At 39.4% G+C, this 441,862-nt stretch overlaps 26 protein-coding genes and 2 long non-coding RNA genes across 48 annotated transcripts; 15 read left to right on the top strand and 13 right to left on the bottom strand.

Moving 5' to 3' along the window:
• Positions 1-2,427: 2,427 nt before the first annotated feature.
• LOC121893752 (adhesive plaque matrix protein-like) lies at positions 2,428-13,617 on the bottom strand. The gene is made up of 5 exons (XM_042405749.1): positions 13,223-13,617; positions 7,839-8,507; positions 5,885-6,177; positions 4,901-5,028; positions 2,428-2,808 (listed from the first exon to the last, which is right to left on the bottom strand). Exons 1-5 carry the CDS (start codon positions 13,371-13,373, stop codon positions 2,619-2,621), a joined length of 1,431 nt encoding a protein of 476 aa, XP_042261683.1. The 5' UTR covers positions 13,374-13,617; the 3' UTR covers positions 2,428-2,618.
• Positions 13,618-18,394: 4,777 nt separating this feature from the next.
• On the top strand, positions 18,395-23,087 carry LOC121894039 (ADP-ribosylation factor 4-like). The gene is made up of 6 exons (XM_042406345.1): positions 18,395-18,826; positions 20,257-20,337; positions 20,443-20,552; positions 20,632-20,703; positions 20,815-20,937; positions 22,084-23,087. The coding sequence occupies exons 1-6, from the start codon at positions 18,760-18,762 to the stop codon at positions 22,177-22,179; spliced, it is 549 nt and encodes a 182-aa protein (XP_042262279.1). The 5' UTR covers positions 18,395-18,759; the 3' UTR covers positions 22,180-23,087.
• A 984-nt stretch (positions 23,088-24,071) lies between these two features.
• Positions 24,072-41,969, bottom strand: appl1 (adaptor protein, phosphotyrosine interaction, PH domain and leucine zipper containing 1). Of its 2 annotated transcripts, none has more exons than XM_042404110.1 (22): positions 41,223-41,969; positions 38,030-38,128; positions 37,810-37,869; positions 36,697-36,768; positions 36,371-36,458; positions 35,742-35,783; positions 34,316-34,374; positions 33,382-33,528; positions 32,593-32,675; positions 31,798-31,959; positions 31,012-31,200; positions 30,840-30,882; positions 30,701-30,757; positions 29,822-29,913; positions 29,493-29,672; positions 28,682-28,731; positions 28,345-28,519; positions 28,147-28,183; positions 27,901-28,041; positions 27,757-27,807; positions 27,539-27,628; positions 24,072-26,976 (listed from the first exon to the last, which is right to left on the bottom strand). In XM_042404110.1, the coding sequence occupies exons 1-22, from the start codon at positions 41,274-41,276 to the stop codon at positions 26,824-26,826; spliced, it is 2,124 nt and encodes a 707-aa protein (XP_042260044.1). In that variant the 5' UTR covers positions 41,277-41,969; the 3' UTR covers positions 24,072-26,823. The 2 variants fall into 2 exon arrangements, with proteins under 2 accessions (XP_042260044.1, XP_042260043.1); XM_042404109.1 differs by having other exon boundaries at positions 28,682-28,734; positions 41,223-41,968.
• A 1,720-nt stretch (positions 41,970-43,689) lies between these two features.
• Positions 43,690-53,833, bottom strand: LOC121891382 (kelch-like protein 10). Of its 2 annotated transcripts, none has more exons than XM_042404112.1 (5): positions 53,622-53,833; positions 48,513-49,002; positions 47,161-47,775; positions 45,666-45,815; positions 43,690-44,379 (listed from the first exon to the last, which is right to left on the bottom strand). In XM_042404112.1, exons 2-5 carry the CDS (start codon positions 48,927-48,929, stop codon positions 44,023-44,025), a joined length of 1,539 nt encoding a protein of 512 aa, XP_042260046.1. In that variant the 5' UTR covers positions 48,930-49,002; positions 53,622-53,833; the 3' UTR covers positions 43,690-44,022. The 2 variants fall into 2 exon arrangements, with proteins under 2 accessions (XP_042260046.1, XP_042260045.1); XM_042404111.1 differs by lacking the exon at positions 53,622-53,833 and adding an exon at positions 50,486-50,780 and having other exon boundaries at positions 43,691-44,379.
• il17rd (interleukin 17 receptor D) lies at positions 53,185-87,549 on the top strand. Of its 2 annotated transcripts, XM_042404107.1 has the most exons (16): positions 53,185-53,346; positions 68,294-68,348; positions 73,315-73,437; positions 76,897-77,015; positions 78,226-78,346; positions 79,206-79,250; positions 79,966-80,117; positions 80,540-80,605; positions 80,890-80,944; positions 81,619-81,729; positions 82,276-82,460; positions 82,563-82,678; positions 83,566-83,832; positions 84,132-84,665; positions 84,782-85,068; positions 85,268-87,549. In XM_042404107.1, the coding sequence occupies exons 1-16, from the start codon at positions 53,227-53,229 to the stop codon at positions 85,387-85,389; spliced, it is 2,478 nt and encodes an 825-aa protein (XP_042260041.1). In that variant the 5' UTR covers positions 53,185-53,226; the 3' UTR covers positions 85,390-87,549. The 2 variants fall into 2 exon arrangements, with proteins under 2 accessions (XP_042260041.1, XP_042260042.1); XM_042404108.1 differs by lacking the exons at positions 53,185-53,346; positions 68,294-68,348; positions 76,897-77,015 and having other exon boundaries at positions 73,349-73,437.
• Positions 87,550-89,409: 1,860 nt separating this feature from the next.
• On the top strand, positions 89,410-122,577 carry arhgef3 (Rho guanine nucleotide exchange factor (GEF) 3). Of its 2 annotated transcripts, XM_042402402.1 has the most exons (12): positions 89,410-89,673; positions 99,369-99,435; positions 106,606-106,668; positions 116,491-116,598; positions 116,780-117,031; positions 117,343-117,405; positions 117,514-117,610; positions 117,833-117,909; positions 118,060-118,317; positions 118,877-119,047; positions 119,840-120,029; positions 120,625-122,577. In XM_042402402.1, the coding sequence occupies exons 1-12, from the start codon at positions 89,636-89,638 to the stop codon at positions 121,380-121,382; spliced, it is 2,142 nt and encodes a 713-aa protein (XP_042258336.1). In that variant the 5' UTR covers positions 89,410-89,635; the 3' UTR covers positions 121,383-122,577. The 2 variants fall into 2 exon arrangements, with proteins under 2 accessions (XP_042258336.1, XP_042258338.1); XM_042402404.1 differs by lacking the exons at positions 89,410-89,673; positions 99,369-99,435 and adding an exon at positions 100,724-101,575.
• Positions 122,578-127,463: 4,886 nt separating this feature from the next.
• On the top strand, positions 127,464-171,298 carry tasora (transcription activation suppressor a). 2 transcript variants are annotated; one of them, XM_042402385.1, is made up of 28 exons: positions 127,464-127,943; positions 134,854-134,999; positions 135,328-135,420; positions 137,707-137,779; positions 138,002-138,093; positions 138,549-138,680; positions 139,682-139,812; positions 141,503-141,534; positions 141,662-141,767; positions 143,461-143,564; positions 143,744-143,847; positions 144,475-144,547; positions 145,338-145,412; positions 145,724-145,923; positions 146,150-146,440; positions 146,589-146,778; positions 147,831-147,959; positions 148,207-148,361; positions 149,551-149,761; positions 150,474-151,070; positions 152,299-153,767; positions 154,044-154,166; positions 155,350-155,509; positions 155,746-155,854; positions 156,719-156,897; positions 157,022-157,171; positions 158,054-158,825; positions 168,725-171,298. In XM_042402385.1, the coding sequence occupies exons 1-28, from the start codon at positions 127,679-127,681 to the stop codon at positions 169,272-169,274; spliced, it is 6,711 nt and encodes a 2,236-aa protein (XP_042258319.1). In that variant the 5' UTR covers positions 127,464-127,678; the 3' UTR covers positions 169,275-171,298. The 2 variants fall into 2 exon arrangements, with proteins under 2 accessions (XP_042258319.1, XP_042258327.1); XM_042402393.1 differs by lacking the exon at positions 127,464-127,943 and adding an exon at positions 128,002-128,324.
• A 2,119-nt stretch (positions 171,299-173,417) lies between these two features.
• ccdc66 (coiled-coil domain containing 66) lies at positions 173,418-188,410 on the bottom strand. Of its 6 annotated transcripts, none has more exons than XM_042406261.1 (21): positions 188,231-188,410; positions 187,306-187,364; positions 186,736-186,758; positions 185,577-185,831; positions 185,186-185,435; positions 184,874-185,024; positions 184,124-184,218; positions 183,088-183,149; positions 182,316-182,408; positions 181,912-182,046; positions 181,472-181,719; positions 181,106-181,190; positions 180,847-181,005; positions 180,478-180,538; positions 179,561-179,641; positions 179,170-179,440; positions 177,975-178,188; positions 177,711-177,763; positions 176,817-176,983; positions 176,149-176,279; positions 173,418-175,014 (listed from the first exon to the last, which is right to left on the bottom strand). In XM_042406261.1, exons 1-21 carry the CDS (start codon positions 188,239-188,241, stop codon positions 174,913-174,915), a joined length of 2,706 nt encoding a protein of 901 aa, XP_042262195.1. In that variant the 5' UTR covers positions 188,242-188,410; the 3' UTR covers positions 173,418-174,912. The 6 variants fall into 6 exon arrangements, with proteins under 6 accessions (XP_042262195.1, XP_042262196.1, XP_042262198.1 ...); XM_042406262.1 differs by having other exon boundaries at positions 176,149-176,276; XM_042406264.1 differs by having other exon boundaries at positions 179,561-179,638.
• A 2,600-nt stretch (positions 188,411-191,010) lies between these two features.
• On the top strand, positions 191,011-224,055 carry ip6k1 (inositol hexakisphosphate kinase 1). 2 transcript variants are annotated; one of them, XM_042406267.1, is made up of 9 exons: positions 191,011-191,721; positions 211,455-211,702; positions 212,634-212,776; positions 213,335-213,461; positions 217,517-217,757; positions 217,852-218,033; positions 220,160-220,335; positions 220,780-221,013; positions 223,518-224,055. In XM_042406267.1, exons 3-9 carry the CDS (start codon positions 212,660-212,662, stop codon positions 224,028-224,030), a joined length of 1,590 nt encoding a protein of 529 aa, XP_042262201.1. In that variant the 5' UTR covers positions 191,011-191,721; positions 211,455-211,702; positions 212,634-212,659; the 3' UTR covers positions 224,031-224,055. The 2 variants fall into 2 exon arrangements, with proteins under 2 accessions (XP_042262201.1, XP_042262202.1); XM_042406268.1 differs by lacking the exon at positions 191,011-191,721 and adding an exon at positions 191,738-191,930.
• Positions 224,056-231,164: 7,109 nt separating this feature from the next.
• LOC121894265 (dynein axonemal heavy chain 12-like) lies at positions 231,165-242,722 on the bottom strand. 3 transcript variants are annotated; one of them, XM_042406748.1, is made up of 14 exons: positions 242,088-242,722; positions 241,858-241,984; positions 240,870-241,040; positions 240,348-240,400; positions 238,275-238,409; positions 238,004-238,162; positions 237,142-237,387; positions 235,781-235,952; positions 235,272-235,377; positions 234,512-234,691; positions 233,733-233,861; positions 233,430-233,558; positions 232,316-232,469; positions 231,165-232,190 (listed from the first exon to the last, which is right to left on the bottom strand). In XM_042406748.1, exons 3-14 carry the CDS (start codon positions 241,013-241,015, stop codon positions 232,000-232,002), a joined length of 1,800 nt encoding a protein of 599 aa, XP_042262682.1. In that variant the 5' UTR covers positions 241,016-241,040; positions 241,858-241,984; positions 242,088-242,722; the 3' UTR covers positions 231,165-231,999. The 3 variants fall into 3 exon arrangements, with proteins under 3 accessions (XP_042262682.1, XP_042262681.1, XP_042262683.1); XM_042406747.1 differs by having other exon boundaries at positions 241,858-241,972; XM_042406749.1 differs by having other exon boundaries at positions 241,858-241,913.
• Positions 242,723-243,808: 1,086 nt separating this feature from the next.
• On the bottom strand, positions 243,809-247,176 carry rps23 (ribosomal protein S23). Its single transcript, XM_042406580.1, has 4 exons — positions 247,071-247,176; positions 245,550-245,709; positions 244,734-244,854; positions 243,809-243,997 (listed from the first exon to the last, which is right to left on the bottom strand). The coding sequence occupies exons 1-4, from the start codon at positions 247,072-247,074 to the stop codon at positions 243,851-243,853; spliced, it is 432 nt and encodes a 143-aa protein (XP_042262514.1). The 5' UTR covers positions 247,075-247,176; the 3' UTR covers positions 243,809-243,850.
• A 7,942-nt stretch (positions 247,177-255,118) lies between these two features.
• On the top strand, positions 255,119-259,081 carry atp6ap1la (ATPase H+ transporting accessory protein 1 like a). The gene is made up of 5 exons (XM_042407362.1): positions 255,119-255,176; positions 255,864-256,018; positions 256,421-256,471; positions 257,363-257,600; positions 258,143-259,081. The coding sequence occupies exons 1-5, from the start codon at positions 255,141-255,143 to the stop codon at positions 258,395-258,397; spliced, it is 735 nt and encodes a 244-aa protein (XP_042263296.1). The 5' UTR covers positions 255,119-255,140; the 3' UTR covers positions 258,398-259,081.
• Positions 255,910-261,600, bottom strand: LOC121894642. Of its 3 annotated transcripts, none has more exons than XR_006095589.1 (3): positions 261,515-261,600; positions 258,163-258,286; positions 255,910-255,993 (listed from the first exon to the last, which is right to left on the bottom strand). It is a non-coding gene; the product is annotated as an uncharacterized LOC121894642 (long non-coding RNA). The 3 variants fall into 3 exon arrangements; XR_006095588.1 differs by having other exon boundaries at positions 255,915-255,997; XR_006095590.1 differs by lacking the exon at positions 255,910-255,993 and adding an exon at positions 257,537-257,608.
• On the top strand, positions 260,442-265,887 carry pde12 (phosphodiesterase 12). Its single transcript, XM_042407360.1, has 8 exons — positions 260,442-261,937; positions 262,821-263,248; positions 263,499-263,604; positions 263,942-264,086; positions 264,307-264,385; positions 264,491-264,613; positions 264,898-265,103; positions 265,233-265,887. The coding sequence occupies exons 1-8, from the start codon at positions 261,369-261,371 to the stop codon at positions 265,350-265,352; spliced, it is 1,776 nt and encodes a 591-aa protein (XP_042263294.1). The 5' UTR covers positions 260,442-261,368; the 3' UTR covers positions 265,353-265,887.
• Positions 265,888-268,321: 2,434 nt separating this feature from the next.
• Positions 268,322-279,712, top strand: gmppb (GDP-mannose pyrophosphorylase B). Its single transcript, XM_042407165.1, has 10 exons — positions 268,322-268,439; positions 269,473-269,666; positions 269,891-269,971; positions 270,607-270,655; positions 272,422-272,564; positions 273,393-273,551; positions 273,692-273,770; positions 276,222-276,349; positions 276,953-277,135; positions 277,220-279,712. The coding sequence occupies exons 2-10, from the start codon at positions 269,538-269,540 to the stop codon at positions 277,349-277,351; spliced, it is 1,083 nt and encodes a 360-aa protein (XP_042263099.1). The 5' UTR covers positions 268,322-268,439; positions 269,473-269,537; the 3' UTR covers positions 277,352-279,712.
• Positions 279,713-281,264: 1,552 nt separating this feature from the next.
• Positions 281,265-283,411, bottom strand: LOC121894518 (E3 ubiquitin-protein ligase TRIM39-like). The gene has a single exon (XM_042407163.1). The coding sequence runs from the start codon at positions 283,409-283,411 to the stop codon at positions 281,966-281,968; it is 1,446 nt and encodes a 481-aa protein (XP_042263097.1). The 3' UTR covers positions 281,265-281,965.
• Positions 283,412-286,437: 3,026 nt separating this feature from the next.
• Positions 286,438-288,939, bottom strand: LOC121894519 (E3 ubiquitin-protein ligase TRIM39-like). The gene has a single exon (XM_042407164.1). It carries the CDS (start codon positions 288,710-288,712, stop codon positions 287,267-287,269), a length of 1,446 nt encoding a protein of 481 aa, XP_042263098.1. The 5' UTR covers positions 288,713-288,939; the 3' UTR covers positions 286,438-287,266.
• Positions 288,940-292,953: 4,014 nt separating this feature from the next.
• On the bottom strand, positions 292,954-295,367 carry LOC121894417 (E3 ubiquitin-protein ligase TRIM39-like). The gene has a single exon (XM_042406990.1). The coding sequence runs from the start codon at positions 294,922-294,924 to the stop codon at positions 293,479-293,481; it is 1,446 nt and encodes a 481-aa protein (XP_042262924.1). The 5' UTR covers positions 294,925-295,367; the 3' UTR covers positions 292,954-293,478.
• A 213-nt stretch (positions 295,368-295,580) lies between these two features.
• On the bottom strand, positions 295,581-298,069 carry LOC121894387 (nuclear factor 7, ovary-like). The gene has a single exon (XM_042406952.1). The coding sequence runs from the start codon at positions 297,662-297,664 to the stop codon at positions 296,219-296,221; it is 1,446 nt and encodes a 481-aa protein (XP_042262886.1). The 5' UTR covers positions 297,665-298,069; the 3' UTR covers positions 295,581-296,218.
• A 5,373-nt stretch (positions 298,070-303,442) lies between these two features.
• Positions 303,443-321,957, top strand: lmcd1 (LIM and cysteine-rich domains 1). Its single transcript, XM_042407196.1, has 7 exons — positions 303,443-304,186; positions 313,799-313,911; positions 314,441-314,696; positions 317,835-317,984; positions 318,184-318,435; positions 318,963-319,181; positions 320,400-321,957. Exons 1-7 carry the CDS (start codon positions 304,160-304,162, stop codon positions 320,508-320,510), a joined length of 1,128 nt encoding a protein of 375 aa, XP_042263130.1. The 5' UTR covers positions 303,443-304,159; the 3' UTR covers positions 320,511-321,957.
• On the bottom strand, positions 310,663-324,721 carry LOC121894538. Of its 2 annotated transcripts, none has more exons than XR_006095562.1 (3): positions 324,634-324,721; positions 311,278-311,386; positions 310,663-311,162 (listed from the first exon to the last, which is right to left on the bottom strand). It is a non-coding gene; the product is annotated as an uncharacterized LOC121894538 (long non-coding RNA). The 2 variants fall into 2 exon arrangements; XR_006095561.1 differs by lacking the exon at positions 324,634-324,721 and adding an exon at positions 312,716-312,801.
• Positions 324,722-326,837: 2,116 nt separating this feature from the next.
• Positions 326,838-338,298, top strand: LOC121894537 (monoacylglycerol lipase abhd6-A-like). Of its 2 annotated transcripts, none has more exons than XM_042407197.1 (9): positions 326,838-327,006; positions 329,560-329,690; positions 333,153-333,312; positions 334,091-334,204; positions 334,428-334,560; positions 334,755-334,912; positions 335,103-335,157; positions 336,285-336,385; positions 337,605-338,298. In XM_042407197.1, the coding sequence occupies exons 2-9, from the start codon at positions 329,572-329,574 to the stop codon at positions 337,782-337,784; spliced, it is 1,020 nt and encodes a 339-aa protein (XP_042263131.1). In that variant the 5' UTR covers positions 326,838-327,006; positions 329,560-329,571; the 3' UTR covers positions 337,785-338,298. The 2 variants fall into 2 exon arrangements, with proteins under 2 accessions (XP_042263131.1, XP_042263132.1); XM_042407198.1 differs by having other exon boundaries at positions 326,838-327,028.
• Positions 338,299-339,377: 1,079 nt separating this feature from the next.
• rpp14 (ribonuclease P/MRP 14 subunit) lies at positions 339,378-342,705 on the top strand. The gene is made up of 6 exons (XM_042406572.1): positions 339,378-339,468; positions 340,706-340,871; positions 341,059-341,143; positions 342,010-342,086; positions 342,187-342,265; positions 342,614-342,705. Exons 2-6 carry the CDS (start codon positions 340,780-340,782, stop codon positions 342,668-342,670), a joined length of 390 nt encoding a protein of 129 aa, XP_042262506.1. The 5' UTR covers positions 339,378-339,468; positions 340,706-340,779; the 3' UTR covers positions 342,671-342,705.
• On the top strand, positions 342,695-343,523 carry LOC121894165 (hydroxyacyl-thioester dehydratase type 2, mitochondrial-like). The gene has a single exon (XM_042406571.1). The coding sequence runs from the start codon at positions 342,695-342,697 to the stop codon at positions 343,181-343,183; it is 489 nt and encodes a 162-aa protein (XP_042262505.1). The 3' UTR covers positions 343,184-343,523.
• A 1,550-nt stretch (positions 343,524-345,073) lies between these two features.
• pxk (PX domain containing serine/threonine kinase) lies at positions 345,074-373,290 on the top strand. Its single transcript, XM_042405881.1, has 18 exons — positions 345,074-345,430; positions 349,059-349,109; positions 349,259-349,306; positions 351,804-351,990; positions 354,136-354,213; positions 354,883-354,956; positions 355,079-355,153; positions 355,809-355,913; positions 357,562-357,663; positions 357,780-357,941; positions 358,321-358,438; positions 358,549-358,627; positions 359,098-359,146; positions 359,268-359,345; positions 360,606-360,692; positions 361,101-361,164; positions 361,645-361,704; positions 368,813-373,290. Exons 1-18 carry the CDS (start codon positions 345,329-345,331, stop codon positions 369,007-369,009), a joined length of 1,716 nt encoding a protein of 571 aa, XP_042261815.1. The 5' UTR covers positions 345,074-345,328; the 3' UTR covers positions 369,010-373,290.
• A 3,605-nt stretch (positions 373,291-376,895) lies between these two features.
• On the bottom strand, positions 376,896-394,699 carry LOC121894365 (uromodulin-like). Its single transcript, XM_042406910.1, has 14 exons — positions 394,661-394,699; positions 392,443-392,548; positions 391,036-391,270; positions 389,357-389,513; positions 387,528-387,621; positions 387,333-387,395; positions 385,032-385,234; positions 383,930-384,058; positions 382,374-382,561; positions 382,058-382,206; positions 381,072-381,317; positions 380,488-380,650; positions 379,587-379,679; positions 376,896-377,948 (listed from the first exon to the last, which is right to left on the bottom strand). The coding sequence occupies exons 2-13, from the start codon at positions 392,523-392,525 to the stop codon at positions 379,587-379,589; spliced, it is 1,803 nt and encodes a 600-aa protein (XP_042262844.1). The 5' UTR covers positions 392,526-392,548; positions 394,661-394,699; the 3' UTR covers positions 376,896-377,948.
• Positions 394,700-401,116: 6,417 nt separating this feature from the next.
• Positions 401,117-412,508, top strand: pdhb (pyruvate dehydrogenase E1 subunit beta). The gene is made up of 11 exons (XM_042407528.1): positions 401,117-401,224; positions 401,320-401,379; positions 404,599-404,706; positions 405,224-405,286; positions 405,431-405,466; positions 406,209-406,399; positions 406,849-406,943; positions 407,465-407,575; positions 408,843-408,934; positions 409,024-409,165; positions 411,051-412,508. Exons 1-11 carry the CDS (start codon positions 401,186-401,188, stop codon positions 411,194-411,196), a joined length of 1,083 nt encoding a protein of 360 aa, XP_042263462.1. The 5' UTR covers positions 401,117-401,185; the 3' UTR covers positions 411,197-412,508.
• Positions 412,509-413,089: 581 nt separating this feature from the next.
• kctd6a (potassium channel tetramerization domain containing 6a) lies at positions 413,090-440,644 on the top strand. 4 transcript variants are annotated; one of them, XM_042406415.1, is made up of 6 exons: positions 413,090-413,115; positions 431,414-431,522; positions 432,563-432,732; positions 436,458-436,725; positions 438,029-438,187; positions 438,539-440,644. In XM_042406415.1, the coding sequence occupies exons 2-6, from the start codon at positions 431,496-431,498 to the stop codon at positions 438,647-438,649; spliced, it is 735 nt and encodes a 244-aa protein (XP_042262349.1). In that variant the 5' UTR covers positions 413,090-413,115; positions 431,414-431,495; the 3' UTR covers positions 438,650-440,644. The 4 variants fall into 4 exon arrangements, with proteins under 4 accessions (XP_042262349.1, XP_042262350.1, XP_042262347.1 ...); XM_042406416.1 differs by lacking the exon at positions 413,090-413,115 and adding an exon at positions 424,008-424,133 and having other exon boundaries at positions 436,473-436,725; XM_042406413.1 differs by lacking the exon at positions 413,090-413,115 and adding an exon at positions 424,008-424,133.
• The last annotated feature ends 1,218 nt before the right edge of the window (positions 440,645-441,862 follow it).

Below are 441,862 nucleotides of genomic sequence, written 5' to 3'. Positions count from 1 at the left end.
ACTATCTGAGGCACCTGTATGAAGTATTGATCCACCCATAGCTGCACTCTGTTCTGTCAAACTCAAATTAAGATTTATAATCCCATGACGTACAAAAACTACACGAGTCCCAGTCTCTTTAAAAAAAATGAGTAGCATCTATTCAAATGAAAGGAAAGCTCAATGAGATTGTTTCCTTACTTGCAGTCTGCAAACCATAAGTTTGTGTGCATCTAACGCTTTCCAGTGAATTGGACAATATCTTGTTGGTTTATGTGGACACAGGAACAGTCATAAGCTGTGGCTATCTTAAATGTTTAATGCTAATAACACTTTCAAGATATTCTCCTGTCAAAGTCGTAAAATATTTGACCATCATATTGTACCTTAACTGCCTGGGAGGAAAATGATACGATGCTACAAATTCAAAATGTCAATGTAAGCTAATATAAGCACCTAGCCATTATGTTGCGTAGCTTCAGATATTTTGCTCAGTTTACACTGTTTTTGTTTTTGTTTAAGCCATAACCACTACACTAAACCACTCTGTCGGCCTGAAGGACTGTCTTATTAAAAGTATTGATAACAAGCGTCATGACGAAAGTGATGAAATTGTTATCTGTTGGCCGTTTTCACATGAAGGTCTACAGGTTTTTGTAAGCAAATGCAAAGATGTTTATCACAATCTTATGTTGGCTTTATTGTAATTTGAACCTTGTTTGAATTTTTAAAGACATTATTTGTATGTTTTGGGTTTTTTTCTTTTGCTTTATACAGTATTATAATAAAAACATTCACACAGCGGCCATTTTGAAGACTTGGGATGTTTTATCTTGCTAGCACTGTGCTACACAACTCCTGCTAACCAAGATGAAATGTAGCTTGTTCAAGCCACTGTTTATAACTGAAAAACATGTTGCAAACAGTATAAGTTCATATTTTAATATTTTGGCCCGTAAATGTTGCTCTAGCTAACGTTAGCTAGGTTCTCGTACTGTAGTAAAGTAAGCTAGCTAGCTTCCAAGCTAACTAGAGTCAAACTATCATTGGCTGCTAGCAGCTGTTATAGCAGCTTCTTGTGTGTGGAAATTAACAGTTTTGTACACTTTCTGACCAATTTTTCAATAAGGCTGCTGTGAGACCTAAGTTGGAGGGTTTTTTTCATGATTCTGGTGAGGTCACTGTTGATTTATTATTTTTTTTGTCTTCTGCACAAAACAAATAACAGCTGACATAACTTTGACCACAGTGGTTATTATAATGTCATTAAACAGACAGCTTAAATTTTAATGGATTCTCTTGCCTGTTGCTGCTGTGGATGATATTGTGTGATCTGTGATTTATAATCCAAACTAATAGGTTTTAAAAAAAAAACTGCATACAAATTTATAAATTGTATACTTTGGTGAAATGTGTCTGTCTGTGACTATCAAAACCACAACAGCCAGGCGCAGTGACTTCATTAAGTCTTGTTGTTGAGTATTTGGTACTGATATTGTTTACTGATAATATGCTAATCAATGCTATAGCAGGAGAGATAAACAGTTGATGGTCAAGAAATGGTTCCAGCTCATAACTTCCTGAAAACCATGATTTATAATTTTTACATTTCTGTTTGTTTATGGATTAAACAAGATACAGTACTGTTTTTACAACATACCATGGTGAAACATGCTGTATCAATACCGCCAACCATTTCCATTACCATCATTAGCGTTGTTTTCAGAGGACACCATGAACACACAGCAGCTCCTGCCTTCATCGGCAGTTTGATTTTGTTTAGCCACAAGCAGCCTGTAAGAGTCCAGTATAACTGTTATGTTAAATTTCTCTGCCTTTTAAAAATGTTAACAGCCAGCAGGTAACACTTACTACAAAGTTCTCAGAGACGCTGAGCTGCATTTAAAGTGATTGTCAGTCACTGAACAGCCTGCTTTTGTTCACAGTTTAAACTTTTTTTGATGTTACGTCTTATACAGTCAAATAAAGCTGCAACATACAGACTGCTGCTCAGTGAATAAAATCCAAGGTGATCATGCTGTGAAGTAATTTAACTATATTTTAGCACTAATAGAAGGATTCCAGGAAACGTTGTTGATTATCGTGATAATACCGTTTACTGTGATATTTGTAATTGTTTATTAGTGAACTTAGGAGGTGCTGGTAGGTGGTTTTGAACTTTGGACAGACCCAGGCTAGCTGTTTCCCCCTACTTCCAGTCTTTATGCTAAGCTAGGCTAAACAGGTCTTGCATATTTACTGTAGCATATTTCCCAAATTGTTGAACTATTCCTTTAAGGCACAATGGGGTCTGACCTCCCAGTTGCATGTTATATAAAAGTGACAATAAATAACAATATTCTGTCAGCCATCTCTTTATTGCTTTTTTAATAATTACAAAATTAGGAAACAAAGACTTTTAAAAAAAAGTCGTTATAAAGATGTTCGTAAAAATTAAAATATTTTTAATACTGACACTGTTAGGATTGTAAATATAATCACATACATCCATCAAATCGGTAACATTTATAATACATTTATGATTAACTACTGATTGTTGATTAAATCTCAATTAATGCATTTTTGAATATCAATCAGGAAGAAACAGGACACATGCATACATACACATGTATGTATGATTAAAGCCTTTCCTCTTTCCTTCCACTTTTATTGAAAACGTTCCAGGTCTTCCTCTCCGCCTTTGGTTGATGCCCTCTTTTTCTGCTGCTGACCTGTCCTCCCAGCAACTCATAGCTGTCCTCAAATAGCGTTTTTCCACTAACAGTATAGCTGACGTCAGACCAGGTGAGGACAGAGCCTTGGTACGGCCTGAAAACACAAACACATACTTTATATATTGAAATGATGAATTTAAACCAAGTCCAAAAAGTTTGCAATCCTTTTATGATAAAGGATATTTAACTGTAAAATGTCACTTTGGTTTATATTGTCAATTAAGGCATTTTAAGGAATAAGTTAAGGTGTGGTGTGTTTCATGGTTTTTGCACCATGTTAAGGGTTTTTACTCTTTAAAAAAATTTCAATCCATTAATTTATCCATTAATTATCCCTTTAATACCCATTAATGAATACCTTAATTTCATCTTTATTAATGGGTAAATTAATGGAATTTTAAGGTTAAAGAAATGAAAGGATTTTGTTTCATGATGCAACATAAAATATATTTATAAAGGCCTGGGCTGGGTAACAATATTGATACCTTACTTTGTGAAATATAAACTATATGTTTTAACATCATTTGACAAATTCAACAATTCAACTACTCAGGGACTCAATAAAATACAGTCTGATATTGAAGAGGTCTTTAAAAAAGGTCTTTATAATATCAAAAATGCTCCTTTTTGTCTCAGCTGACTGGAGGAGTGTGTTGGTGTCTGTGTTTGATTGACAGCAGCTGCCACTGATGTTACACCATACAGAACAAAGTAAACAAACTGCTGTAGCTATAAGTCATAGATTTGGACAAAGTGACATTTGCAGATATGTTCACATGGTGTTTAATGTGCTGCAACAAGCTAAGGTGCAGGACAAGATGTGTGTTCATGTTTGTTAGTTAGATAAGAAGAAGACTTTAGCAGAAAAGCTAATGTGAGTTGTTGTTCAGAGTCTGTGGCTACTGCGTTGTGTAGCAGGATGCAATCAGGCTCAGTGTGACCGTCTGCTCTGCCTCTGACTGAAGACTTCATTTGAAATAAGGACTCCAGGTACATAAGCAGATGGCAGAACAGTATTTAATTGAAATAATGTAAAATTAGGGGGCACCATCATGAAAAGAAAGAATTTAAAATATAAAGTTCTTTTGGTTTCTGATTTGAGAACACAGGACAAGTGATTTAGAGAGCAGATATGTTGATGTAGTGGACAAAAAAGACTTTAAAATAGGAAGTATCTCCCAGACCCCTCAACTATCCACAGTGATAGTGCAATCTGTTCTTGGTTTGATTTCTCTATGTGAACTTCGGGGTCATTTGAAAGTTGAAAGCTTCAGACTCAGAAATATTTCAGAGATAATCTTAGCTGCATTAGCTAGCTAGCCAAGATTTCGTGACTTCATACAAGAATGAAACGTAACGTAGATGAAATGTTGAGATGAGCTAATGTTTGCTTGTACTGTTACTTCTACAGTTTGTTTCTGAAGACCTGGATACTGTTAGTATGAATTGAAGTAGTGTTAGGTAGGTATACAGTCTCAGGTCTAGTATCTGAGATGAACCTGAAATTTGTAAGTCAAAACCAAATTCTGAGTTTGTCAATGTTTTTTCAGCTGCCATATAAGATAAGAGCCATATAGATAAGACTTTATTGATCCCGAGAGGGAAAATTTGCATGTTACAGCAGTGCAGGAAACAGATAAGAGTATAGAGTATATATAAGAGTAATAAATACAACAAAATAAGAAGTCAAGTAAATGACATTCGGTCTATATACATTATAAACATTACAATACTTAGGCTATATACATGACCTGACTTGTGCATTGTAAAAAAAAAAAGTGCAAACTATGTGCAGAAGTAATAGTTCTGTTCTGGTAGATGTAGCTATAATTATATACGGTATGTATTTATAAAGGTGAAGTAGTGAATACAGAATAAATTAAATATGTAGTAGTGTTACCTTATTTATTTTGTATTCACTACTTCACTTATGTAACTACATATATAACTACATATATAACGTATAATCACCATATTGAAGTGATAGCACCTTTAGATATAATATAAACTTATTATAAGTCCAGTCTTGACTTTGGTTTAAATGTAAACCTCGTTTGACGATTTGTGCAACATAACCAATAACCTCAATTTGAACAGACTTGATCCTTACTGGTGTAACCTGACTATAAAGTTATAAAACAACTGATCTCTCTCACACACACACACACACACACAGAGGGTCATACCTGTAGACACCACGGGTCATGTAGTTGAAGATTTCTTTGTGGCTGAGAGCATAATCCCATATCTGGACATCTGTCACCTGAGCGTCAATACCTGAAAATTCAATCATAGGCTCACCTGACCACACATTCTGAACACACACACACACACACACACCAACATACATGGACACAAAGAGTGAAGAATAAGATATATCAGGCTTTGGATACACACACAATACTTCTAAGTAAATCAGTGCATTGTTGGTTTGGCTCTGCACATGAGATTTGTTGACAATAAGAAAAATATAGAAAGTCAACAGTTATATCTTTTAAAGATGGCTGCTCTATTGAGGGAACATTTAAAGTGAGGAGAACCTTGAAAATGTGATACAAGACAGGAGGAGCAGACAGAGGGACTGATACGTATGGGAGCAGAAATTAGGCTTGAATGCACAGTTCCACAATGATTAATATTTATAAAGCAGAATCTAACAATGTTTTTTACACTGTTTATGCAGATTCAAGAACCAACAAATGCACTGTTTATTAAATTAAACACTCTAAAATTTGGAGATTTAGCAAACTTTAAAATGGTTCAAATCATGTATAGAGTTAAAATTCAATTATTACATGAAAGTACCCAAAAACTGTTTAAAATGAGAGAAAGTCAACATGATTTGAGAGGAATTTACATGTTTAAAAAATACATTGTGAGGACTAATGTAAGAAACATTGTATTTATGAAACTTATGGAACAGCTGAAAATATGTAGCACTCTTAGTAATGTTAAAAAAATGTTTAAAAATCATTTGCTGATCAAATATAAAAATGTATATTCAGAATTTAACACTGGCATTGTTTCCAACTGTGCGATTGAGAAATAGCATTTTTATAGGTTTTTTTTTTCTTCTTTTTTGCAGACTCAAAAAGTTTCATAATCAGGCTGTAGCAACAAAAATGTTAAACAAATTAGATGTGCTTCAGCTTGCACTACTCTTTCCTTACCTGAAAAGGCAGGATCTTCCTGATGCTCATGTTTGAGCCACTAAACACCTGGACCACACTGTTGGTGTCCACAGTGAGGCAGACTCTGGTCCAGATTTCCGGTTCAATGAGTGACTGGAACTTTATGTTGGGTGTGAAGTACCAGTAGTAGTAACTGGAACTGGGCATGTACAGTGAATACGTATCAGAGCCCCTGACTCCCAGAATCATTGGGTTTCTGCTGGCTGGACTCAGTGTGAAGATTCTGCTTGATGTTTCAAAGTCAATGAGATAACGCAGACACACGGACACACCTGCAGGGGTCATGGAGAGTGTTAATAAGTAAGTGTAAGTAAACAAAAAACACATTAACAGCTTTTGGTTGTTGTAGTACATTCATTTAAAAGGGAAGAGCCTAAAACACACAATAGAAATGTGCCTGTGCAGTTATAATCCACCTCAGATGAAGGTTCACATTTTCTTTCACGCTTTAAGTCAGCGTTGACTTTTTTGTGTTGTTGGTTGGGGACAAAACAAGACATTTCAGGACATCATCTTGGGCTCTGGAAAACTGTGATGGACATTTTTTTTTACCATTTTCTGACGTTTTATGGACAAAACAACTAATCGATTAATCAGGAAAATAATTGGCAGATTAATCGATAATGAAAATAATCATTAGTTTGCAGCATTATATTGCATACTGACATTTCCCACACTGTTTACATAAATTATGCCTACAATAAGTTACTGTATATCATCAGTTGGAACAAGTAGTTCCAGTGTAACAACTACACATTGTTCTCAAATTGTAAAAACAAAACCAAAAGAAGCAGGGAAATGAAAATGAGTTGTGGGCTGCATGTTTGTTTCTGAGAGACATGGTCAATATAAATTTAACCCTAATAAGTATCGCCAACGTGAAAGCAGCATCATGTAGATCATCATGTAGGTGCTTGGACTCTGGTTGTCTCCTACGTGTGCATGTGTCTGTATACAGGCTGCTGTCAATAAATGCAATGATAGTATAATAATAATAACAGATGGAAGCTACAAAGGTCCTTCTGTAAAGCCACTATGCTTATAGTGGTAACGGTACATTACATTCAATGTGTTGGTGACAGTAGAGTGTTGTGAAATAACTCTTCATCTATGAAATTATTCCTTGTGTCTTGTTTTTGGCATTTCTCATTTATGTGTATATACTGTTTCTATGGTCTGTAGAACAGAATTAATGGACTTCTCAAAAAAGTGCATTAAAGGACAGGTTCACAATTTTTCAAGTCTGTCTTAAAACAACAGTCAGATGCCCAAATTAACACTGAATAGGTTTTTCTTTTGCTTGCTGTAATCAACTGACCATTAGAAAATCCCTTCATAATGCACTTACAATGTAAGTGATGGGGGACAAAATCCACAGTCCTCCTCCTGTGCAAAAATGTATTTAACATATTAACGTATTTTATCTGAAGCTAATATGAAGCTTCAGTCATCCAAATGAGTCAAATCAAGTAGATGTCTTTCAACGTTACAGTCTCTTTAGTGCCAAAGTTCCTCTTTTTGTTACTATACTTCCACCACAGCTCAACAAAGAAACACTGTCTGAGGAAACAAAAAGAGGGAATTTGATGCTAAAAAGACTGTAAATGTGGCAGATATCCACTTGAAAAGACACACTTGAAAAATTGTGAACCTTTCCTTTAAGTGTTAAATTATGCTTTAACACATACTATAAGTCTTTAATGCAGCTCTTTGACAGAGAAAGTTTCACAAACAAACACAAATGTGCTGGATTCGGTTCTTGTTCTGCTTCTTTCCCTCTCAAGAATCAAATTATTGTATCATCTGATAGCATCACCTCTTAACTTTAAAAATATCAGAGAAATAATGGGAGCAAATCTGTAGATCAAAATAATATTTTGGATTTCAGATGCTGACTCAGTGTTTCTGTTTGGTTGTTAGTGAATATACTCACCAGTAGTGGGAGGCGCCGTGGTGGTCCAGCTAGGGTAGGTGGTGGCGGGGTAGGGATGTGTGGGGTAGGGACGAGTGGTGTAGGGACGTGTGGGGTAGGGACGAGTGGTGTAGGGACGTGTGGGGTAGGGACGTGTGGGGTAGGGACGAGTGGTGTAGGGACGAGTGGTGTAGGGACGTGTGGGGTAGGGACGAGTGGTGTAGGGACGTGTGGGGTAGGGACGTGTGGGATAGTCATGGGTGGGGTAGGGATGAGTAGGGTAGGGGCGAGTGGGGTAATCATGGGTGGGGTAGGGATGAGTGGGGTATTCATGGGTGGGGTGCGGTTCAGTGGGGTAAGGCCAAGTGGGGTAGGGCCAAGTGGGGTAGGGCCAAGTGGGGTAGGGCCAAGTAGGGTAGGGCCAAGTGGGGTCGGGCCAAGTGGGGTAGGGACGGGTGGGGTAGGGCCAAGTGGAGTAGCGTCGGGTGGGGTAGAGACGGGTGGGGTAGCGTCGGGTGGGGTAGCGTCGGGTGAGGTAGCGTCGGGTGGGGTAGCGTCGGGTGGGGTAGGGACGGGTTTGGTAGGTAGGAGTGGGAGCAGTGGAATTAGCGAAATAGGGGGGATAGAAAGATATTCCTCCATAACGTGACAACGTGACCATCTTCCAGTTTAAATTTGATTGAGGGGGAGCTGGAGAAAGAGAAGAAGAAGAGTTACCGCACAAACAAGTTGTCAGCACGATATAAAGTCAATTCTTTCTACTCATGCTTTATATGGCATGTTTTCTGCTTCCATCATGTGTTTCATTGTGTGACTCTCACATTTATACTATACAGTACAGCAGTGGTTCCCAACCTTTTTGGCTTGTGACCTCATAAAATAAAACAAAGTCTACCTGGGATCCCTCATCACACTTTGGATTCTAATGAAAGAGGACTTATTTTCTTTTATTTTAATAACTTTTAGAGGCTTTGGGAGATCAAATACACTAATTCAGAATAAATAAAGCAAAAATTATAGGAAAGCTGTCCTGTCCTGTCATCTTGCGACCCCTTAGATTAATCCAGCGACCCCTTGTGGGCACCCCGACCCCCAGGTTGGGAACCACTACAATACAGTATACTGTGTTAATTAGAGTTGATTGTATTTTATCAATATTAATGGATATGTCTGGTGTTATTCTAGATTTGTTGTTATTGTCAACAAATCCCCTAAAAAGACAAAAAACAACAATCCATTAGTCCATCACTCAATACTCTCTGACTTCCCTGCCCCATCTGTGGCACTCAGCCCCAAGACCACTGGTCCAAACTGAGGATGTACATCTTTCAAGCCACTATAATCAATATTTTTTTACAATAACAATGTGACAGTGTGTAATGTGAGGGGTGCCGCTCGTAGTGATGATCCTACAAAGAATTATCTGCAGCTCCCTTCGGCTTTACGGAGCTTTATAGTGAGTTTCAGCTCATTGTTTAGCTGCAACTTTACTGTTTTGGTTCACTCTCGGTGCTCTCATAGCATCGTTTTCAGCCACAGCAGGCAGCTGTTTTCAGCTCTAAAAACCCACTGTACACTACCTGCTCAGCAATAAGGCAAAAACAGAGCTAAAAAGGAGACAATATTGGACTTACATTCAGCAGAAACAGAAACACGACTCAAAATTAATAATAATGTTGTGTGTTCACACCTTTGTTTTCTGCTGCCCCCAAGTGGCCAAAAAAAAACAGTTAATGCAGGTTTAACAATCCTTTTTAGATTCCTAAAACAGCTGGTCCCTGTAGTTTTTAGGAATTGTTCCTCAAACAGGGTAAAATAATACATTTGTTGGGAACTACTTTCTGCAGCGGATGAGTACTTCCGACAGCAGGACGGTGTGTGTGGGATTGAGTCAAAATAAGTGTGTGTATTCATGGTAGTGAAGCAACATGTCACCCAGTGCAGCAGTGTGGCTTTACAGCAGAAAGGAATAAGATATATCAGACTCCCAGAGAACAAAAGGGACTGAAGCACACCGATTAATTCACAGCCTTTAATTGTTCAACACTACTGTGTCTTAATCACAGTAGTGTTGAAACCTTAATCTGTTTGCACAGTTAAAAGCTGTGAATTAATCACTGTGCTCCAGTGCCTTTTATTCTCAGGAAGTCTGCCGTCCTCGAACTGAGAAGCACGTGATTCAGCTGCATTTTGCTGGAAGATGTGCGGAGAAACCTGTTTCAACAAGAGATATCAGGCTTTGGATACACACACAATGTTTGTTTGTAGAATTAATTCATTGTTGCTCTTGGTCTTTTTGTGGGATTTGTTGACAATAAGAGGATTATAGAATATAACCCGATTTATCCTTTGAGAAGTTTTATCATGAGTTTGAACACAAGTTATCATCATAATTAATTATTAAGTTTTAAAAATATATCCTGAAGTTAATGTCAATAAATCTCACCAAAGTACACTGAATCACTGATAAAGTCAGAGACATATTTCATTACACAGTAAACAAACTTACACAAAATTTACACAATCTTGGTTCCCTGTTTTCAGTGTGTGTGTGTGTGTGTGTGTGGGAGAGAGAGAGGAAATGGGTCTTTGAGATTTGTCGCTAGCTATGTCCCAGTTCCACACTACATGCTAACAGTACGCAGTATTCACTAGCTGTCATTATATAAGAAATCTTTTTGCTCTTACTGAAAAGGCTTCAAACTGTGACTTCAGAATGCTGCCAAACAAACTTCACAAAGTTAAAGCTGAATGGTTTTCCAAATGTTTAGTTTTGTTGTGTGTCAGGTTTTTTTTTTTATTTTTGAGCTGTCTCACCAATATCCACAGTTAGATGTCACTTTGTTGCCGCTGTGAGTAGCTCCTCTGTTTCCTTTATGCTTTGCATTGTTGGACAATAATGTCCATCAACAGTAGAACCTTCAAAAATCAGGCGTTGTTTTGGTCTGAATACTAATTTCACTTTTCCAGGGTGAACAAACTACATATATATTATTTTTAAAACCAGTATTTTTTTGGCATATTGTGCCTTTCTGACAGAGTTCACAGTAGCACCTTTCGACAACAACATGCAACAAAGATCCACAGTTGGACTCAAACTGGGGATGTTGGGGTTCATGGTCAGTGCTTTAAACCCTAGACCACCACGGTGCTCCATAATTCTTAATTATGAAAGGATATGGTTGATGATTTTCCATATTTTTCTTATTGTCAACAAATCTCATGCAGAGCCAAAACAACAAGTACAGGTATTGTGTTTGTATCCAATTTCTGATATATCTTACTCCTCTGTGCCGTAGAGCTCCATTGTTGTACAAAAAACAAAACACATCAATGAGCCACACCGCTGCACTGGGTGACATGTTCCTTCACCACAAAGAGTCTAAAAACAAAGGCTCCAAAGACTAATAACAGCGATTACATTGTACTACATTGTACCGTAGTCTTAGGGGTGAAGGAACATGTCACCCAGTGCAGCAGTGTAGCTCATTGATGTGTTTTTAACAGTTCTTGGACAACAATGGAGCTCTACGGCACAGAGGAATAAGATATATCAGACTTTGGATACACACACAATACTTGTTAGTACATCAGTTCATTGTTGGTTTGGTTCTGCACATGAGATTTGTTGTCAATAAGAAAAATATAGAAAATCACCTGCCATATATCATTGGTCCCATTTTAAGGTGCATCACTTACTTGTTAATTGATTGATTGTATTAAATTACATGTTTTTTTTTATTCAGTGGGTAGTTGGGATCCTGAGCTACACTAATGTGAACATGTGTTAGTTTGTATGTTAGTGTTCCGACTGTTGTGGCATTAAGTCTGTCATATGTTGTCTGTTGTGTTATTTGTCACTGTGCATGCGTGACTAAACCAGTCGTTTCCTCATTGAACTAACAAACTCAAAACCATAAGTTGCTTAGAGTCAGTCTGCAGTCTGTCTGCAAGCGTCAGTCTTACCAAAACCACAGAAGAAACGGAACGAAAACTGAACTTTAGCCCGACTGCACTGACTAATCCTACCTGAACCAGCATTTGTATCCTGTTTTGCTATCATATGTACACACTTGTTATCTACCTGCTGGAGGAATATTTACATATTCTACCGTTGGCTCCTCTGAATAAAAGATTCAAGATTTAGTTTATTTGCATTTTCTTGTGTATTTGCATACACGAAAAAAACCAAATACTGTTCCTTCCAGCCCACAGTAGTGCAACAACAACAGAAAGGGTAAAGATACACTGCATATCTTATTGTATTTATTTATCGGGACAGTGTACAGTTTTTAACACAAATGATGCACTGTACCAGATTTAGATAGTTTTCATCTGTAGTCCCTTACAATTACAACATCTAACAGCACAATAACAAACAATACAAAGCAAAAAACACACACAGGACACACTACACAAAATACAAAGCCACACACAACAGCACATCATGTACACCCACACGTCGACCAGAAATCAACAATGCAAGTATGTCAAACCAAAAGCAAGATCATTTGAGAAGATCATGAGATCAAATCCAGACTCAGTGACCACAGAGCTGAGCGTCCTTCAGCAGATTCTTCAACCTGGTTCTGAATGCACTGATTGAACTGCAGTTCTTCATATCTGGACATTCCTCTGAGTTTTGGCTTTCACAGAAAAAGCTGATGGTCCAAATGCAGTGTGACGAAATGGTATGGTACAATCATGTATAGAAGATATTCTGGAGGATCTAATAAAACTTATTGAGCGAGTGTACACAAAGTCACATAGTGGAGGAGGGGCCAAACCATTTAAAATTTTATAAACTAGGCACAAATTTGAGAATAATCTAAAATTCTCCAGTACTCTACAGTGATGGAAATGCATTGGCTTTTTGTCAAGACTTTTTAGAGTTTGTTTGTATAAGGACTCAAGAGATTTTATGGCTGTTTTCCAGCCTGTCCCCAACATGTGATGCAATAAGACATACAGGAAAAAACTACAGCATGAGGAAATATCTTGGCTGCGTCCAAAGAGAGACAGTTTCTAATATGTCTAAATTTGCTAAATTGTACTTTATGGTTTTAAGTGTTTCAAAACAATTCCCTTTTTTAAAAAATAATGAAAACATATAAACTCCAAGAAAAAATAAAACAAAAAAAGAACGAGCAGTTAGCAGCGCAGTTTGTTAAAGTGCATTAATGTCTCAGTTAGACAGCTCTTACATGTAAATGGAGGAGTTGTATCATCCATTTTGCTGTCCAGAGTCTGCTAAATGGATAAAGTGTATAACCTGCATTTAACCAGCAAGTCAATTGCAATATATAAGAATATCTTAATCTCCCTTAAAAGTATTTATAGTGTGTGTGTGTGTGTGTGTGTGTGTGTGTGTGTGTGTGTGTGTGTGTGTGTGTGTGTGTGTGTACCTGATGTAGTTGGCCATGTTGGTGGTCTTTGAGTAGCAGTCCAAGTTCTTGCAGATATAGTCGTAATTAAACGATCGGTATTAAAAAAAAAACCAAACCCTATGACAACCAATGCGACGGGAACAAAAAGCAGTTTCCCCATCTTCTTCATCCTCGCCGGGCTGATCAGAGTCTCTGCAGTGATGCGTCTGTTTATCCTCCCTATGCAGAGACGATGTGTTTGTCTTTCTCTCGGGTATTTGACCGGGCTGCTCTTCAGCTTGTAAACTCTCGTTTCTGTGTTCTGACGTCAACAGACACTTTAAGTTTCATTTCTGGGCACAGAGACATTCCCGCCACGTCCTTCCCTCTCCTCACTGGTAGGAGAGGGAAGGACATGGCGGACCAAACGCCAAATCACAGTGTTGAACTTGACCATTTATGGTCCGAAGCTGTCTTCAACTTGTTTGATAACAGGATCAAATATATAGTGCACTATTTTGTAATTACATTTTTCGTGTGAACAGAAAAACATGGGAATCCACGTGCTTTTCCAATTTTCGTCTTCAAATCAGCAATTGGAATAGAAATTAAACCTAAAGCAAAAAACGTTTTTATTGTTATATCTATATTACCTTCTCCCTGCTGTATCTCTACTAAAACAAAGTCATTGGCTATGCTTGCGATAGATAGATAGATAGATAGATAGATAGATAGATAGATGAGGGAAGTTTTTGAGTTCATTAAGCACCTGCAGCATCCCGTCCCGGCAGAGACATGTTGCCGGTCGACAAGATCTGTCAGGATTTAACTATAATAAATGTTCTTCCATGTTCTTCTGTGTTACATACACACACACACACAGTCCGGGTTCATACAGCCATAAAGCACTTTATGGCAAGTTACACATGTGCCGAATTTCGCAGCACATCTGGCTTATTCAGAAAATATTTAAAGTGTGTTTTCTGAGGTCTGCAGATTTGCAGTAAAAAGCAAAGTGAATCTTTAAATGACACAGCTTTGGACGGAGGGTACACGAACCATGTATCATAAGTGTCTTTTTTTCGTATATATGAAGGAATTGGGTTTTTTTAATCTTAATCTGGGTTTGATGATGTTTTTTGTACCACTTTCTTAAAAAACTACTCTTTATAAGAGATCTAAAAGCATTAATTAGTGGCTTTGTTAACAGTTTGATAAATCATTTTCGAATGCTTTATAGATCCTTTATAAGCCATTAATAATTACTTTCGGTTGCCAGGTTGTGCAAAATCCTCCTCCAGCATCAATCTTTCTTTGTCTTTTTAGCTCTTTAGTTCACCAGGAAGACGAGATTTTGTGCAGGTGTCACTTTTGGTTGTTTTTTGGGGATCCACATTTACTATGTTTAATTGTTGGGATTGTTCATGATCCATCAGTAAACCAGACAGAGTTTTGAAACAAGAAGCAGTGATCTCTGCTCTGGTGCTCCTGCAACTTTGTGCCATGCAACTGACTTTCTAGACAGCCAGCCAACCATCCTGAACTACGTCACTTTCCCTATGATACGTATTTCAGAAATGTTGACACGATGCGTATTTATGGTGAAACGTAGAGATTCAACGTATCCACGCTTTGCAGAAACGTACTACACCAACATTTTATTCTGGCGGCTGGGCAGGTGTGTATGCAAAAAAGGTGATGTTTATTACCAAAAACACTACTGAAAAAGAGGTTAAAAAACCTGACTGGTTATCATGGTTACCACAGGGGGCGCTAGACTGGTATCAAGCTTTCAAAACATGGACAGTGAGGTAAAAATTTATAACAGCCCGTGTTTTACAGTGTAACTTCCCGTCACTTATGTAATTACTCATAACTTACAGTGTAACTTCCTGTATGAATCCATACATACTGGCTTCTACTGGTACTGATATGTAAATACAGCAGAAGAAAACAAGACAAAAAGGAACAAGAGTAACAATCAGGGGTTAAAACTGTAACTTCCCGACATTTACCATGTAATTTCTCGCAACTTATAGTGTAACTTCCTTGTTTTAATCATTACATGAGGTGCAGTAGAATCAGATGTTTTGGCCCTTTGTTCATTGGCAGTTATGACAATCATTTTTATGCATGTGTGTTTGGCACGTAGTTGTTCACTCTCTGCACTCAGTCTCAAATCACCTGCTTATGTGATATTCTCCTGTTAGTCTGCCTTATGGTAAAGTTTTAACAATCAAATTAATGTTTATTAGCATGCTAATCGCAAGTTAAGCTAATTGCTAATTATTAAATCCAAATAAGGAAGGGAGAACAGTTTAAAGTTTATAATCCAGGCCCTGTTGTTATTATGTACTTATAGAGTAAGAATGGGAGAACAACATTAATGTACAATTTCTCTGTTACTGCTGACAATCAATTTCCTCTGGTCAAACACCCACAAAACCATGAGTGCACCAAATTATACAGAACGTCATTTACTGCAGCACAGTTTTACCCTTCCTAACTCAACAGTTCCCAGTGATTCACTGCTTAGTGCAGGTTATGATGCACACCCGTTGTCACTATCACTGATTAAGCAGATGATCTGCCCTACCGTCACAAAACTACCAAAAAGTGTCACAACAAGACTGAAACCCCTTTAACAAAATATAACATTGTGAAACACACAAATCACCCAAAAGACTCCCGTATCCATTATTTATGTAACATGACTGATAACAACATTGGATTGAAAAGAGTGATTCAACACAAAACCACAAGTAATGTTGGGAAGCAGAGCTTAGCGAAAAGGGAGAGTAGCAACCTTTTCATTTCAGTATTGTATAATCACCACAGACAGTGTTGTAATAATCTACGTGGAAGAAACCAGCTCTGCAGGACTGACAGGAACAAAGAGGACCAGGTGATGTCTCACTCTGGTGTGATTTCCCTGAGCCACAAACACATCACAGGGCAGAAGTCATCACCAAGCTATTGTATAAATACTGTTTAGATCAGCTGAGTCCAGATTATTAAGACTAAAACACAATATAGAATATAAAGCAGAATTAAGCCTTCTCCAAACCACAGTTTAATTCCTTCTGATGCTGAAAGGGTTTTGAAACCTCTTTCAGGTTGAGAAATACATTTTCCAGAAAATATAATTGGACAGTTAACAGAATTAATAAAATAAATAAACTAAAACAACGGATGGCTCCTGCATGTTTATCAAATCATAAACAACTGTCCTCCCAAGAGAAATAAGTCTCTTATGATTTGGTAAACATGCAGGAGCCATCGCATCACTCTTACCACTTCAGGTTTTACTGTGTTAGTGGAGCATATTTCCAAACACATGTTCAGGTCATTAAATTACCACAAGTAGCTGCCATATAGACGAACTTCAACGTCCCTGACAGTCTGGGGCAGTTTTCTGCTTTGCCAGAGATAGAAAGTGATTAAGTGCACTACTTAAAATATTATACTTAACCCCTACATACCATTCTGGCCAAATTTAACCCATTTTTTCCATTGGTGAGCATTAAAGATCCCCTGAACATCATTTTCTTAGCCTGAAATTTTAGTTGATTCTTTTTAAGTGACCCAGAATATACTTTTTTTTTTTTTTTTTAATTTCAAACTTTACAATATGACACCCCCACTTTACTACATGACACCCCACTTTACTACATGACACCCCTTTTTACTACATGACAACCCCACTTTACTACATGACACCCCATTTTACTACATGACACCCCCACTTAACTACATGACACTCTCACTTTACTACATGACACCCCATTTTACTACATGACACCCCCACTTAACTACATGACACCCTCACTTTACTACATGACAACCCCACTTTACTACATGACACCCCATTTTACTACATGACACCCCACTTTACTACATGACACCCTCACTTTACTACATGACACCCCTTTTTACTACATGACACCCCCACTTTACTACATGACACCCCATTTTACTACATGACACCCCACTTTACTACATGACACCCTCACTTTACTACATGACACCCCATTTTACTACATGACACCCCCACTTTACTTCATGACACCCTCACTTTACTGCATGACACCCCCATTTTACTACATGATACCCCCACTTTACTACATGACACCCCATTTTACTACAAGACACCCCCTTTTTACTACATGACACCCTCACTTTACTACATGACACCCCATTTTACTACAAGACACCCCCTTTTTACTACATGACACCCTCACTTTACTACATGACACCCCATTTTACTACAAGACACCCCCTTTTTACTACATGACACCCTCACTTTACTACATGACACCCCTTTTTACTACATGACACCCTCACTTTACTACATGACACATCCTACATGGTTATGGTTAGAATATTAATATAAAATTTAAATTTTTTCAAAGTTTTGTTTTACTTTTATTATAGTATACTATGTAGCACAGTCATAGTAGTATTAGTAAGTAGTATAGTGCATGATGATGCATCGTGTATGTAGTGTAGTAATGTGTACACCGTTGCTTGCCCTTTTTGTCATACACTGAAAACTTTGTACAAATTGATTTTTTAATACTGTATTTAAAGCATCAGTCTGATGTTCTTCTGTATTTTTCTTACTGTCAACAAATACCATGAAAAAAACATGTTTGTCCATCTCTGAATACTTTCTTACTTCCCTACTCTGCCTACTCAATACTAATAAATAATAAAACACAATACTTCCAAATTGGATTCACTCATCGTTGGTTTTGGTGGTTTTTAGGGCTGCAACTAACGATTATTTTCATTATTGATTAATCTGTTGATTATTTTCTTGATTAATTTATTAGTTGTTTGGTCTATAAGATGTCAGAAAATGGTTCGATATCTTCAAATGTCTTGTTTTGTCTACAACCAAAAGATATTCAGTTTACTATCATGGTAGACTAAAGAAACCAGAAAATATTCACATTTGAGACGCTGGAATCAGAGAATTTTTATTTTTTTCTTCTAAAAAAAATGACTCAAACAACAAGTAATTGTTGCAGCTCTAGTGTTTTCACTGAATTTGTTAACAATAAGAAAAATATAAAATATTGGCAACCTTGTCCTTTAATTATCGCCATGTCAATAAAGTAATTTTGAATTTGAAAAAAAGACCCCATAAATGAGCAGGCCTGTGTTGGCGGAAGTAATATTAACGGTGCAATGTAGGAGTTTACGTTTCTCAGGATGGCGACGGAATTATCCGCGAAGACCCGCCCTACTCTACCTCTGATTGGCTCTGACCCTGATACCCTTACCCTAACCCCAAATCTAACCAATCTTATCAACGAAGGCAATGATACTGGCCAATCATAGGCAGAGTAGGGCGGGTCATTCCGTCGCCCTCCTAGGAAAACTTTTTTACGTGAGGTGTCAATGCTGCCTGCTCCTCCGCTGCCACCGTGTACCAAGTTGACAGCAACCGGGATGATGACATGGATAACACACAAACAAACACGCTGCTGCTGCTCTATAAAACCGGAGACACCGACACACACCGACAGAGACACCGAGCTGCTGCCGAGGAGGAGCTTTCTACCTGAGCCATGGGCGTCTTCATCTCACACATCTTCTCCAGATTCACCGCCAAGAAACCTGTCAGGATTTTAATGGGTGAGATTTGATTTCAGCAATAATATTATTAACTCTGAGAATCAATAACTTCACTATGGTGACGTTTATTATTGCTTTAATAGGCTAGTTGTAGTAATTTTAAGTAGTGGAGTACTGTACTAACAGCAGCTTTATAGTTTTAATGTCATTTTTATTCCTTTTTGCCTTTATTTCCTTTTTGTGTGTTTTTTCAAGTAAAAATGTGAAACATTCATTAGTTCCAGCTAAATACTATTATACAATACAATGAAAATCTGACAGTTCAGTAGGAAATATCGCATTTTTTAAAAAATTGATTCGCAATCACTTGTGCTTCCTAAATGGACAGATTGATATCCCTGAAGTTTCACTGACTTGGTGTTAAACTCTGACGATTAAGTGTTCCCTTTATTAGCAGTGTATTTCACTTTTTACGCGACTACACTTTAGTTACTTTAAGATTTAATGTACAAAATATATGATGAGTTTATAAAATAGTTCAAATTAGCTCCAACTACGATGGTAAAGTGCTACTTACACATTAATGCATCAATAACAATAATCCATATATTATATAATATATAGCAGTATAAGCACTGAAGCTGCAAGAGTTACTTATTAGTCAATCAACAGAATATTAATCAGCAATCATTTAGGTAATCAATTAATCGCCCAAGTCCATTTGAAGCAGAAATGCCAAACATATAATGACCTTACCTTCTTAAATGTGAAAATTTGCTGCTTTTCTTTGTCTTATATTGTAGTAATTTAATTCTGTTTTGTTCTGACCGACCAATGTGATGATGTGATGGTCGTTTGTAACACATCAGGCATTTCTGACTGTTTATAGACCAATTGATTAATCGATTAATCAAGAAAATAATGGCCAGATCAAAATTTAAATTTTACCCAGTTTGGGTAAAGCACTAATACAAAACTGGGTTAACTTTAACCAGTAGCTCTTTGTGACCCAGTGTTACAAACACAACAAGCTTCAGCTAAAAACTGCTACAAATTTATTGTTTAACAAGTTATTAATAATCAATAACAAACCATGACATGTAAGTTTAAAAAGTGTAGATTATAACAAGCTTCAGTTTGGGTAAATAACCAAACAGTAAAATGAAAAATAACACTAAAACTGAGTCAAAACAACCGCTTGTCTTGAGTAGCTTTCTGGACGACATTAACCCAGTATTGTGCTGGTGCTACATTGACCCAAACTGGGTAAAAATTTAACCCAAAGACTTTTAGTGTGTAGTTGTAGCTTTAAAAAGCACTTATTTCTTCTGCATAAGTACTTTTACTTTTTATCCTACTAACTCTACTGGTAACACTAGTAACAGCAATAGCAACAGCAGTAATAACAGCAGTAGCTCTACTTGCTAATTGCAGTGCTGTCTTTGTCTCTTTGTGTGTGTGTGTGTGTGTGTGTGTGTGTGTTTCTGCAGTGGGTCTGGACGCAGCGGGTAAAACCACTCTGCTGTACAAACTGAAGCTGGCTGAGGTCGTCACCTCCATCCCAACCATTGGTCAGCCTCCACCTGTTTATACAAATACACGTGATTCAACAAAATATAAAATAAATACAAAATCATGAGATAAACTCATCTATATGTGTGTGTGTGTGTGTGCAGGCTTTAATGTAGAGACACTGGAGTATAAGAACATCAGTTTTACAGTTTGGGATGTTGGTGGTCAGACTGTCATCAGACCCCTGTGGAGACACTACTACATGAACACAGAGGTAATACTACTGCCGTTACTACTATTACATCTGCTGTTATCGCAGGACATTTACAGTAACGTCTGTTTGTCTTCTTCAGGGTCTGATATTTGTTGTCGACAGCAACGACCCTGAGAGGATTAAAGAAGCTGCTGACGAGCTGCAAAGGATGGTAACACTTTTTCTTTAATCATTTAAAGAAACATTACAGTTTATAACAATGTGAGTCTTGTTTCCATAGCAGCACGATGACCACGGTTATATGTGTGTGTGTGTGTTGCAGTTAGGAGAAGACCAACTGAGGGGCGCGGCCTTACTGGTATTTGCTAACAAACAGGATTTACCCAGAGCCATGCCAGTCAGTGACATCACAGAGGCCCTGAGCCTATCAGGAGTCTCACAGCCGGTAGGTAACAAATTAACCTGTAATTAACCTGTAAAATCATCTTACATATACTGAAAGAAAATGTTCATAATATCAAGTTCTCTTCAACTTGTTATTGTCCTGAAGCGTGTTGGTATAACAACTGAAAACACTCCCTCCTTCACTCAGTCACTACTGACTATGTAACAGACTCTCAACTGTGAGCATTAAATTGAGATTCACACTTACTGTAGTGACTAAATCCTAAACTTTAGCCACTACTGGCTGCTAATGGGCTTCATTGTTAAGACATGTACTCAGAAACTATATTCAATCTTTTCCAATTCTTCATATATACTGTGTTTATTTTCTTACCAATGTTTATTTTCTATATTGTTCGTCATTTAAAACAAATACAGCCAAACAATAAATCTGAGCAACACCTGTGATAACCTGGGATGACCTGAAATAACCTGTAGCCAGTCTGGTGGTCAGCCATGCTAGCAGAGCTGTGAGGCTGTACTCAACCAGTTTCTCACCTGTAAATAATGTTCACATCTACAGCAGCTAACAATTATTTTCAGCGATTCATCCGTTGATTATTTTCTCAATTAATCGATTTGTTGTTTGGTCCATAAAATGTCAGAAAATGGTGAAAAATGTCGATCACCGTTTCTTCGAATGTCTTGTTTTGTCCTGACCAGCAGTCCACAATCCAAAGATATTGAGTTTATTATCATAGAAGACTAAAGAAACCAGAAAATATTCACATTTTAGAAGCTGGAATCAGAGAATTTGGACATTATCTGGCAGAGTTTCTATGTTCAATAACACTGAGGAGATACAGAATAGGGAAAAACACACCTGAAACCAGCGGCCCCTACAACTTCACAACTCTTAATGTCACTCAGAAATCATAAAAGTGAACCTCATGGTGGCGCCAGAGGTTCACCAAAGTCAGCAGGATTTTTCTTCTGGGCACCACAAGTGTCTGTAACAAATTTCACAACAATCCATCAAATAATTGAGAAATTTCAGTCTGGACCAAAGCGGTGAACAGACCGTCATTACCATCCATACAGCCGAACTGCTAACGCGGCTAAAAAGGAGAAATCTCCATTAAACAGTGTAGGTTTGTCTGAAACTGCAGCTACGCTCATGACTTTGTATCTCTGTGTGTCTGTGCAGTGGTTTGTCCAGTCGTGCTGCGCTGTGAGCGGCGCGGGTCTGTACGAGGGTCTGGACTGGCTTTCCAACCAGATCCTGGAAAACAGAAGAAGCTGATCTGGAGCTCCGGTCCTCTGCTTTATTTTGGTTTCCTGCTGCGTCTTTAAGCACATCAGGCAGTCTGCTGTGAACTCAGCTGAGCCGGTGTAGAAGAGAAACATCAAGGATCCACATTGTCACAAAGAGATTTTACTGCTGCGTTCACAGCACACGGAAAACACCGTAGATCACAGCTTCCTTCTGGAAAATACAGTTACAGTTTGTGCCACATAAGTGTCATTTTAGAAGAATTTAAAAATAAGTTAAAGGTTTAAGTTCTTTTTATGTACTTGAAATTAACCAGAAATACCTGCAGCAGATGTTTTCAGCTTTCATTACACTACATATGTTGTTTTATTACCTCAAATTGCTGTTACTGGTGAATTCACTGCAGTGTTTTCCTCTTCTGAAATGTCTGAACGTATAAAACATTCCTTCATGTCCTGCTGACTTTATAATTGGCTCTACAAGACAGACATCAATGTGTTTTTATCTGTTTTCATATATATAGATGATAAAACCAGTATGATATAAACAGATTATTGGCCACAGAGTTGATGTCTCTGATATCACCAGAAAGGAAATTAGTTAATCAATGTGAAATCAAGACAAATATCACAATAATTCATTGATCGCAACTGATAAAATGACGCAGCAGCACTGAAGTCAAATGTTTCTTAATTCTAAAATTGGGAACCATGTTTTAGACAACCAGACGGATCATTTTGGAAAATAAATTTAACTGCACTGATTCTCTTTTATCTTTTGACCTGTTTAAGAATTCTTTATTATTTAATTAGTTAATATTCAGTTCATCTGTCAGAAGTGATTTTACTCTTAATTACTTATTTATTAAAAAAACTTATGTTTCTTGTATGACGTCTACAAATTAGGTTTTTTTTTACAATAAAATATCTTTGTAACACAGAAACACAAGATCACAGTTATTTATACTTTCAGACATTTTGTTGCTATGGATAATTAATTGTATTTCTGTGAAATTATGGTTTTGTTTTGTTTTTTAAACATGTACTAGATAAGGCTTTATGAAAATGTAAAATCTATATTTCTAAAATGCTTAATTTTTTTCACATTTATTCTGTAATAAAGTTACAACTGCCAGTTTGTTTTATTTTAATACAGACTACAATTATGTGATTTTGTTTTAAATACTCAAAAAAAAATGTAAAGAGTTTGGTTTGTGTTCTGCTGAAGGAATTTGGACTTAAGCACCAATTCTTAATAATCAGTTCAAAGGAATTACTTTCATTTTATTGATCATATTACAGCAATTTCTGTAAGATTGTGAAGTGACCAAACTAATTAGAGATTTAATTTGATAGTATAGCTAGATGTAGTTAGCTTGAAGTAAGACTTCAGTTGAAATAGCCAAAAGTAATGAATAGATGGTGAAATAGTTGGCTAATATGGTGTGAATAGATACCTAAAGTCATGGCGATTGAACTCTTCTCATGGATAAATTAAGATAGATAGCTAAAAATAACAGATTAACAGTTTAAAGAGTTAGATTAGCTTGAAGTAATCAAACAGTTGAACTAGCTTGTTAAAAGTATTGTATTAATGTGGATTAATAGTGGATGAACTATTGATGGATGAACAGTTGTAATAGCTCAAAGTAATGGGTTAATGGTGATTTAAAGGTTAAATGGTTTAAGCCACAGAGCTGTTACTGGCCAGCTGTTGCTGAACCAGCACACATATTGATGACACTACATCTAAATGTGTCTTATTACTTTTTGGATTATGGTGTTCTAAGTCTTTTTAGCGATTTAAACGACTTTTTTTCCAATTATGTGTTCTAAATTTACATTTGCAAGACGTTTCTGAAAGCTCTCATAACTCATGGAGGTTCGTTTGATCTGACAACACCAGCAGACTGACTCGGACGAGTGGAGTTAGTGCTTTATTTATCACCGAAAAGCCTTTTTTTTTATTATTATTATTATTTATGACACTGGAACATCAATCACTTAAACATATTTACAGTTCAACATTATCAATCCTGTCGTGCTTTTCTGCGTCAGTAAAGTGCAGCTCCATCAACACGAGTCCTTCACCGGGTTACAGCAAGAAAAAACATCCTCCCAAAACAAAACGACAGAAAAATAAAATCATCTTCAGTAATTTCTGATTTAGATACCGAGAAATGCCTTCACCGCGCTGATTCCCCGACAGCCAACTGAAGAGGTTTTGTCTGTTGTTAGGAGGCTTTGACCTCTGATATTTTGTCATCCCTACATTTAAATGTCTAAAATCTTGGAACTGAAGCTTATTCTGTTGTTTTTCTACAGATAATCACTCTGGATAAAGGCAGATTAATGGATAAAAACTGTGAAAAACATAAAAAGGCCCCAAACAATGACCAAGAGATAAATATGTGTAAAAAGAAGAAGAGGAACACTCTGATGTGCTGGCATTTGGCGGAAAATGTGAACAGCTTCCTTTTTTTTTTTTTTATGAAACTTATTATTTAACGGTAAACGTGAGGAGATTGTCAATTTCTGACTTTTCACAACATCAGACCAGCGTTTCAACAAAGCTAAAATGGACAAAGAAATGCAAGCGAAGCATCTTTGGCTTCCTTTTGAGGCCTAAAATCTTCAAACTGTTGGAGCAGAGCTGAGCTGTATGAGATTCTGGTTAATGAGCATTACTTTCATGCAACTATTCGTTTTCTAAGAGGCAGAAGCCAAAGTTGCAGACATCTCATTTTAGAGTAAAAGCCTTCAAAAAAAAAAATTTTTTTTAAAATCACATTTTCACTCCGTCTTGGTCTGCTGCTGTGTTTTCTTTGACCGTCACATTTCTCTGTGGCAGCCATGTTGGCGCTGGTCCTGACAACATGCTAATAACACACTGCGTACAAACGGCATGACGTGATTTAGAACGCAAGATATTTTATGTTTTTCTAGAATTACCTCAACAAATACAGAAATATGGAATAAGAGGAACTGTGAAACGAGTTAATGTTGGCACTGGAGGTCATTGAAGACGTCATTTTACAGTCGGGTTCATGTTCTTGTTAGATTAAAGAGGAGTTGGGGCCAAATTATTTGCACTGTGGCTAAAATAGAGCTGACCTTTGACCCCAGATGAGCAGAATTTGACCCATACTGACCTCCTGAGTTTGCAGTGTTTCATTCATAACTGCCATGATAATAGAAACATCTGGTGCTCGTCAATATTTTTTAAGTTTTCAATACTAGTTTTTGCAGTAATTTCTGCCAAATATCTGTGTTTCTGAGGCATAACGTACTCAGGTAGCGCTGATTTAATGATTTCCTGGTCAATGAGTCAAGAATTCTGGTAAAAACTGGGCTGAATTTAGTGGAAAAGTTATTTTTGCTTGTTGTTTCAACAGCATTTTTATGACTGCATCTCACTGTGAAGCAGTTCATAACTACATGTTGAAATATGGTCACTGAAATGGTTTCTTAACCTTAACCAAGCAGCTTTTGTGCCTAAATTTAACCGTAGAGTTATCAGATCTCATCACAAGGAGCTGATAAATAACATCCTGCTGCTAGTATGAGTCATTTTGGCAACTAAACGTCTGAAAAACTTTATTTTCTCAACCAAATTCGGCCAAATTTTTACCCCAGACAGCTAGACAGTCTTTTGACCTGCAAGTCACCAAATCAATGCTGACTGGATGATGTTTCAGATCTGAATGTGGTTTCTCTTGAGATATTTAAGACTTGCTTGAGTCGGTTAAATCACAACAAACATGATGCTGCTGTTGTGACGTGGCGATGCAAGACTTTTCCACTCATACACTAAAAGTCATGATGTTCACTGTGATGATGATTCAGCTGGTTGATTTTAAACCAATGACTGGTGAGGAGAAAGGAAAGAAAAAAAAAAATCTGAAATACTGTAAGATGCTTTAAAAATGATCAGCTGATGAACACATCATAACAGGAAGGATTTTAAAATCTCCCTTTCTTCTCTTTTTGTGTTACGACATCATATCTCACACGTTTTAACAACAACACTGATAGAGAAAACAGCTGAGGTGTCATGTTGCCCTTCAAGATCTCGTAGTGGTCAGAGAGAAACCGTCGCCTCCTGCCCTCAAGTGACCTTGAGCATCGGCAGCGGGAGGCGGGGCTTAGTGGCTGACCCTAAATTCTTGGACCAATGAAAGAACATAAGAGAGGGGATGTGACACCGTCTGAATCTGATTTCTGTGTCTTCTTACGTGTCTCCTTCAGATCCTGGTTCATTACTCCTCACATGATGTTTTGCTTTATATCCTCTGTAATTGCTGTTAGCTCTTTTTATAAAATAAAACAAAAAAAAAAAAACTTGCAGGTTAATCTATATTTGCGTCAGTTTCTGGATATAGCCAGTATAAAAAGCAGCGTTTTTACACACAGAGTAAAACACGAGTCCATGACGACACGTTTCCATGCCTACCCTCCTCCTCCTCCTCCTCCTCTTATAGCGAGGCTGCGTTTTGTTTATCCTCCGTTTTTTTTTTTTTTTTAAGAGTCCAGCAGCAGGGGAACACATGTTTTTCAGCTCCAAGCAGCCCGGGTGGGCGGGTGGTGCTTCCCCTCCTCTGATTCCTGAGCTGTTGCTTTAACAGTACCAGCTGGGACTTGCCTGGGTGGGAAAACATGCATCCTCTGCGTGTCGTTAGGCTTCAGACTCGCCCTTCTTCTTCCCTTCCTCCCCAGCATCGCTGTCCTCTGATTGGCTGTTACTGAGCACTAGGAACTGTCCGTCAGAGGCTGGAGGGTTAGCAGGACGACTCGAGGCGGCGATCAAACGGCTCTGCTCCTCTAGATCCTGCGAGTCAAAACGAGGAAAAATAGAAAACTGAAATTAAATATCAAAGCTCTGACAAAAAGAAACAAATTATGTTAAATGTGTCCCTGTAGGTTTTTATGTATTCTTTATTAATTTATTTGATTTATGGCACAACAGAAAATTAATAATGAATTTTGTAATCAATTAATAGTTTTGTTTATCAATATTTGCTTGTTTCGGCCTCTTTAAGGGGAGGTTTTGATTGTTGTTCAGACACAATGAGCAATTTTAAAGACATGATTGTGATTGTTTTTAATTTCTTACAGTTGAAATAACGAATCAGATGAATTATAAAATTATAGATTATTTACTAATTTGTTGCAGCCTTAAATGTGACATCAGGACACATCAAGAAATGCAGGTTGAGGATGATGCATCATCTGCAAAACCTGCATCAAAAACAGGCCCTAAATCTGTTTTATGTGACTAAAACAGACTGAATCAGGGGTTAAAAGGTCACCTAATGTATCTGTTAGTTAAGTAAACAACTATGTTTAAGTGTGTGTAAAGTGTGGGGTTAGGATTAAAGGTTAAAGGTCACCTTCTCTATCTGTTTCTGCTTGCTGAGTTCCTCCTGCTGTTTCTCTTTGGCCTTGTCCTGCTCCTTCCTCTTCTCCACTGCTTTACGGTCCTACACGACAAAAACGACAATAAGTCAACAAAAATAATTAACCTCAACAACATCATCACAAAAATGCGAGGGAGTTAGCATTAGCATTAGCTCCAGCATTACAGTAAGAAGCTTCAGATCAGTCTCACCATCTCAGAGTGGAAGGCTATCTGCTTGGCTAGTCCGATACTGTCACAGATCTGAAACACGTGAAGAAGATGGACGAGTTAGATGGATAAAAGATAAAACAGAGGAGTAGACAGCTAGACAAATAGATGAGCAGACAAGACAACCTTCTCTCCATCGTTGTTGGACTCGAAGATGTAGCAGACGGCTCGGCTGTCGGACCGCCCGCTCACCGAGTGCAGAACAAAACCAAACAGCCTCTTGTTGTCCTGATGGGACGAGCACTGAACCACGCTGGAGAGAGGAAACTACAGCAGGAGAGAGATGAAAGAGATGATTGGAGCATAAACGATCAGATCAGAAACCTTTATGAGACTTAAACCATTTAACCAGAGAGACAGAGGTCGTCCTACCCTGAGTCGAGTGACTTGTGTCTGAGGATCAATGAGCCTGAAAACAAAAAGCAAATCATTAGTATCAACAGACAAAATATGCTGCCAAAATGATCAAGATCCTCACAAAGATAGACATACACACACACACACACACACACACACACACACACACACACACACACACACACACACACACACACACATAATGGTTCGTACTTGAGGCAGTCGCAGGTGACCAGCAGGTGAGACTCCGTCATCCTGAAGATGTTGTGGATGGCTCTGGCTGCCAGGATCTGCCTCATGGTCTCAGAGATGACGTCCGCTGACTCGGTAGTCCTGACCTCCATGGAGCCCAGGAAGCGAACGATGAAGAGCTGGTGGAGGATCGAGTCTGGACAGCGGACACAGAAAAAGTATTTGTCAAAGTATGTTTTCAAGTGTGGAATTGCTAATGGAGGGAAAACACTGTTTCATGCAAATTGTTATTTTAATAATAATACTGAATAAAGTATTAATAACATGAGGAAAACAAGACGAGACAAACAGACGGTACCTTCGTTGTCTTCTGATGTGCTGTCTCCTGACTCTCCGAATGGATTACTCCTTCTGACACACACACACACACACACACACACACACACACACACACACACACACACACACACACACACACACACACACACACACACACACACACACACACAAAACATCAGTGTTTTTTTTGTTTTAAATACATATATATATAACTTTTGTGTGTGTTGCTGTTTTACATGTAAATGTTCAATTTTGAAAAAGCAAAGTAAAATATTAAAAAACTAAAAACAAACATCGGCTGCTACATTAACTAGACAGGACAGAAGCTTTCTCCTTCACATAAAGACTGAAACTCTCCTGCCCTCAGACTTGCAAAAATTATGGATACTTTGATCGATCAGCTGCCAATATTGATCACAAATAACTTGATTGGTCTGTGTCAGCAGCTTTCATCAGGGCTACATGTTTGATAAGAAAATAGTTCTTATGAAAAGTGTCTCCAGTAGAGTTACAAGGACATGGTTTCTGGAGAGAAATGTTGCTGTTGTTTAAGTTTTAAATGTATATTTTTATATATAAATAGTAAATGTAAAATGTAAAGATTTTGAGCACCAAATCTCAGAGACCAATATCTCAAAACCTCAGCATATAAAACATAAAACATCTCCACAGATACCACTAAGGGCAAAAAAAAGAAAATTTATAATTTGAGTGAACTGACCCTTTAATATTTTGAAAACTCTGAGACTAAGAGCAGAAATAGAACTATGATGGCTTAACTGGGATTGCACCAGAGCTCAACACACACACACACACACACACACACGTACCTGCCGGACTGTGCTGCCGTCTTGTTCTGTCCTGAGTTCTCCTCGCTGACGGGGGAGATTATGTCAAACTGGATGGGTGTATCCGGGGCAACCAGCGCATCCAATGAGAGCACGGAAAGGGCAGGCGACGGCTCGGAGCCCACAGAGCTTATACTGCTCGCTCGGCCCGCACGCCCCTTACTGGAATAGAGAGAGAGAGGGACAGATATGTATGATCTTACTGATGGAGGTCTGACTCAACTGATAGATTATGAGGTTGTCAATGACTCCTTCCAGCTGTGTAGTCATGTTAGCCAGATACACACACACACATACACACACAGTCCTACCTGCTGGGTCTCATGCTCTCGTGTCTCTGTTGGAAGGACGGCGATGGCGTCACAGCTTCGATAGCTGATTGGTTCACTCTGGCTGCCAGCTCCTGCCAATAGGAAGACAGCGCTATCAGCATCAACCAATTGGTGTCAATATGTCGATTATTGTCCAAAACCAAAGGCATTAATCTGCTGCTAATGTTGCATGTTGTTCCCTGTCTCTTTCTCTCTCTGCTCATTTCCTGTCAGCTCTACTGTCAACACTCTAATAAAAGGCAAAAAATGTCCAAAAATATGTTAAAAAAAAGCTGCTATCCATTTTATGTTTCCTAGCAACAAAGACATTGTGTCTTGTAATTTCCTGTCTATGATGGAAGTGGGAATGTAAACTCATTTTGTAAATTGACATCATGTTTGTGACAAACCTTGCACCTGAATTTAAGCAAATATTTGACCAGATTTACAAGTTATTTTGTAAATGTATTTAGGACGGCCATAGCTGAAAGAAAACGAGAGACTCTCTTCCATGACAGTTATACACACATTAACCACTGTTAGCGGTCCTAGCAGCGCTAATTAGATCAGTTCTCCTGCACAGTGTCAGGATCAGCTAGTCATGTTGTTGTAGTTAATAGTTTTGGTGGCTAATGGTAGTGGTGGATGTGGTAGTGCCAGGTCATGTGACCTCCTCATAAATGTGGCGGTGAGTGTTTTCTCTGACTGGAGGCAACAGTCATCAACGGGTACAACACCAAGCAGGATCACTGGACAAATCAGAGGTGCGGATGGTGATTCAGAGGTCTCGAACGAGGCTAGACTACACCTAAAAATAGCTGCCAAAAATTCCCACTATGACTTATGGAATTAATTTAATGAGAAAGGTGAGACACAGACCTCTGCGTTCTCACTCAGGTAGATCCTCTTGGAGATGTTGTTGATGGTGGAGATCCACTGGTGGAGGAAGAAGCAGAGAGACGCGGTGAGGCAACAACAGAACAGGTAACATGACAAACAAAAAAAAAAAACATCTTACCTCCTCGCAGTCCTTCCTGCTCTCTGCCTGTAGCGTCACAACTCTGACAGAACACAAAATGAGAAAACAGGACTGAGTTCAATCTCCAAACTCAAATGAGTTTTAGAAGCAGAGTTGATACTCTACTATAAATCACCAGCATTTGAAAATAGTTATAGTTTTCCCCTCTCACTTCTTGCCGTCGAAGGAAGTGACCTGGAAGCAGAAGCGGCGGTCGTCACTGTCCACCGCCATGACGGAGGAGTTGTCAAGGTCTGTGACCAGCCCACCCGCCACCTCGCCCCGGCCCTGCTGCATCAGGTTGCCTCCCTGAGTGAAGAAGTACTGACGTTCCCAGGATGACGACACCAGGCCCGTCTTACTGAGAGACAGACAGACAGACATAAGAACAGCTTAAAGTCTTGAAAAATGACATAAAACTTACTAAGACACAGCTGGTAGAGCTGCACAGTGTGGAGGAAACACTCATACTAAATAAAAGGGGATTATTTACAGTATTACAGTTTTGTCCATCGTTTCTATCAGTAATAACACTGCATTCACCAAGTTAATTGCTGAGATCTGGGAACACTTTGATATCACTAAGGAGTCTGACGAGTGAAGACACACGAACAATCAAACAATCAGACAAGTACAATGTTATTATTACTAATAGAAATGATGCACAAAACTACAAAATACAATCCCAACTGTAATAAATTGGATTTATCCTCTAAAGCCCCTACATGTTGTATCTTTGGCACCCCCCAGTGGTAAAAAGACATTATGACAGATGATAGTTGTAGTAGTAGTAATAGTAGTAGTAGTAATAGTAGTAGTAGAAAAACAAAACTTATGACATCAGAATCATTTCAGTGGTGGTATGATTACATAACAATTCTACACAAAGGCGCTTTATTGTGAACATTAAATAAAAGTCTTAAATGTGTGTGTGTGTGTGTGTGTGTGTGTGTCTTACTTGCGAATGTGCAGGTAGCCCTGCTTCCTGGTCAGGTTGCGGCAGACAGGTGAGTGGGCGGGGTCAGGGTCACATGGTGCATACAGCGGGTCACATGACATCTCCATCTGCTGGATGGTCTGCTGCATCTGCCCGACCTCCTCCTCCATTTCCCGACGCACACTGTACACACACACACACACACACACACACACACACACACACAAGTTCAGTCTCTTCATGCTTCCATTTCCGATTTCTTCAAAACTACAAAATCTTTACTTTAAGTGGGTTTATAAGTTTTATAAACTGACTTAAAGTACATAAAAACATGAGACCTTGAGTCTACTGTCGGTAATGTAACCTCAGACATTTTAAGACTTTTCAAGGAATTGCAGACACCCTGAGCAGATACATTCATGCTCCAGAACCTCTGAGCGGCAGGCAGGTGCTTCATCATCTGAGGTGTGAACTCTTCCTCTTTCAGTTGCAAATTTAACTTGAGGGAAACGTCTTCTTCTCTATCACATGTTTAAGTGCAGCAGCTTGAAGGAAATACACCCATCTGATCTTCCATCAGTGCTCAGGGAAATTTTTGTCAATGTGAGGTTAAGTTGTTCATCACTGCTAGTAGCTTTATTTTACAATTACTTACAAGGATTTCTTCTTGATTCATTTTCATATCACATAAATTTATCATCAAATCTTTCTTTGGCTCCTGGAGGTTCCACAGCGCACCACCACCAAACCTCATTAACTTTGCTGAAATTTCTGAGTAAAAATGATTAACATGCGTGAGTGTGTGCAGGTTCTTACTTCTGGACGCTGGTTCCTATGGTTCCCAGGAAGTCCTCCCACTGCTGGGTGAGATTTTCTGATCCCAGCTTAAAAAAACTGATCTGCATAAAACACACAGATAAAGAACATCGGCAGGTTTGTGTCTGTTACTTTCTCAACTCTAAACCAGAAAAACTCAGATTCAAAAGGTTTCAATCTGACGTTCACTGCCTGCTTCACAATTCTGTCTGTTAAAATTTTAAAGACTTTACAGGTGGATTTTACTAGTCGCGGTTAGTGCTACTCAGCTGTGAAAATGTTTTATTTTGTCTTCTGTGGCTCTGAGGGAGCTTTAAAAAAAAATTACCCCTGATGATGTCATAGTGATGTCATCAGGGTTGTCTTGACTTGATTTTGGAGACAACAGATTCTGCAAAGAAATCCTGTGATTTAAACAGGAGGTTTAATTTACTGTCACATTTGTAAATCGTCAAATTTGAGAAGCTGGAACCAGAGCATGATTGGCTTTAGATTCCTCCATTATCAAAATAGTTTGTGGATTGATGTTCTTTTGTCCGACTAATCAATTAATCGACTAATTGTAGCAGCTCTATAAAAATTATAACATTTATATCATTATATTAAAAATGAAGGGGGCTCAAAGGCAACTGTATAAAGGTGCGTTTGAGACCTCATGATTTAGGTCATTAGGCCGGTCTGTTGGGTTTTGAAGGTCGTATGGTCTGACTGAAATTCCTCTAGTGTGCAGGATGTGTGTGTGTGTGTGTGTGTGTGTGTGTGTGTGTGTGTGTGTGTGTGTGTGTGTACCTGGGCCTGCATGTAGCCCAGCAGCGGCTCCAGCAGAGCAGTCTTCTTCTTGTACTGTAGTGTGTTCAGTGAGCAGAAGTAGTGCATCATGGTCTGGTGCTGTTTCTTGCGGGAGGTGTAGACGTCCTCCACCGCCTCCGCCCGCATCTGCAACACACCAGAGTTTACTGGTATTTCAGTAAGTATCACAATAACTACTGACATATATCAAGTTTTTATATGTTGGTACATAGCTACTGCTGAATATTTTCTAAATCAAGCCATTAGGGAAATGATTTCCTTCCTGACAAGCAGCTGTTGGTTTTAGGTTATTTCTGCACATAAAAAAAAGATTTGAAACTAGCTGCAGATAGAGTGCAGAGATTTGAAAATAGTCCCAAATCGCAGCTGCATTAACGCCCAACAATCAGCTGACCGATGGTTCACACTGTTATGGATAATCTCCAGTATCTCCAGTGAGTTTTAACCCTCTGCAAGTTCAACACTGGATGATAAGATGTTATTTTAAAGGGTCCATATTTTCCAAACAATTTCAAAGGAAGTTTGCTGGGAAGAACACTGTAATTATAGAAAAGATGGCAGCCATGTTCAATTGGTACAATCAACTAATTAATTCCAATTAATTGTTTGTACCCTTTTACAGGTCAGCTGCAGATGCAAAAAGTAAAAAACGTCAACAGGCAAGCATACAATTCAACATATATGGAGAATACATTTTCTAATAATTAAATGTAATTCCTCTAGAAATCAACAACTGCTTCTAAACTCAACACACTAACTAAACTAAACTGTCTCAGAGCTCTTTATCTTCCCTGTAATTAGTATCAAGGACATAATTTAGAAATTATAGTCCTGTAAAATAAAACATTTCCTAGAACTTTATTATAAAATTAGTACTGAATTATGAAGTACTGAATTATGCGTTTCTGGTCACCTTGTCGTTGTCCCTCTTCTTGGACAGGCGGCTGTATCTGTTAATGGCCGTGTCATGATCTGCAGGCAGAAACAGCCAAACAGGAAGGCAACAATTTTTGGTAATGTTACATAATAACACAGGAAAAGATAGAAAAATAAAGCAGTAATTTAAAAGATAAAAAACGAAATACCAGTAACCAAGAAAAACAAGGTGAAAATGGACTTTAAGAGTAACTAAATATCATCATGAGTCTTTTGGGAGAAAAGTGATTTCCTCTAAATGTGCCAACAATCTGGAGCCAAACCGACATGCAGAGAGATCTGCACATCTCGTTCTTTTAGACGAACTGTTACTTAACTTTGTGTTGCTGCAACTCAACTGTGACAGAGTCTGTGTTAGAGATAGTGACTATACAGCAAATCCACTTCTCATCTTCACTCAGATCAGGACAGATGTCGTCCACAAACACTGAATAAACTCACTGCTGCTGCCTCTGAGATTAAAACTCCACTGAAACGTTTCGGTCGACGGTCTCAAAACATCAGAAACACATCCTGTGTGTTTGCATATTTGCATAATTACGTATAAACATTATTAGGTGCAATTTTAATAATCCATTAATTGTTTTAAGCAAATTATGAACATAAATTATAACTTTTATAGGTCCAAACCACTTCCCATGTGAGGATTTGAAGATTTGTTGTTTTATTGGACTGAAACTGACTAACCCTATGCCCCGCCCCTTTCACCTTTATGCTCCAATCACAGCTGAGAAAGAACGACAACTTTCCTATAGCTGTACAAACCTCAACAGATGAGCAAGATATTGAAGTTGGGCTGCAACAAGCAATTATTCTAATTATTGATTAATGTGCTGATTAATTGATTACTCGTTTGCAATCCAAAATGTCTTCTTTCGTCCTGACCAACAGTCCACAACATGTCTCACATGGCACGAATTTTGGACTATTGCCTAATCTGATACAGTCACTATCCCAAAGGACTAAATTGTTTAGTCTGAAAAAAATTGCATCAACTGCCCTGAAAATCCTCATTAGACATTAAGACAAGATGCTACTTTGTTTAAATATCTCGTTTTACTTTAAATGACTCCTGACGCCTGAGCTGCAAAGAGACATTAGATGGATGTTATTTGAATATGTGCACTGAAGCCTCAAGTCCTGTTGTGAGATTCATACATTTACTTCTGATACCTGAGATGGACGGAAGACAATCATTGTACTAAAAACGTAACTCTACCCAGCAGTTGAGAAGCAATATTAACATAGCGAGGTAGTTAAGGACAGTTGGGACTAAAGAGCGGCCAACTGGAAGATGACTCCTTGTGTCTCTGGACTCTTGTTGTTATTTGTCCTTTGATAAAAATAATAAATACATTGATACTGAAAATGAATTGCAGCGCTGAGTAGCAGTGTTTACTTACCATCACTGGCTATTTGGAAGACTTCCTTCAGAGTGAGGATCTCTGCAGAGAGACAGAGACAAAAATCATTTTGTTGTCTCTGTTTATGTGGACACCCTTGTCCACATAGTTTTGTATACTTTTCGTCTGGAACTTAGAGGACTTCGTTTGGGCCTCTTCCGAAGAGAAAACTTATTGCTATGGTAAACAATAATATTTCAGACAATACATGCAGTGTGCTTTGAGCTTTGTCGTAACAAAGGAATGCTGTGTGGAGCTTGAGTGTGACCCAAGTCTTATCGCCTAACATCAGTGTTGGACTTCACTAATGCTCTTGTGGCTGAATGGGATCAAATCCCTGCAGGTTCCAAAACCTGGTTAAAGTCTTCCCAGAGGAGTCGAGGCTGTTACAGCAGCAGATTAATGCCGGTGGTTTTCGAATGACATCTTCAAATATCACATATGGCTGTAACATTCAGGTGTCCACATACTTTTAGCAATGTAATGTGATTAGACAACATCAAGTGTTTGTCAGTGTGGCAGGGTTGTATTAGTAGTGTCCTGCATGTGTGTGTGTGTGTGTGTATGTGTGTGTGTGTGTGTGTGTGTGTGTGTGTGTGTGTGTGTGTGTGTGTGTGTGTGTTTCCTACCCTTCAGGTCTCTCTCTTTAAACTGAGTGATAGGAAACATCATGGCATCTGCAAGCTGGGTGGACAAGACAGCATGACAGGAACTCAACTAGAAAGAAGCCAAAGAGAGAGATTAAAAAATATGGCGTGTAAGTTAAGGAATATACAAACTGTCAATCAGCTGAATGACCTCAGTTTGGCCACAGAAGAAGAACAGTGTTTCTAAATCTCCTTCTCACAGATATAAATAGTAAATCGCTCATGCTGTCATATCATGTCAGGTAAAACCTGCCTGTGTACAGAGGGATCAAACAAACCTGCTGTGGCGTATTTGTATTCTGACTCACCTCGTCAATGACCTTAGCAAACTGCTGTAGGGTGGAGCTCATCACCTCATCATCGCCCCCTAGAGGAAAACGCTGCAGACAACAACAACAACAACAGCAAAATTGATTCCTGGGAGAAAGATATGTCGCTGCCACAGCAAATAAGCGTGTTACACACCGTATAAAAGTTTGTGAATTCCTGGCAGTTTTCAAGATACTTTGTCAGAGAGAAAAGTGTTGACATAAGGTTGTTTCGAGAGGAAAGGTCACCATAATGATTACAAAGCTGTAAACATATCTTTTTTTGGATCAAAGTGTCGGCCGACTATGCACGTGTGTGTATACGTGGCTGTGTATGTATATGTATATATGTGTGTAGATTTAGTTTATTTAAGAGATGGATCCTCCTCTTGTTGTTTCTTATTTTTATTTATTTATTCTCTAAAGTGTGTGTTTTGTGTCTGATTGGAATATATGTACCACTTTTGTTTATATGTGTTCTTTAAAAGAAAACCTAATAAAAAGCAAATAACAACAAAAAAGAAGTGCGGGCCAAAATTCCAATCTTTGCTAAATCTTAAAATGTAACAGTGTGACACATAACCAGAGGCGTAGACCTGTATGGAGTAATAAGGCTGACAGCTGGTGTGATAAAGATGGTAGCTAGTGATAAAAGGCAAGTGTTATAATGTTGTGGCTTATGTTGCAAGGCTGTGGTTACTGAAGAGTTGGTCAATAATACTCAGATACAGGATTTTACTACTCTAGAAAGTTATTATGGCAGCAACTATTTTATCTTTTGGATCAGCGATTGCGAGGTAAATGGTAGAAACGCTCTGTTCATGTTGCAAATGAATCCACCAGGAATGTGTGCCTGCATATATGTGATTGGGCATTTTTTCATGAATGGATTTATCTCGGTCTGAATGCCGCCTAAGGCTAAAGGCTACCATAATAAAGCTGTGTCATCAGTGTGTCATAAGGCTGATGGACAGAGTTAAAGGGTTGCAGCCCATGTTATAAAGGTTGTGGTTAATGTTAAATGGCCAGTGGGTAGTATGATAAAAGTAATGTCAAGCGTTATAGTGTTTTGGCTGGTGTCAAAGGGTCGGTGGCTGGTATGAACTGGCCTACCTGTTTGTCGTACTCTTTCAGCAGTCTGGAGGTCAGATGTGTTGCAGCACTAAGCTCATTCTGGAAAAGAAAGCAGCACACGGCAGTGAGCAGCTGGAGACACATTGTTATCCAACCAACATCCACTTCCTAAAGTACTGTATGTTCTGACCATATCTGTTATCCTGTTGGCACTACACCTGTCAATCGTGTGCATGTGTGTGTGTGTTTGTGTGTGTACCTGTGCATCATAAATCCTCTGCATGGCCTGATAGAGCTGTGAACAGTAGTTGGAGATGGCTGCAGTGTCCTCCTCAAACACTCCCAGCAGAGAGCGAGTCTACATAAAAAAAAAGAAAAAAGAATGAAACTGGTAAAAATGCAGTCAGTGTTAATCATTTTAACAATCCATAACACCTCAGCAAGTTAACTGCCAAAATACCAGACTCACATCTATCTATGTAAATCCACATCTGCTTCCTCTCCACACAGTACAGTTCAGTTGTCAAGGTGTGTCTTCACTGCATGCCTTTAGCTCGCCAGCAAGCTGCTCTGTTATTGTCATTCTAAACTCACTAAAACAATACGATTTTGAATTTTTGAGTATATCTGAAGGCCGGTTTAATGTATATGTTTAAAAGTTTATCTGAAGCTAATATGATGCTTCAGCTGTCAAAATGAGTCAAATCAAGTAGATATATTTCTTTCTTTTTATTGTCTTTTTAGTGCCAAAGTTCCTTTTTTTGTTGCTACACTTCAACCGCAGCTCAACGGGGAAACACTGTCTGAGGAAACACAAAGAGGCTATTTAATGCTGTCTAATGTCTGTGGCAGATATCCACTTGATATGACTAACGCAGACTGCTGAAGCCTCATATAAGCTTCAGATAAACTTTTAAATACATTTTTGCACAAAATTGTGACTTTGTGGATTTTGTCCCCCATCACTTACAATGAAAGCACATTTGAAGGGGATCTTTTAATAGCCAGTATGAATAATAATTATTTATTTAGTATAGCACCTTTCACTGAAATAAAATTCACAAAGTGCTTCACAAGAATAAAAGTTTTAAAAAAAAGAGGCATAAAACATACAAACAAAAACACAGGCAACAGGGTACCCCCAAAAGAAACACACAAAAGAACAATCACTAGACATCTTAAGGTGACACAAAGGCCAATTTGAAAAGATGGGCGTTCTGTTGCTTTTTAAAAGCTTCTACAGAGACTGCAGACCGTATGTCTAAAGTAAAAGAGTTCAATGGTATTGGAGCCACTACGTCAAAGGCCTGATCACCTTTTGTTTTCAGTTGAGAGCGATAGACAGCCAGTAGGCCCTGGTCAGAAGACCTAAGTGACAGCTGTGATATGGAGCATTTGTAGAGGGTTCAGAGATGACTTGCTGAGGCAGGTGAAAAGGAAATTACAATAGTCCAGCTGGGATGATATGAAAGCGTGAATAATCATCTCCAGCTCAGGTTGTAATACAACAGACCTGAGTTTATCGATATTTCTAAATTGGAAAAAACATGTACGGGTCAATGATTTAATATGCTGATCAAAATGCATAGCCTGATCAAATAACACACCGAGATTTAGACTGAACAGCTGAGAAAAGGGACCCAATACTCTGAGCAACCTTGGGAGCTATACTGTCAGAAGCTATGATAAAAACCTCCGTCTTGTCTGTATCAAGCTGTAAAAAGTTGTTAGACATCCTGTCCTTTATGGCAGTCAGACAGTGGTGCAACACAGACATTTTGTCATTATCAGGCTTAAAAGAGACATAGAGCAGAATATCGTCAGCTTAACAGTGACAGGATATCTAAATTTGCTAATAACATGATCTAAGGGAAGCATATATATAGCAAATAAAATAGGACCCACAACGGAACCTTGAGAGACACCATAGGAGAGAGCAGCAGTTTCAGATGTGTAAGGACCAAATGACACAGAAAAACTGGAGGAATGATTAAAGCATCTTTCAGTGTTTATATGGCTGTTGTTTTAAGACAGACTTGAACATTTTTTAACCTATCCTTTAATGGCATCACAAAGCTGCCTCACTTTAAATGGGATAGATCACCATGGTAACCTACGCTGCAGGTTCAGTTCAGAGGATAAGATGAAAATGTGTCAACAGCCGGACTACTGACCAATCAGATCGCTGGACAAAGTATTTTCTTCATGCTTCTTTTTAGCAGAGACTAGTCAGATGACTAGTCTGATTGCAGCCACTTTGAACTGCTTTTAAATCACATTCTTGTTGTTTAATTACATTCTATATATACACACACTTCACCTCACTGTAAATCACATTTTGCAGCAATGATAAACTTTCCCTACATGTATCTCAGTTTCATCTTGTGTCAAATGAAATGCTCCACTGGTTCTGATGATGTTGCTTCTACTTTAGAAGTTCACCTCACAGCTGGACAGAGAAGTCAAGAATTAACTGAGCCTGTTGATAACCAGCTTTGATAGCAGTTATACAGGCAGTGCTGGAGGAAGTATTCAGATCCTTTACTTAAGTAAAAGTACCAATACAGCAATGTAAAAATACTCCATTACAAGTAAAAGTCATGTATGAAAAATCCCCTTCTAGTACATAAGTATATCAGCTTGATGTGGTTAAAGTATTGCGGTAAAAGTAGTGGTTTGGTCCCTCTGACTGATATATTATTATATATGACATCATTAGATTATTAATACTGAAGCATCAGTATGTAAGCAGCATGTTATTGTTGTAGCTGCTGGAGGTGGAGCTAGTTTGAACTACTATAGTTAGATAGTTTTACAGTTAGATAGTTTAGTCCTGTGAATTGAAAAATAATTGATTTTTTTTTAACGGATTACTGCTGAAACATCAGTGATTGGGTTGTGTTTCAATGTCAATCCATCTGAAGCAGTGCAGCAGCAGCTTTCTGCACTACGTGACTTTGGCATCTGACAACAACAGAGAGCAGCAGGATGACACTGCTGCCTGATCACTGGAAGGAGGGGAAACAGCCGAGTGGCTAAGGAAGTAGCCAGCCTTGCCAACTATTCATTTAACGGGATCATTTAATGTGCAAACTGACAGTGAATGTTGTGCCTCCCGTTGACATGTTGACTTCGCATCTCCGCCAGCTGATCGGTATAGCCGTCACATTTTCGATGCCGATGCACAGCTGATGTATCCCGTTCAATCAGTCGGTTAACTGGGCCGTTAGCGGTCAGCCTGCTGCTTGAACTCCATCTCCTCTATTTATCGATGAACACTGATCCTACACAGACAGTTAGCCTTGCTGTTTGTTCATTAAAACTGACCCTATAAAGACAGTTAGCCTCGCTGTTTGTCGATGAACACTGATCCTACAAAGGCAGTTAGCCTCCCTGTTCAAGCGGGTAACGTTAGCATGCTAGCTGGAGCTTCCAGGGAAGAGGACCGTTACCTGTGGGCTGTCCTCCAGCGTCTCCTCTATCGGCAGCTTCTCTATCCCGGGCATTGCTGCGGCTGGCGCGGTGGCGATCGGTGCCAATCGACGGAGAAAAACGCTCGGCGACTCTGTGCGACAACTCCCTCTCAAGATTTCCTGGCTACACGGATCCAAAACACCCCAAAACAGATCCTCCCAGCTCCGCAGGTCCCGCCCCCACGTGGATTGTGATTGGATGGAAGAAAGATTCCATTAATTCGATTGGTTGGTTGTTTAAAGGGAAAATGCGCCATTTTGGCTCTGACCAGGATCGCCCTTTTACTGTATCCGTGTACAACTCTGAGCCATAATGGCGGCCGTTTTCCTCAGTTTGTGAGAAACATCGCCTGTATTCATGGTATTTATTGATAAATTTGGGAATGCCATTTGGTTTATAGCCTTTCTACGTTTCTGATAAGCGGGACTACCTGTTAAAGGTATTTTTGTGGAGTGTTTTGTTAGTCTACATCAGAGTGGTAGGCAAACTGCAGTCTGTGGACCAAATCAGGCCCTGCAGAAAAAATACGTAGTCCCCTGATGAAAGTTTTGACTTTCATAGTTTACATCAAGACTTTTACATAATTTTTCACAAATCTACTGAAGATAACAAAATAAACACAAATCTCCTGTAAATCTCAGTTATTATAATATAACCTTGTAACATCTAATCAGTCAAAAGTGATTTTGTTTGGTGCTAATGTTGAGGTTAACGTTTATGTAATAAAGGCTTATAAATGGAACTCAAGCAAAGTATTTTCTTTTTTATATAACTTTGAGCCCATGTTTCTCATGTTCAGAAAATAAAATTAAAAAATCAGCACTGAAATATAGTTGTTTCTGTATGCTTTTTATCAAAGAAAGTGATTACATAGGATGCTTCATGGGTAGCAATTTACAAAAAAAAATGCAAATTTTTCCTTTGCTTGCAAATTTTCCTTATTCCCGCAATCTTACCACAATAAGAGCACATAAAACATTGCAAATTGTATTGCAATTTTGGAGAGAAGCCACTGCAAAATCAAACATTTTTGGCAGCAATAATCACAAAAAAACTGTGAAATCCTGGAGAGACTGTCTAATACTGCCCCCACATGAGAAGAGGCATTAAAACTATGGTTGCACCATGTAATTTGAATGGTGAATGGTGCTGAAATGAACCTGGCAAAAATCAAAGCTTAATGTGTGAATTCCATGTTAGCCTCTGCGACCATAACAGGTTTGTTCCTCACAAACACAAATGTTTGGCAGTCGAACTGAAATGGTCTTACATGTTCAGTATGTTGTACAGATTGTAAAGACCTCTGAGACCTTTAAAAATATATATATTATTCAGAATAATGGTACACAATATACAAGATATTTTTAAAGACCTTTTTTTTTTTTTTTTTTACTTTTTCAACTTTTAACATCCATAAACCCCACGCTCATCTTTCTCCACAAATACATACATACACAAGAATATAATAATAATAATAAATAGTAATGAAATAAAGAATAACATAAATCATTTATATAAACTGCAACTTACAATTATTTTCATTATCAATTAATCTGATAATTATTCTTTGATTAATTACTTCATACAGTCTTTCAGATATCAGATAATATAAAAAACATCCATCGTGATTTACATTAAATAATGTAACTGTAACAAGAAAGTAACATATCAAAGCCTATGTGTGTATATTTTTAAGTGATTGCAGCATCTTTATCTGATGGCATTACGTTTTTGTTTGTAAGCAAAATAGACAATTTTGAAATTATTTGCAGTCTGTGTTTTTCTTTGAGCCCATTTATTCTCTTTAAAGTTACGGCATAGGGTCGTATGTACAATATGAAAATGCTTTTTGGCTCACAGCTCAAAGAACTGTTACCAGTGTGAAAACATGGCAATGTGTATAAACACCCAAAATGTTCAATAAATAATTAATAAATAAGACAATTTAAAATAATAATATGAACAAATAAAGATTAAATATATACCATAATCTTGAAGTTGTGATATTATTCAATATATTTTTAAAACTCAGCTCACTTGTAAATGTCATTTCATCCTGCTTCTTTACACAATAAAAAAGAGCAATTTTTATTTGATTCCAGCAGTTTTTATCTCATGGTGTTTTTCCAAAGTTTCAGTTTAGTGACATTTTGACACTTACATATTTTATTTGCATTAATTAATGTCTTTTTTAACCCTTTATTTAAAACATCATGCACCTCCAAACTGTAGACTGTCCTAAACTGAAAAATCTTGCTAGTTTATTTATTTATTTATTTATTTATTTATTCAGTCAGTGAACTCACAGGTTACAGCAGGACAAGAGACAGCTATAGAGGCAGGGAAAAAAAGGAATAAATGAAAACAAGTACATTACATAAATATAAATGTGAAACATAAAAGAAATTACACTCAGAAACAACATAGTTTATACAAATTACAATACCTTAGACTGTATAAATGAATTGTGCAAATATATCTGTGAATATATAAGTGCAAAAATAATGAATCAAGTAGTGCAACTGAAAAATCCTTCAGGTGGAGCCAGAGAGTCAAATTAATGTAGACACAGGTAACTATGGTCTATGTATACATTATAATAAGTAAAAGTATAAATAAATATACATTAAAACATATATGAAAATATATATTTATGTACATATAAGGGAATAATAGCAGTGCCTCTTCTTTCAAAGGATGAATAAATTTTTTTTATTTTTTATTTCTTTTAAAATGAAGTTAATGGATGGATGACGTGTGTCAGGACTGAGCTGAGGGTCAGATGGATCCACCTGCAGCTTCCTCCACATTGGTGAGCGTCACAGCATCACGAGGGAACAACTTCTCCACCACAGTGTAGAGTCCATGCAGCACACAGCAGCTCAGGCCGCTGCAGGGCATCTCCATGTTGGAGGCACCGTACCACATGCCGGCCTCCTCATCGTAGCGCTCCACAGAAAACATGGCGGTGGAGCCGTCGTGTCCTCCAACCACAAAGAGCTGGTCCTCCACCACCTCAATGCCAAAGTAGCTACGGGGGGTTGACATAGACGGTATGATGTTCCACCTGTTGGTTCGGGGGTCGTAGGCCTCAGCGCTGCACAGATGGGATGCCCCGGTGAAGGTGCCACCAACCTAGGGGAGAACAGAGAAACATGTCCTGGATCTTGAGAACACACTGAGCAAGTGTTGCACCATATTGTCAAAATTGAAGAGTAAGTAAACCCAAGCTAAAACTCTTAAAGAATAACAAGAAAGCAACAGGAAGAATAAGTCTCAGTGTGTATGGAGGCCCACCGGTATCTCTGACATAATTACAGACTATTTTCATTGTTAATTATAAAAAAAACACCAAATAAGTCAGGCTGTGGCTACAAAGATAGTACTTGTTAGTACAATATATTCATTCGGTTTGGTTGTTGTCAGAAGATTTGTGGATTGTAAAATAACCAAGTTCAAATTTATTCACTCTGACATGCGAATGTGTGCTTCTGACCGCTAGTAAACCCCAAAATGATCGAAACACCAATCAAACTTTACAAAGCAAAATTTCTTCACAAAAGAGTCTGCTGGTAGTTTTAGACAGGAGTTGATGACACAAATACTTCTCTCGTATAAACTTTGTTAACTTGTTTTTTTGTTTGCGGCCCAAGTTTGATAACTGGTAGGTGCTCAGGTAGTAATCAGTCAAACTAGCATGCTACTGGTCACACTGGCCACAGTAGCTCACAAAACAGCTCCAAGAGTGATCAAGCCTCCAGCACCACTTGTTACATGTGGACCACTTTCTGGTCTGACAGGGGCTTTATCCTTAAAAAATGTGTTATGCCATTCAATAATAATCATGTTATAATTAATATGTCTCCTGTTTATAATGTTTATAACATTTCTCATGTTGTGGTTGCTTTAATCTGCAGATGAATTAAAGATTTACTTAACAAACTCACATAAGGATATACTTATACACTTAAACACAACAACAAAACAGAAAACACAATATTTTACAAATATGTTTTCTAAAATGTGTTTTGTGAAGTGTTGTTGTGTTTTCTATTTTTGGTGTCTTTTCTAAAATGTTTTTTGGTTTTGTTGTAGTGTTTTGCACCTCAGGGCCACCGTATAAGCAGGTCTAGAATGACAAAGATGTAAGAACCAAGTCACAAGTTTCTCATTATCAAATCGTGACTTATGTTGAATGTTTAAAGAACTACTGGAGAGTTTCTGATAGCCAAAGGACAGTTTATGACATTAATACCTCTTCCTCATTAAAGAAGTGCTTGATTGCACAGTTCATCAATCAGTCTGTCCTTTGACCACTGGCAGACAGACCTCTTTAAATCATCACTGACCGTCCTCCAGTGACATTCCAGTCACCACTAACATGGTTCAACCAAACCTTCATATTAATGCCACACACTTACCGCATAGATGTGGTCTTTGTAGGCCACCACCCCAAGGCCACTTCGGGAGGTTCTCATATGGCTGATCACGGTCCACTGGTTGGTGTCCGGGCTGTAGCATTCAGCCGAAGAGAGGCTGCGACGCCCATTGAAACCCCCGCAAACGTAGATCTACAGACAAGTTTAGGTATATTTAATATAAATTCCACTACAGATGATTTGTAACATACTTGCTTAAAGTCATTAATGTCACAAAAGACTCTGCATTTGCTTTTTAAAATGCAAGTGCTTTGAGTTTTAAAGTACATTTTAAAATCTAAAAAGTAAATGTGTTGGTATTATCATAGGTGAAAAAAAGGTGAAAAAAAGGTTTGTTGTAGTTTTTTTTTTACAGGTTTTAAAATTAAAAAAAGTAATTCAAAGTTGAAAAGGTTTTTAAAGCCACCGTTTGTATAATTTTTATTTTTATTCTGATGACATAAGTTTTTCTTTGAAGAAAAATAATTGCTACCCACATCTTTGAGTTGTTTAAAAATCTAAATAGGTCTGGTGTTGTGCTAATTAATAATTGTTCCACCTGCTAATCAGACTTCTGTAGGCAGTATGCTACCAGGAAACAGAAAAATTCCCATAAAAATGGCAACAAGTGTATATGAGATTGACAGGTTGTTGTAGACTAGACAAATTTCTTTGATTGGAATGACAAACATTAATTTAATTGCTTAATCAAACCTTTAAAAAGTAGTCCACTGATTTAGCAATGCACTATTATAACATTGTCAGATTGATAAGTTTTTTTTTAAAAAAGGGATCGAAATTGATCCACCAATACCAGAGACATCATCAATTTTATTCCACACATTCTTACTCCTTGTTAAAACCTGGCACCTACATCACTCACCATGCAACTTGACTGTTGACAGTTCAGTTTTAGTGTGTTGTGTTAGCAGCAGTTAATGTAGCCTCAAGCCTTTAGCCTCGAGCAGAGATGAGGAGCAAGCTACAGAGGTCAGGTAACCTCACTTCTTTCTGTCTAACTACACAACCCAAGATATTTTTCACTTTTAAGCCCCACCCAACAATGTGCAACTCTCTCTGGAGCCACAAAAGGCTTTATACAACTTTTTTCACATATGCAGTAGTACTCAAGACTTGCAAACAGTCTTTGATGTGTAAAATTGGTGGAGTTTCTCTTTAACCCTAGAGGGGGAAAATCAGAGTATACTAATATAATAAATTTTTATTAGTAACGTATTAGTCGTGTATGCAACCACAGCTTCTGTGTCAAATTGTCGTGGGGACACATACGTCACTCGCTACTGACAGTGGTTTGGGCAAAATGAAACAAAACAACCCACCTCTCCTAAACAGACATTGGCTGACATAAACATATTGTCAGACTAGATAATGAAGTGAAAACAAAATGTCAATTCAGTCTGATTATCGGGCTAGTTTGGTAGTTAAATTGTCAATATCGCCCTCTCAGACATCTCTGCTTCACACCTTGTCATCTCACCTTGCCATTTAGAGTTGTAGCACTGGCCCCACACCTCTTTGTACGCATGGGTGCCACCATAGTCCACTGGTCAATCTCATGCCTGTAGCACTCAACAGTGTTATAGTAAGCTTGTCCATTGAACCCTCCCAAGGCGTAGATGCAGCCATTCAGCACGGCGACACTGACAAAGCAGCGGCAGAAGTTCATGGGTGCCACCTGGTGCCACGTGTGGGTGATGAGGTCAAACCTTTGCACGGTATTCAAGTGGGCTTCACGACTGCAGCCGCCAATTAGGTATATGAAGCCGTTGAGGACAGCAGCACCGTGGTGAGCACGACAAATCTCCTCAGTGCTCAGCTTGCACCAGCGGTCACCCCGGACATCATAGGCCTGGAGGCTGGTCACTGGAATGCTGCCATCTTTACCTCCAGTGGCCAATAAAATAACAGGAGGCAGGCGTGGTCGGGTCAGTGGGGAACTGTAGTCAAGGTTTGAGGGTCCATTTGCCCTAAAATCCATAAATGCCCTCAATGCATTATCGATGATGGGTATACATTCGATGCTGTCCTTTACCAAAGCGTTGTTGATCACACTATTTTGGAGGTAGTCAGTGGTCATAAAGCATAGCCGCACCTGGACAGATATAACAAGACAGCAGCAGCAATCTCATTAGACTTAGAGATGGTGGGTATTTGGAATTACTGTATTTCAATATACCATTTTGAAGACAAGAAAATATGGAGGTTCAGGACTGACAACATTAAAATAAGTAATTTCAATCAAATTAAGACTATAAGAAGTAGTTCAACACTGTCTTTCCGAGAGTGAGATGAGAAGTTTTATCTTGTTTATAAATCAGATATCACAGTTTGAGGTTTCAGGGGAAGTTATAAGCTGGAACTATTTCTTGACAAACAACAGTGTATCCATCTGCCCAGTACTTTTGTGTAGTGTAGTGCTGGTTGCCAGATTCGGTTGGTGAACACAGGTCTTGGTTTTGGTCTCTGTACAGGAACGATGGTACCAAACATGGCAACCGCACTATGATGACAAGACTTCGGGAAGCTTCACAAAGTAAATGCACCCGACTGTTGTTCAACAAGAAATACTTGCAGCACATAACTCACCGTAAAACCAAAGAGTTTTTTATATTTCTGTTTGTGTACAATGAAACTAAAGTTATTTTTTGCACAGCTACAATAGTTTGCTTGTCAGGAAAACATCACAGGTCACTGAAAATGTTCTAAACTACCAATGCTCTCATTTTCCTGATCTTCAGCAGACCTATTGCACTGTTTCTATAAACATTCAACCCAATACATGCTATGTTTAAGCTGACTACTGCTACAGTTCACTTGTTCTTCAGTTACCTTGGGCAGCAGTACAGAGATGTAACCTCGTCTTTGATCAGGCAGGTGGTTAATCCAGCGGAGGATGGCCTCAAACACTGTGTTTTCTCTTCTCACATTGAGACAATCGTTCTTGATGATAGTGGCCAGCTCTTGCACAGAGAGCTCCAGGAGCTCCTGTGAGTCATGAACTATCTCCTGAAAGTGGTCAAGGATATAGAGGAAGACCTTGTGCCTCAGGTCAGGACAATGGTAGAAGTCCACCAGCCTCCATATACCGATGCAATTCTTCAGGCACAGCTGATCCTCCAGGAAGAAGCAACAGGCCTGAACAATCCCCAGGACCAAGAACTGGTCTGCAGCTGCCAGAACCTCCACCACATTGTCCTTTGTCACAGCAACAGAGTGGGTGTATGCGTAACTGATGATGAGGTTCATGATCTCAGGCAACACTCCAGGGATAACGTAGACCTGCCTTTCTGAGGTTGCCCAAGAACCGGTGAAGAGAGTGCTGTGGGATCAGGATTTAGAAGACATCAAGGTTTTGTAACACTGACATAACATCTGGGCTTTTTGGACCGAACAGTCACAGGAAATCTAGGCATGTACTTCATTCATCAACGACTGAATTAGCTTGAATTGATTATTAATGATTTGACACAAGCCAGAATTTTTCAGTTCATCAAAGCTGGTTTAAAATGTACCTGGAGCTGTTGTCATAGCAACAAATCCTTAAACCTAAACCTCTGCAGGTTTTTTCACAGCCAGATCATGACAGAGACCTTTCAAATCCATTAAACCAATAACAAAATGTTAATTATTATAATGATTATACAATTACACATGCTGTAACAGAAGATTTTATTCACACTGAAGCTGAATCCTAATGTTTTTTTTCTGTGGCCACCACATCTGATTGGCAGATTGAAGTGAAATTTGCTGAGACCATTCATCCGTCCAAGAGGATGATAATCTCAATTGATTTTAATGACCTCATGGCCTTTTCTCCAACATCACCGAACTTAACATTGTGAGCCCCTCCACTGGCAAGACTGGTAGGTGAGCAAATATGATAAAGTAACTGCTTTTTTGGAGGGTTTGACATGCATTAGTCAAAAGACAACAGTTACCCATGGCCAGGCTCCCCCAAGGGGTTGCAAATCTAAGGAGTGCCAAGAAAATGATCAGATTAGCAAAAACAAACAAAAAACCCAAACATTTTTGCCACACAAATATCACAAAATACTTCAACACTTTCAGATAATTATTAATTTTTGCTTTTTTCTTGTTAATTATGAGTTACCATACCTCTACATAGCTCTAAATATTCTTTAAATAAATTAGGAGGACAAAAAGCACAGTTTGTTTGATCTGGTCACAACCCATCAGAATATGCAACCAGTGATGAAGGATCACAAGTAGATAATGCTCAAGTGGTGAGAAGCCAAAAACGTTGGAAACTGCTGTTCTAATTCTCATTTGGTGTTTTGATGATGGTGGTGGAGAGCGCTGTTTAACACGTCAGTCCAAAATCTCCCTCAGGTGTTCAGTTGGGTTGAGATCTGGTGACTGTGAAGGCCATAGTATATGATTCACATCATTTTCATACTCATCAAACCATTCAGTGACCCCTCACGCCCTGTGAATTGGGGCATTGTCATCCTGGAAGAGACCACTCCCATCAGGATAAAAATGTCTCATCATAGGATAAAGATGATGACTCAGAACAACTTTGTATTGATTTGCAGTGACCCTTCCCTCTAAGGGGACAAGTGGACCCAAACCATGCCACCAAATGCCCCCCAAAGCATAACAGAGCCACCAGAACCCCTCACTGCAGGGGTCAAGCATTCAGGCAAAATTATGGAGTAAGACTATGTTTTGTTAGTTTTCAGACGCAGTTCATACATGAAGTTCATAGTTTTAAAATTTCTGTATCTGGCTTTATCTGCTTGTTTAACATTAGAGTCTTTATTATCAGATGACCTACTCACCGAAAGTACGTGCTGCAGCTACAGAGAATGACCTTGTGAGCGTTAAATTCAACGTCACCCACTTTGATCACCACATCACACAGTTTGTCCTCCAGCCGCAGTTCATTTAAGACTACAGATGTCATGTGCCTCATCCTTTTTTCCATTTCACTTCTGTGAGAATGTAATGTGACAGAAGCTTCTCCTTGATCACTCATTTTTGATGTGTTTGTCAATATGTTAACAGTCTACTGTGTAGATATGTAGAGACTATTTCAGATGTGTAGTTTTCCAGACTCAGTGCTCTCAGTCTGACCAGAGTCCAGAATGTTTATTATGACATCACAGACTCTGAAACTGATGGAACTGTTACCCAAGTACAAATAATTGTACAAAAATAACAGGTTTTATCTTCTTTTTTGTAACTGAGTACATTTAATCAAGTACTATACAAAAGTACAATTTTAAGGTACTTGTTCTTGTTTTGAGTATTTCCATTTTATGCTACTTTATACTTCCACTCTCGGAAACAAGTTATGAACACAACACATATGTTGCTATGTTTTTGTTTGTGTAAATGTGTCCTGTTATCCTGCACAGAGACATCATCATGCACTGCATGAGAAGAGTTGACAAACTAACTTTTGTTGCTGACTTTTGCCACAAGAGGGTGTGTAGCACTTGGCTTGAGCCCCTGTCAGGATTATACAGTAGGTACTGGTCTAAAACCATTAAAACCAGTTCTAATGCAAACCAGTAAGTGATGTCATACCTTGTTGTACTTGCACAAGTGTCACTTTTTAAACATTATGCTGCTATTACAGCTGTTTTCTGGTACTGCTTTTATTCATTTGTTTTAATTTAACCACATTAGGAGAAGCCATGCAAAATGTCATTGTACATGAGTATAATGACAATAAAGATCATTCTACATTCTTCATTTTCTACATTTGTTACATCTATCTTTATATACAGCCTATATTAAAACACACTGAAGTGTAGTCCTGAGACAAAAGGATACACAGAAATGATTGACAATAATGTTGTTTGTCTGACAATCGCCACAGATACACAATGAATATCTGAAAGAACAATAAATCAAACAAATCCTCACATATTAGAAGCTGGAATGGAGAAAAACAGTTTGTTGCTCTTGTTTGATAAATGACTGAAATGAGGCAGATTATTATTGATTATCAAAAATGTTGTCTGTTGATTTTTTCTTTTGACTACTTGATTAATTGGTTTCAGGACTCTTTGGAAGTATCAACAACAGCCTTGGGCAGGATGATGTGACCTAAAATTTATATCACAATATCAGATTAACTGTTTGTTTGTTTATTTCGATCACAGCAGCTCTTTGTTTTTCAATACACAAGCTCATGTATTTATTTTTCTATGTTGGTTTGCTTCTTTGTCTTGTTTAATTACCAGTTTATGAAGTGAACAACTACTATATTTCACTTGGAAATAAAATGGAGTAGGTTACAAATATAGAGTGGCATTAAAATTGAAATGGGCTGTTCAAGTATCTAAATATTGTACAGTAGTAACCTGAATAAATGTACTTGGGGATTTTTATACTAAAACTTGTGATCCCACTTTGTAAACTCTGTGTTGGGAAGTAACTAAGTACATTTACTAAAGCACTGTACTTAAATGAAACTTTGAGGTACTTGTACTTTTCTTGAGTATTTCGATTTGATGCTACTTAATACTTCCACTCCACTACACTTCAGAGGAAAATATTGTACTTTCTACTTCACTACATTTATTTGACAGCTTTAGTTACTTTTCAGATGAAGATTTAACACAATGGATAATATAACAAGCTTTTACAATACAACACATTGTTAAAGATGAAACCAGTGGTTTCCAATCTTTTTGTCTTTTGACGTCTTACAAAAAGCAGTGTGTTGTCAGGGTCACATTTCAGATGTCTATGAGTTGTTAACAGCTGCACCAAATAGTGATTTTTCCATCTAAACTTCTCACATGGCTTCATTTCAATAAATGTTCAAATGATCCAACATTTCACTAAAAAACAAAGATTTGAGAGAAAGTCCAAAAACTGGAAACACATTTGTGTATCAGAACTTTGTTTTTTCTTCTTTCCTCTCCCATTAGGTAAACGTCTCACATGACCCTCAGATTTACCTGGAGACCTTTTGGAGGGGCCCAACCCCTAGGTTGGGAACCACTGGACTTAACTAGCTAACTGTATATAAAGTAGTTCAAACTAGCTCCACCTCCAGCAGCTATAACAGTAACATGCTGCTTACACACTGATGCTTCAGTATTAATAATCTAATGATGTCATATATAATAATATATCAGTCAGAGGGACGAAACCACTACTTTTACTGCAATACTTTAACTACATCAAGCTGCTACTTATGTACTTTTACTTGTAATAGAGTAGGCTATATTTACATTGCTGTATTGGTACTTTTACCTAACTAAAGGATCCAAATACTTCTTCCACCACTGTCACTGATTTATTAAGTCAAAAAGTTTGAAGCTCTATCTCACAATTTTGACTTATGACTTACTATTCCATACATTTTCATTTTTAAAATAATTTGGGTTTTTTTTTTTACTTTCTCGCGGATATGAGCTTCCATACAGGTCTGAACCCAAAACACACACACACACACACACACACACACACACACACACACACACACACACACACACACACACACACACGCAGGTCTCCTCTCTCTCTCTCTCCCTCAGAGCTGTTCAGACTTGAGGGAGGAATGGCGGCCCCTCGCAGTTTCTTCACCTCTCTCTCCGGTTTATTTCTGATTTTTTATGTTTCTTGTGGATCTACGACTTCAGGCAACAAAAGAGCAAACCAGGAGCGATGCGGTTTCAAGGTAAAAAAGACAAAACTCTACTCTCATCGTGTTATTTTAACGATATTCAGTGAAAGCTGCTGCTGCGTCGTCTCAAGTCTCCCAAAAAAAGTTAACGTTTTCGGTAAACGGTTTCTTTCTGTTTTCTGTCACCTCTGATGTCGATGCACAGTCAGTTTGTCTTACTATGCTAATACATGAAATAAACTTAAGTTTGAAGATGTAATTTTGTTAAAATGATCTTTCGTCTGTGGTGTTTTAAACTCAGGTTGCGTCAGTCACGTTACCTTTCTTACCTGTCTGACTGTCCGCTGAGCTGTTAGCTCCGGTTCGGCCCGTTTCTACGTGAAAACCGAATCCCGGTTCAAAAAGTGACAATTTAAAGATTTACTTCGCTTAATTGCAAATCTGCAAACCTCAGAAAAGATGCATACAATGTTTTCTGAATAAGCCTGGTGTCCTGCTCAATTCGGCACACATGCAAGTTGCCATAAAGGACGACAACCAGTAAAATCTCAACTTGTATAACTGGTTGCCACTATTATCTGTTTCCAAAAACGACGCTGTTAACGGTTAAATTATTGGAAAAAAACAGACGGACTATGGTGAAAGTTTATGGAAAATACGTGAATGGAAATGTGACTCTTAAAGCTCGTGTTTATGGTATTTTTACATCTTGGTATCGATACTTTTACTTAAGTAAAGGATCTGGGTACTTTTTTTTAGAATAAGTACTCGGATCCGTAAAATACTTACATATTACATGTAAAAATCCTGCATTTAAAATCCAACTTAAGTAAAATTATACAAGTATTACCTGCCAAATTTACTTTAAGAACTGAAGTAAGAGTACTAATTTTGCAAGAACTTAAGTTCTTAAAGTAGGTTTTTAAATGCAGGACTTTTACTTGTAATGAAGTATTATTACATTGTGGTATTGATACTTTTACTTAAGTAAAGGATTCGAGTACTTCTTCCAACACTGCTGGTCACAGAATCTGATGGGTCACCAAATACAGTGTAACACCGGCTTCAGAAACATACATTTTGAGATACCAACTTGTTAAAAGTGTAAGAAATTGTAAGACATATATTTAATTGATTCCATGCAATGAAACCAAATGTCCATAAAGTCAGACATTGTCCCGTCTGTGGACAGGTACTGTAGGTGGATCGGTGAGTGTCGTTCTCCGCTTTCAACTAAACTCCTTTAAAGAAAATAGTAATTAGAAGTTTCTTCCCTTTTGTAGCAAGTCTAAATATGTATCTGGTATATAATATATGTATATAATCCACTAAAGAGCACTTAAAAAAAGCTCAACAATCATCCCAATGCCAACAGCCAAGGTGGAGGGCATATTTTTGCAGCCCAAACAAAAGCAGAAAGGTTAAAAGCACAAAGGTTAAAGCAGAAATAATGAAGAAAAAAGCTTCTACTTGGTGCTGAATTACACAATTTGTAGAAGGATAAAACACAAAGCTTCCACTTCTTTCAACTGAGTTATGTGGTTTGGGTGTATTGCAGGTAGTGAAGCTGATTTCCTGCCTTTTGTGTGTTCTGTAAAAAAAAAAAAAAGAAAACATTTGATGTGGAAAACTGGACCCACCGCCTCCACACTGCTGGTCTGCTTTTTCACTTCAACATCAGCTTTGCTTCTGGATCTGAATGAACCACTATTTAGTCTGCACCATCATGGTTCAATGTGGATTTTAGCGTTAAAAAGAAAACTTTTCTGCTGGCAAATGATCTTCAGATACCTCACAGCTTTAGCACGATTACACGTTGTTCTTTACTCTTTTACTCTCGTGCAAACAATCGTTTCCTTCGGAGCTGTTTACATTTTTTTTCCTGAATGATAAAGAACAGTTATTGATCTTTTCTATAGGTTTTCCTGCTGTTTTATGTCAATCACCGTTTCCTGAAGTCCAAGATGCATCCTTAAATGTTTTGTCCCGACCAATTTACTATATTAGATGACTAAAGAAACCAGAAAATACTCACATTTGAGAAGCTGGAACATTTTTTGGGCATTTTTTCTTAAAAAAAGTTACTCAAAACAGTTAATTGATTATTAAAATAGTTGTTGATTAATCTTCTGTCGATCGACTAATCGATTAGTTGACCAGTCGTTGCAGCTCTAGTTCCAAACTCCACTTGTCATTGAGAAAAGTGGAGTTGATGTTGCTGCCAGTAGCTGCTTAGGGTTACAGGTTGCCATAGTAACCATGCCGTACTCCCATAGTTACTATATTAACTAGTTTTTATTAGTTTTCCGTTATGCTCAGGTGAGGTCACCTGTGTGTAAGTGTTCGTAAAAATTAAGCAGTGTGAAAGACGTGTGTGTGTGTGTGTGTGTGTGTGTGTGTGTGTGATGTGTCTGAAAGGTGTGTGAGGTGATCTGTTTTTCATTCTTCTTGTGTGGACAGTAGAACTATCTGATCGTCTGTGTGTGTGTGTGTGTGTGTGTGTGTGCGTGTGCATGCTCTACAGGTTTTAATTTTCCTGTGTTGATAGATGACTCCTACCTGCCTTTGATGCCCCGTATGCGTGTGTGTGTGTGTCTGTGTGTGTGTGTGTGTGTCTGTGTGTGCGTATTATCCTGGTTTCCTCTCTCTGGCTTTGAAGTGTTTTCTACAGGAAGCTTCACACTGTTTACTCTGCTGAAACATTCCTTCCTGCAATACCCCCCCACCCCACCCCGCCGCCACCTCCCCCCAACACACACACACACACACACACACACATACACACACACACACACACACCTCCCCCTCCCTCTCCCTGCTTCCCCTTTTCTTTTCAGAAACGCACACATCAAAGCTGCAGGATGGGGGTGTGAGGACCTGCTATTCTACAGGTGTGAAGTTGACAGAGCTCTGTGTGTGTGTGTGCGCCGCTCTGCTAGTTTAACATGTTGGCATCGTGTTTAAAAAGTGTATTTAGACAGAGATGAATAATTGGTTGATTAATTGATTAGTTTACCCCCCAGAAATTAATCGTCAACTATTTTAAAAGCCAAACACGCTCTAGGATTTCCTGCTTTCATGTGTCTCATTTGCTTAATTGAGAAGATAATTAGTAGATTAATTGAGAATTAAAACAATAATAAGTAGTTGCAGCCCTGATTTAGACATTTTTCAATACTAATGCACGTGTGTCTCTTTCTGCACAACACCAATATTCTACTTTTTCTTTGAGTGCTGTGACTTCTTTCTCTGACACTAAAAAGTTTTTTTTTAACATTTGTAAGAAATTAAACTTTCAGTCTTGTAGATTTCAGTCTCAGTTAAAGGTCGGCTGTGTTCAGACGGGACATTAACGTCGCTCCTCATCCGTTTCAGTGCGTCTGCACAGCGGTGACGCCGTCATCACAAATACTCACCATCATCTGCCAAGAAATTTGAACCCGGCTTCACTTTTGCCAAAAGGCCACAAGCAGCGTCATCCGGACACAGCGTACATGAATTACTGTAACGTGAACGCTGCATTTTTTTTGTTTTTTTTTTATTGTTTCCTGTTGTTTGTTGCTATAGAAGATAAAATAATGTCTAATTTTAAACAGGTTTAAAATCCTTCCTCTGTATTATAAACAGCTGTGCAGTGTTTTGGCGTCTGATAAACCTCAAACTTTTTTTTTTTTTAGATCTGTAACTCAAACCGTCCTTCCTGGATCATATGTCGTTGTTTCACCCATACGTGAAACAACACGGCCGTAAAAACGTATCCCTTTGTGTTTATGAATGCAGGGCTGTTTTTGGTCTTCACATCCCACCACAGTAGGATGAAACTAAGCGTCCTGACTCTTTGTGCCACACATGTTCACATATAAAGATCCTTTTAACAACCCGTTTAAGTGTTTAAACGATCGAATAATCAGGTTTCTGCAGCAGAAATATGTCGGCTGAGAAAGGAAATCGAGTTTCTCTTTACTTGAGGTTTTCAGAAATCAGGTTCCTGCAGAAAGTCAGAAATGATCAGATGATTTAAGTCTCTCACACATCTGCTGAAGTCATCACATCTGTCTCAGCGGAGGAAGGAAATCATTCAGCTTCCTCTTCTCTCTGTCCCGCTCTGGATTCTTCATCCTTCTTTTTCTCTCACCCACTCCCATCATTTAAAAGCAGGTTCCCCCCCCCCCCCCCACCCCTCTCCTCCACCCCTCCACCCCCCTCCTCTGTAACCATGTCATGTATCCCATCATCCTCCAGGGCTTCAGTGTGTTTTTGGCATCAGAGAGCCTCAGAGGGCGTCACGGCTGGGTGGGCGCCCGATGTGAAACACGTGTGTTTTTCTGGTTTTTCTGGCGACTGAATCAGGCAGAAGGTGAAGAATCGATGCTGCAGTTCCACCTCTTACATAAAACATCTCGGGCCGTTTTCACATATGAACTCCGGGCGTATGTACGGACGTCGAACGGGGTCGCCGCCCTTTCGCACACACATGTAGCTACACAACAGGTCCGTGTCAGACTTGTTCTCACTTATTGGAGATACTCTGTTTGGTTTAGGTGAGGCGTGGCGTCTGGATAGAGCGCGCAGGAGACAGGACGTGACGCAAAAAAGTACGCTGCGGTTGCCGTTTTTTTAAGCTTTTCACCAAAAAATAAAACGGCTTTAATTTTACAAGAAATCACAGGAAGACACGTCTGCCAGTAGCGCAAAACAATGCAGCTTATCCGACGTCAGCCGCACGATAGAAACCTCATCGTTCACTGTGAATTCTCCGGTGAATCCACCGCTGTATTCACACATGAGCTCGATCAGACATTACACGGACTTTGCACTATGGAGCTGGCAGGGTAAAGTCCGTTTAATGTGCGCTTCAACCGATTCGGACGTTTGCATTCTGGCGTACGGCTCCTCTGGGTAACGTCCGGAGAGCTTCAGGGTTGCAGTGCATGTGTGTGAAAGTGTGGCTTCAAGGAAATATTTCTTCACTGTGTCATTCTGGGATTTTTAGAGGAGAAATGAGTTACAAATGTGACTTTAGTGCTGTTCTTTCATGAAGTAACGACACAGACATTAAATAAGGTTTTAGGCTCAAAGTCGTTACTGAAACTCGAATGAAAATGTATCAGGAAGAGGAGATCTAGTGGAGTCTTTATGTTTTTGGCCCACATTTGTTGCTTCAAAGAATACTTCACCACACATTTACCTTTTTAAATATAAAAAAAAAACCCCTCTGCAGCTCAGCCAGGTTGGATCCGCTGCAGTCACAACAGATTCATATCACACAGTCTCTCTCTCGTATCCCCACAAGCCTGAAACTTTCTTGATGCGTTCGGGTCCGACTGGGAAATTCTTTTCTCACGTCGTGCACGATGAAGTGGTTTTATTTTGCAGAGAAATGTACTGGTAGCTCATTAAAGTTCTGACTTATTGAATCAGGAAAAAAAACAAAACAAAACTGTGCATAAATCATGAGGGGATCAAAGAGGTGCGATTGGCTCGTTGCTTTGTTGGAGCTCCCATATGTCAGAGTGCATTTGCATAAAGTAGAATCTTTTTTTGAGCCTTTGAGCAGCACCAGCATGTTTTTTTTTTGCCAAATTTAGACTATTGTATTAAAACAAACATCTCGTCTGCTTGTGTGAAGACGACATTTAACATTTGAGAACTTTGGCTTCTTTTGTTCAGTGAGGAAAAAAGAGGTTTTTGTTGAAAACCGTGTTCACTTTTTAAGGTTAAGTCTAGAAAAAAAAAAGTAGAGCTGCAAAGATCACAGGTCACATGACTCCGTTTCCCAGATTAAAGCCTCAACACACTACACATGTACAGTGTTGTTTAGTCCCGGACGTCAGTTTCTGTCCTTTTCAAAGGAAGTCGGGGTTTCCCCCCCCCCCGTCCCTTCTCCGCAACGAGTCTTTTTTTTTAAAGGACAAACCGTCACAGCGGGAGACGAGTAGCTCCTCCTGGGTGAGGAGGAGGAGTTGTGATGAAGAAGAGGGGTGGGGGGTCATTGAGGAGCAGTCATGCAGGATGAGGAAGCTGCAGGTTTTGTTCATGCGGTGGGAAATCTCTGGTTGGCTGCTCCCGGACACACACACACACACACACACACACACACACACACATGCAGACGCACACACTGAGTTTGCATTGTTGCACCTCACTTTTGTTTCCAGCTTTTTCTTTTCTGGTTTCCTCTGGAGTTGCTTTATTTTCCTGTTCAGCAGCAGATCAATAGACCAGTCAAATCAAATAGATCACATCTGGTCACCTGAGACACTAATGAGAGACACAAACAAGACAGGAAACACAACACAACACAGCACTCTTATACTAATATTCATCATCAACAGATTTTTTTACTTCCATTGATGAACAGTAATCAGTGATCACTGATATGAAGGCAGTTGAGGACAGACTGGCAGGTGTTTGATTTAATAGAATATGAAAATATTATTATGTGTGAAAAAAATGTTCTCACCAGATGTTACAGAACAGTTTTATATTATTTCTAACGTTTTATGTAGGTATAGTGAGGTAGTTTACTTCTCTGTTGATTGACTAATCGTTGCAGCTCTATAGTCTAATCGCCAAATATTTTAATAATTGTTTGAATAATTTTTTAAGCAAACATACCAAACATTTGTTGGCTGCAGCTTCTTAAATATCTGCATATGAGGCTTAATGATAAACTTAATATTTTTGGATTTTGGACAGACAAAGCAAGACATTTGAAGATGTCACCATGAGATCTATGAACATTTTTTATCATTTTATAGACAAAACAACTAATCGATTGATCAAGGAAATCATCGTCAGATTAATCGCTAATTAAAATAATAGTTATTTTCAGCCGTGATACATTGAACACTATCACACACTTGTTATGCATTCACATAATGCTCAGAGAGGTCAACTGTGTTTATGGCTGCTTGTCATACAGCACTGTGCAAACGTTTTAGGCACTTGAAGTAATGTCATGCTGACATTTTTAAAGCAACTTTTAGTGCCTAAACGTTTGCACAGTGCTGCATGTTGATGGATCGTTTGATATTGTTATGTAAAGTGAAGGTAACTTTCTCTGATGGTTGTATTCTTACAGGTTTTGCACCCACCTTCCGCTGAAGGAGCATCTTCCAACATTTAAGGATCGTTTTTCTATTTATAGTCATATTCCAGTAAGCTGGAATATCAAATTGTAAATATTTGGTGTAGATACTGGAAATCTCATATCCTGTGTTAGACTGATGTGTTTTCAGGCTCACATGCTGAACAGCTCCTCTCTGTGTCCGCTGTAGATCTAACAGTGTCTGGTTTTTCCATCAGCGTGCACCTCCGATGATTTATAGATCTGCTTGATACATAAGGAGGAAGCCTACCTCTCTACACATTTTCCATCCTCGCTGAAACTCCAAAACAATAAAAAAAACTACCAGTACTCTGAGGTAACTGCGAAGCCGAGCTCGAGCGCCACCACCTGGTGACCTGCCCCGTTTACTCAGTTTGGTCTCAGGCTGGTTGAAGCTCCGTTGTGTGTCTGTGAGCGCTTGTTTTATGCGTCAGCACAGCCCAACACACATACTTATATAACTGAATCTGATCAGCCGAGGATGACGTTTTTAAAAAGATAGTCAGTGTTGACTAGATCTCTTCTGCCCTAACAAGACATAAATGAATTAGAGACCTGATCTAACATAGACCTGAGGATCATTAGACCTGATCCTGAATGTGGTGGACCAGAACAACCCCAAACAGAGACAGAAAACCAACACTGGTTTTCAGACGCGGCAATAAATGTGATTTTTTTTTTTTTTCCTCCTTTGACGATGACGCACCACCTGATCAGAGCTGGTCCAGAGAGTCCAGGAGGATCCACTCGAACATAAGACTTGATACACTAAGACAGCAATACAGTTGGACCCTACCAGACCTGACTCTGACCTGGTCTGGGTTTGGTTTCAGCATCCGAGTGGACCTCTGTTGACCTCAGATGTAGACGTGGTGTTGGATAAGCTAGTTAAACTCCCATGCAGTCACACACGTAGTTAGTCCAGCGCAGTCATTTTCATCCCATGTGGAAGTGTTTGGAGGTGTGTGTGTGTGTGTGTGTGTGTGTGTGTGTGTGTGTGTGTGTGTGTGTGTGTGTGTGTGTGTGTGTGTGTGTGTGTGTGTGTGTGAGACAGGAAGACATTAAGAGGAACAGGGCTGAGTTTTTTAGCCTTGAGGCTGAACAAGACCCTCATCAGCTTCACACAAACACGCACACAGTGTCAGTGTCAGGCTCTTTGTGACTGTTGAACTCAATGTTCTCAAGTCTTTTGAAGAATGAAAATGAGGTTCAGGCTGTTTGCCAATTTTGTTAAGCAACTGACTTTTAGAAAGTGGTTGATCTGCACGTCCTCATGAAACAGAACATGCAGGAGGTTCGGCGACTGACTGTTGTAACTAACAGCTAACGTGCTAACATATTAGTGCAACAAGTGCTTCAAATTAAACAACAAATGCACTCAAGATACAAGCGTTTTCTGATCTGACACCCCTGTCAGCTGTTTTCGGCAGGACGACATCTTTTGTCTCGGCTTTCCAGAACCGTTACAAATCACTGCTGACAAATAAATATGTTTTATGATGTGAGAACACTTTATGGTGAAGGTCTGGTTGGGTTTAGGCACAAAAACTGCTTGGTTAAGTTAGGGAAAAGATGGCTTTTGTCACCATGGTTACAATAATAATCACATGGTTAAGGTAAGGGGACGAAAAAAGTGCTGAGTCATGGTTGTTAATGGGAAACAAACCATTCCTCTCATGTTAAAGAAGGATGGTTTGTTGATATCCATCCACCCAGACCTCCTCCCTACACGCTATATATTAATATCTCTTGATTTTCATCATTATCACAGGTGATAGACGGCTTCTGTCTCTACTAGCGCTAGCCGGTAACAGCAGCCCGCTAAGCGAACAATAAAGGTTTTCTTCAGGAGACATATTTGTACCATGATCTCCTGTCTGAAGACCGATGCTGCATCTCCTTTATGAGCAGACTTTATAAAACTGGATGGAAGTCTGAACATTTGGTGCTGAGCTGATTTTTTTTTTGAACCGCAAGCAGCAAAGACATCTGGGACTCCTGGCCGAGGTTGTTGAAAAAGGTTCTGATACAGAGCAACAGGAAATTAATAGGCAACAATTTTGACAGTCAATTACTCATTTGTCATTTTTTTCTTGCAAAAAATACCAAATATTCTTCGGTGGGTCGCAGCCTCTCGAACGTGACAGTTTGCAGTTTTTCTTTCTACTTTCTTTCTCTCTTCACCAGTGGATCCAGAAAATAATCGTTAGTTGCAGCTCTTCTAAAGTATCTGCAATGATTAGACAATCGACAGAAAATGAATTGGCATCTACTATGATAATTGATTAATTATGAATTAAAGACGAAGATAGTGTTGGTCCGTTGGGTGGACAAAGCAAGACATCTGATGACATTTTTCACTATTTTCTGATGTTCAAACGATCGATCGAGACAATGATCGGGAGATTTATCTAAAACGATCGTCGGTTGCTGCTCTACTTTGTCTGGATAATATACAGTCTGAAATTGGAAACATTATCCAACCAGAACGTTTCTATCAGTTCGTACCGTGTGTGTGCTGATTAAAGGTCAGCTGCGAGCGAGTCTTGTGTTCTCGGTCTCACATCTGGAACTGGTCTGGTCGCCCCAAACAAAACGAAGGAGAGGAGAAGTCTGCTACGTGAACCCTGAAAGCTGTAATTGAAGGAGTTCCTGTTTAATCAGATTTCTCCTTCTCTTCTTTCCTCTTTCTTTCTTTCTTTCCTTCCTTCCTTCCTTCCTTCCCTGCAGGTCTGGTGATTACTTCTACCCCGTCATCCTTCTCTTCTCTCCTTTCCTTCGTTCCTCATATCTTTTCCAGCCTCCCTCTTTCCTTCCCTGCAGCTCTGTGATTAATTGCCGTTGATGTTCATCTAACTGAGCCTGCAATTAGCTGTCTGATTACTACAGGAACTGATTGTGTACGTGTGTGTGTGTGTGTGTGTGTGTGTGTGTGTGTGTGTTTTGGGGGATTCCCAGGGGGAAATTCTGCTCTCTTCAGGGTTTGAACTTTTGTGTTTCCCTGTGTTTATAGATTTGTAGTTCACTTCTGTTCTCAGCACGTAGTCCAACCTCCTAAACGTTGTCTGCTTTTTTTTTTTTTTCATTACTAGCAATTAAAGGATAGGTTCACATTTTTTCAAGTCTGTCTTAAAACAACAGTCAGGAGCCCAAATAAACATTGAAACATGTTTTTTCTTGCTGTAATCATTCCTCCTGTTCATACTGACCATTAGAAGATCTCTTTATAATACAATTACAATGTAAGTGATGGTGGCCAAAAATCCACAGTCCTCCGTCTGTGCAAAAATGTATTTAAAAGCTTCAGTCATCCAAATGAGTCAAATCAAGTAGATATCTTTCAATGTTACAGTCTTTTTAGTGCCAAAGTTCCTCTTTATGTTACTATACTTCAACTGCAGCTCAACAGGGAAACACAAAGAGGGAATTTGATGCTAAAAAAGAGTGTAAATGTGGCAGATATCCACTTGATATGATTAACTCAGACACACTGTGGATTTTGGCCTCCATCACTTACATTAAAAGCACATTTGAAGGATCTTTTAATAGCTGGTATGAACAGGAGGAATGATTACAGCGAGGAAAAACCTCTTTCACTGTTCATACGGGTACCTGACTGTTGTTTAAGACACACTTGAAAAATTGTGAACCTACCCTTTAACTTTTTCCCTTCTTTTCTTTGCAGTTGTTTACTGATGTGAGTCTGTCTGTTCAGGCCTCAAGCGGTGTGAGTGTGTGTGTGGGGGGGGATAATGATTATTACTAGTGAGAAACACCTGGCAACAGGAAGGAAGAAAATTCTCTTTCTCCGTCTGTTTGAAAAATTGTTAGTTATAAAGTAAGTATGATGGTTTGGCTGGTAGTGGTGGGCGGGGTTACCAGTGGCGTGCAAAAAAAAAAAAGGAACCTAAAGTCTGAATTTCTATGTATTATATAAGTCCAGTTGTTTTCACACTGTAGGACCACTATGCTGAAGTTCTGCTGACTCATCAGATTCAGACCTCAGCGTTCAACGTGTCAGTCAGACGTGTTGAAAAGAAGAGTGAATGTAGTCGGTAAAATGAGCAGGGAGTCAGTAAAGATGTTTTATCTGTGTATCAGGAGGTTATGACACATCATGAGAAGGCACACGTGCATCTTTTATCTAATTTAATTCTACATGGACATGACAATCAGGGCTGCAACTAACAACTATTCTCTATATTAGTCTCATAGTTAGTTGTTTGGTATATGAAATACCTGTAAAATGGTGAAAATTGTTGATCACCGTTTCCCAAAGGCCAAGATGACGTCCTCAGATGTTTTTGTCCCGACCAACAGTCCACAACGACAAGATATTCAGTTTACCGTCATAGAAAACTAAAGAAACCAGAAATATTCACATTTAAAGAATCTGGAACCAGAAAATTTGACATTTTACCTTAAAAAAACGACTCAAAACGATTAACGACTAATCAAAATAGTTATTAGTTCCCTGTCAATTGACTAATAAGTTAATCAACTAATTGTTGCATGAATATAATGTAATACGAATGAATATTTTCTTGTTTCTGTTTCTGTCTTTACTGATGAAACTGAATATCTATCTATCATTTTTCATCATTTTCTGACATTTTATAGACTGAACGACTGATCGATCTACAATGAAAATCATAATTATGTGCAGCCTTATAAATAACATCCTTCACATTCAGCCACTCAGTTAATCTCTACCAACATACAAACTGTGTGTTAGTAGGGAAATGTTTCGGGGGGGGGGGGGGGGGGCGGGGGGGGGGGGGGGGGGCAGGGCGGCGGCTCAGTCTCAGTGCAACAAATCCGGAAATCTGCTTTTTTTTCTTTTTTTCTTTTTTTGTTGCTGTCGGTGAGAAAATTCCCTTGATTTTTAATTAGGTCCCTGTTTCATGCTGCCAGCGGGACATCTGTCATGCAGCAGCATGAAAACCTCCAGAAGGTCAAAGGTCAGCAGTGGAGGCAAACAGAAGACAAAATATATAATTAATAAGAACGTGATTAGATGGAACTGTGTGTGTGTGTGTGTGTGTGTGTGTGTGTGTGTGTGTGTGTGTGTGTGTGTGTGTGTGTGTGTGTGTGTGTGTGTGTGTGTGTTTCGAGGACATTTTTGGAAAGTGAAGACATTTTCTCTGCTCTTCACTTCTTCAAAGAGCTGTTTGATGGTTTTAGGGTCCAGGTTCGTGTTTAGTTTAAGGGCAGGGGAATGTATTATGTCAATGAGGGTCTTCACAAGTATATAATTACAAACACGTGTGTATGGATGGGTTGTTGAGGTACAGTGGTTGCTAATAAGCACGCTACACCTTCTATAACACACACACACACATATATATACACACACAGTGGGGTGTCTGTCTGATTAGTTTCAGGTGTGTGTGTGTGCGTGTGTGACCATAGTCTGACACCTCTGTAACAAGCCTGAAGCCGGAGAGCTGCTGTGAGTGTGTGTGTGTGTGTGTGTGTGTGTGTGTGTGTGTGTGTGTGTGTGTGTGTGTGTGTGTGTGTGTGTGTGTGTGTGTGTGTGTCGCACAGCAGGGCAACATGAAAACAAGGTCAAAGCTGTAAAACTGCTCTGCTGAAACAGTCGACAGCTGAAACGTGCCTCATGAGAATCCGTGGCTGCGTTCCAGATCGTGTACTCTTTCTTTTTTACTTTTAGTACGTACTGCAGCTGCCCTCACAAAGTACATATTGTTTTACAAAGTTTGCACACAACTGGGACAAACTACTTCGTCATAAAGCCGCCGTTACACCGGCCTCTGTCATCTGTCCGCTCTCTCTCTCTCTCTCTCTCGGCGGTCGATGTGACGCATCTTCAGCCGCCCAGAGGATTGTGAGTCAGAATAAGCAGAAAAGCATCCTTGTTGTACTGCATTTGACATACTATGAATCATTTTCTGGCATAGTAAAGTAGTACGAGTGTTGGAACGCACCCCATGTTTTTGTGTGGAGACGCAGAGAAAAGGATTCTGGGTAACTGTGTCTCGCAGGGGCTCACACAGGGGAGCTGACGGTCACACCTCAGTTTATCTCAGAGCTCATCATGTGTCACTGGATCTGTCGTCCTTTGTGTCACATAAAGCTGCTGGGTGGTGCTCGGAAGAACATCCAGGAACTGTCAATAGAAACAAAGAAGCAAACAGCTCAAAGTGGTTTTTGGTTAATTTGTTTTTTTTTTAATTTTTGGCTTCAGTCTGTCTCATCGATGTCATCCAGAGCAGAACAACTACACACCAGACTGTCAGTAAATTTGCTGTAAACATTCATGATCTTCACAGAATGAATCCAGATGTTTTTGGTGATGTTCTTCTCAGCTTTTACTCTAGAAATACCAAATCAGATTTTTCAGTAAAATTTCTAGTGGAGCTGCAATGATTAGCTGAAACTATTGATAATCGTATAGATGTTTTTGTCTTTTTTTTTTAAGGAAATATGCAAAACGTTTGCTGGTTGCAGCTTCTCAAATGTGATGGTTTGAAGCTTTTATACGTGCTAGTAAACTGAATATCTTTAGATTTTGGACTGTTGATCGGACAAAACAACTTCTGATGACGTCAACTTCGCCTCTAAGAAATCTGTCAATATTTTCTGATGTTTTATAGACAAGACGATTAATCGAGAAAACAATCGTCAGTTGCAGCCCTGATTTCTAGTACAGACACCGTTCACTACGGAGCCTGGCAGTTTTCATGGGATACAGTTTTATTTGTGCTCACGAATTACTGTCAAGTTACCGTAGCGACAGAAACTGAAGTGTTAGCGACAGGCGAGCAGCTACAAACGCTGACTTCGTTCCTTCATATTAATAATAGTTATGTTCTCATCAGATTCATGACATTTGTCCGTTTGTTGTGAGGCTTCAATCCCAGTCAGCTTTGTTAGCTTAAAGTTAGCTGCACACACACACCTGAACAGGATAATGTAGCTAGCTTCATGTTAAACTAGACTAATGAAGCACTAGCATAGCAACATTTAGCCTACAAACAACCCATAACGTATCATAACATATCGTCTTATATTCAGGCCACTTTAGTCTTTTTGCCTAAACTGATTGGTATAAAAACTTACAAAGAGACAGAAGCAAATATAAAGCTTGCGGGTCACATAGACATGCAAGTAAGTCCATGCAAAAAAAGGACAATTGCAGTGAATAAAATGTTACATAAGTCTGTTTACACCATGTAGATCCCATAAACATATTGTTAAAATATCAACTATCATGTTATTTTCTGTTAATTTGTGCACAGAGACTTATAAAGAAGCCTGAATGTCTGTTTCCCTTCACTTCATTCTTTCAGCCTGACATCTTGTTCATGTTGGGCATGAGACTTATTTTGCATTATCAGCAGTAACTGATGCATCCAGCCGTCACTTCAGGTTGGCACAGAAGATGTGGTAACAGCTGTCAGCAGCAGCAGCTGTCTCAGTATTGATTATCACGATTTAAGAGTTGTTATTTTCTCAGCGTCGACTTACAACATCAGCCTGCAGAGCTGCTTCATACTGGTTGTTGGAAGTCAACAGCTCATCCTCTCTTGTTCCTGTTTTCGTGGCAATTTTTGCTAGTTTTTCTGGCTCTGGCACAAGAAGATGACGTCCCCGCTCTTAATACTGCTTACTTAAGCTGTGATTGGTGTATTACTTTATTATAAATGAGGGAAACAGCCGTCACAGCATGACACCAGATCTGTGGACACTGACCCACTGGCATCTGTAGAAATCCTTATCTCTGAATAAGAACAGCAGCCCACGTATGATTTCATTGATTTATAGTCGCCTGACTAACCTAACAAACAAAAAGCAAGTTTCTAACACAGAATATTAACAGTGTTGTTGTTCTTTTTTAAATATCATGTGGTTATCTCTCTCTCTCAGGTGCAGTCTGGTACAGATGGAGGTCGCAGGTTGGCCGTCACCTTCAGAGCTGACAGTGAGTAATCTGAATTATCACACTGTTTTACCTTGAATGGGTGGTTGTTTTTACGTAATTGTCCGTTACTTTATGCAAGAGAAAAGTGATTGTGATTGAATTCTCTCCAAAACTAAAGTGGAGTGTCTTTAACATTTCCTGTGAATATTTATGTTCATCTGATGGTAAATCCTCCCTAAATGTTAACTTAAAATCAATCGCACAATTTGATCAGAGCCCTAAATCATCTTTTATCTTCCATCATGTTACCCAGCGTGAAAAGCTGCACGTCCCTTCCTCACCCCCCCACCCCCTCCTCCCCCCGCATCTCCACCCACATCATCCCCTTCTTCCTTCTTCCACGTCCTCCTCTTTTGTTCTTTTCTCTGTAAAAGTCAAGTTCCTGAGCCGTGGCCGATCCCTGCCTCCCGCCTTTGTCCGTGACCATGAGCGAGAAGCACTTTCAGATTCCTCTTTTTGTGTGTGTGTGTGTGTGTGTGTGTGAGAGAGAGAGAGTCTGTCTGTTTGCAGTTTGCAGGCATACCTATATTAATCTGCAAGTTAACTATTTTAATTTTCTTCCTGAAAATAAAGAGAAAAAGATAGAAACCATTAAAAGAAACAGTGTAGTAATAATAATAAACAGGTTTACTCATTTTTCAGGAACAAAACCTTCATGGCAAGAAAAGAAAAGAAAATATGTTGAAACCATAAACCTTCCAGGATTCTTCTGCAGCTTCCAAAAAACTGATGTTTGTACATCGTCAATAATGTTGACAGAAAAAGGGAGAAATATCCTGATTCACATCCTGAGATTCTCACCGCTGCCTTTGGACAGAGCCATGCTAGCTGTTTCCCTCTGTTTCCAGTCTTTATGCTAAGCTAAGCTAACAGTCTCCTGGCTGTAGCGTCATATTTAACCGTACAGACATGGGAGTTTTATTGATCCTCATGTTTAACTCATTGCAAGAAACGAATAAGCATATTTCCCAAAATGTCGAACTATTCCTTTAAACACATTGTATCATCATCACTACTCAGTGTTAGCAGACGGTTGTTTAAGAACGCAAGCTAAATTTTTTGGCAGTGGATTTAATTTCTCTGCAGAAGTGATTTCGTTTAATCTGATCTCAATACATATTATGTCACTAGTTGTATGCAGGTCAGAGGTCAGAAGGTCATGAGACTTTGAAACGATGATGCAGCTTCCTCTTAAGAACAGATTAAATGAAAAGTGTCGAAACCCACCAGCAGTTTAATCCAAAGTAAAGCACTGAGATGTTTTAACATGACAATCAGAAGCAGCTCATTGTGTGTGTGTACTGAGGTGTGTGTGTGTGTGTGTGTGTGTGTGTGTGTTGGGGGGGGGGGGTGACACACCTCACTGCTTCCCTTTTCCTCTGAACCTCCAGCTGTTTGAAGGATGAAGTGAAGGGAGGATGGAGGAGAGTCAGATTCTTCTTCTTCTCTCACTGTGTTTGCAGTGATGTCATGGGGAATATAGAGCAGGGTGACCTTTGACCTCTGGTTGGTCAGGAACGGAAGGTGATGAGATCGGCGAAACTTGAAGGATAAGTCTGTTGATGTTCTATATTTTTCTTATCGTCAACAATTCCCATGAAAAGACCAAACGATGACAAGTATCCAAAGCCTGATATATATTTTTCCTCTGTGCCGTAGAGCTCTTTTATTGTGAAAAACTATTAAAAACACATCATTGAACGTACACATACACACAACAAACACACAGTTTCCTCCTGTTTGAGTAACGTTTGATAAAAACCACAACGCCCAGCTTTTTTCTTTCTGAATAAATGAAGCATGTTCCTGGAGTTTACTTATATTCTCAGACCGCTCGGCTCTACTACAGCAGCTGCTATCAGAAATTTAAACCTTTATTAATTTAAGACAGTTAAACATCATTTTCCTTGTGTGCTCAGAAAAAATCTACAGCTCCCATTAAACTTCAAACGTAACTTGGTTTAGTTTGGTTTTTGTTCATATCCATAAAACACTTTCTTCTGAAGTCACTGTTGTTGTTTCTAGTTGTAATGTCTCCTGTATATAGACTTGTACAGCGTTCGCTCCTCTCTGTCCTGTTGTTGTTATAGACATATCTGAACTGTCCACGACGCCTCCATGCTCATGTTCTCTGTTGAGCTGTGACGTTTAGCTGCAGGACTTCCTGGAAACGATGTTTGTTAGAGGCTGCTAAAATCATATATACTGAATAAACAACAATATTAGAGCTTTTTTTTTTTGTTCTGAAAACTCCCGTCATTATCTAAACATATGAATCGAGCCACACAATGACATACTGTTGAGAAAGGATTATCAGTTATTAGCATAGCTACAAATGTCAGTGGGGTTTTTAACGAGGTTTTCCGACTTCTGAAGTTGAATCCAAAACTTCTGGTTTGACTTCGGCTTCTATGGGTTTGCGGCTGCGTGCCACAGACCGGGTAGAGAAATCGGAAAATGTTGAGACTATTGGACACTTGTTGGACTTCTGGTTTTGGTCTTTTCATGATATTTGCTGACAGTAAGAAAAATGTAGAAAAGTTCTGAAATAACCCAAATTCAGTCGTGTGCTCCACTAACAAAGCCAAAAACCACATTTTATAGAAAACATTCAGCAGTTTAAATCGGTTCACTTTCTGATCCGGGGTAGTTTTGGATGAATTTGGTAACCGTGGTAACGTGTTTTGCTCCATCGTCTGTACAAAACCGACAGAGAAAACATGATAACTCAGAAACAAAGTTGAAATAATTAAAACTGATGGTCAGAACGTAAATCTACAGTATCTTTAGTTAGTCATCGTTAGTTAGTAGAGGAGGAGGAGGAGGAGGAAGAGGAGGAGGAGCTCTTTCTCCAAAAACAGTTTTATTATGAGGAAGAAGAACAAGTTGCTGTCTCCTTCATCCTCCTCTCGAGAGCTTTGAAGAAGAGCAGAAGAGAAGAGGAGGAAGAGTGTATGAGAGCTACCAACCTCCATCTCCTCATCTTTGCTTCTTGAATTGGAAGGAGAACAGGAGGAAGAGGAGGAGGAAGGTGAGAACTTAAGATGAAGGTTCTCCTCCTCCTCCTCCTCCTCCAGTCATGAACTTCCTCTTTGGCCCTCTTTCATCCTCCTCTTTCTCCTCTCCTTTGTCTTAAAAAGAAGACAAAGAGGAGGAAGAGGAGTAACAATCTACAGCCTTCCCCTCCTCCTCCTCCTCCTCCTCCTCCTCCTCACATCCTCCGAAGAAGCTTTGTGCTGGAGGAAGAGGAGGTGAAGAAGAGGAAGATGAGCGACCAGCCGTGACCTTTTCCTTAAGCCCTGAACATGACCCCGTCTTTGGGGAGGATGAGGAGGATGAGGAGGTAGGTTGGAAGAGGATCAGTGACTCGTGTCATATCCCGTGCTCTCCTAACCTCCTCTCAGTCATCCTCCATCTCCTCTCCTCTGTCCCATCTTCCTCCTCCTCTTCCTCACCTCAATCCTCTTCGTCAATAGGTGGCTTGCAGGAGGAAAGAGGAGCAGTCAGTCGTGTCTGAGCTCACGCCCCCTTTCCTTTCTACATCCTAAGTCCATCTTTTCTCCTCCGTTCCTTCTCGGTTCATGGCTGGCTGCTCCTCCTCCTCCTCCTCCTCCTCCTCCTCCTCCTCCTCCTCCTCCTCCTCCTCCTCCTCCACCTCCTCCTCTGCTGCCCTTCCATCTTCGTCTTTCATGAGATAAAACAAAAGAAATGTTGGGAAAAATCCTCAACAGGAGAAGTCAGGGTAACACATACATGGTGGTTGAATGATTGAAGGTGTGATTGATCGACAGAAAATGAATCAGCAACTATTTCAATAATCAACTGATCGTTTTAGTCGTCAAATATTTGCTGGTTGCAGCTTTTCAAATTTGAAGGTTTGAAGCTTCTCTATGAGTATAAACTCATTTCTGGCTGTCGATCAGACAAAACAGGACATTTGAATACGTTACTATGGGTTCTAAGAAATTATAACCACTAGTTTCATCATTTTCTGACATTTTATGGACAAAACGATTAATCGATAAAGATACTTGCAGCCTTACTGCTAAAAAAACCTTTCCTATTTTCAATCAGACTGTTCATGTTAGCTGAGCTGTCTGTATGTAAAAAATTGCTGACAGTCAGAAAAATAGAGTAATGGAAGCTTTATCCTTTATGTTTTTATGTCCCCGTTCTTCTACCTGTTGACCTTTTGACTGAAAGACATTCACGAGACTTTTACATGAACCTGAACGTGAAAAACTCTTCAGTTCACTGCTCAAAACGCTTCATCACTGCACCACCGCTGCGACTGAAATTAACCAAAAAATTATATTCAAAATGTAATTCAATTCAACATAAATGTATTCATCCATTTAAGGGCAATTGCAACAGTTCACCCAAATCAACAGATACACACAGTAGATGGAAAAGAAAGAAAAATACTGTTTACAAAGCTAAAACATTCAAAAGCCATAAGCTTAAAACTGTATATGGAATTGGTAATACAGTAAATCTTGTAAAAGATACACATAGTAATGAGGCCATACAAACCTAAAAGCATAAAAAAACAACCTTATGAGGAATTGAGAAGGTGGAAAGAGAGGATCAATGACATATAATCTAATACTAGCTCAGGTAGGATCAATACGCTCATTGATTCCTTCATGATTTAGAGCTTCAGCTTCTTTTTCAATGAAACTCAACTTCTACTGCTCAGTGTCTTGTTGTCTGCGCTGATGATTCAACCAGCGTGTTTCATGTCCGTCACAGACTGACGCTGTCTGATGTAGCTGCTCTGTAGGAGTAGTTGATGAGGTCACCGACTGCACCACGGGGTTGTTGGTAGAACCGGTTTTAAGTTTAATGTAGATATGAGTTAAAATACTGTATGTAATCGCTGTTTAAAGCAGATCAAGTGTGGTTGTATGTGCTGTTGTTTGAATCTCTCTCTCTCTCTCTCTCTCCCATGTCTCTCGCCCTGCAGATTGTTCATTAAACTACCCTTTGGGGAAACATGTGATCCATGAAGTGACCAACATCTCCTTCAGCCATCTGGCCTGTGAGGACCAGGCCGGCGTGGTCGTCCACTGGTCTGCCAGTCCACTGGGTACCTGTCTGTCTGTTTACCTGTCTGTCTGTTTACCTGTCTGTTATTTACAAGATTCTTCAGAGACAGATTTAAAGAGAGAGAGAGAAGGGAAAATGAAGGAGGAGGAACAGGAAAGTAAAAGCTTCAAAGTCCTCAAATCTGTAAGATTACCCAGCTCTGTGTGTGTGTGTGTGTGTGTGTGTGTGTGTGTGTGTGTGTGTGTGTGTGTGTGTGTGTGTGTGTGTGTGTGTGTCCCTTTGATCAGGCCCAGAGAGAGAGAGAGAGAGAGGATCACATCTCACACAACAATACCACGATTTGACCGTGAAGGAATGTGTGTGTGTGTGTGTGTGTGTGTGCGCTCAGTGTAAGGTGAACCTCTCGCTCTCTCTCTCGCTGTGACAATACGGCCTGTTGTTTTCTCACAGAAAGACAGAAATCTTCCAGAAATGTTCCATGTCACAGTCGCACATGACCAGCAGCCAGAATCAATCATCTGAAATAGAGCTGCAGTAGTCGATTAATCGATTAGTCATTTGACAGAAAAGTCGTCGTCAACTATTTTGATAATCGATGAATCATTTTGAGTCATTTTTTTTAAGAAAAAGTGCAAAAATTCTCTGGTTCCAGCTTCTTAAATGTTAATATTTTCTGGTTTCTTTAGTTCTCTGTGATAGTAAACTGATAACTGATAACAAACGAAAGATCGATTAATCGAGACAATTAGCGACAGATTAATCAATACTTTTATAATCGTTAGTTCCAGCCCTAATTTGAAAAAACTCCACCGATCTGTCAAACTTCCTCCTGAAGATCTGCTCATCATCGTCTTCCTGCTGAGAACGTCACAGCTGAAAGTTTTCGAACAAAAGCAGCTGGAAAAGTTTATCTTTTCCAAAGAAGTTTATTTAGCTTCCTGAAATGTTTCCGATGCTCAGCGGACTTACAGAAGATCAAGATGAATCTGTAGATTATCAATACGTATCGATAGTCCAACAGTGAAATCATCACCTTCACTCCTTAACGAGCTGTGAAAATGATGATTTCAGTTTCCTGCCGTGTAACCAAACTTTTGGATCTTCACTAGAATTTAAATTGCATTTCTTTAAGTTTGTACAAAGTTTCTAAAGATACAAGATATAGATATAGATACCAAATCTGTCAAAATAGAAAATGTCAATCAAATGTAGATTTTTTCCATTTTGATTGAATGGTGCAGGTCTTGGGTTTGAATATTTCACTGAGTGGAAACATCATAGAGCTTTAATGTCTGATGTTATATATATATATGATGGTGTGAAATAAGATGATTTTATGAAGCTGAAAACCAGTGAAGTGTAAACAAGAAAAAGGGAAATCTGGATGTTAACGGGTTTAATTCAAGTCCAGTGTGATTGTAGTTTGTTCTCATCTCATCTCACACTTTTCTTATTTTAAGAGATATTTTCAGTTTTTCCATATGAAAATATTCTTTTACTAAAATTTAATATCTTGAAACACTGAATAATTATGTCACATGATGACACGTTTCTGTCAGATAGTAAAAGCTGATTTGCTGATTTGATTTGACAGACTGTAGCAGGTGGACGAATCCTGCTTAGGTTTATTGAGAATTTAGGATATGATCATGTGACCGTCAAAAGTCACGTGATCCTCATCAAACTACATAACCATTTCATGCTGTTTTCAGTATTAATTAGTTATGAGTCGGGATTAGAAATTCATTGCAGACTTCTAAACATGCATCTGAAAGAAGGAGAGACAGATATGTTGTATCTTGACTTCAGTTTGTCGTGCTGATGTAGAGCACAGCAGCACCTGATGTTGGTAATTATGGAGTCACATGACGTGTCGCATGTGTTTTACACTATAGCCATAAAACTATACAGACGTGAACTTGCGCTAAGTGGACGAAAGCTAAATGTGTCGTGCAACTCCCTCAGGAAAGAATAACATGGTGTAGAGTTGGATGCATTGTTTCCAGTCGTGTGTGCAGGATTGAACTGGTTTAAAAAATACCTTTAATTTGAAACATGTAGATACTAGAAATGATACTGAGGTGAAAGGGGGAAAAAAAAAACAACAAACCAGCAGTCACACTGCAGCTGTCGTTAAAATGCAAAAACATCCTCGTCTGTCCTCGACTCTGCAGGAGGGAGAGGGAGAGAGAGAGAGAGAGAGAGAAAGAGAGGGGGAGAGAGAGAGAAAGAGAGAGAGAGAGAGAGGTGTTCAGGAATCTGCCTCAAGACAGAAAAACCTGTTCTACTACAGCTCTCTGTCTCTCTCCCTCTCTCTCTCTCTCTCCACTCCCCACAGAGCTAATAAGAAAAACATGTCCTGTGGATGTAAAGGTCTAATTACAAGACAGACGTGTTTTCAAAGAGCAGAGAGGAGGAGGAGGAGGAGGAGGGGAAGAAACAAGGAGGGGGCAGGTAGAGAAAAGAGGGAACGAGGAGGAGAGGAGGTGTGAAAAGGAAATGAGGGGAGGGAAAGAACAAAAGGAAAGTAGAGGAGGACACGGTAAGACAAAAGGGAGGGAAGGAAGGAATCAAGTAGAGAAGAAGAAATGGGGAAGGGAAAACAATGAAGGAGAAATAAAACAAGGAGTGGAAAGGAGGAGAGGGAATTTGTTGGGGAGAGGAGGGAAGAAAGGAGGAAAAAAGGATGCTAGGATGTGAGGAAAGAAAGAGAGGACAGGTGAAGATGTGAAGAAATGAGGGGAACAGAACAGAAAGAGGAAAAGTAGAAGAGGAAACAATGAAATGAAGAGAGGAAAGTGAACAAGGAGAAGAGGAAAAAGAAAATAAAGAGAGCAGATGAGAGGAACAGAGGAGGAAAAACAAGAAGAGAGTGGGAAAGGAAACAAGGACAGGAGAGGAGGAAAAGAAACTAGAAGAAGAGAGGAAGGGAGGATGGAGAAGAAATGAGGAAAGGATGAAAGGGAAGGAAACAAGGATGGGAGAATGAGGAAGGAAACTAAGAGAAGAAGGGGAGGAAAGAGAACAAAGAGGGGACAGATGAGGAAACGAGAAGGAGTGAAAAGGAAATGAAGGGAGGTAAAGAACGAGGAAAGGAGGAAACAATAAGACAAGAGGAAGGAAGGGAAGGAATCAGGTAGAGAAGAAAGAAGGAAAGAGGAATAAAACGAGAGGAGAGTTAACAATGTGGACAGGAGGAGAGTAGAAGAGGGGGCGAAAGGAAAAAAGGAAAGTGAGGAGGTGAGAGGAGTAGAATGAAAAAACAAGAAGAGAGTAGGAAAGGAAACAAGGACAGGAGGGGAGGAAAAGAAACTAGAAGAAAAGAGGAAGGGAGGACAAGAAAAACAAAGAGAAGAACAGAGGAGGAAAAGTGACGAAGAGAGGAGAAGGAATGGAACAACAACAATGATGAGAGAGGAGGAGGAGGAGAAAAGGAAAGGAAGGTGAGAAGAAGAGAGGGATGGAAGTGGAAGCTGAACTTCCTGTCGTGTCTCCGCAGGGATCGAACACATTAAAGGCTTCAGAGTTTATCTGGAAGACAAGAATCCAGAAGGAAAACAATGTCAACATCTGATCCTCAAAGACCCGCGACAGCTCAACTTCTCCTACAGGAACACGGTACGACCAAAAACAACGACAGAAACCTCACAACTTTACTATTTTGAATATCTTTAAATATCTGTGTCAACATGCAGTTTGTATAGATTTTTTTTAGTGTTTGCTCTTTGCCTTTTGTTATCATATCCTTTGTTTGTGCTAAGTGTTAATTATTATTATATTATAGACTCTTAAGCCCCATTCGGACAGGATTTATTTCTCTAGAGGAGGTGCGGTTATATTAAAATTACCTGCTCTGTAATTTTAATCCAGTCCGCAGTGTGTATGTGAGTTATTTTCACCCCCATCCTCGTATAATAATTACAGCTGAAATGACCTACTGTTTTTTGGCGAACTCACTGGTCCTCCTGTAATTTAAATCCCGTCTAAAGCAACATCCTTTTACTTTAAATTTGGATCTCTGAGTTTTTCCTGCAGGAGGAGCTGCTTGTCTTTCTACTACAGAATTTTTTATTTGCTAATTTTATAGATGGAAACATACTAAAACCAGCAAGAGAAGAGCATAAAAGCTCATCACATGGTCTGTTGTAATGTCAGCTACTGGTATTGTTACTGGTATTAGCCCAACCTATATTTGTTTACATTTTGGCATCATTTAAGTACGCTGAATCAGCTATTATCAGTTCCTGTTTGCAATGAACCTATAGATGTACAGACAACTATCACTAGATTACTTTAATACTGAAGAAAACTTATATTTCTCAGCTTCTGAAGCCTCTTTTTTTCTCTGATTTCTAAGCTGATTCATGGATGTTTAATTATTGTGGACATCAAGGATAATAATGTTCTCGGGGAGTGTAGGTCGAACTGAATGATATCAATATGTGTCATGTCAGTGTGTTAAGATTTTAATGAGTTATGACTTTGAGAAGGACTCAATGATTCACTTCATGCAGCATCTCTGGAGAAGCTTTTGGCTCCGTGTCTTTTACAGACCATGTCCTGTCATTTCCTGATGGTTAAAATACGAGATGAGAGAGTTAAATTTCACAGGAAGCAATATTTCATTCTCCACCTCCTCCTGTAATGTTAATCACATGCGAATGGGGCTTAAAACAGTTTTTCCGTAATTTCCTCTGAATAGTAAACAGACTCATCACTCATCATTTCCTTCCCTGAACTTTAAGTCTGAAGAAGATTTATTAAATCTGTTCACTATTTCACTGCTGTCATCTGACTCTTTGCGTTATTTATCACTTTCCTCACACAGAAGCTAAGCAGTCAGCCGTTCAGCGGTTTGACCTTTGACACGGACTACATGGTTCGTGTTGTTCCTTTCCCAACTCTGATGAACGAGAGCTTCTTCACTCCGTCCTTCCTCAGGACCAACTGTGAGTCCAGTATTCACCGCATCCAAACAGGGTCGTTTAGTTAATTGATTAAACTGATTTATTGAGCGATTAATAGCCTTTTTAAATGTCTCTAACAGACTCCTTCCCGCTCATGTGGCTCGAATGACAGAAGTCGAGGAAAAAAACTGTCAGAGTTTGAAACAAAACTCTTACTCAGACCCAGAACATTTCTGCCACATTATTTTTCCACCCACATGGAACAAACTTCCATCATTTTATGTATTGTATTCTGCTGAGTAAATGAATAAATGAATGCCGAGAGTTGACAGGAAACTTTAAAGAAACACAGCGAAGATGGAATCTGATATTTTGGGTTGCAAAGATGTATTTTTACATTATAAATTATAAAAACTGGTAAAACTGGCACCCTTCATCATCCACAGTGGCTCCTAAAGTGTGGATCGGGACCAGAACAAGGTGTCAGAAGAAGAATCTAAGAGGCCACTAGATGGTCATCAAATAATTCAGCTCCACAATATTATTAGACTTTTATTTAGTCTTTGTTTTACCTCTTCAGGCATTGTATTCAAATGAGACACACATATGACTGTTTTGTATCACAGTGGCCACAAGCTAACAAGGTTGGGAAACACTGGCTCAAAGAAACTCTTTATGTCTTCTAACAAATCCAGAAGACGATGTGGTTTAACAAAGTTTACTTAACTACAAACACATCCCACACCTGTCTCTGTACTCCACACACAGATGATATCCATGTGGGGAAGATGGAAAAGAAGTATGTTGCCCAAAATGTCCCTTAAAATGTATCAAGGCACTGAACCGATGATGAAAACAAACCGTTTAACCATTTCTGTCTTTGTGTGCGTTCATCTTCCAGCCTGTGAAGTCCTCCTGGGTTCAGACAACCTGGTCTGCAAACCATGTAAGTTCCTCACTGTCGTCGTCATAATCAGATCCACATGTAGACGGAGTTACTCCCAGCGGTTTGTTGTCTTTTTCTTAGAGTTGTAAACTATAAACCACATACTAATTTAAGCCTAAATGAGTGGATGCAGTTTCTCTCTGTGGATGGAGCGATTACATCCTGGACAGATCAAATCCAATCAGCACCATGAAGAAGCTTGTTGGTATTCGAGTCATAAAGATGGATATTCTATGTTTCCACATCCACCAGAACAAAAAGGCCCGGTGCAGATGTTTCACATTGAAAGCCTACCAGGGAATGGGAGGAATGATGTTTGACATCTATGTTACATCTGTGAAGGAAGTGTTGAGTTTGACAGTAGCTAAACACAGATCAAAAACACGGAAAATTAGAAGCGATTTGAAATAGTTACTGAAAACATTTGTGTTGAAAGAGCAGCAGAGTGGTGAGTATGACACGATGGGAGTACGGCTGTGGAAATGTACATTATACTGAATTTATCAAGAACACAGATTAACATAGAGGAAGCGTTGAGTTTGAAATAAAGACCTTCTCTCTGCTGTTGAGGTAAAGTTAATAAGAGAACTGAGAATTTATGGTAATTGGTACATTTGTCATCATTTTTATACTACTAATTGTCCAACGGCATCATTAAAGTACGATCAGAAATGCCCCTTTGACTGGAAGTTAAGTTTTCTGTCCATCTTTGCAGTCTGGAAACCGAAGACCCTGAACGTGTCTCAGCTGGGGTCGAACCTCCACGTGGCGTTCGACCAGGCGCCGCCCTCCTTCGGCTTCCACCTGTACTACCTGTACTACAAACTGCGGCAGGAAGGACCGTTCAAACTGCAGCGCTGCAAACCAGTAAGACCATAAATCAGGATTGAGCAACATGTCTAATTACTGTTGCCTTCAGCTCTTCAGTTTTCCGTTGACAGAGGTTTTCATTTTCTGCGGACCAAGCCTTTCAGATCCCAAGACGTCGGCAGAAAGTGTTTCCAAAACGTCCGGCATGCTCAGCTGGTTTAAGCTTGTCCACTAACAGCTTTTTATGATGCTGCATTCAGTGTCTGAAAGTTCTGGTGAACTACTATCAGCTGCTTCATAGTCAAAGCTTTGCAGTGCTCTCCTCAGGATTGTGACTGTCAGCTGTTCTGATATTGCTGCTATTTTCTATAGATTTCTTTATTGAGGAAACTTATTTATTACTACTAATAAAAACACGATCTGTCCTGCAGCCCTGGTTGAGTTTTATGTTGATTGTTTGTATGTTTCACTGTGTGCAGGACGCGAACCAGCTCAGAACTACATGCATCCTCCAGGATGTCACTCCGGGGACCTACACTATAGAGGTACATGAACGCAACACAGGACTGAGCTTCATATACACAATCACAGTTTAATCACCAGACTGAGGATCACAGCACTGGCCAGCTCTCAGCTCTGAACTGGTTAAACTGGATGTTATTGTTTACCTAATAAATGGATTAAAATGGAAAACATTTGAAAGACTTTTAAAGACAAACTTTTTCCAAGTTCAGAATTTATATCTAACTTCTCAGTCAATTAAATTAATATTTTTTCTCTCTTCTGTTCCCTCCCTTTCTTTCATTACTTTTCTTGTTTTCTGTATCAGTTGAGAGACGACAGCAACACTTCCAGGAGGCAGACTCAGTACCACGTCAGCCAGGGTGAGACACTCGTACACACACACACACACACACACACACTCTATAGGAACAGCACAGTAATCTGTATAACTATCGATCTTGTAAACTTCAGCTTCAATTATAAATTTTCCCTGAAAATTTGGTAATTTGTCTCTCAACAAGGTAAAACATAGAACATTTAGAGACTAAGGTACATAAAACCTTAAAAACAGCATACAGGTAAATCCTAAAAGGTAAAAACCACATTTATTACAGTTAGAGGTGGTTATTTTGTCAGCAGAGCTAGAAAAACATGATAAAGAAAGAATCTTTTGAGAGATTTTTTCCACAAAGGTTTTCATTTTCTCATATTTTTCATTAAAATGCTTTAAAATTTCACTCATTAGGTTAAAATGCTGTTTGAAAATTGTAATCTAGATACTTTTGAAGTTGCCATTTCATGCTGGTCAAGTGGTTTACACTCAAGTTTATATGGTATTATACTGGGAGATTAGTAATTTTAAACTGGGGTGTCAGGTTTATCTGTTGGTCCAGATAAACCTCCACAGAGCTGCAGAGTGGGCATCAGGTCTGTCAGTACTAGCTGCCACTTCACATTACAGGAAGTTATTTGATTTAATGTTCATATAACTATAATTCTTTTAATTGTTTTAGTTTTGTTGTCTCATGATGGGTTTGTCTGTTTCGTCTGCCAGTCCACTCCCCCTGGGCGGGGCCTATCCGTGCCATGGCCATCACAGTGCCTCTGGTCGTCATGTCTGCCTTCGCCACTCTCTTCACTGTCATGTGTCGCAAGAAACAGCAAGGTGAGTAGAAACGTGATTTAAAATTCAAAGGTGCTCCGTGTTTCTCTCTTAAGGAAAAAGGATCACTCTGGTGGTTTTGCATGTATTAAGTTTTAGTTCTCTATATATAAATCATCTGCTGTATAGTAAACATCACATCACTGACAATCAATTGTTCAAATCAAATAATTAGTATTTTGATTAATGTCATTCTCTCCAGGCAGCCATTGGTTTCAGGTTTCAGTTCATAATGCAGAGACTTGATGCTACCTTGAATGAGGTCATCATGGTGATCAATTAGTAGCCTTTATTTGTTTGTGCAGTTGCACACAGACACTTTTTTAGCAAGAGACTTTCAAGTATCTCAACAACTTTTTGATGGAATGCTATGAGGTTTCATACAGACATTCAGTGGTTACCAGAGGATGAATCTTAAAGACTAAAATTTAAACTTTTGCACCAATTGATTTCATGACATGTTAGATCTAAATGTAGTGGCCTAATTTCTGTCAGGCCTAAGTTCGGTTTATGGCTAAGATTCTGAACATTCATCTCCTCTCCTGTTAGAAAACATCTACAGCCAGTTGGACGAAGAGAGCAGCGAGTCGTCCAATCACAGTGCAGCGTTGAACACGGAGCGGCCGTGGCCCCGCCCCAAAGTCTTCATCTGTTACTCCAACAGAGACTGTCCCAAACACACCAGCGTCATCCAGAGCTTCGCCTACTTCCTGCAGGACTTCTGCAGCTGTGAGGTGAGAGAGAGTGAAAGATTTTAAAAATAGACCATAAGAATGAGTCATTTAAGCTTTGAAGGTTCGAGTTTGGTTGTCAAACTTCTGTTCACTCCTGTTCAGGTTGTGTTGGACCTGTGGGAACACCTGGAGATGTGCAAAGAGGGTCAGATGTCATGGCTCAGTAGACAGCTGGACGAGGCCAACTTCATCATCACCGTCTGTTCCAAGGGCCTACGGTACTCTTCTACTGTCTTCTACTCCGTTTCTGATGGCATCTACTCAAAGCTACTGTTCAGACCAAACACAGCTGTAGATTAAAACAGTGCAAGGGGCTGCTTGTGCGGGCATGTTGTTTCAGGTACCAGTGAGATGATGAAATATGATTCAAGTCCACTTTGACTAACAGATCCGTGAGTTTGAAGGTTCATCAGATACCAAAACACTGCACAGCAGTTATCACAGTTATCACAGCTGCAATAATTTTATCTTTTATTGCAACAATCACGACGCAAACAGAAATACAGTCTTCCCAGCACAAAGTAACCTACTAGGACTGTTTTAGTTTGAGACGTTGCAATAAAAGTTGAGCCAGGTTTAACTTTTTTGCAGGACAGTCCAGTATTTTTTAAGGAACCTCTGCATTAACACCAAATGAATGTGAGTGCTGCATTTTTTTCACACATGACTAAAGTCTGTCTGAGCACAGAAGTCAGTTACATGTCTTCAGCTGCAGTTCCTCCAGTCACCACTAGATGCTGCAAAAACACTGATTGTACTGTAGTGAAAATCCTCTAAAGGAAAAAAAGCTTTATTTTCCATTAGTGAGGAACTCTATTGTGTGATAGAACTTATAATAAAATATTGAAGCTGCCTCTGCTCCTCTATTGTTCTTTATTCTGTCCTTCAGTATTCACTATTTTTTTAATTTTCCTTCTTTTCCATTCATTATTTCCTTTTTTCCTTATTTCTCTCTTTCTTCTCCCATCTCTCCATCCTTTCTTCATTTTTTCTGTACACATTTCTTTCCTACCTTTCTTCCTTCCTTCCTGCTGTCCCTCCCATCTGTCCTTCATTATTATTATTATTTTATTCTATTCTAACCAGCTCAGTTCTCTTCCTGCAGCTACTTTGTGGAAAAGAAGAGCCGCCGCGGGAAGACGCCAGTCAGTCGCCGCAGTACCAACAGCAACAACAGCAGCAGCAGCAGCTCTCCGACCGGTGGATCGGGCAGTGACCTGTTCATTGTGACCGTGGCCATGATCGCTGAGAAGCTGCGGATGGCGAAGCAGAGCGAGGGGGGCGGGGCTCAGGAGCTGAACCGCTTCATGACGGTTTACTTCGACTATTCCACAGAGAGCGACATCCCCACCATGCTGAGTCTGGCTCCCAGGTAAACAACAACAGCCTGGACAAAATAACTGAAACACCTAAAATAAAAAAAACAGCCCTGATTTGTTTTTATTTAATTATTTATTAGATTTGAGTTTTTCAGTATTATTTGTATTTCATGTTTTTGGAGGAGTTTATAGTTTCAAACTCAAAGTAATTTCTTACCATTTGCAATACAATGCAATGGCCAGAAAGTATGAAATAAATATAATTTATATTATATAATTGAAGTGAAATATATTTAAAGCAGCTCTTAGTTACTGCCTGCTGTCTGATCAATCATTTTTTTCTTGTGTTTAGATTCAAGCTGATGGACCAGCTGCCTCAGCTCTTCAGTCGGCTGCACTCCAGTCAGTCCAGTCTGGTCGACCGCGAGTCGCAGCCTCTCAACGTCTCCCGGAGGAACTACTTCAGGAGTAAGTCTGGACGCTCGCTCTACGTTTCCATCTGCAACATGCACCAGCACATCAGCCAGAACCCTGACTGGTTCGAGAAGCCTCTGGCTCCAGCTCCTGCAGGCGCTTCCTCGGCCTCCTCCTCGTCACCTTCTCCTCCTCTCCCCGCCGTCCTGGCTCAAAACTCTCCTTCAAAGGCCCCCTGCTCCTCCACCTCATCTCAACCCGAGGAGAAGTTTGACTCTGGCTTGGTGCTGAATGAGGTGGTGGTGAAGACGCCGTCGCTGGAGAGTGGGGAGGGAGTGTCGAGGAGGAATGTGCTTCTGCTGGCCCCTGGCTCCAGTCCAAGTCCCAGTCCCAGTCCTGGTCCCAGTCCAGGTCTCTGTCCCAGTCCAGGCCTGCCACACTGCTCTCTGTCCATGTTGGGACACACTTCAAGGTAAAGCAAGTTGTAATACCGCTGCAGTGTTTTTATATTGTGTTACTGCGAGCATTAAAGCAAAATTTCAGTTTTTGTATTTCCTTGGTCAAGTGTTTGCTTTTCTGCTCCCTCAGGTCCACTTCTGGAATATCAGGACTGTTACCTGGAGAATCTTCCTCCTCCTCCTCCTCCTCCTCCTCCTCTGCTCCCTCCATCCTCCAGGACGAGGTGTGCTCCCTACCTGTCCAGACAGAAGAAGGCCGTCCTTCCCCTCCAGAGGTCCCGCCTCCTCGTGATTCGGGCATCTATGATTCGTCTGTCCCCTCCTCAGAGCTTTCCATTCCCCTAATGGAGGGACTGTCACATGACCAGGCTGACTCCTCCTCCCTGGCCGACAGCGAATCATCTTCTTCCGGCCTGGGTAAGACCGGCTGAACATCAACAAATGTTTTATTACTAATATCATTCTATGCTATTATTCCATGTTGTCATGATTTCATTTTAATTTGTTACATCACATTTCACTCCTCAAATTTCCTCATATGACTGTTGAACAACAGCAAAATAAAGGACTTCCTAAATGAAAATGGTTACCTCACACCTGGCTTTGTGTCTTTCAGGTGACGAGGAGCCCCCAGCGGTCGCGTTGCTCCGCTGCAGCGCTGCCACAGTTTGTAAAGCTGAGCTGCACCACCATCATCACCTGGAACACAGCGATGGACTTGAACCTGTAGTATCATAGTAGGGGACGCCTCCAGCCAATCAAAAGAGGACCAGCCCAGTGATGTCATTACAGGGCCAAAGATGTTTTGGTGTTGGACCTGAATCCTGTCTCAGAAGTGTTGTCATCCAATCGTCATGGACACTAAACTGGAATAATTAACAGGCATTGGAGTGGAGACACCTATGGAAATAACTGAGTTGTGAAACACCAGCCCCTGTAACTATGGTAACCACTGGGCTGTAGAACATTTGCCCCTGTGACTATGGTAACCACTGCATTCTAGAACATTGATAACTCTGATAACTACGGTAACCACTGGTTTCTACACTACACACTGGGAATTCTGGTAACCACTGTGTCATTAGTCCCTGGAAATATGGTAACCACTGCATCTAAACACTAATCCCTTGTAACTATGGTAACACTGAGTCATAGAACACTTCTAACTATGGTAACCACTGTGTTGTAGCACTCCATTCCCTGTTAACTATTGTAATCACTGCATTCTAGAACACTAGTTCAGGTAACTATGGTAACCACTGCGTTCTAGAACACTAGTTAAGGTTACTAGGTTAACCACTGTGTTCTAGAACACTAGTTCAGGTAACTATGGTAACCACTGCGTTCTAGAACAGTGGCACTCTGGTCGCCCTGCCTGGAGGATTTTTGGAGGACTGGATCTCCAGATGCTGGCAGAGCGGATCAGTTCAAACCAAAGACTGCTTCAGCACTGCGTCCTGATTGGTTGGAGACCACTTTGCGAGTTGATGTTCGGAACCAAAATGTGATGCTGAAACAAACTCTTCGGGCACTTTTTGATGCAGAAACGCAGGAAGACACAATGCCATGAACATGTTCAGATGTTCCTTGGCACCAACATCCAATGGGATCAAAGCAGCTCCTGGGGTTCTGTTATCCACAAAGATTTTTACCAAAAGCTGCTGAATGTATCATCGCCTTATGGATGTTGACAATATGGCGTCTTTGTATTATTGTCAACATTTAGGACCAAGAGCAAGTAAACACTAAATAGGTAGTGAAAAACCACTTATTCATCAATGGATGCTTCCTTCTAAAGAGTGCCGTTAAAAACCATAATAGAACATTTATCAATATTCATTCATCTTTAATGAGCGCTATGTTTTTCATATCATATTTTTTAAAAGCATTCCTTATTAAGTGTCTTCTAAATGTTTGTTGATGACGACTCATCGTTAAAGCAGCAAGTAACATGATGACCACTCACTAAATCAAAGAATTTTCTAAAACCTGCTAATGTGATATAATATGGTGGAAGAGTTTTGTCAGAATTCATTTGAATTATGTGTTGAATTCAAATTAAATTTTCTCTGCATTTTCATTCACAAAATTCAGAACACACAATTCAAATTAATTTGGCTGGTGGCTGCACTCGTACACCATAATATATTAAACACTGTGGTTACATTGTTAAGCTTGTGGTTATATATTTGTAAAGTACTGAATATTAATGTTACATTTATGGTTATATATTTCTTAATGATTCGTAATGCTTTTCTAACATTGGTGCAGGAAGCAGTGATGATGAGGGCATTTCGAAAGCAGTTCGAAGACACCGCAGTGGAAGCCCGTTCCCGGCAGGACAAGAAACAAATAGAGGAATTGTCAAATATGTCAAATGATGAAATGATCGTATGGAATTGATTTGACTAAGAAATTATGACTCACTATAATTTTGACTGAAAAAGTAAAAAACATATTTATTATCTCATAATTGCAATTTTCATCCTTTTTGTTTTCTTCTTTTGGCGGAAATGGGCTTCCGTACACTTTTTAATTATTGATCCCAAGAACATATTTCATTATATCTGACACATGTAGAAGGACGCTATGGCTGTCAGTTATTGCTGCAGTCGTTTTGTTCTCTCTCTTCTGTGTTTTATCCTCTGACTCTGATATTCGAGCTGCTGCTGAAGGCAGAGCGACGACTTCTGGTTCATCTGCAGTTTAAGAGTTTGTTGGAAGAGAAGATTCAGCATTTCCTACTTGTGAATATTTTAATTTTTTTTTCTGGAAATGTCTGTTTCAATTTTGTATAGTTAGACTGTTATTTTACTTTTTTTTTCTACATCTTATAGAAATGTACTGTTTTATAGTACCTTAATGTAGGAATTAAATAAATCCATCTAATAAAACTTTCCTCTTCTCATCTTTTCATTTAATCTCTAAGAGTTTATGAACCAAATTACTAAAAGAAAAACAAAAACTAACTCATATTTATTCTTTTTACATTTGTAGCAAGTTACAAATCTGCAGAAAAATGAATTTACTGGATTACTACGGATTCATTGAGAAATATTCCAGGCAGTAACTCAGAATTTATATTGCTTTACGACTGGTAATCATCTCGTTTGCTTCAAGCTGACGAACGAGTTTTGGTTTCTTACACTAAAACACACACACACTTCACTGATGGAAAAACCAGCAGACAGCTCTATAGTGTGTGAGCTGTGAAGCGTCAATGGTTGAAACAACAGAAGCCTGTAAAGGACACAGACAGCCGAGCTCGAAGGCACAACATCAGCCGGCCCAGCACCGCCTTCCTTCAGTATAAAAGCACAGGCTCTGTCACTGTCAGGAGTCAGGCCACAACTAATGACTTTTTATTATCGATTAGTCTGTTAATTATCTTTTCGATTGTTTGGTTTGTACGTGCAAACCGTAACACTGATATCATGAAGTGAAAGTTGGGATCGAATTGTCTGCTCAGTCTCATAACCTTCATGATCTTTTTATTTTATCAGATAGTTCCTGATTTAGTGTTTGTGAGTGAGTCTTTGGACATGATTTCACATTTAAGAACTTCTTTTGTTATCAAAAAGTAGCATTTTGGTTATTTATTCCTAAACTCATTAAACTCATAAACTCATTGCATTAGAATTTAAAAAGCCAAAACATATTCAATTAAAAAAAAATCAGTATTTTATATGTGAAACAATCAGTTTATAAAATATGCATTGTTATTCTGTAGATTAGTGAACCAAACAGTATAACTTGTTAAAATTAGTTTTATCTTGACAACATTAAAATGCTGCTTTGTTAGGCTACACAACAGTGAATTAATATTAATTTAAATAACAGTAATATTTATGTGATAAATGTAACACTGTAAACAGGGTTATTTTGAATAATTGCGTTTGGCAGCAACGTTTTGCTGCTAATACTCATGTACTTTTACTTAAAGGATCGGTTTACAGTTTTTCAAGTTTGTCTTAAAACAACAGTCAGGAGCCCAAATGAACGTTGAAACATGTTTTTCTTTCCATAATCATTCCTCCTGTTCATACTGACCATTAGAAGATCCCATCATAATGCACTTACAATGTAAGTGATGGTGGACAAAATCCACAGTCCTCCTTCTGTGCAAAAATGTATTTAAAAGTTTATCTGAAGCTAATATGAAGCTTCAGCGTCCAAATGAGTCAAATCAAGTAGATATCTTTCAATGTTACAGTACTTTTAGTGCCAAAGTCCCTCTTTTTGTTGCTATACTTCCATCGCAACTCAACAGGGATGTAAATGTGGCAGATATCCACTTGATATGACTGACTCAGACAGAAAGCCTCATATAAGCTTCAGATAAACTTTTAAATGCATGTTTGCACAAAATGACTGTGTGGACACACTGTGGATTTTGTCCACCATCACTTTTGAAGAGGATCTTTTAATAGTCAGTATGAACAGGAGGAATGATTACAGAAAACCTCTTTCAGTGTTCATATAGATACCTGACTGTTGTTTTAAGACACACCTGAAAAAATGTGAATTTATCCTTTAAGCAGTATTTGAAGTTTCCACTTTTACTCATGATTGTGTATTATGATGTATAAATACTTTTTTCTTACTATAAAAATATAATATAAAATATCTCAGTACCACAGCCTGATAGGTAAATCTTATTGATTGATTAATTTATTAATTGGTTATAAATAATTAAGTAATATGTGTCTCTTATGTTGAAGGTGTCACCGGAAGAGAGATATCTCGCGCGAGCTTGACGGTTAGATGAGAGCTGGACTTTCAGTTGAATCACAGCGACCCACAGTTTGTTGTTGAGCTCAATATACGGACAAAAGTTTGACCTTGACTTATTTTAGAGGAGGAAAAGTTTGTTTTTACTCGTCTAGAGATCGACAGCAGCCGGAAACAGTTAGTTTGGGTGTTTGTGCTGTAAATCAGTGGATTGTGGATCTGCTTTGGTGTGTTTGGGAGGAGCTGCAGTCCGATGCAGGCAGGTGATGGATGTCAACGCCGGGGTGCAAGGTGAGAGGCTGCACCGTGAACCTGGGAATTATTAGCTTTCTTCAGTGGTTAGGAGAAACAAAATGCAGTTTAAAAAAGAGAAAAAATGGGCGTTTTTCTGTTTTCTGTTTGTGTAAGAGAAGAAGAATGTGAGCAAACAGATAGGGAGGAACTCTTCTGCCTGTCTGTCTGCCTGTCTTTCTCTCTGACTGTCTTTCTCTGTCTGTCTGAGACTGTGACTGTGTGCAGGAGTTTAAATCATCACTGTCAATGATCTGAGGTCGAGAGACCCTGAAACATTCAGTCTACTAGAGAGAGGAGGAGGAGGAGGAGAAGAAGGAGGAGTGGGGAGACAGAGAAAGAAAGAAGAGAGGTTTTATTGCAGCAGTGTGAGTCACAAGTTTGTCCGAGGGTGACTTATACTCTGTAACACACACACACACACACACACACACACACACACACACACACACACACACACACACATACACACACATACACACACACACTCACTCAGACCTCTGTAAACAGTTTGCCATCATGGCAGCCTGGTGTGGAGAGATGTTTATTTGTTGTTTTGCTAAAAGTCTACAGTTGCTGCTGTATCTAGAGGTTGTAGTAATGCTGTTGTAATACAGCAATAATAATAATAATAATAAACCTTATTTATACAGAACGTTTCTTAACAAAGTTACAACATGCTTTACAGACAAAGAAGAAAAAAACAACAGATATGCAACAATAAGTTAATTAATCAATTAGTTACCAACTATTAAATTAATTGCCAACTGTATACAATCAATTAATCAAGTTTAATCAAGTATTTTTAAGGTGAAATTTTCCAAATTCTCTGCATTTCTGATTTCTGCATCTTAAATGTAAATATTTACTGGTTTCTTTAGTCTTCTGTGATAGTAAAGTGAATATCTTTGGGTTGTGGACAAAACAAGACATTTGAAGACGTGGTCTTGGTCTCTGGGAAACAGTGATCGATAATTTTCACAATTTCTGGACCAAACAACTGATCAATTAATCAAGAAAATAAGTTCAATAATAATAAAATAGTTGCAGACTGAAAAGGCACAAACCTGTCCACAGACAAACAGAATATGTGGTTTTGATCATCTCCTGCTTTAAGATAAGCATCTATGTTCTGTTCATTTACTTGCTTTAATCTTTTCTGGAATACTTTCTGCAGGTTTTCTGTCCTTATGTTCTAAAACAAATGAGATCTGCTGCTGTACTGGATCCTAACCTGAGCACCTCGTCATTTGAACAAAAATAAAATTATTTAGTAAACATTTGGTAACTACAACTCCCATGATGCTCTGACAGAGCCTCAGACTCATGAGTTTACACAGGGGTAGGCAATAAGAATAAAATCCTCTAGAGCTGCAATGATTAGTAAATTAATTGATTAGTTGATCAACAGAAAAATTAATCAGCAACTATGTTGACAATCAAATGATCGTTTCAGTCATTTTTCAAGCAAAAAGACAAAATAATCTCTGGTTTCAGCCTCTCAAATGTGAGGATTTCCTTTTTTTGTCTAATGTGACAAATCTTAAGGTTTTAGACTGTTGGTTGAACAAAACAAGCAAACTGAAGACATCGCTGCGGGCTCTGATAACTGTGAACAACATTTTTCCACAAATGGAAAAATTTAAACATTTTATAGACTAAATGATTAATCAAGAAAATAATCAGCAGATGAATCAATGATGAAAATAATCATTAGCTGCAGCCCTAATGTATATGTAATCGTAAAATGCAGTGATAAATATTGTGATCTAGTACATTTTTCATATAATTAATGGATGAACAGTTTATTGATAAAATAAACGTGTAATAATTATATTTTACCAGCAAATTAAATATCAGAAAAAAACAAGGTACATTAATGCAAAACATCACCAAAACCTGATCTGCTTATTGATGTGCAACATTGTCCACAACGACCTAAAACAAAAAGAGATATTAAAGGAATAAATCTCACTATTAACAGTATCATAAAATCTCTGCTGCTGTACAAATTTCATTCTTCTATGGTCATATCGTCCAACAATACAACTGTGAGTCAGTTAAACTGAATCTCACCTTAGATTCTCTGTCCTCACACGTCCAAACGTTGTCCTTCCATTTCCTGCTGCAGGAGGATGCTGTTCACAGCGGTTTACAATAATTGAGGTCTTCCTGCTGCAAGGTCAGTTTAGAAAAACACTACCAGCGACAGAAAGTGAAGAGAAAAGTGGAAAACAGCTGATTAGAGACCAGAATCCCTCAAAGTAATTAATAAAAGATGAAACTACAGAGTGTTAAATGTGCCTTTTATCCATTTTAAAGCTGCATGAATTGATTTTTTGGCCACTAGGGGGCATAAGAACTTCATACTAAGTTGACCCACACGCAGCCTTGACTTATATCACTTTATAAAGTTGTTATAGCTAACATATAAGCAAACAGCTGCTTATTTACACACCCACCAAGTACAAAGCAACATTATAATCCCATTGGAGTCGTGTTTGTGTCTACACGACGAATACAAATCCAATATTCACTCTCCTTTTAGCTCTGGTTTGGTCTCCACCAGCTCCTGAGAAAAGTATCTGGCTCTTTAGCTGCTAGATGTTCCACTTTCTTCACAAATTAGTCTTAACTTTGTCTGTCTGCTTGAATTTAACAGTAAATCTGACATACAACCAAAACTAGGAGCCAAAAGAGGCTAAAAAGCTCAGAGTTATTTGATTTATAGTTAATATAAGAAACATCGATGTGGTGTTTTTACATTAAGATATTCAAGATAAATCTCTAAAGTTTTAATAAGAGCTGAAGCAGTGTGAGTCTTCATGTGAATGCTGCCGTACAGTCGTAATAACAGGCGAGGAGACGCAGCACTGAGGCGACCTGAAGCATTCAGTGTTGATCTTTGGAGGAATGTGGTTCTGCTGCTGTCGGGAGAAAATGACAATGTTGTTCAGGTGATGTTTGTTCTGCTGCTTTGTTCTGTCACTAATCATCACGTTTCTGCCAGCAGTATGCTGCACTGCTGGTTCCAGGAGGCGTGAGTGAGTGTTTGTGTGGTGATTAACAGTTTTGATCAGTTCAAATGTCTGCAGCAGTCCAGAGTCTTAAAATTGTCCTCAACAAGAAACTGAAAACAAAGCTGTTTTCTTTATACAGTATATATAGTATATCTTTTGTGGCTGTTGTTGTTGTTTGTCCTAGAGCCTTTATACTGTTTGAAATGTATACCTTTATTGCTATAAAATGTTACTTAGAGCTGAAGCAACTTCATTCAAAGTGTCCTCGGGGTAGAGCTGCAACAATTAGTTGATTAATCGATTGGCAGAAAATGAATTGTCAACAATTTTGACAATTTATTAATCGTTTTGAGGCATTTTTTAAGAAGAAATGCCAAAATATGAATATTTTCTGGTTTCTTTAGTCCTCTATGATTGTAAACTGAATATCTTTGTGTTGTGGACTGTTGGTCGGGACTAAAAAAGACATTTTGGGAAATGATGATCATTGACAGTGACTGTTTCTGACATATAATCATTAGTTGCAGCCTTACAGTGAACTAATAGACATAAGTACTACATTACCAATCAAACCTAGTAATTATACTACAACTCTGCTTATTAAAATGTGAAAGCAGGTGGAAGTGAAACACAGCTGAATAATTGTTATTGCAACATACTGTTTTTATAGGCAAAGATCTTGTACGGCTGCTCGTGCTTAGATGATATTTAACATTTGAGAACTTCATTATACAAGTTACTATAAATATTTTAAATGTTTTCAGTTTACAGTGATATGACAATGATTTTCGAAAAAGGAAATGTCAAATTAGGAAACAAATGATTTTATAATCTTACGTAAAGTAGCTGTTGAGTAATGAAAATATTTCAAATTGGGTGAACGGGTTCAGTTCTGAGCTGATGTTTGTAAGTCTGACCTGATGTCAGCTTGTCTCTGACAGGCGGAGCAGCGTTTCCTCTGATGTTTCCTGAACCAAGGCCCTGACATCATGTTCAGCTTTTTCCTCAGCAGGAAATAATGTCATCCCACCTGCTGTAAAAATAAGACAGTGTTTATAGAGGAAGAGAATCCTTGTCTCATTCGGCAGTAAATTACAGTTTCTTTTGTTGGTGTTTCATAATAAAATCCCAGAAAGGAGATTCGTCCTCATAATCACATATAATTGAGTTTTAATGCAATAGCTGATCCTAACTGTAGACTCTTGCCTTTTGAAACAGCATTTCGCAAAACAAACTCCACCCAAGATCCACTTACTTACTTGTTCTGGAGCTTTTAATCATATCACACGGTCTTCACTGGCTTTCTCATTTTAATTAGTTTTCTCACTTTAATGGAACTGTCGATGTTTGCACACTTTTAATGATAAGGCTGCTGTTACTGTCACCAAATCCCAACAGAACTTTCAGCCTAATCTAATCTGTCTTTGAAACTGTGTGTTAGTTTTACTAAAGTTTAGGCTCTTCACAGGAGCTTTTTAACTTCTTTCTGAACACCGAATGCATGTTTGAGTCTGACAACTGAATCTTTACTGAGAGAGAGAGAGATTAAAAACAGATGAGGGGTAAAAGATTCAACAAGAGAAAAAGAGAGAGAGAGGCAAGAGCCTGCAGCCAAAGACACCTCTGATCTGTATTATGGATGTGTGTGTGTGTGTGTGTGTGCGTGTGTGTGTGTGTGTGTGTGTGTGTGTGTGTGTGTTGTGGGATGATTTGTGCTATTGGAAAAAGCACTGCAACTCCCTGGAATGAATTAGTCATACACTTAAACACACACATATTTAAACACACACACACACACACACACACAGGGAGGACAGACTACAAAGCTTTGATCAGATAAAAATGCAGAATAAGTTTCTGTTTGGTTTCAGGTTTTTATGCTGATAAAACAGCACTTTGTGATGATAAACCACCACCACAGTGTGTTTTCCATTTTGTTATGTTGTTCCCTCTGTAGTGAACCTTAAATTGTCCTACAATGCAGCTCAAAAAGACCTGAAAAAGACTCCAGAAAAGAGTCCATATTGTTCTTTTCTTTCTTTCAAGGTTCTTTTTATTGATTTTAAAACTTTTACAAAAAGATCACCTCCCATCGCTCCCTCCCATGCTGTCACAGAGTTGGTGTTACTGTCGTCTACATCACGTATCAGTCCGCCATGCAATGCATGCAATGCATGCAATGCATGCAATGCATATACAAATGTCTAGATCCACATCCATCACATGGCACCTGAGTTTTCAAAAATCTTCATTTTCTTGCTTCCACTCTCAGCAAACAGTTCTTCTACAGTATTGCAAATGTTTGTGTACTCTTTATATTTAACTGATGCTAAAGCTAAAGCTCAGCCTAACAAATAAGATGGATAGCAGTGCGAAAGCAGTCAGAAATACTTCACTGAGTTTTTTGAATGGTTACGTATTCTTCTATTGTTAATACAATACAGTCAAAGGTTTTAACACTTAGGTCTTATCTGTGCAGGTACAACCAGTGGCTAATGTTAGCAAACTTTGGGTGTAAACTGACAGTACATTTGACACAGTGCTGATATAAAATACGCGTACATTTTCCTACATGTATGATTCTGTAATGGATATCATTACTTGAGCGGAAAAATGTAGCATGTTGATGGAAGTCTTCCATCAACATATTGACTGTGCCACAAGGGGAATAAACACTCTGGATCACTTCTACACGCCATTCAAAAACAGCTACAGAGCGGAATTGCTACCCGCGTTTGAGAAAAGCGACCATGCGGCCATCTTGCCTAAGTCAAAGTATGTAAACATTGCATGCCCCCAGTGACATGAGAGGTCAGGAAATCAGAGGCCGCCCTACAGTCTGCAGTACATGACGCAGTCTGGAGCCATTCAAGGACACCACGGTCGACATGACCGATGACATCAATGGATTCACTGAGTCTGTGGTGGATTTAATTAGTGGAACAACAGAAGCAACTGTACCCAAAAACTACAGTTAAATCATTCCGCAACCAGAAACCATGGATTACCAGAACCTTCCAGGATGCCATAAACACACACTGCAACCTACAATTTAGGGTTGCAGTGTGGAAACATGGACAATTATAAAGCAGCAGCCTACAGTGTAAGCAGAGCAGTAAAGGAGGCAAAAAGGAAAGAAAGTGGAGAAGAAAGTGGAACTACAATTCCAGGAGGACAATCTCAGGAAGATGTGGCAAGGTCTAAGAACTACGACAGATTTCAAGCCGCCCACCCCCTTTGTCAAGTACTGATGCATATCTAGCAAATGAGCCAAACAACTTTTATACTCGTATTGAGGCCATTGGCAGCCAGCAAGCAAAAACAGCTGAAGAAGAGGTTAATAGATGGGTGGGTGCACCTTTCACACCTATCGCCCTTTCTGAGCATGACGTCAGGAAGGCTTTCAAGCGTGTGAACACCAAGAAAGCATAGCAGTATCAAGCAGTATCAGTGGGCGGGTCCTCGAACTATGTGCTGACGAACTAGTGCCGGTGTTCACAATGATATGCAACCTGTCCCTGGCTCAGTCTGTCATACCCACATGCTCCAAGAGGTCCACCATCACTCCTGTACCCAAGAAATTAAGACCAGCCTGCCTGAATAACTACCGCCCAGTGGCACTCACCTCTGTAGTGATGAAGTGTTTTGAATGGCTGGTCAAGGATTACATCTGTTCCTCACTAACCTGCACACTGCACCCACTACAGTTTGTCTACCGTCCCAACCGATCAATGGAAGACGCCATAGCACACATCCTCCGCACCACCCTATCTCACTTGGACAAGAAAGGGAGCTATGTGAGATTACGCGTCACTGACTACAGTTCAGCGTTTAACACCATAGTTCCCTCCCGCTTCGTCACAAAGCTCAAGGATCTGGGATTAAACACCTCACTGTGCATGTGGATCCTTGACTTCTTGATGGGCAGACCCCAGGTGGTGAGGGTAGGTGGACACACCTCTTCTACCCTCATCCTTAACACCAGAGCACCCCAGGGCTGCGTTTTTAGCCCCCTGCTGTACTCCCTGTACACACACGACTGTAGCCAGTTTCAACTCAACACTATCATCAAGTTTGCTGACGACACAGCTGTGATGGGCCTGATCACAGAAAACAATGAAAAGGCCTACCTGAAGGAAGTAGAGGACCTGACCCGCTGGTGTCAGGACAACAACCTAGCAGGGAAGGAACTATGCCCTCCTTAATATCAACGGGTCTTCAGTCGACAGGGTGGACAACTTCAAGTACCTTGGCATACACATTACTCAGGGCCTGACCTGGGCGCTGCATACTGGCTCAGTGATGAGAAAGGCAAGGCAGAGACTGTTTCACCTTAGACGCATGAGGAAATTCAAATACTGAGGAATATCTACTCCTGCACCATTATGAGCATCCTGACAGGGAACATTACTGCCTGGTACAGAAACAGCACCTAACAGGACCCCAGGGCCCTACAAAGAGTGGTTTGTTTGGCTGAACATACAATAGGCAGTGCTCTACCCTGCGTAAAGGATATTTACACCAGGTGCTGCAAGAATAAGGAGAATTATTAAGGACCCCAACCACCTGGATAACAGCTTTTTCTCCCCGGTACCGGATACACCAGGCCAGCACTGAAAGGCTCTGGAAGAGCTTCTACCCACCCTCAGGCCACTAGGACCCTAAATGAGGTCACTGCCTAAGACTGCCAGACATTATACAGGATCCTGGTTCCCACCAAACCCCCTTGCACCTACGGAGGAAGGGTGGTGCAGTTAAAAATGCATTGATGCTGATGAAACATTATTGCTCATTTTGAAACTCTCCTGGTTGACTTATCACTACAAACAATGAGACCATGAGCTGAAAAAATGACGCTGATTCGCTGATTGAAAAGAAAATAACAGCAGAGATGAAACTGCATCCATAAAACTTCAACATATAAGCAAAGTATGACACCCAGAGACAATTGCTGTAAGAAACACCCAATCAGAGAGCTTCAGATTCTGTTAAGTAACAGATTGATTTTTTGTAGAGGTTGATAGATTTGTACGTTGTGGGGACATTAATCTGATTACACAGTCACGTTGTGTGGACTCACCTCGCTTTCGGGGACAAAAAGCAAGTCCCCATAACATAAATGATTAAATAAATTTAGGATGAAGACTTGGTTTAGGGTAAGGCAAGTAGTGGTTATGGTTAGGGTTAGGGCATTTCTCCAAGGTTTTAATGTAAGTCAGTGTAATGACCTCTGAAGTGATGGAAACACAACTGTGTGCATGTTTCCTTTTTTAGGTAAAGTGTCAGAAGGCAGGAAACAGAAGAGAGCTGCTCTATGTCTCTCTCTCATCTATATCATCTGTTCACTCCTTCCTCGATCTCTCTCTCTCTCTTACAAACACACACACACACACACACACACACACACACACACTCCAGCTGAGGGTGTGTGATGATGTAATGTGTCGGGACTGTTGTTGACCTTTTTGTGTGTGTGTGTCTGTTCAACTTTCTCACAGTTTCCGCTCTGTCCGCTTTGTTTTCTGTCCAAAAGAGCCTCTTAAAATAAAATAAACTTTCAGGATAAATATGTCAAGATTCTCGAGAACTTTTTGTTTATTTTGTGTTTACATGTTCTGACCAACAGAAACCACCAGATGGAGCTCTGCTCAAACCCCAAGCTGAACCACTACCTTCAACATACAAGTGAAAAACTGTGTATAAATCAAATCCTGCCTCTTTCTCAAGGATTTATAGGTTTGGATCTTTTAGGGCTGCAACTAACAATTATTTTAATTATAAATTCATCTGTTTATTGTTTTCTTGATTAATCAGTCAATTGTTTGGTTTATAAAATGTCAGAAAATTGCAAAAAAAAAGCATCACAATGTCCTAAAGCCCAAGGTGATGTCTTCTGTTGGCTTATTTTGTCTGATCAACAGTTTAAAACCCAAAGTCATTCAGTTTACTATCACGAAAAACTGCAAAAATGAACAATTAAGAAGCTACAACTAATGAATTTGGGGAATTTCTACTTTGAAAGAGACTTAAATGATTATTGATTACAAAGATAGTTGCAGAGTAATTTTCAGTTTATTGACTAATCAACTATTTGTTGCAGTTCTAAAAAAATCTAGATCAATTCACAATTAAATGTATTATATATAGCAACCTGCATACATACATAAATACACAGATGCAAACAAATTGAATAAGGATTGAAGTCAATAAGCCTGAAAAAAAATTAAATACATTTTCATCTGATCTCGACACAACAAGGTTCGATTCTAAATAAGATTTCACTGATTATTGATCAGAAGAAAATACATATCAGAAGATCACACGTTAGAAAACATAGAGTAGTATCAGGAGTCTTGTCATCTTTGCTCGTTTCCTGTAAAGCTGTTCAATAACTCGACCAAAAAACAATGTAAAATAACACTAACGTTGCTTGTTTGTTTATAAAGTGTACACTGAGGGGTATTGTTTTGGTTTCTCAGTCTTGCCTTAGTCAAAAGAAATTTATTGTTACTTATTTTAATAGAAATCTCATCAAATGTCTTTGTGTGTGTGTGTGTGTGTTCAGTAAAAGTGAGTGCTCGTCCTTGTACGTCTCAGTTGCTCTGTAGAGTTCAGGAAACGCTGATGAATTAATCTTCGCTTGTCTGTCTTCCTTTCTCTCTGTCCTTCCTTCAGGTGGAAGCTGCAAAAGAAGACTTCCTCCTTCTCTCTTCTCTCCCCTGACGGCTGGTCCTTCAGAGGGGTAAGAACTAATCCTGCACGTTAACTGATCCATATTATTCACTGCATCGTGATAACTGCACACTTATTTAAGAGATGGTGCATGACGTGGTGTCTCCATATCAGCCGATCCTGAGTGAGGAGGAAATGAAAAAGCTCCTTTGATTCTGACTCAGAGTGTATTATGGCTTTAACACCACTTACCAAACAAAAGAAAAGGGGTTTCCAAAGTGATAATAAACAGAGCTTACAAGAAACGTGACATCGCCCTGTGGTTCGGGGGTGGAGTGTCCCAGCATACGTCATAGATTTTTTTGGGGGGTCTAGAGGTCAGAAAAACTGGATTTTCTCTGGAAAGAGGAAAATAACTGTAATGAACACTTAAAAATATGATCAATTGATGAGTGTAATAAAGTGACTATATGTAATTTTTGCCATTTTAAAATTCAAAAAAGTGGATTTAGTGTTAAGTTCCTCTTTAAGTACTTTGAATAAAAGCATTAAATAACAAATGTTGAGCCAGCTTTTTTGCTTGATAACTTCTGCTTTTTTTTTGCTTCAGCAGTTCCAGCACAACAGTCCCATTTAAATCAAAGACGTGGCTCTGTTGTTTCACTCAGTGTTAATGTCCGTCTTAATGAGGATTTAAGTACAACAACTAGTCGATTAAAGTGGGGGAATGACCGTGGTCATGTGTGAAAGAAAACAATGCTGACCGTTGGTAGAAAACAGGATGTGAACGGCGGTCTTTGTTGACCCTTTCCTCCACTCTGACCTCCTTTTTCAGAGGTGTTGGACCATGAACACGTTTCATGTCCAGCTAATACAAATTAGTCTGTTATTAACGTCAATTTTAGGAGACAGGTTTGGAACAGGTGACTACTTCTGCTTTAGGACTGCAACTAATGATAGTTAACAATCAATCTTCTGATTAATCTTTTGATTAATCGTTTGGTATATAAAATTTCAGATAAAAATGAGGCATGCCGTTAATAATTCTCAAAGCCCAAGTTGACGTATTCACATTGTTTGATATTTATTTAGTATAAATATCATCAAAGACAAAGAAAACCAACAAATTATTTGTATTTGAGAAGCTGGAAATGGTGAGTTTTGGCATTTTTGCTTTGAAAGATGAGTTAAATGAGTTGATTTGATTTATCAAGATAGTTGCAGATTCATTTTCTGCCGATCAGCTAATTGATTAATCTAGCTCTACTTGGCTTGATTTCCATTTAAGGTATTTTTTTTAGAATTCTCACTGTGGTTTATATTATTGCCATTATTTTATGGTCGGTTTGAATAAAAACACAAAAACATTAACAAAAAAGCTATGTGAAATCCTGGAATGATGGCCAAAACTACAAAAATAAGTAATAACGGACCTTCCCGTAAGGTTTGGCTACCTGACAAAAATAGTATTCTGTTTAGTCGTCACTTTTCGTAAGACAGGGGCGGATTTTTTTTTTCTGTAGGATTTTTGTAAACCGCAGTTAATAGTCTTCTCCTGTCTACTTCTGGTGTCATAGTGTCTCCTGTAGCTCCTAATTATAGCGGCAGCTTGTTTCCCCCGACGACCGTCACTTCCTGTTTGTCCAATGGGAACTGAGTGGACACACACACACACACATACACACACACACACACACACAATGTGAAGGATTCTTGAGGGTCTGTAGATCCACTCAGAGAGGAGGTGAAGCTGAAGAAGTTTAGATTGTGACTGAGGAGGCGGAGGAGAGCAGGAGAAAAGAAGAAGGTAGAAAACAGGAGGTGAAGAGAAGGAGTGATAAAAGAGGAGAAAAACAAGTTCGGAGTAACGCCGGAGAAACTGAATGAGGAGGTGAAGAGAAGGAGAGCAGAAAAGAAAAGTCGAGTTGAGAAACAACAAGAAAAGGGAAAAAGGGGGAAAAAGCGATGTGACTGTGAAGGAGGTGATTGAAAGGAGGAGAGAGGAATCAAAAAAAGGGAAAGAAAAATTGATTGCAGATGTGAGGAGGAGAAAAGAGAGGACCTCTGATGTGACTTTGGGATAAAAACAAAGTGACCTGGAGGAAGAGGAGCAGCAGATGTGACTGCGGAGAATTAATTAACACTCGAACTGTGTTTGAGGAGCAGATCTGATCCTGATGATGGGCTGCTGTCTGTTTGTTTACTATCGGGTGAGTTTCTGTGAGCGTGTGGTGGAAGAAAGTACACGATGTTTCATGTGTGTCTTAAAACAAGAGTCAAGGGTTTTGGTTGTTGTAATCATTCCTTCTGTTAATACCAGCCATTAAAAAATACCCTCCAAATGTGCTTTTAATATAAGTGATGGGGGACAAAATCCACAGTCCTAGTTTTGTGCATTTAAAAGTTTATTTGAAGCTAATATGAAGCTTCAGCTGCCCAAATTAGTCAAATCAAGATATCTTCCAAAGACTTTGTTGTACAAATTTGAAATTTTGTGTAATTTCTGTACACTGTCTATTCAGTTACACTTAATTACTGTGGATGACTTAACATGGATTTTCCGTATAGATACTGAACACCTTAATGTGCATACCGTATGATGCAGAATGCATTGTTATTATTATGATCCAAATCAGTCTGATGATCATAGACTCCATCTGCATTTCATCTGTCCAGTTAGGTACTCAGGTCAGAGTGTTTAGCACATATACGAGAGTAAATGAGATTATTATCCAACACAATACAAACCACTTCCTGATATTCGCTGTGATTGACACAAGAAACAAAAACCATAAAACTGTAATAAAAGAACCACAGCTAACTTCACACTGTTAGAGGGAGCAGGAATAACTGACCAGTCTGGATAAGTGTCATTAAAACTGCACTGTAGCACCATACCGTTGTTTTACTGTTTTGCTTTAATGCACTTAGTGTCATACTGTTGAATTTTGATGAAGTAATTTTTTTTTGTCTTTAACTATTTGTTCATATATTGTGTATATTAAAATATGCACATATAAACATGTAGTTTTTTTTAACAATGTGTGGAGGGAGGAATGTGTAGCTGAAGGGGTCTGAGCCTCACTGTGATGCTGACACTGATGTGACCACAGGGATAGTAAAAGTTTTTGCAGTATTCCCATAATGCAGATCTTTTTTTCTTTATTTACCAAGAAACACTCCTCCTCTAACTACACTGAATTTTCAGTCTGTGTCCCCTGATGTCAAGTTGTCATGACAAATATAAAAATAAATAATAATATAAACAATATTAAAATTACAGTTTAGAAATAATCAACAATGACATATTCTTTGTGTGTCAGTTGGTTTGAAGTATACCACTGTAGCACATTATAAACTGGAACAATGACTACCTTTCTTGTAGAGGGGCCTTGTGACAAATGGTGCATATTCCTAAATACATTGGTGTTAAACAGGATTACCACAAACAGAGTGATCAATAGTGGCCCAGAGCTTGTTTTTGCTCCAGGACAGGTTTATGCGGCCTTACTGGGACAAGTTCCCCCCAGTGAAAAAATAGATGCATGGTCATTTTGATTATCCACGTTAGCAGCAAGGTTCTACAGTGGGAATAACAGTGTCTGTCTTTCAGTTCATAGCTTTGGTCCAGGCTGAAATATCTCAACAAATGGTATTGGATGGTATTACATGAAATTTTGTACAGACATTCATGTTCCCCAGAGGATTAATCCTATTGCCTTTGGTGATCGTCTGACATTCATGTTCCCCTCAGGATGAATTATAATATGAATTATATTAACTTTTATTATTTACTGTTTTAATAACTAAAAGCGTTTCATCTAGCGCCATCATCAGGTAAAAAAATAGTGCGTCCAATACTTTAGTTTATGACTAAATACCTGCAAAACTAATAACATTCCCTTTAGCTTCAGCTGCACTTTGTGTTTAGTGCTAATTAGCAAATGTTGTGATCATGGTAAACATTACACCTGCTAAACATTAGCATGTTAGCATATTGATGTTAGCATTTAGCTCAAAGCGCCACTGTGTCCACGTGCAGCCTCAAAGAGCTGGTAGTGTCGCAGTAGACTTGTTAACACAGAAATGTTAAGTTATTCCCTGTGATATTTAATTTCCAGCTGATTGATACTGGTGTCAGTAGTTCACAGGTAGCGGTGAATGTTAGAGGAAGGTGACAGACCTTATATGGACGGGAGGACCAGACTCCTCCTCTCTGGTTTCAATAGAGACAGTGAGTTAAAGGTAAAGTCTGCCAGGTTATATAACGTCCGGCCAACAACAAAGTCTGAACACAATACTGAACAAACAGCAGACATCCTGCTATTGTTTCTCTCTGCTACACTGTTCCCAACATCCTCCTCCTCTCCTCTCTTTTCCTCCTCTCCTCCTCCTCTCCTCTCTTGCCTTCCTCCCTTTTCCTCCTCTCCCCTCTTCTCCTCTCCTGCCTTCCTCCCTTTTCCTCCTCTCCCCTCCCCTTCATTTTCCTCCTCTCCTCTCCTGCTCTCCTCTCCTCTTTCCTCCTCCTTCTCTCCTCTCTTTTCCTCCTCCCCTCTGTTCGTCTCTCCTCTCCTCTTTCCTCCTCCTCTCATCTTCTCTCTTTCTCTCCTCTCCTCTTCACTTTCCTCCTCTCCTCTTTCCTCCTCCTCTCAATTCCTCTCTTTTCCTCCTCTATTTTTCTCCTCTCCTCTCCTCTCCTCACCTCTTCTCTCTTCTCCTCCTCCTCTCTCCTCTTTTCACCTTTCACCTCTCATTTCCCCTCCTCCTCTCCTCTCCTCCTCCTCTCTCCTCTCTTCACCTCTCCTCTCCCCTCTTCATCTCCTCTCCTCTCCTCTCTCCCTTCCTCTCCTCTCCCCTCCTCTTCCTCTCCTCTCCTGTCTCCTCTGTGCTCCCCTCCTCCTCTCCTCACCTCTCTTCTCTTCTCTTCCTCCCTCTGTTCTCCTCTCCTCTTCCTCTCCTCTCCTCTCCTCTTCTCTCCTCTTTAACATACAGCTGTTTGTCCTCAGTGACCTGGCTGATCAGATGTTTGTGATTTCTTCCTGTTTTTGTTGTCATGGCAGCGTACAGGAACTGTTTTGCTCATTGTCACACAACTGCACCTGCACAGCTTCCTACCAGATAAATCACGGTTGCCGTAGTTACCACAGAGGTTACCTGGCTTAAACAGAATCAGTGATAAATATATGGCCATTTACTCGTATAGAAATGTCAAAAAAGAAAAGCAACAGATCATCATGATCATGTTGTTCATAGTACTTTGATACTAATGGTAGTATCTGAATGAGAGTAGCATCCCTTTGGAAACAGGAGCAGCACAGATACTCAAGGAAACACTGACATTGACTAAGATCTTCACTCCTGACCTTTTGTACAAGTATTTCTTGGACCATTTGTTCCCAAGCGACAACTACCACAGTCTGAGGCTGAAGCCAGTGGCTGCTAATGGCTCCAACTGACTCCCATTCAAAAAGACTCAACTTCTCTAGAAATGAGATATTATCAGTTCAATCAAAGAGCATTTTTTTCCCTTGTTTTAAGGCCAGAATATAAAATAATGCAGTAATTCACAGGGACCAAAGCAAAGATTAGAGGAAAGTTGAAAAAAAAAACATCAACACAATTTTATGTAGCATCAATATTTTGGTCTACTTTCATGTCTGGTTTATGATCTTGTTAACCCCCAGATTTATCTTGTGACCCTCGTGTTGGCAACCACTGTATATTTACCAAAGTATATTTACTCAAGCTCTTAAAAACAGTTGTCAGGTTCCCGTACTTTACTTATGTAGCCGATTTCTATTTGGTCCATTTGAGTCTTTCTACTTTTACTCCACATTCGTCTAAAGTTAATGGTCAGAACATGAAATAAGATCGTAAACTATCACTGTTGTTGTGCAAAAATCTTCTATCCCCAGTTCCAGAGTCTGGCTGGGGAACTTTGTTGTGTCTCTCCCTCCCTGTTTTCCTGTCATTTCTCTACAGGCTTTTATTTATTTATATATTTTTTGTATGTTTGTTTATGTGCTTTGGACAGAAGCCCTGAGAGGCAAGTGAGGAAAAACAAATTCTGGTGATCCATTTTCTAAGTAGGATCTAACTTGTTTTCTGTCATGTGTTTATGACTTAATAACAAGTGAAAAAAAGGTTTTGCCAGAGTAATCTTTCAAAGTTCCTTAATGTTTTTCCATCTTTGAAACAGGTGGAAAAAAAAGTTTTGCCTCGATCCTTTTTAAAAGTTACTTTTTCTCCACCTGTGAAAACGTGAAAATAAAAAGTTTTGGCAGGTGAAATTTTTTTTTGTCAGGATCATTCATGTTTTCTTCCAGTTTTAATTTCTCCATGCACTCTAAACACAATGAACATATTGTGTGTTAGTAAGTTATGTAACATTACAGTCATGTCTTTCTTTTGTCACTTGGAAGAAAACATGAATGTTTTTAGTCCTATTGAGAACATGGGGTAATGGTGCACTTTAGCCTCTTGTGGCTGGAATGAGAATTACAACAACAAACAATTTCAAAAATTATCCTAACAAAAAAAAATTCACCTGCCAAAACTTTTTTCCCATCTGTTTCAAAGATGGAAAAAAAAATTAAGGAACTAAGAAAGGTTTCCCTGGCAAAACCTTTTTTTTCACCCGATCTTAAGCCATGAACACATAACTTAGAAATTTGGACCACCAGAATTTTTTTTTCCTCACTTGCCTCTCAGGGCTTCTGTATTTTTGTATTTTTATTAGTAGCGCTTTATTTTTTATAGTTGTCCTTTTCTATGTGGATATACAGTACATATTTGTGTAAAATAACAATAAAAATTAAAAAAGATTTCTTCTACTTTCCTTTCTCTTCTCATCCTTCTTTTACCTGGAGTATATTTTATTGCTAATGCTTGTTTAATTACTATTATCTGTATGGCACATTTTGGGCAAAAACTTCCAGCAACGAGTACTGACTATGGTGTAACTGGACGGAAAAGAGCGTTGCAAACTGATCAACCTGGAACCAAAGTAATGAGCTAAAAGCTACATAGAGCTGCAGGTCTGGTGTTAGTGGGTTCATCACTACAACAGATTCGGTTGCATTACATTTGATTCAGTGTGATATTAAAAACATAATTTAGTGGAGCTGTAAAAGGGAGTAACTGGATAAAATTAATATGTTTCCATTAATCAATGCTTCTTAAAATCTAAAACATCTGTTCTCTGTCTAACATAATGTTTGCTGTGTTTTGTGTGTTGCAGAAGAAGAGGAAGCAAGCCAGCAGAGATGCCGACTCCCTCAGTCTCTGCAGTCTGGACATCAACGTAAGTTCAGCTCCTCTAAACTTCTCTGCTGTTGCCCCGTTTAAGTTTACACAGTTTTAGACTCTGCTGTTGTCTCAAGAACTGGTGAAATATCTCTGAAAAGCTTTATTGTACGTAAGAAATGTTACCTTTTACTCGCACAAGTTTAAATACTTCCTGATGCTGTGGTGGCAGTACGTCCTCACCGTTTAATATGACATAAAAATGAAAAAGACTGACTGAAGTGCCGTTCAGGAAGTGATGCTGTCTGTTGTGTTGTCACAGAATTTCATCCAGGAAGTTTTTACATGAAGCTTTAAAGAGTAACTTAACACTAAACCCATGTTTGATTTTTTTAAATTACATATATTGTATGTTTATTAGTTTTATTAAACCATTAATTGATTCTGGTCCTGATGAGGGAGCAAAGAACTTCAGTCCAGTTCTCATGAAATTAAAACTTAACTGTTTGCTTGCAATACTTGAACTTCTTTATCATAAAATTACAATATTATTCTCATAATATTATTACTTTTTTCTAGAAATTACAACTTTACTCTCATAACTCATCTCTGTCATAGAAAATGATTAAATGCAACAGTGCACATGTAGTTAAATGTCTCGTCCTTGAAAATGTTTTTACATCGAATGCACCAAGACTGTCTGTTCCCTCTGAATGTAGGAAAAGTATAAAGTATCTATACTTGAGTAAATGTACTTTTTTTATCTCGAGCTCTGACTGTAGATTATTGTACATTCGGACCCTCGAGGCCCTCGGTCCTCACGTTGTGCCCTTCCTTTTGTATATGTCTGTATTTTTAGACCAGCAACCCGTTCCTTCCCGGGCGTTTCCCCCTCTGCTCAGTCTAACACAGGATGTCCACCCTGTTCACTCCAGTATGACGAATAGACCCAAAAAACTCCATCAGTCTTACTTTCTTACAAACCAGTGCTGGCAGTTAATGAACTGGAATAAATTATATTCTATTGTTTCTCTACTGTTACTCCCTTTACTTCAGTGACTCACACAAAGTGGTATTGTGTTCTTACTGAAACCCCCCGACCCGGAGACTTAAATGGAATCAATCAAGATAAAAGGTCATGATAGTGGTTTATATTTTTTATCAACATATTCTCTTCTGGAGCAACATTGTCTTTGTCTTGACTGGAAATAACTAAAATCAAAGCTTAAGTTTTATTTTATGGGTCTAAAATCTCCTAGCAATGTCAGAAGGTGTTTTCTGTAATGTGGTATAGCACTGCAAGTATTAGTTGTTGAATTGATTAGTCAATCGACAGAATTATAACAGGTTTAAAATTATTGGCAGATTATTTGCTAACGAAAGTAATCATCAGTTGCACCCCTAATGTGGTATTAATTATAGGGGGGAGAGTTTAGTTAGTTGTGTAGAGTTTATAAGAAGTTGTTGATTACTTGAGGAACCTGAGGTACTGCTACATTTAAACCAAAATAAATATTATTTCATTTTTTTAACTTAAAATTTCTCAGAGTTACCGTTCCAATTAATTAATAAAAAGTGTACTAATTGAAAATGAAAATCAAAGTATACAGTCCTTTCTAGAAAGAGAACCTATTAATTTACAGTTACATAATATATCATTTCCTTCCTAGGAAATTAAAGGAAACAGCAACATAAATAAGATAAAGTAATGAATCATTATAAAGAGACTCAATAATAGAACAAACACCTCTAAAGTGTAAAAAATATGAATCAAATGGTTGAAGGAGTCCTGCTGTCATTTAGAGCTGTAACTCTTTTACCGTGGAGGCTTCTGTTTGATGTCAGAGTAATTACAGACGTTTTCACAGGTTAATTATAATCTACTGAGCCCTGCAGGGTCACATGGTAGATTAACAGTTATTGATTTGGTTTAGTAAAAACGGTGCAGGCATTAGTGAGGCAACTGTGAAGGATGAAATATTTATTTGGAAGCAAAGAGCTCATCAATATGCTTTTCTTTTACAACAAGGAAAAGGATTTTAATATTGATGTCTGGCCCTTAGAATATGTTTTCATTGAATAATCACACCCCACTAAATTAAATAATTTATTGATAATAGAATCATAGACTGAAATTGAGCCAGTTAGTGCTGACATTCAAAGCTGTATTATTTGTGTTTGCTTGTGTATTTAGCAGCAATACACAAATACATTATATGTTTTCCATATTTATTTTATTGTCAGTGATTTATTAATCATGCATCCTTACTCTTACACCAACACTGTTTTGCTGTTGCTCCAACCTCCCCTTTACATGGTATTTGGTATTGTTGATTTAACTAAGATTTATGTTCATGTATGTTTATTTTGGGGGATTAACTCTCTCAGCAGAATCGTCATCGCTGCCCGGATTATTTGAGAGTTCCCTCAAACAGCAGAGCCTTTCCCAGCAGAACCAACAGTATAACCATTTACTATGATGAATTAATTTCTTGATAAAAGTGCCTCCGACTGTACGGCCATATAGCCGATGCGTCAGAGTACAGATGAAATGAGACAGGGTCGTCTGAGTCAGAAGAGACAAGTCTGTTCTTGGATTAATAGGCGACTTTTGTTCCTCTCTGGGTGTCCACGACCCCACTGGCCCACTTACAGACAATGGAGCTGAGTCAGAGGGTCCGCTATTGTCAGCTGAACATTAGCTTTGTTTCATGTCATGTCAGAGGTCAACGTTGATGCTCTGACTCTGATACCAGTCACTGCATCCAAAGGAAACAGCTCTAAAAATGACACAATGACCAATGTTGAATGATGTTCAGATGCAGTGTTAACAACAGCTGATCCAGGGTGTGTGTGTGTGTGTGTGTGTCTACTGCAGTACCCAAAATACACTAACATACACACAAAATTTGTTTTTGTCACTTAAGAGACATACCCTCACCTTAGACGTATACTATGCCGAATTTTCTTGAAAAACAATGTATAGACTCATATAAAAGTGTGTGCCAGTGTATTAATCTGCAAAGACTCTGCCCTTTGCCTGGTCGGCCAGAAAACATGATGGAGTGGTTGGACAGCTTTTTAAAGACATGAGAGTGTCATTTAAGGTGTAAAAGTAGCACAACACAAACGCTGTGTTTTCATGTCAGAAACCTTGTATCAATTTAATATCTTTGTTAATGTCTCAAAATATAAAAACTGACATTTAATTTGTTGAGTGGTGTGAAGACATTATTATCAGGCCTCAATAAGGAAGCAAGAACTTTTAAAATGGGCAATTTGTGACTTGATTCTTGATTATGAAGTTGTATTTGTCGGTGACTAGCTATTTATGGTGGCTACAATTTTTTAAAAAAAAGGATATTAAGGAAATTTGTTTCAAGGATGGACTGATCTGCTGACATTATACAGAAAGTGGTGAGAATGTAAATGGTTAATGGTTTCTTCAATTTACTGGCCTGCAGAAGTGACACATAAACTACTTGGAAATTACGCTGCAACAACTCACTTACTTACCATGAAATTCTACTGCACTTGGCAGAAATGGAAGACATTGTGTTTTAATTCGTGGGTTATCACCTTAGAATGAGCCCTTTGTATCTCTAAGGGAGCAGGTCCTCCTCCACAGAGCCTGCTATGTTGCACTGTCATGTTTCTATGGTAGCCCAGAACAGACCAACCAAACACTGTGTCTAGAGAGGGCCTCTTGCATTATTCACAAGTTTTCCGACAAGGGGGGGTACTAGGATAAAAAACTTTTTTGCGATATTTTCAGGAATAAAAACAAGTGGATAGAAACACATGTATTGTCTAACAGATTCATGTCCCCATAACAAGAATAATACAAATGTACACACAAACACACATACAGTAATTGACTTAAACCACTGGAAAACCAGGACAGAGCTTTGGCTGCCTGCAGGCTATATTCTCTCTCTTTCTATCTTTAGTAATTACAGTTCAGATTGACATTGACTGATGTTGGATTGAGCAGTAAAGTCCCAGCACCACCAGTAGCTCCAGTATTAACTCCAGTATAACTCACCTTACATTTTTTTTGAGTTACCAACAGTGTGCATCATGCATGTGTTTTTAACAGTTTTGGTTAACAGTGCAGCACATAGGGGATGGGGTTTGTTGACAGTAAGAAAAATATAGAATATCATATCTTTTAAGTTAAGGCTCAGAATACCTCCTCCATCATTGATGAAAGAAAAACGGGACAGAGAAAGTTAAGAAAAAAATAAGAAAATAAGAAAAAAATAAGATATGACACCTTGTCATTGTAGGCATACAACGAAGTTATGTTTGGTAACTCTCAGAGACCAGCAGCAATAGCAGACAAGATAAAAACAAGATAAGAGGATAAAAACAAGATAATAAAAAGGTATTGCACAACAGGTTAGATAGTTGAAAACAATATAGAGACATGTGAGCATAATAAAGAGCAAATAGAGGGTAGGGGAAAAGGGAGAAAGGGAGAACGAAAGGAAGGAAGGAAGTAAAGTAGTGAGTGGGCGAGTGAGTAAGTGAGTCAGAGAGAGGAAGAGAGAGAGAGAGAGAGAGAGAGAGAGCGAGAGAGCATTAACAAGTTGTGAGTTTTCAGACAAACAGAGTCAGGAGGGGGACGAGTGAACAACCATCACTGAGAGCGAGAAAACTTTAACAGGGATTTAACAGAGAAGAGAGAAGAAAACAGAAAACCAGAATAAGACTTTTTCTGGACCTGTTTATTTGAGCTCTGATGGCACTGGACCCGACCAACAGCACCACGTGTTTTCTGAAATCTCTTTCTAGTCACTGCCGGTACCGAGCCTGAACTGGATCCAGGTGTTTTCAGGACACTATCAGAGACGGATTGTCAGGAAACTTTGCTGTTAACAAGCTTGGTCCGTTTCATCTGACAGGACGCTCTGCTCTACCAGAGCCGGGTTGTCATAAAACTCTGCTGGTACCAAGCTCTTTCTGGAAGATCTTTCAGAACCAGACTTTTGCTAAACTCTATTGGTACCAGTTTTTGACTTTGTTGATACTGATACTACAGTACTAGACAACTCTGGAAGCTTTGCTGGTACGTAACTCTAACTGTACTGAATTCTGTCTGGACTGTCTACTGTTACTAGTATTTCTGAACAGCACTGAGCCCCCTTTTGGACACTTGGTACCACACACCTTACACTTGAACTCTCCACACTTTCTGTAGACACTTCACAGTTTCTCTGGATGCTCTTCTGTGTCCAGACTCTTTCTGGACACTCTACTTGAGTTTAGATCTTTATATCAGACTATTTCCAGACTCTTTACCAGTGCAAACCTCTTGTGGACATTCTGCTGATACCTCACACCTTGTGGATGCTCCACCAGCCCCAAACTCTTTTTGGACTCTCTACCAGTTTTTAAGTATTTCTGCATGCTCTCTTGGTACTGGGAAAGGTCCAGATCCTGAACCGGGCTTTGGGGTGAGCATTATGGTGGTGGGGCAGAGCCCCCTCTGCCTGCTGGTACAGCAGTTTAAGTCTGGATGCTCTGTGGAGTTCAGCAACATGGGGAAGCAGGTGGAGGTAAGATGGAGGAAAGACCCTCTCTGGACCTTAAGTCTGATTAAACGGAATTATTTTAGACTGTGTGTGAAGTTTTAGATAGTGCCTCAGCTCTTCTCAGTAAATGTAAATGTCAATACTCTACAATTCTAATAGTAGTATTAAGTTATACTGTTTACACATCTCACACCATGAGTCCACGCTAAACTTAATCTATTTTTCACTTTCTAATCTGACTTGATCTATTTTTATCTGATCTAAACTAATCTGATCTAGTCTAACATGATCTGATTCAATCTAATCTGATTTAATTGAATCTCTTCTAATCTAAACTAATTGAATCCAGTTGAACTCCAGTCTAATCTTAGCTAATTCAACCTGGTCTGATTTTATCCAATCTTATGTGATTTGATTTTATCTAATCAATTTTAGTCTAGTAATATGATTTTATATGATCTGAATGCAATGAAATGTAATCTGATTTGATAGAATCTAATCCAGCCTACTGTGTGGTAAATACTTTATTTAAACTTTGAAAACATAGCAAGTCTTTCTCTTAATTTCTGTTTTCATTCTGTATCATTTCCGTATCATCCACAATCAGTTTAGGATTATAAGAATATTTAAAAATTCAAGAACATATCAGAAGAGATGTAGTGTGTTGTAGTGTATCTGTGCTATTCAGTGATGTCAATCAATCAATCAATCAATTTTTATTTATATAGCGCCATATCACAACAGAAGTCATCTCAAGGCACTTTTCACATAGAGCAGGTCAAGACCGTACTCTTTAATTTACAGAGACCCAAATGTGTGGTTGTTTTAACTCACATAGTGATATTTTATATGATATTGTGATATTTGGTGCTGTTAAAAGTAAAAAAAAAAAAACAGTTTCTGTTTTATTACCAGTTTGTAAAGTGCTGTGACCTCAGACCCTTTACTTCCTCATGATTGTTTGCTTTGGTGATACACTGTAGAAGTCTCAAGGGTCATTTCCACCCAGATCACATCACCCGTGCTGGCTTTTAGCCATGCAAGCAGTTTTAGTTTATCTACTGTGATGTTCACCTCTGAGATTTCTGCCAACACACCAGTACAGTGGAGGTGAAGGGAATTTAGTCTTTCTCCTGGTTACTCTGGATGACCACTGGAGGATCACCTCACTGTGAACAGTTTTAATTGGAATTATTTTCTACTGAAGAAATTTTCTGTAGTTATGTAAACTGGTTTGTTGAGTCAGTCTTCAGTACAGTGCTGTCAGCAGGAAGTTCTTTTGAATGTTCTTTTTATTTTTTTTATACAGAATATATTCACTTAACTGTTTTGTGACTACAGACCCTGGGTTTGTATCTGCTTAGGGCCTCAAAACAGCCAGTGCTGCATGCTAACACTGCATTTTGTCCCCAGGGTTTGTTTTCTCCAACTTGTACAAAAAACAGTGATACAGTAAACAAGCAAAACATCATGCTTCGACTGTCCTCTCATCTCTGCTCTTCACTCACTCCATCCATCAGTCCTAAACTGTCCTCATCTATTCAGGTGTCTAATGCCTCTTATGTAGCCTGATAGTCCTCTGAATTGATTTGGTGATTCCGATAGGCCTGTTGTGCTTATTGACGGCTGTTTCTCTGGTTGGAAAAACAACGGAGCCAATCAGAGCTTTGTAGGTTAGGAATGGCAGAAAAATGGACAGAAAACTAGGGAAAGAAAAATAGCCATGAAAATGGCAACAAGCATGGATGAGATGGGGGAAGCTGTACAGGTTGTTGTAAGTTGACTTAGACAAATAACAACGCTTAAATAAACATATTTCTTCAATCAACATGCGAAACGTTAAGTTGACTGCTCCTGGCAGCTGATTGGTTGGATTGGTTAAAGCAGAATAACCCCATGAACACCATGTCTGACTGAATAATGAATTATCTGCTTTTCACTACAGGACCTTAATAAAACATAACATAACATGTTGTAATGGGTTCTACTTTTTGTTCCTAAAGCTAAATTCTCAGGTTGCAACTAATTTACATCATTGATTCATCTGCTGATAATTTTCTCAATTAATCACCATCATATTTTCCCCAGAGCTCAAGAGGACAATCATTCATTAAATCATTTGTTTGGCCTGCAGGTTGTTGCAGGAGTTATTCTGGGGCAGCCCTAGCCTTAGCTTTCCTTTTTTTTCGGATTCAAACTCTCAGTCAGTCAGTCTGCAGTAAACCTGCTGTAATTAGATAACCAGTCTATTCTTGACCAACTGTACTGAATTGATTTTTGTCAGATTGAATCAACTGAAGCTCCATCACACACAGAAACCCATTACAACATGTCCAATGGAAACTTCTCAGATGTAAAGTAAATAAACTGATTATTTAACATCCTCGCTTAGCCCCCAAAATCTTTTAAAACAACAGAGATGTCTCCAATAAATACAACAGTATCATCTGCTAAATGAGAGAGAATGTGCTGACTTTAATTACATATATTTTAACTCTCTGTAGAGGCCTCCTTTAGCAACTTAAGAGACTACGAAGTCCCAGCCTTGAAGGGCGGGTTCACAATTTTTCAAGTCTGTCTCAAAGCAACAGTCAAGTGCCAAAATGAACACTGAAACATGTTTTTCTTGACATAATCATTCCTTCTGTTCATAGTGACCATTAGAAGATCCCTTCATAATGCACTTACAATGTAAGTGATGGGGGACAAAATCCACAGTCCTCCTTCTGTGCAAAAATGTACTTAAAAGTTTATCTGAAGCTAATATGAAGCTTCAGCCATCCAAACTAGCAAAATCAAGCAGATATCCATTTGATATGACTAACTCAGACTGCTGAAGCCTCATATAAGCTTCAGATAAACTTTTAAATGCATTTTTGCACAAAATGATGGACACACTGTGGATTTTGGCCCCCATCACTTACATTGAAACTGCATTTGAAGGAGATTTTTTAATAGCCATTATGAACAGGAGGAATGATTACAGAGAGGATAACCTCTTTCAGTGTTCATATGGACACTTGAGTGTTATTTTAAGACTGACTTGAAAATTTGTGAACCTGTCCTTTAATTGTTGGTTTCCTCGTTACTGACAGTAAATGAACGACTCAAATTTTAGGCTTGAACTTGGATCAACAGATGCTCAAGGTGAAAATCTTTCTGTGACTGTGGAGTGATTGAGGGTCTGTCAGAGGTCGATTTATTTTAGGTCAACTGGTTCCTGACTTTGAGTGTTGATGGAAACAGAGTTTGATGGTTCCTGTGCTCCAGTAGGTCAGCTGACTGTGGGCTGCAGGGCAGAGCTGAAGTTACACACACACACAAACACACATATTGATTTATCGTAAGTCTATATCCAGGACAAGCAGCCTGGTGGCATTTTCACACACAGAAACAGACCTTGACAATATGGAAGCCTGATATCTTTGTGTAGGGGAGAGAGTCTGCCAGAGAGGGAAAGACTTTGAGTCACACTATTGTTTAACTTGCAGTATATCAACAAATCAACTTTCCCGCAAATTACTGGAACAGTCTGCACATAAACAGGTACTTGTAAACTGGACAACAGTGTTCAGACTCAGTGGACAAATCCTTGCTGAAAATATTGAGTCATCATAACAGTTTTATCATCTGTTAATGTTGCAACTTCATTGTATAATTAATTTATCAAGCATAACCTCCAAACGTAACTCTGGTATGAGCTTCTTCGATGTGATGATTTGCATCATCATTGGATTGGAATTTTGTACAGACATTCATGGTCACTAGAGGAAGTCTTAATGTCTTAGGTAATAGGTAGTGCCCTGACCTTTCCTCTAGCGCCACCTGCAGGTCAGACTTTTCACTTCTACCAGATAGATTGGCCCAAAGTTTTCTACAGACATTCATGCTTCCCAGTTGATGAATGCTACTGACTTTAGTGATAGTCTCACTGGTCCTCTGCCATGAGGCCGGAATTCAATGATTGTTAGTTGGATTACAGACCTTTAAGCTCCGCCAGTGGCTGCAGGCTGCAGGTTGTGCTGCAAGTGAAGATGAACAAGAAATCAAGTCTCGTCCTGTATTTGAGGAATTTTTGGACTTTTTGGTGACAAGCATTATTGTCTACAAACAATGTCTCTTTTGATATTACCTCTGGAGGGCGCCAAAGCCAGAAATTGTCTTCAATAAATTACCAGAATATACAATAGCAAATTATTATCATATCTGCCTTCTACCTATCATGTTTGCATCATCAGTACTATAGCCTGCAGGTCTGAGTTAAAGTCAGTTTAGCAGTTTTTCGGACGTATTGTGCTTTGTGAAGCCACACATGGATCACAGATGTTTGTTCTCTCCACCAGGAGCCCAGCACCAAACGCAGTAAACCTGTATCCAGGGTGACGTCTCTGGCCAGCCTGCTGCCGCCCGTCAAGACCGCACCGCTGAAGAGGATTGGTCAGACGCTGCAGGTGAGCTGCAGACAACTCCACTTGTATTTTGTATTAAGTTAATGCTGCAGATACTGAAAATAAGACAGTTTGTTGCTGTGACAACTAGCAGTAGAAAAGAAAATATTCTGAAAAAAAAATTGATATTATTTCATTAACAGTTCTGTTTTTTACCTGATTTAACTTTCTCTCTTCTCTGCAGCGCACCATCAGTTTTCGCAACGAGAGTCGGACTGAGAGAGCCGCTCCCCCCCCCCCTTCCTCCTCAACAATGAAGACTCGTGTTATCTCGGCGACAGTCTCCAACCCTTCCTCCTCCATGACGGCAACACGGGTTTCCACAGCAACAGCCCCAGCCGCCAAGCGCCGTGACAGCAAACTTTGGAGCGAGACGTTTGACGTCCGACTGGGAGCAACACAAACTCTGAGCCCAAAAGAGATAAAACGACAAGAGGTGAGACAAGTTTGAGAGTGCCAATGTGAGCCTCAATGCAAGTCCACCAAAATTAAAACACCTCTTCTCCATTATACCATGCCATATTCACCAAACATACAACATTACAACCAACTTCACAAAATACACTTGACAAAAACAATATTTCACCCGAATCCATCAGTGGATCTCTTTTAATATATAAGGCTGTTTTAATGGAAGACTTATTAGCATTTGCTTAGACCACTGTTTCAAATATTCTCTTTTCATTATTTCGGAATCCTTCATAGATTTTGTCCCCAATCTTAAACTCTCTCTCTCTCTCCCTTCAGGCTATATTTGAGTTGGCTCAGGGCGAACAAGACTTGGTGGAGGACCTCAAGCTGGCGAAGAAGGTAAACAAAAATCTTAATTTTTCTCTTAAATTGACTGTTCTTCCACATTTATTCTACAGTACAGGTATTTTTTGAGTCTTCTCATATGTGTGTTTGTGTGTACTGCAGGCCTACCATGACCCAATGCTGAAGCTGTCAATCATGACTGAGCAGGAGCTGAACCAGATCTTTGGTACTCTGGACTCACTGATACCCCTGCATGAAGGTAGGAAGGGAGCATCTGATGGAAAATACTGTGACTCATTGCTGCTGTGACGTCACTGATAGGGGTGCCAGCTGTTGTAGCTCTCTCAGTATCTCTGGATTGGGTTTTAGGTTGGGTTTTGTGTTTTTTAGCCATTGTGTCTTCTTCGATGTTCCCATACTGCTTGAGGTCCTGATCTCTTTAAATTGTTTCATAACTTCATAACTTTCTGTCTCTCCTCAGACCTCCTGAGTCGCCTCCGTGACGCCAGAAAACCTGACGGGTCCACAGAACATGTGGGACACATCCTGACTGACTGGGTGAGTGAGTGTTTTTCTAAACATAATACAACATACTGACTGTATAATTACAGTCTACAGAAATCAGATGTCACTTCTTAATAGGTTATTTAGTCACAAGTTCAGCTATTAAAGACATTTAACCAGGTCTCTGTCTCTATGTCCCTGCAGCTGCCCTGTCTCTCCTCCTACACTCCATACTGCAGTAACCAGGTGAAGGCTAAATCCTTGTTGGACCAGAAGAAGCAGGATCGTCGGGTTCAGGACTTCTTGCAGCGCTGCCTCCAATCGCCCTTTAGCAGGAAGTTGGACTTGTGGAACTTCCTGGACATCCCCCGCAGTCGGCTGGTGAAATACCCACTACTGCTCAGGGAGATCCTGAAGCACACGCCCAATGACCACCCGGATCGGCAGCACCTGGACGAGGCGGTGAGGAAAACCAACATGCTGTACACCTTTCTCCTCCAGATCTAGTTCAACCCACTGCCAGACTGAGTCAGAAGGAAATAAAATGATGTTTATTTCTTAAAACCAATCAGAATTGTCAATCACAGGCCTAAACTGTGATGACATTACCCTGCAAATTAAGAGACAACTATAAAAAGTTCAAAGTAACCCTGAGGACTTGTTAATAACCCTGAAATGTCAGGAATAACCTTGAAAAGTAACAATGAACCAGTCAAATCAGCATTTAAATCGGCAAAAATTCAGAGCAAACTGTCTTCATTTCAACAAAATACCTCTGATCTGCTTGCAGGGGCAAAATAAATCCATGCAAATCTTTTGCATCGTGTTCAGCTTGATATGTGAATTTGTACCGTTGACTGTCTGGAAGTAAAAGTTCGTTTTCTCATAGACAACTGTATGTGACTGACTGTTGGAGCACTTCAAGGCTTGGATGGATATGAAACTCTCCTGGCTGAATCATTATTACAAAAGATGCACAACATTGTTGATTACAGATTGCGTGTGTGTGTCTGCTCCACAGATGTTGATGGTTCAGAGTGTGGTGGCGGACATCAACAGGCGGACGGGGGAGTCTGAGTGTCAGTACTACAAGGATCGTCTGTTGTACACGGAGGACGGAATGAAGGACGGACTCATTGATCGGTCCCGGACCCTCAGCTGTCACGGAGAACTGAAGAACAACAGAGGACTCGTCAGTATATCTTTTATTTCTATTCTCTCTCTCTTCTGTTCTTTCTGTTTAACTCATGTGGTCTATAAAGTTCCTGGATCCAGAGGTGACACATTATTGTTTGGATCCTGTGGATGCTCTGAGAAAAACACAGCTTGTTGTGTTTTGTGTTGATGTTACACAGCTGTGACTGTCAGCTGCTCACTGTCATTTATTAGAAGATTAGAGAAGGTTGTTAAAATCCAAACGTTTCTTTGGCCAAAATGTTCACAGAATCTAATAATTCACAGTCAAATAATTGTCAACAGGTCTGAGTCAAGTCAATGAGTTGCAACTCAAGTATAAAGTAGAGTACAAGTCGCCAACTTAAGACTGAAAATTCTACTGTACTCATATTTTACTGAGTTTATGTGTGAATAAATGAGAAATGCAAAAGAGGAGATAAGATCAAATGAGATGATAAGTTATAAAATACTGTATCACCCTCCCCCTCTCTATTAGCTTTATGTCATGTCTTGACTGTTCTGACACATTATGATGTGATGGTGGATTCTTTAAAGACCCATAAATACAATAAAAATATATATACATAAAATATATGCATAACAATCATTATAAGAATGTGTTTGTAATGTGTGATTGTTTATTTTATCTCATTTAATACTCAAAGTAGTTTTATCATTGCTGTACAAAATATAATTTTTACATTGATTATTTTAAAAAATGTATGATCATAATGGTAACAGCTGAGTGAGGAATCATCAAGTGAAGAAACAATATCAATGTCCACTCTCTGTCTCTGTCTCTCTCCAGAAGCTCCATGTGTTCCTGTTCCAGGATGTCCTGGTCATCACCAGGTCCCTCTCACCAAACGACCAGCCAGTCAGCTACCAGCTCTGCCGCCAGCCAATCCCCATCCGGCAGCTGGACTTGGAGGACCTATCAGACGGAGAGATGAGAGTGGGCGGGTCCATCAGAGGAGCCTTCAGCAACAATGAGCGGAGTCAGTATACTGTTTTGAAATGTTTTAGGTTGTTTAGAAACAGTTTCTCTGTTACATAGTTTGTCAACTAGAGAGTACTGAGTTTATTTTTATTGAAATGTCCCATTCAGTACATATACAGTATATCTTGTTTACAATTCTTCAATTAAATTTCAGGGATTGTTCTCAAAAATGTTTATTTTTTCTGTGTGATTTGGAAAGAAATTATTATCAGCCAATATATTGACTGAAAAATTGGTCTTGGGTTATTGTCTACTAAGATCTCTGTGTTCCCATCTGAGATCTGATATTTTACCAGTTACTTCTTTTCTTTTTCCACATGCTTTTGTATTTGTTTTACCGGAAGATACATGTTTTGTAAAATGTTAGTGTCTTTTAATCCCATGTGAGATGGGCCAGATGTTTGACAAAGAAATAAAAACAAACTAAACTAAACTGTAAACACATTCTGGATGAAAATAAAGCACAGATACAGTTTGACAGAGTTTAACGTCAGAACTTGAGATTAAAAAATACAATTTTAAAACCAGCTGATGCAGATGTCTGACTATAACAGCCACCCATATCTCCTGCTGTCTCTGTCTCCTCCTCACAGCAAAGAACTTCTTTCGGGTTTCATACCGTACTGGAGGTCAGCTGCAGACCCACTGCTTCCAGGCCAGCGACGCCTTCAACAAACAGCAATGGATCAACTGCATCAGACAAGCCAAGGAAGCTGCAGCGCTGACTGGGGATCAGCCGCCACAGACGGGACAGTGTCTGGAGACGGGTCTGGGCGGAGAGATAGGGCCGCTTAGTGAAACGGGTCTGAGTTTGAGCGGAGATTCAGGGATCGAAACTGAAAAAAGTACGTGGGCGGAGATGAAGACAGGGCTTGGTTTTGAAGAAGAGGTAGGTCTGAGCGGAGAAAAAGATGACGATTTGGGTAAAGAGGCGGGGGTGGGTTTGATTCTAGAGACAGTGACTAGTAGGGAGGTGGAGACAGGTGTTGATGATGGGACGGGGCCGGAGTTAGATGGAGAAACAGGGATGAACGGTGATACGAGGCTGGCGATCAGTGAGACAGAGATGGGTGTGGAAATGGAGGCAGGGCAGGATGTCGACGGTGAGACGGGGGCAGACCTGAGGATGAAGATGGATGGAGGAGAGGGAGGAGAAGGAGATGAAGAGACTCTTAGCGGAGGTGCTAATGATGTTCCCGCCTCCCTTCCTTCTTCTGCTTCTCCCTGTCAAAAGGAGGAAGAAGAAGTGATGGAGGAAGAGCGGAGCGGCGCACAGGAGGAAGAAGAGGTCGTCATGGACACCGGCGAGGTTGACTCACTGCAGGGCGAGGAGCTGACCCTCAGATGCTGATGCTGCGACGACACGCTGACGGACTGGCGCTGCAGCCAATCAAACCTCTGATCCCATGATGATGTCACTGAACAGGACAAAGTCAAAGAACGTCAACAGTTAAACAAACTTGTCAAGACTCATTAACTGCTGTATCCTGACCACCGCTAACCATGGCAACCACTTTGTTCCGGATTGCCACGGTAACAGAACGGAACACTGGCCCCACGTGACTGTTGTAACTAAGATAATTGGATACTGTGTTTCAAGATGGTGCCCTATTCATTCCAATGAAAGACTTCCTCTGGCTTTCCTTTTTTTGGGGGCCCATAGAGCAACCTCCTGCCGACTCCGCACACACCAATTTATTTACTTATTTACTGTTTCGGCTCTTCAAGGCTGTAATTTTTAACTGACCTAATTGCCCAAATTGTGATAATACAAAAAAACTGAAGTCAGACTGTGATGCTCCAGAGAGAAAAAGACTGATTGATTTGCAGCCTTTAATAATGCCAATAGGCTTGTTTGTGATGCTCATGTGTATGGGGGAAAAATCTTTTTGGTTCCAGCGGGTGTCACATAACAGCTCCAGCTCCAACTGTGCCACTATGCCAAAAAATGCCTCACAGCCCAACACTGTTCCTGGGGACTTGACCTTTTGTCATGTAACTACAGTATGAGTACCACTGTGGTCTGTGTCAGTAGCACCATGTTACTATGGTAATAACAGTGCACCAGATTAGAGAGTGATAGTTTTTTCTTTGCTTGTTTGATCCCAGTTTACTTCATCCTAACATTAGTTCACATGTATTTTGCACTGGATGAGTCTTTGGACATACTCTGCCGCCAGTAGTCTTGGCCTTTGTACGAGGCTGTCACCTTGTACAAAGGTGTAAAAGTATTTTCACAACTGTTAGGTGATTAGGCTGTTAAAGTTACCCTTTGGAGTCTGTGGCCACTGCTGGCACTAAGAGCAGATTTCATGTTCTGTTCTAGCATGTACACACAATCATACATGTATATGCCTGTTACGTAATACACAATCTTGCTGATGGTTTCAAGCTATTCAGTGAACCATGAAAGGTAGCAATGTGTCAGCAAAAGGCAGGCGGTGGAGGAGAACTGCTAATTAATGTAAACATGCACAGAAATATCACAGGTTTCAAAATATTTTTTAAAATCACCTTTGCAAATGTTTTTAGATGAAGGAAATACATGCAACACATTTATTAAGCCTCAAGAAAATACACAGTGTGTTTTGGTGAGAAAAACTGAATGTAAACATAATTTGTTTGTTTACAAGAAAACTCAGTAGGATACCTTTAAAAAAAACACTGCTCTACCAATCATTTTGAATTGATAAGAGCAGAATACATGCATACTTTATGAACTTCTACTATGTGCTGCGTTAGGATTGTAAAGATTTCAGAAAACCTCTGACATTGTTCTGTCCTGCAGCATTCTCAGGTAATACACATAAAATGTTACGACATGGAGACTGAGTGAACTAATCACAAGACTCAAAATAAGATTCAAGTCAGTGGAAGACAATAAAATAATGTAAATTTAACAGCCACATAATGCTAATGCATTTTACAAATAAAATAGTAACATAAATATGAAGCTGAGCTTTTCAGATGTCAAGTCTTAAAAGGAAATTCAAGCATTTGTCCATTCTGGCTTTTGGTCATGAAAATTTTTAATTACCACTTCTGTTTTGGCAAAAACTAAATCTATCGGAGTAAGGAATGTAAGCTTTCTACATTTTTCTAAAAACAATTAAACTCAACTTACGATAATGTCTTAAAATCAATTGTAACGTTTGAAAAACACTGGAGTAAACAGCTGTGCACTCAGTTCTGATGGAGTAACAGTAGACGAAGTTAGAGAGTAGCTGGTGAAGAAAGTGCAACATTTAGCGGTTTAAGAACCAGATATGTTCCTCAGGAGTTGGCGGAGAAAGAGCCAAAAAGAGAGTGAATATTGGAATTACATTCATCAGGTTGAAGCAAACATTACTCCACCGGGATGACAGTTTTGCTTTGTGTCTGCTGGATGTAGAAGTTTATCAACTTTCTGGTAATACGTCTATAAAGTGGGATGGTGGACGCTGTGTATCTGTCAGTTTGTTTGATGTGTCTCCATCTGGTGGCCAAAAGTTTTTTAAAGTAGATTTTACAATAGTTGTCAGTTATGTGGGAATATTGCTGAGAATAGGTAACTGAAAATGTTGGCAGTGAATGTTTTGCAGACATGTACAATATGAGCATTCTTGAAAGAAAAACTAGCTATCCGCATGGTTTGACTTTTCCCTCAAAACATAATCATGTCGATAGTTCTCGATAGTTCTATATGAACAGAATTCACGGGTGACACAGTTGCCCATACAGTTTAGTGATTTTAGCAAACTCATCCTCCTATAATAGTCTAAATACATTAAAGGACCAGTGTGTAGGATTTAGAGTCTACAGCGGCTACAAAAAACACAAAAAGCCCTCTCTAGAGTGATTTGTCTGTTCTGGGCTACCGTAGAAACTTGGCGGTGCAACATGGCAGACTCTGCAGAAGAAGACCTGCTATGTAAAGAGCTCATTCTAAGGCAACAAAAGCACAATTCTTATTTACAGGTGATTGATTATACACTAATGAAAACATACTTATGAATATTATATTGAATTTCTGCCAATTGATCCTCCTAAATCTTACACACTGGTCCTTTAAATGCATCTTGAGCAGATTTTTAACTTCTGATAATCTTTTCTCACAGATTTGCTATAATATTCTGTAAAACTGAAAACATGCTTGCAGCGGCAGCAGGTGTTACTACAGAGCTGTTGCAAAGTGAAATGTTGTTCAGTGTTTTGTCACAGCAGCCAAAGAAATCCTGAAGGAGGAGTGTATGTACTGTATGTATGTAAATAATGTATATTAAGTCTATCTGTATATGAATGTAGGAATAAAGCCAAGCATGTCAGTTTGTTATATATAACACATGAAATATGACTTAAAATGTCAGGACAATCATGATGATGATGATGATGATGATGATGATTGATTAAGGCTACCACAGTGATAGACAGTAACTACATTTTTAAAAAGTGGGTTATTTGCACATCTCAGAGATGACTTAGGTGAAAATGTCCCAGACAAAATTAGTGCACACTTTTGGTTGCTCTTAATTCTATGCAGTAAAAATAAAGAAGTAATATTGTGGATTGTCACAAGACCAAAGCATCAATAAATTGTTATAAAAGAAATCACTGGATCAATGGTTATTGGTGGTTGCAAAGAAAATGCTATCATTAGATTTCTTGTTAAAATGTCAGCAGGTTTTATTATGACAACATCTTTGTCCAACACTCATGAGAGACAGAACTGAGAGACTGAACGCTAGAAAATAATAAGTCTTTCCAAAAGGTAGTGGATGTTGAACACAGTTTCTTTTCATTGTCGGCAGCTATTAGTTCTTTTATTAATTTTTTTATTGCATTTTAGGGCACACTTCATGTCTGAGCTAAAGGGGGAATTAAAGATACAAGAGCAAGTTCTGTATCAATACTTAATATATGAAAAAAAGATGATAGAGATGCTCCATCACCATAATCGAGAACTGGGAGAAATATGGACTGGATCAATTTATTTCCACCTTTTCCAGTGTTTTTATGCCAAGTTATCTTAGAGCTCAGTTTGAATTCATCAATATGACACATCAAATCCAAAGATGCCTGTAAATTTTAAAAGCATTGATAGTTTATCTTGACTGACACTTTTCATTTTCATTCAGACTTTTTCTTCATTTAGGACTGAGCTAAGATTGAGTATTAAACATGTGTCAAATCTGTGTCACTTGGACACAAGTGCAATCAGATATTACATCCATACAGCCCTTGGACATTAATGTGTACTGTGAAAAAGAGAGGACCCGAGATTTAACCCTGAGGAACTCCTCTGGAGGGCACACCTTCAACCACAACACACTGTTTTACAACTGTTTAAATCTGTTTTACAGGTAATTTCTTGACCAGCCAAAGGTTCTGTAAGAAAGTGTTTTCTATTAGATGCATTAGCAGAAATGGTGAAATACTGAGGTCTGAAACCACATAATCAGGGATTCAAAACACAATGTTTGGTGAGAATCCTTAGCTGTGCTGTATTAAGGTTGTTTTTTTGGTCATATTAACCTGTATCAACCAACCTTGAGCAAAAAATTATTGGTGGGCCCCTATTGTGGCCTCCTTTCTCTTATCAAGTACAGAGAATAGAGAAAACTACACACTGCTGTTTAATTAATAATAACTTAGTGTTGCAAACTACTATAAAAGTTAGCAATTAAATCTTATTATGTGTAACTGAATGACACAGAAGTGAATATGGGGCTTTTGGGGGCCATTAATACAGCTGTAACGGGAGGCACTACGACAGGGTGTACAGTAAGTAGAACGTAACCTACCAGCATTGATGGACCACCAGACGGCTCTATATCACTTATAAACCCGTTAAGTCCTAACTGTTTTGATGTTATATATTAAGAACTTGTGTTTTTTGTTTTGCTGTCTGACTTTACTCATCCTGATAATTACTGTCTGTATAAAAAAGGAATGTAAGCTTAAGGAAGCCTGTTTTTACCAGGAAAAGAAAAAAAAATACTTATAGTAAATCTCAGTTATGAGATAGTAAATCCAAATTGTTACTCTTGGGGTCGAAATGATGAGATTTAAACATCAAAATTATGAGACACTAAGTCAAACTTAACCTACCATGTCATCATTTCGATTTAAAAAGTCATGATTTCTTAACTTAGTATCTCATAATTTCCAGTTAGTAATTAGTATTTAATTACAAAACCTTTTTGTAATTTTGCCATGATATTAGTCATTCCTAAAATTTCATTTATTTTTCTGGAGGAAAATGATATGAACTATTTAAATATTTCCAGCAGATGGCAGTAAAACATCATTTAGTGTAGCCGCTGCTGTTAGAGGTCGTGAAGTTTTGGTGAAGAAGAAGAAGACATTAACAAGCACAACAGCAAGGGACATTAACAAGAAAATGAAACAGTACAAATGAGATACTGTGCAACACAGTCCAGCAGTTACTAGTAGCAGCATTTCCCCATGGATATCTCCACAACACAAAGTAAATCTCCAAATATTAGAAAAGAAGAGATGAGAGGAATAATAACATTGGGTATTTGGTTCAAGAATACTCAAATAATGAACATGTAGGATTTATATGTTCCAGATTTTGTCAAAGGGAATGTTTCAAACATGTTATCAGTATAAACAGCAGAACTGGCAGCAATAATCATCAGTCTTCAGGGGATAGAGATGGTTAAACCAATTAAAGCAGTGATATGTTCAGGTTCTGCTGCTGCAATACAGGATAAAATCAGGAAAAACAGTTCAAGAATATCTGTTAATTGAGGTTTATATGATCTTATTGAATCTGCAGCAACCAGGAATAGGTGTTCATTTCTTCTGGATATAAATGAGGTTGCAGATAAACTTGCAAAAAAATGCATTAAACAAAAATGTTAATAATATTTTATTAATTTGTTTTGGGAGTTCAGAAGCAAAATCACTAATTCATCTTGGAATAATGACATTTTAGCATGAAATCTGGAATAACAACAGTAAGGGTAGAGATTATTACAAAACTGAAAAGTCTGTCAGAGTGAGAAGTAATCGAGGTGAATGGAGGAAAGAAGATCTTATCTTTTCTTGGTTAAGATTAGGACATACAGGACTCAATGCTACTTTATATACCATGACAAAGATAGTGTCAGATAAATGTGAGACTTGTAACTGCCAGGAAACAGTTGAACATGTGCTGATAGGTTGTAGGAAGTTCAGTGTAGAGACAAAGAGACTGAGGGGCAGATATGGGAGGGGAGCATCAGAGGTCTGTTAGAGACAGGGCATAAACAATTACAGGTTCAAATGGCTATATTTAAATATTTAAACGAAGCAGGTTTTATATCCAGACTATAACCGCTTTGTAATTTTTTTTAGTTACTTAGTTTGTTAGTTTTTGTTGTTTAAAGTCATGGTGGGTGTTACACACTGCGATGCAGTAGGTGGCGACATGCACCTTTAATGTTTGATTGTAGTCCACCACGAAAACCAAAGAAGAAGAAGAAACGAAGACGGGCTCAAGACCTTTGCTTTCCAGAAAGCATGGCGCGGCTTGTGCGTTGGTTCGATTACCTGCGCTGCGGGAGACGGAGGTAACAGCGGAGTCAACACGGGGCTGTAGCCGAGAAACTGTGACAGAGCGACGGTTGGAACAGAGGCGTCGGTTCGGTGGAGACTTCGACCATGGACGACAGCCTGACGCGGAGGGACGTAGCTCGCCCGAGGAGGGTGTCTGCTGCCGCGGAGATTGGAGCTAATGTTAGCCTGCAAGATGGCGAGGTGATCCAGGTGCTCCCCGCCAGAGAAACTCACCCTGGTCCGGACAGACCGAGCGCTGCTGGCGGGAGGACGGAGAGGAGGAACTCCGCACAGGCAGCGGTCCACCAGAGACATATGCCGATGGAGCCGCTCAAGTTCCACATACCGAGGAAAACCAAGGAACAGAGAGGTGGGCTGGTCCACATTTCCATTAACTTAACCCAAAATGACCAAAGTCGTATATATTGTGCACCATTAACATTATACATGAATTAATTTGACCGTTTTATTTTACGTCTGAATCGTCACCTTTAAGTTATCAGTCCCTTTAATGTTTGTAACGGAAAGAGTCCTTTATCGGACAGCTAAACATCCGTCATCGGACAAGTCAATTCTTAACCTGTTTTGGTGTATTAGCTTAACTTTAGTGACAGGGCACAGCATAACACATCTTCACCAATGTGTATGTTAACTCTACAGTTATATATATACATTATGATACACTAAATTTAGCTGTACAAGCGGTGTACAAGCAATTAGTTTGTGGGAGCGGCTAACGCACGCCAAACAGGTAAGTTGACGTTACAGGATGTCAACGAGCAGAGTTCGCCGTTTAACGTTAATTAAGTACAGATAAGTTACTACCAGGTGTTTATTTTCACTTTCTAGCTAATTCTAGGGTTGTATGTAAGTGTAAATGTTTTTCTGTATTTGTCTGAAACTTGATTTCAGCATTATGTTGACGTTAGCTAGCGTTCATGCTAACGGAAGGGAACAGCGTTTTGTTTACAGTTTGTGTGTGTGTGTGTGTTTGTGCGCACATGTCCAGTGTTGGTGCCTTTTCTGCCCCTTTTGTTCATTGATTCTGTCAACAAAATGACATTAAGTGCAAATTTCTAAATAAATTCAGAAAATTTTGGTAGTTTTCCCTTTGGCCAAGTGATTTCATAGTAGTTTAGTGTTGGGGTTAAAGGACAGATTCACTATTTTTCAAGTGTGTCATAAAACAACAGTCTGGTGCTCAGATAATCATTGAAAGAGGTTTTTCCTCACTGTAATCATTCCTCCTGTTCACACTGACTAAAAGATCCCCTTCAAATATGCTTTCGATGTAAGTGATGGAGACCAAAATCCAGAGTGTGTCCTCACAGTCATTTTGTGCAAAAATGCATTTAAAAGTTTATCTGAAGCTTATATGAGGCTTCAGCAGTCTGAGTTAGTCATATCAAGTGGATATCTGCCACATTTACAGTCTTTTTAGAACAAAGTTAAGAATAAAGTAAAGGTGTGTGTGTGTGTGATACTCCCCAAAAGTACAGGCACTGTGGGGGCGTGGTTTGCAGGGATGACCATTACTGATTGGTCAGAAACGGATGCCGTGGCTGCTTCAACTTGGGTGCAGGTTCATTCATAAAACAAGGAAGTACTCAAACTCGATTTGGGATGAGGGTAGGACGTTGCTCTTTGTATGATAACGTTACAAGTAAAGTTAAGCTTTGCTGTTGGCTGCCTGACTCATTTTAGAAAATATGAGAGAAAAAGAAAGAGCATGAGTGAGGGACAGTGAGCAGTAGCGAGGACAAATAGTGGAATAAAAATGTTACTTTCTGATTGTTTTTCTTGGTGGTTCCGTTCTAAAGCACAGATACCATCAAACACTCAACAGATAATTTATTATGGAGATGGACGCTCTTAGCTTGTGTTTCATTTCTGCATCTCTCCTTTTCCTTCATTCATTATATGCATCTCATGCAGCAGTAAATACAAAGAACAACAGGACAAATCTGTGTTGTTTTTTTTCCTCATGTGTAAATGCTGTGTTTCAAGCACGGCTGTAATTTTTTAATTCCTCATGGGTCTAATTTGCATGATCTACCTGGTTCCTCAGATGCAATGGAAACGCAAACAGGATGTGCAACAGGGACTTAAAGTTACAAGTTTAGTTCCTGAAATTAGCCCCTCTGGGTCCAAACTACCAGGAACTTTTGGTTGAAACGGGCTGTAACGGTGAATGATAATTACTTGATTTGAATAATTTATTATTAATACTAGCTTCAGATAAACTTCTAAATGCATTTTTGCATTTAGGGAGGACTGTGGATTTTGTCCCCCATCACTTACATTGTAAGTGCATTATGAAGGGATCTTCTAATGATTAGTATGAACAGGAGGAATAATTACAACAAGAAAAACATGTTTCAATGTTCATTTGGGTACCTGATTACTGTTTTAAGACAGTCTTGAAAAATTGTGAACCCTGTCCTTTTAAAGGTTTGAGATTAAGTTTAGCTGTAAATATGTCCCGCTGTTTGGTGACTGAAGGGAGTCTGTTTCCCCGTTGATTTGTGTTTCTCTTTACTTTATCCTGAGCCCAGAAGTTTTCTGCTAAGCTTGACCCCAACCACCTCATCCAAAGGAGACAACTGTACAGAAAAAAAGGCATCTAAAGAGAGAGAGAAAGAGATGAAACAGATTTTGACACATGAGGGACACATCTGGTTAGTCCTGCTCAGACCAGGAAAACAGCTGTAGGATGTAGAGCTGCAACGACTAGTCAATTTATTGATTAGCGCCAATTGTTTTAATAATCAATTAATCATTTTGAGTCATTCTTAAAGAAAAAAACTGGTTCCAACTCCTCACACGCAAATATTTTCTGTTTTTTATGATAGTAAACTGAATATCTTTGAGTTGTGGACTGTTGGTTGGGACTAAAGAAGATTTCACCATTTTTCACCATTTTTTTTTTTTTTTTTTACGTTTAGACCAAATAACAAAATAATCAACAGATTAATTGATAATGAAAATAATCGTTCGTTGCAGCCCTAGTATAATGTCTTCTGTGCCTCTAAAGGAGCTTTGTCACGTTTGAGGATATAATCCTGATGGTGTTGTAGTGATGTCATCAGGATTATCTCTTGGAGATGACAAATTATAAAAGAAACCTTGAGATACAAACTACGGGAGTGGAGCTTGAAATATATGGGTTTCAATCAAGTAGACAGGGTCTAAAGGTCTGGATGTACTCCAAAACGGACCCATACATGCACATGGTTCTTGTTATACATCGAATGTCTGCGTAGACGGACGTGTTAGCATATGTACAGTCAGAAGTATTAAGCTGCAGATGTCTGCGTGGACCGGCCGACGATAAATTTTGCGTCACATAGTTCCTCTGAGATGAGGAAGTATAGACACAGGAAGTATAATTTGAGTTTAATTGAGAGCTGCTATTGAGTTGCATTATTGGAAGAGCATTTTTTTGGAGCTTGCATACTCGGGACTAAAAGTCATCACGTGTCTGCAACGCTTGTTGGAACATCTGTCTCTGTACCATACTAATCACTGGAATACCTCTTCAAAGTTAGGGATGATTCCGAGTTAGGATGAAGAAAGAACAATTTTAGTAAAACTACTAACTTTGTACTAAAGTTTTTTTTCAATGTACAATGTAGTATAACGTCAAGAGGTTGTGGTATGTAGCACAACAAGCTAGTGAAGCCTTGTAAACAGAACTGCATTCCCGCGCATGTGCAGTAGCATTTGCTTTAAGGCCAGTTCAGACAAATTATTCGCAACAAGACTGGATGCAACTTGCAAAAGAGTCTGAGACGTCTGATCGTAAATATTCTATAACTGAGCCGTTCACATCAAAGCAAAACAAAGCACGCAGACACAGATGACTGTTTCCAAGCAATGATGCTTTGGCATACCCCACTACTTCCACGTTCATATATTGTATTAAGTACGGCTGTGAGATATGACCAAAATCAGATATCCCGATATAGGTAATTTTATATCCAGATAACAATACATATCATGGTTTTGAGTCTTATCCCATTTTTGATCACAATCTCAGATATGATGTTGACATGGAACATTGGGAATCCTGGTTACTGATCTCTACGTATACGTGATTCTTACATTATCCATTAGATGTGGAGGAGTGTGACTCCTCCACATCTAACATCTGACTTAGTTACCTCAGATTAGGATGAATTTAATATTTTTATAAAAGTGGAACGAGCTCTTCATATTCGCCCTCCAATTCTGTGCTAGTGGCACATACAAATATTTTATGGGCAGGGATTGATCTTTTGTTTAATTTCTGTCGTGAGAGGAGGTGTTTGCTCAGCGACAGCATCTGTCTCAGGTGTTTGATGCTCCAGTTGAGCCCTCTCCTCCACATGGAGGGAGACAGCTGCTTCAGGTTCTTTATCCTCCTGAGGATTTGGTACATTTGGCACAAAAAAGGGGCTGCACCCAGTCCTGCTAACAACTACTTTGTGGGCTCTGCAGCTGCCCAAACCTTCTGTGTGGATGTTGATGAGGCTCATATGAAAGGTGATGAAAGCTGCATTAAGATAGATGGTATTAGCTCATTATTGCACATTTGTTTCTTATTTCGGATATGTGTAATCCATTAAATAAATGTCTACAAATGTTGAATAGAGTAAATGAGCTCAGGTTGATGTGTTTTATTTGTCAGGAGGCAGTCTGGGGATGAAGGTGGAAGACTGCAGCTTAGAGTGTAGTCAAGTTAATGGCAAAGAGTGTTGTTACCTAAATGTAACATAGTTCCTTGTGAGGTATAGGGGGAAACCAAAAGTATGTGGCTCTTTTGTCGACATATGTGACACACCTTACGTAACTATGGACAGGTGAACATAGGGTTTTAGTATGATCTACGACTCACCAGACTGGAGAATTTAATCTTACTACAAGCTGCTCAAAGATAAGTAGCAAACAAGAAAAAAGTATGTGGAGCATCTTTATCAACCGGATGTCTCAAGACCTGATAACAAGACAAAGAATCAGAGTTAAGAACTCTTCAAAGAGTGCAGGGAAGACTCACCTGCATGATGTTGACACAGATGAGGAGGCTACAACATGGGCGAAATGTTTGAACAATACATCCAAAAACAATCAAGAATCCTAGAACGCTAAACTCAAAGAGATCAACTCGGCCATCCAGACCTTTTCCAAAGATAATTGGTGAAGGACAGGGTCACAAAAACGCATAAGCGCTCTGGAGGATGACTTGGGGAAAGGAAAATGCTGTTGAAAAACTGTTGAAGTATAAGACTGTGAAAATATATAATTAGAAAGACTACACACCCAAAAGTCGCGTCATAACTTTCTGTCTCCACAAGCTACCCAGAGCTGCTGAAGCTAATGTTAATACAATATCTGTATGTTTTGCACCGGGATGTAGTCACAAGCAACGAGTCTTACTCGTTCTTTTGCTTCCCGGCCGATAAAACAACCAGGAGTTGCTGGATAAAACACATCAGGTAAGGTAAGAAGTGCGAGATGAGAGATGTAGTTCACTGAGCGTTTTCATACAAAACAATTTGATTCTTAAACAGTTTTACAACAAACCGACTTTCTCGACTTGCAAAATTATCTTTTTAATTTGACAAACATCATATGTGTAATTCATGGCACAATTCAAACAGGATCCAAAAATTAGTACGAAGCCTCACTATGCTAATTTTAAAAAATCTTTTATTATCAAAATATAATACGTCCATTTTACATACAAGTTTTAACAAAATTACTAAACCATAACCACACAATAATGAAAAGAAGATTATAATGACATATGTACTAAATAAAATCTCCCCAAACAAAACTTATGCTCAAAACAAAACTCAAATAGACCTGCGGCAAAACCCACGTAGGCCAAATAAAAAAACCCACAATAATCAATAACAGTTAAAACAGGATGGAAAAACAACCTCATTATGAACAAAAATCCAAAAAGAAAACCTCTGTGCAAGACATGAGGAAAATCAAAATACAAAAAGAAATAACACCATCACAAAACACAAAATGAATCAAAATATAAAGAACACCAGACATTGAAATACTCTTAGATTATTATTTTCATTCAAAAATGGAAGTATAATTGATTATTGTCCATAGTGCATATGGATTTGTTTATAATCATTGGCTTAAAAAAACCTTCCATGTATCCTCCCACTGCAAAACGCAGGTACGTCCTGTGGCGCGGCAGTATGGGGACGTTGAAGTACACGTCGGTCATATCTATGGATGTCATCCAATCACCTGGCCGGATACATTCTAAAACCTGTCAACATGCGTAATGGTCTCTGAGCGTTGTGGCTTTTCAGGACACGCAGGTCCAGTATCGGTATCATGCCCTGTTCTTTCTTGGGAACCAGAAAATACGGGGAAAAGAAGCGCCACTGACTGGGGGACCATCGACCTCAGAGTTCTGTCTAGCCAGGTGGAGAGAGGGCCGTAGAGCCGAACCCACGCCGGGTGGTAGTCTGTGAGTGGCTAAGGTCAAAAAAAAGACAGGAAAATAGTGGGCCTAGCCTTTTTGGCTGCTAAAAGAATGATTTTGTTAAACTGGAAGATTATATTATGTGTTGTTGTATAATGTGTCAATGTTCCATTCTATACTTATATAAATGTAAATAAAAAGGCATACGTTTACTTTTACGATTACATTTTTGTCTGGTGTAGTTTTTGGTCTGCTGTTTTTCCTGGTTTGGTCCTCCTTATCTCCATTTAAGGGACATCTTAATGCTACAACATACAATTTTAGGTATGGCAATAATATGCTTCCAACTTTGTGTCAGCAGTTTGGGAAAGACCCTTTCCTGTTTAAACATGACAATGCCCCCGTGCACAAAACAAGGTCTATAAAGAAATGGTTTTCTCAGTTTGATGTGGAAGAACTCGACTGACCCCCAACCCTGTTTATCACATCCGTCAGTGGTTGACCTCACTAATGCTCTTGTGTCTGAATGGGAGGAAATCCCTGCAGCCAGCGTCCAAAATCTAGTGCGAAGTCTGAAACCAGAAGAGTGAAGGCTGTTATAGCAGCAGATTTTCAAATCAAATATTAAAGTATGGATGTAATGTTGGGGTTCTTCAATCTTTGTTCAGGTGTCCACATACTCTTGGCCATGTAGTGTATGTGGTAGGCTCTGGAATCAGACTCCCTTGTTAAAGACAGAGGATTATCTTAGTGATCATTGGTGAAAAAGTGATCAATCCCTAGAGTGCAGGGAGCGTAAGCACATGCTGACCTTTGTGTCTATCCTCCTTCGTCTTTTTTTTTTCAGCTCTGTTCCAGTATGTCTCCACTGAGTCAAGGGAGTATGAAGACATGATGACCATCCTGACCTCCAGCTACGTCGACACCAACTCTACCGGCTGCTTCACCTACTGCAAGCCTCGCCTCGTCCACAGTGAGCTGCAGGAGAAAGAGGTGAGAGATGGACGGGTGGAGGGTCATTGCCATTCAAATATGCCATGTTGCTGTAAGTGAAATGCCATCAGGTTTTGAAGCATCACTTGGAGTTGATTTGTTCACCTGTCACCTAAATTTGGCTGCATTTGCACCATGTTTTCACAAGTCAAAAACACCCTGACTACAAGAATATGGAAATTATAGAGTAGTGGTGATGAATAAAATTATGATTATGCAGGAATGAATGTGTTTGGATATGTTGTAATTGTTTACTACGACCAGCCGAGCCTCTTATTTATTTGTGGTTTGATAGATATGTGTGTGTGTTTGTGTGTGTGTGTTTCAGTTTGTAGAGAAGAGGAAGGAGATGAAGGCCGACGGGAGGACTGAAAAGGAGCTGGAGGAGAGCTACTGTTTCCTGCTGTCTGATGGTATTAGGGTGAGAACACTCAGCTATGTCATTAATTGTTGGTGTCCAGATAGATGAAGACAATACTGGCAGCAGCTCTACAGCGGGGGCTGCCCAACGTTTTTACACATCAGATATACTTTTACATTTTTCAACATCATAAGATCTACCAGTCCCAAATCTCAGTCTCTGTCCCAAGAGGGGTTACATGTTGAGTCTCTGCTCTTTATACAGCAGAAACATGTTTCCATTCCAGAGATGGGAGTGATTTCCTTAATGAGATCATTGGCATTGGGAGGAGGATGCTGGTTTCTCATAATCAGGGGTGTAGCAGCTGGTGGAAAGTCTCAGGCAGGCAGATAGGTGGTCATCTGTCATGGCCTTTATGGTTTTCATGTGGGAGAAGGCAGATTCACATAGGTAGATTGATCCAAATTGGGCTGACAGGCGAAAGGCTTCTTATGTTAGGATACTTCTTCTCTGAGAGCAGGTGCCATAATTCACCCTTCATGTCAGTGGATGACCTGGATTTCATCTGAACGTCATTCTGAAGGGTGAGAATTCACTTCTCCGCTGTAGTAGTGTCTAGGAGGAGCTCCCACTTGGGAGGCAATGTTATCCACATCAATATCTGTGCCAAACTGGGAACACATGCATGAGGCAACTGGCTTGAGTGATGCAAAGTCCGTGAAACGTCTTTCAGACTCTGGTGCAATGCTCTGAACTTGTTCAAGGCAACGGGAACTGCATTTTTACCATGACGCTCAAGTTCTGAATGCATGCTTTGAAAGGAGTGCAGGTCCTGGCGCTGCAGCTTGTTTGAAAGTAGCTGTAGTTAAAAAACTGTTCACAGTGCTGAACATGTCAGTTATAGGGCGATAATGACCAAAAATGTTATCACAATAAAAATGTTCTTATCAGTCAATATTGACAATTATCATGATAAATGTCAGATCATTATTTCTTTCCAATTTAAAGGCCCATTTTTGCTCCTGAGTGAAAGTTGAAGAAACTAGGCGGTTAATTGTGGTTTTAACCTCTTCCACTCCCGCCCCCCCTACTATAGACCCATTTTTTTGGGAGGGGACAGGGGATTTTTAGGGGGAGATAGCAGGTCAACAGTATATGCCACATAGAAGTGGTATACATCATCTGAAAGCTGGGAACCTGAAGATTAATTTGAGATGCAGATCAGCACTGTGTGTCAAGCTGTTCTAGTCATAAATCTGTAATAAACATTGTGTTTTGGTTAGGCTGTAGTGGAAAATCGCTTGATCGCTCAATAAACTCACAAAGAGAGCTTTGTCAGGTTATGAAATAATGTCATCAAATAATACAATCAGAAGTATAATGCATCATATTTCTGGAGACAATGATACCACCTAGCTATCTTTTCTTTGTCTGAAAAGTTGGCACTTAGCCAGTCCTTTAAATACTGATGTACAGACTTTGAAAAATCTGTTTATTAACCTTACAGGTCAGCAAACAACCTTCACATAGAAACAAAAGTCAAGAGTTTAACTAACTTAGGAACAGTCTTTCTATACAACCATACATGACAGCACACAAGTATGCACCAAGTAGCATCACAAAATTACATTGCTAGCACATTAAATTAAGAACAAACAACACTATCCTCTAAAGGCTTATCAGATTGACACATAGAAATCTGCATAACGGTTTGTCACCACTGGTTCAGAAAGAAGTACAACAGAATAAACTAAATGTTAAACACTTAACCGTCTCATTTTACACAGCAAAGAACTGAGTTTAGAATAGACACAACACCGAGAGGAACTAACACTAAACTGAATTTCATAATATTATTTGTAACATGTATGATATAAACAAGAAATACATCAGATAACTAATGACCTGCTGTTCAATTTTCTCTCACAAGGCGCCTATTCAAGTTTTGAAAGTTAAGAGTGTATAAGGGCTTAGAACGTTATGATGGAAGAATATGATGGCCGTTCCCATGCTCAGTTATGTCTCAAGTTGTTGTAGCAGTTTTTGGGTTGATACTATTTGTTATACAGATTTGATGCAAAAATTTAACCATTTTTGACCACTCGAGAGTTGATAAAAACGGTCAAAAATCAGGGGGCACAAGCCAGTAAGACAGATTTGCCACAGGTTGTGTGTTGCTCTGTTATCTCTGGACAAAGACAAAGAACTGTCATCTGAACACTGAACATAATGGAATAATTGACACGAATCATATTATCACCTGTGATACGTCATTTAGCCTGATCCTTCATATTTTATTCAATTTGTAAACTATCTAATATGTTTGTGAAACATTTTCTCTTGTAGCTGCCTTTACTCTGTGAGAAAGGGCTGTTTGTGGCTCAGAGCTGGATCACAGTGCTGGGAAACCCCAATAAAGGTAGGACGCTGATACATATAGAAACACCATAACACAACATTCAACACATATCTCCTCCATCTGTTTATTGTTGATTCTAAGATAATTTTTTTAATGCTGAAAGGAGAGGGCACGAAGTGTAATTTCCGTTGGAGACTCTAATCATAGATGTACTATACTGATGTGTGAGTTCACTAAAATCCACCATGTTTGTTGAATGTGTGTGTGTGTGTGTGTCTCTAGGAGTGTATCTATCCAGATACTCAGACCTGCTCCAGGTTAATTCCTTCACTCCAGGAGCCACAGGGGAGATCGTCATCTTCAAAGTGATGAAGGTAAATCAGCTGGGCTGCATAATCATTGTTTGTTTTTATCCTCGTCACCGCTTCTGTCAGCTCACACATGTTACTCAAAATGTTTGATGACTCATTCAGAGACAGGAAACAGGTGATGTCACCATGTCCTGTTGTTAGCTCAGAGGTCATGCTTCACTACTCTGAACTTTGTGGTTGGTGTCATAATGCCGTGCTCGTAGGTGTGTCAGTAGAAGCTTCTGATGGAGGGTAGTCTGTTATTTTATTTACTTATTATTATGTATGTAATAGTAAACAATTTTGGCCACAACTCAGGACTGACTCAGCTGGAACTGCACCTCTGTAGTTTGTCGATATCAGCTGAGTCTTTGTATCAATGAACTAGTTTTAAATCTTCAATTTTGTCATCAGTATATAGTGATTGAAATGGTAATATTCTGCTCTGGTAGTTGAGTTGTGTCTACTTTTGTTTTCAGGGAAAAGTGAAGAGCATCTATGAAAACATGAAGAACCTTATAGATCCAACGCCTCGCTTCGACAGCCACCTCTCCAAGAGCGCCAGCAAGGTCACCTCGCTTACCTCCTACCGCGCCTTCGAGCTCACACAGGTAATAACACACAATATTCACACACACACACAAAAACAGGAAAAGGCTCAGAACAGTTTTACAGAACCTTTTTGTCTCTTTGACAGTGATAAATATTATTGATCAGCATGACTTTTTCTGTTATCGGGTTCTTATCGGGGTCAAGTTGTGTCAGACATATAAACGGCACTCTCGTGTCTTGTCAAACTTAAATCATATTTTAAAGTCTGTCGTGGCAATTTTGCATTTCCACTCTGAGAAAGAGGAACAAGACACAAATCTTTTACAGTATTGTCACACTTAATTAATGCTCAGAGCATGGTACACAGCACAGCAAAGTTAGTTTGTAGTATACACACAGATGAAAAACTGTTCACACCTTTTATACCGAACTCTTCCCGCTTGTCAAGGCTGCTTCTTCCAGTAAACATCCTTCTCTGTTTTGTTGCCATCTGAAGTACTGTGGCAATCTTACCTACCTGCCCTCTGATGCACTATTGTAGCCTTGGCCTTTCTAAGTAGTTAACAGTTAGCAAATTTTCTGCTCACACTCCCAAAGACCAAGATAACTTTGGTCATACATATTCCATGAACCCTTCTGTGACATTGATAGTACTTTATTATGTAATCAGGCTGAAACTCTCTCAGTTAAAGGTTACATAGTAAGATTCAGAATGATCAAACATAGTGGAAATTAAACATGATTACATGTACAATAACTGGATTCAAACGTATGCAATAAAGGTTTTTCAAACTCGATTGTAGTATGTGTAAGTTCCCTCACAAGTCTCAGAGAACAGATATAAATGTGTTTCCATCAGGGAGTCAAGCATATATATTTAGTGTTTAATCAAAAACACACTGACCAGACCATTAATGTCACGACACGCTTATTAGTCGGTTGAGCTTTAAGTGCCCTGTGAAAATTAGAGTTTTATGTTGTTGAAATCTTTTTATAATATAAAGTTGTCCTTCAAAGAAGTAAAACGTGACTTTAAATACTGTTCTGCTGTTTATTTCAGCAATACTTCTACGAGTATTCATTCGATGAACTGCGGCAGCGGCCTCGTCAGGTTTGTCCGTACGCTGTTGTCTCCTTCCAGTTTAAAGGAAAAGACTCTCCACTTCCCAGCAAACCTCTGGTCCCCATCAGGTATGGAGATCTGGAAGGTCTGTGTTATAGCAATGTGCCATCTTGGCTAGCAAAACATAGAACACACTGAATAATTCAGTAAAAAATATCCAGAAACATGTATTTAACACTAAATAGGTCAGTAGAGAGAGCAGTAGACTGACCAGGGAGACGAGGGGGTCATTGAAAAGTTGGCTCAACCAAAGTTCAGTTTGATAAGTCTGGATGAAAGTTAGGATGAAACATTGTGTCTGTGAGCTCCAGACAGCTTCAGAATTCAACTTGAACTTTGCATGTTGTGGTGACAACAGAAACCTGTCATGCAGATCTCAGATAAGATCATAAAGGTCAACTGGTGCTTTCAAGTTTGTTTTTCTATTCAGTCATAAAATGCCAATCGACATGAAAGTCTTTAAGTATAATAACAGTCAATGTATGCTTTAGTCCATTGTTTTCATGTACATCATGCTCTCCAGGCAGCTATTGCTTTCCATTCTCCCCTGGGTCTGAACCTAACTCCACCCACTGCATTATTTTGAAAAATGCTAAAAAGTGGGCAAGGGGCTGAGAGGGGGGAGTGGATGTATGAAGCAGGAGGGCAGGAAGTGCTCAGTGACATTTCCTGCCCAGAGAAATAATAATAATAACTTCAGGAACTAACAGCAGCAATGAGCTGCTGTAGGAAATCTCCCCATCTGTGACTGTCTGCTGTGGAGCAGAGTTGCTGCTCCGACAACGGACAGGTTTAGAAACAGTGGAGCTCAGTTACACCGCGGTATAATGTGTTAAAACAAGGTTTTACCAGCTGATAACTGCAGGACAGACAGTTGGAGAGTTAAAGAACTACAGCACGAAATGCAAAGATGTTTTCTGCTGTTTTTGTGGCTGCCAGCAGCATTTCCTCCCACAGACAGTCACAGATGGAGTAATTTCCTCCAGCAGGTCAGTGCCACTGAAGCTAAAACTGATCAGCATATATTTGAAAATTAGCGTTTGCGGTTTCACAGACTCATACTCCAGGGTGGTGGGTGGGTGAGGGAGGGGGAGGGGGAGGGGTTGGGCGTCAACCTTCTACTATTTATATCAATTTCATAGAACTTCCAAACGGTCGACTCTTCATCAGCATCGGACCCGCCTAATTTTAAATAGCAGCTGACGATTTGAGCCATTTTCAACCAATGTCAATATTCACACCAGCATTGATGTGTTCATCACAGTACAGCCATCTGATTTAGTTTATAGCTCAAAAAACATGTCTAAGTGGGCAGTACCTTTTTAAATAATATACTTTAAATGTAATTTGTATGAAATTCATTTTGTATGTAGAGACCATATGTTTTCTATTGAATTATTTTGTGGGGGATTACGGTGCAGACTTGTGAATATAATTTCCTTTTCCTAAGTGCGTAACCATGCAATAATAATGTAACTGGCCTGGCTGTGCTGTGAAATAAATTGGCTACCATTTAAAGATAAAAAAACAAATATATAACCCAAATTATTATTATTTGTATAGCACCTTTCATACATGAAATGCAGCTTATGGCTTTGCAAAACAGTTTGCTTGACGTTGATGTAATTTACAGGATTTGTTGCAAATGATTCTTCAAATCTAAGTTTCTAAAGCAGGCAGGCACATTAAATACATCCTTGATCTGAGCACTAAATGTCTGAATTGACGTGGTCTTTGTGTGCTGTGTTTGATGGACAGGTTGAACAGTCAATCAGCAGAGCAGAGTAAAGGTGAGCACTGGTCCGTGTTTTCCATTAAGTAACACCAGAACTTCACACTTACAGCTATAGGATATAAAAGGAAGTCCTCTTTTTTTCACACTAATGATTTGCCCCTCTCTGTTGTGTCCTCTTTCAGAGCAAGCTCAGTTCACAGTGTGGACTGGAGATTTGGTAAAAGGTGACCAGGTTCTCTTCCAGATCGCCCTTCGCTCCTTCTCTCCTCCCTTCCTGCCCCACAGACTGTGAGTACTGAACCGACTTCTCTAAGTGTTTGAAGTTTCAGTGCTCTAAAAATGTGCCTGTTTGCTGTGTTTCACCGAGTCAGATAACAGGATCAAACCAAATTCCTGTGTGTTTAGTGCAGAGGTAGGCATGGGGTTTTTTTTTTCACAAGGCACAAAACCAGAAGGGAGGGTGATTGTGTGATTTGTTCCATCACAAGTGGAAAAACACACCTTCAACAACTCAAGCTGTGCCGTATTTAGCTCAGGAAATTCCTACTCAAACTCACCTGTTTTCTCATAACTGTCATGCACTGCTCTTCATCACTGCTTTGTTTCTCTGATGCTTTGTACTCGAGGCTCTTTTTTTTTTCAGCTTGTCTTTGTTGTTTAAACAACTTAGTTGCCTGCTTCAGATTTTAGATATGCACGGAAAAGCTCTGTGTTGGCACCTTTAACAGCAGACTTTATTGGAAAGACCTTTTAAGGCTAAGACAGTATCTTTTCATCCTTTTACAACGCTTCCCACATTACACAGCTTCACATTTCACAGTCCTCTGATGACATGTGTGGTGGAAGTTGACTGAATAAAGGAGACCAACAAAGAGAAATTTGTCTTTGTATATTTATTAAGGTTTTGCGCAAAAGTACCTAAACCTACAAAGTGACAGTCAGCGACCACTGAGGAATCGATGCCAAGTGCATCGTCATCAGAGTTTTTATATGCATAACAACAAAGAGTCAATAGTTACATTCAATGAGGGGAAACACATCAATGATTAAATTAAGGCATTTCCGTAATGAAGGCACACTCTTGTCTCAGATTAACATGAAAGGGTTAAGCTGGGCTATATTTCAACCTTACATCATTAAACACGTAAATGTGGTACACAGATCAGGCATTGTGTTAATAAAGACAGTTTATTTATAGCATCAGGGGTTCAAGCAAAAGGTTCAGCAGAAAAGGAGCCAGTCCTGCTTTCCACCACAGAGACTCACACTTCAATGCAAAAGTTATACACTAGATGATTTTTACTTTTTTCCTCTACAACATGCACCCCATAAACTCCCAAATCAATAGGCTAACTATCAACTGGATGACTTTTAAATGTCTTACAGGTCAACAGAGAGAAAACAGACATCTTGGTTGTGGCTGCTGAAGCTCAGAGTCAGCTGTTCTGTGTATACTTGATCACTCAGTCATTTAAAAACAAGCGAACAAATTAAAATCTTAGGAGTCATTATTAACGGTGATCTGATATTTTAGAATCATAACAGCATCACTGAGGTTGCTTCTCACCATCTAAGAAATATCTCTTAAAGAGGTTTTGCATTATTTTTGAGGGCAACTTTTACACAACCTGGTTCATCAGTCAGCCCTTCATGACGACGGCTTGGTGTACCCTGACACTTGGAACATGGATAGATACGATTGATAGGTTTGATCAACACCAGACCACAAACCTTTAAGATGGAGGTTGCAAAGGTTTGCTGTCAGGAACACCAGAGTTGTTAACACCTCATGACCATAGTTGGGCAACAAAATGTTTGGAAAATGCATCTCTTTGAAATGGTGCATAATTGATGGATAGATGAAGGATGATCTGTAACTGTTAATACAGGAGTCTGTCTGTCTTATGTTGAGTCAAACCAGTGCATCCTCAAATTTGAAAATGATTCACTCTTTGTTTATCTCACCATGTGTCTCCTTCAGACCAGAGAAGTTAGAAATTGGTTGGTTGATGAGGCTCGACAAGGTGACGGAGCTCCTCCCCTCCGACCTGTTCTCCTACAACCTCTACACCAGCAGCCAGGAAGGTGAAGTCAAGTTAACCTTACACACATGAGAGTTGACCAAAAATCCTGTCAGGGATAACTATTAAAGTATGAAATAAGAATATATGTTGTTTGTATTTTCACTGTTGTATTGTTTAAATATTAGTAACATCAATCTAAAAGAGAAATTGTGTCGGATTATGTGTGTTTTGTGTGTGTAGTTGTGAAGAACGGCCATCACTGCAGTCTTCTGGAGGTGATTGACAGAAGTCGGTCAACGACCAGTGTGACAAGACTACTGCAGGAACTGGAGCTCAATAGAGTGGTGGGTTTACTTGAATATTGTAAATGTGTTTATTTTGCTGAGTGAATTCAGTGGCTGCTGATACATCAGAGAACTATCAAGGATTAGCAGGGCCTCATGTACAGTACAGATAAGACATTGAACAACAATGTGATGATTGAAACCAAGGCCTTTATTAATTAATGGCAAAAACAACCAACCCCTTGTTCACTGGTTGAAGGATACGGCTTGTTCTCTGTATTTTTCTTTGTACAAAAACCATTAAAAACACATCAGTGAGCCACACCGTTGCACTGGGTGACACGTTCCTCCACCACAAAGATTACAATCACGTTTGTTTGTTTATAAACGGCCCCAAAGACTAATAACAACAATCACGTTTCCAAAGAGTAGTTCCATGCAAGGCAGACACCGCTGCACATAGGAATGTAGCTCCTTTTACAGAGCTTCGCTAGCTTGTTGTGCTACATATCACAGCCTTTTTTTTTCTTGGAGAATATGCATGTGATTGCTAAAAGGTAATGCGCGCTAAGCTGTAGCAGCAGAAGCATCAGATGGTCGATGAAAGAACAAGAAAGGAAAGAAAGAGAAGACAGAAGGTAAATTTGATAAGAACTGTTGAATGACAGTCGTCTGTTCTCCGTACAGGTTCTGGTGACTCAGCTGACAGAGAGAGGCTTCCTCTTCCTGCTGTCTAGTGTTCAGATGGCAACACCCAACGGTACGACAGGGGACAGATCAGGTGTACTAGTGAATTATCTAGAGGATCTTATTTGATGAGTGTTCTTCTTTTTTATCACCACGTGGGGTGTTAAAAAGACCACTTAAAACAAAAATAGTAAAAGTATTGTTTATTTATATTTTGGGTCAGTACTGTCTTTAAATGAAAAGCTTATATTATGTGGAGTAAATATTACGTTATAACTCCAGGTTGAGGAAGCTGTAGACCGCTGATAGTTGGTACCAGCAGCTTTACAGCTATGATCACTCCAGCCAATCAAAATATCAAATATCCTGGCATGTGGATCATAATCTGACATGACATATTTTGTTTTTTTACCTAGTTTTTTTTTTTTTATCAGATGTGACATTACATAAACAAACATTTAAGTGCAGAGACCAATTTTAGCAGGTTACAAAAAAGCCAATAAATCAGCAGCAACAAAAAGTAGAAGCACTATCAATAATATTTATCTTTAACATCAGGCTGATGGCATGGTGCTTTCTGTCCGTCTTATTTTCTGCAGGTCAGATTGTGGGTTTAAATTAGTTAAACATTAGTATAACTAGAAAACTGTCTTTTTAGCTTCAAACAATGTCACTGATGTGAGAACCAGCAGTTGTCTCTACAAATGTAATATTGTGAGATGTCCATGAAATGACAACAAAGTGTTTTGGACCAAAGTTCATCAAGAGAAATTTGATATTCAGATTTTTAGCTTTAGTGGTAATAGAGTTATGAAGTATCGAAGAGATTACTGCTTCTAAACATGACAATGATGTATTTTCAGAGAGAGGAGAGAACTGGAAGAGGTGTCTTCAGGCCTTGTTTGTCTTCCCAGAAACCAGAGATGTGGCCAACTCCAGTGAGTAACAAAGAGACTGCTGGGTGGGGGATTTATTGATGATTTCCAAGTTATCAGTTATCTAATCTTTTGATGCATGTTGTACAAAACAAACTAATTGGAAAAAAATGAGCTGAGTGGAACTGAAAGTTAGTCCATCACTATGAGTAACATCTTCCCCATTACACATAGTCATTTCATCCACTGTGAGCTTCAATGGAATCAACCGTGGAGACTAAAACAACACAGAAGTACAAACTGAAGCACGGACATGAAAATGATCCCTATAATTTAAATATGGATGTTTGTTATTTTCCTATTTCATCCCGTAGCATCAAGGTGTGCCTCCTCCTCCTCCTATGATGCAACAGAGTCATTGATGTCTGGTGTCACAGTGATGCCGCGTCTGAACCAGTTCATCCCAGCGTTGCATCACGCCTTGGTGAAGGCCCGTGCCAACCCCCCTCCTGAGCTGTCTGCCGGTGTGGAGCGCCAGGCACGGGAGTACCTCATCGGCCAGAGCGATGGCAAGGTACGACCAATGTCTCTTTAAACAATAATCCTCGAATTTTGTATTTTATTTTTTTCCCCATGTGACTGTGTGACGTGATCTTAATGGGATTTTCTGTTGGTGCGATTGTATCTCTATGGGTGGTGCACATTTCTAAGTTTGTGGGGTGACTACTGTTAGCAGTAGGGATGGGTATATAACAGATGCGATGAGTGTGTTTAGTCAGGGCCTTTTGTCTTTTCTCCAGGTTCGACAGTACCCCATGGGCGAGTACGACTCTAAACTGGACGAGGACGGAAAACTGTTTCCTGCTCCCAAACATCACCGGCTGAACATGGACGGCTACCTGCGCTCCTACCTGTACAGCCCCGCCCTCTACCTGCTGTCAGTGGCCCGGGCCAAGCAGATGGTGGAGGCGCACTGTGGCCCCAAGGAGCCACAGGAGGCGAGGGCCAGGAAGAGCTGTGGAGGCCAGAGAGAGATGATGGGGAAGGAAACTATCAGCAACGTCAGAGACAGACAGACCAACAATGAGAAGGTAAAAACTGACATAACAGTCTGGACAAAGACTATTTCTTGACCAATACGGTGTACAGAAGACTGTGTGATACTGTTTGTTTATTTTTGTTATATTGGTCTCATGTCGGGTCCCTAGAGAACTAAAATATTTGTTCTTTGTCGCTCAGATGCAGCAGCTCATAGACCTGGTTTTAACCTGTAAGAGGAATGCAGAGAATGAAGTGAAGAGAGAGGAAGGAAGAGAAGGAGGGCTGAAGGCACCAGGGAGGAAAAGGAAGCTGGAACAGGAGACGGCAGAGAGGGCACTTAAATTCCTGAAGGCGTCGCAGGAACCAAGAGGATGTGACCAGATCCCTGGTGAGATGACAAGAGTCAGCCAACAGCCTGAATGTGGTATAACAAAACTGTGATAGCAAAGACAGAGATAAAATGACATCAAACAAGTTCCCTATGCCAAAATAGCTTCTAATAAAACCACAAACACTGAAAAAGACAATAGTTCTCAGTCAAAATGGGGATTCTATAGTATTTGCACTGAATTGCACTGCAGTCCTTTTCACTGCTAACTCCCTTCCACCGAGGGAGGTTCATGCCGTGTTTTCACTGCATTTTAGAGACACATATATTCAACTGCTTTCCTTTGTTTTGCAAGTCAAGTAGCAAGTGAAGAACTTCTGTTGAGTAATCTCAGGCTACAGAAATGAGCTTTTTGGTTGTAAACTGTACTCTCAGATGTCAGGAACAATCACACCCTACCTTAATCACTCTCTAGTCTCAGTCTCTGTCTTAGATGAATGTATTTATTTAAATCTAATATCAGGAAACAGATCTTCACACTACAGGTGGCGTAAGACTTGTTATAGGACAACAGCCTTTGGAACAAGGTCATAATGAGGGGCGTTCTCGTCTCCTCTCTAAACAACAAATCTTAGTCAAGTCAGTCCAACTAACACATCTCAAGAAACTAAGAAACCCGAAGGTTTTCTCATCATTGCTACCAGACAATCTCTCATGAGTTATACAACAGATGATCTAACAATGACCCAGCAGTTTTACATCTGCATTTCAGTAATTGCCACCACAGATATGCATCTGTAAAATGTCAGATCACACGCATTACAATTTTCTGGCAGATGTAGGAAAGGAGTCTATTTGTGAACATGTGTGACAGCTCAGGATTTGCTTAACTTGAGCAAATGCATCGTTGTCACAATTTGTCTCAGAACAACAAACTCATGTTTTTTTATTTTGTCATCTCTTTTTATTGACTTTGTGTGCATTCACTTTGCCCTCTAAAGTTTGTTTTTTGCTTTACTTTCAGTCTGAATACATCTTAAGAGCTGACGATCTTGCAATCAATGGCCAATGTGTCATTTACTGACATTTGTTTTCTCTGCTTTTTCACCTAGTTGAAGGAGGAGGCCACATCCCCGCCCCTTTTGGCTCTCTTGCGTCTGTGATTGGCTCAGTGGGTTTGAAGGACACTGATCTGCGTGATGGATCTGAGCTTGCTACCACACTTCTCAACTTGCTGACAGGTGACTTAAGACTGTCTGCTAGACCACATTGACAACAGAATAACACATGTGGAGCCTTGAACTGGGCCAATATAGTTGTCTTATATCTTATTTCAGTTCATCATGTGTCAACTCATGTTGCATCAAAACACTAGAAGGACATCATAGGACATCATGAAATCACGGATTGTTAAAGATCTGCTTTCTATCAGAGTTTTCAAAACACAATTAACATCAACATAAAAAATGTTTCTCTACATACTGACAGGCCTCAACCAGGCTGCCAGAGGAACAGCCAATCAGAGCCCTTCTGAGGTGCAAGAGGAAGGCCAGAGGGATTCCTGTCCATTTGATAGGTTGGCCACCAAGCTGGGCCTGCCCACCAACTGTGACATTGACCTGAGGAAGCAGGAGGAGCTGGAGGTAACTGAAGGTTTAAGTACATGTTTGTGTCTGCCAGATAATTTAGCTTTACGGTGTCTTTTCCACAAATTATTGTATAGACGCGTAGTAAGAACACCTGTCTGTGGTTTGGTAGTCACCTTTGTGTCTGTGTCCTTCAGTTTCTCTTGAGCTATAGTTACTTGTACTTTACATACAGCACGGTCACATTATGACAGTGTACAAAAGGAAGCCAGCTAGAACTAAGATGCCGCAGACATGTGCAGTAAAAGGATGATGACACAGTTAAAATTACTTTTTGGTTTGATAGTGTGGCTTTGAAGTGTTAGCACCATCTTTATCTTGTGGAGGATCTTTAACACCCTGTTCCTTCAATGAAACTAGCATCCTTTTCATGACCGCTGTATGTAAATGATGATGTTGATTATGGCTACTTGGCAACAGAAGCAGTTTATGAGACTATAAAGATTTCTAACTCACCCCCTGAAAATGTCTAAATATAGATTCTTTCTTTTAATTTTTACTTTGTTTTTTATTTGATGGGCAACAGTAGAGCGATAAGAGGAAATTAGGTGACAGAGACGATAGCACAGTGCCTAACCAACTCCTGTTTGCAAAGAGGTTTAATTTGATTGACTTTTAGTCCATCTTAATGCAGTGCCTACATACATGCCCGTATGTATGGTGAAAGAGTTATTAGTCACTGTAAGCATCCCTCCTGTCCATACTGGCTGTGAGGTGATACCTTCATAGTGTGACTGTGCACAAAATCCACATTTTAAACATTTTAAAGTTCAGCTGAAGCTAATACGAGGCTTCAGCACTCTGAATTTGTCAAAACTCTCTCAACGTACATGTAGCATATTTAGAATTGTATGGATTGACTCAAGTTAATATTATTACTTTATTTTTTATTCCAGAGGAAGCAAAGGTCCTTATATACATAACTACAGAAAGACATTACATGAAAGGAACTTCTTAAATTATTTGCATTATTTAACTGTAAATATACATTTTGTGTAAATATCCCATCAAATGTAACGTTGAAACAGAGCTGGTAAGTTTGACAAAGTGTGTGGATTTCTGTTGTGTGTGTGTGTGTGTGTGTGTGTGTGTGTGTGTGTGTGTGTGTGTGTGTGTGTGTGTGTGTGTGTGTGTGTGTGTGTGTGTGTGTGTGTGTGTGTGTGTGTGTGTGTGTGTGTGTATCTAGGAGCAGACGGCAGGCAGCGTCAGTAGTTTGGAGGGATTCAGTCCCAGCTCCCACAGCGGGGAGATGAATCACCACGGAGCATCAGGTAGAGGAGGAGGAGGAGGAGGAGTAGGAGGAGGAGGAGGAGGGCTGGGGAGGAGAACAGGAGGATTTGAAGAGGAGGAGGAGCAGCAAGAGTGGGAGATCCCGTGGGTCCTCATCCCCATTACAGGTCTGTCTGCCAGTCTGCCTGCCAAGTCTGGATATACTTCAAAAAATACCATTTATATGAAATACCAAAGTAGAAGTTGTCATTATATTGATATTTATATTATATTTATTTTATTGGATTTTCAAAATCTAAATCAGCATAAAAAAACCATCATCACAGATTCACATAACATATACAACACATATACTTTAAGTCAACTTCAAGCAACACTTGAACACCCATATTAAGTTCTATGCTGGATTCACAGTTTGAAAGATAATGCTGAGTTTAAGTTTAACACAGGTATATTGCATTATTACTCATCCAGAGTTAACACTAAAGAAGAGTTATTGCTTTACTTACCAACAGACTATGGAAGCATAGTTCAGATTTGATTACATAGTAAAATATAAAAGGACTCCAAACTCGTGGAGAGGCATGATAAGGAGCCACAGTGCTTTATAATCAGTATCTTTCTCAGCAAATGTGCATTTTGCACTAAAATCATATCCAGAGTGAGTTAGTGCTCTGCCATCTGTCAGATCAGAATGTAACTGTATGATAAACAATACAGGATTCTCAATCTTTTAACAGTTTAGTGACATTAAGTACATGCATTATTTAGCACACTACTAGTGCCTCACAGTGCTGGATATAAAGGAGCAGATCCTGACCAGACTGCAGATTAGAATGAAAAATGAAGATTGAGTTTAACTCTGATCTCTGTCTGCAGGTCTGTGTTCAGAGAGGTATACCCAGAGAGACAGAAACATCCCCCAGGACCCCCGCTTTCAGCACCTGGCTACAGCAACAGGCACCACCGCAACAACCAAACCCCCCAGGAAGAGCCCCACCCCGTCTCCCGTGCCCAGCCCTCCTCCCTCCCCCTCTCTGTGCCCATCACCCGACCCCAGCCCTCCCCCTTCACCCTCCCAGTGCCCATCCCCAGAGCCCAGCCCTCCCCCGTCCCCATCTCAATGTCCATCCCCAGAGCCCAGCCCTCCCCCCTCTCCCTCCCAGTGCCCGTCTCCACAGCCCAGCCCTCCCTTCTCTCCCTCCCAGTGCCCGTCTCCACAGCCCAGCCCTCCTCTGTCTCCCTCCCAATGCCCATCTCCACAGCCCAGCCCTCCCCCCTCTCCCTCCCAATGCCCATCTCCACAGCCCAGCCCTCACCCTTCTCCTTCCCAGTTCCCCTCAGTTCAGCTCAGCCCTCCCCCCTCCCCCTCCCGGTGCCAGTCCCCGGAGTCTAATGAGCTCAGCACACTTAACAAGGACTACAGTTGTGCTAACGAGGAGCAGTTAGCTCCCACAGCCTCCAGGGAGTTTGCAGGTAACCTCAACCATACTGACTTGTTCTCAGGGTCAAGGTGTTGCTTTTGTTCATGTTTTAGACTGTAACGCCACCCACAGTTTTGACTGTCATTGCCACTAATGTGGTATTTGCTATCTCAGTTTCTAACTCTAAATCTGAAAATTGTTTCCTGTCGCAGTGTATCAAAGCCAGTAGCTGACAGACTAGGAGCTGAAGTTAATGTCAAGTCTGTCAACTTCTATTGGCAAATCTTATGACCACTATCCACTTTATTTGTATTTGTACACACATGGTTTGTTGAAGTGAAGTTCATAGGTTTCAATGTATACTTCAGAGTGTAAAAGTTGTTGTTCCATATTTTCCAAGTCTCTGAACTCTACTGGTGGGATGAACACCGGTGTTTTGATGATGGTGTTATCTTATGTGTCCATCCAAAATCTCTCATAGGTGTTTAGCTGGATTTCAGTCACACCTGGTGACCGAAATCCACTGATGATGATGATGTTAGTTGCTTAAAGAGGAACACTAAATCCACTTTTTAAGATAGTAAATTACACTACAGTTACTTGATTATTGTGGTACCAGTCTGTAGTGCTCTTTTCCCTTTTCCAAAGAAAATCCAGTAATTCTGTTACCAAGACCAAAAAGAAAAGAAACTCTGTCATGTCATCTCTCGCTCCATGCCCCTGAAGTAAAAGTTATGTTCAAGACTGAGAGTTTAGTGTGTTTGGGTTGATTATGCCTGAGTGAAAGAGGGGCTGACGGTGAAGAGGCAGACAGGAAATGAGAGGGGAGAGAAAAGTTGACATATTTGACATCAACCTCAGCTCCAAGTCTGTCAGCTATTGGCTTTGGTAAACATTGACAGGAAATAAACATGATCCCATTTTCAGATTTTGAGTCAGAAACCAAAATAGAAAATACCACATTAGTGGCGGTATGACATTCAACAGAGGCTGCAGTTATGTGGTATATATCTATACATTACGGTTAATACTCCTGTCGTTGACGTCATTGACTTCTTCTTCTTTCTTCTTCTGTTGTCATTAGGCTACTGGTTATTCTTTTAATTCATAACCTGTGTGTATGTATCTCAGTTGGAAGTCCTTTCACTTCACCATATAGGTTTATTATTAAAGTTAGGCTTTGAACAAAATGGTCAGGACTTGTGTTGTTTTACAGTTTCTTTAGTCAATATACTTAACATGTAACGTGTTTCCAGTCTAACAAAGTCTGTCTTGTACAGGAATATCAAAGGACAGAGAAGAGAAACCTCAGGGGAAAGAAAAGATAAATGAAGAACTATCCATTTATACATCCAACCAGCCATCTATCCCTCTTGTTTCAGAAGGGAGGACAAATCACTCACCATCACTCACCGAGCGAGGGGAGGAGGATACACACAGGGAAAAAAGGATGGTGAAGGAGGCACAGGTAGAACTTTTCGGGGAGCGAAAAGAAACACAGCTTGTCGAAAAAGTCTGTAAACGAGGGGAAGATGAGGCCAAAGAGGTTAAGCAAGATGAAGCGGTGGACATGATACACGAGGTAGCTAGTGATAAGGAACAAAAGGGAGAATCAAAGGAACTGGTAGGTGGCTCTTTGTTTTCTCCCTCCATCTCCTCACCTCCTGCTCGTCCTCTCAGAAATATTGACAACATTGTGGACAAACATCTGGGGGACTTCTCCTCTGAGATACAGCTTCTCCTGCAGGAAGAGAGTGTGTACTACAGTTTCCCACAGTCCCCGCACTCCACTTCAAACACAGAGATCACTGCACCTAAGCACACATCCCCAAACACCTCGATATCTCCATTTTCACAGTATGTGTCATTCTACCACCCCTGCCCCCCGGTCCAGGACTATGTGAGCTCACTACAGGACAGCATTAACTCCATGATTACAGAGTTTGATGACAGCTGGCAGAGCCACAAGCCCAACACCAGCCGGACTGAGACCGATGCTGTGTTGGCCAACAAAGTAAGTGCTTTTGTGGCCAGCATCCGAGCAGGTAACGCTAAACCAGGAAGCGATGAAGAGGTTTCTGCTCCCTGTGGTGAACTGACAGCTGCTGGTGTCGGTGCTTCAGTTAGATTAATCCCTGCACTCGAGAGAGGAAGTGAAGTGTGGTGGCCAGATAGACTCAACAAACAGCTTTCTGACGCTACAAACAACAGGAATCCCCCAACTTCTAACGTCACTTTATCTGTTCCTACCTCTGCGTCTAGTTCTAGCCACGAACCTGCAAACACTGCCGTCCTCTACCCTCCCCCTAACAAGTCCCCAAAGTCTCACTGGAAACCACAGCAAAGCCACAACTCTTTAGAGTTCAACAGGACAGTCCCTCATAACGTTAGACAAACACCAGATAACAGCATGACCAGGGTTGTACATTGTACCAGCGGTGTAGAAACTGGAAGTAGCCTTGTAGGTGCAACATGCGAGGTGACTCTACCAGGGTTCTGTGGTGTTTCCAAGTCCTCCGCAGAACCTTCACACCCCTCTGAACGCGTCTCCAGTCCGGCTTCTGGACCCATCCCCAGGCCCGGCACAAGCCCCGCTCCCCCGCCCACAGCCCTCAGCTCCCTGATCAGCCAGCTGCAGCCAGAGGTGTTCAACAGCCTGGAAGAGATCATCAAAGACGTCAAGAGAAACTCGCTACAGTTCTACCTCCACAGCACAGAGCTGGAGGACCGGGTCTATGAAAACGTCAAGGTAACCACATGGGCAATATAGGTCACATTTCATGAATAATTCACTAAAAATAGATGAGCATGTAGATTCCTAAATACATGCAATGTTTTTCACATTTTAGTTTCTACATTTAATCCTTGATCAATGAATGTTTTTGCCAGCACTACATAATTATGTACTTGTATTAACAGATGTGCTGATGAAGTCCAGTTCATCAGCATCGGTCATGCCCTAATTGATGCATAATTGTATTTTTGTGTAGCCTACATACTCTGTGTGTGTACTGTTTTGTTGTAGGAATACCTGCTGAAGCAGGGAAACGTGGAGCAGAGTCCCGTGGCCTTTATGAACCAAGAACACTCTGACAACAGGCTGCTGGTCATCGTTAAGAACAAAGACATAGCTGGACACATACACAAGGTGCCTCTAAATGATCAGTTTAATAACTAATTCTGTTTCTTTCCATCTTGACTGCAAGTGGTGATAAACAAAGTGAATGTGTCTTTTCAGACTTTGTGCAGATCCAGATCTTAGATAAACAAAGTCTCTTTTCATGACTACAATTTATTTGCTCTCTTAGGTCCTCAGGTTGCCAGGTGTTGCCACTCCAGAAACCAACTAATCATTCTGTTTGCTTAATTTGGTTGAATATACTCCAGGAGTGGCGCTGACCCTCTCACAGCAGGGTGGAGACAAGACTCTGTCAGATGTGTATTCTGACTAATTAACCTGAGCCGCTCTGGGACTGGCATAAACCAGTCATATCTGTAAATGTGCTGGGGCCTCTAGGCACTCAGATCAGCTCTGTGTCTGCACCAATAGTGGCAAGGAATTAGAGCAAGTGGTATCATATAGCGTCCCCTAGCGGATAAGAGGCACTAGCCAGAACACACACCTGGCAGTAGTGCTGAAACGATTAGTCAACTATTTTCATAATTGATAATTTGATCGAATTGTTATATTTCAAGCTAAAATGCCAAACATTTCCTAACATCCAGCTTCTCACTTGTGAGGATTTTCTGCTTTTCTTTGTCTTATGTAATAGTAAATTGATCATTTTGGGGTTTAACTGTATAAAAAGCTATTTAAAGATGCCACATTGGACTTTATGATATTGTAGTCGTCAGTCTATTAATTAAAAAGATAATTGTTAGCTTCAGCCCTACCTGTCAGCACTTCATTATCACCTATTCTCAGCTGCCTCATCAGAGAATCCCCTCAGATCAAACATGCTGAAATTTGTAACATGTCTCAGATCCTGTCACTGCAGACGTTTCATTTCTGTATTTTTATTCATTTATATTAACCACAATTAGATATAGACTATTAGTGTCGCTTGTAGACTTTTACTGCTACTGGTAGTCAGGACACTACATGATAGCCAGGCCTACATGTCATATGTTCATATAGATCGTGATCTGTGTGTGAGGAGATGCATCCGCTTTGTGTACTACCACTGGAAAGAATTCACTGAACTATAGTTACCGTCTGACTGACTATTTTTCATGCTGGACAAATGCACTGACTGATGTACTGGATGATATATAACCCAACTGAAAACAGACTAACAATAGGTCGGTTTATGTGTTTATGTGCACATCAGATCCCAGGTCTGATGTCTCTGAAGCGACACCCGTCAGTGGTGTTTGTGGGGATCGATACTCTGGACGACATCAGGAACAACAGTTACAACGAGCTGTTTGTTTCTGGAGGCTGCATCGTCTCAGACGAGTTGCTCCTCAATCCAGACTTCATCACTCATGGTAGGTCAGGGATCAGAATCCAACAGCAGCATCCAGCTAAATTTATTTTAAGGTCATAATGGAACATTTTCTGCAGGAGTCTTCATACATTATTTTCATTGAGACAAAAAAAATTTGGTAATATTTGCATCAGTTTTTTGTAAATCATGAGTCAAATGCATTGCTGGTAGTGAACTTACTTTTTGTATTTATATCAACTGAATTGATGTGTTCATTGATGGGACGTTGTTCTGCAGATCGACTGGCTTCACTGCTGATGTTCCTGGAAAATCACAGTTCTCAAGAGAGTGTTTGGAGGTGGAAAGTTCACTGCAAAACCCACAAGAAATTAAAAGAACAAGCCAGGTACCGATTCTGCGGCTGCACTGTATAATGACAGACATAAGATGAAACTGTGATATGTTTAATGACTAATAACTGAACGGATTTACAACCACGCTGGTGTTTCTACCCTGCTTTATAGAGCATTAAACTTTATAACACTCAGAAACTAAGGCTGGCTACTTGGTTTTCACTCCTGCTGTTCACACATTATTTTCTGAACAAGTTAGACGACTCAGAAGTGCCATCATGTGGCATATTAGTGGTATTGCACTTGTTCTACATGTTTATTAAATTGCCTGTTCACAGGTTTTAAACACACAGGAAATATTTATAAGTCAGTGTTCCAGGGTTTAAATACCTTGTTGATGGAACCCTTAATAATGTCAAAAAATTGATAGAATGTGTTTAACAAAATTGTTTTACTTTTTTTTTTTTTTTACTTCCATATGGGATGATTACTTTGATGCTGAAGAAAATGTCTTAACATGTTTCAGACAAGACCTGAAGTTGTGAGGACATTATTCCTCAATGGACGTTGGGTTAGTTAGTTAATAGTTATGCCTCACACAGACAAAGCTTAAGTTCCTTCAAAACATGGTGAAACACCTCATAACCATCACCTTAACCCTGTATTAATGGACGGTGTGGAGGAAATAACATATGTGTAGGCTCACAGTCCACATGCAACTGGCTGTAGTGGCCACTTTGACAAACCCAGAAGACTTTTTTTTCTCTCCAACTACTTAAAAAGTTAAGAGACTTTGACTTCTAGTCAGCTGTACATTATCCTGTTAGGAGAAGCAGAGATAATCCATACAGTAACATACAAATTACAGGCAGAAAAGTCTTTTAATGTTTGTCTGTGTATTTTCATGTGGTTGCCAGGTTCAGGAGAGATGCAGCCAACCTACTGGACATACTGTCAGTCTATCAGAAGCGGCTGATTGTTGAGTTCCTGCCATATCATCACTGCGATATGATGAACCATCAGTCACCTGACCTGGACTGTCTTATCGAGCTCCAGGCCAGATACACACAGTACCGACACACAATCTTCCTGACTGGTGTGTGTGCAACAGCAGCACAGTGACTCATTGATTACCTGATTAGCTGTTGAGATTTGAAAACTTAATTTACCACCTGAACTGAAGTATTGAAGTCTTGTTTTTGTTTTGTTTTTTTCCTCAGAGCATCATTTTGAGAAGTTCCCTGCCTACTCCAGTAGTGGCATCATCGTGGCCAGTATAGAAGAAATTCTGCACAACTTCACCAAACTGGTCGGTTACCATGACATCAAGGACAAACAACCAATCATAGACAACCTGCTAGCACCCAAAGGTAGTTGTTGCAGGTTGAAATATTTCATTAAGATTAGAAAATATAAAATAAAAAAGAAAATTTGACTTGTATTGCATATTGATGCTTAAACTTTATAAACCTTGACTTTCACAAGACGGTGCATGTTAATGGGATCTGGTAATCAGCAAAGTTCTATATTTAGTAAAGGAAGTGAGTCTTCCTGTAATTTACAAGTTAGAAAAAAGTCATTCAACTGTGATGCAATCTCTATGCATCTGCCACTGGAACCAAAAGGCTGAGTGAGCTGTCAAGTGATTTGACACCACCAGGAGCTGTGTTTCAGAGCAAGAGGAGACACTTTAAAACTTAAACACTTATTTTGAAGCTGGATCAAGTGCGCCTGTTTGCATGAAATCAATGTAGAGGTCCAGGCTAGACGTGAGGTTACGCATGACTACACACGAGACTATAAGCTGCAGCGTGTCATGCAAGCATGATTCAAGTGACATCACTTGAAGCAATTTACCAGATTTCACACAGCTCCCTCTGTAGCCACAAAGGGCTTTATACAGCTTTTTCCACGCATACTGCCCAACACCTGTAAACAGACTTTGATATGGAAAATTGGTGCAGTTTCCCTTTGAGTGGTCATTGTGTACTAAAATGTTCTTTCATGACACTTTATTAAAATCCCTGCCGGTCACTTGATAAGTTCCAAATAAATGTCTTTATATTGAGTAACCTGGGTCACAAATAATTGAAGACCTAAAATCGGGGTCTTTAGTCAAAAAAGTTGGGAAACTTCTTATACTGTCTCTTTGTGTTTTACTAAGTGCTCTCTTCTGTCTTCAGGTCTCATTAGACAGCTGAGTTATGGTGACTGTGTGTTAGGCTCTGAACGCTCTCCATCTATCTTCCCAGAACACATCCACGCCCTCTCCTCAGGTGACCAGGCACAACATCTCCAGCAGCCCGGCTCCGGACACCCACCTCTCCCCCATCTCTCTGACCAGCTAGTCCCAGAAGCCTCCTGTAAGGAGGGAATGCCGCACCATTCAGATACAGACCTTGAAATGCTGCAACTGGCCATCTCGCAGTTGCGGGCTGAACGTCAGGCGCAGCAACAACAGCTGCAGCAGCGGTTAGACGCCCAGGCAGAGTTCAGCATCAACCCCTGCAAAAGCTTCCTTTCCAATCCTCGTCACACAGGTAGTGGTCACATCACCCCTTCTTCAGCTCAGGGAGTTCTTGCTGAGTCAGTCCACCTCACTCCTGGCAGGAAAGCAGTGGCAGCCACTCTGGAGTTAATTCACTCCACCCTGCAGCCGGAGCTGGGGGAGGAGCAGAGGAGGGAGCACAGAGATGGAGCAGAGCCACTTACAGAGAGACAGAGGAGGGGAGCAAGTCCTGGAGGAGAGGCTGGAGATAAGAGAAGTGGTACTCCAGTGAGAGTGGTGGGGCTGTCGGGAGGAAAGCAGGGTCCCATTAATACTGACACATCCAGCTCTATATGTCCATCCACCCCTTCATCCGACCAATACACAACTGCACGACCAAGTGACCAGACAGACTGGACCAATGACGAGAGAGGGAAAGCAGATCAACAAGGGGAACCTGCATTACCCAGAGCAGCTAAACATGGTGCTGTGTCCTCCAGTACCACTTCCTGTCCTGTAGAGAGTGACAGATCAAGGTTAGTAAATTGAATGATTAACAACAAACTTTGATTTCTGCTCTTTATATACGGTTCAGTTGGAGATGCACATATGTGGGTGTGCACCCTAAAATGTCATGAACCTGGCTTACAGTGAACAGCAACAGCTCCAGATAAATGTTAAGCCAACTTTGAGGAACTGAAAAATCTAGACTTGTGTCAAATAATTACTGGGGAAATATCATGCTTTTTGTGATTTTCTGTTTTGTTTTTTTTAATGCTGTTAAGATGTCATAGGTAGATCTCACACTGATATTTCACACTTAAAGACACTCTGCTCCACTTAAGATGTACTAAGCATCTTAACGCTTACTTTCTCTCCATCTGTGTGGACTGCTGACTGGAGGGGAAACAGAAATGTCAAGGATGTCAGCATTGATTTTGACCAATGAAAATAGGGTTAGGTGCACGAAACTTCGCAAAAATAGAGCCAGGGCGGGCAGTTTTTCAAACAAGCGACCGTCTGTCAGCAGCAGCCGGCTAACCTGCCTTCACCAGGCTGACTGACAGCAGAAATGAATTAACCAAAATAGTTTTCATGTTGGCAAATTTGGTTATCAAATTTAGGTGCTTGGTGGCCCGTGGGGCCAGTGCTTAAAAATATTAGCGTCTATCCCTGCCCCATTAGATTACCCCCCCCGGAAAGAGAAAATGTCAGGAAAATCCTTACTCCCCAAACCTCCCCCTATACTGAACCCAGGAGACATTTGGAAACAGGTCTTCCAAAACCTGGGGATAGACATTGCACTATGTACATTCAGCATCCCTCCCCTGACAGGGACCTAAACCCTGTGCTTACACATGGAGAGGACAAAGAACTGAGTGATGAGGAATTGGGCCCCGCTGACCCAGCATCCCAAACACTTGAAAGCAGCAGCAAAAGGAGTGAATTATTTCACAAGCTGAGTCCCACTAGATATTTTCACATCTCCCAAGAAACCCTCTCCCAAATGAGCCTCCACTCCGCCACCCTCGAAAACATCTCAATTACATTAAAAGAAACCGCAAACTGCACCCCACTTGAGCAATACATACTGCCTCCTTTAGTTTAAAAACCAAATATCAACTGGTCCTAAACCAGGTATCCCTACTTCTCCTCCTTGGAACTTGGGGAGGATTTGTAAACTTAACTCAGGTGCAGACACTTGTCAGTCTTGCAGGCCCACGGGAGTTACCAGACGAAATTGGGCCCTCGGCCAACATCTCTGACCATGACCCTATTTGGGTGTGACACATTTGGTCACAGAGTAGATATTAGTACCCAAGCCCACCTGGAGGCAGTGGAAGCTATGAAACACCAAATACCAAGCTGAAATACACCTTTTGGTGCCCATTGGGAAAGATTTCTGAACAATGTTGGCTAAAGAAGCCACAGAAGCAGACCCCCATAAAACCCCTGAACCAACCCCTGGGGAAAGTGGGACTCACCAAACACCACCACCAGTAAAAGTGGGAGACGAAACCCTGATCCCAATAACCCACCCTTTTAAATGTCAGGTCAAAAGGCATTCAGTTGGGACAGACCCCCACAAGAGCCCTGCCCATGGCACCATTTACCTAACTAAATCAGGACAAGCCTGGACCTCAGAGGTACAAGGAATGGAATCAGCACCAGACATAGAACCAGAATGGCCAACATACCCTCCCTTATCAGCAGGGTGTCCTCAACCCCTGACCCACAATTCTCAGCCAGGTTCAACCCAATCTGATCAATAAACCTGCCCTTCATAGCCCGTTACCAATAGCCCATAGTATGCCAGCCCCTGTATCTTTCCGGTTAGCTTTAAGTCAAGACTTTGACCCAGGGCTGCCTAAAATGTCAGAACCTCAAATGATCAAATACTTTAACACTCCGGCCCCACAGTGGTTTTCAGGAGAGACTCTAGAGCAATAGCTCCGGAGGTAGCGGTAGGAATCTCAGAGGATTTACTTAGAGAGCCAGCAACCATCTTCTGGCTGCAAAGCAGTAATAGAAATGTGTGACCTGTTCCCAACCACTCCTGTTGAAGATGCAGAGCAAGAGCTATTGAGCCAACTAATCGAACAGATTCAACATGGTAAAATACTGCTAGCTATGGCCATAACGGAGGTGCAAACCACCATTCACACCAATCGACAGATGGTAGTCTTAGGAAAACTATTTACAGATATCCAAGGGTGAGTAGACTCAGCAACTAAAGTACAGTCCTGTAACCCTAAGCAACTCCTAGAAGAGGCCCGACAATATGGCCTAAAATCTAAAATCATACACACACAAAGACAGCATAGCAACGCACTCAAATGCCAAGAAAAACCAACCTAAACCACCCAACCCCAAGTGGAGGGACCCAGTAGGAGGGGACTGCCTCCATCTCGCACCCAAAATGACCAACGACATTGAAGGCCCCTTTTCCCCACACATGAATCCAGAACATCCCCGAGGGACTTTCCCTTCCGGTCCTTAGCAGCAGCTGAAACAACTCAACCCAGGGGTGCCCCAACAACACTTCGGGGAAATATTCAGGGAAATATGGCCAATAGGTCCAGAAGCAATCAAGACCCTTACTTCCTAGTTCCCAAGAATGAGTACAATTTAATGACCCCTGCACAATGGGATGAGTTAAAGGCAAGACACAAAACATGGAAAACACAAAACCCACGCAACCCAAAAAACAAGGTACTGTGACCTCCTCAAAAACCACCCCCATTGACCCCTGCTGGCTAAATTGGCAGAAAATTCCTGGGAAATTGAAGATGAACTAAGTTGTGAGTAATTTATGGTTTATACAGGAGCTAAAATTAGCGGGTTCCTTGGGGGGTACACCCAGATGCACGTACTGTATCTCACCTTGTACACGGTTACATTGTTCAGTAATTTATGTTACACAACAGTGTTTGCATCGCAATTTGTTTCAAGGATGAAACATGAGAAGCTACTTTTGCTAAAAAAGTAAGTTGGAAAAGAGACTGATGAGCCCTGCTAACGACGTCTCCTTCATAAAAAAGCAGAATACCGAGTTTTAACCGACCAGTCTGATGTGTGTCAAAGTGTGTGTGGTTATTCTATAGCAGCCTGGTGTCATCAGGTGATTTTAATGAAGGTAAACACAGTGAACAGCTGTGCGTAACACCACTGAGCTCTGGCACTGCACTTCTCAGAAGCTGAGACATTTCAGTCCTGCTGCCTTCAGATGCTGCAGGGATTTAATGAACTGAAGGAGAAGCTTCTCAAGCAGTAAAAAGAGCTGTGGACAACAGATACTGTAAGAATCACCCACACTCATTTATAGATCAGTGCCGACTGATTTACTGTCTTTCCTGCTTTAACCACGTTAAATGTTTCCTGTCCTGATTTTGGTTGGAGAGTGTTTAATTGAATTAAATTATTTATATTTTAAAGCCTCTGGAAACGTGGCTTGAAATCATAAAAATGATTATATGATATCAAAGTTGAGTGTCTCATTAAGCATCCACAAAAATCTGAATGAAAATAAACATTCATAACTATTAGAAAACTTAGCTCAAAAACAGCTCATTTGGCTGCTCAAACCATTTCTCAGGACTGTGTGGGCGTGTCCAGATCACGTTTGATTGACAGCTTACTTTAAGCTCAAGTACCACTTTGTTTTCTATTCATTCACTAAAACGTTTTGCTGATATGTAATAAACTACCAAATCTATCAAATGGACCCTACTTGGTTAGAAAGTTTGACTAATCGACCAACTAGCAAAACAGGTTAGACCACCCAAATTTGTGTTTTTATTTAACTATACCTCCTGGAGTATGATGCTAATCGTTTTAGCATTCTCCATTCATCAACATGAAATGGTTAGCATTAGCTTAAACGTTTTGCTATTAACTACCAAATCTATCAAATGGACCCTACTTGGTTGAAAGCTTGAATAATCCACTAACTAACGTACTAGGTTAGACCACCTGAAACTATTTTTTTTTTTAACTACACCTCCTGGAGTATGGCTCTAATCGTTTTAGCATCTTCCTTTCACTTACATGAAACAGTTAGCATTATTCAAAACTTTTGAGCTTATTTTCAATTACCCCAGTGGTCTACTAGTTATCTTGACTAATCAGCTAACTAGCAGACTAGAGTAGACCACACATCTGTTTTTATTGAACTATACCTTCCAGACTACGAAGTTAAGTGTTTTAGCGTCTTTCATTCACGTACATGAAACGGTTAGCATTAGCATTGCTATGCTACACTTTTGAGCTACTTATCCACTCCGTGATGAATACAGATTTGGATGGTGTACCCAAATCTGCTAGTTAGCTTAACACAGTAACTTTCAAACCATGTCAGGCTAATTTGAATTCTCATTCTAGCTAAAAGCAAAGAAAAGTGCAGTGCATTGTTTTCTCATGGGGGAGATGAGAGTAAGTGATGTGAAGTCAGCTTGGCCAGATAGCCACGTCAGTCATCTTTCTCTTAAATATGATTGGGCAGGTATTTATTACGTAATGAATTCCCTAGCTTAGCCCCGCCCAACTGCTACTCAGTAACAAGGGAAGGGAGAAATACTTTCTAAAGAATTACATAGGCTATATCAAAGGCTATGTTCTCATACTTTTAAGGTGTTTACTATATGCACATTAGATCCCAAATTACATAATTAATAGCCAATCATGGATTTACCTTTCCAGGGGCTTTAAGCATTAATCCGTTGTTGCAGCATGTTTGCAGCAAATATGTAGTTTGAAACACAGGCGCCTGATGCTGTATCAGTAGCCTATGTAACGCTCACAAAAACAAAGGGATTTATATGAGAATGACTTGTAACTGCAGTGTTCTACTATAGTCATACGTCTTCTAGCAACAGCTTAAAATTTTGATCTTTGACTGCAAAATTAAGTTATTTAAAAATACAAGGGGGGTTTAAACATAAAGAATAGTGGAGCATTATTGCCAAAATCCAGAGGTCAATGCGCAAAAAGGATAAAGGTCCAAAGCCACACAGGGAGCACCGGCTACCTCGGGACAGGAAATCATGAGGTGGACTCAGTAGCCCAACAAAGGGATTTGTCGTTCTGTGCACTTGAACTCCACCTACCGAAAGACTGGAGTGACCCAGTCACCGGATGAGTTAGAGTCCATCAAGTAGACATTGAACCACTAACTGAAGTACACAAGGCCCTAGGACACCCTGTAGGAAAAAGGGGTAAAATATGGCTTGACAAACAGAAAATAACTGCCACAGATAGAAGAAAGAGTCGGGAAAATCCAACAGAAATGTAAACAATGTACACTAGCTGGGGTATTTAAACAAACCCCTTGCACACCACATCCAATCACATGCACAACATTTCAGTGCCAATGATGTGGCTGGCCCTTTCCCACAAACCCCTTGCGGAAACACATATTTCATTGTCATTACCAACAACGGGTTCGCAGATAAGAGGATTTTTCCCCTCAAACCGCCACAGGTAAATCAATACCAATAAGATAACCAAAATGATTTGTCAATACCCTCAAATGAAATCCCTCAGAATGGATGATGGGACACATTTCAAAAATAAGTGGGTATTGGACTTCCTTGAGAAAGGAGGTTTCCATCCTATTTGGTCCGTACCATACAAACCCGAGACCAATGGGGTAGCAGAGAGAGCGGTAAGGACTACCAAGGAATGGATACTAAAAAATTGCCCTGATGACTGGAACACCCCCTCGGGATTGATTACCATGCAAAGCCAAGTCCAGCTGCACAAACTGGAAGAATCCCACCTGGAGCCACAAACCCCCTGTGTTTCAGACAGGAGATACAGTTTGGGTAGCCCGGACGTACATGGAATCCCAGAAAGATACTGTTTCAAGAAAAACAGAAGGGACCAACACCATAGTTAAGACACATACCAACAATACAGCTGAACATAAAAGGTTTGGATTAGTACACATATCCCAGATCCACTTAAAACCCAGTTAAACGCCAAGGAAAACAGCGAAATGGCCATCCCAGAAGCACTGGATTACAGCATAAAGAAAGACCTTATAGTACTAGCCCAAGGAGTATCAGAGAGTATACTGGGGCACAAGACAGTTATAGAAAGAGAAAAGCTCACATGGAAGAGATATGAGCCAAGAAATGTGTGACAAAAAGATGGCCGTGGTGAGGTGGACCGGGCCAGCCCAGCACAAACCTGCTGAATTACGCCTTGGTGAAAGTCTCCTACCCCTGGTAGACCACGAGGTGGGACCAAGAGTGGGCAACGGAGGGTGCGGCATCCTACTATGCAGATAATGTTAACTCCCGAGAAATGCGCATTGACATAAGACATTGGAATCCCCAGACAGAGACCAAACTCTTCATGTGTGTTTGCATGTACGACAGGTATGCCCTGAGGGCCTATAATTTTCATGCTGAGGAGAATATCTATTCAGGACTACAAATCACCTACAGACCAGGGATTCTGGCCCGGGAACACAGAGTTAAGGAACGGGCCTGGACCTGAACAGTGGGCGAGGCCCCCGATATTGACTTTAGAGCTAGTAACGCCAGCCTTACCAAGGCTCTCAAGGCTCAAAAGGGCCGGCATTATCAGGTAGAGGAAATGCTGCTCTTGCACCCATGCCCTGGTAGGGACCAGTTTTTTCCCCAGAATAAAGAGAAGAACCAGGACATGGCCTGCACCTCCCAAACACTGTTCAAAGCCCTGTTCAATGCTCTAGACCCATCAATGGAAACAGTAGTAGAACCCTGCCTAGCCCCCCGCCTTGAACACCCCCAAGTGGATTGGATGACTGAAGTCTCTAATTAATCTGTATCTCAGAAGTAGCTACCCTATCTTGAGCCGAACAAAGAAATTACAGGATGGTGACATCCTGGAGGATGGTGGCCTGCGGCCCCAAAATGAGGAGCTTGCCGGTATGGTTCAATACATACTGCATTACAATAGCTGCCCCGGTTATTGGGATCTCTAGCATCACCACTACAACAGAGGAGAAAGAGTGGGTTAACCCACACAGACATGGAAAGAAACCTGGAAGAAGGCTGGAACGCCCAGCCCACTGAAACCAGTCCACCCCCAGTGAATTGGTACCACAAACTAGGTCACAGGAATAGGAAACCCATAGGGCCTCTGTCCGCACCAAAGAAACCCGCAGTAAAAATGTGCGGGAAAAAAGTCAGTTGGTTCTATCATCTTTTTTCTAAGGAATAATCTCTGGTTAATTAGAATTTATTTTTGATTTGCGTGCAGGTTCTGGGAAGAGAGGGATGAAGGAAGTAATTCCACAACCTCCAGTCAAAGCAAAAACCAAAAAACGGAAACCCCCAAAGAAAGCCTACAGCTGTTGAATGAAAAAGACAAATCCATAAAAAGCCCCCATGATAATATTCGATCTATGCCCAAAGAAGACACCTTAAAACCCCTTAGAATACAGTTCTATTCATCATGTGGTAAGAAACTTTGTACTCAGGCTCTTAAAAACCCCAACAGATGGGGAGACATTGCCTTTGCACGGGAAGGGAGAATTCCTGTAGATGCTAATGGTGACCCTAAAAGTCCCCTCTGGACCCCGGGAGAAGGGGAATACTCAAGAGTGCTGTGCAACTCTAATGTAGTTAGCTTCCACAGACCACGGCGCCTTTCTCCTAAAGTTACCAGAACCCTCATCCCTGTGACAGTGACCTGCTTCAAACATCATCAAGGACCTTGGTGTATAATTGATGCTGTGGACAGTGTAAACCCCTTCATGACCAGATGCATTGCATACTTCTCCATTCCTTGGCCCAGTCCCCTGGAACCTTATGGACCAAGCGGACCCATGATTCCCCCACTGCCAATGCCATTTATGGACATTGTTCCCCAAGGGTATGGACACCCGCACGGGCCAAGAGAGGGTGATAAGGTCGGCACCCTGCGCTGGATGCCCCATGCTGGGGTGTCCCCCCGCCTCAAACCCCCTGGACCCCCGAGAAGAATGAACTCTAGGCCAGAGCCTTATTAAGGGTCCTGGCTAAATGAACTTTATGCTCTTGGTGATTATGCTCAGGGAAAATACATATCCTTGAACAGGTAACAGCCTGCCTTGTGTATGTGTATCATTTCCATTACTTTCTGGTACTGTCTAGAAAAATGACTCGTGTCCTGATATCACTGACTGTCATAGGGCACAGCAAGAGTTTTCTCTGCTTGGAGGAGGATGCTTTTGCTCAGATAACATTATGCGATATACTGAAACCCTGTATTGGTTTTGGACTTTAAACAGCATTTATATTTTAAAACTCAAATAAAGAGAATATTCTTTTTCACGGTCATTGTATTTCTCTTTTTTGGTGAGTTGCTGCTACAGCCTACTTGGTGTTTTTTTCCCCCATCTCATTTTTCAATGAATACTCCTTGGGTCTAGAAGTACTCCTTCCCTTTGAGGAAACCGTTCACCTACTCCAAAGTACTCCATAGATACATCTCACACTGATATTTCACACTTAAAGACACTCCACAGTGTTCGACATTAACCATGGCCCAATGGCCCACAGCTGCCAAAAGTAATTCTTTAGCCACCAAATATTCTAGGTAGGAGGCCCCCTGTGGCCTCCAAGTTTTATACCGTGAGGCTTCGGCAATGCAACGTTACTGGGAATCCACAAAGGAAGCGAGACGTGAGCAAACGTGCTAAGTTAACCATTCAGTCCACACCAACTCCGACCTGCGTTCAGCCTCTCTGTCCAGAGCGCTGTCTGTCAGCAGGAGATCCTGACCAGCCGGCTAATTTGCCTTCACCAGGCTGACTGACAGCAGGAATTTACTTCACCAAATTAGTTTTCATGTCGGCTCCACAGGAAGAAATCAACAGTGTTTGTATTTATTGATTCACTGATTTTATTTCCCCGCCCACTGTAGTGAATGAATATGCCTGTAGTGAAACAGGCAAGCTCACAGACAGACTGGGAGCCTTGACTGGGAGTTCAAAACACATATACAGCAGGATATTTGTGTGATTTAAACAGTTGTCTGTTTAGATTATGCTTTACGTTCGAGAATATTCTCAACAACAGCTGCCATCTTGCTTGAATACACGGGTAGAGCGGTTGATGGTTAATGTTTATCCTCCGTAAGGGTTTGTAGGCAGACAGAGCAGAAAAAGGTGACGGCTCGCTCCTCCTACTACTGGTGATGTGGCGCTGCATTAGTGTGCTGCATCAGAGAATTCATCATACAAAAGTTACTAAGAAGTAAAATATTATCAGCAGCAGCTCATGTGCATTTATTTATTATTTATTTATTTAACCTTTATTTAACCAGGAGAGTCCCATTGAGATTAAGAATCTCTTTTCCAAGGGAGACCTGGCCAAGACAAGCAGCGGCACAAATAAAAACACATTGTTGCAGAAAATACAAAGGGAGACAAATGTAATAAAGGAAATAAAAATGAGCATAAGGAAACACATTTCAAAAGAGAAATTTCTAGGAATCATTTTGCGTCACCGTGTAAATTAAAAACATTTACATTTTAGGGAATAACTTCTAATTCTTTCATTTTGGATTTAAATGTGTTTGAGATTAATTTGTTGAGTTTCAAGTCGTTTCTGCAACATATTCCATACCAATGGTGCAGAAGATTAAGAGCAAAGTACAGGTCTTGGTTTTTCCCCATCACCCAAATGCCCAGTGGACACGCAACACCTGGAAATCAAATTATACTAGCTCACTTATCCACTTGCGAAGAACAGGGCCTAGATATTCAATGTCAACTTTCACTAGATAAGTTTTTGATAGCCAGTGCTCTCTCACTTGGTACCAAAAAAAGGGGGGTTAATACACAGCTGTATTAGCCACATCGACCGATTTAGTGTTTAATATCAACCCATTTTCTCTCTCATCGCTTTCATGATGTCATGATGATGATGATGCTGAACCTCTTCTTGTTACCTCCCTGTAGAGACACACAGTCGGGCAAGGAACAGCCAATAAGAGGAGAAGGATTGGCACCTGGTTACGGCGTCATGATAGCTTCCAGGAGCGCCCGTGTAACAGGAAATATCACCATGGTAACAGACCAGAAGGACAACCCAAATCCTGCTTATCCCCGACTACAACAGATCCAACAGCCTCAACAACATCTGCAGCAAGTGAACCAACATCAGCAACTAAATGAGCAGATCCGACAGAGTCCGTCACATCCACTACCACCACTTTACGGCCAGCAGTGGTTGGGCGATGGCCTGCTGCACCGACCCCACCTACCTTTCTCCCCCAGCCCCATACCACAGACCCTGACTGCCCTGGGTGGTGCAAGGGGCATCCTGGGGACACCACCTGTCTGGTCAGGGGGCCTGGGCCCGGCGGGTGCTTCCCTGGTTTGGGGATTTCAACGGACTGGAAGGGACTTCAATGGTTCTGGACTACTAGGAGGGTACCACAACCCTGCAGGTCAGAGCAGCAACAGGCACAGAGGGGGGTCAAGAGGAGGAGGCTATAACGGGATGTAGAGACCCAGTTTACCTACATCTGCTGATCAACCCAGGTAACGTGTAGCAGGTTTAAAAGGGAGGAAGGAAACCAAAAACTTCACACCCTGTTAACAGAGTACGCAGTCTCATTCTAGTCATATGAAGAAGTGGAAAGGTGCTAGACTGCATGCAGCTCCCAAGGTTTGTTATTTATGATTACAATGTTGGGGTCATGTCTAGTACTGATCCAGGACCATCCTTGCACATTGGGGTCCTGGATCTCCTCTCCAAATCACCATTGAACCAGGGACACGATATGTGTCTTAACCACTAGGCCAACAGACGCCCTGTTAACGACTTTTAAGTTGTAAAAGAATTGAAGACGGGCAGGTGTAAAGTAACAAAAACACGATTTACTTTGACAGGGAGAGGTGGCCAGAAGCTGTGACAGCAAGACTGCTGAATAAAATGCAAATTTGATCTAAACCGAAGAGTTTGTATTTTCAATATTCTGCCTGTAACTCATTTAACGAACCCCTGAGTGACTGAAATGTCAGTCATCTGACAGACTGTGATATGCAGTATGACAGTCCTGGATCAGGGTCAGATGATGTTCCCATTGAAGCGAAAAAAAACAAATTGATGAGTCGATCAACAGAAAATTAATCGTCAATTATTATGATAACCAATTAATCGTTAAAGTCATTTTTTGTAGCAAAAATGCCAAAAATGTGAAAATTTGCTGCTTTTCTTTGTTGAATGTGATAAACTGTATATTTGTTTTTTGGTTTTAGACTGTTGGTCAAACGAAACAAACAATTTGAAAACCTCTCCTTGAGCTTTAGGAAGTCGTGATGGGCATTTTTCACTATTTTATGACATTCTATGAACCAAACGATTAATCAATTAATCCAAAAAAAGATTAATCTATATTAAAAAATAATCGTTAGTTACAGCCCTAGTTCCCGGCCACATCTTCATCTGACAACCAGAGACAAAAAAAATGACACACTGACACACGCCTGCGTACAATCAGCTGCTGTAGCATTTAGCTGGAATTAACTTCCCCACCAGCAGAAACTTGCTGTTAACTACCTATTGTAACCACTACCTGTTCACCTGTTAAAAAGACATGAAAACACTGAAGGAAAAGGCCGTGTCTCACTTTCGGACATGCGCCATGTTTTCGCAATTACTAAGTTTTATTTAATCTCACTTACAAACTGTACAAATGTACATATTTAATTTCTGAAAATGCTCTCCAGCTCTGCCTCTGTTCTCTCAGAAACATGGTAAGCTAAGGAGCATTCAAGACAAAATAGGAGCTGAACAGGAGGGTGCAGTTCAATAAAAGGGAGCCCACCCCCCCCCCCCCCCCCCCCCCCCCCACCCTCCAGGTCAGGTGACAAGATGGATAATAAATCATCCTACATGACCGTCCTCTAACGTGTTTTCCTCTTAGTCTCTAGTATGACACGTTTTCTCATACTCGTTTTCTCACTGTGCACTGCTCTGAGTAGCAGCATCGGCTAAAATGTTACAAGCTTCTTGTTAATGCCAAATTTTCTTGAATGCACCACCACCATGACTACTTCACGGTCAGACAGATAGTTGTGTTTTTCAGGCACAGGGAGAACTCTTTAACTGTGAATCCTGACAGTTATTCCTGCAACCTGACGAATCTATTTGTTAAAAGGAACCATTGACGGATGTTTTCTACCGCGAGTAAAGTTGGACTGTTTGTTCTCTTTGCATCATGGAAGAGATTGAGATGCACCCAAGTTCTTAAAGTGGAAACAAAGGAAGAACTTAAAAAAAAAACTGTAAAAGGAATAAGACGGACAGACTGCCTTACACGTCTTCCAGTGGACACTCGTTATGTCTTGTAAAAATATTTTTTGTACTGAGAGTTTGGTTTGTTGCCCTGGGAGCTGTTTGTGTTCACATTGCTGTTCTATGTAGGAAGTGACTCTGTAAGAGGTTTTAACTTAATCATTTTTTTTATGTTTTTTTACATCAGAGTTTGTTTTGTTTTTTTTATTAAAACTTGCCTGCGTAAACCAGCTGTCTCCAGAGTTTCTTGAGTTCAGACATGAGCTGCCACCTGATGGTAACGACAAATCACAGCAGCGGTTAAATGTCTGAGTTTTAGGTCTTCAGTGGTCCACTTGGTTCCTGGTAAGTCCTGTAAGTGTATCTTTATTTCATCATTTACTAAATTTACTAAAACATAGTAAATATAGTTTTTATTTTGTTCTGTCTGCACAAGATATTGACAAATTTAATGTCTTGTGCTCACAAGGTAAAAAGACTAGACTCTTTCTTAGGGGACTCTAAAAATAATTTTTAATCAAAATGTACGTGTCAAATCACCTTTCATCATCTTTGCATACAAAGGGATGCCAAGGTTTTGTGGTGCTTGTATGTGTGCATGATCATAAGGCAAAGATACACTCAAAAAAAAAACAGTTTGTAAAAATAAAAAAAAAACACTGTTAAGGTCATAAGGCACAGAAGGCGGGAAAAGCCTGTCAGATGAGATGCGATCAGTCATGGAGATGCAGAGTAACGCTGCACACTTTTCAGACTCTTTCCTCGAAGGCGTTCATGGCTTTGTGCTCTGTTTACTAAAATGACAGATGTAGTTGTGTGAAGAATGAAAGAGAGAGAAGTTCAAACCCCCGTCTACTGTCACTCCTCCACACACCTGGCTAGAGATGCAACAGTTAGTTGACTAATCAGCTGGTTGGTCGAAAGAATTAGTCGACAACTACTGTGATATTTGAGTAATTGTCATTTTTTAAGTTAGAATGCCAGATATTTGATGTTTCAGGTTCTTATATGTGAGAATTTTATTCTTCTCTTGGTCTTATAATTAATTGAATATTTTGTGGTTTTGGATTGTATGTTGGACAAAATAAGTCATTTGAAGACGTTATCTTGTTACCACTGTTGTCTGTAATTTTATAGACCAAACAATTAATCAATTGAAATAACCTAATCAATTATGAAAATAATCATTGGTTGGAGCCTTAAACTTGGCTAATCACTGTGTAAAGTGGGCGTGGTTGTCTGATTATTGATCTCATTTGAAGCATATTGACCTTAAATTTCAGGTCCTGAAGAATCACTTTTTTTTGAAAGAAGTGAAGAAGATTTTCTTTCAACAGCAGCAGCACGACTCAGCTGGAAGACCAGCAGGGGAAAACCGAGGTTAGTCAACATGTTGAAGCACGTAGGGGAATATTGGGTTGAGAGGATGTGAAGTTTATTTACTTTAGCTGAAGGGAAGCAGGCTTTCATTAGAGACGAACCTCTACTGCAAATATCTGTCTAATGTCTGTTGAATTCCTGCCAAATATATCTGATGATTTTTAGAAAAAAAATCCTCCTTTCCTCTGATCTGTTCCAGTTTGTCGTGTTAATCTGTTGCTGCTGTTTGACTTCAACTCAGAAAGAGTTAAACCTGGAAGTGAACACATCTGATCCAGATCATAACTACCAACTTGGTGAGTACAGAGTTTTATTACTGATAGAAACAAAAGACAAAACTACAGAAATAAAAACTGAGTTGTACTTTATATTTGACTTAATGTGATTTTGTTTGGACTTTTACATTTTTCCTTTTTACTATTTGGTGACATTTTTGTGAATGAAACTTGTGCAGCAAAATGCAGGAAGCCTGATGAATAATCTGAGGGTTTATCAATTATTAATATTAGAATGATTGAAACCATCATGACATTAATGCAGCATTAGAGGAGTTACAATAATCACCAGGTTCTGTCGTGTAAATATTGATCACGTCAAGTCATAATTATGACTATTTGGGGTTTTTTTTAGACTTTTAGTTTTGTTTCTATTTCTTTTAAATATTTTTATGATTTCTGTATTTCAATTTGTTGCTTTATGTGAAGCACTTTGTAACATGGGTTTTGAAAAGTGCTCTATAAATAAAGATTATTATATTATTATTATTATTATTACTATATTGACTTGGAGCTAAATAATACAGAAGCAATAACGACACATCAGCAGAAGATGCTCGTTCAGAGTAATTAAACAAATTAAATGGATGTTAAGTTATATTGTCATTACATCATCCCTCATATAACCAACTGTAATCAAACAACCGTCTTATGTTGTCTGAGCCGAACACAAAACAGTGTTTGAGGGATTAAATCCTGAGATTAGAGCCATTGCTTTAATTAAATATATTAATAATCATTCATCCATGTGTTCATAAGAGCTTAAGAATATGGCTTCACCTGTTAATGTTCAAGAGTCAGAGGTATAGCTGTAAGAAAAAAGGGTCTCAATGCACTTAACATTATTTATTACATTTGCAATAAATAAGAATACACAACACAGAAGCACAAACTGAAACATGGAACTCCTCTGCCAGCAGGAAGCCACAGAAACCCCCCCCCCCCCCCAAAAAAAACCCCCATCTAAAATTCTTGATTTAAAGTCAACTGTACCTCTCTGCAGGACAGATTATTTGGAAAGTGCATTAAAAATAGAATAAAAAACACAACCTGCACATGAAAAGTTGCTCACCCTTATAAATTCAGTCAGTGAGCAGCACAAAACGAGTTTTATTATCACATGTTGAGGAGTGAAAACATGAGCGGTCTCTGGAGGAAGCAGTCGTGGTTTCAAGGTGTTGATGTGAGGTAGAACCGATGGAGCAGATAAAAGAAAAGTAACACCGATGACACGGTCGCTTGTAGTGAAATAGTCAAAGTTAAGAGTCAGTCAGCTGCTCATGTTTGGTTGAAATCACATTTCAGTGGTCAATAATCAAAACCAACAATTTAGAGACACGTCTAGATTTTAAAATCCGGCGTAAAGATGTTTAGACTGAAAGCAAATCATATTTTAGTTATAGTTGCTATGGTGATGTCTATACTGTAGCTAATTATCATAATTCATCCTCATTAACTGCAGGCAGGTTATTAACTACAGTACATATAAACTCCAATGTCAGCTGGATGCAGCTGTTGTCATCTGATAAAATCTGCGGCCGATCATCTCCTGTAGAGGATGAGGGGTGAAAAAAAGACAAAAACAGGTCCAATCAAAGTCCGACCACATGAACTTCCTGTTCCTCCGCTGCTTCACAGACGTGACTGTGAACCAGCTGCGTTTTACTAAGTTGTAGCGTTCTTTAAAATCCTTCCCCACGTGACTTCTCAGATGTTTTGGTGTCATGTTTAGCAACAGTCTGATCTACTAACAACACATCAATACATCAGACTGTTTTATGAACCTTTTTATATGCATCTGAACAGTAGTTTGGTTTTCAAATAAAAAGTTTCAGCTTGAGTCTCCAGCAGCCATGATGACACACATCCGAACCCAGTGTTCATAAATGGGTTAAAGTGGGAAAATGTCTTGCTGAGCTGTGATTGGTGTATTGAGGGGAAGATGTGGTAGTTTAGGATCTGTAATGTTGCAGGTTAACAGAGAGATGTAAGTGGTTGCAAACACACACAGATTTTCTTCAGGCAGAATTCAAACATTAGTGAAAAAGTCTCGTTTATCCCGAAGCTGTAACAGTCTGGTTGTTGATATTCAGGTGACGTTCACAGTGGACAGCTTGCGGTGACCTCCTGTGACCCTCAGACACCACACACACGTGGACCAGCCAGGTGCGAAATGTAGTTTCCAGAGGTCACATCTGGTGCGTTGTCGAGGGTGACCGGCGCTGGTTGTCATGGCGCTTCAGTCGAGGGTTCAGATCCGTCTCCAGCTCCCTCTGCTTCTGTAGTAAACCCTGAACACACACAGTGAGGACCCTTATTGAGCGTGTTCACATGCATATTATTGATTAGCTTTTATCGTCTGCGTCTCTGGAGGAGCTCTGTCAAATCTGAGAAAACTGATGATGTCATAGTGATGTCATCAAGGTTATGAATTGGTCTTGGACAAGAGATTTATAACAGAAATCCTGCGTTTAGAAACTGGAGGTGTGGAGTTTTTAAACAGCCAGTCAGGGTTAAATGAAAATAACCCATCCAGTTGCATTATGGGAAATGTAGGATCCAGTGTTTTTGGAGGTCAACTCATATTAGAGCCTCTGCTGCACAGATTTAACCATTGTTTTATTTTATTTTTTTAATCTTACAAGTCTCCAAACTTTATTAAAGAGTGATACTGAATAATAAACTAGTAAACAGTCACAACAGATTCTAGTCCTCTGATGACATGAAGCTACATGCTGCAGGTGAACAAACAGTAGAGCTCCACCAACACATAAGTAATAATATTTATTATTGATACTAGTTTAATTGTCCAGTCAAGTTTCTGTTTCGTTTTTTCAACCATGACATTTGCTGTTTTTTGATTAGTTTATTTCAAAGCTATAAAATGTGTTTTGAAAGAGTAAAGAGATCCTTATTAAAAAAAAATGCTGTTATACCGTTAAAAGATTTAAGGCTACACCTAACAATTATTCTTATTAAATCATCAATCTGATAATTTTTGATTTATTGCATCAATAAAATGTTGGAAAATAATGAAAGTTGCCCCTCACATGTTCTATAGGTGATGTCATCATGTCTAGTTTAGTCTGATCAATGGTCTAAAATCCAAAGATATTTTGTTTACAATGATATAAAACCATGAAAAAAAAACAGCAAATCCACACGCTGAAGAAACTGGAGCCAGAAATGATTCAGTATGTTTGCTTGATGAATGACTAATGCAATTACTTGATTATTAAATTCGTTAACGACTAAATTTGTAGTAGATCAACTAATCATTTCAGCCTTAATGTGTGTTTATTTTTTTCAAAAATCCAGCGCTAGTCAGACTGTACACAGTTTAGGAGATGAACATGGACTGTGTGTGTGTGTGTGTGTGTGTGTGTGTGTGTGTGTGTGTGTGTGTGTGTGTGTGTGTGTGTTACCTGTCGTAGCTGGGCCAGGCCTCTCAGGATCTCCTGCTGTCGGTGTGTGTGTGAGTTACGAAGCAGCTCCGGGTGGAGGAGGGGGTCTCGATGTGATGGAGCAGGAGGAGACGCTGAGCTCTGAGGAGCTTCTGACCAGGAGAAACAAACATTACAAAGTGTTTCACAATAAGACTCAATAACACTATGATGTTTCTCCATAGTGTCATTTTATTATTGGTTCTGACATCTATCACATGACTGAATCCCTCCTCTGTTGCTCTTCCTGTTCCACCTGTTAAAGGGATTTTTTGGGGAAGTTTTTTTTTATCTGAGCAGAGGCTCAAAGGATCGAAGCTCTGTGGCAGATTTGTTATTCTTGGCTACATGAAGATGAGAATAATATGAGAGTGACAAAAGAAAGACTAACAAACACACAAATCTGTGTAACTCAATCTGAATACAGATCTGATAAACAGTTCACACAACCACTTTAAAAGCTTTAAAACATCTGAAATATCTTGGAATTCAGGACTTGTATGACTGTGTGTCCACTTTTTACCCCACGACACTCGTCCATTTCTACAGCTTTTATTTCCAGAAAAAGTGCTCAAATCTTTTACTTGAATAAAAGTAGTTAAAGTATTATTAGCGCAATGAGTGTGTGTGTGTGTGTGTGTGTGTCAGACCTGTGGGGGAGTGAGGAGGAGGTGTGTCTGCAGGCTCCAGCGGGTCCAGGTTGAAGACTTCGTGGGTTCGGACGTAAGGGATGAACTCAAGGGGAGGAGGAGGAGAGGTGGAGGCCTGCTGGCTCTGCACATTGTGTCTGACAGCAGGGACGGGAGGAGAGCGCCCCCTGGAGGACACGACAAAATAAAAACCACTGACAACAACTGCTGGCTGATGAGATGTTTTATTTCCAGGAGTTTTAAGTGCTTGTCTTTCCCAAAGTTTTAAGATTAGATTTATTTTCAGGATGAATCTGTTCTGTCTGACTCTTTTGAATGTGTCAGGTTTATCAGTTATGCCCCATTCAACACTCAAAAGACTGTTGAAGAGTCAGGATGCCTCCATCAAGAGCCGCATTAGAGCCTGACTGAAGCTGATATTGATATCAGAGTAACAATGTTAAATAGGATGTGAGAGAAAAATCAATGTTCAATTTTTGACATAAAAGCAGAATATGTACAAACATTTTTGATTAGAAACCTTTTAAATTATTCTTTTAAAGAGCAAGTCAAACATACTGTCATGTCATGTCATTTCTGTTCCGACTTTTGAAGCTATTTGACTGATAAGCAGACTCATAAGACTGAAATCAAGGAGCAACAACCAATTAATGTGCTGCTACTCTCCATTTCTAAGGGAAATTCAAAAGAAAATAACAATATAACCTTAACAGGCTATGGGGACTTAACTAAGGGAAAAGATGCTTGGAAAGCTCAGGAAATGAACGACTCCTCCAGTGTCAGCATAAGAAAATAATTTCCTAATCAGAGCTGAGTATGTAAATTACAGGATCATCACTAATCAAGTCTGAAAGCTACAGACTCAGGAGAGGAAAAGACAATCTCCTACTTTACCTTTCAATGTACACGGCTGCAGAGACGCTCTGTCCTCTGGAAACACTCTCCACCTGGAACAGTAAATAATTAACATTAACACACATCCAACCACAGCTGGCAGACACAGAAACAGAAAAAATGACTTCATTGTTTGTCAGGAAGTTATTTTGCAGCAAGGACAAGAGCGTTGTTAAAGATTAGATTAAGACGAGAATAATTAAGACAAAAGCAGCTTTTCAGAATTCAGTATGAAAGTGTGAACAAAGTCAGAAAGCCTCCTACCCTCCTGGCGGGGCTGGTTCTGGTCTGTGTGGGGTTGGAGCAGAGACGAGGCTCCTGGTTCGGAGGAGGAGGAGGAGGAGGGTCGGTCCTGGGCAGACGGGTCCTCTCCTGCAGGGCGAGGAGCTCAGCCTGCCTCTTCAGTCGACTCTCCTGTCTGTTCCTCTGCAGAGCAGCAGGGTAACGCTCCGAGGCCGGAACAAAGCGCCGGCTGGGCCTGGAGGAGCAGAGACCAGGGGATCAGACTAAATACTGGTTTCATGGGTCTGGACTGTGAGACTGTGTGGCCTGAGAGGGTTGAATAAGAACTAGATTTGAACACATTTTTGTAAATTATTTTTTTTATTTATGGTTCTCAAAAAAATTGAAGATTTTTTAAAGAAAGGAACAACAGAAATAAATTAATTAACCCTTTAACACCCACCTCATTATTGGTTCTGGTCTGGCTTAATTAAAAGAATTTGACTATTTTTGATCAGTAGAACCTTGAGACATATTTAGATGTTTCAATGATTTATTAAGCTGTTGGACTGTCAGACTGCTTTAAAGGTCAGGAGACGCCATATTTTTAAGGTTAATACATTTTTTAAATATTTTTACTTGTTTTTAGCCAAAATGAAGAAGCTAATGTGTCGATACACATGGTATATTACATGCGCACATAGTTCTAGTTATAAAAATCTTAGGAGGGCACTATGTAAATCTTATAGTAACTGGTACCTGGTGGAGTTTCTGACCTCTAGTAGGAGCAGTTTTTTTGAATGAGCAGGTTCCCTTTTTGTTTGTCTGCTGATCTTTTCAGATTATTCCTCTGATCTACAAGTGGCTGTAATGCACCAACATATGGAGGGAAGAGGAAGCCAGTAAACATGGATGTTAACAATACAGGATTTAAAAAAAACATTTTAAAAAATCTGCTTTGAACATGTTTTTTGTGAGGAAGGAAATGGATTCAACACATTTGTTAGACCTCGTGGATACAGTCAATGTAAACATGAATTTTGTTTAGAAAACTCCACTTCTTTAAATAACTACTTATTTTTTTCTTTTCTTGGCCATATATTGCTCCTCAGGGAAGCCCAGTAGGTGGAGGTAAACTGCCTGCCAACCGCCAATAAACACAGAAGAACCAGACTTGTGTGACTTCTTGTTATTAAGAGACAGTAACTGTTAAACAGGTCTGACGACGTGTCTCTACCTCTGCGTGTTCCACTCAGGCCTCCTCTTCTCTCTCCTGCTTCTGTCTGTCCTGGCAAACGCGTCATATGGGTCTCCTCCTCTTCCTCCTCCTCCTCCTCCTCCTCCTCCTCCTCCTCCCGCTGGCAGACAGATGTTCTCCTTGCCTGTTCTCACAGCTCGGTTCTTGCTGTTTGGAGGAGCAGCAGACAGAGAAGCAGGCGGCTGGTACTGTGCAGAGACTTCAGGAGTCTGAACTCTGTCTGCTCTGTGCAGGAGAGACGGAGCTGCTTCTACACAGAAACAGAAGGACACATATGACATATTTACATTTTTAAAATGTGTTTACATCATGTGCTCCTCATACACTGGTGTTCTCTGTATGGTAGCAGTAGCAGTAATGGTTCAGTTACCTGTCTGTACAGCAGTGTCTTTTAACGGGAAGACTGGACCGCTGACCTTCTCCTCCAAACGCTCACCCTGTCTGGAAGCTTCTGAACACACACAAACACACAGTTAGAGGAGAGATCATATCAATCATCCTGCTAATATTTATGGTGTTTTAAGGTCTTTTACACACCTGTGAAAAGACTAAAGAAAAAGAAAGATTGTTGCCTGTAATGTCACTTTTAGATCATATGGGATGGTTGGTAGAGAAAGACGCCCACGTTAAGGATTTGTGTGTTCACATCATCAAGATGCTTGTATAATAACTCCGTCAGGGTTGGTCATGTGAAGATTAAAGGATATATATTTTTCTAATTGTAAACAAACCTCATGTACAGAGTCAAACCAACAACGAACTGATCTACTAACAAGTAATGTGTGTGTATCCAAAGCCTGATATATCTTATTCCTCTGTGCCACAGACCGCTGTTGTCGTCCAAAAACTATTAAAAACACATCAATGAGCCACACCGCTGTACTGGGTGACATGTTCCTTCAACACAGAGAATTTTGGCTATGGTAGTTGGTTTAGAAACAGCTCCAAAGACTAAAAACAGTGATTATGTTTTAAGTCTCTGGAGAGTAGTTCAGTGGAGGAATGTGGTTCTGTTTACAGAGCTTCACAACCTCTTGACTTTGTACTACATAGTTAATTTCTCAAAGAGCTTCAGTACAAAATGACTGATTTAAATGTAGTTTATCTTTTGAATTGATGCTAAAATCACAGATCTACTATATAAATGTCTTGGGTGACTGGACCTTTTCAGTTGGTCTCAGTCGGTCATTGAACAAATCCAGACAAGCAAACATAACAGAGTTCATTTAAACAGCTGGTAACGTGTGTGAAGGTCACTAAGCCTGCTTTTTTTTGTAGTTCAAATACCTCTGGACTCCTGAGTCTCCTCTTGTTTTCCATCGTCTTGGTCTTTGTCTGGCTCCTCTGCCTGATGACGCACACACACAGAAGTACTGAGTTAAACATTAATACAACTGCAACTACAGCAAAATTCACGCTTTACCTTTATTGGAAAATGGTTTAGAGAAAATATATTCAATGACGGTGTGCAGTGAGGACATTTCCACTATCAGCTCTCCATTAAAGGCAAAAAATGCCCAAAAACATATCTTTAAACAATAAAAAAGATTTACATTAGAGTAAAGGTTGGGGTCGGCGACTCGGAAATGCATAACGTCAATGAGAGTCTTCACATACATAGAAAGACAAACGTGTCTATGTGTGTCATTCACAGACCTTCTGCTTCTCCCTCAGTGTGTCCAGCTCGTATTGTCTCTGCAGCATCTCCCTCTCCAGCTCCACTCTCCTCTCTTCCTCCTCCTCTTCCTCTCTCCTCCTCGCCTCCTCTCGCTCCCTCTGCCGCCGCCGCTCCTCCACCTGGGCCTCGATTGCTCGCTGGAGGAGGAGGAGGAGGAGGAGGAGGAGGGACAGTAAAATATTTAGAAAGCCAACCAATAAAATCTGTGTGGACTACTCGTCTCCCTCCTCTTCTTACCTGCTGCTCCAGCTGTTTGAGCCTCCTCCTCTCTCTCTCCTCTATCTGGATCGGGTCCAGCAGGGCGGTCATGGTCCTCAGGTAGCTGACAAAACAACATTTACTCTTATACGATGCACATATAGACAAGTGACAAGTTAAAGGAATATCCTGAATAAATGAGCGGAAAACAAATACTTCTATACTGGAAAGCTCACTGGATTTGTCATTAATCTGTATGTAGCTAGAAAAGCTATTACACACTTCTGGGTGGACTGAAGAAAGACGAGGCTATTTTTGTGTGTAGCACCTTTCACCAACAACAGAAATTCATGCAGGTTTTTTGTAGACACATGTCCTTTAAATATATCAATCCTCCCCTCCTACCTGGTTCTGGTCGGGTATCCGCTGGTCATGTCCATGCTGGCTCCCCCTACGCTCTCTGCTCCACAGCTGCTTGTGGCGTCCCAGACCAGGGACAGGCTGGAGGATGGGTCCCACTCCCCTCGCTCGGAGCCACCGTGCGGGGCTGGAGGTGGAGGTGGAGCTGATGGAGCCGACGGAGCCGCAGTCTGGACAGGAAGTCTCCTCTGCAGAGAGTCGAAGTGCGCGGCCCAGAGCTCGTGGTCCTCCGTCTGCAGAGACACCGTGAACGGAAAGACCAGATCATCACGTGTCAATATGAACACGGAATACAGTAGAACATCAACATGAATCATGATAAAAGACTGTAGCTGTCTGGTTTCTACTGTGTCTCTACTCTACCTGTCAGGTTTCTACTGTGTCTCTACTCTACCTGTCTGGTTTCTACTGTGTCTCTATTGTACCTGGCTCTGCAGGACTTTCTCTCGTCTCCTGCGTTCAGTCGCCTCGTCTCTCTGTTGGTTCAGCTCCTCCAGCCAGCGTCTCCTCTGCTCCTCTCTCCTCTCCACACTCAGCACCTCCTCCACTGGAGTGACCTCCTTCACACAAACACAACACAGATCAGAGTTTTGGATAAAATTTAAAAAAAAAAACAAATCTTTGTTTTTGTCATATTTTTGTTTTTTGTTGAGACAGTCAGACGTGTTCATTAAACACTTGTGTGACACCTGTGATTCACTTTGACTGAAGCATGAGAGCAAAATTCTCTTATTCCTAAATTCTTTGGATGAAGACCAGGAGGAGGAGGAGGAGGAGGAGGAAAGGCTGCTCAGTCTGACAACAACTTTTATTAACAGGTTAGATTTACCCCGAGTCTGAGACTGGATCTGATGGCAGCAGGCTGCTCTCTGTGGCTCAACGAGCTCCGAACTGATAACACACTTTCTGTGTCCTCCTCAGCCTGAAACAAACACACACACACACACACACACACACACACACACACACACACACACACACACACACACACACACACAAAGATTATGAAATACTTTAGAACAGGGAATAGGTTTCCAAGCTGTGTCAACGTTGGATCCAATCTGATCTCATGTCAGTCTGGTCTTCTCGGGTTGCCAGGGGTTACAGGTTTGATGTTGTACAACATCATGTGTGTCGCTGTTTCGGTTTCCAACCTTTAGTTCAAATGACAACCTGATATTTCACTGAATATATCAGCGACATGTTTTGTTGTTGAATCTCCAGAAACCACATAGAAAGGACTGTCAGTGGTAAAAACAGATTATGACAAAGATAGAAAAGGTTTTTGTTTTAACGTTACTTGTTACATAAATAAACAAATTTGCATACACTGATCAATACTAATCAATTCTAACCAGTTCTCAACCACATTCAGGGGAACGCACCTGCTAAAAATTCTAAAATGTCTTCTTTTTTGTGACATTTTTTGCTAAATTTGGATCAACAGCTCAATGAAAATGACACGATTACCTCTACGCTTCAGTATGAGGAACAGTTTGTTATAAGAGCTGTTCTGTTGTTGTGTGTAAATAAAGCTGCTGTCAGTTAAATGTTCTTGTTCCCACAGTGATTAATAACAAAACATGAAACACATGACATACCTGCAGTCTGCCAGGTGCTGAACACTGCTGCTGCTGCTGCTGTTTCAGTGCCACCTGCTCATCTAACACACACACACACACACACAGATTTCATTTGTCAGAATCGCTTTAATAAACTGCTGCACCCAACAGTTATTTTTTTAGTCTCAATTGTATCTTTTTTGATTAGTTAATTATTTAGGGTATGAATGTCACAAATTATAGCAGTGAGTCCATCTATATCTGGCTGCTCAACCTCCCACACTAGTTCTGACTGACTGGGAATATTTATGTGGGACACATTTAGAACAAGGTTGGAGTTTGAAACGCCTTCATGATCTGTTAAGCATGTTTTGGCGACGGCCTGTCTTGAGATTATTCAAGACAGAAAATTAAAAGCCATTAATCAAATGCAATAGTTTGTAGGCTCTAAACTTTGCTGTATTTAAAGCAAGATCAAATGATTTTTTCTGGCCACTCTGGCATATTATCACCTTGTAAAGTATAAAGCGAACATGTTAGCAAACAGTTGCATATTTTCACATCCAGCAGCTACTAGATGTTCTACTTTCTTCACCAGCTGGTCGCTAACTTTGTCTGTCTGTCATTTGGTGCTGGGCAGGAAGTGTTCAATGGGTTTATCAGAGCTGGTTTGCAGAAAACAAAGAGACTGAATCATAAATGTGCTGTAAAAACAAAACTATGAGTGAAAAGAGCCTAAAAAGCTCCGTAGAGCTGCAGAGTTGGTGAGAACTCTCTGTGGGTTCAGACCTACAGGCGTCACCTTTCACATTACATGTAGGCTTTTTAATTCCTTGTTGATATCAAAAACATGTCTGTCTGCTGTTTGGTGCAGGACGGTGGGCTTATCAGAGCTTGTTTCCTGCTGAAAACACTGAACCAAAACAATAAATGTGCTATAAAACCAAAACTATGCCTGAAATGAGTCTAAAAAGCTCCGAAGAGCAGCAGCGTCAGGGAGACGTCTCTGGGGTTTGTTGCTATAATTAATATGAATATGAATTACTGGAGCATTAAAATGTTTGTGTGTGTTTACTTAGTTCTCTCCTCCACTGAGCCTTCTTGGCGTCCATGGCAGCTCTGCTCTCTGACTGTCGCTCCTCCAGCCAGCTGAACAGACACCCAGACGACCTGAACAACAGTAGTAACAGTCTGCTTTTAACCAACGCTTCTGAAGTACAGAACACAAAAAACTCATTTGCACACTATAGGAGCATAATGGACTAATACTGCTGACATGTCTTAAACAATAGAACCAAATGAGTAAACTGAGCAACTAAATTTCATGTAATTTTAGTTGACTTGAGAGAAAACAAAGCTTATTTTGCTTCCTGTACAATTCCAATAGAGGACAGAGCCAGAGCAGCAGTAGACAGGACATCTACTATATCATGCTGAACAACACTAAACATCTTGTTGTGTTTTATTAATACTGTGAGGAAGTGGAATATAGCTCTGGTCCTATTTTGTCTGTGACCTCTGACCCTTCCTTCTGTTTGACTGTATTAAAGGTCATCTATAGAGAGAAGTTTTACTGTTCATATTAGGGATTTCTGGCACAACGTCACTGCTTCCAAGGTGCATGGAGAGTGGAAAAAAGTCTGAAGAGGTCAAAACACCAACACTCATAAGCCTAAAACACACTGATCTCACAATAAAGTTGTTCTTCAAACTTCAAGTGTGGAGTTTTGACCTTTTCATAAATGTTTTGTTTATCCAGAGGAACTCTGTTTTGTCAGCAGGACAAACATCTTGTGAAAATGCCCGTTGAGGATGAGCTCCTCACCTGTTATCTTTATCCTGTGAGGCTCCAGTTGTATCAGTTACTCCTCCCTTCTTAATTTCTTCCCCTCCTCCTCCTCCTCCATCTTCCTCCTTCATCTCTCCTCCTCCTCTATCATTCGCTGAAGAGCCAGATTTTGAGTCCGTTTCATTTCCTAAGAGAGAAAAAGACATGAAGTTTGGAAAGTCTGGTGTCCGATATGAATGGGCACCTTATCAATATAATTTTGTGGATTTTAGCCACTGTTGTCTGAATTTATAATGTCCAGTAGTTCCCTCTGTGCTGCAGTCTTTTTCAATACTACCTTCCACTCACTCTCAGTACCGTTGGTCCTGTGGTCCTCTGGTGGGTGTTGGCCATTGCTGGAGGTCTGGACGGTGTTGAGGATGTGCTGCAGCTGCTCACTGGTCAGACACACCACATTATCCTTCAGTCCTGTATCCCCAGTGGGCAGCGTGTCCTTTAGTCCCGCCTTTCCACCACCTCGATTCTGAAGCGCTCCTTTTTTCCCATTGGCTCTCCGGGATCCAACGGTGGAGCTCTGTTGGTGTCTGTCTGACTTCACCTTCAGCGCGCACACACACACACACACACACACACACACACACACACACACACACACACACACACACACACACACACAGCAGATGAATGTGCTGTCAAAAGAAGAGTCAAGATTAAAAAACAAAGACCGCATGAGATTTACCTTGGGTTCAGCTTTAGCACCGCCTCCTGCTGTGTGATGCTCTCGTGTTTTGGATGTTGACAGAGTGGTGCTTTTTCCCCCGTCAGCAGTGGTGCTGGAGGTGAAGGAGGATGCTGCTCCTCCTGCCTTGACCCTGCGGTCTCTGTGCCTCCCTGCCTGCTGCTGCCTGGCTGGACGCTCCACCTGCATCTCCTCAACACAGGACGGCTGCCTGGAGCTCAGGATGTTAGCCGCTCTGGGCCTGAAGGACAGCTGCTGTGTATGTTAAATTAAATTATGTCAGACAAAACCATAAGAGGTAACACCCAGATTGTTTGAGTTTTCCTATCAGCATTTTTGCCAATTAGAAACATAAACCTGTGCTGTTTACTACAATCTGTGGACACCACGGTCCACTTACTTTTGGTCTGGTTCTGGGTTTTCCCGATTTGGTTTTGGCCGCTTATTTCCAATGAAGGGAAATCTTAATGCTATAGCATACGATGATATTTTAGACAATAGTGTCCTGGTGTCCAATTACTAATTGAAATGGTTTTCCCAGTTTGGTGTGGAAGAGCTCGACCCCATCCAACACCTTTGGGATGAACTGGAACGCAGACTGTGGGCCAGACCTTATCATCTAACATCAGTGTTGGACCTCACTAATGTTCTTGTGGCTGAATGGGAACAAACCCCTGCAGCCAGGTCCCAACATCTGGTAGAAAGCCTTCCCAGAATAGTGGAGACTGTTACAGCAGTAAATTAATGTCCATGGTTTTCGAAAGATAACTATCATATATAGCATGAATGTTCAGGTGTCCACATACTTTTGGACATATAGTGCATGTCTAGCTCATTGTCACATTGCAACACATTGTGTGTCTGTTCCATTTTAAGCTTCACTGATTTCCTGGAAGCCAGAATTAGTTTCAAAATGTTTCAATAAAAGCAGCTAAGAGACAAAAATATGAAATATATTATTTTAATGTGCACAATTACTGAGCTGTTTCCTAACATTTCTATTGAGACACTAATTTACAGTGAGGAAGTCTGTGAATTTAAGAAATTTAACCGATATGTGGTGGCACAGAACGTTTCTGCAGAGCAGGTCATATATTCCTATTTAGTCTTTAATGTGTAGAAATGCAGAATTGTAATGGCCAGGCTGTAAGATTCTTACCTTTACTGGATTCTTCTCAACACCTGCAGTGGTAGAAAGACATAACAGTGAACAGCCATTAATATTACACCTCCACATGCACACAGTTCATATTCCCTGATATCATTGTTGGAGTGAAATAAAGTGATGCAGAAAACTGGTTTAGTCTCACAACTCAGGTGTAGAAAATCTATAACAAATTATTTACCTGACCTGTGTGGATGTAAGGGTTGTGTGTTATCAAAATGAACTGAAAACTATCAGTAATCAACTAAAAAAATAAAACACAAACTATCCTTGTTAAAGAAAAGCTGTTTAAAATAACAGTATGTGCAATATGTACATGTAATGAGCATGACAATGTTTTTGCAAACATCAAAAATATATAATTTGAAGATTGAGTGTCACTGCATGGAAATTACAAAATACAAAACAGCACACTAATGTCAAAATTTATTATCAAAATTACTAATTGATAATCAACAGTCGTTGAAATATAGTATTTTAATTGACAGGACCTGATGTGAAGAGCAGATAAGTGAGTGAAGTTTCCCTGGACTACTAAAGATATAAAAAGCTGAGGCCTCTCACCATGACTGAGTACAATCAACTTGGGTTTTCCATTTTCAAGTTCAAACAGCAAGCCATCTCTGTTCACAAAGACACAACATATCTGAGTGAAAAACAGATACATGATAACAAAAAAGTAGAAAGCAGACTGAACATGTTATTGTATTCTGTATTGTGTAGTACAAGAACTTTAAATGTCTCTAAATGTCTCCAATTGTCTTATTGTGTTTTATTTTGTTGATGTTTTTCCTGTAAAAATACTTTTTGTGGGACAAAAATGAACTAAACTGAACAGGCTGCTCAGTGGAAAAGTCCAAACATGGGATCAGAATCACAGAAACAGCATCGAGTTAGTACTGGATTTGGTGGTCAGAGGTGGTGGAGGTCTCAATTATCCAAATGCTGATTGCTTGACAATAGAGTTTGTCATGATGACATTGATGCAGAGACACAACAGTACATATTGTATCAAGTTGCCAGGTAATTGCAATACATGGTGTCACAGGTGCAGATGCAGCACAACAAAACTCAAACACTATGTAACCACAGACAATATTAAACAATGTTACAGATTTACATGAACTACTTTGATTTTTCTTTCATGCCTCCCCTGTTTCATATAATTTGGCTCTGGTATGTGAAAATGATGCTTTAATGAAATCAACAGGAACTCTTTTCACGCCTGCAACTCATTAGTGTTTATTTACAACGAAAAGCAAGAATGTGGGCTAAAGGCAACACGTTGTTGTTGTTATTATCTGCACTGTGCGTGTATGGACAGTCATGTTGCGTGTTTTGCGAAAAGCGTTTACTGTTTGTTCACGTAGATAACGCTGTACAATAATGTAAAGTATAATAATCCCCCTGCATCTCACTGCGACACATACCGTCAACGTGTTAGCCTAGCTAGCTAAGCTTATTGTTTATCTGAAAAAAACAGACTCACCCGAGATTCATGCCGACAGAGTGTTTACCGAGACGGCGGCTTGTTTACCGGCAACCTTATAAAAACAGAAACGGACGGTTAATAAATGATTTATAATTGGAGGAAAGCGCTTTTGTCCAGCCCTGGCTGACCGCACTGCCTGGCAGGCTGCAAGGTCCGGTTGTTAAATTGTGTATGTTGGTTGCTGTCAACGACCAAGAACGGCTTCACTGATTGGTTAATTTTTTCTTCGCCGCAAAATGAACAGCCAATCAGACGTATTTATTCGAACGTTTACGTTAGCCGATGATGCATTTAGTGTAACTGGGAATTTATTTAAAAATGGTGAGCCTGGGAACCAAAATATAACGATTACTTGTTACAGCTTAATACTACTGCTACTGACGGTTACTTACTAAACAATCAGCGCTGCTAATATTCTGTAAAAAATGGCCAGCTGCTAAAACCTATGACTTATGACCTAAAAACTATGCATTTGGCATTTTCATGTGGACAAGGTAACGCTCTATGGCGTCTAAGCTTTTCAAAAGGCCATTAAAGGCAACCGTTTGTACGAGAAAATACTATAGATAGACAGTTTATGGAAACAGGGTTGGTGCAACATGGGCACAAGTTTTAAAGATCGATCATTTTGGAAACTGCAAAACAATAGAAATGCACAAATGCTAAATTTGTACTTTCTGTTGCAAAAATGTGTTTACCACTTTTTCCATGTAGCTGTTTCCATCACAGGTATACACAATATAAGTAACATATTTTTATATTTTTATCAGAAGTATTTATCACCCATGCTGTGTTGCTGTGCGTGTGACAATAAAACCTCTTGAATATCTTGAATCTTGAGGTATAATTAAAGGTCCATATTGGGTCAGGAGTGAAAGCACTGAAGAACACACTCTTCCTTAATTTATGGTCACATAAGACAAATAGTTGTTGCCAAGATACAGATGGTGGCCATATCTGTCCATTGGCTCATTTTACCCTGCTCTCCCCTAAAAGTTAGGTGTTGAAAAAGTCAAGACATCAACTGCTATTACTGGAGCGAAAGAATATCCCCACATTCACTGCATGTCAGTTGGTTCTGATTAACTGCAATTAGAGAATTTGCACCAATAAAGTACAATATCAGCTAAAGTGGGTTCAGTGTTAATACTAATTTTGTGATCATGTATTGTAGTGGGAGCCTGTGTCAAATGTAATTTGAAGAGTTTTATTATTTTAGGTTATATTGTGATGATGCATATTACCAATAAAGTTACCTAAATTACTTCAAACTAACACAGATTATGTTTTATTCCTGCACAGAACTCCTGGTTAACTGGATTTAATGGGAACATGGAGGCAACAGAAGATATTTAGGGGATCAGTTGGTGCCCAATAACAGATTCCACTGACAGGTTAATATGGCAGTGAGTAATTGCTATTTACTAACGAACTTATTATTCAAAAAAAAAAAATTATTAATAGTGAGTATCAGGCAGGTTTGTAAGTATGTAATGAATTGTAATAAATGAATACAACCCATAGTTTTAATGTATGCTAACTTGAAATGATGCACTATGCAGCAGTAATGTAACACTGTGTGGAAGGAAGTATTCCATGATAAATACTTTAATTACTTTTACTTTAATTTTACTTATTAATGAAATTAAGGTGTCATTGTCCTCTAACGATTGATTGTCTTGCCTCACTGGTAAGTTGCTTTGAATAAAAGTGTCTGCCAAATGACAAAATGTAAATGTAAATTATATTATACCATATTTATATTTCATTTTATATATATGATATCACAATATTCCATTTGTTATTATATATATCATATATTACTATAATTTTTGTTTATTATATGTTGCTATATAGTATCATGTTGTATGTGTATTTTTATATGACACTGATACAAATATTTTAATATATCTGTATATATATTGTATTTATTATTCATACTTATACCTACTATATGCATACTTGTATTTATATTATGTTTAGTACAAACACTACTGTATATACATTAAAATTTCAGATTATTCAACTAATTATTTTGCACATATATACAGTATTTACACTACAATATTTTCACAATTAATGTATGTTGTCTAAGATATTGTAAGGCAATTAACTATATACATTGTAGCCTAAATAATTTTTTCTTTAATCTGTTTATCACCTCTTTAAATGTTGGACTTTTTCCTTAAATTGAGTTTGGTGTTGGTACTTTATTTGGGCAGTTCTTCCACCTCTGATGTGGATATGAAAATGATATATACGTGCAGTATAATATATTGAATTAAGGATATTGTTCAGAATCAGAATCTGTTTTATTAACCAAGTATACAAAGAATGTGTCTTGGTGTTTGCTCCCACAAACGCAACATAGAAGAATAAAGAATAAAAATAGAACAAAAGTAAGGTAATGATAAATAAAATTTAAAAATTTAAATTTAAATCAAAATTTAAAATCTATTTACAAAATAGAATTATAATAGTTGTTCAATTGGATATAAAACTCAAATGAAATATTAACTGTGCAAAAGAAACAGTGCTCTCCTGTGCTATGGAGAAATAAATTAAGTGATTGAAATATATGAAAGTGACAGGTGCTAAATTAAATAAGATAAGACTTTACTGATACCCTGAGGGGAAATTCAAACGTTACAGCAGTGCAGGAAACAGTCTAGCCAGGCAGGAAACAGATAAGAACTAAGAAGAGTAATAAATAAAACAAAATAAGAAGTTAAGTCATGACATTCAGTCTATATACATTATAAACATTACAACACAGGCTATTTACATGACCTGACTTGTGCAAAACATATGCAGAAGTAGCCAAATGGTTCTAAAATGTGACATGTGCAATAAATAATTAAATTATACAACAGTGGTTGAATGCCATGTACAATGTTAAGCCCAGTTGGATGTAATATATGAAAGTAGTTAGTACAGTGGATTAAAATAGGGATATGAAATGTAAAGTCCAGTTTGATAACAGCTGTTGTACAACAGGACTCAAGTAATATATTTCTGACCTTAACTCTTACCTTCAACTGTCCCTTTCCCTAAATATTACAGGGCTCCACTGATGAGTGTGAGCAACACAATCCCCCAGCGCCAGGGGGAGGAGGAGGAGGAGACAGATGAAGATATCCCCGGTTGAAGGCTGTAGGCTGACGGTTGAAGGCTGAAGGCTGTAGGTTTTAGGCACAGACTGTATATAAATAATAATCTTTATATACAGTTAATGGTTTTAGGTTGTAGATTGAAGGCTGTAGGTGGCGCCAGAGCCTCGCTGTCATGCAAATGAACTGAACTGTAAAAGAAGCCAAACAGGCTGCGTTAGCTTCACTGTAATGACGTTAGCCTTCTGGATGTTGTTTTTCCACCGTTAATGAGTTTGTAGTACCGGGGACTGACATCCATGTACATCTCCGGTCTCTGAAGCACATCCACCGTGACTTCCGCGAAGTCAGTCCAGTGTCCACCCGGTGCTCCTGAAGGTATGTTGTTATTGTGACAGCTCGGTGCCGCTAACCGGAGAGACTGCGTAACGTCAAACCGTGATGTTAGCTGGTTAGCTAGCGTTAGCATGAGAGGCTACTTAAACGGCAGTTGGTGTCGAGCTAACGTCAGTGTTTTCCGCCGGTGTCCCGGGACACAGCAGCAGTTAAAGAAGAGGGAGAGTTTTAAAGAGAGAGGACGTGAAACGGTGTGAAGTATAACTTTCATTCCAAGCTGATTTTAAAATGAGTGTAGCTGACATAGCTAGCTAGCGTGTTGTCAGGCTAAGGTCAAGAAGCTGGCCAGTCTGACAGCTAAAGCTAACTAATATGCTACCCCAGAGTCTATAAACGTGTTGTGTGGCAGCTGGACATTTATTAGCAGCACTGGTTAAGCTTGTGTTCAAGTTAACGTCGGATACAGGGAAGGTATCGTTTGCAAGATTAAGAGGCGAGTCTTTAAAAGTTTCAGTAGCTTGAAGCTAGCTCCGTGTAAATACAATTAAGGTGTTATTGGAGGCGGTTGTCGGCTGGATTCAGACGGACTGCCTTGTTTATTAGTGCGATATACCGGTGCATGACAGGTTAGCACCGGTGAATAGATGGTTATTAGTGCATGACATGTTGACAGAGGAGGTTTGGTTGATTTGACTCGGTTAATGCGTTTAATTAGGTAGCTATAGCTGCATTGGGTGGGATTTTATTTATTTAATTATTTTTTTTAAACAGAAATATACATATAGTAAAGGAACAAACTTATTACATATCAAAATATACATAGGAAAAACGTGTGTGTGTGTGTGGGGGGGGGGGGGGGGGGGGGGGGGGTAAATACAAAAATTAAACATAATACAGGGGGTTCGTGACCATTAAATTGGATCATTAAGCTAAAGAGTAGTGGGATTGCATGAAGACAGAAATACACCAGTAACAGTGTGTTAGTGCTGAAATGAACGATCAGGTAATCCATAGTCATAGCTGTATTGGGTGTGATGATGACCATGCTGCTAGTCGTGTCTACTTCTTGTCACACAGCTGATGCAGGATTGCCTTTATAATGGTATTTTACACATGTTCACAATAGCATTAGTTGCAAATAAGCAGGCTGGCTGTAATGCAGAAGCTGCTGTTATATTTCCATAACTGTAGGTGGGAGCGAGTGGTGGCCGGGGCTGTGATGGTTGGTGCTCTTGCCTCTCTCTATTGAAATGTCAAGTCAAGTCAGTTTTATTTGTATAGCTCAATATCACAAATCAAACATTTGCTGCAGGGTGCTTTACAATCTGTCCAGCAATACAACATCCTCTCTCCTTAGACCATCAATTCGAATAAGGAAAAGCTCCCTAAAATAAAAAAGCTTCAACTCGGAAAAAATGGAAGAAACCTCAGGAAGAACAACAGAGGAGGGATCAGACATGTAATAGATGTGAGTACAGAATAGAACAAGAAATAAAAATGACAGAAATACAGCATGGAAAAACAGGTTGACAAAAGTATTATGGTGCTAAATATCCTGCTGAAAAAAGCCCAGATTCCCTCTGTAATCCACAGCAGTCAGCAGGGTTGAATTGTGATTGATGATGACTGTATAACAGCTGTTTAACAGTGTATAACAGCAATGTCAACATTTGAATGGAGAGAAAGTTACTTCCTCCCTGTCTGTCTGGGTTCTCTCACTGTCAGTGGATGTCAAGAGCATGTCCAGTTTTCCATACTCATAAATTCAAATCGTCACAGTTGCAGAAATACATAAACATGGTTGTAGAAATTAATTTATCAGAATAACTTTTAATTTGGTGATATGTAAATGTTCACGTGATAACATTTGATAAACTGAAAATCACCAATTCTCTGTAGCAAATGTATACTGAATATATTTTAAAATAATTGTGGAGCTTTATTATGCCTTCAGTAGTCCCTGGCAGTAGGCGATGAGGGGAAGTGAGGGGAGGCAGAAGGGGATGTCCCTGTAGCAAATATTTTAACAGTAAGTCTGGTTTAAGGCTTTGGTTTAGTAATGATATACGGTATATGGAACTAATTTTGCAGATCCAGGTTTCTGTGAATGTTGATGGACTAAAACAAGACACAGGTCTGGTTTGAATGTGTCAAATGAGTGTTTAACTTGAGTTCATCATCATTTGTCAAAGTAAACACCTCTGGCCACGTAAACACCTCTGGTGTTTGTGTGTGAAAATGTTGCCAAGCCTAGTTTCTGCTTAATCAAAAACTTGTCCAACAGGCAAGGTGAAGTTTTTTTAGTTTTTTTTTTTAGGGAGTTTTTCCCTTATTCTAATCGAGGGTCTAAGGACAGAGGATGTTTTATTGCTGTACAGATTGTAAAGCCACCTGAAGCAAATTTGTGATATTGGGCTATACAAATAAAAGTTAACTTGACTTGATATGAGACATAAGTTATGTGAATTTAACAGTGTGACACCAGGTGCTTTTTTCTTTACACCATCACACCCACCAGATGTGCATATGCAACACTCTTTTGAAACCTGTGCACATTTAAGTTATGCTGTTCTTGAATATTTACAAAGATTCACTATTACAATTTAATACTGATAAAATGTATTTAAGTGTTTTGGTCACATCTGACTGACACCTGATCAAATTTTATGCAGTCAGTGTTGGTGCTGATACTAACCAGTATATTAGACTGGTGTGAAAACTGTTAGTAGACATTCTAAGGTAAAATTAATTGTCCTTGTATCTCCATTGTAGGGCTTCATCTAATGCTTATTTTCATAATTGATTAATCTGTCAGTTATTTTCTCAATTAATGGATTGATTATTTGATCATAAAATGTCCAAAAACGGTGAAAAATGTTGATCACAGTTTCCCAAAGCCCATAGTGACAGCCTCAACAGTTTTCTTTTGTATTTTGTTTACAATCATAGAAGACTAAATAAACCAGGAAACATTCACATTTGAGAAAATTTGGAATCAGAGAATTTGGCTTTTAATTTTGGCAATTAATTTTCTGTGGATCAACTAATCGTTGCAGCTCTACTCCATTGTTGACTTACCACAACCAGTCCTATCCCTTTATCATTTCAACAAAATGGAAATAATAAAATTTCCTTCACCAAACTCTTCAACTTTTTCTCCTGCACTACTGCTTTGTTTTGAGGAATGTAAACAAACATCAGCTGGTCTTGACGTCTGTTGCTCAAAGATCAGTGTGTTCTGTTGCCAAACTATAAATAAAAAAATGATGTGTGACAACCGTCTGTCGGATCGCTCAAGTATAATTTAGTCTTGAGTCTATAATTTGATAATTTAGCCTTTTCCCGGCAACCAACAAACATCTGGCAAGCTCGTAACATCAAGTACTGCATTCAGTCTGAAACAAGGACACAGGAAAATCCAACATGTGATGTGAATGGGTCAATGCAGACTATTTAACCCTAGAACAGTCCCATGAAGAAGGACTTGTAGGTTAGCTGACTAACTTTGGACTTGATTCTGTCTCTTTGGTCCCACAAATATGGTAGAGCCCACAGGTTTCATTGTAAAGGATTGTAATACAACTAGTGCTTTATGCTGGTTGTAAAACATGGGTCTCACAAATAGTTGCTTGTTACCTGTACAGTGTTTCCCCTTGGATTTTTTTCAGGGGGTGTGGTAGACCCCCACAAAACTACTGTGATGTCACAGGGCAGCATTTTCACATAGTTTTGGACTATTATCATTACAACATTTATTAAAACAACGACACATGTTGTACTTTGTCACCCTGCACTCAGACATTAACAAGTAGAAAAGTGAAACAAATAAGCTCACTGATGAAGTAAGTGCTATGTCCTGTCCTGAAGTTATCCTTGACATTTTTGTAGTGAAAGGATTTGAACAGCGATTTTCTCATCCTCCCATAGTCAGGGTGTAGCCACTAACCAGCCTTAGGGACGAGTATGTTTTTTTTTTTTTTACAGCAAAGTCACTACATAAACTCAATAATATCTCACTGGGAAGAAATCTAAAATGTCGATAAAATGAATAATTTTTCTGACATCAAAATACTGAGTGAAGTTAAAGACTGAAGAACACAGACATCAGTCAGTATCAGTCCTTCCTCTTGTCCTCTGTCCTCCTCCCTCTGCTGCTGATGTGATTCACTGCTGCAGGTACCGCTGGTAAAGGGAGGAGGGGCTGCCGTATAGCGACAGCTTTGGTTTTAGCTTGTTTATTACAATTAGCTGTTAGGCTAACCAGCCTGCTGTGGTTGTCTAAAACATACCTGAAGACTGCGGACAGAGCAGATGAAAATATGGCTTTTCCACATGTTTATGCTTGTTAAACAGGTGGTTTGATAAAATTACGCCTATTGGCTTTTTACTTGTGAAGCTTTTATCGCGCTTGCAGTAACAAGCGTTGTCGTCAACTCGAGTAACATGTTATCTTCACTTCACTTGGTTCACTGTGTCCACCGCTGTCTGTCTCTCCTCTGCTCCGCTCTGTGTGTGTGTGTGTGTTTGTGTGTGTGTTGGAGCTGAGCCCCGCCCTCGGTCAAACACCAACACAGAGAGCAGACGACAGAGAGGTTCGTGTGACCTTAAGTTACACCAAAACGCGGTAGAGACTCTCATTGTAGTCTTGTCTGTTCATTTGGCTAAGTTGCTGTGAAAAACATTGTTGTCATGGACATGCGCAATAAGGCGGTTGTTTGTATTGTGTATTTCTGTACACTGAGTTGAATTGAAACGAGCGCCCATAAATTAGATAATCAACAAACAAACGTAGCCTATTTTGTTTCTTTGAGGAGGGGTGGAGGGGTCCTGTTGGCAGGCTAGGCCACCCCTCCAAGGCAATGGCAGGGGAAATGCTGCTGTAGCAGTAATTAACAAAATTTACTGTTGCATATAAAATGAGGTGAAATTGTTGAATACCATTTCTCAGTGTTGTACTCATATTTCATCAGTGCAGCCCTGAGGAACATGAGGTGACTTGATGAATAGACAATCTTTATAGAAGAAATCAGATGACAGTATCACGTAAATAAAAAGTATTCCCACCGTGCAGGAATGATAGGCAGTAATCAGCCTTTTAATTTAAGAAAGGGAGATTATCTGCATGTTGAAAATTAGCCTCTAATAATTTATTAACACTCATCACTCACACAGACCTTTCTGCAGTATCTCTATATCAGCAGGAGTTATTCTGCTTCTTCAAGTAATACATTTCCTTCCACATCTACTCCTACTGTTTGTAGAGCTGCCCCTAAATAGTCGATGAGAAGAGTCGTAGTCAACCAAGTTTTCATTGGTCGGTTAGTCGCAGGATAAAATAAAGAGTGCAAGGATCATCCCATCACTCAGAATTTCATTCAAAAATGTGCTACTTTATAGTTGCTTCGCCCAACAAAACATTTCAGCCACACGACTTAGCTTAGATTTAGCTTAAATTAACATTTGATCTTTATATTGTATGAATGCTGAACTGAGCAGAGGATGAAGTAGAATCAGAAAACACAAGTGATACTTTACAAGTTAATGTCGTTTTACTGATTAATTAGGAACAAATATTAGCTGTATTTTGAGTAGGGTCTGGTGTTACTGTTTACAAAGGACTGACGGTGAAACAAGTCTGTCTGCGGTACTTTTGATGTCCTGGGCCCTCCGTGTGCTGGAGTACTGGATGCCGTGTCCGCACAAGGAGGAGTAGAACTGGACCAACCAGGTCGAGGAGGAGTTACTGACGGCGGGCTTCAGGCTGCTGCTGCTCAGGTTTATTAGCGAGTCCTCCTCCGTGTACAGCCGGGCTGCGGCGCACACAGATGCGGGTACGAGCCAGAGGATGATTGCTGCTTTGAACCTGAACCGGAGCATCCTGCCTGCCATCCGGAGAGAGACACACCGAGAGCAGGCTGTCAGTGAGCAGGAGAGTTTCTGCTGAAAACAAGCACTGAGATGAGAGCAGCTGCTCACTAACAGCTGGGTGTGTTTACAGCAGAGAGCAGGAGAGAGGACAGACGTCTCACTCTGAAGGAATTTTGTATTTCTCTATAATGTATTGTCTGGCATTGTTTTGATTTTGATCAGACAGAAGATCATGTGAGCCATCTGAGACACATGACAAGCATCCATCATGTAACTTCCTTTAAATGAAAAATAAGGCTTTCTGGAGAATTGCAACCTAAATGTAAAGTTTGCTAATAAGCGAAAAAATGGCACTTATTTGGCTCTGTGATAGTGACAGTAACAACATTTTCATTATCACTCATCTCACCACAAAGTTCATTTAGTAGATGTTCTGGAGCTTTCATTAATATCACATGATCTTCATCAGCAGATATGTTTTGCCCAGTTGTCGTGGAATTGTAGATGTTAAAATTTCTATTTATCGGAGCACTTTCAGGACTTCTCGTACATGTTGGCTGAGAAGTTGAGATCAAAAGTTCATCCTTGAACTTGAAAACAGCAGTTTGACAAAATACGTCTCACCAAAAACTTTTGTACCTCATTGGAAGTCTTGACTGGTATGTCTTGAGTTTTGGTTGCCGTGGCAACCCCATATTCTTACTGGAAATCCACATCAAAAGCGAGACGTGATCGGCGTGTAAGTCACTCATGTCAAACTTCGGCCAAACTGTTCTCACCAGGCTGACATCAGAAATCTACTGAACAAAAATAGCCATCATGTAAGCTCCTGCATGGTTTTTATCTATTGATTCATTGATCTTTTTTTCCCAGCAAGTTCATAGCCACACAGGGAGCCTTGTTCAATCAATATAGATACTGTTTATAAATTGAGATCATATAAATTCAACAGCTGTCTGTCACGCCAAAGGGACAAAAAAAACACTTGAACAATATCCCGGAGTCTCGTAGTCTGTGTGGATTGTTAGTTTTGGCAAAATGGAAGCAGATCTTTTCCATGAGACACGTGTTTGATGGACGTCTAACACGGTTTCTGTATGGACTGGCTGTTAGGTTTGTGGTGAGAAACGAGCCCAGATGGCAGACGTGAGGTCTTGGTGGTAGTTTTGACAGATCTGAACTGTTGTCTCACCCGGACGATTGTTGACAGGACGGATTGTTCTCTGTGTGTGTGTGTGTGTGTGTGTGTGTGTGTCTGTTGCTCAGCAGCTGTTGAACTCTGTCAGGGGACATGGGCAGCAGCTGTGTGTATGTTTTTGTGTTTTTCCCAGTTGTAGTTTGTGATTTTTGAATCTGACATGTGTGTTTGGGGTTTCACTCCCACGGGGCTGAATGATACAGAGAAAGAGAAAGAGAGTTTTTCTTACACTACTTCCTCTATTCTTTAACTGCCTCCTCAGGTCTATCATTGCCTCATACTTTTGTTTAATTGCTTCCTCTTCCTTTTCTTCATTACTTCTTCCTTTACTTCACTACCTCTTTTTTTCCTCTCATTTCATCCTGTCCTCCTCCGCTCAAGATTGTCTTTTCTTCCTTGACTATCTATCCCTCCCGCCTTCTTTCATTACGTCTTACTTTTTCCCTGAGTTACACTTGAACCTGGGTCTCTCTTTTCACACCACTCAGACCTCACAAACTTGTGTTTCTCTGTGTGTTTGTGTTTATCACAGGATAATAGTTAGTGTGTGTGTGTGTGTGTGTGTGTGTGTGTCAGCAGTAGCTACCTCCAGCCCTTATTTAGCATTATTTAGCCTGGTTATGCATGATCCGCTTCACAAATGCAACCACTCAGAGATAACTCACACAAAGCTGCTGAGTGAAGACATCATGATGAGGGTGATGACGATGATGATGATGACAATGATGACGTCTCAGCTGTGTATTGAATTTTGGGATTCATCTAGAACACTGAATTTGTCCAAGTGGAAGCACCAGGCTAGGATTTTAGATTTAGAACAAATACCGCCAAGAAACGGAAGATGAAAATTTCCTCACTTGATTGTTTTCATGTCACTTCTTCATGTAATATACACTTAAGGTCCAATATAACAGGCAGGAAACACCTTTATGTTGCTTATTTTCTTGTCCATCAGTTTCCTCATAGTGCATTTTCTGTGGATCTTATGCTTGTGTTTCCTGATAAGATTCATTCATCCATTTTTTTGCTGCTTACCTGGGTGCAGGTTGCTGTATCAGCAGACTAAACAAAGTATCCCAGACCTTGTTCTCCTCCTCAGCTTTGTCCTCCAGCTCCTCAAGGAGGATCACAAGTTGTTCTCAGGCCAGGAGATTACTTTTATACAGTACTCCAGTGTGTATGTCAGTCCAGCACAGTGTCTGCATTGCTGCTGACACTAGGGCTGTGACAGTATGGATTATTGCTTACCGTGGTGAAAAAGCAATGTATCCCTGCGGTTTGACAGTTTATCGCCAATATAATATAAAATAATGTCTTTTTAATCTGATTTTACAGTCCAAAAATAATTTGAATAGATAAAAAGGTGGAACATTTGACTGCCAGAACCTCCGCTAATGCTGAGCAGTGTGCAGAGATGATCGCTGCTTTCATACACCTGTCTTTGTTAATATAAACACACAGGCCACTGCCTTGGGTCTTACCACACAATAAAGGGATCCTGTCAGACTGGAGAGTGGGTAGACGGCTAGTTGGATAGTGGAGTTGGAGATATTGTCGTACAGCCATGTCTCAGTGAAGATGAGGGCACAGCAGTTTGTCATTTCTCTCTGGGAGGTCAGAAGCAGTCCTAGGTAGTCTATTTTATTGTCAACGGAGCGAACGTTGATGAGGAGGATTGGAGAGCTGGTCGACTGGGGTTAGTCTTTAGCCTAGCTCGGATGCTGGCTCGCTTGCAGTGCTTCCACTTCCTTGGGCACTGCTTTTGGCGTCTCCCTGGGTGGTTGTTCTAGTGGAGTGATGCCGAGGTCTTGCAGCCTCATGCCCAGAGTAAGCTGAGGCAACACTGATTCTCCAACGTATCTCCATCTGGTTGTTTTTGGCATTTAGAAAAAAAAATGCGGTGATGATGGTAATGAGCTCAACCCCAGAATAGGCATCATATGACCTTGATATTGTGGTAATGTGGTTATCGTCACAGCCCTAGCTGTTGCTACATCGATGTGCTTGTCCATTACCGTTACTCATTAACAAGAACCCAAGATACCAGAACTATTTCACTTCGAATCCACATGCAGTAATTAGTTTCTATCAGTAAAGCTCTTACATGACCATGTACACGCTGCAGCTAAATGTGGTTCTTTCCCCTTTTTTGATGGTTTAATCCCGCTAAACTTCACTGAAGAAGAGGGATAAGTACACTCTTGAACTGAAGTGGCTGCCTCCTGGCAGCAAGCACCGAGCGCTCTGATGTAAATTTGGACTAACACAGCTAGTTGTTGTCACACAATGATGTGGGATGAATGATTTACTGGTACAGAGGTGGTTGCATTGACCCCTCTTGAGGCGGAACTAACAAAACAATCCACAAGTGAAAGGAAAGATGAGAAGATTCAGTTTGATAATCAGACTGAACTGCTATATTGTGACATTGTGTTCATGTTAGCTGTTTTCTTTGTTGGCAGGGGCCGTTCTTTTTCTCAAATCAATCTGAGTGATGTATTTGTCCCTTCAATGTCGTTTTCAGTCGACACTGAAGCTGTGTTGACGGTTGATAGAAGGAAATCTGACACTGTAATCAAATAACAAAAACGTCAGTGGTGGCGATGAGTCTACAAACTGGCAAGACTTCAACTATTATTTCATGCAGCTACTGCACAACTTCAACAAGTTCATCACTCTGCTGTAGTGTGGTGCTTCATAACTGTGGTTGTCACTACCTCAAGTTCCCAGTGTGAGGCCTGTGTCGACCTGTGACAGATTATAATCTGGTTGACCTCTGAAAGATTATAATCTGATTACCTCAGATGATTTTCATACAGGTGGAACAGTTGTCTGTTGATTGTAACCACATTTAGTCCACTGTACGCTAAGATAAGATGAGTGAGAGTAGCTGAGAGACATCTTTTGCAACAAAATATGTTAAGATTGATGGAGAAGAGTAGAGCTCAAACAGTTAGCTGATTAAATTGATTTTGCTAATTGATTAATTGATGCACATCAGAATCATCTTTATTTTCCAAGTATGTTTACGCATCCAAGGACTTTGACAATTTAACTCCAGGTGCATAATTAAAAAATTCTAATAACTTTAGTTCCTGAAGTTTTTGTAAGCCTGCAACAACTCTCCTGACAAACCAAAGAGTGATATGCAATTTAAATTGAATCATTAAAACTACTCTACCAGGAGGACGATGTCTCCTAGAAATGATGAATGTGCTGCAAATCCTCAGTAACCCTTAAAATTCAGGCTGCCAAACGACACACATCTACTCTTAGATATTCGTGGAACTCCTTAATTGGCTCTATCTCTGACTTACTGAAGGGCAGGAGGAATCCTACACACACACACACACACACAGACATTGTCAGTCAGTCAGAAATAGCGGCTTAATCAGTCTGTCAGTGTCTTAGAGCTGTAGTGAGCCCACAGCTTTGTCCCACTGATGGCTGATGACGTAAGCTATGCTCCCTCAGATCCTCTAAGCTGATTGGCTGGCTGCTCAGGTCATTCATCACACCTGGCAGGACACAGGCGGCCGATTAGAGGTTGAGTTGTTTGTTTGTTTGTTTAGACCGTGAATTTATCTGTCTACCTCCCACAGATTCAATCACGACCTGGAGATTTACTTGGTTTTTGTTTCTTTCTTCCTGTCTTTCTTTCAGTAAATCAATATGTCACTCTGTAAATCAAGTCAATGGGCCTCATGGAAGAACATTTTTGTATTTTTATCCTAAAATTCTCTGACTTTTCTCTGTGAGGTTTTCTCACACAAGTGTTTCAAGTCGAATTCAGCGTTCTGCTCCGTTTACGGGCGAGTTTCTTTCACAAAAGGCTCCCAAGAGTAAAAACACTGTGCGACTTCACGTAGCAAATTAAGAAGTGACAGTAGGAGACCCGAAACAGTTAGAAAACATGACTCAAGCTAATATGTCATCAGAACAGCTCTGCACTCTGACAGAGATTAAGAAGTTAGATGCTAAAAAACATCTTTCTAAAGCAAAGCGGCACTTAATGGGATGTGACAGTCACAGAGATAGAGAGGGGAGAATATTAAAGTCTACAGGTGATGTTACACCGTCAGCTGTAACACAACATGATACTGGACAGAGATCTGCAGAGAGACACTCAGACGGCTGTCAGGGTGAGAGACATTTCACACTGAAATGTAGAAGTTGCTTCACCAAAATATGCCAATAAAAGTTAAAAAAATCTAAAAAACCTTTCAGTAAACTGGCAGCCATGATGATGATAATATGGTAAACAGAATATAAATTTTGCATTGTTTGTTTTACTTGCATATTAAATTTTTTGTTAATTTCGGTATCCTATTAAACTCAGAATTAATTCAGATCAGGACATTATAATTGTAAGTCAAACAAGTATTTCTCCCCCGTGAAGAAATGCAGATGTGATCTGTTCATGACACATACAACAGGTCTGAACTTGTACATTTTGTTAATACATAAGAGAAAATTATAAGTATGAGAAAACTGATTAACGCCACAAATGTTCTCAAATCACCCGTACGTGCATTTTAAGAATGAATCTGTTCGTAAGAGTGCTTCTTGCATGAGGCCCAAGATTTCTGTCGAGCTTTAATATTCCCTCATGTTTAAAATCCTCTAGTCGTTGACTCAGAACATAAAAAGTGACAAAGAATTGTACGAGCAGAACAGAACAGAAATCAGTTTTAATGCATATAGTCAATCTTTTCAGTATAAATCCTGCAGTGTGAAATTTTTGTAGCAGGGAGCTCATATCTTGAGTCACCTGCATTATTACTCATTTTTGACTGTGCATATTGGTGCCCTGTCTTTTACTGTAGTATATCAATATATATATCAATACTGAGTCACAGTATTTGGTCAAAATATTATATCTATACCGTATGATTCTTTGATATCCCCCAGCCTCAGGAGAAAAGAGAGTGGAAAGAGGGATGAGGTTTTGGGGGGTGAGGGGATCTGTGGAGAGGTATGAAGTAAACAGGAGGAGGAGGATGATGTGTGTATATAGGAGAGAGGAGGGGGGAGGCAAGTCGTCCTTGACTTTGCCCTCCACCAGCCTATTCCCAGCCCTCTGCATCACGCTGCATACAGGTCGCTGCCTGCCGAATCCACACACCTGTTGTCTGTGTGCCAGGAATTCAATAGAGACACATATAGATACACTAACAGAGACAAGACCACCGTACAGAGGCTTTACACCAGCTGTTCACCGAATACCCCAATACCCACCTCTGTCTGACCTGACACTTATAGATCTGAACCAGGGTCAAAGCTGGAGTATCAGTATTTACCAGTGGTGAATCTGAATTTGTTTTATTAGGCAGTTGGTCCTTATGTTAGGGTTGGGTGATATGACAATATATACAGTGAGATGATTCAAATGTGTCAGATTTTGCAGTATTGTTACTGCAGTATGTGTCCCTTTACAGTATTTTGCAGCTGCTTTGGCTCCATTTTTAACAACAGAGTTTCAGTGAGCAGAACTCTTCATGTAAAAAGCCAAACTGACTTGCTAAATTCTTACCTCGAAACACAAAATTCTGCCCTTATATCAAAAGTATAAAATAACAAAATCACAAGTTCAGTCCTTTGAATACAAATAACTCCCATCAGCACAAGTTTCAGTGCTTATTACTTACCTTACAGATCACTGAATCAATGTGACATTACCCAGCTGAGCAGCATTGCAACATAATTCCTAATGACTTCGCTACCACTGGGACTGCATGGCAGCAGTGGAAAGACCAAAAAAGAAACAGAAATTCATTTGTTTTCATCACTATTGTAATGCTGCAGTGTCTCTAACAGAAGTGTAAATGTTGGTTTATTGTTCTGTGTTTTCCAGCATCATAGTATCACTGCAGCTTACTGTATTTTAGGTGAATATATTTACAGGAAATGCAGATATGTAAGGTTTGGCGTCTTGAATAAAAACAAACTTAGTGGTTGACAGAACAGAAAAAGTAAATTGATACTGTGACAGTCACATTCATCATTTTACTTTAGGAATGTAGGATTTACTGTTCTGTAAAGTTAGACTCTAGACTTCATTATCTATATATACAAAAATACAGCATATTTAATAATAATTTTTGTCAGTGTTTTGATGAGGATTAGTTCATGTTTAACAGCATTATTTGTAGGGGTGGGGGAAAAAATCGATTCTAAGATTTATCCCGATGTGGACGATTCTGCATCAGTTCACAAATGTCAAAAATCAATTTTCTAAATGTTAGTTAATAACGTGATGTTGACGGAACAAAAAGCTGAAACTCAGCTGCAAGGGCAGTGCAGCACCTGGACAGTCTACAGCATGCTCACACTAGAGTTCATCTTCACAAAAGGCAGCAGTTGCAAGCATTTTTGATTTAATGAGCAAATAATTACCTTTGCAAGACAAACATGAAGTAGTAGTAAGCTGTCACTCAGTGACTAAGGTTAGCGGAGCGGAGCAGCGAACTCTAGCAGTAACAAACAAGACCGACTGACCAACACGCGCTGCAGCATTAAACAACTTAAACCATCTCTGAGGTGAAGAAAATAACTAAAAAGCTAATGATGCAGCAGAGAGGCTGCTCTCCACTGCTGGAGACACGACGTTAATAACACAGCGGAACACTCTGCCTCCCCCTAAGTTTGTTATCCTCGTACAGGCAGGAGACTGTAAGATGCTTTCAAATTAATTCACTCATTCATTAATGCAGTTAACTTTTTAAAATATAAAATGGCTGCGGACCATTTATCTTATCTGCCAGTTCTGTTTCATATTGTATTTCAGTGGACTAAAGACACCAGTGAATTGTTTAGCGCACAGTATACTGGAGCAAGAGACTGAAAACAGCCCCCCTGTGAGATTCCCAAAGATTTGAGAAGTTCTGAGAGTACTGTGAAATACAGATACATTTATCTGGTGGTGATAAGTTTAATCAGCATTGTGTGAACTTGTTTGGCCAGGGCTTGAATGTTATGGACATTGATTCATTTATATGTAAAAGTTCCGCACTGCAGGTTTAAGTTAGCATTAATTAATAATTTTGGCACATCCTGAATATGTGAATATGCACCACAGACCCCAGTGGATGTGTTCACATCTTGAAATATTGGATTGTCTGTGTGTGTGTGTGTGTTTGTGTTGTTGAGTGCAGTGGGATGTTAGAAGTCATGGTTCATCAAGGTGATTTTTCTGATCCCAGAACAGAACAGATGTGCCCCGATGTTTACTGTTTGCTGCTAACTTTAGAATTCATTGCTCATGGGAAACACTGTTTACTCTGTGTGTGTGTGTGTGTGTGTGTGTGTGTGTGTGTGTGTGTGTGTGTGTGTGTGCGTGTGCGTGTGCGTGTGCGTGCGCTCCCGCCTGCATCTGGGGCTCATGCTTGGTCAAGCTTGGATCATGACTTGAGATCAGACTGTTGGATATTGAATTTCCTGCATGGTTAAATTCGTGCACCGTGCTGTGAGCCGTCGTGACCGGAGCCTGTGATGTGGGCCAAGTGTCAGTGTGTTTTTTGCACAACATGAACTGCACATGAAGATATTTCTTACTTCAATGAATTGTTGGAGGTTTTGAGCTTTTCACTAAGCAGCCTGCAGTTCCTCATTTAACCAACTCGCTTGTAACTGCATCTTTTATTTACTTCTCTCTGTTGCATTGTTTAAAACCCAAACCAAAAAAGCCAAAAAATGTCCACATCAAAAAAAGTGATTGAGGTTCTATTGAATAAATAATATATAGTCATCTGCTAATCTCAGTGACAAATTCACAATAAAAGCCTTCCATTGGTGGACCGGTGCAAAGCTTTTAATGTGAAGCCATTGATGAATAATTGAAATTGAAACTGGACACTGAACGATAGTTTACCTTTTGACACTGTTTATGACCAGCATGTTTATCATGGCAGGGCTTTCCAAGGATGTGAAGTAGCCAGCCAGTAGGGAAAAGTAGCCAGCTAGGGGAGGTCCGGGGGTCTGAGGGTACGCCGGTGGCCTAATGCCACTGCTCCGTCATATATGCACTGATCTTAATCATTGCATATTTTAATGAGTTTACCTATCATGTAGTGAATTATTGTAAAGGAGAATTAGGCTTCTTGTGTGTTTTAGCCCACATACTCTGTAAATAGCTGTTAATATTTAAAACCTCACCTATTCCTGACTGATCAGAACTTTTATAATTAAGAATCATTAGACCTTATTTTTTATTATTTTTTATTTACTTATTGACACCTTTACTGTAAGGTTTATCAAGACATGCCACTGTGAAGGTTCATGTATTGTTTTACTAGAAACATAAATGCACTCAATTTCAATTCAATGAAAATAAACAAGGTTATTTTAAGGGGGAACATGTTTTTAATCCTGTGTCTTATCTAGCCTATGTATTAGTTTTAAATTAAATTATCTAAACCTATGCCAAAAATAACTAAAATAAGAAAACATGTGAATCACTTGACTCAAATCATGTGAATCCACTGAATCAACTCAACTTCTCGTCATCTTCTCTTCAATGTCATCTTCACTGTCATCCTGAGTGTGAGGCTGAGGCATAACCTGCATCTTCCTCATATGAAACAGGTCTGTTACTTTGACAACATTGGCTGTTTTACACGTGTTTGCAATATGTCTTAGAGATGACTGAATAAAGATAATTCATTCATTTTATAAAGCCCATAAACATCTGTGTGGCATATATGGAAAATGCAGCACTTTCACTGGACTTTTTAATACTTCAACTGCAGAATCGTCATCTTGGTGCCACCAGTGTTTTCTGAAGTAGCTCGTCTAATGAGGATGTTTCCTGTCTGTGTAATCAATGCAGCTCATAATGTGTTTTGTCATTAATTATTTTCTAATATTTGTCAAACATTAAAAACGACTCTCCGCTCTCTCGCTCGGCAGGACACGACCTCTCAGCTGAGCACACACACACACACATTTATATAGAGTATGTGGGGACTGATACACACAAGAGAGGCACTTTTCTCTGTCATCATGCTCGCATTGTTTTCAAGCGGAGGCTAGTGGTTGTAAATGTACATGCATAGTGAATCGCAACTTGTTAATTAAAACTATTATATTAGAATCAAAAATTAATATAATAAAGTAGCCGGACTTAAATGAGTAGTCGTCTGTTTGGCTGGCAGCCGGCGCTTATGGAAAGCTTCGTCATGGTGGTTAAAAACAAGGTCTTGTTGTTAAAAACAAGGTCTTGTTTTTTAACCACCATTATAATTTTAGCCACGAATTTAACTTTTGTACTGTAACAAAGCAGTGTGACTCGGCTTTGTGGGGTAATCCATCCCCTTTCTTGTGGACTGTTGACATTCAATTTACAGTATTTGCATGCTGTAATTAACTCTCTACATAGTACTTTTCATTTTCACTGGCCGAGTCCGCCCTTCCCGTCGAATTCAACCACTTATCCGCACACAGGGGATTTACAGGAAATGAAGCATGCACATACTAGATGTGATGTTGAAGACAAAACAAGCAGTCAGCAACGGCTTTTTAACCCTGGTTTACAGGACACTAATTGAATCCATACTCACTTTCAACATCTCATCCTGGTACAACATCCTCACCACCAAACATTAAACTAAACTCTCCCACATAACTAATCAGACCAGCAAAATAATTAGTTCACCCCCAACTCCCCTGTCTGAACTGTACACCCCTCTCACCCCATCACCCCCTCCACCAGTCCCTCCAGTTACTGCCATCGGGTCAACGTTACAAAGTCCCACTGGCCCGGAAGAACATTTACAAAAAAATCTTTTATTCCCTCTGCGATCATCAGCCTGAACAAACTAAAATAGGAACTGTCATGTTTAATATTGTCCTTGTCAGCTGGAGCTTTAACTGTATGTGTTTTGTTGTTGTTTTTTAAATGTGTTTTAAGTGTTTATTGTTTAGCCTTGACAGACAATAAACTTATCTTGTCTTAGAGTGTCATTTCACTGAAAAAGCCGTGTTTTTAAACCTCATCTACTAACTACACTGATAACAAGATTAGTTGCATCAGGGTCTGTCTGATTCATCTCAGCTACAGCTTTGCTGTAATTAATCAGAGCAGCGAGTCGCTATGTCAGAAAGTATGTTTGACATATAGAGACAAACAGCCTAATTGCTCGCAGTCAGACGGGGATGTGTGAGGAAAAAAACTCTCCGCTGCACTATAGGTCAGAAACCTGGCTGAAGTAAGTTTGATGATCACCAGTTGGACACATGTTTTGCCCAGTATATTTGTGTTAAATGTATTTATGTTATATTTGCAGTTTGTTGTCGCGGTCCTTGTGAATCATGTGTATCGGCTGCATTATTAGCTGCGATGTTAGCTGCCAATTAAAGCTTGGCGAGCCAGTCAGTTTAAAGTTCGTATTGACCAGCTGGACTTGCTAACACCAGAACTCTGCATGGTTCAACTATAAGACTTATATAAGACACAATAATTCAACAATAAAGTAAAAAGCCACGTAGGGCGAGTAAATATATATATGTAGCTGCATGTGGAGTCTGTGCTTGGTGTTTCTCCATTATTTTGAGCCTACACTGTGACATCATCGGCGACTGACATGCCTCACTAAATCCTTGATACTGACCATGCCTTCAGAAACAAACACACACACACACACACACACACACACACACACACACACAAGCAGGTTGTGACATCATTAATAGGCCTGCTTCTCACTCCCATTCGTCTTCTTCTTTGTTCCCTTTTTTTTTCATCCTTTCTTCTTCTCTTCTTTCATCCTTTCTTCTCGTCTTCAGGCAGGCGATGAGTCATTGAGGGGCAGCTTTGAGGTGCACGGTAGCTTTGGAGAATTAGGCGGTAGATTTTAGAGGGGGATTTGAGAAAAGGCAACGAGAGGAGGGGAAAAAAAGCATGAAAATATGGCCAAATACACCCATATGTGAACATGTCATTTGAAAACCATGAACGTTAAACTGCTGCTGTAGTAGACTCCACTCTTCTGGGAAGACTTTTCACTAGATTTTGGTAATTTTGGATGTAGATCCCTATGCAGTTAGCCATAACGGCTAGTTTCTGTGTTTACTTCCAGTCTGTTTGAAATGATTAATATAAAAATCATGTTTATTTGGAAAGCAGTTTGCCTTGATATGTTGTTTTGCTCCAGTCCTCATTTTCCCCAAATTTCAACATAACTGACAACATTTGCATGACCCAAAGAGCCACAATGACCATATTTATGGGAAATACATCAGGTTGAAATAAACCAGAATTATCCTTAAGTGGACAAGACCAAACTAGGAAAAACAGCCCCAGACCCCCATGTCCACATCCTTTTTGCCGTATACTGTGGTGTATGTGGTATGAGTCTTACACCACAAAGTGAAATGAATCTATAAAACGACACTAATCCTGGAAGAGTAGCAGGCTTTTAGGAGGTTCATGATGAGTTTACATTATAAAAAAGCCTCTCATGCTGCTTTCACATCAAAACAATATAAAACAAAACAAATTTAAAAAATGGGCACAACATTAAACCAGATCTTCAATAAAATAATGAGAGTGATCATTTGAATAATTCATATCATTGAATGATAGAAACAAGCTCTATTACATTTGTGTGGTGTCTTTAGCTGTTTGATGTGGTAATTGGCGGAAAAATATAACAATATTGTACTCAATTGTTTTTGTCTCCAGTGTCATTGTTTCAAACTCAAATCATTTATAATGTGGTTTTTATTTTAGATGTTACTCAGCAACAGACGGGCTTTGATTCCTTTCTGTTGTTCGTTGTTTTTATCAAAGTGTGAGCCGATGGCTCAACGGGGAATAAATCCTGAATCACAAAACGTCCTCTCAGATAACTGATGATGTTTTGGATTTCAAATCACCCGCAGAGAACTGGGAGTACATCTGGAGGCGCTACATCAAAATTATGACCCATATCTTTAAGACATTTTGTTTGTGTGTTTCAGGAAGTTAAAGGTCATAATTTATGGGCTTTTTTTTATACTAAGAAGGCTCATCGTTTAGAAGTACCTCTCCAAACCAAGAGCTCTTCTTGTTAACCCTCCACATCATTAGAGGCTAACAGTCAAGCAAAAATTGTGCTCAGGGGGACGTTTTTTTTTTTCTGAACCTGGTAGTGCTGCTATCTCGCCCTACTCATTGAGCTGATCGGAGTATAGGAATATGTGTCTGTATTCTCTCTGTGTGTGTGTACTCTGTGTGTGTGTTGGCTGCCGACCAGGTGTGACAGTCTGTTGGAAGCCGTCATGCTGAAACATTTGATGTCAACTGTTTGTGGCGACATGCCCAGAAAACGGTGTGTTATCTTTATAAGGCGAATAGAAACTGCGTAGTTCAGAATCAGTGGATCAGTGGATTAAGAGTGTTGTTAATGGGAATGTTGTTTAGTGCTGAAAGATTAATTTGTCTTCTCAGGCCGTTGTTCCACGCAGGCTATATGTCACTCCCAACAAACTCCACCAGTTTGAGTCCAGCCAATTTTTATTTGTACAGCCCGATATCACAAATCACAAATTCACCTCAGGAGGTTTTTTACAATCTGTGCAGCAGTACAACGTGCTCTATCCTTCGGGGATATTTCTCGACTCCAATAAGGAAAAACTCCCTTAAAAGCACATTTACTTCACTGTAAGAAGCCAAAAAGACTCTTATCAAAGCAGCTTTAACTTAATATTGTTTCATTTCCTCTCTCTACAGGAAGTGGTGACCCTGCCCTACTGACACCCTGCTTCTCCTGCCCTCCCCCGAACTCTGCCCCCCCACCCCCTGTCCTGATTGGGTCTCTGTGCTGCCGGCGGTGGATTGGAGCACTCTGATTGGAGGCTTTGCGAGGTGGTTTTTCGGTCTGGCGCCGCCTCCCCCCGGGGCCGGCGTGCGCTCCCAGCAGCCCGTGGTGCCCTGCGCCCCCCCCTCCCCGTCACCGCACACCAGAGCCCATGCCCCGGGTAAGACCATGACCACCCTGTCATATTAAAGTGGCGTTCCCACAGATCACTAACACCGTCAGCTGAAGGTCACAAGTATTTTTTTGATAAATGGGGGAATTTTCAATGTTCACACCTGTAGTTTGGTTTCGTTTATCTGGTTTCACATCATTTCTTTTGACTGATGAACCAAAGAAAAATATATAATCATTCAGATAAATTCCATTATATCAGGCCATTATAAATGTGACTTTGCCCACATGTTCCTTAGACAAAGTCAAGTCAGTTTTATTTGTACTGCCTAAAGTCACAAATCACACATTTTTCTCAAGTAGCTTTACAATTTTTTAACAAACAATTTTATACCACAATTTCAGAGCACAGATCAGTATTTTTAGATGGCTTTTAATTTAAAACACTAAAAACACTATCGCTTTGTGTACAAAGATTGAGTTGGAAACAACAGAGGACAGTATTAGTGTGCAGAAAGATGTTGCTTACATTGATTTTGTGTGTTCAAAGTTTCAAGTTTGCAAACTACAGAGAACACCTGCAGGTTTTAACCTTAATACTGCTTAATAACTGAAATGTGTATGTGGTACTGAGTGTGAAATGGCTGCTCAGCTTTGTAATCTGGTTTTCTTACTCTTTTAGTTTGTGATTTTAATCATAATTGCTAGTTTTGGCAACATCTGACTGTATTTTTGGGAGGTGATTGTACAAGTGTTTGTGTTTAAGCATCATTTACTGTTTGAAAAGTTTATTTAAAATTGAAATAAAAAGACTTTTGTACTCATATTTCGTTAAGTAAGATATCGAAAAAGTATCATTTTGGTATTAATTGATAGATAAACTTTGCTATCACGAAGGGAAATCGATTCACCGTATCATTCGTTCAGCTCAGGTATCGTATCGGCACTACCTTTTTGTTAAATCCTCCTCTTCTCTGCAGGAGGCGTGGTGCGTCCGCCAGGAGCCATGTGCCTCCCTCACACCAACAACATGGACAGCAAGCTACAGGGGACGGGGCCGGGGGGAGGGGCTTCACTTCGAGCACGAGGAGGAGGCGTTCCACTGGAGCCCTTCATACACCAGGTGGGTACAAATGGTTTCAGAAAAGCTGAAATAAAGGTAGAGCCTCATGCTGATGATATCTCTTGTCACACTTCCACTCAAACAAAACCAAACTTAAGTACATGAGGAGAGCAGCTACGGCTCAGGGGGTGGAATGGGTCGTCCACTAATCAGATAGAGGATGTATACTGTATACAACATCCTCTATCCTTAGACCCTCGATTAGAATAAGGAAGAATTCCCCCAAAAAACCTTTTAACAGGACAAAAAATGGAAAAAATCTCATGAAGAGCAACGGAGGAGGGATCCCTCTTCCAGGATGGACAGACATGCAGTAGATGTGTGTACAGAAAAGACCAATATAGTAAAGTTACAGTATAGAGAACAGTGAGTGTGAAGGGTGAAAGAGGCAAATTGTAAAGTGTTTCGGATAAAAGCAAAGCCATTAATAATTTGCCAAGAAAAGGAAGAGCTCACAGTATCCTGTTTGTGCTACTGTTTCAGTCGACCTTTAGGCTTTTATAACACCTGTTTTTCTCTTAACTGTTTTTGTGTGTGTGTGTGTGTGTGTGTTTTCAGGTGGGGGGTCACACCAGTATGATGCGTTATGATGACCACACGGTGTGTAAGCCTCTAATCAGCAGAGAGCAGCGCTTCTACGAGTCACTTCCTCCGGAGATGAAGGAGTTCACGCCGGAGTATAAAGGTCATTTTCACAACTCTCTGATGGATGCTAGCTGGATTTGTTGGTGAACTTCCTATAACAACCCCTCCCAACCCTTATTGTTTGACGTATGCCCACAGCCCTAATATGAGACGAGCTTAAGGACCCTTTCATCGTACCCCGTCAGTTGATGGGATTGCCTTCATAGAATTGTTTCATAGTATTTCTCTGCAGAGAAAATGGCAGATGTGTTGGATCCATTGCAGCACATGTGACTCTATACAAGTCCTATTGATCCTTAGGCTGCTGTTTTTGGTCAAGTTTGTATCTACTTCTGCTACCACTTGGCGTGGCGGAAGCATCTATGTGTTGTCCATTTTGATCTTACTTGCTTACTTGCTTACTTGCTAACTAGTTTTCATGCACCCTCAATCACATTTGCAGCCAGTGCACCATAATAGGAAGGATAGTGGTTATCGTGGCGACAATTATACAAAATTAACTCGTAGCCGACACTTGTAGCCGCTCTATGTGGTGCACATACATTCTCACAGCGTGCTCTTGTACTGAGTGTTAACAACTGTCTGGTTGCGGCCATTCCTCTGCAGCCACAACACAAGATCACAGATGAGTTTACTTTAGATAAATCCATCTAACCAGATCCACACAGTACTTACACCTATTTACAACACAATACACTATGAAAACAGCTCACGGCCATAACACATAATAACACACCCTGCCTGTCTAAATAATTTATATTATTGACAGAAGATAAAGACCACTTCAAATAGCCGCACACACATTTAAAACTAATGCATTTACAGTACGTTATATTGTTGTTTTTATGTTTTTATCTGATATATCACTCACTGTAGGTTTAGAACTGCTTTCAATAGAAGTGGAGAATCTCATGCACACCATCTTGCTCACTGCTGGATTGAATTGTTTTCACTGAAATGTTGCATTAATAATGAATACACCAGCGCTAAGAGAGACAGTATGTGGGAGTTTTATTCTACCTTTACTGCCCTCAGATGCGCCTGTCACACATTCAGGTACAAAGAGATACGTTTTCAATATTTGACAATATCAGGATTACAGATATTATGATATGATGGCTGATTATGTCTCAGTCTTTTGTTGCTTTCTGGGAGTTCATGTCTCTTTTTAGGGAGGCTGACCTGTTTAAACACTGCTCTAAATAATCTTTACTCTGGTGGGTTTGGTGGCGGATGGAGAGGCTGGCAGACGCCAGAGAAGGAAGTACGGATGTTTAATGGAAGTGAAGTGGTTTAGCTGTTCTGTTCTTCATCACCAGGCGCATAGCTGTAGCTGCGTCTACTTGCTTTTGCTGTAGTAACAGACCCAAACACGTCTCATCTTCTTCTACCTGTATGTGACCTATTTATCATTTTAGCAGATGATATAAGAGAGGAGAGGATGACGAAAGTCGGGGGGGGGCAGGAATGAAGGGAGGTTTGGAGATGAGATGTCATATCAGAAAAAGCACAGGTGTAACTAATTTCATTAATGATGGCTCTGTTCCATTTTAAGCGTGCCAAGTGAGCCAACATACACAACAGCGGGGTCCTGACGCCGAAACACTTAAGATCGAACGCAGTCGTCGTTTTAGTTTCATCTCTCTTTGACGTCAAAATGTCGGCATTGCACGCTGCAGACGTTTTACATCCTGATTCTAATCATGTTTTGGGTATGTTGTCACATAGGAAAACCTCCAAAATAACTCAAAGCAACGTCAGCATGCAGACAATAAATTTTTTGAACATGCTGTTGATGGACACTATTGTCCCACACTGAAATACACAAAGGAAGTAGAGATGCTATTCACAGCTGCAAACATACAGACCTTTTTCACAGCAGATATCTGACTTGTCATAGCAGAAAAATCACAGGTGTAACTAATAACATTAACGATGGATCTGTTGTATTTAGGTGTTTCAGTAAGCCAGCAAGCATGATACCGATACCTGCACAATTAAAAGGAATGCAGCCATGATTCATGTTATTTATTACACCTTTGTTAAAATGTTAAAATTACAAATCCTCAAGAGAAAGCTTTGAAAAGATCTTGGAAAACAAAATATTTAGCATTAAATTCCCTGCACACACACAGAGTGCACTCGTATGGTGTTTTCACTGATTAGACCTGTGTGCTTGATTAGACCTCTTCTAACTGTGTGTGTGTGTGTGTGTGTGTGTGTGTGTGTGTGTGTGTGTGCGCGCGCACACACAGACTGTGATTGATCGACTCTCATTGACCGTCCTGTCAGTTTTGTTGCACCTGTCATGGTGGAAAAACTTAATAGCTTCATAATATAATTCTCGTTCAACATCATGTAATTCCTGCGTCGCTCTGCCTGAGTTCAACCAGAGCAGAACTCTCATTATCCAGAATAAATGAAAACACCTGTGAGGGGTAGCAGAGCCTTTAAATGCTTGGGGGGGGGAAAAAAAAAAAACTATCAACCATGTAACTACTTTCTCTTTGAGAGGTTTAGTCGGCTGTGGTGTCGCACCTCGGCTGACATCTAACACCACACATGTTGTATAATTTCCTGTTCTGTATAACTCAGAAAGGCTACAACATGAAATAAAAAAGATGTCATGAGTTTGATGTAGGATAAAACTATTTAACAAATTTAACAACTAAAATTGTAATACAGACTTTCAAAAACAATATCGCAACATGGTAAACATTATACCTGCTAAACATCAGCATGTTAGCATTGACATTGTTAGCGTGCTGACATTAGCGTTTAGCTCTGTCACAGCCTCATAGAGCTGCTATAAGTAGCTGTAGACTCTTCTCTTTTCTCTTCTTGTCTCAGATGAGTCTTATTTATTAGTTAGAGACATGACTTTTGGATTATTCTTTGCTGTTTCATAGATTTAACAACTAATCAGTGGATGAAGAATAAAAAAATCTTTAAAAACATGCATTTGTTTACATGAAAATGTTGCTGAATGTTACTTAAAACTACATTCAGTGTCTTTAGCACCTGTCACACTGAGCTACTTTAAATGAGACATGATGGAAAGGTTTGTCTGGATGAAGAATTCCCAGTACATTGACCTGCAGTTACTAGTATGCCTGTATTCCCACCAGTCCACCTTGTGTAGTGTTGTGGGTCCCAGTGCCATGACAACGGTGGTCCATAAGGAGTCTATATTTAGTTCTGGATCTCTGCCCACTACCATTGTTCTGCTGATTAAATAACAGCAGACAGACAGAGAGACAGACAGCTGCCCAGGGACGACTTTCTGAGTCTGTTAAGTTTGTTTCCCCCAGAAACCATCTTGATATCATCAGATTAAATTTCCCCTTGTGTTCTGAGTGTGGAAGTGGTGAAAAAGTCCATCTTTCTGTGGACAGAGCGTTCACTCTATACCGTTATATTTGTAATATTTTCAGTTTGGTCAGTTGATTTCCCACCAGTGAGCCAACTGACAGCTAAATTAAATTTGGATAAACATGGAGGATGTTCAGTGTTTCAGTTAGCAGGGATGATGTGCTGTTCTCTGTTTCTAAGGCTAAAAATAACATCTTAATGTTTAAATAAAACATTGTAGGACATTCCTATCTGGTTCATTAATCTATAAACAGTTTCTCAATTGAATTTCCAGAACATTTAGTTTATCTCTAAATACAGATGGATGATAAATGACAGTAAAAGTCATGGTAGTGTTGGTTCCTACACTTTCTGTCTGCCTAAAATACAGGTTTTTCTCCTGTGATGATGATGACGATGAATTGATAAAGAGTCTGCTTGGACAGACCTTAGATTTGTGGCAACACAGTAAGACCCTATAAGACTTGATTAGACTGAACAGGACTTTGTCTTGAACTGAGACCTTTTTTTTAAAATGCAGTTGTTGGTGGTAACTTCTTCCTTTGGTGAGTCACATCGCTGTGACTTTTCTAACCTCTGCTGTTTCTAAGCTTCAGACGGCAAACGTTACATAAGACAAGTATTTTAGAAGATGGATTATATTTCTCTGTCTTGGTATTTTAATAGATACATTATGTCGGATATTTCTAAACATCCTGTCTGTATTTTGCTCCGTCCTGTCAGGTGTGGTGCTGGTGTGTTTCGAAGGCGACTCTGACGGTTACATCAACTTGGTGGCCTACCCTTATGGAGAGAGTAACATGGAGGGAGGGGCTGGAGAGCACGAGGAGCGTGACCCCCCTGAGAGGGAGCAGCCGAGGAGGAAACACTCCCGCCGTAGCCTCCATCGATCCTCCTCCTCCTCTGACCACAAGGAGGAGCGGCCTGACAGGAGGGAGGCGCACGACGCAGACACCTCTGATAAGTAAGATCGTATTAGATCTGCTTCACAAACATAAGATCACCGACAGCAATTTTTTGCAGCATTAATTATCCTCACTGTCTCCTCCTCCCTGCAGTCTTGCAGAGCTGAAGAGTCCCAGACTCGACCCAAAGATCCACTCAGACGTTCCCTTTCAGATGTTGGACTGGAATAGTGGTTTGAGTTCAGAGAAGATCAGCCACAACCCCTGGAGCCTCCGCTGCCACAAACAGCAGCTCAGCCGCATGAGGTCCGAATCAAAGGACCGCAAACTCTTCAGTATCCTTCTCCAGCCAATCACGCCCACCAACACTCAACATTGTTTTTTCATTTGACAAAAAATAACTTCATATAAAGATCTACTCTCTAGCTCTTAAAACACCATCCACTGAGGGAGATGCAGTTTAAAACAAAAGTAATTAAAGGCTTAATGCTAAGATTTTATTCAAGGTCAAGAGTGAATTTTCACCAGTTTTGGCAAATAAATATTTCTGCAAATAAATAATTTAATCAAAGGAATACTAGTAAATTTTATCATCTATAAATAAGTTATTGTGCAAATGCACAATAGAGCTGAAACTTGTGAAAATAGAGACCATGCCTAAACATTAACAATTTCTGAATAACTATGTCTTGTACTCAAAACATAGTAACCACATCCTCTTTTATATAATTAGAGGTTTGAAATAAAATCCAGTTTAAAATCAATTCAAAATGTCGATGACAGAGTACTTATTGTGAACGTCTGCGTTGATGTGTGACAGCAGATGTCTGAGAAAGTGAAATAAACCAGACCTTGTTGTCAAAATGAACTCCTCAAACTGTGAGCTCAAATAACGGTCAGTTAGATATTGAACCTGTGAAATGACGCTCAGGCTCATTTCAAAGCCTATAACTGAGCAGAATGGAAAGCATTTGGGCTGCAGCTGTGAGAAACGGCTGGTAAATAGTGGTGATTAAACTATGTAAATATGTACTGATGCCTGTAAATCTAGTGATGCTGGTTGAAATCATATTAATACCTCCTACAGCTCTGACTAGTGGTTTTAGTCGTCAGAAACCCCCTTTTGTACCAGTACAGTAAGAGGCAGACACTTAAAGAAAATATGAGTGAGACTGTGAGGAGGAGGGCAGGAATGAAGTGGAGTCTGCGGTTATCAGGTCAAAGGTCATATTTTGATCTTCAGCTTCAAAGAGACCAGACTGCAGCTGCCTGGAAAACACAGCTGAGGAAAGTGAAAGCGCAACACACACACACACCATGTCCTCAACAACGTCTGTTTGTCTTCAGTCAAAACAGATTCAACGGGGCTGCTGTCAGCTCATATTTCCATATTACAACAGATACATGATACATTCAGATCATTGAAATGATCAGTATCCAGTGTGCGTCTGTGAGGCTGATAAGATTTTCTTGTTTTGAGCTTTTTAGGAAAGATGTTTTTCAGTGTTTAAACCATGTCTGTGAAAACAAGAACTTAGATTTAATCCTTTAGACACAGTATCAGACAGAAGAAAAAGATGATATTTTTATGTGTGACACAAAGCTCAGTAACACTGTGACAAAGACGCAGAAATAAAATGAAAATATAAAAGTTACAATTTGCAGATAAGTTGCAAATTTGCATCATTGGTTGACAATTCAGAACTAAAGCTAAAGAGGGTCTTAATAGTGAGTGTGTTTGTGTGCTTACCGAGAGAAATTTTAATTAGACATGGACCAGACTTATGGAGAAATATTATTATAACATTGCTGTAGTGTTTAAATCACAGTGATATGTCTCATATTTTTCTATCTGTAATGTCATTTATGACCATACCGTAAATCCCCAAATAGTGGACAATGATTTTATCTACTTTTTATCTGCTACTTCTCTCTGGATTATATTACAGATAGGCCTTTATTTCTAATTGTCACAGTTTTATATTTGACCATAAGTTAGTATTTTGGTAGAAAGCCTCCCTGTTCTCTGATCTGCTCCTGTTTTAATTTACTGTTGATGCAAACTCAACATTTCCTCCATGTTTACCTTTTGTCTTGTTAAATCCAGTATAATTAACATTTCCGGTGCTCTAATTCCATCACTACAACAGAGTCATGATATACTCCACACTCTTATAATACTTCATTGTCAAATTAATTGCAGTCTCTTTTACTTTGTTGTCTTTTGGTCGATGTTAAGCCACCAATGAATGGAATTAGAATCAGTTATTTGACTGTCAGACAAATCAATAAACCTGACCAGTCATCTTTAAAACTGACACAGCTCTCCTGCTGCTTCACAGCGGCTCATTTCAAATAATTAGTTTCCCTTCACCCTTTATAAAGAGAAGACAAATCTGTAGAATAAGTAGAGATCAAAGTCGGTTGGATATTTGCTCCTTAACTGCAGCGTGTCTACCAGAGTTCCTGTTGTTGGAGAACGTGGTTCACCACTTCTCTTACCCCTGCATCCTGGACCTGAAGATGGGCACCAGGCAGCACGGAGACGACGCCTCGGAGGAGAAGGCGGCCAGGCAGATGAAGAAATGTGAACAGAGCACTTCAGCGACGCTGGGAGTCAGAGTGTGTGGCATGCAGGTACAACGACTACTACAGAGTATCAGTCAGTTTCAAAAATGACTGGATTGAGCTTTTCAATCACAGGCTCAAAACAAATGTTCATGTTTTTAGACTGAAATGTAAAACTCCAGACCTCTCAACTGCATCAGTAACCACACCTACCCAAAGGAAATACACATCAGCAAACACAGTAGAAACACACACACACACACACAAACACAGCAATACAACGTCAGTACTGATATTTAGGTTTGAAAAAAGGGGGTAAAAATGATGGATTCTTCTACTATGGTTTGAATGTATTTTGAGAATCTGACTGCATGTATAAATGCAGTTTGATATAATGTGTTACATATTGATCTGACCTTGCATTGAACACAGGAAAAATCTAGTCTTGAATTTGAAGAGTTGGACAGTTTGTGTCTGAGAGATGTTTCAGCCGTTGCTCGTCTGTCTCCGCAGGTGTACCAGCTGAACACCGGTCACTACCTCTGCAGGAACAAGTACTACGGCCGCGGCCTGTCGATCGAGGGTTTTCGCCAGGCCCTCTACCAGTACATGCACAACGGCAAAGGCCTGAGGCGGGACCTCTTTGAGCCAATCCTGAATAAGCTTCGCAGCCTGAAGGCGGTGCTGGAGAGGCAGGCGTCCTATCGCTTCTACTCGTCTTCACTGCTCATCATCTATGAGGGAAAGGTGAGCCAGGAATAAAAACACTTTTGATTTGTTCTGTAATATGCACTGAAGCACAGTAAAAACTGAAATGTTTGGGACGTACTTTTGCATTTTTACTTTATTTGAGTCCTGTCTTATAGAAAGGCCCTGTATTCAAATTTAATCATCTTAGACATTTCAGTTGACAACATGCTTACATAGTGAACATTCTTCCACAATGCAATGAATTTGTATTAATTAAAATTCATTCATTCAAATTATAATCAGACACCTCAACCAACCACACTCTAGTGCAGTAACAAGGGTGTGATCCCTCACTGGCTTCCCACCTACAAACACTTAATATTGTGTTTGTTGAACACATTATCGTTTTCTCACATTTTTTCTCATGGACTTCTCTCAAGTAGAAGTTACATCTTGGCCCTTATTTACATAGTTTTGTTCATCATTTCTATCAGTAATAATAACATCTGACTGGTCAAGAAACACAAGCATTCAGACAATCAGACAGGTTGGAAACAAACCAACAGTTTATGTTTTATGTGGAAGTCAAACTGAAAGTGAGTCCACCTGAAATGTCTTTAAACTGTGTGGATGTTTGTAACAGACTGTCAACTTACAAGAGGATAATATGTCAGTGTTGTGTTTACGGTTTGTTTCTGCTGCCCCTAAGTGGCTAAAAACTGAATTTCTCAGATGTTTAAAAAAAAAAAAAAACTTTCTTGTGCTGTCAGACAGTTTAAAGGGGACATATCATGTACATTTCCAGGTATATATTTATATTCTGGGGCTCTACTGGAATGTCTTTTCATGATTTACAGTTCAAAAAACTCCTTATTTATCTTACACCATGTTTACACGGAAAGCGTAATGTGAGCAGCAGCGAGTGCTCCATCTGTGTGTCTACACTATAAACATTCAGGAACAGTGTTGAGTTTAGGTCACAATGACTACATTTACATGCACACTAATGATCCATTATTATTCCGAATGTGACAGTATTCTGAAGTTGATACAGGTCATGTAAACAGCATATTCTGTATGGATATTCTGAATTAGCCCTTATTTTGAATTTAGCATTTTCCAATTAAGACATGTGGGATATGCTGATATTCAGGTTTTAGGATTATTCTTTGGTCATGTATACATTGCATTCAGAATATGCGTCTCAGTTGGGGTTTTTACCACAGTTTGTGACACGCGGCCTCTTGCCTGTTTACAGACAGCTCTGTGTGTTGTAAACAAACCAACTAGCCAACAGTTTGCAAGCCTGGGATAGAGATGCATGACAGGCTGGTTGTGTAACGCACCCCTGCGCAGGCAAAATGACATATGCTGGAGCAGGAAGGCAGACAGAGGAGAGGAATGAGAGGAGAGTGGAGAGCTGTTCAGGGCGGGATAGAAAAACAGAGCACGCCTTCTCCACGACAGTGACGGAGGGGATTGGTTATTATCCTGACATGCAGCCATGGACTGACGGTGACGACTAGGTTTGATGCACCAAAAACACTCAGCAGTGTAGTAAACATCATGGAACAACCTAGGTACTGGATGTGCCTGTAACCATACATTTATAATATCAGTCATATCAGTATCACTAATAAATATCAGGCAGCAGCTCACTAATTCACCTCACTGGTTTACTTCACTGCCTGCGGAGATCTTGTGATTCCCGTTCCTATTAGAGCAGAGGGAAACCCTGAAAACCCTCTGCATGTAGACGGGAATATTGCTGGAATATTGATTTTCATTAGAAATGTAAACAGCTTAGTAGGAATATTGTCTTTTTCAGAATAAGGGCAAAAAACTGAATATTTTGTGCATGTAAACGTAGTCACTGACTGTAGTTAAGGTCCTAAAACAGAGGAAAATAGACTTGAAGCCTAAAAATACACTTTGTTTTGCAGTCACGCGGGCTGTGTAGACAGCTGTATTGATTAACATGGAAGCAAACTGTTCCATCAGACATGACACAGACGAGACGCTTTCAGTGTAGACATGGTGTTATACTGGCTCTTTACGCAGCTCCTCAGTTCAGCCTCTGTCTGAAACAGGCCGTTTTAGCTCCTGTCTGTTTAAGGCCCCCCTCTTAAAGCCCAGTCTGTTCTGATTGGCCAGTCTCCAGAACCTTCCCCTCAGCTCGGGAGGCTAAATGGAAACTTCTCAAATAGATCCGTACATGTTCGCCCCTGAATATGATCCGAAATATGCGAGTGGACAATGTAAACAGCCCGTGAAACCTTAGCAACAAAGACTACAGAACAGACGGAGTAGAGGTGACGTTGCAAACAGAGAGTTCAGGGCAAGCTAAAGCCCTGGTTCTTGACTTGCAGGGAGCATTTTTACACGTGTTCACCTCAAGTTTTGGATCTTTGACCATGTTTGATTAGACATCCGACATTACAACAGTATGTAAATAACAGAAAATCACAAAAAGCGTGTTATGTCCCCTTTAAAGTGGCCTTTGCTGATGTTTGGTCTTCGTCAGGTCAATACTGATCACTGCTGTGTTTGACGGTCTGTAGGAACCTGAGGGCCCTTCAGTCCTCAGCTCTGGGCAGCACGCATCCTGGCAGAAGACTCCTGCGGCCCCCGCCGAGCCTCGCTGTGGCCCCGGGCCCCACGCACCTCCGTTCCCCGACACTCCCTGTGAAACGGACATGACCCAGAACCCGGGATCACTGCCCTCTCAGGGACCTGGACTGATGGCTCCGCCCACCCCCTCCCCTCATCCTCCCCCACAGGCCCCGCCCACCAAGTCAGACTGCCACTCCTTCCTGCCCCCTCCCCCCTCGCCTCACCCCCATCCAGACTCCTCTGCCCCCTCTCCCATTTTAAACCCCTTCCCGCCTCCTCTGGCCCCGCCGCCCCAGCAGCCCCCCCTGGTGGACGTTCGTATGATCGACTTCGCCCACTCCACCTTTAAGGGTTTCCGTGGCGACACGGCGGTGCACGATGGGCCGGACCGAGGTTACGTGTTCGGACTGGAGAGCCTGGTCCAGATCCTGGAGAGCCTGCGGGATGACAGCCTGCCGTAGCTCTGAACACACACACACACACACACACACACACAAAAACACACACACATAGACACAAAATCACACACACACACACACACACAGCTTGTTGTGAGTCTGTTCAGGTCGTACAGTCAGTGCAGGTTGTGCTGCAGTGCTCTCAATAACGGAGACGCCTCGGCTGTAAATATGGAACAGGGTCCTCCAGAGCGTCACCATGGCAACATGGGCATTCTACAGTCAAGTAGTTACTATAGCAACGGCCAGGAGGTGGGACAGTGGAGCTGCAATGGCTGCAACTTGAAGCTGATAATAGAGAACCTGTCTGTCTGAGGCTCTGCACACACACACACACACACACACACACAAACACACACACACACACACACACACACACAAACACATTGTACTTCTATTCTTGTGAGGACCCTCTTTCACATAATGCATTCCCGAGCCCCCCTATCCTGAACCCTCACCCCAAACTGAACCTAAACCTCATTCTAACCTTTACCATAAAATCAAATCCAACAGACATTTGACGGTTTGTCCAAAAGTGAAGACCAGGTCCTCACTCCTAACGTCTGAAACTCAAATTTGTCCTCACAAAGATAGATGACCTGATTCACGCACACACACACACACACACTCATCCTGGGAACAGTTGTCTCTGGAGCTGTTTGACCGAGTGTCCTCTCTGAACGACCAATCAGCTGAATCCCAGGGACCGCCCACCGAAGTTGGCCGACACTCACGTTAACCCCCTCTCCTCCTCCTCCTCCTCCTCCTCCTCCTCTTCTTCTACACTCCCTGCCACCCCCTCCACCACCACCCCCCTCCTCCCACTTCCCCCCACACTTCCACTCCTCTCTGCTCCTCCTTCTCTACAGAAAACCAAACCTGGACAGGTGAACAGACTCTTTTAGCGTTACCTTGGAAACGCACTCAGAAACACATCCAAGCATCTGTTAAAGCAATAGATGGCGATGACAGACGGCAACTTTTTTTTCTTCAGCAGTGCAGAGGGCAGCGTCGCCCGCAGGGAGATAAAAGTGCAACAGAAACTTGCATCATAGACGTAGGGTTTAAGGAGAGAACATAGATGATTTCTAAACCGCTGTATGTCCGTTTTTGGGGCTTAATTCAAAAAAATGTTAGTAGTTGGTGTCCTGTAAAATCATCCTCTGGGTTATTGTGTAATTTTGGAAGCATAAGTGTCACTTTCCCAAATTGTCTCACGATGAAACGGCTCAAAGGATAAGTCTGGTGATATTATATATTCTTTTTCTCGTCAACAAATCCCACAAAAAGACTAAAACCAAGAATGAACCGATCAACTAACGAGTATCGCGTGCGTAGCTAAAGCCTGATATATCTTGTTCCTCTGTGCCTCAGAGCTCCATTGTTCTCCAAAACTATTAAAAACATATTAGTTAGTCACACCGTTACACTGAGTGACATGTTCCTCAATCACCTTGAACACACACACATGCTGTAGTTTATTTTAACTCAATCCCACACACACACACACACACACACACCGTCCTGCTGCCAGAAATACTCACTAGAGCACCAAATCAAATTAATCCGTAATTATTCACTCAAATTAATCCACCGTTAAAAATAGTCCCCAACAAACACATTCCCTCCTGTTTGAGCAACATTTGCTAAAAACTGCAGCGTCCAGCTGTTTTAGGAAAATACTGAGACTTTATTTTTGCAAATTAAATGATATATTTGAGATTTAAAGTTCTTGTTTTATATATATATATAATTATTTCAGTGGTATTTTACGCCTTTATTTAATAGCCGACAGCAGAGAGGTGACGGGGACACGGCTGGACTCATGTGGGGACGTTCTGGTTCATGATCAGCACTTTAACCCCTAAACTGCCAGTGTGACCCTGAAAGGTCGTTCTTGACCTTGGAAACAGCAACTGACAAAACAATCTGTGTTAGAAAGTCCATTTAGCAGCTGTTCTGGAGCTTTCAATTTTATTTAGCAGATAGAGTTGCTCAGTTGTTGTAAATGTTCAAATTTCAGGTTTTTTGTTTTTTTCTTTTTAAGGACTTCTCGTGTCGGCTAAAAAGATTGAAAGCTCCAGTACAGCTACTAAATGGACCTCGTCATGCAAATGTTTTATCAACAACTGTTTTCAATCGCAAGAATGAACTTTGGGTCTTAATTTTAAATCCAACATGAACGAGAAGTCCTCAAAAATGCTCAAAAAAAATGGAAATAACAGATCACGCGGTACAATCAAAAGCTCCGGAACAGCTACTAAATGGACCTCAAAGATTTACGTCCTAAGGAGGAGAAAAGGGGCTCGAGGCTGAGGACAGAGGAAGACCGTCAGAAAGAACTGAGAGACGCACACATTGTTGGTTTTTGGGCTTTTTTATGGGATTTGTTGACAATAACAATAATATAAAGCTCTTCTTTATGTTGGGGCTGGGTGATATGGTTAAATAACAACATTTACTAAGAAGAATATTTTCTGATATATAGTTTGTATATGTTTTTGTGATTAAAAATCACAATATGGCAAATGTGTGTAAAATCACATAATAATCACATTGATGTGAATGAACTCTTCAAATCAGAAAAAAAACTCATTCTCACAGTTTTTTCTTTAATTATAATTTGCTTGGAATGATTCATTTGAGCAACGTAATTTTATAAAACATGATGTAATTAAATCATCATGATTCCACTGGAAGTTGATAAATACTAATGTTGAATTATCGCCCAGCCCTGCCTCGATTCATCATCCTGTAACTGTCAGCAGAATTGGCCACCGTGTCTCATCTGAAGACGTCCCCCCCCCCCCCCCCCCCCACTGCCCCGCCCCCCTCCATTTGTCTCATCTTGATTGATCAGACGTGTGTAAACAATCACATTGGTCCATTTATGCTTCCTTCAATGAGTTTCCAGAGGCCAGCTGTGACGCAGCAGCGCCCCCTGCTGGTCAGCAACAGGAACTCAACTGCAGGAGCTGGAATAAGAGAGAGCAAATATGAATATTTTATTTTTGGTTTATTGAGGTGATAATTTATTTTTTTATTGTACCTTTACCCATATGTGTGGGTAAATGTTTTGTCTTTTACATGTGTCCCCCCTCAAATGTAAAAAAAAAAAAAGAAAAAAAAGAAGAAGAAATGTAAAGAAATTAACTGCATCAGAGACACAACGTGTGACATGTCAGGAGAATATTAAGCAGTATTATTTCAACTAACTCAAGTCTGTTTTTATTTGCTGCTGACTCAGCTCCAGCCTAACACTCTGATTGGGTATCGACTAACAAACAAAAAAACATCTCATGAAGAAACGGTTACAGCAGCCAAACCCAGACTGACATCAGCTCACTGAGCCCCCAACACTTCTGCCTGCTGAGGAGGTCGTTGCTCCGGTGGGAAGCTCGTCTTCTTAATGTGTGTCTGTTAGGACAGACGTAGACGCCATCGTTAAGTCTTTGGTTTGTTTCACTTCACCTTAAAGGCGTTTGGTAAAGAACTGCATGCACATGAACATCCTCCTGTTTTTCCACCGCAGGGTCAAACATCCTAGTTACTGTCATGACTGAAGCAGCGATGGTCCACGTGTCCTCTCAGATCATGAAATTTATTCATGAATATTAGCTTCAATGATTGATTGGAATTATTTAGCAGCATTTTCTACATCTGACATCATCCTGACTGTTTGTTAGAACAGTGAAAAGTAAGTGAGATTAAATCTTTCCAGAAGCTTTTGGGCTCGTGTTGTAATTGCTGACATGACAAAGACACATCCAGCCCTCCTTCCTGCAGCGGTGAAGGCTCTGCGTCATATGAAGTGGTTTTATAACAGCACTGCCAGTTCACATTCATTCAGTATTGCAGAGTTCAGGTGCCTCTGTGTAGTGTAGAGAAAAAAAAAAAACTGCGGGTCAGTCCATCAGGGTGTAGAAACTCTCAACATAAACTCACTAACGGGCCTTTTTGACCAAACAGTCTCAGGAAATAAGGAGCTCCAGGAACTAAATCGGGACCTTAAAGTCACACTCAAGTTTGTTTTTTTTTTTTTTGTTTTTTGACTTGCTGAGACAACAACTTGGAGTAATTGTGTTATTCTTTGTGAGTTACCGTTGTGAGAGCGTGTGACGTTGAGATTTAAAGATTTTTCTGCTATACTAGGCGTCCTGATTGAAGCATTTAAAGTTTTTTGTTCGTCACACTCGCACTATCTTTTTTGCACAGCTATCCTCATCTCGCTTATTTTTTTATACAAATCAGAAAGTCGGCTACATAAATGTCTTTTAAATGTCAGTAACATTTAAATAGTTATAATATAATTTCCATCCAAGCTGATTCCTAAGACACATACAAGATACAAGTGGCGACTAGAGTTTGTTTTCAGGCTGAATAAAATGACGAAGACGTGGTGCAGCAGTCTGGAGGTCATCAGCTGGTCCTTCCTCAGGAGCTGGGACTTCATGTTTGGCTGCTCAGGTTAAAATGTTACTGAAAAAGTTCCTGAAAACATTTGTGCAATTTAAAAGCACCGTGCTCGTTGTAAATGAGGTGCACTTTTTGAGCGTGTCACGGTGGCCTCGAAACTCCCGACGATGACGCCCTGAACTCATCGACTGTCCAGAATCGACTGTAGAAGACTGTTTCTGCCAGAAAGAGAGAAAAGTAGATGAATGTTGTTCGAGGAACCAGAACTAAAAGTCAAAATTATGAGATATTAAATTGTAATTATGAGATTTATGAAATTGTGACATTTGTGGAACTTGCCAAATCAAAATTGCAACATTAAGTCCATTTTTTTACACAATATCTCATAATTGGGACTAATATTTCGACTTCTTTCTGACGTATTATAATTTATTACTCTAGAAGTCATAATTCAGATACAAAAAGTCCAATTTTTACATAGTATTTCATCTTTTTTTTATTCTTTTGGGCATTTTATGTCTTTTTTTTGTGATTTAAATTTTATTTGACTTTTGATCAAATATTTTAAAGAGAAATTTGACCAAGAAACATAAAAACACATTATAGACTTAGATATAGATGTGTTACTAGCTTCCTAGAGTATGTACTGTGCTTAAACACACAGGTAAGCATAGACTAAATAAAATACCATTTGAGGGTCCAGTTTAAGCATCACAGCTTTGCATTTTATGCCTTTTCTACTAGATGGTCGACACGACAGATGACAGGAAATGAAGGGAGAGAAAGATGTGGAATAACATGCAATAATCGTCTCAAGGTTGCAGTTTGTGCTCAATTTCTTCCCCCACTTGGTCACCACGGCGCCTCGTGTGTCTTTATTTTGACTTAGTATCTCATAATCTTGATCACACCAACATTTTTCATTTTTATGTCTCTTTTTGTGGCAGAAATTGTCTTCTAAACACAGTCTGTGACACTGTAAACATGACTAATAACACACACACATGCAGTTCATGCTAACAGGGTAAGCTTACTGTATATCATTTATGCTGATCACATGCTAACAGCCTGAATGCACATCACCAGCAGTCAGTCACATGCATGCGTGAAAAACAGACACCTCTCCTACACAAAGTTAAATCTTTACAAACTTCAGAGCTGATTTTAAAAAATAAAAAAAACTAAACATCAGCAGCTGGATGAGACCCTGAACGTTACTGTTGTTGTGTAGAAAGATGTAAAAAATATTCATCCTGAATCATTTAATCTTGTATTCAATCTTTAAAGCTGATTTTTCTCTCAGAATCTTCCTGCAGGGGTCAAAATAAACTCTGTGACTTCAGTGTGACTCGACTCATTTCATCAACATTCACAAATAACAGTTTGGTTTTTTTTTGTGGCTGCAGCTTCAGACCTCCAGGAGCAACAAATGCTCTGGTTTATTCTGCATCATTCAGGCCTTCATGATTTGATTAATTGAGAATTTGTTAAGAATTTGCACCACTGAAATACAACATCAGCTATGACACGTCATCCATCTCGTGGTCCTGGTCTTGAGGGAGGAAATTAAGAAATTAAGTTTATATTGAGCTCATTTGTTGTTAAGTTGTGTTTTATCAAATTAAAACACAGAAATCTGAGAGCAAGGCAGCATTAATCCATCATAGAAGCAGTGTAAGTCTGCGACCAACTATTATTTTCATCATTAATAGGTTTGACAACTATTTCTTTAATAATCGATTGATTGTACAGTCAGTCAGAAACTAGTGAAGCCCAAATCAAAATATTCAGATGGCTTGTTTTGTCTGACCAGCACTCGAACACCCAAAGATGTTGAGTTTACTATCATGGAAAACTGGTAAATCTTCACATTTAACAAGCTGGTACCAGTAAATATTTGATATTTTTGCTTTAAAATGACAAATTATATTAGATTCCAGCATCGTTTCTCAAGAATATTACCTGTAAATAAAACATCATGTAAATTTTTTTAACCTGAAAAACATGCAGGAAAATCCTTCTTCTGAACAACCTCCACCAGTCAGACGTTAGCAGCCTGTTTGTTGCCTGACAGGCGAAACCCGGGGCAAAGAAAGACCAAAATCCTCATATTGCTGAGTGCACAGTTAAACTGAAGGCGACCCAGATGATCAACATATTGATCAGCTTCTCTCATCTGGATTTTGGCATCTAAAGGTACCAACTTGTGTTCTATTACATGATCTTAAGCTGGTTTTGATCCACACATCAGACTTCTGTTCCTTCACTAGTGTCTCTAAACTATTTAACACATTCACACTAAACATGGAATCAGATTTGACTCAGTCATTTTGAGCCAAATCAAAGTAAATGAATTGAGAGTAAAAGAGTAAAAAATAATTTTGAACCAAAAAAAGTAAACAACACTGTGCCTCATGTAATTATATTCTCCACTTTCATTTCACTAATTATGGTTAGGAGGTTGGCTGCAATGATGTCCCACAAAATAGTAATTTGTGCCGTCAAATGAATCATTTTTCACATAATTTGTGTCCCTAAATGCTGCTTGTGCTGCCATGCAGGCTGTTAGTTTAGAGGATTAAACTTTTCTACTCATTCAAGCACTGGCTGCTACTTTAATACTAATGTTAAAACCTGTACTTCTACTACTACTACTACTACTACTACTACTACTACTAGTACTACTACTACACACTTCTCAGTAGGGCTTTGTGTTGTGTAAGAATTTTATTCATTCTCTTGTTTATTTTTTACCATATTTCTTGTGCACAAGTGGAAAGATTTGTCCTGATGGTACAATAGAGCAAAATCAGAGATTCATCACAATAAAAAGGAGTCATCCTCTGTGAACAATGAATATCTGAAGCAAAGTTCATAACATACTGTAGTTCAGATATCACATGTTGGAAGCACAAACACATGGACTCACTGACTGTTTGATAATTTGCTGTTTCACACAGTCTTGTCCTGAAGTACTGAAAGTGCTCAGAAATATTTAAAGTTTGACACATGAGAACAGGAAACATGACAACCGGGCAAATATAAGGTGAGTAAAGGGAACATGAGACGAGATTGTTTTGTAAACTGCTGTTTTAAGGTCAAAAATGAAGTGTTGAGATCAATCAATAATTAAAAGTTATAAACTCAAATGAAATGATAAAAGAATATATGAACTTTAAAATTAAAAGTGATGCCGCTCTGGTCTGTAAAGATGTGAATTATGAAAAGATAACAAGCAGAGGAATAAATTATCATTTACAATCTGTGATACACGTTTCTGTTGCCAAAGTTGATAATAAAATAAAGTATAAAAATATATATTTGAAACAAATAAGGGAAGATTATTTGTTGTGGGTGGTTTTACTTTCAGATAATGTTTGACTTTATAATTTTATACAACCAAAGAAAGAAAAGAAAATACAATAAAATAGAAAAACAGGTTTTGTCTTTTACTCTTATATGTGTATGATGTGGGTTAACAAACCAGAAAAGTGACTTATGATTGATTATGTGTTCTTATATAATAATTTCTTTGAATGATCTTGATATTGATTTGTTATCTTGATATTGATAGTCTGCGTGTGTTGCTCTGCAGGCCGTACAGGTCGTGCTCCCGGTACTGGACGTAGTCCTTCAGTCGTCCCGGCAACGGCAGGAAGCTCATGAAGACAGATGATCTGAGACGAAGACGACCGAGACAACGACGGATCCGCAGACGACAGAGATGCTGCAGACAGCGGGCGTTCTCTGAGGAGGAGGAGGAGGAGAAAGAGGAAACATGGAGAGGAAGATTAACTGGCTGTAGCTGTTCCTGTTTCTCATTTGTCTCTTTCTGTCGGTGCAGAAGTTGATAAAAGTGTAATTTCATTCACCTTGCAGCTTGCAGATGTCGGGCCACTGTTGCTGCTCCATCAGAGCCGCCTTCAGCTTGGAGCACAAGGTCACATGATTCACGTAGTCCAACAAGGTGAGAACTATGTGACCTGAGAGGTGCTTCAGCCAGGAGAGGGTGATCACCTCGCAGAACTGCACTGACAGACAGACAGACAGATGTTCAACACACCACATCATTCCTCCCACGTTCTGACATGACTGAATGATTGAAATTATGAATGAAACAGTAAATAATGTTCACAAACATTAAAGGAAGAGAGGAATTAAATTAACTGATGTGCAGCGAGAGGTGATTTCATACAGATTATGGTTTGTTTGCCAATAGAAGTGTAACAGCAGTACAGACAGGAAGTTAAAATTAATGAATGGCATATATTTTATTATTTGTCTGAAATTTTGTACAGACATTCATGGTCTCCAGAGGATAAATCTCAGTTACTGTGGTGACACTCTGACTTCTCATCAGGCGCCACCTGCAGGTCAAAATCTCAACTCTTCCAAAGTTAAAGGTGCAATATGTAAGAATTATAGTTTAGTTTATAACATTCAAAAATTAACTAAAATTATCAATAGAGTGTGAAGAAATAATAAGATAAGATCTTCATTGACTCTCTCTGTTGCTCATAAAGGACTTGGGACAGTTTTGCCGGGAAAATCCCAGATGTGACGTTTATGTGCGCTCCTTAGTGCCTCGCCTCTCTCCCGTCCCTCTACAGTGCCAACAGGGTGCAATATTAGCTAACTTTACTGTTTAAGTTCACTCTCAGTGCTCTCATAGTGCCGTTTTCAGCCACAGAAGGCAGCTAAAGAGCCAGATATTTCCCTCAGGAGTTGGTGGAGACCAAAAACAGAGCTAAAAGAGAGTGAATATTGGACTTACATTCTTTAGGTGGACAGAAACACAACTCCAAATGAATGATAATGTTGCTCCGTAACTGCTGGATGTGGAAATAGGCAGCTGTTTGCTAACGTGATAATATGTTAAAGTTGTGTTTTCAACTTGTTCTGATGCCCCAATGTGGCCAAAAATCACTTTATTCTGCTTTTAGGGTCTAGCTGTTAAACTGGTGTGGATACGGCCCCGTTCGTTACCATGGTGTCTTTGATCACTGTGTTGGTCCATCCCTCGTAGTCTTCGGGAACGTGTGAGCCGTTGCCATAGCGACAGTCAAAGCAGCGCTCCACATCGTAACCATAGTTGCACAGCATCCTGAGAATCACCTAACACACATATGACAGGCGAGATTAAAAACGAGAACAGGTTTCCTCCCAAACAGTGATGACTGTACTTAGTGAAATAATATCAGGTAAAAGTCACTAAAACTGTTGATTCCAGTGACGTCTGTAAATCTGAAGAAATGTTTTTGTGAAGCGATAAAAAGAACAGCAGTTTACCTCGTCTTTGAGGGCGTACTGCAGGGCTGAGGGGAAGTGTGTCGTGTTTATTCTGGAGTAATAGTTGACATTGGCTCCAAACTTCAGCAATAGGTTGATCAAGTCATAATTGCCCAAACGCAGCGCAACCTTAAAGACACAGTCAATGGATCAGAAACAGGGTCTTCTGGAGGTGTTTTTTTTCACACAGGGATCAAGTGGTGGACTGACCAACATCGCCATCTCTGGCGTAACTATTTCTAGACAAAGAACAGTGTAAACATCCACCAGCACTATTACTAACAGTGTGAAGTTTTTGTTTTGGTCTCTGTACAGACATGATGGCACCAACCTGGCAACCTCACTGCACCTGGCCAGTCTTTATGCTAAGCTAGGCTAACCACGTCCTGACTCCAGCTCTGTACTGAACACACGGACATGAGGTTAATATCGATGTGAACATCTCACTCTCAGAATGAAAAATAACTCACTGACACCCAATGTTGAACTATTTCTTTGTGTTTAGGGATAGTTCTTCTTTAAAATCTTTGATATTTGAAGACAGTTCATTTAAAAATACTCTTTTACACCTGTGTATTAAGTATTTCATCAATAAAATCAGATTAACAATAAATTGACTTCTTTGTCACATGAATGGTTTGATATGTCTAGAACTAGTTTCCTTTTCCTTTTTCCTTTAAAGGGACTTTCTCCCTGCTTTAGGACATGATGATGTGTTGATATTGTAACACACACACACACACACACACACACACACACACACACATAAACATGGCTACCTGCAGACATTTAACAGGGTCTTGGTTGGTCATGGCTCCAGCCTCCAGCAGCACTTCGGCTGATGACAGGTCGTTATTGGAAACAGCAAAGAAGAGGGCCGACTTCCTCTCGTCGTCGTAGCTACGGCGAATCCAGGGATGGAGCATGTAGTTGGGGTCATAACCTGCATCCAGCAAGACCTGATGGGAGTCGGGAGAAGGTAGTTGTTGTTAAATTGAGATGTGATCACTAATAAGCCTCAGTACCATTGAAAATGAGGGTTCTCCCTGAGGTTTTAAATAAATTATATTAAATTAAATTAATCTTAATGTGATTAAAATAATAAGATTAAAATACAGAGACGTGTTGTTGAATTTATGTTAAGACGGCATATAGCAGTTACACAGGCTGAAAGTGAACGTATAGCTGCTGCACGCTCCACTGTGGAGGAGTTAGTTAAGACAAGTCAGTTTTATTTATGATATTAAGTCTCAAATCACAAATTTGACATCATATCACACAACAAAAGTCACATATGACATCATCTACAGAAGTAAATACATTGATAAGGAGACAAGATGCATCAGGATCTGATTCATCAGCAGGGACAACTATCGATCATCATTCTGTAGGCCTACAATCAATTAACAGATCAGAGACTCACATCACATCACAACCATGAAAAATAACTGACTTAAAAAGACTTCTTTCAAAATGTTTGCAATCATGGTTGATAACACACACACACACACACACACACACACACACACACACACAGACCTTGATACAGTGAGTGTGTCCTCCTGCAGCAGCAGAGTGTAGAGGACTCATCCCGCTGTCCTTTACTTCTGCCATAGTCGTTACTGGAATCAGCAACTTCAGAGCTCTGAAGAACACAAAAATACACACGTGATGTTTGACATGTTTGTCAACATGTAAAATATTTGCTTAAAAGTAAACAGTTGATAACAGAAGACATAAAATAACTACTGTACATGCATTTACTCAAATACCACACTTAACAGGGAACTCAAGTGGTTCAGTATTGCACTTCCATGAAGTTGGTGGACATGTGAGAGACAGATTTTCTCTGAGATATCCTGACTCTCAGTGTCTAGCATGGCACAAGCTCCAAAAATACTGAATCCTACATTTCCCACAATGCAACTTGCAGCATAACATCTTTAATTAGACCCTCTCTGTCTGGTAAATGCCCACATCTTTCACACCTCACACCTTAAACAAATAATGTTTTTACATTGAAGGAAAGAATCTGATTTAACATTTACTGCAGGTGTCCTCTGTGAGCGACTCGGTGGATCGGCATGTGTCCCGTGAGTTTGGGAACGTCGGCGTCCGCTCCGTATTCCAGCAGCAGACTGATGATAGCTGGATCTCCAGACGCAGACGCCTCGTACAAGATAGACGCCTCATCCTGTGCCTGGGATAGGACATCCGCTCCTGAAGAACACACAACATGTTAACAACACACTCACATCGTCACGGCAACAGAACTTGTCAACCTATCCTTTAATACCTCCCCCTGCTGCTGATGATGATTAAAGGACAGGTTCACAATTTTTCAAATGTGTCTTAAAACAACAGTCAGGTGTCCACATGAACACTGAAAGAGGTTTTCCTCGCTGTAATCATTCCTCCCGTTCATACTGGCTGTTAAAAGATCCCCTTCAAATGTGCTTTCAATGTAAGTGATGGGGGTTAAAATCCACATTTTGTGCAAAAATGCATTTAAAAGTTTATCTGAAGCTTACATGAGACTTCAGCAATCTGAGTTAGTCATAACAAGTGGATATCTGCCACATTTTTAGCATCAAATTCCATTTCTTTGTGTTTCCCTGTTGAGTTGTGGTGGAAGTATAGTAACAAAAAGAGGGACTTTGGCACTAAAAAGACTGTAATGTTGAAAGATATCTACTTGATTTGACTCATTTGGACGCTGAAGCATCATCTAAGCTTCAGATAAACTTTTAAATACATTTTTGCACAGAAGGAGGACTGTGGATTTTGTCCCCCATCACTTACATTGTAAGTGCATTATGAAGGGATCTTCTGATGGATTGATTGATTGAACTTTGACACGCAAAATCACAAGGCTCTCCAACATCCAGCCAGTTTGAGAGACGGAGTTTGATTAATGTTTCTCTTGCTGTTTTTAGAACTGCAGGTGAAATAAAACAACCAGTAGAGAAGAAGGGAACTTGAGGACTGCTGCTGTTTGCCCATTAGCCATGCTAGCTTCCAAAGTTGATATTTATAACCCTGCCAATGTTATGTCCTGTCCCACCTGCTTTTTTCCACACCATATGAGTAAGTTTTGCCAGGTAAAATCCAAATCTTACTCCACCAGGGCTGGAAAAATTACTCCGTATGGTTTTTTGGGTTAAGAAATCCAAAAAAAGAAAATGTATATTCCTATATTACAGTCAATATTCTCCTAAAAAGAATAGAATTTAACATCAATCACAGATATGGCATTGAAGGACAAAGCTTAGTAAAGATGCAAATAGATACTGTCTCTCATAAAGACAAGATCTCTAATAATAAAAATCGGTAAAGACAGTGTTCAAGTAGTAAATTAAGCCCTTAGCAGAAAGTAAAGCCTACTATAGAAACATTCCTCCTCTCTCACCTCTCTTCAGTAGAGTCTCCACCACCTCCAGGTGTCCTGCTTGAGAGGCGAGTGCCAGCGGCGTGAGTCCGTAGTGGCTGCGAGGGTCTGGTTGTGCTCCGGCCTGCAGCAGCATATTCACCATCGGTGCTTTGCCCAGCTGAGCGGCCTCATGGAGGGGGCAGCGGCCGTGGTGACCAAGCTGGTTCACCCTGGAGCCCTGCAGGAGCAGCATCTTCACCAGGTCAGCGCGATCTGAACGGATGGCTACAAAGAGACGGGACAATAGATAATACATTTAGGCATTTTTTTAATCTTTCATATGTCATGGCTGCCAACTATGCCCATGGTCCTGCCCCCAAAGCTGTGATTGGACAGTTGATTATTTTTCATTTTGGCATGGACGATGCATCGCCATCTCCAAAAAGAACAATCTTCCCTGCATCGCCTCATCAAAACTAATGAAAGTGTCGTGACTTACAGAAAAAGGTAATACATGTTATGATGTATATTGTTTTTCATTTTATTTCTTTGTTTGATTTTTTCAGTTTGGCAGTTTAAATCTTCTATATGGAAACATCTGCATCTGCTTTTTAACTACTCAGTAGTTTGATCACCTACAATCCTTTATGTTAGGAATAAGTTATAATGTTCTTTGTGATGTTTATGTTTAGATGACAGTTTCCATAGGTGGGATGCTGTGGGTTAAAATAAAGAAAAAGATAATAATTTGGTTGAGATGATCTGTTCAGAAATGAACTAAAAAGGTTTAAAATAGGCTACAGACCAAACTGTGAAGTAGCAGGAAACAACAGGGAAATCTCTTCTTTAGCTCCAATGACTGAACAGGTTTTTTGAAGGGGAGAAATGTTGGTCAGCCTACCTACAAACAGTGGTGTGTCCTCCTCGTGGTCCTGGATGTCCGGCCGAGCTCCATTTTTAAGGAGGAAGGAGGCGTTTTCTATCAGACCCTGTTCTACAGCCAGGAAGAGAGGAGTCTGACCACGGAGGGTCTGAACCTCCACAGAGCGTGAGCCTGCAGCTGGAGAACAGGATATACTGTTTAATTTATCATTCATCACATGTTTGTTTAATTAATGGTGTTTTATGTTAATGTGAGGCTGGTGCAGAATCAGTTTAAAGCTGATATAAACCTTTGAATGTGAGCTCCAGGATGTTGTAGTTTTTCTGAGCTGCTGCTTCATGGAGAGGAGTCCAACCTCTGCTGTCTGTCTCTAAAAACTTATCTTTCTGTCCAACACATAACTCCTTCAGGAGCTTCTCATTACCTGGTGATTGGATAGACAGACAGTTTAAATCTAACACACATGGCTGTCTCACTCTGTACAGTGATGCTTCCTGCATAGAGCTGACACATCAGCCAAAATCTGAACCCCTAAAAATGTTTTCTGGATCGGACACCTGAAAGAATTAGCAGTCTTCCAAAAGACTAAAGAAATAAGGCTGTTTAAAGAGGAGTTATAAGTTATTAAATTATAACAGTACAGCCACTTTATTATACTATTAATTGATTCAGGTCTCAGTCTTTGCAGCTGCAGTTTTTTGTCTTTTTCCAGAGTTAAAAGTTAAAGATTTGTGATGTTGCCACAAACGTACCCTTCACTCATATCTGTGAAACGCCCCTCTATCAAAAACAGACTCATGGTGGTGTGACGAGTTTGGTGATATAGTTTCCCAAAAGATCAGAACCGAGACTTAATTTAATTTAATTAATATAAACTCAAATAGATATAAATTGATATAAATTAATATAAATATCTAATTATTTAACCCGTTGTGCTGTTATTGTGGCTCCCTCTGCTGCAGTATACTATCAAACAAGACTATTATCATTATTACTATATATTGTTGTATTGTTATAACTATCATTATTATTATTATTATAATTATTAACACTCTCACTTTTTACTTTTCTTCCTCCCCCTCCTCTCTCTCTCACTCTCTCACTCTCCTTTTCTCACTTTCATTCACTCTTCCCTTTTCCCACAATCAATCCATATTGCTTAGTTGCTCTCTACTATCTTTTTCATTGTAATATGATGTTGTCATTGCTGTTGTTTGTCATTATTTTTGTTTGTTTGTTTGTTTGTCTATTTGCTTGATTTGTCTTTTTATTTTTTTATTTTTTCCTTTCCACTATGTCTCGTTAACAGAATCACCAATAAAAAAATGTTTAAAAAAAGAACCAAGACTTAGTTGGCCAATTTATTAGCTACTGTTAGTCCTGCTCCAGTCATTTTCTCGTTTCTTATGTTTTACAAGGAACATAATCTGAAAACTTTTGTTGTGATAATGTGATAATGAAAAATAGGACGTGCAGGAGGGGAATTGTACTTAATAGTTAACAATGACAGCTAAATAAATGTAAGCAAGCAAGTTGGTCTGCTGCTTTGGAAGAGAAAAGTCAAATCTGAGTGTCATTTGCCTTTTGTACTAGAAATTTTGTGATTTTTAATGGTATTAAGGATACAAGTGAGGTGCTGGACAGGAATAACTTGCATCATCTGAAAAGTAGTTTGACAAAGGAACCTTCGAGTTGGCAACATGTTTATTGAGTTGATGGTAGTTCAAGAAGAAAACCTTCAGTATCAGCAAGGGGTTAATTTTGCTTTTTACTGTATTAAAAGATCATCTGGACTGATATGTGACAAACACATGTGGAAGCTGTTGACTGTATTGTGAATATTGATGTGTTGTAAAGGGGCCATAACATGACAAATAAAATGCATATCTTGTTTGGCCTCATTAGCTTGTGTTTGCTAATAATGCATGATGAGTAATTCACCTCTTTTAGAAAATAATGACACCATTCATTAATATGCTCAATTTGTAAAGGACTGCCTGGTGTAGAGGTGTATGTTGCTGTGTTTTTATATCACCACTAGGAGATGCCAAAGTCAGACATTTTCACATGTTGAAAAGTTACACATATATGGGCTTTAGAAATAAACCTACTAATAAAGAATGACAGTAAACTATATATTAAGAGACATCTATGAGCAGTGTAGAGACAATTAAAAGACAATTAAAAAGAAATAAACAGGTAACCATCAAAAACTAAGCAAGAAAACCATTGAGTCATATTAACCACCACCAAAACTCTTCTGAGAGAATCTGAAAATGTAAATAATCAGACATTTTAATAGTAAATCACAACAGAAGCGTTCACCTTGTTACAAATATCATACCCCCCCCCCTCCCCTCACCTTGTCTTATTGCAGTAAAGATGGTGCTGCTGTCTGCAGTGTCTGGCCCTGAGCTGCAAGGAAAGAAGATCGCTGACAATGTTAAAAATATCAAACACTAAATCTAAGAAAACTCTGTGAAACTGAACATTGGAGGTCATCTGAGAGCTCTGCCTGCTGGGAATAATAATGGAGCAAAAGGATAAAGGCAAAACATCCACACTAGACAGTTTTAATTAGTAAAAGAAAAGAACAACTGATTGGAGGTTAAAGGAAAAGTATAAAGCCTTAGATTTCTTTTTACACTCTGTTGTAATTATATCTCTCCTGCAGTTATATTTTTGACTTGTCTGATCATCTTTTTGTCAGTTTCTGGGCCTCATAGATTTGTTCTCTTGTTTCGTTTATACTGAATAAAAAACTAAGAATACTGAAAAATTGCAAATACTTCTAACGATCTAACGAGATCAAATCTGGAGGACAGTGAGACGAACCGAGCAGCTGAAGAAAATGTTTTTTAACTCTGGTGTCTGTTAGACTGACCTCCTGCTGTCTCGTGTTGTGGAGTCTCTGTGGGTTTCCTTCTGTTTGTTGATCTCCAGCAAACTCTGTTCAATCATGTACTGAGTAGCTGCATCGTCTTCATCATCCTCATCCTCCATCCCGAATCCAACTCGCCTGAAATCCATGTCGTCCTCACAAAGGTTCCTGGCTCTGTTAAAAAAAAAAGACATTCATGAAGACATATTTCACTGATGTTTGTGATCAGCAGGTTGGAGGATTCTGCAGTACATCATGTACACTAATGGCCAAAAGTATGTGGACGACTGAAGATTGCAGGACATGTGATTCCAAAACTATGGGAGCTACTCTGCTGCTATAACAGCCTCCACTTCTGGGAAGACTTCCCACCAGATTTTGGAGCCTGGCTGCAGAGATTTGCTCCCCTTCAGCTACAAGAGCATAGTGAGGGTCAGTCAATCTATTCCACATCAAACTGGGAAAATCATTTCTTTATGCATCCATCTTTGTGCACGGGGACATTGTCATGTTGAAAGGAGAGAGGACCTTCCTCAAACTGTTGTCACGAAGTTGTAAATAAAGTGTTGTTTGTCTTTGGAATAGCATCCTGGAAAGTCTCAGCAAAGCCAAATCAATGCATTTAAAATAAAAAACAAAAGTAAAAAATGAAATACTCAACAGAAAAACACAAAGAGCGAATTTTGTACTAAAAAGACATAATTTGACTAATTTGGACTGTTGAAGCCTCAGGTACGCTTTGGATAAACCTTTCAATATATTTTTGCACAAAACAAGGACTTTGAATCAATCATCACTTACATAACTTACTTACTTACTTGCATTAAGAATGGATCTTCTACTGGTCAGTATGAACCGGAGGAAAGATTACAGCAAGCAAAACCTATTTCACTGTTCATTTGGGCTCCTAACTGTTGTTTTAAGACAGACTTGAAAAATTGTAAACAGTAAAAAACAATAAACAGACAGATGAAAACACTTTACTCTTTACCTTTTGGTTGCGTCTTGAGTTGTTTATTTGGTTCCCTCTAATCCACTATGGCGTCCCTGGAGATTTAAAAAGGATCTGTTGTTGTTGAAGTGAAGGAGGTCTCTGACCTGTTTGACTGAAACCAGAGCTGCACATTCACATGGGTTCCATCAGTGAGTGTGTGGCAGTTCCCTGATCGTCCACACTGTCTTTAAAACAGCAGAGACTCCAAATATATACACAAAACTTACCCATAAGATGTAGGTAGATATGCGTCTTAGAAGGGTATCATAAAAGTGTATAAATTCTTCAGGAACAAAAGGCTCAGACGCCCCAGAGCTCCATGATTCAGCTGTTACACTGCAGCGCTCTGGCTGGGAGGACTGGGGATCAGATACCTGTTACTATATTTACCCCCTCCAGCTAAATATATGTAGTTTATTGCTGCAGACAGCTGAGGGACACTGCAGAACGGATAACAGTTAGTATAAAACGTTGATACACCTGCACTCCAGGTTTATTAACCTGTGCATTGTATGTACCAGTTATCACCTTCAGTTTCCTGTTCAGTACACACAGCATCACTGGTCCAGAGACCAACAAGCAGTGATCCTCCTCCTGTGCTGGAATAATCCCACCTGGTCCAGTCCAGGCACAGTTAAAGCACAAGTTCACAATGTTTCATGTTTCTATTAAAACAGCCAGGTGCCCAAATTAACATTGAATTAGGTTTCCTCGTTGTAATCATTCCACCTATTCATACTGCTATGAGAAGATCCCTTCATATCCCTCGTCTTCGAAGTCTTAAAGCCAGAGTCTGACACAACAGGAATAATAAGGCAGCTCCACAAAATTACATGTTAATGCAAAATCTGCCTTAGTTTAACTTAATTTTAATGGTGCAAGTTTTCATTAGAAATTTGCATTTAATCAAATTGAAATGCAATGAACCTCAGACTTTTGGGGTGTTGGGACAGTTGCCCATTTTGTAATTCAAGTTAGGACAAATGAAGGCAGAGGGAGGGAAACTTAGGGAAAGACAGGCTGCAGTCTATTTTATTTCCTCAAAACATTCAGTCAGTTTAATCACTCCAAAATATTGTCATTTAATTATATATTCTTGCATATAAAGCCACCCCATCAGCAGTTCTTGTAGGACACATTTTGACATGTCACAATAGAAAAAGCACAGATGTAAGTAATACAATTAATGATGATTGAATTCCATGGAACATTAGAACCAAGCCATCATTAATGTCATTAGTAACATCTGTACTTCCTACTATCACAAGTCTGTGATAGTGAAAGGGAAAAAGGCCTATTCAGCCCAAGTTTACCTGAACTTTGCATCAAATAGACAACATAAAGTGCATGTTATTTTATTTTCTATGTCAAACTGCTCAGCTGATCAAGGTAAAACAAAATATGGCAGCTGAGGTTCAGGCTGCTTGTGAAAAGTGTCCAATGCACCCTGGAACCACGGCAGCGATATGACAGAACCACTTCACCATCAGGACACGATGTAGCATGTTTTTCATTCTTCCATCTCATGTTTATCTGATGGATCAACTGTGTTTCAGTTTTAAATCATTACAGCTGTTGACATTGATGTAACATCTGCACTTTATACCTTTTGAAGCTTCGGATCTCTTTTCTACAGATGGACAAAAGACCAGAAAGATTTCTGTAGAATCTTGTGCACAAGTTATTAAATAAAAAATACCTTTAAATGTAATTACACTGAGTATTAGTCTCTTGGCTCTGTGAGTACCATGAACCTTTCAGCTGAGGCTTCCAACTAATTCCAATAAGAACTTTGTGCACCAAACATTTTTGCTGACTTTAAGCAATTACAATATGGGAGTGACTGGAACACTTTTCATGCTTTCAAAATCCTACAAGTCCTTCAGGGAAATCTGAACATCTCCTTGTGAGTAACAAAGAATTCAATGAAAACACAAGACAACCAAACTGTAATTGAAAACATGTTTATTTGATTTTCTGCCACAACTGTTTATGACCTAGGTCTCTCCTTCTTGCCTTTGTAGAGAGCCAGCAGGGACACATTGGCCACCTTGACCACCTTGAAACGAACTCCAGGAATGTCACCCACGGCATGACCTTTACGTCCAAATCCTGCCACCAGAACCTCATCGTTCTCCTGCGGGTCCGGCAGCAGAGGAGGGAGAAGAAAAGGAAGAGAGGAAAAGGGTGTCAATACCAAGTGAGAGCAGAGCTAACTAATCTCATGTGACAAATTTCATATTAAAAAAGGACAATATGTGAAAATTGACATTTTAGACAAGGGGCGGGGGGTCTGTAGGAGTGGATGAGATTGTCACTAAGATGAGAATAGCTGGTCCATAAGTGAGCCTGGACACGTTAGGCTAACCCATTCTTGCTAACCCAGGGTCTGGGCTAGCCTAGCCTAAACTGTGCAAACACTGTACTGTTAACAGCTACACTCTCAGCTCTCTCTGCTACACTTGCTACTTACTGCTTTCAAGACTAATACTCGCTATTTTGGCCTGAATTTCAGGTGTTTGGGGTTGTCGCCTTTCCATCTTTTCAAGAGTTACATTAACTACTCTTGTTGGCTTTTTACTTGTGAAGCTTTTATTGCACTTATATTAACATGTGGACATAAATTATTTAAATAAACATTTTGTTTCTTTCAGGAGGGGCAGGGGGTCTCTGGAGGGGCAACACTGAATGTTGATTATAAAACCAGACATCTACACATTCAGACAAGCACTAGTTTCAGTTCTACCCAACTCTGGTTGGCTTTTAGCTTAATTTCTCTGCTGCAGATTCTTTACAGAAACCTGCTCTTTGACTGTTGCACCACTCGTGCTTGACTGTTTTTTCCAAATCATGTGTGCAGCGTTGGCGTTTACCTCGATGAAGTTGAGGCAACCGTCATTGGGGACGAAGGCGGTGATCTTCTTGCCGTTCTTGATGAGCTGAACTCTCACGCATTTCCTGATGGCAGAGTTGGGCTGCTTAGCCTCCACACCACTGTAGAGGGAAAACACGCAACATTCTTTAACAATGGAAACAAGGGGCATCTGTACAAGTTGCATATAGATCTGTTCTGTAAATACCTAACATACTTTAAATTGTATTTTTGGGGCTTTTATTTTAATTGCCTCTGGTTTTTACAGTGTGTGACTCCAGCAGTAGATCAGTTATCAAAAAATAAGAAAATTAAATTAAAAGAATCCCATTTGTGGCCCTGATGACAGCTCTTATGAGATGAACACAACACACTGCTGGAAAGTGCAGAGACTGAAAACATGAAAGTGTAAAAGACTGCAAACACTAAAAGAATCAAAGGATGCAATTTTTCACAGAACCAACATTTCAACAATCACTTCAGAACTTTCCAATTAGTACAATGGAGAGACCAATTAGTTTTTTCCTGCCTGATTTTCAAAAGCAGCACCCCCCTAAAGAAAACCCTCACCAGTGGCCCCCGGGTAAATTAAGTTTGAGACACCCAATGTGAGGATTTGGATAAAGTTAACATGCTTTTAAAATCAACCCACCAAAGGATTTACTTTATCTGAAGAGGCAAAGATCAAAGACCATGAAATGGGGGCAATTTTCAATTCCTAAAAGTGACTGGCTCTCTGCCCCTGTATCAGGAAGTGTTTTGTGATCAGGGGGCCTCTTGGGCATCATATCAGCTTGGCAAGTCAGATGGTACTTACACTTTCTCAAGGACGATGCCCTTGGCGTGTGAGGCTCCTCCGAAGGGGTTGGCCTTCAGGGCTGTGCCCAGATGGGCCTTCTTGTACTGTTTATCGTGCCATTTCTGCTCACGGCGGTGGTTACGGAGCTTCCTGGCTGTACGCAGACCGCGACACTTTCCTAGAAGAAAAAGAGCAACAGGAAATTTAATTGAAGCCAATAGAGGAGTGCCATCTAGTTGTTATTCTGTTCAATGTGAAATTCAAGAAAGCCTTCTTGTTTCATTTCGAAAGATCTGTGTCTGCAAGCTACACAATGCTCCTGCAGAACAGAGATAACTTGTGATAATAATGTGATGATAAACAAAAAATGCAACTTGTTAATATGGCACAAAAAGATTATCTGCCTTTGATGGCAGAAAGATACAATTTACAGCATCCAAACATTGAGACCTAACCTAATACTGGAAGGCTGTAGTTAACACAATAGTTCGAGTATGTCTTCAAACAGTCAGGTGCCAGCGAAAGGTTTTCCTCACTAATCATTCCTCCTGTTCATATTGGTTATTAAAGGATCCCCTGCAAATGTGCTTTTAATGTTAGTTACACCAAGTGAATTATGAAGGGATCTTCTAATGGCAGTATGAGTAGGAGGAATGATTACAACGAGGAAAATCTATTTCAATGTTAATTTGGGCACTTGGCTGTTTTAATAGAAACATGAAGCATTGTGAACTTGTGTTTTAACTGTGCCTGGATCATAATTTAATACACGAAACTGGAACTACAGCAACACAAACGGCATCGGGCTAACATTGCCGGTCATAAATAAACGGGGCTTGTGTCTGTCCCGATTTTCCCACCAATTACAACTAAAACAGAGTGCGAAGCCTTAAAATTAATACTACATGAGGCACAAACTAAAGAACAGAATTAACAAGTGACGGTCTGTGAAAATGTCAAGCTTCGTACTTCAGAGACTAAAATTTTCTTGCCCGTTAAACCGGAGAAATTTACCGCAGAAAACTTCACTATATTGGACAAACATGATTTCCTACACTCACATAAAATGAACTACAGTGCGTTTTTAATCGCAGATATTCCTCAAAAACAGCAGTTTTATATTAACTACACTGACACAACATGATGTAGCTTCGTTACTCAGCGCGAAGCGAACCAGCTTTACTAACAGTCACAATCTAAGCTTTTACGGACACCAGAACTCAATTTACACTTAATGTTATTACATTTGCCGGCTGTTTCATTAAACATTATAATGTGAGCATCAACAAATTAAGCGCAGAAGGACCGTCCGCTATGCTAAGCTAACCGCGCTAACACGCCGAATGAGACGCGTTATGGCCGCTCCACGTTGCGGACAAACAGAGCGGTAAAAACGGCTCCTTTTATCAGTCAATGTAGAGATTTTCCGTCATAAACACATCGAGAACAGTTTATAAGATCTTCATATACAACACTGATGTGAAAAACCCGTTCAGTAAAGAGAATTATCTGGTATTAGGACTGAAGTTTGAGACGAACCCATGATTGCAGCAAAGTCTGGGATGGAAAGGAAGGACCCAGGATGCACCGCGGCAATGTCTAGTCTGAGGACCCCGGACAAGTGATGCTACAGAGAATGCCTGACTGAAATTAACACACATTTAACCATAGACAAAGGACTTTACATACAGACTTTACATACAGTCTGAGCAATCAACACACGACAGAAACTAAAATAATTTCCTACAAAATTAGTATTTATTTCATTCAGAACAAAGATATGGAATAATTTTGTTACTACATAATGATATAAGGTTAATTCTATACACATATGCTCAAAATCTTTTAGCTTTTTAACATTATTAGATTTTTAAAACATAAACGTAATCCATTTAAATTGTTTTACTTTTTTCTTCATTCTATTGTGGCTCTAGGGATGGCAATGTCAAACTTTCAGTTGTTTCACTTTGGTCCAGATTGAAATATCTCATGAATGGATTACCATGAAATTTTGTACATACATTCATGGTGCTCAGATGATGAATCTTAATGACTTTGGTGATCTCCTGACCTTTCATTTAGTGCAATCATCATGTAAAACTGTAATTTGTCCAGTTTATGAGAAAATACTAATGCGAAGCTAATGGAATTCCCATTAAACTCAGATGTATTTTTAATTTTGTGCTAGCATTCTAAATGTTAGCATGCTCACATGCAAAACTATGGTGTATATGGTAAACATTTCCTGCTGGTATCAGTCTGTAAGAACAGCAGAGCCTCTAGCCTGGCTGTAGACTCTAAAATGGTTTTAGAGTCTCTTAGTCTTAGTCTTGTCTCTAGTTTCAAACTCTAATTCTTGTTTCCCCTTGTCATGCAGCACAAAAGAGACACAAATAGATAAGTATACTCACACAACAATAGCAGTAATCAGACCAATATTCCCTCCCTATATTCTCAATTCGACTGCATGGATGAAATTATGAGTATCCATCAAACACACAGCATGCAAGCAAAAAGGGAAACTAAATGAGGGTCCCAACATAATGTCTTGTTATTCTATGCTTGTGCACTGCTGTACTTAATAAAAGGAGATCTGTGTTTTAAAATGATTAAATTAATAAAAACAATTATTAGTGGATTCACTGTGAGAAGCATGAACGAGCGTCTCTCACAATGAGTGTGTTTCCTGGTTCTGATCAGGTTTTTGGACTACTCCAGTTACGTGCTGTGCATGCAAATACCATATCCTGGTTTCAGAAACCTGGATTAGCCCTTATTGTAGTTTTGAGAAAACTAGATATGTTACCTGGAGTACTACAGGATACTGTGGCATGTAAACACCTGATCCAGGTTTCTTGGTAGAAAAATTAGTGGCTGACACAACTGGACGCAGATGATCAGAAACCTGGAAACTGTTAGAATCATGTAATCAGAGAAAGACGTTCAGGTACATCAGCATTACATAGAAACAGGCAGGTTTACTACTGAAGAGAAAAGACTTGACTCAAGACGAAGTCCAGTTTATGTTTTATTGCTCATTATAAGATGATTTAAGGGATACACTATTCAGTAAAATATCCTTTATTTCTGATGATTTTTTCGGATGAGTGATAATAAAAAACTGTTTCAGGAAGAGAACCTTTTGTGTGGCTGATTTTATTTGTAAAGCCTGATGCAGAAGACAAAGTTCTTTGTTTGCAATGTAATGTTTTGTTCTTCATCTTGTTTGTAATTAGAGATATGAATAAACAGGTTCCTCATGTTCCATGCAAACGCCATATTGTCAGAATATGATGACAACCAGGAAAAGACTCAAAACCAGGATACATGTGAGAGAACAGGGAACACTCCTCCTCTTCCTTCATATCATTACATTCCAAGTCAGCGCTGTTGTCAGCAGTGACATTACTCCCTCTGTAGGCTATAGGTGCGAAATATTGAAAGGGTTTTCAGACATCCCAGATTTTCCTCCAGACTTGCTGAAAAACCTTTACATGTCTTACAGTATATGTATATTGTTCAACAATTTTATTATTCTGTACATAATGTACCAAATGCATCTTAAGTGCTTTGCTTTGTCAGTATAATCGCCACCCTTTAATCTACTGAAATTAAATTTATTTTGACTGAGCTGCTCTGAAAATAAGAGAGAGAGAGAGAGAGAGAGAGAGAGAGAGAGAGAGAGAGAGAGAGAACAGCAATGCCTTTCACCAGTGGGCAGGACTCTCTCAACTGTGTCTGTCTGTGTCCTCTCCTGATTGGCTGATTCATCAGTCTGTCAGGGGGGCTTACAGACGGTGGGCTGATTAAAGTAGATTAAGAGAGAGAGAGAGAGAGAGAGAGAGAGAGGACAGGGGGAGAGAGTGTGCTGGCATCACGCTCCGGTCACCACAACGATGGCTTCACTGTGGAAACACTGCTGCATCCTCCTCCTCTCTCTCCTCCTCCTCCTCCTCCATCTGCAGTCGTCTTCCAGCCTCGACCTACAACCGGCTGACAGGTAGGTGAAGGGACTGAGAAACAGTGACACAGATGTAGTTCTACCTTGATGATTGATGTTGTTGTTTTTGACCTCTGCTGACTCTAATCTTTGACAACCAGTTCAAAGATTACTGATGTGTTTTCTGCTGTCGGACCCATCAAGTCATTGTGTTTCTAGTGTGATTGTGTTTCTTTAAAGCTTATTTGGTCATTTGGGGACAGTGGAACAAGCTGAAAACCTCTGACATATTATCATTGTATAAAGGAGTTATAATTAATAATATTTTTTTTACACATTTAACACACTCAGCAGACACAGAGCAACATGATCATCCCGTTGGAGTCTTGATGGTGTTCACCTAATGAATTTAAGTCAAAGACTGAGTCTCCTTTTAGCTCTGGTTTGGTCTCCAGCTGACAATAGCTGGCTCTTTACCTGATAGATGTTCCACTTCTTCACCAGTCTGCTGTTTTCTGCTGGGCAGGTAGTGCACAGTGGGTTTACCAGAGCTTGTTTGTTAAAAACAACTGTCTGCTGCTGGAAACACTGAGAGGGAACCAAATTAGTAAATGTGCCATAAAACCAAAAATAGGAGCTAAAAGTGGCTAAAAAGCTCTTCAGAGCTGCAGAGTTGGTGGGAATTCTTTGTGATCTTGTCACTACCAAAGAGCTAAAACTATACTGAATATAGGACTTCTATATGGACACATATCAGTATCCCAGCATCTCCAGTTATGTCCTCAACTGACGATTCTGCACCTCAGGATTTACGTCCACTGCCAGTAATCAGTGCTGATGCAGGAAGTTGTGTGTCCTTTATGTAGAGACGAGGGAAAATAAGGGTGTGGAGGTTGTGGTGGTGGATGGGTAGGTAGTGCTGCAAAAATTAGTCAATCAAAAAATGAACTAATTCAGTTATTTTGATAATCAAATAATGTTTTTAATTAATTTATAACAAAAAATGGTTTTATCATCTTATATGTGATGACTTAATGCTTTCTTTGTCATACATGATAGCAAACATGATATATTTGGGCTTGAGACAGTTGGTCAAACAAAAAAAGATTTATGAAGATGTCACCCTTGACTCTGAGAAATTATAATGAGTATTGTTTAGCATTATCTGACATTTTATAGACATAACAATAAATCGATGAATAATTGTTAGTTGCAGCCCTACATGTCAGACTTTCATTTAGGAGTTTGCATGCTGTTGCAGACCTGAAGATAACGTTCCCATTTTTATTAACCAATATCACAACCTTTCCCTAACCTTAGTGTTATAGTTACCTGACCCTAAACATGCCTTTATTTGTCATAACCATGATCTTCCCCTCACTTAAACCATACTATAGTTGCCATGTTCCGATGTCATTGAAAGCGAGAATTATAAAAACGTTGGTATTGGATCTAAAAAAAAGCTGTGGTCATGAAATGTCGCTTTGTGTCTGTTGGATGTGATAATAGAAACTGCTTGTAGTTTGTCATTTTTTGCAGTGTGCAGCTGTTGATGTTAGAGGAGGGAGAAGCTGCAAAATCTCTTGGCTGATAGCCACCCCGTCCTTCATGAGTGTGTATGTGTGTGTGTGTGTGTGTGTGTGTGTGTGTGTGTGCGCGCACTCATGTTTTTATGATTGTATAATCAGTGCAATCCCACAATCTACAGTCCTATGCTTTGACCCAATACAGCAGAGGAGCTAAACCTTTGTTTGGGCTTTTGGGAGGACTTGCTCTAATACATTTAGTATGTGGAGAGAAAAAAGTGTTTTATTGTGCATCTATGGAGAGGTTTTCATCCTGAGATGCACTAAGTCCCCAGACAGAGGCGGAGCGTGCACCAGACTCATTTAGATTAGAGTGTTCATGGCCAGACAACTTTGGTTGATTATTTTGCACAGAATCAGGTTACACGCTCCTCCCTAACTGACCAGAGTAGACTGTTTTGATTTATGACAGACAGATTCCTTCGTATCAAATTAAACAACAGTGTGTTATACTTGACATGCCTTAAAGATACTGTATGTAAAAATGTTTTGTTCAGTACTACAGTATGTTTTGTTAAATATATTCCAAAATGTAAATGAGTACATACATTTTGAGCTGTACATGGACGGTTGGCACTGACACACTTTACATCACTTGGATGGTAAACAGAAGTACATATAAAGTATAGTTTGGGCTTTCATGTGAAGCAATATGAAAACACAAATTTACTTTTTCTCCATGAAACCTGCTGGTCTGTCCCTTAAAAAAACTATTTTCTCAATCAGCTTCTTACTATTAGCGGAGGGGTTTTTCATCAACACAAACTTTTCTGCCAATGTTTGTTATGTTTTGGTTATTTCACATGAGAGATTTATGTATTTGTGTTTTTGTCTGGTTTGAAGTTGGTGGACTCAGCTCTAAAAAATATGATGCCATGTACTTCCATGCACCATGATTAGTATTTACCAATTTGACAAAAAACTTTCAACACATGGTCCAACTTCGTTTTTCCAAAGCTTTCAACCACATCTGGTGGTCTTCCTCTGCAGATGGAGTTGCTCAGTTGTCGTGGAGATGGTTTAGTTGTTGACAGGTGGGATAACAGGTGGTAGTATACAGGAGGAGGGGGGGTTGGGCTGTCCGCTGACTCCTGTTGATGACCTTTGTAGCGTTCCCAGCGGATGCTGTGACGGTTTTGGTCGAGTGTTCACAGACGGCAAAATCAAATATGAACCTGGAGATCAAGCATTTAATCCAAATCTGATGACAGTTGTGTGTTTGTTTGTGTATGTTGCCAGGCCACTGTCAATCAAATCTGATCAAACCACATGTTAAACTCTTAATTAATAAGTAGGAATGTTTGCTTCTGTTCTGCTTTAACTTTGATTGAACTCTGAATGAATATTTAAAGTCCAACTGAAATTAAATGACATACATATCTGTACAAATATACATATCTCTGTAAGAAAAATCAGAAACCAAAAGGAAGAAATTTATATTTTAAATTCTTTGATTTCATGATTGTGCCCCCTAGTTTTACATTATTTCAATTAAATACCTTTCCGCCATTCGCTTACGTAGCTTTAGACCTTATTCCGATACACCAAAGCGATAACGTGTCGTTCTGTCATAGGCAGAGCAGACGGTCACACTGAGCCTGATAGCATCCTGCTACACGACACAAGAGTCACAGACTCTGAACAACAACTCACATTAGCTTTTCTGCTAAAGTCTCCTTCTTATCTAACTTACAAATATGAACACACCAATAAAACACCAAAAAACATTTACTAGTGAAAAGTGGTAGTTAGCTGCTCAGCTGCAGCACATTAAACAGCATGTAAAGTTAGATGCTGGTTTGATCGCTGAACTTCTAAAACTTTGTTAGAGACACACTGTCCGCCAGTGACTTGAAGCTGTGCAGTTTGTTTAATTTGTCTCTGTTCATACGGTGTAACATTGATAGCCTGCCACCTAATGTCAATCAAACACAGACACCGACACGCTCCTCCAGCTGAGTGAGACAAAGAGGAGCATTTTAAAGACCTTTTTTCTTCATTCTAATAATACAAAACTATTTTATAAACATGTTGGCATTATTTTTGACTGCAAATAGGGATGATTAATGTTTAATTGTAGAAAAATACTTCTTCAAGGGTTTTAATTACAGACTGTTCTCCAGGTTGTATTGGAGCTCCATCCTTGATGTTGCCTTGCTTGACCTGTTGATCAGAACAGACTCAGGATCCTTTATATAAAACCTGAATGTGCTGCATGTTTTTGTAAAAAGCAATCAGAGCCTGTGTTTGGTGTTAAGCTGATTCTGAACTCTTTGTCCTTTATTTTTCTCCTACAAGAGTCTAATTTCTTTTTTCTATGTAATCTGGGTCAGAGTGGGTCCTCTCAGCACCAGTACATCTCTGTGCCAGACTGATCACTCTGTTACCTTAAAGACTAATCCACAAGGTGAACTGGCTGGGTCACTGGACAACCCAGATGCATTCTGGGTACTCGAAACCTCGCTGGTTCCTCTCTTGGTCATCCTCCTCTATTTTTAACCTTCATCATTTATATTGGTTCAAGTTAATTTAAAATATTGATATCATGTTACATTATATTTTCATCCTTTTCTATTATTTTGTATAATTTCACTGTTATCTAAATTTCTTAGGTCCGACTAAATAAACACTAGTTTAATTTGGCTTTTATGAGACACTATTCAGTTTTATTTAATAAGCATAAGGTAATTTAATGTTGTAAGTGAGATTTTCTGTTTTACTGTTTGTAAAAGTTTAAAAAGAAGATTATTTTTGATTGAATTCTATCTGATCCTAAACATTTCTGGATTTAGCTAGTTAGACTGGCAGAACTTCAAGTGTTGAATCACCTCCATGATAATTAGTTTGTTTGTGTTGTTGTTGTATTGTATTGCATTTTTTTTACCTGAGGTATTTTTAACAACTGAAAAAAATATATGGTGCTCACAAATAAAGACTGAAATAGAAACTAATTGTTGAAAAAAGACAAGAAAAGAAGAACTAATGGAAAAGAAGTAGAAGAAAAACAAATATGTGAAGAAATGACAATATTTCATTTATTTATTGATTGTTTCTGTCACTTCTGTTTACAGTCCTGCTGTCTCTCCAGTTCATGGTAAGTCCCTCTGTCTATCTGTCTATCTGTCACCACTGACATTCTTGACTTGAAAGTCTTTCCATAAACTCCACCAGTGGACTGTATAGGAAGCAAATTATTAACTGGTATCAACTTTGCAGGAACTATTAAAAAAGTGTTTGGTTTAGTTGGACAAATGTTTATTTTTGGCCTTATGATAAAAAGGTTTTGAGAGACTTTTACTAGCCTGTGGGACTTTTAAGTATCTATATAAATATGACTTACTTCATAAAACAAGACAATTCATCTTGTTATTGTCTGTCTCTCCAGATGAAGGGATGGCAGAGAGTGATGGAGGGATGAGGATGGAGGAGAGTTTGGTTCATGCTGACCAACCGTTCAGACGACTGCTGCAGGTAAACTCAGTAGTGGAAAGAATACATCAGTGTACTACTCGGGTAGAAGTTACTTTACTGATATTTTACTTTAAATAAAGAGTGGTGGGAGCAAAAGAAGCAATGCCAACATGTAAAAACACGGCATCACAGAAGTCCTGCATGTGAAATTTCACCTTTGTGATTGTAAACAAAATCTAATAATCTAACATAAAAGAACCAAAAGTGAGGAACAGTTGAGTTTCACTGCTGAGTGAAAACACTGCAGTTTTAGATCAGTTAAAGAAGAAAAAGGGAGGAAAGAAGGATAGTATAAATTAAGTATAAAAGGAAAGAAGCAAAGAGGGATTAAAGGAAGGAATGACATGGTGTGAGAGGGAAAAACCTGTTGCCTCAGAAGTTGTGATGATACATGTGTTTACATTTATATCTAAATAAGCTCAGATATGCAAACAACAGTATCTATAAGTAAGGTATTGGGTGAATCAGTGAGGAGTTTCTCATTAGCAATTTGACAAAAGACTGTCAACACAAGGTGAAATAGTGTTTCATGTGATTAAAAAAAGCTAATTGTGTGCCTGTCTCTTGCCTCCTCTCCAGTCTCCAGATGTATCACGAAGGAAATTACTTCAGATGCCAGGATCTGCAGTTCCCTTTCCTCCCCTCAAGGTGATGTAGTTGCCAGTCGATTAATCAGCTTTAACACAGTAAAGTAAGGTAGCATATTGCTGCAACCAAAACAAAAGGTTTTTTTCTGTGAGAACTTTTCTTGTTAATACAGAGTAGGGCTTGTAATGAGTTGTAGCCCAGCTAAAATGATTGAATTTGACACCAAAATCCACATTTACGCATACAGCAGGCACCCAGAATAATAGGAAATCAACCCACGTTCACATTTCCTAATACATTTTTTCTTGTTTTAATAAGTCAATGTGTCATTTCAATATGTACATACGTAGAAAATCATATGTTTGCCATGGTGGCAGCAATATGCTGCCATAGTAAGTAAATTAGTAAAAGAAAATAAAAAACATCTCTCACATCAAAAATTCATGTGGATCATTTAAACAGTAAATATAAAGGTGTTGGTTAAAGCTCCATGTTTACAATAAATCAAATGACTAAAGAAAAAAGATATAACACTTATAGATATAGATAGAATAGATATACAGCCCAATAACAGGTGTATATCATGTATACCCTTTACTGATGCAAAATGAAGTAAATATAGCATGTACAATGCAATGATTTGTTTAAATTTGTGACTTTGATAAATTTCTATTAGATTCATTTTATTTTTGGGGTCCCAGGTGTTGCCCAGAGGAGAGCCATAACACTAATATCTCCACCCACCAGGTGTTGTCCAATGGGGAGCCGTGCCTCATGTTCCAGGCCAGGAGACTGTATCTCCGCTATGAGAGGCAGAAGCAGCTGGACCTGACGGAGGAAGCCTTCTCTCCTCAGAAACCCGTCGACACCAGCCAGTCTGTCTGCAGCAAGGACAAGGCTACGTATGTACACCTGTGACATAGCTGTCTACCTATCTGTCTGATGTTAACAGACCATTAAAAGCAAACATTAATTATCTAGATTTAACCGTTTATTGATGTTAATAGGAGAAACATTATCAAATCAGTTCAAACAGAGATCTCGGCTACTCAGACAGCTGACCATGCAGCAGGAGGTGTAGGTAGCGAAAAGGCAATTTAATAAAATAAATACTAAATAGTGCAAATCATTGAAATACAGAGTCCAACAGTATAAGATTATAGTCCGATTTAGTTTAATAACTCCAATGAAAGAAAGGCCAAATAAATATGTCTGAGGAAGTTCCTTATGTCAAGTCCAAGAGGTAACGTTGACTATAATAGACCATCTATCTGTCTGTCTGTCTGTCTGTATGTCTTCACCAGGCTGGTCATGAGGTTTGGTGATGTGGAGGATATAAGAGACCTGTTCATCAGGTAAGTCATACCATCTGTCTGCCAATCAATCATGCTCTAATAACTTTATAATGTTAAATGAAGTCAAATGAGTGATCCAATAGTAGTAGTTACATAAAGTAGTTACAAAGCCAGACTGGACTTTTCAATGGAGTGGGAGACATCTTGTTCTTTACAAATGCAAATTATTTGTCAGAGAGGAATATTTTTATATGTTTTAAAATATGTTTGGAGGGAGTCTTTCACATTCACATCAAGACTAAAACTCCAGAGCCATGCAAACACCACCAGGAGGCTGGAAGGCTCACTAGACACCAACAAACACAATGGTTGGATAGATGAAAAATGGAGAGGGGAAAACTTTGCTATTCTTAGATCCTTAGTGGGGCATGAATATTAAGTTTTCAGACTGAAAACAGCCATTAAAACAACACAAGGGGCTGCGTTGGTGGGAGTATGTTGTTTTAGATACAAGTAAGGCAATATAATACGATCCAGGAAGGCCGGTTTGAGTAACAGATCCATGAGTTTGAAGCCTTCTCAGGTGCCAAAAAACAGCACAGTGATTTATACTTTGAGACATGATTTTACAACTCTGGAAACTTATGACAGCTGCAATTATTTTATCTTTTGTCATGGTGATTGCAAGGTAAACAGTAGAAATAGTGTTCATGTTACAAAGTAATCTACCAGGAATGTGCGCTTGTACATATTTAATTGGCCTTCCCAGATGACGTCACGTTGCAGTCCTACACAAGTTTAGCCAGGTTAATCTTTTTTGCTGGACAATAAAACCCAGTGAACAATTTACAACAACACAGAACAGAACAGGACTGCAGGAGATGAACAGAAACAAATTTCTCAATATAGCTTAATAATTTCTTCCTCTCCTCTCGTCCCTTTGGTGTCCAGATTGCAGCTGTCCAACACTTTCTACGAGTCTTCAGGTCAGTGGTGGTTCTCGGTGGACAGCATATCTCTGATCTACAACACCTCTGAGGAAGCTGTGTTCAATGCCAGTGAGGTGTATGCTCCAGCCTCCTCCTCCTACCACTGCCTCCATGTCAGCAGCCTGCAGCGGTATAGCGCCCTGCTGCTGCCGAGCACTGACAACGCCCACCGCTGGACCGTCACCTTCACCGATTTCCAGGTACCTGTCTGTTTACAAACCTCACTCACGGTCTTACTGATATCTAATAGTGGCTCAATAAATTACATCTGGAGAAACTATCATAATCAATATTTAAATGGACTATTCACCCTGAATAGTGACTGTCCAATCATAGCTTAGCAACCGTCACTAGGCATAATAGGCCTGTCAGGTTTTGCCAAGAGTTTGGAGGGTTTTACCATCCTTTCCAAAACCAAAAACAGTAAAAATGTCATGAATGTCTTAAACAGTGCATTTGTCTGCTCTAACATGAACTGCAAACGTTAGCCTGCAAGGCTAATTAGTTTACTACCTACAGAAGTATTTCCAAGGTCAAGAGTTGGAATAAAAAACTTTTGTAATTGAAAAAATATACTTCAGCTTTTAGTTTAAAACTTTAGCTTTTCAGTTTTGTCTTTCAAATTGACAAAACATTTGGCCCCCATGTACCTCCATAAGCTTTGGCCTCACAATAAAATTGAACTTTAAACTGTCATCTTTTATCTTCTTAATTATTTTCTAAATGTTGAACCCCTTCACAGATTCAGGCATTCAACGTCACCTCCGGTAAGTTTTCTCCCGCGAGCGACTGTGCCACCTTCCTGACGCCAGCCATCCTGATGGGCCTCGTCACTTCCCTCATCCTGCTACTGGTCCTGGCCTACGCCCTGCACATGGTCATCCACCTGAAACACATCGAGCATGACAACGAACACAAGGCCGACATCTACTATCCCGAAAACCCTGAACACCCTGAACACTGTGTGGAAAACATCACTGAGAAAAACATTTTGTAGTGTAACCAGGAAGATAATTAGAGACTGTCAACACATACATTTTGTTGAAGAAATTCACTCAAGTCCTTGTTCAAAGCTTGCTGTAGTGGTGGTGGTTTATTAGTATCCCAGAATACAGTGAGCTTAGTGACACAGAGCAGTCTACTGTCTAGGACAGTAGACTGACTCAGAGCAGAGGGACAGTTATACTGTGAGCCGAGGGGGGGGGGTTATCAGACCGTATGCAAATACAGTTGTGATTAAAAATGTAAAGGCACTGTGATCAGATCAAAAGGAATGATGGTAGGAAGCATTCAGAGCTTACAGTGTGTCACAGACGAGATCAAGGGTCAACTTAGCAGGGGGGCAGGAAGGGGCTCCCAGACTTAATAAATTAGGGGGGTAAGGGCATTTTAAGGATCCAAAGGTAAGGGAAAAGGGGGGGACTGCATTCAGGCAGTTGTCAATAATGAAATCAAGGGGCTGAAACAGGAGGGGGTACTGCATTCAGACAGACAGCACTTAACAGCAACAGAATATATCAGATTCTTCATCAACTTCAGAGAGACGCAGATGATTTGACGCTGGTGTGATATATTTTAAGCTCAGGATTTGATTTTTTTAAAAATACATTTCTAGTGCTTTGTAATTTGCCTATTAGTGAGTTTCTCGTGTTTATAAGAAATTTAATAAAACAGACGTTTACAACTCTATAGTTGTATTGTTTAATCTAATTATAGTAGTGTATAATAGTATAATTAATTTATTTTCTTTGTCTGTATGTGTTTCTGTTTCACTGAGTGGAGAACTGGCCTGACTTAGACATAGACATAATGATGACATACATAGACTGGATCACCAACGTGAATTAACACAGCGTCTGATGGCAATGGTAGCTGTTAGCCACTCTTGCTAGAAGGCCGTCCTCTGGCTTCTCTATCCAGCCTGAACTTTGATATACTGTATGCAGTTTTTATTTTATGGGTTAATGGCGGACATATATAAATATCACTCCTGCCAACATTCACTGAAGTGTCCCTGATCCAGGACCAGTTTACTACAACAACAGTGCACTGTGCTCGGCATTCATTTAGGTTAACAAATAGTCACAGACAAAACTAAACCAATATACTTCAGGGATCAGGGTTATTCATTAATTAAGTGTCCATCATGGTCTTATCGAAAAGTTGCTAATTGCATTCATCTGCAGTACGCCACCTTAATGAGCCCATATCTCTCCTCTCTCTCCACTTCTCTGGCGTCTGCCTGCCCTCCTGAAGCTTAGCAAAAAGTCTCCAAAAAGTCCTCCAAATTAAATGACCAAATATGTTGTTTAATCATGTGACTCCAGAACGACACATAGGAGTGTTTTCTAATTTGGTGCCCCTATCGGCAGTAATTGGCAGGAGAACTGTGCTTTCAAAAACCGTTACAAATCACTGTTAAAAAATGACTCTGTTTTATGGTGTGACAACACTATGGTTAAGGTCTGGTTGGTTTAGGGAAAGATCATGGTTTGGTTTAAAATGATCACTTTGTTAAAGTTAGAGAAACTTAGTGTGGATTAAAGTGCCTACTAAATTAGGCGACCTTCGTCGTCATGGCTACAAGAACGTTTTTTTTTAAAAACTTCTCCAACTTGCAGTTGGAAACGGGAAATGAACATTTGTCTCCTGTTGCAAAGTCCACTGTTAGGTTGTATCATTCATCCACCCCTCCTCCTCCAAATGATGAAAAATCTTATACATTATATACGTCATCTGAACTGTGCCACTGCTCCAGGTCATAATTACTACCACTAGATTGCGTCTGTCACTGGAATGTAACTATATGTTGTTTTTGGGCGACTGACATTATGACCTGTTGTATTGTTTTTCTTGGGAGGACAGTCTCCTTGATATATATGACATCATTTAGCATAAGATAGAACACTTTTGGTCTCCACATAAAATCATTGTGTTATATGGAACAGTTTGAGTCCCCATAAAATGAATCATTATGTAATATAGAACACATAAAGTCTCAATAGTAATTAAATATTATATAATACTGAACACTTTGAGTCTCCATAGAATAAATCATGTATTATTGAACACTTTGGGCCTCAACAGAAAGTAATCATTATGTAATATTGAACACTTTGGGTCTCCGTGAAAAGTAATCATCATGCAATATTGAACACTTTGGTTCTCCATAGAATAAATCATGTAATATTGAACACTTTGAGTCACCACTGCATCAACAGCATAATATTGTGCACTTTGGGCTTCCATACAAGTAATCGTTATTTAATATTGAACACTTTGGGTCTCCGTAGAAAGAAATCATTATGTAATATTGAACACTTTGAGTCTCCTAATAGCATCAGTCATTTAATACTAGACACTTTGGGTCTCCATAGAAAGTAATCATTATGTAAAATTGAACACTTTGGGTCTCCATAGCATCAATCATGTAATACCGAACACTTTGAGTCTCCCCATAGAATCAGTCATGTAATACTGAACACTTAATGTCTCCATACATCAATCATGTAATATTGAACACTTTGTGTCTCAGTTACAGTTCAGCCCTGTAATATTAAACGCTTTGGGCCTCCACAGATTCAACCATCCTGTAAATAATAATAGCGACTGATGTAATTTTAATTATGTCCGGCGGGTGGCAGTGAAAAGCGTTCAAGCAGCCATATTTGTGGAAGAAGAAGAGGCTCATACTGACATTAGAGAAGTAATGCCAGCTAGTGCACCAACTTTTGTGGATTTAAAGGGACACACGTTGTTTGTAGCAGCGTTGTTAGTTTCCGAGGCGTGTTGATCAGATAGTTTGGAATCAGACCGCCATTTTTTCTCGCTTTTCTCTTCCGGTTTGCACCTGGTGACATCAGGAAGGAGACTGCTCTCCCTGTCGTTAACGGCCGTTAATGGTTAACTTTACCGGTTGGTTTAGTCTAGTTTAGTACCGTTGTCTTCTTCCTGTCCCCGGGGACTTCATGTTTAACCACCTCTCCGCAGCTCTCGCACTGTTACCCCGCCGCCTGCTCTCTTCCTCACCGAGGACTTTGACCAGCGCCTGCCGCCGACTCGGCAGGATGGAGCTGGCCGTGGTGAGGTGCCTCCCCGGGGAGCCCAAACTCACCATCTCCTTCTGTCTGGACGGCAGTCAGAAGCACATGCTGCGGGACCAGGGCGAGACTCTAGGGAAGGTCTTGGCCCGGATCTCCAACGGCATCATCAAGGGCCAAGGGAAGGCGAAGAAGTCGAAGAAGAACAAGGGGCAGCAGCCAAGTGAAGCCCCGGAGCACACCCTGGTGAAGCTGTACTACGGCGGGGACGAGGTGCCCGACACGGCGCTGAACTCGGAGGCGTGGCAGGACGGAGCCGTGCTGCAGGTCGGGGACGTTAAATACTCGGTGCAGAGGAACGCTCCCACTTTCACCACCGCGGAGCTCCCGGTGTCCCTGCTGGCCGGGTTCCCCGTTTGCCCCAAACTAGAGGTTGAGTTTGGTAACCTCCAAGACTGCGAGTTCACCTGGTACAAAGAAAATGTCCCAAACACAAGGTAATTAAACTGAAGTGGTAGGTGTTATTGAGAGTTTACATGATCCAAAGCTTGTTCAGTGTAGTGATATCCAGCATAACATCCATGCAATAAATCCTCCCTGCTTGAAGTCTTTATGTGCAATGTAGAGAAGTGTTCGTACAGTTTTATGGTTGTTTTGCAGGCTGTAGTGATGGTGTTGTATTGGACTGTTTTACTAAACAGTTTCTCCACCAGAGAGAGTACTGACAAGTTAATGTTTATACAGTAAAATATCTCGCTCAGTCATATTTGGTCACAGTTCTTTCATAACCAAATGTATTTCTTATCAATTCAATTCAGGCTTTGTTGAGGACACATCTCAGGGTTGGTCCATAGCACAATAAAATACAAAAAAGAAAAATAAATAAATTGTTATCAAAAATATTTGTATTCTTTATGTGTTTTTGTAAAAAAAAAAAAAAAGAAAAAAAGAAAAAAGAATACCAGTCCACATATCATTACTGGATTTTTTTCTTTCAAATACAAATATTAGTATTGGCTTCAGAAATCCAGTATTGTTCAGGCTATAATCCAATGTCATGTTTACTTTAAGATAGGTGTCAGTTTGACAAAGAGAAAAATCAAGGTAATATAATAATTGGTTATAGAAAGTGTCCAGAGTGGGAATGTGTAAAGAATATTTATAAACCGGATGGCAAAAAACAAAATTAACTTTCTACAAGTCATCAAAGGATGAAAAATACTCATTTATTGTGGAAATATTTTTAAATTTAGAAAGCAGAACTCTATAACTACCAAGACTACCAAGGTTGTTGTGATCCAGACTGATAAACTGGTTGAACGAAATAAAGTAATCTCATATGTAATGTAATTTTTCTTTTCCTTGTCGTTCTTGTCCTAGTCCTGATGCTGATGGGGCTGCTCCAGGTCAGGCCAGCGATTGGACGGAGGTAGGATCTGAGAGAGTCCACGTCCCCTCCAATCAGGACATCGGCTGCAGGCTCAAACTGCGCTGCACACCCAAAGATGGAACACGCAGCGGCCCGGCCAAGGAGCTGGTCTCTGTGGGAGCCGTGGAGGCCGGACCGGGTGTGTGCACATTCGACAACCGGCACGCGTACACTGTTAGAGAGGCGGAGTGGCCGGCTATGAGGGTGGTGTCGTACAACATACTCGCTGATGTCTACGCCCAGACAGAACTGTCCAAGACGGTACTTTACCCGTACTGCGCCCCCTACGCCCTGCAGCTGGACTACAGACAGAACCTTATCAAGAAGGAGCTGGCGGGATATAACGCTGACATCATCTGTCTGCAGGAGGTCGACAAAGGTAATTCAATTTTAATAACCGATCAACTGTTTAAAGTAATTTATCAAGTAAATATGGCAAACATTCTCAAGTCACAGCCTCTCCAGTGTGACGATTTGCAGCTTTTCTCTGTCTCATATCCTTAAAAACTATTTAGAAGCTCAGGCGGTTCGATCCTTAAGCATAACTGAACTCCAAATAACTCCCGATGTGTATACAAGGATATGTGAGTCTGTTTTCTGACTTTCTTCATGTTCTCTGGACTCTTCAGGAGTGTTCACGGACAGTCTGACTCCAGCGCTCGATGCCTTCGGTCTGGATGGTGTTTTCAGGATCAAAGAGAAGCAGCATGAAGGACTGGCTACTTTCTACCGCAGGTCTGGACCACCAGCTGAATCTGATTAAAATGCCTTCTGTGTTTTTTCATTGTTGTCTGATGCAGCCACAGTTGGGTGTTCTCAGGATTTTATCGGGTCTTCTTTCTTAGAGCAGAATTATGCCACAAAACTAGTTCTACGAGGTGCTTCACCTCTAAAAATAGTCGTTTATGTTACTGTGTCCATGTGGAAGTAGGATAAATAAGTTAGAATGAATGGTTCATTCACAGCCCAAAGCATTTTGTAACTATCTAGTTTTGTTGATATACTATTAAAGTTTTGAAATCCAGGATTAAGTCAGGTAATTTTAATATGACATCATGTTGTCTTTTTTTAGGTCAAAGTTTAAGCTGCTGAGCCGTCATGACATCATGCTGAGTGAGGCGTTGACCTCTGACCCCATCCATTCTGAGCTGCTGGAGAGGCTTTCCACTAACAGCACTCTGAAGGACAAGATACTGCAGAGGTCGACCACCCTGCAGGTACCGCTGTTCACCTGCTGTACACAGGGAGAATAATTTGGACGAGGACTCAGAACTGTCTCATTTGCTATTTTTGACATTTGAGAGATTAAACAGTAAAATAATAGATTAAAGAATAATGAAAATATTGTAAGTTGCAGCCACGGTGTTGAGAATCCTCAGCTTTAGTCGGTTTTTGTTCATCACTCTTGTGACACTTTCCTGTCTCATTTCTCTGCAGGTCACCGTGCTCGAGGACCTGAATAAACCAGACAGAAAGGTGTGTGTGGCCAACACCCACCTGTACTGGCACCCTAAAGGTAGAACAACTCATTCCTCTTGAGTCACATCTATAAGGACAGAGTGAGGATCTGTAACCTTTAATATACGCAAGAACAGACTTAATTAGTTCATTTCCTTTGAAGGGGGGAATGTCCGCTTGTTCCAGATGGGCACCGCCCTGCAGCACCTGAGTCATGTGATCAGTAAGGTCGCACCTGGTGCCCCTCTGGTCTTTTGTGGCGACTTCAACTCCACCCCTAACTCAGGTAACTCCACAGCTACAGGCATGACCACACATGTACCAGTGTCAGCCAATATATTCACTACATCTTTCATTAACTTCAGATGAAGCCCACACTTCTGAAGATTTAATAAACATTTCCTGTTAAAGCTGCACCAGACTTCAGCAGACTTCACCTTTATTCACCTGCAGTGTTGCGTGTTCGGCCACTAGAATCAGTGTTATCTTGATGCCTCTTGTGCGTGGAAGTGGCTCAAACGTTATTCTAGCAGAGTTTGAATTCTGTTTGTTCATCTCTTCTCGTCTCAGGTGTGTTCCAGCTGGTCAGTGAGGCTGCGGTTCCTCAGCAGCATCCAGACTGGAGCAGCTCAGGTCCAGAAGAGTCCTGCAGTATGGAGCTGCTCTCTACTTTCCCCTCACTGCTGAGCGCCTGCAACCAGCCGGCCTACACCAACTATGTGGGAGGATTTCATGGCTGCCTGGACTATATATTCATACAGCCAGAAAACATGCAGGTACTGATACTGCTACTGCTAATACTGATACTCTACTAATACTACAATACTACTACAGCTACTGGGACTATTACTGAAATGATTAAGCAGCTCATCTGGAATCTAACCCGCCTCTGTTTGTGTGTGCAGGTGGAGCAGGTGATTCCTCTTCCCAGCCACCAAGAGGTCACCACATACGAGGCTCTGCCCAGCGTGGCACACCCCTCCGACCACATCGCCCTGGTCTGTGACCTGCGCTGGAACCCCTGACCTCTGACCTCCTCTGAACCACCTGGTCAAACCCGCTGAAGAAATTGCTGCTTCTGCAGATCCAGTCTGACTTTGGATTTATTTATACTTGAATCAAGTCTGAGCATGGAAACGTGTCCCTGCAGGTTCACTAAAGATCACTGAAAAGACAAGATGAACATGGACGAGCAGATAAATCATCTCACACCGGAGAAGTGTCTGAAACTACAATATGACTGAAGTGTTGTGATTAAGTTCATATTGTATCATGTACAGTACAATAATTAATGAATTTTAATCACTGATATTCAGTGTCGGGCTCGTTACTGAAAACAGTAATGAACTGCAAAATACTTATTTTTCTGAATAAGTTTAGTTGGTTGGTTTTCCCTCTCTCTTTAAGGCAAACTCTAATTGGTTTTAATTCCCAATCACATGATTAATAAATCAATTTTAACATTTTAACATAGGTATTTATTATTATGATTTTTGCCCAGCATGTTGTGCAGTGGTCCCTTATTTAAAAAAAATAATAAAGTTTGAGCACTAAATTCCATGCTTGAGTCAGATTATTGGATCATTCTTGTTCACTCTGCTCTTAATTCTGATTCTTCCAACAACATTTAAAGGACGGGTTCACAATTTTTTAAGACTGTCTTAAAACTGAAAGAGGTTTTCCTCGCTGTAATCATTCCTCCTGTTCATACTGGCTATGAAATGATCCCCTTCAAATGTGCTTTCAGGGTAAGTGATGAAGGCCAAAATCCACAGGGTTCACACATATTGAGCAAAAAAATGCATTTAAAAGTTTATCTGAAGCTTATATGAGGCTTCAGCAGTCTGAGTTAGTGATATCAAGTGGATATCTGCCACATTTACAGTCTTTTTAGCATCAAATTCCCTCTTTGTGTTTCCTGTTGAGCTGCAGTGGAAGTATATAGTAATATAAGTATATAGTAACATAAAGAGGGACTTTGGCACTAACATTGAAAGATATCTACTTGATTTGACTCATTTGGATGGCTGAAGCTTCACATTGGCTTCAGATAAACCTTTAAATACATTTTTGCACACAAGGAGGTCTGTGGATTTTATCCTCCATCACTTACATTGTAAGTGCATTATGAAGAGATCCTCTAATGGTTAGTATGAACAGGAGGAATGATTATGGCAAGAAAAACATGTTTGAATGTTCATTTGGGCTCCTGACTATTGTTTTGAGACAGACCTTAAATATTGTGAACCCGTCCTATGAATCACCGAGTGTAATCCTACTTTCTCTCTTTTTTTTTTTTTTTTGGATTTTATGTAAATTTACTGTATGGATGCGGAGGCGGCACCCTCCGTCGCCACGCTGTTTTTCTCTGATTGGTCAGAAGTGGTGAGGAGGTGGGACCAGAGTATTTGGGACATACCATTGTGTCGCATGTTAGGGGTGAAAAGAAAATTTTAAATAAATATTAGGGAATAGGTGTTACAGCTGTGATGCTTTGGTCTGTTTTTCGTCAAGCAAAATAATAAAATATCTCTCACATTCCTTTTTTTATAATTTAACGCTACTTGCGGTTTTCAGTTTAGTCACCGGCTGATTTTAACACCCCCGAGTCAGTAACAGCAGTCAGAGGCACACCGTTAATTTCACGGGATTTAGCGAGGCAGACCGGAAATTGGCTAATTTGGCCTTTAAAATAAATGTATAACCATTTAAATTTGCCTAAGATCAGTGTTTTTCCCTTTGAAAGTCAGTTTCAAGCTAAAAAAGTTAAGTTTGGATATGACATAATTGCTGATAATGGCTGATGTGTACATAGTGGGATTTTTATGTTTTTCCAATCTCTAAATGTTTGTCCCAGACACACTTAACCAATATCAAATAATAAGTGTGGACACAGGCACATTGACCAAGACTTTTTATGTTTCCCCTTGTCTTAAAAGTTGCGCATGAGTACACCACAAAGACTACAACTGACAGCTAGCTGACTGCCAGCATGCTTTTATATTTCACACCTGTGTGAGGAAATAATCAGTCAGGTTTGAATTCCTAAACCAAAAAAACCTTGCGCAAAGATAATCAAAATAAAATAGCAAACAATATTCATGCCACTAAACTAAATGGGGAAAATAACTACCTGTCTAGGCTGAATAGCCTGTCAGAGGAGCCCACAGTTCTGCACACCACAGTCAATGATGACCAAGTGACAGCCAACTAGTCCCATGTGGGCCTCCAAAAGTCCTGGGCAGCTGTGTGAGCAAGGCACAACTTTTGTAATTTAATTTAAATACATGCCAACAAATTCACAGGATACTTAAAAAAAACAACACATACCCAAAATAATAACAATCAGTTGTCCATATGAACAGTGAAAGAGGTTTTCCTTGCTGTAATCATTCCTCCTGTTCATACCGGCTATTAAATGATCCCCTTCAAATGTGCTTTCAGGGTAAGTGATGAAGGCCAAAATCCACAATGTTCACACATTTTGAGCAAAAAATGCATTGAGAAGTTTATCTGAAGCTTATATGAGGTTTCAGCAGTCTGAGTTAGTCATATCAAGAGGATATCTGCCACATTTATAGTCTTTTTAGCATCAAATTCCCTCTTTGTGTTTCCTCGGACAGTGTTTCACTGTTGAGCTGCGGTGGAAGTATAGTAACAAAAAGAGGGACTTTGGCACTATAAAGACTGTAACATTGAAAGATATCTACTTGATTTGATTTGAAGCTTCATTCAGATAAACTTTTGAATACATTTTTACACAGAAGAAGGACTGTAGATTTTACATTGTAAGTGCATCATGAAGGGATCTTCTAATGATCAGTATGAACAGGACGGATGATTCCAGTTTCAATGTTCATTTGGACACCTGACTGTTGTTTTATGACAGACTCGTGAAAATGTAAACCTGCTCTTTAACTGAAAAAGTAAGTCTGGTGGGCTTTTACTGTGAAGCTTTTCACCGGATGTTGTATGTGTCACGTGGCTGACTTGACGCTGCGCGGCTGAACAGGAAACCAAACAAGGAATTCAGATTTGAACGATCTTACGTGTCATTCCCGGAGTTTCAGTGATTCGGAAATCTCCTTAAGTCTGTCGGAGATCAAACCGCTGTGAGTTTTCATCATCTTTATACACTTTTACACAGACTGAAGGCAGGAGAAGGATGCTAACTGGTTAGCAGCCGGTTTATAACGGCCGTAAATTAATCAGAAGCATGTTAGCTGTCTTAGCTAATGTGAGTTAGCTACAGTCACTGTGAGGAGTTGAGGACCTGAGCTCAGGCTGTATCTGTCTCTGGACTCCTCACAGTTCAGACTTATTAAACATGCGACTGTTCAAACACAAACTGTCGCTTTTTATGACTGAGTAGGTTCTGTTTTACTGTGTTGTTAACACGGTTAGCTGCTGGTGTTGTGGCGAGAAATCAGTAATCAGAATAAAACAGTATTTATTCTGTTTCTACCTCTGTGTTTCCTCGGTTTTGTAGTTTTGTTGACACTTAATAGTGACTAACATAAGACAATATGTGTTTATAGACAGACTTCCTTAAAGAGTGAATGAACTCTTGTAATCTGAGGCGATACCATGACTAACAGCCTAAATAAGTGTCATCAGCAGGACACAGTTTCTTCCTCTCATGGGATCCTATTTCTTAAGCATTAAGACTTTTGTATGAATTGTTCAAGGCAGCAACTATCAAGTTACAACTATCATGTCACAATTTCCTAAATGTCATGTTTTATCTGACGCTCCAAAACCTAAAGATATTCAGTTTACACTCCAAGAAAACTAAGAAAGCCAGTAAATGTTAATATTTCAGGAGCTGGAACTAGAGAATTCTGACATTTTTCTTTCTTATAAAATTACTCAAAATGATTAATTGATGATCAAAATGGGTACTGATGAATTTTCTGTCTATAATTGATTAATTGACTTATTGTTGCAGCACTAGAATTGTTAGAACTCGGGTGTTACAAATAATTATTTTGTCTAAAATATAAATAAGCAAATATTTGATGGATCTAGCAGGTCGTTTCACAAAAGCTCAACCTGTTTCATAATTCTCACAGACTCCTTGTTTTCATACTATCATACTAAAAACAAAAGTCACTTGTCACTGTGACTCTCCTCTCTCCTGCTCAGGCTGGTTCTGGTCTCGTTATTGATGAGCTGTGGTCGCCCTGGTAACAGTTGCTAACGACAGAAGCATGAAGGCTTTGATTTTGGTGGGCGGGTACGGGACCCGGCTGCGACCGCTCACCCTGAGCGTCCCGAAACCGCTGGTGGACTTCTGCAACAAACCCATCCTGCTGCACCAGGTGGAGGCGCTGGTCAAGGTACGGAGGAGGTGACCCTCAGTGACCCTGAACACAGCGGCTTTCCTGTCAGTTTCTTGTTCTGAAGCTACCGCCAGGAGTCACACAGTCAGAAGATTTCAAGTCCGACACACAAGGGGCTTTAACTGAACTGTTGTAGTCTCATTTTATGTTTTTGTAACCTTTTCTCTCTCTCTCTCTCTCTCTCTCTGTCTGCGTGTTTGTGTGTGTGTGTGTGTGTGTAGGCCGGTGTGGACCATGTGGTTCTGGCGGTGAGCTACATGTCTGAGCTGCTGGAGAGAGAGATGAGAGTTCAGGAGCAGAGAGTACGTCCAACAAACCACCGCACTGACGCACTATTACAGCTGTGATAAACATCAGCACTCACACAACACATGAATGTTTTAATAGCAGCGGGTCGGTCCAGTGACTTATTAGGGCTTTCCTGAATTACCCACAGTGGTATCAAGTCATGCAGGTAGTTTTAGTCGATTTGACCTTTGCCTCAACCACATTACAGTAGATTCAAAGCAACTAACAGCATGACATAATTCAACATAATTCAACAACTCTTCCCAGTGTGGACAGTCTTCTGCTGCTCCGGTTGTCTGATTGTCAGTCTGTGATCTGCAGCATACTGAACACGTTACAACATTCTCACTATTTTTTTTTCTGACACCAATGATCAATCCATGTTTTTAATAAGTGAAAGAGAACATTAAAGATAGTACACGACTGTAAAACTATCTAATCCCACAGCCTTTTTCTTCTGATTATCAGCAGTCCAGATTGGAAATCATACAAATCTAAACTCTTACAAATACACATTTATAAAAGGGAATCTGGTCAATTTGGCAGTTGAAGTGTTAATAATATTTTAAGCCCAAGTTTTGGAGTATTATTGAAATGATAATTGTGCTGACTCTGCAGTGTCCTGAATGTTTCACTGTTTTCTCCTCAGCTCGGGATTCGTATTTCTCTGTCTCATGAGAAGGAGCCTCTTGGAACTGGTGAGTCTGCACATCTGTTGCCACGATATCACCCAAACATACTCGTCAAGTCAATTTAGCCCAATATCACATATCACAAATTTGACTCAGGGGGCTTTACAGTCTGTATAGCATTCAGCATCCTCTATCCTTAGACCCTGGATTCACATGAGGAAAAACTCCCCTCAAAAACCCTTTTAAAGGGGAAAAAATGGAAGAAAAGATATACACAGGATACAGAATATACTGTTTGACTTATTGCACCTTCAACATTTACTTGTTTTGCACCAAAGATTGTGAAGAATTTTCTCAGTCTTGTCAATATTAAGCTGAACAAACATTGTTTGTAATTATAGAGAGAATTTATGGGACTCTGTCACTTGATGAGAGAGTTCGGTCGTAAAGTACACAAAACAAAGCTTTCTGAAGCACCGAATCAATATGAAGCAATTGTACTGAAAATGGTTCACAGTTTGAAGTGGGTTAAAGCCTCTGAGTGGTGAATGAACAGTGTTACAGACCCAGCAGGCTCAACCAGTCGATCAAGCTCTCCTTGATCGAGTTAAGAGCGCTCTGAAGCTATTACATAGTCAGGGCCGATATCGCTCCAATTCATTCAGCGAAGCCCTCAATCTCATCTGAAAAAACACAGGAATTGACATTTGCCTCCATCTGTTCAGCTACAGTCAACATATCTATCATTGTAGAACGCATCAGCAGCGGGTGCAGCCATCTTGAATTAGGCAAAAGCAGTAGAATCAAGTTCAACCATCAGTCGCAGGTCAGAGTCCGACCCCTGACCTCTGATGGATGACGCTGACACATTTATTTATTTCACTGCAGCCAGTTGCACTATGGATAAATAAAAGTATACATACATAAATAAATAAATAAATAAATAAATAAGATGATAAATGGATGAATAAACGTGTGACTAAATGAATAAATAAATAAGTCAATTAATATACGAATGAATATACAAATGTATAAATATATATATCTATATATCTATATATATCTATATATATATATATATATATATATATATATATATATATATATATATATATATATATATATATATATAAATATATATGAATAAACAGATAAATAATTACACAAATAAACTTAACATTTATATATTTATATATGTCTCATTTAATTTGTGATTTATTTATTTATGGTGACAATTAAACATTTATTATACAATTATGCATTTATTTAAGGATTTATTATGCAATTACATATGTATTAATTTATTTGAGCATTTAATTATATAATTATTTATATATTTATATATTTATTTTCGGCCCTTAAAACCCTCCACAGTATCCAGGCCTTGTTACATCACACTCCCTGATACTGGTGTGATGTAACTCTATTTTGGTGGTCACATGATTTTAGGCGTGGTGAAGTTAGGCATCGAAACATCATGTTGTGATATTTTAGCTTTTAAAAGGCTGATACTGTGTCGAGTAGTCTGCTTCGAACATCCTTACTGTCCACGTACTTTTGGCCATATAGCGTCATTTCTGAACTTGAAATAGTACTTTAACCACTTTAATACTGTGTCTGTGAGTCTGATAGTTTTACTGTGTATTGTGTGATCAAAGGTCTCAAAGCAGCACTGAGATCCATTTGGACCTGGACTGAAAGTTTAATTGATAATATATAAATAATAATAATGAATAATAATCAGAATTTAACCTGTGTGTGTGTGTGTGTGTGTGTGTGTGTGTGTGTGTGTGTGTGTGTGTGTGTGTGTGTGTGTGTGTGTTGGCGTACAGCGGGCCCCCTGGCGTTGGCTCGAGAGCTGCTGAACGTCGACAACGAGCCGTTCTTCGTCCTCAACTCGGACGTCATCTGTGATTTTCCCTTCAAAGATCTGCTGCAGTTCCACCGCAACCACGGCAAGGAGGGAACCATCGTGGTGAGAGAGACGGAGCAGAGCGTTACTGACTGTTTTTCCTTTTGTTCATCATTTAAGACTTTTTAATTAATTCTCTGTCAATCACATTTCATCTCTAAGTGTCATGCTCATGCGTTTCTATACAGAAATTCAAACTGAAATATGAACAGTTCAGACTATGTTCTATTGAATGACTATATCCACATCACATCTAGTGCTAAAAAACTTGACTCTGTAACTTCAAGTAAAGCAAATACAAAACAAACCTCCATATGAATGAACTATAACATAAGAATTCACCTGTGAGAATCACATTTCACACCATTACAGTAAAGATGGTGGAACATCGTAGTGAAATCTAGATTCATCAATCAAAAACTGGTTTTGAACTGAACGGTAACAGTGTTCAACTTTCAGTGAACAAGATACAAGATCACAGTTATGACACTGTGTGGTTAGGGGCTTTAAGTAGCAGAGCGAACATCAGCTGATTAGTGAAATTTAAGGATATGTGATGCTAATCAGTGAGCTAACAGGCACATTAGAACCTAAATGACAAATAAACCTTGTATTTATTCAAGCATTGAATGTGATTTATTTATTCTTAACTGCAGATACAAGAACATAGAAGAAAAACAACAACTATGTTTATTTGACTGTTTTAACACTATTTTAGTGTGTTTGGGATTAACTGATTTTAATCTGTTTATTTTTCATGATGAAAGCTGAATGTGTTTTTAATTGTCTTCTTATAGTCATGATCGTTGTTTAAGCTGCAGTTTTGAAGTAAGACTTGACTATTCAAGGCTGTTACTCACGCCCAGGTGTGTGTTTTGTGTGTGTGTGAAGGTGACGCGGGTGGAGGAGCCCTCTAAGTACGGCGTTGTGGTGTTTGAGACGGAGAGCGGCAGGATCCACCGCTTCGTCGAGAAACCGCAGGTCTTTGTCTCCAACAAGATCAACGCCGGCATGTACATCTTCAATCCCAGCATGCTGAGCAGGATCCAGGTCTGTAACGTACACACACACACACACACATACACACACACACACACACACACACACACACACACACACACACACACACACACACACACGGCACTGTTAGTTTAGCTATAAATCTTTTTAACTTTCTATCTTTTTTGCAGCTGAGACCAACATCCATAGAGAAAGAGATATTTCCTGTCATGGCGGAGGAGGGACATCTGTACGCGATGGAGCTACAGGGTAACTAGAACTACTGCTGCAGCACTACAACACAATACTATACTACACATTTATTATGGCTGCAACTAAAACATGTTTTGTCAATTATTTTTCAGATTAATAGATTAATCATTTATAGAATAATAGTAATAAATCAAATTATTATTATTATAAACAACCTATAATGCAACATTTTATGTAGGAGTCCTTGTTACGACGCTATTCTCTCCATTCAGAAAAAGGATCTGTGATGTTGTGAACCTGTTAATGTTTAGTCATCGAATGTTAGACGACCCCCACTTTTTCAAACGTAATTTCCAGAAAAAAATATCATCTTATATTCGGGCAAATACAATATTTGTTTTGGTTGTTTGTTCAGTCTAAAACCCAGAGATACTCAGTTTTTAGTGTCATGTACGACAAAGAAAAGCAGCAAATCTTCACAGTTAAGAAGCTGGAAGATTTGCATGTTTGGCATCGTTAGATTAATGACTTAATAAAATAGATGAGTTGTTTATTATAGATGTCTTATTTTGTCTAAAATCCAAAAATATTCAGATTACAATCATATAAAACAGAGAAAAGCAGCAAACACCACTGGAAAAATACCAACAGTTGGTATTTTTACTTGATAAACGACTAAAACGATTAATCGATTGAAAATTTTTGACAAATATTTTTCTGTCAATCATTTCAGCACCAATTTTATACACCTGAGAGGTTAATTCTGGTTTATTACAACTTGAGTTTTATTGTAACAACACAGTGACATCACTAAAAAGAAGTTGGACAATTGTGTTTCTTGACCCGTCGCTTCTTTTTATCTATGTCGCCGTGTTCCCAGTGATTTATTTTATTTATCTGAGAGTCACTATGGTAACATGATGATAGAATATATTGTGGGAAGTTGACCCGTGTGCTCGCTCTGGTCTCTTCAGCTCACAGCGCCACCAGACGTAAGTGTTTGGGCTTTTTCTTCACACCTGAACTCATGTAGTTCTGGAGAGGAATCGTTTGTAGAGAAGCACCGATATCAACAAAACACCTGAAACGTGACGTCTGGATCAGAGGATTTATCTGTTTCCAGATACTTTAATTAATCGGTATTTATCCACTAGTCCTCAAGCAAACAGGCTGGATTCTGCTGGATTCAGATAAAGATAATCGGATGAGAATTAACCGGGATCCAGATCAGCTGGGAGATTCTGTGATCGGTGCTTCTCTAGATCCTCATCCCTCTCTGGGAGCAGTTAAACCTCCCTCCCATCCTGTAGTCCAGACCGGCAGAAGCAGAACCAAACACTGGTCTGAGTCACTGACTCTGGTCCAGGTCGTAGTGGCTTTGTTTTCTGCAGAAAACACTGAGCAGCTTATTAAACCTTTGAGAGAATGACAGAGAGTCCTTGTGATTTCCTGCAGAAGATTTACTGAAATGTAAACAAACCGGACAAGTGACGTCTTCTTAGAGAAAGGTTATAAAGGCTAATGAGAAATCACTTAAATCCTTCCTGTTTTCAACACACATATATGTGTAGTAAAAGAAAAATTCAGAATAAACATGTAAACATCTGTACAAATAGAATGTAAAAATAAAATAAAATCAGCACAATTAAGTATGAGAAGTTTAGCTTGTTTCAGCTGAAGCAAAATAGATAAATTTAACAAAAATGTTCTCACTATTATCAACATGTGGAGCTAGAAATGTATTAAATGTGTTGTGCATCATAAGTAAAAAGAGCTAAATCATTTAATTTAAATAGATGAGATGACTCCATTTACTGAAAATTGGTCACAGAATGTTATTTCTTGGTTGTTTATTTATTAATTTTAATTCAGTTTAGGTTGTTTCGTTTCAGGCTTTGGCAGGTTTGTTATTTTTTTAGTTTTGGCTCATTACCTTCAGTTTGTTTGTTTGTTTTTTTTCAACAGAGGACAGTAGAAAGGTGTTAGTGTTTTAAACCAATAAGCTGCCAGGATGCCTCAGTATTTTCAGTTTTTGTTTAACAAAATAATCTATATTTTACCTTTTTATTGTTTCCTACAATTTTCCAAAGAACACTGAGGTTTTAGACGGATTTTCTGTCTTCCAGGCAGCCATTTAATTTCAATTTATTTCAGAGAAAGAGATTGTTATTTGTAATTGCAAGAAAGATGCGCGCAGGAAACAATATAAAGTCCTGCAGGTTGGCAGTAATATGTAAAAATACTGTAGAGTTTGTAGTTAATAGATAAAAAAAATAAAACAGCGGTATGGTCCTTTAAATACAGTGATAACTTGTCAGTCTGTCAGTCAGTGGAAGCAGGTGTTGTGACGTAGAGCTCTCTGCTGATCATGTGACTTCAGTACGTCAGCTGTTGGCAATCACAAGGAAACTCATGGTTTCTTGTCCTTGTTTCCATGGTAACTAACCGCTACCACTGTCTGTATGTCTGTCTGTTTTGTTTTGTTTTGTTTTGTCTGTCTGTCTGCAGGTTTCTGGATGGACATCGGTCAGCCTAAAGACTTCCTGACAGGGATGTGTATGTACCTTCAGTCACTACGGCAACACGCTCCTGAGAGGCTACGCACAGGACCCGGTTTCCTAGGCAACGTTCTGGTGGTGAGTTCAGCTTGTTGCCGCCAATAACACACATCAGATTTTAGTTTCCAACAAAACATAATTTTAAACTTTATACTAAAGATGTTATAACACATTTTAAACGCAAAGACCCGAAGATTGATTTATTGTAAACATAATGGTTATAATGGGAAAGTTTTTTGTCGTTTTTCAAAAAGTTTTTTTATTTCTCTTCATGATTTTACATATTTTATAAAATTATCTAAAATTTCCTCAAAACAAAAAGAGTATAAGCACAATCAATGAAAACATTTAGAACTTAACCTGCTTTTAGTTTATTTTATTTTATGTATTAATTTATTTACTGTTATTTCTTTCCTCTCATTCTTTTTGTCCTTTCTATTCGTCTTTCTCAAGACTTGATTGTAATTTCAGTTTACAATATCTAACTTACACATCTGATCTTTACCGCTTTGTGAAATACAGTAGAAACCATCTCAACCCTTTAAGTTCCACCAGGTTTAAGGTATGAAAAGCTCGAGGTTACAGGTTGTTAAGTTCCTGTAGTGGAAAAAGCAGCTTACGTGTCAAATAAAGAACTGAACTCTATAATAATCTTTAATAATCTTTCTTTTTCCTCTGCAGGACCCGACGGCTCAGATCGGTGAGAACTGCACCATCGGCCCGAATGTGACCATCGGCGCCGGCGTGGTCGTGGAGGACGGGGTGAGGATAAAACGCTGCACGGTGCTGAAGGGAGCGCGGGTTCGGTCACACTCTTGGCTGGAGAGCTGCATCGTGGGCTGGAGCTCCTCCGTCGGCCAGTGGGTGAGTAAAAGACGGTGACACTGACCTTATTGGATGTTTAGATACTTGTTCTGATCGTTTGTCGGGTTAATGTGTGTCGTTCAGGTTCGTATGGAGAATGTGACGGTGTTGGGAGAGGATGTGATCGTGAACGACGAGCTTTATCTGAACGGCGCCAACGTCCTGCCTCACAAATCCATCAACGAGTCGGTCCCGGAGCCACGAATCATCATGTAGCATCGGACGGAGGAGAAAAGCCCAACGCCTTTTTATACGAACTCGACTGAACACCCAAACTGTGCCAGAGAGAGAGAGAGAGGGGGATGAACACATGGGTGGAAGGGAGGAGAGAAAAAGGAACAAAAGACGGCTTTTTTTTTCTTTTTTTCAATTAATTTGGACTCGTTTTTAGCCCTGCTTGGCTGCACCTTCCATGAATCATAAACGATGGGGTAAGACGGCGTTCGCATGTGATAAACAGTCAAAAAACTGACTGCAGCCCGGCCCGTCAGGAAGGTTTATACTAGTTAAAGCTCTGACAGTGCTGGAGGTTAAAGGTTTGAATGTGGCGGAAGTTAAACATGTGTGAACACTGCATTATTAGAGAAAAAGTGGGGGGAGTGGGCTGATATACCTGGGCTGGTTGTCTGTCAGATGGTGCAGGGACTAATATGAGTGTATTTAGGGGAGGTGGGGTTAGAGAGAGATATGAACACTTCTGTTTAGATTCACTATGCATTTACATTTCCTGGACGGCTGCAGAGAATCAGTGAATAGACCCCGAAGGATCAAACCGTATCTACATGTTTCTCTGTTGTAGCAGAAACTAGAATAATGAAATGACACAGATTTCTGAGGTGACATATGCAGTGTTTGATATAGTTAAAGCTGTATTGATTGATTAACATTTGGCAGAGAACAAACTGTAAACACAACATTTGACATTTTATCGCTTTATGAAGATGTTAAGGTGAATATTTTAGCAAAGAGTTGTTTCTCCAGTAGACACAGAGGAACATTATCATCCCAGCTGAGTCATGTTTGTGTCAACCTGATCAATTTTTATACAAAAACTTTGATTAATACAACTTTAATCAGTCATAGAGTATATGTCGATTATGTCTCGATGCCTTTGTAAACTCAACCGCTTTTTCTGTTTTGTTGTCTTTTTATCATGAAAACTATGCGCTTCAATGCCAAACTGGTTACTGGTCTGTTTACAGATTTAACATTTACAGATATTTGAGTTAGATGAATAGACTACATCTGGGATATTCTACTTAAAAATAATATATTGTTTTACCATGTTTTTCTTTTGTTTGAGTGTTTGTTAAAGGGTAACTTAAACACCCTCTGAAGATCTTGTTTTTGCTGGGTGTATTGAGAGTGCAAACAGGTTGGAAATTGAATTTCTTTATCACTAGAGGGGCTACAAATCTTGTCCTGAGGCAGCACTAGAGTTACTGTTGTTACTTAGTTTTTATCTTTCATACGGTGGCTGTTTTAGGACATCTCAGATCTCTTAATGCTGTCAAACTTGACTCAACCTTCATCAGTCTCAGCTGTACATCAGTTAGCTACAGCTAGCATGTTAAAATGCAGCTATTAGATATCAACATGCTACTGTTATAATGTAACGTTTAGCATGTTAGCATGCTAACACACTCAATTTAGCATGTTCCCATCCACTACAGAGACCCAATTTCTGGCAGGGTTACATTTGGCTTCATTGTGCATTTGACTCAACCTCAATTGGTGACTCAAGATGAAGGGTTGAAGCTCATCATTGAAAGCAGATAATAAACGCTTAGCATGTTAGCATGCTTTTAGCATTCATCTCAAGCTGAGACTGTTGGGAATTCACCCTTTACTTTTAGAAGTATCCTGTCATGAACTGACATATGAGAGAAATCTTTGTTCGGCACCTCCAGCGTCTTTATTATTCATCCTCAGGGGACCATGAATGTCTGAACCAAATTTCATGGCAATCCTTCTGAGAGTTGCTAAAATATCTCACTCTTCACCAAAGAGTTGGACCGACAGACTCACTGATAGACCAACGTTGTTGAATTTAACATCAGATGTTTTGAATCATGTGTATTAATTAATATAAGAAGAGTTTGTTTGATACACATTCAAATGGAGATGAATTAGCTCTTGATTTGATTCATTATTGTTGTAAAAATTAATCATTTTAATGTGCAACAGGGATGAAGGAGTCGCTTGATACAGTTAAAAACAAAACAAAACAAAAACCTTTGCTATTGAAGGTTTCTGGAGCTCCTCGCCACAGTCGTCCATGTTTTTGTCAGTTCAGATGTACAGAGGTCAGTAATAATGTGTCTTCTACTTGTGACTTATCATGACTGACCATGAACACATGCAGCAGTTGAAATCAGCCGTCTGTCTGTCCAAATAATCAACAACATTGATCTCTGAACTGAACGCAGTAGCTCCTCATTGTTACGCAGTTAGTGACAAACAGTATTTAGAACACTGAACATACAAAGACTTTGACTGTGTCTGAATGAATGAAGTTAATTCTTGTAATGAAGTCTTTTTTTTTTTAAAGAGAATAATATACTGACTACATCCACAGCTCGTCTCGGCTCATTTTTTTTGGATCCACTCCTCTGATTTTACTCATGAAGATCAGTTTACTAGTCATGGTTATTCTACTCAGCCTGTGAGAACAGCTGTGTAATGTCTAGAGCTGCAACTAACAATTAGTTTCTTGATTAATTGATAAGTTGTTTGAGCCATAAAATGTCTGGAAATGGTGAAAAAATGTTGATCACTGTTTCTCAAAGCCTCAAATATCTAGTTTTATCCTGACCAACAGTCCACAACCCAAAAATATTCACTTTACTATCACAGAGGACTAAAGAAACCAGAAAATAGAAACATTTGAGAAGAATCAACCAATCGTCGCAGCACTAATAGTGTCTTCTTTGGTTCTGGAGATTATAAATATATAATAAAAAGCCTGAATTACAACCTGGAGGTGACAAGTTTGAAAGATTAAAAGAAAAACTTAGCTGGTATATTATTTTTTTCTGCGAGGGCTTCAAGCAGCTGTGGTTGCTAATTATTTTTAGATGAATATAAACATGCAGTATAGGAACCTAAATATGAGCAGCATTATTTACTTTGTGATAACTTGTGATAGATAAAGACGTCAAACAATATTCTCAACGACCACAGCTGCTCTCAACTTTTGTAATTTACTGTGGAAGCATATTAGCAACAAAAATTGAAAACTGGAAATGAGCTTAAGTACAAATAAAGTTTATTTATAATATATAAGTTGATTTAGAATCACAATAAAACATTAATAAAACAACTATGAAACACAATAATGTAAAGTTTACAGTGGATTCAGAAAGTATTCAGACCCTTTGCTGTAGCACTCCTAATTGTGGGCAGTTGCATCCTTTTTGCTTTAATTATCCTTGAGGTGTGTCTACAACTTGATGTGATTCCACCTGTGGATGACTGAATGGATTAGATGTAGTTTAGAAAGGTGCACATCTGTGTGTATAAGGTCCCACAATCCACAATCCATGTCAGGACAAAAAACAAGCCCTGAACCAATGCACAGTAATTTAAGGTAAGTTTATAATTAAGCCTGAATCTAAGTGTCCACTATTTAAAATAAAGTAATGAAAACTCTTACAAACTGACAGTGCAGGATTCAAATCACTGACAAAAAAACCTAAAAATATGAAATGATTTTTTCTTAACTTCTGCTTATTTCATTTTCTCCATTAGTAAATGGTTTATGCATTTCACCCAAAAAGCTACAAAATGGTAATAATAGAGAAAAATGTTATTTTGTACATATATATAAAATCCCTGTTATCATTTACCAGAGTCCCAGATGACATCTTCAAATGTCTTGTTTTGTCAGACCAACTGTCTAAAACCCCAAAATATTCCATTTACAATTATATAAAACAGAAAAGCAGGAAAACCTGGCATTAGAGAAGCTGGAAACACTTTGCTTGTTTGGCATTTTTGCTTTTATGAAGTTAAAGTGACACATTTTATGTATTAATCATTAATTATTATTTAGTATGAAATTAGGACACAGTAAGTTAAAAAAAATATAAATTTAAAAAATAGACAATAGGAGTTATAAAACCTAGGCTTAGAAGATTTGTGTGATGGTACTTTTTTTTTTCAGCAGTAAGGCTCCGAGTGTCCCATTATCATCACAGTTTGTCCCAGAACACTTATATACATCACTCCCTATTCATTCATATACAGACATTTGCTGTGTTGAAAAACTGTGGACATACTGGTAAAAAAAAACCCTTAAATTGGGTAAAACATCCTTTGTATAATTACATATACAGCATCATTATATCAACATTAATCAACATAATCATAGAATTATGAATAAGTAATTTGCCATTTTAAATCACAGTCACAATACAATCATGTATAGATAATTCCATTTCATGGTTAATACCGATTATCATTTTTTTCCCTGAAAATCATTTTGTGTACCCTGAGCATTACAAATCATCTTTTTAAATCAATAACTCACTCTCCTCTTACTGCTTCATCCTTAATAATGTTCCTTTCCTCCTTTGGGCCTTTGACTGTCTTATGGTGATGTCATGCCAGGTATTGGACACATGCAGGTCAGGTAGGCGATGATCAGGTCTGGTTTCCACCTTCCCTCCTCTGTCTTTTTCCAGATTCCTCCAGATTGTGGATCTTTTCTCTCTCTCTGTGCCGAGGCCTCCTGTAGTATTTCTCTGGTTTCTTTGACAACTAAGATGCTAAATGATGTCATTTCTGGGCAGCCTTATTTAACTTGAAAGTATTACATGGTATGCCCATCTAGGACCTGAAGGGACCAGGCCACAAGCTTGTAAATGAAGGGACTGTGAGCTGTTCCATTGTTACAGAGACTGTTACTGGTAATATCTTCAGTGGGAGTTCATTCATGGTGCCGATGTAAGGAAACAGCCTCTCAGTGAAGGTGTGTGTGAAGGTGTGTATGTGTGTGTTAGTATCAGGATCAGAGAATGACAGTTTTCCTCTGTTCCAGTCCAGATGAACTCTGATCCTCTGCAGCTTCTTCTTCACTGAGAGAACTTTATTAGAGAGTGGTGGAGAGATTGCTGTGTATTTTCCATCAAGGAGACTTATTTCCCAGTATCCAGCTGCTATTTGTCCCTTGATTCCAACAGATTCATTTACCACACCCACACCCCAGAATTTATCATGTCTAACCTCAACGTCCCAGCTGTGAGTCCCAGAGTTAAAGCCCTGAGAGCTCAGGACACAGGGGTGATGGTCAAACCTCTCTGGGTTTTCAGGAAGCTTCTGTTTCTCTCCACGTCTCACACTGGTCAGATCTTCAGACAGGATAAGGTTTGGCTGAGCAGTGTTTGGATCCAGAATCACAGGAGTGTAGGAGACCATCTCCTTCATCTTGTTCCAGATGTTGAAGGTCAGGTTGCCCAGGTGTTTGGCCACATCTATCAGAGCTCCTGAGACCAGCTCTGGATCATCCAGCAGGGGGCGCTGCTGGACTCTTTTCACTGCAGCCTTGTAATTCTGCAGGAATGAGACGCCTTCAGCTCTCAGCTCCTCCTCTGTGGCTCTGATTGTGTCTGACAGAGCTGCTATCTCTCTGCTCAGAGCCTTTATCTTCTCCTTCATCATCTGATTCTTCTGCTCCTCTTCCTCCCTCAGAACAGCGATCCTGGCCTCCTCTTCCTCTTGTAGAAACTGGTGAAGCTTCTTAAACTGCTCCTTAATCTGTCTCTCTGTGTCTCTGGCCTGGACCTTAATGTGTTCTGCTGTTTGATCACAGTTTCCTTTAACTTTGTTAAAAAGCTTCAGTTTCTCCTTTAAGATCTTCAGGGATTTCTGGAGCTCCTTTTTGTGATCATGTGCAGCTTCATCGATGGGTTTGAATCTGTGGTTGTTGTGTGTTTTTGAATCTCTGCAGACGAGACACACTGGCTGCTGATGGTCCAGACAGAAGAGTTTGAGTTTCTCAGAGTGCAGACTGCAGAGATCCTCAGACCCTGCTGAAGCTCTCTGATCTCTCTCCAGTAAGAAGGTCTCACACAGGTTCTTTAATGCCAAGTTACGAGGAGGATCAATCAATAAATGTCTTTCCCTACAAACTGGACACTCCTGAGTTTGTTTTCCTCTCCACCAGCTCCTCACACATTCTTTACAGAAGCTGTGGCTGCATGTCAGGACAACTGGATCATTAAAGATGTCCTGACAGATAGGACAGGAGAGATCATTTTCTGATTGAGAAAACATTTTGTCTCTGTGTGACGCAGAAAACACAGCAGACAGGGGAAGTTCCACAGTCTCGAAAGTTCCCTCAAAGTTACTTTCACTTTGAGTCGTAGCTCCTCTAAAACTCTTCTTTATAATGTAGAATCAGCAGAAGGTTGAAGTGGCAGTATTCCAGTAGTCCAGTAATCCCAGTGTTTCCAGTGTTCCCAGTATTCCCTCTTTTATGTGGCCTCTCTCTGTGGAATTCCTGAGTTTGGTCTGGAGGTGAATCTTGAACGCACTGAACAAAAAGGGCAGCGGTGCTATTTAACCAACGTCACATAATGCCAACAGTTTTGGAAAGCAGTATGCACATACTGCACACACCCATCTGATGCATGTGACTACACCTGAGGTGAACGTGCCTTTACATGAGTTTGGTGGCAAACAGTGGCGTCATTGAGGGTAATAGTGAAACTAAGTACTCAGGGCCCAGACATGGAGAGGGCTCTCAGAAAGCCTGGAGTTAAAAGATTGTTTTTATCTGCAATTTTGAAATTTCACATTATTAGCATTGTATTTAAACTATCAAGTGTTGGCTGAATATATAGTTTGACCAACTATTTCTTGTATTTAAAACATTATTAGAGCCTCTGAGGGGCCTAGTGTAGTCTGCTCCTGCAGTAGGGTGGGCAAAAATGGTTCCAAATGGGTCTTCAGACGCTGTAATTGTGCTAATACTGCAGAGACCCAAGGGTGACATTTCTGGCAGGGTTACGGTCGGCTTCAGTGTGCGTTTGACTCAACCTCAATTGGTGACTCAAGATGAAGGGTTGAAGCTCATCATTGAAAGCAGATAATAAACGCTTAGCATGTTAGCATGCTTTTAGCATTCATCTCAAGCTGAGACTGTTGGGAATTTACCCTTTACTTTTAGAAGTATCCTGTCATGAACTGACATATGAGACAAAACTTTGTCCGGCACCTCCAGCGTCTTTATTATTCATCCTCAGGGGACCATGAATGTCTGGACCAAATTTCATGGCAATCCTTCTGAGAGTTGCTAAAATATCTCACTCTTCACCAAAGAGTTGGACCGACAGACTCACTGATAGACCAACGTTGTTGAATTTAACATCAGATGTTTTGAATCATGTGTATTAATTAATATAAGAAGAGTTTGTTTGAGACACATTCAAATGGAGATGAATTAGCTCTTGATTTGATTCATTATTGTTGTAAAAATTAATCATTTTTATGTGCAACAGGGATGAAGGAGTCGCTTGATACAGTCAAAAACAAAACAAAACAAAAACCTTTGCTATTGAAGGTTTCTGGAGCTCCTCGCCACAGTCGTCCATGTTTTTGTCAGTTCAGATGCACAGAGGTCAGTAATAATGTGTCTTCTACATTTGACTTCTCATGACTGACCATGAACACATGCAGCAGTTGAAATCAGCCGTCTGTCTGTCCAGATAATCAACAACATTGATCTCTGAACTGAACGCAGTAGCTCCTCATTGTTACGCAGTTAGTGACAAACAGTATTTAGAACACTGAACATACAAAGACTTTGACTGTGTCTGAATGAATGAAGTTAATTCTTGTAATGAAGTCTTTTTTTTTTAAAGAGAATAATATACTGACCACATCCACAGCTTGTCTCGGCTCTTTTTTTTGGATCCACTCCTCTGATTTTACTCATGAAGATCAGTTTACTAGTCATGGTTATTCTACTCAGCCTGTGAGAACAGCTGTCTAATGTCTAGAGCTGCAACTAACAATTAGTTTCTTGATTAATCGATTAGTTGTTTGAGCCATAAAATGTCTGGAAATGGTGAAAAATGTCGATCACTGTTTCTCAAAGCCTCAAATATCTAGTTTTATCCTGACCAACAGTCCACAACCCAAAAATATTCACTTTACTATCACAGAGGACTAAAGAAACCAGAAAATAGAAACATTTGAGAAGAATCAACCAATCGTCGCAGCACTAATAGTGTCTTCTTTGGTTCTGGAGATTATAAATATATAATAAAAAGCCTGAATTACAACCTGGAGGTGACAAGTTTGAAAGATTAAAAGAAAAACATAGTTGGTATATTATTTTTTTCTGCGAGGGCTTCGAACAGCTGTGGTTGCTAATTATTTTTAGATGAATATAAACATGCAGTATAGGGGCCTAAATATGAGCAGCATTATTTACTTTATGAAAACTTGTGATAGATAAAGACGTCAAACAATATTCTCAACGACCACAGCTGCTCTCAACTTCTGTAATTTACTGTGGAAGCATATTAGCAACAAAAATTGAAAACTGGAAATGAGCTTAAGTACAAATGAAGTTTATTTATAATATATAAGTTGATTTAGAATCACAATAAAAAATTAATAAAACAACTATGAAACACAATAATGTAAAGTTTACAGTGGATTCAGAAAGTATTCAGACCCTTTGCTGTAGCACTCCTAATTGTGGGCAGTTGCATCCTTTTTGCTTTAATTATCCTTGAGGTGTGTCTACAACTTGATCTGATTCCACCTGTGGATAACTGAATTGACTGGATATAGTTTAGAAAGGTGCACATCTGTGTGTATAAGGTCCCACAATCCACAAACCATGTCAGGACAAAATCCAAGCCCTGAACCAATGCACAGTAATTTACAGTAAGTTTATAATTAAACCTGAATCTAAGTGTCCACTATTTAAAATAAAGTAATGAAAACTCTTACAAACTGACAGTGCAGGATTCAAATCACTGACGAAAAATCCTAAAAATATAAAATGATTTTTTCTTAACTTCTGCTTATTTCATTTTCTCCATTAGTAAATGGTTTATGCATTTCACCCAAAAAGCTACAAAATGGTAATAATAGAGAAAAATGTTATTTTGTACATATATATAAAGTCCCTGTTATAATTTACCAGAGTCCAAGGTGACATCTTCAAATGTCTTGTTTTGTCTAAAACCCCAAAATATTCCATTTACAATTATATAAAACAGAGAAAAACAGGAAAACCTGGCATTAGAGAAGCTGGAAACACTTTGCTTGTTTGGCATTTTTGCTTTTATGAAGTTAAAGTGACACATTTTATGTATTAATCATTAATTATTATGTAGTATGAAATTAGGACACAGTAAGTGGAAAAAATAGAAATTTAAAAAATAGACAATAGGAGTTATAAAACCTATGCTTAGAAGATTTGTGTGATGGTACTTTTTTTTTGGCAGCAGTAAGGCTCCGAGTGTCCCATTATCATCACAGTTTGTCCCAGAACACTTATATACATCACTCCCTATTCATTCATATACAGACATTTGCTGTGTTGAAAAACTGTGGACATACTGGTAAAAAAAACCCTCAAATTGGGTAAAACATCCTTTGTATAATTACATATACAGCATCATTATATCAACATTAATCAACATAATCATAGAATTATGAATAAGTAATTTGCCATTTTAAATCACAGTCACAATACAATCATGTATAGATAATTCCATTTCATGGTTAATACCGATTATCATTTTTTTCCCTGAAAATCATTTTGTGTACCCTAAGTATTTCAAATCATCTTTTTAAATCAATAACTCACTCTCCTCTTACTGCTTCATCCTCTATGATGTTCCTTTCCTCCTTTGGGCCTTTGATTGTCTTATGGTGATGTCATGCCAGGTATTGGACACATGCAGGTCAGGTAGGCGATGATCAGGTCTGGTTTCCACCTTCCCTCCTCTGTCTTTTTCCAGATTCCTCCAGATTGTGGATCTTTTCTCTCTCTGTGTGCCGAGGCCTCCTGTAGCATTTCTCTGGTTTCTTTGACAACTAAGATACTAAATGATGTCATTTCTGGGCAGCCTTACTTAACCTGAGAGTATAACATGGTATGCCCATCTAGGACCTGAAGGGACCAGGCCACAAGCCTGTAAATGAAGGGACTGTGTGCTGTTCCATTGTTACAAAGACTGTAACTGGTAATATCTTCAGTGGGAGTTCATTCATGGTGCCGATGTAAGGAAACAGCCTCTCAGTGAAGGTGTGTGTGAAGGTGTGTATGTGTGTGTTAGTATCAGGATCAGAGAATGAGAGTTTTCCTCTGTTCCAGTCCAGATGAACTCTGATCCTCTGCAGCTTCTTCTTCACTGAGAGAACTTTATTAGAGAGTGGTGGAGAGATTGCTGTGTATTTTCCATCAAGGAGACTTATTTCCCAGTATCCAGCTGCTATTTGTCCCTTGATTCCAACAGATTCATTTACCACACCCACACCCCAGAATTTATCATGTCTAACCTCAACGTCCCAGCTGTGAGTCCCAGAGTTAAAGCCCTGAGAGCTCAGGACACAGGGGTGATGGTCAAACCTCTCTGGGTTTTCAGGAAGCTTCTGTTTCTCTCCACGTCTCACACTGGTCAGGTCTTCAGACAGGATAAGGTTTGGCTGAGCAGTGTTTGGATCCAGAATCACAGGAGTGTAGGAGACCATCTCCTTCATCTTGTTCCAGACGTTGAAGGTCAGGTTGCCCAGGTGTTTGGCCACATCTATCAGAGCTCCTGAGACCAGCTCTGAATCATCCAGCAGGGGGCGCTGCTGGACTCTTTTCACTGCAGCCTTGTAGTTCTGCAGGAATGAGACGTCTTCAGCTCTCAGCTCCTCCTCTGTGGCTCTGATTGTGTCTGACAGAGCTGCTATCTCTCTGCTCAGAGCCTTTATCTTCTCCTTCATCATCTGATTCTTCTGCTCCTCTTCCTCCCTCAGAACAGCGATCCTGGCCTCCTCTTCCTCTTGTAGAAACAGGTGAAGCTTCTTAAACTGCTCCTTAATCTGCCTCTCTGTGTCTCTGGCCTGGACCTTAATATGTTCTGCTGTTTCATCACAGTTTCCTTTAACTTTGTTAAAAAGCTTCAGTTTCTCCTTTAAGATCTTCAGGGATTTCTGGAGCTCCTCTTTGTGATCATGTGCAGCTTCATCGATGGGTTTGAATCTGTGGTTGTTGTGTGCTTTTGAATCTCTGCAGACGAGACACACTGGCTGCTGATGGTCCAGACAGAAGAGTTTAAGTTTCTCAGAGTGCAGACTGCAGAGATCCTCAGACCCTGCTGAAGCTCTCTGATCTCTCTCCAGTAAGAAGGTCTCACACAGGTTCTTTAATGCCAAGTTACGAGGAGGATCAATGAATAAATGTCTTTCCCTACAAACTGGACACTCCTGAGTTTGTTTTCCTCTCCACCAGCTCCTCACACATTCTTTACAGAAGCTGTGGCTGCATGTCAGGACAACTGGATCATTAAAGATGTCCTGACAGACAGGACAGGAGAGATCGTTTTCTGATTGAGAAAACATTTTGTCTCTGTGTGACGCAGAAAACACAGCAGACAGGGGAAGTTCCACAGTCTCGAAAGTTCCCTTAAAGTTACTTTCACTTTGAGTCGTAGCTCCTCTAAAACTCTTCTTTATAATGTAGAATCAGCAGAAGGTTGAAGTGGCAGTATTCCAGTAGTCCAGTAATCCCAGTGTTTCCAGTGTTCCCAGTATTCCCTCTTTTATGTGGCCTCTCTCTGTGGAATTCCTGAGTTTGGTCTGGAGGTGGATCTTGAACGCACTGAACAAAAAGGGCAGCGGTGCTATTTAACCAACGTCACATAATGCCAACAGTTTTGGAAAGCAGTATGCACATACTGCACACACCCATCTGATGCACATGACTCCACCTGAGGTGAACGTGCCTTTACATGAGTTTGGTGGCAAACAGTGGCGTCATTGAGGGTAATAGTGAAACTAAGTACTCAGGGCCCAGACATGGAGAGGGCCCTCAGAAAGCCTGGAGTTAAAAGATTGTTTTTATCTACAATTTTGAAATTTCACATTATTAGCATTGTATTTAAACTATCAAGTGTTGGCTGAATAAATAGTTTGACCAACTATTTCTTGTATTTAAAACATTATTAGAGCCTCTGAGGGGCCTAGTGTAGTCTGCTCCTGCAGTAGGGTGGGCAAAAATGGTTCCAAATGGGTCTTCAGACGCTGTAATTGTGCTAATACTAAGGAATTTGGATGAAGTTGATGCTATCATGTCACTTAAATGTCACTTAAAAAATAAAATCAGGCTATCAGAAGAGAAAAGAAAGAAAACAATCAGAGGGAAAGCAGCTGTTGACACGTGGCTTGCAATTATAATAGTTAGCTTCTTGACAAATGAAGAAGCATTTCAGTTTGAGAAACAACCACAGAGAGTGAATCAGTGCTTGTTCATAATCACCATCTTCTCATGTTACTGAGGATGTTAGACAAGCTGAGCTCATAAAGTAGCTACTAAAAGTTATTTTAAGTAGTCATTTGCAGCAGTTCACACTGAAAAGAGATTTGTAACATCAGGTATTACACAATATTATACAATTTTAAGATGTTTGTAATATACAATGATTCTCAGCAACTTTTGAAATATGATCAGTTTACTATAATGTTTTGATCAGTTTTACAATTGTGTTTATAAACATTACTGATCCAAAATAAGGTTTAAAAACTTAGATTAAGTTCATGTTAATATTTAACTTTACTTCTTGTATTAAGATCATTCAGTCAGTTTGAGAGTGATAGCAGGTTGTGATCCTCTGTTTTCAATTCAATACTGGGGCCAATTGTTTGTCTGTATTTGGATTGTGTCTTCAGGTCTCTGAAGTTGTATTCAGTGATGTCTTATTTAGTTGTCTTTGATTATGAAATGCAGTCAGATAGTAAACAATTCTTTGTGGAGAGGCAAGCAGACAACAGACACAGAGGAACATTATCATCACATCCAAGTCATGTTTGTGTCAACCTGATGAATTTTTATACAAAAAAATTGATTAGTGCAACTTTAATCAGTCATAGAGTATATGTCGATTATGTCTCGATGCCTTGGTAAACTCAAGATCTTCTTTCTTTCATCATGAAAACTATGCGCTTCAATACCAAACTGGTTACTGATCTGTAAAAAGTGAACAAAATGTAAAACACTTTTTGTAACAAACTGCAATTCATCAAGAACGTTTACAGTTATTTGAGTTAGATGTTAGACTGCATTGGGGATATTCTACTTAAAAATAATATATTGTTTTACCATGTTTTTCTTTTGTTCTAATGTTTCTTAAAGAGTAAGTTAACACCCTCTGAAAATCCTGTTTTTGCCGGTTGTTTTTGCTGGTCAACATGCCACTGTTATAATGTAACGTTTAGCATGTTAGCATGCTAACACACTAAATCTAGCATGTTCCCATCCACTGCAGAGACCCAAGGGTGACATTTCTGGCAGGGTTACAGTCGGCTTCATTGTGCATTTGACTCAACCTCAATTGGTGACTCAAGATGAAGGGTTGAAGCTCATCATTGAAAGCAGATAATAAAAGCTTAGCATGTTAGCATGCCTTTAGCATTCATCTCAAGCTGAGACTGTTGGGAATTCACCCTTTACTTTTAGAAGTATCCTGTCATGAACTGACATATGAGACAAAACTTTGTTCGGCACCTCCAGCGTCTTTATTATTCATCCTCAGGGGACCATGAATGTCTGAACCAAATTTCATGGCAATCCTTCTGAGAGTTGCTAAAATATCTCAGTCTTCACCAAAGAGTTGGACCAACAGACTCACTGATAGACCAACGTTGTTGAATTTAACATCAGATGTTTTGAATCATGTGTATTGATTAATATAAGAAGAGTTTGTTTGAGACACATATAAATGGAGATGAATTAGCTCTTGATTTGTTTCATTATTGTTGTAAAAATTAATCATTTTAATGTGCAACAGGGATGAAGGAGTCGCTTGATACAGTCAAAAACAAAACAAAACAAAAACCTTTGCTATTGAAGGTTTCTGGAGCTCCTCGCCACAGTCATCCATGTTTTTGTCAGTTCAGATGTACAGAGGTCAGTAATAATGTGTCTTCTACTTGTGACTTATCATGACTGACCATGAACACATGCAGCAGTTGAAATCAGCCGTCTGTCTGTCCAAATAATCAACAACATTGATCTCTGAACTGAACGCAGTAGCTCCTCATTGTTACGCAGTTAGTGACAAACAGTATTTAGAACACTGAACATACAAAGACTTTGACTGTGTCTGAATGAATGAAGTTAATTCTTGTAATGAAGTCTTTTTTTTTAAAGAGAATAATATACTGACTACATCCACAGCTCGTCTCGGCTCATTTTTTTTGGATCCACTCCTCTGATTTTACTCATGAAGATCAGTTTACTAGTCTTGGTTATTCTACTCAGCCTGTGAGAACAGCTGTCTAATGTCTAGAGCTGCAACTAACAATTAGTTTCTTGATTAATTGATTAGTTGTTTGAGCCATAAAATGTCTGGAAATGTTGAAAAATGTCGATCGCTGTTTCTCAAAGCCTCAAATATCTAGTTTTATCCTGACCAACAGTCAACAACCCAAAAATATTCACTTTACTATCACAGAGGACTAAAGAAACCAGAAAATAGAAACATTTGAGAAGCTGGAGTCAGAGAATTTGGAAATGTTCTTCTTAAAAAATGACTCAAGACAATTAATCAATTATCAAAATGGTTTCTGATTAATTTAATAGTTGGCAACTAATTGATTAATCAACCAATTGTTGCAGCTCTAATAGTGTCTTCTTTGGTTCTGGAGATTATAAATATGTAATAAAAAGCCTGAATTACAACCCGGAGGTGACAAGTTTGAAAGATATGAGTGTTTACAATGATTTTTAAAAAACTTAGCTGGTATATTATTTTTTCTGCGAGGGCTTCGAACAGCTGTGGTTGCTAATTATTTTTTAGATGAATATAAACATGCAGTATAGGAACCTAAATATGAGCAGCATTATTTACTTTATGAAAACTTGTGATAGATAAAGATGTCAAACAATATTCTCAACTACCACAGCTGCTCTCAACTTCTGTAATTTATTGTGGAAGCATATTAGCAACAAAAATTGAAAACTGGAAATGAGCTTAAGTACAAATAAAGTTTATTTATAATATATAAGTTGATTTAGAATCACAATAAAACATTAATAAAATAACTATGAAACACAATAATGTAAAGTTTACAGTGGATTCAGAAAGTATTCAGACCCTTTGCTGTAGCACTCCTAATTGTGGGCAGTTGCATCCTTTTTGCTTTAATTATCCTTGAGGTGTGTCTACAACTTGATGTGATTCCACCTGTGGATAACTGAATTGACTGGATATAGTTTAGAAAGGTGCACATCTGTGTGTATAAGGTCCCACAATCCACAATCCATGTCAGGACAAAATCCAAGCCCTGAACCAATGCACAGTAATTTACAGTAAGTTTATAATTAAACCTGAATCTAAGTGTCCACTATTTGAAATAAAGTAATGAAAACTCTTACAAACTGACAGTGCAGGATTCAAATCACTGACAAAAAATCCTAAAAATATGAAATGATTTTTTCTTAACTTCTGCTTATTTCATTTTCTCCATTAGTAAATGGTTTATGCATTTCACCCAAAAAGCTACAAAATGGTAATAATAGAGAAAAATGTTATTTTGTACATATATATAAAATCCCTGTTATAATTTACCAGAGTCCAAGGTGACATCTTCAAATGTCTTGTTTTGTCTAAAACCCCAAAATATTCCATTTACAATTATATAAAACAGATATACATACACTTTGCTTGTTTGCTTGATATGTATCACAGTCACAATACAATCATGTATAGATAATTCCATTTCATGGTTAATACCAATTATCATTTTTTTCCCTGATAATCATTTTGTATACCCTGAGCATTACAAATCATCTTTTTAAATCAATACCTCACTCCTCTTACTGCTTCATCCTCTATGATGTTCCTTTCCTCCTTTGGGCCTTTGACTGTCTTATGGTGATGTCATGCCAGGTATTGGACACATGCAGGTCAGGTAGGCGATGATCAGGTCTGGTTTCCACCTTCTCTCCTCTGTCTTTTTCCAGATTCCTCCAGATTGTGGATCTTTTCTCTCTCTCTGTGCCGAGGCCTCCTGTAGCATTTCTCTGGTTTCTTTGACAACTAAGATGCTAAATGATGGCAGTTCTGAGCAGCCCTATTTAACTTGAAAGTATTACATGGTAAGCCCATCTAGGACCTGAAGGGACCAGGCCACAAGCCTGTAAATGAAGGGACTGTGAGCTGTTCCACTGTTACAGAGACTGTTACTGGTAATATCTTCAGTGGGAGTTCATTCATGGTGCCGATGTAAGGAAACAGCCTCTCAGTGAAGGTGTGTGTGAAGGTGTGTATGTGTGTGTTAGTATCAGGATCAGAGAATGACAGTTTTCCTCTGTTCCAGTCCAGATGAACTCTGATCCTCTGCAGCTTCTGCTTCACTGAGAGAACTTTATCAGAGAGTGGCGGAGAGACTGCTGTGTATTTTCCATTAAGGAGACTTATTTCCCAGTATCCAGCTGCTATTTGTCCCTTGATTCCAACAGATTCATTTACCACACCCACACCCCAGAATTTATCATGTCTAACCTCAACGTCCCAGCTGTGAGTCCCTGAGTTAAAGCCCTCAGAGCCCAGGACACAGGAGTAATTATCAATCCTCTCTGGGTTTTTAGGAAGCTTCTGTTTCTCTCCACGTCTCACACTGGTCAGATCTTCAGACAGGATGAGATTTGGCTGAGCAGTATTTGGATCCAGAATCACAGGAGTGTAGGAGACCATCTCCTTCATCTTGTTCCAGATGTTGAAGGTCAGGTTGCCCAGGTGTTTGGCCACATCTATCAGAGCTCCTGAGACCAGCTCTGGATCATCCAGCAGGGGGCGCTGCTGGACTCTTTCCACTGCAGCCTTGTAGATCTGCAGGAATGAGACGTCTTCAGCTCTCAGCTCCTCCTCTGTGGCTCTGATTATGTCCGAAAGAGCTGCTATCTCTCTGCTCAGACTCTCAATCTTCTCCTTCATCATCTGACTCTTCTGATCCTCTTCCTCACACAGAGCAGCGATCCTGGCCTCCTCTTCCTCTTGTAGAAACTGTCGAAGCCTCTTAAACTGCTCCTTAATCTGTCTCTCTGTGTCTCTGGCCTGGACCTTAATGTGTTCTGCTGTTTCATCACAGTTTCCTTTAACTTTGTTAAAGAGCTTCAGTTTGTCCTTTAAGGGCTTCAGGGATTTCTGGAGCTCCTCTTTGTGATCCTGTGCAGCTTCATCAATGGGTTTGAATCTGTGATTGTTGTGTGTTTTTGAATCTCTGCAGACAACACACACTGGCTGCTGATGGTCCAGACAGAAGAGTTTGAGTTTCTCAGAGTGCAGACTGCAGAGAGCCTCAGACCCTGCTGAAGCTCTCTGATCTCTCTCCAGTAAGAAGGCCTCACACAGGTTCTTTAATGCCAAGTTACGAGGAGGATCAATCAATAAATGTGTTTCCCTACAAACTGGACATTCCTGAGTTTGTTTCTCTCTCCAACAGTTCTGCACACATTCTTTACAGAAGCTGTGGCTGCATGTCAGGACAACTGGATCTGTAAAGACGTCATGACAGATGGGACAGGAGAGATCGTTTTCTGATTGAGAAAACATTTTGTCTCTGTGTGACGCAGAAAACGCAGCAGACAGATTAAGTTCCTCAGTCTCGAAAGTTACCTTAAAGTCATTTTCACTTTGAGTCGTAGCTCCTCTAAAACTTTTCTTTATAATGTGGAATCAGCAGAAGGTTGAAGTGACAGTATTCCAGTAGTCCAGTAATCCCAGTGTTTCCATTGTTCCCAGTATTCCCTCTTTTATGTGGCCTCTCTCTGTGGAATTCCTGAGTTTGGTCTGGAGATGAATCTTGAACGCACTGAACAAAAAGGGCAGCGGTGCTATTTAACCAACGTCACATAATGCCAACAGTTTTGGAAAACAGTACGCACATACTGCACACACCCATCTGATGCACATGACTCCACCTGAGGTGAACATGCCTTTACATGAGTTTGGTGGCAAACAGTGGCGTCATTGAGGGTAATAGTACCCAGGGCCTAGAAATGGTTTTGTACATATATATATAATTGCTGTTATAATTTACCAGAGTCCAAGGTGACATCTTCAAATGTCTTGTTTTGTCTAAAACCCCAAAATATTCCATTTACAATTATATAAAGCAGAGAAAAGCAGGAAAACCTGGCATTAGAGAAGCTGGAAACACTTTGCTTGTTTGGCATTTTTGCTTTTATGAAGTTAAAGTACCAGTGGATTTCTGAAGCCACATTTTATGTACTAATTATTAATTATTATGTAGTATGAAATTAGAACACAGTAAGTGGAAAAAATGAAAATTTAAAAAAATAGACAATAGAAGTCATAAAACTTATGCTTAGAAGATTTACATTTTTTGTACATTTTTTATGGCAGAAGTAAGGCTCCGAGTGTCCCATTATCATCACAGTTTGTCCCAGAACACTTATATACATCACTCCCTATTCATTCATATACAGACATTTGCCGTGTTGACAAGCTGTGGACATACTGGTAAAAAAAACCCTTCAAATTGGGTAAAACATCTTTTGTATAATTACATATACAGCATCATTATATCAACACTAATCAACATAATCATAGAATTATAAATAAGTAATTTAACATTTTCAGTCACAATACAATCATGTATAGATAATTCCATTTCATGGTTAATACCGATTATCATTTTTTTCCCTGAAAATCATTTTGAGTACCCTGAGCATTACAAATCATCTTTTTAAATCAATACCTCACTCTCCTCTTACTGCTTCATCCTTAATAATGTTCCTTTCCTCCTACTAAATGACGGCATATCTGAGCAGCTTTACTTAACCTGAGAGTATTACATGGTATGTAATACACATGGTATGCCCATCTAGGACCTGAAGGGACCAGGCCACAAGCATGTAAATGAAGGGACTGTGTGCTGTTCCATTGTTACAGAGACTGTAACTGGTAATATCTTCAGTGGGAGTTCATTCATGGTGCCGATGTATGGAAACAGCCTCTCAGTGAAGGTGTGTGTGAAGGTGTGTATGTGTGTGTTAGTATCAGGATCAGAGAATGACAGTTTTCCTCTGTTCCAGTCCAGATGAACTCTGATCCTCTGCAGCTTCTTCTCCACTGAGAGAACTTTATTAGAGAGTGGCGGAGAGACTGCTGTGTATTTTCCATTAAGGAGACTTATTTCCCAGTATCCAGCCGGTATTTGTCCCTTGCTTCCAACAGATTCATTTATCACACCCACACCCCAGAATTTATCATGTCTAACCTCAACGTCCCAGCTGTGAGTCCCAGAGTTAAAGCCCTGAGAGCCCAGGACACAGGGGTGATAGTCAAACCTCTCTGGGTTTTCAGGAAGCCTCTGTTTCTCTCCACATCTCACACTGGTCAGATCTTCAGACAGGATGAGTTCTGGGTCGGCGGTGTTTGGATTCAGAATCACAGGACTGTAGGAAACCATCTCCTTCATCTTGTTCCAGATGTTGAAGGTCAGGTTGCCCAGGTGTTCAGCTACATCTATCAGAGCTCCTGAGACCAGCTCTGGATCATCCAGCAGGGGGCGCTGCTGGACTCTTTCCACTGCAACCTTGTAATTCTGCAGTAATGAGACGTCTTCAGCTCTCAGTTCCTCCTCTGTAGCTGTGATTATGTCCGAAAGAGCCGCTATCTCTTTACTCAGAGTCTCAATTTTCTCCTTCATCATCTGACTCTTCTGATCCTCTTCCTCACACAGAGCAGCGATCCTGGCCTCCTCTTCCTCTCGAAGAAACTGTTGAAGCTTCTTAAACTGCTCCTTAATCTGCCTATCTGTGTCTCTGGCCTGGATCTTAATGTGTTCTGCTATTTGATGGCAGTTTCTTTTAACTTTTCTAACGAGCTTCAGTTTCTCTTGTAAGATCTTCAGGGATTTCTGGAGCTCCTCTCTGTGACCCTGTACGGCTTCATTGATGGGTCTGAATCTGTGGTTGCTGTGTGTTTTTGAATCTCTACAGATGAGACACACTGGCTGCTGATGGTCCAGACAGAAGAGTTTGAATTTCTCAGAGTGCAGACTGCAGCGAGTCTCCGGCGCTCCTGAAGCTCTTCGATCCCTCTCCAGTAAGAAGGTCTCACACAAGTTCTTTAATGCCAAATTATGAGGAGGATCAATCAATAAATGTCTCTCCCTACAAACTGGACACTCCAGAGTTTGTTTCTCTCTCCACCAGTTCTGCACACATGCTTTACAGAAGCTGTGGCTGCATGTCAAGACAACTGGATCTGTAAATATGTCCTGACAGATGGGACAGGAGAGATCGTTTTCTGATTGAGAAAACATTTTGTCTCTGTGTGACGCAGAAAACACAGCAGACAGATTAAGTTCCTCTTCTTCGAAAGTCAACGTACGTTAAAGTTACTTTCACTTTCAGTCGTACCTCTAAAATTCTTCTTTATAATGTAGAGTCAGCAGAAGGTTGAAGTGGCAGTATTCCAGTAGTCCAGTAATCCCAGTGTTTCCAGTGTTCCAGTGTGTTTTTGAAGGTAGCCGCGTCAAGCTAACTGATTTATTATTATATGGATGTATTTTATATCTTTATTATACATCCGCGGTCAAGTTGCACAGAGTAGATCGAACTTGGCAAGACGTCAGACACAGAAACAGCAGAGCAGCCGGTAAATTTTCAAAATAAAACACCCTGCGCAGACTCCCGATCGTTTATCAATAATAAACACAATTAAAACATACAAATAAAGAAACCATTTAACTACGTCGCCAACTTAACTTGGTAGAAGCACAAAAATCAAGGAAAATTACCAAATTAACGAAATCTGAGCAAGTTAACAAAATCGGGCAGTTTAGTTGCCCTGCTACTGTAGTAATTACGGTAGCCTGATGGCGCTTTTTCCAGCTTTGACTAGGCTGCCGTAATTATTGTAGTAGCAGTGCAACTGAATTTAAAAGGCGGATTGCTTCCCCGCGGTCAAGACGCTCCGCTTCTGAAACGCTCCCGGTGGGAGAGGACGCCGTGCAGAGGACGGATCCCAGCGGTGAAAACGCTTTATATGAAAGCGTGGTGGCAAACAGTGGGGTCATAGTGAGGGAAATAATGAAACTCAGTACCCAGGCCAGGGCCTGGACATGAGGACGGCCTAGAGTTAAAAGGTTTTCATCTGTAATTTTGAAATTTCACATTATTGGCATTGTATTTAAACTATTAGTGTTGGCTGAATAGTTTGAGCGACTATTTCTTGTATCCAAAACATTATTAAATCATTATTAGATCATTATTATGATCAGTTTACTACAGTGTTTTGATCAGTTTTACATTACTGATCCAAATAAAGCTTTGGCAGTGTCAAAATAAGGTTTAAACAATTAGATTAAGTTCATGTTAATATTTAACTTTACTTCTTGTATTAAGATCATTCAGTCAGTCTGAGAGTGATAGCAGGTTGCAATCCTGTTTTCAATTCAATACTGGGGCTAATTGTCTGTATTTGGGTTGTGCCTTTATGTCTGAAGTTTTATAATATTTCCCTGTTGCAACAAACTGGCCTGTAATTGTTGGAAACTGATTCACTTTAATTCTGCAAACAATAATGATTTCAATGATGTCTTATCTAGTTGTCTTTGATTATGAAATACCGTCAGATCGTAAACATTTATTAGTGGAGAGGTAAGACTTAGATGGCTTTACACATGTCTTCTGCCCAGTGTATGAAGACTATGAATGAAAATAATGTTAAAAAATGTCAAAGTGAAAGCTTCACACAGTAAGTATGTTGAGAAAACACGCTGGCATATGCAGAAATTTCAGATGTGCAGAATTTCTTAAATGTGTTATAAACACTCACTGATCATAAAAACTACTGGAGATGCAATAAATGTCCTTATTCATTCATTTATTTGCTGTCATGTGTTAATGATTTGCTGACACATGAAAATTAAAACATGTTATCAATTTATTGGTAACATATTGTCTATGTGCTAACACGTTAATGTATTGACAACACATGTATTGAATGACGGGACATTAAGTGGAACTCTTGGACTATGGACTATCTACTTCGATAAAGTTGTGTGGTCAGTTATTGATCACCTGATCCTCTTGCACTACTGCTCTCTGTCTATTCTGTATTCCCATATTGTAGAACATCAGCTGAATATATGTATATATCTTTTGCACAATCCATGCGCATGAATGCTGCTACAGTTTTTCAATGCCCCTATACCAGTTCAACCATGCACACTATATTCTTTACATTCTTTATATTCTCTATTCTTTATTTATTTTTAAAAATATTTTTGTAAACATTCATTTTAAATTCTTCTAAAGTTTGAATACCTGTTGCATTTACGTTACCTTTTAAGCAAACCTGGGAAATGCAATTTAATTTCTTCATAGGTAACATTTGAAACTGAAAAGTATAAATGTTACTGTGGTGACAATAAAGGTCCTTGAATCCTCGAATCTGTCTGTGTTTAGCACCTTTCAGCCCTGCCTGGCTCTTTTATGCCCAGTGCCCTGTGTGACTCTGTTTGGCCCTCTGTGGTATACATTCAACCTGAACCACACAATGAAAAGCTGCAGAATGAGAGGAGGAGGAGGAAACTCTGATGTTCTTATTGGTCGGGGACTTTTTCAGGCTTGCAGAGTGCGAGCAGAGAATCTTTCAGGACTAAAAATACATGTTTTCTTCTTCTTATCTTATCTTCTGCTTCCTTCTTTTTCTACATTAGTAATCAGTTTATACATTTCACATCAAAAACTGCATCAATTCTTCTCAGAGTCATAACTCACTTAAACCAGAACAGACATCGAAAAGCCCCTTCATCAAATGTCTTTTTCTTCAGTATCAACAATAATCCAGAAACTGTTGTAGCTACAATGTAAACAAGTAATGCAGCTTTTCATGGTGCAGTTTCTCCAAAATGTAAAGAAATATATATATATTTTAAATGAGCAGTATATGTAGTGAACTGGAAAAGTGACACAGATAAGTACTCAAACAAGTCAGTATGCAAACCAAAAAATACCTGATGTTTGTGTGCATCGTTGATGTTTACTATTGTTGTCCCACAATGAACTGTGCAAAAGCGCCTCAGAGAACAAAAAATGTGTATTGTTTTTTTTGTAAAACATTTTTGTCTAAGTGAAGGTCGATTTCCAAAGTCACATTTTGATTCATAAAGAACAGTATAATAGTACATACTGTATACAATTAGTATGTAGTATGACACTGGGACATAGCAAGTGACTCAACATATATATTGATCCCAGTTGGAAATAAGAAAAAACACAAAAACAAACAGTACAAGTAATAAAAACCTATGCTTAAAAGATTTTTGACAGTATAATCTTTTGAGAGACGTAAGGCTTGAGTGTCCCATTACGGTTGACAACCTGTGGACATAATGGCAAAAAAACAACACATTTACATGTGTAATATCACTGAAATGCTAAATGATGGCATTTCTGAGTAGCCTTACTCAACCTGAAAAGAATAAATGACATGCTTAGCTAAAACCTGTCAAGAATTTGCCACAAGCCTGTAAATGAAGGGACTGTGAGCTGTCCCATTGTTACACAGACTGTAACTGGTAATATCTTCAGTGGGAGTTCATTCATGGTGCAGATGTAAGGAAACAGCCTCTCAGTGAAGGTGTGTGTGAAGGTGTGTATGTGTGTGTTAGTATCAGGATCAGAGAATGACAGTTTTCCTCTGTTCCAGTCCAGATGAACTCTGATCCTCTGCAGCTTCTTCTTCACTGAGAGAACTTTATTAGAGAGTGGCGGAGAGACTGCTGTGTATTTTCCATTAAGGAGATGCACTTCCCAGTATCCAGTTGGTATTTGTCCCTTTTTTTGATCAGATTGCTTTACCACACCCACACCCCAGAATGTATCATGTCTAAACTCAACATCCCAGCTGTGAGTCCCTGAGTTAAAGCCCTGAGAGCTCAGGACACAGGGGTGATAGTTAAACCTCTCTGGGTTTTCAGGAAGCTTCTGTTTCTGTCCATGTCTCACACTGGTCAGATCTTCAGACAGGATGAGTTCTGGATGAGCAGTGTTTGGATCCAGAATCACAGAACTGTAGGAGACCATCTCCTTCATCTTGTTCCAGATGTTGAAGGTCAGGTTGCCCAGGTGTTTGGCCACATCTATCAGAGCTCCTGAGACCAGCTCTGGATCATCCAGCAGGGGGCGCTGCTGGACTCTTTCCACTGCAGCCTTGTAGTTCTGCAGGAATGAGACGTCTTCAGCTCTCAGCTCCTCCTCTGTGGCTCTGATTGTGTCTGACAGAGCTGTTATCTCTCTGCTCAGAGCCTTAATCTTCTCCTTCATCATCTGACTCTTCTGATCCTCTTCCTCTCTCAGAGCTTCATTCATTCAGCTTCATTGATGGGTCTGAATCTGTGGTTGTTGTGTGTTTTTGAATCTCTGCAGACAACACACACTGGCTGCTGATGGTCCAGACGGAAGAGTTTGAGTTTTTCAGAGTGCAGACTGCAGAGAGCCTCAGACCCTGCTGAAGCTCTCTGATCTCTCTCCAGTAAGAAGGTCTCACACAGGTTCCTTAATGCCAAGTTATGAGGAGGATCAATCAAAAAATTTCTTTCCTTACAAACTGGACACTCCTGAGTTTGTTTCTCTCTCCAACAGTTCTTCACACATTCTTTACAGAAGCTGTGGCTGCATGTCAGGACAACTGGATCATTAAAGATGTCATGACAGACAGGACAGGAGAGATCGTTTTCTGATTGAGAAAACATTTTGTCTCTGTGTGAAGCAGAAAACACAGCAGACAGATTAAGTTCCACAGTCTCAAAAGTTCCCTTAATGTTATTTTCACTTTGAGTCGTAGCTCCTCTAAAACTTTTCTTTATAATGTGGAATCAGCAGAAGGTTGAAGTGGCAGTATTCCAGTAGTCCAGTAATCCCAGTGTTTCCATTGTTCCCAGTATTCCCTCTTTTATGTGGCCTCTCTCTGTGGAATTGAGTTTGGTCTGGTGATGAATCTTGAACACACTGGACACACAGTTATGGAACGCATATATTGCACTCAGTTGAACGGGCGTTAAATAAAAGTGTGATGGCAAATAGACGATAAGTCAAGGAGGCCAAAAACATGTGAAATCACATGTTGTTTGCACATTGACAACATGTTGTTGTGCTTTTTAAAAATGTTAGCCCTTTATTATAGCAAAAGAGATGACAGGAAACAAAGGTAGAGAAAGATGCAGCAGGAGATATTGCTGTACGGACTGTAAAACCCCCTGAAGCAAATTTGTGATTTTTAATACTGAAATATACAAATAAAACTGACTTGACTTGACCAACACGTTGTTAATGTCATCTATCTGTTTGGCTTTCTGTCATTCAAATATAAGCGTCTTTTACGTTAATGCTTCTTACAGCTTTATTCAGATTATTAGGAGGCGGATTTATTAAATGGAACTACATTAGCCAAATATATGTATATATCTTTTGCACAATCCATGTTCATGCTACAGTTTTTCAATGCCTCTATACCAGTTCAACCATGCACACTATATTCCTAACATTCTCTATTCTTTATTTATTTTTTAAAATATATTTTAAACCTTCATTTTAAATTCTTCTGAAGTATGAATACCTGTTGCATTTATGCAATCTTTTCATCAAGTCTGGGAAACACAATTTAATTTCTTCATAAGTAGCATTTGAAACTGATAAGTATAAATGTAACTGTGGTGACAATGAAAGTCCTTGAATCTGTCTGTGTTTAGCACCATTCAGCCCTGCCTGCCTCTGTTATGCCCAGGTGCCCTGTGTGACTCTGTTTGGCCCTCTGAGGTCTACATTCTCCCGAACCCCACAATGAAAAGCTGCAGAATGAGAGGAGGAGGAGGAAACTCTGACATTCCTATTGGTCAGGGACTTTTTCAGCTCACTCTGATTGGCTGGCAGAGTGCGAGCAGGGAATCCCTCAAGGCACTCTCTGTCTTTGTCTCAGAGTGAAAACACAAACAGTCCAGTCAGGCCTCACTGCCCCAGCGTGTCCACCAGTCTGCTGAGGACCGGGACTGAAGTAGTCTGATGTGCTGTTCTGCAACAGAGAGTCATCAGCAACAGTACAGCTGCTGTTTGTAAGACTATAAATCTCCCTGATTACTGCCAGTCTGCTGCTGCACGGTCTGCAGCTGTAACATTGCAAGTACCTGTAACGTTTAGCAAAGCAGAGTGAATTCCACAGTACGTCTCCACTCCTCAGCAGTGCCAGACACAGAGACAGAGGTGAATGAGGGAGCTGCTGTTTTGCTGTGAGAAAGTGTTGGGAGATAAATCCCTTCAGCGGCATGTTGGAACAAAATCAGGAGGTGAAGAAACCAGCTCAGTTCATGTTGCAGAGGGTGGAGAAGGAGAGCTGGCAACAGGACGAATCAGGAGGCAAGAGTGGAAAAAAAAAAAAAACTGAAGAGAAAGGAAAAGTCCACAGTTTAAGACGAGAAAGGTGAGTTTTGTTGCTGTTGAGAGTTTATGAAAATCTGAAAAGGGAAAGAAAAAAAAGAAAACTGAGGTTGAAAGTGAAGTGTGGAACCAGGTGGAGAAGAGGAAAAAGACTTTGCAGTGAGAGTGAAGAAGTAAAGAAAAGGGTTGATGTTGCTCAGCAGGAATGAGATGAAAGGCTAGACGGTTAAATTGCAGCGGGCCAGGAGCGACGGTGGGCGGGGAGAGAGGAAGTGTGGTCGACAAGAGAGGAATTTAAAGCCTCATTGTTCTGGAAGAGCAGAGGGAGAGAGAGCTGAGCAGCTGAGGACTCGAACCACCGACAGACGCTGAACAACATGGACGTGAGCTCAGCCATGGAAAAGGTAAGACAGACACGTTTACATCTACACAGCTTAAATCCTTATTTATAGCTACTTCCAGATTAACAACTGAAACGTTGAGGTCAAGGGTCAGAGGGTCACTTAGTCTGAGGTGATGTTGCCTCTAGAGAAACTGTGAGGTAAAGAAACTTTACTGAATTCAGCCCTCAGACACATCTCATATTTCTCTACATTGTTAGCATAGCTGCAGAAAGCTGAGTTGATAATCAGACTTAATCTCTGTTTTGTTTCATTATTCAGTCACGACTGTAGTCATGTTATTTTATTTCAGTTTGAAAGAAAACATTTGACATTTCAGTCCCGTCATTTTGAATTGTCACAGAAGCTGTGGTAGGGTAAATGCTAGGTTGGATCAGCTGGAGGGATGAACTCTCGCAAGTTAAGGTGAAGGTTAAGGTGAAGTTTAGGGTGAAGGTTAAGGTTAGGGTTATGTGCACAATGAAGAAACACAATGCTTAAAATCGTCCCTTCGTCTGATCCAATCTAGCACCAACCCTTTGGTAGCGGTTGCTAGGAGCAGTCAGGTTAACATTTCATGTTGATTTAAGAGTTGTTATTTCTGTAATAACAACCTGCACCTGTATCTGCATCCATCTCATCCACACTTGTTGTCATTTTGTGGCTATTTTTGGATGCGATTGATAGGTAGCCAAGTAGCTAGCTAGTTATGTAGGAAGATGACGTCTCCATATCATGATTTTCTGTTATTTCTGTTATGGAGTCGGATGTGTATGTTAAACTTTTTCAAAGGTTCAAACCTTGAGGTGAGCATATGTACAATACTCCCAGCAAATCAAAAGCCACCTCTTCAACCTGCTCTGAACATAGATTGTTCCCACATGCCCACAAACACATATCTGTTCCATAGCCTTTGCTGATAAAGTTGTTGTAAGGTTGTTGCAGGCTTGAACATGTATGGATGTATTTGAGAAGTTTCCATTTCGAGTGAAAAATGAGAAAAAAAAGTGAAATCCTACTACTATTGTTTGTTGATGTAGCCTCCAGAGCGGCCAGAAGTCTGTCTTGACACAAAGCTTCCAGAAGCTAACCAATCAGAGCAGAGTGGGCTCATCGTGAGGGGCGCCTTAAAGAGACGGGAGCTAAAACGGCCTGTTTCAGACAGAGGCTGAACTAAGGGGCTGCATAAATGGCCAGTATAAGATAAATAAGGATTTTTTTTCAACTGTAAATCATGCAAATATATTCCAGTAGAGCCCCAGTAGATAAATATAGACCTGGAAATGTGCATGATATGCCCCCTTTAATTCTGCCAACTAATCTCTGATTGGTCAGTTGATCCCCCAATCAGAGAAAACTGCTGTCAGTGAACATAACACCAGATCTGTTTGAATCAATGAGAAAATCTGAAATGTGATAAGCAATTCTGAGGTCTGGAAACAGGCAAACTTAAAGTTATAATGCTTAAGATTTTCATATCAAATCTCATTACTATTCAGAGTATTTACATTCTGTAAACTGCCTCTCTGTACGGTAGTTTTCATAGTGGAGTTCACTCAGACGAAACCGGATGATGAGTTCAGTGTCCGATGTTGATATTTTCTGTCTTCTGCAGTCTTTAATAAAACAATGTGCGTGTGGCTCTTGGACTGGTACTGATCAGACTACATTCATAATACTCCTCTTAACCCAAAGAACTCTGTGTGTGTCTTAGCTGCCAAATTAATCTCCATTATGAACAGACAAATAGTTTTTTAAGTTTTTAAGATTCTCTTGATAAATCATAGTGAAGTTATGCAATATAATAATTTGCTTTGTACAAAGACACTCTGCTAAAAGTAATTTACTGCAACAGTTATTGTACCAGCCAAAATGTCAGTTTGAGTGATGGCCTCATGGCAGCTCATGAGGGATTACTTGACTCAAAAAAAAAAAAAAAAAACCTGGACCTGCTACAGACTCTCGCTGCAGAAATTAAATTAACTGACGTGAAGAGTGGAAGCGATTTTATAGACCTTTTCAGGTTTATTTCATTCTGTTACTGTTGATTTCAATTGTTTTTACATGTATGTGCTGCAGTTCAAGATATTTTAAAATCAGTTCGGACAAATCTCTTGGGCTTGTTTACATCTGATCCATTTCAAACAGCTGGAGATTTCTAACTCAGTCATTGAAGGTGATCCGTGAACACGAGGACCTTGTTCCCCCCCGCTGGGTCTGTTCTGGCAGCCGTGTACAGTTTGTCTCTTTCAGATCCCTCCTGTAATTCAGCCTCTGGTTGTTCGTCCAGAGGTCACATCAGTCTGTGGCTGATAACCTGACAGATCAGTGTCACCTGTCGGGGGGGTTTGATCCCGCCGTCCCCTGGAGCTGGAAAAACAGCCATCACCAGGCTGGAAATAACCCCTAACACACAAACGAAATGGGTTTCAGGAGTGAGGGGAGGTATGTCTATAACCAAAATACAAACAAAAAATCTCAGAATAGATAAATTTATACAAAGAAAAAATGCAAAGACAGTTTCCAGAGACATATTAAGATACTCTGCACGATAATTTGTGTCTTTTACCACGTTAAAATCCTTGAAATGACATCTACTCCTTCTCCCTCCATTAAATATTTAAAATCTATGAATATGCAAATATATTTCATTTGAGAAATTGAACTGCTGGACACAAGATGTCTCCTACTTCACTGTAGAGTCTATTCTCAGTGTTTGTGCACTGGACGTTTCAAGTTTCCACATCACAGTTGTGTAACTTGAATATTGAACCTCGATTGGCTTCCAAACTAGTTGAGATGTCACAAATCCTTTTCATAGGCCCGCCCCTGAAAATCTAATTTTCAATGAGCGCAGAGAAACTTTCCACTTTCAGCAGATGAATGTGAAAACAGTCTTCGAGTGCCAAACTCCGCACATACATCATTCTGCACAGTGAAGCCCAAACATCCAACTGTAGCAACAAGAGGAAAAACACATTTTTGAGTTGAAGGAGACTTAATCTTCACCTCTCCCATTTTATCAAACTGTCCTTCTCTTTCTGAATGGTATCTCATTTGTTTATACTTTCTGTAAATGCCAGCTCATCTGTGGCATATTTTCTAATTCTGCAGTAAATGGATAATAACAGGAAATATCTAGGATGCCATGTGACAAAAGTCTGGGCTCAGACCCAAACTCAGGACCTTAAATGCAGCAGGTCGACTCACACTGTGTGACCTCAAGCGTCTTATCTCACACTGTTTCCTACAGTTTCCTCTTCACATAGCAGAGATGTTTAGAATTACTCATCGTGGTTCAGCCTGAGTCTGATCCACCTACAACATACTCGCCTTATCAGACTCCTAAATATAGAGCCGCTACACATTTCCCTCTTTCTGAAAAAATGCATTTCTAGTTTGGCTCATGTTTGGCAAATGTTCTCATTCAGAGCAACATGATACTGTACTGTTCAGTATTTGTGGTTAAGACAACTCAAACAAACCAAGTGAAGGTGGTCAGTGATCACCTGACAGCAGAGGAATTAAACTGAAGAAATGTTTGTACTGAAGCTAAAAAGCTTTAAATCCTTCAATAATGCAGAATCATAGTTACTGTTATTTGCTATAAACTAGAGAGCAAACATGGAGCAGCTGAAAAACAATAGATATCCAGAGTGTTAACAATAATTTAATAAATACAGTATACATAATTATATGGTTAGATACAGTCAAAATAATCCGATAATTTTCAGAATCAGATACACATTGTCAATCACAAGGCAATGGAAATGAGTCATTATACACAAAGAATAAGTATAAAACAAAAATACACACAGAACAGTTAATACAGCTTATAATCATGATATGTTATTTCATGTTATTTCCTGATTGTTTTCATAATAATAAGATAATTCCAGGTCATTTATATTTCAGTCCAGCTGTTTTTTTTTTATTTCAAAATGTCATTTTTCCCAAAGTCTGTTTTGGAAACAGCATTTTTTCCAATTAGCATTCAGAGTCATGTTCCACTTTTTATCACAAAATCTTTGTCGGTCAAGACAAACTGGGCAGAGCCAGTGATGTAAATCACAGCCGGTCACATATCTGACTCTGCCCTGTGTGTCGATGTCATGTTTCTTTTTTTAACTACACATTTTTAACTAACTTCCATACTTGTGTTAGCATTACTCTGTGGGTTTGTCATGTTTAAAGGAACTTCAGATGGCATCCTGGTGGTCTAAGGGTTAAAGTACCGTTCATGAACTGAAACGCCCTTGGTTTGTGTCCATCTGGGGAATGAATAAAATGTCCCAAAAAAATATTTAAAAAAGAAACCGTAGAAACCATTTGTGGTGTGTGTACAAAGAAATGTTATAAAAGTTGGTCAGTTTAAGAATCCAAGACCTGCATCATGTCAGCTGACTCATGATTGGTTGAAGGTTTCTTATTTGGAGGAACTTCTGAGTCACATCTGCTCTGATGTGGCGTTCATGTGGTGTCGGAATAATCAGAAAAATGAGTTCCCCACTGGGAAAATTCACTTGAACGGTCCCTCAAATCGGAACAACAACTCAGAAAGTTGACGAAAATTTTGGTACACGACTTGCTGAATGTTGACGTCATATATGCAGACACAAGGTGGATGAAAGTAAATGTTTGATTGATGGCGAGAAACTTTGTACTAATTCACGTATTTCACATCAATAATTTTGCTCACATGTAACTAGTTATATGGTTTTAGGTTGTAACCGTTAGTTGCTGTCCACGTAGGGTGACCTCGATTAGTTAGAAAACTTATTTATTAGCATAAAGGCTGATAACAAGTCAGGTAAAGCAATATTTTAGTGGTTTTATGGAAAGTACTGGTGTAGCAACAAGTCTGGGACAAAATACAACACATCTTTGTAGCGTCCATATTGTTTCCACATTACAGCTTAAAAGCTCATGAACACACAGAGGTCAGAAGAACGACTTCCCAACTCAGGAAATGTGTTGGACTGTGGCTCACAAGCTCCTCCTATAAGAGTCACAGTGAGTGTAGAGAGCTGACGTCATGACATCACTTCCTGTCCAGCATCTGTTACACTAGCTTCTGTAACTCAATGCAATGTCTTTCATCTTTCTTTCATCTGAAAAAAAGTAAGTGTGTTCTTGGAGTTTACTTTCCATATTCAAGAAAAATCTATACTTACTGAAGCTGGAACCTTTGTGACTTTAACAAACTTACTTTTAATTTTTTAATTGTAATCTCATGCTGCCTATAAACATCTTCAGTCCTCTCTGTTCTGCTGTTATTACAGGCACGTTTGAAATAACTGTGACCCTTGACTCGCCCACGAACACTTCACGTGAAGCCGTGACGTTTAACCCTCAGTGGTCAAAGGCTTATGGGAAAAACAGAAACCTTCAATAAACAATAATATTAGATTTTTTTATTACTGTCTTTATCTAAACCCATGGAATGAACAACACAACATGCTGTTGGGAAAGGCTCTGGATTTTTACATTATTTACGTTACTACAAACGTCAGGGGGGATTTTGATGATGTTTTCATTCTTCTGGAGCAAAACAAGGAAGTTCAGGTTTCACTTCGGCTCTCAATACTCACAAAAACACACTTAGACTGCTGACAATTTGCATTTAGTTTAGCATACAGCCCACTGCCTCCCTCGTCCACAGGAAGAAGAAAATTACGCTAAAATACTAAAATGAGCCAAAGATGTAAAGTTCATCATCAACAGTAGAGTTTTAGTGGAATGTTCCTTTAAATCTGATTTAGGTTTGAACTGCAAAGTGTAACTGGTCCTGATGACTGCTAACTGGTGTCAGCTCAGTAGCATAATAATAAACACACTCTCTGTCGGTCAGCGTATTCCAGAGGGATGTAATGAAGTCTTGTTCTTCTTCAGCTGCCTCTTTTCCAGCAGTCATCGTCGTGACCTTTTCAACACGGGCCGATCAACAATAGTCGCTTCACACACACTCGATGTCTCTCTCTTCACACCTCTGAGTACTCTCATCTGTCCTCGCTCACCGCTAATGACAGCTTGTCTCTCTTTCTCCTGAGGTCACGCTCTTTGAGAATTAAGCCCATTACAAACACGAGGACCATGTGCAACAACTAGGTCTGCAGCTAACGATTATTTTCATTATCGATTAATCTGCCAATTATTTTCTCAATTAATTGATTAATTGATATTTTCTGTACAACAAAAATAGTAAAAAAATGCCCTTTATAATATCTTAGAGACCACAATGACGTCTTCAAATGTTTGTTTTATCTGATCAACAGTCCAAAATCCAAAGATATTACGTTTACTATCATCTATGACACAGAAAAGCTTCATATTCTCACATTAAAGAAGCTGCAACCAGCAAATGTTTGGCATTTCTGCTCAAAAAATTACTAAACCGATTATTCGATTAACAAAATAGTTGCCAATTAATTTTCTCTTGATTGGCAAATCGATTAATTGACTAATCGTTGCAACTTTAGCATCAACGCAACAAGCTGGCATCACTAGCCGAAGTCTCTTTGTGTCTTTATCTGTAACCAAAAAAAAGTGTGGTCCAAAAATGCTACACTGTCAAAAGTCTATGGACAGACCAAAAGTGTTCACATGCTTTTTTGTACTTTTGGTTTTTGCTGGTTTTGGCCGTTTACTTCCAGTGAAGGGGACGTTTTTAATGCTGCAGCAGACAATGTTATTTCCGATAACAATGTGCTTCCAACTCTGTGTCAGTAGTTTTGAGAAGACACATTCCTCATCATAACAATGCCGACGTGTGCAAAACCAGATCCATAAAGAAATGGGTTTCCCAGTTTGGTGTGGAAGAACTTGACTGGCCTGCACAGCGTCCTGACAGCTCAGCCCCATCCAACACCTTTGGGATGAACTGGAACGCCTAATGCGAGCCAAACCTTGTCATCCAGCATCAGTGTTGGACCTCACTGATGCTCTTGTGGCTGAATGGGAGCAAATCCCTGCAGCCAGTTTCCAAAATCTGATGGAGAGCCTGAAACCAGAATAGTGGAGGCTGTTATAGCAGCAGATACACCCCCACCCCTTCTACATATATAGTATATTACGTGTATGAATGTCTCTCTCAGGAGTGATGTGCTTGTTAATACCTGGTGACAGATGGACAGGTGGGCACGTCTGTCAGCGGCTTGTTTTAGCAGAACAGTCGTCGGGTTTCTTGCCAGAGAAAAACAGTCAGTCATCTCTGAGTGTTGTTTCCTGCACACACACACACACACACATAAACACACATTTGAACTTTTTTATTTCATAATGCATACCTCAGCCCCTTACCCTGACCTTAACCATCACAACTAAATGCCTAAAACCAACCCCAAACTGAATAAATGTGCTCATTTTCCAAAAATGTCCTGATTTTAAACATAAATTGGTCCTCAAAAAGATAGCCGTACATTATTATTATTATATTAATAATGTCAAGATTCAAATATTTACACACACAAACACACACAGGCACAAACAAATCACTCTAACAGAGGTCAAAGGTCGACCAGAAACCCACAGAACAATTGAACTTTTACTAGTTTTACAAATTCAAAAAACTTGACAGAGCTTTCAATCACATCTCACAGTCTTCATCAGCGGATGATGAGTGGGTGATATCAGGCAAGTCGTGTATTACGTGATGACAATCGAGCAGAAAGTGTGAGAAGACTGTGAGATGTGGTTGAAAGCTCCAGGAAAAAAGCTATTATTTGTTTTAAGGACTTTTAATAATATTTGTTAAAGTTAAACAACTAACTGATCACAGGCAAAACATTATGGTTACTTAAAAACATTGAAGTATGGAAGACGATTGAAGCCATGTTCTTTTCTTTTTAAACATAATTAAAAAAAAGTAAATAAAAGGAAAGAGGAGGCACAACTACGGCAGGAGGAGAAACAAAAGAAAGGAGCGAATTAGAAAACAGACAAAAGAGCAGAAGAGCTGAAAAAAAAAAGACAGATATTTAGAGCTGAAGCTGAAGAAGGAGGAAATGAAAAAAGACGTGTTGGGACGACAGATAAGACTCTGGAGTGTTTGTCAGTACAGTGATGATGATGTCACTGGGTGGACCCATGAGATCATCCATCCTGCGTATGTATGTGTGTGTGTATGGGGGGGTGGGGGGGTGTTAACTCCCTTTTCTTCCTCCCACACTCACTGAGAAATGTTCAAAACAACAATTCTCATCTAACACCTCCTCACACGCCTTCACCATCATTGTCACTTCAGGCTGCCAGGAAGTTATTTTTTCTTTGCCGTTAACTCGTACGATGTTGTCATTCAAACATCTAATGACTTTGTTTTTCAGAGCAGCACTGTAAGTTTTTTGTTCTCATCAAACTAAGTGCTGTCATGCTTATTCAGTTTAGTTTTGGCTCAGTTCTTTGAGGCTAACTCAAAGTCCACATACTGGAGCTTTTCAACCAAATCACATGATTGAAAGGTTTGGAAAATCAGTCAAACTACTATTTCCAAGGTCAAGAATAAGCTTTCACCCTCACGCACCCTTTGATCCATGTTTTAATCAGGGTTTCACTTACTTCAATGTTTAAATCTTTATTCCATCAGAAAAAGTAGATTATTTCCAGCTCAAACCGGCTCCTCGTCAGCTGCAGATGAATCTCACAGACTCAGCAGGTGTGTGTCACTGAGGTAACGACTGGCTGCTTGAATGCACTTTTGAGGGTTACTCAAGATAATGTCACATAATAAATCACAAACCAACATTTTTATCTTTTGCGTTTTACATAGGAAATCATCAAAAACCAAAAAAAATTCCAATACAATATGACTAAGAAGATAATCCTCTATAAGAAACAGGAATCAAATCTAAAAATAAGGTAAAAGTGAATCTTATAGGATTATTTTAAAGCTGATGCTGAGTAAATCTAATGTTTATGGAAGTCCATTTTGTTTTGTAATGACAAAAATAAAACAATTCATTTATCTTGAAATACTAAGTCAAAGTAAATAAGAAAAAAATGCTATTTCATATCATAATTTTACTTGAACCTGCTGTTATTCTATATTTTTTTGTCTTGTTTTGACTTCCCTACCCTGCACTGTGGCATTCAGCCCGAAGCCCTTTGGTTTCTACTGAAGATATAAATCTTTAAAAACGGATCGTGGATATGTAGATTCAATCTTTTTAAAGGCTCAATAATTTCCTAAAACGGCTGAGCGCTGAAGTTTTGTAGCAATCAATCACTCAAACAGGAGGTAATAGTGCATTTGTTAGGGACTATTTTCAGCGGTGGACTACGATGTGTGTGTTCATGGAAATAAAGGAACATGTGTGTTTTTAATAGTTTTTGGACAACAGTGAGACAGAGGAATAAGATATATCAGGCTTTGGATACACAGATGATACTTGTTAGTTAGACCAATTCAATTATGGTTTTGTATTTTTAACTTCATCATTCATAACTTTTCATCTGTTCTTTTCTCTTGATGGTGAGAAATGGGCAAAAGAAAAGTACTTGTTCTATTTTTTGTCAGGCTGTTGTGACCTCTGACCTTTGATGCAGTAAGAATGTAGGAACCTCACATGATCAGAATCAAACAAATTATTTAAGTGCATCCATCAGCTGTGATTTTGCTGTATTTTGTGTGTCTCCTCTCAGATGACTGTGAAGCAGAGTGCAGGAGGTGCAGGAGGAGGAGGAGGAGGAGGAGGTTCAGCGGTGTGTCTCGTATGTAAAGAGAGCTGCTCTGGATTTCAGCCACATTCTTGGAGGTAAAACACTTCACTGTTTTTTTTTAATTTTCATTATTATTATTTCTCTGTACCTGAAAAATAGAAATGAAAAGAAAGATAATGAAAGGATCCCAGTTTCATCAGTTCATTAAATAACATACATTAAATAAACACCACTTGCATTAATACATAAATAAAACTGATTTAATGGTTCACTTGGTTAACCAGTAAAATTGGTGCTGTACAGTATTAAAACAGAGCCTACGGAAAATACTTCTGGAAGTAGCGGCTTCTCCTACCTCACAACTCCGTACATAGTTGAACCATTTAATTTTAGCATGCTAACTGCTAGCTCGAGCGGTGTGGCGCCACTGTTTCCAGTCATTCATCTTCTACATGACAGTGTAAAATGTGCTAATGTTGTGCAGATAGATAAGGAACTTAACATTTGTTAAATTTGCTTGGTGTGGAGGACACATTCCCTACTGGTGCCACTAAATGTTACCACAGAGCCAAGCTGGTCAAATAACATATCTGTCTTTTGTCTCCCCTTCCATACTTTGACCAGGAAAGCCTGCATGGCGTGTGGCTGCAGCACGGTCGACCACGCTCCCGGGACTGATGTGGAAGACGACCAGCGAATGGGACGCCTGCTCGCAGACTCGCCCTGCTCCCATTTGACAGCGAAGGTTAAAGGAGGTGGCGGCCTTCGCATGTACAAGAGGAACCGTATGATCGTGACCAATCCGGTGGTGTCACGCAAAGATCCGACCTTCAATACCACGACATACGACTGGGCGCCGGCCGGCCTCAACCAGAAACTGGTGAGGATGGGAGTGAAGTACAGGAGGTCGCTGCAGTCTGTTAGTCTGTGTCAGCTTGTAAAGTCAAAACACTGATTCACAAATTAAAACATTTGATTTAGGAATGAAAACAGTCTGTTTAAATGACTATTTTATATTACTTCTGTTCTTCTGCACTTAAACACTGTTAAGTAAAAAAAAACAGTATATGCATCAAATATAATGAATGGAAATATAGATTATGTAGTCAGCAAGATACGTTTTATTCCCCTCCTAAAGGTTTACCACTTGAATTTCTTTATTAGTTAGTTTAGTTTATTTCTTTGGTTTCATTTGATTTCTGCTGCCGTCTCTGCCTGTCGAACAGTCTACTCCGTCTGGTTTCCATTAAAAACAGACTGAAGTCTGTTTCAGGTTTCACAGCCTATAATTATGATGATGACAGTGATTATTGAGCACGGCAGCACAGCAGGGGAATAGCAGGGGGACATTACTGTGGTTTAACTTGTAGAGACAAATCCAGATCCAACACTGACTGTTCTCCAGCTCTATTTCTCTCTCCACACACACACACAGCCATGTTTCCATCACTTCAGAGGACATTACATTGACTTATATTAATTTACTGGAGACTTACCTTAACCCTAACACTCACCCTAACCTTAAACCAAGTTTTGACCTTAATGATTTACGTTATGGGGACTTGCTTTTTGTCCCCACAATGTGACTGTGTAGACAAATGTCCCCACAACGTTAGTAACACAAGTATAAACAGACAGCACACTTTTCAAAATATTTAACATGTGTGTACTTGTATTCTGCTGTGAAATGATGCAAATCTAGAGTCTGTTAGTACAGCTGTAGACTGTTAGTCATTATCTTACTGTGGTGCAGTCATCTGACAAAACACAGGTACGTCACTGACAACACCTGAGTGATCGACTGAAACATAAACTCACAGAAAGTCTGAGTCACAAATTGGCTTCTGAACATTTCTTCTACGTTGAATTATGTCATCCGGTCATGTTAGTGAAAAGTTGACGTCTTAATGTAACGTCTCTGTAATGTGAGATCTGATTTATCTACTTAGAGTGTGTTCAACAAGCTCAGATTTCAGTGGTGGGAAAAACCAGCAAAGTGCCAAAATGAAGAAAAAAAAAAATGTTTTTTTAAAAATTGATCTGCATGTATTATGGACATATAAAGACAAAGGATAGACAGAGACCAATGCAGAGACCTGGAGACGTTATTCAATTATTTTCCGTCTCTCTTTATCTTTTCTCCACTCAGTGTCTAATTTGTCCCAGCAACCATGGAGAATTGAGTGTGATAATTGTTTATAAAAATGTCAAACAGGTTCCAAAAGCCTTGACTCACTCATATCACTAAAACTGAACAGTAATAAATACTTTAGCACTGAGGTTGCTTTTTTAAAACTTGAAAGTTGGAACTGGTGAATATCCAGTCTTTTTATGTACATTTTTGACATTAGATATGAACTTTTATAACTTTTATACATATAATGAGATTCCTCAAATGTAATATCCTCTAATTCTCATCCTGCGTCTCTGAATGATGCATATCCTTATTTACTGACTTTATCTGTACATACAAACACATATTTGTGTCTGTCATTTCTCCTCCAAAACCTGAAGCAAGTGATGAAATACAGCAGTTTTTCTTCTGGTAATGTACTCTACTCTATTCAGGAAATACGGATTCAAAATAAAGATCAGACGGTAAAAAGTATCTGTTCAACTTTGACCATAAATGAGCTGCAAAAATCTGTCGTCTTTAGAGTGTAATTTAACTTCTTAAACTCCCCAAGGATGCCGGCGTCCTTGGCCGACATCACTGTCTTTCAGTGGCTGTAGCAGGCTCAGTTTTAAAGCTACAGTGAAGATTCTTGTATCATATGAAACTAGATAGCGCTCCAAAGTTAGGCTAAATTTTGGTGAGGGATAAACTAGCATGACCATTTCAAAGGGGTCCCTTGACCTCTCACCTAAAGATATCTGGATGAAAATGGGTTCTATGGTTACCCACAAGTCTGCCCTTTACAGACATGCCCACTTTATGCTAATCCCATGCAGTTTTTTGCATGCAGTATAAATGTATTATTTTCGCCTATTCTAAAAATGGTGTATTTGAATATTTCTGCAGACTGGGGTCCCTAAACAGTCTTGAAATTGCATAAATTGGGTCTCAGTGGAAAGCTGAGACTCTTGTTGATTCAATAAGCCCAATTGTATTAATGTATGATGATGTTAGTCTCCACAGTAGCCATTTCATTGTGGTGAGACCATTTTTCGAAACTTGACCTCACTCTATAAAATGACCACAGCCTCATGAAACTTTACAAAAACAAACTAGAGACCTAGAGCATTCAGAATATGTTTGCCTTTCCTAGTTATATTGACAATAAGGGGGTAGTATCAATCCACAAATTGCTGCAACAACTTATGAGACATAATTGAACATGGCGATGGCCATCATACTCTTCCATCATAACCAAAACACAATGTTTATTACAGATTTATGACTAGAAAAAGTTGACATGCAGTGCTGACCATCATCTCAAATTAATCTTTATGTTCAGATGATGTATACCTCTTCTATGTGGAATATACCGTTGACCTGCTATCTCCCCCTAAAGATTCCCTGTCTCCCACTAAAAAAGACAAAAATGGGTCTATGGTAGGAGGGGAGGAGAGTGGAAAACATATAAAACATAAGGGACACACATCAAGATGCAAAGCTTTGTGTTTTTTGATATTCTGAGTCTATTTTTTTTTCTCTGATTGAAGTATAATCACACAGGCAGCTGTTTAAATCACACAATCCTCATTTCTGTCTATATGTTGTGAACTTATTAACTATATTCATAATAATGGATCAAGGCTGTGAGTTTTACTGTAAGCTTCTTGGTTTCAATGAGGGCATATGGAGCTACAGTGGACCTGTGTACTCATTATGGAGCCAAGTGAAAAACTATTTTTCTCCAGTAAATTTCTGATGTTCAACAGTCTGTAATCGCTCCTGCTGACAGGGTGTTTTAGTAGCGCTGAACACCGGACGAGACTGATGTATCTCATCTGGTGTGAATTTGGGGTCACACTGAAACTTACTACAACTAAAATGTCCCCTGATCCCCCTCAGGCCATGCAGTACATGGAGCTCATCCCAGAGAGTCAATGTCCGGTCTCGGGGACAGATGGAGCGTTGGAGCGACGCAGGCAGCTCCTCAGTCAGCTCCCCGCCTACGATCAGGACCCCATGAAGTGCCAGAGTCTGGCCAGTGAGGAGGAGGTACAGTGCTCTGCTCATGATTATCTACAACACAGGCAACATGTTAACATTAGATCCCCATCCAAATCATTAGAGCTCATTAATTATGCACAATTATACTGTTAATTAAGTCCCTAAACTACAGACCTCCATTGTTAATCAAAAAATGTATTCTTGGTACAAGTTGACTCTGATCTCTTACGTCTACGTCCTCTTGCAGATTTCCTCCATGCTGCTGTTTGTGAAGCAGTACAAGCAGGAGGTGCTGGGAGTCGGGGAGGTGGCTTTACCTGGTGAGGACGGAGCTCTGAAGGAAGCAGCCATTCAGAGGACAGCGAAGGAGGCCAAGGACCGCAGCAACAGTGACAAGAAGGACGCTCTGGAGCACCGAGACCACAGCTCAGCCAATAACAACGCTGCCTCCACTGCTGGTTCCACTAATGGAACAAATGACAGCACGAAGACTGAATATGTAAGTAGATAATGCGTCTGATATCTTTGAAGTTTAAATCCTGGTAATCTTGGATGCGGCTTAAAAAAAACCCAACTTTTTCTGCGACAAAGTACCAGACAGATAGTAAACATCAGCTGTCCAGTTATTCTGTAGGCTGCAGACCACAAAAAGACCTTAAACACTTAATGGTGTCAACACTGCCTAATTTACATCCTTAAGTTGGATTTACAACCACCACATTTGGTGCAATATTTCTGTTGAGTCTCCTCTTTTACTCAGAAAAGGTTTTGTGATTCTATCATGTTTGCTTGTATCTGGACCCTCAAGATATAACTCTACTGACCCCAACTAATTCACAAAAATAGTTGTAAATTTCAGTCAAAGTTCAAAGGCCAGAACAGAGTCAAGAGAGGACAAACAATGCCTCACTGTAATGTTTCTGACCCCATTAATTTTCAAACCACGTCTTAGAAGATGTCTTGTTCCAGTAATTTGCTCCATGACCTTCTTTCACTTTCATATTCTGTCATCTCTTTGTCCTCTAGCGATGTACTGGTTGCCACGGTGAGGTTGCCAAGGAGAGTCCAGCTGTTTACACTGAGCGCGCAGGTTACCATAGCGCCCTGTGGCATCCTACCTGCTTCGTATGTTCAGAGTGTGGCCAGGGATTGGTGGACTTGGTCTACTTCTGGTCCAATCAGAGGCTGTTCTGCGGACGACACTACTGTCAGACGGTCTGGCCACGATGCTCAGGCTGTGACGAGGTGAGATGACGTCTCGGTGAACTTAATTTCCTGTTGACTTCCTGTAGACATGTTTAATATGAGTCATGGGGACGGATTGCAAAATTGCTGTGGCCAAGATCCGGCCCACGCCCGACACTTTCGGCATTTCCACCCGGCCCACATACCGCGTGGAATGATGCCACTTAGGCGGTCCCCTGCTGTTTCCCAGATCTGGGCCACAAGCAAGCCGTATGTCAACCAAGAACAAACCAGATAAACCAGAACTGGCCCACATCCAGAATACACATACCTGAGACCACTGCATCTTTACCAAAAAAGGCGCACATTTGATTTGGGATATTTGGGCCATATTTGCTTTTTTACACATTGGCCATTTCAGGCTCAAATCCATTTTGTTTGGGTCAGAAGAAGGTCAGCAGTGCCGCATCATTGCCTGAAGTGGCCCACTTCTGTATGCTATGTGAGTTGTTCTTTCCATGATTATAATGGATGATGCAGAGGCTAATGACCTTAGTCTCTTCTTAGCCTCCACATATTTTGTCGTGCATGACATTGTTTGATTGGTGGATATGTACTGCTTTTAGTCTGCGCATGTTAATTATGTTGTGTATCATGACTTTTGCAAGATGTCATTTTATTCTAATTTTAGGTCGTCTCTTCAATTCTGTCCAGGGACAAGAGATCAAAAATAGCTTCCAGGCTAACTGGCTCATTTACAGTTCTTTTTTCCCCTGTTGATTAATGAGCGTTGTCCCCGTCAAATAAATAAATTAATTAAATAAAAAACATTAAAAATCCATTGCAACATTGTAACAAACAACTTTGAGGGTATTTTCCTGCTTATACTGTACAATTTCTCACAATTACAAGGAAAGACCTCAAAATAAAAAGGTCTTTATCCAAGCACACCTCTTATTATTTTGTCTTATTATTAAGATCATAATCCATAAATATGAGAAACTGAATCATACTTATGATGATGTTTCCAATTTTAGTTTTGTTTTCCATACTGAACAGAATCAGGCTCCTTCTCGGTACCAAGATTCCTTTTCCTAACAGCTTCCTAACAATGTTTCCTAACTCAAACATTGTAATTCCATAATGGTTACTCACAGCATTCGCTGCCTGAGTCCTACAAACATTATCAGTTAAATAACAATATTTATTTTTCATCGTTGATGTTATTAAGTCTTTTCTAACATCCCTCTTGACCTTTGTTCTGTTCTCCCTCCACAGTTGATCTTCTGCCAGTCGTTTCACACAGGAAAAGATGGACGGACATGGCATCATCACCATTACTGCTGCTGGAAATGCGGACAAAACCTGGATACACCCTGTCAGCACTGATGCACATAATATAGTATTAAATACAATATGGCGTTCAGTATTATTACGTTTTAGCCATGCTCCAAAACAAAATTACCAAAATTACATAGCGCTCAGCTATTGAATTTTAGAATTGACTGGTTGGTTCGCATGTAAGCCTTGACAAGAGAAAGAGACGTAATGGATAAATAATAATAAATAAGTAGCTGTAAGTCTTTAAAGTATATGTTTAGTGGACATATTAGTATTTAAAATATGGTATTCTACAAAGAAAAAAATGTCCAGTTGATTTATCAGTGTTTAAAACACTTAAAGACATTTAGCTGACACTGAAGTACTCATAGACTTGTTCAGTTGAGCCTACTGGTGTTTCAAGTACTTGAGGAAATGTTTAGTTGACACATTAGTGTTTAAAGTACTTAAAGAAACATTTGGTGGATTTAGTAGCACTTAAAGTACTGACAGTGACGTGAGCCAGATGTGCTGGTTTCAGCCTGCAGCATTTCAGATACAAACAGCAGCTTTGTACGGAGGACCAAACCTGACATTGTAGGAAACAAATTAGTGCAAAAATAAGATGATCAAATAAAATGAGAAATAGATACATAAATGAAAAAAGAGACAACAATCAAAATACTGAAGGAAAAAAGAGCTAAACATCTATGAGAATGTATTCCTAAAACATCATGTGTAATCTGTGCAGATTTGTGTTTCACTTGTTAACATTTATTTAAGGTAGAAATATCTCATTGGTTGATTTAAACCTCAGAGAACTGGACAGGCTGGAAAAAGTATCTCACAATTAGCAGGCTACTTAACAAAGTGCTCTGCTGGATTTTTATACTATTTTTTTTCTAGATTTTAATCATCTGCCTTTTAATAACCACATTTAAGTTGAGTCGCGTGCTTGTTGTACGAATTGTACAAAGAGAAACTTTTGGTTTTACCAACCATTAATGACTTTTTCTTAATTTTCTTCTCTTTTCATTCATGTACCGACGTGTTATTTCAGTCAAACTGCAGATTTATTTTGCATTTAACCTCTTTCATGATATCTGCTGCTGCTAAATGCTGCATTATGCTCTTATATTTCTGAAAAAGTTTTGTATTTTAACAAAAGATTAAAAAATGTGTGATGTGTCAACCAAACAGAGAGTACTGTGAGGTAAACAAGGTCAAAGTTTATTTTGGCTGCAGAGTATTCTTGCTGAAATATGAAGTCTACACTTCACAGAGGCTAACTAGCTTTACTATGTTTTGTTCCATGGAATAAAAATCCTCATAATTAAACAACAGTAAAGGTCTAAAATTCAACCAGCAAAAAATTATCTATAGTTATGAAACGCTGTAGTAAGAACAACTAGAGGATCTCCAGAACGACCCAAAGGACCATGATATACCAGTTAGGTTTAGGCACAGAAACTACTTGGTTAAGGAAAGATCATGGTTTGGATTAAAATGAAGGTTGATCTCTTGAAACCACATTTCAAGTGAAAGTCTTCATCGTTATGGCAACAGTAAACACCACAACATTACATTAAAAAAATGTCCTGACTCGTGGTTGGAAACAGGAAGCGAACGGTGGTCTCCTGCAGCAAAGTCCACTTTGTGGTCCATTTACTATTTAGCATGGTAATTACTACAGCCGCTAGATGGCATAAACGTAACTATAGGTTGTGAATTTTAGACCCATACTGTCATTTTACAGGCTGAAAAATCCACCAGTACAATCTGCCAGCATAACATTAGCTGATATTTGCACGTGATTTTCATCCTTTAATTACTTTTTTGAATTTATTGCTGCTCAAAATGCGAAGTGTTTAGTAGTAGTTAGCTAGCAATGTTGTTTTTTTTTGATGCAATTAGCTAAAAATGTAGCATATATTCAAAAATACTGTTCAATACAATGTTATCCGGCGCAGGCAGCAAATGACATACAGTAGAATATAGTAATATCAGATTAAATATTAATATTGGTTTAATCTCCCTGCTTCCAATACAATGTAGCTTTAGCTTAATTTAAGCCAAAAACTGTTAGCAGGGGGAAACGGGGCAAATATGAAATAATACACTTCTGAAATGTGTACAGAAGAGATTTTTAATAATCTTTCTATGAGTAGGATGATAAACAAGGATTTCTAAAAATCCGCTCTGTGAAGGCAATTTAAGTTTTCGTTATAATGTGTAGAAATTAAGCAGACCAGAAACTGGCAGGTCGCCATGTTCCGGATATTTTTGAGCAGCTAGCATGATATTGAAACTGCAGTAGCTCATGATTTACATGAATAAGTTTAATGCTGTGTTAACAATTGTCATCATTCACTATTCACTATAAAGAATTCCCAGTTGTTGCTGTTGTATGTAAAAAGTATTGGACACTAATTGTGTAAAATGCAAACGAATTGGTGTTTTGGTAACGATGCTTAATTCTTGTTTTTGTGGGATGAATCAGAAAAACACTAAAAAATGACAAAAATGACTGAATTCCACAGTGAACAGTGAATGACACAGTCAACATTTACTGTTTTATATCAGCAGTAATGGTGTTTTTTATATTGGCCGAGTTGACAGGTTTTAATGTGATGATGTTTTCACCTGCAGGGATTAACAATGATCCCATTTCAGGTTATGGTTGCATGTCATGTTTTGGCATTTATTAAAAAAGTCACAAAGTTTAAAAAGATTTTTCTGCTGATCATGTTTTGACATTTTGTCTGTTGCTTTGAATTAAAGTTCCTTCTGATTGAACAACCTGTTGTCCATCATCTTTTTAAAGAGAGAGAGTTATGACCTTACGGATGGTTGTATTGCTGATGGTTTAAAGGACGGATTCACAGTTTTTCCTCCTGTTTATACTGACCATTAGAAGATTCCTTCATAATGCATTTACAATGTAAGTGATGGGGGACAAAATCCACAGTCCTCCTTCTGTGTAAAAATATATTCAAAGGTTTATCTGAAGCTAATATGAAGCTTCAGCGTCCAAATGAGTCAAATCAAGTAGATATCTTTCAACGTTACAGTTTTTTAGTACCAAAGTCCCTCTTTTTGTTACTATACTTCCACTGCAGCTCAACAGGAAACACAAAGAGGAAATTTGATACTAAAAAGACTGTAAATGTGGCAGATATTCACTTGATATGACTAACTTAGACTGCTGAAGCCTCATATAAGCTTCAGAAAAACTTTTAAATGCATTTTTGCACAGAATGACTGTGAGGACTCACTGTGGATTTTGGCCTCCATCACTTACATTGAAAGCATATTTGAAGGGGATCTTTTAATAGCCGGTATGAACAGGAGGAATGATTACAGCGAGGAAAACCTCTTTCACTGTTATATGGGCATCTTACTGTTGTTTTAAGACAGATTTAGAAAATTGTGAACCTATCCTTTGATCTCTAAATACACCATTTATGTTGAAAGTTCATTACATCATTGACGTTGTGCACCTTGACTTTACAGTGGGGTTTTTTCCAGTGTATCTTGAATAGTGGGAACTGTTCAGCTACCTTTATTTTCAACAGTTGTGCTGCCAACAGTACTTTGTCGTAAATTATGGCATATTTTGCAGTTATTTGATGAAAAATTATGATAAAAGTAATATACTCTTTCTGGCATGCACAACATGAAAGCATGTTTGATTACAAATGTTAGAAACCCTTTTGGTGAATTTTGGATCCTTTATATACCACATATTTAACATTAATAGGCGATATATAACCAATAAATAAATAAATGCATGACATACTATAGAGAACTAACTCTTCATATGAAGCTTAAACATAAACATAGAATCCAGTAAACATAAAAAGAGTACAAAAGAAAATAAGGTAGTTTTAACACAGTTTTAACCATCCCTACTTTTTCATCCAAAGTTCTGATCATTTCAGTTTAAGGGAACTAAATTATCTTTCAACATTTAAGTTAATTGCTGAAAGTAATAAACAGAACAAACTATGATGAGATTCAACTGCATACAACCAAGCTGCATTAAAAAGTTTCACGTATAACACTGGTCAAAGATTAAGTAACAATTTCAGGTTTCAGAAAAAAGAAATCAGATGATCCAGTGTTTGTGTGTGTGTGTGTGTGTGTGTGTGTGTGTGTGTATGTGTGTGAGTGAGTGAGTATGTGCGCTGACCTACTCCCAGCAGGAATGTGAAGTATTCCCGTGGTTTCTCGGCCAACGTTCCTGGGCCGTTGCATCACCCTGCTGACCGTCTGACAGCCGCTTCCTGAACCATGAAAGAAAAACCAGATTAGGATATTTTCAGTCCCAAACGTAGACAAATTTATTTGGTTTGCAGAGTTTTATGGCCTTTAATAGCACAAAGTGAGATCAGGGAGGGTTTATAGAAGATCTGGAAGACTAATTCAGGACTTCCTCTGAGTTTTTACAACAGATTATCCAAGATTATGAGGCCTAATAAAGGCATTGTTAAAACATGGTTTTTGAATGACTACATTTGAAATGATTTCACATTCACAGTCTCATCCTTCATCTGTCCAGTTGATTAAAATAGTCACAGAAATCACGTCCTGATGTTGGCCTTCTGATTACATCTTCACGTCCACAGTGATGGATTAACTTTACTGAATGAAAGAAAGAACTGCAGGTGTTTTCTCTTCTGTGTGGAACTGAATGGGAGTGAATGAGAGATTTTAGCTAAACCGACGTGAAAAGAGTCAGATATTTTTCTTAGGAAAGCAAACCAGAGCTAAAAGACTTTATTTCCTCCGTGACTCCTCAAGAAACTAAATTGACATAATTACACATAGGCAAGAAAAGAAAAACAAAATATTGTTAATGTACAATGACACCTGTTTTACAATAGTTGAACTCAAATACTGGTCAAAAATAAAAAGTAAAGTAACAAAAAAAAAGTAAATAGCTAAACAAGTAAGAAAACTATATGCTCAAAAAGTACTTAAATGTATCCATTATCATTTTAGAAATATATACATTTTATAAGAGTTAACCACAAGATTGGTTTAAGCCCTTGAAAACTATTTCTCTGTGACATTAGGTATTTAAACAGGCAACAATTAAAGTTAAAGTAAAGAAAAAACATCCTTAGTTCAGTCAGACAGCTCACATGGATTAGATTGTTATTTAAATGTAGAATATATACAGCATTGGTGTTTGGCGTCTGACCTTGTTGCTCCCCACAAGGAAACACTGATGTTGGAGGGATGCTGACTGTATGATAAATACAGTATGTTACAGTGAGAGGAGCAGCAGCTCCAGTTGGGCTGCCTGAACTATCTCGCAGCTGTCGCTTCATTTATTATTATTATTATTATTATCTGTTGGTGTGATTTGATCAGATTTGATTGGCCAAACAACTCTCACTGTCCATTTGGAATCCGATAACTCCTGATTGGTGAATGGAAGAGTGTGACATCACGTTTTTCCACCTGAGCCCCGCCCACTTCAAACCAGTGAGAAAAACAAAGTCAAAACAAAGACACAGAAACCTTTCCTGTGTGATAAAACTGCTCTAATTCTACCAGAAAGGATCTTTAACGTTTTCATGTTGTTAGTATCGAACAGTGTTGTTCATCTGTTTGTAATTGAGATTTACAGCTGATGCTACATGAACTGCTGAACATCAGTCACTAACTTTTAACAGCCTGTATGAACAAGAAGAATGATTACAGCCTGTAAAAACAGTTTCAATGTGCACATGAGCATGTAAGTTTTGTTTTAAGTCAGACTTGAAAGTAAAAGTATGTAAGATAAGACTTTATTGATCCACAGAAGGGAATTTGCATGTTGCAGCAGTGCAGGAAAAAATGAAACAGATAAAAACCAGGAGTAATAAATGCAAACAAAATGAGGAGTTAAGTGAATGTAATTCAATCTATGCAAATTATAAATATTACAATACTAAGGCTATATACATGACCTGACTTGTGGATTGTAAAAATAAAAAAGTCACGCAAAATATGTGCAAAAGTAAAGGTTCTGGTAGGTGTAGCTATAGTTATATATGTACATGTTATATATGTGAAGCAGGGAATGCAAAATTTAAATAAAATATACAGTTGTGATATCTACACAGGCCGGCTATATTTCTATGTATTCTGTGTATGTAGTCTGTGTGAAAGAGTCAGTTTGTGTGCAATGGTCGAGTCCAGAGCTCTGGAGGATGAAGGAGTGTGTGTGGTGGGATGGGGATGGTCGTCGGCCTTCACAGCTGTTTCATCCTGTTGTCACAGCTCTTGTTGTACAGTCTGAACCTATCATCCTTCAACACTGTAGACTGTAGATGTGAAGCGGAAGGATACATAATATAGACCTGGGATGGTGGCGCCCTCGTGCGGAGGCACTCCATAGTCGCACACTTACGTTTTTTACTATTTCCCCGACAGTTCCTTGAATGCAGCACATTGTACTTCCCCTTTAAGTGCAGATGAAAGGCTGTTGTGTAATTTGGGGTGAAAGAGGAGGAGGAGGAGCGGACTGAATGGAGGGCAACCGGCATTGACAGATCCAAGAGGACTCAGACAGGTAGGGTTCTTCTCCTGTACAGGTGATTATAAACAGGTTATAGTGAACATTAATTCATGTATCTTTACTGTAGCAGCTGACTGTGATCTTCAGTCAGTGTGTTTATGTAACCAACAGTCTCTGTTATGATCATGTTTGCTGCATAATCCCTACAACATGTTAAAAGGTCTCCTACAATGTTTACCCGGATAGACGCGGCTGAAATTTAATATTCTTATCTGCTGGTTCACAGAGATGCTTCAAACATATGTTCTGCTGGTAGACTTGTCAGTTTAGATGAAAAAATATGTCTCAATTTCGCAAATTTACGGGAAACCAGCAAAGACTCTGTTAAGAAAGGTAGTTCCGTTTTCCGGTTCTTAAACGTGAACTACGTTTTTATACACCTCCAAGATTGCTGCCGAAGACTCTACAGTTTGATTTTGACACCATTAGTTATGTAACTTTATGTAAATTAACCACAATCTTTATTTTTTAAACAACTGCAACTAAAGGTCCACTTACTTTCTGTAACTATCAGTCAGCTCACACGGTCTTCTTCAGTGGTTGTAATTTGCTCAATTGGTTGTGTTAACATGCCAGTTCAGAGGAACCTGCTATAATTTAATCCACATCACTTTTTAGGGCTTCTAATCTGTGTTGGTTTAAAGCATTAAAGTTCACTCTTGAAATAGAAACTTAAATTTTTCCATATTATTGGCTACATGTAGCGTATATAGATATATATGTTCATGTTATCATATTATTGAATGGCACAGACCAGTTTGTATTAAATAGCATACACACAATACATTAAGACTGTATGTTATTGATAACATAAGTGATGTATAGAGCTGCAACGATAAGTGAATTAATTGATTAGTTGCCAACTATTAAATTAATCGATTAATCGTTTGGAGTTATTAAAAAAATAAGTCAAAATTCTCTCATTTCAGCTTCTCAAATGTGAATATTCTGTGGTTTCTTTAGTCTCCTATGATAATAATCTGAATATGTTTGGGTTACTGAGACAAAACAAGACATTTGGAGGTGTCTTTGGGAAACAGTGATCACAATTTTCACAGTTTTCTGATATTGAATTGACCAAACGACAAATCTATTAATCGGAAAAATAAATCGACCGATTAATCGATAATGAAAATAATTGTTAGTTTCAGCCGTAATCATGTAGTAAAATGAAACATAATAGGCTACCAGAATGATTTTTTTTTCCATGAAGTCAGTTTTTTTTCAGATTTTCATGAAGTTAGTTTGCATATTGTGTGTATAAAGCATACCATGATTTTACTAAAACGTTATTTGATCAATTTGTGACGTAATATTTCTAAAAACAGACTACATACTGTGTAAAGCAGACTATTTGTCACTATATGTTAGATATGTACAAACATTATGATGACTATAGCTGAAATCTAGCCTACTCCCAGTGATTTATTGTAACATTTCCATAATGTTGGGGGACAGATTAAAAATATACCCTGACTTTAATTCCCTTTTACTACCTTATTTGGTCAGGCTCCAAAAACACTGAGTCACACATGTCCTATTACAGCTTTTCATGAGACCCTTCCTGCCTGATAAACATCTTTGAAACCACACACCCCTGGTTTGTAACACATGATTTCTGTTAAAACGTTCAATTCTCAAGCACACTGTGAACAATCCTGATGACATCATGAAAATTTGACCTACAAGACATGAAAGGGGAAGTATCATGCACATTTCCAGTATTTATATTCGGGGCTCTACTGGAATATCTTTGCATGATTTACAGTTAAAAACTCCTTATTTATCTTATATTGGCTCTTTATGGCCGTTTTAGCTCCTATCTCTTTAAGGCCCTCCTCCCGAGGAGCCCACTCTGTTCTGATTGGCCAGTTCTTGGAAGCTGCGTAACGGCCAACTTCTCACCGTTCAGGAAGCTACGTCAACAACCCATGAAACAAACTATAGTTGTAGGATTTCACTACTTTTTCTTTTTATTTACTTAAAATGTCAGCTTCTCAAATACATCCGTACATGTTCAAGCCGAATTCTGATGCTTGACTTACGGGGAACATTTCTACATCATTTAGCATAGATATCCAACATCATCACCTGTATAAACAACAAAACAAGTATATAAAAATAACAAAAAGCACAATATGGCCCCTTTAAAATCACTTCTGGAATATATGCTTGGATTTACCTGCTTAGTGCTAAGTGCTAAGCTAGGCTAATCAGCATCACTGTACTGAACACACAGATATAAATTTGTTTTTCATCTTCTCATCTGATGCAGCAAACAAGCAAATTTCCCCAAAACATCTAAGTATATCTTTAATGGCTCATCTTGAACCATGCATGCTAATTCATTAAAACACTGGTTAATGCTCAGAGAAGATCTCAGACTCAGAAATTATAATCACTGACTGTTTTTAGGACGTAATCAGTACTTCACGGCTCTGATGCTAGTAGCTGCAGGGCTGATGGGACACAGAGTCAGCATTCACAATTCACAAACTGAGCTGAGAGCAAATGACGATGTTTGTTTGTGCGGTTTTATTTTTGAAGGAGTGTGCAGCGATGGAGCAGGGTGTGGCTAAACCGATAATGCTGGCAGGAAGTATCCTGGTGGTCCCTGTCCTCGCCTTCATCACCTCCTTCCTGTTCTGGCCTGGAGTGCTTCTTAAAGCCTACAACTGGTAAAAACACAAACACACTCGTACAAAAACATCAGAGTGGTTAGTATTTTGTGTGTCTAGTGTAGCTCAGCGAGACTGCTGGTGGTTTTCAGTCAGGTTGTGTTTATTTTGTCCTTCAAAAGAGTTCATATGAACTGTTATGAAAATGTTCTGACTTTGTAACTTGTAACACACATTGAGGCTTTTCAAAATAACCTCTTTCTACTCATTACTTGTTTCTAAGACCCCCTACTCATGATGAGCAGTTTGAGCTGTGTGAACCTTGATGCGGCACAGTGCAGTGCAGAGGCAGAGTGTAGCGAACATAGATATAGAAACATCTGTGGTAGCGAAGGTTTACGTCATCAACATTAACCAGGTAGCAGGAAATCACCTGTTCGGACTGTCTTCTCGCAGCGGATGAGACAGTCCTGTGGTCTCTCTCAGAAAAGCTTCAGGAAGTGACTGTTTGCTGTTTTTTAGCAGAGACGGGCTGGTTAACCAGACATACATTTGTCAAACCAACCAGTTAGTCCTCATCCTTAAAGTCTTTTCTCTTGTAAAACCGAATAGTACTGTTTCAAAACTCATAAATCTTACTTTTGTGACACTTGTTCAAGTAAGTTTTTGAGTGTGAAGTCGTCTTTTCCTCATTTTATTATGACATGCTGTAATGGGCTTATTGCTGGTCCTTGAGGCCGGAGGATGGAAAACGCCCACTAGTACTTTTAGTACTTGATTTTTCTCTCCAGCAGCCAGCAGGGCAATAATTTGTCGATTTTACACTTGAAAACAAACTTGAACAATCAACACAAAGGTGAGATTTATGCTTTATCAGAAGTGTTTTCTGAATTAGACATTTAGTTACATCTGTGAGGAGGTGCACGTCAGTTATAGTTGACTCTGAAGCTACATCATATCCCTTTAGTGCATAACTATAATGCCAAGATTAACTATCCATCAGTTGTTCACCACTGTCGTGGTTGCAGCAGACTAAGTAAAGTAGCCCAGATGACCACGTCATCCAGGACATTCCCGAGATAAGATGGGAAGCACCAGATGAAGCTAAGTGAGCTGTAAACCATCAGGACAAAAGTCTTTTAAGTGCAATCAACATTTTAAACTAAAAAAACTGAGCCACTAATCATGCTCCACAGTATTTTATGCTATGTTTTAATGTTTTGTACTTTGTTTTAAGTATTTGTATTCTTTACTAGTGTACTGTAGTGTACTTTATACTCATCTCAGTGATTTCACGTTACCACATTTGTTCTAGAGTATATGTTACATGTTCTTATGCTGCTTTTATGTTTTGGTGAGCTAAAGACAATCTTCCACTCTGGTGGGTAATAAAGTTGTATTCTATTCACTCTATTCTAGATATTGTCCCTATAGTGTGAACAGGGTCTGTCTAGTTTCCGGTTTCCACCCAGTTGGACAGTTCTGGGATCTCTGAAACACAGAAAATAAACCTCTCCTCCATCACAGTCAGGTTATGTCATGGACAACGGTCATCTAATTGGTTGCACATAGAAAGGTCACTGACAAACAAGGTCAAAGTTGAAACTGATTGAAGGTCTAAAATCCAAGCAGCACACAACACAACCTGACATAGCACAAGGTTCACTGTCTTCTCTCTCTAGCAAAACAATGGCTCATGTTGGTGCAGAACGACTCTGCTGCTGTTCGTGTGTAGAGAACTTAATCATGATGTTGAAATGCAGAAAAGATAAAATCATTCACCCTGTTACAGCAGAACTAGGCGTCCTCAATCTTTGTGGTCAGCAGCATCCTCACACTTAAAACCATGTTAATACTGCGGTTATTTTACTCAACTTCCTTTGTTGAACAAACAACCATTTGAAAGCCTGTTTGAAAGTAGTTTATGACTCAAAAAATCTGTAAAGGGGCGCCGTAGCTGTAATTATTATAGTGTAAACGCTGGAGTCAGTTCATCTAACTCTCTGGTCCAGAGTAACAAACCTCAACAATTACTGACCAGATTTTCTTTAAAATTACTGAACACATTCTCTCTCTAGAGGATAAACTCTTTAATGTCTTTCCTCTAGCGCCACCTTAAGACAAACCAAAGCTACATTGTCCCCTGTGGGCAGCAGAGTGACAGATGTCCTGCAGAGGTTTTTGGTAATCTGTCTGTAAAGTACAGTAAAGTTGTGTTTCCACAATATATTATATATTTTTTTTAAACATATTTAAAATTTGTATTTAAAATTTGTGACAGAATGCTGTGTCGGGTCTGCTGTGAATTACAGGCTGTTGCTTTGCTGTATTGTTACTTGTCTCAAACATACACTTTTATTGTGAACAAGCAGAAGCAGGAATGTGACCCTCTGGACTTTGGCAGATCACAGTCGCTATTTCACACACTTACACAGACAAACATGACTTCTGAATGGTTTTTGCCCCCAAATAATGGCAATTTTGGTTCGTCAATCCATTTAACACTTGTGTCACACAGCGTCTCAACAACTACTGACTAGATTTTAATGAAATTCAAATGACCCCCTGACCTTTCCTCTAGCTCCACCCTCAGGACAATCTTTTAAGCCACATTTAAAGCCTCATTTATGTAATGTCTTGTAAAAAAAAACAACTAAAGTGTAGAACGTCAAGTGAAGCAGAATTTAACTAAAAGAGAAAGATCTCAGTTATGTTCAGGTGCACTGATTGTTGATTATGTGACATCTGGTAGGGCTGCATGAATAGATAAATCGATACTATGTCTATGTTCAATACTTGACACAAGGGATTAACAAGAGTTACACTTTTGAGGAGGTGCATGCAGCTATGGCTCTATAACCTCTTCAATCTAGCTGTGTACACTTTGGAGTGTGATGAACACTACATCCTCTGGGCTGCTTGCAGGACTTCAGCCATGCAGGGCAATGACCACCAGCAGGTCAAAGTTTTCATTTATTCTGTGAAATATCTCAACATCTACGGGATGAATTGGCACAGAATGTGGTACAAACATTCATGGTTCCCAGAGGATGAAGCCTAATAACTTTGATGATCTCCTGACCTCTAGCGCCACCATGAGGTTGACATTTTTATTGGATGGATTGTCATTAAATTTTGTACACACGTTCATGTCGTCCTCGGGATGAATTGTAATCACCTTTTCAATTCTCTGACTTTTTGTACAGCGCCACCATGAGGTCAAATTTGAATTGTGTCCAATAGTTTTTTTTATGACCAAATACCTGCAATACTAATGACATTCCCATCAGTCTCAGCTGCACTTTTGTGGTTTTGTGCTAATTAGCAAATATTAGCATGATAACACGCTGGTGATGGTGGTAAATATTATCCACTAAACCTCAGTATGTCAGAGCTGCTAGCATGGCTGCAGACTCTTAGTCTCGTTAGAAGTATAATTCTTGAACACATAATGCTATTACAAACAAATTCAGATGAAAAATGCACATAAAACCTCCTTGTGATCCCGCTCTAATCCTCCAGGTACTGGCGTCGCAGGCTGGGGCTGGTGGTCCGCTACTCTCACAGTGGAAATTACCGCTTCTGTTATTCCAGCCGCGGGACACCAGAGGGCGCCACACCATCAATATTGCTTCTTCACGGTTTCTCCGCCACTAAGGACATGTGGCTGCCCGTTGTCAAGGTAACACCCACATATATATACACACACAGGTACAGACCATAGATGTTTAAAGATGGACGACATGACAGTTCCCCAAAAAGTGAAGCAAAAACATCTTGATCGCCCCCTGGTGGCTGGCTGCAGTATAGGTCATAAATCCTCCATGTTGGCAGATTGGACATCAGCTAAACTGAAATATCAAAGTTCACATCAAATACATTTTTCCCAAAGAAGGTTTCTGTCATTTTAGGTCGTTCTTATCACACTGATGTTTGTCCAAGTGCCTGTTTTTCTGATAAGTTTGTTTGTTATTTTGTTGTCCTAAGACTTTTTGGAGGTGTTTTAACAGCACCAACAATTCACATTTTCCAGCTGCTCCTCTATTTCCTTTGTGCATTGCATTGTGGGAGGCAAAGCACATTGAGAAATAACATATTTTATAGTCTTCATACTGTCTGGTTTGAGTTACTTCACTGTCATTTTTTTGTTTTTGTCTTTTCCTTCTTTTAGTGTGTGTGTTTTGTTTTTGCTTTGTTTTATTTCTTCTACACAGATTGGTTTCACTGCTCTGTCTACTCTCTACTGTGTGCTTGAGGGTTTATATGTTCTGCATTTGATTTATTGGGAAAATGAAGCTACTGAAGTTATTTCAGGATTTTGAAAATGCTTCAATAAAAATACATATGTTAAAGAAATGTGAACACGCTATTTGCTCAAAACCTGCTTATCCAGCCAGTCTGGATTGTGGACGTACCTTTCATTTTAATGAGTCTTGTGTCGTGTTTGTTTTGTACTCCAGTACCTCCCCAAGAACCAGCATTTGGTATGTGTGGACATGCCGGGACACGAGGGGACGAGTCGCACCGGCGCCAAGGACTACAGCATTCAGGGTCAGGTCGACCGAATCCACCAGGTCTGTATGAGTGAGTCTAACACACTGAAACACACTACAGATTGAGGGACGACAACGCCTCCATGATTCTTAGACCAGGATCAGATGTCATGATATCAGTGCAGTAATGACCCTGATGGGAAAACTAGCGTGCATGAAATGTTTCGCCAGCTTGAACATTTCTGTTATTGACGTTTCTGATCATGAAATTAAATAACACCTCTCTCTCTGTCTCTCTGTGTAGTTCGTGCAGAGTATCGGTCTGGATAAAAGACCTTTCCACCTGGTTGGGACGTCGATGGGTGGGAACGTTGCGGGTGTTTATGCTGCCTGTTATCCTACTTACCTGTCCAGCGTCACCTTGATGTGTCCGGCAGGTAAAACTCAGCAGACGGTCGCTGCAGCACGTTACAGCGTCAGTGTTTCCCTCCAGGATTCAAACCTGAGATGATTTCATGATGCAGAATAACAGACGCTCCTCTCCTCCTCTCCTCTCCTCCTCTTCCTGCTCCTCTTCCTCCTCCTCTTTCTCCTCCTCCTCCTCCTCTTCCTCGTCCTCTCTGTCCTCCAGGTCTGGTTTACCCCACAGATAGTGAGTTCATCAGTCATCTGAGGGAGTTGGAGAAGAATCCGCAGCTGGAGTCGATTCCTCTGATTCCCTCCACTCATCAGGAAATGGAGAACATGCTCAGACTCTGCTGCTACACCCCCCTCAACCTCCCCCGACAGGTACGAGACTGTCACCTGGTCTACCAACTAGATTAAAACACTTTACCAGCCAGACTAAGACACTTTTAAAGCTTCACACAACTGTGCTCCTCCATAGTGTCATAATATCAGTGCTGCTGCAGCATTTGAGGAATACCCATGAACACGTGTGTGTGTGTGTGTGTGTGTGTTTGTTTGTTTGTTTTGGCAGCTCATGCGTGGTCTCCTTGACAACAGGATGCCCAACAACACTTTCTACAGAGAAGGTCAGTCCATCACTTCAGCTGCTTTTCTCCTCAATAATGTCCTTCTTAATATAATAGATAATAGAGCCAAACTACTGAATGTTACATTATTTTAATTAATAAACTAAATAAATAAATAAACTCTCAGATAGCATGTGGGGACTTTATTTACCTCTCCTGCATAAAATCAAGAGATTCTCCAAGTACATTTTATAATATTTTAGTAAGAAGCCTCTTTTTTCCTGTTCTGTTTTTATTGCAATTATTCAAACTCAACACTTCCTCCATGTTTGTCTGTATTGATAAATTCAGTATGAAGCTGCAGCGATTAGTTAATCTGCCAAACATTACTTGTTTTTAATTGTCAGCTATTTTAATTGTTTGGTGTTAGTAGGACAAAAATAAGATGTTTGAAGATGTGTACTTGGACTCTGTGAAACTGCCATGAGCATTTTCTTTTCACATTTTTTAAACATCTCAAACTAATTACAAAAATCATCAGTAGATTGAACAATAATGAAAGTAATTATTAGTTGCTGCCCTAAATCGGTTTAATGTACATTAATTCATGTCGTATTCATCACTCTGCTGCCTCAGCTTTTCTTTTTAACACTGTTCTCATTCATGAATTAATTTTTCTACTGTGATGTTTTTTTTCAAATGCCGTTAAGCATCTTATGGAAAATAATAATGTTTCTTTTTCCTGGTAGGCTTTTCAATAAAAACTTGTACAAGTGTTGAGTTTCATAGACAGCTATAGAAAACAGCAAAGTAGGAGTGAATGGAATTATATATAATCTTTATTTAACCAGTTAAGAGTTTTATTGAGATTAAAAATCTCTTCCAAGAAAGACCTGGCCAAGAGAGCAGCATAAACATTGTTAAAACAGTAAACACAAACAATACAAACAGACAAATATAACTGTCACACATTACAAACGAATGAACGCAATACAATTAATTATTTAGTAAAAGAAAACTGTGTTTCTTTCATTGTTTAAATAGCAGCTTTTATGTGAAAGTTTACAGTGTTGTTGTTTTAACTTATTTTGCATTTATTTTTTTCTTTGCTTCAATAATTCTTGCATAAGCTTGCAATGTGCTTTATTGTATTGTGTGTGTGTGTGTGTGTGTGTGTGTGTGTTCAGTTTTCATGGAGATCGTCGGGGAGGAGTCTCGTCACTCACTGCAGGAAAAGCTGCATTTGATCACATCACCGCTGCAGGTCATCTGGGGGAAGGAAGACCAGGTAAATGAATCACAGCGATGCAACGACGGCCATTTAACAACTAAATATATGTTGGAGTGAAAAGCTTCCAGCACACAGAATAAATGTTCCGAAAAAAAAAAGAGATTTATTTACTGAGTACATCACATCTTCATCATTCAGTAACACTCAACATACGATCAAGAATGAACATATATAGACTTTATCTGAGCCTCCAGGTGCAGAGGAGCAGGAAGTGTTCAATCCTGCTTTCAGAATGTTATTTAAGTAAAATACATACAACAATGTGACTTTAAAGTATCAGCAGTAACATTACTCATCATGCAGACTGGTACTGGTCAGTGTTATACGATTGTATTATCGTTGATGCATCAACGTGCGAGCAGGACTTTAATTTTAACTATTTTATATATTTTTTTGGTAGTTTGATCTATAACAATGTTGCATATTTTATATATTGATCGTATGTTGTATCTGTAAAATTTTAATCTTAACGGTAACTGTTAACTGTTGCTGTGAAAATCATGTAGATGTAGATTTAAAAAACTGAATATTCACCAATAAATGCTGTTGAGTAGAAGTATGAAGTAGCAGAAAATGTACAACTAACTCAAAATTGTATTTAAGTGCAGCAGAACTTCAACGATTAATTGATTAATCGATTACTTTGACTATTTTGATAATTGATTAATCGTTTAAAGTAATTTTTTTAAAGAAAAAATTCTAAAATTCTCGGCTTCCAGCTTCTTAAATATGAATATTTTCTGGTTTCTTTTGTCTTTTATGACAGTGAACTGAATATTTTTGGGTTGTTGACCGTTGGTCGAGACAAAACAAAGCATTTTTTGGTTGCATCTTGGACTTTGGGAAACATTGATCGACATTTGATCACCATTTTCAGATATTTTGTAGACCATATGACTAATCGATTAATCAAGATAATATTTGATAGATTAATTGATATTGAAAATAATCTTTAGTTGCAGCCTTAAAGTGCAGAACTTGTGTAGATGTACTTCGATACTTTTCATCACTGCCTGTGTCGAACCCTTCTATCAATTCATCAACATGTACAACTATTTACAAACCAGACCTCAGAATTATCAATTACATATCAATCAATATGGTGCGATCAAATTATTCAGTCCTTCCAATCAACATCCTCTGATTATATTGATGTAATAATATAATAAATCAACTCAGTCAGAACCAGCTGCTGACGACGTCTCTGCTCTCTCAGGTTCTGGATGTTTCGGGGGCTTCAGTGCTGCAGACGGCGCTGCCAAACTGCCAGGTGGCCATCTTGGATGAATGCGGTCACTCGGTGGCGTTGGAGCGTCCCAGGAAAGCCGCCAAGCTCATCATGGACTTCCTGTCTGTGCAGGAAGTCAACAGCGAAGTCACTAAGAAACTTTCCTAAAGAGTGATGATGATGTAAATGATGAATGACGACATTGATAGTGATGATGATAAAAGTGATGATGCTCTTTTATAGTTTAATTTAAGAGTTTTCTATGACAGCATGAAAATGCACATGAACGCACTAAAGGATGTCAAATATTCCTGAAGTTTTTACCAGTTTGATTCTTACACAGCACCCTGCAGGAGGCTTTAAATCTCCGTTTTAAATGTTAATGAAAACATTCCTCTGTGGGATTTTGTACATTTCTCCTTCAGAAACCTGTTTTATTGTCATGTCTCATGTAAAGGCAGGTGTCTGCTTGTGTGTTTAGTCCTAAAAAAGCACACATTCAGGTTGAAATTCAGGATGAAGAATGTACTGTAGGTGAATGTGTTGTCTGATTTATGTGTGATCACTCTGTATGTTAGTTTACAAACTAAAAACTAAGTAAACAAATTAGGTGATTCAATCATTTTAGCACTTATGCAAAGAGTGTCTATGGACAACAGAAATAAATCTATTGAAAAATGTATTGATTTGAAAGTTTGCTGTTTTTGTTTTTGCATGTAATACACCAACAGACCGCTGGATGGCGACACATCCTCAGCTAATTGATTAATGTCAAAGATTAGATAATTTTTTCGAGATGTATCACTCCACAGCAGGAAGTGGTCTGTCCTCTCCTGTGTAATTTTCAATAGTTAATGATGATTGACATGAAATCTTTTTGGGTTTAAAGCTCCTTGTTTTCAAATACTGTGATTTTGGTGATGCATCATACAAGACGAGCAAGGAGCTGCCAACTTTGTTAAGTGTAAGCAACATAAATGCACCTTTTGAAACCAGTTAGAAAAAAAATGATGGAAGCCCATTTCAACCAGAATAAGAAAATTGAGGAAAAATCTTACGCATGACTAAAATAAACTATACTGATGTTAAGTCAAAATTTTGAGATAAGTCAAGATTTAGACTTCAGTCTAACTTCTGAGATTCTTAAATTATGAGATAAATTATGAGATAGTGGATCAAAATACTGGAACACAAATCTGATCATTTTGACTTTGCATGAGTATTTTCATTTTACTTCCTAGGTTCCTAAGAGATATAACTTTAAAAATGTTTTACAAAGAAAGCATTGTCAAATGAGTTGCCATGTTATATTTTCGCTTCTGTTTGTTGTTTTTGTGATGTTTTATTATTGCAACTTAGCTGTTGTCATTAATACGCTGAACACATGAGTAGCGTATTCTGATCCATTCCTTAAGTAAAAATACCAATACAGCGATGTAAAAATACTCCATTAAAATCCTGCTTGAAAAAATCCTGGTTAAGTAAAAGTACATATGTATTAGAAGCAAAATGTACTTCAAAGTATTGCAGTAAAAGTAGTAGTTTGGTCCCTCTGACTGATATATTATTATATATGACATCATTAGATTATTGATAATGAAGCATCAGTGTGTAAGCAGCATGTTACTGTTGTAGCTGCTGGAGGTGAAACTAGTTTGAACTACTTTATATACAATTAACTAGTTTAGTCCAGCGTAACTATATTGTGACAGAGTGATTCATCTCACTTTTTTACACCTCTGACAAAACTGACCGTGCGCATGCGCAATTCTCAGGACAGACAGTTTACAGGGACGTTGAGTTGTTCACAGCAGTGTGAACACGCTGTTATCGCCCCACGTTGATGTAGCTGGTGAGTAAAATGCTGGAAATCTTCCTCTTTTGTTGAATATTACAACAATAACAAGCAGCAGTTCATTCATCTGTTAGCTTGTTTAGTTGTCAGAGTGGCAGCGACGAGCTTCAGGTTAGCTAGTTCACTTAGCTACAGTTTGACCTCAGTGTTTGCTAGTTTTAGCTTTATGTTGTAACTTACAAACAGCAGGTCTGAAGTTTCAACCAGCAGACGTTTATTTATATATTTTACCAGCAGATGTTTACATGCGTCGAGTCTGTAAATGAAATGCGTCATAGAGCAGGTTATCAGCTTTAGCCCGGTGGTTGGTCGCCTGTCATGCTAGTTAAGTTTATGATTTATTTGCATGTTAAAACAAGGTTCGACTAAGCCAACAATTTATTTATTTCTCATACAATATATGTTATACCACTGAGACTGAGAATGCAATGTTTATTCTGAAGTCTCACAGAGGTGCTTTTACTGATTTATTATTATATTTATTATTTGTCTATATTGGTCCTGTGACCTTCATATTCCAAAATACTAAGGAGGCATGTTGCAGAAAGTTCCTCAGGAAAATGAAAAGTCCTGCAGGAGTCATGTCAAGATCTCACCGTGAAGCAGTTTGCACCAACAGCTAGTTTGTATTTGTTTAATTTTGCTACTTATGGTATTTTGAATGCTTGTTAAAAGCAGTGTGTGGGATTGAGTCAAAATAAAATACCCTGTATGTGTTCATGGTGATGAAGGAACTTGTCACCCAGTGCAGCAGTGGGGCTCATTGATGTGTTTTTAATAGTTTTTGGACAACAGTGGAGCTCTGTGGCACAGAGGAAGAAGATATAACAGACTTTAACTAATAACACAGACAATACTTGTTAGTTGGATCAATTAATTGTTGGCCAATATATCAGATGATAGAAGCTTATTGCAGATATATCAGTATCTGCATATATGTCGACGAATTAGTAAGCAGAAATTCCAGTACAGTATGTTTACAAGTTGATATATGATAACAATATACAGTAGAAGACAACATGAGTCTGTAATGATCATCACTTTTTCTAATTCTTTTGTCTTGCACAGTTCATGAAGTGTTTGTTGTTCAATGCATGAACCTCATAACAACGGACATTAACGTCATGATCAGCTTATCTAAAACATGTATCACACCCTTCCTGTTGTATGATTATTGATGCCTGTATGTTTTTAAAATCATGTGTAACTGAGCTGATGTCTGTTTTACCTCCAGCGTTTTGTTTGTGACTCTGAAGTCGGCTTCTGCTTGTCATCTGAGCGAGTCTGATTCACTGATGCTTTAATATAATGAAACCCGTCGATCAGAAGGAAGAACCTGCTGTTTACCAACGGGTCGTGTTGAAGAACGCCTCACCGTACAACTACATGAAAGTCTGCCTGTAAGTCACTGTGACGTTTTGTTTTTAATGCTGTATTTACTTGTAAGAAGAAGTTGGTGATGTTTTTTATTGTCTTTAAAAGTTTTCATATTGATATTGTGGTTTTCATGTCCAAATAATTTAATATAAACTTTTAGCTATCCGTAATATCTGAATTACAAGTGTGTGTGTGTTTGTGTGTGTATAGTGTGCTGGAGGATGAATCTACCAGACTGACTGCAGTTGAACTGAAGCAGTTCATCATCACAGGCCTGAAGAGCCTGTATGGAGAGGTGAGATCAATAACGAGGCGGGGGGAGGGGGGGGTCAAGGGTTCGATTCCCACCACAGTGTGATCCGTTCTGACGCTGTGAGGACCGTTGAATTAAACCTCCAGAAAATGTCAAACTAGAGTTAAAATTAACTAATTGATCAACAGAAAAAAAATTGCTGATCTTGTCCGTTTCTTTTAGAGCTGAATTGATAGTTCAATTGACAGAAAATTAATTGGCAACTATTCTGATAATCGATTAATTGAATAATGAGTGAATACATTTTTCAAGCAAAAACACAAGACACTTCCTTGTTCTATTCTGCTTTTCTTTGTCTTATGTGATAGTAACCTGACTAGAGCTGCAACGATTAATCGATTGGTCAATCGACAGAAAATTAATCAGCAACTATTTTGATAATCAATTCATCTTTATAGCCGTTATTGCTAGATATTTGCTGGTTCAGCTTCTGAAATGTGAAGATTTGATGCTTTTCTTTGTCATATATGATAATAAACTGAATGTTTTGGACAGTTGGTCAGACGAAACGAGACGTCTGAGAACATCACCTTTGACTGTGAGAAATTATAACAGGCTTTTTTTTTTTTAACTATTTACTGACATTTTAGAGATAATCTAAAAATGAATAATTGGCAGATTAATCGATAATAAAAATGATGGTTTGTTGCAGCCCTAAACCCGACTTATTTTGGGTTTTGGATTGATTAAAGTTTTGACATCACCTTGGACTTTAGGAAATTTTAATTGTCATTTTTCACTATTTTCTAATGTTTTACAGACAAAACAATTAATTGATTAATCGAAAAACTACTTGAAGCATTGAAGAAATGTTCTTTTTTTCTCATGCCTTTGTTTATGTGCCTCAGGTTGGAGCAGCGTTGCCCTTCGACCTGTTGAAATACAATGAAGACACCTTCACTGCTCTTTTACGCGTTTACAGCAAGTAAGTTTCAGAAAAATGTCTCACTTTTCTGGTTTAAAGGACCAGTCACAGGTAATAAATTGAAATAAACTAGATGTTTAATTTCTGTGTTTGTTTTCAGGGGTTTAGTGAAGCTGTGGAGCTCCCTGACTCTGCTGGGCTCCTACCAGAACCAGGCCTGTGCCTTCAGAGTGCTGCAGGTCAGCAGACTTTACTTCACTTTTGCTCATACAAAGGATTTGTTCTTTAGTGGCAAATACAAGTGAAATTAGTCTAATACACCAATTTTCTTGTATTCATAATTTTCTCTGAGGTACAAATTAAATTTAAAGTTCCAGACCTGTCGTATGACTCGTGTCCAGATAGTCTCCAGTTCTCCACAGAGGAAGAAAACAATAGTTGGAATCATGATGCCTCAGTCTGAATGAATTTGGGATTTAAATATGTTGCAGAAATTAACTAAAATTAAATAAAAATAACTAAGTTCATTCTGATAAAATCATTTCTGTACTGCTCAGGTTGATGTTTTTCTCTGGTGTCGTCCTCAGGTGTCTCCGTTCCTGCTCGCACTGACAGGAGACAGTCGAGAGCTGCAGCTGGACTGAAGAAGGAGCGTCGTCTTCGTCAGGATGAGTTTCATATGGAGTAAAATCTTTAATAAAGCTTGGCTGTGCTCCTCCTCCTTCGCCGCAGCAGCTCCTCTCTGCCGGCTGCTCCACGTCGGCCAGCATGCCTCCCTCACCAAAGCGTTCTCCTCCCGCGACGTGGAGCTGTTCGCCGAGCTGACGGGCGACACCAACCCCCTCCACCTGGACCCGACCTACGCCAGCACCACCTCCTTCGAGACGCCCATCGTCCACGGCGTCCTCATCAACGGCCTGATCTCGGCCGTGCTCGGCACCAAGATGCCCGGCCGCGGCTGCGTCTTCCTCTACCAGGAGATCCGCTTCCCGGCGCCGCTCTACATCGGCGAGGAGGTGCTGGCTGAAGCCGAGGTCCGTAAGATCAAGATGTCGTTCGCCATCATCGCCGTCACGTGCTCAGTCAAGGACAAGGTGGTGATGGAGGGGGAGGTGATGGTGATGATGCCCGAGGAGGAGCAGCAGCAGGGGAAGTGAGGAGGTGAAGATGGCGAAGGTCAGAGGTCAGCACCCTGACAATAGACTGGTCAGATGACGTGAGATCGTGCAGCTTTGCGTCTTGACTTCATTTGTTTGCAACAACTTTTGTACATGATGGAATTTGCTCCGCGTTGACTTCATGCTGTTATATTTGTTGATTATTGATTATGTGCTTGAACTGCAACAACAACTTGTGTTTATTGACAGATAATCTACCAGAGAGACGTGTCAGTCAGTTGATAATTTATAATTTAGCTTGTTTAATGTCTCTGATCTGCTCTTTATTTTGTTTAATGTTTGAAATCTTTTGTGTAGAATAAAAATTCTGAATGATTAACTTCTTTAACAAACAATCTTTTGATTTATAAAATTGATTCACAGTTTGTCACAGTCTAAGTTCAGGAGTGTTTTTCAGTTCACTTCACTGTCAGTGCCTCAAATGTTGTCGTTTTACTTTCGTTTCACTCCACCTCGCTGTGGGATCACTCAGGTTTCTGTTTCACAATCATCAACCAGGATGTCCAAACATGTGCTGAAGAAAGATAAACTGTTGTTTACAAAGAAATAGTTCGAGCACATAACACGTCTCTTATACTACAGAACCTGAGTGAGAGGATGTACGTAGCGTTTCTCTCCAGGACTGAAATACACAAACTATACAGATAACACAGGTTATCTGGAATTTAAACTTAATTAAGTTTTATTTATTTTATGTGTAAGTTTTTCTTTCGTTTTACAGTTGAATCATTTTTATATTAAATTATAGTTATTGAATATTTTAAATTTAGTTTTTGTTTTTGCTCTAGTGTATTATTCAAAGTACATTCTATTTAATCTTTTTATTTTAAATTAGTTTTCTTTTAATTTAGCTTCAAGGTTTGTTCTTGACCTTGAAAACAGCAGTTTGACAAAAAAAAACCCAACACAAAACAAACTCCAATTTAGTTAATTTTTCCAAAGCCAAGGCCATGAGATGAAGGTTGAAAGCTTTTCTTCAAGAGCTTTTATTGTCACACGCACAGCAACACAGCAGATGTATTAAAGCAGCGAAATTTGGCTTATGCAAGTTCAAGTTCCAATTAGAGTATATAATAAAATGAGAGGAAAATAGGAGAGAGATGAATTTAAATATATACAAAATACATTATATATAACAATCAGGGGCCGACGGATACTGCATTTTTGGGGCCGATACTGATATTAGGGAGTAAAGAAATTCCAATGTTGATATATTGGCCGATAATCTTATATATACAGAATATATACATAAACGCACATTTCTTGAAATGATCCCTCAAATGTGGTTATTAAACAAAGCTATGTAATGGAGGCATGATATTTTACAGTCTAACAATAAACTTTATTGTATAAAATGACATCCGTGCACTGAAACAGTAAACTTCACTGGGAATTTAATAATTATAAATTACTATAATAAAAAAACAACAAAAAAACGTATGTATGTGTTAAAATTGAATTACGAAAATGGATCAAATATACATAAAATGCTGTCTATATAACTCTACAATGTATATTTTTTTTAAAAATCAGTGCATATCAGACAACATATACGCTGATACCGATATATCTGTGATAGGCCAATATCGGCTTATAATATCAGCTGTCCGACATATCGGTCGGGCTCTAACAACATATACAAATACACATTATATTGCATGTAGATGAGCAGGTGCGGTATTGCGCACTAGTGATGATAGATAAATAAGTGTATTGCATTGCACATAAGTGGTAAATATAGATGAATTAGAGGATAAATACTGTCTTTTTGTTGTTAAATTTTATTTTACCATGTATATTTTACCCAAATCCTTTACATTCTTCTAATATTGTGAGAAAACGTTGATCATCAGTTTACCCTCCCAACCAGCAGGAGGTGATGACGCACTCTTATGTAACGCGCTAACCTCCAATTATGACGACAAAGCAGCCTGTTGACGTCTGATCGGAGCAGCGTTTCCTGGTTACGGTGAAGCTAAGCTAACAGTCAGTCCGCTTCTCCCGGGCTATTGGTGTACCTCCTCCGCCGCTCAGAGGGGCTCCGCCTCGGTGTCTTTCCCGGCAGGTTTCGCTCCTCGGCAGACGGACGCTCGCATCAGACGCTCACCGTGAATCCTCCCCGGGATGTCCTTCCTGGAGAAGCCGACCCCCGGCAGGCTGCTGCTGGACGACACCGTCCCCCTGACGGCGGTGATCGAAGCCAGCCAGAACCTGCAGTCCCACACGGTGAGTGTTCACCGGAGATGGATGTCAGTTAACCGTTAACGTCATCCGTGAGTTAAACTGTGAAACCGGCGTCTGTGTTTGCCTGCAGGCAGACAGACTCCTGCTGCTGCTGCCGGTGTGTTTAAAATAATAGCAAAAGTATTTTTAAAAGTCTAAGTCGGTTGTTGTATCACCAGTTCCATTATCGGACACGGCTGTAGAAGCTTAATTTTATTTTCTTTCCTATAAGTTGTTACAATAACCACAAACACCATTTGACCATCAAAGTCTGTATAACTATAAAAACATCACTATCATCCCCGAGAGTGTCTTTTTAACGTGATGTAGCGCGTTGGAGTTGCACCGTAACTCCATTATCGGACAGATCGGCAGCTGACCCTGGCTCTGTAACGTTAGTGCTGTCTCTGATTAAGCAATTTCCTGGAAGCTCTTCAACAAACTGCTGATATAAAGGGATTTGTACTGGAGCATTGACACCGACTGACTGAGGGCCCAGCAGCCGAGACTGTACCGTTACGTGTGTAAAAGCCGCGTTGATCCACTGTTGTTATTCCGCGAAGAGCATTATGGCAAATTACATTTAAAAGTTTTGCGTTTTATTGATTTTTTTTGTATGCTGATCAACAAATGCAGCATCTAAAACAAGATGTGGGGTTTATTTTGAAATTATAATGGTTTACTTTAACATTCGGCATACAGCCCTTCACCAAATACCTGTAATAAAATATGTATTTTAAAAAATATTTCCCCCCACTTTTCTGCTTTCTGCTAACAGTGAGATAATTATAAATGTTAAGATTTCATTAAAACACGCTCCGCTTTCTGTATGTTTTCTGTGCCGAATTAAAGGCAGAGTGGATCAATATATGTAAATGTTTTTAAAAGTCTTGTCATGTCCATTCCCAATCCACGGGAACAACAAATAGCCGGATTTTCAACGGAGTTTGGCGCAGCACATCTCCACAGCGTTAAAGTCTGTGGTTATCTTTACTTATTGTGGTAGTATGTGTCCTTTGGACTTATGTGTGCACAGTAAAAAACACGCTTAAACAATGTGACCACATCCTGTTGAAGGACAGCTAAAAGCGACACAGCTGTCGCCTGTCCGATAATGGGCGCATTTCGTTTTTGTTGTTGACAGTCCGGCAGGGATCAGCTGAGCTAGCCTGTTAGCTTAGCATGCTAATCTCAGGCATCCGACCATCGTTGGTGTTGTTGACATTGTAAAACGGACCAATACTGATGGATAGATTTATATGTTTCTATAAACCCATTACATGTCTCTATATTCTTTAGCATTTAATTCTGTTATCCCATTCTGAAAGTAAACAGCTTTCCTTTAATTCAGAACATAATTATTGCAGATTTGCTTGATACTGAATCAGTCAGATGACTTTCCAGAATTTCACAACATGTAAACAGCTCCAGAATAAATGCAACCCTGTGAGGACAGGCCTCCACATACTGTAACTCTGCTTTGACAGGACACAGCTGATGTCTGTTTTTAGCTTCTAGTCAATGACAAGTCATTTCCTTCTAGTGACCAAATAACAAGTCACTTTCAGTAATGATGGAAAGTGGAAAGTCCATTGAGCTCCACGCATGGAAGACACAGGGTGGTATCACTTCTCCATGTGTTCATTGACAATGACATTATTCATTATGTAAACACAAAGCAGTGTTGATACAGATGGTGGGGAAATTATTACGTATATGGAAGTTACAAGCTCTATTACAGAAGCAAAAAAAAACAATCTTATTCAGACTCACACTGACATTTGTATAACAAACTCCAGGACTAGATAATCACCTTGTTCAACAGTTTGTTGTGTGGTTCATTTCATTTTTGTTTAGATGTGGCTATTAAAATAACAAAATAATATATAACAATAATAATATAATAGTTTATTTCATAGGGAGGCAGAGAACCATTTTTTAGTCCTGATTCTGATGCTGATACCTCATAGTACTCCAAGTACCGATGTGATAGCTGTGCTCTCTTTTTCCCAAATTTAAAATTAGAATACGTCACTGTGTCGACCTCATTTGGGTCATTTACATGTTAACTTGAGGCCTGAAATTAGAGTGATCAGTTTGTCATGACTTAATGAACGTAACAGAAACACAACATTGTGATACTGACTAAGCAAACTGTATTTAATGTGGATCGGTAACTTCTGGCTGTTACCGATCTGCTTAATAAGGTCAGCGCTGTTGCCGATACCGATCTGGTATATTGCTACTTCCCTATTATGTAATATGTCAGTTTTTTAATGGCTCCCACAAACATAAGAGCGGCGCAGTTTAAAGGTCACCAGCTTTATATGCTGAGACCAGGTGAGTGGAGGTCTTTAAGAGCTTTACAGTTAAAATGTTGGAAAGATGACAATAGGAAAATGCGTGGGTGGATATCATAGATAAGAGAGAAACGGTTTCGATGACGTGTAATGCACAAACTGCTGTGCTGTAAAAAAAAAAAAAAGCTCAATAGATGTTGCAGTTTTCTACATTCCTTGTTTTAAATCCCTTTTTCTGAAGGACATTGCATTGAGTTACAGAAGCTGATGAAACAGCAGCAAGACAGGAAGTGATGTCAGGACTTTGGCTGTTTATATCTTGAGTTGTGGTTGTTTGTGAAGTTGTTCAGCTCACATGAATGAATGCAGGATTATAACAGAAACCTGAGTTGAATCTATCAGCAGGAATTAGACTGTAAAAGTACTGAGAGGATTAGATTAAAGGAAAATTCCATGTTTACACCTTGGTTCTTGTTTTCTTAATTTTTTCCATCAATCATGCAGAGATGTGTAAACATGGTGACATGGGCTCATTCAAGCTGAACCACTTATTTGGAAATGAAACAGAAAGTGAACACGTACGAAATGTAAAACCTATTGACTAAGGTTCAATGTGACCTTACTTCTGGCGCCACCATCAGGACAAACTTTATTTGATTTTTTGCCCCGGTAGTGGTAAAGATTTAAGAATAGAAGAAGTGTCCGATTTATATTGTTTTACCACATGTTGAACATATCTGTTGTCTTAGTTTATCCTTAACATTGGGAGTGTGACATTACTTGTGATTGTGACTAAATGGGGCTCAGTTTGTTAGTTAAAATAGTAAAGTGTGTTTAAAGACAACAGTGTGGTTTTGAGAATTTGTTTAAAATTGAAATGTCAGGTTTGTTTTGAGAAAATAATATCCAACAATAACAATAAGGTCATGGTTTTGAGCAAAGTCATAATATAATGTGATAAAGTCATAATTTTACGTGAAAAAATGTCACAATGTTATGAGAATAAAGTCAAGCATTTTTAAAAAAGATTCTCCTTCGAGAAAAACAAAGTGTTGGGATTAGATTGGGTTAATTGGACCACATGTCATCACATACAGTCACTACTCTTCCCTTTTCTTCCTTCATAATAAAATTAAAATTACAATTTATTCTCATAATATTACAGCATTTTCTGTATTTATTTTCATAACCTTCCTTGTTTTTGTAAAATTACAACTTCACTTTTGTAGCCCTCTGATTTTATCCCCCTCTCCCTCATTGTTTAAACCATTTATATTTGTCATTATTATACATTAGTTTCATATAAAATGTTCGTTCTCTCTGTCTCTCAGGAGTACATCATCAGAGTCCAGAGGGGTGTGTCTTCAGAGAACAACTGGCAGGTAAATGCACCAACCTCAGGTGTCAGGTCTCTAAGGTCGATCAATCAGTTTGTTTGGGAGAAATATTGACCAATGAAAAGGCCGTGTTAGGGGATTAATTGACCAATCACAGCTTTTTTGTCATTAACTAATGTGTGTGTGTTTTGCAGGTGATTCGGCGTTACAGTGACTTCGACGTTCTCAACAGCAGCCTGATGGTGAGTTTTACATGTTTCAGTCACAACGACTGTTCTGATCGACACCAGCAGTGAATGTTGTATAAACTGTGTTGCGGGATGTTTACAGATGTTTACGGATGTTTACAGACGGACGGCAGAGAAATTAATTATTCTCTGAGAAGCTTCTGTGAACATTTTAAGATGCTTTGCAACTGACATGAATTCAAGCTGCTGTTGAAGGATGAAACAAACAAAAAAAAAAATTCACAGCCTCCTTTCATGCCTTTCAACGTTTGACACACAAAAGAGTGTTTTCTGGTGGCATCAGAGAACACTGTTGCTAGGCGACTTACAAAAACAACCTTGTTCTTTTTTTCCAAAATGAATGTGAATAATTTTGTGTTATCTGGTTTTCAGTCCAATGCTTTATTTTGGAATAATAAGAGTCGATTACTTGGGTGGGGTATTGAAACTAAATGCTTTTTTGGTGCCGACTCAGATGTGTCAGAGCGTCAAGTGTTGAAAACTGTCAAGTACCAGAATCATTTTTAGACTTTATTTTATTTAGACAAAGTTCTTGTACACTTTGTATGTTTAAGAACATTGGTTTCTTTTGTTCACTGAAAATAAACATTTATATTTCTCTAAGTGAGGTTTTCAAAAAAATGTTTCGTCCTGGCACTGAAAATCAGGTATTGTATCGGCACTGGTACCACTCAGCCCTATTCATGACAAAAGAAACAAACATTCATGTGCTATGACATTTTTAAAAAGATCAGCGAAGTCAGAGCGACCATAATACCGGAAACATCGCAATAGTGGGACACTCTGTGCTCTTCTCATGAACGTGGTCGACACGACTCACTTAGAGGCACCATGAAAACTGGTCTGCTTTGAAAATGGTGAGCAGTAAAGTGAATTAAAGTGAACAGCAGCCTGGTACCTTTAAAATATAAGTGTATTATTAAGAAACAAAGTTTTATCATCTTATTTTTATGTCCACATTTACACACACACACACAAACACCGACCACACCGGCTTCGTCTTAGCCAATCTCCTTCCTGTTTGGAAAAGCTCAGTGACAGTTCGTTACTATATGTTCAAGGTTTTGCTGTTGTGTCATCGACCTTTAACTAGATTAAATTTAGCTCATATTGTGAATAATTTTTTAGGTCCATTATCCATATTTTTGCATTGTGAAATATTGTGCTACAATATATAGTAACACCCCTAGTACCACCACAACCAAAATCATATTATAATCAGCTAACGGGGAAAAAATAGCAATGGACATGGAGGCATGGAAAACAAATCACCTTCCCTGAGTATTTTGAAGGTTTATTTATTATTATTATTATTTATTATTTGGAGGCCCATTACCCTCTACAACTTAAAAACTGAAAATAAAAGTGGACCCAAGTAACTTCCTTGTGGAACTCCCAAAGAAATTTTTCTTTTGCTTTCAGAGATGTTTCCATTGAAAAATACTTGCTGACGTCTGCCAGGCAAGAGCTTAACCATAACCTTTAAGCCTGACAATAAGGCTACTGTGCTCAGTGGTATCGAATGCTGCAGTAAAATGTAAGAGCACAGCCCCAACTGTTTTTCTGTCATCCATATTTGTTGGCAATCGATCAGTCATTTGCACTAATTCAGTGCTACTAGAGTGTTCTAGTCTATAAGCATGCTGTGCTTTTGTAAGTAAATAAAATTAAGGATCTTTAGGAGTGTCTTATTTAGAACAGAGTGTATACCAATGGGTCTACAGTTCTTGTATGTAATTCCCGAGTACAAGTTAAACTGCCATTACCACTTAATGATACCAGAGCTGACGTAAAAATAAAGTAGACTAAATGTTGATTGTGAGGTTTCAGGTCTCTGCAGGTTGATTTTCATAGAAATGATCCAGAAATCCAGTGGCTGTCTGGAAGGAAGGAAGTCTATCTAGAAACAGATGAATGACTTTGGAAAGTGATCAGCAGGAATGTGAAGTTTTGCTTCATGCATCGGTATGCAACAGCAAAGAGTCACATGCCGAAAAGGTGGGATTAAAACATCAAAATCATACTCAGCATGTTTGTTTCTGAAATGTGATCCAAATGTGTTACTAGAATCAGTTCTTCCCAGTGACACATGGCGTCACATTGATCTTCAGTAAATCTATAATCAATGGAAATGCATTGTAAGGGACTGAGGCGGATCTGATTACAAGGTGTATGTCAGTTTGTCCTGGTTGTGACTCGTCTTAGTTCACAACATTCCTAGATAACAGGATGTTAGCGTTTTTTCTGCTGAGGTTTCGCCTGCTCATTTCCTGTCCGGGTCTCACACTGACCCCGACCTCCCATGAGCCCCTGATCTTCAGTCAACATGCAGCAGAACTATGGGAAACCTACCAAGAATCTGTCTGTCAAGTGTTTCCAATTGCGCTTCCATCTTTCTTTGTAAATACATTGTTGAAACACACAAAAAAGGACGACAGCAGGTAAAACAAACTGAACATGAAAGTATATGACGAGTTTTCTCTCTGTCCAGGTGTGCGGCATCGGCCTCCCTCTTCCTCCTAAGAAGTTGATCGGAAACATGGACAGGGAGTTCATAGCAGAGAGGCAGAGAGGACTGCAGGCTTATCTGGACTCCATTACCCAGCATCCCATGCTTTGCAGCTCCCTGCATGTCAAGAAGTTCCTCGACCCCAACAACTATTCTGCCAACTACACAGGTTTGTTCCCTGTTTGTCACTGACCGATTACTTTCAGTTTGTCTTATTCAGAGCTGGAAAGCAACATGAAGTACTGTACTCAAGTACAACTATGAGGTACTTTTTATGCTACTGTATACTAATGATATAATAATGATACTCACACACTACATTACAAACAATGTGATCAGTTTATCAAATGTGATGCATTGTTACAGGTTAAAGCACCAGTAGTATTTAAAGGGACCATGTTGGAAATATGTTTTCACTTTAACATATTGTCATTTGGATTCATTGTGTTTTTTAGACCCAAAAGTAAATTAAAGAAGTTTAATATGTGTAATATTTGAAAGTTTCCGACTTTTGTGTACCCCAGCGGTAGTTTCCAAAGAGACACTGTGGCAGAGATGACATTAGGTGGGTTTTTATGCCTCTGCGCCGGCGACTGTCGTGGCCAGAGGCGTTATGTTAATAGGTTTATAGGTTTTTTGGTCCGCCTGTCCCATTCTCATGAGCACGATATTTCAGGAACGTCTTGAGGGAGTTTCTTCAAATTTGGTACAAACATCCACTAAATGATGTACTGATTAGATTTTAGTGGTCGAGGTCAAGGTTTTTGGCCATAACTCAAGAATTCATACGCTAATTATGACAAAATGTCCAATACGATAAAATGTTGACAGTTAATATCGAGAAGGTCAAAGGTCAACTTCACTGTGACATCATAATGTTCTGCAAAAACACTTTTCTGGCCGTTATTCAACGGACCATAACTCAGGAACAGAAGAGAAGATTGTGACCATATTTCACATTTGGTCGGATACTGAATTGTCTAATCTTGGTTCCCACCTTGAAACTGTGGTGATTGTTTAGAGCTTCTGTGCTGCCGGGTTGAAGATGTGTGTGAAGCGTCCACGTTTTAGAATTTTTAGCTTCTTTGCAGCAACATCCATATCTGAAGCATCGTCTACTGTCATAGGTACAACTTCTATCAGAATCAGCTCTGTTGGCCAAACGTGAACATATACAAGGACACTTAATACCTTTTATTAAATTCAGTCAAAGTCTTCATTATAAATATTATATGAGTCTGGACAGACATGGATGTAAACTGCAACTTGACTGGTTGGCGGAGGCGTACAACCGTGAGGGGGTATTTCCAGTTTGACCATGAAAGCTGTTTATTTTTGAATATGTACCATCAAAACATTGCTTTAGTATTATGTTTAAAGATTTTTTTTTAGTCAACAATGAATATTTGTCATAAATCCATAACAGCTATAAAGGAACACAAAGATGTTGCCCATTTTTTTCTTTCTGTCAACTTCAAGGAAAGAAAGATGCCATATAACATAATTAGTATGTTGATATAATGTTTGTTTATGTGCGCGACTTGTGCAGGTTTCGTTGCTGCAGCTCACTCTGGTACCATGGCAACCACAGAAACCACACAAAGACCTAATTTTATTTGTAATGGATATAACCCTGAATTATATGACACCACAGTTAAATTCTGCAGAGCTTCATATTTTATTAAAGTATCACTGCTGACGCGTTTTCAGCTGCCAGCTTTGCTCAGAGCTTGAATAGTGTTTAACAGCAGGTCACTTACAGTATCAAGACAATCGAGGTCTTGCTGTTTCATGCCCGGAGGAAGGCTTGTGGAACAAAACGCTTCAGCAATGATACTTTAATAAAATATGAAGCTCTGCTTTGATTGTGGGCCAACCTTTTCTACTTCTGAACTGATTTGTATTTTTGAGGTTGAGTTTCTCTCCCTGTTATTCACAGTTGGTGCTATTTTTGACTGTGTGACAACATTTACCAGTGAACAAAGATCACTGTGAAAAAAAAGCAGGTCTGGAGCAACATCAGCTCAAAGCCAGATTATCTCAAAGGGGCTAACAAGCAGAGTTTATGATATCAATCTGTTAAGCTTTACACAGTAATCATGTAAAACTGAATATCGTTCCATATTTAAACCTGTGATGGGGGAAGGGCAGATGGTCAACAGTGTCTGGTAAATGGTGGCTTTGCATTAACATGAATGTCCAGTCAACACAGACTGATAGTTTGAAAGCAGTGTTTTCTCTGTCTTTACAAAATGCATTCTTTACTTGGTTTGTAAGTTCATAAAAGTATACTCTCTCTCTCTCTGTCTGTCAGAGATCGCCCTGCAGCAGGTCTCCATGTTCTTCAGGTCGGACCCGAAGTGGGAGGTCCTGGAGCCTCTCAGAGACATGGGTAATAGAGTCTGAATATAATCTGGACTAATGTGAACATGTGAATGCTAACTTTGGCTTTGTTTAATTCATATATTAATTACATGTACAGTACATACTTTACCTTTATATTATGCCAGCATTAGTCTCTTTTTAAACACACAGTTCCCAGTCAGTTCACTCTGTGACTTGAGTAAATCAAAAATACTGAAAGAAACCAAACTGAATACAGGAGAAGAGTCATTTGAATGACTGATGACCGTTACTGTGCCTTTAACTGGGAATGTGTTCATGTGACAGCTGAAACTGAGTATTGACTCAGATTGATTGATTAGATTGCATATAAACACACAGATTGACAACCATTGTCCTGAGTGCTCCATTTAAATCAGGCACGGAAACGATGTGTTGTTGTGAAACCTGCTGCTACTGTTTCCTCCAGCTGTTGACGTCTCTTTATTATCACTGAACCAACAGAATGATCTGATTTGTTTTTTCATTTACTCCCTCAAAAAAAAAGCTTTTTTTCTCTGCTCTGATTTAAACAAATAAAACCTGAAATAACCTGACAGATAAGATAAGAATAACAGTACATTTTAAAATGGGCCTTTAAGGAAAATAATGCAGCATATTTAGATAATGTTCAGTTTTTTATCTGCAGAGTTGAAGTGACATGCTGTTTATTTTTCAGGCTGGAGGATCAGGAAGAGATATTTCTTAATCAAAAACAAAGAGCAGCCCAAAGAGAGGTATCTGCTGAGCTGGGTGAGTACAGTACAGAAAGCAATACATGTGACATTCATTGTTTTTCACTAATGAATACAATTTTCAGTGATCAAATAAAAATCTAAATCACTTCCTGACTCTGTGTGTGTGTTTGTGTGTAGGTGGACCTGGGTCCTGATAAGTTCCTGTCAGACAAAGACCTGCAGTCAGCCATGAAGCTGCTAACCAGCCTCTCTGTACGTACACAACATATAACAGAGTTAAATGGCCAAAACTATGTAGACGGGGGTATCCACATACTTTTGGTGATGCATTACAGACCCCTTTGTTCCAATGAAGGGTAATCTTACTGCAACATAGTGATTTATTTTCGACAACAGTCTAAACTTGTGTGGCAACAGTTTCCTGTTTCAACATCACAATGTTCCTGAGCACAATCTAGACTTGCCCTTTGAGCAATTTAACATGATTTTGTGGAAATTTATTACAGACATGTGGGATAAAAATAAGAGTTCTGCTATTAATAGCCCATAAAAGGATCATCATTAATTGGATTAAGCAACACCCACCAACTCTGGAGCGATGTAGGCAACTGGAACACTGAAGGCTTTATCACCCAACTTTACTGTTGGATCTCACTGATGCTGAGCAAAAATTCCTGCAGCAGCCAAGTTACAAAATCTGGTGGAAAGAGTGAAATCATAAGAGTGACGGCTCTTACAGTAGCAGATTAATTCCCAATTGTACACATACTTTTGGCAGTGTAGTGTGTATAACTATAGTATTGCCAAATAGACTTTTTCTTGTACCTAAATTACAACTTTAAAGGAACAATCCTACATTTTTTCCTTTCATCATCTCACTCCTCCTCCTCTTCTTCCTCCTCTCCAGAGTCCATACCTCTGTCCGTTGGTGTTCTCCAGCACCAGCGAGTCTTCAGCTCTGCTCATCCGGCCGTTCAGTGAGAGAGGCTCTCTGAGAGACCACATCTGTAAGGTACACTGTGTTCATGTGTTCTTCTGTGTGAGAGGAACAGGGAGAAGATGAAGCGCGTTGTCATGCTTGTTGTGCAGTTCAAATAGACAAACAAAGAGGTATTTGTGTGCAAATCCCATCTTATGTTTAGCTCTGTGACAGGACAACAGATTCAATAAAGGAATCTGTTGTTCTGCACTCTATTCGACTGAAGTCCAATACAGTTTTTTGGGAGCTAAAATCCACTGGACGGTACTTTTTTTTCCAGTTCAAACAGACAACAATAGGACATCGTGATCTAATAAAATTGGGGTTTACAGGCTCTTATAAACCCAGATTTATACAAATAAACAGTATACAAATACAGATTTGACAGGAACAGACTCTTAAAATAGCACATTCTCTCTCTTCCCTCAAGTGGTATCTCTCCTTACAGATTTTTTAGAGGGGCATTTTATACCTCTGTTATAGGGACAGTGGGGAGATGACAGGAATTGAAGGGATAGAGTGATGAGGGGGGGGTGACATGCAACAAAAGTCTGCAGCCAGAATCGAACCGCGGACATTGTAGTTATATGGCATGCATCTCAACCAGTATGCTACTGGGGCTGATAGATAGATTTTGGTTTTATTTGTCCAGGTTGAGAGATCTGTCTCTGTCATCGCTGCCTCCACCTCAATACAATTTACAACTGTCTGTAGTCTCATAGCTTTGAGACGTGACATTTTTAAAACTTAACAAGAGGAACATCTCCTTCCAGTAACCCGTGTCCCTGCTACTCTGGATAATCCATAGAACAAACTGGAGAGAGTTTTTAAAGAGACAGTTTCTTCAGTAAAAAGTAGTTTCAATCATAACTGTCTTCAGTGTTGTCTGTGGATTATATCGAGGTAAAGGGGACCGATATCTCAAAACCTGGACAAATACAACTAAAACTATCTGTACAGACAGATACCAAAAGAGGGAAGTGAGAAAATATGTTTTTGCATTTTGGCTAAATCGAGCCTTTAGGCACAAACCAAACTTTTAGCACTGAACTCTGATTTGGAGCTTTTTTTTCTATCATTGTTTCCTTCTGTTGTTTTGTCACATTCAGAACAGCAGAGAAGATGAAACTAACCAACGTCCTTTTAGGTCACAGGAAGCCTTAATTCTTATATATATATACATATGCGTTTTAAATCAGTCATCATGAATACTCAATATGCATAGAAACCTCACTCACAGTCGGATTCATTTTTAATTTTTGCAGAGTCAGTCTAACATTTACACAGTTTATTCATAAATACAGTTTTCACCTCTTTCTGTGTGTTTTGTTGGATACAAAATACACAAATAGAAACTTTTCCTAAACATTTATGATGGACGACAGTTTTGAAGTTTGTGTGTAAACAAAACAGACGACTCATGAGATTGTATTTGTTTTGTAAGACCCAATATTTTTGGATGAACGTACTGGACTTTAGGCTCCTCGCTGAATTAAACAGTTAAAGTCTTTCAGACAAAAACTGGGGCAGCCTGATGTTGCTAACAAAGCAGATTCCAACTGGAATACTCCTCTGCTTTAAAATGACACAACTGAGAGCAAACAAAGCTCAGCTGTTAATCCTCCTCAGGACAGAACCAACAATCTCTCTCTGCCTCTTTCTCTCCTTCATGTTCTCTCAGGTGAAGCCCAGAGAGAGTTACCTGAAGAAGTACTGTAACCCAAAGAAGAGTCAGGGTCTTGAACTGCCGCACATCAAATTGTACGGTCGTCAGATACTGGAGGTATACACACACACACACACACACACACACACACACACACACACACACAGTCACACAACAAAACACACACACACTCAGAGTAGTAGTAAACATGTGTTGTTCGTGTGTGTGTTCAGGGCCTCAAACTCCTCCATGATGGTGGTTTATTTTTCGGTCACCTACACGCATCCAATATCATCGTGGACGACGGCGTGTGTCGACTAATGGATGTGGAGAACGGCATGCTGGGAGTTCCATCAGCGCTGCGACCGGCCTTCACCCAGCTCAGAAAGATCAACGTACGTAAACGCCGACCCGGGTCAGCTCAGCCTGGGTTAGACTGGATGATATGTGGTTGGTTTTTTTGTTAGAAAACCGTGTTTTAAACACATAAAATAATTTCAAAATATCAAAATTACACATAAAAAAGATTCACGAGTATGTTATCTGTGTTACTTATGTTCTTCTTGTATTTTTTTAGATTGAGGAGCAATGAGCGTGTTAATAAAATGATGTCAAAACAGCTGAGAGAGGCTAAAATAACCTCTTAGAGTTTTTTTAATCTTGGATAAATTAGCCCGTGTTGCTTTGAAAGACATCAGAAAAAGTGATCCATAAATATCTAAAACATACTTTGAAGGTTTATGAGATGAATATTGTGTGTGTGTGTGTCTACAGACAACAGAGAGCATCGACGTCTTCTGCTTCGGACACTTACTGTACGAGATGACGTACGGCCGACCACCAGACAGCGTCCCCGTCGATCAATACCCCACTGTCCCCTACACCGCTGTGGGTCCGTATACACACAAACACATTCACACTCTTCATATGTATACATTACTGAAATGTCCAAAAGTGTCCCTATGTGATCTGTTGATTTTTTGTGTGTTTGTGTGTGTTCAGTGTCAGTGCTGCAGTCCATTCTGTCCACAGAGGCCTGTAAGAGCGGGATGCCAACAGTGTCGCAGCTCATTCAGACACCGTGAGTTAATGTTTTAAGTAACAGATACAAGAATGACACTAACATAGAGCAGTGACACAGTGACACATTGTTGTGTGTGTAATACACACTAAGATGTCTAAATCTGAATATGTCTTTTCTCTTCATTGTGTCCTTCCATCCACACTAAAGCTCATATTATACTTTCTAAATTTTGTCCTCAGCCTATGTTGCAATGAACTCTACAGACTGGGACCAGTAGTAATTGATATATTGATAGTGTGTTTAGCACATATAAAATGTTCTGGGTTTCTCTTTAGAACTTAAAGTCAGCGAAAAATGTTAATATCATTTGCATTTGGTGCATGCACCAAAAAAAGACAGTTGCGAGGTTCTTGTATATAAAATTCTCTTTAAAATAAAGCAAGGTCTGGAATTTCAAAAAAGGAAATATGCAGGAACCAGAGCATCATTATTGTCGTTGCTGGTGAGTCACAGTTTATGTTTTGCAGGCTGTTCAGTGACGTTCAGCTACAACACTCAGAAAAACTCCAGATCAAGGTGAGACACTCTGTTTGGTATTACTTCTGACAGTTTGTGCATGCATGCACAGGGTTGTGATAAAAAACAAAAAAACAACAAAGATTAAGAAAAATGACATCATATGTGAATCCCCATCCAGGTTCCCAGCAGGCTAAAGGAGGCGCTGAAGACGGCCAAGGAGAGTCTGGAGAAGAGGCTTCAGGAGGAGCAGAGAGTGGTGGGTCACTAACCTCATTTAACATATTTTACTGTTTTATACCACTGAACAGCTCCACTCGAGGCATTATGGTTCCTTGTTCAAGGGCACATCAACAGTTTTTCCCCAAATCTCTTCATTTAAAATCAGTGACCTTCTAGTTAAAGTGAATATAATAATACTTGCTGCACAGAGGCAGTTTGGCTCTTTTCTTGCTGCAACCACAACAAATCAGTTCTGTCATCATTGTAGAGTCATTTTAAGATGAACTTCCTGTAATGACTCATGGAAACGTCTGACAGCCGTGAAACCTTCTCTCTAAAAATACAAAGACACAAATGCTTGTTTGGCAGGTGTATGAGCCCAACAAGCAATGGTAGTCATTCTATGGTGGCTGCCTCTTAACAGGTGCAGTCAGACCAGATTTCACCAGGTGTGGCAAAAAGCAGGCAGGTCATTTACCTCCGTCTCTGTCATTGCAGCCAAACATCCTTCCTCTTTCACTGCTGCTTCTATTCTGCAAACAAAACTACAAACAAACTGAATAAGTCAGTCTGACTCCCAGGACCCCCAAAATCCCCAGATTAATTGTGTGTATGGTTTTGCAGTAATTGGATTATTTGTTTGGCAATATTCACCACTTAATTACAATATCAGCACATATGGCAATATGGTGCATCTGAAACGAGGTCAGTATCTTGTAGAAAAGCAGATTCCTGCACACTGAAGACATTTATTGAATCAGAGAATGTGTTCTCATATTCTGCTAGAGCTGAAACAACAAGTTGATTAATATATTAGTTGATCTGCAACTATTTTGATAATCGATAGGCTGTTTATGTCATTTTTCAGACAGTTTGAGCTTCTTAAATGGGTGACTTGACTGCTTTTTTTTCTTGGCCTACATTATAGTACCTTCCATATCTCTGGGTTTTGGACTGTTGCTCAGACAAAACAAGATGGGCAGATTAATCGATAATGAAAATAGTTAGTTGCAGGTTAATGTTGATTTCATGTATTAATTCAATAAAGCAGTGTGCTTATATGCTGACTCTTTGGGGTTAAAGCATCATGTTTCTGCTCTTTAGCATTGAGGCTAGCACTTGCAAACACCTGGTTGTTTTTAGATGTAAATCAGCTTGATCAGTCCAAGGTCCACTTTAGGAAGATGCACATGTTACATTGAGATATGTTTTATGAAAATGTTGCATAATACAGCTTTTAAATGTAAAGTCTGCTATTGTACAGAGGATAATGTTGTGTATTAATGTTTGATTGAAGCTCCATCAGCACAGGAGGCTGACCAGAGCTCAGTCTCACCACGGCTCAGAGGAGGAGAAGAAGAGGAGGAAGATTTTGGCGAGGAAGGTAGACAAGCAAGTCTCCCACACACCACAATACAAAGACTGTAACAACAATAACTTCAGCTATAATTAAACAGTACCTCTGTGACTAAGACTCATGGAATGTGCTGTCAGTGTTTTGTCTTTCTTAAAATGACAAGGCACTTAAATTTGATACCCATTTAAACTTCCACAAGAACATGTTTCAGCTGTTTTAGATACTGAAATTAAATGCTTTGTCTTCTTGGGGTTACAGAAAGGTTGTGTGTAGAAAGGGGGGCCAGACTTAAACTCTGCAAGTATATAAGAACTAGCACAGTTTTAGCAGTGTACTAGTTCTTTAGAAAACAAACGAGAGGCAAAATAATGCATGTTTTCTGTGGTGAAGTAACGTTACAGGGATGTCGAAACAATGTCGTGTTTGTCTTTGCAGAAGTCCAGACAGTCTGCTTATGAAAATGAAGAAGATGTCTCTGTTAGAAATAACAATAACTCTGGTAAGTAACTGTTATTGTAAAGTCTTTTGTCCTCACAAAAGAGCGAAAGGTTTTACAATAACCATAAGTGCTACAGCTAAAGCTAATAATTGACTAGTTGGCCTGCTAGGTATTGTTTTGGATAGATAAACAGTTTTTATTGGTGTGTTTGTTTCTTTATTTGGTTAGTTTGCTAGCATGTACAACATAGCAAAACCACTCTAACAAAAACCCTGAGAGGTTAGCTAATTAGTTAGCTAATTAACCAGTGAGGTTGTGTGAAAAAATAGTACTGAAATACTTTCTTGGCAAGTTAGCTAGTTACATATTTAGGTGACCAGTTGAGAACTAGGTACAGTCTTAGTTAGGTAGCTTGTTATTAGTCAGGCGGTTAGCTTCAGAATCAGTTTATTGTTTAGCTTTGAGTTCGATTTTTTTCCCCTCCATCAGGCCAGTTATTGATGATTTATTTTTTGTGTGTGTGTTTTCATCTGTCTTCAGGTTCTGGAGCCAGTTCCCCTCCCACATGCCCCTCCTCCCCCACCCCCCCATCCACCACAGGTATGTCAGTCTTTCTTTTTGTCCGTCTGTCTATATTTTTGTCTGTCTTCCCATTTGTTTGTCTATCTTTTTGTCGTTTTGTCATCCCATCTGTCTGTCTCTGTTTTGGAAAAGTATCGTACAGACAGTGTAGCGCCCCCCCTGTGATGAGGACCTGCCGGGGCTGTGTCGAGTCTCAACACACTGCTGATACCACTACAAGCATCTTTATCATTAATCCTGAATTTCTGCCCTCAATTTTCATCTGAAATCTGCATGTGTGACTATGAAGACATTTGATTTGACTGCTCTGTCTGTCTGTCTGTCTCTCTTCTCTCGTCATATGATAACCTGGTTTTCAGACAGGTATCTGTCTCTGCTTTAGCAGTGTGTCTTATTCACTTTGTGTCTGTCTCTAGCTAGTTGGACACAGGGTCGGACACAGATGTTTTATTTAATATTTTAAAGTACTAGTCTGATGATTTTCTATATTTTTCTTATAGACAGCAAACCAAAACGACCAAAACCGACCATGTTTTAGTTGATCTCTCAATATTTTCTGACTTCTCTTCCTAAGCTCTCAACCATAAGCCCGTTTTTAAACACAGCTGGGATCTGTAGTTTTTAGCAAATGTTACTCAAACAGGAAGACATGGCGCATTTGAATATAGAATATCACCAGACTAATCCTTTTAAGTTTTTATAACATGCTGATATTTATCCAGCATCAGTGTCCTACCCTGATTTTTCTCTCCTCTCGTCTCCTCTCCTTCTCTCTCCTCTCCTACTCTTGACTCCTCTTCTCCTCCTCTTCTCCTCTCCTCTCCTTTCCTCTCCTCTCCTCTCCTCTCCTTTCTTACTCTTGTCTCCTCTTCTCCTCCTCTTCTCCTCCCCTCTCCTCTTGTCTCCTCCCTTCTTCTCTCGTCTCCTCTCGTCTCGTCTCCTCTCCTCTCCTCCTCTCTTCTCCTCCTCCTCTCCTCTCCTCTCCTCTCCTCCTCTCTCCTTTCCCACTCATGTCTCCTCTTCTCCTCCTCTTCTCCTCCCCTCTCCTCTTGTCTCCTCCTTTCTTCTCTTGTCTCCTCTCGTCTTGTCTCCTCTCCTCTCCTCTCCTCTCCTCCTCTTCTCCTCCTCCTCTCCTCTCCTCTCCTCTCCTCTCCTCTCCGTCCTGGTGATACTGTGTAAATGCTGATTGGTTCACTGAATAGATAACCGTCATCTCCCTCTTTCTCTTCTTCCTGTGCTGTCTCCACCATAGAGCATGCTCCATTCTGACCGTGTCGTTGGGTAAAGTAAAGAGATTTATAATGTCGATGATGATGATGATGAAGCTCTCTGGTGGTTTTTAAAGTTGTCGTACACCCTAGCCTCCCGGCAAACTCCTGCTCACAAAGATCTGCCTCTTGCTCATAAACTAAAGGAATGAAAAAAACAGACTTTTTAAAAAAATTTAAATTTAAAGATAGATGCGGCTGAAGCAGGTGCCAATATGGAGCCAGTGCAGAAAGCAGCACAGGTTAAAATGAGAGCTTTCTGTGTACTAATATGCCCGTCCGTCAACTGAAAGCTGAAACCTGGACCAGTTTACAAACCAGGGTTCTTGAGGTGTGTAATTTTTTGATTCGCAGACACAAAAAGGTGTTGAAAGTAACGTATAGTGTAGTGTAAGAAGGTGTTTCTGTCAGTAATATGCGCACAAAACATTCATCACAAAATATGATACTTGAATTGAGATGTTATTGCCCTTCATAACAAAAAGGAGAGTTATTCAGGTACAAACAAACTAATACTGTAAATTCTCAAACATATATCAGTGGTCCGGCTGGTTGCTTGGCCACTGCTCAGAGCAAAGAAATACTAGTCACTTTTAATTGTATTAAAATTAGTTTCTTTAGTATTAAAGAAATACATTAATAACAATTAAATTATTGAACTTTAGAGGTGCTGGTCAGCTGATTTTGTTGGACAGAACCAGGTCTGCTGTTTCCTCCTGTTTCTAGTCTTTGCTCTTAGCTAAACTAACTGACTGCAGCCTTATATTTACTGTACAGACATGATATTGATATCGATCTCCTTATTTAAGTCTCTACCAAGAAGGGGAGTAAGCCTTTCTCCTAAAATGTCAAACGTTTGATTTGAAGGCTGTAAATTAATGAACATGTGTTGGACCTCTCTGTTTGATGTTCTAAGTCTGAGAAGCTTCTGATTCAGCTGGACTCTGTTAATAGACAGTTAATAACTATCAAAATGCTCTGGGAACTCAGTTACATTTAAAGTTAAATTTAAAGACCTACAACGCGACTCCAATAAATCACTCTTTATTTTTTGAAAAAAGTCAATTACAACAAATATTCAATAAATGCAACTTACACAACACAGTTTTTAAACCATCTCTTCAGTCTCTGTTTTTCAGTTCCAATGAGATTTAACACTTTTTTTTTTGTAAATGAACCAAACTCTCTTCAAATTACTCAACATCGGTGGATAGCCCCAGCTGAGTTCTAAATAAATCTGTAATTGACATCAACACATTTCTCCATTAACTAAAACTAATTATCTCTAACAGTGTCTGTTCTTTGAGAACTAATATAATTCACTGAAAAATCTATTTCCTCTTCCAATCATCTGAACCTCATTGTGCCCAATTAAGAAATAATTCCAACATCAACAGCACTGCATCATCTTGAACAAAGCATCTGCAGGATGGTTAGTCACATGAATTTCTTTTTGAAAGTAAGACGACTGAGTGTAGGAATCTGTCAGTGGGAGGAGGTCATGTGACCACATTCTCCTGGCTCTTATTGGCTGATCCTGCTTTAAGAGGCCTGATGAGATCTGAAGTGAAGAAGCTTTTCCTCTTCTTCTTCTTCTTCTTCTTTCTCTGAATCAACGAGTCGCTGTTTGCCTGGAACGAGACGTACGCACATCTTTATAAAAACCTCACAATCTGCAATGATTTCCAAAACTCACAGACGGTCCAACTCCTCCCTGATTCAGACCTGCTGTTCTCATTGGAGATTGTGATCTGTCGGGTCTGTCTGTCTGTCTGTCTGTCTGTCTGTCTGCTTGATCAGTCGGCATGTTTGTCTGTTTGTTTCTGTCTCTGTTTGTTTTGTCTGCTTGTGTATCTGTTTGGGACGGGGTTTCACAGTGAAGAGGTGTCAGGTCTATGAACTTTTTGGGGTTTTTTTTTTTTTTGGTCAACTATTAGCTGTGAAAAGAGAATTTCTCATGAACTCGTAGGTCCCACGTAGCCCCCCCCACCCCCTCCAGCCATATAGGGCTGTTCTACAGTTGACCAAACTCTTCAATAAATTATTTTGAAGGATCTTCATTTGTTTTGTTTAATCTAATATTCAGATCATTCTTTGTCCACAAAGATCTTAGAAGAACCAGCCGAAACCGTTTTGCGCTCCTTTTGGTTTCAACCACAAATTGCATATAATTTACATCACTGTTGGAGATCTGGGTCTATATTTATCAAGCATCTCAGAGTAAAAAATCTGTTTGAACTGGACAGAAATTCTCATTTCATGACCTTTCTTAACCAATGAAATGACTTCTGTCTGTGCTGAGTTCACGAGGTGTCCTAACTGAGGAGACGCCAGGAGATGACGTTGAGGCAGAGATATTCTGTTGGGGGAGAGATGTTCGTTGATCATAATGCCCTTATTTAAAGATACAGTTTCAATAAAAACTGAATAATTTTTGTGACTGACCTAATGTGGGCTGCAAAAAGAGAACATGCACAGACATCCACTGAAACAAAGATCCCTAAAACCTTGCTTTGACAACATGGAAAATGCAGCTTTGAAACCGTAATAATTTGGGTCTGTCACAGCCAATAATTTCAACAGTATGACTTTACTGTGTGGAAGAACAAGCTGCAGTCTTGCACTTGTGAGTTTTTTATTTACTTTATACTTGTTTGACTTGCGCATTTTATGTAACGTAATAGCAGGGATATTATTTGACAGATATGTTCATTGTTATAGTGTATTTCACAAGACTGGGTGATATTTACAGAAATACCAAAGTTTTCCCATCTGTAAGGACACTGATACTGTACGCTAACAAGGCGTTTAGCTGAAATAGGAATTGGACAGTGGAAGAAAAGATTTTGAAGGTTGTGCAACATCATCAGTGTGTCTGAAATATTGCATAATATACACAAGATGTGCCAATGTTACAGACATTGTGAAACAATGAGATAGAGTAGGACTGATAAGGACAGCTGTCACGCAGCTGTTCTTACAGCCTACAGTGTTATGCAAATGGATTACTTGTAAATCAGTTTATTTACTTCAGCATTATAATTTTGCATACGCTATAACCTTGGTAAATAGCTACCTAAAGTATTTGCCAACACACATGAAGACTGTTGTTTAGCCGCATTTTGAAATTCACCACCGTTCAGCACTACAAACCACAAGTGTTAAAAAACTAGAGCACATCATCATACTTTGTGTTTTAGAGTTTTGTACAACAGCAGCATTACTCTCTATCTCACAGGCGTCGCTTCTGCTGAAAGTGTTTGTAGTCCTAGTTTAAAGGTGCACTGTGTAAGATTTTGCCACCTGCATCAAACAAATAGGGGGCATCATATCTTGAGAAAGCCCGTCCCCTTCCCACCAAACGCTCTATTCACTCACAGGGCAGACTGGACGCTACAGTGACTCACTATCGCCCCTGTGGTACAAAGTGGTATTACAAGACAGGGAGGGCAGGGGCTAGCTGGTTAGCAAGCTAACTTCAGTAGATATCTCTGCAGCACAATACATAGACATCTTTGACATAATGTTAAAAGTGATTTCTTCACACTCTGTTGATAATTTTAGTTAATTTTTGAATTTCTTAAACTAAAATTCTGGCCAAATGTTACATAGTGCACCTTTAACTTTCAGCACAATTTCAAGAAGGAATTCTGAGATGCTTTATAAATACAGGAGCAGACCATCAGTCCAACCAGATATTGTGCCAACATGTGATCACAGATGTTTGCATGAATTTCACATTTAATTGTAAAATATGGACACAGCTGGGCCCTCTGACTGTGGATGTGTCTGAGGAGTCATCTGAATATTAAATGAAAAAACACTAAAGGTCACTGTATCTGCTAAATGTAATGAAAGTCAGTTTGTTATACAGCCATCCTGGACATAAACCGTCACCACTGCAGGCATTAGTGGTTCTACAATTGTTAAATGATTCAAATCTAATTTCTTATGTTTTCCTTGTTGGTAATTTTCTAATGTGTTCACCAAAAAACAAGTTATTCCACTAAAAATATCTTCAAACATGTTTATTGATTCCTGCAGTGACGAGTTTGTCCAGGTTTGGTTCCCATCTGTCAGACTGACGGATGTCCTTTCATTACAGTAGCAGATGATTTACTGTGTAGTCGGACCGCGGGTGGAGTCCGTGGACTCCAGTCGCAGTTTTCGGCCTCTGCTTTGCCCACATGTTAGAACTTTCAAACATTTTGCTTCTGTCTTTTATCCCTTTTATTTTATTCAGTTTGGGATGCAAAATGGCACAATTGAAAGAGATGTACCAGGTTTTAGGTTCAATTCACCATCAGTTCACTCTCTAGAATCACTTTTCATCACCAGCAAAAGTACAAATGGACTTTTGTCAGGGAAACGCAGGGTCAGCAGCTCAGATGGTACAGGACAACAGAGCTGTGAGCGAGCATCCAATCAGCGAGCTTCAGATTCTGTTGCTGTGGGGCAGATGGCGAGGGGAAGTTAGAGGTTGATCTTTATCAAACTGGTTGGAACAATTCATGTTTGGAATTTGGATCAGTTTGATCTGAATATTCAAGAACTTCTCCATAGCAACAGCTAATGAGGCTCATGGGTAATGTAGTATTTAGTGCTGTTATACATACTGGGAAACGATTATATCACAACGTGCTCATTTAAATGTTGAGCTACAACAATAAGTCGATCAACAGAAAATTAATTAGCAACTATTTTGACAGTTTAAGTAATTTTTTTAAGCAAAAATACCCCAAATTTGCTGCATTTAGCTTCTCAAATGTGATGATTTAAAGCTTTTCTTTGTTGCACATGATCGTGAACTGAATATCTTTGGGTTTTAGGCTGTTGGTCAGACAAAATAAGACATTTAAAGATGTCACCTTTGACTTTGGGAAATAAGAACTGATGTTTTCACTATTTTCTGACATTTTATAGACAAAGTGATTAATCAATTAATCGAGAAAATAATTGAAAATAATCATTAGTTGCAGCTCAATTTAAATGTGTTTACTTGAGGAAGCACTGGACCTCTTGATTCCATATTTTTAAGTAAGGCTGGTTATTTAACATCAATATTTCTACTGGCCATAATGTGTCTGTTGTACCTGAACTGTCTGTAGTACCTGACCTAAAGTCCCATGTTGGGGTGAATTTGATGGTGGATTGAGTTCAGCCTGGACACTGACCTGCAGGTGCTGGTTTCACAAAGATATATTCTTTCCAGAAACAGCATCCCTGTTACTCTGGAAAATCCACAGGACGCACAGTTAGTGGTTCCATTTTGTAATAAGTCTCCCTTTATAAAGGATTCACAGGTTTTAACTAATGACTTTATTACTAATTCTTTATAGATCAGTTAAAAGCCATTAATAACAACTTTTGGGTCAACAGGTTGAGAGAAAATCCTCCTCCAGAATCACACTTAATTATATTTTCAACTATCTATTTTGATCTTTTTAGCTCTTTAGTTCATCAGGAAGATCCCCCCAGTCAATCATTGGGTATAGCATTATAACAGAGAGCAAGACTGCTGCGCCTCCGTTTTAAATTTACAGCCACAGAGTTGCTGTGATGTGAAGCTCCACAAGTAGTTGAGGATTGTCAGAGTTCACCAAGCTTGAACTCTGCTGCAGACACATTTTCCTGCTTTCTGCAAGTGTTTGAATTAAAGTGAAAGTGGCATTAGAGTGTAATGTGACCAAACATTAACTCTCATCAGACTAGTCTAAGAGTAAAACCTGAGACTAGCATGAATCAGATCAGTCTAACATCTTTGTGCAACCAGCCTCTGAGGAAACTGAATGTTACCGGAAACCGTCGGTGTTGTTCTCTGACACTCCTTTCTTTCATTCTTCTCTCTTTTTAACCAGGAGCCCAAACTGCTCCTCCTCCTCCTCCTCCTCCCCCTCCTACGCTGGACGTCCCCCCTTGTCCTCCTCCTCCTCCTCTGTCCTCCTCTGATGGAGCCGGGGGAGGTCGCACCGCCCTGCTGAGCTCCATCCAGACCTTCAGTAAGGGCAAACTGAAGAAGGCCAAGACTGTCGACCGCAGCAAACCCATCATCTGACCCCGCCCGCCATCGCCACCGAAAACCGTCACTACGACGACATGACCGACCCACCTGCGCTGTGGTCTGGACCGGGTCACGTCGTTGCTCCCTGAGATGTGAAAAAATATCACACACACACACAAAAAAAAAAAAATCAAAGTACCATTTTAGTTTTAAGGCTTTTTCTGTTTTTTTTTTCTGCTTTTAAATTTTAAAATCTGTTGCTGTGTTAAGAGAAAGTAGAGGATCGGCGGGGGAAAACGGCCGCCTCAGTTTGCCCTTTGAAAAACTCTGGACAATCTAAGCCACCTGAAGGTTTGTCTTCTCTGACTGCTTTGTTACTAAGACACAGCAGCCACCAGTCTCCAGATAAAAGATAATAAACTTAAACTGGGTCTGGTGAGCTGTTCTGGTCCAATCGCTGCTTCAGCAGGCAGCCAACTGGCTTTATTTCTGCTCTTCAGGCTTGTAAAAGTGGCGTTTTGAAGGTTTGATATTTTGGAGCCACTGGACGCTTCATTTCGCTGGATGACCAAGTTGAATTTCCTGCATCCAAACCTCTAATGTGGGCGCTCTGACGCTGTCATGGAACAGTTACTGGTCCTGATCCAGATCCCGTAGCAGCAGAATTAATTGCCCCAGTCTCCTTCAGCCTCCCTGTTTGAAATCATCTCTGTGACCCTTGACATGTAGCCTCCAGACTCCACTGGGACTGTTTCACTGCAGGACGTCAGTGACAAAGAAGAACTACAGAAAATCAACAGAGCTGCACTGCAAAAATCTCATAAAGTCATTTCTGTCTGTAAATAAGTCCTGAAAACATGACTTAAATTAGTCCTAAAACAAGTGAAAAAAATCTGCCAGTGCAGTGAATATTTTCATATGTGTGCAGAATATTTTCATAGAAATTAACTTCTCATCTCTAGAAATGAGTGTCTGCCTCTTGAAACAAGAAAAATAAGGGAGGTTGCTGCGTTAGGAGCAAGAAAGTTTAACTTGAACTTAGAAAATACTTGATATATTTTGATTTGCATTGGAAACAAGTTAAAACATTCTTGCAGAACTTGCAGATTTTTTTCAGTTGTTTGAAGTAAATAGGACTCAAATTACAGACAAAAATGACAACTTAATAAGAAGAATGTTTGTTGCAGCGTATCTGTCTGAAACTACACAAACCTTAACCAGTTGAGGTGCGATCACACCTGCTTGTTGGTTTTGCTTGGTGTGAATCGGGGATAGATTAGTTTGACTCATTGCTGCATTTTGTGCAATTAACTCATCAGTTAGAGATTCTGGCAGTGAGAGGAAGTTAGTTAGAACCATGACATGGATCTCTTCCTCTGTGGTGAAAATATAAAGAAATAACTTGAGTTTTATTCAGCTCTGTAAGCATGAGGTGACCTGATTGGTCAATTATAGATTCACTCTGAACAACTTAACGTCAGTTTCAGATCAAAACTGCAAGAGCGAATAGTTTGTGCGAGGTAGAGCGCAAAAATAAAGAGCAGCACATAATCCTACAAAGCAGCTAACTACGATGCTACAAGCTACACTGGGATGTAACGATGTAAACTTTCTAATCTGGTATCCTCGTCCTCTCTGAGTTTCTTTCTGGAATGCTTGAGAGTTTTTACCCGTTAGGATTTGAGAGTAGATTTATATATAACTATGGGAATTCAGAGAAGCACAATGGATCGCCATCATACTATAACTTCCCATCAAATGAGAGATTAGCAAAGATCAGTGATGTGCGCGCCACTATGACTGACGCAGCTGCTCTCTTCATTGGAAATAATAACTCTACGCAATGTCGAACTTGTGTTTTTGATGTGGAAGTCCTGTAAAGGCAGAGATGGTGTTCAGACGTCTGTACTGTCTCAGATCAGAGCAACATGGATCCACAGCAACGAGCCGATCAGCTCTGATTGTATTCTGGGTCTGAAATTAATCCGAAATTAAAGTTTTCTCCACCAGCTACAGTATCAGTAGATAAAATAACATCATCACCTTTGCACCAGAGAAAAAAAACTTAATTATTCTACATTCCTACAAATACTGAAGTACCCGCTCTGCTATTTCTGCATGTTTTAGCTAATTAATTTCAAATCACTTATACTTGACATCATTGCTATTATTTAAATCCATCAGTTCTTAGATAGATTTCTTTCCTTACAGGCAGCCGTTGGATTCGGATCATGACTATCAAAATCGACTTGCAGAAACATTTAGCTGCCTTTTAGTTTTCCGTCTTACTTCATAGTTGTGGTTATTTAAAGTTGCTTGCAGGGACTGTGTTGAAAACGGTCTTTTTTTCTTAACAGCAACTTTTCTTAATGCAAAAAATAACCACCTTCAGATAATAACTTTCATAACATCCATCCATTTGCTGATTTTATGTCATATGGATTTGATTTTCTGATAATAATGAATGCAGCACTTCAGCAGCTGACTCAGTTCTGTGTCCGCTGACTTAAACTTTGACATTTTAAATCCTCAGTCAAGGTCGAGTCAAACATCCTGTTGTCAGTCTCAGCATCACAGCCTTTCTTTCACTGTGTAATTTTACACCGAGATAATACAGGATAATAGCAGGCTTTTATAAAACTATTCTTCTACTTCACCATTTATTCTTCACCATCAAAACCAGATTATTGGATCTAAATGGATCCGCAGGAGGTTTCAAGCGTCTGCAAGTTTATTTTCCTAGAAATTACCTTGGCGGCCTGGAGGGAAGGAAATCTGCAGTAATATTAGTACAAGAAGAAGAAGAGTTCAGTTAACCTTCAACTGACAGCCGTTAAGGGTTAATTTCAGACCCTAATTGTGTTGATTTGCGTCATTTTAAGTGTTTTGCTTCTGTCTTAATTCTGTTGTATTTTGATGTTTGTCATCGTCACAGAGCTGATATTTGTTTATTGTGCCATATGGATCCTTGTGCCTATGGAAACCTGAATGTTTTTTTTTTTTTGTAAAAATATTGTATGTGTCAGAAGCTCTGTCTGATGAGGATGCTAACGCTTTAGCACGCAGGATGTTATCACGGGTGACTGGCAGCAGAGTTTGGGCATGTCCCTGTAATGAGTTGGGCTGAAACTAATGATTAATGTCATTATCTATTAATCTGTTAATTATTTCACAATTAATCAATTAGTTAATGTCAGAAAATAGCAACAAAATGTCCATCACAGTTTCTCAGAGCCCATGGCGGCGTTTTCAGATTACTTGTTTTGTCCAACCAAAACCCAAATATATTTAGTTTACAATGATGTAAAATAGAAAAAGCAGCAAATACTCACATTGGAGAAGCTTGAACCAGAGAGCGTTTAGCATTTTGTGCTTAAAAAGCGACTTTAAACAACTAATTGATTATCAGAATTGTTGCAGATAATTTTTTTGACATTCAACAAATCAATTGTGGTATGACTGAAAAAAACAAGCCTTTAAATTTTAAGTGGCATTAAAGAGTCAGTAGTCGCTAAATTGCACTAGTATCAAAAGATTAGTGAGACAATTTGGGGAATACGCTTATTCACTATATGATAGAAGGTGTCAGCTGGTCACCTCAAGTCACATTTGATTAGTTAAATTTATGTACTCAAGTGCAGGATGAGTTATCAAAAATACTTTCATGCAGGGACATAAGACCTTGAAAAAGCTGTGTCTTTAAGACCTCATTTCTTTGCCTTAAGCCTGCTCACCTGTGATTACCTGACACACCGTGTGCTGAAGCATTAGTCTGCCTGGCAGACAGAGCGGCTGTTGGAGCGGATTTTGTGGTGAATCCTGAGGTCGGGTGAATCCTGCAGCCTGATGACTCTGATCACTACAATCCCAAGTTTCAGCACTCAGAGCGTTTGTTTTAAATGCTTTAAGCTGAAATCATTTGTTTTTGTTATTCAGTGCAATCCAGTTCAATGCAATGGTCTTCATGTCTTGAATGGTCATTAAATTGTATCCGAATGTTTCTCCGCAGCACTTTACCCATGAGGGGTTGAAGACAAGTCCAGAGGCGTGTTTGTGTTTGTGAAAACAAATTTGCAAAATAAATTCAGAGTCGCAGAGACAGTTGGTATGAAAAACCATGATCAGGTCACTCTCAGTTACCACACAGTAGATGCGTCCAATGTTTCCAGATTTTGTCCCAGTGTCATCTTTTAAAATAAAAATTCCTCTTCTACATTTAACGCAGCTGCAAAATGACCCTCATCATCAATATTGAAATAAAAATCTAGCGAGTCTGCTGTGATGAAATAACTGTATCCACCGAGTGAACATTTGATTAAAAATGGTTCAAGAAAACTGAGTGTAAGTAGTGTTTATTTCAAATGCTTGTGTAAAAAACTGTTTAAAACTACTAAAATCAGGGCTGTTTATAAAGCTCTTGTAAATGAACTTAGACGGGGCTGTTCTGAGATGTTGGTTTAGGGTTTTTTTCTGTTTCAAATGCACCTCCTGACATAAATTGGATTATCCAATCAGCTACGCCTGCTTGATGCTCAGGTTGTTGAGATTTTTGGTTTACATGCATCTTTGTAGAACCTTAATTCCAGTTAAGGCCTTTGCATTTACAATATGTTCCTAACACAATGTAGACAGGCTGCAAAGTGAAAGCAGCATGTTAGCAGAGCAGTAGTGGCACTCATCAAGCAGAGACATTTAGGGCTGTAAATAATAATTATTTTCATTATCAATTCATCTGTCAATTATTTATTTTCTCAACTATCCATTAATTGTTCGGTCCATAAGATGTCAAAAATGGTGAAAAATGTGAAAAACTATTTCCCAAAACCCAATGTGACATCTTTAAATGTCTTGTTTTGTCCCAACCAACAGTCCACTCCACAAAGATCTTCAGTTTACTGTCAAAGAGGACTGAAGAAACCCCCAAAAAATCCTTTTCTATTCTAATTATAAAACTTAAACACTCATTAATGTTACTTCTACACTTTTTCATTAACATATTGATAGTATGAGAATCATACCTCCCCCACCACCACAGTTGATCACTGGAAAATAACTAGCTAGGTGTAGCCTAGCTAGATAATTATCCATAAAGTATTCACATTTAGTGATGTATTTACAGTTTTGGGTCCTAAATCGACACAATGGCCCAGAAAAGTCAGAACTGCCTTGTTCTCTTGTACCACCCAAACCAACAATCCTGGACAGCCATTGACAAAGCGGTCGGCGGCAGTGAAATGAAAAGACCAGAGATAAATGATGGGTTTGTACTGCTGTATGTGATCCAGAAATACAAATTATATCCACTGCAGTCTGATGTTGCTTTCCATCCATCACAGTAACAACAGGAACACTTTCTTCCCGAAATTGCGGTCGCTAGCGTTGCAGTCCATCACAGCCTCCATTTCATGGGTGTACTCTGATGCTCCTGGGCGTGTAAAACTGGAGGATCCAACCCCACTGATGTCATCTCGGGCAGAAGCAATCACAAAACTCAAACGAGCCTATGGAACATGGATTGGACCAAAATGTCTAGTTCAGCATTCATTAATTCGTCAAGTTTGTACGTCTTAAAACAACAGAAAATACTGTATTAACACGTCCATTTTGAACATCTTAAGGTGTTTAAAATTGGGTTCTACCACTTCAGTTTCTGAGGGGAAACCCTACATACAATCATTGCTAGAGAGGAAACAATTCCACACTCAACCTACCTTGTATGAATTAAGGTTAAGAAATAATATTGATTTACATCGACATTAATAACATCTGCATCCTCAGAGTCCAACCAGAGTTCAAAATTACCCACACAAATTTATCCACCTCGCACAAATGGACTGTCAAAAATACTAAATCACAGTTGCATACAAGACACGTGATAGGTGCGTAACCCAAACGTACCCACTAGCAAGACCCCACCAAAGGCAGATGTACAGGCCTACAGAGCCCCTACATCAAAAAGTGGTGGGTATGTTGACGTCAACCAATAGCATGGAAGCCTTAATGGTCCAAACGCCTTAAGAATTTCAGAATGGATGTGTTAACAGTATTTCATGTTGTCTTAAGACGTACAAATTTGACGTATTAATGCGGATGTTGAACTAGACGTTTTGGTCCAATCTGCGTTCCATACGAGCCCTTCAGAGCAGCGTGAGAACTGAGTTTTTGACTTGTTGGGCTCATTTTTCAAGGCGTTTACCTCAAGTTTTGCAACTTGACACTTAGAGTCAGGAATAGATGAATCAATGAAAGGACTCACAATCATCATGTTTGTCCCGTTTGCCCTCTTTTCTTTCTTTTTTTTTTCTTTTTTTTCATGCATGGAAATGACAGCATAATAAAAGTGATACAGCAGAACAGCATGTCTTGGTGTCATTAAGGCCACAGTTTGAGTTATTTTTCATGTAAATTCTTAATTCAGCTGAAATTTATAAACAATTAGCATGTTGATGTGTCGTTCAGATTTACTGTTTTCTAGAGACTGGACATAAACCTTCTTATAACACATCTTCTTTTAATGTCTGAGGAGAAATAATTGAACTGAACTGATGTCATGAACTGAACAAACTGACAAAGGCCTCCAGGCTGTCTGTGAAGAATACGGTAGAATTATATATATATAAAAAGGGAAATATAAAATCATGGTAAAACCGGACTATTGTGTGATAACTTAGTTCAGTATAAAGACCGGAAGCAGAAGGAAAGCCTGGCTCTTTCCGAAGTTCAGAAATACACCTACCAACATCTCTAAAGCTCAGTAATTACCATGTTTAATCTTAAAGGATAATTCTGGTGATTTTCTACATTTTTCTTATTGTCAACAAATTTCATATGCAATTAACTCATTCTAATTACAAGTATTGTGTGTGTATCCAAAGCCTGATATATCTTATTCCTCTCAGACATCAGTTGTTGCCCAAAAACTATAAACACATCAGTGAGCCACACTGCTGCACTGGCAGACATTAAACAATAATATGTACACAAAACCACAGTTTGTAGTTTTAGGGGGAGTTATGTGCTGGAACTACTTATTTCTGTTGCTCCCCAAGAAATCCTCCATTTCAGTTTGTGTCAATTTTTTTAAGAGTTATGTTTAAATCCTTTAAACCCTTTTTTCTCTTTTTGTAAGATGTACTATAATTTTGACCTCTCTTCCTGTACTTGAGGGCTAGTACATAAATTTGTCAAATGTGATTCGGGGTAACCTGTGTCATGTAAAACCACACTTACTTATTAATATCTCCCTCATGTTCTTCCTCTTCCTCATTTTACAATGCAAGTGAGGGAAGTGTGGGTGGAGGCCAAAAAGTCAGTGAGGCTAGCTTTTTCCCCCTGCTTCCATTCTTTATGCTAAGCTAAGCTAACCGTATACTGACTCCAGCTCTGTGTTTAAGGGATTAAAGGATATGCATGGCAATTTTCTATATTTCTGTTATTGTCAACATGTGCAGAGCCAAACCAACAATGAACTCATCCTACTTTAAGTATTCTGTATGTAACCAAAGCCTGATATATCTTATTCCTCTGTGCCGTAAACCTTAGTTGTTGTCCAAAAGCTATTAAAAACACATCAGTGAGTCACACCGCTGCACAGGGTGACATGTTCCTCGGCCACAAGGAGTTCAGGCACGCTAGTTCGTTTAGAAATGTCTCCAAAGACTAATAACAACGATCACGTTTTCAGTCTCCAGAGAGTATTTCTGTGTGTGCACTATACTGTACATTATTAATTTCTCATAGAAATTCAGTACAAAGTCAAGAAATTGTGATATGTAGCACAACAAGCTTGTGAAGCTGACCCGGACCCTCTGGAGACTGAAAACGTGATCGCACTTATTAGTCTGTGGAGGCGTTTAGAAACAAACAAACGTGACTGTGGTTTTTGGGGCTAAGGAACATGTCGCCCAGAGCAACAGTGGCTCACTGATGTGTATGAGGACAGAGGAATAAGATATATCAGGCTTTAGATACACATATGATAATTGTAAGCAGATGAATTTATTGTTGGTTTGGCTCTGCTCATTAGTATCCTTTAATGATCAATTTTCTCATCTCACTCTCAGAGAGAAAGCAAATGCTCCCAATTTATCCTAATGTCAAACTATTTCAACTATTCCTAATATGTTTTATATATTTTAGGTTGTTTTTAGGTCGGACTGTAAATATAGTATTTATATGGTAGCATAGTATTTATATCCCTTCACCATGTTAGTATCAGTAGAGTGAAAGTATCAAGTAGTAGAACTAGTCCCTCCAGGAAATCCCAATCTTGTAATTACTGGAATTAATGTAAATTCAACCGTTTATGAGCTTCAAATTTTGTCCAATCTTCAAAATATTTCTGAAAAACTCTAATTAGAAGCCTGTTTGCAGTTTGCAGAGAAGCTACAGTAAACAAAATAATTTTGGGCCACAACAATTATGACAAAACCGTGCAACATCCTGGAGATAGTGTATAAAGGTGCAACACTTCCCTGGTCTGCTGAAAACTGTTCTATCAAGATTTGCATCTTTAAAGAAATATTACTAAAACTCTTTTGTGTTTGGGCTGCATGTTTGGTTTGTATAATGTGTAAATCACTGAGGAGGGCACAGCAACACATTCTGGACACTCAGTCAAAGATTTGCTCAGATATGTTGATGAGAAACTATCCATGCTCTGGTTGTAATGTTCACATTTTATGGATTTGGCTGATCATTAAGGTGGTTTTCGCCTCCCAACTGGATTAAATCAAATAAACCATCTCAGATTAATCATTCTTGGAAACTCAGAACTGAACTGAATCAACCCAGTCGATGCTGGAGGAGGGTCGGCGCTGTCTGGTTGTTACAGTTCTGTGTGCTGAATGGCTTCAGAGCAATCACAACTGAGCTAATCTTTTCAGGAGATGTCGTTTACAAAATTGAAGGGATTCAGGTGTCCAGATTCTTGATCAGCAATCGTTGCAGAGATCTACTGCTTGTTGTCCAGTCCGAGTCACCATGGAGGCAACCTGCAAAGACAACTCTGGAAAGTTATCACAGCAGGAAAACTTCTGTTCCAGATAGTAAGGTAAACAGCAGAGTTGTAAAGGCCCTGATAGACTCTGAAAAGGACATAAACAGAAGACACAGTTCTTTTTATATTACATGGTTTGCCTGCGCAGTTTGCATAACTTGCTCCTTTTTTTTGACATGATCCCTGCCTCTGGGACCAAACTACCAAAACAACATGGAGGAAAGCCTACTCCTTCCTTCATCTGGGCATTCCTGCCTTTATGACCCAACAATAGACGGTTATTGTGGGTCTCATTATTAGTGAAATGGTCAAACAAATATTCATGTGATCATAAGCAGCAAAGCCCTTCAGTAATGATACATGTTGGAGGGAATATGTTGAAAACATAGCATGTTACATTGTAATATCAGTTGTACAAACCATAACTAAACTCTTAATGTGGAAAAAAATTTAATCAGTTTACTTCTGCCTGAACAAACACCAAAACGTCTTGTTTACTGCCTACTTCTGATTTTATTGACAGTCCAGTTTCAACTTAGAGTTTGGAAAAATCCAATGAATCTGTGATCCAGTGGACCAATGGACCAGCGGATTCAACGGCCACAAGCAAGAACTAATCCATTCCTGTCTGTTATTCATCCTCCATTGGAATGAATGTCTTTAGGCCTCCATTAATCCGGCAATGCGTGAAGTTGTGCACACAGCGTAAGGAGTGCCAGTGACTGCTCCAGAAATTAGTCTCTAACCATATCTCTTGGTCTTGTTATCATGTATGCATGTTGTCAAGTAAGGAACGTTGGCCACATTATAACAGGTGATCATGGGGTGAGATGGTAACCACTGTCGCTTTGTTGTCAAACCTTTATCTTGCTTGTACGGACAAATTCAAAGGTCAGTATTCACCACAAATGAATTCTGCATCAACCCAAAATGATTCAAAATTTAATTTGCAACTGCTTATTTCTTAAAACTAGACTTACAGCGAAGACCTACTGGAAGCGGCGTAACACAAAGTTTGCTCCCATTCATTTTCTGTGGGACACAAGTTCCCTTTACAAGGCACTGTGGGATTCCAGGCAACACAAGACTGACCAGCGGCACAAAAAATGTGATTCAGAAATTCAACTGTATGCAAATTCAGCCGGAAGTGATGCAGTGAAACAGACAAAGTGGTTTGGTGGTGGACCAGGAAGCTCCAGGAAGATGTCCGTAGAGGAGAGCATTGTTGCAGTTTTGGGAATTCTCCTGCTATACGACCCTTCCCTTTGAGACTACAGGGACGAAGGCAAATGAAATGATGAAGGAGGACCAGAGCAACAGCAAAGATCTTCTCCTTGTGATCCATAGTGATACAGGGTCAAACACGACTGATTCCAGAAACATATAACCTGTTTTCAATCTGCTAAAACTTAAATATTACCGAAACACACACGCAGTGGCCCTTTATTGTTGTGATTATGCTGTAAATATCTCTGCTTTGCTGTCATCGTCCCATAGTGACGAGTGAGAAGTAATGGGGGTGATATTACAAATTTTTCCGCTTCCAGTGGGTCTTCACCATCAGAGCCGCTGTACCTTCACTGGTGCTTATTAGTCACCTGCAGCCCTGTTCAGCAGCAGAGATTTATCTTACCTAAGTATTCCAGGCCATGATGAGGATGGCTGGTTTTTCATCTGCATATTTATACCTGGTGGATCGGCGTGTCCTTGAAGTCGGGTTGCAGCTCTGAGAGAAGAGAAAAAGAGAAAGAGAAAATTTTAGGGTTCAGACAGTTCACACTTTAGTTCCAATGCTGATCCAGATATTTGAACACAGCTAAAACAGCTGACAGAATATATTGAACTTATGATGTGATGTGGCACACAACAAAGGTCCCCTGGCCAGAATGAAACCATAGAGGTTGCAGTTATGTGATATGCGCCTTAACCATGGAAGATATCAGGGAACTCAATTTTCATGTTTTTAGCCACACAAGTGATGTGGCTGTATGGAATGCAATGTCCCTGTCCACATACACTAGTGTGCTTTTGGTCTGGGTCTGTTTTTTTCTGGTTTGGGCCCCTTAGTTCCAATGAAGGAATATCTTAACCCAACATGACAATGCCCCTGTGAACAAAGTCAGGTGTATAAAGAAATGGTTTTCTCAGTTTGGTGTAAAAAAACTTTACTGGTTTGCACAGAACCATGATCTCAACCCTATCCAACATCTTTAGGATGACCTGGAATGCCAACTGCAAGCCGGGACTTATCACCCAACATCAGTGTTTCAAAATCTGGAGGCTGAGTGGAGGCTGTTATAGCAGCAGATTAATACTGATGGTTTTTGACTCATATTTTTTACCATAATTTATGGCTGCAAAGGTAGATTGTCATTTAGTGTATCATAGGTGGATGACACTGACTGATCATATTGTTGAAAAGCACAGCACCAACCTGATACATCTGAAAAGTGATGTTCTGGTTTAACAGTTGTAGGATGAAGGGAAGCTTGTATTTGTATTTGTGTTTGTGTGACTATTTTTTGGGAACGTACCGGAGCACAGGTGTTGCCTTCTTTGACACACAGGTTCAGCTTGCAGTGCAGGTAGACTTGTCCATTTTGCCCATAGAACTCGAACATGTTAAAGGAGAAGTAACTGGATGTTCCGTCTCCGTTGCGCTCCACTTGCACAGTTTTGTCAGCAGCGTTCGCACAGCTGCTCAGAAACAGGAAAACACACATCACACATGCAGAATGAGTTGGAATTTCTGAAATGTATAAATATCCCAAAGTCTTCTGTGGAAATCCACTATTAATGTCCTATATATTTGCTTTACATGTAGAACTAGAATATAAAACAACTTAAGTTTTGCATGTTGGCACCTCTGACCATTCAGCACTCAGTTGTACTCGGTGTGAGTGATGTTAATGAGCACATAGTGACAACCGAACAATCTGAACAACAGAGTCAAAGGTTTATTCACCCTGAGCCATCTCATCCAGACATTTCTTGCCCACAGAAAGCCTCTTAGCTAACAGCACCAGTGACAATGTAAGATTTTGGGGCTCTTAAATAAAACTGACTACAGAAAACTCAGCGTCCACAGACTGGGTAACAACCTCTTTGTGTCTCTCACCCATCAATGATGAGATCATATCTCAGACTCGCATCGGGTGATGGTTCGCTGGTTGCATAGCAGGATTGCGTCACCAAAGAAATGATTTCACTATCCAGCCCGTCCGTCTCCAGCGCAAACCAGACCTTCTGGTCCAGGTGGAGCTCGGTGTTCGAATCCACAAGCTGTGTACGGCCGGCGTCGGTGTACGCCTTCATGGTCAGAGTGTAATTCCAAACTCCAGATGTAACATACTGGATCACAGTGCTGGACACACACACACACTTACTTCAGTTATCTTATATTCACAAACTACAAAGATCTCTAAACCAACAGAACTACATACACCCTCCTGTCAGAGTGTCACAATACAGTCAGCTACATTTATGTTATTTTTGAAAGTTTAAATATTTACGTTAAATGTCTAAAATATTTTCAGCTGCAAATTAATGATAATTTTAAGTGATTCTTATTTCAACAAACCAAATGGTATTTGGATTTTTTTTGTCGTTTTATCCTATAAAATATGTGTGTAAAATGGATTATATGTTTAAAGTGCTTTTAAAGGGGGCTAGCAGAAGAAATCATACATGGTCCTGTTCAGAAGTTTGCTGTAGCAGGGTGGTTTTATTGTGTATGCCAGCATCAGTATGATGTGGCATACAGTTGACAATGATGAAATCAAGGGGTTAAAATAAGAGGAAGAGGAAGTGGTAGGAAGCTGTTACCAGGCGCTACTTGATTAACACTAGGTGAACAATTTTCACATATGGATTCAAAATTTTAGATCAATAGCAGCAGGATATAATGAAGAATGGTATTCTTATTATTAAGTCTGCATTGGTTAAATGTGTGTTCTTCATCAATATGATTTTGATTAGGAGAAAATTAGAGGGAGGAGTTTGAATCTGGAGAAAAGAATCTGGTTCACGATGCATATTATCACATTTTTTGTGTTGCAGTATGCTGTGCCACAATACATCGTTAAACCCCTGCAGATGACCCACCTGCTGTTGGCACTATTGACTTTGATGCCCACTGAGAAATCGATTTTTATCTCTGGTATAACAAAGGGGCAAGTGAAATCCATCAGTTCCTGTTTGGTGGTCTCCACGATTATGCCATTCTTGTTGACAATGTTGCCGTTTTCATCCAGCTGCAGGGTCACAAGGAGTCAAGACATTTTTTAGACATTCACAGATCAGCAACATTAAAAGAAACCCAGGTGGTCACAGGTCAGAGCTGCAACTATAGAATGATTAAACACTACAAAGGAGATCTGGCCGCTTGTTGAGAGTCAATAAGTAGAGGAGAGACACCCACCCTGACCATCGTCCCACAGGGGTTGGTTTTGCTGTCGAAGCCTATGGTCACCATGTGGGTCACATTGTCTATCTCAGCTCTGCAGGTCTTGTCATAGAGGTGTAAGTCAGAGTATTGGATGCCTTTGTCCCCCAGGAGACAACCAACCAGATTAATCGACCGAGAGGTCTCATTGCAGACCGCCTCACCTGAACACACACAAGTGAAAGTAAAACATACATGCAACATTCACAAAAAAAATTACGTTGCAACCTTGTGAGTGCATTGTGGATTGTGAAGCCAGCAGTTGGTTCTAATCAAATTCTTCGGTTACATACATATAGTACAAGTGAAACACAACAGCTGTATTGATTAAAATGGAGCATTTCTGTTTCAACAGACAGGCGTGAACCTGAATCCTATTTTGATAACAAAAAATGAATGGTATGTTAAGCTCTAGTCACACCAGAGAAGGGCACATCAAAGTTCACCCATGTGTCTTTGCAAAATAGGTGATTCTAGAAGTTTACTGGCATCGTAAATACTCACAGGGCTAGTAGATGTACGACTGTAGCTGGACATACTCGCTAGTAAGCCAGGATCATGCTAAAGACAGACAGTCACGATAGCTCTCTGAACTACTCAGACAGTTCTCACAGTTTATTCAGGGTACGTATTTCTACCATCAATTGCTGTCTCATAACTGTCTATGAACCATTGTCCCTTTGAGGAGCAATTTATACTCATATAGAGGATGTTAAATGAAAGGGGAGCCACAATAGCTTTCTCTCTTTTGGACTCTCCAGTTTGATTGCTGTTGGTTGATGGCGCAAATTTGCAGAGTAAAGCAAAGTTCTGCACAGAATTACTTCACCACAACAAGCGTATTCACTGATTGCAGCAAGCTCATTTAAATGAATTGATTTGATAGAAAATGTTGGCATTTTTAATGCTGGTGTGACGATTGAAGCCTTAAGAGTTCTTTTAAAAACGTTTCTTTTGAACATTTCTTTGATTCTGGAGTTGTTCTGAGGGCATAAATAATATCACCTATTCTATTCTCACCTATCCTTGAATTAAACCATGTGAAGTACAGCCAAAGAACCATGAAATAGGGAAGAGGAAAGAAGACGCATTTACAGTAATTTAAAGGTACTTGTACCACACTTAAGTATTTATATTTTATACTACTTTTACTTTTCAGAGGATTTTACTTTACTGCATTAATCTGCCAGACATCAGACATTCACAAATTAGGATTATTCACACAAAACATCAGTTTACTAAATATTTTGCAATGTTATTAATTAAACTACCCAAAAGCATATAATGTAGTTCAAATAGATCTGGACCAGCTTGATAACGCCCCAAGCTGACAGACGTGGGATGTGAGGAACATCAATGAGACAGAGTTTTTTTATCCTGTTAGTGGAGATGGTGCAACTGAACAAGTTAGCTAGTTTAGTGTGAAGCTAACTCGTTAAAATGTAGTAGTTGGTGTTGACTTTTACACTCAGACTTGAGTTCAGCTCATGCAACAGGCAGCAGGACGCTTTGTTGTGTTAAAGCTGTCTCACCTAAAGTGTTTTGAGATCTGTATGTGGAGGCAAATACGGCCCGACAGTGGCAACGGGTTTCACTGGTGTGGATGTCCTGACCGCAGAACTCATGAGCACTGCAGAAACGATCTTGACAAAGGGACTCAGCTGCACAGAGAGACACAGAGAGAGATGTTACAGGCTGAAGGAAAACCAGCAGAACAACACATGAAACTGGTACTGCTTCCTCTTTATAAAGTCAAATTAAACTTTTTTGCTCAGAAATTAGTATAAATATCCTTAGTATTTGATTTTTGTACTCAGGCCTGTCATTGCTTGATGTCATGTTTACTAATGCTTTATAGATAAATAATAAGGCCACTTTTATAATCCATAAATGTTATTGAATCAAGTTTTAATAAAAAAATTGGTCTAAGCTCTAGTCACACCACAGCAAAGTTCACCCACGTGTCCTTGCAAAATAGGTGGTGCTAGACCCTAGAGGTCTGCAGTTGTAAATAGGCTGTTTATACATGGAGCTCTTTTCCACATGGTAAGCAGTCGATTTGGAAGCATCTTCCTGATGGACTGAAGCGCTAACTAAAAAGAAGTGGCAACCCAAATGTTGTTGATCTATAAAACATTAGTAAATGATTTATTAACCATTAATAAAGCCATTAAGCCAGTTGTTTACTAATTTATTACTGCTTATTTAATTATTAGTTATTCTGTTTGTGCACCCTTATGGTGCATCATACTGGGTAGTTAGTAAATTGTTCCTCATTACTTATGATTAGGAGAAACCCAGATTTTTCACTGTATGCTGATGATTTGCTCCTGTACATTTCAAATCCAGTAACCTCTTTACCTGCAATTCCACATACTATTGATGTTTTTGGTAAAATATCAGGGTACAAACTCACATCTTCACAAGAGAATTACTCCTAACTACTGCTGTGGCCAAAAACCTCCCATGTTCCTGAGAAACTACAATACTCTGCCAAGGGCTCCCTAAAACAATTCATACAATCTGGAAGCCTTTCTGGTTCACATAAAATCCTGTTTTTGTTGAGGTCTTGTTACAGTGGGGTTGTATTGTGTAGGTAGTTCGTTTTTTCAGTGCATTGAAGAAAAGTCTTACAGCATATAGCTTTTGTCCTCCAGCCCGTTGGTGTATTACTGCTGTACAGGCTGCAGGCTCTGACGTAGGCCTCCAGAAACTGACAGTCTAGACCGTCCACTGCAGGATATTTGCATAAAGTGTTGGAACAGGCAGTTGTGTAGGGCTGTGGGTCTACGTGGCTGTGGCAGGCAGTGAAGGGCGCCTCCTTCAGGAGATTACAGCTGTTCCAGTGATGCAGACAGGGGAAAGTGGGAGATGGAATAATGAGCAGCAAATTTTTATCAAGATAAACTACAAGACAAAGGCATTTTATTATAATATTATTATTTATTATTATTATTTTTAATTTTAACAGCATTGTGTTATGTTTTATTTAATCATTGTGAAGTAAGGGGCTCAATGTAGCCTCCTCCGACCTCCAGTTCAAAAATGAAAAGTCACGTCATCCAGTAAAAAGGTTGAACCTGGTTCATCGTTTGCCACAACAAAATTAAATATTGTGGCAATATTGTGTCAGCCAATCAAATCAATTTACCTGGTGATCATCAAGATGGAAGATAAAATTATTAAATATTATAAACCGCTGTGCAGTGTGTGTGATAAACCTTCCAACCACATTAAAAGATAACTGGATACTGCCATCCAAGATGGCGCCCTATTCATTCCAATGAAGGCTGCTCACCATCAAGCAGCAACCTCCGGGGCTGAAAAGAGAAGCCAATGCGGAAGTGCCAAAAACCTGCATTCTATCTAATGGCCATCAGGGGGCGACTCTACTGGCTGCAAAAAGAAGTCTGATTGTATGGAAATCTATGAGAAAATGACCCTACTTCTCTCTTCTTGATTTATTATCTCAGTAAACTATTTCCTATTGAATTTATGGTCTTAATTGCAAGTTTCAAGTCTTAGAGTAAAATAGACGATAAAACAGTATATGCTTTAGGGCGTGGCTACATTCTGATTGACAAGTTGCTACCATGGCGACAACGTTGCTTACATAAAGTAACCATTGCGTATAGGTGTAGCTGCTGCTATTTCACAGCGTGTTTTCAGTTCACTTAAGTTAATTGCAACATTGTGGTTGCCTAAAAACAGTCTTGATCAGCGTTTGGTTGTAATAAAAGAACCATCAATGAGTTGGATGATCAGTTTTTCCAGTGAGTATGTTTTGTTTTAATGGTTTTAGGCCTGTTTTTTGCTAGCGAAAATTAACATTAGGTGTTTGTGGCACACAGAAAAATCTATTAATTGTATTATAGACTTCCTGTTTGTGATGATTGTGAACGGGGAAAAAAGGAATTTTTGGCCAGTGGGTGTCATGTGGTCCTGCGATGCCGAGTGTGGCCCTAAAAATCTTGTGTAGGGCTGGTTGATATGGCCAAAAAATCTTGATATACTGTATATATAATGGTTTTGGTTTTTCTTAAGCTGGACATTGATTCACAACTTTAATCACTTTTGTTTGACTGCAAAAAGCAGGACTGATACATCATATATTTTTAGACAGTTGTGCAAGAATAATAAAAGACCTGGCTGTCATCATTATGCATAAAATACAGGTTATCCCACACAGCTGTTGACTCAGATGTTACCACATGCTTCAACTAAGTAGAGTACAAAATCTACTCTAAATCTCCTCAAACTCTAAATCCAGTTTAATAATAAGTTTCAGCACAGACAGAGCAGATACCAGCAGAGTGCTGCTAGCTAGCATTAGCTACCCGGCAGGTAGAGACAGACAAACCAAGTAGAATCTGGAAACTGCTTAGTTGACTCCCAGAGCTTCAATTCTCATAACTAGAGATGATACTGTACCTCGTCAACAAACGCAAACCAACCCCCCCGGAACAAATCTCACTCCAAGCTGAAGTCAAAAGTTGGCAGCTCTGTGTAATCATTAAATTCACTCAAAACAGCTAATGTAGCAGCTACCATCTAAGTTACTTTTTAATTTAAAATAAACTTTTTGTGCATATTGTAATAACTCGATTCTCACAACTTTTACACATCAGGTAAAAAGAAAAAAACTAATTGATCAAACTAATATGATATATCGCCCAGCCCTACATCCGTGTTAGTTTTTTATGCTGTGCTGTTTGGTCTGAACAAGCGGTAAGCCTAAAAACAGGATGGAGTTTATGCCAGCAGACCTGAAACTGTTTGTCATACAGATTTGCGTCAACTCTAAGTGTAATGACCTCTTTTACCCAAATAAAAAGGTTGATTATCTGAGTTTAGGTGTGTTGAGCTTTCGATTGCATCTCTGCTCACATCAGGAACATCGGTGTTTTATTTGTGTTCAGGTGTGTCTCTGCTCACCGTCCAGTCATTATTTGGCATCTGATCGTACTATTAGAGGGATCTGCGTGTTGCACCTCACAGCTAGAGGATGAAAAACAGCAGAGGATCAAGACCATAAACCAACACACAGAGTACCCAAACAAACTGCTTTATACAAGAACCCCACAGTAAGTGAACTTCAGCGGGACATTCATGTTATGATGGAGCTCTTACTCTGTGGGGCTGTAGTCAGAAGCCTTCTCCTCACTGAACGACCTGTTGGAGTTTCCACACAATCCCTCCACAGGGGGAACTTGTCCACGTGGTCCTGGCCAGGTTCAGGAGAGAACAAGTAGAGAAGAGTCAGATCAATAAACTGGCATCACAAAGAAAAGCAGTCCTTCATTGATTAAAAACAGTCACAACAGCCACTTTTAGATAAAGATAAAATTGAGGAGAAATTTGTAAGTCTGGTAGTATATTGCTCTTGTCAATATTGCTCTTGTCAATACTACTACACTTCCATCTCTTTTGCAGCTTTTTGCACAGTGTCTCCAACAATGAATATGTACATATTCGCACTTGTGTCCTTGTGGGAGTTGTAATGTCATGGGCATTGTTAAATAGTCACATGTAATGATCTGTTTGAAATCAAAACTCTCAGTGTATAAACACAACAGGCTGCGGCTTGCACACCAGCATAGGGCGGGTCTGTCTGATGCCGTCTTGTTGCCTTAGGCTATTTTGGTTCTCTTTGCTAACGCAAAATGGACAAAACTAGCTGACTAACAAGTTCAGCCATGCTGAACAGATTATCATAATACCAAAAGTAATGTGTGGAAGCAGTTTGGCTGTTTTCTACCTTTGAAAAATGCAACTGTCTTAACAGTGACATTGGCTTGTCTCTTGAGTGATGCAGCAGAGGCACCGCAAACAACATAATTCTACAACATACACTCATCGAGCACTTTATCAGGAATACCTTCAGTGCTTCTTGTTATAGATTCTCCAAGTCTGTAGACCTCTGATGGAGGGATGAATGCCATTCTTCCAAAACAAACTCATTTGGTGTTTTGATGATGGTGGTGGAGAGACCTGGTGTTGGCATGTTCATATCAGCAGAGTAATATATATAAAAATATAAAATATAATATAATGTGTCCGGTCAACTAAATGTTAAACATGAGTGAAGGAGGTGATGCTAATGAAAGTGTCCATTTGTTGACACACACTGGTCTTCATACTTGCACACACCACAAAAACTACCACAATAATGTAATTGCAGCTGATGCATGGATATGGTGCATGCCTCAGCACCAACATATTAGGCAACGTGTTTTTAAAGACAAGAAAAACAAAGATATATATGAAAAAAACAACACACACACTGTACAATGGGAGAATTTGGACTGATAAGTTATTGCTCCTCACCACTATCATCAAAACACCAACTGAGAGAATATCTTTTGGAAGAATGATGTTCATCTTATCAAGCAAAGGGTCCACAGAGTTGGAGAATCTGTGACAAGGAGCACTGAATCTGTTCTGGAGGCTCATGGTGGAGGAGCAGCGCCCATCCAAACAAAATGCAGCACAACACACTACACCCATAATAAAGATGCAGACATATTTTAACAGAGAGGGAGACTCAGCAAGAGAAGCTAGAGTTTAGAACAGTTTAGCAACTGTTAATAGACCCCAGCTCAAAAATAACGTGTGTGTGTGTTTGTGGCCTAGGAGGATTGTCCGGGAGCATGGGAGCAGCTGGAGAAGTGTTTGCAGCCAATTGGCTCAAATGTTTGTCGTCTTTGTGTTTTATATCCAAGTCTGAAATAGTTTCAACATGTAACTACCCCTAAATCCATAAACTGTGGTTTTTACATTTCTGTTTGTGTTTATTAAACAAACAAGAGACAACATGTTAACCAGTGAGCTTCAAGGTGTTTGAAGGTATATTTGTGAACTTTTGACAGGGTCAGCTTTATGATAAGCTAGGCTAATCATATCCTGACTCCACATAGTCTGTTCCTTCATGAATCCCTCCAGGATTTGGTTTTCTGTACCTTTAATGTGTATCTGTGCAGTGGAGCCATCAAAGAAGACAGTCATCAAGTATTTCAAGTGGGACATCTTTGCGGTCACTCCGTCCTGGTCCTTCGAGAGCTCCACACCGTGAACCAGCTGAGCCGTGGCATTGAGCGTCATCTTTACGTTGTCCACCTGCATCACAGCAGAGGGATAAGAGAGAGTTATGATTAATAAGCGATTAAATAATTCAACTACTCCTGCTGCCTCTCACCGTGTAAAAATCTAAGAGCTACAAGCTACACTTTCTGCTCAATCATTGACTGAATCTGGTGTTTCATTTTCCACTTTTTGCTTTTAAAAAATGATCAAGCCCACATACAGTACGTTTGGCTAATTAGACTTCTTCTTATGGAAATGTGTGCATGTGCAAATAGCAAACAGTCCTGATGGTGCTGACCATGGAGTGGACTGACTGCCAGGGAGCAGAAACCAGAGGAAGCTATTGTAATAGCTGTGTTGTGATTCGCAGTATCCACTTTTTGTATAAACCCACTCTGCCAGAATATAAACTACTCCACAAAGGAGGTTTCCTCTTGGCTGCATCCTGACTGCATAATGTGGGTGAGATTTTCCAGTTGTTTCAGAGACTTTTGGATTGAGCCCCCCAAATATGCCATCAGAATGGGAGTCTCAGATGCTGTTAGACTTTCTGACAGGTTCGTTACAAGCTTACTGAGGCCTTGAGTTCTTCACAATAAAGGAGACATTCTTTCTATCTACAGACGATCAAAGAAGAGGAAACACAGAGATGAGTTTATACAGTTGCAGGAGCAGAAAAGAGACCAGAAATTAATTTATCTACAGTCCACGTAATTATTTATTTGTTGTCAGTAGCGTGAAAAACACAACAGCCTTGCCAACAATCCTGCAAGGCTGAGCACAAGAGGATTTTATATTGACACGTTACAACTGTGGCACTGTCATGTCAAATCGATGGATGACAGATGAAGAAAACACCAGATCAAAAACCTGCTCTTTGATGATAAAAAATCAGGAGTCAGAGGTCCAAGCAGCAAAGTGTTCTTTAATGCTGGCAATAAAGGAGAGCAAATTAGTGCATACAAGATGAACCAGGTCGCTCTGAAGGTTCTTGCCTTCAGGGCGTAGTTTTTATACCCTTGGGTCGGCACAGGTCACACCTATTGTTATCTTCCTCACTCGTTGTTGGTCAAAACTCTTCAAGACAGGTCTTGAGCTGTCGTGGATATGTACTGTCATATTCAATTCTATCTGGTTATGTCCATTTTTTTAATATAAGTATTGGGGATCATTTTACACCCTTATTGCCAAGTTGTCTTCTGGCCTTAATATTTATTCTTGTCACTTTACACCCTTATTTCTTGATCTTCTCCAGGGTGTATTTTTAAGTGGTGAAGACTTTTAAGGTGAAGACTTTAATGCAGACCCAAGAAAAGTGACATGTAATACAAACACACTCAAACTTCTCCAGTGTATGATTATGATTCTTTTACTGTGCTTCTATACGTAAATCGTGATTAAATGTGATTCATGAGATTACAAATACATCATCAATAAGATTTTAACACACTAGCACTTATTGCTTATAAGATTTATGAAATCAATCTGCATAGCTTAATTTGTCTTTAAGCACACCAATGACACTTAATGAAAATACACCACAGCACCATCTTACCAGAACTCTCCCACCTTGTTCCAGATTAATATTGACACCTGGCCCATCCAGTTGCAGGATCACACTGTCCAAAAAACTAACATCTGTACGGCGTCGTTCCTTGAAGGTCGCGTGTACTTTTAAATCTGGGATTGATTTGGTCTCCATCAGAGTGTACGCACACCGGTCCTGGACAGAGTTAAGATGGCCGTGGATATCGATGACAGTGGGGCCTGTCACAGTGCACAGGACGCACCTGGTGTAGGTGGGGAGGGACAAATATATACATACAAGTAACATAATCAGCAAAATGACAGATTTGTTAAAGACAGATGTTTTTATATTGATGATTCACACAAACTGAAAGCCCTGACAATGGGGATCGAACATACGGTTTGTCGCTAATGCAGGCTATTTTATTAAGTCTTTATTTGTATATTTATAGCTGAAGCTAGTTTGCAGTGCCCGTCCCTAGATGGGCTTTTAAAATACATAAAAGTCAACAGTAAAATACATATGAAACTGCACAAGACTCAACAATACATATACATACATTTAAGCACAAAACACCTGAGAGGTACCACCAGGTCACTGAACACCTGGGGAGCCTTGTTATTTAGGCATCTATTGATGAGTTTAAGGTTAGTTTAATAATGGCAGAGGTGTGATCTTATTGGTTTCCTGTCCAAGGCTTGATTTTTTTTTTGTGACCAAGAAGTAACACAATAATATGGAGTGTAAATTGCAAATGAAGCAGACTAATTATGTTTTATTGACACAGTAATCATGTGGGCCCCACCGCCAGCGAGGTAAAGTTTAGGGGTCAGGTCCATTGTCAGTGGCAGCACACATTTTCACTTGGGGTGTTGAATATCATCCCTCTGGTGAAGAAGAAGCCAGATGTGGTGGAGCAATACCAACCAGATACCTGTGCACACATCATTGGCTGGAATCAAATTCCTGAATAGGCTCTGGAGGGCTCTCTGTTTCTGGATTTGCCCAAAGTTAGAGGCACCAGGCAGGTGTGGGGATACTCAAGAGCCCCCAGATGAGCAACACTGTAGGGGCTAAGATTAGTTGCCTCTATGCAGCTGCATAATTTATAGAAAAAGGCTCTGACTGTTGGATCTTTGCACTGAGCAGCAGTTTGGGGTATCCAACTTTCTTGTAGTCTCTGGGTGAGTTCCTGTAGAGGGGGAACCATCTAGGGACTCCATAGATCTGCTGGGAGTTGTCAACCGTTTCCCAGACAGTATAAACTCCCATTATTTGGTTGAATATTTTCTGTCATTCACTCAACCAAACCCACTTTCTTTTTATTTTAGGAGATAAGTCTTTGGTTTGGTCCTAATGATGATATTTCCCTCACATCAGTTACTGAAACCTTTTCATATCTAATATCATCTAATATACAGCAAACATATTTACTGGTTGTCTCCTTGGCACAAGTCCATGGCACCACAGGTACTAAAATGGACGGCTGCAGTCAGGTAAAGCAGTAAGCGGAGCATCTTGGAGGAGGCCACTCAGAGAGCTGGAAGAGACACCGAATCACAACCATCACAATGTTAATTGGTCAAGTGTACTGTTATACAAGAATAACGACTCCAACTGTCAATGAAGTCTCAATGTGCTTACACACTAAACAACATACGTCCACAGGGCAACTCTGGAGTCTCTCACCTAAGACATACACTATATTACATTAATATTCTGGTACTTTCACATGTCTGAATAAGCACCCCAGTCACAATATATGTTACAAAACTCTGAAGGAGACTATTTTATGTTGTGGGGGACATTCTCATGTCAGATCAGTTTTTACATTTCATTCTATTTTATTTAATTTCTTTGCCCTCATAGTAAGCAAAAGAGTTTAAAATACAAGACTAATATTATGATTTAGGTCTTAAACAAGAAGTTCCAAGGCTGTGAGTTATGGTTGATAGCTCTGATGCTAGTAAGTGGACCTTTGTGCTTAGATTATCTGCATCAAATATTGTTTCTAAAGGTCAAGAATGAACATCCATAGTCATAAGAAGTTCTAAGTTTCTGCAAAAGTGCAAGTTTTGGGCTCAACTGAAATTCAGGACTCTGACTTCACCTTCTTTGAAAGGAGATAGATCGTATTCGCTTTTACAACAGCCAAGTGGGTAGTACCGTACTATAACCATACCTCAATTGGCTGCTTATGAATGAGTGACATATTCTCTATTGAATACACTTGATCAATTATATATTTACATGGAGCCCTTTCACTGCCTGGCTATCTGTCACGGGTCAATTTAGCAACCCAGAAAAGATGTCAGTGTTTGTGTATTATTATTATTAGCGTAAATGCTGACAAGCTTCTTCAAATGACCTTAAAATTGGCGGGTTTTTTTCCACCTTTAATTGATGAATCAAAGAAATAGCCCCAGTTTGAAGTTGTGAGCAATTTATTTGGTCTTCACAATAGATGTGACGGGGACCTTAAAGAGAGGCTGAACTGAGGGGCTGCATAAAGGGCCAGTATAAGATAAATAAGGAGTTTTTTTAAACTGTAAATCATGCAAAGATATTCCAGTAGAGCCCCAGGATATAAATATAGAACTGGAAATGTGCATAATGGGCATGGGATGCATAGCATTCATTACTTGTCATCTATAGCAGCACTCTGGTGATTCAGTAATGAACTTTCATGAAGTTTGGTGACTTGTGAGGCAAAGATGTATAAATATTCTCTGATATGGGTCACACTGTCAAATGCAGAAAAGTGCAAAGAATGTTCTGAAGGTGCAAAAATGCAGACGCGCAATGAACCCAAAAAAAGGCTTTGACCAGCAGATACTCTGGAAGCAGATACAGTGTTTCGGGTTTAGTGATCTTCCCTCAGGCAGTATCAAGAGGAATGCAATAATGTGTTTCTTACGCACCAATTAGAGAGAGCCAGCGGTACTTTCCTGTTGTTCATAAATTAAAGTCAGAAACGAAAGCTCTTGCAGTATGTTTAAAAGTTAAACTACGTAGGTACATTTCATCCAGTAAAAACATTCGATCTACATAATTAAACCATAGGTCCACATCATACAATACAAAATATAAACATTCTGTTTGTAAAACATTAAAAGTAGCATTTGAGAATACTTAACAGTATACGCAGGTTAAATAACTAAAGTGTTTAGTCAAAGACCACCAAAAAGAGCAGGAAAGATGAACAGGAACACTATTTCACATAATAATGCAATATATTATATAATAAGTTGACTTTGGTTATTTCAATCAAATTAATTTAAGTGAATTGATCAAAGGATGAGAAATCATCTCTGGTGGATATGTTCTCCCCATGAACAGTTAACTGAACTTAATCTGTCAAACTGATGGAGTTCACCTTTAAAGACAAAGAAAATCTGATTCCAGTGATGTTTTAATTTCCTGAAGCTATTTGTGACTCTGATGAACAAACACAGTGTAAAAAGGTCAGCTGAAGTGCTTCCTTATTTTTGTGTTCACTTCACTAACTTTGGTTTGTGTCCGCAGTGTTTGCTGCCGACTGACCAAGCTCACACTTTGGTATGTATTTTTCTTTTTTTACGAGCTCTGTTTATCCTGCTGTGTGAAGAACACTGCAGATGTACAGAGAAGAAGAAATGAGACAGCGTCTTACCCTCAGGAGATGGAGCGTGATGCCAATGTCCCTGTGGATGATTCTGCAGCTCTTGTGAGATTTGTGGTTTATGTCTCTGGGTGTGGAGGAATTTGCTCTCTCCCTCTCTCTCTCTCTCTCTCTCTCTCTCTCTCTCTCTGTGTCCTGTGTGACTGGCTGATGAGATAGATTTATTCATCTTATCTAACTGACTGTGTCACGTGTATTCAGCACATTATAAGAGAGTGCCCAAGACTATATATAAATATGATGTTATATGTGTATGGAGAATGCATATTGGTGTCAGGGTGTCACTTGGGTGTGGTTGCTCTGAAGTGTAAAACACCTTTCAAAAGTACCAGAAAACAATGACAATATGACATTTCACAAAACAAAACAACAAAACAAAAACACAGTGACATTTCCAAAAATAGATTACAACACATTATCACAAAACTAATAAACACAGCAGAAAACATAAAGATTAACACATATTCAGAAAAACTAAATTTCACTAAACCATAGTGAGTGAGTCACTTATTAATTAACCTTTAAATTAATGAATTTAAAGGTTTGTGAAACTTCTCAGATTCAGATTTTTTTTTTTGTTTGTTTGTTTGTTTTGTTTTGGCCATCATAAAATGACCATCCAATTTATCAAAGTCAAAGTGACATCTTCAAATGTCTTGTTTTGTCTAACCAACAGTCTAAAACCAAAACCAAAACCCAAAGATATTCACTATCATGGAAGACCAAGGAAAACAGCATAAACCTTTGAGAAGCTGGAAGCTGTAAATGTTGGCATTTTTGCTTTACTTAAATGATTAGTAGTAGTTTCTTTTATATATAAACTTATCAATTTATCAACTAATTATTTCAGGTCTAGTCTAAAGGAAAGTAAATACTCTAAAATGGATGCATACAGTGGAGAAGCCTGTAGGTCTATACATATAGTTCTAGAGCTGGAAAAAGCAAATCTTCTCTACAATATTTAGAAAAGTGAATTTAATATTTACCGGGTCTCCACTGACACATGCTGCTACCAGGAAGTAGTCACAGCCTTGCACTCTGTGTCTGACACTGACAAAAGCTCTCACATTCTCCTGCTTTTGCATTACAAGCTTCAACCTGCATTTGTTGATTTTTTGGCCCCTTAGGGGTAACACTATTAGCTTTACATACATTGACATTTTATCACTTTATACAGTTGATATCGCTAATATATTACCAACAACTAGCTGGCTCTTTAGCTCCTAGATGTTTGACTTTCATCACTATCTTGTCTGTCTGCTGTTTGGTGCTGGGCAGATAGTGTACAGTGGGTTTATCAGAATATGAGCTCGGAGACTGAACCAAATCAATAAAGTTTTCGGGCCGTACAACATCATATGTAGTCATTTTTTTCCATTGTTAATATAAAAGTACTACTTAGTGCATCTTTAAACAGTAATACAAAATCATTACAGTACAGCAAAGTATATTTTACTTTAAGCACCGTGGGATCTAAATGACATGATGATCCCATGATTCACTCTCTGTTTAAATTGTTCTGCACCACAAATATGTTTTGACTGGATCAGACAATTAGACTTTTAGACAACAGGTAGAGACACAAACAAGTTGTGTGAGATTCTTGGATGAATTTCCACTTAGAACAATGCACTGAGCGTGTATTAAAAAGAGTTTTAAGCATCACGCTGTTGTATGCAAAACAGTGGAGAGTGTTGCTTAATGTTACTGAACCAGAAATACTTGACTTAAATGTTGAAGGAAGGGAGGGAATAACTTGGAGGATATCCAAAATTTTGGTGCAAGTGACGTGTTTGACTGATACCATCAGATCATAAACCAGATCGTTAAATTGTCTTATTTGGAGACCAAAAGCGTCATAATGAAATTTTAAAAAAAGCATATTGAATGAATGAATGAATGAATGAAACTTTGGAAAAGCCGTTTCAAAACTCATTCTAATATAATGTAGATACAGTGTTCATTTGTTAACTCTTTCAATTAATTAATTCTAATTAATTGCTTAATAGCATAATCCAGAATCTTTTGGTCGGTGAAAAGCAAACAAATCTGTTTGTATATAATAAAATTGAACCAAATTTAATCCACCCAATGAATCCTGTACAAAAAATTATTTTCTCTTCAATGATTTTAATATTATTGTTGTTGTTGTTGTTGTTTTAAATTAATCCATAAACAAGAGAACAAACATTGCATAAAAGAAAGATTACTGCTGGTCACAAAAGTCCTAAAGTCTTACAGAGTAAAAAGTAATAACTAACATAAAATTAAGTTACAGGTTATCAGTCCATGGCAATCTACTCCAACCAATGATTCCCATGCAAGTCCACAAAATCCACTTTAAGACTCTGGGGTGTCTTCCAGAAAGTGGGTTTAGTGAAAACTCTGAGTTTGTTAACCCTGAGATGAGAGAAACTCTGGGTCAGTTACCACGGTAACTTAAACTCTGTGAAGTTAATCTGCTCACTGGCAGGTTTTTATTCAACAAACCCTGAGTTTCTGTCTGTCTCCTCCCTCCTTACAGAGTTTCATTTCCTCATTCATTCAGGCCGTATCAAAGTATGAATCGAAGCACATTCATTAGCAGAGGTTACTGTCTGTCAGACTCAAAATCCTGGTTGGGTATTAGTTTGTTATTCAAGGACTATCTAAAGTTACTGCTTTTATGCACATCAGTCATTTCTTTGAACTCACATTCAAATATTACAAGGTGTGAATTCAGCCTCCACTCAGAATAAAACCTCTGCATGTCCTTCTGTTATAACACTGTGACTCTGTGCACACTAGGGATGTGCAGAGAGTCCAGTATTTGTATTTGTATTTCTTGAGGCAGCAAAATTATTTGTATTTGTATTTGAATTCGAATAAAAATGGAAAGAGGCTTAAAAATCCTGTTTTTGATTTTATTATGCTTTTAATTTTAGAAAATTAAAGTGTTACAATAGGTATTCACGAATCAGCTATATTACGCAGGTGGAGTCTCCCAGATCATAGACGACTGCGCTGACTACTGAGCTAAAACCTTACTCATCGCCTCATTGCAGACTGACCTCTTCGTATTTATACACCCATAACACAGAGACAGCACACCAAATAACAGGGAAGAACTTCAAAGGCGATTATTGCTTTGCACTTTTCATTTATTGCCTATTTTTTTACAACCTAACTTTGTGGAAAGTAGAAGGAGAACAACAGGTTATGGAGAGTCCCTTGGGAGCACTTTATCTCTGGGGAACACCCCCAACTCTGGGTGTGATGTCCAATTAAGGAAATGTGCGTCATGTAGCAGGTGGATGTGACTCCCCTCGTTGAAACCTGCTGATAGACGTAACAGCGGAGCAGAGGAGAGAGACTGAGATAGCGATGTAACTGACCTACACGCTGGTATTTGACTTCTTTTTTTTTCTTCCTGAAAACAAATCATTTTGAAAATATTTGTATAAAATAAATATTCGTAAAAAACGTTCTATTTGTGCTTTACTGAATAACATATTTGTATTTGGACACACCCCTAGTACACACAAGACAACTGTCAGTTTGTTAAAGCAGCTCCTGCACTCAAATGTTTATTACACATAATGTATAATCTCAGTTTAAATTTTAGAAAATCAGTATGAAGCTTTAGACACGTGAGGTCAATGAATAATTATCTCTATCACTCATTATGTGACTGGTCGCACTGATGGAACATCATTCCTGTAATATTGGAGATTATATGTTAATATTTCTGAGTGAGCAGGATCGAACAGCATCACCGAATGCTGTTGAGCGAAGATACCAATTTTAAAATCTACTGTATTCTAACCTTGACACATTTTCAAGTGCAAATCACCAAACACATTATTACTGGATCAGATTGTGAGCTTACAGTCATGTCTCTTTATCTTTGATCTACATTTTTTAAATCTTGAACTATATTTTTCATCTTCAGTTGTTGCCTCCTGTGTTTTGTCACCTGTCAGATTAAAGCTGAACTAATATATTTAAAATGTAATGTAGCTACAGCCTGATACACAAGGTGCATACTGATCATTTTATAGACTATCACACTGAAAAATAATACAAAAATCAGGTCATTAATAACTTGCAATACAAAAATGTAATACATGTTTTATTTTGCCCATTAAAAAAAATACTTTACCAAAATATCACCAAAACAAGATCAAAGCTTTAAAATGCATTTACTGTATGTTGAAAAAAAACAAAAAACACAGAAGTGGTGATGTTGAAAAATGAATGGATGCTTCTGGATATACACTTAAAACTTTACACCCTTATGGCCTGAATGACAACTATAATCTAGTGGTCTTTATGTCATTTTGGCCTTTTGTATTCAGTTATTCATTGTTTTATGAACAGCTCCTCGTCTGATGTCCAGTGTATACTGAGAGCCTAAAGAATATCTTTTACAAGGTTGTACATATTGTACAAACGGACAGAAGTTCTTCCCTTCTTTATATTCTGATATAGACACTTGCAGATACTGCTATAACTATTTGACTGTAGTGTATGTATGATTAAAATGTGTATTAACATTTGATATGTGTAGAAATTAAATTAATTTGTAAGTCTAGTGGACATTCCTTCATTGATTATTATTTATCTGATTGCCTTATGAGGTGCAATGTCAATTACCTTAAAGGGGATCACTTGTGTTTTTTAAGAAATATCTATACTGTATGGTTGTGTGAACACTATATGAGAGCTCACTTTTATTTTAAAGTTAAAGTTTGACTTATTTCATAATTCTGCCTAACCATGAGTTATTAAATGTTTCTATGTTAGATAAAAAATATATTAAGGAGGAAAACAGATTGTTTGAGCTGTGTGATTATGGACAGGTGGAAAGTGAGTCCCATTTTCTTTTGTGCTGGAAATATATGATGATTTAAGAATGTAAATTTTCTATGAAATGGCTCAACAAATCCTGAAATACTGTAAATGTGATGTGATGTGTCTAGGTATGTGAACTCTCAAAGTTGTTTGAGTTGGTTTTCTTTTTTGTAGTACTATTTGAAAATATATATGCAGCACTCTCGATCTGGCTTGTAAGAATTTGTGGTGTCTTGTAAGCCCATGTGAGCAGGGCATAGTTGTATGCATGACAGTAATAAAGCTCAATTCATTCATTCAGTGATTTTTATTAATCCTCAGTGGTGGCTGATGAATGTACAATAGTTGTAAAAAGCCATTTGACAGGTGTGCTGTAACCATGTATCACCAGTAGGGTGTGCTGAAGCACCACTACTGTTAAAGCATTAACTTCAGTGAATTTGAATTCTATGTGGGTTTATTATCAACAATATTAAAATGTTAACACCATCAAACCCACACAAAGCAATAGTTAAACAAAAAGCTAACATATGACACATATTCCAGTATGAAATGGAAGCCAGTAGTAATGATGATGCTACACAGGCTGCACAAAGTTAGCTTTACAGCTAGTGAAGAAGCTCACCCTCACACAAGTAATGTTAGCCTGAATAGAATGAAGTAATGTTAGCATATAATTCCTGCTGTTTGACTGCTGTACAGGACAAACGTTTGTAATGTTTACTCTCTGACAAGCTGAACATCCGCCTGCATGCCATCTCAATAATGACGTTGCTTGGAAACCTGTGTACTCTACGCAACCAATAGAAATGTGTGTCCAGGGGGCGTAGAAAATCTGAAACAACCAATTAGAGAGCAATCTCAGGTAACCTGCTTGCCAAAAGTGGAAGGACCTACATCATGGATGTATTAAGAGAAGTGAATACCATGCCGCAGCTGAGCTTTGCTGCCAGTTTCTCCCAGTTTCTCCCAGTAGCCACTCACGGTATTGGAGTAATGGAAAAATCCTGTGTGGCCCAAAAAGTATTTTCCCCATTTTACCCAAGAGGCGTCTATAAAACTGTTGACAGGACACCTCCAACTGCAAATAAGGTAAATTATTAAAATCTGTGACATCATCCCAATGTAAAGTCTATGGGCTGATTGGCATATTCAATGGGCCGCATACTCATACTCATCTCTGAGTCCAGTATCCAGTTCTTATAACACATCCATGACCTACATACACACTCATTTTGCCGGCAACCCTCTCACAGGAAGTGTGTATTGTCACTCCAAATTAACCAATTTGAAAACACATTTTTAATAAATGCTGGCATGACTACGAGATCCAGAGTAAGAATAAACATTTTTAAATTCATAGTCATTATGTAATATATGATTAATTAATGTTTAACATGTTTTAATAGTCTTTCTTCTCTAGATAATTGGAATTGGTTTATCACTCTGAATATTGAATCAATTTTTCATTTTGGCAGTATTGGTCTTCCATACAGGGCAGTGTCCTTGGATTTTTTTCTTCCACTCTTCAGTTTCTCCCGCCTCCGTCTCCGCTGATCCGCTGTGATTGGCTCTTTTTTATGACACGTTCCGCCCGACATACAAACTGCAGCGCTGATTGGCTGAAACCTTCTGACATATGTGACGGTTCTTCCTTATTCTCCGGCAGAGGACAGAGTGAAGATGGCTGCGTCCCTGAGGTGCGTTCTCCGCTCAGGAAAGGTATGAAATCGTTCAAAAATGTTTTCTTTGTATCACCACTTTGGTTTTGTTGATGGATAATGTCAGTAATGTGGTCTCTCTCTGCCTTTCTCCAGAATGCCGTATCGGCTCTGCGGCGGCGGGAGTTTCACAGGAGCGCCCCGGCCGCTGTGCAGGTCAGTGTTAGCAGCTAGCAGCTTAACCTAGCTACAGCTAACACACCAGTTTATGGTTTTATGTTGTTTTAACGACTGATTGTAATAACAAAATACAGCAGTCATGTTCAGTGGTTACCCTGTCGGACTACGTATTACCTGCTTATTTAAAATTTAAGGGTTTGTTGCTGTATAGATGTCCGGTCACTGAGCTGCTGTTCTGTCACATCATGTCAACATGATGATAGTTTTTACTGGTGTTTGATGAACTGGTGACTGTCCTCCTGCACTGAACTTGAGTACAGTTCTGAGGTACTTCACTTGACTATTTCCTTTATATGCTACTTAATATTTCCACTGTACTACATTTCAGAGGGAAATATTGTACTTTCTACACCACTACATTTATTAGACAGCTTTAGTTACGTTTAAGAAAAGATTTGACACAATGGATAATATAACAAGCTTTTAAAATACAACAGATTGTTAAAGATGAAACCAGTGGTTTCCAATCTTTTTGGCTTTTGACATCTTATAAAAAGCAGTGTGTAGTCGGGGTCATATTTCAGATGTCTATGAGTTGTTAACAGCTCCACAAAATAGTGATTTTTCCATCTAAACTTCTCACGTGGTTTCATTTCAATAAATGTTTAAATGATCCAATATGTCACTGAAAATCAAATATTAGAGAAAAAGTCCAAAAACTGGAAACACATTTGTGTATCAGAACTTTGTTTTCTTTTTTTTCTCTCCCATTAATTATGTCACGACCTCTCAGATTTATCTGGCGAGCCTTTGAAGGGGCCCGACCCCTAGGTTGGGAAACACTGGACTAACTTAGCTAACTGTATATAAAGTAGTTCAAACTAGCTCCACCTCCAGCAGCTACAACAGTAACATACTGCTCTAACACTGATGCATCAGTATTAATAATCTAATGATGTCATATATAATAATATATCAGTCAGAGGGACCAAACCACTACTTTTACTGCAATACTTTAACTACATCAAGCTGATAATACTTATGTACTTTTTTTAAGTAGGATTTGTCATGCAGGAGTTTTATGAGTACTTCGACCACTGATAACAGCACTTATTAAAATCAGGAAGAAAAAACATTTAGCTGTCCTCTTGAATGCATTATATTTGTTTATATTTCTTTTTTCATTGAAATATTAAAGCTATCCAAAACATGGTTCAGTGATGTTGTTCCCAATATTCAGTGAACAGAGTGTACACAGTTTGGGTTATTGTGTCTATTAGTCTCTAAAACTATGAAAATAGAGGAAAAATACCCAACCCAAGTACGTCCAAGGTCATGCAGTTAAATGTCTTGTTGTATCCGTTCAACAGTCTAAATTCCAAGAATACTCAGTTTACAATTATATAAAACATATTAAGCATAGATGCTACCCCTGTAATGAGGTCATCTCCAAGTATTGTCTTAATGTTAGAAAAGAATGTAACTTTAGTAATATAGAAAGAGTCTATAGACAACATGTTTGTTGACTGGAAACACTTGGAAAACTACTTGACAGAGAAACTCGATGTCAGTATATACAGAACATTGAGGACGTTGATGTTTTGTTTTACTGCTCTCTTAAGATTTCCAAAATTTAGTCCATTGTAAATCTTTACATAACTGTTCTTTATTCATAAGATGAGATGACTCAATAAAAATCAGAATCAGATTTATTTGTCAAGTAGCAAGTAAAAGTAATTCAATGTGGTCCAGATGTCAACAGAAAGTGGAATAAACATAAACATAAACTGTAAACAATACACATAATCACAAACATAACAGTGAAAGAAAGAGAGGGACAGTAATTTACAAAAAACCTACTGTAAGACTGTTCCTAACAGATCTCACACCTCTTAAAATCTCAGAAAACAGAACAGCTATAAAATGCCTGAAATATTAATCTGAATATGTTGATTGTAACTCAGTGATATTTCTTTATTTACCAGATTCAGTTTTGGTTGCTTCAAAACACCTCTGGCCTTTGTTTTGTTTTGCTTTCCTTTATTTCTACTGATCATCATATCTGCTTGTATTTTCTATTTATATTTGAAAGTACAGTATTTTCTTTTTTTTTAATCATTTTTTATTCAGGATATGAGAATTAATCATGTCAGGATTTATATTATATCTGTTTCCTGATAATTTGTCTTTTTTCTGTGTGTGTCATGGTTGTGTTGTGTTCTTGGATAAAAACAAAACAAACAAACAAACAAAAAAAAACCCTAAACAGTTGTATAAAACAGAGGCTCTTGGCAAATCCTCACACTGGATTTAGTTGGAGCCCAAAAAAAACAAACATTTTGGACTTTGGCCACTATTATTATTATTGTTGTTGTTGTTGTTGTTGTTATTATCACAACATTACTATCAGAATATTAATCCTGTCACCACCAGAGCCTGAAGTCTTTCCTGTGCTTAAATATTTATTCATTTATGTATTTATATACATATGAAAAATGCAAATATTAACACAGCACAAAAAAACATAAACTAAACTAGTAGTAAAATGTACAAGTGATGACATAGTAACAAATACCAAAAGTCTCCATCAGAGGGAGCCTCTGATGGATAATGTAGACCATCATAGGAGACGAAAACTACTTATATAGCTCTAAACCTGCAGTGCGACTTTTACATGTAAACAAACGTCTGTCACATTCAAGCTCTTGCCAAACGAGTTCACACAATGCTGATTAAGCCTGTCACCACCAGATTAATCTCTCTGTATTTCACAGTATACAGAGTTTTTAATTGTGTCAGACAGGACGTTCCCGCGCTGGCTGTTTGAATGCATCCGAGCCGGCTAACTTCAGGTTAGCTCTCTGCTAACTTGAATGGGTATAAAATAATTTAATCATGTGGCTCTTATAGACTTTCCAAATGTTATCGAACCGAATGGATCAAATTCTTTAAGTGAAACAAGTCATTTTGCTGGGGCTGTGTGACAACAGTGTTTTTGTAATTACGCTCACTACCAGAAGGGGGAGACAAAGTCAGGCACTCCCGCTTTAATTGCGTTTCTGATTAGAGAGTTTTTCCCGCAGATGATTTAATCCATTTTAAAATAAGTTGAACCAAACTGTATAAAATCAGAGTGGGCAGATCCAGTGTAATTAAAGGACGGTTTGATCTGTGAAAGACGTGAGGATGAACTCTGTCCTCTGGGTGACAGTAATGAGTCTGTACTGACTGTGATGCTGTTGTTGTTGTTTTCAGGTGACGGTCCGTGATGCCTTGACCCAGGCGATGGACGAGGAGCTGGAGAGGGATGAGCGGGTGTTCCTGCTGGGTGAGGAAGTGGCCCAGTACGACGGAGCCTACAAGGTCAGTAGTCGTTCAGTGGAAAACAAAAGATGAGGTTCATAAAGACAGTTTGGTGTATTTCAGCACTTCAGCTTATGTTGACATGTTAACTAGCCAGTGATTAGCCTCGATACGAGACACTTTGAGAGTCTTTTGGTGACGTTTGTAGTTGCTGTGGTCATATCAGTCGAGCTCCCTCCGGTTCGTTTCCATCACAGTTACACACTGAGACTCTAAATCAAACTCCGTGAAAACTGCAGCGGAGCAGATTCAGGAGGTAACAGGCTGAAATAAAGATGAGCAGTAGGTAACGTTAATTCGCTTTTTGACATTTCAGCAGTTCAGCCTGTTCACTCAGCACAGCTTCGTTTATTTGAGTCTCTTTTAAGAAAAACTACAGTTGGGTCTTATTGTCTTTCTATCAGTAATGATAACACTGTAGCTAAGACAAAAAGGCAAATACTGTAATATTATATAGTTGGTTGCTTGGACTAATTATAGTGTGTGTGTGTGTGTGTGTGTGTGTGTGTGTCTGTAGGTCAGCAGGGGTCTGTGGAAGAAGTACGGAGACAAACGCATCATCGACACTCCAATCTCAGAGGTGAGACAATTTAACATTTGTCCTTCATGAATGAGCTCTGTTGTTGATTTTAGCTTTGTCAGTTGTGAGATCAAAGCACTCGTTCAGAGGAAACAGGAAATGTTTTCTCAGATGGTTAACGTGGTCTCTCTCTCTCTGGTGCAGATGGGCTTCACCGGCATCGCAGTGGGAGCCGCCATGGTGAGTTCCTTTTCGTCCGCATGGCTACACATGATTCCCCAACAGTACAATAAGATTATAACACTGGGTGTATTTGTAATTAACCATTTGTAACTTTATTCTACGTCTTTGCTCGTGATGAACACAAGTTGACCTGAAAAGCTTTAGCAGCGTGTTTGCCTGTTAAACTGTCCTGGTGAACGTGAGCATCATTAGTACAGAACAGCAGGCTGAGCTGAGAGCCCAGTGAATTAAGTAAACACTGTATAAACAAAAGCGTAGATCAATGTGACAACAGTGTTCAACCAGTCAAGTACCAGGCTCATGATGATGCATCTCTCGATCAGAGCTAATAGAGTCCGCTTGGATCTATTCAGGTATTAAACATATTGACACACAGACCTTAGACTGGTCTCAGGGTCTCATATTGCTAGACTGAGAGAATACAACAGGACTCTACCAGACCTGATTAGACTGATTATAATTTGGTCACAGTTAGTAGGAACTGAGCGGACCTGTGAAGACCACTTCTAAATGGGTTTTTATTACAGTGCAGTAAATAAATACACATGCTGACATAAAACAAATTATGAAACAAACCCAGTCAAAGTTCTCATTAAACCCATCTGACTCTGCATGACTACCAACCCGATGACTCTTCAGAAACTCTTTGGATTAAAATTGACGTCTCTTTGTGGAAATGTGTCCATGTAATTTTCCTCCCAGCAGCGGCCACTAATATTAATCTGTCACTCCCATCCAGGCCGGCCTGAGACCCATCTGTGAGTTCATGACCTTCAACTTCTCCATGCAAGCCATCGACCAGGTCATCAACTCAGCGGCAAAGACCTACTACATGTCAGCTGGTCTGCAGTCAGTGCCCATCGTCTTCAGAGGACCCAACGGAGCGTCAGCGGGCGTCGCCGCCCAGCACTCGCAGTGCTTCGCTGCATGGTGTGTTCACTTACACCTGATAGTGTTACTGCTGATACTTATAGCAGCTTTAGTACAACTCATTAGTCCATTTCTATCAGTAAATATAATATAATAAATATCTAGAGCTGCAAAGATTTGTCAATCGATTGACAGAAAATTAATCGTCAACTATTTTCATAATTGATTAATTGTTGTAAGTAATTTTTTTAAGAAAAAAAAAGTCCATTCTCTCGTTTCAGCTTCTAAAATGTTAATATTTTCTGTTCTTAAAAAATGACTTAAACAATTAATTGATTATCAAAATAGGTGATTTTCTTTCAATCGACTAATTGTTGCAGCCCTTAAAATAACATTGATAGGAAGTCGGGCAATCAAATGAGCCGACCTATAAAATAAGACCCAAGTCGTAACTTTGTAGTTGAGGCGACAGTAGCAGTAACGGTCGTGTGGTTGTTGTTTGTCTGCAGGTACGCTCACTGTCCAGGTCTGAAGGTTGTGAGTCCCTGGAACTCAGAAGACGCCAAAGGTCTCCTGAAATCAGCCATCAGAGACGACAACCCTGGTGAGACACAACACTGCCGCAGGTCAAAAGTCATCAACAGGCCGAAGTTAAAAAAAAAATACATCATCATTCAGTAATTTACCGTCCAGTTCTGTGAAGGAAAACTTCACCCTGAAATAAAACTTGGCTGTCATTGTCTCTGTTCTCTTCACTGATGTCATTGGTTTCTGGTTTCTGACACTCAGTGAATTAACTCTCAGTTTCATTTTGGCTGTTAACAAACCTGCTGAAACAAGAACCTTTTCTCTAAAAAGAAACTTGGAACGTCTGACGATGCTCTGAATTACTGTTTTGATGCAGTGATATTGGTGCGAGTCCCCCAACAGACAGAAATAATACCAAAGAGTGTCGGTTTACTTTCAACTTATTGAAGTCATAAACATAATGTTGTATCTATTTTTGATTAATGTTTAGTTCTGGCATCTTTTATAAAGAGAGAGAGGGACATTAACGAGTGTAGAAGTGGATCACTGTCTGAATCTGTGTCATTGTTCTCACTGAACCGTGTGTGTGTGCTGCAGTGGTGTTCCTGGAGAATGAGCTGATGTACGGCGTTCCCTTCGAGATGTCGGAGGAGTCACAGTCCAAAGACTTCACCATTCCCATCGGCAAGGCCAAGGTCGAGAGACAAGGTGAGACCGAAACCTCAAAACTACAATCGACAATGTGTGTGTGTCCATAAAACTTCAGAAGACACACAAAATACTGTTCCTTTAGTGACAACAGTGCATCTGTCCGCCCAGTGCTGTAGACCATCTGGATCCACGGGTCTTTGCGGTTCTCAATATGCAAATTATGCGAGCTGGACCACTTCCAAATGTGGTCTGGCCAATCCGATCGCATTCTGATCACAGTGTGTTCTGAGTGCATTAACATCTGTTTTTCTTTATCCAGATAACATATTCAGATACAGATCTCACTTTAATGCCAGGTGTAAATGGGACACTAGTGCAGGTTTTGGTTTTAGTCTCTGTACAGACACGATGGTACCAAACCAGGTGACCTCACTATGATGACAAGACTTCAGGAAGCTTCACACAGTCACCGTACTCGACTGTTGTAGTTACGCCATGTAGATCAATATCATGAATATAGCATATAAGTATATTAACCATATTTGTTGAACTGTTCCTTTAACTTGTGGAAGTCAGACGAGTAAATCCAAGCAGGTAGATCCAGGTCTGAAAAGTGAAGCCAATGCTGAAGTGACTTAAACCTGCATTCTCTCTAATGGCCATCGGGGGGCGACTTCACTAGCAAAAAGAAGTCTGTTTTGTATAGAAGTCTATGAGAAAGTGACCCTACTTCTCACTTGGATTTGTTACCTCAGGAAACACTTTCCTAACAAGTTTATGGTCTCAATTGCTAGTTTCAAGTCTTCTTCAACACAGCATGATGTTCATTTTGTAAATAGTAAAATAGACGATAAAGCAGGGTATGCTTCTGGTCGTGGCTACCTTGTGATTGACAAGTTACTACTACGCTGGTGCGTGAGGTGCTGTTGTTGAATCCTGGGGAGCTCCTCTCAACCCCCACACTTTCGTCCAAATATGGTCACTTCTGGCTCCAAAAAAACCAAGATGGCGGTGTGAAAATGCTTAAAGAAGGCTTCAAAACAGGCGTCCACAAACCAATGAGTGACAGTGGCTGGGTCCATTATTTTTATACAGTCTATGGGTACAACAACCGTTATTAAGTGTTTAATATTAAAAAAATGTGATTTTGATAGTTTGCATTAAATCATTTTTGAAAATTATTTTTTTTGATGTCTGTAAACATGATGATGATATTTGGGGGAAACAGGAGGTTGAGGTAAAGATGACCTGAATGTTGATCTGTCACTCTGAACTGTCTGTCATTATTAAGCCTTAACCTCTTCTTCTTCTTTCTGTGTTTCAGGGACTAACGTCACCGTGGTTGCTCACTCACGGTACGTAGGTCATTGCCTGGACGCTGCCGCTGTCCTCGCCAAGGAGGGAATCGAATGTGAGGTAGGGGGAGGATCACGCCTGTTGATACCTGACACAGATGATCCGTGCTCAGCGGCCTGTTAACTACTTCCTGTGTGTCTGTGTGTCAGGTGATCAACCTGCGGACCATCCGTCCTTTGGATGTGGAGAGCATTGAGGCCAGCGTGATGAAGACCAACCACCTGGTGACGGTGGAGGGGGGCTGGCCTCAGTTTGGAGTCGGAGCTGAGATCTGCGCCAGGGTCATGGAAGGTAATCATTTCCTAATTTTTAATTATAATTTTTTTGTCACTACAACGCAAAATGTAACAGAATAAAACACATTTCATCATCAAAACGGAGCAGGAAGTAGAAAAATCTTTATAATCCCTGATTATTCTCAGTAACTGTTAGCTTCAAACTAACAATTTATCAAATCAAGTTTTACCATTTAAACTGAAAAAATGTCTTAGTGTGTAAATGTTTTAATGATGTCGGTTGTTAGGAAGCATGTGTGGTCGTATCCAGTCAGAAAACAATCAAGATAAATATAAAGTCACCACTTAATCACGAACTGTAAGAACTTCCAAAAATAAAAAAAATTAAACAAGTGGTGTAATTGATGTACATGTCGGTTCTTTGTGAATATAGGCATCGCTTTAGTAAATGTATGTATTTATATACAGAGAAATTTCAGACGAATTTAAGAAGTATTAATTCAGATCACAGCGAGAGCAGAATAACTCGTTACATTACACTTCCTAACAGACATTATTGATTTCTTTTGATCTGACATTATTCTTGTAACTGTAACATTAGTTTGTAACTTGAAGTCTACCGCTGTGTTACTTCACGCGTCACTAACTGGTCTTATGATGCGTCTTTGGTAACTAGTTTTGTCAGGAGTAAATATTTAATATATGCGATACAAGAAGCACCCGTTTACTAAATCAAAGCTCCGTTCAATTATACTTCAGTTATACGTTTTGACCAACTACAGGTCTTCCTCAGGCAAAAAGTTGTTGGAAACATTTCAAGTAAAATTGAAGAGAGCTTTGATATGGTGGAGGCGACTCGTATCACTTTTGTATCCGGCTTCATCCCGCTGAGACCCACTACTCCGACATATTCCATAAATATTTAATATCCAGTCTTTACATAAGTATTAGTATGTTTGGTGTTAATATTAAAACAGCATCACACTATTGTAACATTGTCAAACTCATGGTGGACAGAAAAAAAAGGTTTCAAATCGATGTCTACTTTTAGTCGATGAATTCTTCTTCCTTGTCAAAACCTGGCGCCTACGTTACCCACAATGCAACTTGACATGATTTATTCATCTACACAGTTTTGGGTATGTTATGCTAGTAGCATAGACATGCTAGATAATAATACCGTCCACTTTACTCAGTGACATTAATATCTCCAAGCGTCTCAAACCAACAAGTAAATAAAAGCAAATTGAACTGGGTACAACCAACATGACGACTGAGAACTATCTCAACCTTTTCTCATAATTACGAGACCTCTAACTAAAACAAATGCAGGAATAGGAATGTGCCAGCATCAAGTTTTCACCATTATTGTGAACAAAAATATCACGGTAAACTTTTCTGAAATGATAGCATATAGTAAAATTACTTCACATGATGATCACCTTTTAGATTTAATCAAACCAAACAAACTGAACAGTGAGCTGCAAATGAACTCGCGTCAAAAACACTAAACGCCAAAAATATGAGCAGGTTGCTTGTTGAGAGTGACATCTGTTTGCATTTAAAGTCATTTTCAGTCAACTTCCTCTTAGATTCTATGCATTTACTGATTTATATCGGGTGTTAATAGTTGTGAAAGAACCAAAAAGTCCTGCACACCGTTGACCACTTGTACTCACTCAACCATAAACTAGCCACACGTCAGCAGGTCAGCTAGCTAATGTTAGCATAAAAGGTCATAGTGAGAGTTGCTGCAGCTAGACAGACTGGAGTCTGGTTCTCTGGTGCTGCTGTCTCTCTGTTTGACTGGTTTTTAAAAAAAGGTAAAACTGCTAATAAAGAGAGGAGAGCTGCGTTGTGTTCAGTGTCCAGTAAAAACGGTATACCGGCACATCTCTACTAAGGAAGTGTGTCTTTAACTTCCTGTTTTGTGTTTGCAGGTCCCGCCTTTAACTACCTGGATGCTCCGGTCACCAGGGTGACAGGTGTCGACATCCCCATGCCGTACGCTAAGATCCTGGAGGACCACAGCATACCGCAGATTAAAGACATCATCTTCTCTATCAAAAAGACCCTCAACGTCTGAGACACACACACACACACATAAGACAAACCCACCTGAATCCTCTTTGTCTTGTTCACACAGATGGTAGAAACATCGTCTGGTGAAATATGTGAACCACGTGTAAATACAGCCAAACGTCTCTGTTTAAAAATACTCCAGATTGTAAAGTTTCCAGCCAGATGTTGGTAGATTAAGCGCACAACTGTTTATCCGCACCCAGAGCTGTGGACACGCAGGGTTCGGTCAAGTTGTCGCCTCTGTTAGTCGGTGAGAAACATGACCGAACTGTGTGTGTGGCTCTGGCTGCTCTCTCCACTTCCTCCCCTTGAAATAAAAGTTGCTCCTGTCCTTTGGGGGTTTTTGTACTTCTATGGAAGTTCACTGATGACAAAACTGCTGTGAGAGCCAAGAAAAAGTCACGTTTTTATCAGTCTGCAGGGTCAGAATAACAAGTACACGACTGGTTTGTTGTGTAAATAATCACGTAACTGTAAATTTGATTTCTTCTGACCTTCAGAGGAACGGTTATGTAGATTTTAAGCTTCCTGTGTAGGGATGCACCAATCCGACTTCTTCAGTCCGGATACCGAGTATTGATCTGGTACCAGTGTTTAATTAATGAGCTGTAAGCCTCACTGTGTGGAAGAGACTGGGATCATTCTGTCATGTGTGAGGCAACATCATGCTTAAACATTGCTTTCATAACTTTGTAAAACAAAATGTAACAAATAAATACATAGATATAAATTTACTGAATTGTTATTTATTAAAATAATGGTATCCAATACCTGATCAAGTTATTTGATTCAGTATCTGATTGATATCTTGGTGCATCTCTATTCCTTTGTGGAATTAAGATTTTATTTTCTTTATGTGACTTTGGTGCATCCTATTTTTTGTTTTGTCAAATGAGAAAAGGGATTAAAACATGTTAATATTCTCTAAACTTAAGCGTAGAGAAAAGCACTTAACATCTGGTGAAAACAGATTTCATACTGAGCAAAAAAAAAAAGTAGCAGAAAATCCCAGATTGTTCTTACGTGCTCTTAAATTTAGACCAACAGACTGATGAAAACTTTCTTCTCACTCAGTAGTTTTGTTGTTAAAACACTCCCACATAATTCTAACCACCAGAAAAAATATTATAGTCTTTAAACTTCATTTATATTCTCACACTGACTCGGGTTCGTCTCTTAAAAAGCAGCAGTGAAGAAGAATGAACCAGCTGGAGGTGGAGTGTGGTCAGGAATATTTATTGTAGCTGCAGCAGCTCTGTGGATGTTTTTGTTGCTGTAAATGACTCTGTTACAGAAATAAAAACCTTTCAGTCCTTCATGCCGCTTTGTTCTTTCACACCAGAATGTTTATTTACCTGTTTCCAGAGAGATTCAAGTAAAGCTGCCCTTTTAACCCCCCCTACCCAAAAAAATGTGATATAATAATTAAAAAAGTAGGGATGTAGTCTCCTGGTCGATATGCTCTCGTCCGACTAAATTCTCATTGGTCGAATAATCTCCGTGTTACTTTCATAAGGAGAAAAGTACTACATCAATAACTTTCCAGGATTAATCCATTATTTCCTGCGGCGGGAGGGACAGACTAACAAATCACCTGAAAACGGGGGTGTATTCAAAACACCCCCGTTGTTTTCACAACTTTGAACTCGCCCAACCTAATGGAAACTGCTGGGTCTAACTGTTCTCAACGGTTACAGAGTGTTTACTGAACGTACTGAATCTTTACTGAATCAGCGTTTCTCGTGTAATAATAACAAACCACCGCCAGGCCAAAAAATTTTTTAATGCCAAAAATAACGCTAAATATCGGTAGCGCAACTCCGTTGAGGAATAGGGCAGTGCTTAGTATGTTTGCGTAGCGAGTGGGAAAGAGAGGCGGGAAAGTGACGGTGGATGCGAGCGGAGCAGAGGAAAAGGTTAACGGTAAGTTTTCAGTCTGGCAGTAAATGTACAGTACAGACTAAAGTGTAACAGTTAATAAATGCTAAAAAAAAAGTAAGGTCTGTTGATTCCCCAAGTGCTGGAACAGTGAATGGGGTTAGCTAATTAGCCCAAAGTTAGCAACGATAGGTTAGCCTAAAGGCAAAACGGAGAAATGTGAGTTAACTCTGCCCCGTTACCCGCCCAACCCACCCGCGACTAATCGATTAGTTGAAGATTATGTACGATTTCAGTTGACCAAGATTTTCTTTGGTTGACTACAGTCCTATAAAAAAGAAATCTCAAAGTAAATTAAAAAGCAGAAACAACTGAGTCACTGACAGAGAAAAGAGAAATTAAAGCCTTAAACTTTTTTTTTTATTGGCAAACTTACAAGAACCAGCGGAGATGATCTGCATCCCCACAGTCAGAAAACACATCTGTTCTCAACTCAAACACAAAAATAAAAACATTTACTAAAGAAGCTTTGAGAGAAACTCAAAAGAACAAATCCTTGTTACAAATAAAATTATATTACAGCGTCTCCTGATTCAGAAACTTTCATTGAATTTTCTGACCAGGAGAGAAAAAGTTCAGCTGAGTATTTAGTGAACACCACAGAAACGAATCACAAACTTTATTTTATGAATTTATTTCCTAATCTAGGATAAAGAACGATGTAATCTTGAACTAATTATTGGGAAAAACTTAATTCTTTAATCGTGGAATTGACTAAACTGACAAAAATATTAAGTTACACTAGTTTAGCAATAATTAGAAGTGTGCCAATTAATCATTACCTGTATTTCCACTATAATCAGTAGATTACATCGTCCTTTCTTTGAGATTATTAGGAAATTGTTCAGCAATGAAAGACCATAAAATAAAGCAAGAAAAAAAATATTAAATCAGTTTTTGAATTCAGAACATCTCAGTTCTAAGAAAAACAGAATTTGTCAAAAATTTTGACCAGATTTAACTTGAGATTTTTGATATTTTTCTTCATAAATGAATCTTAAAAGCTGTTTTTTTTAATGCTGCGTTCATGTCTTGTTGGAATTACCTGTTGTCCGACTTGTAAGTAGAGCTCAAGGCAACATCCAAGTCGCAATTTTGACTAGAAAACTCTTAATTTTTCTGGACGCTCTGATAAAATGGACTTAATAATAGTAAAGTGCTTACGGCTGCTTGATTATTCTCTCGATTAATCAAGTAGTTTGGTCCATAAAATGTCAGAAATTTGTGAAAAATGTTGATCAATCTTTCCCAAAGCCCAGGATGACGTCCCGACCAACAGTCCACAACTCAAAGATATTCAGTTTACTGTCATAGAAGACTAAAGAAACCAGTAAATATTCACATCTGAGAAGCTGGAATCAGAGAATTTAGAAGTTTTCTTCTTACAAAAATAGACTGATTCGATTAATCGATTATAAAAATGGTTGGCGATTAATGTAATAGTTGGCAACTAATCGATTAATCATTACTGTTCTAGACACCTCACGTCAAAATCTGTTGTTTACTGAATGGATATAGTGCTCACATATACCCTCACGTGACCAACTCTGCAGTCATACAACCGTCCTGAGTGCTCGGATAATTTGAACCTTTGCACGCTAGAAACACGGGAATCTTTCCCAGCAACCATCCGACAAGACATGAACACGACATAAAAGGCCTCAGCATAATTCAAACAAGCATACTGAAGCTTTGATTCTGTTCCTGTGGGTTCAGTGTGCGGCCAACAAACAGAAAAACAACAAAATTAAAACAACAAAGCAATAAATTGCAGGTCTTTTTTTTCTCAGCTGTGCTCCCTCTTGGCTCTCAGGAACCGTTAATGCACAGCGTCAGTCTATAAACAGAAGCAGCCTCAACAGTTTGAGACGTCCACCGTGTTAAAAAATAAAAATCTAAAAAAAAGAAAAGTCCTGCAAAGGAACTAAACTCCTCAACGACCTCAAGGAGCCGCAGTCACTTTTAATAAAGAAATTTCTTTTCACCTCAGCAGCTGGATAAACATGTAGAACAGATCAGACTCTCTGTAACCTTTTCTGTGGCTTTTTTCAAGGCATGTTTGGGGGTCAGACGGCCTCCCTGAAGCAAAGACTGAGCCTTTTTTCCCCCCACTTATACTTTCTAGATGTACTATTTCCCGAAAGCGGTGTTTTTCCATTCGGAAAAAAAGAATTTGGTACGAACTATCGGGAAACAATCTGAGAGTAAGAAGGAACCAGGAAATGATGCAGTAGTTTTCTAACAAAGAAGAGACGATGATGATGGATGGAGTTTATAAACAATACAAAACTGATAACATGATGAATGGAAAAACAGAGAGATTCATTAAAACCCTGGTAAATATTAATTAATGACTGGAAATTGTACTCCCAGTATTTATTTTGGCTGTATGTTTCTTTACCTGGAATTTACAACCAAACATAAACTGTAGCTGACCTGCTCCACAAACAGTAAAAGGACAGAAATTAATTGGAACAAATCAAGTGTACAAACTGAACACTGTCTCCATTTTACAGTCAGGAAATAATAAATCTTTTTTAGTTTGAGGATAAAGTTGTACTCTTGATTTTAAAAAAGTCACAATATTAAGAGAAAAAAGTCTTAATTATGAGAAAAAAAGTAATGTTAATGGGAAATAACATTACATAACATTATTATGAGGGAAAAGGTCATGTTGTGAGAATGAAGTTTACAAAAAAGATCATAATGAGTTAAAAGTTGCAGTTTTATGATGAAAAAAATCAAAATTTTTCAAGAATAAGTTGTAATATTTCGAGCTGTTATTACATGCAACTTTTTCGTCATTTATAGACACACCGTAGTGAACCAGTAAGAACTGTTTACATGTTACTTTCACCCGTAAGCAGCTTTTTACCGGAGATTTAAGGACACTGAAATGAAGCCAATTATATATGTGAGTGACATAACCAGACAGCAGCTGGAGCCCAGCAGGGACCAAAACTAAAGTTCACGTCGGGTCCAAACACATCAGATCAGACTGCACCAAGTTCAAAATAGCCTATAAACTACATAATATTTGGTGTTTTTTGCAAAATCATATGGTTCAGTTGTGTTCCTCTGATCTAATCGTACAACAAGTTCTCGAAGCATCATGACATTATTCTCAAAATATAATTAATTTTTCACATATTTTAAACTTAATTCTCATAATTTTGACTTTTTAGCTGTTAAATTCCAAACTTAATTATTCTGCATGTTTATACTGCGAAATTACAACTCTGTATTTGTAACAAAATGCCCTTATTATTAGGAAACTATGGTAACAGTAAAACAAAATGTTACAAAAAAAATATATATATATGTTGGAAGCTGCTTCCATCATACATGAGGAGGTGAAACGACAGAGGAAGTTGGTTGTCAGGTGGTAAATTTTAAGATGTTAAAAAAAAAAAAAGATCCAGCAAACCTGAGACACAACTATCAGGGGTAAAAACGATGCAGATAATCAGGTGATCGATCAGCTGTTGGTGCTTTATTGTTAATCTCAGTTTCTGTGCAGCGGTTTTGTATTTCAGCGGCTTTTCTGGGCTCAAACTGATTATTACTTTTTAAATGTCACAAAAAATAAAACATAAAACGGATCAGTTTAGTTACTAACCTCCTACAATTCCCAGAATGCCTTTCAACTCCCCCCACCCAGATATGAGGGCGGGGCCTCTGTCCTGCTCTCTGATTGGGGGCGTGGCTTGTTGCGTTATTGGGCGGAGCCTACAGAGTCTTAGGGAGCTGATAGGTCAGATCGTCCGACCTCCGAGTGTCCCTTCAGCAAGCCGAGCCTCACCACCACCACCCGCCTCTTCTTCTGCCCCGACCCGTCATCATCATCATCGTCATCATTATCATCATCATCCTCCCCCTCTCTCTCCTTCGCCTTTCGTTTCCCTCTCTCCTTCCTCTTCTCCTCCTTCCTCTGCTTCTTCGCCTTCTTCCTCCTCTTCTTTTCCATCTCAGCTTTTTCCTCCACTGCCCGATCATCCTCCTCCTCTTCTTCCTCCTGCACTCCGTCCTGCACTTCCTCCTCCTCCACTTCTTCCTCCTCTACGGCTATCTCCATTTCCGCCTCATCCTCCTCCTCCTCATCTTCTTCTTCTTTGACGTCATCATCTTCTTCTTCCTCCTCCTCCTCTTCCTCCTCCTCCTCTTCTTCTTCTTCTTCCTCCTCCTCTTCATCATCCTCCATCTCTACCTCCAGGTCTGTCATCTGATCTCCTTTCATCTGCTCTTGTTTCATCTTCATCCTCTGTCGTCCGTTCTGTGTTGACTGACAGGAGCAGAGAACAAAGTTAGAATCACAGACTGAACAGCTGCTCTGGCGCCTCCGTGTGTCTCAAACAATCATTACACAACAGTCCATTAAATAACGCTGGAAGAAGGAAAAAATTAAAGACACAACTTTGCTCAGATCTTCACCAACTGTGGGACAAAAAAAAGTTTGATCTGCAGTTCGAAAGACTTGCAGGTGTCAATAACAAATCGATCATTTAACTGTTTATGTTTTATTGTGACTAATCTCAGTTACAGCAGAGATGTAAATGTAAAGTTTGTTCCTTGAGGAGAAGTCATGTTTGTTACCTAAATCTAAAGGTTTAACTTTCTGCACAGTCAGACTCAGCTCTACATTATCAGACTTGCCTGAACTGAATTTACAGCTTAGATGAGGCTGACAGGAATTTCGTGATCAGTTTCAGAGGTATCCTGTCAGGTTTCCTGTCAGGAACTGTTCACATATGTGAAAGTTTTAAACTGACTTTAAGAGGATGTATCCTGCACATTTCACGTCTTTATTTATATGCTCGAGCTCTAACGGAATATCTCTGCATGATTTATTTATCCTTATTTATCTTATACTGGCTCTTTATGCAGCCTGTGTCTGAAACAGGCCGATTTAGCTTCTGTCTCTTTAAGCCTAACTTGTTATTCATCTTATTATCCCTAATCAAGGCTCTATGTCCACAGATGAAACACATAAATGACTCCTAAATCAGTCAACCCCTTTAATCAGTGCAAACTGTAAACTTCCCTTTCTTTTATGTTTCTTCAAGCTGTTGTTTTGTCCACATGATGTTGTAAATTGTATTTGTATCTGAAATTGGTTTAATATTGACGATTGTTTTTTAATCTTCCTTACTTCCTTCTTCTCCTGTGTGTATTTTTATTGGATTTATTCAGACATTTGACTCATGCGAACAAATTTCTGGCTGCCACCGATGTTTGTGTAACAAGTTCGTTTTGAAGTCTGCACAACCAGCACCGCTGATCTCAGCAATACTCACAGTCTTCTTGCTGCTTCGGAGCCTGTGCAGCAGTAACCTGACGGTGTCTTTGTTCTGACACAGTCCCATGGTGTTTAGGGCGTCGAGGGACGAGCCAGCGCAGCCTTGAAGCCGGAGCTCCGCCCCCAGAGCGGCCTGGAGGAAGTTGTTCTTCCAGATGTTTCTGGTGAAGAGCGGGACGGAGAGCGTCACCACGGTCCGGCGCTCCAGCAGCATCTGGGCCTGTTCCTCCGACAGCTGGCTGCCACACAAACAAACAGAACGACAGATGTTCATCAGACCCCCGACTGGTCAGATTTAGATTCACAGATCAAGGAGGACATTTTAGTAGATAATTTAAAAACTGAAATGAACCATCTGCACTTCTCTGGTTAAAGACTGATGTTGAAGCTCTGTATATTATGTGAACTGACTCAGACTTACTGGCTGCTCTTGGCGAGGGCGTTGATGTCGGGGAACAGCGAGCGGAGGCAGGTGGTAACGAGTGGAGCTTTCTCCTGGGCCCAGTTCAGACAGCGCCCCCAGGGGAAGGACGACAGTGGCTTCCTGCTTGACACCTTCTGATGGAAGGGACTGTCTGCCTGCCGCGACAGCATCTTCATCTGCACCAACACCAGGAAACACAGCATGTTGCAATTACATAAACATAAAAAAACAAGTGCTGCTTATATAAACTCAAAGAACGGGTACACAATTAAAACAATAATCAGGTTCCCAAATGAACACTGAAATAGGTTTTTCTCACATGAATTAGAAGATCTCTTCATAATGAACTTAGAATATACAGTGCTACTTGAATACTTGAATGTTTGTGAACTCTTTAGAATTTGCTCTGTTTCTGTATAAATATGACCTAAAACATGATCAGATTTTCATACAAGTCCTAAAACTAGATAAAGAGACATCAGTTCAACAAATGAGACAACCTTACACCTGTTCATTTATGTATTGAGGAAAAAGTATGTGAACCTCTGGGATTATCAATTCATTTGAAGGAGAAATTAAGGTTGGGTGTTTCAATCAATGGGATGACAATCAAGTGTGAGTCTGCTTTATTTAAAGAAGAGAAATCTGGGTCTTCATTATCAAAGTCTGAGCTTCACAACACGAGTTTGTGGAAGTGTGTCGTGACTCAAACAAAGGATTTTTCTGAGGACCTTAGAAGAAGAGTTGTTGATGCTCACCAAGCTCGAAAGGGTTACAAAACCATTTCTAAAGAGTTTGGACTCCACCAGTCGACTGTCAGGCAGATTGTGTATAAACTGAGGAGATTCAACAACACTGTTACCCTCCCCAAGAGTGGTCGACCACGAAAGATCACACCGAGAGCAGGCGTGTAATACTCACAAGGTCACAAGGGACCCCAGGGTAATGTCTAGGAAACTAAAGGCCTCTCTTGCAACAGCTACAGTCAATATTCATGAGTCCACCATCAGGAGAACATTGAACATCAATGGTGTGCATAGAAGAGTTGCAAGGAAAAACCCACTACTCTCCAAAAAGAATATTGCTGCCACCATCTATAGTTCGCTCAAGACCACATGGATAAGCTAGAAGGTGATTGGAACAATGTTCTGTGAATGGATGCATAAGAATCATATCCTATCTGTGAAACATGGTGGTGGTAGTATCATGGTTTGGGCTGCTTTGCTGCCTCTGGACCAGGACGGCTTGCAATCATTGATGGAGCTATGAATTCTGAGTTGTACCAGCAAATTCTACAGGAAAATGTCAAGGTATCCGACTGTGAACCGAAGCTCAACAGAAAGTGGGTCATACAGTAAGACAACGACCCTAAACACACAAGTCGTTCTACCAAAGAATGATTACAGCATTAAAAAGTTAATGTTTTGGAATAGCCGCGTCAAAGTCCTGACCATAATCCTGTAGAAATGCCGTGGAAAGACCTGAAGAAGGCAGTTCATACAATGAAACCCACCAACATCCCTGAGTTGAGACTGTTCTGTCAGGAGGAATGGGCTAAAATTCCTCCAAGCTGATGTGCAGAGCTGATAAACAGTTACCGGAAATGTTTGGTTGAAGTTATTGTTGCAAAAGGGGGTCACACCAGTTACTGAAAGCAAGGGTTCACAAATATGTAAGATTGGATAATTTTCCTCAATAAATAAATGAATAAGTTGAATGTTTTTGTCTCATTTGTTGAACTGATGTCTCTTTATCTAGTTTTAGGACTTGTGTGAAAATCTGATCATGTTTTGGGTCATATTTATGCAGAAATAGATAAAATTCTAAAGGGTTCACAAACTTTCAAGCGGCACTGTAAATGATAGGTGGCAAAATCCACAAGCCTTCTGTGCGAAAATGCATCTAAAAGTTTATCTGAAGCTAATATGAAGCTTCAGTCGTCCAAATGAGTTAAATCAATTAGATATCTTTCAAAGTCTTTTTGTTACTATACTTCCACCGCAGCTCAACAGGAAACACAAAGAATGTTGCAGATATCCACTTGATATGACTAACTCAGACTCCTGAAGCCTCATATAAGCGTCAGATAAACTTTTCAATGCATTTTTGTACAAAATGATTGTGTGGACACACTGTGGATTTTGGCCCCCACCACTTACACTGAAAGCACATTTGAAGGGGATCTTTTAACAGCCTCTTTCACTGTTCATATGAGCACCTGACTGTTGTTTTAAGACAGACTTGATTAATTGTGAACCTGTCCTATAAAGCAGAATATGTTTATCCTGACTAACAGGCAGAGCTTGTGTCCTCACCTCCTCTTTCAGCTGTTTGCTCCAGAACTCCATCATGGGCTTCCTGGCGCCCTTTGCAGACCAGAGCATTTTGAAAGCAGCCTTGTAGCAGGACTTGCTCACTAGCAGCGCCGCTTTGCTCTTCTTCCCCATCCTGCGGCCTTTCTTCTTCTTGTCTCTCACATCTGACTGCAGTCACCACATCAACACCAAGGACACAAACAGAAAACATTATTTAAAACTTCTTCACGTTGTCCAAAGTGTATGAAACATGATCATACTGGTGGCTTTGCATGTTTTAGGTCATTATACACAGATCACAATATTACATTGTAGTATTCTGCATTAGCATTTTTTGAGTCTATCTCTTGCACCACGTTGTTTAAGTCTGTCTCAAACAAGTCAGGTGTCCATATGAACAGTGAAAGAGGTTTTCCTCGCTGTAATCATTCCTCCTGTTCATACCGGCTATTAAAAGATCCCCTTCAAATGTGCTTTCAATGTAAGTGATGGAGACCAAAATCCACGGTGTGTCCACACAGCCATTTAGTGTAAAAATGTATTTAAAAGTTTAGCTGAAACGTATATCTGGCTTCAGCAGTCTGAGTGAGTCATATCAAGTGAATAACAGTGTTTCCCTGTTGAGCTGCGGTGTAAGTATAGAAATAAAAAGAGGAACTTTGACACTAAAAAGACTGTAACATTGACGGATATCTACTTGATTTGACTCATTTGGACGGCTGAAGCTTCATATTAGCTTAAGATAAACTTTTAAATACATTTTTGCACAGGAGGACTGTGGATTTTGTCCCCCATCACTTACATTGTAAGTGCATTATGAAGAGATCTTCTAATGGTCAGCATGAACAGGAGGAATGACTACAGCGAGGAAAACGTGTTTCAATGTTCATTTGGGCTCCTGACTGTTGTTTTAAGCCACACTTGAAATATTGTGAACCTGTGCTTTATCAGTATATCGTGATAGTAGTCACACACACCTGTTTGGTAACAGGCGGTTTCAGCCACAGAGACCGCTTCCCGGTCTGTTTACGCTTGCATTTGCTCCTGATGACCTGCGCGCAGGTCTCGCACAAGAAGGACTTGTCATGTGCAACTGCGTCCGGGAAAGCCCACTGCACAGTGTCCGGGGTGGTGAAGGTGTACACCGCCCTCCGGTTGAAGCTCCGGCCCTGCCGCTCGAACTCGGACTTACAGCAGCAACAGTTCCCGTCCTCCAGCCGTTTGGGACGCCGACGGCCGCCCCGCCCCGTGAGTTCAGGGTCTGCGGTCTTTGTAGGGTCTTCTTCCGTCCGCGGCGGCGAAGAGGCCGCTTCCACATCATTTCCACCGGGGCAGTCGACCTCCGCACCTACGGCCGGCTCGGGAAGCTCTACCGACGGGCAGGCGGTGGGTTCCACCTGCGCACTCTGCGCGGGTTCAGCCGGTGTAGTAAAGCTTTCCTGCGCGGTGACGCCGCTGTCACCGGTCGGTGGACCAGAGCAGAAAGACGCCTCCGTGCACTCAAAGTTAGTCGCAGCTGTGTGGGCATAGTCGTGCTCGTTTGGCTCGGAAGGAGGGCCAGTTTCCTCATCGTTCCCCGCGTTGGTCGCAGTGTTTTCACTCGCCATGATGGACGGATGGTCTCTGGTTTTAGTCAACAGTGGAAATACGCAGAAAGACAAACTGTGCCAGCGGTCATCGCTGTTCACACGGCGGCTAACGGGACGAGCTAACACCTCCTCAGCCCGCCGGAACCGAGCCCGGGACCTGCAGACAGACGTTTCTCCTCAGCGCATCCAGCGCCGTGTGTAGCACAGTCTGTTAAATATTAGACAGCGAAACAGAAACAAACAAAGACAGATTTTCTATAGGAGTTGCTCCGGAACAGATGGAAACACAGACTGCTGTGCCCAACAGGATGTAGCCCCAAATAAACAAAATAGTTTCCGTGTTTCTATGAGCCGATAGACTCTGGCGCCACCAGGTGCTGGGAGGCAGGTACTACATGTCTCCATAGATAGACTCCACAGATTACTATAATCAACTACTGTGCAACAGTTAATATACTAAAATATTGCATATTATTCTAGTTTACTAATATAACACATAAACAATATTGATAAATTACCATAGAAAATAGCAGTGGTGGAAAGTAACTAAGTACATTTATTTAAGTACGGTACAATTTTGCTTGAGTATTTCCATTTTATGCTACTTTATACATTCTACTCCAGTACATTTATTTGACAACTTTAGTTACTTTTCAGATTAAGATTTGATGCTATGGATAATATAACAAGCTTTTAAAATACAACACAGTTAAAGATGAAATTAGTGGTTCCCAAACTTGGGGTCACGCCCCCTAAAGGGTCACCACATAAATCTGAGGGGTTGTGAGATGACTAATGGAAGAGGAAAGAAGAAAAAACAAAGTTCTGATACACAAATCTGTTTTCAGTTTTTGGACTTTTTTTTCTAATCTTTGATTTTTTGTGAAATTTGAACATTTATTGAAATGAAACCATGTGAGAAGTTTAGAGGGAAAAATAAAGCCAAAAAGGTTGGAAACCACTGGTTTGTTAGCTTGTTATATTATCCATTGTTTCAAATCTTCATCTGAAAAATAACTAAAGTTGTCAAATAAATGTAGTGGAGTAGAAAGTACAATATTTCCCTCTGAAATGTAGTGGAGTGGAAGTATAAAGTAGCATAAAATGGAAATACTCAAGTGAAGTACAAGTACCTCAAAATTGTACTTTAACTACAGTACTTGAGTAAATGCACCCAGTGACTTTCCACCGCTGGTTTTAATTTGATTATTCACATCTTCATAGTAACAACTATTATCTTGATGAAACGTACCGGACGTGTCCTCATATTTGGTGTCTAATTTGACAGCGGTGTAAATCATGGATGAAAGCCGCTGAACAGGTGGCGTTTACCTCCACCTGTGTGTCGTGTGTAGGCAGCAGTGATGGAGCGGTTATGGGTAAGAGCGGACGGACTTTTAAGTTTAATTTAATCTTTTAAAGTCACAATGTGACGTCTTGTTTTCATACATATCACACTAAGCGCCTAAGCTAGCAGCCGTTAACCGTACGCCGATTTCTTTTTTCCTAGGGTGGTGAAGTCATGACCCGCCCTACTCTGCCTCTGATTGGCTAGTGCTCGTTGCCGTCGTTGGTTGGATTGGTTATGAGGAGTGAGATTGGTTAAGGTTAGGGTAAGAATATCAGGGTAAGCCAATCAGAGGCAGAGTAGAGCGGGTCATAACTTCGCCATCCTAGGAAACCAAATTTCACTAACCGTACGTTAGTGATGTTGTAGCTTCATTCAGATGGAGAGAAACACGCAGCAGTGTTCCGCTAATCATCACTCACAGGACACATCAGGTCAACATCACCTTCAGATGTTTCTCATGTACTCCTTCATGTATGAAATGATGTGGAAAACATTTTACAGTATGACGCAGTTCAGTCCAGTAAGTTACCACCACAAACTGCAGCCTCTGAAATGAGAGTTAAATCTGAACATGATATGAAATGTTTTATGTAGGACTGTTGGATTATTTTATTGTACAGGTCTATATTTTTTCAATTAATTGATTAATGTATGGTATATACAGTGGTGGAAAGCAACTAAGTAGGGGAGAACGGGGTAACATGAGCCACTTTTTACCTTTGATGATTTTACTGCAAAATGAAAGTGTATTTGTTTCAAATAATAGTAACTCTATATACCTCAGGTTGTTGTGTACTCATGGAAATTAAAACAAGTTATCAAATTATTATGGTTTTAGAACAAAGACCCATCAAAAAAGTTAATCCTATGGCACAATTTACCCCAAGGTAGGGGTAAAATGAGCATGGTGATGGGGTAAATTGAGCGCTCAATGGGTAAATAGTGTGACCATTAAATACTGATATAAAAATGACACAAAATCAAACAAATTTGAGAGAAAAAAAATCATACTTTTCAGTGAAATTATATGTTTGTGTCCTGTTGTTCAACATGTTACCTAAACACTTTCAGTAAAGATTAAACTGTGAGCTTTGTGTGTTAGCCACAGAAATAATATGTGTATAAATGTGCTTTTGTGTATACAGACAGGTGACAAATTAAAGGAAAAACTGGTCCAGGTCTGAATGCTTGACCCCTACAGTAAGGGGATCTGGTGGCTCTGTTATGCTGTGGGGGGCATTTTGCTGGCATGGTTTGGGTCTACTTGTCCCCTTAGAGGGAAGGGTCACTGCTAATCAATACAAAGTTGTTCTGAGTGATCACCTTTATCCTATGATGAAACATTTCTACCTTGATGGGAATTGTTTCTTCCAGGATGACTGTAGTGGAAATTTAAGATGAATTCACAGAGAGCAAGTTGTCTTTCAGAGTTTTATTGCAATATCCAGAATACATATTTGCAAGTCCAGATCTCCCAGTTTGCTAGGCTGAAGAGATATTGAATGAAGTTCAGTGTTAGTACTTGCACACACAGCCACATGCATCACAATCATCCCATATTCATCACCCTAACAGTTATTTTTAATTAATTCACTGTATCTCTAGGGAGTTTCTTTCGGTCTCCGCTCAGAATTAATAGTTGAAGGCCAAATCCTTATCTGCCTTTCCTCCCTGAACATTCCCTGTAAAGTTACAGTGACCGAATCCCACACCTTTGATAGTACCTGTTAGGAACATTTTCACACGGGAAGCAGATCATAAAGTCTATGTATATGTTTCCATTTCAATTCCCGCATTCAAAGGGCACGAGGGGTCACTGAATGCTTTGATGAGTATGAAAATGAGGTGAATCATATGCTATGGCCTTCACAGCCACCAGATCTCAACCTTTGTGAACACCTATGGGAGATTTTGAACCGATGTGTTGGACAGCGTTCTCCACCACCACCATCAAAACACCAAATGAGGGAATATCTTTTGGATTAATGGTGTTCATCCCTCCAGTAGAGTTCAGAGACTTGTAGAATCAATACCAAGGTGTATTGATGCTGTTTTGGTGGCCCAACACCTTACTAAGACACTTTATGTTGGCTTTTCCTTTAATTTGCCACCCATCTGTATGTACAGCATGTTTGTATGTGGCTTAAACTTAACATCAGTCAACAATTGGGTATTTATTCATCAACATTGTAATACTTGTAACAGTGATCAAACATTAACATGAACAGGGTCTCTAGTCTCTAGAATATCAGAAAATATTTTTGGGGGTAAATTGAGCCATTGAGTCAACTTGCCCCAACATCACTGGCACGTTTTACCCCACTATCTCCATTTTGACAAAACTGTTTCACACAGTGGCTCAGATCCACAGTTATGCTAAGTTTATGACCTTGTTTTGTAGCTTACACTGACTTAAATTAACATGTAATAATGTCCAAAACTTATCTGTTTTAATTAAGATACAAGACTGATGAATTTAGTAACATGATGAATTCACTTGGCATGACAAAAATCTTTTTTTTTTTGCTCTGTTTTGCTGACCACTCTCTCCATGTGCTTGAGTCCAAGATGGATTCAGTAATGTGAACTATACTTTCTTAATTTGTGATCACATGATTACTTTTGTTTATGGTGACCAAGATAAAGGGGGTGGCTCATTTTACCCACTGGCTCTATTTACCCCGTTCTCCCCTACATTTACTCAGGTACTGTAACTGTACTTACATTAAGTACAATTTTGAGGTACTTACCCTTCCACTACATTTAATTGAGACAATGGATAATATAACAAGCTTTTCACATACAACACATTGTTAAAGATGAAACCAGTTGTTTCCAACCTTTTTGGCTTTTGATGTCTTATAAAAAGCAGTGTGTAGTCGGGTCACATTTCAGATGTCTATGAGTTGTTAACAGCTCCACCAAATAGTTATTTTTCTCTCTAAACTTCTCACATGGTTTCATTTCAATAAATGTTCAAATGATCTAATATTTCACATATTTCACATCATTTTTTCAAAGATAAGAGAAAAAGTCCAAAAACTGAAAACAGATTTCTGTATCAGAACTTTGTTTTTTCTTCTTTCCTCTCCCATTAATCATCTCACGACCCCTCAGATTTATCTGGTGACCCTTTGGAGGGGCCTGACCCCTAGGTTGGTAAAAAACTCATAAATTAGCAAACTGTATATAAAGTAGTTCAAACTAGCTCCACCTCCAGCAGCTACAACATTAACATGCTGCTTACACACTGATGCTTCAATATTAATATTACAATGATGTCATATATAATTATATCTCAGTCAGAGGGACCAAACCACTACTTTTACTGCAATACTTTAAAGTACATTTTTCTGCTAATACTTATATACTGTTACTTAAGCTTATTTTCATGCAATACTTTTACTTGCAATGGAGTATTTTTACATTGCTGTACTGATATTTTTACTAAGGCAAAGGATCTGAATACTTATTCCACCACTGGTTATATGAAAATATTGAAAGCACAGAGATTTTGGTGGTCAAGGTCACTGTGACCTCACAAAACATGTTTTTGGCCACAACTCAAGAACTCATACGCTAATTATGACAAAGTTTCATACAAATGTCTAATAGGATAAAATGATGAAGTGATGACATTTTATATCCAAAAGGTCAAAGGTCAGCTTTACTGTGACATCTTAATGTTCTGCAGAAACACTTTTCTTGTCATCACACATCGTTTTAACAAGGCTGCTTTGACTATGGATTCACAAAGCTAACTGCTAAGCTAGGCTAAGCACGAAGCTAAGTAAACAGAGTTTACTTATTTTTACTTATGTGAATTTGATGTGATAGTAGTCACAGCTTTTAGTTTTATTTACATTATTTTAATAAGTTACGAGGCAAGCTAACTTGTGTTGTTCTGTTAGGCAGATAAAGCATGTTTTCAAAGTTAAATGTTTACATTATGTTTTATGTCTTTTTTATGTTAATAAACTATTCTAAAGTTTAACAAATGAACTCTGGTTTCTTCAAGCTTCAGTCATTATCAGGATACTCTTCAAACTGGCAGCATTATCAAATTATATATTGTGATAAATTACCATGATCGTATTTTTTGACATATTGCCCAGCCCTAATGTGAAGCATCCACATTGTAGAATCTATTTTAGCTTCTTTGCAGCAGCATCCATATCTGAAGCTTTGTCCACTGTCATGGCTACAACTTTGTGTTAAACTATCAGAATCAGCTTTAATGAAAAACATGTGAACACATACAAGCAAAATACACTTAATACCTTTTATTAAATCCCATAAATGTCTTCACCACAAATATTATATGAGTCTGGACAGATGTGAATCTAAACTGCAACTTGACTGGTTGGTGGAGGCATAAAACCACAAGGTGTATTTCTAGTTGTTAATGGGACATGACGCATAGTAAACAGTAGCAAGAGTGCATTTTTAAAACTGCAACAACCTCTTGGCCACTTGAGGGCAGCAGAAACAAGCTGTAAACTACAGTTGCAACGATAAGTCAATTAATTGATTAGTTGTGTACTATTAAATTAATTGCTTACAATTTTGATGATCAATTAATTTTTTTGAGTATTTTTTTAAGAAAAAAAGTGCAAATTCTCTTATTGTAGCATCTCAAATGTGAATATTTCTGGTTTCTTTAGTCTTCTATAACTGAATATCTTTGGGTTGAGGACTGTTTGTTGGGACAAAACAAGACATTTGAAGATCTCATTTTGGGCTCTGGGAAACAGTTATCAACATGTTTCACCAGTTTCAGACATTTCATGGACCAAACAACTTATTGATTAATCGAGAAAACAATCAGCAGATTCGATATCGATAATGAAAATAATTGTTAGTTGCAGCCCTGCTGTAAACACAACACTGACATATTATCACCTTTGACACTGATATAACAAACCTGTTAGCAAACAGTGCCCTACCTGCACACCCAGCAAATATGAAGCAACATAAGCATTAATTTGGACAGAAATATTTGTCTATTTAGCTGCAAAACAACTGCCTGCTACTGCTGAGATTGAACCAAAACAGGCTGAAAAGCTTGAGAGCTAAGAGGAACAGCAAAATCGGGGGATGATTCTCGGTGGATTGATCGCTACAAGCATCCCTTTTCGATCCCTTTGGCATCAATTTTTAACATAAAAATATGAATTATACCATCTTTATTGGTTAACAGAAAAGCTAACGAGAGGCAACTGCTTTTATTCGGTAAAGATTAAATAAGATTAAATCAATTTGATTCTCAAACAGAAACGTTAAACAATAACAAGTGCACCAACCATGTGTAAGCTAATGCACATAGGCTGCCTGGAGGGCAGTAGAGCATGTTGTCAACAAACTCTGACCTACATCCTCAGTATGGACACAGTAGGGGAGAGAGGGAGCTTGATGAGTGTCTTACAGTAAGAAAGCTGTGTCATGCAATGATAAAATATTGGGGTCACATGAATAATGTTAAATCACATTACATTTCCACCCGGCGTTGCAGGAAAAAATCACTTGTCATTGTCTGTTCCAAACAAAGAACCCTTGAGTCTGTGTCAGAGCTTCTACAGATTGAATGCTTCAGCAGCACTGAAAGTAATTAAGGCTGCAACAGCAGTACAGCTGTACAGCATTTATTTTCAATTAATCTGTAGATCGTTTTTTAAATTAACAAATAAATCGTTTATAGACCGTCAAACAATAGTGAAAAAAGCTGATCACAATTTCCCAGAGCCCAAGATGACATCTATTTAAGACCAACAGTCCAAAACCCAAAGATATTCATCACATTTGAGAAGCTGGAATTAACAAATGGAGTTTCTGATAAATTACCTAATTAATTAAAAGATTACCAAAATCGTTGTTGATTAATTTTTTGTCGAATGACTTATCATTAAAGCCACTCATTGTTACAACACTAAAACAAAATCACTGTGAAAAGTTTCACCTCAAAGGAAGCTTTTTTTAAAACAGCAATACAATTATGATATATTATTTCTTAATAATATGTAATGAATATAATGATCATTGAGGCAAAGGCTGATACTATCAATTATTTTCATTATGGATTAACCTGCCAATTATTTTTATTTATTAAATAAGACAAATCATGCTTTTTGTGATTTTTTGTTTTGTTTTGTTTTGTTATTTTTATACTGATATGATGTTGGATGTCTAAACATGGTCAAAGGTCCAAAACCTGAGGTGAACCTATGTAGAAACGCTCCTTGCAAAGTCACCTCTACTTCCTCCCCGTGATGACATCAGATTGTTCGCACATGCCCACAAACGGCCGTCCGCTCCATAGCCTTTGTTGCTAAGGTTGTTCCGTGGATTGTTTGCGTTGTCTAATTGCATATTTCGGATTGGATTCAGGCTCAAAACATGTATGGATGTATTAAGGAAGTTATCATTTTGAGTTAAGAATGAGAAGCATTAGGGGCTGAAATCTGAGTACTACTGTTTGTTTATGTAGCCTCCCGAGCTGGAGGAAGTCTGCTGAGGTTCAGCTTCAGGAAACTGACCAATCAGAACAGAGTGGGCTCATTAGGAGGGGGGACTTAAAGAGACAGGAGCTAAAACAAGGGGCTGCATAAAGAGCCAGTATAAGATATATAAGCAGTTTTTTTTTTTATTGTTAATCATGTAAAGATATTCCAGTAGAGCTCCAGAATAAGGATACAGGACCTGAAAATGTGCAGAATACGTCCCCTTTAAAATGTGGGATAGTAGTGAAAAGTACCCATCATAATATCCCAGAGCTGAAGGTGGCATATTTAATTTATTTTGTTCAATTTTATGTCTATTGAATAATCAACTAATTGTTAAAGCTCTGATGAAAGTAAATTCATCTGACTTTTATCACGATATAAATGATTTTGCTCTCCTCTAATGTTCTAAAGTCAATCGATAATGGTTTTGGAGTCAATTTGCAGCACACTGAATTAAAATTGAAACTGAGCTGCGAGGTACTGAGAGATTCATTGGTATCCACAGCTGAGTCTGATTTGTGATCTATAATTTAATCACAGCTCGTTAAAATGTTGTGTGAGTTTGATTAATCAGTCGCAGTGACGTTCATTCGTCTGTTTTAAATTTGCGTAGAAGATTCGATACAGGATTAAGAAACGAGGTCCAGAGCTCCTCCTCCTGTTTCTCATTGGCAGGCAATGTGTGGACACATCAGGGACGCAAGACTAATCAGCCAGATGATGTCTGGGCCATGAAAATGCTGCTGCATCAGCTGGCTGCTTATCTCCATGGCAACCATCTCACAAGCTGTTCATCCTCTTGTTGCAGGTGTTGGTGGAAACTGAAAAATGATCTTCCTAACAGTTTGACCTGAAGAGAAACAACGCTGACGGTCAGATCAGGGCTGCAGATGGAGAATGGAGACCTGGGACACATGGTGTGTGTGTGTGTATGTGTGTGTGTGTGTGCAAACATTTTTCAGTTCAGCCTTTGGCCAATTGAACATGTCTGACATTTGAATGATGGCACAGCTTTCATGCTGCTCTGTGTGTTTATGTACTCCTCTACATCTGTCTATCAACTGAATAGTCTTTGCTTTGGGCTGGACCTTCAAAAAGTTGTTTGAGGATTAAGGTTAGTATTAGATTAAGGTTCAGTTTAAGGATGCACCAATCTGAGTTTTTCTCTCCAGATACTCAGGCTATCTTCACATCTCATATCTACTCTTTATGTAAGGTAACATGAGGTCTGGGATGCTGTGGTATTAAAATCAGAGTTGGCAACTTGCTCTGACTTAAACGATAGGTTCACAATTTTTCAAGTCGGCCTTAAAGCAATAATCAGGTGATGAGGGACAAAATCCAGTCCTTGTTTTGTGCAAAAATGTATTGAACAGTTTACCTGAAGCTCACCGTTCACTGTAGCCCTAAAGGTGCAGTGTGTAGAATTTAGTGGCATCAAGCAGAACAGATTTAGCAGAAATGGAAAATAATATTCATTAGTATGTTTAAATTAGTGTATAATCCCATGAAAATAAGAATTGTTGTGTTTTTGTTACCTTAGAATGAGCCCTTTATATCTACATAGGGAGAGGGTCCCCTTCCACATAGCCCACCATGTTGCACCGCCATGTTTCTACAGTGGCCCAGAATGGACAAACCAAACACTGGCTGTAGAGGCCTTTTGCAAGTTTCACCACCACCGTAGGTTCTCCTACACGCTTGGAAGGGGAGGGCGTGGGTAGGGTATTCAGTTGTTTGCAATCTGCAACTTCACTGCTAGATGCCACTAAATCTTTAAGTGCCACTGGTCCTTTAAGTGTCCTTAAGTGAAATCAGCAAGAATGCTGTTCTGTACTGAATCCTCCTGTAAAGACTGTTCAGACAGAGTTCAAGTGGCCAAGTTCAAACTCCCAAGAACACTAATTCGTTCGTGGTGTACTGTGTTGTATCTGACTGCTCTTCCTGTTCTGCCCAGATGGGGGAGCCAGTGACTCTGAATGTGGGAGGCTGTGTTTACAGCACGTCTCTGTCCACGCTGCAGCGCTACCCAGACTCCATGCTGGGAGCCATGGTCAGAGGGGACCTCCCCACCGTCAGGGACACACACGGAAACTACTTCATCGACCGTGACGGCCCACTGTTTCGGTGAGTGCGTGTGTGTGTCTGTTTTTTAATAGTACAATCTGCTGCTAGCTCTTCAGATGAATAACATGTACCCTGTAGTAAACTCAGTAGCCAACATATGTTTGTACATGTTGTGTTTGGTAAGGGTCGTATCTTACACTGATGAAAGTTGAGCCAAGTCTGACAGTGAAGACCTGAGCCTGACAAACTGAGAGGTCATAAAATTGCCACCATACAAAAGATAAATCATTTTTCTTTAGGTAACAACAAAATCTTTTCTCTGCACTAATCGACATTAGCATGTCAACATGTGAAATGTAAAGCATGCTCACATGCTAACATTATGTCCTAACCTCAAATGTTATTATTATATTAAAGGGGACCTCTTATGCTTATTTCCAGCTCTATATTTTTACACTATTTTTCACTCTATTCTGATTGGCCGGCTTTCCAGAAGCCTGCTGAGGGGCAGCCATATCAGAGTTGTGTGAAGTTACTGCCAATGCAAACCCAACATTTCCTGCTTTTCATATTAAAAGCTTTTAAAGGTTCTATAAGTAGAATTGTGAAGCAATTTACATGTTGCCAATGAGTGAATGGGTAGTAATGTAACGTAAAAAATTATCTGACTGAAATTTGCTGAAACACGGTGCAAAACACAATGTTAGAGAGCGCCAAATCATAACAAAAAGTTATCTCAGGGTACTTTTCACATAGAGCAGGTCTAAACCGTACTCTGATGTCACTAATGAGAAGGAATTTCTGTTTCCTACATACAGAACCTTTAAATGACTAAACAACAGGAGACTTTTATTGTCATCGGACAATATTATTGTCTGCTAATCCTCACCGGATTAGCAGAGCTTTGTTAGTGGCGCTAAAAACTGGTCACATATGGAGATATTTTAAGCTTTTTATTCAGCAGATCAGTCAGAAATAATGCAGGGAGGAATAGTACGAGCAGAAACAGCCACAGTGATGATGATGTTTGATGAAGAGCTGCAGATGACCAGCACAACTCCAACAGGTAAACTACTTATTTTACTTTGTCATGGTATGTAGTGGAAAACCACTCACAGCATGCCAGCTTGACTCAAGTCATGGCTCAGCGTGACTACCCCCAAAACAAAGGAAAGGCGCCATAATGTTAGCGGAGCGGAGCAGTGAACTCGCACACTGTGCGTGGAGCAGATGACCATATAAATAATAATGTCAACTCGTCACACATTCCCCTAAACGACCGTCTGTTCTGTAACCTTGGTTGCCGAGGTTGTTGCTAAGGTTTTTCCATGTGTTGTTTGCGTTGTCCATTCGTATATTTCAGGTCAGAGTTCGGCTTGAACAGGTATGGATGTATTTTTTAAGTCAACATCTCAAGTAAAGACCAAAAAAAGCAGTGAAATCCTACTACTATAGTTTTTTTCATGGTTTGTTGATGTAGCCTCCTGAGCGGCTGGGAGTCTGCACTCTGTTCCAATCAGAACACAGTGCGCTCCTTGGAAGGGGGGCCTTAAATGAGAGCTAAAACAGCCTGTTTCGGACAGAGGCTGAACTGAGGGGCAGCATAAAGGGTCAGTATAAGATGAATGAACTATAAATCATGCAAAGATATTCCAGTAGAGCCCCACATTATAAATATAGACCTGGAAATGTGCATGACACGTCCACTTGAAAGCTCAAAGAACAGCAGGGTCTAACAAAGGACAGCTCAGACTGACAAGTCTGACAATGTGGAGCTGAACCTGACAAGTTGGGTCTGAGAGGTCAAAAATGGCCACCCTACAGAGGACAGCCACCAGGTGTTTTCCTGTGAGCTGCCATCCTGAGTCTGTTTCCTGGAAGGGTCTCAGTCTCCTGATGTGGCCTCTTTCACATATGATCTTCTGCCTCTAATTACTCCTTGTCTGGCTGCTTGTTTGGGACCAGTTTGCCACTGGAGACCATACCAGGAGCTAAATGCTAAATGCTAACACTGCTATAAGACAGTGCTTTTATCTACACAGACTGATTACATATAAAGGAGTTAAAAGATGAGTCTGGTGATGTTCTATATTTTTCTTACTGTCAACAAATCCCATGTGCAGTATTGCATATGTAAACCTGATATATATTATTCCTCTGTGCTGTAGAGCTCCATTGTTGTCAAAAAACTATTAAAAACACATTAATGAACCTCACTGTTGCACTAATATGTTCCTTCATTACTGCAAACATACACACGGTAGCTTATTTGAGTTAAACACACAAACCTTCCTGCAGCCAGAAATACTCACTAGAGCACCAAATGTGTATTAATCTGCCACTGAAAATAGTCCAACAAATGCTCTTTTTCCTCCTGTTTGTTTTCCAGCTGTTTGAGGAAATGACTCAGCCTTTTTAAAAAATTATCTGGCATGATCCATTTTTAAATATTTACATCTTCAGAAGGAACCAATCAGCTTGGGGCTGAGTGCCTCAGAGGAGGTAGGAATGTCAGAGAGTATTGAGAGACGGACTAATACCCTGTTGATTTTGGTCGTTCATGGGATTTGTTGACATTAAAGGTGCAATATGTAAGAATTATGTAAGAATTTCAGTTTAAAACATTCAAAAAGACCTTCTTCGACTTTCTCAGTTGCCTATAACAGCCTGTGGACTGATTTCTATGTAAAGGACTCAGGACGGTTTTGCAGGGAAAATCCAAAGGATGTGACGTATATGTGCACTCCCGGGTACCTTGCCTTTCTCCCATCCTCCTACAGTGCCAACAGGATGCAACACCAGTTAATGTTAGTTTAGAAATGGTGTCTGATAACATCCAACCCCGAGCTGGCTTTCTTCCTATTGGACAGATAAGCTAACATTACTGCAAAACATGTGAAATATATTCATGGATGTATAAAGAGAACTGGATACAGCGTCGGAGGCGGGGCCCCGCTCATTCTTACGAAAGTTGCTCAGTGGCGCATGAAGCCAAAAAAATTGACTTCCCGGTATGAAAGTACCCGGATCTTCCGCATTATGCGGCCCATAGAGCATGCGCACTAGTGACTTTCGCTGGCCGAGTCGGCTACTTCCGGTTTAGCCCTCTGGCTAACTTGAATGGGGATAAAACAATTCAATCATGCGGCTCTTCTAGGCTTTTGAAATGTGATCGGACCAAACGGATTTAATTCTGATAGCAAGACAAGTCATTTCGCAGGGGTTGTGACGCTCAGAAAAATGTATCCGCTGATTTACAGACTGCACACAATGTAAGTCTATGGGATAAAGTCTTTTTGGGCCAGTGTACATCACGTGACGTTGTAATTACACGGTTTGGCCGCTATGTCAAATTGGCTTCAAAGCCTGGCACTCTTCCTGTATCCAGTTCTCTTTATACATCCATGAATATATTGTGATATTGTAGTTTTAGCTGGATAATGTTAGTGCCGCTGCTCATGAGTGCAAGCAACAGGATGCTGACTACAGGTCACTTAACAGCCACTGGTGTCATTAATAAGAAAGAATTTCTGGTTCTTACATATTGCATCTTTAATGAAGATATAGAATAACACTAGCCTTTTCATTTACGAGAGAACTGAATCAAATTTTGAGATTTAAAAAGTCAAAGGTCAGAAGAAAGTGAAACACACTTTTCTCACCCTGATCTAGTTGGTAGCAGTATGAATGTATAGCACCTCTCTCGCCTCCTGTCCTCAGTTTCACTGGTAGCTCAGAGTTTTACAGAATCATCAGCTCAGCAGTCTGGTCTGATCCTGTCTCAGTTTCTGCTGTTTCAGCTACATCCTCAACTTCCTGCGCACGTCAGAGCTGACGCTGCCGTGCGACTTCAAGGAGACCGAGCTGCTCAGGAAGGAGGCTGACTTCTATCAAATCGAGCCCCTGATTCAGTGCCTGGGAGACCCCAAACCCCATCTGCCCTACCCCACCGAAACCTATGAGGAGGTGGTGGAGCTTTCCAGCACCAGGAAGCTGTCCAAGTACTCCAACCCTGTCGCAGTCATCATCACCCAGCTCACCATCACCACCAAGGTCAGTGGGAACAGCTGTGGTTCGGGTCTTATCGACACGTCGTGGCAGAATATTCTGCGATACAAAGACATGATGATATGTATTATCTTATTTTCCTCCAGATCCTCCTGTCTGCTTCTCTCTCTGTATCTTCCCTGTACATCCATAAGTCAGAAAGCTCAGAATAACCACAACTTTCACTCTCTCGTTTTTTAAAAAGAATTGTTCTTTGTATGTGTGCTGCTCAGCATTTGCATTCATGTAGCCTCCAAATATCACTTTACATTGTAATTAAATAACATCATAACTGCATTGTACTGTAAATCAGATAATTTGATTGACAGAGAAACATAGATTTTTACATAAAAATATATATAAGTATACATAAATATATACTTAAATCTTTGTTTTGGGAAGCGATGAAGCAGCTGGTTGAAACTTGTAGTTAAAGTAATTGAAGAACTCTTGTAAATTTCTATCCTCGTTCATTCTCTTGCATTTTTTGTAAAAAATTTTTACCACTTTGGAGTTTCAAGATAGGATTGGGCAACATGACGATATATGCTCTCTCTTTAATACAGTTATTTCTGGTTTTATTAGTCTGTTGTGGGCAATATTACAAATCAATATTGGATTTTTATATATATTTATATGGATTTTTACATTAATGTGATGAAGCACCTTGACTTGTAAGGTATTTCATTTGGTGGTTTAGCCAAAGACAGACTGTCTGTTTATTTTGTCCATAAACATTTGATTTTTCAGAAAAGTTACTGTATTATGATATATACTGATATCATCGTTAAAAGAAACAAACTCAAATAACTGTGATAGATGATTTTATCTAAATCACCCAATCCCAGTCCAAGATAGAACCTTGTGAAAAACTGATATCAATCAATTATAACATACTAATACTGAAAATACTTTGGCACTTTTTTGCTTAAAGAATAAACAAAAGGATGTCTTTACCCTCATAGATTATTTTCAGTGCATCAAGCCATGTGTTAACAATCATTACACTTGTAGGATGGTGGTAACAATAATAGTGGTCTATATACTAAGTAAGTAACTGGAATTTATTCAGGAAAGTCCCATGTTGATTGCGATCTCATTGTTAAGGGAGAACTGAGTACATAAAAAAATATATTTCCATAATTTAAAAAATACTGTATTATATGATAACAAAGATTAATAATATATGTTTGAACATTTAAAAAACAGCAAGGTATATAAAACAAAACCATAATCAATAAGACATAGAAAAGACTAATAAAGTACATTTTATATAAGTAGTCACATGACTCGTTCTCTCTGTCTTTAGGTCCATGCTGTGTTGCAGTCCATCTCCAGCAGTTTCACAAAGTGGAACAAACACATGATGGACACCAGAGACTACCAGATGTCCTTCACCTTTGGACCATGTGACCACCAACAGGAAGTCAGCCTGCGTGTCCACTTGCTCGACTTTATCTCCAAAGCTGTACGTGGCCTTTATTTCATCTTCATCATGTGTAGAAACGCAATGCAAGAAATTTGTCAGTACTGAGGAATATACAAACAACTTGTCACTGATGGATGATTTTTTTTTAGCTTGTGTTCAATATTGCAGTGTTTATTTTGTGGAAAACATGAAGGCAGATGTGTCATCATGCACATGTGTGTTGCATATGTGCAGCAAATAAAATCCACAAGTCTTTTCAAGTTCAAAATAGATCGGTCACCATGAATAAGTTGTCTGTCTGACATTGTAGTTTTTTAAATCATGTCTGACAGCAAAAGTTGAATTTGTGTACGTGTGATGACTCAGTTTGTCTGTGTCATTATTTTTCAGGGTTTCGGGATACGGAACACACGTGTTCACCACATGAGCGAACGAGCCAATGAAAACACAGTTGAACACCACTGGACGTTCTGCCGACAAGCACGCAAAGTCGATGACTGACGGATGAACTCGTAGATGGAGTTACTGACAGACAGAAGATGTTATCAGAGTGTCTGCATAGAGACAGACAGACTTGTTGGTGTTTTGTTCATAATGTGCTAATGTTTTGTATGACGTGTATTGTCTGAAACATTCCTGCTGTTTACTTGGAGATAAAGCACAAGGTGCAGTCACATTAAGGCTAGCACGTTAGCCGCATGTCGTACATTAGTATTAGACTTTTACGTATGTTGCCTTCGCTTTATCATATACACAATATGGACAAAAATATGTGGACACCATCCACATACTTTAATGTAATTTTTTGGCATTTTTGCCTTTATTGGACAGTGGACAATGAAGGAAATAGGGAGAGAGAGATAGGTATGACATGCAACAAGCGTCCCTGGCTGGAATAGAACCAGGGATATTTTGGTTACGTGGTATGTGCAATAACCATTCGACTATCGATGCACTCCTTCAGTGTACTTTTGATCTGGGTCTGTTTTTCCTGGTTGGTCTAGTCCTTTTGGTTGCAATGAAGGGAAATCTTAATTCTACAGCATACTGAAAAATGTTATTTTGGGCAACAGTATGCATTCAGTTTTGTGGCAACAGTTTGGATAAGGCCCTTTCATGCTTCAGTTAAGTTCATAAAGAAATGGTTTTCCCACTTTGGTGGGAAGGAACTTGACTGGCCTAAACAGAGTCCTGACTTCAACTGGAAAACCGACTACGAGCCAGGCCTTATCACCCAACATCATTGGCCAACCTCTTTAATGCTCATGTGGCTGAATGGGAGCAAATCCCTGCAGCCAGGTTCCTACATGTGGTGGAAAGCCTAAAACCAGGAGTGGAGGCTGTTATAGTAGCAGATTAATGACCATAGTACTGGAATCACATGTTCAAACATCACATAATGTCCAGCTGTCTGCATACTTTCGGCCATATAGTGTATGTTACTTGCATATCTGGCCTGTATCAGTAGTATAAGAAATCTGTTCAGTGACTAGGACTCAATATTAACTGCAAAGTAAGCAATCTGAAACATATTGTCACGTGATTTTGTTTGACTCAGTTCTCCTTTAGTAATTGTTCTGTGGCCCCACAGAGAGTTCTCACCAACTCTGCAGCTCTGCTGAGCTTTTTAGCCTTTTTTAGGCACATTTACTGTTTTGGCTCAATCTCAGTGTTTCCAGCAGCAGCAGGCAGCTGTTTTTTTCAGTAAACAAACTCTGATAAATCCAGTGTACACTACCTGCCCAGCACCAAACTGCAGACAAGACAAAGTTGGAGAATAACTGGTGAAGAAAGTTAACAAACCAACCAGTTAGTCTTCATCTTTGAAGTCTTTTCTCTTGTAAAACTGAAAAATATTGTTTGAAAACACTTTGTGTCACTTGCCCACAGAATATTTTTTAAAAAGGCTGCCTCACACTTTCCAATGGTCTTGGTATCCAAAATGGCGATGATGGTAACATAACACAGGCAGCTCTGTAAGATACCCAGCCATTATACATCATATCTGTGTACCTGACAAGGTGGAAAGCCAAAACATCAGTTCAGAACTGGAGTGGAATGTATTTTTTAAATGATTGTAGGAAATATTAGTAATTAATATCAGGAGTAGTTTTTAGCGATGCTAGCAGTGCATGTGGTTCTGTAAGGACCTTAGCCTCAGTCAGTCTTTTAGTCTGAAGGTTCATATCTGTGGTTCTGAGCAACAACTTGCTGTTGCCATGAAATTTGGTACTGGTTGATTCTTGGTCCCCAGATGATGAATCTTTGGTGACCTTCTGACCTCTCATCTAGCTCTACTAGCTGCTCAAAACATCCACTTGTCCTGTTTAGTTAATGACAGAAAACTAATGACTGAATTCCTATTAGCCTCAGCTACTTTGAGATTAATGCTAGTGTGCCACCACAGTAAACATGCTAAGTCTTAGTATGTTATTATGCTAACTCTATACATGTTTGCACAAATGTTCCAAAATAAATGCAATATGGAACAATCCCTTACTGGCCCCAAATGCAACTCTGTCCTGTTCTCCTTCCCTGCTCGTTGACGTAGCCGCATCCTGTTTACTAAGTACTCCTCTCAGCAATCAATGTCAGGCTAGAAACACACAAAAAACAACAAAGCAACCAAACCACGAGACCTCTTGCACTTGCTTGTCAGTGGACAGATCCATCTATATGCATGTTTCTGCTGAGTCAGCTGTCATTGGTGTTTTGGCTCACATATATAACATATCTCAGATGTGATGTTTTCTATCCCCTCTAGGTATCAGTTAATTTATTTGAACTTTGCCTAATTAATAATATACTGTAGTGTCCTCCTCCGGTGTCAGTGAGTTGCAAAATCAGAGGTTTGCAAAGACGATATGCTAGTGTAGGTATATAGAAACTTTGCTGGAAAGCATGTAGACAGTCTATGTGTATCCATTGGTAAAAAAAAAAAAAAAAGTATACTATGAACCTAACATGTCATTGGCCTGAGGGAGGTGTAGACAAACAAACTGAACCTCTGTGCCACCATGGTGTCACCAGCAGCTTGTTTTCATCTGCCTGTGAGGAGCTTCATGTGGAGGGCATAACCTGTGGGAGGATCAAGCTACCAAAAGACACACTTGACAGTAGAGTGTAAATTGAGAGTGTAATCCAACAAACATGACATTTTAACGTGAGAAAATTAAGTATGATCTACATGACTCAGTGGAAGATTTTACATTGACGTTGTAGCCGTTGACAGTTTACATGTGAAAATTGAGGCTGGGAATTTTAATTTGGTATGATGCCTTTATTTGTACAGTTTACAGATATTACATGTGTGGATGAAGGGGGGTATTTTGTGATGACTTTACATTAATGAATGATTGATTTGTGTTAGGTTAAATTTTACCCCAACTCTGTCTGAGTATATGTTATGTTTATGTTGTGTTAAATGTAATTTGCCACCTAAGAATCAAGTTAACAGAATGAAATGAGATGTTAAAAGCCCAACAGGTGAATGATGTTTGACAAACATGCAGTCCCAGCTACTAGTACTTCAGCTGTTACTGTATAGTGCTACTTCTGTAACTACTACAAGGCTACTGCAAATATTATCACACTTACAATGACCTCTTATACAGTTACTGTAATACCCTACTACTAAAAAGACCATTTTTACAAAGTGCAACATTTAAGCAAAATCATATTCACTTTGTGTGAATAAAACAAAAATCAGTAGTT

This window comes from Thunnus maccoyii, chromosome 3 (assembly GCF_910596095.1).
Source record: "Thunnus maccoyii chromosome 3, fThuMac1.1, whole genome shotgun sequence".
In the NCBI taxonomy this organism is placed as follows: Eukaryota; Metazoa; Chordata; class Actinopteri; order Scombriformes; family Scombridae; genus Thunnus; species Thunnus maccoyii.
Note: the sequence above shows the minus strand (reverse complement) of the source record. Positions and strands in the feature narration are given on the sequence as shown.

Bases quoted from the DNA above. Each gene is read 5' to 3' on its own strand.
- LOC121893752 (XM_042405749.1), bottom strand. From the start codon at position 13,373: ATGAAGAAGATGGGGAAACTGCTTTTTGTTCCCGTCGCATTGGTTGTC. The intron at 8,508-13,222 runs GTACACACACAC...CTCTTTCTCCAG, and splicing joins AACATGGCCAACTACATCAG to CTCCCCCTCAATCAAATTTA. The intron at 2,809-4,900 runs GTATGACCCTCT...TTGTGTTTTCAG, and splicing joins ATGACCCGTGGTGTCTACAG to GCCGTACCAAGGCTCTGTCC.
- LOC121894039 (XM_042406345.1), top strand. From the start codon at position 18,760: ATGGGCGTCTTCATCTCACACATCTTCTCCAGATTCACCGCCAAGAAA. The intron at 20,704-20,814 runs GTAACACTTTTT...TGTGTGTTGCAG, and splicing joins CTGACGAGCTGCAAAGGATG to TTAGGAGAAGACCAACTGAG. The intron at 20,938-22,083 runs GTAGGTAACAAA...GTGTCTGTGCAG, and splicing joins TATCAGGAGTCTCACAGCCG to TGGTTTGTCCAGTCGTGCTG.
- appl1 (XM_042404109.1), bottom strand. From the start codon at position 41,276: ATGCCCGGGATAGAGAAGCTGCCGATAGAGGAGACGCTGGAGGACAGC. The intron at 34,375-35,741 runs GTAAGTAAACAC...TTCTGCCTGCAG, and splicing joins CTTCCAAATAGCCAGTGATG to ATCATGACACGGCCATTAAC. The intron at 28,735-29,492 runs GTACGTGTGTGT...TGTGTGTGTCAG, and splicing joins ACGGCAGCACAGTCCGGCAG to AAGGAGTAATCCATTCGGAG.
- LOC121891382 (XM_042404111.1), bottom strand. From the start codon at position 50,682: ATGAGTGATCAAGGAGAAGCTTCTGTCACATTACATTCTCACAGAAGT. The intron at 47,776-48,512 runs GTAACTGAAGAA...ATATCTGTCCAG, and splicing joins TCTCTGTACTGCTGCCCAAG to GTGCGGCTATGCTTTATGAC. The intron at 44,380-45,665 runs GTAAGTGTGTGG...GTTCTCCCCTAG, and splicing joins ACAAAGACCACATCTATGCG to GTTGGTGGCACCTTCACCGG.
- il17rd (XM_042404107.1), top strand. From the start codon at position 53,227: ATGGCGGCCCCTCGCAGTTTCTTCACCTCTCTCTCCGGTTTATTTCTG. The intron at 80,118-80,539 runs GTAAGACCATAA...CACTGTGTGCAG, and splicing joins AACTGCAGCGCTGCAAACCA to GACGCGAACCAGCTCAGAAC. The intron at 80,606-80,889 runs GTACATGAACGC...TTTCTGTATCAG, and splicing joins CGGGGACCTACACTATAGAG to TTGAGAGACGACAGCAACAC.
- arhgef3 (XM_042402402.1), top strand. From the start codon at position 89,636: ATGCAGGCAGGTGATGGATGTCAACGCCGGGGTGCAAG. The intron at 117,032-117,342 runs GTGAGACAAGTT...CTCTCCCTTCAG, and splicing joins AAGAGATAAAACGACAAGAG to GCTATATTTGAGTTGGCTCA. The intron at 120,030-120,624 runs GTCAGTATACTG...TCCTCCTCACAG, and splicing joins CTTCAGCAACAATGAGCGGA to CAAAGAACTTCTTTCGGGTT.
- tasora (XM_042402385.1), top strand. From the start codon at position 127,679: ATGGACGACAGCCTGACGCGGAGGGACGTAGCTCGCCCGAGGAGGGTG. The intron at 137,780-138,001 runs GTAGGACGCTGA...GTGTGTCTCTAG, and splicing joins GCTGGGAAACCCCAATAAAG to GAGTGTATCTATCCAGATAC. The intron at 138,681-139,681 runs GTAATAACACAC...TGTTTATTTCAG, and splicing joins GCGCCTTCGAGCTCACACAG to CAATACTTCTACGAGTATTC.
- ccdc66 (XM_042406261.1), bottom strand. The intron at 185,436-185,576 runs GTAAATCTCATG...TGCGCGCTGAAG, and splicing joins GTGCTAAAGCTGAACCCAAG to GTGAAGTCAGACAGACACCA. The intron at 179,441-179,560 runs GTAACTGAACCA...GTTTCTGTGTAG, and splicing joins AGACACTGCTGTACAGACAG to AAGCAGCTCCGTCTCTCCTG.
- ip6k1 (XM_042406267.1), top strand. From the start codon at position 212,660: ATGTGCCTCCCTCACACCAACAACATGGACAGCAAGCTACAGGGGACG. The intron at 212,777-213,334 runs GTGGGTACAAAT...GTGTGTTTTCAG, and splicing joins TGGAGCCCTTCATACACCAG to GTGGGGGGTCACACCAGTAT. The intron at 221,014-223,517 runs GTGAGCCAGGAA...GACGGTCTGTAG, and splicing joins TCATCATCTATGAGGGAAAG to GAACCTGAGGGCCCTTCAGT.
- LOC121894265 (XM_042406748.1), bottom strand. From the start codon at position 241,015: ATGGATTTCAGGCGAGTTGGATTCGGGATGGAGGATGAGGATGATGAA. The intron at 234,692-235,271 runs GTCTGTGTGTGT...GACTCCCATCAG, and splicing joins GACACACTCACTGTATCAAG to GTCTTGCTGGATGCAGGTTA. The intron at 233,559-233,732 runs GTAAACTGCTGT...TATGTGTGTTAG, and splicing joins AGTACGCCCTCAAAGACGAG to GTGATTCTCAGGATGCTGTG.
- rps23 (XM_042406580.1), bottom strand. The intron at 244,855-245,549 runs GTAAGTACCATC...TTCCCTCTACAG, and splicing joins GGCATCGTCCTTGAGAAAGT to TGGTGTGGAGGCTAAGCAGC. The intron at 243,998-244,733 runs GTAAACGCCAAC...CCGGACCCGCAG, and splicing joins GTTGCCTCAACTTCATCGAG to GAGAACGATGAGGTTCTGGT.
- atp6ap1la (XM_042407362.1), top strand. From the start codon at position 255,141: ATGCCAGGATCTGCAGTTCCCTTTCCTCCCCTCAAG. The intron at 255,177-255,863 runs GTGATGTAGTTG...TCCACCCACCAG, and splicing joins TTCCCTTTCCTCCCCTCAAG to GTGTTGTCCAATGGGGAGCC. The intron at 256,019-256,420 runs GTATGTACACCT...TGTCTTCACCAG, and splicing joins TGCAGCAAGGACAAGGCTAC to GCTGGTCATGAGGTTTGGTG.
- pde12 (XM_042407360.1), top strand. From the start codon at position 261,369: ATGTTTAACCACCTCTCCGCAGCTCTCGCACTGTTACCCCGCCGCCTG. The intron at 264,386-264,490 runs GTAGAACAACTC...TTTCCTTTGAAG, and splicing joins CCTGTACTGGCACCCTAAAG to GGGGGAATGTCCGCTTGTTC. The intron at 264,614-264,897 runs GTAACTCCACAG...TTCTCGTCTCAG, and splicing joins CAACTCCACCCCTAACTCAG to GTGTGTTCCAGCTGGTCAGT.
- gmppb (XM_042407165.1), top strand. From the start codon at position 269,538: ATGAAGGCTTTGATTTTGGTGGGCGGGTACGGGACCCGGCTGCGACCG. The intron at 269,667-269,890 runs GTACGGAGGAGG...GTGTGTGTGTAG, and splicing joins AGGTGGAGGCGCTGGTCAAG to GCCGGTGTGGACCATGTGGT. The intron at 273,552-273,691 runs GTCTGTAACGTA...TCTTTTTTGCAG, and splicing joins GCATGCTGAGCAGGATCCAG to CTGAGACCAACATCCATAGA.
- LOC121894518 (XM_042407163.1), bottom strand. From the start codon at position 283,411: ATGTTTTCTCAATCAGAAAATGATCTCTCCTGTCCTATCTGTCAGGAC.
- LOC121894519 (XM_042407164.1), bottom strand. From the start codon at position 288,712: ATGTTTTCTCAATCAGAAAACGATCTCTCCTGTCCTGTCTGTCAGGAC.
- LOC121894417 (XM_042406990.1), bottom strand. From the start codon at position 294,924: ATGTTTTCTCAATCAGAAAACGATCTCTCCTGTCCCATCTGTCATGAC.
- LOC121894387 (XM_042406952.1), bottom strand. From the start codon at position 297,664: ATGTTTTCTCAATCAGAAAACGATCTCTCCTGTCCCATCTGTCAGGAC.
- lmcd1 (XM_042407196.1), top strand. From the start codon at position 304,160: ATGGACGTGAGCTCAGCCATGGAAAAG. The intron at 313,912-314,440 runs GTAAAACACTTC...TACTTTGACCAG, and splicing joins TTTCAGCCACATTCTTGGAG to GAAAGCCTGCATGGCGTGTG. The intron at 319,182-320,399 runs GTGAGATGACGT...CTCCCTCCACAG, and splicing joins GATGCTCAGGCTGTGACGAG to TTGATCTTCTGCCAGTCGTT.
- LOC121894537 (XM_042407197.1), top strand. From the start codon at position 329,572: ATGGAGCAGGGTGTGGCTAAACCGATAATGCTGGCAGGAAGTATCCTG. The intron at 329,691-333,152 runs GTAAAAACACAA...CTAATCCTCCAG, and splicing joins CTTCTTAAAGCCTACAACTG to GTACTGGCGTCGCAGGCTGG. The intron at 333,313-334,090 runs GTAACACCCACA...TTTGTACTCCAG, and splicing joins TGTGGCTGCCCGTTGTCAAG to TACCTCCCCAAGAACCAGCA.
- rpp14 (XM_042406572.1), top strand. From the start codon at position 340,780: ATGAAACCCGTCGATCAGAAGGAAGAACCTGCTGTTTACCAACGGGTC. The intron at 341,144-342,009 runs GTGAGATCAATA...TATGTGCCTCAG, and splicing joins TGAAGAGCCTGTATGGAGAG to GTTGGAGCAGCGTTGCCCTT. The intron at 342,266-342,613 runs GTCAGCAGACTT...TGTCGTCCTCAG, and splicing joins GTGCCTTCAGAGTGCTGCAG to GTGTCTCCGTTCCTGCTCGC.
- LOC121894165 (XM_042406571.1), top strand. From the start codon at position 342,695: ATGAGTTTCATATGGAGTAAAATCTTTAATAAAGCTTGGCTGTGCTCC.
- pxk (XM_042405881.1), top strand. From the start codon at position 345,329: ATGTCCTTCCTGGAGAAGCCGACCCCCGGCAGGCTGCTGCTGGACGAC. The intron at 354,957-355,078 runs GTGAGTACAGTA...GTTTGTGTGTAG, and splicing joins AGAGGTATCTGCTGAGCTGG to GTGGACCTGGGTCCTGATAA. The intron at 357,664-357,779 runs GTATACACACAC...GTGTGTGTTCAG, and splicing joins ACGGTCGTCAGATACTGGAG to GGCCTCAAACTCCTCCATGA.
- LOC121894365 (XM_042406910.1), bottom strand. From the start codon at position 392,525: ATGCTCCGCTTACTGCTTTACCTGACTGCAGCCGTCCATTTTAGTACC. The intron at 391,271-392,442 runs GTAAATATGTTT...CACCTACACCAG, and splicing joins TTGTGCCAAGGAGACAACCA to GTGCGTCCTGTGCACTGTGA. The intron at 379,680-380,487 runs GTACGTTCCCAA...CTCTTCTCTCAG, and splicing joins AAGGCAACACCTGTGCTCCG to AGCTGCAACCCGACTTCAAG.
- pdhb (XM_042407528.1), top strand. From the start codon at position 401,186: ATGGCTGCGTCCCTGAGGTGCGTTCTCCGCTCAGGAAAG. The intron at 401,225-401,319 runs GTATGAAATCGT...GCCTTTCTCCAG, and splicing joins GCGTTCTCCGCTCAGGAAAG to AATGCCGTATCGGCTCTGCG. The intron at 406,944-407,464 runs GTGAGACACAAC...TGTGTGCTGCAG, and splicing joins CATCAGAGACGACAACCCTG to TGGTGTTCCTGGAGAATGAG.
- kctd6a (XM_042406415.1), top strand. From the start codon at position 431,496: ATGGAGAATGGAGACCTGGGACACATG. The intron at 431,523-432,562 runs GTGTGTGTGTGT...TGTTCTGCCCAG, and splicing joins ATGGAGACCTGGGACACATG to ATGGGGGAGCCAGTGACTCT. The intron at 438,188-438,538 runs GTACGTGGCCTT...ATTATTTTTCAG, and splicing joins TCGACTTTATCTCCAAAGCT to GGTTTCGGGATACGGAACAC.